The following is a 576,716-nucleotide window of genomic DNA, read 5'->3' as shown; positions in this document are numbered from 1 at the left end:
AAATGTTCGTAGGGGGTGTCCTGAAGATGCTCTAAGAACACTCGGGGTGTCCTGAAATGTTCGCAAATAAACAAAATGGGGGTGTTCTGATGACGCTGTCTGTATTGTTCTGTGACAAGTTGAATGTGTTCTAAGAACACTCGGGTGTCCTGAAAAGTTCGCAAATAAACAAAATGCGGGTGTTCTGATGACGCTGTCCGTATTGTTCGTTGTCAAGTTGAAAGTGTTCTAAGAACTCTCGCGTTGTCCTAAAATGTTCGTAGGGGGTGACCTGAAGATGCTGTCCATATTGTTTGATGGCAAGTTGAAAGTGTTCTAAGAACTGTCTCGGTGTCCTCAATTGTTCACAGGGGGTGTCCTGAAGACGCTGTCCGTATTGTTCGATAGCAAGTTGAAAGTGTTCTAAGAACACTCGGGGAGTCCTGAAATGTTTGCAAATAAACAAAAATGGGGGTGTTCTGATGACGCTGTCCGTATTGTTCGTTGTCAAGTTGAAAGTGTTCTAAGAACTCTCGCGTTGTCCTGAAATGTTTGCAGGGGGTGCCCTGAAGACGCTGTCCGTATTGTTCGATGGCAAGTTGAAAGTGTTCTAAGAACACTCAGGGTGTCCTGAAATGTTCGCAAATAACAAAATGGGGGTGTTCTGAGGACGCTGTCCGTATTGTTCGTTGTCAAGTTGAAAGTGTTCTAAGAACTGTCTCGGTGTCCTGAAATGTTCGCAGGGGGTGTCCTGAAGACGCTGTCCGTATTGTTCAATAGCAAGTTGAAAGTGTTCTAAGAACACTTGGGGAGTCCTGAAATGTTCGCAAATAAACAAAATGGGGGTGTTCTGATGACGCTGTCCGTATTGTTCGTTGTCAAGTTGAAAGTGTTCTAAGAACTCTCGCGTTGTCCTGAAATGTTTGCAGGGGGTGCCCTGAAGACACTGTCCGTATTGTTCGAGGGAAAGTTGAAAGTGTTCTAAGAACACTCGGGGTGTCCTGAAATGTTCACAAATAACCAAAATGGGGGTGTTCTGAGGACGCTGTCCGTATTGTTCGTTGTTAAGTTGAAAGTGTTCTAGGAACTCTCGCGTTGTCCTGAAATGTTCGTACATAAAGAAAATGGCGATGTGTTCTAAGAACACACCGTTGTCCTGAAGTGTTCTAAGAACTCTTGCGGTGTCCTGAAATGTTCGTAGGGGGTGTCCTGAAGATGCTCTAATGCAAATAAACAAAATGGGGGTGTTCTGATGACGCTGTCCGTATTGTTCGTTGTCAAGTTGAAAGTGTTCTAAGAACTCTCGCATTGTCCTGAAATGTTTGCAGGGGGTGCCCTGAAGACGCTGTCCGTATTGTTCTGTGGTAAGTTGAATGTGTTCTAAGAACATTCGGGGTGTCCTGAAAAGTTTGCAAATAAACAAAATGCGGGTGTTCTGATGACGCTGTCCGTATTGTTCGTTGTCAAGTTGAAAGTGTTCTAAGAACTGTCTCAGTGTCCTGAAATGTTCGTAGGGGGTGACCTGAAGATGCTGTCCGTATTGTTCGATAGCAAGTTGAAAGTGTTCTAAAAACACTCAGGGTGTCCTGAAATGTTCGCAAATAAACAAAATGGGGGTGTTCTGAGGACGCTGTCCGTATTGTTCGTTGTCAAGTTGAAAGTGTTCTAAAAACTCTCGCGTTGTCCTGAAATGTTCGTACATAAACAAAATGGGGGTGTGTTCTAAGAACACACGCGTTGTCCTGAAGTGTTCTAAGAACTCTCGCGGTGTCCTGAAATGTTCGTAGGGGGTGTCCTGAAGACGCTCTAAGAACACTCGCGGTGTCCAGAAAAGTTAGCAAATTAACAAAATGGGGGTGTTCTGAAGACGCTGTCCGTATTGTTTGTTGTCAAGTTGAAAGTGTTCTAAGAACTCTCGCGTTGTCCTGAAATGTTCGCACATAAACAAAATGGAGGGGTGTTCTAAAAACACACGCGTTGTCCTGAAGTGTTCTACGAACTCTCGCGGTGTCCTGAAATGTTTGTAGGGGTTGTCCTGAAGACGCTGTCCATATTGTTCGATGGCAAGTTGAAAGTGTTCTAAGAACTGTTTCGGTGTCCTGAAATGTTCACAAATAAACAAAATTGGGGTGTGTTCTAAGAACACACGCGTTGTCCTGAAATGTTCGTAGGGCGTGTCCTGAGGACGCTGTCCGTGTTGTTCGTTGTTGAGTTGAAAGTCTTCTAAGAACTCTCGTGGTGTCCTGAAATGTTCGGAGGGGGTGTACTGAAGATGCTGTGCGTATTGTTCGATGGCAAGTTGAAAGTGTTCTAAGAACACTTCGGGGTGTCCTGAAATGTTCGCAAATAAACAAAATGGAGGTGTTCTGAGGACGCTGTCCGTATTGTTCGTTGTCAAGTTGAAAGTGTTCTAAGAACTCTCGCGTTGTCCTGAAATGTTCGCACATAAACAAAATGGGGGCGTGTCCTAAGAACACACGCGTTGTCCTGAAATCTTCGTAGGTGGTGTCCTGAGGACGCTATCCGTATTGTTCGTTGTCGAGTTCAAAGTGTTCTAAGAACTTTCGCGTTGTCCTGAAATGTTCGTAGGGGGTGTTCTGAAGACACTGTCTGTATTGTTCGCTGGCAAATTGAAAGTGTTCTAAGAACACTGGTAATGTCCGCGGACATTAAATGTTTCCATAGGCCATAGTTGAAATGTTTTACTCTATGGGTGTGATATGCTGCGGTGGTTGTGGCCAGGGCATAGAGTGTTGGGTGCATGGCCACTTGGCCATGCACCCAACACTCTATGCCCTGGCCACAACCACCGCAGCATATCACATTTATAGTTGCTTATAACTTTGGGTCAAAAACAAATTTATAAGGAACAAAGTTATAAGATACTATGGGTGTGACATGCTGTGATAGTTGTGGCCAGGGCATAGAGTGTATAATATACTTACTGTTTGGTTTAGTAACTGGAGTACATGTATTTCTTGTTAATGTCTGTGATAAAAGAAAATAGCATGTTAGTATTAGTATTTTGTAATGACTTTTTACATTGTATAATCAACATTTTTTTTTTTGGACTCTCAAACTGTGCAATTTGCTCAGTTTCTGTGTTTGTTGCTAAAATCATCGGGTCTGTGGGAGAAAAAAATATCCATGATGGATTAAAAAAAAAACTTTTTCTGTTTTGCTACAGTTTATTTGTTTGTTTTCAGTGTTCATGTGTTGTTTTTGGCTAATGCTTTATACATTGGGTTGTTGCATTTTTTTTGGAGCAGTAACATATTATTTATTTGTTTGGATATTATGAAATTTTGGAGCAGTTAGATACCAGTAGGCGTATTCTAACTGTCTATTTTTCTTATATATTTTAGTGGTATTGATTTATCTGTTTGGATATTAAATTTTGGGACAGTTAGATACCAATTGGCGTATTCTAATTGTCTATTTCTTGCTCTAATTTAGTGGTATTCATTTATGTGATTAATTGTTGTAGAATCTTTGGGCAGTTAGATAGCTTTTGGAATGTTCTAACAGTTTATATTTTTTACTACAAGTTTACTTGAGGTTTAAGTACAGTTTAGTTATCAAATTGTGGTTTTAAGAACATTAAATAAGCGTTTGTAAGATTTGCTGGTAATCTCTGCTTTAGAGTAATGGTACTATCATTACATTGAAACCATCCACATTTCTTTTTAATATATGCAGTGTAGTGCCCTGAATTGGTTGTGGCTCCTGCGTGGTCGATTATACCTATTGTTGTGAAGGTTTTCTTACCAAGTGATATTTGACCATGTGTGAATCCAGTCAGCTTGCAATTGTTTTTGGTACCATCTGCATTGTAACATAGAAGCATTAGTAGTACGTATTTACTATGTGTTTGTATTACTAACGTGGAGCGTTTATCTGAATTGCAGGTAGAACATAATCTACCATGGTTTGCATTTTGTACAAGTTGCTGAAATGGAATGGATTCACAATTAGGTATTGATATATATATACAAAGCGTTCATTGGGGATTTCTTCTTGTGTCACATTGTTGCAGAGAGTGCATGTATGTTTCCACATGTATGAAATCTGAAAGATTTCATTTATAGGTATGTTTTTGTTTTCCAGTACTTGTAGTAAGTACATTAGACATTCTTGTGGATCTTACTGTGAGTTTATAGTGAATTTCACCATTCCAGCACAGTAGTCCAATTGTGGTCTTATTCCATAAACACTATACGTGTTGTCAGGATTGTTTGCTGCATTTCTGTGAAGTACTAACATTTGCAAACACAATGGGTCTGTACTGTGTAAGTAAATGTTCTCAACAATTGGTGGTAATTGAAATAGAATATTCATTGCTACATTTGCGTAGCAACTTACACCAACTATATTTGAGAGTTTAAATGGACCAGATAGTTCTGTATCTGACTGCTTTTTTTGGAGTTTGTCTTCCTTCTTTGAAGAAGTACCTGGTTTACTTTCCTTAATTGATTCTTTTTTGCTTGTGGTACTTGATGAAGTATTACTTTCTTTTACTCTCTTTGGAGGATTTGCAGTGACATCCTGTTGCTTTTCTGTTTGATTTATTTTTCTTTTATAATGTTTTACTTTTTGTGGAACAGAATATGTGTTTAGATGGCGAGTGTATAGTGAGCGAAGTCTATTGTATTCTAAAATGCAAGGAATATCAGCGTTTATTTTACTTGCATCAAAGTTGATTCGAAATAGACCGTCAAGTGTACGTAAGCGTGATAGTGCTACATAGCTCATGCCTTCTTTAAAGACTGTATTACCAATATCTATCATTGCTTTGTCTAGGGTAAGACCTTGTGATTTATGAATCGTGACTGCGTATGCAAGAGTTAGAGAAATTGTTCTCTGCGTACATACATGTCGTTGAAGAGAAGGAATCGAGCTGTTGAGCGTCCTATCCTTTTAACTTCTGAAAGTTTGTCAAAGAGTATATTGACAAACTGAATTTTGTTGTCACGTGGGTATGTTTGAAAGCCAACAACTGTACCCAGTGCTCCATTAACTAGTCCTTGGTCCACGTCAAGGTTACGTTTAAGCATTACTCTGCAATTTAAGGATAATTTTAATATCTTTTCTAAGCCTGCTGTGTTTGAGATTGATTTTTCTAAACTATTTAGTCTTGTTGTGGCTTGGTCACACATGGGTAGTGTCATACCATGTACATCTAGTTTGTCTGTGGCGCTAATTTCCATTATTGGTTGTATTTCTTTACTTAACATTATTTCATTGAATTTGAAACAGCTTGCAAGAGTTGGCATTAAGGCCATACAATTGACATTTTTGTGGGCTAATCGTTCCATAACATCTGTAGCACATGCATTATCGCCATAAAGTGCATTCATTTGCCGGGTATTCAATATTGTTTCTGCTTCTTTAGAGAGTATACCAACTCTGATACTTTTTAAGATGTTGGCATAAGTGAGATCTGCAGTTTGCCGCATGTTTTCTGTTAATTCTCTGTATTGGAAATGTTGCCAAAGGTTGACATTTCCAATGCTGCCAACAGTTTTACGGCAGAGTTTGTGTCCTAATGTTTTAAAAATAGGCTCACCTTTTACTGGTGTCAATTGAAGAAGATCTCCGAAAACAATAATGTGTTTTCCTGCAAAGAGCTCTTCATAGTTTGTTTTCAGTACTTCTTGTAATCTGAGGTGAATCAAAGCCAACATTAGGTTGGAGACCATGCTCACTTCATCTATTAGTAGCATTTTCATTTGTTTCAATACTCTGCATAGTTCCATTGCAGCTTCTGCAGAAAGTTTGTAATAGTCTAATTTGTTCTGGTGTTCTACTGGCAATAGTAGTAATCAGTGTAAAGTGACACCACCTATGTTGTAGGCAGCTAAACCTGTGGGGGCAGTGACAACAGCTGACAGTTTGTTGTTTGTCAATTGTTGAAGGAATTTACTGATGATTTTGATTAGGAATGTTTTGCCAGAACCAGCTTCACCACTGACGTACAGTAGTATAGGTTTATAATTATGGCAGGAACATTCTTTATTTTCATGTTGTACACCATGTGCAATTTGTTTTGTTACTTCTTCCAAAATGCTATGTTGTTCGTTGTTTAGTTTTGATTGTAGTATAGTTAAGTCTTCTTTATCTTCATACTGACACATGGTATTTTCTACTTCTATCATAGCTAATTCTGCCTCATTTATTATTAGTGGTTCTCCCAGTGGTTCTTGGCTTCCTGTTACAGAAGGTTGACTACTGTCAGGAGTGTCTTCATCTAGTTGGGCCTGGAGTTCTTCTTCGTGTTGCTGTTCATTGTGCAACACTGTTTTGTATTGTGTAAAGTTTACAACAGTTATAGTGCTTTCATTTGCTTAGAAAGCATCTTTATATGAGTCATAGTTTTCTAGTATTTCTTCTTCTTTTCTCCATGGTTTTAAGAGTTGTAGTTGTAGCAGGGACATGTAATATATTTCTTTATGTTGAGGAGTCTTCAATGACAATTTGATATGATTAATTAAATTTGCTTTAGTGAGTTTAACTAAGCTGCCTTCACAGTTTGTCACTCTGTATTTACTTTTTTTCATCAGGTTTTAGATTATTCTTGTATGTGTAATTTTGGGCTATGTGGTATAGACACATGGTTTCCAAAGTATTACTTCTGTTTGGGTAGTATGTGTCCAATAAATTGTTTTTTAAAATGTCTTGGCTGTTGGGATCATGTTTGGCTATTGCTTCTATATCTTTGTATGTTTTTAGAACTCTTTTTCTAGATTTAGCTGGACCAAGACTTAGCTATACTATATTTTCAGATTTACCATACAATGCAGTACCAGTTAAACGATCAGCTGCTTCATATGATCCACAATCTCTATGGAAGAGCATTTTTATGCCCAAGCTGTATAATTTCTGAAACACTGTTTTATCTGATGATAGGTCATTCCAGAGGTCTTGGAGCTCTGTCTTTTCTGCTTTTGTTGAGTATGCTGTGACATATCGTGCAACTGCAGTAGAATTGTCTGCAATGTACTGCACATCTATGTTTGCATTCCATAAGTGGGCAATGATTGCATTATAATCATTGATATATTTTTCCTCTTCTTTTCTGTTTATGTAATATGTATTTTTAGGTGACTTACCTTTAACACTATGTCTAACTGAAGACATGAGGTTGTTCACTTGACCTGTATTTGTAACTGGTCTAGGGAAACCAAATCGGCATTTGGTGTAGTATTTCCCTTTGTTTTTGTATTTCCGCCGACAATATTTTCCACATTTATGTCTTTGAAATTGTAAAATTTGTGCATGAAGATCACTATTTGTGGATTCTGATGGAATTTCACAAGTGAAATATTTTTCACTAAACTGTAAAACAGTGGCATCACTGTCTAGACCAAATTTAGGAGCATCTTTAATCCATAAAAGCATGTGGATATGTGGTGCTCCTCTGGCTTGGTATTCTTTTCTCCAAAAGAAGTGTTGCACTTCTCCAAGGAGAGAAAAAGTTTATTACAAATAAAATGTAGCATAGCAATGAAGCGATGGTGAACATATCTTGAAACATTAACAGGATCCAAAGAACAAAGTTCTCCTGGTGTTAGTATATCTATGTTTGTTTTGTTTTTATTTGATATGCGTAGGAAATCATGTAAATCTTCCCATGCATATTCTGCACAACTTAATGTAACAAACCAAGTGGGTGGGCCAAGGTTTCTGATCATACAACGTACATCTCAGTGACGTTGAAACCAGTACTCTTTAGTACCACGCATATTTGCTAATAGATTTGTAATATTTGATTGTAAAACCTCATCCTTTTGTTGCACTTTTTGTAAAAATTGTGTAGCTGTCATATTTTGAAAAATGGGATCCTGATTTTAATATGTGTGCAACTCTGTAACATAAAGTTGCTAGATCACTTTCAAAGAGTAGGTGGAATATGTATTCCACATTTTGTCTAAATCTGGGATCTTCAGAATACATCTGTAATGAGCGGTATTCTGAAGCTGATATTTGAATAGGTCTATCATCATACCTTCCTCCTTTGCCAGTAGGAAAGAGTAGAGGAAAAGAACGTGCTTCTATACTTTTTTCCCATATGCTGATTGGCGATCCTTTTGTTTGACGCATTTGGTACGTTTCCAGTGCATCTTCTATGGTGTCATTAGAGTGCAAAGGATGAATTGTATAATGGTCTAAAGTATTTGATATTGTAGCAGGATCTAGTAGCTCAAATTGACCAGCTTCTTATGTTTCTTGAATTAATTCAGTTGTATCTTTCAAGTTTTCTTCAATATTAATTTCTTTGTAATATTCATTATTCTCTTTAAGATATTGTAAGGCTTATCTAACTTTATGTAAATCTACCAGCTGCTGCCATATTGTTTTGTCTTTTGTAGGTACTCAATTTACTAAGATAATTAAAGATTGCTGCATTGGACGTTGCACTCCTAGAGTATGCGCATTTTCTTTTAGATCTAATGGTAAATAAACTACTTTTCCACGAATGCCTTTTACCAATTCAGAGGGAGGTAATTTTACTGTTTTTGGTTGAAGGCGTATTATTGCTTGAAATGGGTGTACTGTTTGAATTATGATGCTCTCATATAAATTAAGTTGTTGTAGGGGTTTTGGTAGTGGGTATAATTCCAAATTATTTGTGACAGCACGTGAAGGAGTTTGGTTGTTGTCAAGGTTTGTAGTGCAGTAACTGCAAAGTATTAAGGGGTCACTTATTTCGTATTTGTTTTCTGCTACAAGGTAGAGAGCTAATTCAAACCATTTAGAATCTTCATTGTCTTCTATTTTAAATGATAGGTCTACAGTTTTCGTGTTACGTTTATAAAAAGTTCTGCGGCAACATACACACACATGGTTTGGTACTTCAGCTGATGTACTTTTAAATTTTAGTATTTCTTTTTTGTATGTGTTTAGCAAAAGGTTGCCATGTGTAGAATTGTTGCTAATTTCGTTTAAAGCTATTTAATTCTGTAAATGGCTTTCACTTCCAAAATATTTTTTCTGGATATAGTGAATTTCTTCAAGTAGGTCTTTTGCTGTACCATGTAGAAGAATGTTATTTAAATGTGCTAGTGCTAAAGCAGGACTTTTAGCATAGTACAGTTTATAGACTAGATTTCTTATAGTTGAATGATGTGTTGATATTCTTTTGATATCATGGAAGGTGGTTTTACAAGTAGGTCCTGTAATGCAGGCCAATTAATGTCCTTGTAGTCCTGTGTATTTGCGCACTGGACAGGTGTCCATATTTTGCAGTAGTTTAATTTTGATTTTGTCTTTGCTTTTTACATATTGATTGAGGAATTGGCGTAAAGACTTGAAAAATTGTTTAGGAATGATACATATTGACGTGCATGGCCATTTGTACACTAGACGTTCTGATTCAGTTGAATGGAGGGGTAATTCTAAGTTTTCAGGGCATATTTTTGTAAGGAGTACTTCTTGTTCCATTATGGTATTATTAACTGTTTCATAACCTCGACCACTGCTATGTATGGCAATTGTATTTGTTTGTTTTTGTTTGTACGCTTCTTCATTAAAGTATGGTTCTGTGCTCGTAGTGTGACTCCATTCACCTCCGCAGATACTTAAGAAGTTCTTTCTGTTGACATTTCATTTATTGAGAAGTCTTTTTTGTAATTTAGTTATTAGTTTTGTTAGTGGTTTCATTTAGTTTAACACTAAAATAAATAACTTTCTTTTGAGAAGAATTGCACTATCTATCAACGCTTCTAAAATTAATTTCCTAAGATAGGTTTTAAGCATTGAACCTGATTTCTCTCCTGTTTTTATAAGATTTTGAAGGACTTTGTGATGGAACATTTTGGCTAAAATACTTTTCTTGGTATGCTTACTTTGCACTATATTAAAATTTAAAGAAGTAGTTTTTATCTGTAGTGATAGCTGATTTTCTGTTAATTGTTTTTGTTTTTTTTTAACATTTTGATAGAGAAGGCAAAGTTTTTGTACTTGAAACTTCTTGTATTTCACTAAATGACTGTATTAGCTGTTTTGTTTGAACCCTTTTTTTACAAATTCTGCTAGAGATGGATGCTTATGTTGGACACTTTTATTTTCATTTGCTCTACTTCTGCGTTGCTTTCTACGGACTTGACTTTTGGTAGGCATTCTTTAGGGTCTGTTGAAAAAAATAAAGAAGGTGTGGGTTGGGGTGTTCTGCAATGTATGTGTGCTGTGTGCATGAGTGTTTGAGTAAGATGAGGTATGTAATGGTGTCTGATTGTGCATTGGGAACTACAACTAGTAGGGATGTGTATTCTTCAATTAATATCTTCTAAACTCAGGTTCAGATGACAGAAAAAAATAAGCTAGTGGTGTGGAGAAGTACAAATAGTAAATCTAATGTATACAATAAAAACAGTTGTTTGTTCTATAATATGAAAATTCTAGCGGTTGAGTTGGGTAATTTGTGTGTCCAAAAGTAGGAATTTGTGCACCATTCTGGCTGTAAATCGCTGTTTAAGACATGGGGATTTTTGGACAGAATGGTGCACAATCTCTATTTTTAGGCACAGAAATAGCATGAATTAACTTTACAGTATGTTTGAGTAATAATACAAATAATATGGTGATATTCTACTTACTTTTTTTCTAAAATGAGCAGTTTAATTCTTAGTTCTTCTTTGTTCTTGAAATTCGGCTGCTTCTTTTCAGGAGAATGGTCTTCACTGCAATTGTAAAAGAAACAAATTAGTAATTTTGTTTGTATATAGCATTGTTTTTAATTTAGATATTGATTTTTTTAATTGAAATCCTCAGCGCCTTCCTTAAAACCATTAAAACTATCTTAATCACATAAGATACGTCACACTAGTTCAATACATATGATATGTTCTTAATGAACAAATTGTATTGCAATGAGTAACTGTAACAAACAACATATCTTTAGTATGTCTTGAGAAATTCATAATGTACCACTGAATACCACCATTTCTGTAACTAAGCTGTTATTGGTAATAGTGCCTTAATGTCATGCTTAAATTAAAGTAATCAAATAAATAAATGTAATTGTATAAGTATTATTTTCTGAGATTGGAACATAGAGTGTGCATGCATGCAATTTTGTTTCAATATATGTAGTCTATAAATTTAATTTAAAAAATGTTAGTTTAACATGATTTGATAGTGTGTGTATTAAGAAAGTAAATAGTATAAAGGTTTATAAGTGATAGTTGATTTTAGGAAATTGGAAAAAAGACAGCAGATTCATTTTACAGATTACACAAGCTAAAAGTCAGTTTGAAAATGTGTTCATGTACTGTACAGAAAATATGCATACCTGTAGTTTGTGTTCATGCATATGGATATGCATGGAGCTGCAAGTAGAAATCTTGGAGACTTTTACAGTATTTCTTGTAGATGGTGCTTGCCAATAATATGACACTTGTACTCAGAGAGATTCACAGTGCATTTGCAGTGCTGATCTATGATGATGCAGTTAGATGTAGAGGTCTTGAATGTGATTGGTGCATGGTCATGTGATTTCCTAGCTACATCCAATGAGGGAATGGCACAGAGAGTGAAGTGGAAATGGTAGAAGGGCTTTTCATGTTACGATATGTTCGCAGACATGGCGGTAGTTCGCGGACATCAGGAGTTACATCCGGGGATTTTTGGGTTCAGAAGTCATGCAAATGAGAATGAGCAGTGAAAGGGATTGGTCAGGAAAGTTTAGTGGGTGTGTTGTGCCAGGAGAGAGTTTCTCAGATACTCTTTTTGCTGAGAGAACAACAAATTGCTATGGCTGTGTGTTTCAGAAAACAGATTGTTTTGATTTTGGGAGATTCGTGCATACATTGGTTGAAGGTGCATGCACAAAGCTGTGGAGTAGCTGTAGATCTTGGATTTCCACATGTGGAAGTACACTGGCATGGAGTACGTGGAATGAAGTGGTTGGACTTGCCACCTCTCTGTGCTACATTGGAAACAAAGCAACATCCAGACATAATTGTAATTCATTGTGGAGGGAACAGTTTAGGACATGTGTCTGGAATTTCTTTGCAATTTGCTATGAAAGAAGGACTTGGGAAAGTCATGGACATGTTTCCTAATTCTCAAGTAATATTTTCACGGATTGCGCAGAGACAAATGTGGCTTTGTTCTTCTTCATTTGGTCCACAAATGGAAAAAGCAAGGCGCAATGTTAATAAGGCTGTTTGTGCATTTCTAAGAGATTTTGGCATGTCCTCTTTTCACAATGAAAATATTATGTTTCGTAGTACATACATTTTTCGCAGAGATGGAGTCCATCTTACTTATGCTGGCAATCAGATTTTTCAGAGAAATGTACAAAATGCACTGCAACCTTTTTTAGAAATACAGCATCCATTTTGAAGTAGTTGTTAAGTATTTATAATTTTTGACATACAAACACCTCCCAAAGGCTCTTTTTAGAGCCACCACTTCCTCCCAGAGAAAAAAGTAATGGTAACAATAGGGTAGCACCCATATTTTTTTAATGTTCGCAAACTGTCCGCGGACTTTTAAGAAATGCAAAGGGCCCTGCTTTATTTATCTTCATTTCTATTTTTTAACTGTGAAAGGCAGCTCTGAAAAGAGCCTTATTTTTTTTGATTTTTGTAATTTTATATATTTTTTTGTTTTTTTAGACACGACACTAGGAGAGGAGGGGAAAGGAGGGTAAAGGGGGGGACACCAACCACAGGGATAAGAAAGGGCGAGCTGAGAGATGAAGATGTAGAGTGGGTTTTATTTGGGTAGTGAGCAGGTCTTCTCGTGCTCTGAGACGATAGTCTCAAAAGCACTCCGAAGTCGCTCCCCCCTGCAGAGTACTGTGTCACAGTAAATACATACAACTGTGACCCTCGAAAGGTAAGAGTCAGCAGAATTCTGTATGGCCTGTGAGGCAGCTTGAGGAAGACGCTGTCCCACAGAGGTGGTTCTTGTGGTGACAGGATCAGAAACATAGGATGAAGTAGAGGAAATCAACCTACTACGTTCTTCGCAAGGTACAACCTTGCGAATAGCACCAGAGTGAAATGACCTCAGGTGTTGCTTCATGGCCGTGGTCCCAAAGCAGTACGAACCGTGCTTCCCGCGACTGAGTATCATTTTGCACACATTGCAGATAACACGGTTCGCACAAGCCTTAGGACCATTCCCATAAATGGAAAATAACGGCCACACCCAAGACTCACGTCTAGTGCGGGTAGTAGGGATTTCCTCTACCTCATTCTCATCATCCTCTTCTTCTTCCTCTGCATCCTCACTCCTGTTCCCCTCTTCAGACCCTTGGGAAGGTGGTGGTGGTGGAGGGGTGGGGGTGGTGCTGAAGCAGGAACAGCACCAGGCGGCAGTTCTGCAGCCAGGGATGCCATCTCGATGGTGGAATCAGCAAGTTGCTGGAGAAATAGCTGTGCTCTGAAGAATAGCCAGAAACACAATGAGAATAAGCTCTATGGCGTGGTCTTTTATAGGGGTGCTTGTACGCGGTTCGCGGACATGCGTGCTGTCCACGGACAGATCGAACACAAAAAAGGATTCAAAAAGTTTCAAAAGATATATAGAAACTCAGGATTACTATGTGGGACTTGTGCCATGATGAGTTTTTATGGAAAAATATTGTGGATTACTTGAAAATGTACTTTTAAATTGTTTGGGGACACGAACACTGTCCGCATTCAGAGCACGCGATCAGCATGGGCGTGGACACATGATCCCTTCGCGAACAGGTCCGCGAAGGAAGCTCCTGTCCGCAGGACACCAAATGCATGGACATTGGTTTGCGCATGCGCGTTGATGTTCTACGGACAGTGTTCGGGTCCTGAATTAATTAAAAGTGCGTCACACATCAAACAAACATTCTGGACATTGTGTATCTTCTAGAACAGTTTAAACTTGCTAGCGAACACTACGGACAGATATAGTGTTCTTTAGGTCACTTCCATTTTCATTTGATTACAAACTTTTCAGGACATCAATTGTATTCTTAGAACATTTAACTTGCTAGCGAACATTACGGACAGGTATAGTGTTCTTTAGGACACCTCCATTTTTGTTTAATTACGAACATTTCAGGACACCAATTGGGTTCTTAGAACTGTTTCAACTTTCTAGCGAACAATACGGACAGGTATAGTGTTCTTCAGGACACCTCCATTTTTTGTTTATTTACGAACATTTCAGGACACCGCTTGTGCTCTTAGAACAGTTTCAACTTGGTAGCGAACAATACGGACAGGTATAGTGTTCTTCAGGACACCTCCATTTTCGTTTATTTACGAACATTTCAGAACACCTGCGCTGTCCTAATTAGTGCATTGAACGATGCATTGATATAAATAGCATTCTATTATGGGGTTCTATCTAGTATACTAAGCTACTCATACAGAAACATAACATTGTGTGCAGCGTACAAGATGAATGTATAATATTCGTAATGTTAATATGTTGAATAATGAAATGATAATTGTTTTCTTAATAGATTTTTGTGTACTGTGAAATATGTAATAAGTAGCTAATAAAACACATGTATGACATAATTGCATTACTATAGACAAAACACAAAGACACAAGAAACCATACCAATATGGGTATATACAGGGAAAGTGAAGTTAGCAAAAAAGCACAAGTAGTAGCAGAAACAATTCATAACTTAACTGATTATTTTCATGCAAATAAATGATTGCTCTGTTTCAAAGCTGCTATTTACCGTATGTATATGTATCACTTGATGTGATTGGACCCTAAGGAAAGTAGTGTGAGTACAATGTATACAAATATGGCCATATAGAGGGAAAGTACAGCCATAAAAAAAAACAACAGAACTATCAGAAAGTGCTCATAAATCTATTGATTATCTTTATGCACAAAAAGGATTGCTGTCTTTCAAGCTTGTGTCTTCCCGTATGTATATGTTTCATATGATGTGACTGGACTCTAAGGGAATTACTGTAAGAACCTACTTGAAGGATACGTCTACAAATAAAATAAAATGTTTAGTTTCTGACTGTTACTGAAGAAAACTATGTGGCCTAGATATGTCAGCAAAAGAGAAAATAGTGAACCAGACATGTGATGTCATCAGTGATGTCATCAATGACATTTGTGATGTCATCTTTGATGTCCTGGGTGTTAGTCTTAGCAGTGCACGGTGGTGGCGCGAGTTATGGTTGCTTAGCTTACCATAACTGGCGAATTTCAAGGGTTTTTCAGTTTTACTTAGAACCATAACGTCCCTTTGACAAAGTTTTTTTTCACTGAATTTCATAGCTTTTTAGTGGCACAACTTAACCATAACGTCCCTTTAACAAAGTTTTTTCACTGAATGTCATAGGTTTTTAGTAGCGCAACTTAACCATAACGTCCCTTTAACAAAGTGTTTTTCACTGAATATATATATATATATATAGAAGACATAGAGAGGGCGCTAGAGAGCCGTCCAAGATGGCGGCCTCCCTGTGAGCTCCACGGAGCTCCCTCAGAAATCCTGACGAATCGAGGCATCTGCGCTGGGCATTGTGTATGCAGCCACCCCCAGTTTGTAGCCAAAGCGATTCTGAACAAAACGAAGTACTTCTTTCGTCGTAATTCGGATGCTGGGTCCAGATTCCTCAGCGACGAGAAACCCTCCCCCTCCCCGGTCCGAGTGGAGCGCCGGCGCGGGCTAGACGCGAGGCAGTCGGAGACAGAGCGGGCCCGGAGGGGGACGGCCTGAGCGGCCGAAAGCGGTGGGACATCCGGCAGAATCTCGGAGGAGCCGTCCTGAACGAACCCCGAAGATCAGGTACGCGCGCCCCCGTGCGCCCCCGTCCATACTCCCCGGGGTGAATTTCAGCCTGTGTGAAGGCGCGGGGCGCGGGAAACCGCAAGCCGGGGTCCGCGTGAACCCCCAACGTACGGGCCAGCCGAGAACCAGCAGTAGATAGCGCTTGGACCCGGCGTCACTCCCGCTTCCACTATACCCTATCACAAAGGGAAACATCAGGAGAGAAACCCCATCCGAGATAGCGCAACGGAGGCGCGGATCAACCGGGACCCCGGACCTACCTCCGGTGCCCTGTAGGACCCCCGCTACACAAGCGCCAATGGCGGCCTCAAAGAAAATGGACAGAGCTCAAAAGAAGCTAAACTTTGAGGGCAGCTCCGTGACCAAACCAACCACCTCAAATGGCAGAGCGCTATCTCCCATCCAAGACGAGGAGGAGGCCCACGGGTTCGACATCAGGGAAATTCTCCTAGAACTGAAAGCCGGAATTGGCGGTCTTGGGAGCAAACTCGACACCCTCTCCTCTAAGGTTGATCTGCTCCAGCACCGGTTAGACAAACACGCCGATAGACTTGACACAGTCGAGCAGAGGGTGTCGGACCTCGACGACGGAGCAGCGGCCCTGACTTCCAGAGTGGCCTCCCTAGAAGGGCAAATGAAAGCGGTAAACGCAAAGAATGAAGACTTGGAGGGCCGCTCCCGACGCAACAACATCAGGATCGTTGGAGCTAGGGAACAACAACTCAACACAAAGATGGAGGACTACATTGAGAAGTTATGCGTAGACCTTTTCGGCACAGACATCCTGTCCAAACTGTTTGTTGTGGAGAGAGCCCACCGAATTCCCAACACCAGACCGATCCCGGGGGCTAATCCTCGCCCAATCATAGCGAGAGTGCTCAACTACAAAGACCGGGACGCCATCCTACGGGCGGCCAGGGAGAAAGGCGATCTTCAGTACGACGGTGATAAAATCCAATTTTTCCCGGATTTCTCCCAGGCGGTCCAAGCGCAAAGAAGATCGTACACGGCAGTAAAGCGCAGGCTTCAAGAGAACCAGATACAATACGCCATGCTCTACCCTGCCAAACTCCGAATCCAACATGAGGGGACGACCCAGTTTTTCAACTCTCCGGAAGAGACGAGCGATTATCTGGACCGCTCGGGCTGCAGACCCGCCTCCTCCAACGGAAGGCCTCAAAGGGGAGAGAGACCGAGAAGAAATCCACCATAAATTTTGCCTACAAGGTACCTAATGGGAGGGCTAGTGTCTGCATGGCTGACAAGGAGAGACCACCGCAGACCACTATTGTATCCGGGGAAGGGAGCTAGCCCTCTCTTGGAGGGCCACTTGCGCCCCGAGCACAGCAATGCAAGTTGTTTCGTTACTATGGGACTGTTTACCACGGGCCTGTTGGGGGTTGCCCGTGCATGGGAGGGAAGTTAATTCAGTAATACCGCCTCAACCCACATACCCCCGATCCACGACAGCCACGCGAGGAACTATGTACCTACAAATCGCCAAGTCTTCCTGGCTCCTTCTCCGAAAGCGACTCCAGCTAACTCCGCGGGCCCCGGCCCGACAGGATTACACTGATCCGTTCAGATGGCAGCGACAACGTTGAGAATCGCCACCTGGAATATACGCGGCGGCAACCAGCCTACGAAAATGAGGAGAATCCTTCAATATCTGCGGAGACACAAAATCAACATAGCGATACTCCAGGAGACTCATCTACTACCCTCGTCGGAACAGCGCTGGGCCAGATCATGGGGATGCCACCGGTACTTCTCGTCCTACTCATCGTTCGCCAGAGGCGTGGCGATCCTGATCGATAAGAGGACCAATTTCAGCCTCATCGAGTCAAAGAAGGACACCGAAGGAAGGGCCCTACTGGTGAAAGGAATAATCGCTGGAAAGGAAGTGGTGGTGGTCAACTCTTACGCTCCAAACACAGATGGACACGATAACTTTAACTGGATAATGTCCCATCTAGCCACGACCGACGCGTCGACTGTGGTGTGGGGGGGCGACCTCAACACCGCGCTCGACCCCAGGCTCGACAGGTCCCACAACACTTCAGGAAACCCGTCCAAAGCAAGTACTCAGGTTCGAGAGATTTGTCAGGCCTTCAATCTTTCCGACATGTGGAGAAGACACAACCGAGACAGGAGAGACTATACCTTCCGATCAGCTGTGCACAACACCAGTTCTAGAATCGATTATATCCTGGCGTCCTCCCACAGCCCTTTCAGGTGGGACGCGTGCCAGATCCTACCAAGGTCCTATTCCGACCATTCGATGGTGGTATTGGAGGCCACCCTAGCGGGCACAGCAGTGCCAGGCCTCAACTGGAGGTTTAAACCCGGTTCACTCACAGACGCAGTGTTTGCAGCAGAACTGCGGCAAGAAATACTCTCCTTCATAGACACCAACCAAAACTCGGTTGACTCCGCAGGCACCATTTGGGAAACATTCAAGTGCTTTGTCAGAGGAATCTGCCTGACCAAAGAAAACGGGACACTAAAAATGATCCGAAGGGAACTGTCCAACATAGAGGACCGTTTAAAGGAATTGGAACAGAATCTCCTCAACACCCCCGATCCATGCACGCAAGCCAAGCTTAAGCAAGAACTCTTGAAATTTAAGGAGACAGCGGACCGCGAACTGAAGTTCATGGGTCGTAGACAGCAGATCAGGCAGTACGGTGAGGGGCAAAAACCAGGTGCACTGCTGGCCCGACTACTATCGATAGACAGAGTCCCACCTCATATTGAATATGTCACAGATGCGCAAGGACAGATAGTCTACACGGAGGAGGGGATCTCCAACACCTTCCGGGAATTCTATCAAGACCTGTACAGCTCAAAAGGAACATCAGACCCCGAAGCGATACAAGAATACCTGAATGACACAGAACTGTATTGGGTAAGCCAAGACTTGCGCGAACCCCTGAACGCGCCCATCTCACTGGAAGAAATCCGGATGGCAATCAAATCCCTACCTAATATCAAAGCACCCGGCCCCGATGGGCTCAACGGCGAGTTCTACAAGGCGCACATGGACATAGTGGCCCCCCTCCTCTTGCAGGTCTACGAAGAGGCGGTGGGTCGAGGAGCACTTCCCCCCACGACGCGTGAAGCCAACGTGATGATGCTGCATAAACCCGGAAAACCTACAGAGAGCTGCGCCTCGTATAGACCGATCTCTCTGATCAACCTGGACAACAAAATCCTGGCCAAAATCCTGGCGGCCAGACTGCTCCCTCTGATGCCAGCACTAGTGCTGGGTGACCAGGCCGGGTTCATCCCGGGGCGTAGCACAACGTTCGGCATAGGGAGGCTGTTTGGCGTCATCGAGGCCCTAGACTCGACACAGCAGGCGATAGCAGTACTGCTGGACGCCGAGAAGGCGTTTGACTCTGTAGAGTGGCCTTTCATGTTCGCGACACTGAAGCAGATGGGTCTGGGCAACTTCTTCCTGAAGCTAGTAGCTCTGCTTTACAATAATCCACGCTCGTACATCACACTCGGGAACACTAAATCATCGGGGATCACATTGGAACGCGGGACGAGACAGGGTTGCCCTCTTTCGGCCCTTATCTTCGCCCTGGTGATGGAACCCCTAGCCTCGAGGCTACGGGCCGAGCAGTTAGAGCGAGGGTTAAAACTGGGTCCTCACAGGCTAATCGTCTCCCTATACGCGGACGATGTCATGCTGTTCATTAGCGACCCCCAAGTCAACCTCAACCCCGTAATGCGAGAGGTGATAAAATTCGGGTTAATGTCAGGGCTCAAAACCAACCACTCCAAATCGATAGTATTCCCCCTGACTCCGTGCACCTCAGAGTTCGCCGACGACCATGGGTTCCAATGGGAAACCTCGAAAGTGCGCTACTTGGGGATCAAGATGTCACGTAACCATCACGAGATATTTAGAGATAATTACGGAACCGCACTGCAGCTATTACTTGAACGTATTCAGAGATGGAAATCACTCCCATTGACGCTGTGGGGCAGGACCTCACTGACGAAAATGGTTATTCTCCCCAAACTCTTATATCTCTTCACAAATATCCCGCTACTTCTCCCCAAGTCCTTTCTGTCAAAGATCAAGAGCACGATCCTAGAGTTAATATGGGCGGGGAAACCGGCTCGGGTGGCTTACGACACACTCACTTTACCTATAGCGAAGGGAGGTCTGGCGCTCCCAGATATAGAGAAATATTACTGGGCGGCTCAGGCTCAATTCCTGAGCCACTGGTACTCAATCCACTATGTAAGACCACATGTGCAAGTGGAAAGAGCCCTGGCCTCCCCCGATTTACTATCCGCAGTCATAATCAGCCACATCCCTGTGCCGCATAAGACACTGAACACGGTCCTGTCTACATATGCGATATGGAAGAAGATCGCCAGTGCGTGTGGAGTGGCTGTACGATTCTCCCCCATACTACCTATAAAATTTATCCCCGGTATCCCTCTCACGAACGAAAAGGTATTCCTGCTATGGGTAGACAAAATAGGAGTAAAAACGCTAGGAGACCTCTTCCCAGAGGGCACCTTTCTGACCACCCAAATGGCCAAGGACAAGGGAGGGAACACATCCTTGGACGTCTTTCTCTATTTCAGACTCCGTCACGCCCTGCAGGAGCTATTCCCCTCATTCCCTAAACAACCCCCCACGTGGGAGCTGCTACATAACACAATATTAGCACAGGGAGAGGGCAGACTGGTGTCAACTCTGTACAAAACCCTGGTGAGTGACACGAGGAAGCTCCTACCTAAAGTGCAACACAGGTGGGAATCGGTTTTGCAGGAACCAATCAGTGAGGAAGACTGGGCCTACATTCTGCGACAAACTCAAAAAGTGGCGCTAAATTCTCGCTACAAACTGATCCATTTCAATTTTGTACACCAAACATATTACACACCCGCCAAAAAACACAGGCACCACCCAGAGGCGTCGGCCCAGTGTGAGAGATGCGTTTGTCCCAACGCCGACTTTCTTCATCTGGCATGGGTCTGCCCCGGTATCCAGCAATTCTGGTCCACCGTTATACAAACAACATCCGAGATTATAGGAGAGCAGATGACCCCCCTGCCGCTGGGCCCGCTTCTTGGCCTCACAAGACATCTGCAGCCATCGTCACGCAAGCTGGCGGCACTCCTCATGGTGCTAGCACGAAGGAGAATAGCCATGTCGTGGGGCAGGGGCCCACTCCCTAGGGTAGCTGACTGGGAAAAGGATATAACTTATTGCCAAGATATGGACACTGAATTTATTCGTACACTACCTTTACACGCACGCCCTCCTGATATCTGGGGACCATATATCACCTACCTGATGAACAAATCTGTTACTTCGGACCCTGATAATCCAAACACCCAGAACTCAGGTCCGTAAGAGGGAGGAGCGGGAAGACAAGGAGAGAAAACGTCCATGCGACTAAGGCAATGAGTAGAAACTCTCAAAGATACTGTGGATACGGGGGATGGGGGGCGGTGGGGTGGGGGAATTGTTGTGGGATATTGCATTCAGCAGCTCCCTGTTGGAGCCATGCCTACCGGTTATTGTAAAATATAAATAAAGTTTGGAAAAAAAAAAAAATATATAGAAGACATTATTGAAATTAATTTCCTTCAGTTATGTGTGTGATTTCTCAGAGACCCAGGCACCAGGGAATCTCCCCACCCATCAAACGTAGTTACATTATTTCACCAGGATAATATAACTTGGTGAACTGGGAAAGCTGGGATTTGACGCTAGGTTTCCTAGTGACCCAAACTACAATTTGAAAGCAGGCTGCATCTCCTACCCTTGCATTCCACCCCATCTTAAGTTTTAGACTAACTTAAAGAGATGGAGAAGATAGAGAACTGTTTGGTAGAGCAGAGTCAGGGGGGCTGGCTTCATTCTAAAAGCCAAATATGAGCTGGCACGGCAAAATACCTACACCTGGCTTCCTGCTTCTCCAGAGCATGACATGAAAACCATACCTGGCACCCTCTCTACCCACTCCCCCACAATATAAGAACATCTCTAGACAGACTGCCTCATCAGCAGTACACATTATATAAATGGTTAATATTTATTATGTCATATTTATTTATGACGTAGCACTATATATCAGAAACCATTTGATGGAGACCTTCCCTTCAGACGTTTAAGAAAAAGAAGGCAAGTAATGAAAAGCGATTTGCTCAGAATCACATGGTATGTCAATTGTGGAAGGCGTGAATTTTAATCCTTGCTTGCCCATTCCATAGTTTCGCATTTAGACAGCAGAGAAGAAGTCATCTTCTACTATTCCATCTTCATTATTAGAACCAACAAAATGCTTTCTGCAAATTTGTTATTCGCTGTTCAATAAATCCGGTTTTCAAAGCACCAAAACAAATGATCAAGCAACCTCACAAAATGGAAGAGTATTCTTAATTGAGACATGTTCAAAAAAGCAAGCATGCATCACTTGGTCAGAAAAAAGAAAGGGTTGAGCCAGTCCAACAATTGGGTTCAATAGCAAGCAGGGTAGGCACAGAGCACAGCAACAGTCACTCAATCTGCTGACCTACCTACCAAGGTGTGCACCTCTGTCTCATTTTCCTTACCCACCACCTTCCGGTGTCCTTCCTTTGGAGCACAACTTTGAGCCCCTTCTCCCCCTTCCTTAAAATGAAATTTTAGACTTCTGCTCCCCTTTAATGACATCTCTGAACCTTTAACTCAGAGCCCTTCCCTGACCTTCCTTGCACCCCTTTCACTTGCCCAAATTGCTTGGTCAGCCACTTCCATTGTCGCTCAACCACTTCCATTGCCCTGACTCACATGTAGATGGAAGAACACCTTGATTAGTTTGTCAGCCAGACATGACAACAAGCTGTGTTGGGGGTCTTGCTGGTAAATTTGGCTATGGAGTCTGCACTTGAACAATTCAAAGCAAGAGACAGAGGGGACATTTGCCTTTCAATATGCTCCGAATGAGCACTTTCTTGGAATGCCGGCTGAATGTTTTAGTACACAGAAGCAGAGGGAACTGCAATCAGAATCTGTCTGGGATCTAGGTATGGAGTAAGACTAAGAGCAACTTATCATATTTATTTGTATTTTCATGGAAGGCGGACTGGATGTGTGTTGCTTTGTTTGTGTGCCTTGTTGGTCAGAAAAGGGTGTTCAGAAAAGAGTGTTTTGGACAAGATAAAATAATGAAAAACATAGTCGGGTAATTCAGAGTTGAGTGGTAATTGTAAAATCAGTGGCACTTGGCAAATACCTCTGAATTTACCTGTCAGCCCAATTCAGTGGTTTGATCAAATACCACCAGCAGTATTCCATGCGAATAGCGGCAGCAGTATTTTTGGCAGGCTTTCTACCAAAACTCTTCCTATTCCTACCTCCACCCAAGAAGTGGAGTTAAAACAGGCAAATTGGCCACAATGTTTTTTAAGCTTTTTTTTGTTTTCATTGTACAAAAACGGAAGTGCAGGTACTTCCTTTTAACACAGTGAGAACAGTTTCAAAGGGCCCCAAAAAAAGGGTGAGAAGGGGGGCATCTTTGATGCCCCACCTTGCCCATGAAATGCACAACAGTGATATGTGCCGTATTGAAGGTGGAAATGGCTGATTGTTATTTGAAAAGCACCTTTTTTTGTTACCGCTGGCAGAGGCGGTATTTCTAGAATACCTCTGGAGATGTTCCAAACACACCACCACTGCCAGTGGTAAACTCTGAAATTGACAGGTTTTCAGAAATTCCACTGGTGAAGGTAGTAACATGCTTCAGCTGTATTTCATTAAAAAAATAAATCTACCAAACTCTGAATGCCCCCTTAGTTTACTAGAAATGTATACATCGTGCAAGTTACATCTTTCTGAGAGTGTTTTTCAACTGAGTGCAACACCGAGTGCCACTTACAATCCAGCATCCATTTCCATAAGCACCATTTAGTGGCATTCACAGGTGCTCTTCGGGGTGCTAGTAAACTCTGTTTGTAATGAACTTGCCATTGATCAAGAAATTCACAGGAGCATAGGAGAAGCATTCTCACAGAATGAAGCCCAAGGACTCTAACAAGACATGGACCCTTGCTTCCTTGGCGAGTAGTGTCAGGGTTGGGTTTCTCTCCTGCTCCCTACTGCATGCTTTCAAATTGAAATATAGTGGTGGCAAAGAACAAGGTGTGCATCTAGACAAACACAAATCTGGGATTCCCAACAAAAAAGCCAAGTATGGAATGAGCATGAACTTTAAAATCCCCTCTCACAAGTAGAGTTGAATTATTTTGTTAGGCAGTGTGAGAAGATCGCACTAGTGTGCGGCGTCAGACGCTGGGCATGGCGGGCAGTAAAAGAAGCTGGCGCTGGTGGGCCATCTGAGACACTCACAACAGTGAGTTGTTATGAGAAGTATGAGCTTGCACTGGTGGGCAGTATGAGAAGCTGGCACTGGAGGGCAATATGAGAAGCTGGCACTGGATGGCAGTATGAGAAGCTGTCACTGGAGGGCAGTATGAGAAGCCGGCACTGGTGGGCAGTATGAGAAGTTGGCACTGGATAGCAGTATGAGAGGATTGGAACTGGTGGGCAGTATGAGAAGCTGGCACTGGAGGGCAGTATGAGAAGCCGGCACTGGTGGGCAGTATGGGAAGCCGGCACTGGTGGGCAGTCTAAGCATCTGGAACTGCTGGGCTGTGAGTGAAATCTACCAGTGTGAAACACTCTAAGTAGCTGTGTGAGGGGGAACTATTGGCAGTGGGCAATGTGAAGCCCTCATGAGGTTGAGCGCAATAAGCTGGAAATCGCATGCAGTGTGAGGAGCTGGTACTGGTGGGTGGCGTGAGATGAGGGCGCTACTGAACACTTTGGCAAGCTGAAAGGCATTGTTGGACAATATGAGTTTTGCAGCTGGCACTGGTGGACAGGTTGAGAAAGTGGAGGACTTTGGCACTCAGTGCTCTCAATCTGAAAACGTTCATAAGCACCAAACAAATGCAAGTGTGTCACCACAGTGACACGTACACTGGCAGTCGGGACGCCAGTTCACATGTACGGTTACAGCCGCGTCCTGCTCTCACTCTCACCGCACCACCCTCAGCAAACTGGATGTATGTCTTCCCTTCCCATGCATTCACTGCACCATACATTCACTCAGTCACATGTACTTCTCCATATCTTTATTTCTCCTGTCTTTCACTTGCCCTAGCATTACAGGGGGAGACTCACTGCACCCCACCTTCTTCTTTATCCCATATTCCATCACCCTGCTACCTCTTGGCCCCAACGCTAACATTTAACTAGCTTTAACCACATGCATTGCCACCTTCACAATGTGAAGATGCAGACGAAGTAAAGGCATGAAGAGGTAAATGTATGACAAAGTAAATGTCTGGGGAAGTGAAGGTAGACTCAGTAAATGTAGGGGAAGTTTTCTAAACAAAGTAAAGGGGGCATACTGCCTAAGTTCTGTAATGTAAAGTCCTTTTCACATCTACGAAATAGAGCAACGGTACCCCTTCATTGTAAACAACATAAAAGAACATAAGTACATACACCCATCCTTTGATCAAGTATTCCAAGACCATCTTGAGGAGACCCTGAGGATGTGTTCGAAGAGTAACTTTGCATGGAATCTGGTGTGTTGTTCAGACGCTGAGAAGGCCAGCCACTCACTGACCCTGTCTGCCAACATCACTTGGCCTCCCCTAATATGTTTGTCCTGGTGGATATGCACATACCCATACTAGCACCTCCTCCAAATGCCCATACCTTGACTCCGGTCTCCTGAGGGCGTTCAACTGACCAGCACGGTGTGACCAGATTAATGGTGAAAGACGCTATACCAATGACGTACTCCTACTACTTACTTCTTCTTAAAAGCTGTGTCCGGCTAGATATATCTCGAATCTTGAAAGTGCATATGTTCCTTGGGTACCGACATGAGCTTGATGAGCACAACATTCAGCTCCCATGCCAGCACTGGTAGCTTAACTAGAACGATCGTACGGAGTAAAACCTCAACAACCCCTTAAAACAAGTGGATGGATAACAGAGTTTGTTGCTCATGCTTCTTCTCGTAGCTGGACACTGCCGTCAGGTGAACTCTCATCAGAGGATTCTGAAGCCTCAACTCCGCCGAGTTGATGTGTCAGGTCTACATGCATCAGGCAGAAAACTAGGTTTAGGCTTCCACCTGTACAACAAACATACAACTTTCTCGACTCGCGTAAGTATATTGTGTTGGGTGGCCCTGCTCTTGCTCTACTGAGGAAGGTTTAGGTGGCTGGACTCTAGCACCTCTGGAGCCATCCTCTGTATTGGATGGAGGTCAGGTTGTAATGCTGGACCGCCCCTCTATTGGTTGTGACCAGTGCCACGCGCACTCTAAGTGGCATGTGGTGCCCCATGGACAACGCAAGAAGATCATAATTGTCTCCTCTACATTGGTGGCTTCAAGATCACTTACCACATCGAGACCTTCGACGTCAGAAGAACTCGCTTTACCAGGGATGACATAAACAGACTTGTTGCTTCAGTCCATCGAAAACACCGCCCCCACTGATCACTTCTGAGGGAGTCTAATGACGAATGCCAAGCCGCCGTTGGTGTTTTCTCCCACAGAAAAGAGCTTTATAGATGGCATCCAGCACTCTTGGAACAACCAATCCACTGTCATCTGATCTAGCCCCCACTCAAGTGTTTCTGTGAATGTCTGAAGTCAGCTGACTGAACACTCTTTACTCCTAGGCGGCGCCCTGCAAACACTTTCATCTGGAATTTGGCCGTAGGCTCGTACTGGTCTATAGGGCAATAGGGCACGGCCCGAAGTGCAGGACCAACATTATTGTGTAGGTCAATTCTTTTGGTCAAAGCAGGCCAATGTTTTGGCAGAAATTGGCCAATTTGATGAGTTACATCACGGTCCAGCTGGTAGTTTTGATCAGTGCTACTAAACAAATTGTCTGTAAGCGCACTATTTGCAACACATTTTACCAAACATCGCCACTAAGGTACTATTCAGATAGCCTGCAGTGGAAGGATCAGTCGGCCGTTTGAAACTCTGGGCCACTTTTTCATTGGTGTCCAAGACAATTTTATGCCTCAGGGCGACCCTACTTGGCAGCCTACACCCACACATCCTGCCTACTTTGGCAAAGGTCAGCAATCTCAGTTTCCCCTATTTTATGAAGTACATGACTTTGGTGCTGTCTGTCTGGACCAATACAACTGTTCTTGCTGAGCAACTTCCCCCAGCCACACACTCCTGGTCAACAGAGATATGCCACGTGCTCCAAATTCCTCCACTAACACAGCAACCTCTGTCCTTCACAATGGCCTACCATTCAGGCAATAGACATTATTCAACCGCAATACCAATGCTTGGTGCATTCTGTTGGCGCTTAGAGTGATGTTGTCCCACTGCCCAGTGACTTGAACCCATGATACGTTTAGTTCCTCTAGCAGTATCTTCATCTTTAGTTCATGGAATTGACTTCAAAGGATGCAGGAGGACATCAGCCCCAACTGTGTCTTGAAATGTCTGACAGTGACCGACATCTTCTATCCAAATGGTACCACCACCCTGCACACATTGACGATTCCATGACTGGCTGGTTTGGTGGTGTTTCCTGCCATTTCCACTATCTCTCCTAGAACTTCAATGTTGTTTTTGGTTCTAAGAAGTATTTGCCCTGTTCCCTGAAAGTCCTTATTGCTGGAAAAGGTGCACGCACTATATAAAGAACTGTTTGCTGCTCTCCCTGAACGGCCAATCATCCAGATAATGGTAGACATTAACCCCTTCCCTGCGGAGATATTCTATCACCGGAGCTAGAAATCCAGTGGATACTCTAAGTACTTAACACAGCCTGAATAGCAGAACCTTGAATTACCAATGTTCCTTTCCGAGCAGGAACCTGAGGAAACATTGATGCTTTAGTGAAATGGGACTTGGCAGTAAGCCTGCTGCATGTCCAGTGAGTACAGGCAATCTCCTACTTATAACTGTGTGTAGATGTCTGCCACAATGATCACCCTGAATGATTGCTGTTTGATAGACTTGTTGGGAGCTCTAACGTTTGTCTCAGGAGGATAGCTCTGGGGCAACGTGCTCGCCTTGGAAGCATCAAGTGCGTTATAAATAACATATCATATCAGGTCCAGTGGTAGTTTGTGTGTACTCTGACAAGATTTTTACCGAGAAATACTAGATGTACGCTCCTTACTCTTCTTCCCTGCAAAACCGTTCTTCTGAGTCTTTGGTTAACGCATCTTTCACTTCCCTTCTGAGCCTGCAGTTTGGTGTTTGTGTGCATATTTCTTTTACGTCAGGAATACTCATTATGCAGCCCACCGCCATTCGTGGCAGCCGCTCAGACCATATACTGTGTCCACCCCACCTCGCCTCTGCTGCCACACCAGGGATGGAGCTCTGGAGGGACTGCTCACAGAGCTTAGCACTTGGCGAACCCTTGAAGTGTATTTATTTTACCATCAACTACAACTTCAGGATACAAGGCAGAAGGGCAGAGATGACCTGTTCTCCCACATCCAAGCGGCGATGAGTTTGATCAGCTGAAAATCCCAACCATTGATGAAGCCATATGATCTGGATTTTGAATTGAATCATTTTGCTATGTTGACACCAATGGTGTCTTTGTTTCAAAGATGCAGCTTTACGTGTGCATGTGCGGAGATCACATGCCAGCATAGCCACTCACTACATGATTAATGCCATCCAATGCTAGGTAAAGTCTCCCATGCCTGGTACTGTCCCCAGTAAGCCTCGCCTTTCCAGTTCCTGCCATCAGATGCCAAGTGCAGCCTTAAACGCCCCAACAATGCGAGTTAACACCTTATGCAAGGCATGGTCACCACATTTAAGGTGCAGCCCTCACATATTCAATCGCTGCCATCATAGCTCAAGCACAAGCTCAGATGTGGTTATTTACTGAGTTTCGTAAAGTGTGTTACTGTTAAAAGTGACCTCTTGGCGCTATTGCTGGTAACAGCAATATGTCCAGTGAGGGAGACAAAAGGGTCTAAGCATCAAAATGAGACATACACATGTCTTCAGTTTCCCTTTAAAGACTAGGGCCCTCATTACAACCCTGGCGTTAAGAGGTTAACGGCGCCGTAAAAGGTGGCGGCGCCGTTAACCCCTTAACGCCTGATTATGAGGTCCCTTTGCGGGTTGGCGATTTTAACGCCTGCTTTTTGCAGGCGTTAAAAACCAACCCGCAAAGGGACCTTGGTGCTAAGTACGGTGCCGCAATTTGCGGCACTGTACTTAGTGCCTTCCCCATTCCCATTGAGCCCTATGGGGCAAAAATGGGAATGGGGAAGGGCCATGGCGGCATGGGGAATTACCGCCCCGCCAACCTCGGAATGGGGCGGTAATTCCCCATTCCGCCATGGCGGAGTCGGTAAGTTACCGGCATGGACCATGGTACTACTAGCACCCTTGTCCAACGCCAGGGTTGTAATGAGGGCCTAGGTACTAAGATGTTTCTCTCAAATTCCCCACTGTTCATTGTACTGGCAAAATATCCGTTAAAACACATTGGCCCTCATTACGACCCTGGCGGAGTGGGTTTACGCCAGCGGTATTCGTGGCGGACCCTTCCGCCCTACTACGAGTTCCCGTAGCGCCATGGACCCTTTTTCCGCCTGCGTTTTCCGGGCGGAGAAATCCATGGCGCTACGGGACCTTGATGTTAATTACGCCACCGTAATTTACGGTGGCGTAATTAACGCCTTCCCCACTCCCATTATACCCTATGGGGCAAAAATGGGAATGGGGAAGGGTAAAATGGGGATTGGGGATTTACTGCCCCGCCAAGGTCGGAATGGGGCGGTAAATCCGCCAACCCCCATGGCGGTATTGGCAGCTTTCCGCCATGCTCCATGGTGCATATTGCACCATGGATCTCCGCCAGGGTCGTAATGAGGGCCATTATATTAAAATACTTTCCTAAAAATGTCTGAGAAGTTCTCCAGCTCCTGTATTTTCACAACACATGTTTTGGTCAGGCTTACTGGCCCAGCCAGAGTGCTTTGAAATGCAAGATTGGGCCCAGTTACTGTTTTTTCACAATTATTGCACTTAGGAACAGGTCCAAAGTTCTTCACACAGCCGGATTCAGCACTGTGAGACGCCTCAAACACATTGGTGTATCCTCTGACACCATATATTTTTTCTCAGTTTTCAAAGGTGCTGGGAGTGCTGGGGCAGGGACCTTGAAGATTTTAAGACCTCTCCCCCAAAGGTGAGACACAATAGGAGTTGCAAATACAGACTGTTCTTGTTTGAATCTGATGTGTGAGATATTAGGGTTGGAGTTCTTGAGCCAACTTATTGCCAGTTGGGAAAAACAACCCCCAAACGCCTTACAAAAATCCTTTATCAGGGTGTAGAGGAGCAGGTGGAAACATTTTCTGTAATTCCTGCCCCTCACTGCCGTCATGCTGGAACAGCAGGAGAAGGGCCCATTGTGAGACTCCATGTGTTATGCCTATACCTCATCGAGTGTATGAGAGATGATATGCACTAAGACAACCATACCAAATGTACCCTCGCACTGAAGGTGTGGAAGGAGGCCGTATGGAAAGATGTCAGCACGCACCATTGGACATCATGGAGCGCTGAGAGAAACCTGACATGCCCAGAGTAATTTCATAAAGTATATATACGAAGCCATGCTGAAACCATATGCAAATACTGAAGACTGTAGACTGATGATGTAACTGAAGTGACAAGAGAAACATGCACGAAACGATAAAGTAATTATGAATGCAAAAGAAGATAAAGTAACTTGTTGACCAACAGGGGAAAATACACAGTAACAGAAGGTAGAAAAGATATATAGAAGCTTGGTGGTGCGCGCCTGTAATCCCAGCATGAGTGTGGGAGGCTGAGGTTGTGGATGGGGGTTCGTGGCTGCTGTTCGCATCCACTGGTGATCTGCTAGAGCTATCCTGAGTATATTCTGTTTAACCCCAAGTGAAGGGGCCCGTGTTCTGTTCCTGGTGAACCCCAAGATATAGAAGCTTGCTATAGAGGAATATATAATGTGGCAAGGTTGGGCATTATTAGAAATGAACGCTGTCTGGTGAAAATATTCAACTCAACTACCTCAAAAACAGACCAGAATGTAACAGTCAGGGGATGCTGGAAAAACAGCTTTGCATGCAAAACAAAGAGGAGTCAATGTTGTCTTGGGATCAAGGAGGCTATTTTGAGGGAATAGCTGCAAAGCACAAAGGGAGGCAGATGGGTGAGTGATTGTCAAAACCTCCCTTGTACACACACCTGACAATACTGCCACTCCTGCCCCTGCCCAAAACTCTACAATCCCTATAGCTCGCCCCGCTCTCTCTGTCCCATCTTATTCCCCCTTCACACTGCGGCACTCACGTGGGCCTCCTGATGACTCGCGTGCACATGCACGCCTCACCCACAACAGAACGCTCTCCAGGTTGCGTCCTTTTTTGCATTGGCAGCTTCCTTGGCGCCTAGGTAATCGGCGGAACATGGCCAGATTTATCTCCAGCTCAAAGCTGCAGGTACATCTCCAGTGTTCTGCCCAAATACAGGATTGGCCGAAGTGGTAATGTGGCGGTAAAAGCATTACCACCGCATTTTTACCGGTCCGCCCAACCAGCGATGAGGCCCGATGGGTCTTTAGGCTGGCCTTTCACTGGCTCTCACCCTGATCGAGACTGCTTAGTTCATAGAAACCCTATTGATTCTTTTTGTTCCATAATTCTTTAGTTTATAATTTAAATATTACTCTGTATTCTGCTTCCAATGTCGAGTGACACCCCGCTTCTTGACTTTCTAATAGAGCCTGTCCATGAGAGGATTATAGGAATATGGGAAATAGCCTCTCAAATGGACACACTGTTATTCCATTACAGATGTGCTAAATTAGGGTGACCAGATTTAAAAAGTAAAAAAACTGGAACACGACAACTAACATAGAAGTAGGACTAATTGTTGGTGGTTTGGAAAAGAAGGGGGTTTATGAGTTACTGTTCAAAGAAATGCATATTATAATTCATTTATCACAAACTAACACTATCTTAAGTTGTAAACTGCAGCATTTCTTCTATGCGAGATTGTGCATTCCTACCTGTCTGTCATGAAGAACTACTACAAAAAACTGGGATCACCGCAGTTTCCAATGGGAACATAATCTTGATAAAGGGGGACAGACAGTGCCTTAAGTGGCTCTGCTAAATGAGCCAGGGCACTTCAAGGGGGCGTGGTCTAATGGCGGGGTGGGAGGGCTGCCTGCTGGCCCGTTAGGCCTTGGCCCCTGGACGACTCTGGAAGCCGCTCACGTACCTACCACTAAGAATCTGAGTGAGTCCGCCCTGTCCAGAGAGATATTTAAAGCCATGCTGTGGTAACACCCTTCCTTCTCACGGAACAGGAAATAACAAGTGCAGCCACTGGTGGCAATGTTCTATGCAGGGTGCAGTGGTCAGCAAATACTCTATAATTAGGCGATGTTTGTTTTAGCAAGTGTCGACGTTTTTTAAATATTTATCAATGTGTATACCACCTAAATTCTTGGGTTTTAACCAACAATAACATAGCTCACCAGAAAACCAAGTGGAGACCTCATTTTGCTGGTGAATTAAAAATAAGGTGCAAGGACAGGGACGTCATCAGGGCCTTTCTAATATTTCAGTCTCGGGGGGGGGGGGGCCTCAGCAACTGCCCCCGTGTTAGTCAGCAGTTTTATGGTATATTCCTTTCTATGTTGCTTTTGCTCTGGGGCTTTAAATGCGTGCTTAGTAGCAAGTGAGTTGCAAGCGCCCTTTCCTGGAGCCCTTCTGGCCGTCACTTCACGTAGGGTATACACAAGTGTTTTTCGCATCTCATTGTCTTTTAATCCAGGTTCTTCCACATCAGCCACTTGCTGACAAAGAAGGATGTATAGCTTGTCAGCGTGCATTTCGTGTTTCAGCTCCCTGCTGGGTGGCCTTCTCATGATAATCGGTGTCTATTAACCTCCTGCTGTATTTCTTTTTCTACATTATAATGAAGCACCCCTCGGGTGCCTCAGACAATTGTTTTTTGCCCGCTAAGTAATGGAGCCCCCAACCATCATATTGAAGTGGGCCCCCACGAACTATGACACATGTTCAGCCGGGCCTATAGAAAGATATTTTGTCAGAGCAATGAAAAATAAACAAAATAATAGGAAAGTGTATTGAAAAACTGTGGTATATTGATCGAAAGGACATGCAATCAGTAGAGGGCAGTTCAAATGATCCAGGCATTAAACAGATTAAGTAATGATTATTGCTGGAATGAAACTACAGAGTTCCAGATCAGAAACAATTAAGCAAAACTTCCATTATCCCAGCGCTGAAGACACTATTTTGTTTCTATGTGAAAAGACCTCATTTTACAGGTCTCAAGAGAAAAAGACAGATTTACACTTCCCGATTGTCTTTTGATCGTAAAAACAGCATTGTAGAGGTCCTTTTCTCTTCAGACAAAAAATATTCACGAGTTTCATCCCCGAGCCCCACATTGTGACTCCCAGCTCCGCCTCCCCCATACCTCCCATGCACTCCGGCGGGATTTCAGCCCAAGCCCCCTCCCTCAAACCCCCACCAAAACCAAAACACAATACATACACACAACACACGCACCCACACACTTATCCGTTCTCCTCGTCCTGCACTTCCGGGGCCCGACGTGCCTGCCAGCGCCTGTGCGCACTCATGTGCGGCAGGGGCGTGACCGTTCCATTGAGACAGACCGGCTCCGTGTGGTCACGGAGAAGTCTTTCTAAATCGATCTCTTAGTGAAAAGATATTTTGAAAAAGATCTTTTCACTTAGAACGACTACTTCTCCGCCCAGAATTATTCCCACAATAAGTGTGTAAGAGGTTCACAATAATTCCAAAGTACACCAGTGGCGGGTGGGGCGTAACTAGCAGCTCCATTGTTCACCAGTCGCAACCATTTGCAAGGAGATGTGGGTGGGGGGGGTTAATCAGATCAAGATTTGGAAAATAAATGGGGCAAATGGTGCATTTTACAGCACCATTGCCCAGAGCAATGAACTGATGTTGATGCATTTTCAAGCTCCTCGGTGTAATGCACCTCACTGTCTGTCCATGTCCCAATGCTCCATGCATGATCTGTCTTAGTACCCGAAGTTCTTCACAACGTCTGGGTGCCCAATGCAAGCTCCTCACTATATATATATATATATTCTTGTTCCCCTAGGTTCCTCACACTACCCATGCCTGTGCTCAAGCCCCCCTCGTCCCCCCTTCTGTCCTTGCCCCCAAGCTAGTGAATGTCAGGACAGGAGGCTCGGAAAACATCAGCAGCCAGTTTGTCAACCGCAGGTGTGCTAGCCCATCATTCTGAACTGAAACCAAGACTTTGAGTACATGAATTAGACTTCTTGGCTGAAGTGCGTGGGTTGAGAACTGGCGCGCAACTGATATCAGAACATGTAGCTTTGGAAAGTCCAGGTCATGCGCTTCAGTCCTGACCTGTAGCATCCACTGATGTTGCAGCACCATGGATCAATGCAGCTCTGTCAATGCACCCCGGGTCCACCATCGCAATGGTAGGATAACTCAGTGGAAAACGCTCGTCTTGGCAACAGGACGAAGTAGAGCAGTACAGGTTCGAAGCCCCACTCTGCTCTTAGAAACCTCTTTGGCATAAGCGCGTTTAAATAAACCACTTATAATTAGAATATAACTCGTTCCTGGCCTCCTTCACTTGCTGATATGTCAGGTCTGAAGCACATATTCTGCAAATGATATCTTATTCCAATATTAGTAGTTGCAAAGGGCTCCCACAATGCATTCTAATACCCCTGCCTTTCCAGCACCATGGCTCACACACCACCCTACCAAGTCACATCAATCCTGACCAGCAGCAACCTGTGCGATTTCAATACTAGGACCCGTCTTTATTTCTGCCAATGCAATGCAGAAGACCCATAGTATGCCTGCCAGGGCCCCCAAAACTGAGACCCATTGTTACTCTAATGCTGATACGTGATGCCTACAGAGATATGCCCGTGTGACTCAGTCAAGGTCAGTTCCAATAGAATTTGCAAATGCAGCTCTGTATGGGCCCATTAACTCTTAACAGAAGCACCCCCTGCACTTTCAGTGCTGGACTCACATCCAGCTCTGTAAAGAGAGCCCTACACCGAGCATTCACCTCTGTTATTCCATTGCCTAGACCCAACATCGCTGATCCACAATAACCACCAACATCTTCTATTATTTAGCACCAGGACTCAGAAACTGCTCTGCCAATATACCCCACTCTGAGGCAATCGTGTCCTCCCCACATTTTCCAGCACCAGGACTTACGAGTAGCTCTGCCAATGTATCTTGCTGGTAAAATAGCTCAGCGGGTTGAACGCTTGCTACTGCGATCGGAACGTGATTCGCAGGTTCGAATCCCGGCAAGGCCAACTCAGCCTTTCATCCTTCCGAGGTTGATAAATGAGTACCAGTTTCGATTGGGTGATATTGTATGTAAATAGGTGCTCTGTAAAGCGTTTTGGATAAAGGCGCTATATAATAACACATCATTATCTCACTCTTGATCTGAATCCCCACTGGGTTTCAATAGAGCTCTGTCTATGTATCTCTATCTTGACTTCCAGCACCCCCGACTGGGATCCACACACCACTTCACCAAATGCACAATTCGCCCTGATGACCTGTAGACACACATCTTTCACAATGCCAACACACCAACCTCACTGTGAACATGAAACATCCCTATTGCTCAGGTGGAGGGCTTTGTTCCATGCAGAGCTTTTGCTTCCACCGGGAAGGAGCCAGATTCCGAAGACTCAAGAGGGATGGACAGGGAGGGGAAGAGAAGGGAGGGAGGGGGGAGGAGAGAGGGAGCTCCCCATTCAACACATACACAACAGAAGTCAGACAAGTACTGGGGAATTTGGGAGCCAATGTAAATTGTGCCCCAAAAATGGGTTTACATAGGGCATCAGCCCTGTGATAGTGTGGGGCGATGGCAGGCCCCACCTGCAGACACACACACACGCATCCAGCACTCGCACCAAGAGACACGCCGGAGACGTGTTGCTGCTCTGGTCTCCGGCGCGAACTGCCGGCCGGGACCGTCTTTATTCAATGCGCGCATGCATGAGCCTCGTTATGGGCCGCGCATGCGCAGAACCGCGTATTCACTACGCAACATCCCTCCTTTTTCCCCAATAATGAACATTGATTAACAGTGTAACTTAACAACGTATTCTTCAAACATAAACGTTCCAGCACGACCTAGATTACTAAACAGGGTCCATAATAAAGTCTTGGAACCTCTGCGGCGGCTTATGCCCCGCCCGGCTCGGGTACCCGCGTGCCTCGGCCTGAGGCACCTCTTATGTCCCTTGAGTCTCGGCCAGTCCATCGGGTCTCGGTGGCGGTCCATCGCTTGGCTCAGGGGCCGAAGGGTCGACTTCATCCGTTTCGGCAGATCCCACGCGCTTGAAAAATGAGACGTTCCTGGTGACAGTTCCACGTGCGTTGGCCGCTGTGACCATCAAGCCCTTTACATGCGTCACCCCCAGGGGCTGGGTTTTGTAGGTTAACAATAACTTTCCTTCTGCTCTTCTGTTTCGCACCAATACGGTATCCCCCACCGCAATCGGCCTCTCCGAGAGCTTCCTCCTGATCGTCTCATTTTCATTCCGCGCCGCCCTCTCCGTTCGCACGTGATCCTTTTCAATCTCCCCCGGCTGGCGGCCTTCCATTTCGGGCAGGAGCCCTCTTGGTACATGCTTAAAGAGTGCTTCGGCTGGGGCGACCCCAGTTGACTGATGTGGGGTCGAGCGATACTATTGAAGGAAGTCCACTAAGTTGCGTCGGAGGTCTCCACCTCCATCTGCTGATATGTGGAACACTTTGTTGAGCGTTCCCATGAAGCGCTCTACCTCCCCGTTTGCCCTCGGCCAGAGAGGTGTGACTTTCCTATGGCGTATTCCCCTCTCCTCACAATACTGAGCAAAACGTTGCCCCCAAAATGGTGCCCCATTGTCTGAGCATATCTCCACCGGAAATCCATGCGTGGCGAACATTTTCTCCAGCGCCATGATGGTGTGGTCACTCGCCGTCGACTCCACCAGTTCAACCTCCGGATAGCGGGACCACTGGTCTGTCACCACTAGAAAGTAGAGCCCTCGGCCGGTGGATCCAAAATCGGCATGGACCGTCCCCCATGGCTGGTCACTTCTCTCCATAGTTTGCATTGGCGGGGCCCTCTCCACCGGGTGTGCTGCTTGGCAGGGGATGCACCTTCTCACAAACTCCTCCACTGTACTTTCCAGGTCGGGGAACCAGACCTTGAATCTCAGTCTTGCTTTCATCTTGGCCATCCCTTGGTGCCCATTGTGTGCGAGCTGCAGAACCTTGTCAACCAGTGTTCTCGGGATGACAATCTGGTGACCCCTTAGCAGGAGGCCATCCTCGGCTACCGAGAGCTCATTGCGTGCTTTCCAGAGGGTCTGCAGGTCTTTCTGAGCCCCTGCATTCCTTCGGGAGTTGTCCTGGAGGGCCTCTCACCATTCTCCATTTGCCATAGCAAGCTTGATCCTTGTGAATGTCTCGTCCCTGTTGGAGTCTTCGGCGATCTCCTGGCGGGATAGGGCAACGGGCAGCACCGATTCGACCGCGAGATGTATTGCTTCGACACCCTCTGCCACTTCCACTGTGTCCTTCTGCCGGGTTGTCAGGGCCTGGTCGATACAGCAGTTTGACCCCGTACTCCATTAACGACAGCATCCATCTCTCTATTCTAGGCGGTGGTTTGGATGATGTTCCGGACAAGATCGGGATGAGAGGCTTGTGGTCGGTTACCACAACGACCGGTTTTCCCAAAATATATATCCGGAAATGCTTGCACCCCCATAGGATGGCCAGAGCTTCCCGCTCAATCTGAGAGTACCGTCTCTCTGTCTCCGTTAGCGCTTTGCTGGCATATGCGATGGGCCTCATGGTTCCTTGATTGTCAGCCTGCATGAGGACAGCCCCCAGTCCTACGGGGCTGGCATCGACTACAATTTCGGCCCCAAACGACTCAACAGATTTTCCAAGTCAGTGTGGTAGACCGCAAATGAGAAGTGTACAATGTCCAATGCCTCAGCCGCAGCACAACTCAGAAGGGAATGCAGGCTCACATCTGTGACAAAGAACCTTGCCCTTATTCTAGTTTGTCCGTGAGTGACTGGAGCCATGAATACTCCTTGGATGGGGAGCGGTGTGTATCCTCCGAAAGCGTATATACGTGCTGTGGACTCGGCTAGGCCTGGTGGACCAGGGAGTGCGTTGTAGTGTTCCGTCGCCAGCACACAGACGGACGCTCCAGTGTCTATCAAGATCGGTGTGGGTGTTTCCCCAATGTTAACTGTGCACTTGGGTTGTCGTCTCCTGCCGGGGCCTTCAGCTATGCTCGAGATGAAGAAGATTTCATCTTCCTCCTCCTCGGCGATGTTTAGGTCCTGTATACCTTGTTCAATGGATGATACACCCCTCACTCTCCGAGTGCTGCCTCTGGCAACCCTTTCAGGCCCTCTCGACACAGCGACAGGTGCTGATGCTCTGCTCACCCTAGCATAATGTCCTGGGGTGTTACACCGGCCACAGGTTCTCGATTTGGCTGGACAGTCACCCATGTGTGGCAGGTCGTACCCACAATATTGGCACAGGGAGCGTTGCTATGCCCCCCCGGGCTATCACCACCTCTTGATGTCCACCTTGACTTTCCTGGGTTAGTGCGGCCAATTGCAAAAGCCTCACCTTCGTTTCTCCCATGCGTGGCTGCATCCATTTTCGCACCCCTTGCGTCAGCCAGCTCATAGACCCTCCCTGTGTCCAGAATCTGTTGTAGGGTCAAACCATGTTCCCTCAATACCTGCCTCCTCAGTTTACCGGAGCTGCAGCCCTGCAACAACTGGTTCGGAACCATCTCCTCTTCATTTCCCCTTCTACAGGAGCTTGCCAGAACTCTGAGTCGTGCACAAAATGGATCCAATGACTCTTCCTCTCGTTGTCTTTCCGCACTCATGACGAACCTATCAAAGTCTACATTCGCCATTGGCAGAAAGTGATCTCGGAGCGCCTGCTTCACTGCAGCATATGTCGCAACCGGAATGTTCAGAGAGTCATATATCTTGTGAACCTCGGCCCCTGCCGAGTACACGATGATTGCAATTCTTTCTTCGTCCTCCGTGATCCCCGAGGCCGTGAAGAACATCTCCAATGTCTTCACCCACAGGAGCCATTTAGGCCCCAACTTGGAAGGTGGGCCTGTGGTATCAAATTCGGGCATGGGGGCTAGTGTGCTGTTCACCCTGCGAGGGATGGGGGCAGGAGCTCCATCCTGTTCTTCTTCCTCCCCCATTTCTCTGCGTGGTACTCACAGGAATACGTTGAACTGCTTTGAAGACGGGGCCCCGGATCACCCTTGGCGCAATATCTTCTCCAGTGCCACTCTTTTTTTTTTTCGACAGAATGCCACAACCTTGCAGCTACACAGGCTGTGGAGGGTCCAAAAATGGATGATTTTCAGTGCAAATCGCAGATGGCGCACGAGCACCCTCACGGGCTGCAACCACTGCGTTCTGCGCACAATCCAAGATGGCCGCCGGCCACACGTGTGAGCCCGTGCCGACACGGAGCAGCGTTCTCCTCCCTGGACGCTACCGGAGCGGAGGACTGCTCCCGCGCCGTCCTCGTCGCCAGTGTGATAGTGTGGGGCGATGGCAGGCCCCACCTGCAGACACACACATCCAGCACTCGCACCAAGAGACATGCCGGAGACGTGTTGCTGCTCTGGTCTCCAGCGCGAACTGCCGGCCGGGACCGTCTTTATTCAATGCGCGCATGCGCAAGACTCGTTATGGGCCGCGCATGCACAGAACCGCGTATTCACTACACAACAAGCCCCTTAGCGACAGTGAACAAACTAATCCAAAACAATGCTCAGCCTGTTATATGTCAGTTTGCTTCTCGTACTGGAGCAGTGACCCTAAAATGGATGCATTGTGAAAAATGTAAAAGCTTCTTTTCATAAGCGCCTATTAAGGACACACTGATCCATTAGGCAACACATGAGTCCATGGCGTGTATCTGGCGTATGATTGATTAATGACTAAAGAGAGTGCCAGTGATCTGGGCTTTATAGTCTGTCTGAGAGCAGTGGCTTGTATCCTCGGTTATAGGAACTGAAGCATCAGAGGTCGTCAGATACCTCACTTGGTTCAATGCCTACTGCAGAGATCTATGAAAAGCAGGTCACGGGCTGAAATATGTGCAAGACCGACCCAGCCTTCCAAACTCATGTAGTTTTCAAATCATTGCAAATGAGTTAAGCAGCAACATTCCATGGGGCTCTTTGCGGCTCTAGATTGCGTGGAGCATCGCTTTTCTCTTGGCTTATCCTTTGGGAGGCGGGGTGTGCATGATTCCTGATGGATGGGGGATGAAAACTATACACTTTGGCCCCAGTGGACTTGCCTGCTGACCCAGGTATCTCCAGAAAGCTGCCTCCATTGGGTCCAGAATCATTATAGGCGACCCCAACTGCCCTGGCATCGAGACTTCTGCTGTTTTGGGGAGAGAAGGACGTTGGGACACTTCTATCCTGGCAGTGTGGTGCACCTACTGCGGCCCTGCCCTGAGGGCTGTTTAAAAAAAAAAAAAACATTTCTTTTTTTCAGAGTGCCATTGCATAAGTAAAAGAATTGTGAAATCCTGGAAATAAGATCTATGTCAAAGTCAAACGAATGCAGACTATGAGCAGATCAACAGCAACGGGAGACAATACGGCATTTGTTAATGTCTTGTCTTGAGACCAGCGCTGTGAGACTTACATACCTGACCCGCTGTTTTCTTTTTTTTTTCAACTTTATTTAATTTTAAAGCATAAATCACAACAAAACATATTGGTGAGATTCAGAAAAGTAACAATTTACATAACATTTCCTTTGATAAAATAGCAACCATTTCACAGTAATCCCTCATCCTAAAATCCCCCCTGGCCTTCCAATTTGAACTTTGACAGCACAAACAACACTTACACACATACAAAAACTACAAACAAAAACTGCAGGCTGGTGAAGAGGAGACCTGGTCGACTCGCCTGATCTCGGGTGAAAAGTCAAGATGGACCATTGCCACGGCAAAGATCTTAAAACTTGCTATGGAAAGAATAGGGGCACTCAGCGACTAGGTAGAAGCATCCTTTCTGTTCTTGTAAAAATCATATTGATTAAACACAAGTAATAACAACAAAGAAAACTAATAATAATTGTATGCAATAACTGAGAAAAAGGGTCCCAACTTAATTCATACACAGACATTTAGTGTGATACAACTTAAATAAGTCCTCCCCACCATAATACATGCAAGTTCCGGCAAAATCTGAATGAGAACACCAACACTGTTTGGCCCTTCCCTCACAATTCGTCTGTCCATGAGAGTTAACCTCAATGTTACTGCTTAATTTGTGGAATCGACAACATTTGAATCTCTCTCCGCCAGATAGCGCGTCAGGTAACACCATATGTCTCTGCGTCTCTGGGCAGAGTGAGTTGCCATAGCCCAGTAAACCTCTTCACATGCCTTAGCCTTCATCAATTTGTGTTGGCATTGGTTACCAGAAGGTGCATTTCTATCCATCCATCTCAGAGGTCTGCACTTACGGGCCGGAAGTGATGCTAACACTATGAATTCACCTGGCAGCTTTGGGTGTGGCGGAGGGAAACCCAAGAGGCACGTCAGAGGACATACTATAGTCCTGTGGTAGAGATCTCTGCCAGTGTCTCAGAAACCTTGCCCCAAAATTCTGCAGTTCTGGGGCCGGTCCAGGTCCTAGGCATGAAATCGGCCTCAGGCTGTTTACACTTAGGACATGCCCCAGACGCTGTGGGATCAAACCTCATGACCTTCAGTGGGGTCCAGTATGTCTGGTGTAGAAAACGCGATTGTAATGCTTGATGTCTGATTTTTGAGAATTTGATTTTGAGATATTTATAACGCGCACACAACAAACTGAATCGTATCCTGGCGCAGTTGGAATTTGGACATAAGAAACAAGAACAACAGATGTTTTTAGTTGAGGGAGATGTACCTCGATTTCCAACATATCTTTTGCTACTTCCCTTCCTCGATTGTGTCTCCCAGAGCAAGCCCACACCACGATTTGGCTGCGTATTTCCAACAGTAAGGTTGGACCTAATCAGCTGAAAAGTGAAGATATGCCTTCATATGTAGTGTCCTTGGCCCTTAAGTACCCTAGAACAGGACTCCTTTAGGACCCTTTGGTATACATGGGTATTTTGCCCTCAGTTCCCCTTTAATGTAGAGGAGTACATTGTTCATAGAGGTAGACACTAAACTTTTCCTAAGTAATAGGTTGTCTATCACTGAAAAGGTCCCCAAGCCATGTGTACCGCCCTCAGTGTGGCTTGCACATGGTGCCCGGATCTCCAGTGAATGGGAGCCGCGTTGTGCTCTCTAAGACGAGAAGTGGCATGTAAGGTGGGAAAAGTTATGTAGCTTCAGTGATGCCCATCTTGTGTTTTTAGCGGGATCTGTCGAGGCACGGTGGCAATGGCTGAAGTTAGTAATGGTAGTTTCTGGGGTAAATGACAGTGCAGGCAGCTTTGCTAACTTGATCTGTTGCCGTGTTGGACAGGGTTGGTACCAATAGATCACATGGTGAAGCATGCAGACCTAGGCATATATCTCTAAAAAAGGGTCACTAATCCCTCCAGATACAGTAATGTCATCATGTTCCGTTTAATGCATGGTGCCCCCACACCCCCAAAAACAAGGTCTATCGGTGCCGATCGGATTGTCCCAAAAAATGCAGCAGCGAGGCGGATGGGTATATTAGAGATCTGTAGAAATGTGGAAAGTAGCATCATTTTAGTCAGAGACATCCTAGCCATGTAGGAGATGGGTAGCGCAGGCCATTTCTTAACTTTAAGGTGCAATTCATTCAGGAACGGGACATAATTCAGTGAGTTCCATCGGCTGCAGTGTGTGCTACATTAATGGCTAAATATCTAACCGTCTGAGGTGACCACCTGAATTGCTCGCTAAATCTTTCCATTTCAACTACGCTCAACTGGGGAAACAGTTCTGATTTATTCCAATTCATTTTCAACCCAGAGTCCCATCCTAATTCAACTATCTCTCCCTACATTTGGACCTACGTTGCTCCCGGGATGTTTGAGAAAGCTCACCAAGTCGTCTCCATAGAACAAAAATAGCACTGTTTGATCAAACTGTTTAAGACCCCTATCCATATGATGTTCCCTAAGGACAGCTGCAAGTGGCTTTAATAGCCAAGGAAATAGTTTTGGGGAAAGGGGGCATCCCTGACGCATACCTCTAAAAAGTGCGAACTGCTCAGACGCCACCCCGTTTGTGTATATTTGAGAAGTGGTATTAGTAAATAACAAGGGCACAGCAGTGACGAAATAAGAGGCCACTCCCATTCTGGCAAGCAAAGGCCAACAGAAATGACCATTATAATGAGTTGAACGCCTTCTCAGCATCTAGAATGGCTGTGATGGCCATAGAGCTGGGTTTAGTAATTAGGTAAAGAGGGAGAGTCGTGGTTTGACTCTGGTTTCTTTCTATACTGCCCATAATGCTTAATCGCCTCGAAGATGGACTTTGTCCTCAAGAGTCTCTCCAAACAGCATTTGCCCCTCAAAGGGGATTTTCATCGTTATCTTCTTTTGATGAGAGTCTGAACTCCAGTCTTTTTAATGTCGCTGTCTCCTACCTGCAATGAGGGAGCCCATGGCCACTGATGATGCTTTGCTGCCGTTATAGACCGGTCCAGACCCCATTGTAGACCGGGCCAGACATGAAGTCAACCTGTGACTTGGCCACCTGCCGAATTGGGAGAGGAGCCATTATGTATTTATTTATTTATTGTATTTGTATAGCGCTGAACAAAGGCCAGCAGAAATAGGAGCGCTAGACAAGACAGACAACAGATGAATAATCGGAGTTTACGGCAGTACTAGTGTGCGGAGTTCAGAGAAACAAATAATGGAAATAGAAGAGTTTTCAATCCACGTTTGAAACCAGACAGCCAGCTACATGCTCTCAGGGCGTTGCAGCACATGGGAGCGACACAGGAGAAAGACCCCTGAGCCACCAGTGATAACCTAGAATATTGTACCTGTCTAAGATAGGACTTATTTGATCTACACACCCTCTGGGCCAGAAGCCAGGAGAGTCTGCCTGATAAATGACTGGGGCTTTTTCTGTATAGACACTTGTGCGTGATGCACAGCAATCATAAATAAATAATTCTGCTCATGGGTAGCCAATGTGCGGCCTTCACCGCCCTTGACACATGGTCAGTTTTGCAATGCCCTCAACCACCCGCACTGCATTATTTTGGATGATTTGTAAACGGCTGATTTCGCCCTGGCCAATGCCCGGAAGGGGGCCGGAGCAATAGTCTAGTTTTTCTCCGATAATTGCTCGAGTGATGGTCACACAGTTTGTTGAGCTAAGGAAAGGACTTAGCTGGGAGAGGAGTTTGAGGTAGCACAATGTGCCAGAGACCAGGCTTTTGGCATATGCTTTCTTATTGAGTTCCTGGTCGCAAATTATTCCCAAGGTCCGTTCCTTCCTAGACCGCTTTGGTTGCTGCTTTCTGGCCCCCAGTGCTGTTACTGCCATGTAGCATGAGTAAGTGGCTGATCTCAGAGACAGATGCGACCCCCTCATTGTCCTTCTTTAGGGCACATTTCGGTTCTAATCCATGGAGTCTTTGATAGGTCCCACAGCGGACCTCTCCACCAGGTTTGGTAGGATGTCCTCAACCTGGATACATTGTGCCATCGCCTTTTCTTTTTCTTTCAGCGGATAACGTTTTGCCAGTAACCTAGGCACATCCATTTTGTCTGGCCCCCCTCCATTGCCTCCCTTCATGTCTCTAAGCAGGCTACATTTAAACTGGGAGGGTGGGGGGTGCCCTCGTAGAGACCGAAGTGGAAGCTGTAGGTCTTGAGTCTGGGAGTCCCATATAGTGGGCCACCTGGATTCAGATGTTAGCCACTGACTCATTATCCAGGTATTTTCCCCTTTAGAGTTTCATTCATGGAAGAACGGGGGCCTTCCGCGGAGCTGGAGGAAGAATCTGAGGTTGAAGAAAAGGAGGGGAGACATTTCTGTGCCTGCCTCCTCGCCTCAAACCTTCCTCTGTGATGTCTTTCCTAAAAGCCTCATGCAGGTGCTCTTCTGATATTTCTCCCTGCTTCCTCTTCTGGCTGGCTCTAACAGGAGAGCTGGAGGAGGAGGAAGAGCGGGATCTGCGCTCTATATGGTGCTTCTTCTCCCTGTGTTCACCCATCTAAAATGTCAGGTCACCTATTTGCAGGGTAAGACAGCTACCAGGGAGAGGAATGTAACCATTCCACCCTCTCCCTGAAAGCGCTAAGAAATCATCCTTTCCCTGGACCTCCCATGTGACGCGCAGGGTCGCCGAACCACCGAAGCTAGAACCGGGCCTGCCCGGCCTCGTGTGTGAGGATTGCATAGCAACCCCACCAGCCCATAAAGCTGCTTAATGTGCTGCCTAGCAACCTTTCTGCGGCATCCCCTGGCAACCTAAATGTGGGCTCCTGTGGCTCCACCGAGGCTCCCCTTCATGGTCCCAGTGTTCCTGGGTCCCCGATGTGGGGAATGTGCTCAACAGGTACACCCTGCCCAGTATGGGTGCTGGGAGCGAAGGATCCGCCCGCCGGCTCAACCGGCAGTCCTTGCTCCGTGCAGTCTTTGGGAGCATAAGCCCTGAGCAAGGGTATTCCCGCTCAGCAGGGATCGTCCTGCACAGAGCTGCCAGGAAGGTTGCACCTTCTGGCCGAGCCAGGAAACGTTATGGCGGCAAAGGGTCCCTACAATAGAGGGAGGACCATTTTTAGCTGATGGATGGTGGGCCAGGGGCACTATATGCCCCGAAGGGAGGAGGCAGGACCAGAAAAAGGAAAGGGAAAAGGGGTTCCTGAGGAAAGGTAAGGTTACCCCATAAGTAAGTATTGGGACGAGGAAGAGGGGCATAGAGGTAATGATTTTGCTTTGCTTTTTAAAAGCGTGATCATCATTGCTCAAAGTGACAGGGTCGGGCATGTGTCAGAGAAACGTTTGTAACTATGAAAGGGTTACACAGGCTTTCAATTGATGTGCTTTGGCACTGTTCCTTTTTAGTTTGGGCTATTAGGTGTCGCCTGCAAACCCTGTGAGCTGAAGCTGCTATTGCATTGGAGTACAGATAGGCAGGCATGACATATAAGGAGGGACACAGAGTCTGTAGGTGTTCTTTGATTATGTGCCCATTGTCATTCTAATCCCTATGGCCATTCCCACCCATTACTGTCTCTCCCCGCCCAAAACACCTCCTCTTTGAGCTCACTTTAATCAAGCCTTACTATCATTTCTTTGCATGCAAAGTGCCAGCCAGTGTTTATTCAAAGCAGTATTCGGAGAGTTAATGAGTTAATAGAAGTTTTCAACATGATACTGGTGTAATACAAATGTCTTACCTGGCCTTCCTTCAGCCAATCGATGTATACGCACTCTGTGTCCTTCACTGAAGCCCGGTTAAAAACAAGCATTTTTGTCTTGTGCATATGTTGTAAGCTTTTGCAGGCAATATGGTGCGAGTACCTGGGCATCTATAGCATTAGATGCCCAGGAACTCACACCATTTTGGACCCGCTACCAACAATCGCTAGTTAATACCACTATGGCTTTGCCTGGCAAGTGCCTTTCCCATGCCTACACAAAAACCCAAACTGTTGGCATTGCCATTGCTTATTTTAAAAGTACATTCGGTGTGATTTTGTCTTCATCTGCAGGGCCTGCATATTGCAAGTTATAAAGGTGGTCGTGTACGTCTTGAATGCCTACTTTACTTGGCTGTATGTCTTCGCAATCTGAGCTGAGAGCCCTCTTCCCAGCGACAGACAGATGTGGCGCTGCCCCGTGTGTGACGTTGCACGTTGCCGCGTGTAAGTTAAATAAACGGGGCATTCCCGGACGCTGCAGAGCGACCGGGGAGCCCGAACTGGACAGACGTGTGTCGTGTGTGGTCTGTCCAGTCTGGGGGCTCACGGGCACGCATGGGGGCCAGGAGACACCCCCAACAGTGGCGACAAGTGCAGACGGATGCCCGGGCCCGGCGGTGAAAGGCATTCCGAAATTTTTCTCCATGATACGGAACGTTCGTGAGTGTTTCGTTTCATGCCGTGGCTGCGAACCGTACACGCGGCTGGCAGCCATTTTGTCTATGAGGCCGTGGAACTTCACCAGGCTCCGGTTTGGAGGGTGAAAGCGATCCAGGTCCAAGTTTTGGATATTCTGATTGCAGGCAGCATAACCTGCATGCCCATGCCTGATTTGTGTATTTTACTCCAGTGTGAGCGATTTTTTCAAATCTTAAGTAGGACTATGATGGCCTCTCTGATCGTAGTATAGACATTTCCCTCTTCTACGAAAAATACATCAATTTGTACAGAAGACAAAAATACGTCGAAGTGTTGCTGGTTAAGCATAATTGTTTTGTTTGCAGGTCACTTTTGCCATCTGCTGGACAATATTATGAAGCGCAGAGCAATTTGCTTTTGATACTCGTTATATGTGAAACCCCTCTCACCCAGTCAATGTTTGTATGTGTGCATCTCAGAGGTGGAGGTGTAATATAAATGAATGATGCGCCGTACCACTAGTTCTTTTTATTTTTAAAGAGGGTATCTTTCGTTCGTGATGTAACATTTCCAAATGAGAGTCCTCGCAAAGAGCAGTAAACGCTGGCGAAAAACTCAAAAAATAAAAAACAGAGGAGGACCAAAAGTCTCATCATAGTAAATTTTCTCGAATGGTCATAGGGTAATATCCTAATGCTCCATTCTGAATAAAAGATGGAAGTCACAATCTCGCAAAAACTGCAGGTTAATAAAGATAGACTGTTAGTATGGTACAGGATTAGAAACACACAATATAACCTTGATAATAGATTGCAGAAAGGCCATAATGGCAAATGATCACACAAAACTGTCAAGAACGACAATTATAAAAAAAACATTAATAAGTAAATTCCTTTTTCATCCTTGCTGGGGCTACTGAGTCTAATTTGTATATCCAGAAAGCGGATCTGCAGTTGAGAGTCCTTTTAATGTCTTCATGCCGTTCATCAAGCCCACCTCAAGTATTTGAAACCATATTTGTGTCAACTGATGACGTTCCTACTGGAAGTGTTTGGCAACTTCTGAATTCCGGTTCCCAGTCTGAATATTGGATCTGTGCTCATTCCAACGTGCCTTCGCTGGTCTCTTAAATTGTCCCACATAATATTTGCCACGAGGGCACTTAATGTCATACATGGTATGAGAGATTTTGCATATTGCCAAATGTTTCCCAGTCACATTTTTCTCCTTAATTACTTTGTTACAGTTTACCCAGTGCAGACAAGGGTAAGCATCGTTGCTATAGCGTTAATGCCCCCACCATTTTCCTGTTACTGGGTGTACTTATATGAATCAACATTTTTCTTAAATTGTTGCTGTGTTTGTAAGTGAAGATAGGCAGAACATTAAAAAGTGTATTAACCTTGTTGTCACTGGTAAATACGGTTCCAGGGTTTGTGTATTTCTTCTTGATCCTGTTACTCTGGATACATAGACCCGTCCAGGACTAGTTCTTGGAGTAATCTTGCTGAGAGTGGTATCTCTGTTCAATTCAGCTACCTTGTTGCAGACAGTCAGAAGCTCATCTTCTGCATAACCCCTTTGGTGAAATATTTGGATCAATTTGTCCATTTTGGTTTCACATAGTTCATTGTTGCTCACCATCGTCTTGACCCGCCCCAACTGGCTGTAAGGTAATTCTTAATGAGGTTAGCGGGTTAAAACTCAGGCGATGAGACAGATTGTTCCTGTCAGTGGGTTTACAATAAATGCTAGTTTTAAAACTTGATTCCCTTGGGTTGACTCTGACGTCAATAAAATTGACGCCACAGGCTTCGATGTCTAATGTGAGTTGTATCCTACAGTCAATCAGGTTCAGGTAGCCTAGAAAGTTCGATCGAATTTCTTTGGGGCCATTCGATATGCCAAAAATATTGTCTATGTAGCGGCACCAATATCTGACATATTTCTGCCAGACTGTGTGCTGGAGTATGTGGTCAGTCTCTAATTTAAACATAAAGGCTTTGGCATAAAGAAGGGCCGTGGTGGCACCCATTGATGTACCAGTGATCTTTAGCAAGAAATGGTCCTTGAAAGAGAAATATGTGTTCTGGGAGATGAACTCCAGTAACGTCATAATAGGTTCTTTGGATGCACATATGTGACCTTCTTGCAAAAGTTTCCATTCAATAGACTCCAGTCCTAAATCATGAGGAATGCTCATGTACAAGCTCTTGACATCAATGGTGTTGAGGGTATTGTTAGTTTTAATTGTAAAACCTTGGAGTATCTTCAAAATGTGAGTGGTATCTTTAATTTGTGTCATAGCTTTGTGTATAATGGGTTGCAGAACATAATCAATATATGTGCCTAATGGTTACAAGATTCCATTTGTTGCCACTACTATGGAACGTCCCATGGGTCTTACCAGGTCTTTGTGTATCTTTGATAAGATGTAAAAATGAGGGATTTTAGGATATTGTGTGAAAAGGAACCACCTCATTTTCTCACTAATCCAATTCAACTCTTGAGCTTTGTCAAGGATGATTTTGAGATTTGTGTGTATCTCTTTATTCGGATCATGGTCAAGGGGCATGCAGGTTAACTGATCATCAAGTTGTTGATCACAATCAGTGGCATAATCTAAGGTATTGAGGATAACTGGAGGCCCTCCCTTGTCAGCTGGCCTTCTGGTAATCGTCTCATCTCCATATAGAGATTTGATGAGTGCCATTTCATTCCCCTGAAGGTTGAAGTTTCTCAGGGATTTGTACAAATGTTTTTTGAGTTTAGATAAAACCAATTTTTCAAAGATCTCAACAGAGGAGGGATAAATCAGCTTTTGGCTTTGAATTCAACATATTGTTCACCATTCACTGGGGACATTGTGGCAACATCAGTGTTGTCATGCTCTGCAAAAAATGGCATCATTTGGGCTTCTTGGGTAAGTGAAAAAGGTCAATTTATGTGTCAGAAAAGATTTACTACAATCCAAAACAAAGCTAAGGCCTTTCTTAAAGGTGTTGACCTCTTGTGTGTTCAATGTCCAAGTGGATACATTAATTACTAGTTTATCCTGCTCTGTTGTCTCGTTTGAACGTGACGTTCCTTGCCTAGTCCTACGTCCTCTCTCTCTCCTCTTTCTCCGTCTCTTCTTCCTAAAAAAAAGTTGTGCTGGCAGTGCTTGTCCCTGAGGTGCCTGACACTGGGGAGGCCTTGTTAGGGTCAACAGGTACAGTCAGCTGAGAGTCAGAGTCCCTGCATTGAGAGTTTGGGTCAGATTGTGAGCTGAACAAATTAGAAGAACTGTTACCTCCAGTTCTAAGTATAGGAGTTTTACATTTGTCCATCCAAGTATATGTCTCATCATTTGGATAGTCATTGGTATCCTTTATAATTTTACAAATCTTTTTCTGTTCGAGTTTGCTGCGGTAGGATTCAAGTTTCAAATTAATATCTTCTGGGGTCTGATGTAGATCATCTGCACTAAGGAGACCACTCAATTAATGTAGTTGGTCAGTAATTTCCTTGTTGAGACAATCTACATTTTTGGTTAGCTCTTGGATGGTTAATAGGACTAAGTGGAGGGAGCATTTATTAAGGATTTGTTCCCACCTTTTCTCAAAATCTTTGTTTTCTTTACAAAGGCTGGGTCTTAGTGACATCCGGAGGCCTCTAGGTGTGCAATGTGATCGATAATAGTATCCCAAGGTCACAGCATGAAGCTTCCTATTGATTTCCTTCCTAATTCCATACTCCATTTGTTTTATTTTCTTGGTAGGATCACTATTGGTCAATGTGATATCAGTGTGTTTAATAAGGTTAAGAATAGTGTCTGCCTCCTCTGCATAAAAGCCAACAGTCTCTGCTTTTTTCTCAGTAAGGTTCCCAACGTCTTCATGAGACATGTTATGACGTGCCTCTACTCAAAGTTGCCAGAAGGAAAGAAGATGCTGATACAGTGGAGTGGGCACTGGTTCCCAGATAACCTGCCCACCTTTGGTGTCCCTGTAGCTTTCAGGTTGTCTGGTGGCACAGACCTGTTTACTGTCTCTAGTCGGTCAGAGTGTAGTAGTTGTAAGGATTCAGAGGCTCCGCTTCATTGTCCTCGCTGGCATTTCCCACCATTGTGCATGTTAGTGTACCAACAGCGTACCGCAATGCCCAAGATATATAGTGATGGAGGCAACAGAACATGGGGAGCTCACAGGAGATTTACTGGTACAGAGCACCCTGAAGGTGCTGATGGATGGAATGCACCTGAAGGCCATCAAGGTACTGTCATTATTGGGACCAGTGGGACTATCTGCTTACCAGGATGTACCATCATCGCACAGTTCCACCTGACTGCTTCTGTAACGACTGCAAGTCTTGCCACCAGCAAATCTGCAAATGGTGCTGGACCTGACGACCTTGGACTTTGGAGACTTGCAGACTCCCCGATCTCAGAAAGGGACAAAAACCACCTGAGGGCACCGCTCACCCTGTGCGCCGAAGGCTTGCTCCACCAGCCCCTGGGACATTGGCAAGGCCCAGAGAGTGGAACACCGGATCCTTGTGAGTGACGCGATGCTCTTCAGGGAGCGATCACGATGCCTCACACGAGACATGGAGGACGTACACCGCCATCTGGACAATCTTCTGCAGGCAGGGATTATTCGGGAGTCCAGGCGCCTCTACGCTTCTCTCATCATCGTTGCCCAGAAGAAGAACTGGGATGTTCAGATGTGCACCGACCACCGTTGACCTAACACCTGCACTGTTCCTGACCAATACACCACACTCCAGGTGGACGAGGGATTGGACTGTCTGACAGAGTAGGTGGTTTTTGATTTCTGGGCTTGCAGTGTGGGTATTACCAGATCCCAATGCATTCAGCAGATCGTGAAAAGACAGCATTTATCTGCTTGCTAGGACCATGAATTCATGAGGATTCCACAGAGGATCTTCGAGCATCAGTAACTTTCCAGTACTCATGGAAAAGACTGTTGGAGACATCAACATTCTAGAGGTACTTGTGTACCTGGATGACATCACTGTTTGGGAGGGCCCTATAAGAACACAACATGAGGCTCATGAAGTGGTTGGATCACCTGTGGGAGCAAGTGCTTAAGGTCAGTGTGGACAAGTGCCAGTTTTTCCAGACGAGCGTCAAGAGTATCAGACACATCGTCTCAGTGGACAGCACCACTGTGGATCCAGCAAAGATGTATTCCATTCAGCTCATTCTTTGTTCCGTCTCTGCTGCCTTGAGCCTTCTTCTATCCTTCTATGTCTTCCTTATTCTAGTAGGCCCAGGTGTATTCCTGTTCTCCACATTTGTTTTCTCCTGTGGCTGGCTGTAGAGACAAAGAACAGGGACTCTTACATGCCCAGTTGAGGCCCCCTTTTCCTTCCCCCTTGGTGTCTCTGCTGGTCACTGACTTGTAGCACCTCCACCGTCTTCCAAGGGAAGGCTGTGGGAGTGTGGACTTGTTTGTCTCACTTTCTGGTCCCCCCAGGGTGTGCCACACTGGGCCTCCCCCAGCCAGGGGGAGGGTAGGCTATCTCGGGTGTGGCTGCCGCAGTCATCTTCTCCTGAGGACTAGCTGGGATCTGTCTCTCAAACTGCTGTTGTGCTGGCCCATTATGATGCAAGGTGCTAATGGCTGTGTCCCTTTGTGAGGTGGTGACTTGTTGTTGGCCTTTGTCTTGACCTGGGAGGGCTGATAGGACTCGGGTGTTGTCCTGCGGTGGAGGGACATCTCTGACCACGGAGACAGTATGGTTGTCCGCAAGGTTTGTTACATGCTGTCGGTTAGCGGCCTGTCACAGTGTTACAGTTTCCTGGGTTTCTGTAAGTAATATCGGAGGTTCTTTGCAGGATATGCCAACAAACCCTAACCACTTGTCAACCTCACTAAAGGATACCCGTCTACCCAGAGAACTACCGCCAACTCTGCTGACCATTGTTGCCATCCATGGGAGCCCTTTGGCAAGCAATGGACTGACAATGCCAGCAGGCCTTAGAGGAGTTGAAGCAGACCCTCACCACATCACCAATCCTGAGCTACCCGGGTCCTCAGTTGCCCAGCATCTTGCATGTGGAAGTGAGTCTGGAGGGATTGAGAGCTGTTCTCTGCCAGAAGACTAATGGTGAGATGAGACCGGTCTCTTTCAGCAGCCAAGGCTGAGAGGAACTACCAGTCCACAAATTGGAGTTTTTGGCATTGAAGCATTGAAGCGCCACTTTTACAGAGAGGACGGGCAACAACCTCCTAACATATGTGGTGAAGTCGGCAAAGCTGGATGCTACCAGACACTGATTGTTCACCCCATTGTCCACATACAATTTTAATTTACAATACAGACCTCGGCGCACTAAATTCAATGCTTATGCCCTCTCTCAGAAGTGGGTTTTTGTTAAGAGCCTCGTTCACCCGGGCCCTGGAATACTAATAATGAGGGTTGTGATTTGTCAGGTAATAGAGGAGTCTTGCCACTATTTTCACAGATATGACAGTCATTTATTACACACTTAAAGCCGACACGTGATTCGACCTGACATGGGTATTTTTCAGTGCATGTGTATTGTATTGGAAAATGCAGTTGCAAATGGAGCTCTCAAATAATGGCTCTTGTTGGATAACCTGTCAGGCCAGTAGGCCCTCAGCACAAAGACGAGCGCTCACAGCGATCTTTCGATACAAACACCTTGAAAAGACCCATGTCGGGTCGAAACACATGTTGGCTGTAAGTGTGTAATAAATCACTGTCACAACCCTCATCATCAGTACTCCAGCACCCGGGTGAACGGGGCTCTTACCAAAAACACACTTCTAAACCCACCAAGACGGAAGAGCACCATATCTAAAGAGCCTCTCACCGGCAGCAGGACCCACCTTAATCAACACGATCAGCGCAGTAATCTATATATTCTAGTGCTCTTCTCCCTTTCCCAGGCCTCTCTCAGAAGCCGCATACTATGCTGGATGATAGTGCTGGATCTCCCTCATGGATGGAGTTGCCTTCAGAAGGTGTCAGAGCTATGGGTCAGGCTGCATGTCAGTAGGAGCCAGACAGAGTCAGGGGCGTGGATTGCTTGGGATCTTCATCTAAGGCGGTACCAGCAATTTACGTCAACATCACCAGTCTGGAGGTATCTGAGCTACCGGATTTGACTCGAGATGGAATCCATTTGCCACAGCTAGCAGGTCCTTGCTTAACTATGTTTCTGAAAGCCAAGACCACGGGAGCGGATGTGTCCAGGGATGTCATTCGGGACCCCAAGCAAACTGCGATGCTGAAGATATGGAAGATGTTCTTAGAGAAAGGTGGAATCCTGTAGAATGAAAATAAAGTTAGAGAGCGGCTACTACTAAATCACCTGGTGTCAAAACAGAGATTCCGCCGAGCTGTATTGTATGCATTCCACAATCAGAATGGACATCTTGGTAGTCTCACCAGGAATACAGAGGCTCATCCTGCAGCCTATCGTCATCACCTACAGAGTTACTGGGCCATGGCCCTCATCTGCATCGATTTCCTCAAGTTGGAGATGGACAGGCAAAGTGTACAGAACATCCTGGTAGTGACAGATCCCGTTACCCAGTACATGCAGGTGTATCCCACTAAGGATCAGCGCATCACCACCATTGCCCACGTGCTGTGGAAGAAATACTTGGTGCGCTACGGTTGGTCGACCAGGATTCATTCCGGCCAGGGACTGGATTTTGAATCAACACTCATCAAGCATATGCTGGAGCTGGTTGGCATCAAGAAGACAGGTACAACTTCTATTACCCTAAAGGTGCGGTCCGAGTGGAGAGGTTTAATCACACCCTCTTGGCAATGATGGGCACCCTGAGGTCAGACAAGAACAGGTGGAGTCAGCATGTAGCTACCCTTACCCATGCTTATAATTGTACTAAGGGTATACACCAGAGTATTTGATGTTTGGAAGGGTCACCCAGCTGCCTGTAGACCTGTGTTTTGGAGTGTCTGTAGATGGAACAGGCAGTGAGAATTACACCAGGTTTGCAAAGCACCTAAGACTTTATCTAGAACAAGCGCAACCGCTTGCCGAGGCTGCCATGGAGATGAGACAAAAAAAAAACACTGCTACGACACCAAGGTCAGGTTTCATGGATTTCAACCTGGTGAATGTGTGTTGATCCACAGCCTGGGAAAGAGATGACTCAATAAGATAGGCGAAAAATGGGAGTCTCCGCTATTCATCATTCAGCATCAACCAAGAGAGCTTCCTGTCTATCAATTGCGAGAGGAAGGACTGCCAACAAACATCAAGACCATGCACCAGAACCATCTTCTCACAGTCAGGTCCTAGGCATGAAATCAGCCTCAGGCTGTTTACACTTAGGACATGCCCCAGATGCTGGGTGTTCAAACCTCTTAACCTTCAGTGGGGTCCAGTATGTCTGGTGTAGAAAACGCGATTGTAATGCTTGATGTTTGATTTTTGAGAATTTGATTTTGAGATATTTATAACGCGCACACAACACACTGAATCGTATCCTGGCGCAGATGGAATTCGGACATAAGAAACAAGAACAACAGATGTTTATAGTTGAGGGAGATGTACCTCGATTTCCAACATATCTTTTCCTACTTCCCTTCCTCGATTGTGTCTCCCAGAGCAAGCCCACACCACGATTTGGCTGCGCATTTCCAACAGTAAGGTTGGACCTAATCAGCTGAAAAGTGAAGATATGCCTTCATATGTAGTGTCCTTGGCCCTTAGGTACCCTAGAACAGGGCTCCTTTAGGACCCTCTGGTATACATGGGTATTTTGCCCTCAGTTCCCTTTTAATGTAGAGGAGTACATTGTTCATAGAGGTAGACACTAAACTTCTCCTAAGTAATAGGTTGTCTATCACTGAAAAGGTCCCCAAGCCATGTGTACCGCCCACATGGTGCCCGGATCTCCAGTGAATGGGAGCCGCGTTGTGCTCTCTAAGACGAGAAGTGGCATGTAAGGTGGGAAAAGTTATGTAGCTTCAGTGATGCCCATCTTGTGTTTTTAGCGGGATCTGTCGAGGCACGGTGGCAATGGCTGAAGTTAGTAATGGTAGTTTCTGGGGTAAATGACAGTGCAGGCAGCTTTTCTAACTTCATACGTTGCAGTGTTGGACGGGGTTGGTACCAATAGATCACATGGTGAAGCATGCAGACCCAGGCATATATCTCTAAAAAAGGGTCACTAAGCCCTCTGGATACAGTAATGTCATCATGTTCCGTTTAATGCATGGTGCCCCCACACCCCCAAAAACAAGGTCTATCGGTGCCGATCGGATTGTCCCAAAAAATGCAGCAGCGAGGCGGATGGGTATATTAGCAAACTATAGGAATTTGGGAAGTAGCATCATTTTAGTCAGTGATATCCTAGCCATGAAGGAGATGGGTAGCGCAGGCCATTTCTTAACTTTAAGGTGCAATTCATATAGTAACGGGACGTAATTCCGCAAGTACCAACGGGCTGCAGTGTGTGCTATATTAATGGCTAGATAGCTAACCATCTGAGGTGACCACCTGAATTGCTCGCTAAATCTGAATTGCTCGCTAAATCTTCCCAACTTCACTACGCTCGTCTGGGGAAACAGTTCTGATTTATTCCAATTCATTTTCAACCCAGAGTCCCATCCTAATTCGACTATCTCCTCTACATTTGGACCTACATTGCTATCGGGATGTTTGACAAAGCTCACCAAGTCGTCTCCATAGAACGAGAATACCACTGTTTGATCAAACTGTTTAAGACCCCTATCCATATGATGTTCCCTAAGGACAGCTGCAGGCGGCTCTAATAGCCAAGGCAAATATTCGTGGGGAAAGGGGCATCTGACACATACCGCTAAAAAGTGGGAACTGCTCAGACACCACCCCGTTTGTGTATATTTGAGAAGTGAGATTAGTAAATAACGAGGACACAGCAGTGATGAAGTAAGAGCCCACTCCCATTCTGGCAAGCAAAGGCCAACAGGAATGACCATTATAATGAGTCGAATGCCTTCTAAGCATCTAGAAAGGCTGTGATGGCTGTAGAGCTGGGTTTTTGCAAGTCATTTGGAAAAGAGGGAGGGTCTTGGTTTGACACTGGTTTCTTTCTATAACGCCCATAATGCTTAATCGCCTCGAAGATGGACTTTGTTCTCAAGAGTCTCTCCAACCAGCATTTGCCCCTCAAAGGGGATTTTCATCCTTATCTTCTTTTGATGACAGTCTGATCTCCAGTCTTTTAAATGTCGCTGTCTCCTACCTGCAATTATGGAGCCCATGGCCACTGATGATGCTTTGACACCATTATTGACCGGGCCAGACATGAAGTCAACCTGTGACTTAGCCACCTGCCGAATTGGGAGAGGAGCCATTATTTATTTATTTTATTTATATAGCGCTGAATAATGTCCTGCTGGCATAGGAGCCCAAGACAAGACAGACAACAGTTAATGAATAAACTGAGCTTAGGTCAGTACTGGTGTGCAGAGTTCAGAGAGACAAATCATTGAAATAGAAGAGTTTTTAATCCACGTTTGAAACCAGACAGCGAGCTACATGCTGTTAAATCTCAGGGCGTTCCAGCACATTGGAGCGACGCAGGGGAAAGACCCCTGGGCCACCAGTGATAACCTAGAATATTGTACCTGTATGAAATAGGAGTTATTTGATCTACACACCCTCTGGGCCAGAAGCCAGGAGAGTCTGCCTGATAAATAACTGGGGCTTTTTCTGTATAGACACTTGTGCGTGATGCACAGCAATCAAAAATAAATAATTCTGCTCATGGGTAGCCAATGTGCGGCCTTCACCGCCCTTGACACATGGTCAGTTATGCAAGGCCCTCAACTACCCGCACTGCATTAATTTGGATGATTTGTAAACAACTGATTTCGCCCTGGCCAAAGCCGGAAGGGGTCCGGAGCAATAGTCTAGTTTTTCTCTGATAATTGCTCGAGTGATGGTCACACAGTTTGTTGAGTTAAGGAAAGGTCTGAGCTGTGAGAGCAGTTTGAGGTAGCACAATGTGCCAGAGACCAGGCTTTTGACATATGCCTTCGTATTGAGTTCCTGGTCGCATATGATTCCCAAGGTCCGTTTCTTCCAAGACCGCTTTGGTTGCTGCTTTAATAATTTAGCATTTATATAGCGCTACAAACCATCAGGTATCTGAGCGCTGCTTAATATTACCCACGGTGTGTGGTGCTCATTTATTGACCTCGGAAGGATGAAAGGCTGAGTTTGACCCTGACAGGATTCGAACTTGCATCAGCAGGCTCTGCACTACTCGCTGTGCTATAGGACCGGCTAAGCCGCAGCTTCTGTTACTGCCATGTAGAAGGAGCAGGCGGCCGATATCAGAGCTAGAGGTGGCCCCGTCATTGTCCTTTCTTAGTGCACATGCACTTTCTAATCCGTGGAGTAGCTTCTTCCGGTCCCACAGCAGACCTCCCCACCAGGCTTGGTAGAATGTCCTCAACCTGGATACTTGGTGGCATCTCCTTTTCTTCTTCCTTCAGCGGATAAAATTTTGCCAGTAACCTAGGCACATCCATTCTGTCTGGCTCCCTCCATTCCCTTCATGTGTGTAAGCAGGATACATTTAAACTGACAGTGGGCCACCTCTGGGGGTGGTTCCCTCGTAGAAACAGGAGTGGAAGCTGTAGGTCCTGAGTCTGGGAATCCCACATAGTGGGCCACCTCTGGGGGTGGTGCCCTAGAAGAAACAGGAGTGGAAGCTGTAGGTCCTGAGTCTGGGAATCCCACATAGTGGGCCACCTCTGGGGGTGGTGCCATAGAAGAAGCTGTAGGTCCTGAGTCTGGGAATCCCACATAGTGGGCCACCTCTGGGGGTGGTGCCCTAGAAGAAACAGGAGTGGAAGATGTAGGTCCTGAGTCTGGGAATCCCACATAATGGGCCACCTCTGGGGGTGGTGCCCTAGAAGAAACAGGAGTGGAAGCTGTAGGTCCTGAGTCTGGGAATCCCACATAGTGGGCCACCTCTGGGGGTGGTGCCCTAGAAGAAACAGGAGTGGAAGCTGTAGGTCCTGAGTCTGGGAATCCCATATAGTGGGCCAGCTGGGTCAGGAGGTTAGTTACTGACTCCTTAGCCAGGTATTTTCCCCTTTAGAGTTTCATTCATGGAAGAACGGGGGCCTTCCGCCGAGCTGGAGGAAAAATCTGAGGTTGAAGAAAAGGAGGGGAGTGTGCCTGCATCTCTCCCTCAAGCCTTGCTCTGTGATGTCTTTCCTAAAAACCTCATGCAGGTGCTCTTCTGATATTTCTCCCTGCTTCCTCTTCTGGCTGGCTCTAACAGGAGAGCTGGAGGAGGAGGAAGAGCGGGATCTGCGCTCTATATGGTGCTTCTTCTCCCTGTGTTCACCCATCTAAAATGTCAGGTCACCTATTTGCAGGGTAAGACAGCTACCAGGGAGAGGAATGTAACTATTCCACCCTCTCCCTGAAAGTGCAAAGAAATCATCCTTTCCCTGGACCTCCCATGTGACGCGCAGGGTCGCCGAACCACCGAAGCTAGAACCGGGCCTGCACGGCCTCGTGTACGAGGATTGCATAGCAACCCAACCAGTCCATAAAGCCGCTTAATTTTCTGCCTAGCAACCTTTCTGCTGCACCCCCTAACACCGCACCTGTGAGCTCCTGTGGCTCCACTGAGGCTCCCCTTCACGGTCCCGGTGTTCCTGGGTCCCCGATGTGGGGAATGTGCTCAACAGGTACACCATGCCTAGTATGGGTGCTGGGAGCTGTGGTTCCGTCCACCGGCTCAACCGGCAGTCCTTGCTCCGCGCGGTCTTTGGGAGCATAAGCCCTGAGCAAGGGTATTCCCGCTCAGCAGGGATCGTCCTGCACAGAGCTGCCAGGAATGTTGCACCTTCTGGCCGAGCCAGGAAACGTTATGGCTGCAAAGGGTCCCTACAATAGAGGGAGAACCATTTTTAACTGATGAATGGTGGGCCAGGGGCACTATATGCCCCGAAGGGAGGAGGCAGGGCCAGAGAAAGCAAAGGGAAAAAGGAAAGGGAAAAAGTATTTTTAAGTAAGTATTGGGAAGAGGAAGAGGGGCATAGAGGTAATAATTTTGCTTTGCTTTTTAAAAGCGTGATCATCATTCCTCACAGTGACAAGGTCGGGCATGTGTCAGAGAAACGTTTGTAACTATGAAAGGGTTACACAGGCTTTCAATTGATGTGCTTTGTCACTGTTCCTTTTTAGTTTGGGCTATTAGGTGTCGCCTGCGAACCCTGTGAGCTGAAGCTGCTATTGCATTGGAGTACAGATAGGCAGGCATGACATATAAGGAGGGACACAGAGTCTGTAGGTGTTCTTTGATTATGTGCCAACTTATTGCCTGCCCATTGTCATTCTAATCCCTATGGCCATTTCCACCCATTCCTGTCACTGCCCGCCCAAAACACCTCCTCAAGGGACCTCTCTGAGCTCACTTTAATCCAGCCTTACCATCAGGCTTTGCATTCAAAGTGCCTGCCAGTGTTTGTTCAAAGCAGTATTTATTTATTTATTTACTTATTTATTTGTTTGTTTCTACTGCGCCGGAGCCCACAGACAACGGGCCGCAAAATTTACACGTTAGAAACCTAGACAGGTGTATTACAAGACAACATAAAACGAAGAGTCCTGACGCAATCTGGAGTCGAAACTAGAATTTATCTGAATAGAGTTAGACGGCTCTAATCTAATGGAAGAGGGAAGCTTATTCCATAGAGCCGCCACCCTAGTATGAAATGCTTTGCCTAGTTTGTTAGATTTTTTGAATCTGTTAGATGCTAGCTGGCCTTGCACTGCAGGTCTGAGGACGCGACCCGGCATGTATGGAACCAGTTTGGTCTTGAGGTAGGCCGGAGCCTTCCCATGTATGCACCTATGAGCTAATATCCGAGCTTTAAAAATTAATTCTGTCTTCGATGTTAAGCCAGTGAAGTTTTCTCCTGTCTTTGCTGATGTGTTTAGTTTTGCTTTTTCCTTTGATAATTCTTACCGCCCTATTTTGGATTAATTGGCATTTTGCAATATGACCTTTGTTTGCTCCTAGTAACAGTGCATTGCCATAATCTAGCCTGGACAGAATGGTTGTTCTGGCGACTGTGGCACACTTTTCCTCACTTAAGTATGGGCGTATTTTGTGTAAGAGTCTCAAGTAATAGGAACAGTTCTTGTTCAGTTGCAAAATTTTGCACTCAGGGTTGCTTCCACATACGTGCCCAAGGTTTTGACTTTCTGTACGACCTTTATTTGGGACTCGTTGATGGTAAAGGATTCAAATTGATGGTCTAGTTTGGCCCTGGCTGTGTTTTGTTTGATTGATTGATAGTTCATCTGTATAGCGCCTACACTCAGTGTGTTTCAAAGCGCTTCAAGGAAGGAGGGAGCAAGGGAGAATACTGTCACATTCTTACAAGTCCTTGAAACAATTTAGAATGTGAGAAATACAATGCCTGTTGGCATTTCTGATAGTGCAAGTGCAAGGAACAGTTAGGGAGAGAAAGGGGAAGGGAAGAAGGAGACAAAACCAACAGTAAAATTCCTATGCCTGGTGACAATTTTTGTACTGCATGAATAACAAGAGGAAGGGGAGGGGGGTGAGGTGTGGAGAGATGGAGGAGGAGAGGAACAAACAAGCAACTAACATAGTAGGTCAGACGACGATTCATAGTAGTGCTAGGAGGGAGGGGAAGGAGAAAACAGGGAGGGAAAAACCGGGGGAGACAGACGAGCTGCTATCAAAGGCCAAGGAACAAATGATAGGAGTAAGTGCTATGAGAGGGGAAGGTGGCTGCAAGACGAGAGGAAGGGGGAAGGAAGGAGAGGGGTTGGGGGGAGGAAGGAGGGGGATCAGATGGGTGAAAAAGACAGGCAGCTACGATTACTATGCCTGATGGTAATTAGGGTAATGCCAGACTTAAACAGGGGGAGAGAAGGACCAGGGGTAGAAAGGGGCAGCCAAGACAATAACAGGGGGGATAGGAGGGGAAGGGGCAGAGAATAGAGTAGGGGGGCAGAGGGATGGAGGGGGAAACAGGACCAGTCAAAGGGGGGGGGCAAGGGAGGAAAGAGGGTGGGGGGGCACTAGAATACGCATGGGGGCATGGGAGTGGGTGGGGGCACTAGCATACACACGGGGGCATGGGAGTGGGTGGGGGCACTAGCATACTCACGGGGGCATGGGAGTGGGTTGGGGGGTCTAGCATACACACAGGGGCTTGGGAGTGTGTCGGGGGCACTAGCATACACACAGGGGGGCTTGGGAGTGGGTGGGGGCACTAGCATACACATAGGGGGGCATGGGAGTGGGTGGGGGCACTAGCATACACACAGGGGGGCTTGGGAGTGGGTGGCGGCACTAGCATACACATAGGGGGGCTTGGGAGTGGGTGGGGGCACTAGCATACTCACGGGGGCATGGGAGTGGGTTGGGGGGTCTAGCATACACACAGGGGGGCATGGGAGTGGGTGGGGGCACTAGCATACACACAGGGGCTTGGGAGTGAGTGGGGGCACTAGCATACACATAGGGGGCATGGGAGTGGGTGGGGGCACTAGCATACTCACGGGGGCTTGGGAGTGGGTGGGGGCACTAGCATACACATAGGGGGCATGGGAGTGGGTGGGGGCACTAGCATACTCACGGGGGCATGGGAGTGGGTTGGGGGGTCTAGCATACACATAGGGGGCATGGGAGTGGGTGGGGGCACTAGCATACTCACGGGGGCATGGGAGTGGGTTGGGGGGTCTAGCATACACATAGGGGGCATGGGAGTGGGTGGGGGCACTAGCATACACATAGGGGGCATGGGAGTGGGTGGGGGCACTAGCATACACATAGGGGGCATGGGAGTGTGTCGGGGGCATTAGCATAAACACTGGGTCATGGGAGTGGGTGGAGAGCACTAGCATACACATAGGGGGGCATGGGAGTGTGTCGGGGGCATTAGCATAAACACTGGGGCTTGGGAGTGGGCGGGGGCACTAGCATACACATAAGGGGAATGGGGGTGGGGCACTAGCATACACATGGGGGCACGGGCGACAATGCAGCATACCGTGGGGGACAGGGGTAGACAGGGCCACGTTGTGGGCCTTAGATGGTGTAGCGGGCTCCGGCCTCCCGCTCCCAGCCATTGGCTTAAGTTGCCAAAGGCAACCAATGGGATGGGGGGCAGGGGCAGGCCCACAACAGGAAAACATTGCGAACACAGAATGCAATTACGACGGCCATCTTTGAGGGCCTGCAGGCCGGGGCCAGCAGTACACACCAAAGATGGTTCCAAAGATCATTAATTCGGTCTTTTTTGCATTCAGACAGAGCCAATTATTGGCCATCCATAACTCAATACATTCTGAGAGTTAATGACTTAATTGAAGTTGTAAACATGCTAATGGTGTCATAAAATGTCTTACCAGGCCTTCCTTTGGCCATTCAATGTATAAGCACTCTGCGTGTCCTTCACTAAAGCCCTGTTAAAAAGAAGCATTGGCAAAGCGACTGAAGTCCTGTTTAAAACAAGCATTGGCAAAGCCAAAATTCTTTGCTTGTGCATATGTTGTAAGCTTTTGCCAGGCAGAATGGTGTGAGTACCTTGGCATCTATAGCATTAAATGCGCAGGTACTCCCACCATTTTGCACCTGCTACCAACAATCGGTAGTTAATCCCATGTCTTTGCCTGGCAAGTGCCTTTCCCATGCCTACACAAAATCCCAAACTGTTGGCATTGCCAATGCTTGTTTTAAATGTCCATTCGGTGTGATTCTGTCTTCATCTGCAGGGCCTGCAATATTGCAAGTTATAAAGGTGGTCGTGTACGTCTTAAATCCCTACTTTACTTGACTGTACGTCTTCGCAATATGAGCTGAGAGCCTCATTCATTGCGACAGACAGAGGTCACAAGGCAGGTAATGCAGATGGATCAAGGTAAGCGGACTGTAATATCCTCTGACCGTCATATAGACATTTCCCTCGTCTACGAGAAATACATCAATGTGTACAGAAGACAAGACTACATCGATTATGTTGCTGGTGAAGCGTATTTGTTTTGTTTACAGGTCTCTGCCGCCATCTGCTGGACAATATTATAAACCGCAGAACAACTTGCTTTTGATACTGGTTATATGTAAAACCCCTCTCACCCAGGCAATATTTGTATGTGTGCATCTCAGAGGTGGAGGTGTAATATAAATCATTGGTGCACCGTACCACTAATTCATTTTTTTTTTAAAGAGGGTATCTTTATTGCATTATGGAACATTTACTAATGAAAGACCTCGCAAAGAGCCAGTACACGCTGACGAAAAACACAAAAATAAAAAACAAAGGTGGACCAAACGTCTCATCGTAGTACATTTCCTCGAATGGTCATAGGGTAATATCATAATGCTCCCTTCTGAATATAAACTTGAAGTCATAATCTCGCAAAAACTGCAGGTAAATAAAGATAGACTGTTAGTATGGTACAAGATTAGAAACACACAATGGCCCTCATTCCAAGTCAGGCGGTGGACCATGGTGCTGTTAGCACCATGGTCCATGCCGGATTCCGCCATGGTGGATGGCAGAATTACCGCCCCATTCCAAGGTGAGTGGGGCGGTAATTCCCCCATTCACCATTTGCCCTTCCCCATTCCCATGTTTGCCCCATAGGGCATAATGGGTATAGGGAAGGCGCTAATTACGGCACGGTAAATTACGGTGCCGTAATTAGCACCAAGGTCGCTTAGCGCCTTGGACTTTAACGCCTGCAAAAGCAGGCTTTAAAGTGTGAATCAGGCGTTAAGGGTAAACGGCGCCGACGGCACCGTTAAACCCTTAACGCCTGACTTGTAATGAGGGCCAATGTAACCTTGATGATAGATTGTGGAAAGGCCATACTGGAAAATGATACACACAAAACTGACAATTATAAAATAAACATGCAAAACTAAATTCACCCCCCTGTCTCCAGTCTGTGGATGATAAACAATGTTACCTTTAATTACATTGTTACAGTTTACCCAGTGCAGGCAAGGGTGTCATTGCTGGAGATTTTAATGCACCACTTTTTACTGTTACTGGGTGTTGTAGGGATACTGTATATGGAGGCAGTAAGTGAGCCATGACATTGCATTCAGAAGAGGCAGTAAATAGTGGCAAGGGGATTAATGTGGAGAATACAGACATCAAATGGCTGGTGCACATTACAAATGGAAATGCACATTCTTGCAGTAAGCACGTGTTTAAAATGCTCCTCCCTCCTTCTCTGCCTTTCCCCTTTTTTCTGCTAGCCCGCATCTCTGCGGCATCTAACAACTCGGCCAAACTCCTTAAAATCTGCAAGGAGCTTGCCAACCCTGCTGCAGTCTCTACCTCTCCTGTCCCCTCCCAGGCCCTCTGCACTGCACTGGCCTCTCACTTCATCTCTAAAACTCAGGACATCCTGTCCTCACTCTCCTCCTATCATCTCCCTCCCTCTCTTCCCGGCTCTTCCTCTGGCCCTTCTGCAGCCACCCCTCCTCCCTCCTTCTCTGCCTTTCCCCTTTTTTCTGCTGACGAGGTTTCCAGACAAGTCCGATCTATGAAAGTCTCGTCTAAACAGGTTCACCCCTGTTCCTCCAAAAATATCAAGGACCACATCGACTCCCTGGCTCCTGCCATGGCTGACTTTTGCAACCACTCCTTCGCCTCTGGAGTCTTCCCATCCCCCCTCAAGCACTCCCTTGTGAACCCTCTTCTTAAGAAACCCTCTTCTGACCCCTCCTGCCCGGCTAACTATCGCCCAATCTCCATCACTCCCTTCCTGGGCAAGCTCCTGGAGAAACTGGCCATCTCCCAGCTTAACCTCCATGCTGAATCTGTTGGTAGTCTTCATGACCATCAATCTGGCTTCAGAGCTGCCAGAAGCACGGAAACTGCTCTCCGGAACATCCGTGAGGACCTGTCCTTGAACCTCGACTCCAACATTCCGTGTGTTCTCATTCTGCTCGATCTCTCTTCTGCCTTTGACACTGTCAACCATGCTATCCTGCTCAACCGTCTCCACGATAACCTGGGTATCACTGGTCAGGCTCTGGCGTGGCTGACCTCTTTCCTTTCCAATTGACCCTCCCAGGTCCAACTGGGGTCCTTCCTCTCTGACATCTTTTTCTCCACCTGTGGTGTCCCCCAGGGATCTAATCTCTCTCCCTGGCTGTTCAACCAGGATCTGGCACTCCTTGCCCACCGCATCGCCGCTCTCTGCCCCAACTTTCAGTGCTATGCGGACAATACCCAGCTCATTTTCAGGCTACCCTCGGCCTCCTCCTCTCCTTCCCTCATCTCGGACTGTCTGTCTGCTATCCAGGAATGGTGTGCCGCCAATGACCTCTGCCTTAATGCCAGTAAGACTGAGATTCTACTCATCGGCACACCCACTCCCTCCTTCCCTGCAGCTCTCTGGCCAGCCTCTCTTGGCCCTCCTCCTGCTCCTACCTGCAAGGCATAAAACCTCGAGGTCATCTTCGACTCCACACTCTCTTTCTCTCCTCATATCTCTGACGTCTCTAAGAAGTCACACTACCAGCTGCACCTCCTCAGAGGTATTCTTCCCTTCCTCTCCTTCCCCCAGAAGCTCACTGTCTCCCGAGCCCTGGTTCTCTCGAAGCTGGACTACTGTAACAGCCTCTATCTTAATCTGCCTGCCTCCACTCTCCACCCTCTGCAACTCATCCAGAACAGAACTACGAGACTTGTCCTTGGCCTCAAGCCCAGGGACCGTATCTCTACAGGACTGAAATCTCTACACTGGCTCCCAGTGGCTGCGAGGATTAAGTTCAAAACCCTCTGCATTGTCCACCAGGCCATCTGGGACCTGGGGCCTAAATACCTTCAACTCTCTCTTCCTAAATATCTTCCTTCCCAAGCCCTTCGCTCATCCGTCTCCAACTCGCTCAGGGTTAGCCGCTTCTCGAAGCAACGAGCTGGGGGTAGATCTCTCTCTGCAGCAGGGGCCTCCCTCTGGAACAGCCTTCCTGCCTCCCTGAAACTCGAGGAGAACCATCTCTGGTTCCGGAAGCACCTCAAAACCTTCCTCTTTGCTTCTGCTTTCTCTCTCCCTCTCCCCTGCTAAATTCTTCACTGAAACTGCACTGAATCTGCAACTGGGCCACTCTCACCGACCTCGGTCCTGGGCCCAGCCACTCTCCACTTGCACTGCCTCCCTGCCAACCCCTGCACTGCGGGACTGTCTCTGTATCCCTACAGCCCCCCCTTCCCAGCACTTGTCTGCACTTACCTTGCACTTGCCACCAGCTGGCCCTATTTATTTATTTTTATTCTACTTACTTTGTACTGCACTTCCCCCCTCCCCTTGCACTTTTTCCCTTCCCCCTACCCCTGCACTTGCGCGATCTGAATGACATTTGGCCTAGTAGGATCGTTGTCTGTCTTCCCCTTGTTCCCCCCTCCCTGCCTCGTCGCGCCTTGAAACACTTGTGTATAGGCGCGTTACAAATGCCATATCATATCATATCATATCATATAAGAGTTCAGGGTAAACAAGTCATCTGTCTGGTTTGCACTGCATACATACTAACCTGTATTAACCAACTTACACCCTTTCCCATTAATTTGGGAACCTGTCCATAACAAAGCAGTGCAAAGCAGGCCCAGTTGACATGTACAAAGTGTGCTTTTCTGCAGTGGAATTAAAATGTGGAAATATTTTACTGGCTATCTTATCTCATTCAGTATTGCAAAAACTGCAAGGCTGAAATATGCACTGTTGAGAAAGAACAATTGTGTGAGGGGAAATGATTGTTGCAAATGTATTTGCAAAGCTATGCTTCAAGGGGAACCAGATCGGGTGATGGTGCACATCAGGAAAAGAAGCAGGTTTTAGTAAGATTGACAGGGATAGCAATCAAATTCTGGAGACAGAAGGGGTGTGGGAAGAACAGCAGTAATAGGGGAGGAGACTGGCCAGATTCGTGCGGTACAGAGGGGCAAAGGTTTTCCTCGCAGACTGAGCAGACAGGCTGTAGTCGGAGAAGCAGCCATCCTTGCAGAGATGTCGTGTCCTTCTATCTGGATTGCCTGTGTGCGGGAGTCGCAATACTGCGGCATGCTGGCAGGACAACAAAGAGGGGCTTCCCGTGATAAGAGCGCAAAAATTTTGCCCATATTCAAAGTGAGTATATCTGTGATAAGTGATGTGTACACACGGCTGAATGCATTTCCAGACATCCAGAGAGGGTTATTTCTAATGTAAAGAATTCAACACATTTCAATGATGTTTGGAGAAGTTACATGTTTTTGGTATTAAGCGTGGCTCCTGCCAAGTTCCATGACACAAGGTCGAAGTAAGTTAAACATATGTTATTTTGTCATTAAGCTGAGTTCACTTTGACATATTTTTTTTCCTTGCTGTTTATTCTTGCTGACCCATATTCACCCTGTTAATTGTATCACTGTTCAATGGTGCTGTTCATGATCGCAAAGTTTATGTGCCGAGATAAATACACTATAAAAGTCACTGCGTGTTTTGATACATTTTTATGGTGTTTGGGTTGTGTCATTTGATTCATTGTGGGTTCTGTAGATAGAGTGTGAGTGCAGTGTTTCAGCTGTGCATGCTTAAAGCTGAATCGATCTGCCAAAGGCAGTAGCCCAGCCTCGTAGATAAGTCGCTGGGGTGACAGTTAGCACTGTTAAGATTCCAAGTGTAATAAACCGAGTAACGTGTATTTAGAGTTGACCCTGAACAGAGTACAGGTGTTAGAGGGGAGCCTTGTCACACCATATAGGGCATTACCATAATAATGCCATACCATTTTACCACCATAAGTGAATACCACAAGATTAGGTATAGCCCTCTGACAAAATCCCTAACAGTGTACCTGTATGAATCAACAAGTTTCTTAAGTTGTTGCTGTGTTTGTAAGTGAAGATAGGCGAAATATTGAACAGTGTATTAACCTTATCATCACTGGTAAATAATGTTCCAGTGCTTGTGTATTTCGTCTTGATCGTGTTACTCAGGATGGAGTATGTGGATACATAGACCCGTTCAGGATTAGTTCTTTGGGTAATCTTGTTGAGAGTATTATCTCTGTTCAATTCAGCTACCTTGTTGCAAACAGTCAGAAGCTCATCCTCAGCATAACCCCTTTGGCAAAATATTTGGATCATTTATTTTTAAATAACTTTTTATATATTTTTGAAATATGTATTAGTTACACAGCTTCTTAGGTTTATATTGTAAGTTTCTGAGTTCATTTGTCTGGATGCAAGATGCCTGTCAAAGGGACTCCACTTACTAGAACCTCCTGGCAGTGAATGAGGGGCTCTAACTGCACTTTGAACTGCCCACCCCTGCTATATAATTGGGGCAAACAGTGAAGCTGTGCTGATTTTATGAGTTCATTTCTCTGGGTGCGAGACGTCCGTCAAAGGGCCTCCACTTACCAGAACCTCCTGGCGGTGAGTCGGGTGCCGTGGCTGCCCTTTGAACTGCACTCCCATGCTATATTATCAGGGCAAACACTGAAGCGGTGCTGATTTCTTGAGCACATTCCTCTGGATGCGAGACATCTGTGAAAGAGACTCTACTAACAGAACCTCCTGGCAGTGACTGCGGGGCCATAGCTGCCCTTTGAACCACCCACCCATGCTATATCATCAGGGCGCATGTTGAAGCAGCACTTTAGTGGCGCGACAGAGACCTGCACATCACGAGTGAAGCGCACAAAGCATGTTGCCATCACTCGAAGGACCAGCATTGCAAGATCTCAACATGACGCCTGATTCACAACTACAGCTGATTGCCAACCCACCTGATCAACCAGACGCTGACGACATCACGCCCATGGCTGACACGGTGAACAACCTCAGTGTAACTTTGCCAGTAAAATATGATTTGAGGAAACCAAGGAATATATATCGATACCTACAGCGAAGGTGAGTAAAAAGCACTCCTGGACTAAAGAAATAACTAATCAAATTACTGGCTTTTATAAGCCAATAGGGAAGCTCTCGCCCATGATTACCTTGCATGATCGCCTAAGTCTGCCTTTAGTCTGATTAGATTCTAAATTAATTGATAAAGTAACTAACACCATTACTGGCGCGACTACGATTAATTATAAAATCTTTGATTCCCCTATGACGTGCTGTACGAGATAGCCCCCTCAAACGAACCATCTAACTAAAAGCAATGAAACTGAATCAGTTTTCAAAAAATCAGTTGAAAGAACAACTTAGGAAGTTACCACCCCCTGCACTGTTGTGACAACTGGAATAATTGATGTACATTTAAGTGATGGGGATGCACTTGAGAAGAGCTTGATTCGCTCGCCACAGATTCCTCTTCTGAACTCCACTATCTTAGAAGTCTCTGATATACGAATCACTGACTGATAATCTTGAAAGAGGTTTATCGTCCCATAACTCTACTATGAAATCCAACCTGGAAGGCAAGATACACAGTAAACCTATGTCTGAGCAAACCGAGAGCTCCAGCGACACTGTCATCAACGGCTCAGACACTTCCTCGATTTCACTTACCATATTACAAGCCCTTGACTTTCTCTTGATATCCCTGATAACATTGTGTGAAGACATTCATAATACAAGATGGGATCACATTTAGACACTAAATTTCAATGTGGAATATCTAGGGATTAAACCTAACTACAGTAATGTGGCTTTCCAAAATGTGCCTGGAATAGAACCTAAACTGTATTTCCAATGAAAGCTCCCAAGAACCAACCTGGATCTAACAATCCTGTACCACATGAACTTGACGTTATCAACCTATAGGATACCATGGCATAGATGATTAACAACTTGCCTGTGATGTACTGCACATAGCATCAGGAAGGGCAATGTTGATTGCCCCACTCCTACTAATGGAGTTTCCTTTTTTTTCTTCAATTTCTTTATTTACATTTTTAACATGAAGTAAACAATAAAATATAGAAAACAAAACATCATTATTTTTGCACAATTGTTACAAGTAGAACAAAAGGCAGGAAAAGAAAAGATAGAATCAGAGAAGGGAAGAGGAAAGAAAGAGAGCAGAAAGGAAATAAAAGGAAGAGAAACGGAAAGGAAATATATATATATATATATTTATATATATATATAGATATATAATTAATAAATAAATCAACAAACGGGAATTATTCAGATATACAAATCATTAAAAAAGTTCCATATGGCACAATATCAGCTTTTTTAAAAAACCTTTTCTGTAGCTGGATATTCTATGGAAGGTCTAGCATCACTCTTCCAGTGTTTTAGGATCTCTGTTTCTTAGCTTCCAACAGGGTTCTATAAGCCCAAAAGATCTGGCCAACAGACAGCTGAATACCTACGGAAAACAAACCCAACATAGATAGCAATGGAGTATGAGGGAGCGATAAATCTAGCACAAGTTCCATACGCTGTAGAACATCATCCCAAAAGATAGTCATTTTCGGACAGTACCAACATCTGATTTACAAATTCCAGCATATATTGTCCTGCACAAGCTTACAACGTTTCATTTTCGAAAGGGTCCAATAAATACAATGAACCACCCTTTGTTGAGTAACCCTCAGATCCAAGTCGACTTAGTATGTGTTAGGTCCTGCGCAAATACAATTCCATTTTCCATCTGATAAGTCAAAACCCAAATCCAAGGTCCAGGATGCCCTACACTGCTCAGAAGCAACATTAGCGTCCACCAGTGCAAGAGGTTTGTACAGAGTAGACGCCAAAAGGGGTGCACTTTTAGATAAATGTAATATAGACGGATCATGAGGCATTTAACGGTGCAAATAAAACCTCTAAAACTTCGTAAAGCAAACGATATCGATGATCTTCTGACATAAGCAAATTAAATTTAAACCTTAGGAACTCATATAGAGTTTCCTGAAGCCTTGAAATTACACCACAGACCGCTCACATAACAGCTACAACAATAAATTAAAGGAATAGTAAGAAATCATGTAAGAATGAAAAGTAGAGCGGTCTCGGCTTATGAGGCTTATGAGAAGCGAGGACACAAAGGAAGAAAAATAATAAGGCACAGAATAACCAAATTATAAATGTTAGTCCATCAGAGGATATACTAATTACCCACAATAAGGGGGAATACATAATCATCGACTCACTGAGACTAAAAAATCAGCAAACTAAGGAGATGCCCACAAAAATACAAAACAAAAAAATGTAAGGACATTAAAGCACCAACTGCTAAGAACAACAATGAAAACATAACTCTATTTCTGCAACAAGAAAATAAAAAACCAAAAGCTACAGTGGCTGCAAACCCTTTAACATTGAACAATAATAGTTATAGGAAAGATTTAGAAGAATCTATTGACCTGAAAGGCCTGGACTTGATGTTCACCTGCGAGAATAATGGTGAGACACGGCAAAGCACCACAACTGGTGAGGGCAGCATTTTGTGTATTAATATCTCTGATCCCGGTCCCCCAGGGGTTATGAAGCATCTTGCTTCTTGCTAGCAGTTTGATTTCAAGATGCTTCGTAAACCCTGGGGATCATAGATATTAATTCACAAAATGCTCTTGTGTTCCAAAGCAATCACTCCTAAGCAAACCTGCTATTAAATACTTGAAAGGGCAGTCAATTTGTTCCAGTTTTTTTTTTACACTTAACAACAGACCTGCCTTAGGCGTTCCCTCAGTGCCTTTAATAGCTGGGTTTTGTATAGTGTTATGACCAAAGATATCACGATTTCAAGTTTGAAAACTGTTGTAATGTGATTTACAGAGTTTATTGATGTCACATGGAATCCTTCTCTTCCTATGATTCTGATGATGAAGTCAGGGGGCTCTTGTTTACTTATAAGATTCTATTTTGTGTCAGTTAAGAGTTTCTTGAGTTACTTCAGGATCACCATTTGCCTGGGGGTCCTTATTTCTGTTATCTTTCAATAAATATCATAATAATCGTTACGAGGCATGGAGCACTTCACTTCCCAACAATGGCGACGAGGATGGGATAGTGTGGGACCCCCAGCAACTGAACAACGTACACCGCTCCGCTCCGCTGAGCATCGTAGCGGTCACCGTGGGACAGTGATCCTGATGTGTTTGTCTTATCCTATTTGGGTAAGAACAAATGCCGCTCCGATCCGCCGAGCATCGTAGCGGCCACCGTGGGACTAAGATTCTGTGCTCCACATAAGCCTTCTCAAGTAAGTGGCTCCAGCCCCCACCCCCACAGTCCCTCCGAGATTGCTGCAGCCTTTGCTCATTCCCAGTGAGGCCCTGTGAAGAGCAGCTTACAAGTTACACTGTTGCACGCCGCTCGGGAGATCGGGAGAAGCGGCTGGGACATACCGTATAAAACAGTACAGAGGCGCGCGATCAAGATTACCTCGGTATGAGTTGTTGTATTGGAGTGCACTGTAAGATTGCAGTCTGCATCGATCGCTTTCCTTACACTGTGCGCTACAGAAATGACGAAGGGGGGGGAGCATAGTGAAGAGGCGCATAGTACGAGAAGCACCCTGCTGGAGCACAGGCAATACCTTCAAGTCTTTAGAGTTACGTTTCCTGTTTGGAAGAGCTGAAGTCAAAGGATATGAGCTTGTGAAGAGGGGAATCTGTAACAGTCATAGCAGTATTAAAGGAGATTTAACCTGGAAGATTTAAAGAAAAAAAAAAGGAGGAAGAAAGAATTAGAGCCATTAGTGCACTTTGTAGCAGTGAAGCCATCTGTAAAAGACTATTACAAGGTCTGCATAAGTTTGTGTGTGTGTCGGTTAAAGCAAAGTGAAGGTGCCACAATATTTGAAAAGAGTGACATTAAGTGTTTGGTCCAGGATTGCAAGGCACAGTTTATGTCAAGTTTTGCAAACCGGCAAATTGGCATCTTTTAAGCAACCAGAGCGGCACTTTGGCTCAACCACATAGAATAGCCGCATACATACTTTGGGTGCACTGACCATTGCAACAAGGCCTGGGCAAGTAGTATCTCTTTGGCATTCCAGAGATATCTAGATGGTTTTGCCTGGCATAGCGGGGCCGCCTATTTTATGCTCACACCCGGTGATGCAAAAATGTTATGGGCTCAGTGGCACAAGGGTTTTATGCACTATCTCAAGGCGGCGGGTGGAAATTCGGATTCCAATGAGAGGAAACTAGCTCTGCGTTTACATTTCCTAGGATACGAGGGACAAAGGATTTTTGAAACACTTCCTCAACCATCTGGTGATGGTAGTGGAGATGCAATGAATGAGTTTGATGCTGCACTACTCAAATTGGTCTTACACTTCAATCCTAAGACAAGTACGATTTTGGAGAGGTTCAATTTTTGCACTCGTGTGCAAGATCAAGGGGAGTCTGTGGAGGAATATGTGACCGCATTGCAGCATTTGGCCTTGACATGCAAGTTTCAAGGGTCGTTCGACGAGCACATTCGTGACCAATTCATGACTCATTGCAATTCCAATAAAATTTGTGAAGAGCTGTGACTGAGGGATGAACCCAACCTCAGTGAAGTATTGGACATTGTGAAACGTGTAGAACATTCCCTAGCTTGTGTGGCAAAATTATCTAAGGGAGCATCCAATGAGTCGAAAGAGAGCAAAACAGATATACTAAATGTGGTTGATGTAAAGAACAAAAGAAGAGGGAAGAACAAACAGTCAAATCGCGGAAGTGTAGAAGACAAAAGAAGACAAGGGGGACAGCAAAAAGCAGATAGAAAGGATGAAAGACTTTGTTTCCGTTGTGCAAGTAACACTCACTTTACGTCATCTGTGGTATGCCCAGGTCGAAGAACCATTTGTGCAAAATGCAAAAGAAGAGGGCATTTTGCGAATTGTTGTAAAAATGATCAGATGGGCCAATTTAACAGCAGAAAGGTGTTGTGTATCAACGAGGATGAAGAAGAGGGATCGTCGGATGAAGATGCTGCACCACCATTGCAGAATGTCATTGTCAATACAATAAATTGTGTGTTGAATGGAGAGAATGCGGATGATTGTGACCACCCATATGCCGATGTGAGAGTGAATGAACATATGGTACGCATGATGGCGGATTCAGGTTCTAAGATTACCTTAGTGTCGAGACAAGTGTTTGAGAAGAAATTGAAGGGAGAAACAGTGAAATTGTTCAAACCTGATATCAATCCCGGAGGATATAATCGGGACAAAATTGAGTTGTTAGGATATACACTGGGAAGATTTGAATTTAAAGGGTGTGCTTGTGATGGGAAAATATACGTCACTAAGAAGGGACAAACTTTGCTTGGTTGGAGAGAACAAAAGAATTTAAATATCAGACTTGACCCCAATGGTGAAGAGCAGGTGTTAATGGTGTCAGGCACTCCTGTCACGAAACATTCCAAGGTTTTTGTAAAACCCTGGGGAAAAGTAGAGGAATGCAACATCAGATAATATTAAAAAGGGGAAGTGTTCCTGTGGTTGCAAAACTCAGACCCGTTCCGTTTGCATTGCGTGGTGGTGTCAAGAATGAATTGCAAAAATTATTGAGGACGGGTGTGATAGAAAAAGCAGGTTGTGTGGAATTTATTTCTCCAGTGGTGGTTGTAAAGAAAGGGTCTGGTGAGTTGAGGCTCTGCATTGACTTGCGTGAGTTGAATAAATGTATCTTAGTTGATAGGCATCCGTTGCCAAATATGGGAGAGATGTTGTCAAGTGTGGGACATGGAAAAGTTTTCACCAAACCTGATATGGCCTCCGCTTATCATCAGGTTGAGTTGGAGGAGGGGTGCAGGAAGGATGACCACTTTTATTACACATGAGGGTGTCTATCAATTCAAAAGAATGCCATTTGGCTTAGCGTCGGCTTCGTCTGTCTTTCAAAAGGTGATGGATCGGCTGTTAAAGGATATGAGAGGTGTCTTCTGTTTTCAAGACGATGTACTGGTATGTTGTGAGACAAGAGAGGAACATGACAAAATTCTGGACACCATGTTAAGAATATTTGAAGAGAAAGGGATTACGTTAAGAGAAGAAAAGTGCAAGTTTGCAAGTTTGCGATGGCCAAGGTTGAGTATTTGGGACATGAAGTTTCATGTGAGGGTGTGAAACCAAAGGAGAGCCTTGTAGATTCTATAAAGTAGGTTGAGAGACTGACTAGTAAGGCTGAACTATGATCGTTTCTCGGCATGACGGAGTTCTACCAAAAGTTTGTCGAGAATTATGCAGCTAAAGTTCTTGAGATGAGAAAGTTATTGAAGAAGGGCTGTGAATTTGTGTGGAATGAAGCTTGCGAATTAGAATTCCAAAGCATAAAAAATGAAATAGATTTAGCCTTTGGTGAGGTGATAACGTATGTGTTGTCCTCGGTGTGGCCTAAAAAGGTGGATTTGGTTAAAGGTGAGAGGGCATTCTGGGAGGTGAGGAATGAATTGTCCGTGTTGGTTGGTATATTGTTCAGGTGGGAGAGAGCAGTAATACCCGAAGCCATTCGCTCCAAAGTGATTGATCTGGCTCACAGTGGACACGTAGGTATTTCCAAAACTAAAGGGTTTTTGCAGTCCGATTACTGGTGGCCGGGGTTCAACAGAGACATAGAGAGGCTTCTTAATGAGTGTCTCATGTGTATCAAATCTGGAAAGGGAAGTGAAGCAAGGAAGCAACCACTAGTAGATGTGGGTGTTCCTTCAAAGGTGTGGAGTGATTTGGCCATGGATATTATAGGTCCTGTCGGTTTGGGGTACGGTAGAGGTAAGTTTATAGTTCTTGTTGTTGATTTGTTTTCCAGGTGGTGTGATTTCAGAGTGGTGAGGGAAAATTCGGGAGAAAGCATGGTGGATGTTTTACAAGGAATTTTCGCAAGTGAGGGTGTCCCAAAAAGTATTTGCACTGATAATGTTACACAATTTACTGGCAGATGTTTTCCCATGTACCTTAAAAAATGTGGTGTAAAGCATAAGAAATCTGTTTTATACCATCCTGAGACCAATGGTGTTGTCGAGAGAATGAATAGGTGCGTAATGGAAAGTATTCGCATGGGGCAGGCATGTGGATATGACAAGATGATGGTCCTTCAAAAGAGAATGTGGTCTCTGAGCATGACACCCCATGCAACCACAGGGTTGTGTGCTTTTGAATTGATGAGAGGACGCAAGTCATACTCCACGGTGAGTCCTCCATGGTTGGGAAGGAGTATAGAATCTGATTTGGTTGTAGATGAACTGAAGAACATGTTAAAGAAAAAAAAAGATGGGTTGTGTGCGAAAATGAGAGAAGGGGTATGAAGGAGTTACGTGTAGAGTGTGGTGATTGAGTGAGGATCAAGAAGGGAATTGTAAAAAAAGGGAGATTCTATATATATTCTGATCCAGTAAAGGTTGTTGCTGTATTGAAGGGAGCTGTGAGAGTAATGGGTGGTCAGGTTTGGAATAAGAACAGAATTCGGTGGTGGTTAAGAGGGGTTGTACATGATTTTGATTGTGTCCAAAATCTATTGTGCGTTCTGTTACATTAAAAAGGGGAAGATGTGTTGTAATGTGACTTACAGAGTTTATTGATGTCACATGGAATCCTTCTCTTCCTATGATTCTGATGATGAAGTCAGAGGGCTCTTGTTTACTTATAAGATTCTATTTTGTGTCAGTTAAGAGTTTCGTGAGTTGCTTCAGGATCACCATTTGCCTGGGGGTGCTTATTTCTGTTATCTTTCTATAAATATCATAATAATCATTACGAGGCGTGCAGTACTTCACTTCCCAACAAAAACAAACAACAATTCTTATCTTTGAGGATTGTAATGCCTAGATACAAACTCATGAGCCTATGGTAGATGATCCTGATAAATTAAAATACTACAACATTGACGAAGTAGATTTACAACAGAAATAGAGCAACGATAAAGGAAGGAGATGGTACAAAGCATTAGTGTCATTAGATGTATTCATGCGGAATAGTCGAATTAATACGGATATCCCCAGTCAATACACTACAATCATGCACCATTCAGCTTCTACTACAGACTATTGCTTTGCCTCTTACTATTGCAATGATTCAATGGCTTCAGTCACTTCTTCCCAGGTGTGTGTCAGAACCAGCCCACAATCCGTTGGAGAATGGGTGTAGTATTAGGCAGTTGAACTCATCGTGTAGGAGATTAATTCTTCCTGCCAATGTACCCCTCCGGTGTGAGTAAGAAAACCACCAGAGGGATCTATTAACCGGAAAAGGTGTTGGACACACACAGGACACTGCTAGCTGCAAGGTAAGGACACAGAGTCAAAACCAGGTCTTCATTAAACCATAAGAACATATAATGGGTATACTCTGAGAGCTGACCTGTGTGATGTGGTGATGGAAAAAACAGGGGTGTCCCTTGTGTCAACCTGGAGGTGGAATCTCCCCTGTAACCGACAGATCAAGTTAAATGTGGTAAACTGATAGAGGTATGAGAAGAACAAATAAGGATTGCAGAAATTCTTACCCACAGGTGTTGTCATTAGGTGGAAGGAGGGATGAACCAAGAGATCCTTGTGAAGGTCCATGAAGTGCAGGCGGAATAACAGTACCCCACCGGCACAAGGATGCCAAGTAGGTCCATAAAAATGTACAATGGAAGTCTCTAGGTCCAGCAATAACGGTCCACCTATTCCGACGGCATGAAGACGCCTAGGTAGTCCAAGGAAGTGCTTTTTGGAAAAGTATCTAGTCCATGCACTCCTCAACGAGGTGGGATGTTCAATTCACGGTGGATAGTAAGCAGGGAATCCTTGGGACAAGTCGGGGTGTGATACAAAACGTGAGGCAAGGAATCCGGTAAGCAGTTCCGAGTTGGCGTGTTGCTGGCGGCAAGGTACAAGATGTGAAACAAGGAATCCGGTAAGCAGTTCTGAGTCGAAAACCAAAAGATCAATTACCAAAACCAGGCTTAAGCAAATACAAGGTCCAGTATGCAGGCACAGGTTCGGTACACAAGAGACGTGCAAACAAAACACTAGATACAAGGCTAGTTACTGGATAGGAAAAATTCAGAAGCACCAAAGCCGTGTTAAGGCTGTGCTTAAGTGGAAAAAGTCACCTGACAGCACGGACCGTGGCTCCTCCGTCACGGCATGCCTCGTAACACATGCGCCGGGTACCAGCGTCTCCAAAGTAACCCCCAACGCGCACGAAAAGACATGCTTTAACCGTCGAGCATAGGAACTCTGCCGTAGCAGGCTCGGGAGCTTAGATGATTCTTGCTGTCACGTCTCAGTAGACCATGGGGATAACCATCATGGGCAATAAGGGCAATCTAGAGATACCAGTACGACGTGACAAGCGCGTGGGTACAGATGGTTTCCTGACAGTGTGAGCCTTTCCTTGTGAGGCTAAGGAGGTGAGCCTGCTACGCGATACCCCCCTCCTTCGGGGTAGTGGCAAGCGGGAGACTTCACCGGGATGATACTCCACCCCATGGGGACAAGGGCCCCTGTTCTGATGAGGAATTCCTTTCCGAATTCACTCTACAAACCAAACAATATATATCATGGTGAGAGAAAACAGGAAGAATCCATGTACATCTGCTATTAAGATGTTTCAGATAAAGACAAACACCTACATGGTAGTGAGACGAAGAAAATCAAGGGAGTCATACCTAATATGACCCCGAAACTAAGGAAGGGCTTCCACAAGATGCTGGGGATGCCCAGGAGCCGTGTCATAAGAGTGGAAGGAGAGCGAGAGAGCAGCAGAGAAGCCCAGGAGCTTTAAATCAGCTGTGCGAGAGAGGCTGGTGCACACAGGAAAATGCTGTTTCCCAAACTGCAGAGAAGTTCCAGGGAATAGACACAGGGAACCCCCTTGTCAAACAATTTGGTATCAAGCAGCCGGGAAGCTGAATGCAGCCCTAATGAGAACATGCAAGGAGGAAGTGGTGGCAAAACCGTGGAAAGAGCGAGAACCCCAGCCAACGCTGATACTGCACAAAGTGATACACAGGGGCATGCTGAGGAAGAAAGAGGAATGGAAAGCGAATGACATCCTGACACCCATGAAGTCAGAAAAGTAAGAAGGAGCCGACCCAGTGATGCAGCCTCATTACAACAAAGGTACATGGGAGAACAGGAGACCCGGACGAAGTGGCACTGCTATAAAGCTGTGAGACAGTTGTTTGTACGAAAGAAACTCATATAATGATAGGGGCCATCATCTTAGTACCAGTGAGATAGACAAGTATAAGAAGTGGAATAAGCATGATTCTTTAAGTCCTAAGAACAAAGATAACGATTGGTCCAGGCATCATACTCATTCCAGTTAGAGGGGAAGTGACCCTAAAAGTGAGATTCATTACTGGGATCATCCTACTTGTCCCAGAAATAGAAGAAGTAACCAGAAGGGTGAGAACCTTTACTGGGCTCCTGCTACTTGTCACAGTAATAGAACAATTAACCAGAAGAGTGAGAATCATTACTGGGTTCATCCTACTCGTCCCAGTGCTATAACAAGTAACCCAAAATGTGCGAATCAGTACTGGCTCCTCCTACCTGTCCCATTAATAAAAACAAGTAACCAGAAGAGTGAAACTCATTAATGGATCCATCATATTCATCCCAGTAATCAAGCCAGTGACCAGAGGAGTGGAAATCATTAATGGGTCCCTTATACTTATCTTAGTAATCAAGCAAGTGGCGAAGAAGGGGAGAACCATTACTGGGTTCATCATACATGTCCTAGTAATCAAAACAGTGATCAAAAGTGGGAGAATCATTGCTGGGTTCACCATACTCATCCCAGTACAAGAGTCAGTCAACAAGAGAGTGGGAATCATTTCCTAGAATAGTATATCCGTCTTTGGGAGAAGTCAAATAACCAGACGAATAATGAGAACTACAATCAGAAGACAATTGGTTCGATTTTTCAAGATCTAAGATTGATAACAGAGAAAGAAAGACTTTCAAAGACACTTGGAAAAAGTGAAGCAACAGAAACTCAGAGACAAGGAACACTGAAAGAGAGGATATTGAGAAACCCAGAGAAGGGGAAACCAGGATGTTGGAATAATCCACTAAATTAACTTAATGAACTTAATGGGGAGGAAGGATAGCTCAGGGGCAACGCGTTTGTCTTAGAAGCAAGACAACGCGGTGCAACATAGGTTTGAATCCCATTCACCAGTTTTAAGTGCGTAAAAAAAGAACAATAAAATACATTAAAAATGCAACAGATAGCTAAGAACTATCTGAGGATTCGATACTAGGCTGGGGAAGCCTCTTCAGGTGAAGGGAGTCAATCCCCTGGTCTTTAGTTTTGTCTTAGTGGTAGGGCCAATGTAGCTTAGCTGGTGGGTACAGGACAGCCTTTATTCTGGAAATCACTACTGATGACAAGCACCCTAGTTAGTTATGTTAGGCGGGGAATTCCATAGCACATGGAAAGTTAGGCCTTTTCTTATGATTTACAATAAAAGAACCTTGAATATTGCATATACTCTTCTGTCTTCTGCCCGCCACATCTGGTGTCAGGAGTGGGATTCTAAATTCCACCTATAGAGAAAACTCACCCTGCTATCAAGACTACACTTTGCAATGTTTTCTCTTTATGGCAAAACCCATTCACAAATTACCCCCTATTAAACACTAGCAAAATCCAGTTTGAACCGACCAGTCCTACCAACACGAGTTCTAAACCCCTTAACTTTGCCGACACCAGACAATTCGGTAATTGGTAATCCGTCAGATGACTCAGACAAGTCAATAATTGAAGAGGATCAAGGTCCAAGGACTATTCAGAAGGTAGATACAGAAATGAGTACCATTGACAATCTGTTGAGTCTCCTGGTTGAACATCAAATCCAGGTAGGTAGGTCAGAGATTTCCCAAGGGGCTAGAACAATTAAGAATATGTTGGAAAAATTGCACTCTGCCAAATGGGGTGTTACAGCCATATAAGGAGGGGGAGGATCTCAGAGTTTTTTTGTAAATTTTGAAAGATAAGCTGCTCTACTTCAATGGGATGACGTTCTATAATCTTGCTATTTAGCTCCTTTGCATCAAACCATCAAGCTCCAAGGAGTTACACCTTTCAATGAATTAAAAAGAGATGTCCTGGAAGAGTTGGGCAGATGGAAAGTTTTTACCAAAAAAAGGAAATTCAGGAATTTCAATTACAGCATAATGAAAACACCCTTTCACAATAGCTGGGAAAGAAAACTGTGCGGGATCAGAAATGAAAGCTAGACACAAACTTGTAATGTTTTTGGTTATAGACTTTTATTCAACTTAAAAGGTTTGAGAAAATGCCTCTCTGGCCCTATTCTAAAGAGGAGTTTCCCTACCTAACAACCAAAAACTAAGGATTTGTCTTCCTCTGGATGTTAGCCTTATGTCCAAACTTTCTATTCTGACCCTCACACTAAAAAAAGTGATCACGTGACAAGGGAAATGTTTATAACCTGGTATTCGCAAAAAGTGTTCTTAAGTTAAAGGATTATAGCTCCAACGTAAATGTTCTACCGAATGGAATAGACCTTAGTTCCAGAGCGTGATTCTCTTCCCTTGGATTCTTCACTGGTATCTTTGGGTCTAACAGTTCTCTGGGTCCTTCTTGGCCCACAACAATTCTGTTAGAACGTTTGTCAAAGAAGAACTTACAAGCTTGAACAGTTATTATCTGTGTGTTAACACAGGTTCCTTCTTTGTTTAACAAACACTGCTTCTGCTTGACACTGCTTATAGGCTTGCAGCTTGCCTGGTATACTCCCCTGCCAGGACTCTTTGTGCACTTCAACTTGACTTGTGTACTCTCCTGCCAGCACATCTCTCACATTCACAACTGCCTGGTATACTCTCCTGCCAGGACTTCTCTGTTATTCACAACTGCTTGGTGTACTCTCCTGCCAGGACATCTCTTCTTGTGCTTCAACTCCCTGGTGTATGCTTGCCAGGATTTACCTTCTTATGCTTCAACTGCCGGGCGTATGCTTCTCAGGACTTCCCATATATTATAGTTCCTCTTTACATCCAAATAGAATATACCTCTCTTGTCTTGGTATATCTACTTACTTTCACTGTTCTATCCAGCTTTCCCCATATTTCAATTAATTCCTTATTGGGGTTCGGGTTGGCACTCTGCCCTTTCAATTCACAAACAATCTTCTTTGCATTTCACTTTCCGTAACTTCATAATGTTCGGGGTTCGGGTTGGCACTCTGCCCTTTCGATTCACAAACAATCTTCTTTGCATTTCACTTTCCGTAACTTCATAATGTTCAAGTTCCCTTTGGCACAGTCGCTGAAATGCCCCAGGCTCCCCGCTCTGCTCTGGCAGACTCGCTGGCTCTCTGTAGGTTCTTTGGTCTGACTCATGCTTACGCAGTGTGACTTTGCCGCTTGCTTCCCATTCTGGGCGGCTCTGACATGTCTTCAGCTTCCCTCGTGACAATGCTCCTGCACACTGGCTTTTCTCAGCTCTCGTTAAGGACAACGCTGCTTCTCTTGGCTACCGGATACCCAGGAAACCTCTTGCGGGTCCTGGCATCTCCACAGTGTTATGAGCTCCGGCACTGCCATTCCATCTCTACCAGGCTCCCCCATTTAGGAGCTTAATTTTGCATTACCATGTCACAGCGGCCGCGCCGCATGACGACCAGGCTTCCCCATGTGGGATCAGACCAGGGATGCACCGGGGAAGCCAGCACCATGAAAGGGCTTCATTGCCTTGGTGCTGTGCTTCCAGCTCTACCATGCAGGAGCAAGGTTTGTCACACCCCCCCCCAGCACGACAGGAGCGGGCAGTGCCCTGTTGACAGGGATCAGTGGGGCACCATATCTCACCTTTGTCACCAGTTGTTATGGGCTCCAGCACAGCTGGAGCCCAGAGCTAGTCAGGACATCCACACTCAACACAAGGACTCCATTACTGGGTGGTTAACTGCCGAGCGAGAGACTGCTCAGCCCTTTTATGAGGCAGTTACATGTGATGACAGCCGTCCCTGAGGGTGACGTGCTGTTATTACTTTGGACCACAATCATGTGACGTTGCACAAGCCCTGGCACTGGGCTCTAATTACAACACATGGTACACCTTCCTCGCACCATGTTTCTGTCCTTCTCTGCTGGCGAACTCCTCTGCTACGCCACACCGGCTCTTGCTTCCAACTTCTGCACACTGACTCGTGCCTCCTCTGTCCGCCTTCAATGGAGATGTCACGTCTTCTCCTGAGCTCCTTCTGCAACCTGCATGGGCATCTTCCTCCCTGGCTTCCCTTTTAATGAGCAAGCCTGCCGTCACCTTTGGACGGTGGCACCATGTTAATACCCAGGGATTCCCCTTCTTCCTGGAGGGACCATGCAGGTCCTCTTGGCTTCTACAGCCATTCTTAGCTCCCCTTAAACAGTTGGGGTGCAAGTATCCCCCTTTCCTTTGCCCCAAACAGCAGTCCGCATTTCCTTTCCTTCTGCCACATGAAACCTGCAACATAAAAAAGGTGGGGCCTGAACTAGTGTGTCCATCTACCTGGAAGGAAATCTAGAAAAAAAGAACACCTGTGGGAGACACATTTGTTTCTTGTAACTCTGACCCAACATCTATTAGTCACGTTCCATTCAAAACAGTTTCTTTGTGCAGGTTTCTGTGCGCAATAGTTTACTGTGCACAAATAAATGTTTTTATTACATACAAATGTTAAAACAACTCAATAGCACCATAAATCAGTCTCAAATCCACTCTTGTGGCTAATTGACCACACAAATAAGTGATGGGGTTAGTAAAAGTTACTCAAAAAAACTCAAAGCAGCAGTATTCTATTAAACAACAAATTCACTTTTCTTCATCCACCTCAATGCCTTTCCTCTGGCCATTTACAATGTTCATATTCTATTTCAATGATTTCATATATTTTGTTCGACGCACTGTTTATTAAACAAACAGACTGTGTCCTGTTTGTTTAATAAACAGTGCATCAAAGAAAATATATGCATGTCTGAGACAGTACACATGACCGTTGAGTTTAGATTGTCATGGTTTTGCCATTGTCAATTGGCCATGAGAACACATTGAAATAGATGCATGTTCATGATTGGAATATAGAAAATGCACAGACATCAGTGGCCCTACATTTTACCTTCAGGGGTTAAAACTCTTGGGGAATGAATTTGAAGCCAGTGTGGATAGGTCCCACAAACAAAACAGCCATACATATATTGTCAGGCACAAGTCTTTATTTTTCCATATCCACAGACAACATAAACCAAGTTGCAAGGCTTTGAAATGGAAGAAAAGTAAACAAACAAAATGGCCACCATGGGAGGGGCATAGGAAATAAACATAGTCCCTTCTCCATTTCCATGGTGGCCACTCGTGGGAAAGAACTCTGTGACGCTGCAGTGTTGGAAACTTGTCGGGCAGGTAAGGCCCAGGCGAGGGCCAATGTGCTTGCTTTCAACAAGCTCATTGACCCTCGCCCGGTACTAATAAGGGATAGTTTATTAGTTGTCCAGACGGAGCAATGAGAATGTGCCCAGAGTGTCCAGCACATGGACTGGATAAGCGGTCTATTTCGGCGAGGTGCTAAATCCCAAAGTCCACTGTTTCCCCTCCAGGCATGTTGTCTTGTAGCTTTGGAAATAATAAGGCTATTCACTCAAATATGCAGAGAATTGTCATGGCAAGACTTTCATCCAAGCAGTGGAGATGGAAAAGGCCCAGCAGACTCAAGACAACTCCCACTCCTAGTGGCTGGAATGCTCTGAGAGGCACTATATCTATGACATCCTTGTCAGTTAAGCGAGTCACAGCTGGCAGTGGCTGATTGATAAGTGGGCAAAGGGGGTCTAGGAAACTTCCCAACTGAAGTTTATGTCTTGGAATTCTACAGGCCTGAATAGTAAACTGGAAAATATTGACTGCCAAAATGTTGTTGGTGTGCCCAACATATATTGTTTCCAACAGACCGGGTACAAAACTGAAAACTAAGATATTTTACATAATTCATTGCTGCTTTAAAGCGGTACTGAGGGTGACCCAGGATGACCCTTTTTTTGGTTGCTGCCAGGGAACCAGATATTCCCTTTTCAGACTGTTGGGATCCGGTATATGTGCCAGTGCTTGGTTGCTCCTGGGGTTTCTGTGCTATTCAAATAAAATTAAAACAGTAATCATTATTCTAGAGATCTACATTATTTGACAGTGTGAGTAATATTACGGCAAACCCGAGGTCCTGGGGACACTGTAATGCGCTGCAAAGGTAAGGGAGTATATGCTATGTCCCCTCTAATTCTGGGGCATCTGAGTAGCACCACTGTGGATGCAAGATGAGGTCATATCAAGATATGATATGATATGGCATTTATAACGCGCCTATACAGAAGTGTTTCGAGGCGTGACGAGGCAAGGGAGGGGAAACAGAGGGAAGACAGAGACAACGATCCTACTAGGCCAGGTGACATTGAAATCGTGCAAGTGCAAGGGAGGAGGAAGGGGAAAAGGTGACATTGAAAAGTGCAAGTGGAAAGGGGAGAGAGCAGTGCAGTACATAGGATAACAGTAGAATAAATAAAGACAATAAATAAAAGTGCGGCCAGCTGGTGGCAAGTGCAAGGGTAAGTGCAGACATCAGGTATCAAGTGCTAGTGGGGCTGTAGGGATACAGAAACGGTCCCCGAGTAAAAGGGATGCCAGGGGAGCAGTGCAGGTGTGTAACTGGCGGAGAAGGGACCTGGGCCCGAGATCAGAGGTTAGCCAGGTAACCAGTGCAGCTTCAGATTCAGCCAGAAGATCAGCAGTGGAGAGGAGGAGCGAAAGCAGAAGCAAAGAGGAAGGTCTTGAGGTGCTTCCGGAACCAGAGATGGTTTTTCTCAAGTTTCAGAGAGGCAGGGAGGATGTTCCAGAGGGAAGACAAAGCAGAAGAAAGAGATCTACCACCAACTTGCTGCTTGTAGAAGTAACTAACCCTGAGGGAGTTGGAGGTGGATCAGTGAAGAGCTTGATAAGGAAGATATTTAGGAAGAGAGAGTTGAAGGTATTGAGGCTGCAGCCCCAGAAGACCCTGTGCACAATGCAGAGGGTTTTCAACTTAATCCTCGCCGCCACTGGGAGCCAGTGCAGAGATTTCAGTCCTGGAGAGATACGATCCCTGGGCTTGAAGCCAAGGACAAGCCTCGCAGTCCTGTTTTGGATGAGTTGCAGAGGGTGCAGAGTAGAGGCAGGTAGATTTAGAAAGAGGCTGTTGCAGTAGTCCAGCCTTGAGAGAACCAGAGCTCTGGAGACAGTGAGCTTCTGGGGGAAGCAGAGGAAAGGAAGAATACATCTGAGGAGGTACAGCTGGTAGTGTGACTTCTTAGAGACCTCAGAGATGTGAGGAGAGAAGGAAAGTGTGGAGTCGAAGATGACCCCAAGGTTTTTGGCCTCACAGGTGGAAGCAGGTAGAGGGCCAAGAGAGGCTGCCAGAGAGTGACAGGAAAGGAGGGAGCAGGCATGCCGACGAGGAGAATCTCAGTCTTACTGGCGTTAAGGCAGAGATCATTGGGGGGACACCACTCCTAGATGGCGGACAGACAGTCAGAGATGAGAGAAGGAGAAAAGGTGGCTTAAGGGAGCTTGAAAATGAGCTGAGTGTCATCTGCATAGCGCTGAAAGTTGGGGCACAGAGCGTCAATGCAGTGGGCAAGAAGTGACAGGTATTGGTTGAACAGCCAGGGAGAGCAGTTAGACCCCGGTGGAACACTGCAGGTAGAGATAGAGATAGAGATAGAGGAGAGGAAGGAAGCAAGTTGGACCTGGGAGGGTTGATCGGAGAGGAAGGAGGTCAGCCAAGTCAGGGCCTGATAAGTGATACGCAGGTTATCACAGAGACGGTTGAGCAGGATGGCATGGTTGACTGTGTCAAAGGCAGAAGAGAGATCAAGTAATATGAGGACACAGGGGGTGTTGGAATCGAGGTTGGAAAGTAGGTCTTTACAGATGTTCATGAGAGCGGTTTCCGTGTTTCTGGCAGCTCTGAAGCCAGACTAGTGGTCATGGAGACAACCAACAGATTCAGAGTGAAGATTAAGCTGGGAGATGGCCAGCTTTTCCAGGAGTGATGGAGATTGGACGATAGTTAGCCGGGCACGAAGGGTCCCTGTTACGCCCCTGTTACGCTCACCTGGTTCCCACAGCGGCGTCGATCGGACCTGGACAGCTGTGGTCTCCACCAACGTGATGCGTAGTGAAGAGCTGACAGTCTGGACTGGCCCGCCTAATCTTGTCTGCTGGACTCGTAGAAGTATTCTCATGCAAGCGGAGAAAGGGATTGAGCCACCCGTGGACTTTAGTCATGCCCCCCCCAACTGTTCTCGTTCTCCCCACTAATCACCTCAGATATCCCCTCTTGGTAACCTCACCTTATGTTTTTAAATGATGAGCTCTCCATCCTGCATGGCATGCAGGGGCGCGTAGATACCAGTTACTTCACTGGTTTAAAGGTACTGGAAGAGTTCCGGAGGAATATTGACTCCAGTGTATATAAAGTTCAAAGAGTTCAATATGTCCGATGATCACTCTTGTTCCATTCCCTCGTTAGGTTGCAGCTGGGTCCAAAAGAATATTGCCTGGAGGCAGCTGATGGCGTTCACGTAAGAGTCTGTATTACCAAACACTGTCCGGTAAAAGTTGCATGAGTTTAACTTGCTGTTTTCTCTCCCTTTATAGGTGCGGCATAGAAAGATGCAGCGAATTAAAGGAAAATACCTCCGGTGGTAAAGCAGGTAAGCCTATGGTGGCAAAGAGATTGTCTTTGTCGGTTTTCTCGGCTCACCTTGTTATTCCTTTTGTTTTCCCCCCAGGTGCTGAGTTTCGACGAATAAAATGATGGAGGCAGCGCCGAGTTGAAAGATGCGGTGGACTGGTGAGTATAACGCAGCGCTGCTGCTGGCGAAGCGACGCGTGCTGAAATAATGTCCTTTCCAGGCTCAGAGATGTGCTGGGTCCGGAATCAGGTAAAGAATCAAATAATGTCTGTGATCTAACCTCTTCTCCTTTCTTTTCCTTTTGTCTAGGAGCTCCGGATTCGAGGCGGGCGTGGCAGACGACTGGATGCTGACTTGCAGACACGGTGAGCGTTACGCTGCTGGATGCAGAATAACATGAAGCATGAGCTGCTGTTCGGGCGTGGTTTAAATAGCCTGCAAAGTAGTCCCAGGTAAGAAGATCCCCAGAACGACACCCGAGTAAAAAATAGTCCCTGTAATAAAATAGTCCCATACAGGCCTCACGTTGGCTTGGACTCATTTGCAGCATGGTCTGCATAAGGTAAGTAAAGTCTATGAGCCTGGCGCCTATGGCGACAGGACTGATTTCTATGATGAGCCTGGTGCCTAAGGTGCCAGGACTGAATCCAAACAGCCCCCAGCTGGGGCTGTTGGGGTTTTAATGAGTATATGGATGCCTGCTCCCGGGGCTGATGGACTCGATCCGGATGCCCGGGGGTAGGCATCATGACAGCACTCCCCCCCAAGGCCCCTCCTAAAGTTGTTCTTCCCCTTGGCCCTGGCTTGTCTGGGAAGTCCCGATGGAATTTTTTCACCAATCGAGGAGCACGAACGTGGTCACTAGGTTCCCATGACCTTTCTTGTGGTCCGTAACCCTTCCAGTCGATTAAATAAAAAAGTCTTGATTGAATCATTTTAGAGACCAGGATGTTTTTTACCTCGAATTCAGGTTCTCCATCTATTAGGATGGGGTCAGGTGGTTTGGTAAATCCTGTCCCGGGTTGAACTGGTTTTAGAAGTGAAACATGAAAGACAGGATGAATCCGCATATTAGAGGGTAATTCTAATTTGACGGCCACCGGGTTGATAATGGCCTCAATGGTGTAAGGTCCCAAATATCTAGGATTAAAAGTCAGAGTTCCTTTCAGAGGCATATGTCTTGTAGCCAGCCATACTTGGTCTCCGATTTGATATGGTGGGGTCTCACTTCTATGTTGATCAGCATTTTTCTTGTATTTCTCTTTTGCTTGTTTCAAATGTTTTGTTGCCTCTTTAAAAGCTTGTGTAATAGTAGAATGCAGTTGAGTTACTGACGGCATTTCTAAATGTTGGGGGAATCGAGTTCTGAGGTTCGAGGATGATGTCCATATATGGTATAAAAGGGGCTTTGTCCGGTTCCTGAATGTACAGAGTTATTGGATGCGTATTCAGAAATCCATAAAATGTCCTTCCAATTACTTTCGGTTTGGTGGAGCATACAACGTAGGTATTGTTCAAGAGTCTGGTTGGTTCTCTCGGTCTGACCATCGGTTTGGGGATGGTGACTGGTTGATAACCTTACGTCGATTTGTGCCAATTGACAACATTTCTGCCAAAATTGCGAAATGAACTGACTACCTCGGTCAGAGATCAATACGGAAGGAAATCAATGTATTCGAACAATATTTTCGAGAAATTCCTTGGCCAAGATTGAAGCAGAAGGTAATCCTTTTAAAGGAATAAAGTGGGCCATCTTGGAAAAAAGATCCACAATAACTAGAATGGTGTTGAATCCATTACATGGCAGTAGATCTGTAATAAAATCTAAAGAAGACAAAGTGTGCCATGGTGTGGGTGGAATATCTAAAGGTTGTAAAAGACCAGCTGGTTTCTTCTTTTGACTTTTGTTCTGGGCGCAGATGCCACAAGACAGTACAAATGACTTTACATTTTTCGCCAGGTGGCCCACCAGAATTGTCTTTTAATTTTATCTTCAGTTTTTGCAATACCTGGGTGCCCTTCCATCAGAGCTTCATGGTAATTGGAGATGACTTGTTCTTGTAGTTCCTTGTGTGGTAGAAATAGACGCCCTTGATAGTAAGGTAGGTCATTGGCAACTGAATAATCTGGGCCCTTTTTAACCCAGTCCTGCATGGCTGCTGAATCGAAAAGTTGTTGGATCTTTAAATGAATATCTTCTAAGGTCTGTAGAGTAGTTATCCCAAGAATTCTTTGTTCAGGAATTATAGGCACCGGTTCCGGGTTCGAATATGCTTCTCCCATCCCAATTCGGGATAAAGCGTCTGCATTACCATTCTTACAACCTGGTCGATAAGTGATCACGAAATCGAATTTGGCAAGGAATAAGGCCCATCGAAGTTGACGCGATGATTGGGCCTTGGCTGTTTTTAAATGCTGCAAGTTCCTGTGATCGGTGATTACAGTAATGGTATGCCTGGCACCGAGAAGATAATGCCGCCAAGCCTTGAAGACAGATTTGATGTCTAACAACTCTTTATCGGTAACCGCATAGTTTAATTCGGGGGCCGAGAATTTTCTGGACCAAAATGCTACTGGATGAAGTTGACCAGCTTCCGGATCCTTCTGGGACAGGACAGCCCCCATGGCTAAACTGGATGCATCGGTTTCAACTATGTATGGGAGCTTGGGGCGTGGATGCTTTAAGACAGGTGCCGACGTGAATTTCAATTTCAGTTCTTGGAAGGCTTTTTCAGCCTCTTCGGTCCACAAGAAGCGTTTGTTTTTTCGCAAAAGTGCTGTGATTGGGTGTACAACATATGAGAAGTCAGGAATAAATCTGCGGTAGAAATTAGCAAATCCAAGCATGCTTTGCACCCCTTTAACTGAACTGGGTGATGGCCGCTTGAGAATTGCGTCCACCTTTCAAGAGTCCATTCGGACTCCTTTTGGAGTCAGGATAAATCCAAGGAATTCAACTTCTGTAGCATGAAAAACACATTTTTCCAATTTTGCATATAACTTGTGCTGGCGTAGTTTTCTCAAGGACTGCACGAACGCGCTTAACATGGTCTGATTCTGAGGAGGAGTACACTAGAATATCGTCTATGTATACGACAACACAGACGTCAATGAGTTCACGTCGCCCTTCTTTACACGTACCAGATGATATGCCCCTCGGAGATCTAATTTAGTGTAGATGCAAGCAGCCTTTACTTAGTCTAGTAGTTCGGGGATCAGAGGCTATGGATATCGGTTCTTCACCGTGATCTGGTTTAATGCGCGGTAGTCTATGCACGTTCTGAGGGCACCTTCCTTTTTGGGCACGAAGAATAAAGCTGAAGATGCGGGGGACTTAGATGGACGAATGAAGCCATTAGCAAGGTGTTGGTCCAAGTATTGTCGTAGGTGACGGTTTTCGGGTTCCGTAAGGGCGTAGATCCTACTGCATGGAGGTTGTGCACCGGGTATGAGGTCGATTTGACAATCGTATGATCTATGAAGTGGTAAGGTGTTTGCCTGTTCTTTTTGGAAAACATCCTGGAATTCTTGAAATTCCTGAGGTAACTGCATGACTGGATTAGCGACTGTGGCCAGGCTTTTGTTCAAGGTTTTTTCCGGGTAACAGGTGTGTGCACACTCCGGGAAGGTTACTCTCTTCTCTCGCCAATCAATACAAGGATTATGTGTTTCCAACCAAGGTATCCCCAGTATTATTTGGAACTGCGGGGCTTTGATTAAGTCAAACACAATAGGCTCTCGATGCCCATCTTGACCCAACAGTGTCATCTCTGTGATGAGTTACAGGCCCAGAGGCAATTTCAGTTCCATCGACTGTGGTGATAACATCCCAAGTGGTCTTTTTGCAGAGAGGTGGATTCATCCTAGAAGTCAATTCGTGGTACACATAGTTTCCTACGGCCCCGCTATCAATGTATGCCCTAACTGCGTGCATACGTGATGGCTGCCTTGGATCAATAAGGACCATTGGTATGATTAGGTGCGAGGTCTGAGTGTCCTTCTTTAAGCTCGGCAAGCGGACCTCTACGCTTGTCGGGCGTGGTCGTTTCCCAAATCAGGCTCTGTTTGATTTCTATAAGCAACTCCGACTACTTTCTTGGATGGTTTTATAGGGCAATCCCGTAGAAAATGTCCCGAGGCCCTACAGGACACACACAACTGCATCTGTCATCTCCTTTCTCTTTCTTTTTGAGTTAAGGGTCCCTTAACCCCTCGATCTCCATTGGTTCTGATGCATCTGTTCCTTTGGGAGTAACATTGGGTTTAACCAATACCCGATTCTCGAGTCGGTTGTCTAGTTGGACCACTAAGTCTATATATTCTGCGCAATCCTGAGGTGGGTTCACAACTTGGGCCAAAACATCTTTGAGTTCACCCCGAAGTCCACGATGAAATAATGTAATTCGCTTTACCTCTGGCCATCCGGTTTCCACCACCAACCTATTGAAGGTTGCGATATAAGTTAGCAGGTCCTGGTTTCCTTGTCGTAGGGATAGAAGTTCGTTATCCAGGGCCTGTCCCTGTGAATGTCTGGCAAATAGTTTTTCCATGCTCAATTGAAAACCCTGAAAATCCCGAAGAAGAGGGTCATCCTGGTTGACTAATGGAATTGACCAATCCGCTGCGATGCCACTAAGGTATGACAGTACAAAGGCTACTTTGGCTTGGTCGTTTGGAAAAGCTGCTGGTCTGCATAAAAAGTGCAAGCGGCATTGGTTCATGAACACGGCAAACCTTTTCGGGTCCCCAGCAAAGCGTTCGGGTGGAGCTAAAGGAATGCTCCCTGGTAGAACCACTTGCACAGGGCTGCTCGATGAAATGGGGGTTGAATTCCCCCCAAGTCCGGGTAGTGGTGTTTGCCCGGCTTGGTTTTGCAGCAGTTGTCTGGCAAGATCATCAGTGCACTCCTTTGACATAATCAGTTCTCTCCTGAGGGCATTAGTTTCTTGGCGCGCGGAGTGCACTTCTGCCCTAAGTTCTCCTAACAATTGGGCACAAGGGAGTGCTTCAGGGGGGAGGGGAAGACTCCAGTGGTGAATGAGTGTTTGCAGAAATCAGCCAAAGCAGGAGCCAGGGTGTCAATGTGCCTTGATGGTTTTGGAGGAACAAGGGTGAACCTGTTTTGACAAGACTTTCATAGATCAGACTTGTCTAGAAACCTTGGGGGTCATTACGACCTGGCCGCAAAGGGATACCGGTAATGACACCGGTGCCGGTAATCCCTTTGCGCCCTATTCCAAGGTCCCTTTGCGGGTCCCTCCCTTAATGCCTGGTTTAACCAGGCGTTAAGGACGGGACCCACAAAGGGATACTGGGGTCAATAACGGTACCTCAATTTACAGTACCGTTATTGACGCCTTCCTCCTTCCCATTGAGCCCTGTGGGGGCTCAAATGGGAATGGGGAATGGCTTTTCAAATGGGGATTTACCGGTCCCGCCAAGGTCGGACTGGACCGGTAAATCCCCATACCACCAAGTCGGTGGTGGTACCGGTATTGGTGCTAGTCATGGCGCTAGTAGCACCATGACTAGCACCAACCTCGGAATGAGGGCCCTTGTCTGAGGAGAAAAGATGAAATGCAGAGAAGGAGGGAGGAGAAGTGGCCGAGAAGGGCCAGAGGAAGAGCAGGGAGTAGAGAGAGGAGGGGGAGAGGAAGAGTGCGAGGACAGGATGTCTTGAGTTTTAGAGATGAAATGAGAAGCCAGGGCCGTGCGGAGGGCCTGGGAGGGGACAGAAGAGGTAGAGACTGCAGCAGGGTTGGCCAGCTCCTTGCAGATTTTATAGATTTTGGCCAAGTTGTTAGATGCCGCAGAGAAGCAGGCTTGGAAGTGGGCTCTCTTCTTGGTGCAGACAGAGAGCCGGTATTGCCTTTGGAGCAGGTGGCAGGCCAGTTTGTAAGAGGACGTACCTGAAGCACGCCATTTCCTCTCAGCCACCCTGCATTTGTGTTTAAGGGTGGTAAAGTCTGAGTCGTACCAAGAGTTGCACTTGGCTTTGGGCTTCAAGCAGATCCTGATGATGGGGGCAAGAACATCAAGAGTATCAGATATAGCAGAGTGGAGCATGGAAAGGGCTGTGTCAGGGTGTGAGTCAGCCAAGGGGTGAGGTGGGGGTGAGAAAGTGGCGGCGAAAGCCTCAACTGGCCCATGCTTCATGGGTTGGATAACCGATAATGTAGGTGGCAGTGCTGGAATTGGCCTGGCCTGAGGAGTAGAGAGAGTGAGATGGGAGGAAAGGAGAAAGTGATCACTCCAGGAGAGGGGAGTGGTGAGAGGGATCGAAAGGGGAAGGTATGAAGAGATCAGAACATCCAGAGTGTGCCCTGCAGAGTGAGTTGGCCAGAGGGGATAATAGAGAGTGAGAGAGAGTCGCAGAGGTCAGAAAGAGTGCAGCGGAAGGACAGGAAACATCCAGATGGATGTTGAAGTCACCAAGAAGGAGGAGTTGAGTGGTTGAAACCAGGAAGGATGAGGAGATGTCTGCCCACTCAAGGAAGGAGGAGATCTGACCAGGTGGCCGATAGATGGTAGCCACAGTAAGGGAATGGCCAGGAGAGAGAGCGAGCCTGCAAACGAGGCATTCGAAAGAGGAGTAGGCCTGCATAGGAATGACAGAGGCAGGAATCTACTCAGGGAAGATCAGGGCTACACGCCCTCCAGAACGGTTGGATCTGGGCGCGGAGGGGATCTTGTAGCCATCAGGGAGGAGAATAGTGACAGAGCTGACCATGAACCATGTCTCGGTGAGACCAACAACATCGATATCAAGTACGTCCAGGAGGCGGCAGATGTCAGAGGAGTGTTTGACAGCTGAGCAAGAGTTTCGAGTGGCAATATGGAGAAGGTTGCCATCCTTGAAAGACTTCCGGGGAGAGGTACAAATCAGAGGTACCCTGAGGAGGTGTAGAAGCAGCCAGAGGGGGGGGGCAGAAGAGGAAGAAGGAGAGGACAAGGTAGCCAAGGAGGAGACAGGAGGGGGAGGTGAGGAAGCCGTGGAGGGGAGAGAGGGGACAGCAGGAGAAGAAAGGAAATTGATGAGGCGCGGGAAGCATCTATCAAAGAGGAGAAGGTTGGCTTAGGGGCCTTGGACCAAGACGGTACCATTCAAGTAAACATTATTGATGACCTTAGAGGAGTGGAAGGCGGCCAGGAGGGCCTTCCACCGGGTGTCACCGTTAATGGGAGAGGAAGAGAAGGGAGAGAGCACAGAGACCATATGTAGAGTCCATAGGTCTGGCGAGGGAACGACAAAGAGGATGTCTTTGCCTGGAGGAGGCACTGGTATAGGTGTCAGTGATAGGGAGGCCTGGGTTGGAGATAAGGATGTCCTTTTTAAACTTATTTCTGCCAGATTTAGTGAGGAGAGCAGGATAGTGGATAGAGAAGCAGTTAGAAAAGATAGGAGAGACAGAGAGCACCATAGAGTATGTTGGGAGAGAAGAGGAAGGGAGTGGGAAGGGGTAGGGGAGAACACTAGGGAAGGACACAGGGCAGGGTGTAAGCCGACGAGACAATCTGACAATTGGGCAAGACGATAAGCGCTTAGATAGTGGTAGAAAGGTTCGCTAGATGAGTGCTTTGTTAGGAGGCAAAGCCACAGATCAGCACTACTTTCACAATTCAATTTTAAAAACAGGAGAAAACACAGTTTGAGAGTCCTGAAACATGGGGAACAGGCCAAGGTTTCACAATGCAATTTTCAATACTTTCACAATGCAATTTCAAAAACAGGAGAAAACGCACCTAAGTTTGAGAGTCCTGAAACGTGGGGAAAAATCCCAGGTATCACAATGCAATTTTAAATACTTTCACAATGCAATTTTAAATACTTTCACAATGCAATATTAAAAACAGGAAAAAAACACACCTAAGTATGAGAGTCTGCTATATGGACAGGTTTGCAGGGTAGGGTGAGGGTCTAAACCCAACACAAGCACTCCTACGTTTTTTAGTCGCAGCAGGTTGACGGATGGCAACTGGCTTCCCCTGCGGACACCAGCAGACATTGGTTGGAGCTGCCACGTGGGAGCCACCCTTCACCTTGGGGCCCTTAGCCGCAGGGGCTGCCGGGCAGGGGACTGCCCTGGGATGGTCAAAGATGACTAGGGGAAGACCGATCAGGGATGGTGCGTGGTCTGGGAGGTGGGAGAGGAATACAGCGGGGAAGAGGGTGTCATGGGAGGGAAAGGCTGTACAAAGGGACCGGGGCACAGCACGGGAGGAAAAATAAAATACAGTAATCAACCTAGGCCCATATGGGTCTACACACGAGATGGGGCTCACCTGCTTCGCTGCCTCACAAAAAAAGTGCGCACGGAGCACAGAGACCCAGCAGCAGTAAGTGTGAAGGCCAATCGGGAACGGTGGGCGGGCTGGGAGGGGGGAGGGGAATACAGCGGGGAAGAGGGTGTCGTAGGAGGGAGAGGCTGCACTAAGGGACCGGGGCACGGCATGGAAGGAAAAATAAAATAAAATAGTCAACCAAGGCCCAAAGGTGTGATGGAAAGAGTGATTTATGGTGCTTCTCCCACACCAGGGGTGAACTGGCCTATAGGGAACTCTGGAGATTTCCCGGTAGGCTTCTGCACCCTGTGCCTCTTTTGTGTGGTATTTCCAAATGTTCCCATAGGAAAATTGGTTGGGCTTGCTGAAAATGTGTAAAATATGGACACTTTGAAAATAGCGTCTTTTGGTTCCCAGTCTACCTCTGCTCCCCACTTACTCAAAGTGCACTGAGGCGATATGGCAGGCTTGCATTAGAATATGTATCCTGAACGCCACGGTCCAAACCAATTATACCGGACAAGTGCCTAGAAGAGAAGACTTTTAATGAAGTTTAACTTTTATTTATTTCTTGATTTGTATCGCGACGAAAGCCAGTGGGCAGCGGGACGCCAACATACACACGGTAAGGACAAACAAGAAAGACGGGACACTGCGGAATAAACTGCCGAACGAATCCTGATCTACCTGGAAACTATATTCCACTTGAGAATATGAGTTTTCAAGTTTTTCTAAAGGCTAAATAATTAGGCTCAAGTCTTAGTCGTAGAGGTAGGTTGTTCCATTTGTTTGCCGCCATCACGGAAAGGCCCTGCACATATCATTAGATCGCTTATGGGCCAAGACTGCACGTGAAGATACAATCCATGAAAACGCCCCTAAGGTGTTTAATAATGTTAATCGTGTACTGAAGAGGATACAGCAAACACATAATGATGGGGATATTCATAAGAAGTGAAAAGGGGGGATTTTTTGAAGCCCACCTTCTGTCCCGTTGCCTTTGCTGTGGCCGTGCCCTGCATTGAGCCTTTTTGTCCATTTAAAATGTGCACAGTATCAGTATGACAATCCATGTCCACCCTCAAAACTGGATGGAAAAAGTTTCAAAGAAAACATGGACAAATAGTACATGAAGATGTTCTGTAAAATATCTTGCAAATCGCTGCTTGCAGTTATGTTTTAGTAATAGAGCAAAATTGTTGCGTTTATGTACCTATACCCCCACCTGCTGGACATAATCTAGAACTGCATATGTGCACGTCTCAGCCTTTCATTAGTTGTTTGGTGAATTGCTTGTTGTCAAACACTGCCTCTGTCATGTGGCTTACCTAATGTGGCGTATTTTCTATTTAGAATATTTTCTTTAAGTGCAAACCTTGCCGTTTTTGGTTTAAATAGCACTTTATAAAGAGCTGGGCTGCAGAGGGCAAAGTCAGATGAAAGCAGTTACAGAGTAAAATGGACGCAGCTAAGGCGAACCATTCGAAGTTTGTTTGTATTCGAACAATGCGATGAAAGTGTCTGAGGGGGCAGTGGGGTGTGCGATTTCCACATTCGTCACACACTGATTTGAGGCATTCAGATTCCAAACGGCTGTATACCTCCAGTTCAGTGGGAGTAATAGGTTTTGAAATTTGAAGACGAGCTTCCAATGTTTTTCGTGCTGGTTCTCGGATTTCTGTGCCTTGAAGGCCTGGATATATAATGGGGAAGTGAAGAACTGTCAGTCACAGAAAGATGGGGTAGAAGCTGAGCGTGAGATCTGGCAAGCGCCACAACATGCTGCCATTCTGTTGCATTGATGATTTTACAATCTACTTTTTAATACCTCCAAACACATTAAACAAGTGGAATGACACCCCCATTGTGGGATATTATAAATTAAATTGTTTCCGAATATGAAAACAATTCCTGTTCTTGGATTTGAACCCTACCTGTGTTTGTGATCGCATAAAACCGCTCGAGTGCCTACTACCTCCCAAATGGAAGAAATGTTTGGGACATTATAATCAATTGTTGCAGTTTGATAGGAGAACAGAATCCAGAGAAAACAATCCATGAAAACGTGCATGCATGTGGTGACTTGTGTGCCTGGGCTGTGTGCCTGGGCTGTGACTGCTGAGTGCATGAGTGGGATTGTGTGAGTGGAGTGTTGATGGAATGTGGATGCCAGGGGTCTCTAGATTCCAAGAGCGACAGGGACTTCAGGATTGGAGCTGTGACTAGGTGGATGCACATGGCCTTCTCACCTGGCTACCACCTATACCTGTAACCTGCAACAAAGAAAGTACTCTCCTTTTGTACTCACCTGGGTCCAGCGTGGTTCCTGCATTTTGTCTGCTTCTCCTGATACCCGGAACACAACAATGCATATCTTTTATTTTCTACTTCCACTCATTCTTTTCAGCTTTTATGATATGGTATGACGAGTGCATGGTGAGGTATATGGGTTCTTGATGGGTTGAGCCTTAGGGCCCGATTCATAGAATCCTGCGTAGAAAAGGCACAAGCAAGAAGGCTGGAGCAAATAAACAATTGCGAGGCACGCGTATTCAAGGATTTCCTGAGGCATCAGTAGCTGTGGCACAGGGAAATCCAAGCTGTGCTAGTAACGCCCCCAACACGCCCCCACGCACAGTAAAAAGCAAGCAAAATATCCCAGGGCCAGCATACAGCCCCCCTAGCGAAATCGTGTGAAAACCACCCGCGAATCTCGCCCGCACCCGAGTAATTGCGAAAAAACTCATCGCATATCCCTGACGCACCCCAACCAAATCATGTGAAACCTCATTGATTGCATACCCCTGACGCACCCCAGCCAAATCTCGTGAAAACTCATTGCGTACCCCTGACGCACCCCAGCCAAATCACATGAAAACTCAGCACGTACCCCTGAAGCAACCCAGCCAAATCGTGTGAAAACTCATTGCGTACCCCTGGCGCACCCAGCTAAATTGCGTGAAAACTCATCGCGTATCCCTAATGCACCCAGGCCAAATCGTGTGAAAATTCATCGCGCTCCACTGACGCACCCCAGCCAAATTTCATGAAAACTCATTGCATGCCCCTGACGCACACCAGACAAATCGCGTGAAAACTCATCGCGTAACCTGGCCGCACACCGGCTAATTCGCTCCAAAACACCCTGCAATACCCGCACCAATTCACTGGGAGCACACCCCCTCCTGACGGGACAACCCCACCCCAGCAACCATCACCCATCCTGCCACCCTGCATGCAGCCCCCGCCACATGGGACCCCCCAGCCCAGCCCCCATCACCTGTCATGCCAACCTGCAGGCAGCCCACTCCACATGGGACACCCCCACCCCAGCCCCCATCACACGTGATGCCAACCTGCAGTCAGCCCCCTCCACATGGGAAACCCCCAGCCCCCATCACCCGTCACTCCAACCTGCAGGGAGCTCCCTCCACATGGGATCCCCCATCCCCCATCACCCGTGACACCAATCTGTAGGCAGCGCTCGCCACATGGAACACCCCCACCCCAGCCCCTGTCACCCATCACGCCAACCGGCAGGCAGCCCCCTCCACATGGGACACCCCCACGCCAACCCCCATCACCTGTGATGCCAACCTACAGGCAGCCCCCTTCACATGGGACACCCCAACCCCAGCCCCCATCACCCGTCATGCCAACATGCAGGCAGCCCCCTACACATGGGACAACCCCACTCCATTCCCCATCACCGGTGATGCCAATCTGCAGGCAGCCCCCGCCACATGGGACATCCCCACCCCAGCCCCCATCAACCATCACGCCAACCTGCAGGCAGCTGCCTTCACATGGGACACTCCCACCCCAGCCCCCATCTCCTGTGGCACCAACCTGCAGGCAGCCCCCTCCACATGGGACACCCCCCCAGCCCCCATCGCCCATGATGCCAACCTGCAGGCAGCCCCCTCCACATGGGACACCCCCACCCCAGCACCCATCACCTGTGACGCCACCCTGCAGGCAGCCCCCTCCAGACTAGACATCACCGGCATGCTGGATGCTGACATATTGACACACGTTCACTCCATCAATGACGTGTTCAGGAACTTGTTTGCTGTGTAGTGACACTACCCTTAACCTCCTGGTCATAAAATATCCTGCAAACACCAAAAAAAGCATATACCTGGCGCACAAGCTTCAGTGTGCCAGCTGATCATACACAATTGCTGACTGCAACCATATCCCAACATACACATCACAAACGTGAATTTCAAAGTGAGGCTCTGCATGCCATGTGACAAAGTAATGTGAACAATCCACATGTACAAATAATCACACAATGACAGAATGCAAAGCACCCTCGATATGTGTTACATGAAGAGACATTGGCCTGGCGTGTCACGGCCTGAGCTGCAATGAGCACACATTACCTGAACAGATAACCTCATAAACACACAAGTGACCCTGCCATGGTTGAAGGACATGGCATGACATACAATCAAATTACATGTCATCTGGAATACACATATACACAAGTGTCCAAAGGCACAAAGAGTCCCAGTAGGGGGAAGAGAGTGAAGACAGACACAACAAACGTGTTAGGGCAGGTGACACTGAGGCGGTGCCTGTGCATGGGAAGTGGTGATTGATGAAATGTGGTTGTGGAGGTGGCAGTTCAGCACATGTGAAGGACATCATAACAAATACACCCAAAAAGAAAACAAAGACAATCTGACCTGCCGGTGTCAATTCCAAGCCTAAGTGCAGCTAGGAGGTGCAAACTGTCGGTAGGTGTCTGTTGGCATGCATAAAACAGTCTGAAGATTGGGCATGCCAGGGAGCCAGTGCAGGTGTTCAAGTGGCGTGCGAGGGGACCTTTTTGCGAAGTTCTGAGGGTAGCCAGCTGACCATAGCAGATTCACACAGGACTTCATCAGGGCAGAGGAGTACCAAAAGCACAAGCATAGAGGAATGTCTTAAGTAATGGTAGAGGACATGGTAATCATACCGTGCGCCATCCACCTATACTGCAGCATTGGTCTGTCCATGTATAAAACCATACTAATTGCAAAGCAAGATGGCCAACTACACGAGAGGCAATGAAATAAGCACAAAGATATGCTGGTGAAGGGCAAAGCACAACATGTGAAGCAATCAGCAAAATGTGAACAAAGAACGACCTGGATTCAACTGCACTACGGTGTCTGATACTTTTGTCTTAACATCTTTGCGTGCACTATTACACAGCTGAATGCTCTCTTTCTTCGTCGGCGCCCACAGGCTACAACTATCTGATTAAATCCAGTCTTCTTTAAAGCTGTTGGACATTTGGCAACATTTTTCTGTCATTCTTGATGTGTCCTTCTGAATGTTTTTCATCAAAAAATGCCTTTGTCGAAATGTTGATGAGTTATTTTCCACCATAATTCACAGGGTTAGTCAATGTCATGATCAAGTTGTAGATCTGTTGAACATCTTCCTTTTGGCGTGTTACTATGTATGCCGTTAGGTTGTGATGTTTTGACTGTTCCCACAATTTTATTTGCTTCTGTAGACAGCCTTGACAGCTCAGGAGAAGCTAAAAAGAATTGTGCAAGAGGCTGTTTCTTTTGAGTAATATTAACCACACCGGCAAATACTTTCATTGCCCTGTTTTTATGTTCCAGAGCTTCATCTGAACCTAAAGCACAAAAGGATACTTTTGTCTTGCTTACTACCCAATTGCTTTTCCGAAACTCACTCCATAAATCCTGGTGTTTGCTTTCAAGCTGTTTAATTTCTGCTAAGTACCATGCTATCATACTTGCAAGGTTTATCAAATTGACAGAGCAAAAACATACTTAAACTCCTCAAGTGATGCAAGTTGTAAATCCCAGTTTGCAGTTTGGATGGATCTGATCAATAAAAGCATTGTGTCCACCATATGAGTCCACTGAAGAGCAACTCTGGGTGTTGTTTTTTCTTGAGATTCTTTAGCCTCAAATGTTTCCATTTTGGCCATCACTTTCAAATTTGTCAGAACTGACACGCCATAATTATGGACTGATTTTGTTTCTTGGGAAGCATCCACTTGTAAACTTTTAAGATACTTAAGCTCAGGTTCCATCTTTTCCTTGATTTCAACATGCTCTTTGTAGAATTCCCTGATGATACATTTGAAAGGCGCAAGCCTTTGTCACGTGCCTGCTTCAACTGCTCTTCTTCTGCACTTCTTGATAGAATCTTGGACACAACATTTACATCATAAACTACAGTTAAGGTGGCCTCAATGCCTGTACCATCCAAGAATGAACCATTAGCTCAAAGCCATCATCATTATACTCATACATCCCATGCCCTCCTCTCCATCCTCGCAGGAGCCCCCCAACACAGGGACAGCACCTGGTCACAGATATCTGACATAAGCAGAGCCCCAGCAGGGACTCAACATTCCTTAAAGGGGAAGCACACCACAAAAATGACACGTGTGTACATACTGACCCTTCTTAATAATTTAGGTTTGTAGAAAATGTAATAAGAACTGTGGGCCTCATTATGAGTTGGGCGGTAAGTGGTAAAATTAACAGTACCTGAGTTACCACCAATTTTACCACTATGCCAAATTATGAGGTTGGGTTTGAGTGGTGGATTTACCTCCAGCAAATCCCTGAAGGTAAATCTTCCCACTCAACACCGAAAAATCAGCAGAATTAGCGGAATTACCACGGCGGTAATTCCGCCGAGTTAATTCCGCCAAAAAAAGCGATTGAGTCCAATGGACCCAAAATAAATGGGGAATTACAATGCTACCACCACTTCTAATCAGGCATAAATTCCACCTGACCAAGTGGCAGTAACGGTAATTTGTTTTCGGCTGATTTATTGTTAAATTACCGCCTAACTCATAATGAGGGCCAGTGTCTGTTCAAGATACTTCCTGGTTTAGTAAGGACGTACACCGGTGTATTGGTTAAATACATAGCTAACATTGTTAGTGTGCCTGTGGTAAACGTCTTTATTTAAATTTGAGGAGTGGCTGCACCTGTGGTAGAAATGCTTGAAAGAGAACACCAATCAGCTGTCTTCCGCGAGCAGCGACATATTCCTGACAGCTCTACAACACACCTGAGCTATTGCGATCAACAGACAACAGTGTGAACGCTAGAAATCATGAAAGGTAAGTGCTGCTCTTGCTTCAGTTCTCACGCGACACGTGGCATTGTTATTTAAATTAATACAGGCGTCAATTTTGTTCGCGATGACTTTACATCTGCTTTTTTTCGTCAAGTGTTGTGTGATTTTGAAAATAGAACGCTATGAATGTGTAAGATGTATTCAGTAATTGGTGACTCCCATAATTTTAAAAATCTGGAAACATTAGAAGACTACTGGGAGGGGCAATATAATGAATATTGCTTTGAGTAAATATATAATGAATATTGTTTTGAGTAAAGACACAGACTTCATATTTTGAAAGGTTTCCAAAGCGTTAGCGAACGATAGAGCTGCAGGTCAGGGTGTGTAGAGATATGGACGGGAGAAAGCCGAGAAGGCTGTTTGCAAACTCTTCTCAGATATATGAGAAGTCCCCATTCTCAAATTCGTGTTCAGGCACACCCCCACCCGGCAGGCACAGGCCCCGTTTTTCTTGTTTTCAAAACATAAGAGGGGGTGTGACGTGGCATCCTCGTTGACATTCCTCTCATTCTCTTCAGAAAGGAGCGCCTTCTTCCTAGGTGTGACGCTCTGACCTGTGCTGCGCCCTGCGACGTGGTCGATGTCATGCAACAACGGTTCTCATGGTGTCCTTCTCGCGGCCGAGACAAGGCCGTTTAATGAGCCTGGCCTCGAGGGCCATTGCAATGTCAGATGTTACGCAATGCAGCGCTGCCACATTTACTGAAATAGGTTGCAGTTGGATAGGATATTAGTGATTTTTTTTTTACTGGGATGACCCTTCACGTGCATTTATTCTGACCAAGACTTACGTTTGGATTCAAAGTAGTCAACCGCAAACAGTCTGAGATCACTGTGGGCATTTGCCAGATTCCAGATGGAGCCCACGCCAAGGGAATGTGCTTTTAAATGATTAACTCACGTGTTTATATTTTTGTGGTTTCTCATTCAGTATTAATTTACTTATGCGTGTATTTTCACTTAGCAAACTTTTACTCGTTCTAAAATGGTTGCTGCTTTGGACAGAGCATAGCTTTTCATTGCGACGGACTGCCATTGGTTTTCATTTTTCTGCCTAAGGAGAAGTCTACTACTTTATGGGGAACATTTATCACAATAAGGGCATCTTGAACTTGAACTTTATAATACTCTATGGTGTATAGTGTCCAGTTGATACTAGATTATGGGATCAGGATGTTTTTGGGTTTCACATCATGGTACACTGCCATTGTATGGTCTCTTGGGCTGCACCCTGAAAGGGAGGGGGAGTGGGTTTGTTTAGAGGGGGCAAATGCAAGCTAGGTTGGTTGATGTCTTGGCGCATGCAGTTTGGAAGCACCTGGGTGCTATGTCTGCGTCTGTTCCTGGCAGGTTCATGTCGGGATCACTTAAGATGTCTGTCTCCATTGGGAGCCTGTTTAGCCCTTCGAAGAATTGCCACCTGCCAAGGGCAGAGAATCCATGATTTTTATTATGAATCACCAGGATCAGTTTATTATATCTCGAAGACAGGGTGGCCTGCTAACCAGGCACCTCTTTCAGCAAACTCCATGCCAAAAGCATTGTGTGCACCTGTATCGTGATCTGCATCCCCTACTCTCCGGTGGCACAGAGCAGGTCAGATGTCACAGATGCCCACTTGACAGCTACAGTGACGCAAAGTCACTTCGACGCTGGGGATGCATTTCTCATCCCACATAACTATGAGATTTACTATACTGTTGGCAGTTGAACAATTTATAAGCCATACTTGAGTTTAAGGTATGGTGGCTAGTATCTCTCATAATTATTACAGCCACATCAAATTTGTATTATTTATTTATTTATTAACATTTATATAGTGCGCAGCAGCCCTGAGGCATTGTGGCGCTGTTACAGACAAATCGTTACTGGTTACAGAGAAAACTTAGTTACATGACAGTGAGGCATGATATCCATACATGGTTACATGGAAGTAAAGATACATGCAGAGTAATGATAGGCGAGGGGGGAAGCGAGGGGGAGAGTGTTAGTTTGTTTGTTTTTGAGGCATTTGCAGAGTGCTGTGAGAGAGGTCCCAGCTTTGAGTGCTTTAGGTTAGGCGTTCCAAAATTTGGGTGCTTGGCCTTCTCGACCTGTATTTTCCAACTACATGACGCCATGACTCTCAGGCCTAAGTAATCGTACGACTGGGCCTGCTCAATCGCACCCTCCTCTAAGGAAAGAGATTGGGGCTTCTGCTAATTCCTGGGATTGGTGTTAAAAATCATGGCCTTAGGTTTACTGACATCAATGATTAAGTATCATACTGATGTCAGCTGCAGATGATGCAGTGCTCCTCTCCCGAACACCTGCCGGTGTACATAAACAATTGGAGATTTTTGTGGGCTTTCCCTGAATATCAGAAAAACTAAGGCCATGATTTTTAACACCAATCCCAGGAAGAAGCAGAAGCCTCAATCTTTTTCCTTAGAGGAGGGTGCGATTGAGCAGGTCCAGTCGTACGATTACTTAGGCCTGAGAGTCATGGCGTCATGTAATTGGAAAATACAGGTCGAGAAGGCCAAGCTAACGCTGGTTAGGCACAGTGTGGCCCTTACCAGATTTACCAATGAGCAAGGGATCGGGGCGGTGCGGGTCACGCGGGAGGCCTACAAAGCGCAAGCCCGCCAGGCAGCACTGTATGGGGCGGAACTTTGGGGACAAGTGGAGATTCAGCCCTTTGTAGTGGCAGAGACCACATTTTTAAATCCCTGAAGTGGGCTGTTCATGTGAAAAGTTATTTGGGTTTGCTGGGCTTGGGGGAGTATTGGTCAAACCACTGAGTTATTACATCTGTTTCCAAGGAAGTGATTAAGAGTGCAGCAGGGGCAAAGGCCCAGCGGGATATCTTGGGAAAATCCAGGGTCTCCGAGCAGTTGCTATTAAGAAACGGGTAGGTTGAGAAGCGTACCTGGATTATGTCTTCCCTTGGTGGGAAAGGGCTCTATACCTAAAGTTCTGCATTGGAATCCTCTATATAGCCGTATTTCGACAAAGATGGAATGATGCCGTCTCAGCATCATGCATCCTCTGTAGCGAAGCCGATGAGACTGTCCTACATCACCTATTACTCTGTCCAGTCACTAAGCCCTTGAGGAAGCATTTTCTGAAGCCTTTTTTTTAATTCGGGCCTGCAGGACACTAGACGAAGCCATGGCAATGTGCCTGGATACTGCAGATGCAGTGGCTGTCCTTGCTACTACTCATTATTTGAGTTGGGCAGGAAGAATATACCAGTGAAAGGTTAAGGTAGTAGCACAATGTCCTGGGGAAGAGGAATCCATTTAATTTAAGCCGCCCTCTCTGGTAAAATGATGAACTTATTTTTACTCGCCCTCTCTGGTAAAATGATTAATTTGTATCCTGATTGGAATTTATTTATGAGCCAAGTGACTATGGTGTTGTTGCATTTGTGTTTTTTTAAACTATGTATTGCTTTTATGACTTTCTTGTCAAAATAAAGCTGTTGATTGATTGATCGATGTCAGCTCTGTGATTTCCGGCCAGGCCATGAACAGGCATGTGCACTTTCCCTAGACTGGCTGTCTTGCTGCTCCCAGCCAGTGAAAGCTGCCTCTATTTTGATCCTTTGTGAGATCATGTAACACCACTCTCCAGCAAGACAGCCCCTTAGCAGGAGCTGACCTTGGAAACAGGAAGCAAAGAGCACACTTACACAAAAGGACTAGCATCAAACCACGGTGCTGCATATCAATAGGGGCTTTGATGCTATGGATCTGAGAAGGGGGAGGGTAGACTGAGTGTGTTCAGCACAAGTGGGGGGATGAGTCACCATCCTGTTTTTGTCTTTACCTCCTTTTCCTTCCTGTCTCATTCACTTACTTTAACACAACGGATGCAATGTGGGTATGATACAAACAGGCAAAGCCCACTTGTCACAAGGAAAGACATTTGAACCCTTAAAGCAGGCTTGCTTGTGTTCAATCACCTGTGGACATTTACCTATAAAGGAGGGGTTCTTCCACTCCTTCTTGGATTCCCTTTTGGACCATCCAGGTTGGTCATAAGGAAAAATTCACTTGGACCTGTTTTGGGAGAATTTGACCTTTCCAAAGCTCTCAGCCACTTTGGTGAAGGAGTGTTTCCAATGCAGAGGCAAGCTCTTCTCCCCACCCATGCCCAGGGCACATTGGGAGTGACTCCTACTGAGGACCAAGGGCTGCCACTCTGCAGCAAACATCTTTAGGCTGAGAGAGCAGAGACAGAAAGTTCTCACCTTGTCCAAGAGACCTGCTGTGGGTTTCACAGCATCAAAAGAGTCAAAGAAGTCAGGATCCCCTTGTTTTCGCTGTTTAAGTGCCTTGGGCTACCTTAGACACCACCATGCTTTGACCCATGGTGCTTGCATCTTTGAACCAGCTCGATGCCATAGTACTCCAGGACAGTCTTGCCACCTGCCTGACACAAATGCCAGTGCACCGGGCACTCAAGTTTGATTCACCGTATGGGGAACAGCATCGAACCACCAGGACATAGCATCACAGCTTTACTCGAACCGCTGGATCATCGCATCGCTCATTGACCCGAACCAGCGGTCTTCATCATCTCAAAAAAACGGTTCATCATCAAACCCTTCCTGGTGATCCCTCTGAAGTGCACTGCTCGATGCCGTTTTGGAAGCACGCAAAGCACACACCTGAACCCGACTCAATGCTGATTCATTGCCTGGATTAAAGTGACTTGATGCCCCCAAGCCTGATTCTACCCACACGCAGAATCTCTTGAAGTTCGGCTCAATACCATCTTTGATTAAGGTATGTTGAACTGACCCTGATCTTGGGCTGGCCCCTTCCTCGCTTTGAAGCTAAGTAGGGTCAGTCCCAGTTACTGCTTGGATGTGAGACCTGTATAGCTATCATGCCACTGTCCATGGTCAATGATTTTTCACCCCCGACGTCACTGTAGCTGTAAAAATACGTATTTTTAAAAAAAACTTTTATTTCTAGAACCACTGGTATAGAACTACAGATTTTGTATCTGTAGTCATATTATCACTGTGAATATCGGAAAAAGATCCTGAAGTAAATGCTTTCCTACCTCCCCAGGCCCTCACAAGTTTCCTATAATATCAAAAGAGGAAACCAGGTAGACCACTGTGCAAACCCGTCGGCAGTGTCTACTCTGTCTGTATCCAGGCGGATCAATAACAAATCTAATAGAAGACAGAGCTAGTGATACAAGTGCCAATCTCAAAACATCTAGAAGGAGGAGGGGACCAGATGCATCTAAAAAATTACAACTTCAATTTTAATAATAAGTCAGATAATTAAAATACATGATTAAATTCAAAGGTCCACAATACAAAACTTCACAGAAAACATAGAAATGCATAATTGTCAAAAGATGCTAATTCAAACAAATTCAAGAAATAACAAGGTACATCTGGGACAACCTGCTATGTACCAAATTCCATTTGGATTATTATATCATATTCTCACTTCCCTGGTTTCAATCCAGAGAGCTGTCTCAACATGTTTCTGTTCACAAACACAGTACCGAACATTCATCAGGAGAAAACAATAATTACAACGAAAAACCTAGTTTCTATAGAGTCACAGACTTGATCTGGGTCATTCTCATAGCACCTGTAGAGTTAAAACATATAAAAACATATAAAAACAAAGGATATGCTGCTGAATAGCTAAAATACTTTGTGGAGTTCTCAATGAACTGGAGAACCAAAAAGGAAACAAATGACCTTACATGGTGCTCATGGGGGCTCTCAACTTCTAAGGATAAGTTGGGGTAGGAGGATGAATCAGTCCTATAAAGTGTGTAATGCAAAAATATGCTTAAAACACGTAGCAAAATCAGTGCTCACAACACAGCAATTAAATCAGAAGATACAACCAACACACGAGTGGAAGAATTCCATAGGTGGTGAGGAAAAAGGAGTTTATCTGCCTGAGTAGGTAGTCGTCAGGCCAAACCGAAATCTCTAAGATGGTGCGCAGAGGATCTCCACAACATGAACCAGCATGTAGTCTCCACGAGACGATTAATGCACAGGGGGGTTGGAACAAGAAATCCTGTAACCAAAGGCCAAAATCACAAGCTCGTGACAGTCAGGAGATCCATACAAGGTAAATGTATTAAATAAGTATTACGGGGTGGTCTAGTAAAAAGGGCCAAAAAGTTGCCCCATCAAGAGACTTGTCGTGCTCCCGTGGGAGTAAAACAAAAGCCCCTCACTGTTGTAATGGGAACCGTGACTGCTGGGACCGACAGTACATGCCGTAACCTAAGTCAATGGTATACTACCCAGAGTGACCGTGGTAACCCGAAACCAAAATTCAGCCACAGTGCAAAAAACCATCAAGCCATCACGTACCTGCCACTTTCCAAAAGCCACGTATGAAGAGTAAAATGTAGCCGGGGGGTAGTTGTACAGAACTTGCTACTAGAGCGATTGTGCAGAAAATCACACGCTCTCATAGGAAATCACTCGCTCTCAAGGCCCGGGGATGCAGAGTCAAACCGTACGCGCCACTGCAGTAAGTGAAAAAAACTAACACAACCCCAGTAAGGCTAACAAACTCATCAGTAGCTGAGTCAGCGCTCGGGCCGCGTCACCCGGTACACATACCTGCAGAGTCGCGGTCCGGCGGTGAAAAATGCCTCGTCACGGTAACACCAAAGGGGAAGCATACGCGCGAGGAGGAAAGATGTATAAGCATCGTCATGGAGACGGCTAGAGTCCTATCACTCTGTCAATGTAATACAAAGGCAAAGAAGTGAAATTAGTAGGCGGCCATTTTAGAACAGCAAAGAAGACTGTGTAAGCAATCCAGGTCACAGAAAAATAGTGATCAAGGAAAACCCTGTGCATGGTAAAGGCTAGTAATAACATGGAGAATATGAGCAAAATATCCTCCAAAACAACGCTTTAAAGAGATGTTGCACAAGTCGTTGGGGTCAGCCAACAATGTGCCCATCAAAAAGTGCCACGTAGTGGGCGCTAGACGGAGGTGGATAAACCCGGCTAGCACTAAAACTACAAGGCAAAATGCCATAGTTAGGGAAAAAAACTCATTACAAAAGACGGCAGTGCACTGAATGGAAAACTATCCATACATTACCCCCATTAATAAGGGGATGCGCAACTAGAAGAGGAAAAACTCATCCTCGCCAAGTGAAAGGATAGGAAAGAGGCCAGTCAAAACCAATAATGCAAAGACCGAAAAAAGCAAAGAATGCAAAAAATGCAAAAGATGGCCAACCCACAGAGTAAAGAATGAACACTGCCTACCTAACCCTGATGGCTAGGGTGTGGGCCGGGTATTACAGACCAGTGGGAGTTGTAATGGGAGGACTAAAGGCTAACGCTTATGACTGTATTTTATGCCATTCAACAGGCTCATTCAAGCCTGTGACATCACTATGCAATAGGTAGATAATTTTTTGTTCACTTTTAAACAACTTTTTTTCAAGTTCTTGGGAATTACTCCCTTTCAGAGATATCAAAATGGTCCAGGTGAAGTCCTCATGGTCATGCTTTAATAGACCTAAGTGCTTAACTAGAGGTTCTCTGTTTTCTTTCTTATGCAACTTCGGTGCTCCATTATTCAAGTCTTTACTTTTCGAATGGTCTTGCCTACATAGAATAAACCACATTTACATGTAATCAAATAGACAACAAACTCAGTATTACAATTGGTAAGACTTTTTAGGGACCAATATAAACTTCTTTGCTCTTCGAGGTTAATTCACAGACCCCACGGGACCCACAAGGGTAGTGTCCAGTAACTCAGGCAGGCCCCACAAAAAATAAAGTTTGGGAGCCGATGTGGTTATGCATTTCAATTTGCTACTACTCACTCTGTTCCCTACAGTGGTGATTTTTTTATAAGCAAAAATTGGCATGGGGAGCAGTTGATTGGCCATGTTGAAAATGTTCCAATGTTTCTTAATGATATTGGTGATTTTCAAGCTTTGGTCAGTGAATGTGTTAACACAAACAATACATTCATCCTTAGGTTTTACTGGTTTTGGTTCCAATAGTGCCTCACGGTTATTATTAAAGGCCCTTTTAGCAGATTTTTGAACTAGCTTCCCCCTCCTCTGTGCCTGTTCCCCAAACACCCATGAATGTCTTCTCACCTCCCATGCCCTGTCCCATTCCTACCACAACATGCACTGTTTCAGTGATGCAGTTTGCTTTCAGACTTCAGCTATTTGCGGCTATTCTGTCCATAGCCAAGGCTACAGAAAAGCTTTGTGTTGCAAACTCAGTCCTTAGCCCCCTCCAACTCCCAAATTTCACTTGGTGTCCTCTTACCTCCTCCCACCACCAGACTGCTGACCTTTGCATGCTTTTTGACCATCTGCATATGTCTTTTTCACTGCGTTTCATTTTCCCATAATCTTTGCTATATCTGTGGATATCTCTTGCATCAAGCAAAAACAAAGATGGCAGCTGCTTCCTTTCTAAAATCCCCTGGTTTTGGCAATTTACCCAAGCTATAGCTATTGTTGGGGTAGTTAATAAAGGTCCCACGGGTAAAAAGATGATTGAATTGCGCGCTCCATATTGGGGACTGAGGCGACAGCGATGTTGCAAATTGGCACAAATATAGTGTAGTTAATGTGAATGGGATACATTTTACTTTTAGGGTTATTTGTGTAAAATGATACATTATTAGATTTGCACACGCGGAGCAACATAATGACAACTTTGCTGCTATGGTACAGATACAATATAAATGAATGGAATGTCACTCAGCCTTAATGAGAAGCAAAGAGTTAAACATGTGCATGCGAGATAGAAGGTTCTGAATGGAGATTGTGATGAGGGGACACAGTAGTCTATAACACACACATGCATGAACATACATACACAGGAAGCTTTTTGGGATAGTTGGGACATATGTGGGATATCATTGTTGGGAGATTGTGTGAATCACTGATGCTTGGATCTGCAAGGTGAAATTGTGAATGGGCAGGAAGCTGGTTTTACAAGATTGAAGGCTGAGAGGGAGCAACAGCTGTGGCCAGTTTCGACCAAGCCTGTTTTATGGCCTGCTGCTATTGTGGAAGAGAGATGTAATCTCTGTAAGTACATGGGAGCCTGTTATTGAATGACAGAGGGATTTTGGCCACCTCGTAGGGCTGGGTTTAAGGGCCAGACAATTAGCCTGATGCAAGGTTTGCTTGCGGGGAAGGTGCAACAATAGGTCATGGATTTTTAATTGAGTTGTCAGGGTGCGGGCTGAGACCATGTGGTCTGGAATGGTAAATTGCATAGTTTAAATTGAAATGTGGACACCAAAAAGTTTGGCCGATAAAACCAGCAACAATAGGGCAAAAGGAAGTTTGTTTGTTCCCTTCCTCTTCACACCAATGGAATTTCTATAGAATGTGTGGGGTTTGACTGTGTAACAAAACCTGTGGGAGTGCTTTAACTGTTGCAAATTGTATAAAATGTGTGTTCTTTTTGTGGTTCAGGGAGACTCTGGTTAGTTTAACTCTTGGATGACATCTAGCAGCTCCCGGCCATTTGTACAATAAACTTGCTTTATGGACAAATGCGGACTCGCTCTTTCAGCGCTGGGCCTTCTTTGGGTTATGGTGAACAAAGGCCCGCTCCTACATTTGCCGTCCTTAGGTGTGCCCCAGGCTCTGGGAGACAATGGGGTCTCCGGTCTGCCCAGCTCTGCTGTGGCACTTCTATGCAGGGACTAGTCTTCATGCACGACAAAGAAGGGGTCTACAGGCGCCATATTGGTTAGAGGCCTCTCTGGCCCGCCAAGGTGTGTTACTGTGGCCCAGCTGTGCAGGGCATATTAAAGGAGCACCACTCCGGAGAACTTTCATGTGAGTGTATCTTTGCCCGGTAAAGCAAGAGGGTAATAAGTGAGAAGAAACCGTTTTTTTGTTTGTTATTGGGTAGGTTGAGAGAAGTGTGGAGTTAGATGAGGTAAAGTAGGTTGGAAGAGTGAGTGTTTCTCGGGGAGTGGATGGATTATTGTATGTCATAAGTTCTTTTTTACATAGTTTTTTATTTTAGAGGTGTGGTCTCCCGCACCAGCACGTCCATTGTAAGGATAGCCTTGATACCCTTCAGTTTATCTGTCTGGTTGGCAGGAGCCCTCACCTTAGGGTGATGTGGCATCTTATGTTAAGCCCACCTGTAGATACCTTTCTGGAGTATACCCTTGGGAACCTCTTATTTTGTATTGGTTGTGCGGACGGAGCCCGCAACTTGCTTTTTCTTGGTTAGTCGAAGTAGTGAAGAGTATCTTCCTGTAATCAGGAAAAGACAGCACAGTAGTCAAGAGTGTTGTACTAGTAAAGAAGAGAGAGATACAGCAGTGTTGTAATGGAAAACATTGTGCTCCTTTTATGCTTGAGTGAAGGAGAAATATCAGAGAAGTAAAGAGGATTTTGGCTGGCGGGTGTTTTGATAATATGCTGTTATTTGTGTTTGCCTGAGGAGTGTATATGTACCGTGAAAGCGAGTAAGGAGAGTGAGTGCGGGAAATTCCTTTTTTAGAAAAGGGAAGGAAAGGGGATTTTTTGGTAGTGATTTTCTGTGCTGCGGATTTGTCTCTTAGGGTTGTATATGTTTGTTTGTTTACTTATTTATATAGCGCACCAGACCCAGAGGTAAGAGGGTGCTTAGGTAAATGGTTACATGATACATATAATACATTTTGTGATATACACAGTTTATATAATATATACACATTTATGGACCAAGGCACTACAGTCAAACCACATGGGAAAGAGAGAGTGAAAGCATAAGGTATGTCTATGAGATGACAAGATTGAGCCGAGGTAGTGTTAGTTTTTATTCAGTATCCAAGTAATGACCTGATTTCTGAAGAATTGAAAGGTGGAGATGGACTTGATGTCCAGTGGTAAAATTTGGGCACCGCTAGGCATAAGGTATTGGAAGATCTTGTGATTCTGGCCGAAGATTTCCAGGTGAATATATTAGTGAGATATGGAGGGGCTTGGTTGTTCAGGGCTTTATATGTGAGGCAAATGGTTTTTAGGTCAATTTTTTGTTGTATGGAGAGCCACTTGCAGGATTTTCTAATAGTAGAAATATGCTCTCGCCTGGGAATATTTAATGCCGCTCTTAAAGGCTATATCATGGTTTTTGAAAATTTGAGTTAGATCGCTTTCGATTATGGAGACTCCTTTGAATCATTTATGTCAGATGCTCCCCGGATATTAGATAAAGATTTTAAAATACCTATGAGAATGGTTGTGGGTAACAAAAGGCAAAATATTTAATTCTTGGCCTAACAAAGGGTGCTACGATAGGGGTATGTTGGAGAACTTGCATACTTTCCTTGTAACTAAGTATAACGTTTTGTAATTAGAGAATAGATTGAACCTTTCAGAGTTATGGAGGTTGAATGAGAAGGGCGGTGTCACGGTACTTGCTCCCAGACAGGGGGAGCAGACCAATCTGCCCCAGGTACTAGCACCTATGGGGACCTTTAAGGCCCCAAAGGACTACCTAAGGGCTTCCTGGACTCAGTTGGTGCCAGGCTCATACTGCCCTCTCAAGCAAAACAGTCTGCAGGAGAAGAAGGACTATGTGCAGCCTAGTCTGAGGCATACTGGAGGGACTACTTTACCTGGAACTACTTTGAAAGAGTGTGGTTGGAGGGACTACTTTTTAGGATATTTGAACCACACCCTTGGAACAGAACACGCTTCGCGTTATTCTGCACTCCTGCAGCGTAACGCTCACCATGTCGGCAAGCCCCAGTCATGTCTTCAGCCACGCCCGTCCTGGTCATCGCATTCCGTGCCTGCAAAGGAAGAGAGAGTAGAGATTAGAACAAGACCCTTGCCTGATTCTTCATCTCGATCGTCCGGGATTCTCTGCATCTGCCAAAACAGAAATGGAACACCAGGTTGATCACGCAGAGTAAAGAACCACTTTAAAGACATTGAGCATTGTGCAGCGTGGTACTCACCTGAATGCTGTTGGTTCTTGCGATCCAACGAAGCACACTCACTCGACAGCCGCCCCGGAGCTGCCGCACCTGCTGAATAAAATGAAACATCAGGTGAGCTGCGCCTCTTTAAAGAAATCCAATCTCACGCAGCATAAATATTCACCTGAAGCTGCATTCGCTTGTGGTTCCACGAGTCACCATCAGATGATCTTCGCTCCAGAGGCACCGCACCTGCAGAATAGAAAAGGGACAGCAGATTAGTTGCACAGAAGAACAATATCGCATGTTTAGACATTATCGCATCGTGCATGTATAGAAACATACCTTGGCATTCTATTCACCATTTTCCGGAGAGAAGTCACTTTTCATCTAGTGCACCCCCAAAGAGGAATCTGCAAAGAAAGACACAAGAGTGAACTTTTGGCAACTTGAACTCTTAAGCAATTCATACTATCGAGTATGGGCATAAAGACTTACCCTCAGAGTCATTGTTGTCAGAACTCTGCAATAAACCTACAGGATCAGTGAAGTTAACTCGATCCCTGAATATCTACGCACCCCTGCATACAGTCGCAGGATGGAGAGCCCGCCATTCATAACATTAAGGTGAGACATAGTCGAAGAGTGCACAAGTAGGTCACGGGAGGTGAAAGTCGGTCCTCCTCCTTACGGCTAGTTAACATATCGTTTCAACATTTTAGGCAAATCTTCCTTCGTGTCAGACAGACGAAACTGAGTAAGCAGGTGCAGTCATTCATCACTTCGCTATGAGTCACGCTGGCGTAGACCGCTGCAGTCCAGCTTCGTTCAGCGCCCCTGTGGAGACCAGGTGAGCGTAACAGAATGCAAAGCCTCTACACAAACCTCTACCCGGGTGCCATGTAAACTTCAGAGACTGACCAATTAGCCGAGCTTGTGTGGGAACTCAGAGCTGAGGTGCATTCTGCTCGACAAGAAACCAGTGCTCTAAAAAGAGAACTGATTGTGGCAAAAGAGCGTACGGACGATCTCGCCAGACAACTACTCCAATCCCAAGCTGGCCACCCGCCGTTACCAGGATTAGGGCATCAGCCCCAACTCAGTCAAGCTACCCAGTACAGCTGGTCCTACCGGGAGCTATACCTTTGGTTCTACCAGAACACTTTGCGGGAGACCCTAAACGGTTTGCGGTTTTTATGAACCAGTGCCGCCTACACTTCCTATGCAGGCCTGGAGCCTTTCCGAATGATCAATCAAAAGTGGACTTTGTACTGTCATTCCTCAGTGGCAGTGCTGCGGATTGGTCCATACCACTAGTTAATCAAGATGACCCCCTTCTCTGAGATTTCTAGGGGTTTCAGCAGAACATGGAGAAGTTGTTCGCTGGACATTCCCAAGGCCAACCTTTAGATAATGAACTTCTGTCCTTACGCCAAGGGAATCAGGATCTGTTAACTTATATTGCAACCTTTAATAGATTGGTGGTGGAAACCATCTGGCCTGAAGACAAAAGAACTATGTTATTTCATCGAGGGTTGAGTGGCAAATTAAAAGACGTTTTGGCGCAAGTGGTCAACCACCTCAAGACTGTGCTGAGTACATTGACCAGGTGGTTTAGCTGGACCACAGACTACAGAACCGGAAGGCTGACTGAGCTAGATTTGAGAATTGGGTGTTGGTGCGACCAAGAGACAACACCTCCAAAGGCACAGATACTTCCGAACCCATGCAAATTGGAGGAGTTCGGGGGCCGTTCGCCAAAACAGAAAAAGGCAAGAGAAGGCAGCAGCAATTGTGCTTATATTGCGGAACAGCTGGCCATTTTTTACGAGACTGTGCTGTGAATCCACCCAAGAAGGCATTCAGGGTCACTGACAAGATCAGCGCTGAATCAGAGCCGGAAAACTACCCCGCCCGAAAAGCGTAGAGGTCCGCTTGACGAGCGAGAAGAAGGACTCCCAGACCTCGCACCAAGCTTTACCATGATCCTTATTAGCCACCAGCAACCGTCTCTTATGCATGCGGTTAGAGCTTACATGGACAGCGGAGCCATAGGTAACTATGTGGATCGGGAAATGGCTACAAGGATGAATCTTTCTCTTTGCGAAAAGACCACAACTGATTTAGTCACCACCGTCGACGGAACGGAGATCGCTTCTGGTCCTGTAACTCACTCAACGACGGAGATGACACTGTTGGGCCAAGATGGGCATCAAGAAACCATTGTGTTTGACTTAATCAAGGCTCCACAATTCCAAATAATTCTGGGAATGCCGTAGTTAGAAACGCGCAATCCTTGCATAGACTGGCGTGATAAGAGAGTGACATTCTCAGAATGTGCTCATACTTGTTATCCGGAAGAATCTCTGATCAAGAAAATTGCAACAGTCATGAGTCTGACAAATCTGCTACCTCAGGAATACCAGGATTTTCAGGATGTTTTCCAGAAAGACCAAGCCAACACTTTGCCACCTCATAGACCATATGATTGCCAGATCGATCTTATACCTGCCACTCAAATTCCATGCAGTAGGATCTACGCCCTTACTGAACCCGAGAATCTTCATCTAAAGCAATACTTAGATCAGTACCTGGTTAACGGCTTCATTCGCCCGTCCAAGTGCCCGGCGGCCCCGCCCTTATTCTTCGTCCCTAAAAAGGAAGCAGATCTAAGAACTTGTATCGACTAGCACATTAAACCAAGTAACTGTAAAAAACCGGTACCCCCTGCCACTAATCCCGGAACTGCTGGACCCAGTAAAAGACGCTCGTATTTACACTAAGTTGGATCTCAGAGGGGCGTCCCATCTCGTACGAGTTAAAAAGGGGGACAAATGGAAGACCGCCTTCCGTACCAAGTATGGGCTATTTGAATATCAGGTGATGCCCTTTGGGCTTTGTAAGGCCCCGGCAGCATTTCAATATTTTATGAACAATGTCCTTCGTGAGCTAATTGATGTCTGTGTGGTCGTGTACATTGATAACATCCTGGTGTATTCATCTTCGGAACAAGACCATGTGAAGCACGTTCGTGATGTACTTGAAAAACTTCAGCAACATAAATTGTATGCCAGATTGGAAAAATCTTTCTTTTACACTACCGCGGTCGAGTTTCTTGGGTTTGTCCTTACCCCATGTGGTGTTCGGATGGATTCACGGAAAGTAGATGCCATCCTCAAGTGGCCTTCCCCAACTTCAATCAAAGGAGTTCAGAGCATGCTTGGATTTGTAAACTTCTACCGCAGATTCATTCCAGACTTTTCACATCTGGTACATCCCATCACATCTTTACTATGGAAGAATAAACGCTTTCAGTGGTCGGATGAAGTGGAAAGGGCCTTCCAAGACCTAAAACGGAAATTCACCTCAGCCCCAGTTTTAAAACATCCACGCCCAGATCTCCTGTACGTGGTAGAAACTGATGCTTCCAGTTTGGCAATGGGGGCGGTCCTTTCTCAAAAAGACCCTGTGACAGGTCAACTCCGCCCAGTGGCCTTTTGGTCACAAAAGTTCTCAGCACCTGAATTAAATTATGCCGTCACCAACAAGGAGCTTTTAGCCATCAAGGTGGCATTCAAGGCTTGGCGACACTATCTCCTGGAGCCAGACACACCATTATGGTAATTACGGATCATAGGAACTTACAATACCTAAAGACTGCCAAGGCCCAGTCATCTCGTCAACTCAGATGGGCGTTATTTTTCGCGGAATATGATTTCGTAATTACTTACCGACCCGGTTTTCGAAATGGCAAGGCAGATGCTCTATCACGCATAGGGATGGAAAAAGCATACTCGAATCTCGATCCAGTGCCCATAATCCCTGAAGGGAGAATTCTGGGGATAACTACTTCGCTGACCCTGGAAGAGATCCACAAGGAAATTTTACATCTCCTCGATTCCACAGCCTTACAAGATTGGTCGAATAAATGCAAATATTCAATCACTGATCATTTACCTTACTTCCAAGGACGCCTTTATTTACCTAGTAAGGATCTGCAGAAACAGGTTATCTCCAATTACCATGAATCCTTAGTAGAAGGCCACCCTGGAATTGCAAAAACCGAAGCCAAGATCAAGAGACATTTTTGGTGGCCCACATGGCGTAAAAACATAAACAATTTGTGCTATCTTGTGGCATTTGTGCACAGAACAAAGCCCAGAAAAAGAAACCATAAGGTCTACTACAACCCCTGGACGTTCCACCTACACCCTGGCATACATTATGCCTCAATTTTATCGCTGATCTTCCCCCCTGTAAGGGGGTCAACACCATTTAATGGTAGTGGACCTACTTTCCAAAATGGCCCACTTCATTCCGTTAAAAGGTTTGCCTTCAGCTTCAATTCTGGTGAAAGTTTTATATCGGGGCAGTCACTTTATCTCACAGTTTTGGAGAAAATGTTGCCAGTTGGCCCAAATTGACGTAAGACTTTCAACCAGCCACCATCCTCAAACCGAGGGTCAAACCGAGAGAACCAACCAAACGTTAGAGCAATGCCTACGCTGCATGTTACACCAAACTGAAGGCAACTGGAAGGACATTTTATGGATAACCGAGTATGCCTACAACAACTCTTTGCACTCCAGCACTGGGCAAAGTCCATTCTACACAATATATGGAATGCATCCACGGACCTCTGAACTCGACCCACCTCAACACTTGGAGATGCTAGCCGTAAGCAGTTTATACACTAGCATTACACAAGCTTTCAAAGAGGCGACAGAACATTTAAAGCAAGCGAAGGAAAGATACAAGAAAACCGCAGATCAACACAGGAGTGAAGCCCCAAAATACCAGATCGGAGACAAGGTTTGGCTATCCTGAAGACACATACCACTTAAAGGAACCCACACATTTAATCCCAGGTATTTGGGACCTTACACCATTAAGGCCACCATTAATCCATTGGCAGTCAAATTGGAGTTACCTCCGAACATGCAAGTCCATCCCGTATTTCACGTTTCTCTCCTGAAATCAGTACAACCTGGAACTCGGATAACTAAACCACTAAAACCAATTCTGGTAGATGGGTAACCAGAATTTGAAGTTAAAGAAATACTGGACTCAAAGTTTGTCAAATCAAAACTATTCTATCTAGTTGATTGGAAAGGCTATGGACCACAAGAAAGATCATGGGAACCAAGTGACTACGTTCATGTGCCACATTTAGTAAACCGGTTCCATCGAAACCAGCTGACCAATCCTGGACCAGAGAATCAAACCACCTTGGGAGGGGCCATGGGGGGAGTGCTGTCATGGTACTTGCCCCCAGACAGGGGGAGAAGACCAATCTGCCCCAGGTACTAGCACCTATGAGGACCTTTAAGGCCCCAAAGGACTACGCGGGGGCTTCCTGGACTCAGTCCAATGCTGCCAGGCTCATACTGCCCTCTCAAGCAAAACAGTCTGCAGGAGAAGAAGGACCATGTGCAGCCTAGTCTGAGGCATACTGGAGGGACTACTTTACCTGGAACTACTTTGAAAGGTTGTGGTTGGAGGGACTACTTTTTAGGCTATTTAAACCACACCCTTGGAACTGAACACGCTTTGAGTTATTCTGCACTCCTGCAGCGTAACGCTCACTGTGTCTGCAAGCTCCAGTCCTGTCTTCAGCCACGCCCATCCCAGTCATCGCGATCCGTGCCTGCAAAGGAAGAGAGAGTAGAGATTAGAACAAGACCCTTGCCTGATTCTTCATCTCGATCGTCCGGGAGTCTCTGCATCTGCCAAAACAGAAATGGAACACCAGGTTAATCGCTCAGAGTAAAGAACCACTTTAAAGACATTGAGCATTGCGCAGCGTGGTACTCACCTGAATGCTGTTGGTTCCTGCGATCCAACGAAGCACACGCATGCGACCGCCACTCCGGAGCTGCCGCACCTGCTGAATAAAAGAAAACATCAGGTGAGCTGTGCCTCTTTAAAGACATCCAATCTCAAATGGCATAAATACTCACCTGAAGCTGCATTCGATTGTGGTTCCACAAGTCACCATCACACGATCTTCGCTCCGGAGGCACCGCACTTGCAGAATAGAAAAGGGACAGCAGATTAGTTGCACAGAAGAACAATATCGCATGTTTAGACATTATCGCATTGTGCATGTGTAGAAACTTACCTTGGCATTCTACTCACCATTTTTCGGAGGAGTCACTTTTCATCTGGTGCACCCCCAAAGTGGAATCTGCAAAGAAAGACACAAGAGTGAACTTTTGGCAACTTGAACTCTAAAGCAATTCATACTATTGAGTATGGGCATAAAGACTTACCCTCAGAGTCATCATTGTCAGAACTCTGCAATAAGCCTACAGGATCAGTGAAGTTAACTGGATCCCTGAATATCTACGCACCCATGCATCTAGTCGCATGATGGAGAGCCCGCCATTCATAACATTAAGGTGAAACATAGTAGAAGAGTGCACAAGTAGGTCACGGGAGGTGAAAGTCGATCCTCCTCCTTACGGCTAGTTAACATATCATTTCAACATTTTAGGCAAATCTTCCTTTGTATCAGACAGACGAAACTGAGTGGGCAGGTGCAGTCATTCATCACTTCGCTACGAGTCATGCTGGTGGAGACCGCTGCAGTCCAGCTTCGTTCGGCACCCCTGTGGAGACCAGGTGAGCGTAACAGGTGGAAAGGCCCATAAAATTATGACCACTGAGGAGGAGATGGGAAAGGAGAGTGTAGCAATTTTGTCTGCACTGCCCTCATGTGAGTGCTATCCTTTATTGGCCGCAGAAGCATATACCAACCCTGAGTTTGAACAACTATACTCTCTGGTAACCACTCAGGTGTCAGGTGACACCTCCGCCAGCTCAAATTTTTCAAAAGATGGCTTCATGAAGAGAGCAGAAGGATAACACCTTCTTTAGTAAAAGTTATTAATGGGTCTCAGATGGAAGGTGGATTGAGAAAAATCTGTTTGACGGTTAGACCAGCACCGAAATTGGAGCTGGAGGAAAAAGAGCAAGCTCCAACCCGTAAGAGGAAGGAGTGATAAAGAGCTCAGAAGCGAGGAGGTGCCCCCCCATCAACAGATAAGAAGATAGATTACAGATGGCAGCAGAGAGGCAAGAGCAACAGAAACGGGAAAAAGAAGTAAGGTTAGCAGAGAATGAAATAGCACGGTTATGACACAGCAGGATTGAAGAACAGGAAGAAGGGAACAGGCAGGTGAAGGAGGTTGAGGCAGGGAGATTGAGGCACGGTCAGATGCACGTAAAGTTAGATAACTCAGTTATAAAGGGAGTAAATGTGGATCTGGAGGAAGGATGTGCTGTCAGAGGTGCAGGATCAGAACGAGGAGAAAGAGAGGCGGCATGCTACGGTAGTGCCGAATATGCTTCTGTCCCCATTGAAAGATTAGGCGATGTATTAACAGGGACAGAAAGAAACAGGATGAATGGGAAACAGAAGACGAGCAACAAGGACAAGAGGTAGTAGTTGCACCTTTCGTTCTTGGAGTAATCAGGGAAAGCACACCATGGAGCCTTTGGATGTGCGTGGAGCTCACATGACTGTAGGGAGAGGCCAAGGACAGATGGGGAAAGCCCCAGTAATAGTAGGGGCAACTCAAATCCCACTACTCCAGAAGGGTCGAGGGAAGGCGTTTTATGTCCCGTGGTCATAAATGGACTGGAATAATCTAATGAAAATGCTTCCTTCGCTCACTGCAGGGGCAGGGAAGTGGGTTTATGCTTTGGAAAAACAAACTGCTGGTATCATTTTTTACTTTTTTATTGTGTTTTAGTTTATAAACAAAAAGTATAAACCTCTCACATCATAAAGTAAAAAAGAAAAACAGGTTAAACAAATAAAAAGAACAGGTAAGAAAAAAGCTATTAAAACAGTACAATTTGAGATTTAAAATTAAATCCACATAGCATAACTACAGTATGTGTTATTCATTATGTGATATGCCCTCTGTCAAAACACCAGTTTAGTTTAGCATATCCAAACATCAGCATATAGTTTGTACATCTCTTCTAGGTAGTTCCTTCCCCAAAGTACAATGGAATTACTGCCCATCCCACCCACTATTAGGTATGACCACTCAGAAGAGCAAGATAATACCATTAAAGCATTCAAATAAGGGCCTCCAGTATTTCCTTGACTATCCACAGTGATAAGATTAAGGATTGTTGATTGCCCCACATCAGCCTAAACCATAATGGCACAGTTGGCCGTATTGATCCCAAAAACCGTAGTCTTAGCTCTCTGAGCCCATGACAATCCAAGACCAGATGCTTTAGACCTTCCATTTCGCAGAGATCATTACAAAACCTACAATGCTTATCAGTTCTAGTCTTGTCCCATTTCCCTTTCTGCTCCATTGTTAGGAACTGATTGAACCGGAAGCGTAGGTATATGGTCTACGTTTTGGGACAAGGAAAGAGAGATGTATTTCATTTTATCCTGCCTTTTCCTAATGAATTTTGCATATTCTGTATGGAGAGTATATGATGGCAACAGATCTGTTGTCTCACAGTAGTCTTATTCAAACAGCTTCTTTTTACTGCTACATGTATTACTGGTAAGCTCCTCCCTCATGGAGCCAATTAATGTTAGCATTTCAGTCATACGTGTTTTGAAGTCATCTATGGTGATTCCAGAGATCGAAGTCTGATCTCCCCCCACCACTGATAGAGAGAGTTTGCCGCAGCGTTTAGCAGCCTGGCAGACTCTGTTAGTGTCCTTCAATTTGATGTGGCGGCCAAGGAATTCAGACCAAACTCAAGTTTGATAAATGCATTTGGAACAGAGTTTGCCAGTCCCAGAACTCTTTTCCATAACAACCCTTGGAGCTTATTTAAATAAGCCCCCATTTCAGATGATGAGATGTCTCGGCCATACAGTAACATGGGTTCCACCTTCAGCAGATAAAATGGAACAAGTGGCCGTAATGAGTAGGGACAGAGCTGTGAATAGATTTTTTTCATCTTGGTCGGGAGTGGGATGTATTTACCTTTGAGAAACAATTTCCAACCCACCATGGAGCTGCTCTTAGACAGTATCCCAGGTACCTCAGAGATTTCACTCTTTCCAGGGAATGGTCAGCCACTCTCCACTCTCCAGTCAAAGGACTTTGGCCACTTTGTAGTTGTGAATATCATGACCATGGACTTTTGTCCATTCACTTTTAGATTATTATCATCTGCATAGTTGTGAAAAAGGCAAAGCTTCCTATGCAGGCCAATTGGGGTTCTGTCAAACAATATAATATTGTCTGCAAAGGCAATCCAGTCCAGTGTTACTGTGCCCATTTTCACCAGATTTGTTGTGCGGGCCTCCCATAATTTGCCAATGTCAGACATACATAGATTGTACAAAGTGGGAGCCAAGACACAGCCCTGCCGCAACCCAACATACGTGGGTATAGGACCTGTCAAGGCTCCCTCCCTGCTCAACCTAACCCTCACGAGGTATCAGTGTGTAACAAGGCCAAAAGCTGCACCATCTTAACTGGAATCAAGCAAGCAACTTTGGCCACAAGGTGTACCTGATTACCATGTCAAATGCATTTGGCATATCGATAGAGGCCATATAAATGGTCCCAACCACTGCTTTTTTGACAGCAGCTGGTAGATGGGACATAGTATAAGCATTCAACTAAGTCCCCATTCCTGAGTGAAAACCCACCTGATAACATGAAAGTAAATTCTTAGACAGAATGTGGGTCTTAAGATCTCTCAGTAATAAGGTTGCAAACATTTTACTGGAAGAACCCAGTGTCAGACTTCGGCTCCACCTCCCCCTTCTCCTCACCTGAATCTTCTGATACTGAGTCCTTTACAGTAGTCCGGATTTGGGGACGTTCCTTCTTCTTGGTAGAGATAAGATCCTTAGGTGTTCTAACCTTCTTATCGTGCAAGTAAGGTCTGGCCCCTCCGGAGGCCACCTTGGCAGTTGTGGAAACCTGCCGTGGGGGGCTCCCAGTGGGCCAGCCTCGGTGCCCAAGGGAAAAAGCCGGAACGGCAGAAAAAAACCCTTGAATGAAGATCTGCAGGCAAGGAGAGGAGTGGTTCCTAAGGCAAGGTATAAGGCAGGTTCTCCCAGGCTGAGATGATGAAGATTCAGGAATGATGGATTGAAAAGCGAGGGCTTTCTCCAAAGTCAGGACACTGCAGAATGCCTGGAGTGCCAGATGCCTCGGACACAGAAGCTGATAGGAGCCGCAAGCGGTATAAGGTACAGGAAGGTAACAACGAGGAGCAGAATGAGAAGGGTTTCGCAAGTGGAGGAAAAGTAAACAGAAAGGTAAGCAAGAAGCTGAGTGCGAAAGGGATTGTGAGCGGAGAAAAAGGAATCAGAAAGGCAGAGCGAGGAGCAGAGTGCGAAGGGTTTCGCAAGCAGAGAAAAAGTAAACAGGAAGGTAAGCAAGAAGCTGAGCGCGAAAGGGATCGCGAGCGGAGAAAAAGGAATCAGGAAGGCAGAGCGAGGAGCAGAGTGCGAAGGGTTTCGCAAGCCGAGAAAAAGTAAACAGGAAGGTAAGCAAGAAGCTGAACGCGAAAGGGATCGCGAGCGGAGAAAAAGGAATCAGGAAGGCAGAGCGAGGAGCAGAGTGTGAAGGGTTTCGCAAGCAGAGAAAAGGTAAACAGGAAGGTAAGCAAGAAGCGGAGCGCGAAAGGGGTCGCGAGCGAGAAAGGCAGAACACAGATAGTCGGTTACGAAAACCACGTAGAACAAAAACACAGATCGGACAGAAAGGGGAGAGGGACACAGGAGAAAATAACAAGCTCACGCCGAAAACGAGAGCGTGGAGGAAAACTCGGAAAGAAAGTTACGAGCAACTCTGAGCGCTGGTAGAAGTGTAGGCAATACACAGATACAACGCGCCGAGCTGGAGGCGGGGCCTAGATTTATAGTGGAGGCAGCCATGATGGGTGAGGACTAGAGCGTCCATCGATCCCACAGCTTCCACCCTCGATTCCTGACAGTATACCCCCTCTTCCTTGGGGGTCCCCCCGGCTTGCCTGGCTGAAAACGATGGAACCTTTTCACAAGATGAGGAGCATGTATGTGGTAGTCAGGCTCCCAGGTTCTCTCCTCCTTAGGATAGCCCCTCCAATGTACCAGGTACTGTAACCTGCCCTTACGATACCTGGAATCGATCAAACGAGCCACCTCGTACTCGTCCGGGGCAGGATCAACCTTAGGGCGTCCCTTATGAACAGGCCTCTGAAATGGGTCTTCCTTGTACGCCTTGAGAAGAGAAGTGTGAAAGACAGGGTGAATCCTCTTGAGGGAATCCGGGAGTTTAAGTTTGAAAGCCACCGGATTGATCTGTTGAACAATGGGAAAGGGTCCTAGAAATCTAGAAGAAAACTTCCCCTTGTGAATCCATCTGGGAAGAAATCTGGTTGACAGCCATACCAATTGTCCCACCTTCCAGTCGGGGTTTGAGCGTCTGCTCCTGTCTGCCCACTTCTTCTGGGCATCCTAGCTGGCTAGATGAGCTTTCTTGGCTGTCTCCTGTACCTCGTGCAGATCTCTGAGAGCCTCATCTAATGCCGGAACCTTGGTCGATCGTGTATTAACCCAGGGTAGATGGTGTGGGTTGAAACCGTATGTACAAAAGAACAGACTCATCTATATGGTGGTGTGAATTGCATTGTTATAAGCAAACTCGGCCTGGGAGAGAAATTCAAACCACCTTTCTTGCTGTGGACTACAGAAGCACCTAAGGTACTGTTCCAAGCTGGCATTGAGTCTTTCCGTTTGGCCTTTGCTTTGGGGGTGATAGCCCGAGGAGAGAGCCCTATGGATTCCCAGAACCCGACAGAGAGTGGCCCAGAATTTTGAGGTGAATTGGGAACCACGATCAGAGACTATAGTCATAGGCAAACCATGCAGACGGACTACGTCACGGAGGGAGACGGCAGCTGTCTCTGAAGCCGAAGGCAGTTGCTGAAAGGCTGAAAAGTGTGCCAACTTGCTGTAGGAGTCACAAGTGACCATAATTATAGTCATACCAGAAGACACCGGAAGGTCCACAATGTAATCCATGGAAATATGTTCCCAGGGGCGATTAGCTAGAGGAGGCTGTTGCAACAAACCTATTGGCCTACCCGTCTGATACTTGTTTGCAGCACAAACAGAGCAAGTAGAGACGTATTGACTCACGTCCTTTCATAGCGTTGGCCACCAGAAACCCCTACTTAATAAGTCATATGTCTTTCTGATGCCAGGATGACCTGTCAAGGGTAAGTCATGGCACCAGGAAAGAACCATTCTTTGAAGCTTCTTGGTGGGAACATAAAGCGCCTCCTCATGGTAATACAATCCATCCTTCCCTTTGGTGATAGTAGGCGCGAGCTCTGGGCAACTCTGATACAGGGGTATAAGCTCCTTGAGAAAAGTGGTCGTGGAGGCCAAAATCCTGAGCTTGGGAAGAACAAAGTCATGCCCTTGATATAATCCTGACACTTCCCCCTTACTTCGGGATAAGGCATCAGCCTTCTTGTTCTCCGTCCCAGGAATGTAAGTTATCACAAAGTCATACTGTAGAAAGAAATAGGCCCATCGGGCATGACGGGCATTCCATCTGCTGGAGTACCCTGAGATTTCTGTGATCGGTGCGAATCAAGAAGCTATGAGCAGCTCCCTGTAGGAGATGACGCCATTCCTGACAAGCTAGCTTGATGGCTAGTAGCTCTCTTTCCAATACGGAATAGTTCCGTTCGCTACATATTAAGGTCTTGGAAAAATAAGCTACAGGATGCTCAAGATCGTCCTCAGATTCTTGGAGGAGTATGGCTCCCACTGCTCCAATGGAGGCGTCAGTTTCCATGATGAACCGTCTTGTCTGGTCAGGTTGGATCAGGATGGGAGCCGTGGAGAATCTTTCTTTAAGGAGTTGGAAAGCCTTCTGAGGTTCTCCTTCAAAAGAAAACCGTATTCCCTTCTTAAGTAGAGAGGTAAGGGGGAGCACAGTTTGTGAGAAGTTGGGGATGAAACGCCGATAAAAATTGGCTAAACCCAGAAAACTCTGTAGCTCCTTTATGTTTCCGGGTTCCTTCCAATCGTGAATGGCCTTAACCTTTCTTAGGTCCATTTCGATCCCTTCATGAGAAAGGATGAACCCAAGGTAGGACACAGAAGTGGCTTCAAACTGACATTTTTCGGGCTTGACCAACAACCGATGGATAAGGAGTCTTCTCAACACCTTCTTGACCTGTGCTCTGTGTTCATCAAGGGATTTGGAGTAGACGAGGACGTCGTCTAGGTAGACCACCACGGATAGGTATAACATGTCAGCAAACACCTTGTCCATATACCTCTGGAAAACTGCCAGAGCATTGACAAGACTGACCGGCATGACTCTATATTGTACAAGCCGAACGGAGTGCGAAAGGAGGTCTTCCATTCGTCCCCCTCCTTGATCCTAAGGAGGTGATAGGCCCCCCTTAGATCTAACTTGGTGAAATACCTAGCCCCTTGAACCGCCTCCAGGATGTCTCGTATCAGGGGCATGGGGTACCTATCCCTTATAGTGACCTTATTAAGTCCTCTGAAGTCTATGCATGGGCGCAACTCATCCGAATCCTTCTTGGGGATAAAAAACAATGATGCACCGCAGGATGACTTGGATTCCTGAATCAGCCCGTTCTTTAAATTAGCGTCCAGATATTCTCTGAGGGCCCTTCGTTCCGGAATGGACAGGGGATACATTCTTCCGAAAGGCACGATAGAATCAGGCACCAGGTAGATAGAGCAGTCCTCTGCCCGGTGTGGGGGTAGCTGCTTGGGGAGAGTATCTAGAAAGACTTCGGTGTATTCATGGTATTGGGGCGGAACTGTTGCTACGATTAAGGAGCCGGGAGCTTCGGAACCTTCTCCAGTCACCACCATAGCCGCAGTAGTAATCAGACAGTTTCATTTGCAGAATTAGGAGTCGAAGCACACCTTGTTGGCAGACCAATCGATAAGACGATTATGTCTCCTCAACCAAGGTATTCCCAGAACTAAAGGAAAATGTGCTGCACGTATCCGGTCGAATACCAGGAGTTCTTGGTGATTGCCCACTCTAATATGCAATGGAATCGACTCCCACAGGATAGGACCCGAAGAAAGAGGTACACCATCAACACCCTCAACAGGTATGGGTCTGGACTTGGGTCTGGTAGAGACTAGGTTCTCCTTAGCCCAGTTAAGGTCCATGAAGTTACCCGCGGCACCACAATCCAACATTGCCAGTACCTCTACTGATGTCGCTTCCGATAACTTCACGTGGACCTTGAAAACCATTAAACTATTGTCTTTGCCCTCTTCTAGGGTTCTTGAGTGGTTGCAAGGGTAACTGGCAGGTCCCCGAGACTTCCCTTGCAGCAGCCCACGGGTGGAAGTTTTCCTTCTTCCTAGGAGGAACTTCTGGACAGTTTCTCAACAGGTGTTTAGAGGATCCACAATACATGCACAATCCCGCCTCTCGGCGCCGTCTCCTTTCTTCAGGAGTCAGAGGTCCACGAGCTGCTCCGATCTGCATTGACTCTTCGGTGGACGATATCGGTCTCTGGACTGGAGTCTGGGAGGGCAGGCCTATCGTCTGTGAGGTTCCCCGTGGGCGTCTCCTTTCTTGTCTGCGTCCATGCAGCCTGAACTTGATATGGAGGGACAAGGTCATCAAGTCACGAAATGACTGTGGTCTGGATATCCTCGCAAGCTCATCCTTGATCTCGTCCTGAAGTCCTCTTCTGAAGATCGTCTGTTGAGCCGAGTCCGGTCAGTCCGCCTTTGCAGCCAGTCTGAGGAAGCGTGAGATATATGTTTGCACGTCTGTATTTCCTTGACGGACATCAAGAATGGCTTCTAATGAGGAGTATAGGACCTCAGGTCTATCAAATTTATCCTTAAAGGCTGCCACAAACTGATCGTAGACATTCAGGGATGGATCATCATTGGAGACCAGTGGAGTTGCCCATGATAAGGCATTCCCAGAGAGATTGGCAATTATGAATCCGACCTTGGCACGGCTAGTCTCATATGCATGAGGCCTGAATGTGAAGTATACTTTACAGGCGTCCAGGAAATCCTTGAGATCTCCTGGATGACCATCATACTTGCCGAATGAGAGAGGCATCGTGGGTAGGTCTCCGTGGTCATCTCGACGCAATACTACTTGTTGGCGAAGGACTATGTTTTCAGCCCTTAGGGATTGTACTTCAGCTGTCAGGTTCTGTATAGCCGCTACGAGTTCCTGGTATTGTTCCAAAGATGCCATGTTTGTAGTTGGGCGTTGTATGCTGTCAGACTTCGGCTCCACCTCCCACTTCTCCTCACCTGAATCTTCTGATACTGAGTCCTTTACCGTAGTCCGGATTCGGGGACGTTCCTTCTTCTTGGTAGAGATAAGATCCTTAGGTGTTCTAACCTTCTTATCGTGCAAGTAAGGTCTGGCCCCTCCGGAGGCCACCTTGGCAGTTGTGGAAACCTGCCGTGGGGGGCTCCCAGTGGGCCAGCCTCGGTGCCCAAGGGAAAAAGCCGGAATGGCAGGAAAAAACCCTTGAATGAAGATCTGCAGGAAAGGTGAGGAGTGGTTCCTAAGGCAAGGTATAAGGCAGGTTCTCCCAGGCTGAGATGATGAAGATTCAGGAATGATGGATTGAAAAGCGAGGGCTTTCTCCAAAGTCAGGACACTGCAGAATGCCTGGAGTGCCAGATGCCTCGGACACAGAAGCTGATAGGAGCCGCAAGCGGTATAAGGTACAGGAAGGTAACAATGAGGAGCAGAATGAGAAGGGTTTCGCAAGCGGAGGAAAAGTAAACAGAAAGGTAAGCAAGAAGCTGAGTGCGAAAGGGATTGCGAGCGGAGAAAAAGGAATCAGAAAGGCAGAGCGAGGAGCAGAGTGCGAAGGGTTTCGCAAGTAGAGAAAAAGTAAACAGGAAGGTAAGCAAGAAGCTGAGCGCGAAAGGGATCGCGAGCGGAGAAAAAGGAATCAGGAAGGCAGAGCGAGGAGCAGAGTGCGAAGGGTTTCGCAAGTGGAGAAAAAGTAAACAGGAAGGTAAGCAAGAAGCTGAACGCGAAAGGGATCGCGAGTGGAGAAAAAGGAATCAGGAAGGCAGAGCGAGGAGCAGAGGGCAAAGGGTTTCGCAAGCGGAGAAAAAGTAAACAGGAAGGTAAGCAAGAAGCGGAGCGCGAAAGGGGTCGCGAGCGAGAAAGGCAGAACACAGATAGTCGGTTACGAAAACCACGTAGAACAAAAACACAGAGCGGACAGAAAGGGGAGAGGGACACAGGAGAAAATAACAAGCTCACGCCGAAAACGAGAGCGTGGAGGAAAACTCGGAAAGAAAGTTACGAGCAACTCTGAGCGCTGGTAGAAGTGTAGGCAATACACAGATACAACGCGCCGAGCTGGAGGCGGGGCCTAGATTTATAGTGGAGGCAGCCATGATGGGTGGGGACTAGAGCGTCCATCGATCCCACAGCTTCCACCCTCGATTCCTGACACCCACCAAGGAGATAGGCCTATAGTGTTTTGGGTCAGCACTGTCTCCTTGATTATATATAGGTATGATATTGGATTCCCTCCATGTGTAACAGACCCTGTGGGAAGTGTAAACATGCTTAAATAAATCTCCCAAGTAGATGTAGCCAAGCCCCGGGATAATTTTCTATCTGCATCAGAGGAATTCAGTACGGACATGGAGCCATGGATGGTCTAGCTCTACCAATTTCCCACATTATGTCATCTTTGTCCAATGAACAAGTATCTTGATAAACCCTACCCTTATAGGGTGAAGTACCCTCTCCTTCCCTTTTTGATGAGCTATATTTGGCACTCAGGGAGGCTACCCAGTCTTGTCCCGTAATTGAGCACTCTATGCTAACATTGGACCCTTTCAGTTTCCCTCCTGTAAGTGACCAGAATTTAGAATTACCATTCTCAGGTATAGTTTAGAGAACCCCTTGATTTTCTCTAATATGATTTTCTTGTCTAAGCAACTTCAGAGATTGCTTGTGAGTCGCATTAATTAGCCTCTTAGACTTAAGGAAGTCAGCGTTTCCAATGGCTTGAGAGGTCCGTAGTGCCTTTCTCTTAACCCTCTTTGCCCCCCTCACCCTCTGGTTAAAGGCATGTAAGTGCTCCTTATTGATGTAAAGAGGACCCCTTTTAGTCAGCTGTTTTATACAGTGCAATAGGGTTTGATTAAAGTTAGCAGCAGAGAAGCAGTCAGCGTTCAGGCCCACATTGCTTGAGAGGAGCTCCCATGTATCCATAAAGGTTCTGTACTTCCATTTTACCGTAAGACCAGCCCTATCCGGGGTGGTAAAGGCAATACAGGGGTTAAAGCATGTCATAGGAGAGGCCAGTACTAATGGGAAATGATTATTACCCAGTACTGCTCCTTTAATCAATGGTTCACATGTCGTGCCTAGTTCGGAGGAGACATAAAAGTGGTAAATCTGAGATTTTTGTAGTCATCTGCACCAAGTGAAGAATCAACTTTTTATCTCCTCCTCCTCCTCCTTAGGCAGGCATATGGTTAAATCCCAACTCACCAAGTATTCATTTCACATAGCACCCATTTAGGCACCCTTGGATAGTTTGTTAATTGTTTCTAATTCCAAACCTTTCTTATTCTGGACACCTGCACGTTTTGCATTTAGGTCTCCCCCCCAGAATGATATGCAGGTTTTGTTTTCTCTCCAGCCAGCACGAAAGCAGGTCATCAACTTCAGAATGTATTTCTAACAGGGACAGATTCTCACGGTTCCCGTAGACATTCACCACCAAAATTGTAGCCTGCAAATTAGGGAAAGAAAGGTTAATTGCATGTAGATAATTCGACTGTATTGCAACCTCCATAAGAGAGCATTTGCGATTTTGATCAACAGCACTTATTAAGCCACCCTTGGGATGTCCTTTGATGCCTCTAGGGGCCTCCTTGCAGCATGTATAGTGACCTTCTAAAATGATTTTATTTAGTGACATTGATTCCTGCATAAAGATTGTATTAGCAGTAGTCAAACAATCAGGGAGGGACGCATATAGTTTCTGAAATCCGCAAACTTTCCATGAGCGGCCCTGTGTTAAGGGCTGTCATTATTTAGTTTTGACTTTTTAAACATTTCAATAGCGGCCCAAGCCACGGCCAGTCCTCAAGCCCAGATTTATCAGCAGTACCTGTACCCATTACATTTTTGAGATTGGGTGCTGTCTGCTGAGATAGTGAAGCTTGCTACAGAATTTCATTTACATGTTTTGAGCAGCAGAGTTCTACCAGCTCATATCCCAGGGTTTTAAGAACTTCCCTTTCTTTCCAGACAATTTGGGCAATCAAGTTGGAAGTGTAGTAACATATGGCTTTCTGTGCTCCTTTTTTTGGAAAGGCTACTCTTTCACATTATCGGAGCGCAAAGTCTGTAAGGTCGGTATTGCCGGAAAATCATTTGACCACTATTCTTATGCATTTGACCATACATTTGGGGGTTAATCATCCAGCCCATGGTAGTTCCTTGGAATTTGTCATTGGTCATTTGATCTGTGTTTACAGTCATACACGGCTCCTGCGTTATTGCACTTATCCCTTTATCATCCTCCAAATGTTGCTGCACAGAAAGTGTCTGAGCATCACAAGAAAGTACAGAGTATTGTATGGTCTGCGTTCTCCACCTTTGTTGTTGCAGGTACCTGAGGATGTGGTAATGGAATTGTGGCCTCTTTGTTATTTGCAAATTGGTTCTCCAGAAACCTGGTAGATTTTCTTTGCTTTATCTTTCCGTTCTTCTTTGAGGCCTTGCCCCTACTTTCCAAGTTCAAATACAAGACTTCCTTGTTTGTTTGGTTTTGTTCCACTTCTTTGTCTACCAATGTATTGAACATTTTGTGAGTTGTTTCGTTTATTCCCATTTGAGGTTGGTAGGTTTTTGGTCTTTTTCTTTTCCTGTAATGTTCCCTTTTTCCCGTTGTCTGTTGATTCTAGTCCAGCCAGCTTGATCCTCACTTGTTGGTAAAGGGTCCGCCGAAGATTTCACGGGATCCCTTTCATTTTCTTCGATTTCCGAACTCTGGGCTACAAGGTTTTCTTTGTTTTCTTGTGATCCTCAGAGCACAACACCACTAACGCAGAGGGGTTGTCAGGCGACTCACTTATTTCCTTTTTGAGTCCACCAACACAATAGCCTGTGGTTCAATTTCCCCATACACGTTACTGGTCAAATCTAGGTGCACTATGCTACAATTTCTCTGCTTAAATATTGCAACATCATTTCCCCCATATTTCTGTTATCCCACCGATGCCTCCAGTAGTTGTTTAACATTTAAATCCACTGTAGTCATCTTTATGGCGTTTTTCCTGGACTGCTTCTTTAATGTTGTCATAGAGTCTGACTAGTGACTCTAGTACAAAATCCAAAATTGAGGGCGGCCCCAATGGGTCTACTTGTGGTAGAATATTAGATTCATGCTGCCTAGTGATGTTTCTAGGAGTGAAATAGTGTTCTTCTATTTTCAAAATTGGCTTTGGTCTACCCAGAGCTATTTGTTCATCTGAAGTATTAGTCAAGGGGCTCAAAGTTACATCTTCTAATGGCGTGTCTGACCCATTGTTAACCGACCCAGATTCCAACACTAATTGCCTCAGAGAGTATGTTATTTTTGTGATCTGCTCTGTGTCTTTACAAAGACACTCTAAGGAAAGATACAGCACAAAGGAGTCTCCCAGTTGTGATGCTTTGATTCCAGCTGTGCAATATGGTCCCTTTACCGTGGTTTCTTTACCATGCTCCTCCAGGATAGAATGTTCCTCATTTCCCTCATTAACCAACCCAGTTTGTATCTCTTTTTCTGACGTCAAACACCCCCCGCCGGAAGGTTCAGCTGAGGGTGGACAGCTATTTCCCACCACTGCCGAATACAGGGAAGATGTCGAAGATAGTTCAGAGACACCTTGGTTTATTTCTTTAACAGCAACATCCCTGCCTTATGTTTCACAAGTCCACCCAGCTCGTGTGATTACGTAGCGTTGTTCGATGAGCAGTTCGTTGGTCATTTCTGTTGTTTTCAAGCCAGACTGCTCAGTCATTGACAGGTCCTCATCCAGGGCTCGAAGACGCGGCCAGCCCCTTTTCTGTTACCATTCATTTTTCACTCCTTGGTTTGGACATAATCTAGCCCCGCCTACGCAATTACCCTTTTGTTTTCTGGAATTAGGGGTTAGCAATTGAGCGATTTTACAAGTCAAGTGTCTTACCGGTAGTCAGTCGCCCTATTCGCCTTTGCCTCCCAAGACCAGCAAGACCACTTTCCACTCCAATTGAAGTCCGTGCCACGCTCCGCGCAGGACTGACGGTTAAGTAGACAGTGTGAACTCTGGTGAAAAGAAGCTCCTCCCAGCAGCATAGCACAGCAACAGCAACTGAGGAAAGACCAGCAAGAAAGCCAGCACGACCACTTTCCACTCCACTTGCAGGCTGCGTCACGCTCAGCACTGAACTTATGGTTAAGTAGGCAGTGTGAAACTCTGGCAAAAAGAAGCTTCTCCCAGCAGCACAGCACAGCAACAGCAACTGAGGAAAGACCAGCAAGAAGACCAGCAAGACCACTTTCCACTCCACTTGGAGTCTGACTTTTAAATTATTCTGCCAGTATCATATTACCGATTGGGGACATGAAAAGGCTTTTCACTGCCTTGATGGGGGGATCGGGAAGATGAGCCCTGGACAAAAGCGGGATATCCGGGGATTCAATTGAGCACGAACACCCATGATGGAACAGCCTTTAATAATTATATGGCACAAGTTTGGGGGGGCACTGAGAATGATGTCTCCTGATATGCCTGATTTAAACTCCATTGTGGTAAAAATGATGAAAGTAGATGAGGACCCTGCTGCCCACATCCAATTAATTCAAGAAATGTTGAGGGCAGAAATGGGAGAAGCATGGTACAAGAATGTGGCTATCTTTTACCACATGTTAAAAAGGGACCCCCCCAAAGAAGTCCAGCACAATCTGGATAAAGTGGTAGGAATAGAGGCCAAGAGTTGGCAGGAGATTCAAGCACACGTTTTGCATTTTTGTAAAAGGTGTCAGGAGAAGGAGAAGGAAAGCATGGAGCAAGCACAAATGCCTGAGACCACGTTGTTCATAAAAGGCTGGCAAAGATCTGCTTAGAAGGAGCGATGATAAACAGCTCAACAGAGGGACAGCAGGGACAATCAGGACAGCAGGGACAAATGGAAAGTGGAATGGGAAATGGATGGATGGACGGCTAAGCACCTGGACCGATACCGATGAGAACATTTCCATGGGGCAGGGGAGGAATTTCACAGGGTGGTGCGTCATTTGGTGGGCTTGGAGGGATGGGTCCCTGGTTTAATGGGCCTATGGCAGGAGATTATGGAGGCATGTATCGCATACAGTGTTGGGCGTGTGGGAGAATTGGACACGTGGCACAGGACTATCAAAGCCTGCCACAATATTTCAATGCAGGTCCCGACAAATGAATCCACCAACCTTGACATATGCCCCACGCTCTGTGCCATCACAGCGAGTCTAGGTTGATTAGAACCCAGGAGCTGGGAAGGCACAGACCTATGTACCCACATTGACCATGTAGCAGAAAAGCCCTCTACCGCACGGGACAGTCACCCACTACACCAGAGCAAGTGTGTTTGGAGGAAACCCTTTTTCAGCTCCTGGTGCTCATATGTACCAGGAATAGGACAGCCCACAGGGCTCTCTGGTGTGTCCAGTTCTATCGGTTACTAATGATCTGGAAGAGGAAACTCAGATAGGAGTAAAGGTAGGTGAGCAGATGTTTTCATTTATTGTTGATACAGGGGCCAAAAATTCATGCATCAAAGAAGGTGAGTTTCCCCTGTCAGGCAAAACGATGGACACACAGGGATTTTGTTGGGCAGTCCTTGTGGGGTTGTGTCAAAATAAAAAGGCTTATACTAAAGAAATATGATTGCCAATTCCTTACAACTAATTACAGAAAGACAGTGGGATAGGGTTTCAATAAAGAAAGAAGTGTTTACAAATAATAAGTCAGGATGTGATTGCCAGGGGTCTCCCTTCCCCACATTTTGAGCATGGTACAAAGTGGATCTCCTTAGCACCTCACATGCTCAAGCTATCCCAGCATGAACCAACAGTTCTGTATCAGCTATCAGGTTCTTCGATGGCCAAGCCTCTTTTCAATAGTCTCTTGCCTTCGAGGCCTGATGTATTCAACAAACAAACACAGTCTGAGTGGAGTCTGGCAGCAGAGTCTTTGGTCTGCAACCACACCAGTGACTGTGCCTGGAGAACCAGTCCTCTTTTGCTCTCTACCCTTCATAACCTGCAATACATCGCAGATTGGGCCGCGGAATCTGGCAGCAGAGTCTTCGGTCTGCTACCACACCAGTGACTGTGCCTTGAGAACCAGTCCTCTTTTGCTCTCTACCCTTCATAATTTCCAATCCACTGCGGAGCGGGTCGCGGAGTTTGGCAGCAGAGTCTTTGTTCTTTGGCTCTGCTGCGATGCGGCGCGCGGCACCCTCAAACAGCCAGACGCAGAGAATACTTTCAGTGATCTACGCCCCAGTGCCGTCCAGCTCGGCAGCAGAAGCAGTGGAAAAGCAGCTACCAAACGTATCTGCCACCTCCCAATCAGGGAGAGCCAGCAGCCCTGTCAAGAGAGAGGCAGAGACCTCGCCAGAAGACCAACGGAGATGCAGGTAAGGCAGCTCTTTCAGATCATCTTTCAGACTCTTTGGTGTGTGAGCGGGAGAATGTGGGACTCGTCCCTTTGATCCCGCCTGCCGTGTGCTACACAAGTGCTATCTGCAGTCCGCAACATTCGATTTACTTGATCTCTCAACCAGAGTAGCCCCAACTGGTGCAGGCACTCTGAGATGATCCCCTGCATCCCCCCCAAAGGCAACTGCTGCGGCCCCTGTATTACCCCCCTGCCTGCCGCCCATCAAACAGTTATACCGGGTTTGATCCTTAACCACCCCTATTTCAGATACAGCCCAGACCATGGTTCTTTGGGCTGACGGCCGCCGAGTAGTGCCAGGTGGACCTCCCTCACTGCTGTTTGCCAGCCGCGTGCCCCTCTCAGCTCCGGCACCGTCGCCCCTCACTTCTGCACAATTCCTACCTTTATGTGAATGATCAACCCGCGACTGCTCTTCCCGACCTTCCTGCCATGGCAGCTGCTGCAGGAACAGCAACAAGATCTAGAAACAGGACTCTTTCTATTCCAACAGTCTCTCGTCCAACAACTACGATAACGCAGGCGATAACGGCATGTGACTCCAATGATAACATCACCGGCGTACATGCTCCCAGTCTCTTCACAATCGGCAAACTCAATGAGGAAGGAGAGTGTGAAATCTGGAGGTAATAACAAGACCTACAAACGATATGAAGGATCATATTCCTGGACCATGACAACTTAAAATGGCACATTCTCTAGGAAAGCAGGATCAATTAGCCAATCACCTTTCCATGCCCTCGTCAAAAAACCCTATCCTTGCAGGGAGGGCGGAATGCCACCATTCCGAGACTTCGCGGGATAAGCAACTTTCTAAACCTCCCACTGAAGACACTTCCACACAGCTATGGATAACTCTGCCGCCAAACCAGCGAAATAGCCTTGATGAGACCCAAGTATCATTGACACAAAAAGAGAAAGCTCTACTAGCAAAGAAGCTCTGGGAAAAGAAATATGTGTATAAAGCAAATACTGCATGAATATCCATTGTGATCTGGATGTTAGACCAATCAATCAATTACCATTATATCTGATGATATTTCCTGATCGGTACATTAGAGATCAGTTCTTTAGTTTCCGTCTTAACCAACTACCAACGCGCAAACTACTTGCCGTAACAAGACAGATTCCAAAATCTCAAGCCTTCTGTCGATTCTGCGAACAACAAGACATAATTAGGATACTTTTTCATGTTATAATGGAATGTCCTACTTTGTCTGAGAAAAGAAACCTATTCAGAGGAACAATTGCAAACCCTGGGCCACCTTGTGATCCTAAAGTTAGATGGGCACAATTGCTGGCAGGAGTAAACAAAAATCTAACCATTATTATCATCCAATTCTGGAATAGCGTAATTGAACCATCAAAAACCAAGATCAAGGGCAAGAAATGATTCATTGTCTGATGGATCCCACCATCAACACGAACTAAGAACCTAAACAAGAGTTGCAATTATTGACTTCTCGCTTTTTGTTGATCTTCTTTTGCTGCTCCCTCTTTCTCTTGGTTTTTTTCTATTCTCCTCATTTGTTGTTACCCTTTCGTATTTGGATTTTCGAGAATAGATTGTTAAAGGACAAATTAAAAGTTTTATAAATTAAACTATCATCATTTTAATGAAAGTCGTAGGCCCTACACAAATCAAAATTAATAAATCAACTAAACAGTTCCTTTTCCCAATGAACTTTGGGTGATAACTTCTCATCCCTGGATCTGGACAATTTACTTCCCCTGTTCTTCCAATACCTCCTGCATTGACATATCTTAATGTCTTTTTAAACAGTTCTTCAGGCTTTGCCCCTTTTTGGTGGCTTACCTCTGCCAGGTTCACTCTCGCCAACATTTACAAACAGTTCACTGTGGACACCCCTTGCTCGGGTTTAATTCGGTTAACACACTGCTCATAGGGACTTCAGGCCTTGCCGCTTTTCGTTAGCATCTCTCTACCGGGTTCATTCTTGCCAACTTTTACCAATACATTGTTCATGCATTCATTTCACCAAGCGGATTCACTTCCCTTAGCTTCGCAATCATCTGTCAGTCAAAGGCTTTCAATGGTACAGCGGATTTTACAAGACCCCTGTGTGACCTCTTTGACATCTTTTCGCCTCGTCCCATGGCCTCCTAGTTACAGTAGTTTCCTGCTTTGGGTAATCACCCAGAGTGTCCTTCGTGAGCACCCACTTGGTGCCGGACCCCTCTGTTGCTGGCTTTCCCCCTCTTTTATCAATAGTTTCTTTATGCTTCTTCAAAAGTTCAAATTAACCATTGGCTATTTATCATTCAACACAGATCGGTTTCTGATTGGTTCTTCCCTCGATTAACCGGCTGTGATGAACTGCTTGGCTTTCTTCTCCTTCGAGTCAAGGTTGGTACCATAGAGACCCGCATCTGTCCCCAGCTTGGTTATCAACGGAGGAGGGTGTCATGTACTGTAGACATCTGCTGCAACACACGCTGGCTATTGTTTGTGGACTTATGTTTCTCTCTGAGGAGGCTTCATGGGCCTTGGTCGGCAAAGGCAAGGTCATTCCTCTCTTGTCACCCTCTCTGTCTGCGCCGTCATTCTCCTCCTCTTGAACTGCCATGCTGAATTAGCTCTCACGTCGTGCAGTCTGCCTTGCTCATCTAGTGCTCTTGTGCTCCACCTTTTATCCTTGCAGGTGTGTGTGGTTCAGGTCAATTGCCTGACTTTGCCTGACCCTTAGTTTGGGACATGTCAGCTTGGAATTAGCCTGTTGTGTATCATAGTGTAGAAAAGTATTCAGGTATGAAAATGGTGGTGGTAGAACTTCCCGATGTCCTACAGGGTAGGATGGAGAAAAGGTGTACAGGATTATAGTTCTTGTGCTAGGTGTTTGGGTAAATTCAGAAGGGTGATATTGGTAGGGGTTGTGGAATGAACAAAGATGACCAGAATTTCTTTTGTAACCTGAACAGGGGGAATTGTGGGAATGGTAGTGTGTTGTTAATGCGGTATACTGGGGTTTTGGGAGAGAACAATCAGAGGGACATGAAAAAAATGTACCAGGATTATACATGGCGGTAACAGAAAAACAAGGATTCTGGGTTTTGAGTGTAACGGGATGGTTAGATTTGGGGTTCTAAAAGGGTTTACTAAAGATCGGTGGTTTGTTGTCTTTGGCTAGTGGAGATTCATTGGGAGGAAGGGGGGTAGATCTGGAGCAACCTACGAAAGCTTCATGGACGTCACCCTCCTAACTTTCTCGCCCAGTATCGTACAGCGTCTTCCCTTGGTTATTTCCGCAAGCAAAACCCTGGGCTCCCCTACCCAGGTGATCCTCCCTTGCTCATCCACCCCCAGGGTTGGGATCCGAGAGCACCAGCCCTTCCCTGGCCACTTGTATAAGGGACTCCCGAGGTCTACTTTGGAGAATACCCTCAGGTTTCTCACAGTAAGTACATTGTATCTGTTCCCTTGTTATACTGTAAGAATCCCCGCCAAGTCATTTGTGAAGGGACCTCCTGAGCAAGCTTAATATGTCAATAACATTTTTGAAAGCCAGCATAGTATGCTCAACTACAGGATTGTACCCAGTGACAGAAGCTACGCTTTATCCCGCATATTCCCGTGACAGTGTGACCAGGGGGTTGCCACTGCATTCAGCATTGTTTCTTTATGGGGTGATGATAGTATTGAGTTCAGTCCCGAGAATAAAAGATTGAACGTGTCGTATGCCTCTTAAATTTTTGTTTCAGCCTGCTGAGTCACAGGAGATAGCACCAGGGACTATTGTTACCATTCTATTAGATGCAGCATTTGTCAAGAAATACAGTGTGGTTCTTCCAGGCACTGATGAGGAAGGAGGCAAATGATGCAGAGTGCTGTGTATCAAACTGACCTCATCGTTAAGAGACCTGCCCAATGAGAAATAGTTTGAAGATGCAGAAGACACAGGAGAAATGGTCTTTGAGATAGGGGGTGCCTTGCCAGGTAATGATAGAGCAAAGGGAAGTACCAAAGACCATGCTCCTCACTAGGAAAACATCGCCATATTGGAGGGAGGATTTGGAGAAAGTGACGGACCACTTGTAGATCAGCAATCCTCATGACGTGGGGTTGTTGAAAAGTGTGGGGGCATTACAGACTAAATTAAAACCAGGAACATATTTCATGAGTTAGGCAATAGCCCATGTCTAGGGAGGCAGACAAAGGGGTTTTGTTAAAGCAAGGCATTATACAACAATCTGTATCCCCATGCAATAAAGCCTTCAACCCTGTGAATAAAGCAAAGGGGTCCAGTTGGAGGATAGTCCAGATTTTGCAACCTCTGAACAACATTGTTGAAACAGAGTTTCCAGTGGTACTGAATCCTGCCACCATTCTCTGTAACATCCCTACTGGGTCAACCCATGTTACAGTAATTGATTTAAAAAATGCCTTTTTCTCAGTCCTCTTACACCCCAATTTCCAGTACCTCACAGCAGTTTCTTATAGCGGACAGAGATTTGAGCATATGAGGTTACTGTAGGGGTACTATGAATCTCAGAGTGTTTTTAACAGGGTAATTCATATGGATTTGGGAAACGTACATGTGTCCAATACAGTAATTCAATACATGGACGAGTTATTAGTCTGTAGGGCTTCAGAGGAGCAGTGTCAAGGAGACTCAAGCTCATAACCCTGCTTGCAGAGAAGGGGTACAAAGTGGACAAAGATCAATTGCAATATTGTCAGACAGAGGTAGTGTATTTGGGACAGATAATATTGTCTGCAGGGAGAAAGGTGATGCCTGAGAGAGTCAAGGCAGTCCAGAATACGCCTCAGTCTGTTACGGTAAAAAAGATGCAGCAGTTTCTGGGGCTCTGTAACTATTGTAGGTCCTGGATTTCTTACTACTGTAATTACATGAGGCCCCTGCTTTAAGCACTCAAGGAAGTACAAAAGGAAAAGGGTCGAATAAAATGGTCAGAAGAAATGCAAACATGTTTCCGGGAACTCAAGACTGCGATCAGTAGTGCTCCAGTTTTGGCGACCCGAATGACCAGAAACCTTTTTTTCTATTTTCACATATAGATAAAGGTATCACAAACCCTTGGTTTATTACAGCAGGCTTTTAGATTCAGTTATACAAGTTCAGTTCCTGTGTAAACAAGCTGTTGTGGCAGTAGCCTTTGCGATACAAAAGTCTTCAACCATTACTATGGGCTGGCCAGTCACGTTGTATCTGGAGCATGCAGTTTTTGCTATGTTAGAAAAGTTTAAGTCGACTTTGACAACCAATAGAGTATCATGTATGAAGTTATTTTGTCAAATGCTTGCATACATCCGGGAAAGTTGTACAGTATCATCTTGGAGCGTATCTCATGAGCAGAATGGAATTACCCTAATAAATGACCTCAGACCCAAATAACTCGACAGACTCAAAGAATATGGCAAAGTACAACTTTATTGTCAGCTTAAATAAAGTAAGGAAATCTGGCAACCAAAACAAGTCGCAGCTTACTCACTCTCATCTAAGTCTTGATTACACAAAGGCTTTATACTTTAATGTGCATCAGCTATGACATCATCCTATGTGGAAAACAGTAAAACCTATCAAGGGGAGGGATACAGGCTGCCCTTTATCTGGTAGGCATGCCTTGAAGTAACTCCAAATATGTATAATACTGATTATGAAAAATAATAACAGCAGATTTACCTCTCCAACACTGTATAGCATGCCGTTACATAGCCAACCATGATTTGATGGCATACCCTCTCATCCTTGGACGTTCATCTTACTAGCAGCACGTGAACAGAACGAAACCCAGGTGCAGGGAGCAATGTCAGACCACTGCCCACTTTGGCCAATTAGCCTACCCTCTCTCATCAGTTAGACCATGAGCCAAGGCTTCCCCTTTATAGTTGATCTTGCTGGCTGTTTTCCTCTCTAGGATTGTTAAGGGAGTCAGAGTACACTATCTTCATCTGAGGCTTAATGAATAGGTCTTGATTTCAAGTCTTGCACCATTTGTCAGTAGAGCACAAATGTGTTCATTTCAACCTGTCATTTACTACTATTTGATTTAATTATGCTGAGTGTGATTACTCCTCTTGGCCTCTGGAGAATTGGTAGCTCCGTCTTACATGCACTTTCTTCACCCTTGATTGTCCAATACTTGGCACTTCCAGATCTTTTTGTTTCTGGTTAATCTAAGAGAAATGTGCCCTTTGTTCATAGCTTATCCTGGTTAACTCCCAATTGTGTCTTGCTGTGTCATCCTTAGTTTCAGCAAAACAGATATTTGTTCCTCACATGAAACTGTTTTCTGCAGCATTTCAGATCTGCAGCCCTGGTTTGTCTCTGAGGTTGTTTTGACACAATCCAACGTCCATCTTTCCATCATGGGCACTTTCCTTTCATTATAGTTTCCACTGTAGCAAGCTTCTATTTATCTCATCTACCTTGCATTTCTGCGTATACACATTCACGAGTCATCTGATTATTTCTTTGTATTTATGGGTCTCTGCATGCATGTTTCTCTTGTTACTTCAATTACTTTATAATTCTTTAAGCATACGCTTATCATTTCAGTATGTCTCAGTATCTTCCCTTCATGATGTCTCTTTACTATGGTATGACTTAATTTACAGCTCTTCTATGTCCAATGGTGTATGTCGACATCCTTCCACAACATCACTGCAAGGGTACATTCGATACGGTTGTCTGAGTGCATAGCGTCTCTCGTATCTCTGATGCAGTTTTGCGATAATATTTGGTGTCAAGCACAGAGTCTTCCTGCTATTCTTCCAGCATGATGAGGTGAGGGGGAGCACTAGAGATGATGTCATCTGCTTCTCTACTAAGTGTCACCTAGTTAATCCGGTGACATTTTTAGCCAAACCAGTAAAACCTGATGACATTCTCCATGACTGTGCAATTTATGAGGGAGAAGAAGAGTAGAGGGCGATTGTTAGGGAGGATGCCTTGAAAGGAGACAGGGTCAGCACATTGGTGAGAGGCTCATAGGAGTGGCTGTTGTAGGTCTTGTGGATGGGGAATACCAAGTTGGAGTGGTCAAATGGTTGCCTTCACAGTACTGCACGTAATCAGCGGAACAAGTGGCATTCATCAAGGTTCTAGAGATGAGTAAGGGAAAGGCAGTCACTATATACTCCGACTCTGCATATGTCACCTCCACGGTACATTCTGGGTTATCTAGATGGCAGAGAAGAGGATTTAAAAGATCTGACAGGAACCCTGTCCAGCATGCCGTGCTGCTATCCCGACTAATAGAAGCTCTATCATTGTCATAGAGGTAGAAATAGTGAAGTGCGCAGCGCATACTAACAGAACTGATTTAATAGCACTTGGTAATGATTCTGCAGACAGAGCAACAAAGGAATCAGCATATTTGCACTATTCAGAACCTCCATAAATGCAAATGGTGTCCCAACAGGTACAATTACCAGTTCCATATACTGCAGCGCCTTTGCTTCAAATAATAGAAATGCAGGGAAAAGCACCCCAAGAGAAGAAGGAGCTCTGGGCAAATAGGGGATGTATGCTCTCGCCGACCAATTTGTTGTGGATACAGGAGCTGATAGGGAAGGAAATAATTCCCATGGAGTTGCTTCTTGTGGCTCTGGAACAACTACATTACCCGTCACATCTGTCTCAACAACAAATAGCAACACAACTCCAAGAGGAGTGCTTTATACCAAACATTCACAAAAAGGTAAGTAGGTTTGTAGGGAATTGTATAGTTTGTAAGGAATTCAATCCTGGTAACACCATGAAAGCAGTGATAGGGGTAATACCCCGGCCTCAGGCCCTTTCAGAGAACTTCATATTGATTTTGTCAATATGATACAGAAGTGTAATAACTTTAGGTATTTGATTGTAATTTCATTTCTATTTTCCTGATGGCTTGGGGTTGGTCCCTGTGTGCACTCTGATGCAAAATCAGCAGATACATTTTTAGTGAGGCTGGGATTTCCACAGTGGGGACTCTGTGAAGTCCTGAGATCAGATAATCGGATCATTTTTTTAATGCACCTTTTCCTGAGATTACATCACTTCTGTGGATCAAACACCAGTTGTGCTCAATGTGTCACCCACAAGCCAATGGAATAGTGGAAAGACTTGATGGTTTGCAAAAAATGCAGTTTCCTAAACTATGTAGTGAATTGCAGAAAAGTTGGTTGAATTGTCTTAGGTTGGCCCTGTTTTACTTACGAAATAAGCCAGGCAAAGATCACCACCTCAGCCCTCATGAGGTGGTGACGGTACATAGATTGTATACACTGCTCTCGTCTGCAGGGACAGGTTCAGATGCATATAAGTCAGCAGACATTCTTGGAGAAGAGTTTGGGGAACATATTAGGACCTTAACTAAGAGCTTCAGGATTGTGTCTTCAGAGGTTACAGTGTAACATCAGCAAGCAACGGGAAAAGACAGCATGGAACAAGAAGATTGGCAGAAACCATTGTTACTCCCCAGGGACTGCATCTATGTGCAGTCTTTTGTTGGCCACTGGAATGAACAGCGCTTCCATGGGCCACATAGAGTGATTTTTGATATACGACTGCAGTCAAAGTGGAGGGCAACACAAATTGGATCCACGTCCATTACGTGAGTAGAGACACCAGAGTACCTCCACTGACAACTGAAAAAGGGCAGTCCTAAAATATAAGTGTGCTCTAGGGATTTGCAGTTCATGCCAGTGGAAAGGAAGGATTGCACAAAGATTGCGTATGAGAATGTGTAGATTTATTTCTCACTTGATTTATGTGGTATATATTTTTAATAGTAGGAATGTAAATGGATCTGATTTATTAAGCACTATCGATATGGAAGAAAAATTATTCAAAGTACAACAAGACCTTGAAATAGATTTTGTAAATAATGATGATGATGACAATTTAGACATAGTAAATGGCACACGGCTTTGCAGCAGATAATACATGTTATCATCATATGAAGAGGGTAGGGAGAGAGCGACAGAGTCGTGTTATATCTGTTCTCTTACCCGCCCCATGCTTCTGGTGTCCCTAGATCATTTATTCCCATTGAGGTAGAGGTAGCGAAGTCATGGTATCTAGTGCACCTAGCCTTGTGCAGGGTCCGAGGGCAGTTTCAAGGGCAATCTGTAGCAGTGTCTATCCTTCCAATCGAATAAGAAAGTTTAATATCACATGGGGAAAAACAGAAGGATGTCTGTTGCATGTAAATCTAAAGTTCAATCTTGAAGGATGTATCATCGTGAACAATAAATGGGAGCAAGAGGTGTTGCAGAGCAGGCCTGGCAAGGCATTTGCAGTTTCACCACCCTGCATCTGGCCGTCCTTGTGGTTTCCTAGAGCCACCTGACACTTGCAAATTCATAATCTGAGTCTACATTCATGTCCCTTTGTCCTCCTTGCCCCTTGCATCCCTTGTACCATCAGATATGGCAAGGACTTTTGGAGAAACAGTTTCCTTGAAACAATTGAAAAGATCAAACTATATTTCATCGGCATCCACTGAGGCTCTTATTAACATTCCTGAACAATTTCGACAATACAGTGGGACAGAGACGTTTTTCACTTCCCTTGTGGTCCCTGGTATAAATATTTGGTGAACTCTAAGTGGTTTCAAATGATTCGATACGAGTTATAGTTATTTGTGAATTCCTCTGAATCAGCATTTAGTGCAATTACAGAAGAACTCAAGGTCTTGAGACTTATAGCATTGCAGAATATATCCTCGACATCCTAACGGCTATCGAGGGCAGGATTTACCAGATGATCTGGAATACGTGTTGCACATGCGTACATCCCAATGATTTGGACAATGGAACTCTGACTCAGTCGATTGCTGCACTGCACAACCTGAGTGGGGCCATGAAGAGGGAGACAGGAAATGCTGATGACTCCTTTTCGGATATTTTTCTTGGTTGCCCTCGTGGATGAGTATAACTATGAAGATTCTCATACCTATTTTTGTCTTCTTTTTAATGATCTTTTGTTCCTGTCAACTATGTCTACGGTGCTGCTGTGCCCAAATGCCTAGAACCGCTGCTATGATGATCATGACCCTGTCTAAGGCTAGGGCCACTGCCATTTTATCTCACATGGGTACTCAAACTGATTCTGAAATAAATGCAGGGGTGGTCTTGTGGCCCCTACCAAGTTCGGTGAATGTGTAGAACAGAGCATAGATTGTAGAACTAATAGAAGGGTGAATTGGGATTGTCCAGTGGCGGAGCATGGTCACGGTGGGACCAGTATGAGTGATGGCTGTGAGGTTTCATTCCCCTGGGAAGGTGAGATTGCTGAATTGGAAATTGGTTTGTTAGTAAATATATTAACTAAAGTGGGGAATGTTGGGGTAGTTAATAAAGGTCCCACAGGTAAAGAGAAGTTTGAATTGCACGCCATATTGTTGACTGGGGTGAAAGTGATGCTGCAAATTGACACAAATATAGTGTAGTTAATGTGAATGGGATAAATCTTACTTTTTGGGTTATCTGCGTAAAATGATACATGTTTAGATTTGCATGCATGCAGCAACATAATGACAAATGTGTTGATATGGTATAGATACAATATAAAAGCATGGAGTGTCACTCAACCTTAATGAGAAGCAAAAAGTGAAACATGTGCGTGCGAGATAGTAGGTTGTGAATGGAGATTGTGATGAGGGGACACAGTAGTCTAAGTAGTCTATAGCACATACATGCATGAACATATATACACTGGACTCTTTCTGAGATAGTTGGGAGATATGGGGGATGTTTTGAATGCTGTGTGCTGTGTGCCCTCTCATTGTGGTGTAAGTGACTTCAAGTCAGAAATCCAACTAAGTCAATGCCTAGTCTGGGATGCCCAATGGAAGCCGTTATTTATATATTTTTATGTCATGTTCTTAAATCTGGATGATGAACTCTTATATAACGCCCCTCTCTTTGAATCCCCCTGACCTCACTAAGCCAAGAAGTAGGTTGTTTTGCAAATTAAAAGGTTTATTGGAAAAAGTAAACAATATATATATATATATATATATATTCAGACTTTTATGAATAAATTAATATTTGATAGCACACTTATGAATATAACAGTGATCAACAATGGATAATCTACAGTAGCACAATTCTTTGATTACTTAGGAGTTGGTATAGAAAGCATAAGGTAGCAGAGAATACTTTGTATGGTTTCAAGTAAAAGCAATGATGAGAAAGAATGCATGCACAGAAATAAAACGTGATATGGATTCAACAAGAGATACTATGATCACTTTTTGCCTTGTGACAACTCACTCCCCCTATATGCAATATGAAGAGATGGAAATGCGGCACACAGGTTTTCAGGAATACAATCAAAACGCAGTTCAAATTCCAGTTCCCCCCTAGCAAGCTTAGAGCAACCGGTATGCTTTTAAACAGTCAAACATACTTTTAAATGTGATTTGCAATGAAGTGAAAAATATGCTAAAAATGAGTTTAATTCCCTATAGGAGATTCAGGATAGGTGACAGCTACTTTGAATTAGTTCAGGTCAACACTAGCAATGATTCATGAGGGATTATAAGGTTGAAACGAAATTCAGCAGTTGCAAGCAAGAAGCAGCTATTTTTTTACAATTGGTGAAATTGAGCTAGTTTGCAATTCGCTGCACTTTTTCTGAGTGCATCGATCGCGATTACGTAAAAACTATAAGGAGTTGGAATGTCGTTCTGGGTTTGTTGGAAAGCTTAGATTCTTAGCTTTAATATGACAGTTAAATGTTGCTTCTAGGACGTGTGGTTCATAAGAAACAGATGTTTTTGTGGAGGTAGATTTTCAGAAATAATGTCAAGTTTTCAGAATTACATGTGGTGTTTTTACAGGTTTGAAATCACAGGATGGACACACAATCCTAAATGCAGTTCTAGACAGGTTGAATGAATGGGATAAGATTACTTTAAACTAAGAGATTGGTTCTGTACAGTTCTTGATACTCACTCCTAGTTTTGGACAGGAATACGACTTCGTCATGGATTTGGTCAGGATTGGGCTGCAGTTCTCTCTCCGGACAGTCTCTGGCACTGGTTCTGCTCACAGCGGTCTGGTCTGGGTCTGCCATCAGCACTGCACAGCGGTCTGGTCTGGTTCTGGCACAGGGTTCTAGCCAGAATCAAACAGCTCACCCGGTTGTTGAATAGTTTGGTTAGGTTGCTGGATTCTGAGGCCTGCTGAGAAGAGTTCAGCTTTTTGCGTTAGGCCCCTGCTTTAGGTTCTAGAGCTGGGTTCTAGAGTGTGGTCTCTGGATCTATCTGGAATCTGGAGTCTAAGTTCTGGAGCCTGTGGTCCTTCTGGATATTGTCTGGTCCAGCAAAGTGCTGCGCAAGAAAGTGGAAAGAGCAGTCCCTATCTGGGTTTCAGTGGTTCTTTTTATGTCTTTTGAAAGTGGGTGGGAAGGCTGACTTTCTATGCCCAACCCACTAAGGATTTGATAGGTTAAAGGATTTTCTGTGCCCTGACTGGAGAAAGGGTAGTGAGTCAGAGTGATGCTACTATTTTACAATCTAATAAAGAAACTCCCCTTTGCTTTTACTTAGAACCCAATTTTTCATAACCAAACATGTTTCCAAGGTACACAAGTTGTTGAGAATACATGTACACATCCCAGATTAATTTAAGACGGTTCTCTGTTCAACCCTGATCTTTCTAAGAGCTTGGGTTCAGAAATGACAACATTTTGCGCTTTTAGTGGGTTTCGCCATATTGGTTTTTCATCAAATCTTCCACGGAGGTACACCCCCTCTCTGCGCATATTACAGTAAGTTTTCATTTTTCTGATATAACCAGAGTGTCTGCAATATTAATAAATCACGGGGATCGATCTCAGAACATCACACAACGTCCATCTTAGTCTCAAATTGTGAGTGAAATTGTCATTTTAAGAATCTCCAAATTGTACATTTTTGTCCGCTTAGTATAATTAGTTATCAGTATTCTCACAAAACATATATTTGCTGGACTCTCTGAATCCACCGTCGTTTGTCTCCGCCCCAAGAAACTTGGCTTGACTCAGAGATCAGATGTCTTGCCTTCCCCCAGAGCAGTGTTGACAGTTTACACCCAAAATCAGCATATCCTATTCAGCTGAAGGCATCCTTTGTCTGTTTTTTCCTGCTAGCATGGCATCAGTCCAGGGTGCCACTCTCCATTTGATTAACAGAAACTTGTGATTTCCTGCCTTCTTGTGTGGAGTTCTGAGGTGTGAAGGCTTCCGATGGACCGCAAACCTTTAGAAGTCTGAGCTGCATCAGGATACTGTTTAGCTTCTGAAATCCATGTCTCCTGTCAGAGTTTAGATCACCAGCGCCGGTCAGTGGCGGGCTCCGTTACTGCACCCATTTTTGGCAGCTGTCTTGAATTAATACATTTCAAAAAGGGGATTTTACTTGATAGCATATGATCCTTGCTAACATTGTATTGATGTGGATTCTGCAGTAGAGTAATGTAGAACACCCAACCAGAAGTTGGATTTTTTGTTTGGTGGTTTCGTGCCCATGATTTTAGCAATTTTTGACATCAATTAAAACAGATTTTGAACAGCACCATATTCCTTTGCACTGGCTTTTCTCTGTGTGCAGCCAAAGGATAGGGTCTGGCAATGGTCTCCTGTACTAACACTGACAGAGGCAAAAGAAGATGGTGGCCTATCTGTCAGTTTTTCACTGTGCATTTTTGGATGATTTCTGGCAAGCAGCATGCTTTCCGGCAGCCATTATGATGTTTCCACTGCCAGTAATGCACAATGATGTTGTAGGGCTTGGATGCGTGGGTTGAAACATCCCACAGTGGGGAGTTTGTATGAATCACTGAAGCTTGTATCTGTGAGGTAAAACTTTGAATGGCCAGGAACCTGGTTTTATAAGATTGAAGGCTGAGAGGGAGCAGCAGCGGGAGTCAGTTTTGACCAAGCCTGTTTTATGGCCCGCTGCTATTGTGGAAAAGAGGTCTAATCTCTGTAAGGTCATGGGAGCCTGTTATTGAATGACGGAGGGATTTTGGCCATCTTGTAGGGCTGGGTTTAAGGGCTGGACAATTAGCCTGATGCAAGGGTTGCTTGCAGAGAAGGTGCTCAAATAAATCATGGATTTTCAATTGAGTTGTCAGAGTGTGGGTCGGGACCATGTGGGCTGGAATGGTAAGTCGCATAGTTTAGAATGAAATGTGGACACCAACAAGTTTGGGCGATAAAACCAGCAACAATAGATCAAAAGGAAGTTTGTTTGTTCCCTTCCTCTTCACATCAATGGAATTTCTATAGATTGGTCATGAGCGTCACAAGCAGTGGTAAAGATGTCCAACCAGATGGAGCCTGTAATAATTGAAACTGTAAGTTTTGTTAACTGTGTAACTAGAAGATGGGGCTGTGACCAAATATGGAAGAACCCCAGAGAGGGGTGCAGTGTTAATAAGAAACATGCAATTACAATTATGTGTGGGGCGTTGACTTTGTAAAAAAAACTGTGGCAGAGTTTTAACTTTTGCAAATTGTATAAAATATGTGTTCTTTGTGTGGTTCAGGGAGACTCTCGTTAGTTTGATTATTTGATGTCATTTAGCCCCTCCCGGCCATTTGTAAAATGAATTTCCTTCATGGACAAATGTACACTCGCTCTTTAAGTGGTGGGCCTACTTTGGGTTAAGTTGATCAAAGGCCCACTCCTACACTATCTATTTTGGAGAAGAGTGCACCCCCTTCTCTGTTAAATATTTTAAAAACTACTGCATGTCCTCCAGTATATGTTTCGTGCCCAAGTTGTTTCAGACCTGGTCTAAATTCGTCCAGCGGTTTGGGCTGTGTGGTCCAGCAGAAATTGACCTTTTTTGTCTATGGGAAAATGAATGGGAAGTAGGCCGCATCTTTGTTTTCTTAATATCCTTTTTGATTTTTTAATTAATCTTTTCCAATCTCTGCTGTCTGGAGGGGGGGCACAGGAGTGGCGCTTGTGCCTAACTGACTTCAACTTTTTGGCCAAAACTGTTGCAAGAAAAAACAGTTATTAGGAATAGAAATGTTCAAGGTTCCTATGGGAGTCCGACTCACCTTAGCCATAGGGTGGTGACCGTTGCCATATAATATGCACAAGAAGCTTCAATAATCGTGCCATTTCAATTCAATGGTCCATGATTAAAACAAAACACAATGATCCGGGCACACGTTCATTTTCAAAAGTGCTGAGTGCAAATCATGACTGTTTTATAAAAAAAGAAATCAGACTAGTCATTTCTGAAACAAGTCAGTCATTGGTGGAAAATTTGGTAAACACCAATGAGGATACAAAATACCATGCATTCCGTCCCACAAACTGGACTTCCTCAGGCTAATACAATGTTTACTATGTCATTTTGTGCTTATACTGCCTTTCATACTCTGTCACTTCCTGGTTAGTTTGAAAGGAAAGCAGCCCAAAAACCACCTGTAAAAATAACCCAAGAAGGTCAAATAATCACTGCACCTCTTTGCAAGGGAAAACAAGGTTTTTTACATGCATAAAGGTCTCAGACAGTCCCGTAGAACTGAACTGACATGGAGCTCATCTTATCTCAAGACGTTACATATTTTATAGCGATAAAATCTCAAATCAACAATACTCTGCATATTGATGAGTACCACATTATTGCTCCACCCTCATTGGTTAACGCCTTTAGAACATGCTAATCCCCCTATAGTCCCTGGACCGATTTCCCACCTCTAATCTAAACCCATTCCCCTAAACATGTGGTCCCCTACATCGTCACAGTCAAATCCAGGTACCTGGTTGGTGGTTTCCCATTATTGATAAATAGAGATCATCACGTTATGTCCATTACCCCAGTTCCAGACATGATCAAAGTAGCTTGGTGAAGCCAACACTGCACTAATAGATAATATGCCTTCTCATCAACCCAGATGCCATGGCGCACACAAGCTGCCTCCTCGACCTTGTACTTAATTTATTGGCATCACCTCTGCTCCTTTTATCCAAAATCACAGAAAGTTGCAGACACAGCACCCGCTTATCTCCTTTGAATCCCAGGTGCCCATTAATGACGTGACCAGGGCACCGCTCTTGAGTCTGATTTTCAAGGATTTGTCTGCTTTTGGTTGTGTGTCTACTTGACATTCATATGGGATGACCGCTCATTGGGGAGGCCGTAGTGCTCTAAATCTTCATCTTGCCCATTGGCATCACAAGACCGTATGCCATGTTCTTATGAATTTGTCCTTCAAAGGGCGCATCCCACAGTCTATATTCCACTCCCACCTTATTCAACCTGCAGCTGGACAGAATTAGCACTTATCTATTTACCATGTATGCCTCTGACCTTGGCTTCTCACCTGGGCAACAGGAAAGGGGTTTTGCTTTTGGAGCTGAACTAACAGAGCACCAGCTCCACATCACGGCCTGCGTTCTATTTTATTCATCATATGCTAGGCCTTAACATTCAAAATAGTGACACTCCTTCTTTATTAACACACTGACCTCACTTTTACCATGTTACAATGCTAACTCCATTTTCCAACTTATTCAGTTTCTTCCACACATCACACTATGCTAGGTTTCTACAAATACAGAACTTAAAACACTGGGCCTGTATGCTGCCCTTTCTTTGACCTCTGCAACCACAACAATGATACATTTTGCTTCTCTTTCAGTGTTGCTATATGTGAGTATCCAATATGTGTCAGACTAAACGAAAACAACACGTGCTTCTGTCAAACCGCCTTCAATCTGCTCCCGCGATAGTTCAATCTAATAGGTCTTTCTCATCTGGAATCGTTTCATCTGGCTGGGATGGTGTACGTGCATCCCAAAATTCCCCATTTAGTTAATACTCCATTAACTAATCCTGCTCCCTCCTTCCTTCTACACTCATCATCCTTAGGTACCCATGCCTTGCATACATGATGTAAACTCCCCCCTTTCACATACTCTTCTGGGGTACCAGTAATAAAACAACATGCACCATCTCCTGCCAAGTCAACCCAATACTCAATATAATTCTCTGGGTCCGGTGGGGGCGCAGTCAAAGTTCCCAGTGGTTCTAAAGCTCTCTCTATTTTGACCATCCTTGGCCTCACAACCCCATCCCATCTATCAGTCTGGGGATACTTCTGCTTTGTGAGAGGAGGAGCTCTGCCCACCCTGACTGATACTACCATCATGGCATTCTTCAGCAGCATCTTCGTGTAGCACCTCACGATCAGTTGAAACAAACAAAAAAACACAAACAAAAAAAAAACACGATGGGAACCATCATTTTTGCTGCCATTTCTAACCATGATGTGGCCCATGAAAACATAGAATCTGTGAAGAATCGGGGGGGCATCCTCACTCATTTCCCTGAACCAACCTCCACCAGGTGGCCAGGGAAAGGCCGAAGCTGCCGGATCCTGACCCCGGGTATGGAGGTGCGAGGGAGAACTACCTGGGGGAGGTGACCTGGGTAGAGGAGCTGGGGTGCCTGAAGATGAGACATGGTATTCCCTTTTTCACTTCCATGATGTCCCTTGCATTCCACAAGTCTTCATGGGCTGTTGTAAATCCTCTCCCTGTTTTCCAATTTACAACCAGAGGCACACACACCACTTTGGTACTGGGACGAAGAAGATGATAAAATACCATTTTGGTACTGAGATGAAGAAGAGGGATACTTAGTACCAGGATCGTGATAATCAGCTAATGAGTGGAGATCACCTTCCCCTGAGAAACACTGGGCGGTATAAATATCTCTCTCCGGTGCAGCCTATGGAGAAGGAGAAGGGTAACGAGCAGGGGAAGCCTGAGATGCAGTTCGAAGCAGGGATGGAGAGGCAATGGGACTGCGGGACCATCGCAGGTCTTGAGAAGAGCATTTGCACCTCTCGTTGTGCCCCTTGCAGAGATTGTGCAGCAGAAGGTCGAAACATTGAATGCAGCCGAGCTTTCCCAGTGGGCTGGATTGCACCAGGGATGTTTAGGGCCGAGGTGGCTCACACCCAGTGTGTCAGAACAGACAGCGACCCAAGAGAGGTTGGGTGCCTGGTCGAGAGGAGCTGCATGTGTTGTGGTCCTACGCACACTCAGCGGGACACAGAAAAACAACTTTCCCAGTGAGTTCAAAACAAGCGAGTGACTCCTGGGCACTCTGATGTTGTCCATGTGTGCTGTGCTGATCCTTTCACTCGTGTGTGAGTGGAGACAGTTGTGTGAATATCATACTGTTAAAACCACTCGCAAGCATTGCCAGGGGGCTAGAGAAAGTAAGGGTTGCTCAGACCTAAGCGAGTGCAAGCATTACCAAGGGCCAAGAGAGAGCAAGTGTTGTCAAGAGTCAAGAGAGTACCAGCATTGCCAAGGTCCAAGAGAGAGCAAGTGTTGCCAAGAGTCAAGAGAGTTCAAGGATTGCCAGGGGCCAAGAGAGAGTAAGTGTTGCCAAGAGTCAATAGAGTGCAAGCATTGCCAAGGACCAAGAGAGAACAAGTGTTGCCAAGAGTAAAGAGACTGCAAGCATTGCCAAGGCCCAAGAGAGAGCAAGTGTTGCCGAGGACCAAAAGAAAGCAGGTGTTGCTGAGAGAGAGTAAGAATTGCCAAGTTATCCTCTAGCCAGAAGAGGGACAGTTTTGTTGTGTTTGACAGTAATGAAACTTTGGGAAACCTGGTAGGAGAATACACTAGTTACCAAGTGAAGGACCAAAGACCAAGAGAGAGCAAGTGTTGGTCAGAGTCAAGAGAGAGCAAGGATTGCCAAGTTGTCCTCTAGCCAGAAGAGGGACAGTTCTGTTGTGTTTAACATTTATGAACCTTTGGGAAACCTAGGTGGAGAATACACCAGTTTCCAAGTGAAGGAAATTTTGTTTTGTGAACCTTTTGAGAACTTGGCCTTATTCTCCAGCCAGTCGAGAAATAGTTTTGTTGTGATTTACCTTGACAAACTCTTGGTAAATCAAGTGAAGGAATTTTTGTTTTGTATACCTTTTGAGAATTTGGCCTTATTCTCCAGCCAGTAGAGAAACAGTTTTGTTGTGATTTACCTTGATAAACTCTTGGTAAATCTGGAAGGAGAATACACCAGTGCCCAAGTGAAGGAACATTTGCTTTGTGAACTTTTTGAGAAATTTGTCAGACAAGAGTGGCTGGGACGCGCCCCTGCTTCTCAGTGTAAAGTATTGTGGGAACTTTTGAGAACTGTGTCTTGAGGAAAGTGTTGAAATAACTGAAAGATTGGGGAAGGGAATCCACGAGCTGTGAAGAACCATTTGTTGAATACTGAATAGACTCAACCCTTACACATTTTGATCCAAATAGTATGTGAGGACAAGAATAGATTTGGACACAGACAGAACATTTGATTTGGACATCCTGACATAGACTGACCTTAGTTTGAGTTAGGTAGGGAAAATCCCACTTAGAACTGGGCAAGGTAGGCCTTTTCCTAACCCCATTTTCCTTTCAATAAACGTTTATAGCCAACACAATATCTTTTGTGTTTGTGTCTGATTCGTGATGCCTTTATAAATCAAACCAGTCATCAGAGTTCACTCCAGCTCCCTCTTCCATGGCGATCCTCAAACTGTCAAAGGCTCCCATTGCATGAGACAAAGACTCATTGTTTGCATCATTTGGGGCAATATATGTACAGCAGGACAGTCCAATTTTCTTGCATACACCCCCTTCCATAGCCATGAGCAGATCCAGAACATATCGGTTCTGGAGGGTCATAAGCAGGATTGCCCTTAACTCACTCTTTATTGATTTAAGGGCCTGCTCTATCTGGTTTGCCATCTGAAGTATCTCCCATCTGGTTATCTGCAGCCATTTTGCATTAACTACAGTCTGGATACCTGGCACCTGGAGGGAGGCAACAATGTTTGCATTTTCGTAAATAAGCAGTATTGCTCTGGAATTTCCTTTAATTTCTCTGAGGACTCGTTTGATAAATAGTTTGATCTTGTCTGATGACAAAATTCTTAGAGAATGACGGGCACACCTATTGAATGGTAGTATAGTTTGTTCTGGGGCTGGCACATTTATTACTGACAGATGAGAATCAGGAACTACTAGAACCGGGAAGTGTAGGGTGGTCAGCGAGCATATGCCACTCCAGGATGGAGGCAAGTGCAAATATGCATATTGTCCACACACCAAGTACACATCCATCAATGCTGCAGTAACTATAGTCAGGTCAGGGATAAACAAGGTTTTATTGTACCAGCTTTTTTTTCTCATAGGTATGGTTCAATTTCCTCAGAAACCAAATGAATATTCAGCTGGCCTCTTTTTTGCTTAGCTCAATCCATGTCATTTTTGGCATGTAGTTAACCCATTTTCTGCCACAGTTCTGATTCACGGCTGCCACCACTTCTTCAGGAAACCCCAGTAAGGCTCCCACCGCACAGATCACTGCTCCTGGCACCCATCTATTGCTGGAAAACAATGCTCCCTCCATCTTCTTCAACAATAGTCGTACCTTGCACTGTGCTTGCTCTTTCCTCTTAGCACATTCTTCATCATCTCTGTCCATGATTACTGCTCGAACACGGTGCCCTTGGAAAAGGCTTTGTGCTGTGCAAAGGGACAAGTGTACCAAACCCTGGGCTATAAGAGATTGCATTTCTTGGTGTATAAACAGATTGGGTGCACCTGTCACATGAGGTATCAGAGAGCATAGATAGCAGCTCTCATTTGACCTCTCTCTCCCCACTTCGTGCATGTGATTATAGCACATCTTGGCCAGATTCATGGTGGTGCACATCGGCGACAATGTCAAAGATAACCCCTTTACATTGGTTGTACTCTATCTCTTCTTCAATTTCCCTCCTAATTCGTGTTATCCCTAAATTTGTATCATTTCAAAAACATCTCGAAACCCCCCTTTGTATTTCCCCACCATATAAAGTAATCACAAAAAAACACTATCCAACCTGCTAATAAAATATGACTTATACACCACAACGTATATATTACACAATGATTAGCGTTGAGCCTGCAGATGGAGAAAAAAGTCAGACATACACGCAAACAACTGCAAATCATCTATTAAACAACTGCAAATCTCTTATCATGGTAAAGATATTTATCTACTGCAATATTATAGAAACGTACCACAAATATACTTTAATCTTAGAGAACAAGTGGGTCAATCTTGCGGTGCAAAATATACTTTTAATCTTGGGCAGCAAGTAAGTCAGCCACATGAGAAGATGGAGTGGTATCGGGGGCCTTCGGAAAGTCGTATATGTGAACTCAATACTGCAACTCCATCACTCAAATAGCAAAGGGGGGCAAACACCACAGTGAATGGGCCGTGGAACCTTTGTTGGTCCCAGTGGTGTACAAAATTCCAAACATAGAGCTTCTATCCAGGAAACAGCTGAGGTGGTGGTGAGTTCAATTAATCTTTTGCTGATGCTGCAGCGGTGTCTTCTCTTCTAGGAGTAATCTGGAGAAATAATACTATTATACACCTTATTCATTCCTGCAAATACCATTTAAACACCTCCCTCAAAACTCCTGCTGCCCTGTGATCATCTGATGCCATGCGTGCAGGAGCAAGAGGTGTGTGCATCCTTCTCCCCAATGCTATCTTGTGCGGGGACAAGTGGTTGTCTTTGCTGGGCTGCGTTCATAAGCTAAACAAAGCCAGAGGGAGACATTGTACCCAGTTCCTCCCTAAGGTTACACATATCTTAGACAGTTTATGCTTCAGAATTCTGTTCTTCTCTACAATCTTGTGAGGATGATATATTGGTGCACAGTTTATGCTTTATCCCCAATAGGGATACAATTTCTCTAAATAGATAATTGAAAAAGTGAGTTCCATTGTCAGATTTTTAGAGCTCACACACACCCCAAAAATGATGCAGCTGATTTTGCGTCAGGTTGTGCGCAGGGACCAGCCTCAACCCAATGGGAGAACAGACACACTACAGCGATAAGGTAATGGGAATTACTGCACCTGTTGACCATATCCACGTAGTCAATGTAAAGCTCCCGCAACGGCCGAGTGTGATGGGGGAATGTGCCATGCAATAACCTTAGCGTCCGGACAGTGTTGTAAAGATGACACTGTTAGGGAGAATTCGCATCTTATGGCTAATTTCCCTTACCTATAGAGTCCCCCAACAGCTTTGCTGGATTTGAAGGGTTTGTTTTTTTCTCCTGCTAAGAGTGAGACTCTTTTTCCCACTCTTAGGCCTTTTCTGCTATGTGTGTTCTAGGTTATTTTTGTGTTTAATGCCTATGGAGTTTCTTTCCCCTCCATAGGAACCATCTTTATTCACATGTGTTACACAACACCCTCTGTGCAGTGTCACAGGGGTGTCGTAGCAACCCCCAAACATAGACTCCATACCCTGGGACTGACTACTGTCTCCCAGGGCATGTAAAGTCCCCATTGACTTTACTAGTCAATTTTTGTGAACTAAACCAGTACAACCCATCTTACTATGGAAGTACTGGGAAGGGTTAATAGTTTTTCCCTTATGTTCATCTTTGAGAGGGTACCGTACAGCCCCTCTCTCCAAAGTTTCTGGCTGGTGGCAGTGGTTAATACTGAAAATATTCAACCGCAGATATTTTCCTATGGGATTTTCCCATTGTTCGAGGCTACCACATTTTCTGACAGCCTGTAACATACCGCCGGTGTATTTTAATATTAACTTTACTCCGGTAGGTTTTATTTGCCAGAACTTTAATATAACTTCTTTCTCGTGTCTTTCTCTAAACTCCTAACCCAGGGTGGGGATCCTTTGTTCGTCCTTTTGGCGGGCTTCTGCCGAGAAGCCCTCCTTTTGGTTCCACTGAGTCTGGGGTGGGTCCATTGTGTGGGAGGGGGAGTAGGACCCCTGGACAGGGTTGCCTCAGCAACCCATGTCGCACTCTATCCTGATAGGCTGGAAGGTCTCCCGCCAAGATGACCACTCCACTGTATGAGTGATAGCTAGGCGGTATGAATGGGGATCTTTTTGCATAAAAGCAGAGTCCTGAGGACTGGAAGAGCAAGACGTCGCCACTGGAACTAAGAAGCTGAAGAGGAGATAAGCCAAAGACATCTGCAACGACTGAACTACCGGTGAAGCCCTGCTGCAGCATCTCACCACTTTTCTCCACACAACGAGAGATGATTTTCATCTGCAAGAGCCTTCTTCCCTTGAGCTGGTGGGGCCAACCAGTTTGCCAATCACCTTCCACGACCTGCCTTGGTCGAATCACCAGTACCCTGTACTTGGAGACCGGATAGCCAGGCACCCGTCCACCCGGACCGCGATTTAAAGGAGCATACCTTTTATTCGTCGGGCAGCACCACAGCTGGTTTCATCCTTGGGTAGTGCATTAACTCGAGCCTTCCTCCACGACGAGAGCCTCTCTTCCTCTGCTGGATCCCCCGAACTGCAGGAACTACCAGGAACAACCGCCACTGCAGGACCCACTTCTTCATTTTAAAGGTATATTGTTCCGCCAGGCCGCCCTTTCTGTGTGGTAGTGCTAAAGGTGTTTTAAATCCTTTACCTACCTGTTGGGTTGGCCACCCCTCTCTCTTAACATTGTCTTTCAACTTCTGCATCCACTTGCATCCAAAGACTTGACTGCAGCTACAAGAACATTTTGCTCCTGGGCCGTTGCCCTGTACCACTGACTCTGGCACAGGCCTACTGACTCTGGCTAAAATTGTTGGAACTGCCTTCTCTAGATTGCTTCTCAACTAGAAATGTGTTGGTGCACCTACTTCTTATAACCACTTTTAAACCTTGTGAAATGCCATTTTGCTCAGTTTTCATTTAAGTATTTTCTTTACTGATGTACTGCCTTGCTTAATCTGGTTCACAAACTTATGGAAAGTGTTGCTAGGGTGTCTAAGAAGATATTTCTGTATAACTTGTGCTTTCCCTCCCTTGTGAGGAATTGCTAGAGTGCCATTTGCGTTTGGTTTACACTGTGCTGTTTTGCTCAGTTTTCACTCTTGCTCAAACTTGTCTACAATTTAAATACGGAGTGGTGTATACTTTCTTTGACTGAATTTAACTTGCTTTAAGAACGGTGATAGATGTGTTTGACTAGAAGTGTATAAAATAAATATATATATACTTTTTAATACAAAGCTTTGGTCAGTGTTTCCTTGTGCCATAGTACTGTAGGCCTATTGTGCAAACCCGGAATACTGCTCATCTCCCTCTTGAGATAAGTCTGACTGCTCAGCCACAGCTTCCAACTAAATCTTTGTGGTACGGACTGATACCAAAGGGGATTTATTGCTCTCACCTGTAGTCCTGATCTTCTGTAGTGCTCCCTAAGGGAACTGCACAGTATTCTGCCTAACACTGGTGTACAGTGGTGAGGATAAAAGTATTGGATTTACATTTTAGAGTTCTGCTAGTACCTTGGTTCAAATAACCACAAGGCTAACTATCACGAAAGTTTATTTTGAACAAAGTCAAAAATATGGAAAGTTGCAGCCAGGAGACCCTCCTTAGTAATACTGCTGATTATTTAAGGGATCTGTGTAGACAGAAAGGTCTTCCTGTCAAAGGCAAGAAATAAGAAATGATTGATAGACTGTTAGAGAAACAAAGTCTGGACAGTGGTTCTGTAGTGCCGACTACCCCAGCAAATGTAGCAAACCTCGAGGAAAATAATGTTGAAGATGTTATTGTTGACACAGATGAGGAAGAGGAGGAGAATAGTGTCACCCCCTTTGGGCCTCTACCTGCTCAAAGGCCTCAACCTATGGCTACTGGACCCTTACCAGGTGCCACATTAAGTCCTGAATTTATCTCACTAGAAAATATGAGACTTGAACTGGAATTCAAAAGAATTAGTGCCCAAACTGAACAGACTCATGGAGCTCAACCATGAGCTTGAGATGAAGAAATTGTCTTTGGAAAATGCTTCTCTCCTCGAATCTTCTAGATCTTGCAGTCCAAAAAGACCCAGGATGCCTAACGATATTGTGGATATGTATGAACCGAAATTGGATGCATTAGATTGGCTTGCTATGTTTGAATACAATCATTGGCTCCAGGATATCACAGGGAATACGTTGATCCCCTGGTTATTCCCTAGGCTCCCCCCTGTTGCATCTGATGTGGTAATGGAGTTGGGGGAGGTGGGTAGAATGGATTATGAATGTGTAAAGCTAGCTTTGATAGCTAGATTTGGGAAGACTCCTTCCCAGTACTTTAAGAGGTTTAGGACCCTCAAAAAGCATGATAGTACCCCTTGGGCTACTTGGGTGAATGAGTTTGAACAACTTAGAGGGGTGGATTAAGGGTTAGAGAGTTAACACTTATGAAGGAATGAGAAATCTTGTAATAATGGAGTCTATCTATGATGCCTGCTCTCCAGAGCTCAGACAACACTTGGCTGATTCAAAAGAACTGGATTCTAAGAAACAAGCTAAGGCTGCTGACTTGTGGGTTGCCAACATAGCTACTCACAAGGATTCAGGGGTAACTCAGAAAAAGGATGAGGGAAAGCAGCCTAAGAAGACAACAAAGAGAATTCAAATAATTCCAATTCCAAAGAGGGCCCCAAAAAAAATTCTAAGGGTAAGCCACAAGGGAAACCTAATCAGGCTAGTGCACCTTCTGGTCACAGACCAGAAGGAGGTCAGAACAAGCCACAATTCATAAAGACATTTGGAAAATGCTATGTGTGTGGCTCTACTGATCATGTGAAAGGGGGTCCCAGATGTAAGGGTAAACCTTCAGGGGTCCACACTGTCTCCTTAGCCTTCCCTCCCGGGGAGAAAAGAGGAAAAGAGGAGAAAGAGGGAGGGGGTGGCTGAGGGAGGGTCAGCAGACCAGGAAGAAGAGGGAAGGCGAGGGGGGGATGGAGGAGAGGGTGGACAAGATGTCCTGGGTTTTGGAATTAAAGTGAGAGGCATGGGCATTGCAAAGAGCCTGGGAGGCGAGAGGAGGGGTGAAGACTGTAGCAGGGTTGGCCAGCTCCTTGCAGATTTTATAGAGTTCAGCCGAGTTGTTGGATGCCTCAGAGACACAGGCTTGAATGTGTCCTCTCTTCTTGAAGCGGACAGCGAGACGGTATTGCCTTTGGAGCAGGTCAGTTTGTCAGAGGACGAGCAGGAAGCCCTCCATTTCCTCTCCGCTGCCCTACACTTTCGTTTAAGTGTAGCTAGGTCAGATTCATACCAGGAATTACACTTGGCTTTGGACTTCAAACAGATCCTCATGACAGAGGCAAGAACATCAAGAGTAGCAGAAATGGAGGAGTAGAGCAGGGACATGGCTGTGTCAGGGTGTGAGTCAGTCTGAGGTGGGAGAGCGGGGGAGAAGGTGGCAGCAAAAGCCTCGATTGACACATGCTTCATGGGCCGGATGTCCGAGAAGGTGGGTGGCAATCTTGGGGTAGGCTTTGCTTGGGGGGAGGAGATGGAAAGATGAGAGGAGAGGAGGCAGTGATCACTCCAGGAGAGAGGAGTGGTAAGGGGAGTAGAGAGGGGGAGGCCAGAGGAGATCAAGAAATCGAGTGTGTGAACGGCAAAGTGAGTCAGGCCGGAGAGAGGATAGAGAGGAAGAGCGAATAACAGAGGTCGCGAAAGAGCACAGATGATGAACAGGGAGAATTAAGATGGATGTTGAGATCACCAAGGAGGAGGAGTTGAGTGGTTGAGGCGAGGATGGAGGAGGAGAGGTCAGCCCACTCAGAGAGAAAAGAGGTAATTTGACCAGGGGGCCGGTAGAGACTAGCAACAGTGAGAGAGTGGCTAGGAGAGAGAGAGAACCTGCATACAGGTCATTCGAAAGAAGAGTAAGTCTTAGTGAGGATGATAGAGAAAGGAATCCACTCAGGGAAGACCAGGGCTACACCACTTCCAGGCCTGTTGAATCTTGGAGCGGAGAGGATCTTGTAGCCATCAGGGAGGAGAGTGTCAACACTCGTGACAGTGCTGGCCGTGAACCTAGTCCCGGCAAGACCAAAGACATCAAGGTCAAGTTCTATAAGGAGGTGGCAGATGTCAGAGGAGTGTTTGACAGCTGAGTGAGAGTTTAGAGTGGCAAGATGAAGAAGGTTGCCAGCCTTAAAAACCTTCCGGGGAGGGGTACAAATCAGTTGTAACCCCTGCAGAGGAGTGGAGGGAGCTTGTGATGGGGCATAGGTGGAAGGAAAGGAGGGCAAGTGAGGAGAGTAGGGGACAGCTGGAGATGAGAGGAAGTTGAAGAGGCGAGGAAACCATCTATCAAAGAGGAGGAGATTAGCCTGAGGGCCTTGCACCATGACTGTGCCATTCAGGTGGACATGAATGATGACTCTGGAGGAGTCAAAGAAAGCCATGAGGACTTCCCAGCGGGTGCCACCATTAATGGGAGAGGAGGAGACAGACCAGAGCACAGGGATCATATGAGGGATCCATAGATCAGGCGAAGGAGCGAAAAAGTGAATGTCAGTGAGGGTTTGTCTGGCAGAGGCGCTGGAATAGGTATCAGCGATGGGGAGACCTGGGTTGGAAGCCAAGATATCCTTTTTGAATTTCTTCTTACCAGACTTAGTGAGAAGGGAAGAATAGTTAATAGAGAAGCAGTTAAGCAGTTAAAGTAGATAGGAGAAACAGATAACGCAATGAGCAAGTAATGAGAAGATGGCAGTAGGAGAAATATGAGAAAAATACTGGGTAGGGCCCACTATTTTTTGTTTTAGGGGGATGAAGCAGTATAGGGACCAACAATGTAGGGTTTGAAAAGAACAAACTGCTTGATTACTCCTTTCCTAGTCTACCTTAAAGAGTGGTCAGTGAGAAGAGGCAAAAGGATAGATTATCTAGTTCATCTATCCAAATAGTTGTGCCAAACAAGTAATCATTATAAGAAACACACTTTAATCAACAAACAATTAATTACAAAATGATATGATGTATGCTTTCCTGCAACATCACAAACATTCAGAGATAATTAAAACTTCAATTTAAAGAAAAACAGTCCAACAATTATTGCATTCTTGTGCCCAAAAATTTGGATTGTCTTAGTAAGTGACAATCATCATTTATCACCATGACATCAACATTTTTACCACATGCTATTGTGGCATGGGAATACTGTCAATGTACAGCAAAAGCTAAAAGTTCATTTAGGAGAAAAAGACAACGTTGCTGTGGTGTCTATGGGATGTCTACATATGTTTCGGCTGAACAGATGTTGTCAACACCTTCCCTGGTGTTCGGCTGTTTGCTTTATAGCCCTCTTCAGGACGGTACGTTGTTTTAATGGATTGACAAAAAATTCAAGGTAAATCACCAAAGTGTCAGAATATAGTTGGACACTAAAAGAGTAAAAAGAAAAGGAGAAGAAATTCATAAACCTGTTTTAGTCAATCATTTCTAGGGTTTTAAAAACTTTTTGCCAATTTTCATACTTTGTAGAAGTTTTTATTTTCTACAGACATGCTTTCTATCACACTATGCTAGGTTTCTACAAATACAGAACTTAAAACACTGGGCCTGTATGCTGCCCTTTCTTTGACCTCTGCAACCACAACAATGATACATTTTGCTTCTCTTTCAGTGTTGCTATATGTGAGTATCCAATATGTGTCAGACTAAACAAAAACAACACGTGCTTCTGTCACACCGCCTTCAATCTGCTCCCGCGATAGTTCAATCTAATAGGTCTTTCTCATCGGGAATCGTTTCATCTGGCTGGGATGGTGTACGTGCATCCCAAAATTCCCCCTTTAGTTAATACTCCATTAACTAATCCTGCTCCCTCCTTCCTTCTACACTCATCATCCTTAGGTACCCATGCCTTGCATACATGATGTAAACTCCCCCCTTTCACATACTCTTCTGGGGTACCAGTAATAAAACAACATGCACCATCTCCTGCCAAGTCAACCCAATACTCAATATAATTCTCTGGGTCCGGTGGGGGCACAGTCAAAGTTCCCAGTGGTTCTAAAGCTCTCTCTATTTTGACCATCCTTGGCCTCACAACCCCATCCCATCTATCAGTCTGGGGATACTTCTGCTTTGTGAGAGGACGAGCTCTGCCCACCCTGAGTGATACTACCATCATGGCATTCTTCAGCAGCATCTTCGTGTAGCACCTCACGATCAGTTGAAACAAACAAAAAAACACAAACAAAAAAAAACACGATGGGAGCCATCATTTTTACTGCTATTTCTAACCATGATGGGGCCCATGAAAACATAGAATCTGTGATGAATCGGGGGGCATCCTCACTCATTTCCCTGAACCAACCTCCACCAGGTGGCCAGGGAAAGGCCGAAGCTGCCGGATCCTGACCCCGGGTATGGAGGTGCGAGGGAGAACTACCTGGGGGGAGGTGACCTGGGTAGAGGAGCTGGGGTGCCTGAAGATGAGACATGGTATTCCCTTTTTCACTTCCATGATGTCCCTTGCATTCCACAAGTCTTCATGGGCTGTTGTAAATCCTCTCCCTGTTTTCCAATTTACAACCAGAGGCACACACGCCACTTTGGTACTGGGACGAAGAAGATGATAAAATACCATTTTGGTACTGAGATGAAGAAGAGGGATACTTAGTACCAGGATCGTGATAATCAGCTAATGAGTGGAGATCACCTTCCCCTGAGAAACACTGGGCGGTATAAATATCTCTCTCCGGTGCAGCCTATGGAGAAGGAGAAGGGTAACGAGCAGGGGAAGCATGAGATGCAGTTCAAAGCAGGAATGGAGAGGCAATGGGACTCTGGGACCATCACAGGTCTTGAGAAGAGCATTTGTACCTCTCGTTGTGCCCCTTGCAGAGATTGTGCAGCAGAAGGTCGAGGCATTGAATGCAGCCGAGCTTTCCCAGTGGGCTGGATTGCACCAGGGATGTTCAGGGCCGAGGTGGCTCACACCCAGTGTGTCAGAACAGACAGCGACCCAAGAGAGGTTGGGTGCCTGGTCGAGAGGAGCTGCATGCGTTGTGGTCCTACGCACACCCAGCGGGACACAGAGAAACAACTTTCCCAGTGAGTTCAAAACAAGCGAGTGACTCCTGGGCACTCTGATGTTGTCCATGTGTGCTGTGCTGATCCTTTCACTCATGTGTGAGTGGAAAAAGTTGTGTGAATATCATACTGTTAAAACCACTCGCAAGCATTGCCAGGGGGCTAGAGAAAGTAAGGGTTGCTCAGACCTAAGTGAGTGCAAGCATTACCAAGGGCCAAGAGAGAGCAAGTGTTGTCAAGAGCCAAGAGAGTACCAGCATTGCCAAGGTCCAAGAGAGAGCAAGTGTTGCCAAGAGTCAAGAGAGTTCAAGGATTGCCAGGGGCCAAGAGAGAGTAAGTGTTGCCAAGAGTCAATAGAGTGCAAGCATTGCCAAGGACCAAGAGAGAACAAGTGTTGTCAAGAGTAAAGAGACTGCAAGCATTGCCAAGGCCCAAGAGAGAGCAATTGTTGCCGAGGACCAAAAGAAAGCAGGTGTTGCTGAGAGAGAGTAAGAATTGCCAAGTTATCCTCTAGCCAGAAGAGGGACAGTTTTGTTGTGTTTGACAGTAATGAAACTTTGGGAAACCTGGTAGGAGAATACACTAGTTACCAAGTGAAGGACCAAAGACCAAGAGAGAGCAAGTGTTGGTCAGAGTCAAGAGAGAGCAAGGATTGCCAAGTTGTCCTCTAGCCAGAAGAGGGACAGTTCTGTTGTGTTTAACATTTATGAACCTTTGGGAAACCTAGGTGGAGAATACACCAGTTTCCAAGTGAAGGAATTTTTGTTTTGTGAACCTTTTGAGAACTTGGCCTTATTCTCCAGCCAGTCGAGAAATAGTTTTGTTGTGATTTACCTTGACAAACTCTTGGTAAATCAAGTGAAGGAATTTTTGTTTTGTATACCTTTTGAGAACTTGGCCTTATTCTCCAGCCAGCAGAGAAACAGTTTTGTTGTGATTTACCTTGATAAACTCTTGGTAAATCTGGCAGGAGAATACACCAGTGCCCAAGTGAAGGAACTTTTGCTTTGTGAACTTTTTGAGAACTTTGTCAGACAAGAGTGGCTGGGACGCGCCCCTGCTTCTCAGTGTAAAGTATTGTGGGAACTTTTGAGAACTGTGTCTTGAGGAAAGTGTTGAAATAACTGAAAGATTGGGGAAGGGAATCCACGAGCTGTGAAGAACCATTTGTTGAATACTGAATAGGCTCAACCCTTACACATTTTGATCCAAATAGTATGTGAAGACAAGAATAGATTTGGACACAGACAGAACATTTGATTTGGACATCCTGTCATAGACTGACCTTAGTTTGAGTTAGGTAGGGAAAATCCCACTTAGAACTGGGCAAGGTAGGCCTTTTCCTAACCCCATTTTCCTTTCAATAAACGTTTATAGCCAAAACAATATCTTTTGTGTCTGTGTCTGATTCTTGATGCCTTCATAAATCAAACCAGTCATCAGAGTTCACTCCAGCTCCCTCTTCCATGGCGATCCTCAAACTGTCAAAGGCTCCCATTGCATGAGACAAAGACTCATTGTTTGCATCATTTGGGGCAATATATGTACAGCAGGACAGTCCAATTTTCTTGCATACACCCCCTTCCATAGCCATGAGCAGATCCAGAACATATCGGTTCTGGAGGGTCATAAGCAGGATTGCCCTTAACTCACTCTTTATTGATTTAAGGGCCTGCTCTATCTTGTTTGCCATCTGAAGTATCTCCCATCTGGTTATCTGCAGCCATTTTGCATTAACTACAGTCTGGATACCTGGCACCTGGAGGGAGGCAACAATGTATGCATTTTCGTAAATAGGCAGTATTGCTCTGGAATTTCCTTTAATTTCTCTGAGGAGTCGTTTGATAAACAGTTTGATCTTGTCTGATGACAAAATTCTTAGAGAATGACGGGCACACCTATTGAATGGTAGTATAGTTTGTTCTGGGGCCGGCACATTTATTACTGACAGATGAGAATCAGGAACTACTAGAACCGCCAAGTGTAGGGTGGTCAGCGAGCATATGCCACTCCAGGATGGAGGCAAGTGCAAATATGCATATTGTCCACACACCAAGTACACATCCATCAATGCTGCAGTAACTATAGTCAGGTCAGGGATAAACAAGGTTTTATTGTACCAGCTTTTTTTTCTCATAGGTATGGTTCAATTTCCTCAGAAACCAAACGAATATTCAGCTGGCCTCTTTTTTGCTTAGTTCAATCCATGTCATTTTTGGCATGTAGTTAACCCATTTTCTGCCACAGTTCTGATTCACGGCTGCCACTTCTTCAGGAAACCCCAGTAAGGCTCCCGCCGCACAGATCACTGCTCCTGGCACCCATCTATTGCTGGAAAACAATGCTCCCTCCATCTTCTTCAACAATAGTCGTACCTTGCACTGTGCTTGCTCTTTCCTCTTAGCACATTCTTCATCATCTCTGTCCATGATTACTGCTCGAACACTGTGCCCTTGGAAAAGGCTTTGTGCTATGCAAAGGGACAAGTGTACCAAACCCTGGGCTATAAGAGATTGCATTTCTTGGTGTATAAACAGATTGGGTGCACCTGTCACATGAGGTATCAGAGAGCATAGATAGCAGCTCTCATTTGACCTCTCTCTCCCCACTTCGTGCATGTGATTATAGCACATCTTGGCCAGATTCATGGTGGTGCACATCGGCGACTGTGTCAAAGATAACCCCTTTACATTGGTTGTACTCTATCTCTTCTTCAATTTCCCTCCTAATTCGTGTTATCCCTAAATTTGTATCATTTCAAAAACATCTCGAAACCCCCCCTTTGTATTTCCCCACCATATAAAGTAATCACAAAAAAACACTATCCAACCTGCTAATAAAATATGACTTATAGACCACAACATATATATTACACAATGACTAGCGTTGAGCCTGCAGATGGAGAAAAAAGGCAGACATACACGCAAACAACTGCAAATCATCTATTAAACAACTGCAAATCTCTTATCATGGTAAAGGTATTTATCTACTGCAATATTATAGAAACGTACCACAAATATACTTTAATCTTAGAGAACAAGTGGGTCAATCTTGCGGTGCAAAATATACTTTTAATCTTGGGCAGCAAGTAAGTCAGCCACATGAGAAGATGGAGTGGTATCGGGGGCCTTCGGAAAGTCGTATATGTGAACTCAATACTGCAACTCCATCACTCAAATAGCAAAGGGGGGCAAACACCACAGTGAATGGGCCGTGGAACCTTTGTTGGTCCCAGTGGTGTACAACATTCCAAACATAGAGCTTCTATCCAGGAAACAGCTGAGGTGGTGGTGAGTTCAATTAATCTTTTGCTGATGCTGCAGCGGTGTCTTCTCTTCTAGGAGTAATCTGGAGAAATAATACTATTACACACCTTATTCATTCCTGCAAATACCATTTAAACACCTCCCTCAAAACTCCTGCTGCCCTGTGATCATCTGATGCCATGCGTGCAGGAGCAAGAGGTGTGTGCATCCTTCTCCCCAATGCTATCTTGTGCGGGGACAAGTGGTGGTCTTTGCTGGGCTGCGTTCATAAGCTAAACAAAGCCAGAGGGAGACATTGTACCCAGTTCCTCCCTAAGGTTACACATATCTTAGACAGTTTATGCTTCAGAATTCTGTTCTTCTCTACAATCTTGTGAGGATGATATATTGGTGCACAGTTTATGCTTTATCCGCAATAGGGATACAATTTCTCTAAATAGATAATTAAAAAAGTGTGTTCCATTGTCAGATTTTTAGAGCTCACACACACCCCAAAAATGATGCAGCTGATTTTGCGTCAGGTTGTGCGCAGGGACCAGCCTCAACCCAATGGGAGAACAGACACACTACAGCGATAAGGTAATGGGAATTACTGCACCTGTTGACCATATCCACGTAGTCAATGTAAAGCTCCCACAACGGCCGAGTGTGATTGGGGAATGTGCCATGCAATAACCTTAGCGTCCGGCCAGTGTTGTAAAGATGACACTGTTAGGGAGAATTCTCATCTTATGGCTAATTTCCCTTACCTATAGAGTCCCCCAGCAGCTTTGGTGGATTTGAAGGGTTTGTTTTTTTCTCCTGCTAAGAGTGAGACTCTTTTTCCCACTCTTAGGCCTTTTCTGCTATGTGTGTTCTAGGCTATTTTTGTGTTTAATGCCTATGGAGTTTCTCTCCCCTCCATAGGAACCATCTTTATTCACATGTGTTACACAGCACCCTCTGTGCAGTGACACAGGGGTGTCGTAGCAACCCCCAAACATAGACTCCATACCCTGGGACTGACTACTGTCTCCCAGGGCATGTAAAGTCCCCATTGACTTTACTAGTCAATTTTTGTGAACTAAACCAGTACAACCCATCTTACTATGGAAGTACTGGGAAGGGTTAATAGTTTTTCCCTTATGTTCATCTTCGAGAGGGTACCGTACAGCCCCTCTCTCCAAAGTTTCTGGCTGGTGGCAGTGGTTACTACTGAAAATATTCAACCGCGGATATTTTTCTATGGGATTTTCCCATTGTTCGAGGCTACCACATTTTCTGACAGCCTGTAACATACCGCCGGTGTATTTTAATATTAACTTTACTCCGGTAGGTTTTATATGCCAGAACTTTAATATAACTTCTTTCTCGTGTCTTTCTCTAAACTCCTAACCCAGGTTGGGGATCCTTTGTTCGTCCTTTTGGCAGGCTTCTGCCGAGAAGCCCTCCTTTTGGTTCCACTGAGTCTGGGGTGGGTCCATTGTGTGGGAGGGGGAGTAGGACCCCTGGACAGGGTTGCCTCAGCAACCCATGTCGCACTCTATCCTGATAGGCTGGAAGGTCTCCCGCCAAGATGACCACTCCACTGTATGAGTGATAGCTAGGCGGTATGAATGGGGATCTTTTTGCATAAAAGCAGGGTCCTGAGGACTGGAAGAGCAAGACGTCGCCACTGGAACTAAGAAGCTGAAGAGGAGATAAGCCAAAGACATCTGCAACGACTGAACCACCGGTGAAGCCCTGCTGCAGCATCTCACCACTTTTCTCCACACAACGAGAGATGATCTTCATCTGCAAGAGCCTTCTTCCCTTGAGCTGGTGGGGCCAACCAGTTTGCCAATCACCTTCCAGGACCTGCCTTGGTCGAATCACCAGTACCCTGTACTTGGAGACCGGATAGCCAGGCACCCGTCCACCCGGACCGCGATTTAAAGGAGCATACCTTTTATTCGTCGGGCAGCACCGCAGCTGGTTTCATCCTTGGGTAGTGCAGTAACTCGAGCCTTCCTCCACGACGAGAGCCTCTCTTCCTCTGTTGGATCCCCCGAACTGCAGGAACTACCAGGAACAACCGCCACTGCAGGAGCCACTTCTTCATTTTAAAGGTACATTGTTCCGCCAGGCCGCCCTTTCTGTGTGGTAGTGTGGCCACCCCTCTCTCTTAACATTGTCTTTCAACTTCTGCATCCACCTGCATCCAAAGACTTGACTGCAGCTACAAAAGAACATTTTGCTCCTGGGCCGTTGCCCTTTACCACTGACTCTGGCACAGGCCTACTGACTCTGGCTAAAATTGTTGGAACTGCCTTCTCTAGATTGCTTCTCAACTAGAAATGTGTTGGTGCACCTACTTCTTATAACCACCTTTTTCTTCCCACTTTTAAACCTTGTGAAATGCCATTTTGCTCAGTTTTCATTTAAGTATTTTCTATACTGATGTACTGCCTTGCTTAATCTGGTTCACAAACTTATGGAAAGAGTTGCTAGGGTGTCTAAGAAGATATTTCTGTATAACTTGTGCTTTCCCTCCCTTGTGAGAAATTGCTAGAGTGTCATTTGCTTTTGGTTTACACTGTGCTGTTTTGCTCAGTTTTCACTCTTGCTCAAACTTGTCTACAATTTAAATAGGGAGTGGTGTATACTTTCTTTGACTGAATTTAACTTGCTTTAAGAACGGTGATAGATGTGTTTGACTAGAAGTGTATAAAATAAATATATATATACTTTTTAATACAAAGCTTTGGTCAGTGTTTCCTTGTGCCATAGTACTGTAGGCCTATTGTGCAAACCCGGAATACTGCTCATCTCCCTCTTGAGATAAGTCTGACTGCTCAGCCACAGCTTCCAACTAAATCTTTGTGGTACGGACTGATACCAAAGGGGATTTATTGCTCTCACCTGTAGTCCTGATCTTCTGTAGTGCTCCCTAAGGGAACTGCACAGTATTCTGCCTAACACTGGTGTACAGTGGTGAGGATAAAAGTATTGGATTTACATTTTAGAGTTCTGCTAGTACTTGGTTCAAATAACCACAAGGCTAACTATCACAAAAAGTTTATTTTGAACAAAGTCAAAAATATGGAAAGTTGCAGCCATGAGACCCTCCTTAGTAATACTGCTGATTATTTAAGGGATCTGTGTAGACAGAAAGGTCTTCCTGTCAAAGGCAAGAAATAAGAAATGATTGATAGACTGTTAGAGCAACAAAGTCTGGACAGTGGTTCTGTAGTGCCGACTACCCCAGCAAATGTAGCAAACCTCGAGGAAAATAATGTTGAAGATGTTATTGTTGAAACAGATGAGGAAGAGGAGGAGAATAGTGTCACCCCCTTTGGGCCTCTACCTGCTCAAAGGCCTCAACCTATGGCTACTGGACCCTTACCAGGTGCCACATTAAGTCCTGAATTTATCTCACTAGAAAATATGAGACTTGAACTGGAATTCAAAAGAATTAGTGCCCAAACTGAACAGACTCATGGAGCTCAACTATGAGCTTGAGATGAAGAAATTGTCTTTGGAAAATGCTTCTCTCCTCGAATCTTCTAGATCTTGCAGTCCAAAAAGACCCCGGATGCCTAACGATATTGTGGATATGTATGAACCTAAATTGGATGTATTAGATTGGCTTGCTATGTTTGAATACAATCATTGGCTCCAGGATATCACAGGGAATACGTTGATCCCCTGGTTATTCCCTAGGCTCCCCCCTGTTGCATCTGATGTGGTAATGGAGTTGGGGGAGGTGGGTAGAATGGATTATGAATGTGTAAAGCTAGCTTTGATAGCTAGATTTGGGAAGACTCCTTCCCAGTACCTTAAGAGGTTTAGGACCCTCAAAAAGCATGATAGTACCCATTGGGCTACTTGGGTGAATGAGTTTGAAGAATTTAGAGGGGTGGATTAAGGGTTATAGAGTTAACACTTATGAAGGAATGAGAAATCTTGTAATAATGGAGTCTATCTATGATGCCTGCTCTCCAGAGCTCAGACAACACTTGGCTGATTCAAAAGAACTGGATTCTAAGAAACAAGCTAAGGCTGCTGACTTGTGGGTTGCCAACATAGCTACTCACAAGGATTCAGGGGTAACTCAGAAAAAGGATGAGGGAAAGCAGCCTAAGAAGACAACAAAGAGAATTCAAATAATTCCAATTCCAAAGAGGGCCCCAAACAAAATTCTAAGGGTAAGCCACAAGGGAAACCTAATCAGGCTAGTGCACCTTCTGGTCACAGACCAGAAGGAGGTCAGAACAAGCCACAATTCATAAAGACATTTGGAAAATGTTATGTTTGTGGCTCTACTGATCATGTGAAAGGGGGTCCCAGATGTAAGGGTAAACCTTCAGGGGTCCACACTGTCTCCTTAGCCTTCCCTCCCGGGGAGAAAAGAGGAAAAGAGGAGAAAGAGGGAGGGGGTGGCTGAGGGAGGGTCAGCAGACCGGGAAGAAGAGGGAAGGCGAGGGGGCGATGGAGGAGAGGGTGGACAAGATGTCCTGGGTTTTGGAATTAAAGTGAGAGGCATGGGCTTTGCAAAGAGCCTGGGAGGCGAGAGGAGGGGTGAAGACTGTAGCAGGGTTGGCCAGCTCCTTGCAGATTTTATAGAGTTCAGCCGAGTTGTTGGATGCCTCAGAGACACGGGCTTGAATGTGTCCTCTCTTCTTGAAGCGGACAGCGAGACGGTATTGCCTTTGGAGCAGGTCAGTTTGTCAGAGGACGAGCAGGAAGCCCTCCATTTCCTCTCCGCTGCCCTACACTTTCGTTTAAGTGTAGCTAGGTCAGATTCATACCAGGAATTACACTTGGCTTTGGACTTCAAACGGATCCTCATGACAGAGGCAAGAACATCAAGAGTAGCAGAAATGGAGGAGTAGAGCAGGGACATGGCTGTGTCAGGGTGTGAGTCAGTCTGAGGTGGGAGAGCGGGGGAGAAGGTGGCAGCAAAAGCCTCGATTGACACACGCTTCATGGGCCGGATGTCCGAGAAGGTGGGTGGCAATCTTGGGGTAGGCTTTGCTTGGGGGGAGGAGATGGAAAGATGAGAGGAGAGGAGGCAGTGATCACTCCAGGAGAGAGGAGTGGTAAGGGGAGTAGAGAGGGGGAGGCCAGAGGAGATCAAGAAATCGAGTGTGTGAACGGCAAAGTGAGTCAGGCCGGAGAGAGGATAGAGAGGAAGAGCGAATCACAGAGGTCGCGAAAGAGCGCAGATGATGAACAGGGAGAATTAAGATGGATGTTGAGATCACCAAGGAGGAGGAGTTGAGTGGTTGAGGCCAGGATGGAGGAGGAGAGGTCAGCCCACTCAGAGAGAAAGAGGTAATTTGACCAGGGGGCCGGTAGAGACTAGCAACAGTGAGAGAGTGGCTAGGAGAGAGAGAGAGCCTGCATACAGGTCATTCGAAAGAAGAGTAAGTCTGAGTGGGGATGATAGAGAAAGGAATCCACTCAGGGAAGATCAGGGCTACACCACTTCCAGGCCTGTTGAATCTTGGAGCGGAGAGGATCTTGTAGCTATCAGGGAGGAGAGTGTCAACACTTGTGACAGTGCTGGCCGTGAACCAAGTCCCGGTAAGACCAAGGACATCAAGGTCAAGTTCTATAAGGAGGTGGCAGATGTCAGAGGAGTGTTTGACAGCTGAGTGAGAGTTTAGAGTGGCAAGATGAAGAAGGTTGCCAGCCTGAAAAACCTTCCGGGGAGGGGTACAAATCAGGTGTAACCCCTGCAGAGGAGTGGAGGGAGCTTGAGATGGGGCATAGGTGGAAGGAAAGGAGGGCAAGTGAGGAGAGTAGGGGACAGCTGGAGATGAGAGGAAGTTGAAGAGGCGAGGAAACCATCTATCAAAGAGGAGGAGATTAGCCTGAGGGCCTTGCACCATGACTGTGCCATTCAGGTGGACATGAATGATGACTCTGGAGGAGTCAAAGAAAGCCATGAGGACTTCCCAGCGGGTGCCACCATTAATGGGAGAGGAGGAGACAGACCAGAGCACAGGGATCATATGAGGGATCCATAGATCAGGCAAAGGAGCGAAAAAGTGAATGTCAGTGAGGGTTTGTCTGGCAGAGGCGCTGGAATAGGTATCAGCGATGGGGAGACCTGGGTTGGAAGCCAAGATATCCTTTTTGAATTTCTTCTTATCAGACTTAGTGAGAAGGGAAGAATAGTTAATAGAGAAGCAGTTAAGCAGTTAAAGTAGATAGGAGAAACAGATAACGCCATGAGCAAGTAATGAGAAGATGGCAGTAGGAGAAATATGAGAAAAATACTGGGTAGGGCCCACTATTTTATGTTTTAGGGGGATGAAGCAGTATAGGGACCAACAATGTAGGGTTTGAAAAGAACAAACTGCTTGATTACTCCTTTCCTAGTCTACCTTAAAGAGTGGTCAGTGAGAAGAGGCAAAAGGATAGATTATCTAGTTCATCTATCCAAATAGTTGTGGCAAACAAGTAATCATTATAAGAAACACACTTTAATCAACAAACAATTAATTACAAGATGATATGATGTATGCTTTCCTGCAACATCACAAACATTCAGAGATAATTAAAACTTCAATTTAAAGAAAAACAGTCCAACAATTATTGCATTCTTGTGCCCAAAAATTTGGATTGTCTTAGTAAGTGACATTCATCATTTATCACCATGACATCAACATTTTTACCACATGCTATTGTGGCATGGGAATACTGTCAATGTACAGCAAAAGCTAAAAGTTCATTTAGGAGAAAAAGACAACGTTGCTGTGGTGTCTATGGGATGTCTACATATGTTTCGGCTGAACAGATGTTGTCAACACCTTCCCTGGTGTTCGGCTGTTTGATTTATAGCCCTCTTCAGGACGGTACGTTGTTTTAATGGATTGACAAAAAATTCAAGGTAAATCCCCAAAGTGTCAGAATATAGTTGGACACTAAAAGAGTAAAAAGAAAAGGAGAAGAAATTCATAAACCTGTTTTAGTCAATCATTTCTAGGGTTTTAAAAACTTTTTGCCAATTTTCATACTTTGTAGAAGTTTTTATTTTCTACAGACATGCTTTCTACTGACCTTTTTGATCTTAATATGGTTAGACTGGAGCGTCGTAGTTAAAACCAGGAAATTGCTTTCTTTAGGTTGATTGCAGATTGCACTATAATTCGTGTTCTGATTTTATATTCAGATTAGATCCTACTAGGCACTTCTTCAATTGTGTGCGCAAAACCTATTGTGAAAAAGGATTCGTATCATGTATTACTGTATATCTTTTGCAAAAAGTTGAATCTACTTTCACAGGTTGTAATTAAAAAGGGGGGTCAAGTACTGACCTGCGTGAGTCTTAACGATCTGTTAATTGTTGTCGTGCCGTTATGGAGCTAGATGGTCACCCCATGCAATAGTTCAGGGTACAGACAGAATTCGTCTTGTCTGTGCTTTGCCTCTGTTTAGAAACAAAATTCCAATTGTATTTATTAGAGTAAAAAATTGTGTCTGCCCGGTCCATATAGGTTTAAACATTTGAGACATTGAGGACACGCGGCGACAGCCTATGTTGTTTTCTAACCCAGTTCATAATCAAAACATCAACAAGGGGTTTACCTTTTTCTCGCATGTTATCCTGCGAGAGAAAACAGTCTTACGATGCCCACGCTGGTGAAACTCTGTGGTACAATGTGAGGGTCTCAAGCGCTCCTCTGTTTACGGGCGTTTAGTGATGACATGAGCATGTACTGACGCGCTCAATAGTCTAGAATGCATGCTTGAATTGCGTCCGCCATCTTGGGTGGAAGAACTTTTTGTTAGTGGCCAGCAGAAAAGGCTCTGTTTGTCATTATTATCAATGTTCTTCTGTGGGTTGTTCTTACTATTTTGCATGTTTTAATTCGCCCATATTGTAAGATGATTCTAATCCATTGTGTGCGCCACTGAGTACCATAAATATGCCAAAGGCAGTTGTAATATTTCAGATGGGAGAAGACTCTTGAGATGTGGGTACTATTAGAAAAAGTTCGAAGAAAATTCCCCATTCCACAGCAGAATTTAAACCATTCTTAACTGTGTCAAGATCATAAATCCACTTTTGTTCACATTTACGTGGAGCCAAATCGCAGTTACCACCTCTTTTGGATGTTTGCACTGATTGAATTATAAACCAGAAAATTTCACATGGTTTATGTTTTAGACGTGTGTAATGTGCCACCAGGGGTTTATTCGGAGTTTGATTTCTGATGTTACATCTATGCTCTCCAATTCAAATTTTAATCTGTCTTTTAGTTTTTCCAATATATAATAGTTGGCATGGACACTGGATGGCATACACCACCAATTGTGAGGCACAGTTGGTAAAGGTTTGGAATTGCCAAAATTTCCCTTTTAACATAATTTTTTCTAGATTTTTAGTGAGGGGACATACTGAACAGTTGCCACATTTAAAATGTCCGGTCACAGGCGGCAGATCTCACAGAGTTCGTTGTGTCTCCGTGTTCTTGGTTTCTCTAGGGTACGTGTGGACTAAATTGTCTCTTAGATTATATTGTCTTTTGAAGGCAAATCTGTGTGGTTTTGGGACGAAGTCTTCCGTTTTAATGATGTGCCAGTTCTTCAAAACCAATTTCCGTAGGTTGTGGCTGATGGGACTGAAAGTGGTAACACACGTTACTTTTTCCGCTTTTGTTCTCTCCATTGGGTGTAGACATTTTCTCGATTTCTATTTTTGGCTCTTTTGTAGGCCGTATTGATTTGGTTTTTAGGGTATCCTCTTTGTTTGAGGCGTTGTTTTAGTTGATTTCCATGAATTTTGTAATCTTCTAGACTAGTAGAGTTTCTCCGGACTCTTAAAAATTGGCCAAAGGGGAGGTTCGCTTTCAGGCTCGCCGGGTGATAACTTTTGTATTCCAAGAGCGTGTTTTTGTCTGTTTCTTTCCTGAAGAGATTTGTTGTGAGTGTCCCATCATCTTGTATCTTGATTTCCAAATCTAAAAAGGGGATCTTAGCGATGTCATACAATATTGTAAAACTGGTGTTGCTGTTACATTGATTGAGCCATAGATGAAATTCCTCAAGGAGGGTAGGAGGACCTCTTCAAACCATGAAGCAGTCATCTATGTATCTGTGCCATGCTTTTATGTTCTGTTTATACGGGTTGTTCAGATGGTAAATAGAATTGCTTTCGACTGAGTCCATATACAGGTTGGCAATATCCAGTGCAAACGTGGCACCCATACTTGTCCCGTGTCTTTGATTGAAAAATACTTCTTCATATAGAAAATAATTTTCCCTTAGAGCAAGTCTTGCGCATTCTAAGGTGAAAGCGGTTGGAACACTTTTGCTGTTTATAGTTCGTTGGTTCCGATATTTTTCGAGGACTTGCAGACATTCTAGTTGGGGGATACTAGTGTATAGGGCCACCAGATCCAATGTAACTAGGATGTCGCCTTTTTCAATACGGATCTCCTCCAGGATGTTCATCATACTGGTGGTGTCCTTTATGTAGGATTTCATTTTTAACACATAAGGTCTTAAGAACCAATCAACGTATATGGACAGGGGTTCCAAAACCGAGTCTATGGCAAAGACTATTGGTCTCCCTGGTGGGTCTACACTGTTCTTATGCACTTTGGGCAGCAGATAGAAGGCCGGAATGGTAGGGTTGGTTTTCATTAGAAATATTTTTTCATCATGGTCTATCCATCCTTCTTCTTGGGCATGTGACATCAAACTTGATATTTCGTCTTTCAATCTTTGTGTCTGATCTCCTGGTAGTTGTTTGTAAAATTTTTGATTGGAAAGTTGGGACTTTGCTTCTTCATCATATGCCTCTTTGTTCCATAAAACGCTCCCCCCGTCGTAGTTAAAACCAGGAAATTGCTTCCTTTATGGTGATTGCAGACGAAATATCAAGTTTGATGTCACATGCCCAAGAAGAAGGATGGATAGACCATGATGAAAAAATGTTTCTAATGAAAACCAACCCTACCATTCCAGCCTTCTATCTTCTGCCCAAAGTGCATAAGAACAGTGTAAAACCACCAAGGAGACCAATAGTCTCTGCCATAGACTCGGTTTTGGAACCCCTGTCCATATACGTTGATTGGTTCTTAAGACCTTATGTGTTAAAAATGAAATCCTACATAAAAGACACCACCAGTATGATCAACATCCTGGAGGAGATCCGTATTGAAAAAGGCGACATCCTAGTTACATTGGATGTGGTGGCCTTATACACTAGTATACCCCAAATAGAATGTCTGCAAGTCCTCGAAAAAGGGCTATAAAGCAAACAGCAGAACACCAGGGAAGGTGTTGATGACATCTGTTCAGCCGAAACATATGTAGACATCGCACAGACACCACAGAAACGTTATCTTTTTCTCCTAAATGAACTTTTAGCTTTTGCTGTACATTGACAGTATTCCCCTGCCACAATAGCATGTGGTAAAAATTATGATGTCATGGTGATAAATGATGAATGTCACTTACTAACACAATCCAAATTTTTGGGCACAAGAATGCAATAATTGTTGGACTGTTTTTCTTTAAATTGAAGTTTTAATTATCTCTGAATGTTTGTGATGTTGCGGGAAAGCATACATCATATCATTTTGTAATGAATTGTTTGTTGATTAAAATGTGTTTTTTATAATGATTACTTGTTTGGCACAACTATTTGGAAAGATGAACTAGATAATCAATCCTCTTGTCTCTTCTCACTGACCACTCTTTAAGGTAGACTAGGAAAGGGGTAATCAAGCAGTTTGTTCTTTTCAAACCCAGTAGGAGAAATATGCAAGGAAGGCGGTAAGGAAACAGTCACTGGGCTAGCAGGTTACAATTGAGGGCCAAAAGTAATGTGAAAAACATACCCAAATTTCAATTACAAAACACACCCAGATTTGACTTTCAAGAACAACCCAAATTTCAATTACAAAGCACACCCAGATTTGACTTCCAAAAACAACCCAAATTTCAATTGCAAAACACACCCAGATTTGACTTTCAAAGGCAATGCTAAGGCAAAAGAGGTAAAAGAAATGAGGTATGAGTTAGAGACAGGTGCTGAGACGTGAGCAGTTGAGAGCATAAAGGGAGACCAGTTGATGCAAGCAGAGGGAAGAGTGAAGATCAATGCAGGGAAGAAAGAAAGGGTAGGTAGAAGAAGGGAGACTACCCCATGGAGAGGGAAGCACAAGGGACTTGGTTGTCCAAAATCATGGCTGAGTGAACGGGCAGCTCCAGGGAGGGTCAGGTTGTGGTAGAAGCTGTATGTAGCGTCCTGGTAGCGGACAGGGAAGCTGACATGGCCCTTAAAAGTGGGCCTTAGAACAACTGGCCGGCTAAAGCCTGCCGGTACACGGTTGGCCAATATGACTGGCCTAGTGGCCAATCACTAATCAGATGAGGGTGGAACGGCCCAGAGAGGCAGCCCCTGTTTTTAAAATAATGCAGCGGCCATTTATAAAATCGCCACGAAAATGGCAAACAAAGGCGGATTGCACTAACAGGGTTGAATAGTCAGCACAGTAAAACGTTGCCAAGCAAGGCAATACATCAGCCAATGATGCGCAGATAAAACAAAGCGACTTGCATTTTCATTTTTCATTTTTCTCAGTTGTCAAATTTGGGTTGAAAAGCAAGTGGTTGCTTTTAAACATCCTCAATTTGCATTTTCACCCAAGTACCTTCAGTAGATGAAGCTGCGGAAAAGTGAAGAAAGCAGCCAGGCTTCTGTGGAAAGGAGCAGCTGCAGATACGAACACTGCACAGGGAGAAGATGGATGGCAGCAAGGGATAATGCAATGAGTCTTTGAAGAAGGGGGGCTGGCCAAGCGTGCCGGTCCCCGGTTGATGTCAGATACCCCGCAACGGTATCCAACCGGTTGCGTCTATTGGCAGTTTGAACACGTTATGTAGTTGACGGATTCTTTCTGCCAATATAGCTCTCAAGAGAACCAAAGGACAGATTGAGAGATCTATTGACCAAAAGATGGATAACACCCCGGAATACAGCTGGCTGCAAGAAAAAACACACAATCAGTATCTCAAACCATAACAGATGTGATACAAGAGTAATGAGTCACTAGACTCACTTGTGTTTAAGAACAGGAATGTCTTGGATAACGTAACTGATTCTCCCTGTTCCAATCAAGAGAGGCGTGATCCTTTAGGCCAAGAATAAGCAATCATAAGATGCTAAATTTGAGTTATGCTAAAATGTAATTTAAGTGCTATGTAACAGGAGCAAAAAGGATAATAGTCTTACCAATGACTGCATGTTTGAACAGGTCAGAGTCCTTGGCTGAGAAGTGCAGCAGAGAAGAACAGGTATACCCTAACACCGCTGGCACGAGGACGCCCGAAATGTAGTCCAATGAGTTCCGGGAAAACCCTAACACCGCCGGCACAAGGATGCCTAACTTCAAGACCCCTGCTTTCTTTATGGAAGTCTCTAGTCCCAGCACTCCAGGATAAGGTATTGAAACCAGAGTCTGAAATGTCCCCAAAGTTCCCAAAGAAAACAAAGCAACTGATACCAATTGCGCAGCAATAGGAGTCCATAGATAGTTCCTGGGTCGGAACATTACTGTCGTGAACCGTAAGCAAAATCAAAGGCAAAAGCAGTATCCGTTAGGCTTTCCGAGTCGTAAATACCAGGTGTCGGGCATATAAGGAGCAAGAAAGAGCAATTCTGTTGAGCTTTCTGAGTCGTAACTTTCATGCGTAGAGCAGGCAAGGGCAAGTCAGAATCAAAACCAGTATGCAAAACAGGGTCCAAAATTCCAATAAGGGCAAGAAGTAACAGAGTACAACAAACATTGCTGTAACCAAATTTAGAAGCACCGCTCTGTGGTTTGGTAGGGGTTAATATAGAAATCACCTGACACGTTGAAGGCGTAGCCGGTGCACACCTGAACACTGAATGTGGCGCTGCCGCAGACGAGCGAGTGAAGACCGGTGCACCGGCTGCCAGCATTTCCATGGCAACCCCCAATGTTGCCTAAAAAGATCTGAATCGTGTTGGGGGTTTGACAACCTTCCGTTTCACACATTACTGTTCCCTGAGAGTTGAGCACGACCGCTGAGACGAAAACGATGAGGGAACAGGGGTAGCACTGTCATGTGCTTTTAAGGCCGATGAAGGTTGTTTCCTGACAGTTGGCCAATATGGCTGGCCTAGTGGCCAATCACTAATAAGGTGAGGGTGGAAAGGCCCAGAGAGGCAGCCACTGTTTTCAAAATAATGCGGCAGCCATATTTTAAATCGCTGCGAAAACGGCAAACAATCAATACATCAGCCAATGATGCTCAGATAAAACAAAGCGTCTCGCATTTTCATTTTTCATTTTTCTCAATTGTCAAATTCGGGTTGGAAAGCAAGTGGTTGCTTTGAAGAATCCTCAATTTGCATTTTCACCCAAGTACCTTCAGTAGATGAAGCTCCGGAAAAGTGAAGAAATCATCTTTCCCACCCCATCCATTTTGTTAAACACACCACACAATACCCCAGACAACTTCTCACACACCCTAGCAATCACTACTCCACATCATAACACATCCAAAAACACATGAAATCTCCTCCGGCCCCCCTATGCCAGGCAAAGGAATCCTGGACCCGCCATATAATGGGTCCACACACCAAAATCACCTTTATTTACAAATGGTGTAGACCCTTCCTCTAGCCCCTTGGCTTGGTATCAGGGTATTTACCTCTCCACACTCCCAGGTACTCCATATAATGGACCTCACCTTTTATTTAATTCTGCAGCGCTGACTTTCCTCCACAATCAGAGAAGTGCCTGTTTACTCACGCTTCATCTTTTACCTCATAAAATATGCTGTGATGTCATCTAACATAAAGCCGCTATATATCACCATGTGGCTTTTCACCTTCCATCCATTCACCAACAAATCACTCCACACATACCCAGTCCACCTTTATTGTTTTCTCCCGCAAAGCTACCCTTACATTTATGCATTCTCCTAAGTACCTCTGATATGGGGTCCCATCAGTGGCCTACACAATCTGGGAGAAGCGCCCTGCTCCAAAGAGCAGGCAGGCCTTCTGTCAATACGGTGCCTGTGAACCTCCACAACCTTGTACTTAATTTATTGCCATCACCTTTGCTCCTCTTATCCCAAATCACAAAACATTCCAGACATGTCTCCCCCTTATGTCCTTCGAATCCCAGGTGCCCACTAATGACATGACCGGGGCATCGCTCTTGTGTCTGAATTTCAGGGATTTGTATGCTTTTGTTTATATGCCTACTTGTAATTCATATGGGAGGACCGCTCTTTGGGGAGGGCAGTAGTGAGCTAAATCTTCATCTTGCCCATTGGCATCACAAGACCTTATGCCCTGTTCTCACGAATTTGTCCAGGTCGCATGTCTACCAGCTCACATTCCGTTCCCACCTTATTCATGCTATGCAGCTGGACACAATTAGCCCTTAACTGTGTACCAGGAGTGCCTCTGACCTTGGCTTACCTCCTGGGGAATAGGAAAAGAGTTTTGCTTTTGGAGCTGAACTCACAGAGCCGCTGCTCCACATCACGGCCTGCGTTCTATTTTATTAAAAATATGCTAGGCCTTAACATCCAAAATGGCAACACTCCTGCCATGTTAAAACACTGACCTCGCTTCTACCACGATGCCATGCTGGCTCCATTTTCCACCTAATTCGGTTTCTTCCACACATCACACAATACTATGTTTCTGCTAATAAAGAACTTAAAACACAGGGCCTATATGCTACCCTATCTATGACATCTTCAACCACAACAATGATACATTTTGTTGCTATTTCAGCATTGCTATATGTGAGTATCTAATATGTCTTAAACCTAACAAAAACAACGTGTGCTTCTGCCGCTCTGCCTTAAATCTGCTCCCTCGATAGTTCGTTCTGATAGAGCTTCTTCAACCAGAATTGTTTGGCCTGGCTGGGATCCTGTACGTTGTAAGTGCATCCCAACAATTTACAGAGTCATGTGGCTGAATACCATAGAGTTGTTCTCTCATCTAAAATATATATATATATATATATATATATATAATATATATATATATATATAATATATATATATATATATATATATATATATATATATATATATATATATATATATACATATATATATATGTATATGATTTGATTTAAATGAATGTATGTTTGTATGTGTGTTGCTGAGTAGCAAAACCCTTGCATGTAGGTATTTTTTCTGTAAGACAAACTGGCCCTCATTACGACCCTGGCGGATTTTTTCCGCCATCGACGGACTTTTCCGCCATGGCGTAAAGTCCGTTTACGCCATGGCGGATGGCGGACTTACCGCCCCATTCCGAGGTTGGCGGGGCGGTAAGTCCCCATTGACCCATTTACCCTTCCCCATTCCCATTTCGGCCCCATAGGGCTCAATGGGAGTGGGGAAGGCGTTAATTACGCCACCGTACATTACGGTGGCGTAATTAACACCAAGGTCCCATAGCGCCATGGATTTTTACGCCCGCAAAAAGCGGGCGTAAAAGTGACCATGGCGCTTTGGGAACTCGTAGTATGCGGTAAGGGGTCGGCGCAGCTAACGCTGGCGTAAACCCCTTACCGCCAGGGTCCTAATAAGGGCCACTGTCTGTGAAATTGTTGGTAATTTCCCCACCATAAAGTTAGGGAACCACCCTGGGTTCGATATATTATTTTAATTAAAGAAATATAAAAATCGCCATTTCAAAAACAGCCTGTTTCTTGTCCCAGAATTTTGGGGTCGGAATGTGTACTAGGGGGTGTTAAATCAGAGGTGCTGGTTCATTCAAATGATTGTTAAGGGTAAAATATATTCTAGAAATAAAAATTGCTTTATGTTACTATCGTTCAATTTTTGCCTCTTCGTTCTCTAGTATTATATCTCTTTGGGAAATTCTACATCTCTGATTGAATTCTTCTTGTTTCCATTATTTCTCTTATGCAAGCATGTTTTGTATGCCTCAAAGAGTTCAACAAGAAACAGGTTTCTGTGATTGTAATACGATATTTCCTTGTCTATGTATTATTTTTGGACAGTGATCCTGCAATGCTGGGCCTATTCAAACACCAGTTAAGCCCTTATGCGCTTATCAGCAGCTGGATGAGTGCAAACTGGCTCAAGCTTAATGGCAAGAAGTCTGAGGTTATGACCAATGGCCATCTAGCTCAGAGTTAGGCTTGGACCTCCGACTTCTGGCCTATTAGACTTGGGAATATGCCAGTGTCTGTTGGTTCCCCAAACAATTTTGGCATTAAAATTTGCGCTTCTCTATCCCCTTAGCGTCAGGCCAGCGCATCTGCAAATCGGGCTTCTTTAAACTCAAATTGCTTAGAAAGGTGATCCCCTTTTTCCCCAGCAGTATCGAGGCATCGTGATTCCCACAGCAATTTTGGGAGTCCTTGGTTACTGAATGCAGTTTTTCTTGCTAAGGCTAAATACCATATTTGTAGGCCCCAGATTCTGCAGAACTCAGCTGCATGTTTGGTGGTGGGCTTTCCCAAATTTTCCCATGCTTCGCCTATTTTAATCCAGCTCGCTTGGCACAACTGGGTTTTCTGGTGGTTCCTCGATTTAGGAAGGCCATAGTGGGCGGCCAAGCATTCTCGGTGGCTGCCCCCACCTCTGGAAACTCCTTCCCTCTTTCCCTCATATTAACTGAGGATTTCCTCCACTTCAGGAAACTGCTCAAAACGTTCCTTTTCCCTCGCTGATCTCGTTTTATTATTATTATTTTGGCTAAGAGCCAGAATACTTCCGATTGATAGTGTGCTATTCAAGAAACCCTAACATAACATACCATAACATGACATAACATAACAATACCTCAGGCCCTGTATATCTGATAAATATTGTTTCTCCTTTTTCCCCTTTTCTCCTTGGTTGAATTTTTCAGGCTTCATTTGATCTACAGTTGTGCTCGTCTTTGATGCAATGCCTCATGTTTGGTGCTACTTATTTACTCACCTTCCACGTTTCCAATATCTAATGATATGAAGTATCTTTGCATATGGCAGGCAAAGTATCCCAGGTAGGTTTTGTACTTGCCCACTTTCTTCGGCTGATGCTTTGTTTGCGAGCCTTGCCTTATATGTTCTTTTTTTCATATTTCTATTATGTCCACCTGTATTATGTATGTATTATACAGTTTACAATACATTAAATACGTCCCACAACAACCACCTCCAAGAAAAATATAACTCATCAATCAAACAAATTAGATCCAGGCCACCCTCAGAAACTGATCCTTAAAATTTAGAAACTTGTCTTCCTTTTAAATGCTTGTAAATTAATTTCCAAGTTTGTACACTTGTTACACGCACACACACACATATGTTATTCCCTATTGTGAGAAACCTGACGGTATTCTTCCACGCTCTCATAATTATATTATGGCTACTATAAAACACTGCAGTTGCACAATGCTTTTCTGTAAATTTAAGTTTAGGTTATTATATTTAAAACTCATAATGTGAACTATATTTGATTGGGAAGGGGTATCATATTGACAAGCACTAGAGAACACTTTTTGAAAATGTAGTGTCTCACAGTCACATGCAAGTGATGGAAAATCTAGTTCTGTGACCTGCTGGCTGCATATATTTGTGCAGCTGACCCCCACCCTATAAGCTGACCCCAAGCTCCTTTTATTCTATCTCATTAGCCTGTCATTTTAAAACAAGTATCCTAAAGGTGCCAGTCAACAAAGTACAATTTCCCACATTATTTGCCCAGTTCTCTGCCTGCTAAAATGCCACCCTCTCTGCTTAATCTCTAGCTTTGTCTTTCCTCTTGCACAATGAAGATACAAGGCTGGATGTTTAAGCAAATGAGCCCTCAACAGTTCCACCTCTTTTGTACATCTATCTCTCTCCTGCAACATCATACACTATATTTAGTCCCCAGATCTTTAATTTCCCTTCTGTTATGATTAGGTTGTATAGTAGCACCTGAGGGGCACCATTACCACTCCCACTGACCAATCAGGAGTCTGGCAATGTAGATGGGATCCTCAAGTAACTGGTTGCGTTGTGTGCTGACCCCCTGCCCCTCTACAGTGTCTGCCATCTTGGTGTTGGGGCCCCAGGCCGAGTCTACCGATTGCCCCCACCCCTCACTGGAATCCTTCCCACCTTTCACTCATCTGCATGCCTCCCCACCACCTCCAGGTCCTAGAAATATATATTTCCAATCGCAGGCATTTTTGTATTTTATTTTTAAGGTAAGTAGGCACATGTGAATCGTGCAAAGACTGTTTTCCTTAACAATGAAAAAAGTGTTAGCAGCCCAGATGGTAGAATGGAGGGCTAATATCAAAAACTACCACTTTCAAGTGTGGCAGGCTAGTGACCCTGTGCTTTGGCATATGTAGCTTGGGCCATTACTGGCCCTGTCTGACAGCGAAAGCGATATTTATTGATATCATTTAATATTAATATAAGAGGCCGGGCCATTTTGTCCAGCTGAAGTTTCCAATTAAACTGCCTGCCACAACAACATACTCCGTACTCAGTTTCCAGAAATGTTTCTAACATCTAACATTTTCTGTTTATTTTGTGTCCTTTCGTGTAGCTTAACTTTATATTTTCCAGGCTCTCATCAAGTACACAAATGCTGTATTTTTGCTCATTTTATGTCTTGGGTATGAAAATTGTCAAGCCAAAATAAAAATAAATTGCACCAAATTGCTAATCAAATATCTTTGTTTGCTAATCATGAACATTTTAATTAGCAAGGTCTGCTAATCAATTTTTCAAAACTAATGTATGACTTCACATGGGTAAGGAACCATCAATATTTTAGGTCTCCGACCACACCCAGAAGTTTGAAGTTTACAAAGCTGAAGCAAAGATTAAAAGGTGTGATGTGTTCAGTACATGTTCTCATCATAACACAGCGGGTATACTGAAGCAGGGACCCATGATTTAAAGGAGCAGATTTCTCCTTCTATTGGCACATCCCCCACATATCAACTGCGCCATCTTTGCTCAGACTTTGTATTAACATGGGGGAGGATGCTGATGGATCCTACTAAACTCCAGTGATCCAAACCATTACCCATTCCATGTCACATGCCTTGCCTCAGAACTAATTCTGAAGGGGCTAGCCCTCCAGCAGGAGTTTATTTCAAATATTTGTGTTTTCTTTCCACCTATCTGGGTTCTACGAATACTGATAAACCTCCTGCTTTTTTCCTGCATGTAATGCCAACCAGACAAGATGCACACAAAGCTTAACCCAGGTAAGGTTTAGAGGCAGGTATCTCAGACACTGACTGCCACTTCAGTATCCATGGCTCGATATGAAGTTTATGGGCATCAGTAGCTCTCCAGCACCCCACATTTTGTCCGTGGAGAGCATGTGCATCTAGCACTGCAGAAATAATGAATGCTTCAATGTTGCAAGCTCAGTTCTCATCTACAGCTGGAACAATGACACTGCAGTGGAAGCTTTCTGTTAGACAGCACCAGATTACACTTCCGCTACAGATTCATCCTCAAGGTGTATAAGAGTAAATGCTAAAGGCCTGAGATCATGCTAAATCACTTCATTTCATTTATTGTGATGTATATCACACTTTTGCCAAAATGGCAATGATACAATCACGGATGAGCAATGTGATAGTAAGTCATAAGGAAGAGGAACCGGATAGTTTTGAGACCAGTATGGAAGAGGAAATAAGTAGGAGAAGAACGAATTAGAAGAGGAAGAGAATTGCAATAAAGGGGGGCCAACAGAGAATAAGAGCAGAAATGGGTTGAGGCACAGGGGGTTTGGGAACAGCCAGCTAATAATTGGATTCAGATCGAAAAGATCTAGTTGGAACATAAACATAGAAGGAAGCAAGAGAAGCAAGATAAAGAGGAGCAAGGCCATGAAGACATTTAGGAAAACAATAGAGTGAAAGCGAATGAGAACACAAGACTCAAAGGACAGAATACCCGCAGAAGGAAGAGCAGCAGAAATTCAAGAGCGAGAAGATAGATCAAAAGGTTTGTGAATATCCAAATTAAAGATGGAACAAAGAGGAGCAAGATGAGTGGCCGGTAGTCCAATCAAAAGGGAAGAACAAAAATCAATGCGAGAGAAAATAAGGGTGAAAAGTGACTTGTGACTTAGTGACTTGAAAAGATGGAAAAGAGTGAGCACAATGAAGATTAAAAAAGATAAAGTGAAAATTACAGGCAGTGAGGGAAATGTGGGAGGAATAGGAGAGAGAGTCTGCAAAAAGTACTCCAAGCAATGGGCTGTGTTTGAAAAGGGAAGCTTGGTAGGGGGAAAAGGAAGAGAAGAAGGGGATGGAAGGGGAGATGGAGATGAAGAAGGAAAATAAAGAACTTAAGTTTGAGAGGAATTCAAGACACAAAAGTGAAAAGCCACCCAAGCTTGGGCGGCAGAAAGAAAAGCAGAAACATTGGAGTGGAGGGTGTCATTGAACTCAGAAAAGGAGAAACATATTTAAGAATCATCCACAATGATGTGGAAGGAGAGATTGTATGAAGAGATAAGTGAAGAGAGAGGACTAGTATAGAAAGAAAATAAAAGAGGGCCCAGGACTGAACCCTGAGGGACACCAGAAAGAAGAGTATGGAGTGAAGAGAGCTGACCCACCCAAGAAACAGAATAAGTATGACCAGAGAGAGAGGACTTAAACCAGGTGAGAGGAGATCCCGTAATACCCAAGCATAAAAGTGTAGCTAGTAGTGTGGGATGATCAACCGTGTAAAAATCAGCAGAAAGATCTAATAGTATAAGAACAAAGGACAGTTTATTATGCTGAGCAGTGAGCAGAGAGTCTGAGACATGAAACAGAGCAGTCTCAGTAGAGTGTCCAGGCCTGAATCTAGATTGGAGAGGAGGAAGAAGAGAGTGAAGATGAAGAAATGTTGAAATTTGAGAGTAGACAATTTTCTCTAAGAGTTTAGAAAGAAACTGAAGTAACGAAATAGGGCAAAAATTAGCAGGTAAAGTGAGGGGAAAAGCAAAGAAGAGAGAGATAGAGAGAGAGAGAGAGACAAAGAGAGAGAGAGAGAGAGAGAGAGAGAGAGAGAGAGAGAGAGAGAGAGAGAGATTAAAAAGAGTAGTAAGGTAAGTAAGAATATTGGGATAGACTAATGGAATTAGTAATGTGGGAATAGAATCAGAGGGATAAGTAATTGGATGGGCACCAGAGACAAACTGAGCAGTATCGATATCTGTGAAAGGAGAAAAGGCAGTAAAGGAATGGTTAGAAACAGAAAGCAATGGGGATCAGACAAGGGTGAATGGGGGAGAAAGGACACACAGAGGTTAGAGACTTTAGTAGTGAAATAGTGAGCAAGATCAGAATCACAGAGAGAGGCGAGGATAGAAATGGATCATGTGGACCAGGAGAAAGAATGGTGTTGAGGAGCTGATAGAGCCAACGAGTATGCTTAGAAAGAGAAAAGGTCAAAGAAGGAAAATATTGTTTTTTGCTAAATACAAGGAGGGAATAATCCACCAGCGCTCATGTTTGTGGAGTGAATTACGAAGAACAAGAAGGGCGGGGGAAAGCCATGGATGAGAAGGTTCACAGGAAGGAGTGAAAGGATGAGAAGGATAGAGAGAATTGAGAGTGGATATAAGAGTAGGTTGGAGAACATCAAGATCAGAAACAGCAGATGGATTAGCGGAAGAATGAATATGAGGGAGAGAAGAGGTCAGGGTAGAGGTGAAAGAGAAAGAATCAAAACAGTAGAGATCACGATGCAAAAAAGTTTTGTAGAAGTGAGTAAAGACAGAGGAGGGGAAAAAGGATAGAAAATGACAACATAAAGTTCTGAAGAATATACAGGATAAGAAGAAACCAAGACATTACAAGGAACAGAGGAGAATATCAGACCAAGAGAGGAGCCAGAGAACTGTGAAGCGGAACTATGGTAGAAATCCAGCAAAGGAAGAAAGGCAGATGAAGAATGAGTAGAATCGAGATGCAAATTGAAATTGTTGAGTGCAAAAAGGGGATCGATAGAAGGGAGAACAGAAGAAAGTAAAGTATCAAAATCTGAGATGAAAGAGAGAAGTGGGCTGGGTGGGTGATAAACAATTAAGAAAGAAATTGGCTGAGGTTTAAGAAAAGAAACCAAGTGATAGTCAAAAGATAGAAAGGAGGTGGAGTAACCAGGAGAGACCTTGTGCAACCAGGAAGAGTGAGAAAGAATCCCTACTGCACCATCACAGCCAGAGGGGTGGGGTGTGAGGGAAAAACTCAACGAAAGAGAATAGAGAGAAGCTGGCGTGACTGTGTTAGAGAATGAACTCAAGGTTTCAGTATGACAAAGCAAACTAAGGCCTATTCATTGGAACAGGTCAAAAGTGACATGAGACTTATTAGACAATGATCTAGAGTTCCATAGACCAATAGAGATAGGAAAAAGAGACCGGGTGGGGGTAGGGTATGAATGAGATTGAAGGGAGAGCAAGGACAGCATTGGAGAGGTAAAGAAGAGCACTAGAAATGTGTACAGGAATAGGGTAAAACCTTGAGAAAAAGAGGAGAGCTACAGAGTAGCAATTGAGTAACAATGGGATCGCTAGTAGCATGATGAATGAAAAATCCAGTCACAATGGAAAATAGAAAAGCAAGAAAGATGGCGAACAAGGTGTACATGCGGGCAAACAGGAGTAATCAATGCCCTTAGAAGGACCCCCTTTGAATGGGCTTAGGAAGCCATAGACTATGGAGATGTAAGGCAAGGCGCATTATCATTCACATGATCTGAGGGGCAGCTGGTCCAATGATGGCAAAGGCAGCGCCAGGCAGGTCAACTGTAGTGGGATAGAGCAGTCAGAGGGACTTTGAGAACATAAATTGGGGCAAGCCACTACAAATATAAGGGATGAGGCAGGTAACATAGTAACATTCCTCTCTCCTCCTATTCATCTTCCTCTGATCTACCTGATGTCACATCTGAGGAGGAAAACACGGTTGGACCAAGAGCGAAGTATATAAACAAGTGGCATTGGCAAATGTGATTATCATGTTACATCGATGATTAGCTTTTCCCCAAACCTGACATCCTGTTGATGTCCACTGACCCTGCAGTTAGACCATTTACAGCAGCCTGCAAGACAGGGCTACCCTGATTGACACCAATTTGAATAAGCTGATGGAGTAGAGGGAAATTGACAACATATTGCTCCCCTGGTTCATGTGAAACTGCATCCCTCTAGCCCAGGAGAAGTACTCTATTTCTATACATTTTGAAATGGACTCTGTATTGACTAGTCTAACAGGTAACCTTTCAACTGAGACAAAGAAGGTAGCAGTCACCGACCCAGTGAATAAGGTGACTTCGGCACTTGCAAGTTGTTATGGTGGGACTACCTATCTATGTCTTGTAGACAGCACAAGCCCTACTGAAGGATTTTCAGATAATGTACAAAAGGATGCTAGAGTGGGGAATACTTCACTACACTACTGAAGATGATGCCCTTCTGGATCCCATGCATCAGAAAATGGAACCCCTCTCGGACTTCCATACATTGGGAATCGGGAAGCGGCTATCTCCATGGGAACATCTGTGGTGGTCTGGACACAGTGTCACCTCTGAGATTGGGTCCCATACCCATCACTGAATTTCATAAGCACAAAGCTACCATTCAAGTAAGCAATGCTATTCAGGAACCAGTTAGACAGTTAGAAGCAAATGTCCACAAAGTCTACAAACATGAGAGTATTTGGATGCCAAGAGAAAAAGACGTTGCATTCTTCTGAAGCCACTCCCAACAGCTACTTAGGTATATAAAAATGAAAATGCAGGCCAAAAGGTGCAAGCCCAGATATAAAGGGAACCTTTCACGATATAAGGTGTCTAAATCTAGGTACTTGTAGATGCACCAGGAATCCTGTGTGGGCCAGAACTCCGAAGAAGACACCAGTAGTGGCAAGGATGCAAAGGCAACACATATGTGGACCACGATTATTGCAGACCCCTCGGTGAGACCCATGGTGAGATCAAACGAAAAGGGCACATTCAGTGTACTCCCATCTCTACGGGTATGAAAACAACTACATGTCCATGACACCCAGACAAGTGAACAGCCCTAATGAAGGGAATTTAGGAGCGCCTTACAAAAAGGTATTACTGTCCCAGTGCCAGAACATCACCATGGCCATGGAAACAACTCAATTGTATTCTTTGTAAAGTGTCAGTGAGCAAGTGTCATACACAACATTTCAGATCACTGCAGCATCATCCAACTAATAATGAAAGGAGACTGGCTGACCTATATAGATCTATGTAAGCCCATACCACCACATCCCCACGAGGATGTCAGAGTTTAAACGTGATGTTTGCGATAGGCATGCAGCATCTCCAATACATTTTCCTCGCCTTCATGCTAAAGTCTGTTTCACAAGGCACGATCCCTAGTGACAAAACATATCCACTAAAGGGACTTCTCAACCCGTTTCTGGTGCCGAATACTGACTTGTTCTGGGACTCCTTTCCTACTGCTGTCTTCTACGGAGCTCCTTCCCTCTGCCCCCCAGCACCCTCCATCGACGCCTGGACTTCTACTTGCTGCGCTTTGCTGTGGGGTAAGGAGCTGACAATGTGGGACGTTTTGGCAAGTTGCGGCGAGCATTTTTCAAAACTTGACTTAATTGCACATTTCACCGTGCGTGCATACTTTATCTAAATTGAATCGCCATGCTGCGCTCCGCGCATTTCCACTGGTGATTTGTTTTGAATTTGCCATATTGAGGCCGGATGCCTTAGACCTTCCAAGATGGCCGTGTGCTGGGCTAAGTTTTCGAATTGCTGTTGTTTTGCATTTTATGGTGCCAGCTCCTGCCTTCCTCTCCCATTGGTTGCCATTGGCCCCTTTAGCCAATGGCTGCAACCGAGAGGCGGGAGCCGGCCGCACCATCAAAGGCCCACTTCAAAGGCCCTGTCTACCACTGTCCACCACTGTACGCTGGATCGCCATCCCCTGTGAGTGTCTGTTCTCCCCCATGCCCCCCTGTGAGTGTCTGTGCTCCCCATGCCTCCCTGTGAGTGTCTGTGCTCCCCCATTCCCCCTGTGAATGTCTGTGCTCCCCCATGCCCCCCTGTGAGTGTCGGTGCTCCCCCATGCCCCCCTGTGAGTGTCTGTGCTCCCACATGCCCCCCTGTGAGTGTCTGTGCTCCCCATGGCTCCCTGTGAGTGTCTGTGCTCCCCCATGACCCCCTGATTTCTGCCTTCTGCCCCTTCCACCCTCCACTAAATCCCTCTTCTTTGGCATCTTCCTACTCCTCGCCCCACTATCTTTCTACCTCCTCTCATTCTTCCCCCACTTAGCACTTACTCTTATCATTTGTCGCCTTGATTTTTGATAGCAGCCTGTCTGTCTCTCCGCCTCCCCTCCTTGTCTTCTCCTTCCCCCCCATGCTCTATTAATCTGTCACTGACAAATTTGCACTGTAGCGTGTCTTGTTCATCTCCTTCCCCACTCTTATCCCCCCCGTCCTCCCCTCCAACCCCTCCTCCTGTTACCTCTTGCACTACATCAATTGTCGTCAGGCATAGTAATGTTACTGCTTGTTGTGTTCTCCTTCTTTTCCCTTCCCTCTTTGCCTTATTTGTTTTTATGCACTTGCACTATCTGAAATGTCGTCAGGCCTAGTACGATAGTTATTTTTCGCATTCTGTATGTTTTCAAGGACTTTAAATGAATGTAACTGTATTTTCCTATGTTCCCTCCCTCCTTGAAGCGCTTTGAAACACATTGTGTATAGGCGCTATATAAATAAACAATCAATCAATCATGCAAGAGGCCACTGGAGATGTTGTAGCTGTACCAAACATGGTGTTAAAAAGCTATTGTTAGCCTGGAGCCAGTACCTTCCTAGATACTTCAATAACAACTCTCGTCAACTTTGTGGCAGGACTGGTTCATCTCCTGGACAGCAGAAGGATCATCGATGTCTGATGATGACATGGGTATTCGTGACCACCCCTCATCCCACTTCATTTTGCCCCTTAATGGGTGGTGGAAACTGAGTTCATTGGACTTTGCAGCCAAGATCATGATAACACATCTTCCTTCTCCATTTGTGGCTACAGCTGGGGAACTTAGAATAGGGGATTTCTCTGAGTCCACCAGAGACCACCATCCTCACAACAGATGGCAGTTACCTCGGTTGGGGAGCTATGGGCGTCTGGTAAGGTCAATATTTGCCGGAACTCTATGGAAGCCCAGATGTAGAATTGGAGAGAGCTAAAGTGATCTTTAGAGCCCTAAAAGCCTTTTCCTCTAGGATCCAGGGAAAGGCCATCATAATTCGAACAGACAGAGAGACAGCTATAGCCTAACTTAACAGGTAGAGGGGGGCGAGGCCACACCTCTGCTACAAGTTATGGGGAGGCCTCAAAGAGATATAATAGCATGCTCAGAGAATTGAGGAATGAATTAAGATTGGGAGATACATCTTGAAAACAACTGAAGATGGCTTGGCAGAGCTGGGAATATTTGGAGACTGGTTTGTAGACAAGCTGGAGAGGGAAGCCCTTAAGAAGACAGATTCTCCAAAAACAGGAAGACCCGTTTAAATGGTAAGTAAGACGAATCCCGATATAAATGCAAATTGTCCAGAGGGCTTTCCATGGGGAAATTCCAGAATAGAGAAATGGGAATTAAAAGGTATAGTTAATGTGACAAAGAGCCACATGCAGTGTTATATAGAATGTGCTGCATCTTCAATTTCCATGCACTATAAAGTGACATGTTTTTTCTTGTGGCGATGGGGTTTGTGGGGAGCGGTGCAGCCCAGTAGGGAACATCGTTCCACTACTTTTTTCCATACACTTCGACCACTGGGCAAGATTTAAAACTAGATGCAAGTTTGGTGCAACTTAAATGCATATCACTTTTTTAAACATAGTCACCATTAAACAGAATCCTTGGCTGACGCCAACAGAGAATCACATAAACCAAAATGTTATTGCAACCATCCCAGGAGATATCCTGTGATAAACTGCCAATGCGAGTCTAGTCATAAATCAAATATTTGTCCATCCAAAGTTAACACAGAGAATTCATTAAAGACATAGATAAATATGTGAAGTGTTAAACCCATCTAGTCTCTTATCCAGAAAGCTGAGCAAGCAGGTGACAGGGAAAGGATGTTGTAACATTGTACATTTTACTGGGGAAGATTACATCTCCAGTCCCAACGTGTTGAGCTGCAGGGAAACTTAATAGGAATAGATTGATAGCAGCACACACACACGTGCATTTAAAGCTGCAACACATTGTCTATTTAAATAAACATGCCCACACACATGCATTGAAAGTTATCTACATGTGTTCTTTGAAAGCTGCACAAACATATTCAGAAAATAATGCACACACATGTTCAGAGAACAGCGCACTATTCTTGGAATATCATTTGTTCTAGTTCAAACCTGCAGGAGCCAGATACAAGCTGTCTATTGTTTACATTTAAATTATCTGCACATAGGCAATACATTCACAACCCCACATTTATATTGTGGAGCAAAGTAAAAGGAATATATATTTTAAATGTTGTTTGTTTAGGTAACTTTCCTCCAATACCAAACATGTCTTGATACTGGAGAAAACCAAGTGTTCATGTGTAATGTTGATTTGGTTTCATATGAAAATGCCTACAGTGGCCGAAAAGCGGCACTGTTATCAGTAAAGTCAATTGTGATGTCTAGATAGAGGCAAACCTAGAAGGAGTGTATTTAAAATGCCCAATATCTGTTAGGTTATTATATACAATGAAGAATGGCAATTAATGTTTTCGAGAAAAACAGTAGTCAGTTTCATACAGAAAGGTAAAATTCGTTTGACTGACAAATAGTATTTGATCTTACAATATTGTAGTGATTTACTTGTCATAAAGCTGGACATTACCCTGGTTTAAAATAACACTTCTTTTTTTTTTTTTTTTAAATTAAATTTCGAGAAATTTACTGTCTGTTTATTGCCTGGAATTGTGGGGTGGGATTGTACATCAGGAAAGTTAAATGGGGTTTGTTGCCCTAGCTGAACCTGCATATTAATGCTAAAAACAAATAATTTTACAGTTTTCAGAGTTAAAGCAGATTTCTTGATTATCTCACATTTGCACCGGAGCAGTATGAAATTCTGTCAAGATTTAGATCTTTTAAATTATTAATAAATTATGATTTCGGCCGTTCAGTGATAGCACGAAGATCTGGACAGAAATAAGAAGCTTTCAAGATCCCTCCCAGACTACAATTTATTAATATGCTGGCTCCAGAATTCTTTTTTCTGAAGAAGTGTGCAGAGATCTCTCAAAGGGTAACATGAAAGATGGAATGTTCTAACTACACAGGCCCTGTCTCTAACCATCCCATAACGAGACTATGTGAGTTCAGACAACCTGAACTCACATAGGGCCTCATTACGACTTTGGAGGCAGCCATGCCCTTATTAAGGGCATGGCTGCCTCCAAAATCGGGTCTGGGTTCTCTGAATGGGGAATTACCGGGCCATTCCGAGTTTGGAGGGCCCGGTAATTCCTCCTTCAGGAAACCCGGGCCCGGACCTTCCCCATTCCCATTTGAGCCCCCATAGAGATCAATGGGAATGGGTGCGGGAGCTAACAACGGGCCGATTACTACCGGCCCGTTGTTAGCTCCTTGGTCCCCTCGCGGGACCCGCTCTGGACGTCTGGTAAACATCGGGTCCCGCGAGGGAACCTCGTAATATTGCATAATGGGTTTAACGGCGCCGCCACCATTAGCGGCGCCCGTTAACCCATTCCGCAATTGTTGTAATGAGGCCCATAGTCTCATAAAAATAAAATTTTCACATGTCTTTAGATGTTAATCTTTGTACAAAATAAAACTATTTGTGATGGTGTACCTATGTTTGGAAATCAAAATTCAGGTTGTTCTAAACAACGGGCTGAACTGTTTTACAAGGATAATTTCTGTGATTTGTATGCCTTGGTTATGGTGAATAGATGTGTAATATTTGTCATCTGAATCTAAAGTCACTATCATTTAATTGGACCACCATTGACTTTTTTAAGATGTTCATGACATAAATATTAAAAGGTGACAAAGTGGTAGCACATAGATGTAAATGTCTATTGATAAATCTGGACACATGTTCAAATGGAGAGATTACTTGAAGAATATTTCCAGGTTTGCACACCATGTGCAATACAATATGGGCATGACTGGGTGTTGATATCTGAATTCACAAAATGTAACATTGGGCCATAGTTAAATCAGAGATGTACATTCAATTTGGAATTGTGTGGCGGGATTGATGGTATGTTTTTTCAGAGCTTGATGCATTCAGCAATATGTAATCCTACTTATTTCAGTTGCTCACTCGACTCTGTTCTGATAGCTCGCATCTATATAATGTTATCATTAGTAGCGGGAAGTTCTTTAATGCCTAGTAATATTGTGACATATGTGAATTCTGGCCTTCCAAAGACTCATCATCATCATGTGTCCTATCTACAGAGAATCTCTGTGATTCATTGCCTTTGATATTACCTGAGAGAATTGATCCTGTACATTCAGATATGGCTACAGGACAACTGGGTGGGCTTTTGCCCAGGCATGGGCACTACATCTGTCCTTTTCAGTTTCTTGTATGATCTTGCACAAGTAGCTGTGGGGGTGATACTGCTACTACTACTCAATATATTGCCCACCTTGGCACTGTAGGCATCAGCTCAAACTGGGAGAGATGAGATGCAACAGAGCTTTGGCATGGGACATCATTTCTTGCAGCTTGCCCACTGACAGTGATCTGTCCATCTTTTCCTCTGATTGCTCTGCCACAAAGATCTCTCTTATCTCTGCTATTTTTTTAATCTCTGGGTCTCCATTAATCTGTTTGGCGACATCTTTCTGCATGCTTTTTTTGTGTTACATTAGTAGGCTGATAACTCACACATGTTGTTCCTCCCAAATGGTGACCAGGCTATCATCGCAACAAACTTTACATCTTGGCTCTCGGCTGGCGATGCGTGGATGTAAAGGCACAAGTTAAATTAACACAAAACACATTCTGACCCCTTTATCGAAATCCGATCTATGGATCTCAGACTTTTGCCCCCCATGGGTGAGTATCTGTCCCACTCCTGTTCAAGTAGTCAAAAAAAGTAAATATAAAAATACACTCTATTTCCTTCTCAAAACATGTGCAGGAATGGTTCCTTCATGCATTTCAGCTCCCCACTTTATGCACAATTCTCCCCTTCTTCTCTTTCCCGGCTACATTCCTCATCCTTAATAGTGTTAACTCCAGTCGAGTAAACTTCTGTGACGCACTTTTTTTGTTCTACCAAAATCCTTGATTGCCTGATTCCTTTCTTGTGCAAAATTCTGCGACCAGGCTCTTACTGCTTGGCTTTTCGACTATCTGACCACGCTAGCCCGGCAAATCACAAGCTTAACTGCTCACCTGCAGCTAGCAAATGCAATGTTAAGTTTTAAGACTTTTTTTCATTCTCAGTACCAGCGCCTTTCGAATCCAAACTGCAGAGTTATTCAAATGTTCGGGTCCTCCACTCTCAAAATGCAAATGTCCTTGCTTGCTCCTGCCTCGTTATCTACGCCTGGATCATGCGTTTTCTTTGCAGTCTAAGCATCTTTATAATGATCTGCCTTCTGCTTTGGAGAGCATTTCCTATCTGCTGCTTATCAGGAAAATCAAGTTTTTAAAAGTTGATCTAATGTTATTGCTGGCTGGTCTCATTAGGCTGCACTTAGCATATAAGGGTCATGCATGGCATTTGAAGCTAGTCCTACCTCATGATGGCAGAACGTTGACCTAAGAGGCTGCACCTGCACCTGACTTGGCTGCAGTACCTCTGCCTCTAAAACTTGAAATCTTTTGCACTAGACTTTAGTGAATGCCAAAAGCCAGGTAAATTTGGTTATACCTGCCTCCTGATTAACCTGTTCTTGCCTTCGTTCTCTTCTTGCACTTTGCTTTCGGATTTCTTACTTTCCCCTAACTGGTTTGTTTGTTGTGTCTGTTCTCCATGTCCGCGCTCCAAGGCCTCCGAGCATGTGGCGCGGTTTATCATTTTTTAAATAAATAGATCTGTTCTTAAAAACATGCAAAGTAGCGCAATTTACGATGGAAATCGGCAAATTATTCCACAAACCACACCCTAAGGTGCACAGCATCATGCCACCATATCAGTCTTATGTTTGCCCACTACTAATAGATCCTTCGAATGGGACCTGAGGCAGCTGGTTGGACTATGTTGCTGTGCCATATAAGAGAGCTAGCTGGGAGCCAACCCATTTACAATTTTCAAGATCTGGTTAAGCGCCTGAATTTGGATCTGCTTCTCCATCGGCAACCAGAGCAATGACCCACACGCCTGAGAAATATGGTCACGTAATTCAAACCAGAGATCATACAGACCACATGTTCTGCACAGCCTCAAGTTTAGAAAGTCATTTCTTAGATATAAGAATGTGTAGACAATATTGCAATCTGCAATGTCAGGCAGAGCCCATGTGGGGTCCACCTATGATTGGCACCTGGAATGGGATTTCTAAAACCACCAGCTGGACCTTGTCAGTGAGCATCTGTTATTCAAGAGTGAAACTCTCAGAACTTCAGTCAACCTCTGTGTATTAAAAACCAAGTGTGAAATGGAGGCGTCCTGAGAGGTTCCACAGTCAACAATGTGGCATTGAAAGGTCAGGGCTTAAGTCTGTGTTGGGAGTGACTGGCAATAAGACTTAAGCAAGTTCTGGCCAGACCAGAGGCTCTGAATGAACTTCATTGGCTGCGAGGAGTATCTGATTGTATGAGAAATTACCAAGGTATCTGAAAGAGCACTGTCAAGTGTATCCCGCTATGTCCTTTTTGCAGATGGGTCTGCTGCTTGCCACATGAAGCCACTCCTGGTCCATTGTATTTTATAAGTGACATGTGGCAACTGCTTCCCAATGGTAGCTTTACCTGTGCATGGGAGTTTCTAGCTGGTCACATGAGGCTGTACCTAGACCTATGTAGCTGTGCTCAGACATTTGCCTGTCACGTGGCATATGCAGCTGCACCTGAGTATATAGGCCAGTTCCTGGTGTATGATGGTGTGCTCATTTCCCAAGGGTGTGGTTGGACAAAAGACTGTATCTGATCACTTGAGGTATAGCCGGACATATGATATTACACTGCTTAGGTTCAGCTGCACCGGGTATTTCCTGGATCACCCTCAAGACTCCACAGGTGCCATCCTAAATCAGTTTTGAATGATCAAACAGTGGGCTGCACAGAGTTTTGGAGAGCAAGACCTTTTACTGACAGGTATCTCGGTGTTTCTCGTATTCATGATCATTACCTTTTATACTCTCCCTTTTCCGTTTTCAGACCTGCTGCAGACTAGCATCGACCTGCAGATTGCTGCAAACAGGACGGCGCACAATACCAGCCAATACGCCTCTAAAGAGCTGATACTAAGGAGAGGGCACACCTTCAAGATGGATGCGACATTCAACAGGAAACTGCTCAGTGGAGAGACAATCCAACTCGAGGCAGAGACTGGTAACGACTTACACATTGTCTAATCGTGTAGTCCATAACACCATGGCAATTACTACCATGTATAGTCTATATGCACGTGGCCATGTCGCATTTTACAGGACTTAAAAAAATATATATATATTTTTTATTAAGTGTAAAACATATAAACCTTTACACTGTATTTTAACAAAACACATATCACAAAAACAGTTTAAACAATGAAAATGCAATCCAGCTCAATGTAATAAAAACAGTACATATCTAAAAACATTATAATGTCATACATCAGTTCTTAGAATAAAGGTTCCAAGGGAAGAAAAAAGAAAATACAAATCATTCTTCAAATTTCTCTGAGATCTGTTTCCAAACTAGGTATCCAGCGTTTGTAATAAATCTGGAGTAGGCGCCCTCAATAGTTGATGTCCTCAATATTATTTACAAAATTACTATAATGCAATGCATACAAATCGCATAAAACCCTGCATGGAGTAAATAGATGGCGCATTGTCTCAAATGAATCCTTACGTTTTCTTGCTCCTAGTATCATCAAAGTTGGAAGGAAGTTAAATCGTTTATAAATAATGAAACGCCTCAGACCCAGGTCAGTAGCGTTTTTTAAGTAATCCATGGGTTTGAGGCAGGGACGTCATTTCACCAAAATGCCGGGGGTACTGGATGTGACATCACATGACCCTTGGCCTCCAATGACATCACAGGAAGTGGTGTTATTTGACCCAACCCTAAAGACACATCACGGAAGCGATTGAACACGACCTTTCACCCCTTGACAAAAAAGGGTGGGGCATCACATAGCATTGTTCCTAAGAACACTACGAACAATATGGTCACAATATTACTATAATGTGATATACATTTCATACAATAATTTATCACCATATGTATTGTTAATATCAGTGTGTATAGGCCTATATTACCAAATTACTGTGAATGCAGGCAGACGGCTAAGGGCAAATAATAATGATGTGTTATTATTATGCAATCTGCCCCGAGCGACGGGGGCATTACCTGAGTCGGTAATTCCCTCGCCGTGTGGGGCACATTGCTATTAGTACCCCAGCCCGCAATATCTGCGTGACTGGGGCACCAAAAGCATTGTTTTCTGTCCCAAAACGCTGCAGCGTTTCAGGACAGAAAAAAAAAGAAATGCCCAAGAAAATGGCAGTCGGGAAAGGGAAAACAGAGTCTGTTTTCCCTTTTCATGGCGGCCATCGGGAGCGGACGCGCTGGGAACAGAAATGTTCCCACCGCGTCTGCTCCTGAAAAAAAAGGAGCAGAAGGTAAGTGGGGTTGGGGGGTGGGAGGGGAAGAAAAAAGTTTTAAAAAACCAAACTTACCTGCGTCCCCGCCGGGGGACGATGGAAGTTTCCAGCCGTGTGGAGGCGCAGAGCGCGGATGGCCCTGCTCCGAGTCTCCACACGGCTGGAGGCTGCCATCGTCCCCCACCGGCGACAAAAGAGCAAGAAGGTAAGTGGGGTGGAGAGGGCAGGGAGTAGGAAGGAGGGAGGAAAGGAAAAAACAAACAGTAAAAAAAAAGCCTTACCTGAGTCCCCGGCAGGGGGCGAAGGCAGCCTCTCAGCCGTGGGGAGGCTCAGAGCGGGGATGGCCCCGCTTCGAGCCTCCTCATTGGCTGATGGGCTGCCACGACGCTAGCCGAGGACAAGGCGACTGGAATCCCAGACAATCGTAATGATCCGGCGAGAGCCAATCAAAATGCGTGTTGCATTCTGCTTGAATTTCGCCGGGTACTAATAATGCTTAAGCACTTTATATAGCACAAATATACATACAATATCACCCAACCTGTGTTGGTTATCATTTATCGGCCTCAGAAGGGTGAAAGGCTGAGTTGAGGTGTTTAAGAATTGACTAAATCAGTGACTCACCCTCTGAAACCTTTAATGAGTCTAACAATTATTGTATAGAATTCCAGAAAGACAAATTATTTGTTATTCCTATTCTTTCTTACTTAGGGTCACTGCTCAAAGTGTTACTTTTGTGCAACCCCCTGAACAAAAAACCCAGGCCCTCCAGAAACAAACAACTACATGGTACTGGGCACAGCCCAGTAGCTTACATTTTAAAAAACAAAAGTGTTTAGGGGTAGCAAGGGAGACCACAGGGGTAGCAAGGGAAACCACATGGCGATCGTCAAATGACATTCCTGGTTTGAGGAAGCGGAAGGCTTGGGAAGCATGCTCACGCAACAACAACTTCCCACTTAAATAATCTACTGTCTGTGCTCTGCCCCTGCAATTTGTTTTATCAGTTAACATTCTTCTAGCCAACGTGTAATTGGATATGACGTCAGTCCATTCCCAGCCATTTTCTGCATAAAAGTCCTCACAAGCCTTCCTCAATTTTTCCGCAGTATGCGAGTCTTGGTGAGGAGAGGACTTTTTTTTCCTGATGCCAACAAAGGATGGTCTTGCCCTCGTCTTGCAGTACTTTCAAATATAAGAGGGATCTGTTGATCTTAATTTGTGTAGTTAACACAACTAATCCAAGCTCCATGTGTAAAGCAGCCAGTAATAATGACTGGGGGAGGTCTACATTTTGACACCACAGTTTACTTCCTAGTACATGAAGGAAACACAATTATCTGTGTGAGTCTTAAGGCCATATAATAGAGCCGCGACCATGCTCATTTTGTAAACTGTGAGCAGGTCTTCTATTGACAGCCCACCCTTGTACTGAACAAACATTTTGGCAGCCCCAAATGTGGACATGGCTTTAGGTGACACATACATCTGTAATGACCTGGGAGATAGCGAAGCCGTTAGTAAGGTACCAAGGTATGCATAGGATTCAACTTCCTCTAATGCCTGTTTTCCGATCGTCCGCCTAACCCTCTGCCATTGACGCTTATTACCCACGGTTATAAGTTTAGATTTGGCAACGTTTATCTTCAAGTTGTTTTCCGTGGAGTACCCATGCAAAGCCCTCAATGACCACTGTAAGCCAATGAGGGTTTTATCAAACAAGACAATATCATCAGCATAGGCCAGCCATAAAAGGGCATTAATGATAACCTAGGAGGAAAGTCGTTACAATTTTCAAATGCTCTCGCCATATTAGAAGTATACAAGTTAAAGAGGAGAGGCGAGAGTACACACCCCTGTTTTAACCCATCCTTAGTGGGAATGTAATATGTAAGGTGTGCCTCTCTGTCATGCCTTATTGTAACTGACATATCAGTACACAATTGCTCTAGCAATTCAAGTAGAGGGCACCTAATGCCGCATTTACTTAATTTACACCACAGCCTCTCTCGTGGAACACTGTTGAAGGCTGAAGAATAATCAATACATGCCATGTATAAAGGTGACCCTCCTGCAATGGCACCAAATACCAACTGCTGCACCGTCCAGATGTTATGGACAGTTCCCATTGCTTTCTTAAATCCCGTCTGTTGAATAGGAAGGAGTTTAGCCTGCTCAGCCCATATTGATAGATCATCCAAAATAAAGGAACAGAAGAGCTTCCCGGGAGCATCCAATATGGCAAGCGAGTGATAGTTAATAGGGTCGCTCCTGGGGCCCTCCTTCTGGACTTGGATAAGTATCGATTTCCAAGAGGAGGTAATTTTACTGCCACACAAAACATTCCAAAACAGACGGGTTAGGATGTCAGTCCAGATCACGTTTTAGCATGACTTGCGACAGACAGTCTAGGCCAATGGCACAGGAGGGTATTACCCAAATTGACCTTTTACAATTGACTTTTTGTCCTGATTGACCTAATTATAGTGGTCCTCATTGACCTTCTGCACAATTGACCTTTATATTAATTTAGTTATTTTATATAGGTTATGGGTTGGCTTTGGATTATAAATAATGTAAGGAGATTCGGTGGGGGGGGTTGCCGTGGGGTTTTGTATTGGGTAGGAGGTTGCAGGGGGGTTCCCCCCGCATACATGTCCTAATTGACCTTTTAAATTAGGTAAATTCGCCCAAAGGTCAATTCTCCCGAGGTCAATTGTGAAAAGGTCAATTAGTATACAACCCACGGGAGGGCTTGAGATGGGACATTTTCTCCTGAACCTCGTTAGTGGTAATAAGAAAAGCTGGGTAATTTTCCAAATCTGGGGAGTCAGGATTTGGGGAGGGATGAATAGCAGGAGGGACTCAATAAAAACTATCCATTCCTCCTCACAGGTGGGGTTGATGTCTTCATTTTTATCCGCACCGTGGAAATGCCTAAAGGCTTGCCAAAAAGATTTACTGTCTTTCCTCCGTAAGATTTTGAATAAGGATAGCCATCTAGCAGTAAATTGTGAGTTTTAATGATAACGCAACCAGTTCTTATATTCGGTGTGGTAAGACGTAATCATACATTTCCAACTTGCCAAATCAATATTTCGTCTTCTAACGAGATAACGCACTAAAGGAATATGTCCTCCTATCGGTAATCATGGCGTCATAGGTAGTGTTTTTACCAATTCTAGTGATATTAGTTCCCTTTCTTCTCATGGATCCAACCTTACGAGCATGTGTGGAAACAACGGTAATAGCAGCGTTTATGACCAAGTCCTAAAAAGCTACCATGACTGCCGGGTCAGAGCACAGTACTCCTTTCAGTGTATTCATTTGATGCACTGACTAGCAGATTCTATTGCCTTGTAGAGATGGGAAATAGTGGCCTCTTAACGCATCTCGAATGAAAACAGCACACATAGATATGCTAACCACCAAAATCTTATGATCACTGCACTTAGTAGTTACCATTTCCAGAAATACAGAATCCCACCTTCTACTTTTCAGGGCATATATGCAATCAATCCTACTAGAGGACTTCCCATTAGTCCAGGTGTCATCCCTGGAATCAGTGTGTGCATCAATGTAATCTAGTTCATACGAGTGCAGGAAAGCATGCCACCAAAGGATCTGTGTAACAGTCTGTTTGTTTTTTTTCATCCATACCCACACCACAGTCCATGATGGTTTTGGTCCTAGCACAACAAGCATTTAAATCGCCAGCTCAGATCAAGTGCCCCCTCCAATCCCCCACAATCCCCCCGGTTGTAAACTACCCCACTCATACAAGTAACATAATCATAATTCTACCAGTCAGAGTCGTAGAGTTTACTGATCAGCAGATTACGTGATTTGCCATGTGACGTCAAGGTTAGATGGGCAGACAAGACAAGATATTCTGATGTGTCTCCCTTTCCTGAAAGCCCCTCATCTGGGATCAATGTGATCACTGCGCCGCCCGTAATAGCGACTTAAAATGTCGACCTCCATTACGGCTCGGTGCAGTGATCACATAGCTTACTTGTCGCCCGCATCCCCTAACCGGTTCCATGTGTTAGTATCCCCGCAAAAATATTGCGATACAAAAATGTCACCACATTCTTGCAGCGATATTGAGCCAAGAACCCAGCGGGGGACACCCCCTCAACCCCTGCACTATTTTTAAATGTGCGGGGGACACCCCCGCAACCTCCGCTCCCACAAATTATCCCCCCCAAAAATATCGCCTATGGCGAGACAAACGCCCATATGTACGGCGATATTTTTGGTGGGGATAATATGTAGGGATACCCCCCTACCCAAACCCCCCCAATGCACTTACCTTCTTGGCAGCACACATAGAAGTGTGCCGCTGACTGCCCTCTATCCCCTGCAGCGTCGGTTCCCACCCACTTATGTGAGGTGGAGGCTGCGCCGCAGGGTCCTTGTTTTTCTTCTTTCTTTTTTCTTAAACTTTGTGCCCCGCTCTCCATCTAATGGAAGCGATGGACACCCCCGCAACCGTGACCCCCATTGCACTAACAAAGGGGAGCGGGGGACACCCCAGCAACCCCTGCTCACCTTAGTCACTGTAATGGGCGTCAGGATTGATGTACTGCGCACAGGCGCAGTATTGGTAATGTCACCACAATATGGCAACACTTTGGTACAATTTCCTCATATGTATGTGTGATTTAACCACAATTAAAAGGCCACCAGGAGGGCGACCAACGAAACCCTTAGTGGCCACGTTATTAAGTGTCTTGTAACCATCTATACAGATATGAGTAACTGATAGTTTCCTGCAAAATGAAAATATCGTCAGTCTTCAATTTAGTTAACCCCATCCAACCTGGGTAAAATTTCTGAATCAATGCATATTCGAACTGAGACTAATCAAATATTTATTCTGCGTATCTAATTCTCAGTATTGTATATGCCCAGGAAGATAAGGAGTCCAGGCCAGGGGCCCTGCGCATAGGCATCAAGTGGAGGATGCTATGTGCTACCTTCCTGATGAAGGTGCCTCATTTTATTCTCAATACCCACTTCCCCACCCACCATTTTATTCCTCAGATTAGGTGTGCACCTCAAATGGAGGGCAGATTTCCATAGAAAACCCCGTTCTTGTGAACTGTGGTGCACATGACATAATTAATTCAACAATTTGGGAATTACTCAAACGCAGACACACCCAATTGTGATGCTTTTTTGTTTCTGAGAGAAGGACAGTCGACAATACCCTCAAGTGAGGGCCCACATCAAGATGTTTTAGACTTGCTGCACAATTCAAACAGGGACTCTCTGACGTGGCAAACAGTTCTAGTAAAGTTATGTTCCTGCCATCAGTAGGTTTTACACTATTACAGGTTTTATTAGGTGCCCAATTAGAGATTAGAGGTTGTTCAACAATGTCGCACAGCTCCATTCCGGCGCTAACGGAAAATCAGCAGCATTAAATATGGAAAATTCCAGGGAGTGCTGAGGTACATCGGCTGCTGCACTCATAATTGAGTTTGGGTCATCTCCATGCTGGTGTTCCAGTCTCTGTGCTAAATTCCCGGGTTGGGATTTCTGCAACCAGTTATCCAGCATACCTTTACCATTCCCTCCAGGTGCTACATGCCCTCCCTTAATAAGTTTCTTAGACACCAGAGGCTGTACTTTCCGATTGGGGTCGATCGTGGTCTGTAGATCTTTCCTCAGTATTTTCATTTTTGTGTCTGTTGAGGGGCATTGCCCTTCTGTTAGTGTGCTTATAAATGACGATGGTCCATTCATCTCATTAGCCCGATCCAGCTGCTCTTTTACCTTGACTCCAACCAGTGTCTGCCCTCTCTTCTCTTTTTTCATGCGGCACTATGGGCTTTTTCTTTTCTTTTCCAAAGCCTCCTTCGTCTCCTGGGTTTCTCGGGCTGCTGTCCAGTTGAATTATTTATATATGTGCTTTCCACTTCAGGCTCAACTGAAATCTTAGCTGCTGATGTTACTGTGGGCCCAGTTACCGAAGCAGTCTCAGGTGCCTCAGTCAAACCTGCAATCCCGCCCTCTTGTTCAATAAGAGTCTTTTCACTTATCCGGTCGGTTCTAAGAGATGGTGATCGAGGAGGGTTGAATAATGTGATATAGGCATAACTGTCGTTAGTTCTGTCGCTGTTAATATACATTGAAAGCCTTTATGCTCCTTCATAATGTCTGTACACAGGACCAATAAAGTTTTAACAAGGGAATGGCTCACCGTTAAGGTATCCTTATTTCATGTGCCAATCTTGACACCAGATCCGAGCACATAAAATTATCTATCTTGCATAGCAGGCCGCCATACTAAGGAACGACCTAACGTCCGCTACTTGCGAGGAGGTGGCAGGCCCACTATGGTGTTCACCTTGTCAGGATCCGGGGCCATTCCAGTATCTGAGAACACGTGTCTGAAGAACCAAAGCTTCTGTTTGTTAATGTTGCACTTTTCCAGGTTTAGCGTAAGGCCCGCTGCCTCTAGCGCTGAACAGACTTCCAGCAGGCTCTCGTCGTATTTCTCCTGTGATGCCCCATAGACCAAAATGTCATCACTGTAATTAAAGGCCAATTTGACTGGGAGGATGACTTGGCGGATGGCCTCCTGAAAAATCTCAGCAGCAGACGAGATGCCGAAATTGAGGAGTTTATAGCGGAAAAGTCCTTAGTGCGTGGAGAAAGTGGTGATGACCCTGGACTTGGGGTGTAGTTTGGGATGGATTGGTCTATGTCCAGCTTGATGATGGCTCCATCAAGTTTACCAAGGCCCTGAACAACTGCTGGGGCCTCCACAAATTTCCTATTGAGATTCAGGGAGGTTTACAGGTTCCCACGAAATTTTCACCCAGCCCTAATCTGCCAGAATCTACTTTAAAAGCCATTAATTGTCAGGGAAGTTCGGAAGAAGTGCCAGCAGGTATTAGCTGATTTTTGTGAAAGGCTTCAGGAAGGGATAGAAAGTTTAGGTGAAAGGGAGGGATGAGTTGAAGCTCGGTGGATACATTAGCAAGAGGAAATGCAGACCTGGGCATCTGTGTATGTTATCAAAGTAGGTCTGACCTTTCAATTCTATAGTAAGCTATCTCATTAGATTAATTTAACCTACCGCAGAGATCAATGTATCAAACCTGCACTCCCAGTTTAAGTGGAAATTGTAAGATTACATATGGGATGAGCAGAGTGAATAACATATCCGGGCATGCCTGGGTCTGACTTTCATAGTAGACTTTCATAGTAGAGAGGTTGACACACTGACTATTATTGAGGTTTGTAATACTACAATGTAGGGAATTCTAAACAGTCATGAACCGCTTGAAGGAATGGGGAAGAGTCAGTCATGCATTATGACTGCATGTAGTTTCATTCTCCTTAATTTGCTTCTATGAAGACTGCTGGGTTTTTTATTTACTACCATTGGGATTATATGGCTTCAGGCCTGGGCCCACGGAAAGGCCAGCCGGTCTGAGGCATATTCAGTCAAATGTCAACCAATCATAATGCATATTCTGATGTTCCTTAAGGGAATACCATTTAGTCAGGTGGGGTTGCAATGTTATGAGCTGTGCACCTGGGAAAAACACATGACATGTAGCTACAGTAAGACGCCTATTCTGAGATGCACTAGTGCGCTCAAAAACGATGTGCCTTTTTCACAAAGTCCCTTTAAATGTCTGAATCATAGATGAGCAAATTCAGAATCCCCTTTGCACTATAATATGTAGGAAATAAACACATTCTCCTTGGCCACCATGGTAAATTAGTAAAGGAAATGCAATGCAGGACAGTGTACTTTATGATCCGTTCATGCATTTTTGTTAAGTGTGGAACGGCAGCAGCATGACCCAATGCTGTCCCACGTATATTGCCCGTCAAACAGGAATAGAAATGATTATCTTTTTTAACACATTTCACAATGACAGGCCCTTTAAGTCCTTCAGTCCATGAGTACATAGATTCACATCCTCTGCCTGGGAGATGACTTCTTTTGCGTCTCGAGGACCCTGCGTGTTCCTTCATGTAAGGCCCGATAGTGGCAGAAGCGAGGGCTGGGCAAGGTGAAACTGGTCCCGTAGAGCTTTCACCATGAGGATGGCTGTTTGAGCACCTCTACAGGTTAGGTCATGGTACCTTCTTCACCTCCATGTCTTAAGTTCCTGGCACTTATCCTAGCACCCCGTCACATCCTACCTCCTCAACGAGTCACAATGGTCTAATACCATAGAGGATCTTTCCTGCACCTCCTTACTTATCCTCCTTTTCTCCCTTTCTCCCGGCCAATCTTTCTCCGTGATGCTTCACTATATAGTGTAGTCCTTGAAAGAGTGTTTTCCAAAGCAGGCATGTTTATTTGAGGGCCATGTTGCCGGGGGTACACATTTTTGGGTTTTGGCTGACTTTAAGGAACCATTCCCTTGTAAATATGACAATGACTGCAAGGTTACTGATGTAACGTGGGCCGCCTGTCTCACACAACGCGGGAGCCCGGAAGGTAAGTTTACAGGTAAGTTTATTTCCAAGGAGTTACTTAGGGGAGAAAGCACTGGGACATCACCCAGCCCAGATCAGTAGGTTCAACCGTCATCCATGGAACCTTACTCACATCACATCCATCAACACTCCGCACTCCAAATGATATCACCAGCCAACCCACAGATCCAATTACAACAGTTACTCATTATCACACATACGGGTGTTCCATCCCCATACTTATAAGGTCAACAAACCGTGAACCCATTAGGAGAACTGTGCCCAACAAAATCCAAAAGGTCAGGATCCAAAACTTTGCAATGACCTACCAGAGGACGTCTGCCTCAGGAAGGCCATAAAGACCCAACTGCTTCCAAGGCAGTAACAAGCAAACTGCTTGGTATATCAGTACCCATCAATACACCTGACGCTGTCCCCTGATCTTCCCACACAAGGCCTCCGATCAGACATGCACATCTAACTAAAACACGCCCTCCCTCTAACCCCCGTTCTCTTCACACACTGATTCTTCGCTGAATTAGGCCCTGGGGTTTCGGCCCAGGTCTAGAAAAATGGCCTTGGTCCTTCCACAATGTGTCCCTAAATCAGCAGTTAAGTCCTTCATGTCCTTTCCTGGCTGTTGTGTGCCCCATCGTCCTACCCTCAAGACTTATGTGTCCCTCATTTCCGCATTTTCTCTGTCAGCACTGTAAAGCTGCTCCCCACTCTATGCGGCATCTTATAAAACCGCAATAGTGTTTGTTTTTTCCTCAATCTGGTTGTTTAATAGTTCCAAGACATATTTGACTAATAATGTCAGATGAAACATTGCAGGCATGATGCTTTCCAAGAATATGAGTTAAGATTAATTTGTGCACAGTCTGTTTTCCGTTTTCCAGTATGTGATAGAACTTTTCTATTTTCATTGACCTGTTTTATGTGTCACAGCAACAATGGTATGAATGAAAATATGCATTTCTTCTCTGCTCTTTTGCAGTGTCACCCCCAAAGTCCAAGTTTCTTCTCTCAGGTTCAGCATCAGCTTGCTCATGGAGTGCCGTGGCAGAACATGGGGCCTCAAGCACTGTGAGCTTTACTATCTTCACCCCTCCAACTGCCAGCATTGGACGTTACACCTTGAGTGCCCACATCATCTCCGGGGGCAGAAGCTATTCTATCCAGCTAGGGAAGTTCATCTTACTCTTCAACCCCTGGTGTAAAGGTACCAACTGCTTCTAATCATTTTACCCAACTGTCACACTTGCACCCACTTACTGGGTCACCTGGAAAACGTATAGGTTGCTGAAAAGGCGAAAAAGACACAAGCATGTTAGCAATCGTTATATTTATGTGCTTTTTGTATAGCTCTGTAGATGTAGAGCAAACCATGGCATAGCAGCAGGGAAAGGGTGGAAGAAAACCCTGTAGATGGTGGGTGATACAAATAAGGGCAACTAGAGGAGTCAGCACAGTTACATTAAGTTTGCCAAAAAACTTAAAATTGCATGCTGGTTTTTGATACATAAATATTTTAGTTCCGAGTAATTGTCTTGGTCAAAAGACATCCAGGAAACTGGTGTAAAAGTCACTGGTGGAGGAAGCCAAATGACACTATTGAGGGACGATGATTGGTAACTAGGTGGATTGGAGAGGGATTCAAGTAATCAACAGCTAAGGCTTAAGAAGATTTGCCTTGCTAGCATAGGGAAGACCTTAGGCACACTCTGTAGTAAAGGGTGGATTCTTTGCGGCCCTGGACTCTCAGCGAGTGCAGGCCACACCTTAAGACCTTAATAAAGGATCATTCATCATGTGCAGCTGTTTTCTTTGGCTTGAAATGGCTCAACTGTTCCTGTCCTGTGCTTCCAAGTAGGGGTGTAAAGTTGGCCAAAATGTGCGATCTGTTTCGGATCTGTATCCCAGAGGTTCTGGTGCTTAATGCCGAGTCCTAACGCCTAGCAACTGTCTTACCTGTAGCAATTGCACATAGTTTAGAGCTGAAATAATATGAGCACACATCTCAAAACTGCTGACCAGCTAGGCTGCCTGGTTCTGGATCAAGGCAGATGTTCCATTGGTAGTCCATCATAAAGTTGGTTACACATGCGAGTGAGTACCAGCACTCACATAGCCTCTGCTTTACGGCCAACGTTTAAAAGGGCAGTATTTTCCTACAGAGCTGATAGTGGGCCAACCTGGTTACTGTCCATCTCCAGGGTCCGAGATTAGATTGTATCACATATGTTGCCCTCATGACTTATGTTAACTGTAGGTGTGGGCAGAGACACCTTGGGGCACTGGCCAGGGTAAAGGGATGGCATGTGCATTTGATAGCACACACAGATTTGTAGTATTACCCCCATAATGACAAAGAATGCAATGAATCCTCTAGTCCTGCCTCTTGTTCAGGTAATGGGCAGATGACTGATGAAGCTTAATTATACCGCAGCCCTATGGAGCATTGTACCAAGATTGCAGTAATCACTTATCATACAATGCTTATATTCCCCAGTTTAGGTCTATGTTTGGATTCGTCTGGAGGAGAAATGCTTCTTTGCTTGACATTTGCCTAGATTCTAGACACTGGAGACAGGTCAAACTACAGATATGCTTTTAAGTCACTAACAGATGTGCTGGTTATGTTGGCATCAGAGATTGCATTGCCAGCCGCAGTGAACAAAAAGAAATGGTCCCTTCTCCCACATACATTAAGATTGGGCAAATATGTCTACCTACTTTCTGAATCAACAGGCTTCCTGAACTCTATCGGGTGTTCTTGCAGGGACTCTGTGTGGTTCCGGCTAAACTGGTATCACTGGGGCATGCATGATTCATTTTCAGGATAACTCTTCTTGTAGGCGATGCAGTCAGTTGCTATAGTAGTTGAGGGAATGGGCTTTAGTTGATGGAAAGGTAGCCCGCATAGTCCACAGTGAAAGGTCATTTCAGGCAGTACAAAACCTCTGTCAAGCTGCAGGATGCATACCCCTGTACCGGGCAGAGCCCCATTGAGCAGCTTGCAAAACATGCACAACCATGTCATGACTAGGGTTTGAGGAGCAATCCCTAGAAATGTTTGAAGGCAGGCAGGAGATTATATTCGGTGACTGTTGCTTAGTGTGCCATTTGAATTTATTTTGTTAACGATTGAAAACAATATTTGCAAAGAAAAGGTATTTTTATTCTTTAGAGGCAGTGATTGCAATCAATGGTTGGAACTCAGTGTGCCATAATATGGCATCTGCTTATGACTACGGATAAGTAAGCATGTTGACTGCCAACATGTCCGGACCACCTAAAAGTCCCAGGGCTGAGGTAGGCACATGTCTAGAGGTCGTTCTAATCCGATGCAGCAGTTGCTGTGTTCATTAGGGATGCTAGAATCGAGCTTTGCATATACATTTCACATTTAGGAGCAACCTTGGCCACAACTTATTCCCCCCCCACCATGTGCAAGATAAGAGTTGTAGTAGTAATAAACTTTATTCGGATACCAATATCCATAAAAGTACCAAACACAGATATACAACACAGTTATCTAATAATCCACACATGAAAACATTAGAAAAACAGCCACCCCCCTTCAAGTTAAACAATAGCATGAAAACACCCCAAACTCTACCCCGTTACTTGAAGGGAAGGTGTAATGTATTTTTCTAATAAAAAGGCCTCTTTGCCCTGTATAATCTTCTGATGCATTTTCAAGGCCCTACTTACAAAGATTGACAAAGCCTAAGTTGTGAAAGGGGCTTCTGCTTTCAACAGAAAGAGAAGCGCTGGACAACAACCGGGTCTAGCAGCCACCTTCTTAACACAGCGTAATTGGGGCAAAAAAGCAAGAAGTGTGCCAAATTCTCCACCGCATACAGGACAGACAGAATGAATGCTTAATCCCGTTCTCTTTGCGATTACTTCCCCAATGGTTGACAATTAAAATGGGCTATGGTGATGTGACTTCTTTGTGATTTCTTATGGGACCAAACCAAATAGTCTTTTATTTCATTTGTTGATAATGACAAAAAAGCATCCATTTGATGGTTTAACTGTCTCTAAAATTTCTCTTTTGCCATAAATCCAGGCTGCCACTCTTTTTCCCATTTTGTGACTCCTCGCCCCAGTCAGGAGGCTTGGCATATCAAAGTGCCCCTCCAAATGTAAGTTCTGTAATGTTTGTTTTATATAACAGAGCCATTCAATTTGATTCGTCCCATTACACTTAGAAATGTTTCTTATAAGATGCTGGGACAAGGAAGCATTAGGGTTTGCCCAAATCCTGAGCCACAGTGAAATCGGTTCTCTCGCCACATCATCCACAATATAGCTCAGTCACAGTTCATTGTGGACTGCAAAGTTTGGTGCTGACAGTGGTAGGACCAATACATTTTTCAAAAAGGCATTTTCTTCATATTGAATTTCCTCCTGATTTGCATAACCCCAAATCGCAGCACCATATTTTACGGTTCATCTGGTGCTAGCCATATAGACATGGTTGTTACTCAATGCTCGCAGCATGTTTCCCCAAGTAGCCTGAACATCCCTACTTTCCCTCTCCTCATGGGCTCCTGCATTCATGACCGTGTTGTTAAAAAGTTTTGAAAAATGCTCAACCAGCCACTGTCCCGAATCATAGTCTCTAAACCCGACACTTGCACCCGATATACAGGGATTTTATTCACTGCCGTCCAAAAGCTTTTTGAGTCATTTTCCAAATTTGCTACCTCCAGTGATTCCGAAAAACACTAATTCCGGTCAAATAGCACAGCGAGTAGAGTGCTTGCTTTGACATCTGTGCAGAGCCGGCTGACGCAGGTTCCAATCCCTGCAGGGCCAAACTCAGCCTTTCATCCTTCCGAGGTCCATAAATGAGCACCACATACCGTGAGTAATAATAAGCAGCGCTCAGATACCTGAGGCTTTGTAGCGCTATATAAATGCCAAATTATTATTATTATTATTAATATCAGTTTGAAATTTCCGTTTCTCTACAGCTCTTTTATCCGGAGGATCTTGCCTGTATAATTTATCACCTCTGTGCAACTTTAACCTTCAGTAACGAAAGGAGCAACCTTCTTGCTGATCTGCAATGCTCATCAATCCAGCCATTCGGGGATACTTTCTTCCTTCCCACTGCCCTTTTTAATAGAAAAAAATCATGGATACCTCTCGTAAGGTCCTCATAGTTCGAGATGACTGATTCTGGCTTAGCCAGCTCGTCCAGTAACAGCATGAATTTTTCACTGTTTAGTTTCAGGATTTCATCTCCTACCCAGGGTTTGTCTGCCAACTCCCATCTTAGGCGTTTGGTAGCAATGCCCCTGCAGGTCAACTCTTCCAGCAAGTATTCCTGCTTGGTGGAACTACCTTTACCTGAGGCACCAAAGCCAAGCCATAGTGGTCACTTAAGAGGGCTGGCTTTGTGCTAAAATCCAGTATCTGATTCCACAAATGTACTGTCACCATAAAATAACCGATTGTTGAACACCCTCTAGTGCTTCTAAAGGTCGCTTGACCTGGAATATCGTCATCTATCCTACCATTTAGCGATCTCATGCCCATCTTAACTAACCAGTGGCAGAGTTTCAGACCTTCTGCACAGGATGTGGGGTCCTTCGTCCTTGGCGCAGGAATATTCAACAGTCTGGGCCTCATTACAAGGGCAGCGGCAACACCGTTTCCGCCACCTCATTACAAGTACCGGCAGTCAGGGATATCAGGTGGCGGAAAATGTTAGTCCCCACATCCATGGAGCCCCATAGGACTCCATGGGAGTGGGGACACGGAAGCACCGACACCGTTGCTTCCGTGACAACTCTGCTTTCTGGGGCCATTGCGCCCGGCAGGTCAGACGTACTGGGCGCACAGGCCCAGGAAAGCAGAGTTGTAGTCTGCCAGTTCGGAAAGGGTTCCGTTATGTTGCTACCAGCACCCTTATTTCCAGAACCTGCAGACTCGTAATGTTGCCCTCTATCTTCTTCAGGGCCGTATAGCCCCTCAAGGGGCCCGTTTCCCATTTTGAGGTTCCATCCCCCCACATATCAACACTACCTCGTTCCTGTGCTGCTTCTTCCATTTGGGGTTAGTGTCTTTACCGTCATCTCCCCTGGCCTCCACCCACCTCCCTGTTTCTTCCAGGTTGGGTCATCAAAGCTGCTTCAGGAGAGGTACATGAATAGCACACACATATACTTGCTCAATGGCATGCTTGGAGGGTCGGTAATGGCCAGACTCAACCTGGCACAGCCTTGGTTCTAACTCGGCTCTTGTCAGATCAATTGTTAAGCAATTTGTGTCAACATTCCTCACCATGCTTCCATTAGGCCTTTACCCCCCACTCCTGTCCCTCTCCACCAAGCTCACCCCTTCAGCCATATTTGTGTACCATGGATGCCACGGGCCATGCAAATGACAGACTTATGCTTTTATGTCCTCAAACACTTCACAATCCCTCTCATTACTAGTGCGTCATGACAATGCAAAATACAGAGCCGGAAGTTCAGATTTGCAAAACTAAAATGGACATTGCACCCTTTAGAAAACATACAATCTGAACAGATTCTTAAAGTGGGGAACAGTTTAAATGAAATGTCCAAACACCTCCAAGACTTCTGACAGGGCATTCACTGATGCCCTTTTGTAGGCTTTTTTTATTTCTGCGTGTTAGCCCCTTAAAACAGCAGACCAAGTTCGCCTTTGTCCAGCCTCAAAGAGGGTGGTCTTTGGGTAACCCTTGCATTGCAGCCCAGCCCATTTGCGGCTTTCCCATGCCAAATTCTGTGTTGCTTGTTTGTCTGGACCCTCATATCCCTTGTTGGTAGTATCTGCATTGGGAATAACCGCTGCCGGGTCCAAAATCCCCCCAACTTTTGTTGTTTGCGTATGAATGCTTCTGCAACTCTGTTCTGTGGCTGTACATGTACTCCCCACAGTACTTTCTTAGGTGGCTGGATTTTTCGCTGGCAGCCATTGTGGTTCTGCAGATTTCTTTTGCATCATAGGCAATTTGTAGATTCATGACTGACTCGTCGCCAGAATTCGCCCCTTTGGAACTTGCCCTAGCTTGCAAGTCAAACAAACATCCAGTCTCGCTGCGACTCTCTCACTTCTGTCCAAAGCAAGTTTACGGGCAGTTCCAGATAAGCAGCAGTGAGCCTGTTCAAATACTTAGCAAGATGTGATATGCTGCCCATTTGCTTGCTTGTGTGCTGGCCCCCACTCCATCAGATTCCATATCGCCACCATCAATAGCTGAGGCTGTGCAGTTCTGTGCATCGGAGGGCCAATGGTGAAGAGTCGAAGACAAGCCTGTCACACTCCACAGCTCCCCCTCCCAGGTGGCAGCTATAGATTTGGCTGGCTCAAGATCCACTAGTGTGCAGTCAGCGGCACCTCAGGTTTTATAGTTTCTCCCGGCCTCTTCCCACTGACGTGGCAGACTTTGATCACCCAATGGGTCTTTAATAATAAATGGGATTATCGGGAGCTCCTTGAAATGATCAGTTTTTGGAGCAGAGTAGTGGGTGTGCCCATACCATGCATGATGTGGGGTTTAGATATACGCTCCAGAGCTGCGTCAAAGCCCCCAGCTGAGTCAATCCCCCCAGTACGTGCACCTGTCAGGTCCCCCGCCCGGAGGATGTTATTATTTCTTTCATTTCTTTGATTGCCAACTGATCCTCGACCCTTCAAGGTGGCTCCTCCTCAACTGGAGTTACCCACATCAATAAGGAAGAGACTTGCTCATCACCACCGCCACCATCTGTTGTTAGATTTAACAACACATACAGTTCATTCAGTTTGAACCCCCTCCCAAAAAACTTCCCCAGTTACAGGGGCTGCCTTCAGAACCTCTGTACTACATGCCACCCAATGTATCGTGGCTTGCCTGGTTGGGTTGGGTGCTCCTGCTGTGTTTGCACTAAGGTTTTTGATGGTCGCCCCTTTCTTACTGCTTGCTTTCCTGACCCTGAGTTTTGCCAACATAATGAGAGGGATGTACCAGGGTCAGTACCAATTCCACTTTCAGCAAGGAAGGGGGTGTTTTCAAAGGCAGAGCCTCAGTCTACCATTAATACCAGTACCAGTGGACCAATGGGACCAGTGAGCCTGTCAGGGCTGGGACTAAAACTATAACGATATGCTGTAGCGCCAACTCCTCCTCTTCCTGTAACTCACTGCGAGGTGGAGATTGTCATAGTGCAGCACTCAGAATAAAACCTATATGCATTAATCTGTAAGCTATAAACTGTAGAAACAGTGCAACAGCATGCCTGCCCATGGTGTGAACTACCAACACTTGCGCTCTGGAATCAAACTACATCTCCAGGCTCAGGCTCACCTCAGGCTCAGGTTCAGCATGCCCCATGCCTCCCACAGGCATAGAGCCCTCCAGGGCAGGCACCAGGCTCCAGGTGAGACTGCAGAGTTCACTGCGGTCTGCACAGATGATTAGAGGAAAGGCCATAGGAAAGGCCCTAGCAGCATTCATACTCGTGTTGCTCATATTGTGTGAAGCTGCACTACGACAGTTGCTTCCGACACAAAGGATTTGATTTCCCTTGGATAAGAATATATGCTGCCCCCGCTTTCTGATGAGACTTAGACATTGTGAACTTCGGAAAGTGTGACCCCCGATTGTGGAAAATGTGAAACTGGTGTTTACGCCAGGTTGAGGGGAACGCCATGCGAACTGTGATATTTTGAAGCACACACTTGCCATAAAAAAAAGTGACCCATTGAGACGTGATCGCCCTTCCATAGCCTCTGTTTAAAATGGCAAGTGCTTTGAGATACTAACGCTGAAAGAAGGGTCGGAGCACAACTGTGGGGAATCCTAGGGTGAAGAGTAATCACGCGGCGTGAAGGTTACCAGAAGGAAATGTTTGTTTTGTTGGTTTTGCTATATCAGGCCCTCTGAAGCAAGAGACTTTGCATGAGAAGAGACTTGGGCACAGAAGGCCCTGATATAGAGAAAAGGACCTGTAAGATCATGATGGAGAAGCCCAGGAGTGTGCTGTGCTCAAGAGTCCCACCTTGTCCCATGCTAAAAACATGGGGAAGGGATATCCCGGCCATAACATCTTGACTTATCACTTTTCCTGTGAACACTATCCCACAATATTTTGTAACATAGCGGTAAGGATTGGCAATCGTTTGTTTTTATTATAGGCACTTTTTATTTGACTCGACTCCACTTGGTCGGTATTCTTATTATTTGAGGGTCATAGCATGCTCGCATCTTAGATTTAGGTTTAGATTAGGCGTTTATCTCACCCATTTTTACAGTTTAATAAACACCCTTGAACTGTTATCACTTGTGTCTGTCTTGCTTAGACACCATGCCTTCCTTACAAACCTTAGCAAGGAAACCGAGACACCTAACCTAACTATGTCATCAGTTTTACTACGTATATAAAGCCATGCAAACATAGTATCATTATTTTGAGTGAAAAAAGTTTACTGCAAAGTCATACTATTATATAAAATAATAGGGAGACAAATGAAATATTATACTATCACTACATACATAGATAATTAATACAAAACATACTGAAACTGTGCTAATTGTGATTAGAATACCTCTTGTAAATTCTGTGTGCATCCTTATTTTGGCCACCTACACGTATAAGGAGTTAATGACAATATTCTACAATCTATATTTCACATTACAAACTTTCTTTATACTGGTCTTCCTTTTTAATACTTTACATTTCTGTGACTTTTTTCCAATTCCTATTACTCGTCATAGCTAAGACAAAACATATATTAATACATGTATTTGATGTGAGGTATTCAGCTTAAATTCAAATTCCCATTACTGGCCATAGCTTCAAGGTAAGAAGATGGGTCTTTGAGAACCTATTGGAAATGAACATCCAGAACAAATTGGCTCCTGGTTTTTTGACCCAACAATCCTTTGAATGCATGATCTTGAGCTTATGGCCACTTGTGTAAATTGTCCAAAGTTTAAATTGGTGATCTTTGAGGTAGACCAATATTTGAGTCCCCCTGTCTCCCACTGTGATTTGTAGGTAGAGGTCATCTAATATGTACGTATGACGTGTGCTCAAACTTGGGCCTTGAGGTTTAATGCCGTATATTTTCAGTTCATTGGAGCCATATTTTGACTCCAACAGTAGCAGATTCAGCAATGTTTCAGGCTTTCTGAACTCAGGGTTTGTTACCAATCTTCTCTTGATGTGTGTCAGGAAACAAAATGGAGATGGAAACACAATTTGCATGCCAGATGAATGAAAGTATATGGGCATCGACTAGTTATGCCATGTATTCCTGGAACAAGCAGCATTGCTCTGGCTCAATCTATCGGCTCCTTGGGGCCTCGGGCTGGAGAGGACACAGGCTTCATCTCGTTTCTGGCTTGAATCAGGATGAGTGATTGGGGCCTTCTCTGTACCGTTTGCTGCCTCAGTGGTCTCATGGGAGACATTTCAACATAATCGTTGATTTCGTCCTCCTGGCTCTGTGCCCTTCCCAGACACATTCCCACGGCGAGCTTTGGTGGCTGGAGGGATTTCAATAAAATCACAGTTGAAAACTTGAGGAAAAAAATCAATGGATTCCACACACGTCTCTGTGCTCAGACAGAATTTTGGAGATTCGATCTTGCCACAATCAGATTCTTTTTAGTGAGGCTCTGACCCCCATTCTCTAAGCGAGCAGCCCTAATTATGTAACATTAGTACCCGGCGGGGGTCAATCAGAATGTAACGAACAATCTGATTGCTCTCGCCCGGTCCATACCCCGCGCAGAATCCCTCGGAAGCTTTAGCTTCCTTCACATCCTTCACATCCCCGGCGATGTGTGGCAGCCCCATAGCCAATGAGGAGGTGCAGAACAGGGTACTCCATGCTCTGAGCATCCAGAGGGATGGTGGCTGACATCCTCCACCACCGGTGATTCAGATAAGTGTTTTCACCACCCCCATCTCCCCAAACAATCCCCTCACCGCCCTCCCAACCCCACTTACCTTCTCTTTCTTCCATTTTTGAGAGCAAACACGCTGGGAACATTTCTGTCCGCAGCACGTCAGCTCCTGATGGCCTCCATGTAAAGGAAAATGGACTCTGTTTTCCCTTCCCGGGCGGCCATTTTTTTACATTATTTTTTACTTTTTCTGTTCCGAAATGCTACAGCGTTTTGGAACAGAAAAAGAATGCTATTAGTACCCTTGGACTTGCGGGCCGGGGTACTAATAGCAATAAGCCCCTTGTCACGGGCCATTACAGAGTCAGGTAATGCCCTAGGCCCTTATTGCTTAATGTTTCAGAAAGTCTCTCCAAAAGAATTATTTCATTACTTTAGCAACCAAAAAGACTTTCTTTTTCCAAATTGGCAGATCTGCAGTATTTCCCGGAATTGTGTAGTTGAAGTTAAGTGTGGCATATTCTGCATCATCTTGGATTCCAATCATCATCAAGTGTTGGATCTCCATTTCTTCTTCTTCTTCTTCTTCTTCTTCTTCTTCTTCTTCTTCTTCTTCTTCTTCTTCTTCTTCTTCTTCTTCTTCTTACATCACAGTAACCAACCGGAGCAGGTTTCAGGTGATCCACAGAAACTTGTCTGGTGCCTCTCTTGGGTACTATTGCAAGCAGGACAGCAGTTCTGGAACCTTTTAGCTTGATTACTCGCACTGCCGGTCTGTAGGAAGGGCCAACCAGAGTGAGCTTTTCCAGGACCTAGTCTCCTGTTTTGAGAGTGGTCTCAGGACTGGCCTCGGCAGCTTCCACCTGGAGGGATTCCCCCTAAAGCATTGTTGCCAGCAGTTGTTTGCGTCTACAGAGAGGGCTGCGGAGAGTGTGCAGATCAGCCATAAACATTTCCCTTCCAAAAGGGAGTTCAAATGGTGTTTTACCACTGCATAAAGACTGGCGTGGTAAATTGTTTAAACTTCTGATCACAAGAGGCACATGGTCTACCCAATTACCCCACATTGAAAGTATGCATTCAGTCAGGCACAACTTTATTGAGTGGTTTGCCCTTTCGATACTCCAATTTTACTCAGACCGAAAAGGGTTAAAAAAGGGCAGCTCTGATCCCCAGTCTCTAATGCCTTTCTCAGGGCCCGCCCTGCAAAATCTGGACGATTAGTAGCATGGAACAATTGAGTTGCTGTCATGATTACTAAACCCCGGAGTGCCTCTATGATTCATTTGCACTCTGCTCTCTTCTGAGGAATCATCCAGGTGAACCTAGTGCAAGTATCCGCTATTACAAGAATATATTTGTACTTATGTATTGCTCTTAGTGGGCCTATGTGATCTAGATATTGAATCTCAAAAGGCGAGGTTGCCCTTCTTAAAGAAGTCTCCGTAGGTTTTCTGCAGTGTTCCATAGTCGTCTTCAGACATGTGCCACAGTTTTCTATGTATACTTTAACCTGTTGCCTTAATCCTGGCCACCAATACCTAAGCAGCTGTATAGTTGTAGTAACCCCAAAATGGTAGATGCAAGTCCAGCATGCATGCCGCTAGTAGCTTTTCCCTGTCTGCTCCATTGGGTATTAATCTTTAAATAGGATCCCCTTTTTTCCTTTTTCATAGGAATTGTGACTACTGCTTTATTATTCTCAATGTCATAAATGTAATTACTTGGAAAACCTTTTGGTCAGGGTAGACTACCCAAACAAGCTTCTTTTATTTCCCCATCCATTGTAGTTGCTGGGAGAGTTATGGCTGCTACTGTTTTTCTCACTGTGTGCTCTTAGCATACATTGGTTTCAATAGCCCGGCAAATTTGGACACATAACAACTGCAATTGTCTAAGGCCCTCATTCCAACCCAGGTGGTAAGTTCCCTACTTTACCATGGTGGATGGCGCATTTACCACCCCATTCCAAGGTGAGTGGGGCGGTAAATCCCCAATCCCCATTTACCCTTCCCCATTCCCCTTTTTGCCCCATAGGGCATAATGGGAGTGGGGAAGGCGCTAATTACGGCACCGTAAATTACGGTGCCGTAATTAGCGCCAAGGACGCTTAGCGCCTTGGTACTTAATGCCTGCTAAAAGCAGGCGTTGAGGTGGAAATCAGGCGTTAAGGGACCCTTAACGCCTGGGTTGGAATGAGGGCCAAAGTGTGTTAAGAGGTCTTATCATGGCACATTTCTCAAGAAAATCTGCTGACATGCCTATGCCCTCATCTGTAAGAGTAAAACCTAAGAAGGTAACCTAACGAGGAGTTAGTCTTGATTTCTTGAAGATGATCAGGTACCCTTTTGCAATCAATGTGTGATTGACTAAGTCTACTTGTTGCAAGTGCTTATTGGGATTCTCATTGGTGATGTACATTTCCTCCACATATTGCCAAAAGATAGGAATGTCTGCAGCAAACTCTGTATTCTACTTGAGAGTGTGATGGGTGAATTTGTATACCACAGCATTATTCTAGTGAACTGAAAATGCATTCCTTAAAAGTAAGTACAGTATATTCCTGCTTTTCTACACTTAAAGGTTGTGTAAAATACCCATTGCCTAGAACAAGGTTTGTTTTATATTTTAAACTCTGCAAGTTGGCTTATAGTCCTGAGCTGTGTTGATTTTGGGCTGCCGTTGTCTTATGATGTGCATTTAGATTTTTTAAATGTAAAATACTATAGTCTAAAACAATGTCATAAAACAATGTCACAAGTACCATCCTGTTCTAAAACAGGCAACAAAGAAATATTATGTGGGCTAGCTTGCTTTATAATGACCCTGTGGTGCATTCATTGGTCCACTATGGTTTGTATGTCTGCCATTGCTTGTGGCTTAATAGGGTACTGTCTCTGTGGTACAGGTGGTGTTAACACAGAGATTACATGCAGCAGACATTCCAGATCATGCTCTCAGCGCGGCCCATTCTTGTGCATATGTGTGTACTAGTTCTCTGCTCACTTCTTTTGAAAAGTCAGGTATCACTACTTCTTCACATCTTGGTGCTTGTCTCATATGCAATGGTGGCCAGTCTTAAAATGCTAAAAGTCCTTTATATTGGAAATGTAATTGTGGCCAAAACAGTGCTATAATCTCTTTGGGATGTTCACCTTCCAGCTGAATGGTTACAAAATGCACTTTATTATTTGCCAATGTCTGGGTTCCTGGAATGGGGAAATACCAGGCCCTCCAAGTTCGAATGGCCCGGTATTTCCCCATTCCAAGAACCCGGACCCGGTACCCGGAATGGGGCAGCCATGCCGCAAATAGCGGCATGGCTACCTCCAGGGTCGTAATGAGGCCCAGTGTCATTAACATTGACTGTGGTGGTGGTGGGTGCTTGATGGACCATCTGGTTATGCACTTGGGTGGTGGTATTGGGTGTTGCTGCTGAGTATCCATGGATGGCACCTCATCATTGGAATGTTTCCTCTTCCATTTGTTGCTTTAGCATTGACTGCTGCTAGCAACACATTTAAAAATAAACCCTTTTATTTTATAATAAACCACAAACATCCAGTGATAAAATATTGTTATGTTATACAAATATAAAACATTCAACAATAAATTGATCGAGTACACTAGAGATCAAAATGACATGGGGGGAGAGTCAGTAGCTCATTGAGTTGGTCTGTTGTTCATATTTAGGAACATGCCATTGGAAACCATCCCAACAATACAATTGTGTGGGGAAGTATTCTCAATTCAGGCATTATTCCCCATTCATCCCATATCTTCAGGAATTTATTTGGAAACCTCTCGATCCATAAACCCATTCTTTGTCAGCCATGAAATTGTCTAGGTCTAATTCTCATTTGCGGACTGTGGGCGATTCCATAGCACCCCATTTCATGGATATGTTCCTGTTTGGCACAATCGTAGTCTTTGAAATAGAATATTTTTTGCAGAGTGAGTAGGATGCTTCTCTCCAAATCCCCAGCAGTGCTAGTTTTGAGCAATCCAGGATGAATTGCGATATCAGCACGGACACTCACCACAGAATCTCAAGGCAATCGGCCTGAATCTTCGGCATTGCCACAGTGTTTGGTGGAATGTGCCAAGTGCCGAGTGACAGCTTAGGCAGTTAGGATCTGCAGCACGACCACACCTATGTAACAGCTCTCAGGTGTAAAATATTCTGTGCCAATTTATAAGTCGGATTAGGCAAAAACAGACACAATGGCTATCTCCCTGGGGGTAGTTAAAGCCTCCTGCCATTCCTCTGCTTCAATGGGGCCTATGTTTGCTTCCCATTTCTGACAGAGATTTGTTAGGGTTTGTGAAGTTAAATTGAAAAGCACCTGGTAGCCACATGATTAATTTGTACTATCTGTCGTGAGACCATTGGCAGTTCATCCATGTCTATATCGCTATGGAGTGTCTGGAGGGGGTTTTCAAGCACCAAGAAGGCACGCTCGAGTCTGAAATGTGGGCGTGCTGGATCACCTCACGGCCATTCATTCTTGACGGCCAATTGGCTGGCTCAGCAGTATTTTTTAGAGTCAGGGAGTCCGTCTTCAGAGCTATCCTGGGTTGGGAATCTCGCCAGGGCATCCTCCTCAAGGCCCGCTCTATCTTTTGAAACTCCTCCTCATGAATTTTGACTGGACTCTTCAAGAGGATATAGAGGTTTCTGGGGAGTGCCATCATCATTTTGTCCAGCAAGGACAGGGGCAAAGCTGACTATAATTTGGTGTCCTGGTAGTTATCAGCGTGAGATTACAGTTCAGGAAACTCTCTGGGCATGGCATATGTGAATGCAGAGATATGTGAATGACATGATGGTCACTTTAAATTTGCATTCCGCTGGAATAGCTTCAGGCCCTCCTTGAATCGGGACCATAGTTGACTTGTTCCATGTAACCTGAAGCGCGCTATATTACCCATATATTTTCAGGATTTCCATGATCCTGGGGTTAGACATTTGTGTTTCCTGCGCGTACAGCAGCAGGTCATGTGCATACAAAGATCCTCAGTCTTCCTGTACTTTGAGCCAAACATACCCTTTCATCACAGGGTCTCTTCTGAGACGGATCACTAGGGGTTTGATGGTGAGTATGAAAAGAACAGGGGATAAGGGACATCCCTGATGAGTACCCTTCAGCGGAAATTATCAAGAGGTCCAACCATTGACCCGGACCACCTCTAGCGGTTTTGTGCATAGCAGCTTGATCCACTGAAAATGTTTCTGGCGAATGCCCATGTTAGTCAACACTAGGCAGACAAATACCCAATCTACAGAGTTAAAAGCTTTTACAAAATCAATCGGCGCTACTGCTAATGGAACCTTATACAGTTCACCCTTTCCATAGCTACATGGAGTCTATAGATATTAATTTGCATCACTCAATCTGGCAGGAGTCTGTTCTGATCCTGATGTATCCGTTAGGGCAGGATCTATGCCAGCCTCGTAGCCAGGGTCTTGGCTAATGCCTTGGTCTCTATATTAAGATGCAATCTCGGCTAGTAAAATGCACAGTCCACAAACCTGGTGGTTTGCCTTTTTTATGTATGACAACGATATTTGCTTAATGCAGGTCTACGGAGAGCTCACCCTCTCTCATGCAGTTCAAAAACATTGAAAGCATATGCTCAGATACACTATCGCTCAGTCTTTTCCACAGTTCCATGGGAAAGAGGTTGGGTTCCGGAGATTTACCCGTTTGGAGCGAAGTTATTGTCTGTCTCAAATCCCTCCTTGACTCCCTTGCCTCCTATGGCCTCCCACACTCCTTCTTCCCCTCTCTCCTCCTGCTCTCCTGTCACATCTGATGAGGTCACCATAGTTGTCCACTCCATGAAGGTCTCCTCCAAACAGGTTTCCCCTTGCTCCTCCAGAACCATTAAGGACAACATTGACTCTCTTGCCCCTGCAATTGCTGCTTTCTGCAACCACTCTTTTGCCACTGGATCTTTCCCCTCTTCTTCCCTCAAGCACTCCCTTGTGTGCCCCTCCTGAATGACCTTCAACAGACCCCACTTTTCAAGCCAACGACCATCCTATTTCTATCAACCCCTTCCTCAGTAAACACCTGTAGAACCTGGCCTTCCCCCAATTTACTTCACACACTGAACTTGTTTGCGGTCTCCACAATCATTAATCTGGATTACGAGCATCCAGAGGGATGGAAACCGCTCTTCTGTACACCCGTGAAGAATTGCTCATATCTCTGAATGCTAACTCTCTAGCTGTCCTCATTCTACTTGATCTCTCCTTTGCCTTTGACATGGTCAACCACTCCATCCTCAAAAAAGGCTCCATTATACCCTGGGTATCTCGGAACGGGCACTGGACTGGCTGACCTCCTTCCTAAGTGACCGTCCATCCCAGGTATTCTGGGTACCTTCTCCTGCCCTACCTCTCTCTCCACCTGTGGTGATCCCCAGAGATCCAACCACTCCCCCTGGCTCTTTAACACTAACCTTGCTTCTCTGGAACTCCTTATTACCACCTTCTCCCCTAACTTCCATTGCTATGCAGATGACACACAACTCTTCTTCGAACTTCCTGCTGATTCTTTTACTTCTTCCATCATCCCGGACTGCCTATCTGCCATCCAGTCCTGGCACTTTCAACAATCTCTGCCTCAATGCCAGCAAGACTGAGTTCCTTCCTATTGGGACCCCTGCTCCCTCTTTCATACCCTCACTCTGGCCATCTTCAATGGGCTATCCTGCTTCTCCTTCATCTGAAGCCAGGAAGTCATCTTCGACTCCTCTCTCTTCTTCCTGCCTCACATTCAGGACATTGACAAGAAGTCCCACTTTCAACTCTTTCTTCTCAAAGGAATTCTCCCTTTTCTCACTTTCCCTCAGAAGCTCAAGGTTAACAGGGCCCTGGTTCTCTCTAGGCTAGACTACAGCAATAGGCTTTTTCTCGAATCTAACCTCTTTCTCCCTATGAACCCTCTAGCTAATCCAGAATAGGGCAGCAAGGCCTATCCTTGGCCTAAATCCCAGGGACTGCATCTTTCCTGCCCTAAAAACTCTCCATTGACTCCCAGTGGCTGCAAGGATCAAATTCAAATCACTCTTCATCATCCATAAGGCTGTGTCATGATGCCCGCTTCCGGGGAACCGGTTCAAGCCCTGCATCCCCGAAAGCGGACATCCAGTCCCCAAGGAAGGACCCAGCAACCCCATATAGGGGCCCTTTGGACAGTGTCCTGGCGCCTACGGCGCCAGGCTCATAAAAGACATCAGTCCTGGCGCCATAGGCACCAGGCTCATTATGGGAGTGCTTGGGTGCACTTACCTGATGCAGACCATGCTGCAGGATCCCGGCCTCCTTGAGGCCTGAAAGGAACTACTTTACCTGTGGGACTAATTTACCATCCGGGCGTGGTCGGGGAAGGATACATATCTGATTGGAGGAAGGATACATACCTGGAACTTCTTCCAAGGCTATTTAAACCCCACCCGAACAGCCACACGTGCTTCGCGTTGTTCTGCATCTAGCAGCTGGACGCTCACCGTGTCTGCTCCTGCATCCTGACTTCTGCCACGCCTGCCAGCATCCTGAATCACCTGCAAAGGAAGAGAAGAAGAGAACGGAAGAAGGAAAAGTCCTTACCTGCTAAAACCGCATCCCAGAGACATCTCGCCGACAATCCTGAAAAGGAAGACTTTTATTTAAAAGCTCATCGCGTCGATCGCTGCAGCGCCACATTCCACTCACCTTTACAGGGCGCCTCCATGTTCAGCAGCGATCATCCGGATTCGCAGTCACGCCCCAGTGCCTAGGGAGAAAAAGACCAGAACAAAAGGTGAGAGAGAGAAGGGAATAAGGAAAGCTAAATCTCCATCTTAAGACTTACCTGCTGATTCATTCCCTCTCCATTTCGGGTCCGCGCCGCATCCTGGCATTTCCGGACCCCGGCCCCTAAGGGGAAAAAGAGACATCAGCGTTAATGAGCGAATGAAAAGACATTACCAAAAAATGCTCATTAAAGACTTACCTGATTTCTACAAGGATTTCACCTCTCATCTCGGGTCGGTGCCTGTTCCCCGGCATTCCGTACCCCGGCCCCTATGGGGAAAAAGACACTAGCATTAGTAAATTAATGCATGGACACAAGGGGAACCTCTTATCAAAAAAACTTACCTGGAAGCCAAGCAAGTTTGGTTCTCACCAATCCGAAAATCCAGTGAAGTAACTGGATACCAACGCGCCCCTGCATAAGAAGCAGGATGGAGAGCTCGTCCTTCCAGACCCTAAGGTGAGACGCTACGAGGAATCACAGAAGGGTTTCGAGGAGGGTGAGAGGGGAAAGTGGGAGGCCGATTGCATTACACCGCAGACAGTTAATCCCCTATTTTCGCCTAGAGAAGGATTCTTCTGCGAGCCAGACAAGCCAGATTTGGGGGCCTGGTCCAGTCCGTCTTCCGAACCCTGCGCATCACCTTAGAAGAGGTCACAGCAGCGCGAACCAGGCCAGCGCCTCCGTGGGAGTCAGGTGAGCGTTACAGGCTGTCTGGTGACAGGGACCACGCTATCTGCACTTTCTCTTACTAAATACTCTCCCTCTAGATCTCTACATTCCTCTCGTACCAACTCTCTGTGTGTCAAGCGTTTTGCCAAACATGGGGCTGGTGGCCGATCTCTTTCCTCAGTTGGCTTCCTCCCCCTTTCTCTTCGTCTTGAGCCGGATCTCCTCAAATTCCAGAAGCTCCTCAAGACTTTCCTTTTCACCCCCTCCTTCCCTTCTTCCCTCCTCTGCTAACCCCACAGTTGCTTAAATTGATGACCAGGGCCCTTATTTGTCCTTCGGGGCCCTGGCCTCCCACATCCAATTGCCTCAGCCTCCACCTGCGACCATCCACAGCACTTGCCTTGGCACCCACTGGCCTATGCACTATAGACCTGCACTTACCTATTTATTGCAGCTGATCTCTCCTTACCACATCCTACACTGGGCACTTGCATCTACCTGCTCACTCACAAGCACAGACACTCCAGTACTTACCCCCCACTTCCTCTTCACCTCTCCTCTCCCTGCCCTTGCACACTGAATGCTCACAAGGCCTAGTAGGTCCATCTATATCGTCCAGTGTATTCATTGTTTTTCAATCCCATGTTTCCTCCCTGTTGCCATGTGTGCACTTTGAAACGCAATCCACTTGTTGTATAAGCGCCTGACAAATGCACATTAAATAAATAAATAATTTCGTATTCCAGGTTATCACTCTGTTGATCTTTGATGTTGGGGAGGAGGGTCTCTTCCAAGAGATCTGTGTATACTGGTCTGCCTCGCTTTTCAGAGGCCCTATACAGTTGCAGTTGTGCATAGAAGTCTGCAAAGGATTAGTACATTTTTGTATCATCAGTGGTCATATCTCCCTCACCTGTGGTTGCATGTACATATCTAGGGTATAAATCAAGTTTTTCCAACCATGCTAGCAGTTTTCGTGTCTTGTCCCCTTGCTTCATATAGTCGCGCGGGATGCCAGATCAGACTGCCTCGCCGATAGGTGTCATATAGGTCTCGCACCTGCAGCAACAGATGCTATATATCTATGTATCAGTCAATGATGAATATTCTTTCCAGCCTCTCTAGTTCTGCCTCTAAGTCAGTTCATTTGGCCATCTAGTGCCTTCTCTGGCCGCCGGGATCGAGAGAGATTCTTCTCACATCACCATTTTATTTAGTATCCCCAAGCTCTCCACCGATGAAGCGTTAAGTGCAAAGTATTCCTCAGTTTTATCCACCTGCTTATACATGACCTCAGAGAACTTTAAGAAGTATGGGTTCGGCCTCCAAGAGGATTGGCCGGGTTTCATTGTGCTGTCCATCGAGATCAACAAAGGGGAATGGTCAGAAATACCCCTGGGGAGGTAATGTGCCTCCACAATCTGAATCAGTTTGGTGGTGTTAGGCATGACAAAGCAGTCAATCCGAGATCATGAGAGGTGTGCTCCGGAGTGAAAAGAGTAGCCCAGTTCGTGTGGGTGCAGTGTAGATGCGCCCTCTGCTGGGGAGGTTGGGCCATTCAGAGTGTCATTATCCATTTCCTGGCTCTGATACGGTGTTGAAGCTCCTGTGTGGCCTTGTGCAGCCCCGCTGCACCAGTGATAGGTTTATTAAAGAGGTGGTGGTTCGGTCTTTGCACCTGACATGTCTCCAAACATTCTCAAGCTTGTTTGGGATCAGTGAAGAAGATGGTATGGCCTTTGTCGTATACCTTTACATTTTCCGGGGCTATCATAAAGCATATTTAATGTTCATGGCCTGCATCCTTTCCTTGACAGTCAAATGTTTGTCTGGCTTTCTGGACCAAGTGAGTGAAATAGGGGAGTATGGCCACCTTATATCTATGCCAAAAGTGTACGCTTTTGATATGCATTGCCATGCGCTTACAGGTACTTCAGACACGTATCAAGTGCTTCCTTGTTCTCAAACATTGCCAACCTAGAGGACAGAGTCACACGATGGAGAATTGCCAAGAACAGCAACCTATTGTTGCTCGTACAAACAGAAAAAAAGACCAAAAAGAAATAAGGAATTGGAAATAAGGGCGTGATTTAAATGTAGCATATGCTTCTTGTGCTTAATCCCCTTGTCCTTGCTATGTTTTTTCAGATGATGATGTCTTCATGCCTACTGGTGTCGAAAGAAAGGAGTATGTACTCAGCGACTCAGGAATTATCTACAGAGGCAACTACAAATCCATTACAGAACTAGGCTGGAATTTTGGCCAGGTAAATTCAGAACATTGCCAAAAGAAATGAAAGAATTTGAGTGAACTAAAGAACACAATTGAGAATTAGGTTTTGAATGGCCAATTAATTTTGAATACATATGCGTCAAACTGCAGAACAAAAACACGTATTAATCTCAAGACGAATTATTAATTTACATCTTTTTAAGGTCGTAGTTATTTTCCTATCAGAACTAGAGTTTGAGACCTATATTTTAATTCAGAAATGTTCTGTTTATGCAATGAAATCTAATGGTAGCTTGCAGATAGTATAATATTTTTGGACTTTAATTATTTTTCAATAAAACTAGTTGAGGGAGGAAAATAAGACAATAAAGTAAAATTGTGTTTTATTGTTTTTATAAAAAAGTTATTCAGATTTGAAATTTCATTAAAAAAAATAAAAACAACAAGTACGCCAACATATTTTACTAAACAGTATTTTAGGAACTTTGGACCGGTGCAAGCACAATTAGCAGTAGGGAATAAATGGCCTCAGTGCAAACAAAACATGCTTACAGTGCATTTTATTCACTGGGACAAAGTACTAGGACATGAGACACATTGCCATGCTGGAACAATCCATTGAAAGACTATTTTCTGCACCTAGTTCTAAACGCCCTTGCACCAGTGCAAAGTGTCTTTAATACCGCCCCTAATAATTACATAGAGAACCTAAGTAAGATTGCGTTTACCACTTAAACCTACAGAAGAGGCTGCTGACTATTTGTTGTGGGTCACAAAACAACAACATGGGATCTTGCTTATCAAGGCAAGGTTAAATATATTTTCTTTGAAGGCAATGATGTTGAAATGGTAGAATGCTCTGTATTTGGGGCATGCTGATATACCCAGTATTGCCTGGGCTTTCATTCCCTCACCGCTGCAAGTAACTGTTCAAAATTTGGTGAAACAGCGTGAAATTGTCTAAAGAACAATGCTTCGCCAAGCCACAAATCCACAAAATTTGACCTTTGCTGAAATCCAGGGAAAGGGGTGGGGTTTTCAAATGTCATGTAGCCAGTAATGTCCGGAGGGTCCCAACAGGTGACTGTGCAAATTGTGGTGCAGATTGGTGAAACAGTGTGGAATTGTATAGGGAACATACGCCAAGCCACAGACCCACAAACCCAGAGGCACATTTTCACTTTTGCTGAAATCTGGGGAAAAGGGTGGGGTTTTCAGATGTCATGTAGCCAGTAATGTCCGTACGGTCCTAACAGGTGACTGTGCAAAATTTGGTGTAGATTGGTGAAACAGTGTGGAATTGTATAGGGAGCATACACAAAGCCACACAACCACAAACCCACTCCCACATTTTCACATTTGCTGAAATCTGGGGAAAGGGGTGGGGTTTCCAGATGTCACATAGCCAGTAATGTCCGGAGGGTCCTAACAGGTGACTGTGCAAAATTTGGTTGAGATTGATGAAACGGTGTGGTACTGTATAGGGAACATACGTGACGCCATAAACCCACAAACCCACACATTTTCACTTTTATATATATAGATAGATTAAATCCCAGCTGTCTTTGCAGGACATGGGAGACATTGACGCATTTTATTATTTGTTGCCTCCTATATGCAGATTTAAGGAAGGCTTTTGGGGGATTCTAAGAGATAGTGGCATGATGCTTTATAGACCAGCACTTGTGTTTTTGTTGGCATGCTCAGAGGTTAAGGTGATTTTTTTCCCTTGCTGACTATCCGAGGAAGGCATGGCAAACGAAGAATTAGTTCCTATCACTAATATCTGAGCAATACGAAACAGAATAAACAGTATCCATATTAAATTGCAGGATTTTAAAGTGGCTGAATATGTGTTGACCTTTATCACCACAAAAATCAGTGTTTGGTTTTATGTTATAATTGTAGACTGTGCTGTTGCTTTCTATTTACTAAATTGGTGCATTGTGGACATGGGTATTTTGCTAATTATTGATTTATGTTTTAAGTATTTTAATTAAGCGTTAGATTGATTGTAGTACTCATTTCACTTTTATGGAATAGAATGAATTGTAATTTAGCATTGTCGTTAATTGTTTTTAGGGATTTTTAAAATTCGAAATAAACATGATTAATTACGCAGTTGGGCAATACTAAATATGACAATTGGTGTGCCATCACAAACATTTGAATTGTTTGTAGGGAAGTATACCAGTAATGTGTAATGTGAGCTACTTAGTGCATTCAGCATTTTACTTACTTGCCTGAGTGCATGAAAAAGGTCTACACCTCCACAATAACATTATAAAAATACATCATATGGTATTTTACTCTTACAGTTGGTAAGGAGGGAGGTCATTAGATTGCTCAAATCTTTTAGATTGCCGCTGTATTCTATAGCTATGCAGTAATACATGGGCTCAACTATTCCCAACAGTATGTTAGACAGTTTTTCACTGTCAACGAGGAAGTCTGTGAGTCTGTGAGCTTGTGAGCATACAGAGTCACATGCTGAGGTCCTATTTATAATGCCCTAAAACTGTCAGGTGACCTTCATTCTGTTAACATCATCAAGGACCGTAATACGAATTTAAAATGTCTGATAGGGGTGTAGTGAATCAGGATTGATTTGTAGAATTCACGTTTTTAGTAAGCATAATGTTGGTATTCCCAAAGTTTGTAGACTTTAACAATTGTTTGTTTGAACGTCTCTATTGTAAAGTGTGTGTGTGTCTCTGTATGAAACAACACAGACAATGACACTTTCGCATCTTATTTGGTAGGCTCTGTTATGCCTTTATGTATATGAACACATTATACTGCAGAGTGATTGATAGTATACAGTCTTGGGAGGATAGCTTAGGGGCAACATGCTCGCCTTGGAAGCAAGACAACACGGAGCAACACAGGTTCGATCCCCGGTCCGCGTTTAGAAACCTCTGGGTATTAAGCGTGTTATAAATACCCTCTCATATCATATCCATGGATCTGTTTTCTCACCTTCTCTTATACCTGATATGACAACCGTGAGATAGTGTAGATGTGACTAATGCTCTATTCTTTAGCTAACTTTTGTATCTTTCACATATAATTTTTTACTTTCTGGACATACTGCCCAGGGCCACATTTTGCAAGCATTTTTCAAAATGTAAAAAGTATCTCGAGTTTTCCTGATCATTACAGAGCTTTAGGAACCCATAGGAAGAGCATTTTTGGGGTGGCTTATAACCTTGGTGCCGTTAGACGAATCCTCACCAAACTTTGTAAAATTAAAAGTATATAACCAGATCCGAATGTTTTTGAGAAGTTTGGTGCGGTTTTGTCCAGGGGGTCAGGGGGATTATAGGGCGGGTGTCAACATTTTTTTAAATCCTCATTGACATAATGAAGAACATAAAATGTGCTCATGCCAACAGCTCAAACTGCCGGACGGATTTGCACCAAACTAGTGCGATGAGCAGATGCTTGGAACGGAAAGCGTGCTTTTGCAAACTTGGTGTAAATCTGTCCAGCACATATTTTTAAAATGGCCAAAAAGTAGGCACAAAAAATGTGTTATATCTGCATCTGGACCGCAGACTCACTTCCTGATTCTTTATCCGTGGACGCCTCTGGGCCAATCAAGATGTTGCGTAACATTCACTGGCATCGTATGCGCCCGCTGATTGGTGAATTAAAAATTCAAGGTGTGTCAAAACATTTGAAACAGCGCCATTTGGATTTGTGAACATCGTGGTAAAAACATTAAAAAACATGTTACACTTGTCAAACTAATGAAACAATCTCTGTGGAGGTGAGGGATGAGATATGGCCATAAAAAGCCAAAAATCTGGTGTTTTTTCTTCTCTGAAATCCGTGAACATTTCAGATGTTTGGGGGCATTGCTGAGCTCTTCGTTCACAAACTTGGCAAAAGTTTGAGGACACCAATGCATATTTCTGCATTATAGGATTGGTGAAAAGCAGTTTTTGGATGGCTTATAACTTTGGCAAAATTCAATCAAACTGCATGAGAGTTTGCAATATAATTTTAGACCCAACTTCGAATGCTTCTGTAAAGTTTGGTGCTGATTTGCCTAGAGGTGGCAAAATTAGAGGGGGGTTACAAAATGTTTGAACAGCTTATACATTTGGTGCCGTTTGACGAATCTGCATACAAGTTTACAAACAGATTTTAGACCCAACGTTGAATATTTCTGCAAAGTTTGGTGGGAATCAGCACAAAAGCTTAGAAAAAGATTATAGACCCGACCTTGAATGTTTGTGCAAACTATTTTTTGTACGCACAATTTGACACTTTCCAAAAAATAAAACATTGTCTGATTTGCCGCAAACTTTTGCGAGGAGCATTGGGAAGGACCCGAAAGCATGGTTTGGCACAAGTAGAGTGTTTTAGTTTTTTTAAAGTGTCATAATGTAGGTGCAAATAAGAGTGATATACCTTTGGCGACTGAGGTATAGCCTGTGGCCATGATCACGAGGGGCCAGCAATGGGGTTAAAGCGGGCATGGCCACTAGGGACCGGCTATGTGGTATCGTTTTTCAAAATCAGGATAGGTTTGAATGGGAAAATAAATTCTGTACGCGGGTACAGCCCAAAGTGCTGATGGGATTGCAGCAAACTTGCACGAATATCATCAGCAAGGACCTAAAAGCAAGGTTTTAAAAATCTGTCCTGTCTTTTATTTTTTCCAAAATGTCAAAATATAAGTACAAAAAATAGTGATATAACTTTGGTACCTGGGCAGTGAGCCTGGCCATTGGCAATGACAAATGTCTATTCTGATTTGCTTCTTGAGGCATGTGGTATGGCCGAAGCCCTAGGTTGGAATAAAAAAGAAATTCTGCTTGTGGCTACAGACCAAAGTGCTGGACGGGATTGCAGCAAACCTGCGCAAGGAGCATCAGCAAGGACCTGAAAGCATGGTTTTGCAAATCTGTCCTCTGTTTTATTTTTTCTAAAGTGTCAAAATTGAAGTACAAAAAACTATGATATAACTTTGGCACCTAGGCAGTGGCTCTGGCGCTGAGCAAGGACAAATGTCTACTATAATGCCCTAGGTTTGAGTGGTAAAGCAAATTCTGCTTGTGACTACAGCCCAAAGTGCTAAATGGGACTGCAGCAAACTTGCGTGAAGAGCATCAGCAAGGACCTGAAAGCATGCTTTTGCAAATCTGTCCTGTGTTTTATTTTTTCCAAAGAGTGAACATTTAAGTACAAAAAACACTGAGATAGCTTTGGTTTCTGGGCAGTGGGCTCGGCCCTCGGGAAGGACAAATGTGTACTCTGATTTGCTTGTGATGTCATCAGTGATGTCATCAATAATGCCATTTGTGATGTCATATTTGATGCCCTCTATGTTAGTCTTAGCAGTGTATGGTGGTGGCGTGAGTTATGGTTGCATAGCTTACCATTACTGGCACATTTCTTGGGTATTTCGATTTTACTTGTAACCATAACGTCCCTTTAACAAAGTTTTTTCTCTGAATTTGATAGGTTTTACTTAGTGTAACTTAACCATAACACCCCTTTAACAAAGTTTTTCCACTGAATCTATATATATATATAAAAGAAGTCCTGACTGACTGACTGATTCATCAACGCCCAGCTCAAACAGTTTAACGTAGGAACATGAAATTTGGAAGATACATTGTTTTCATGATGCAGGCAACCACAAAGAAGGGATTTTTGGAAATTCCCTCGCTAAGGGGATGTAAGGGAGGGGTTAATTTTTGACTGACTCATCAACGCCCAGCTCAAACCGTTTAACCTAGGAACGTAAAATTTGGAGGGTACATTGTTTTCATTACGTAGGCATCCACTAAGGAAGGGTTTTTGGAAATTCCACCCCTAAGTGGGTAGAAAAGGGGTGTGTGCATTTTTTAATGAGGAAACCTATATCTCAAAAGCCAAAGATGTTACAGACGTGAAAATTGGTATTTGGATTCTTCTTTAAAAATAGAGCAACACGTGTTTTACAATGTTCAGAAAATCCACTTAAGGAAGGTGGAAAAGATGTTAGAAAAGTAGAAATTCACATTTGAACTCTTCATTATAAAGTACGTTTCCGAACTGCTTGTTAAAATTGGTAACTGGGAGTATCCTGTATTTGAGAGAAAAATTGTCATCCCTTCCCACCTAGGCACAGTTGTCAATTCCCTAGCAGACCTCCCATCCAAAATGTCTCCCGAAATAACATTTTTTATGGAGAAATCTACAGAATGGATGAATGAATGGAGCATGCCATTTTAATGCCAAAGAAGAGCATGGCTGCTGTAATCAATAAGATACTTATTAATTCTTTTGGAGGAGTCCAAATGGAGTACAAATCTGTAAACTCAGTGGTTCAAAGTGATGACACAGACCACAGCCCCATTGAGTTCTTGAACACTTTAAATCCTGGTCTTCTCGAACACAAGTTCTTCTCAAAGTGGGAGCACCTGTGATATTATTGTGGACCCTCAACCCACCTAAGCTATATAATGGCACTAGATTGCGAATTAAATCTCTCCAAAGAACTGTGATTGAGGCTACGGTGCTAACCGGTTCTCGCCAGGGGGACTCTGTGTTCATAGCATGAATACCTCTTATATCTTCAGAATATCCTTTTGAATTCAAAAGACTTCAGTTCCCCTTAAGGTTTTGTTTCGCCATGACCATCAACAAATTTCAGGGGCAGACTTCAAAGGTAGCAGAGAGTGACCTAAGGGAAGACTGCTTCTCGAATGGCCAGTTTTATGTGGCCTGTTCCAGAGTGATCTCACCTAACTCTCTGATAATCCTAGCACCTGAAGGGAGAACCACTATTGTACCAAATCCCAAATTCAACACAAGCAAAGCCAACACAACAGCTAGTATATATATATATATATATATATGTGCACAAATTCCAAGCAAGGACTAACTGTACCCCAAAAAATGAGGCACCCATTTTTGAGATACAAACGTCCATTCGATTTGGATCTTGTAAAAAAAATCAGACTTCAGGGTTTGCCCTGCGGCCTAAAGAGGTCTATGCCTGCTTTCAAAATCCAGCATGCTGGTGCCTTGAGCTAACAGGATCTTTCCCTAATTTAAGAACAAGGTCTTCAACTCTGAAACAAGTTATGCCTGTTTGTAGTAAAAACACCCCAGTCCAAAGGCAGATCCCAGAAAGTACAGACCAACACCGTACAGCTAAGGGCAATTTTTCAATTGTAAAATTGCATTAATGCTGGGGTTCATCTCTTGCTAAAACCTATAAAGAAGAAGAATAAAAAATATAATGTCTTAATCTTCCTGCAAGGAAATCCTAACCCATGATAACCGGTATGCTGGAACAGGTCCCAGTGGTATGAATCTTAAACAGCCACTGTAAATAATTTGCAGCAATCAGCAAGGAGCAAAGAAGCAAATATGCTGGGCCCTACCACACCTGGAAATGTTGTACAAACTTAAAAGAGTTTTTCTAAAGATTCAACTGCTGCATAAATCTGCAGGCAAGGGCAAGGCTATCAGAGCTGTGGCAAGAGCGCATGGCAAAGACACCCAGACAATATAACTATGCACAACTTCTCCCTGAGACACAAAATGGCTGAAAATTCCTCTTATAACTGCATGAATTTCTAGATGTGCAAAGAGGAGGACAAATTGGAGAGGAGAGCCGCAAACAAATACACATCACAGTGAATAACCAGAGCAGAAGACATAAGATGACTACAAGGTGCACCATATAAGACCTGAAGAGTGAGGTAGTATGAGTGGCACTTGGAGGAGCAGTGAGAGTGAAGAGTCTGAGAAGAGTGCACAGAAAACCAACCAAGGAGAGACTGCCTGGAGAGGCCAGAGAAAGTCAAGGGCATAGTTATCCTCTTGTCCTTGTAGATTTACACCTAGTGCATGTTATTCTTTATTCCAGCTACTTTCCATTAGTCAACCATGTTTGTAGAGAACCTTGGTGAAACCAGTATCCTCATGAGAAGCACCCTGATCCTAAGAGTCGACCCATCCGGTCTCTGTAGAGTTGAAACAAACTCAAAGAGTGAATCCCCATTCTTTTGTGGATAAACCCCTATGCCTATGCAATCTTATCCCAACCATCACCCCTGAGTAAATAAAATGTCTGAACTGTTACTCATTTAGTCATGTCTTTTTTTTCAATGCATTTTATGCATCTTTTTCAGTTAAATGATTACCTGATTATTACCACTCTTGGATGCATGTTTATGCATCCATGCCCAGAAGCCATTTGACCAAGGGTCATGCTCTGGGCATATGCATGCCTCCCAATGTGCTCACTGGTTATTGCCTGTGATTGTCTGGCCCCACTAATAACATCCAAAGAAGTTCCTGAATCCCCCAGATCCCCATTGAGTGTTTCTTCTCCAACCCAATTATCCACAGATTAATCAGCAACCCCATGGAGGGAAAAAGGGAGGTGGACAAACTAATAAACAACAGATTCTCTTTCTTTGTTATTTCGCTGAGATTTGCAGAGACCAACAAACCAAACAAGTGGTTTCAGGAGCTTTGCCTACTCTCTCGTCCAACCCTTGCCCCTGTCTTCCCTTCTTACCTGTTCTCTTCTGAGAGCCTAGAGGAGGTTTGCTTGCACAAGTAGCAGAGTTTTTAATGCTTAGAATCAATAACTAGTGCTATTTCTTTAAACTCCCAACTCGCTTTCAGTATGGTAGTGGCCAAGAGATGAAGTGTCCTCAGTGTGTGTTGCTAACCTTTTACTTAAAGGATAGTGAACAACAGTGGTCGGTCATCCATAATGGGCAATGGGGTGTCAACCCACTGGGTCTTGGCCCCCTCTCACCCATTATGAAGGAGCTGACACTGAGCGCTCCCTCCGCTGATTTTTCCAGCTGAGAGAGCGCTCATGGGCTGGATGAACTGTCAAAGGCAACAATTGTTTCCAATTGACAGTTTAGTTGTGCAGCAATGCAAGCTCAATAAGCTATGCAGGGCTGGGGGCATTTGCTTCCCCAGCCTTGCATAGATCATTGGACATGCTGGCTGGGGAGCTGCATGTGTAAAGGGGCGCTCCTGCACCTCCCTACACATACAGACAGAGCAGGCTGGAGTGGGGTGTCTGGTCACCCACGCTCAGGCCTCTCTATGCATGTGCAGGAACCAGGAAGGGACCGGATTCCTGTTCATGCCAGCAGAGGCTGGATTGCTGGGGAGGAACCTTCAGGACCGGCGGCAGAAGGTACATTTATTTTCATGTATTTATTATTTAAATATGTGTATAATACGTGCATGCTTGTGTTGTTATGAGTGAGTGTATGATGATGGATGCTCCTGTGAATGAGAGAGTGCTTGCTTTGTGTACGTTGTGTAAATGTCTGTGTTTGCATTTTTATCATGTATTTATTATTTAAAAATGTGAATGGATGCTTGTATGCTTGTGTTATGCTCACTGTTATGAGTGAGTGCATGATGATGGGTGCTCATGTGAAGGAGAGAGTGCTTGCTGTGTGTATGTTGTGTAAATGCGTGTGTTCATCATTTGTTTATTATTTAAATATGTCTATGAATGCATGTGTGCTTGTGTTATGAGTGAGTGCATGATGATGGGTGCTCATGTGAATGAGCGAGTACTTCCTGTGTGTATGTTGTGTAAATGTGTGTGTTTGTATGTTCCTCATTTATTTATAATGTAAATATGTGTATTTGTGCATGTATGCTTGTGTTATGAGTGAGTGCATGATGATGGGTGCTTGTGTGAATGAGAGCGCGCTGTGTGTATGTTGTGTAAATCTGTGTGTTTGTATGTTCATCATTAATACATTATTTACATATGTGTATGGATGCATATATGCTTGTGTTATGAGTGAGTGCAGGATGATGGGTGTGTGTGTGTGAATGAGAGAGTGCTTGCTGTCTGAATTTCATGTCAGTGTGTGTGTGTGTGTGTGTGTGTGTGTGTGTCTGTGTGTGTGTGTGTGTGTGTGTGTGTGTGTTTGTGCTGGTCCGTGGAGCTGATTTTGGGGGTTGGAGGGTTGAAGGGTTGTACAACAAAGGCATTTTAAAAATGCCTGTGTTGCACAACCCCCCTCACCACCGGCCAAAATCTGCTCTCCTTCTGAGGCGCTGTGGTGCCCAGGGGACTGGCATGGTATTTTATTACTGGACATTTATGATAGATGTCCAGTACAAAATACCATGCCCTACCCCTAGACCCTCAGTGCCTGGTATACACACATAACCACATTGATTGTGTGCATGTGTGAGGAGCTAGGGACCCAGGGTACAGGTATGTCATTTGTTTTTACTGGGCATCTATGATAGATGTCCACTAAAAAATACCATGCTGACCCCTGTACCCTCACGCGCCTTACATACCAACAATAGCATTCATTGCATGCATGTGAGTCACTGGGTACCAGGGGGCAGCCATGGCATTTTCTACTGGGCATGCCCAGTAAAGAATGCCAGCCCAGTCTGTTAGGATTCCTAGCACCTCACATGCCTGACCCATAAGCCCCTCAGCGTCTTGCATGTACACATAATTGAGTATCTGTGCATGTGAGACACTAGAGGACCTTGTAAGGCATGCAATTTTTTAATGGGCATCTATGATAGATGCCCAGTAAAGAATTGCCATACCTGGGCCCCCCAGCACCTCACATGCACACAATTGATGTGTGTCTGTGAGGTGCTCAGGGCCCCAGGGGGTGGCCATGGCAGTTTTTACTGGTCATATATGCCCAAATAAAATGACATGGCTGTACCCTGGGACCCCAGCACCTGACACGCATCTGCACCCTGGGCCTCCCACTCACACATAATCACCTTCATAATTAAAAGGATTATGTTATGTTATGTGTTGTGGTCTTGTACTACGCACTGTTGCCACTTGCTTGGTCTCTTGGTGCTCTGACAGATCTGCAATGTAAGGAGGGTTGGGAGTTGTAAACGGGATTTTGAAGGAGAAGATGTCTGAGTGCAAGGCGCTGTTGCACCATGTGGCAGGAATGGCATTTTTTAATGATAATGATGTGTTATTTATATAGCACTTTAATCCAAAGCGCTTTACAGAGCGCATATTTACATACAATATGACTGTTACGCTCACCTGGTATCCACGAGGACAACCTTCGGCCCTGGTTGCTGGATTCCCCCCGGACTCTTCCCGAGTTCGTTTGGTGCCTTGGATGGAAGTCGGGCCTGAAAGCACAGGAGTACTGGATTTAGGATCAGATTCAGTCTCCTCCCACCTGCCCCTGGATTCGACCCGATAGCCCTCTCCTCACTTTGACGTGAAGTCTGGCGTGCTCTCCGTCCTGCCTTCTGTGCAGGGGTGCATAGTCTTTGGTGGGCTTGAGCGACCAAGTTAACTTCACTGGTGCTAGCCCATTCAAGTGTCTTTTGAGGAAGGTAAGTCTGATTACGGCAGTCTGTATATGTCCTTGCCTTTCTTTCTTGCGATTAATGTCTTTTCTTTATTCCCCTCTCAGGTGCATGGAGGTTCGGAGAATGCGCAGCTTGCATCGGGCTCCTGCCAGAATGGAGGACGCAGGGGTGTACAACGAATTGGTAGGTAATGCGCGAAGTGCGGCGCTATTATGTCTTTAACTTGCTAACCTGTATTCTGTATTCCTTTTCAGGTCGCAAGGGTCTTTTCGAGTGTGTGAAGAATTCCGGAGCGATGGCGACCTAGAAATGCCCAGCCGGGTGAGGTTCTCGTGATGACTGCAGCAAGCATCGAGAGTAACTTGTTTTAAAGTTGTCTTTCTCTCTCTCCCCAGGTGCTTCGTTCCGGTGCGTTTGTGATGTCCCGATGATGCTGCTGACTGGATGGATGACAGCAAGCAGCAGAAGATGGACAATCGACGGGCAGAGGCAGGATGGAGTTTGCAGGTAAGTAGAGACTGCTAATATGATATGATATGATATGATATGGCATTTGTAACGCGCCTATACACAAGTGTTTCAAGGCGCGACGAGGCAGGGAGGGGGGAACAAGGGGAAGACAGACAACGATCCTACTAGGCCAGGTGTCATTCAGACCGCGCAAGTGCAGGGGTAGGGGAAGGGAAAAGGGCAAGGGGAAGGGGAGGGGGGAAGTGCAGTACAAAGTAAGTAGAATAAAAATAAATAAATAGGGCCAGCTGGTGGCAAGTGCAAAGTAAGTGCAGACAAGTGCTGGGAAGGGGGGCTGTAGGGATACAGAGACAGTCCCGCAGTGCAGGGGTTGCCAGGGAGGCAGTGCAAGTGGAGAGTGGCTGGGCCCAGGACCGAGGTCGGTGAGAGTGGCCCAGTTGCAGATTCAGTGCAGTTTCAGTGAAGAATTTAGCAGGGGAGAGGGAGAGAGAAAGCAGAAGCAAAGAGGAAGGAGTTGAGGTGCTTCCTGAACCGGAGATGGTTCTCCTCAAGTTTCAGGGAGGCAGGAAGGCTGTTCCAGAGGGAGGCCCCTGCCGCGGAGAGAGATCTACCCCCAGCTCGTTGCTTCGAGAAGCGGCTGACCCTGGGGGAGTTGGAGACGGATGAGCGAAGGGCTCGAGAAGGAAGATATTTAGGAAGAGAGAGTTGAAGGTATTTAGGCCCCAGGCCCCAGAAGGCCTTGTGGACAATGCAGAGGGTTTTGAACTTAATCCTCGCAGCCACTGAGAGCCAGTGTAGAGATTTTAGTCCTGGAGAGATACGGTCCCTGGGCCTGAGGCCAAGGACAAGTCTCACAGTTCTGTTCTGGATGAGTTGCAGAGGGCGGAGAGTGGAGGCAGGCAGATTAAGATAGAGGCTGTTACAGTAGTCCAGCTTCGAGAGAACCAGGGCTCGGGAGACAGTGAGCTTCTGGGGGAAGGAGAGGAAGGGAAGGATACCTCTGAGGAGGTGCAGCTGGTAGTGTCACTTCTTAGAGACGTCAGATATATGAGGAGAGAAGGAGAGTGTGGAGTCGAAGATCACCCCGAGGTTTTTTGCCTTGCAGGTAGGCGCAGGAAGAGGGCCAAGAGAGGCTGGCCGGAGAGCTGCAGGGAAGGAGATAGTGGGTGTGCCGATGAGAAGAATCTCAGTCTTACTGGCATTAAGGCAGAGGTCACTGGCAGCACACCATTCCTGGATAGCAGACAGACAGTCAGAGATGAGGGAAGGAGAGGAGGAGGCCGAGGGTAGCCTGAAAATGAGCTGGGTATCGTCCGCATAGCACTGAAAGTTGGGGCAGAGAGAGGCGATGTGGTGGGCAAGGAGTGCCAGATACTGGTTGAACAGCCAGGGAGAGAGATTAGATCCCTGGGGAACACCACAGGTGGAGAAAAGATGTCAGAGAGGAAGGACCCAAGTTGGACCTGGGAGGGTCGATTGGAAAGGAAAGAGGTCAGCCACGCCAGAGCCTGACCAGTGATACCCAGGTTATCACAGAGTGATGATGTTCTTTGTCCCTGGTTCAAGGATCGCCGGTATCTGGACACGGCGAGCATCACGCTGCTGGCTGCAGAATAACGCAAAGCATGTTTTGTAACACGAGTGTGGTTTATATATCCCTCCAGTAAAATAGTCCAGGTAAAGTAATCCGGGCTACCACACCCTAAAACACTGCTCCGCACACTCTGATTCTAGTAACTAGACTGTGTGGGTGCCTCCATGTTGACTTGCAGGCCTCCAAAGAAAAAGTAGTCCCTTCAAGGAAATTCCCAATCCTGACCATGAGCCTGGCGCCAAAGGCCAGGTCTGACTCCAGGAGAGTCTATGAAAATAGTGCAAGGCCCTTGGGGACCCAGCTGGACCTTGAGTCTTAACCCTGCCTGGCATGTGAGCATGCCAGTGGGGTTTTGGGTCAAGGGTCGTTACAGCACTCCCCCCCTAAGGCCCCTCCCAAGGTGGCTCTTCTGCCTGGTCCGGGTTTGGCTGGGAAGTTCTGATTAAATGTCCTAATCAAGCGTGCTGCATGAATGTTTTCGCTAGGTTCCCAGGATCTGTCCTGAGGGCCGTTACCCTTCCAATCGACTAGGTAGTATAGTTTGGCCCTGGTATATTTAGAATCCAAGATCTCTTTTACTTCGAACTCTGGTTCCCCATCGACCATTATGGGTTCTGGTGGTGGCTTAACTCGTGTACCGGATTTTACCGGTTTTAGAAGCGAGACGTGGAATACCGGATGTATTTGCATGTTGGCTGGTAGTGCTAGTTTAACAGCAGCCAGGTTGTTAATGGCTTTGACAGAATAAGGTCCCAAATAGCGAGGACGAAAGGTCTGAGTCCTTTTAGGGGTATATATTTTGCGGCTAGCCAAACACTGTCTCCTATTTGATAGTCAGGGGCCTTCTTCCGATGTTGGTCAGCAAATCTCTTTTGCTTGTTCTTGGCGAGGATTAAATGGGCTGTTGTTTTTTAAAGGCCTGAGAGATGGTTGCATGAAGAGTTTTTACTGCTGGCATTTCTAAACAGGGAGGGCTGTCTAGTTCGGAAGTACGTGGATGTCTGCCGTAGTGTAACGCTCACCTGATTCCCGTAGAGGCGCCGGTCTTGACTGGGCGTATACCGTATCTTCAAAGGTGATGTGTACCACACGGCTGGCTCTTTGGGCTGGACCTCTGTGCACTGTATGTCTGACTCGAAGGGTAAGATGGAAAATATGGGATTAATGAACTGGGTTATTAAATGTCTCTCTCTTCTTCCCTTTCTCTTCTCCTGTAGAACCCCGAAGGTTAACGCTCTCACCTTAGGTAAGTGAACGCCGTGCTCTCCATCTGCCTCGGGGCAGGGTGCTGTAACCAGTTTCTTCACTGGATAAGGGGAGCAGGCCTCTTGACTTCAGAGGACTGCTGTCCGTCGTTTACTGCACGAACGGTAAGTTTCGAGTACTTCTAATGTCTTTAAAGTCTTTAGTAATGATGTCTCTTGTTTTGCAGGGTCCCGGCAATGGTGGATGACGGGCTGAAGTGAGTTGAAGATGGAGCCCGTGTGATGAATAGAAGCGCCTGGAAGCACGTAAGTAAGCGCTTGTTGCCTGCTTCACGATGCGCTCTAACTGTCTTTTTATTTTGCAGGTACAAGTTCGGAGCGGCTTCAGGGTGCCGGAATACCCATTGGGTTAGATGTGGAAAGGAGTAATGGCACGTGAGTATTAAAGTTCCCCAATGTCTTTAAACGCACCTTGTTTTGTCTTTCAGATGCGGGATGCAGCGCCGAAGGCCTCCGGAGCGTGCAATGAGTTGGTAAGCTTTTGTCTTTCAGATGCCGGAATGCAGTGTGAAGACCTCCGGAGCGCACGAAGAGTAGGTTAAGCCTTTGTCTTGCAGATGTCGGAATGCAGCGCGAGGCATTGGTGACAGCCGATGGACCAGGTTAGTGAAGAGCTGTCACTGAAGACCGTAATGCTAACCTGTTCTTTCTTGTCTTTATAGGTGTTGCTGAAGACTGGATTCAGGATGGTAAGCCTTTTTCCTTAGGCCCAGGATCAGATGCAGAAGACACGATGAGCGTTCTGCTGCAGAGGATGCAGAATAACGCAAAGCAAGATTCATCCATCGGGTGTGGTTTAAATAGCCTCCTGTAGTGCTTAGGTGTCTCCTTCCACAGCCACGCCTAGGTAAGAAAAGAGTTCCTGCTTTCCAGAAGAGTCCCAGTGTTCTGAACCTAGGGAGTGGCTCCTGCCCCACCCAACAGGAAAAGTAGTTCCAAACAGAAGAGGATCAGAGGCTCAACTGGCAGGCAAGTAGGCAGCATGGTCTGCTGCAGGTAAGTCCACCCAAGCATTATGAGCCCGGCGCTTCCAGCGCTGGGACTGGGCATATTTATGAGCCTGGTGCCACTGGCGCCAGGACTGGGTCCAAAAGGTCCCAATTGGGACTGGTTGGCACTCGGAACCTGGGTTATGGATCTGCTTCCAAGGGAGTTGGGAAAACCCTGACCTTTTGGAAGCAGAGATCATGACAGTACCCCCCTTAAGGCCCCTCCCAAACCGGGCTTCTCCGGGGGTTTTGGCTTGTCAGGAAATGTTCCGTGAAATCTTTTGATTAGGCGAGGAGCGTGGACATATTCAGCAGGTTCCCAGGATCTCTCTTGGGGGCCGTAGCCTTTCCAGTCAATTAGGTAAAATAGTTTAGATTTGGAGATCTTGGAGTCCAGAATGCTTTTGACTTCAAACTCGAGTTCTCCATCAACTAGGATAGGTTTTGGAGATTTAGTTAGTCGGGTTTGAGGTTGCACGGGTTTTAATAGAGAGACGTGGAAGACCGGATGTATCTTCATGTGCGGGGGCAAGTCCAACTTGACCGCTACTGGGTTTACTATGGTAGTGATGGAAAAGGGACCAAGGTATCTTGGGTTGAATGTGCGTGGCCCTTTTAGAGGTAGATATTTGGTGGATAACCAGACTTGATCCCCTACTTGATATTGAGGGGCTTCCTTCCGATGTTGATCTGCTCCTTTCTTGTATTGTTCTTTAGCCCTTTGAAGGTGAGAAACAGCTTCCTTAAAGGCTTGGGTGATTGTAGAATGCAGGTAGTCTACTGCTGGTGTTTCAAGATCTTGGAGAGGATCCAACTCCGAGGTTCGAGGGTGACTGCCGTACAAAAGAAAAAACGGGGTTTTCCCAGTTCCCGAATGGACAGAGTTATTGTAGGCATATTCGGCTATCCAAAGGATGTCTTTCCAAGTTTTTTCAGTTTGTTGCAGCATGCAGCGTAAATACTGTTCCAGAGTTTGATTGGTCCTCTCGGTTTGTCCGTCGGTCTGAGGGTGGTGACTGGTCGATAGTCTCACATCAATTTGAGCCGACCGACAGCAACTTCGCGAAATGCGCCATCTTGGAGAATAAGTCCACGATTACTAGAATCGTATTGTATCCGGAGCATGGAGGTAGATCGGTGATGAAGTCCATAGAAAGCGTATGCCAAGGGCGAGGTGGGATGTCAATAGGGCGTAAGAGGCCTGCTGGTCTTTCCTTTTGACTCTTGTTTTGGGCGCATACTCCACAGGACATTATAAAGTCTCTGATATCTTTTTTCCAAGACGGCCACCAGAAGTAGCGCTTGATCTTTTCTGAGGTCTTGGCTATACCGGGATGTCCTTCCATTAAAGAATCGTGATAACAAGAGATTACTTTTTTCTGTAAATCTGTGCTGGGTAGGTATAATCGTTCTTGGAAATACAATAAGTTGTCCTTTACTGCAAAGTCCTTTCCCTGCAGATGCCAATTCTGTATGTCTGCTGGAGTTACAAGTTGCCTGGCTTTATCCTTAACTTCCTCTATGGATTGTGTGGCGATTACACCCAGAATTCTTTGTTCGGGAATGATTGGTACAGGTTTAGGGTTGATCAAGTGTTCTTCCACTCCCATCCGAGAAAGGGCATCAGCTTTACCGTTTTTTGTACCAGGTCGATAGGTAATTATGAAGTCAAACTCGGCAAAGAATAATGCCCAACGGAGTTGTCTAGAGGATTGGGCTTTTGCGGTTTTCAAATATTGCAGGTTTCGGTGATCCGTAATCACAGTCACGGTGTGTCGGGCCCCCAGCAGATAATGCCGCCAAGCCTTAAAGGCAGACTTGATAGCCAGAAGTTCCTTGTCAGTAATCGTGTAATTGATTTCAGGAGGCGAGAATTTGCGGGACCAAAATGCCACGGGATGCAACTGATTGGTTATCGGGTCCTTTTGTGATAGAACTGCCCCCATGGCAAGGCTTGAAGCATCAGTTTCCACGATGTAGGGGAGTTCGGGGCGAGGGTGTTTTAAGATTGGTGCAGAGATAAATTTAGTCTTTAAATCCTGGAAAGCTTGTTCCGCCTCGGTAGACCATTCAAAACGTTTGTTTTTCTTTAACAAGGCAGTGATGGGCTGGACTATTCGAGAGAATTCGGGGATAAACCTGCGGTAAAAGTTAGCGAAGCCTAACATGCTTTGCACACCTTTTACGGAGGATGGTGATGGCCATTTGAGAACTGCATCGACCTTCTTTGAATCCATACGCACTCCGCCAGGTGATAATATGAATCCCAAGAATTCAACTTCAGTCACGTTGAAAACACATTTTTCCAACTTAGCGAAAAGTTTGTGTTGACGCAATCTTTCGAGGACCATTTTCACGTGTTTCCGATGTTCAGATTCCGATGAAGAATAAACGAGGATGTCGTCAATGTAAACAACAACACACACATCTATGAGCTCTCTGAGGACATCGTTCATAAAATATTGGAAGGCGGCCGGGGCATTGCAAAGTCCGAAGGGCATGACCTGATATTCAAATAGCCCATACTTGGTGCGGAAGGCCGTCTTACATTCATCGCTCTCTTTTACTCGTACCAAGTGGTAAGCTCCTCTAAGATCCAGCTTTGTATATATGCATGCTTTTCTGACTTGGTCCAGGAGTTCAGGGATCAAAGGTAACGGATATCTATTCTTAACGGTGATCTGGTTCAGGGAGCGATAATCTATACAAGTTTTAAGGTCTCCTTCCTTTTTTGGAATGAAGAACAAAGCTAAAGAAGCAGGGGACTTGGAAGGAAGAATAAACCCATTTGCCAGGTATTGATCCAGGTATTGTCGAAGGTGAAGGTTCTCAGGCTCGGTGAGGGCATAAATTCTACTACAAGGAGGAGTAGATCCAGGTATCAGGTCTATCTGGCAGTCATAAGACCTATGAGGAGGTAGAGAGTTAGCCTGATCCTTCCGGAAAACATCTTGGTATTCTAGGTATTCGGGAGGTAACTGGGGAGTCTCTGAAGAAATTGCTGCCAGTGCAACACCAGGTGGAGGGTGACAAGTAGAGACACATTCTGGAAACTGGACCGTTCTTACTCGCCAATCGATCAGAGGATTGTGTTTCTCTAACCAAGGTATTCCTAGAATAATCTGAAACTGAGGGGCCTTGATCACATCGAACACGATCTTCTCATGGTGTCCATCTTGACTTACTAGCGTCACTTCTTGAGTGGTATGCGTTACTGGCCCGGAGGCTATCTCCGTACCATCCACCGTAGTAATGACGTCCTTTACAGCCTTGGGACAAAGAGTTAGATTCATCCTCAAAACCATTTCATGATCCACATAATTGCTGATGGCACCGCTGTCGACGTAAGCTTCAATTGCATGTAATCGATCCGGATTATCAGGGCTAATGAGGACCATAGGTATCACAAAATGCGAGGTCACAGAACTGGTTTTCAAGCTCGGCAAGAGGACCTCTATTCTTGTCGGGCGAGGTTGTTTCCCTGCTCAGAGTTTTTAACTTTGGTAACTGCAGCTCCTACTGCCTTCTTGGCAGGTTTCACCGGACAGTCTCGAAGAAAGTGCCCTGAGTTTCCGCAATAGAGGCATAATTGCAACTGTCTTCTCCTTTCCCGCTCCTTTTGTGTTAGAGGACCTTTCAGACCCCCTATTTGCATGGGTTCCCCGGAGTCTACTCCTTTGGAAGGAGTTGGCGGTTTGGAAAATACTCGAGCATCAAACTTGGAACGATCGGCCTTCCTGTTCTGCAGTCTGTGATCTATTTGAACGACTAAGTCTATATAGTCCGAACAATCTTGTGGGGGATTCACTACTTGGGCTAACACATCTTTGAGCTCTCCACGTAGACCTCTATAAAACAGCGTAATCCTTTTGTCCTCAGGCCATTGAGTTTCCACTATCAGTCTGTTGAAAGACGCAATATAAGCCAAAAGGTCTTGATTACCTTGTCGCAATGAAAGAAGCTCATTGTCCAAGGCCTGCCCCTATGAATGTCTTGCGAACAGTTTTTCCATACTGAGCTGAAAAGCTTGAAAATCATGGAGGACCGGATCATCTTGATTTACTAAAGGGATCGACCAGTCTGCCGCATTGCCACTAAGGTACGAAAGCACGAAAGCTACTTTAGCTTGATCAGTTGGAAAGGCTACTGGCCGGCATAAGAAATGCAACCGGCACTGATTGATAAATACTGCAAACGTCTTTGGGTCACCAGAAAATCGTTCGGGCGGAGCCAGAGGTACATTCCCAGGTAGGTTGATCTGCACTGGATTCATAGAGGATGTAGAAGGAAGATTTCCCCCAGATGCGGGTAACGGGGTCTGTCCGGCTTGTGACTGTAGCAATTGTCTAGCGAGATCATCTGTTCGCTCCTTGGAAATAATCAGTTCCCTTCTTAGAGCGTTCGTTTCCTGACGGGCTGCAGGCACTTCTGCCCTTAGTTCCCCAAGTAACTGGGCTAGTTGGTCGGTATCCGAGGTTTCCATAGCGCCTGGACGGGGGTTTTGTGGTTGGCTTTGCGTTCTGTAACGCTCACCTGATTCCCGTAGAGGTGCCGGTCTTGACTGGGCGTATACCGTATCTTCAAAGGTGATGTGTACCACACGGCTGGCTCTTTGGGCTGGACCTCTGTGCACTGTATGTCTGACTCGAAGGGTAAGATGTCTGCAGATAGAAAATATGGGATTAATGAACTGGGTTATTAAATGTCTCTCTCTTCTTCCCTTTCTCTTCTCCTGTAGAACCCCGAAGGTTAACGCTCTCACCTTAGGTAAGTGAACGCCGTGCTCTCCATCTGCCTCGGGGCAGGGTGCTGTAACCAGTTTCTTCACTGGATAAGGGGAGCAGGCCTCTTGACTTCAGAGGACTGCTGTCCGTCGTTTACTGCACGAACGGTAAGTTTCGAGTACTTCTAATGTCTTTAAAGTCTTTAGTAATGATGTCTCTTGTTTTGCAGGGTTCCGGCGATGGTGGATGACGGGCTGAAGTGAGTTGAAGATGGAGCCCGTGTGATGAATAGAAGCGCCTGGAAGCACGTAAGTAAGCGCTTGTTGCCTGCTTCACGATGCGCTCTAACTGTCTTTTTATTTTGCAGGTACAAGTTCGGAGCGGCTGCAGGGTGCCGGAATACCCATTGGGTTAGATGTGGAAAGGAGTAATGGCACGTGAGTATTAAAGTTCCCCAATGTCTTTAAACGCACCTTGTTTTGTCTTTCAGATGCCGGATGCAGCGCCGAAGGCCTCCGGAGTGTGCGAAGAGTTGGTTAGCTTTTGTCTTTCAGATGCCGGAATGCAGTGTGAAGACCTCCGGAGCGCACGAAGAGTAGGTAAGCCTTTGTCTTGCAGATGTCGGAATGCAGCGTGAGGCATTGGTGACAGCCGATGGACCAGGTTAGTGAAGAGCTGTCACTGAAGACCGTAATGCTAACCTGTTCTTTCTTGTCTTTATAGGTGTTGCTGAAGACTGGATTCAGGATGGTAAGCCTTTTTCCTTAGGCCCAGGATCAGATGCAGAAGACACGATGAGCGTTCTGCTGCAGAGGATGCAGAATAACGCAAAGCAAGATTCATCCATCGGGTGTGGTTTAAATAGCCTCCTGTAGTGCTTAGGTGTCTCCTTCCACAGCCACGCCTAGGTAAGGAAAGAGTTCCTGCTTTCCAGAAGAGTCCCAGTGTTCTGAACCTAGGGAGTGGCTCCTGCCCCACCCAACAGGAAAAGTAGTTCCAAACAGAAGAGGATCAGAGGCTCAACTGGCAGGCAAGTAGGCAGCATGGTCTGCTGCAGGTAAGTCCACCCAAGCATTATGAGCCCGGCGCTTCCAGCGCTGGGACTGGGCATATTTATGAGCCTGGTGCCACTGGCGCCAGGACTGGGTCCAAAAGGTCCCAATTGGGACTGGTTGGCACTCGGAACCTGGGTTATGGATCTGCTTCCAAGGGAGTTGGGGAAACCCTGACCTTTTGGAAGCAGAGATCATGACACGTAGAGGGTGTAGAAAGGGGTTTGTCCAGTACTGGAATGCAATGAATTGTTGTACGCATATTCGTCTATCCATAATAGATCTCTCCAAGTTCCCTCTACCTGGTGCAGCATGCGCCGTAGGTATTGTTCGAGAGTCTGGTTGGTCCTCTCTGTTTGACCATCCGTTTGGGGATGATGGCTGGTGGATAATCGGATGTTGATTTGAGCCATAGAGCAGTACTTTTTCCAAAAGTTGGATACGAATTGACTGCCTCGGTCAGAGATCAGAATTGATGGGAAACCATGTAGTTTAATTATGATTTCCAGGAACACCTTTGCTAGGTGAGATGCATCCGGGAGACCATTAAAAAGGATAAAGTGTTCCATTTTTGAAAATAAGTCTACTACTACTAAAATAGTGTTGAATCCTTGGCTGGGAGGCAAGTCTGTGATAAAGTCGGAAGAGAGTGTGTGCCATGGTGCAGGAGGAATTTCCAATGGTTGAAAAAGTAGGCCACCAATAGTTACGTTTTACTTTGGCTAGGGCTTTGGCAATCCCAGGGTGACCCTCCATCAGGGAATCGTCATAATCCGAAATGATTTGCTGTTGTAGTTCTGTTTTAGGCACATACAGACGGTCACCAAAATATGGTAGATGGTTCTTGATGGTGAATTGTTCTCCTCTAGTTTGCCATTCCAATAAGATATTAGGGGGTAGTTCCAATTGAATCTCATTTCTCAGTTCAGTTTGAGTTAAAGCTGTGGTGAGGCCTAAGAGCTTGTCTTCATGGATGATAGCCACCGGATCTGGAGTTGCATACACCTTCTCATCGATGCCTATACGAGACAATGCGTCAGCTTTCCCGTTCCTTATCCCTGGTCGATAAGTGATCACGTAGTCATATTCAGTAAAGAAAAGGGCCCATCGTAGTTGGCGTGAGGATTGTGCCTTTGCTGTTTTCAAATACTGTAGGTTCCGATGGTCTGTAATTACTGTGACCGTATGTTTGGCCCCCAAGAGATAATGTCGCCATGCCTTGAAGGCGGATTTAATAGCGAGAAGCTCCTTGTCGGTGATGGCGTAATTGAGTTTGGGAGGTGAGAAATTTCGCGACCAGAAGGTCACAGGGTGCAACTGGCCAGTTTCAGGGTTCTTTTTGAGAAAGAACAGCCCCCATAGCCATATTGGAGGAATCTGTTTCCACAATGTAAGGGAGATCCGGGAGAGGGTGTTGCAAAATCAGGGCGGAGGTGAACCTTTTTCTTTAATTCTTGGAAGGCCTTTTCGGCATCTTCTGTCCACGTGAATTTTTTATTGTTTTTTTGTAGAAGCAACGTGATCGGATGCACAATCTGAGAGAAGTCTGGAATGAACCAACGGTAAATGTTCGCAAATCCCAGCATGCTCTGGATCCCTTTTAACGAAGTTGGAGAAGGCCATTTCAGAATGGCATCCACTTCATGTACATCCATTTTGATGCCTTTCGGGGTGAGGACCAAACCAAGGAATTCTACTTTGGTTATGTGAAAAAAGCATTTTTCAAGCTTTCCATATAGTCGATGTTGACGAAGTTTGGCGAGGACATGCTTGGCATGGTCTTGTTTCGAGGTTGAATACACTAGGATGTCATCTATGTAGACCAGGGCGCAAACATCGATCAGTTCTCTCAGAACATCGTTCATGAAGTATTGGAACGCTGCGGGGGCGTTGCAGAGTCCGAAAGGCATTACCTAGTACTCGAACAACCCATATTTGGTACGGAAAGCCATTTTCCATTCATCTCCTTTTGTAACTCGGACTAGGTGGTACGCTCCTCTGAGATCTAACTTGGTATAGATCTGGGCATCTTTGACTTGGTCCAACATTTCAGGAATAAGTGGCAGGGGGTAACGGTTCTTCACAGTGATCCGGTTTACTGCGCGGTAGTCGATGCAGGTCCTCAAGTCCCCTTCCTTCTTCGGTACGAAGAATAGGGGACTGGCTGCCGGTGATTTAGATGGACGGATAAACCTGTTTGCCAAGTACTGGTCCAGATAGGATATTAGATGCTGGTTTTCTGGTTCTCTGAGCGCATAGGTTCTGCCACAAGGGATTTGCGCACCAGTTATAAGGTCAATGACAGTCATAGGGCCTGTGTGGTGGTAGAGTGTTAGCTTGTTCCTTCTGGAACACGTCCTGGAAATCTTGGTATTCTTCTGGGAGAGTACTAGTGACGCCAAGTGTAGATGTGCCACTTCTAGTATTCTTAGGAATGTTGAAACTGGATTATTCTTCCTGGTAATAACAGGTGGGAGTGCAGTCATGTGGAAATGTCCATTTTCTTGCACGCCAATCTATCCGAGGATTATGAGCAACTAACCATGGCATCCCTAATATTAGCCGAAACTGATGTGCCTTGATGAGATCGAAGGAAATAGATTCCCGGTGTCCATCCTGGCACAGCAGGGTTACTCCTACTGTACATTGGGTTACTGGGCCGCAAGCAATTTCTGTCCCATCCACAGTGGTTACCTTTTCTGTGTTCGGCTTGAAACATAAGGGAAGCCCCATCTGTACGGCCAGGTCTTGATCAATATAATTCCCAACTGCTCCGCTGTCTATGTAAGCCTCAACTGTATGCATCCTTGATGGTTGTTGGTGATTGATTAGGATCACTGGTATTGCAAAATGTGAGGTCAGTGGCTCATTCTCCTCACTCGACAAACTGACCTCTACATTTGTCGAGCTAGGCAGTTTTCCGACTCCTTACTCTCATCTCTTTCTGTAGCTCCTACAGATCTCTTGGGAGGTTTTACTGGACAGTCTTTTAGGAAGTTCCCTGATTTTCCGCAGTACAAACATAACTGCTGTTGCCTTCTCTTGTCTCTTTCAGGTTTTGTTAACGGTGGTCGTATACCTCCAAACTGCATGGGCTCTGTGGTATTCTCTGATATGCATGGAGCAGGATCCCTGGTCCGCATATACATGGCTCGAGAGTCCGACCTGGACCGGTCTGCCTTCCGATCTTGTAATCGGTGATCTAATTGCACAACCAGGTTGATGAATTCACTACAGTCTCAAGACGGATCAACCACCTTGGCCAGGACGTCCTTCAATTCCCCTCGAAGGCCTCGTGAAATAACGTGTTTCTCTTATCTTCAGGTCACCTAGCTTCAGCAACTAGCCTATTGAAGGTGGCTATGTATGTCAATAAGTCTTGATTCCCCTGTCAGAGTGACAGGAGCTCATTGTCTACAGCAAGTTCTTGGGTATGATGAGCAAAGAGATTTTCCATCTCCCTTTGGAAACCCCCAAAGTCACGTAGTAAAGTGTCATCACAGCTCACAAATGGCACTAACCAATCTGCTGCATTTCCACTCAGGTATGACAGTACAAAGGCTACCCATGCCTGATCGTTAGGGAATACGCCCGGTCTGCAGAGGAAGTGAAGACGACATTGATTCATAAATTCAGCATACTTCCTGGGGTCTCCTGAAAATCATTCCGGCGGTGCTAAAGGAACTGCTCCTGGTAAAGTGATCTGCACTGGAGCGGTAGGTAACGTGGGTGCCTGTGTCGGTGGGTTATTTCCAGGCAATGGAGTTTGTCTGGTCTGTGATTGTAGTAACTGCCTGCAAATGTCTTCAGTGTGATCCTTAGTGACAACTAGATGCCTTTGTAGGTTATTGGTCTCTTGCCTAGCCGAATGAACCTTGGTGCGTAACTGTCCTAATAACTGAGCCAGTTAGTCAATTTCTGATGTCTCCATGGCACCCCGGTGGATAATGTGATTAATGCTTCGCATTCTGTTACGCTCACCTGGTATCCACGGGGACGCCCTTCGGCCCTGGTTGCTGGATTCGCCCCAGACCCTTCCCGAGTTTGGATGGTGCCTTGGACGGAAGTCGGACCTGAAAGCACAGGAGGACTGGATTTAGGATCAGATTGAGTCTCCTATCACCTGCCCCTGGATTCGACCCGATAGCCCTCTCCTCACCTTGTTGTGAAGTCTGGCGTGCTCTCCGTCCTGCCTTCTGTGCAGGGGTGCGTACTCTTCTGCGGGCTTGAGCGACCGAGTTAACTTCACTGGTGCTAGCCCATTCAAGTGTCTTTTGAGGAAGGTAAGTCTGATTACGGCAGTCTGTATATGTCCTTGCCTTCCTTTCTTGAGATTAATGTCTTTTCTTTATTAACCTCTCACGTGCACGGACGTTCGGAGAATGCGCAGCTTGGATCGGGCTCCTGCCAGAATGGAGGACGCAGCGGTGTATAACGAATTGGTAGGTAATGCGCGAAGTGCAGCGCTATTATGTCTTTAACTTGCTAACCTGTATTCTGTATTCCTTTTCAGGTCGCGTGGGTCTTTTTGAGTGTGTGAAGATTTCCGGAGCGATGCAGGCTAGAAATGCCCAGCTGGGTGAGGGTCTCGTGATGACTGCGGCAAGCATCGTGAGTAACTTGTTTTAACGTTGTCTTTCTCTCTCTCTCCCCCCAGGTGCTTCGTTCCAGTGCGTTCGTGATGTCCCGATGATGCTGCTGACTGGATGGATGACAGCGAGCAGCAGAAGTTGGACAATCGACGGGCAGAGGCAGGATGAAGTTCGCAGGTAAGTAGAGACTGCTAATGATGTTCTTTGTCTCCTCTGCAGGTCTGTGGTTCAAGGATCACAGTATCTGGACATGATGAGCGTCACGCTGCTGGCAGCAGAATAAGACGAAGCACGTTTTGCAACTCGGGTGTGGTTTATATAGCCCTCCAGTAAAATAGTCCAGGTAAAGTAGTCTGGGCTACCACACCCTAAAACACTGCACTGCACAGTCTGGTTCTAGGAACTAGACTGTGTGGGTGCCTCTATGTTGACTTGCAGGCCTCCAAAGAAAAAGTAGTCCCTTCAAGGAGATTCCCAATCCTGACCATGAGCCTGGCGCCAAAGGCGCCAGGACTGACTCCAGGAGAGTCTATGAAAATAGTGCAAGGCCCTTGGGGCCCCAGCTGGACCTTGAGTCTTAACCCTGCCTGGCATGTGAGCCATGCCAGTGGGGTTTTGGGTCAAGGGTCGTGACAGCCACCCAACCTAAATTGGTACTCATTTATCGACCTCGGAAGGATGAAAGGCTGAGTTGGCCTTGCCGGGATTCAAACCTGCGACCTGCAGATCACACTCAGATCGCAGCAGCGAGCCCTCAACCCGCTGAGCTATCTTACTGGCATTTTTTTACTGGGCATCATTGATAAAGCAAGCATGATATGTGTTATTGTGTAGCTAGACTGGCATTTTAATGCAGCCAGTCTAGCAATTTCCTATCGTGGTATGACAATTTGTATTGGGCATCTTTGATAAAGCCAACATGAACATTGGTATTATTCTTTCTGTGGCATGACATTTTGTACTGGGCATCTTTGATAAAGCAAGCATGATAAGTGTTCATATGTTGCTAAACTGGCATTTCAGTGCAGTCAGTCTAGTAACTTCATATTGTGGTATGATATTTTGTATTGGGCATCTTTGGTAAAGCAAGCATGATAAGTGTTATTACGAAGAAAGACTGCCATTTTTATGCAACAAGTCTAGCCATTTATTACTGTTGCATGACATTTTGTATTGGATATCTTTGATAAAGCAAGCATGATCAGTGGTATTATTCTTTCTGTGGCATGACATTTTGTATTGGGCATCTTTGATAAAGCAAGCACAACAAGTGGTAATAAGTAGCTAGACTGGCATTTCCATGCAGACTGTGTAGTCATTTCCTATTATGGTATGACATTTTGTATTGGGCATCTTTGGTAAAGCAAGCACGATAAGTGTTATGAAGCAAGACTGACATTTTTATAACCAGTCTAGCCATTTCTTATAGTGGTGTGACATTTTGTAATGGGCATCTTTGATAAAGCAAGCATGATATGTGTTATGATGTAGTTTGACTGGAATTTTAGTGCCAGCAGTTTGGGCATGCATTTTTAATGGCAAAGCCAACTAGAGTATGTTCTTATGTGGGGATACCGCCATATATGGTCAGAACAAACATGGACGTGTTTTCTTATAGTATAATTACTGGCATTATGTGCAAAGCAAACATGAGTATGTTCTTATATGAGAATACTAAGGTATAAAGGTGCAGTCAGCATGAAATAGTATGGAAATAGCTAGTGAGAAAATGTTTTATAATGGCACGTATTGTGGGTAAAGGCATCATCAAAATGTGTTAGAGAAATGCTCCTGTGCACTGTTGGTCACATGCATCTATTGGACTTTTTCATGAGCTACCCTACAAAACCAATTGCAAACTCTTTGTCTTTTTACCCAATTTTGTTTGGAAAGTGTGCTCTAAAATGCACCATTTTAAGCCATTATTTTATAAAAACTTAATTGGTTCGGGCTGCTTCGCTACGCTCAGTCTCTATGGCATATCTTGGAGAAATATTTATGCCCCCCCCAGTTAAAAAATTCACCAGCAACCACTGGTGGATAATGGTTTTAATTTCTTTTACTAAGCCCTAAATATTTGCAGATTGTTAGGGCCTCATTATAAGTGTGCCAGTCCAGAAACAATTACCTGTAATTCCGGCTCGGCATTTTTTCCAGACCAGTACACTTCACGTTTGCCAGTGGGGGCCATGTATTTCCTGGCAGATCTGACCTGCCGGGAGTTTAGACCCCACCGACAAATAAATGCCTGAATCACCGGCACCGTTGATAACGGTGCCGGTGATTTAGGGAATCACATCCCTTGGAGTCCTATGGGACTCCATGGCAATGAGAATTTAGCGGCTCTCCACCCCCCATAATATCCCGTGATACCGGGATATCGGGAGGCAGAGACAGTAAGGCAGGTTAGCCATTATCCCGCCGGCATTACCGGCAGGATACCGGCAGACCTAATATGAGGGCCTCTTACTTTTATGTGCTATCCAACTTACTAACTGTCCATGGCATCTCGTTTGATTTTGCGCAACTGCTTATGCCTCAGCTTGCGGCCCTTGCTCTTTCTCCCCAATGCCATGGCAGTATAATCTCACTATCACTCTGGGGAAGGGGCAACCACCCTAACTGTCTGATACTGAAGTCTGCTTCTAACCCACAATGTTTAGTAGCGGTAAGAAATAACATACATTGGGCCTCATTCCAAGATTGGAGGTAGTAGTGGCGCTATTTGCGCCATGGCTGCCTCCAATAACGGTACCGGCACCGGTCTCGTTCAATGGGGATTTACCGGTGTAGTCCGACCTTTGTGGGACCGGTAAATCCCCATTGAAAAAAACATTCCCCATTCCCATTTGAGCCCCCATAGGGCTCAATGGAAATGGGGAAGTAGCTAATAACGGTACCGCAATTTGCGGTACCATTATTAGCTCTGAAGTCCCTTAACGCGTCCCGTCCTTAACACCTGAACAGACCAGGCGTTAAGGAAGGGACCCGCTAAGGGACCTCGTGGTAGGGCAGTAAGTGATTACCGGCACCGGTCTCCTTACCGGTGCCCGTTATCCCTTACCGCCCCAATCGGAATGAGGCCCATTGTCTCTTTAATAAATATATTCAGCACCCCTTCACTAATTCGCTGAATTCCCACCGTAATATTTCCACCTTAGATCCAAATCACTTCTGTTACATGTTAAGGTTATTTCCTTTCAGTTTCCATGAAAGCTGTAGCTTATCTTGACCTTTATGGGATGAGCTTAATAAAAACAGGACCTGCATAGTGTGCCACTTGGGGGAAAGGCAGTTAAGGAACATTTCAAACTGACAGCAATTACTTCTGAAACAATCAACATCTAACTACTTGCTCTCCATATTGGTTTGGGACTGGCCTCATTTTCTGAACAGACTAAGGGCCTCATTTTCTGAACAGACTAAGGGCCTCATTACGAGAATGGAGGTAATGAAAAAAGGAAGGCGGAATGGTAATACCGGCCTCGTTAACGGGTCCGGGGCATTACGACCGACAACCCGCCAATACCGCGCCCCCTCATACCGGCATGCGCACATACACGTGCCCCTTCGTGGAGTAAATACCGGGATGCCGGTAATAGGAGGACATCACAACCCACACGGGCATGCAATTACCGGCATCCCGAAGTCGATAATTAGGGCCTGCACGATGGCGGCCATACAGGCATCGCGGACCACCCGTAAACAGCAATCTACAATCAAGCCAACTGCCACAGGTGCACACAATCACCACAGGTGGAGTCAATGGAGCCTGGCCCAGTATAAAAGGAGTACACCCACACACCACACCCCTTCCTATACCAAAATGATGCCACTAGCTGTTGCAATCGTGGGGCTGGAGGACATGCCTATACTGCTACAACTACAGCAACAACAGCAACTACAACAACAACTACAGCAGCAACAACAGGCAGCACAGAGGAGAGGCAGGAGGAGAAGGAGGGTGAGACAGGCCCAGCAATTACCACCAGTGCAGCCAGTAGTACCTCATAGGCAGCCACCAATCCCTCGCATCAGACCCAGTCCATTGAATTTAACTCCTGAGCAGATCCACACCCTGTACCGGTTGGACCGGGACACCATCACCACCATTGTGGACATGATACACAATGACATTGTCAGCCTCATGGAAATACGCATTGCCATCCCCCCGCTACTAAAGGTGGTGTCTGTGCTCCACTTCCTGGCCACAGGCACCTACCAGCACACAATGGGCCAGCTGCATGGTGTTTCACAACCAATATGCATGCTGAACCAAGTGCTGGATGCCCTCCTGAAGCACGCTAGCACTCACATATCCCTACCACGGACTGCCCAGGAGATAGCCGACACCAAAGTAAGCTTCCATGCACTGGCAGGCATGCCCACTTGTGTTGGTGCCCTGGACTGCACCCATGTAGAATTGGAAGTCCCCCATGCCGTAGAGGCGGTGTTCCGCAATCGCAAGCAATACCGCTCCATCAATGTGCAGATGGTATGTGACTCCAGCAAGATCATCACACATTGCTGCGCCCGATATCCTGGATCGACACATGAGGCCATGGTGCTGCGTAACTCCACGCTACCCCGTCACATGGAGCGACATGCTGGACGACATGCCTGGCTGCTTGGTGAGTTGCCTGACTGGCCCATGGCAGTGCATAAGGGTAGTGATGTGTTGGGATGCATACTCCACCTGGGTGGGAATGGGGGGAGGGAAGCATACTCCACCTGGCCGGGAACGGGGGGAGGGGAAGCACACTCTACCTGGGTTGGAATTCGGGGGGAAGCATACTCCACCTGTGTGGGAATGGGGGGCAGCATACTCCACCTGGGTGGGAATGGGGGGAAGCATACTCCACCTGGGTGGGAATGGGGGGGAAGCATACTCCAACTGGGTGGGAATGGACAGTGAGTGGAGAATACACAAAAAGCTAAACACTCCTGACCTGAACCTCCCAACCCCAACATAACACATCACTGGCACACATAGGACCAATTACGTATATCAATGACAACATATAAAACGCACAACCTGGCCACCATGGGTATGTGAAGCAATGCATGACTAAACATGATTGCAACTGTGGCAATGTGGCTAGTGTGGCCATGCACAGTGTTGTATACACAGCAAAAATGGGAGGCAAAACATTGTCCTGCAACCAGAGTACATCCGCATAAGCATGTAAGAATTCACCCTGCATCGTCTGTACAACGCCATCCAGACTACCACACCATATTGCAGTATAGAATGCATCTAAACAATATTCATGCATACGTACAGGGACATGTGCATGTTGACAGCAAATAGTTGCGGCCATGACTGAATCCTGAAGGTGGCAGCTCAGAGTGACTCACATAGACCTATTTGTATTCGCTTGCAGGGGATGGAGGATATCCCTTGAAGCCGTGGCTACTTACCCCTGTGCGGAACCCGCAGAACAGCCATGAAGAGGATTAGAATCAGGTACATACCCGTACCCGTGTTGTAATTGAGTATACCTTTGGCCTGTTGAAGGCGCGGTTCTGCTGCCTAAGCAGGTCTGGTGGAGCACTACTTTATACGCCTGAGAAGGTGGCAAAGATCACCATGGCCTGTGTCATGCTGTACAACATGTGCGTCCGGAGAAATTTACCACTGCCACCTGACATTGACATGCATGCACCGGGTGAGGATGATGAGGATGAAAACGGAGGAGAAGCAACACCTCTGCCACTACGTGATGCACAGGATGGCCATGCAGTACACCAATCACTGATTGACGAATACTTCTGACCGACAGGGACGTTGATAGATATATGTCCGTGACACATTGTACACTGTGTCCATGTGGACATGCACACAGGGAATGTGGGGAGTTGGGCACTGTGCACAATCATAAATTAAATGGATACACACGAAATGAACAATGTCCAGGCATTGAATGATTTTTAACACAACGGGTGTATTGATATCAACTGCAGAAAGTGCAACCCACCCAAACCCCCCAGTGAACTCCCAAAACCCCCCAGTGAACTCCCAAAACCACCCAGTGAACTCCCAAAACCCCCCAGTGAACTCCCCCTAGTACACCCGTACACCGCCGACACCATCTGACCCACTCCCATTGTTTTCACAGTCTTTCACTGTCAGTGGGGTGGTGCGGACTGCCGAGACCTTGCGAGCTGCCTCCTCACAGATCTCCTTTTTGCGCTGCTGCACCTCCCTTTTCAAGTTCTGCAGGTTGATCTCCTCTGCATGGGCGGCAAGGGTGTCCACCAGCATGTTCAGTTCATCATCTGAAAAACGCTTTTTGCACAGGCGGGGGGTTGGATTCCTGGTAGCCTTTGACATGGTGAAGGGATTGGCACTGGTCTCTCCTGAACACAACTGGTGGTTTGGGAAGATTGCAATGGATTATGTTTTTAAAGATGGCCACCGGCGCATTTCCCGTTCCGACGCGATGGCGTTACTTCCGGGTCCGGTATTACGAGCCCGGTATTAGCATGATGTTATTACCGGGTCGGTATTAAGGGGTGCCTCCTAGGAGGAGGCGGTATCGGCGGGTCCCATGATGGCGCTATCGGGGGGTTGGAGGGCCTTTAGCGGCCTGCTGGTATGGCCATTACCGGCATGGGGGTTCGCACGTGCTCGTGCACTCGTAATCACCCGCTATTAGCGGCGTCATACGAGCACAGACCAGCTAGTTCCTCCATGCCGGTAATGACCCCGTTTTTACCGCGCTCCTCGTAATGAGGCCCTAAGTCAAGGAAATTAGAAGTCAGAAAAAAAAGTGATTATCCCCCAACCCAGCTCCCCAAACTAAAAGGGAGACCAGAATTAATATGTTGCCTGAGTAAAGAAACCTTAACTCTGTGACCCACCACAGGCCCCTTGCAGAACCTGACATAATAATTTCCAGTGGCTAGTTTGCCTTTGGCATGTCCTTTGGCAAATCCCCCAAAAACCCCAAACCTCACACTGTTGCCACTGCAGCAGACACTGAAATATGTACAAGCCTAAAATATATAGATATAGAACTCTTCATCAACTTTGTAATATCATCTGACACTTAATGTACCTTTTGCCATGATACAGCCCACTAGGCCTGGGCAATCCGCTTCCCACACATTAATTTTTTCTCCAGCATAAATACACTTACAAACAGACTTCTGGAAAGCAAGATCCCCAGGCAACCAGACAATTAAACACTCCTCTAAGGAAAAAGGCTCAGTGCACCGCTTTGCAAGGAAAACAAGATTTATTTTGTACACAAAAAGGGAAAAGTATCAGAAGGTCGCTTAGAACCAAACTGACATGGAGCCCTCTGTTAGTTCAAAGCAGGTACATTGTTTTAAGGAAAGATATCGTCACTCCTGATGTTAACAATATACAGTGTTATCCTCCACCCTCATTGGCTACCAGCTATATACATACTATCAGTCGTCTATAGTCCCTTGACAGATTGGCCACATCCTAATCTACCCCTACCCTTGAATACATGGTCTCCCTATTCTGTCACTTTTGTTCCCAGCTACTGGATTGGCGAGTTTACCTGGAATGTTACGTGGCCCATCGGCCTAGTCACATAGTGTGCACCTGGTCGTTAGCATGAGCTCAGTGGACAACTCCGAGGTCAGAAATAATATTGAGCTCTGCTTGATACCACACATGTAGGCGCCCCAACAATGCCTCCCCAGCTCTGGACTAGATTTGTTGGCATCACCTCTTGCTCTTCATATCACTAATCAAGGGATTTTCTGCTCCTAGCTCCCCCCTTATCAGTTGCCCACCCCCGGTACAACTCCTTGTTTTCTGGAAGACCACATTAATAAACCCAATTCTGACGAATGTATGTACTCTATTTTCCAGCCACCTGGTAGTTCAAATAGGACGTCCATTTTCCCAGAGGGCGCTAGTGCCCTAAATCTAAACCAAGCATGTTGGTGGCTCGAGACCTCTAAACTGACTCCCAAGGATGTTTCTTTCAGGAAGGCCGCAGCCCTTCCCTTGCTCTACCGTTCACATTCCAGTCTTGTTTCATAGGCCTGTAGAGGGATACAATTAAACCATTATCTATTTGGCATGAATGCCACTATCCTCAGCTTCACTACTGGGACATGGGAAAGGGAAAATAATTTGAACTCTTCATTATGCCTCGCTGCTACTCTTCCAAACGGGAATACAAGATGCTAGGCCTCACTTCTAATATGGCAGCGCTTCAGTAATTTGCTCACCCTGGCCCGTGTCTACACCATCATTGTTACACGTTGTATTTCACTACTGCTACACAATATCATCCGTGCCCTATAACTGGGCCTACTTAATTATCTATAGCTACCTTAAAGATACATTTGTTACTTACTCAATGGATTCATATGCAAACTTATCATATGAACAGCTCGCAACTGCAATCCCTGTGCCCATTCTGCCACGCACCTTCACTTTCTCGTGCGCTAATAGATTTGGCTTAGTCAGAATCGTAAAGCCATGCATGTAAGCTGCATGTGCATCCCAACAATCCCTAAACCTCTTCACGGTGTGATGGTAGATTTAAACCACTTTTTCTGTCCACAAGTTTAGAGATACCAACATGCCACACTAGCCACCTAACCTACTGTACTCCAGTGTAGGCACCTTATGGTATTCCTAAAATGGAGGCAGGTGCACATTGACATACCATGTGTAAGCTTCAATATGCTTTTATGTACAGCCCAACCAGAACATTGGTATTGTAGATGACCTGACACAAAAGGGAGAAGCCTGTGAGCTGGGCTTTGAAACTCAACGCCAAGGCTCTACTTTTCTTTTTTATCAGTCACTTCAAAATGTCCTACATGTAAAACCCACTGAAATCTGTATCATTGCAAAACGATTTGTCAAGTGTAAAATCAAAAGAAAGCTCGAAAATATAGGGTCCATTATAGGCTGACATTAAAAGCATGGTTCAAAGTGACCACCAGCAAACTGCCTGTGATTATGCAATGCCATTCTTGAACATGAATTCTTTTTGGTGGCAGCTATCTTCCCACACAGCTGCTTTGGTTACCAATACATCAATCTTAAGCTGCTCTCTCATACCATAATAAAACAAAAGGAAGAAGGAAACAAGACGAAAAAGCATTGGTCTTCCTAGTGAGGGGGGAGGAGGGCAGACTTTTGCATTATGACTGATCTCTAACTGTCTGAGCAGCAGTTGCCCCTTAGCTACCAAATACATACTGTCACGCTAAGATGCATGTGTCTTAATGTGTACAATAAAATAATGTTGTCACATTTGTAGGTCGTTCACAATAACAGTTTACATTGTAACCAAAATAGTTATATTACTGGGTTTTATAGCATGCAACACTGCCATTGGCATGCTCTCGTGGATCCAAATGAGAGGGGAAAACATTAGGGTAGTAGGGAGAGAGGGAGAATTAAAAGATAGTTTTACAGTTGTGTTGATACATTCAGACCGGAAGTACTGTGAACTCTGCATACAGGCCTTTTTCTAGGTGTGCTGTGTTTAGAGCATAGAGGGATTTGTATCCAGAGGTGAGTCTCGTGTGCTCGTAGGGATGGAATGCATTTTCATGGACTCTGATATGCAAGTTGATTGTAGACGGTCAACGTTGTGTTGTCTAAGATGTCTGCTGGGAGGGTTATTTTCAAGTGTTCTGTGTGAGTTGCTTAGTTGATATGCACATAGGGGCTTATTTTGGAGTTTCCTGTAATTTGGCAGTGGGGACCCATGCACCGAAAAGTGTAGATGTAACCGGTCCTCATTAGCACAGCAAAGTGCAAAAGGCGAGGGAAAAAAGTCAGTGCACATGCTTTTATGACGCCTTTTTGCACTCTGCTATGCCAAAATGAGTTAACACTGCTGGTCATGTACGCATGGTCATGTACGCATGGCATGCAGCATTTACAATGTATATCTATGGAGTCAACTGGCTTGCGCCTGTATGAAAATCCATGCCGGTGCAAATGCTGGAGTACTTCTATGGCAGAGAGCAAGGGAGTGATAGAAACATAAGTTAATTCCGTCCCTCCTCCCCACCGTACAAGTCAAGGAAAATGAAATGCATATAAGACTCAAACAAGGCTTTTGCACATTTTATTTCCGTTGCAGCAAGCTCAAAATGAGCTCCATTGAGTGTTTGATCATAGTGTTTGAAAATGTTCATGCAGGCAAATTATCAGAGGCCCTGGTGGGCAACTTGGAGCATCGATCCAGAGTGGCCATATGAACGTATTGGTGGGAGTGGAGCCTTAGATGACATCTTTGTTTGCGGTGCTCATTGTTTAAAGTACATGTGAGGGGTTGCACTAAGGCAACCTGTGGGTTTTTATCTCTGCCAGTGGACAGTGTGCAGTAATTTGGCTTGAATGAAGTGGACCACCGGGAATAGTCCAAGATATAGAGAGCATACCACATTTGATACCAGTGGCCGATAATAATTCTCCAGTAGAGTTCAGTGTAAGGATTCTGAATAGTACCTAAGATCAGCTCTTCATGCTGGAAGGTCAAGATGCAATACTTAGGAGTCAGTTTGCAAATGCATTGGGGAGCAGAATTCTGTGAGACATATGGAAGCAAAATGGAAACAGTTTGGTAGTAGGTTGAAAGTACATTGATAAGCAAGTTATTGAGGTGCACACACAATCAAATAACATACATCAAGGAATAGTATGGCTTTGCAATGCATAATAAGCACTTTGCAAGGCATAACTTAAAATCGCTGAATGGCAAGCCACAGACGGTTTTAAGCCAGATCAAGCACGAGGTTCTCACAAAGGATTGGCACAAATCTGCCCAGTGGTTTGGCTCTAGGTGAGAGTAGAAAAGGTCCTTTGGGACATTGCATGGCAAATGCACATTTCAGGGCACCTGCCCATTTACAATGTTGTGTGATAAATCTGATGATGTTGTCACTCCTTTCCCTGAGAGAGGCTCACCCCATGTGGCCAGGGGACGGCAGCCGCTAAATGAGCCTTACCGTGGGAGCGGCTATTTGAGGGAGGACCACATGGGGGAGGTGACTCTTGAAGGGATGACATAACATCATCAGGTGAGACATGGTATCCGTTTCGCCTTTTAGGTATGTTCCTTCCATTCCCAATGTGTCAGGAATTGAGGTGGGCGTGTCAAGAATCAAACAGGGCAAGTGCCGTCCTCGTCTTGTCAGACGCAGCAGGGGGCATTCCAAAATGTGCCATTTAGACCATCGATCATTGGTACAGTTTCATTCTTTCTCTCTGAAAAAAGGGTTAACTCACTGCAGCACCAAGCTTGTAAAAAGTTATCCTTCCTTCTAGTCGCGGTGGCGGTTGCCATGGAAATTGGGGCAGGGACACTGACTCCCTATATGTCAGATGCACGTTATGATCATGTGACCGTCACTGTATAAACTCTAGTTTGCAGTGAGTTCTTTGCTTCAGATTTTGCATGAAGTGCGCTACGTTCTTTTGATCAAGACTCTGTTTCTGCTATTGACCTTTTTGTTGTTCCTGCCTTGCCTTCCATTCCCCTGTTTGAGTTTCCTGCACCTTGGTTTCACAAAGTTAAGTCTTCCATTCCTTGTGTACCCGTCCTGCCTTACCCGTCCATTGTGTTCCTGCCCCTTACCTGTTGCCTTTCTGCTACCATTTCGGAACTCCCCCAAAACTGCAACAGGCTTCATTCTTGCTGTGTTATCTCCCGTTGCCGAACCAGAACTCTCCCAGGACTGTCTACTGCCTCACGTCTCGTCATTGTTGAAGATTTCCCCGTTGCTAACCTGGAATGCTTTCAGGACTGCTTTTGTCTCGTGATTGATCACCGTCTATTGCCAGCTCATTACCGACCCGGACTTCTTTGGATTGTTTACTACACTTTGGGATCTACACGACTGCCAGGGCTCCATAAGACTGCTGGTACCTTCCTCCTCACCTCAACCTGGTACGGACTAGAGACTGCCGGTGTACCGTCACAGGGTGAGGGTGGAGCGTCCTCGTTTCTTCGGGTATTCCTTGCTGGACTTCCTTACCCATAGGCGTTCACGTGCTGGCGGGAATAGTCCCATACCCACCTGTATCTGGCGGTTTTACTGGGAGCATTTGTTCTATTTGGCATATCATCTGACCATCCCATGGTAAGAATTGTCCGTCCATATTCTTGTTTTCACTATCCAGTTTGGTCTTTGTAAGTACTAAGCCTTCTATGTTCTTGTTTATTGTAACAGATTGTTTATTTCCTTTGATGTTGATATTGTTACAAAACAAAGTGTGTCATCTTGGAATTTGATCAATAATAAGAAGTGAGTCCTCTGCAACGCGTTTGGGTCCATTCTTCCAAACAATTGACCCCTGGTGCTGGTTTATTTGTATCCAGACACAGGGTTACATTGTAGGGTAGAATTCTTCTTCTACACTACGGGGGCAACTTGAGCAGGCTATCTTGACACAATGCCCTAATCGCATACTGCTATTACTCCCCTCGACATCTTGACAACTCTACTGACAGTACTCCTCAATGTCAGATAACAAGTAGAGTAATACCAACTGAGACAAGGAGGCTGAATGGAGCAATGAGGACCCGTGAAGCCGAGAAGGCCAGGACACGCTCTAGTGGTTGCGATCGTATGACAGGTCCCGGACATTTAAAAATCGGTGCTGACCGAGGGACTGCCGAGCCGTAGAGAAGACTGTGCAGCCTGAATGAGCAGAGACGGCAGAAGGAGAAGGGCTGCTGGAGCGGGGTCACCATGGTGGGACCACAGCAGGAAAAGAAGGAAAGCCTTCCTAGCAGCCACAGGAAACCGAGAAGCAGTGCCAGTGCCGCCTGAACACGGAAAAGGATTCAGCAGCAGAGTGGGGTCCGTGAACGATGTGGAAGCTGCGATGCAAAACTGATTAACCTGTGAAGATGGGATGCCAGAGCGCTGCTTCACATTTACCGCAAGATGAATGGAGAACGCCACAAAAAGCTGGTGAGTCCTGAGAAGGGAAGCTGGGACACAGATAAGAGCCAGTGAAGCTAATGTAAGGGGATTTGAAACCTGATATGTCAAAAGGAATAATAAAAGAAGTCAAGTTTGCAAGTTTGTAAAGTGAACCACATGAGAAATCCTTGCAGGAGAGTATACCAGGCAATGTCAAGTTTGCAAGTTCATAAAGTGAACTGTACAAGAAAGTCCTGGCAGGATAGTATACCAGTCAAAGTCAAGTTTGCAAGTGTCTAAAGTGAACCAGATGAGAAATCCCTCCAGGAGAGCATACCAGGTGAAGTCAAGTTTTTAAGTTTATAAAGCAAATTGTGCGAGAAAGTTCTAGCAGGAGATTATAACAGGCAAAGTCAAGTTTGCAAGTGTCTAAAGTAACCGCAAGAGAACAGCCTGGCAGGAAAGTAAACCAAGCAAAGACAAGCTTGTGAGTCAAATTGCATTGAATGTGGAAAAGAACCTGGCAGGGGAGTATACCAGGTGCCATGCGAGGCTGGGACCCACATACAAGTTGTTTTGCATCCACATTTTTTGTTGAACAAAGAATCCCAAGGATGACTCATGCCCATAGGATTTGAATTGACAGACCTAGGAAAGGGAGACATTTCCCTTGAAGTGGAGTACAATTTCAAGAGGAAAGAGTTTTCTTCTTGGGCTATAACAAACTTTGATTATTTTGTTGTTCTGTTACATTGGTGAAGAGAAACCAGGGGAAGGGAGCCATTCCCTTGAACTGTGAACACTATCCATTGGGAACTTTTGTGTTGGGGTTACACCTTTCTTATGAACTTGAACATTTGTGCACTTTCAAGACCAAATACATTTTCCATGAGCACCTTAGAGTTACAGGGCCTCATCACGACTTTGGCGGTAACCCTTAAATCCGGCAGTAGCGCTATTACCGCCGGATTTAAGGGTCCGCCGAATCAGGGCTTTGGCGGATTTCGCCCCAGCTCTGAGCTGGGGGGAAATCTGCCGAAAATTCGCGCTATTACCGCCGGTGGGAAATCCGCCGGCGGTATTAGCACGAAGATTCCCCATTGAGCCCAATGGGGAATGGGGCATTCCTGAATGGGCTCAGTGGGGAATGGGGACTTACATTACCGCCAAACTCGTGATCCGGCGCTATTAGCGCCGGGGAGTTCGGCGGTAGCGCTAATACCACCCGCGCTAATAGCGTTACCGTTACCGCCCAAGTCGTAATGAGGCGAATGCTAGGATAGAACTTTAGACACCGAACATTTTTGCTTTGGACATCTTGACGAAGGACAAGTTTTGGTTGAGGTAGGGAAAATAACTCTTATTTTAGGGATAGTTAGGTATTTTCCAACAATATTATTATTTAATAAGTTTATAAGCAAAAACATGAGTCCTCTGTGTCCGCATGTCATTCCTGGTTCATCACAGTGACACCCCGTAATGGACACAGACACATCTTTCAAGAAAATTCTGTTATATTTTGATGGGAAGTTTTGAAATCACACCATTTGGAGATTTTGATACCTTTTATTTGACAAACTGAAACATCTATGCAGAGTTGGAACAAAGCAGTAGCTTATGAAGTCCACAGCCCTCTTCATCAGATGCTGCAAAGTGAAATGATTGGTAAAGGAAAGCCACATCACAGATTATTCTCAAAATAAATAAAAAACAGTATTAAAAAAGATAATTTCATTGGCTAGAGGAACAGAGTGAATTGAATGTGAACCTGGAATTGCTTTCCTATCTAAAAGGCCATACAGAGGGCCTCATTACACGGTGGGCGGTAGTCATGGCGCTATTAGCACCATGGCTACCACCTTACCGCCTTCAAGGTCCGGGTTCCCGGAATAGGGACTTAACGGTCTATTCTGACCTTGGCGGGTCTGGTAAATCCCGATTCTTGGAACCATTCCCCATTCCCAGTTGAGCCCCCATAGGGCTCAATGGGAATGGGGATGGAGCAAATAACGGTACCGCAAATTGCGGTACCGTTATTGGCTCTGGGATCCCTTAGCGGGTCCCGTCCTTAACGCCTGGTAAAACCAGGCGTTAGGGAAGGGACCCGCTAAGGGACCTCGTAGTAGGGCGGTAGGGGATTACGGGCACCGGTGCCCTTACCGGTGCCGGTAATCCCCTACCGCCTACCGTGTAATGAGGCCCACACTCTTGGAAGTAGGTGACACAAGGGGTTAACAACAGTACAGTTATGTGGGTTGCATTTAACAACAAAAGAGGGAGGAAAAACAGATTCTTTTGACACATAACCATTAGGTTAGGTGCAAGCAGTCTTAAAGTGGGCCCTGCTATTTTTCAAAAATTACTTATGTTATTTCAAAACGCGTATTGGAGTGAGAGGTTTAAAAACACTGTGAGAAGTGCATGGTATCAAGAGATTGACACAGAAAACAGAAGTGTAGTTTTCAAAACCTTTATTTGAATTGTCAGGGTGATGAAACTCCCATCTTTTCTTAACTCTAAGGAGGGAATGTTCCCTACCTAAATAATACTAAGGGACGTCCTGGTCTTGTCAGTTCAAAACAAAATGTTGTCTCTGTCAAAAACCTATGCTGTCCTCACTTCTAATATAAAAATGTAGTGTAGGGATGATACGACTAAAATAGTGTTCAACATGAAGTCTGGCGCAATCTCTAGCTCCCTTACCAAGTTCAGGATTTTAAACGTTCCTTCTTGAAATAATAATTCACCAAAACAATGTTCCACAGAAGCTCACAAGTTCCCTGCCCCAAGTTTCAAACGCTAATGCACAAAAGCAATGTTCCAAAGGTCTCAGGGGTTCCCTTCCCCAAGCACTGTAGCATAAAACAATGTTCTCAAGTCTTTATCTTTAGCTTTCACTTCTTCTTGTAAATATTGTCCATTCAGCGGTTTGCTAACTTTTCACTTTGCTCACTTTTCACTTTGCTCACTTTTCACTGGCTCCCCTCAGGATACTTTTTCACTTCTTTCATTCTTTTTCTATGTTTGGTGGATTTTGAAAACGCACCTGGTTGCGCTCAGACTTAGAAAATAACTGGTAACAGCGTTCGTCATTCTTGCTTCCTTGCTGCTGTCTGCCCCCCAGACACCCCTAGACTGTTGCTTCCAGTCAGGGGGATGAGCATCTGTCAGTCACAGAAAAGGAATTGCCTGCTTCCAAGGCTCCCTTCTCCCAAGGCTCCCTTCTCCCTCACTCTCTGTCTCCCTGGAGAAATGACTCCCGCACCACACAAAGGCACTCTGCTACAGTGTGTCTTCCTCCAGTGTCTCAGTTTCCCGTTCTCCTTCAGTTTCTCTGAGGTTGTGCTGAAATTTCTGCTCCTTCTGACTTCTTCAGTTCATTGTGCTGGAGGTTCCCACACCAGTGACCACAATATGGCTCACTTGCCTTGGGCCACACAAGTCTCCTGGGATCTCTGCCGGCGACCTGGCTCTGGGCCCAGTCCTGACACGGCTGCCTCCACACAAAAAGGGATCCTTTGCTGGACTCAGCCATGCAGCCTCCCTGTTGCTCTCCTTATCCCTGGCTAACTCTCTTTTGGGGGCTCCACCTTTTATACAGCTGGGCCCTGTCAAGGGGTTTCAGGTGTGAGTCCTTGGCCTTCTCTGCCTGACTTGCCTGTCTGCAATTACACCAATTATTGGGACATGCCTGACCTGCAGCTTCGTCCCAATATGAATGAGGATTTTTCTATATGTAATCTGCATTACTCTATGGGTTGTCTTACTCTTCTCAGTACTCTCTGATTTCAAGGGGACAACAATATCCTACGAAAGCTGAGGGAGGGTAAGGTAAATCACAATTGGAAAACGGGGTATACCATGTCTCGCCCTCAGGAATCCTCTTCTCACTCTCCAAGGACCCCCCACTCAGGTGATCCTCCCTGGCGTGTCTGCCCCCAGGGTCAAGATCCAAAAGAAATGGACCTTCCCTGGCCGCCTGAGCAAAGGATTGTAGGGGAGTAAATGTGAGGACGCCATCAGGTTTCACACAACACATAATTGGGAGATGCAGTCATTTTTTTATTTTTTTATTAAGATATATGCTTTATTACAAACCTGTATCTGCATACATACAGTAACATCCTAAACATCCCAAATATCACAAAGAAGAGAAAGGCCTCTGTAAAATTCTTAAAAATATAATTCCAAAAAGCATAAAAACTTAAGTACTCTTAAAATTCAATCTATATTCTTATCCACCATTTTAAAAATGTCTTTCAAAAACTGGACTAGACCAAATATTGATGAAAAGGTTTCTCCTGCCAAAAACCACGCCCATATATCTTCAGCATTCATTAATTGTCTAGTGTATCAAACTACCAATACATCTAATGCGAATCGAAGTCAGAACAGTACAAAACAATATGATGTGCTTTAACGTTTCCTTTTCCCCTCTCTTTAGCGCAGAATCTGCAGTCATAATCAATTTCTCACTTATAAATCTTAAGAATCTGCTTAGTCGGATATTTATTCAAGCAAAGCTTCATATATTGTCGTCTGTACCAGTCACTAGGGAATTTGATCAAATATTTTTGTAAGCAGTTATAAGATCTGCTTTCCTTTTCTTAAACTAGCCTGCAAACAATATGTATTTTTCCTTTCTGTAGTCTGGATCCGATCAGATTCCCAGAGTTGTCTCTTTACCTTCTCAGGGGTTAATTTCAGCATTTCCGGGTCAGCTCCTGGTTGTTCTAATATAGTATAGCAAGCCCGAGCCCACTGGGCCACTAAATCACTCTCACATTTAATCACTTGTGAATTTTTGTAAGATCTCATACAAGCCAGCCAGCCGAGGTAAACTACATTTCCGAAACAGGGAAAGCGTCTAGATTCCCCGAGTTCCAAATCACGTCAAACTATTCTAGCATAAAGTGAGATTAAGCCTAATTGAATTTTAATCACAGAGTCTAAAAGTGTTTTGCAGCCTCAAAGTAGTTTCTGTGTGTTTCAGTGATTTCAATGTAGCAGCTAATGTTTCCTGGTTGGCATACAGTTTGGCACAAAAATGCACTCCAAGGTTTAACTGATGCAGTCTCCAATGTTACCTCACTACGTCTCAAGCTTCACAATGGCTTCCTGACTTACATAGAGTGTGGCAAATGAAGAAAAAAAACGTTACCCCTTTATTGACGGTGCATTGTCCGCTCAGCTTGTTTATGCTCGGTAATGGGTGCCATACATTTGAACTTAGATGCCCAGGATTTCTGTTGTGGGTGTCCTGTGCCCCTCATGCATTAGGGATACGGAACAGTAGTCTCTGGCAGCTGTTGGTGAAAAACGTTGCAGGAGGGAGTCTTCTGACTTTGTTGATGCGATTGCACTGCTGAACCTGGGCTCAAAGTTGGCCCTAGTGTGTAATAAATCCAATGTCGATGTTAACACTTGCTGTCTTTCAGGTTAAGCATCTTCATGTACTTGAGCTCCCATGCTTGGAGTGGTAATTGAGAGGCCATCTTTTAAAACCATCACGGATAGATCCTGCAATGAATGCCAATCTTGTGTGAATTGTCGACCCACTGGTGTTTCTGTTTTGTGGTTTGAGATGGTGCATCTATGTAGTTTCATCCATTCACGTGACTCTTTGAAGGTCTTACTCACATAAATACCTTGAAAGCAATTTTTGCATTGGATGAGGTATACAACATTGGATCATCTGCAGTTGTATGTCCCTTGTATCTGTATGGTTCAGTTCTGAAGGGTTGCTATGGCAGATCTGGCGCCGATGTGTTGGCATGTTTTGCATCTCCTGATGTTGCAAGGGTGCGTTGCAGGTTCTTCCTTGTTCTTGATCTAGTGGAAAAGTACTCCTGATCAAAGACTGTGCTGGGTTTTCTCTATAGCTTGTATGCAATTAGGAGAGATTCTTTAAAGATGTCGCCCGGTATATCATCCCTGTTGAAATTTGGTTGTAGGTCCTTAACACTTTGAAGCACTTCACTTGTGTATAAGCGGTTTACAAATAACCAATTACAATTACAATTAACAATCCGATTCAGTTGGGTTAGTGCCAGGTGGTAGGTGACAATCAAAGCTATTCATTCTGTCTCTCTTGTGTCTCTGTATTGTAGCAGGTTGTCTCTGGGTATTTTCAAAGCACAGTCAAATTCCTTGTCAATGGGCCTCATTACGAGTAGCCCGGTAAAAACGGGTTAATTGCCGGCATCTCGGTAAGAGCGGGTCCGTGCTCGTATGAACCCGCTAATAGCAGGTGATTACGAGTGTGCGAGCACGCGCGAACCCCCATGCCGGTAATGGTAATACCGGCATGCCGCTAAAGGCCCTCCAACCCCTGGTAGCGGCATCACGGGACCCGCCGATACCAGCACCTGCTCAGAGCAACCCCTAAATACCGGCCCGGTAATACCACCATGCTAACACCGGGTTCGCAAAACCGGACCCAGAAATTAGGTCATCTCGCAGGAATGGGAAATGGGCCGCCGGCCATCTTTAAAAACAAAATCCATTGCCATCCTCCCTAACCACCAGTCTTTTCATCTCGTGCTGTGTTGGAAAACCCTGAGGATGTCCAAGGCCACCCGGAAGACGACCACCCGGCAGCTGAAGAAGCGTTTTTCAGACGCTGAGCTCAATATGCTTGCTGACACTCTGGCTGCACATGCAGCCATAATGAAAAGCAATGATACGAAGCGAGAAGCCCAGATGAGGAGAAAGGAAATCTGGCGGGAGGTTGCCCAGAAGGTGTCGGCCGTGGGGACCACCCCACGCACCGTGCGTGACTGCCGCAAGAGTTGGGACGACCTCCGCTTGAGGGTGCGAAACATCCTATCGAGCAACAGAAGGGCGGCCATGGAGACAGGTGGGGGTCCACATTCACCTGCTAAGCTGATGTCCTGGGAGGAGACTGTCAGCACTTTTATTGATCCTGAGTCAATAGAGGGATTCGGAGAGATGGAGATGGGTGCGGCATCATCCACAGAAAGAGGTGAGTGACCCTGCACAACCCTGTAGGGAAAACATGACTTAGCACTAGTGACGTGGATGTGAGACTAGGCAAGGCAATGCATGTCCCTACACCCACATCAACATATCCAAGTCAAGATTGCGGCCCAAACCCTGCCACACAGAAATGCATGCTGAGTGCCAATCCCATAACCTACACAAGGGCAACATACCAGGACCGTGCCCATGTAATCCAACACACAAACCCCATATCAACGGCATGCCACCTGCCATGCAGTGAATGCTAACATGCCCCCTCTGAATCTGAATACCCTGCGTGACACACCTGTAAGACATGAATGCATGATCAAATGATTAATGAACAGCACCATCGTATGCCTCTACCATGTCACACCATCACTGATGCCCTGCATCTCTTCTACCCCCCAGGCACCGATGAAGAAGAAGCAACCCAGGAGACCACCGCAAGGGCATCCACCTCACACCCTAAGAAGAGGGCTACCACCACCACCTCCGCTGGAGGCAAGCAGGCCACACCCATTGCCAGTGTGCCTGTGCGAGATGGGACACAGCCAGCAACACCTGCTGCCAGTGTGCCTGACACACTGCTGACCCAGCAGGCCACACCCACACCTGTCGAAGGGGAGTCCCTGGAAGCACCCGCCTCCACTGGGGAAGAACTTGTTGCCAGTGTGGAGCCTGAGGGAGACACTGAGGTGACATGCCCGGCCACCCCGAGCCCCGTGGCCACCACCTCGCCCCAACCCCTGCAGTCACCCACCTGCAGTGAAGCTGATCCCTGCCTCCGTGACTGTGACCTACCCACCTCTGAGGAGTACAGTCCCGAAAATGCCGTCCACGTGACTGCACAACCCACCACTCCAGCCCCCTCCAAAACCCTGGAGACACGATTGTCGACGGTGGAGGCCCGACAGGAGGCCATGTTAGACCTACTCTGCCTGTCCATAGGGGACGGGGAGGAAACCAGGCGGGGTATTGCCACAGCAATTGCGGGGACCACAGCGGCCATCGCAGCCAACACAGCCGCTGTGAATGCATCGGCTCGGCTAATGAGGGACTGCCTGAGTGCGGTGACACAGGTGCTGACTTCAACGCTGCTCCATATGCAGCGGCCACGGCTTGCAGGAGGCGTGGAACCTGCCAGCGAGTCACCTACTACCTCCACACCAGCTTCATCTGTCCCCACCAGCCCAGTGCGCCAGACACGTAGGAGTGCAAGGTTCACTGAAATGCTGCCTCCCGACAGGAAGAAGTCCCCGAAGTAGTGTGGGCGGACAATGGGAGAGGGACACAAGATTGGGGGTGAAGAGGTGCATCTTGTGGAGTCTATTGGGGGTATTGGTGTTGGTTGGGGGGTATTGGTGTTGGTTGAGGGGTCTGGGAGTTTGTTGGGGGTGTTAGGGAGGGGGGAGTGGGCACATTTTTGCTGTTGTAAATAATACAACGTGATAAGAAAAATCCATGGCTGGACATTGTTATTTTCGTGTGCATCCATTTAATGTGTTACGGTGTTCAGTGCCCAACTCCCAACATTCCCTCTGTGCATGTCCACATTGGCCCAGTGTCTGACTGACACATGTCTTTCATAGTCCCTGTGAGTCAGGAGTATTTGCGAATCTGTGCTTGGCGTACTGCATGGTCATCCCATGCATCATGTACTAGCAGGGGGGCTACTTCACCTCCGTCTCCATCCTCAACATCCTCACCCGGGGCATGCATGTCAATGTCAGGTAGCAGTGGTACATTTCTCCGGACGCACATGTTGTGCAGCGTGACACAGGCCCTGGTGATCTTTGCCACCTTCTCAGGCCTATATAGGAGTGCCCCACCAGACCTGCTTAGGCAGTGGAAACGCGCCTTCAACAGGCCAAAGGTCTGCTCTATCACAACACGGGTGCGGGTGTGCACACAAATGTACTCCTCTTCATGGCTGTTCTGCGGGTTACGCACAGGGGTAAGTTGCCACGGCCTCAAGGGATATCCTCCGTCACCTGCAAGCAAATACAAATAGGTGTGTGTCACTCTGAGCTGGCAGCTTCAGGAAGCACAGTCATGGCGGCAGATATTTGGTGTGGACATGCACATGTCCCTGATGCAGGGTGTAGTCATGCATGCTGAGGCGGATGTACTGTGGTAGTATGACAATTTCTAGCCTCCCATTCAAGCAGTTAGTTCTATGCATGGTCACACTAGCCACATTGGCCCAGTTGCCATCCTGTACAGTCATGCATTGCTTGCCATCACCATGGTGGCCTGGTTGTGCCTCTTACTTGTTGTCATCAATATGCATTATTTGTTTAATTTGTGCCAGTGATGTGTCATGTTCCGTTTGTGAGAATCAGGTCTGGAGTGTTTAGCTCTGCATGCATGCTCCAATCACCGACAATTGCCACCCAGGTGGGGTATGCATCCCCCGACCCCTTTCCCAACCAGGTGGAGTATGCATCCCTACACATCAGTACCCCAGAGCACTGCCATCGCCCAGTTGTGCAACTCACTAAGCAGCCAGGCAGGTGGTCCAGCATGTAGCTTCATGTGATGGGGTAGGGTGGAGTTGCGCAGTACCATGGCATCATGTGTTGATCCGGGATATCGGGCGCAGCAATGTGTGATGATCTTGCTGGAGTCACATGCCATCTGCACATTGATGGAGTGGTATTGCTTGCGATTGCGATACACCGCCTCTATGGCATGGGGGACTACCAATTCAACATGGGTGCAGTCCAGGGCACCAACACAATTGGGCATGCCTGCCAGTGCATGGAAGCTTACTTTGGTGTCGGCTATCTCCTGACTAGTCCGTGGTAGGGATATGTGGGTGCTTGCGTGCTTCAGGAGGGCATCCAGCACTTGGTTCAACGTGCGTGAAAAAAGTGGTTGTGAAATGCCATGCAGCTGCCCCACTGTATGTTGATAGGTGCCTGTGGCCAGGAAGTGGAGCACGGACACCACCTTTAGTAGCAGGGGGATGGCAGTGCGTATTTCTATGAGGCTGCCTATGTTGTTGTGTATCATGTCCACTATGGTGGTGATGGTGTCCCGGTCCAACCGGTACAGGGTGTGGATCTGCTCTGGGGTTAGGTTGAATGGGCTGGGTCTGGTGCGAGGGATTGGTGGCTGCCTACGAGGCACTTCTGGCTGCGCTGGTGGTCTTAGCTGGACCTGTCTCACGCTCCTTCTCCTCCTGCGTCTCCACTGTGCTGCCTGTTGTTGATGCTGTAGTTGTTGTTGTAGTTGGTGTTGTTGCTGTAGTTGTAGCAGCATTGGCATGTCCTCCAGCGCCATGATTGCAACAGCTGGGGGTGGCATTTTGGTGTTGGAAGGGGTGTGGTGTCTGGGTGTGCTCATTTTATACTGGCCCATCCTCCATTGCCTCCACCTGTGGGGATTGTGTGCACCTGTGGCAGTTGGCTTGTTTCCTGATTGCTGTTTGCGGGTGGTCCGCGATGCCAGTATAGCCGGCATCGTGCAGCCCGTGATTACCGGCTTCTCGATGCCGGTATTTGCATGTCCGTGTGGGTTGGGATGTCCCCCTATTACCGGCATGCCAGTATTTGCTCCCCGAAGGGGCACGTGTACGCGCCCATGCCGCTATTAACGGCACCGTTATTTAGGGTGCCACTAATACCGGGTTGCTGGGTCAGAATACACCGGAGCAGTAAACGATGCCGGTATTACCATACCAGCATCGTTTTTGCATTACCGCCAACCTTGTAATGAGGCCCAATGTATCTAGCTGAGTAACCTTTTTGCAGGAAGGATGTCCACAGTGTGGCAAGTTGGCTGTCCAAATTGGTCTGGGAAGCTTGTGAAGACTTGTGTAACAGTATCAAAGATAGGTATCTCAAGAAGTGCCCTTCATATGGGAATGCAACTTTACAATAACAACGGGGGAGCTATCATTGACTCCAGTGAAACAGAGTAGATTTACTGTTGCAATAGTGACAAAATACTAAGGCAACATGGCACACGCTTGTACAAGCTCCCATAACAAGAGTTCAATGCCCCAATACTCATTATAAACTAAATACAGTAGAAACCAGTTTGTAGCAGTTGACTAGAAGCGGCACTAGTATGGGCTACTGCCTGCTAACATGCAACCACTCGAGAATTCACACTCCTGCTGTAACCAGTCGCAGCGGCTAGGTTTTTTACTTCAAGGCAGGATGTCCTAGTGGAAACTTCATTTGACCATTTCCAAATAATTGTTACAGGAAACAGTTGCTAACTTAGGTTTTTGTATATCTCTTGAACCACTGTGAAAACAGCTTAAGAGGTGAAATGGTTTCCTCCTTCTACACCGCTATACCAGGCTACTTTTACCTGCAGACCGCACACTGAAAGTTCCAGTCTTTCGCTTACTGTTTTCTCCACTTTTTCTCCCCACTCTCTCCCTGCTTTCCCTCGCTGATTTGTTACCACTCTTCTGTCCCCACCTGTCTTTCCCTCTCTCCTGTCCTACTTGTTACTCAAGTCTTTCCTTCTGCATTCTGCTTTTTGCTGCTCTCCTGACAAACCCCTTTTTTTCTGTGCCTATACCTAAGCCAAGATAATGGGCATTGTCAATATTTGGCTTTTTCACACATTATGCCTTACAATGACACAATGTCCACATTTTCAGTGTGCTCTGAAAGCCTAGTTTCTGTAAACTGCAGACTGATGAGGCCTGCCACCCGTGTTACGGGTCGGGCCTACGTAAAGAAAGAGCCGGACACTGTACGTCTATGCACTCTCCTTTATTCATCTCAACTGACTCACCTCCCTTTCGATGCTGTTACTTCCCTTTCCCTGCCTCATGCCCCAACTGGTCCCTCCCACATAGTGAGGCTAACGGGCCTCCGAATACCAACATGACATCTCCCCCCTCCTTAAACACAAAGTGGTGTCACTCCATTTCCTCTATTAGTCTCGACAGTTTCATATTGACTCGCACAGGGTGTCCACCTGCAGGCCCTCTGGGCTTGTTCTCTGTGGGGGGATGCCATGAGTCCTCCCTTGTGTCCCATTCTTCTTCGGACGCCTCAGTGTCCCTCAGATAGGATTTGTCTGATTCTCCTTGTGTGTCCTCATCCATGTCACTGCCACTGAGATGCTCCTCCCTTCTTGTGATGGTACATCTGTCACCATATCTTGGAGTTATCACTGAGCCATTCTGGTGTGACACAGTGAGGGTCTTGGGCGCTAATTTGGAGTCCTTCTTTGTTTTGCTTGCTTTACCAGGACCTGATCTCCAATGTCCAAATTGGACTCTCTGGCCCCTCTCCTGGTATCTGCCACTTCCTTCATGGTCTGTTTGGCAGCGGAATCACGCACCCTTACGTCGTGGTACTTGTGAGGGTCTCTTCCCTCTTCGGGATTATCAGGGAGCCGTGTCTTGACTTGTCGCCCAAACATGAGATCAGCCGGGCATTCACCCGTAGAGCATTGCAGGGTATATCTGTATTCCCTCAAGAACTGGTATAGAACTTGCTCAAAAGGTTTTGCTGAGACTTGTGCAATTTCAAGGGTTCTCTTAACGCTAGACATGAACTGCTCAGCCATGCCATTGGCTTGAGGCTACATGGGCGTTATTTTGCTATGTTTGAAACCCATGTAGTCCGCGAAATGGGCAAAGTCACAGCCTGTGAAAAGTTAACAATTGCTCGACCTGATAACCTTCAGGATGCCATAAGCCATTATAATCTGGTCTAGGGCCAGCATGGCAGTGGTAGAAGCTGTGGATGGCACGATTTGGACCTTGGGGAATCTCGAGTATTCATTGATCAGTACAGGTATATATGAGCCGTCTTTCATGGGTCCAAAGAAATCGATTGCCACTTCCTCCCACGCCCCTTCTGGTAGGCCTGACATCTGGAATTGGTGAGGTTTCAGGGGTGGGGTCACCACCCTAAATATGGTACAATTCTGCAGCGTGCTCTCCACTCTGCAGTCAAGTTGGGGGAACCAGACTTTCTGGCGAAGTAGCTTCTTTGTGGATGCGGTTCCCTGATGGCCTTCATGGGCGAGGTCAATGACCGTCTGGCACAAGGATCTGGGCATTATGATCTTGCATCCCTTAAGAAGAATGATGTCGTCTGTGACGATAAGTTCTTCCTGGACCAAACACAAACTCTGTACGTCATCCTGGATGGGTTGTCCCAGATGCTTGACTGTGTCCTTCGCATGTTTCATACTCCTTGCGTGAAGGCACTGAGCTGCAGTGTTGATCGTGATGTCGGCTTTCGATTCCTGTTCGAGCGTCGTCCAGGCGATCAGGAATGGTTTCATCTGGTGAATGACGTAATTCAGGTATTCTTGAGCTATTGATTGGTCCTGTGGCGCGGTTCCCCTCGGATGGTGTCACAGATAGTCTGCCAGGTTTTTGTCCTTCCCTGGCCTGTGTTGGATCGTAAATGTATAGTCTTGTAGTCGGAGGCCCCACTGGGCAATGCGCGATGGCATCCGTGATTTTGTGCTGCCATACATTTTGAGGAGGGCCTGGTGGTCTGTGATGATGGTAAAAGCCTTGCCATATGGAAAGAGGTGGAAGTACTCACATGCCCAGACCACTGCCAGGCTCTCCTTTCTCGGCCTGGGAGTATCTTTGATCCATGTATGTGAGGCTGTGACTAGCATAAGCGACCACGTGTTTGACGTGTGGTTTGTTGGGGTCGAACTATGACAGGATGGCTCCCATGCCCACAGGCCAGCATCAATTGTAACTTCTGTGTCTTTTGCAGAGCTGAAATAGGCCATGTTAGCTGCCAAAGCAATTTTCGAGCTAATGTTCTCCAAGCTAGCCTGACACTCTGACGACCAAGCTAATTCTTGACCTTCCCTTGTGAGCTCCCGTAGGTGCACACTGATGGTTGTATAATTTTTCAAGTATCTGGAACAGTTACTGGCTAAACCCAGGAAAGATCTGAAATCGGAGATGGTGCTTGGCCTGAGAGTCACAGCTAGGGCTGCCACTTTTTCCAGGTCCGGCGCATCCCCTGGTCAGAAAAGATGTGTCCGAAAAACTTCAATGTGCCTTTTCGGAATTAGCACTTGTCTTTGTTTAGTGTTACTCTTGCTGCTTCCAGCGCCATGCAGACTCGGCGTAGGGTGTCGCCATATTCACTCAGGGACCTCCCAAAGCGAGGATGTTGTTGCTGTAATTCAAGCAATTTTGTATATATTTTATGACCTGAGGTATCTCTTGGAAAATTTCTGCCGCTGACGATATACCAAAATTGAGTCTCTTATAGCGGAATAGTCCCATGTGGGTGAAGAAGGTGGTGATGACTTCGGGTGCCAGCTCCAGCTGGGGGTAGCCCTTGTTCAGGTCGAGCTTGGAAAAGATGGTTGCGCCGTTTAAAAGGTGGATCATGCCGGTGATCCACGGTGCCTGGTGTCTTTCTCTTTGGATGGCTTTGTTCAGACTGCGCACGTCCACGCATAGCCGAATGGATCCCTCCATGGATTTACTTGGCACAGGGACTATTGGTGAAACCCATGGGGTTGGGCCATGAGCTCTCTCGATATTGATGCGGTCCAGTAGACAGCATATTACTTCTTCGACCTGTTTCTGAATGTTAATAGGCATTCCCCTGTAATGTTGGGCGACTGGTTTGAGGCGACATGTCTCCATCCTGGGACCTATATTTATGCACCATGAAGTGATATAGGATGTGGACTAGTCCCATCTCTATTGCTGTTTTAAACTCAGAATGCACCCACTATTCATTGCTGTGGACAATACATGCAGTTGAATGCGTGCCATGTGCATGGTGGTGAAAACACTCTTGCAGGGGAGTGCAGTGTCTGATTCATATGGGTAGATGTCCACCTGTGATGGCTTTAGTTTCGGTAGTGTAGGGAGCTTATTGTATGTCTCTTCACTCATGACGTTTACAGTTGCCCCCATGTCAATGAGGAATTCCGTGGGCCTATTGAAGACTTGCATCATGAGTATGGGGCTTTTTTCTTTGGCCATGGTGTTATGCAGGACCCACAAATAGCCCTTCTTACACTGATCTTTAGATGAGTCTGACAAGTCGCTCTCAGACTGGGAGCCTGTGGCCATGTACCTGAGGTTCCTTCTCTGTCGACATGGTTTCTTTCTCTATGGGGACCAGTGTGATCTACTTTCATAGTATTTGTCATGGCCGCCCTCTGCCAGCATGTGTCTTCTGGGGTCTTGTGCATTCCTGTGTTCCTCCCTGTGGCATCCCGTGTGTTGCCTGCTGCCCACTGGTGAGGAATTGTGAGACACAGGTGGCGGTGCATTCTTGCAGACTTCACAATACTGGTCCTAACCTCCACACGCTGCACATTTCTGGCCTATGGCAGCCATGTTTTCCAGCACCTTCCCTTCGGGTGGGCGACAATTTCTGGACCGACTCCTGGTCTTTGGTCGAGGGGACAATCTTCAATTTTCCCATGTTTTTGACTTGTATGGCTATGGCGGAGTCTGCTAGTATTTCGCCTAACAATCTCTGTTTTTGTGGGAGCTTTTTTTGAAAATCTGATGATTCACATCCCGATATCACATGGGATCTGAGTGCCTTGTCTTTGGAGTAGTGATGAAACGCTCAATGCTTCATGCGGATGCGTAGCCTCATGACAAAGTTATCTAGGGTCTCCCTAGGCTCTTGTGCAGTTGTATGGAAGATGTACCACTCGTAGTCAATGTTTGTGTGTGGTGCAAAGTACATGGTCAAAGCCTCCTGAATTTCTTTAAATGTCGCCTTTTCTTCATCCACCAATTTGTATAAAATGTCCGCACTACTGTGCCTACGGCCAACATGAGTAGATTCTTCTTCCTGTCGCCATCTACGTATCCCATGGGCACTACGTAGACCTTGAAATCTTTTGACCACTGGACCCACCTCGGCCCAAATTGCTTGTGTCTGTGAGGTCAAATGCTACTGGTACTTGCCACGCGATGGTCTTGCTCTGCGCCATGTGAAAAGAGTCTGAGGGTCTTGCTGCTACAGTGGTTGGGATGTCTTCGGAAGACATGGCTGAGCAGCTCTCCCGTAAGATACTTGGATGGCACTCTTGCGTGCAGGTAATGTCCCTCTGCGTTGCTCAAAGGGCTCCTGGGGTGGCGACCACTTTGGGGTTGTTAGGTTGGCTGTCCTTGTGGGCTTGTCCACTATGCCCTTATGTCGTGGGCAACTTAATTGGGGCTGACACTCACCCCTTCTGACTTGGCCTGTGGGCCCCTGCCCGAATTGTGCTTCCCCTCAGCATTTTTCTGGCACAAAGGGTGTAGGGGCGGGGCAGCTTCTTCACCCTGCTTGATGGCTCTGGGCCGGAGTATCATGTCGGCCCTGTCAGGCCTGCTGACATCAAAGGCACAACACTGCTGCTGCTCGGAGGTGCGTCTTGTAAGCGTGGTGTGGCACGGTCCTCGCTGGCCCATTGCAACAAGAAGAGTGTGGGAGTTCTTGCCCAGCTCGTCGCCAGTGTAAACTGTGGACTGATGAGGCCTGTCATCCGTGTTACGGGTCTTGCCTACTTAAAGAAAGAGCCGGACACAGTGCGTCTACGCACTCTCATTTATTCATATAAACTGACTCAACCTTCCTTTTGATGCCGTCACTTCAGTTTCCCCGCCCCACGCCCTAAATGGACCCTCCCACATAATGAGGCTAATGGACCTCTGAATACCAACATGACAGTTTCCCTCATTAAGTCACTGATCAAGGCCAAGCTCTGTGTTCAAAATTGTGATTGGTTGTGAGAAGGAGCCCATAAGGATAAAGATGTGCTACGGTATTTAAGGGTTTTACAGTATTGCTTGCATACCGAATACGAGAACATATTTCTAACTGTGCCTCCCTCTCCAACCCATAAACCTTTCATAATTTTCTATCCCCCACCTATTCCTTGCCACTGCTTCAAAGAGAATCTCCTTTTGTGTGAACAAGCATCTCTCAAGGCCAAACACTCCCTAATCATCAATCTGTTGATTTCACTGGTGCTGTTGGTCCAAAATGCTATGGGCCCCTAAAATGTTTAGTGAAGGATTTTTTTTGCTGCTACATGTAGCATTATATCTATACTACAAGTCACGTGTAGTAAATAAAAAGTATTGCAATGTTGTGTAGTGGAGTCACTGATCAGTCTCCAATACCGTTGTCGATATATGATATGCTTCTTATATATAGTTAGGTTTTTTCTCCTGCTTAGAGAGGGGTTGAAACTAGATACCAGGTATGTGATGAGGCAGTAGTGTTTGAGAAACTTGAAATTAGGTCAGTGCATTTAACATTTGAAATGTATTTTTTTGTTTTGCTGTTTTTGTTCTGTCACACCTTTTGCTAAATCATTGGCCTCATGTTTGTTCCTCCCAACACAAGGGGGAGGGGTGTGTGTGTGTGTGTGTTAGTGTGTGTGTGTGTGTGTTAGTGTGTGTGTGTGTGTGTGTTAGTGTGTGTGTGTGTGTGTGTGTGTGTGTGTGTGTGTGTGTGTGTGTGTGTGTGTGTGTGTGTGTGTGTGTGTGTGTGTGTGTGTGTTAGTGTGTGTGTGTGTGTAATCCTGTTGTAGCACAAAAGACTTCACTCTGGTATTTAAGCACCAAATAGACTCACAATGTCTGAGGCATTGGGGTGCTTGTTCACTGTAGTTCTGACAGAGCCAGGTCATTGTGATGTTACTAGTTGCCTGTTTTAAGATGCTGCAAGTGACTAGTGACCAGTGACATAATGGGCCTCATTACGAGGCTGGCGGTAGCCGTGCCTGTAGCACAGGCATGGCTGCTGCCGTTATCCATTTTTTTCCGGGACCCGTTAATGGGCAATTCCCAGGTCATGCCGAGTTTGGTGGACCCAGTAATTGCCCATTCGCGGGTGCCGGTAATAAGGGACTCCCCATCCCCATTCGGCCTCATAGGGCTCAATGGGAATGGGGAGGGTGGTAGCACCGGTAACGTTACTAACGGTACTGGTATTACCATCAAGTTATGCCCGCGGGTGCCGGTACGGCCACCTGGTCAGACCAGGTGGCTGCAAGGGCACCCTCGAGCTGAACTTGTAGTATGGTGGTATGGTAACAACGGCGCCGGTAACGATACCGGCGCCGTTGTTGCCTTACCACCATACTCAAAATGAGGCCCACTGTTAAAGTTACAGCAGTGTTCTAACATCAGAGCATGCATGTACTAATAAAACGAGGGACTGTAATAGGTTTTTACAGTATTAAACAGACTCTACATACAAAGAGCTACTTTTCGCTCCATTCATTCATAAATGAAAACTATTGAAATTATGTTAATGTAGCCTATGATGGGAGGTGTTAAGTGGTATACCTTACTAGATGACTGTTGCCTGGAGCTGTTGGTGACGCCTTTTTTTCTATTTGTTCTTATTAGTTTGAAGAAAACATTCTGGATCTGTGTCTCACCATTCTTGATAAAAGTTTCGACTACTGCAATCAACCGTCCATGGACTGTGCACAGAGAAATAATCCAGTTCATGTGAGCAGGGTCATCAGCTCAATGGTAAGCAGGATCCTTTCCTAGTCATGTCCAAGACACTTCTGATCTGACATGCAGCCCAAGGGAAACATCATGCCACCCATATACATCATCTATTGCTCCTAATCTCCTGATGGAGTTTCCCTACAGGAACATGGGATTTTTGTGATTTTATCATTGTTTGCCTCTATTTTACATTTATATCTAAATTCGGATTATATACTTTGGGTTCATACACGTCAGATCAACTCCACAAATCACACATTGCTTGTCCTGCATTTAGGAATGTCCTTTCAAAACATGTAGCTTTCAAATACCTGGTTTTGTATTTCAATTTAGAAGTTTATGGGTAGCTCTGCTAAACAATATCCAAGAGGCTTCTGGATACTTGTGCACTTTGGTTTCTTTGTACCATCCACAAAGGGTTCTCCATTCTGCATCTCAGTTTCCCCTCGTTCTTCCTTGTGGCTCCATTAATTTCATCTATTAACACCTAAACTGTGGAACTCTGTATCCCTTTGACCATTTATCCCTGTTCCAGCTTAACTCTTTTAAATGAATGGCTTAAACTCTCCCTTTTAAGGCCTGCATTTCCTCATACTCCCTCTACTTTACTTTTGGCTGTGTCATGAATTTCATATATAAATTCATGCTATTGTTTCATTTACATTTTCTTTGTTCTGTTTGAAATAACTACATCATATTTGATAAATGTGCTGGACACAAGATGAAATAAATAAATGATGAAGTCTTCTAGCAGGATTTGTATTTAAAGTAGAATTTAAATCTTTAGGCTTTTCCCCTCTCCCACTTGTAGCAACATTTGCATTGGGTTGCGGAGGAGGTAAGGGAGCCACATTTGTGTACATTTCTTCTTTATAAATGTATGTCAACAGCTCTGTCAACTGTTGGCTCCCGGTTATCACAGCTTCCAGCAGGAAGGTGATGTCCTTGACCAAGGCTCTTTAGCAAGAGAGGGTACAACAGGTGACGTGATCTCAGGTTGTCTTGCTGGGACAGAGCACGTACCATTCTTTGCTTTTTTTCTCTGAAAGGTAGGAGATGTGTTTCCCCCAGTGTAACGAGCTGAGCTCCAGAGGGTCTTTGAGTATTGCTTCAGGATTTTGAGAAGGAATTTGCATCTTGTGCTCAGGTCAGATCTTCTCCCAGTCAACAACAAACATTAAGAGCAGTTCCTCTATATTTGTGTGGATTCATGTTAGGGTGTATCAAGTTGAATGACTTCCAATCTTGGCATTTGAGGGTGACAGGCCATACAGCACTGGGCTACCCAATGTTCCTCTGAGAGGGTGGAAGGATTGGGAACCTGCAGGCTCACCACCTTCACCAAGAAGTGAGGTATCACCAGTTTATCCATTGCAAAGAGCCTAAATTAGACAATTTGAAAATTTGTTGTGGGAAGTACAAACCAGTAGCAAGTCAAAAGCTAGAAAACATATGTCTTGCAGACCCTAGCCAATCCTGAGGGCTGAAACAGTTATAACGTTCCAGCAGGAATGATCAAATAGACAAGATGAATCATTAGAAGGGGGGCAAGACAGAAAGATTGGAAGGTCGCTGTTGAACTTTCCATGAGTCCCTCTATGTTTGGAGAAGCCACTATCTGGGAAGATGTATTACAGGTTTTGGAAGTCCTGCACCATTTTCTCTGTAGAAGAGGGCACAGGAGAACCCACACACAGATGACATTTTCTCGTGTGCATCATTACTCTGCCATACCACACAGGGGTAGAGTTCCAGAAACACAAATGCAGATTGCATCAATCCAAACATTTTGGTGGTCATTCAACCAGAAGTGGTCATAATGTACAAACTGAGTGAATCGACATTTGGATCCTCTTGCCCAGGAAGAAGCCTTTACAGAGACAAACAACCCAGTCGCAATGCCCTTAACTTGCTTTTGATCATTCTACCTCTCGAAACACCAGCCAATCAAGCCATGAGTGTATATGGCCAGTTTGGCCACATCGGACATGAACACAACATCATATTGAAATAATGTGTTGCTCTAAAAGCTCACCACTGTATTTTGGAAAATATTCCCTGTATGATACCCACTAGAGAACAGCAATGTTGTTCATTTTGGCGTTGTTAGAATCTGCACCACCCAGGCAAAAAGCTTTTCCCAGCCATCGGTGTGAGGTGACTCACCTAGATAGGGTACATCATCTGATCCTGCCACTACTAGTGTAGAGAAACCTCTCAACGCAATTGCACCCCACTTCCGAAAAAAGCCCAGCACACCTCTTGCAAGGATAACAAGGATTTTTTTCTCACTAAAATAGAAATGCGCCAGCAAAGCAGTTTGCTGCCACAGAACGTTCTGGCAAAATCTGTATGAGCAACACTTTATGAAGGCACACAGCATCATCAGTGATGTACATTACATCATGTACAAATCCAAATGGCTGGATGGTGCAACCCCTATACATAGGCTACCCGCTCCCAAATGGATACCCGGCCATTGGTCCCAGCCCCTTCTGTCCATCTTCTTCCATGTGGGCTTCTCCCTGCACTTCATCAGGCATGAAGCTACAATTATTTGGTGATTATGTGAAGAAAAACAATGCAGGCTCTATCTCTAACTTGATGTGCACCTGGTACTGCAGACAGGGGCTAAGAGGATACTTCTAGGTCATTGCATCACACATACTAACTCAATTCCAGACACATTGGCGCCCATCCAAAGCTCACCACCCTGGTTTTCGCTATGTTGTTTTACCCCTCCCGGCACCTCGCAGCACAAATCACGTGACCTAGAGCAACTGATCCCTGTTTTCAGATCTTTTCTGATCGATTGGGAGTTCACCAGCTTTATGGTTGATGGTCTGGGACTGACCGGTACTTTGGAATGCTGCGGGTCTTGGGATGGGGAATCTGGGTGCTATTACTTAGAGCTGGGACGTGGAAAGTCGAAGGCTTGTTCCCCTCCTTCTCGTGGGATCGCATTTCGCAGAGAGCTCTCAACCCGCTCATGGCCTTGCAGGGCGCATTCCTTCTGGAATACGAATGCTGGCAACATGAGACAATGAAGGGTCTATGAATCTCAGTAGCGCTGGCCTTCCTGACCGGGTGCCCACGCTGCTACCTAATCCCTTATTCTTGCATGCATACACTTATTTACATGTGCGTGTGGCTTGAGCCGTGGCCCTGGCTGCAGCGCAGACCTAGGCCTCAATTTCAATATGGCTGCTACTATCTCAAATAGCATTTCATTCCCTATATACTGTGAAGCTAAAGCATGCACCACCATCCGTTCACTGTAACCCATGGTGATTTATGATCTGCCTTGTCTTCAAAGCAAGGTCATGGAGATACCAATCAATTCACTCTGGCATCTTGATTTCGAAATTGAGGACATACCCCATCTGATCAATATAGTGAATCCATTCAGAGCCCTGGAACCACATGGTATTTTTAATGTTACTTTTAAAGGCAATCCAACCCCTTGGGCCTTTATATTGAATACATGTTTTAGAAACATCTTAATAGTATGCAAATGGACACCTCCCTGCATGGATTTTTACTCTGTTTACTTACTTCTCATTTGCAACATCAACCAATGTATTTAGTCTTTATAGACTTAACAATGGCCTTCGAAAGGATCAATCGCACAAAACTGTGGGAAACATATATCAAATGGGGTTGTCCTGCTCCTCTTCTTATTTTAGAGGGCTGTATCTTGTGATTCTCTTTCCTGCCACTTGTTAGCTTCTTGTGCCGATAGCCTTTCTCTTGACCTGAACACTTTGAATCAGGCTTTTACCTCCATGGTCAATAGAGTTGCCCCTCTTAAAACTCGGATTATATGGGGAGAAAAATCAAAACCTTGGTTTACAGACCACCGTTGTGCCCTTCACCTCTCGCAGAGGCATGCTGAAAGCGCTTGGCATACCAACTACTTCCAATCAGCCAAACGTAATTTTACACACGTCACTGGCCTCTATCATGATCAATTAGAGAGGCTAAGGAGGTTTTTTTACTCCAAGCAAGCTGAGCATCAATTAATCAAGCCCGGGAGCTTTTCAAACTTGTTCGCTCCCTGCCCTCCCCTTTCCCCTCTGCTTCTCAATCTCTATGTGACTCTCTTTCCTCTTTTAATATGAAGAAAATTTTAGCTGTTCGTGATTCTATTCAAGTCTCTCAGTTTTCCTCTTCCTGCAGTTTCTCTCCAACTCTAGAGTCCCCCCCAGTCCATTCTGGGATGTGTTCCCATTTTTCTTGTCAGATGATATTGTGCTGGCCACGTGTAGAATGAAATTTGCCTCCCCAGAGGATGCGGTCCCATTATGGGTTATGAAGAAGGTGATAGGTCAAATTTCCCTGCTGGTAGCTAGAGCTGTTAACGAGTCATTTAAAAATGCCCTGATCCCTACTCCACTTAAGCACACTTTGGTGTTACCCGCTGCAGAAAAAGCCTTCTCTTGATTCTGCGGTGTTGGCTAACTATCGTCCCATCTGTGTGCTACCCTTCTTAATTAAATTGCTTGAGTCTCTGGTTTGCCCCTTGCTGTCCACTTTTCTGGAGAAATCTTTTTTTCACTCCCCTCAATCTGGGATCCGGCTGAGCCACGGTATAGAAGTATTCCTAGTCTCTGCGGTTGTCGATCTCGCTCAACTGCATGATGCGGGCGGCACAGGGGCAGTTATTCTGCTTCATCTGTCAGCCGCCTTTGATACCATCGATCATGCAGCCCTGCTGAGATGCCTTGCAGGGACTGGGCTCTCCGTAGTGGTACTGGCCTGGTTCCCCTTGTTCCTCTCTGATCGTTTTCAGTCACTGTCTCTACCTCCTTTTCATTCCTCTCCTACTGCACTGTTGTTTGGGGTGCCTCAGGGCTCCACCATGTCCCCTGTTCCGTTTAAAATCGCCTCCCACAGCTTCACTTGCTATGCCTATGCTGATGACACCCAGATCCTGGTACCTCTGGATTTGGTGGTTCCTGAGACAGGTATCAGTCTTAAGACATGCTTCGAGGCCGTGTGTGAGTGAATGTCCTCTAATTGACTGAAAATTAATGGGGAGAAGACATACATATTGGTGGTGGGTTCTTCTGCCACTTCTGCACTCTGGTCCCCTCTTTTATGGCCCCTGTCACTAGGTTCCTGTCCTATACCTATGCTGATTGTTAAAGATTTGGGGGTGAACATTGCTTCCTCCCTCTCTATGACCGATCAGGTCACTTATAGCTGTTAGACGGGGCACCTTAAGCTTAAGGTGTTGTGGAAAGTCTTGCCTTTTCTGCCCCCACAGTACCGAGTCCCAGTGGTCTCTTCCTTAGTTATGTTATCCCTTGACTACTGCAATGCACTGCTATTAGGTCAGCCTGCCCACTGGATCCGCGTCTTCAAGTGCTTCAAAATCTGGCAGCCAAAGTCGCCACCTCCACCCTTGTTAGGGCCCACATTTCACTGGTGTTGCGCTCCCTCCTCTGGCTGCTGGAGTGCACTTTAAGTCTCTTTGTCTGGATTTTCATGCCTTACGCAGGACAAGTTCCAGTTTTATTTACCTCATCGCTCCCTTTGCTCTGCTGAAGCCTTCCTGGTAGAGGTCCCCTGCTTTAGGTTGACCCTGGTCGGCGGTCATGCCTTTTCGGTGGCAGGGACTATCTTTTAGTACACCCTCCTTCTGGCCCTATGGAGAATGGAAGACTATTTTGTTTTCAGGAGATCCTTGAAGACCTACATGTTTTAGCCTCCCTACTTACTGAATAGCGACAGGATGCCTATGGGCGACCGTGCGCTCTATAATGTGTATAGCATAACAGATCTTGCCTTTAGTTGGATACAACAGAGACTAGTACATCGTTTTTTGTTTAATGTCCTGTGCTTCATTTTAAGAGAGAGTCTTATATTGCTTGGTTTGTACATAACAAATCTACTCTGTTAACTTCACATTTTTGGACACTCATCTTAGCTGGAAACCAAATATCGATGATTATCACTGCTTTAAATTATTTGTTGAATATTCCTGGGGGAAATAGACAAACTATGTGTTTTTAATTGCTTTTTGGTATGTAAAATTATTTTATATGTTTTTTTACATGTGCATTTACTGTTATTTTCTGCTTATTTGTACTGTTTGTGAACAGTTTTCTTTTTTGAAACCAAATCACAATAAATAAAAAATATAATAAAACAAATAATAGAGAATGGTAGTATACAGTTTGAGATCTAAAAGAAGTGGTTGTGGTAGAGAAGTGGTAGAGAAATTGCCTGGGTGGATCTGGCCATGGTCAAAAGATCAAGTTCTCAGACTCCTCAGGCCAAATATTCTGCAAACAGTGTTCGTGGGTCAGGTAATTTCGAACATGTTGCCTAAGATCTTGAGATCTGTAGTTGCTTAAGAGGCCCATTTTCCTTTGGCAATTTTCTGGCTATCAATTGAATGTATGTACATGTGTGTGTGTGTGTATTGTGTTAAGTCAGAATCAGGAGACCGACAACTCATTGTGGTTTAAACTTAATTTATTATAGTCCCAAAACCCTGTACTAGCCCTACTGTCTAGAAACCTAAACTAGCCTGATCCTTGCCCTACCACTACAAAAGGAAAATAATCTAATCAGAACTTCTGGTTTATGACCCATCCCAGGCAGTTTCAGGATTAGAAAAAAGGGCTTCTTGACGATAGCAGGATTCCAATATTCTCAAAAGTAAATTTCTCTGGGCACAACAAGTTAATATGGTCATCACTTCCCACATCTGCAGAATTTCAAGGGTTTTGCTGCGTCAAATGTGATCACCTTAACTCTCTGTTAACTAATGGTTTACCACTGACATATAATGCTATAGCGTTTGCGCATAGTTAATGTAGCAACAGACTGTCTATGAAGTTTCAGAAAAAAACACTTCCCAATAACTTGTAAACCTTTCCATGGAACATTCAGAAAATTGCCACATTAAACTTTTGTGGCACCCACCTGGAGAATTATAAACATTTTCATGAACGTATTCATATTTGTGTTATTTAATTTTGTTTTGAACAGTTTGTAATATAGGTCTTTCCCCAGAGAGAAAATAAAACATTTTTCAGCTCTCATTATTCAAAATGCCCCATTCAATTTTTGAGATGTTTGTCATACACCTAAATTTCATCAGGGTTTGATGTCCTTAAAATGAATATTTAAACTCCAGAAGTCCAATTGTGAGATATTGAACTTTTCTAATGTATCTATATATCACTCATGTGCAGAATGAATGTGCATCTTCTATACAAACTGTACACGCACATCTAGGAAATATACATTTTGTACATCTACATATACATATACATATATACATTTGACAAATACAGGTAATTCTTCCCCTCTCCAATTGGGGGAGCCCCGTTTTGGGACTGGGAAGGTGAGCTCGCTAAACTTAACACCTCCTAGGGGACAGGGAAAATGGGATCCCAATGGGGATGACCCGTCCTCCCCCCAATATAGGACAGGCAATCCATAAACATGGATCTATGTTACCCTTCCTTGTCTTAAAAGCCTTATAGGTTTGTTCATCATATGGGAGTTAAACTGTATAATAGCTTACACCATCCTACGTCGATGGCTGATATGGTTTCTGACCCTTTACAAACACTGGGCCTCATTACGAGTTTGGCGGTAGCCGTGCCTGTTTTACAGGCACGGCTACCGCCAAACTCGCCACCGGCACCGTCACCCATGATTGGGCAATAACCGGCCCATTACGAGTTGAATGGGCCGGTAATTGCCCATTCGCGGGTGGCGGTATTTCCGGGCTCCTGATCTCCATTCTGCCCCATGGGGCAGAGGAGCATGGTTGCATAATGGTGCCGGTGCAATTACGAATTCTGCTCGCGGGTGCCGCACAGCCCACCAGGTCAGACCTGGCGGGCTGTCAGGCACCCACAAGCAGAACTCATAATTCGGAGGCACGGTATGAACGGTGCCTTACTGGCACTGTTCATACCGTGTCCGCCAACATTATAGTAAGGCCCACTGTCTCCACTTCAGAAGAGAAGGTGGGAGATAGATTTATCCTCTCGCTGGATGAAAGATAAAGACCCAATCAGCGCTGGAGCAAAAGAGGAAGTTAGCCGGCAGAGCTACAGAGAGGGAGAGAGAATTCCTCCTGTGAGGTGTGGCCTGAGCCAGCAAGCAGCCACCTTGCAGATCCAGCCGCAGCCAAACCCGCAGAACGCCCGGCAATCCTGTCGAGACATGGACCGGATGAATCCCAGCCCAGGAGGCTGTGAGACATTGGAATCTGCATGAGCAGGGAAGGAGCATCGCAATGAGGCAGCAATGTCAAAGCCCTCGAGAAGGACAGCGGGATGGGAGCACCAGCTCAGTTAGACACGGAACACTGGGATGAAGCCGACAGATAGAGCCGACATCGACCTACTTGAACACCTTTCCATAGGAGCAATGTGCAGAGAAGGAAGGTAAACGGTCGCTGCAGGAACCCGGTAGGTGGGAGGAAAGGCAAAACCAGAACCCAAAGCGGGGTGGCAGGAACCAGACCCCAAGGCGGAGTGGTAGGAACCAGACCCCAAGGTGGGGTGCATGAAACCGGGCCCCACAGCGGGGGGGGGGGAGAAACCAGAACACAAGGCATATCTGGAATTACAGGCTTTATTTATCAAAATAATGCAAAACCATACAGAGAAGAGTTCCAACATGACTACTAAATATCTGTTTCAAATAGCCTTTGGTGTGATCCTTCTTCCTCGATGCTTTAATTTCGCTGCTAAATCCATCAAACGTGCCCATAGGGAGGATGATATTGTGGCCTAATTACTCTATGATTTGTGTCAGATACATCCTGGGCCTGCTGATCGAAGTAAATTGGATACTTCTCAGAGCGCTGTGCCTTTTCTGTGGCTATCATGACTACTTGTATACTGAGTGTGGTCAACGGAGAGAAGCCCCATTAAAACTTGCCTTAAACTTCCCCGATATGGGGGATGGAATTTTTCAGACTCTCTCATGCACAAACTTGTGATTAAGGGTGACCCAATGCCACGGTTACTATATCAGTAACTGTCAACCAAATTTGGTGAGGAGATATATTCAGACTTTGGGCACAGTGTTCTCAGATTGAAATCTCTTTACTGGAGTGTGAGAGCATTACTTAACAGTCTGCTGGTCTGTAGCACAATTGTTTGATACAGGAGACTACCACAGAAGTGTACAATCTTGAAAGGCACATTGTGACATCGGATATGGTTGTGCTACAGCAGTGTTTTCAAAGAGAATTTGAGAAACTCCATCTCTCAACTTTTGGTCAATGGGATGTGCTATCTACAAATGTAAACATTATCTGAAAACCTTCCGTAAGATCTGCTCCTGCTTTTTATATATCTATGGCTGAGAGACCGTGAATGTATATCTGAAGTGAGGAGATCCGACACAGTCATTTAGAAATATTTACCCATGGTCCCAAGATACTGTTTTTCCACCCATCCCCCAGCTACTGCCTCCCGTATTGTTCTCAGATATTACAACATAGATAACCATACAAGGGATTTTACGTTGCCCTATTTTTGGTTATATCTCTTTTCTCACACTAGTATTTGTGCTCTTGGCATGTGTTAATTCGACCAATAGCAATGCAGGTTTTATTTATTAAATTGTTTAAAGGAGCAGTGACATTTATGACTGAATCTGAAGAGAGCCAAAGAAGATTCCAAGAATGAAGGATAGAGAGTATGCCATTTAGTCTGAGAGCTGGATGGAGAGCTAAGGGGAGAAATAGATGGGTGGGCACTACAATAAATTGATTGGGACATTCCACTAGAGTATTTCGCAACCGAACATAGTTCAAATTATAAACATGTTTATAATTATACAGGAAGACACATTTCTGCCCATGAGTCATTTATTGAAAAAAATCAAATTTTCTTCTCTATGGTGCCAATCTAGAAACCATGTGTGAGTACTATGTGTTACACATAACCGGTAACTGACAAAACTGCCATACAGAAGTATACATTCCTCTGGCTTCTCGTGCACTCAACATGAACGGGAGCAGGCGTAATATTCCTCAACCGATCAAGCTATAGGCAGGCATCAGAGACCACCATCACTGCAATTGGATTAAACAACAAATGCAGTTCAACTAAACCAGGAATCAATAGGATTTAAGACGAGCAAACGGTTATGTTCAAACATTTACCTACAAAAGAGACGTTCAAACCTTTTTTTGTGTAAATATCTTAAACTCCGGGGACAGTACTATAGAAACGTTGCACTGGTGCAGGTAGCAATAGGGCAAACATTGCCCCTGAGCAAACAAATAGTAAATCTTTCCATACATGTTTGCACCAGATCAAGGTTCTCCTAGTCCTAATTATCTTACCCTGGTGCAAAATATACATCGAAAGATTTGTTTTTCGTTTGGCCATTTTTTCTTTACAGCTAATTGACTGCAGCTGTGCTGTTGCAAAGTTTCTATAAACTGGCCCTAGGTTTTCAATCTTTTCTTATTGAGCTAGCTGAAAATGGAAAGAATTTAATTTTCAACAGCAGCCGGTCCCTGGAGGAGGGCCATGGACAAATATTATTTTACACAATGGCATATTTTGGTAGAAAGATTCCTCAAGTTAAAGGTATGCAGTCTTGAGGGTACCAATCTCATTTATAGAGCAACAAATCTTGAAGCAGAATTGAGTTTTCGTAGATGTTACATTTTTCATAGAACATTGGGAATGTCAACATAGCAGGTGCCATATTCCTGCAAGCTGCAGTTCTGTGGGCCCAAGCCAAAGGATGGCCTGTGATTGGTTCCAATAGACGCCCTGCCCAATGAGTAAGGGTCGCTGGATACAGTGGAGGCTTTGGAATCGAAGCAGAACCCCGGCCTCTTATGCATCTTTTCGTACATCCATTCAATTGAAATAAACAGTATATAGAAATTGGCGATATATACATGGTAAGGGATAGGCAAAGAGAATGAGTGAATATCGAGTACCTTTGAGGGATGGGTGCACACAGAGAACATAAAGATTGTCTCATTAAATAACACCCGAGATGTTAATTGCTGCCTATGCACACTCAATGCTTCCCATAATTTAGAAACCCTCAAGGTCAAAACCCCCACAGGCACTCAGCCTAAAACAATCCCACTGGCCACTCTTTCTTCATTAGTATCTTACAAAAAGCACATTAGGAGCAAACAATACTTCTGTGGCATTTAGAATTGCTTTACAGCTAAGGGCAGATTTGACCTGGGATGACCAAGAATTTCCAGAAGTTTAAATGGATCCTCTGAGTGCCACGATGTGATCTCCAATTGACCTCACAGGCATTTACAGTGTGATTGTTTTCAACTTGCCTATACATGCTTGATGCCTTACAATATCCGCAAGGATCAGCAAGTCTGAGCTTGCAATTCACTACATAAAGAATCGGGCCCTGCGTGCTCCGCAGCATACCCTAGCTGTCTTCCTATCAGAGTGAGTCTGGTCCAGTAGTGTGTCTGTTTTGGGCAATGCAAACATAACTTGCCTTACTAAAGGAACCTTGTTTCATCTCCTTATAGAGTTTGGGATGTAGGTGGGTTTATGAGAGTATCAGCCAATATGGAGCAGTAAGAAGAATGGTCAGGGGCCGCTCCTCCGCCAACCCACCCCCCACATGTGTTTCAATCGGCAGGTCAAACGCAGCAGGTGTTTTCTTCGCAGGGCATAAATATTCCAATTTGAACGATATCATGATTTTGCTAACTCTATGAGAGCATTAAATGACATTGAAGACAGTTTAACACACATATTAACCAGTGCTTGTGAAGTTTGTAAAGCTCTGGGTTCCCAGTGATGACTCCGACATCTCTTGATTAATGAGATTCCAGTACATCTTTTATGTTTCATATGTCAAGTTCATCAGAGCTCCAGGCAAACATGCACCGGCATCCTCCCAGGTAGGCTACCTCTCACCAACTCTCTCACTCAGAACTCTAAACCATACAACAACATTCTCACCAGCAAGATTTCATGTCACTCCCTCAGCATTCAACTCATTCTGCAAAGACAAAATGGAAACCTAAATCACTACAAAATTCCTACACAAAACCTAGAAGGAAATTGCACACTCTAACCTATTTACAAAATTCATGAATGTCAAGAAGATGTGATGTGAATAAGCTATGATTTTCTCCCATTGTGTGTCCTAAAATGCAGTCTATTGCACAACTCTAGGATTATTTGGTAGGGTTTTGAAGATTTGCATGATGCACAATGATAAATGGAAGGAAGATATTTTAGTTGTATCAACATTGTACAGCGTTAGACACTGATATACAATCTAAATTGTCAGCATCACTTTCTGAATATGAAGAGATTGAATATTTAGTGGAGATGTCAGTTGCTAATATTGTGGACAGACGCGACACCCAAAGCTTTCTGTGACCTACCCTGAATGCCCCGATTGCCGGCAACCAGGAGTACTTCGCCAAGGGCCATCTGCCGACGGAAATTCCGCAGGGGTGGCAGAGCTTACAGTCCTGGCTGCGAGGGCTCGGAGACCAGATAGAAGGGAAACACAAGGCTGAGAGAACTGGGACCTGTGATTGCACAGAACAAGTTAAATAGCAGCCCAGCAGACCAGGTAGCGTTTATTACTGACATAGCTGGCACGCTTGTGGGATCAAGTACGAAAATGGACTTGGGCAGCATATCATTAATTGCAACAAACCAAAACATCTAAGCAAACTTGTCAGCAATGTTAACCCTTGCCGCCCGTGACATGCCTGCAAAATCTGCACCTGTGTCTGCTTCTATTTCCCAATGGAAAATATTGGTAGTAAAAAGGAAAATCCCAGTTACGCTGCCTGAAGCATGCATCACAGAGACCAGATCAACGAAACCCTGGAATGCCTGTGTGAGAAGCTTACTCACTCATCAGTGAAATGAATCAGTTCCTAGGATCATTTGGTGGCCCCATCAGTATGGATCCCTAACGGCGGGGGGACTGTTGCACACAACATCAATGCACTTATTAAGCCTGAAATGGCTATGAGTCTGCGTCAAACCAATGAAGACATGGAGCCAGCACCCCAGCCAACTACTGTTGAAGCCCCGCTTACGATGGTCACAACAGGGGCTATTGACTATTAATCTGAGATTCCAACTGCTACTATTCATACTATGACCACAGAAGCTCCTGTTGTCCTGCCAGTCGGAGTGCCATCGCAGCTGGACTCCCATAGAAAACTTTGCATCTTGCAGTATGTTGCTACCCAAGATGGTTGCACCTGATGAGCCCCCATGCTCTACCAAGTCATTCTAGTCAATCTTTGGTCCACAGGGGTTTTATAATGGGCCAGTAATGGGTGGAGACACCCCTGAGATCGAAAACAGGGGAATTGTGGTAAAGGGGATGCAGAATGAGCCATTGCGGGTAATCAGTGACACTCCACTAGACATTGGTTTACACCTGGTCTACTACTCCACTGCGAGCAAGCGGCCAACCATTCATCAAATAAGCCTAACCCAGTAACCAATGTTTGTTTATACAGTACTGTGCTAACCGAAATCTCGATACTTAAAAAACTAATTTCATCCTTGATTGAAGTGGTAGGAAGAGATGCGTATAAGAGGTAGTCATTGAACGACCAAGGGGGTGGAAAGAGTGACCAAGACAAACTGGTGGAAGTCGGCTACCTATGCCCAAATTAAGCCCCAACAATATTGGTGCCACCCAGGGTGGGAGCGGATTTACCGAAGTGACTGAAGTAAGCATTTATCCTAAATCTGTGTATTGGTGGGTGATGAGGCGCTGCACAAAAAAGACCTAAAGGGTTGTGACCATAGTAGGAACATCTGTTGCCTTGCCCCCCTCCCCCCCCAATGTCACAGTACATTGGTCCTAAGGTAGCTAGGGCACCCAGGGTAAATATTACATCTAATAAGGCAATAAGAAGGTTGGACCCTGCCCCTTCATGTCAGCTGTTCAAAAAAAGTAGGCTAATAGCAAGCCCGGGAGGGGGGGTCAATATATCTCCATAAGGACCCCAAACTGGCCCCAAACTATCAAGAACCCTGGGAAGTTCTTTTAAATAAGGGCATTCACTGGATATGGGTAGTGTTGTTTATTTATAACCCAGGGGCAAACTGTGAGCTGTACCAGGATTCATCGGCAGGGAGAAAACACACTTGATTCCATTCAAACTGATTTTAGAGATTTTAGAATGGCTGATGGCTCATTGGGTTTCAATAGGAGATATCATCCACTGGCAAATAGCCTAATAGAGCTCGGTGCCCCGCCCTGCGAAAATAAGCTACAGCGGACTGTGCTTTCAGGAGCAAATACTGTCCCTTTGAGGAACAAACGTAACAATTCATGGCCCAGACCATCAAGGTATACAGTGCATTAGTACCATTGGGACATTATTGTGCCTTATCTCGAGTTGTCTTTGCCAAGACTTTAGCCATCATATGTGATATAATTGGATCCTAGTTCGATCATCCCCCACCTAATGCTGCCTTTAATTAATTTGCCCTTAATCTGGCTGAACATTTTTCTTTAATTTATTTGTGATGCTTTTATACGTGATGCTTCATATGTTGTGTAAAACGTGTATGGCTTTTCGGTGAATAAAGCTATGATAATGTATGATAATGATGGTGATTAGTTGCTAATACTAGTGAACACATAAGGTTAGCGGCAGTCACCAATGAGAGTCAATGCTGTTACACCAGAAATAATTACCAGCAGGAAATGTATATTTATCTCTATCATCTTTGGCTGGACCTTTTTCTCCAACAATGGAACTTCCTCCCAGTTGCCCTGCCACACACACATATGCAACCCACACTGCAAGGACAACCTGATCTCCTAATGAAGAGCAATTAGCACATGGATTTCATTTTATGCCTCCTTTCAGCCAGTCAGAATGCTTCGCATGGAGCATATCAGGATATCACTTGTGGTATTTACCTCATTCCAAACATCAGGACTTGAGCAGCAGCCTTTAATCATTGGCTTTCTTTTTAATTTGCACAACCTTGTCTGCTAATAGCCGTATAGACCATGGGAAGGGTCCTGATTCTTCACCTCAAGCAATACCTTTGGAGGGGATTGTCATTATCGTGTGATAATGAGCCTTCCCTATATGGCTTCATACAACACTTATACAATTTATTTTGCTACCATTCCCATCTTTCAGAATTCTGCTATGAAACAAACCAGAAAAAGTTGGTCTTTTGGTCTTATGCTTTACTACACGCTTACGATATATGGATTGACAGATAGCACAGCAAGCTCTTCATAGATTCACTCCTACATAAACTCCTGGCTCAAAACAAATGGCCCGAATGATGACTTTCTCAATCTTTAAATTGTTTAATGCTTCAGGTTATTGCATTAGAGTACCATGAAATACAAACCATAACCATCTAATACTTTTTTTCTAGGTGAACTGTCAAGATGATGAAGGGGTGCTGGAGGGAGACTGGAGTGGAGACTATGAGGATGGTGTGAGCCCTGCCGCCTGGAATGGTAGCGTCGCCATCCTGCAGAAGTGGCGAAGAAACGGGTACAAACCTGTCCAGTATGGCCAATGCTGGGTCTTCGCAGGCGTAACCTGCACAGGTGGGATGTTCGACACATGTAAAACCTTTCTATAGGACCTTCACTGCGGTGCCATTGTTGATCATTGGGGTGATGATAGTGTAGATATTTTTCTAGATGAAAGTGTATTCTCGGATACCACACAAAATCATAGTCCCAAATGAGGAGTGCATATTTTGGCATAATACCAGAGATAGGGCGATACCTCGAAAGCTGATAACCTTTTGTCTGAAGGCCAGAGAGAAAGAGGTATACATTTAGCTACACCCCCTCTAATAACACAATGCACTGCTTGGCTTTAGATTCCTCTTTGCCCTTCGCATGGCAGAGTCCAGACACATATGTAAGTAAAGGAGGAGCTGGAGCTAGCTTTAATTAAAAGCCCAGAATTTCCATTCGAGTAAGGGATACGCTGTTGGGGGTAAGGAAACGCTTTACAAACTTTGGTGCTATTTGCACATTCTTTACAGAGAGTGACCTATATCTTGAAAAAGACGTGAAGAACATACAAAGGTCAAGCAAGATACACATAATAACCATATGTAGAAGATGCTTACAATATATGAGCCTTTATAAATTATTCCTGAGTAATTTAGAATCAATCTCCAAAATAGGGTTCTCCAAAAGGTGTGCCATGGAGATTATACAGAAGCGAAATTGAAATTTTGATTGCGTCATAACTTATTTTCAAAATGTTATTAAAGTACCGTAAAGCACCAAATTACAACATACACTGTAACACAACGAAAGGGTGGAAAAGGTATTGCAAATATTTGAAATAAGCAATCCTATTATATGCCAGGTTATTACACAAGAATTCAAACAAGAATAAAAATGCAATTCTGGCGTGCGGACCGATGAAAGCCCCAAATACAGGGTGGTACACCACTATTTGAAAAGCATAGGTGCAGTATTAAAATTCAAATGTATTAAAGTGCAGAAAAGGCAAGGCACAACATATTATGATGCAGGCAACTAAGAACTGCTAAGTGAACGGGAGGTCTCACCGCGGTCTGGAGAAAAGGCTATCTTGGGAATGGTTTGGAGCAAGGCACCCAGGGATTAAGTACTATGGCTCCTAAGGTCCTGGACAGGCCTGTCTAGACATGGTTCTCTTCAAGGCCCTTTTGAATCTGAGGTGCTTTGCCTAATTTCTGAGGGTTTTTGGCATTTCATAACAAAGCTTTGGGGCTATGTCAGCAAAATATCTACCCCCTTGTCTGAGCTTTTTGATTTGACCAGAAATGGGTATTGCACAATTTATAAATTATTTTTTATACTTCGCTGCCCAACTAACTTACACCTAAATGATCTAGATGTAAATTGTGCACTAAGTGGTGTTAAGATTCACCAGTCGCTTTCAAATTACCAACATATATGTGGGAAGTGACAAATCATGGGAAAACGATAGGCAACTAGGGACAAAAGCATAGGCCTTTTTCATGTTTCCATATAGAGGTAATCTCTTATGAAATACTAAATACAGGCCGGGGACCACCATCGTTGGCACTTGGGTGTTGTTGGGTCTCCTACATGCAATTTGCAACTTTTGCAAGATGGAGTGTAAAGATGAATCTTAAACTAGACGAAATCGCCTTTGCTCTTTTCCTTTACTCTCCGTTTTATAAAAAAGTAAATGCTGCTTGCAAATTATGCTTTGAAGATGGCATTTACCAATGGATTCCTATAACATCCACCTAGTTACTTTTAGAAAGTGCTAAATGCAGACGAAAGGCATAGGAATCCATTTGTTTTATGCCTGCGTGGAAATTTCCTGCAGGTGTAAAACAAATGTACTTACAAGCCAGAGGAAGAAAGCAGGGCAGAGATGTTAACTCAACTTTGTGACCCGTTTCCTTAAAAATAATTGAAAATGTGTCCAAGCGGTAAATAAAGGGGTGAACGCTTTACTCCTTGCATTTGTATCTTCATTTACAGCTCCGCTCCATGTAAAATTACCTCCAATGTGTACCTTACTCGTTGCCTACATAATGCATAAATAAAGTACATTATTTAGATGTTAGGGTGTAAGTGAATGCTGACATTTACACCTGCAAATTGCACTGAGCTTAAATTATCCAAATGCAGAGCATGTTGTGGTGTTGCTAACATCAGCTCTTAAGTGCTGTTGGGTCACCTGAATCCAATTTTAAACATTTTGAAGGTGTAGTTTGTAAGCCCCCTATCTGGCCCTGCTGCAGATACATCTTGGCACATGAGCTCCCCTTCGAGCCCTGCCATGTGGGATTAAGAGGCCAGCAAAGCCCTTTTGGACTTTCCAGCACCGAATCGGTGCCCTTCAAAAATGGCCACCAGATGCAAGACAACGAGCTCACTCGATGAGCATTGCCCTGAGAGCCGGCACTTGCCTCGACATGATAGGAAGGCTGTCTGTAATATGCAGCTTCCACCAGGATGATGGCTGGCGACTGTCCAACTTATAAGGGTGATTCCGCTGCCTGGCCCTGTCCGGCCTCGAACAGCCTTCCCCAGTTCCTGCTCCTCTGTGATGATGGGTGCAGTGGCAGAAGTAGGTGTTGGGTTTCAGGATTTTGAGATTTACTGACTTTCGGTTCTTTGGTGCTGCAGCCACAGCACAGACGTCTGGATGGCTTCTGGCAGAATGGACTTGACCACTGGACTGGACTGCGAGCCCTCAACAAGGCTGGACCCTCGGGACATCTACTTTGGATTTTGGTGGCAGGAAACTGACCAGCAAACCTTCCTCTGCACACAGCGACCCTGGATCTTCTCTGGTGGGAAAAAGCGGTAAAATGTCATGTCAGGGATGTCCCTTGAAGGATTATTCAATAAAATAGAACGTTTGCAACTCTGGGTGTCATGTCACGCAGCACTATGCCAGGGTATCTCCTCTTCTGGAGGATACACAGCAGTCTTGCTTCCAGCGGTCACAAACACTCCTCCGGACCCTTGGGGACACAACTGGACTTCTTTGGATCAAGATGTGCAGGCACTCCTCTTCTGGACTCACAAAGACCCCTTCTCCGGAAGGCAGGCATACATGACTGGCTTCCAGGGTACTTTGGAAGAAGAGAATCAGGTGTGTGATGGTCCCTCGTAGCTCTGGAAGAGGTTGTCTATCCAGGTCCACTCTTGATTCTGTCCTTGGCTCAGCTCAGCAGTCTTCCGATTCCTTGAAGAAATTCAGCTGCAGGCTACTTTCTCCCACTGAACCCAGGATTCAAGGTTTCAGCTTCAGCTTCAGAACAAATTGTTGAGTTAGACGTCCCTAGTTATACACATTTGTTCCCCATCAACTCAGGCAGAGTCAGGCTCAGTCAGTCAAGCATACACGAGTGCATTCATGCAGGCAAGTAACCAATCAGGCTCACAGGCATTCATGCCATTCACCCAAAACCAGACACCCATATCACAGAATGTGGATTGGGGTATACACCCCGCCTTTCAGAGCACTACACGGCATTCACTCCAGTTTCAGTCAGGGCTGGCTCAGGCATTGAGTCACACAACCAAAGCCAGACACCCACAATGCACAATGTGAGTTGACTTCATACTCCATTCATACAATTCCCTCCCCAATGGTGTACCCACAACACTGTACCAGGGAAGGCTCCAGCCAATATGGTAGGAGGCAGCAGAAGGGCCATATGTGGTCCTTCCACCCAAAGGCCAGTCAGGAGAAAGGGGACAGGGTCAGGGCTTCCCATGAATGTGGGAAACAAGGGTAAAGGCAATAGAAACCAAGAGGCTGCACTGGTCATCCTGCCTTTGTTCAGGAATCCACTGATTCATATGGCAGGGCTTGGGTGATCCAAACATGGAGGACACTCAGAGCCACTTTCAAGTCAGCATGTATCTGCCACCAGCCCATACCCTGCTCTGTGGCAAAACACAGGTGTCAAAAAACACACAGAAGAGGTAAAAAGGTGTACCCCCACCCATGGGTACCATAAGGGTATCCCAGGGCTGTTGTTCACCAAAAGGTAAAATGAAGAACTACAATGCCAGAGGTCCAGACTCGACCTCTGGTGCAGAACACATACAGAAAACACACACAGAGAAGTGGTAGGACAAGGACTAGGAGGCACTGTCCCTCCAAAAGGCATTTCCAGTGTCAGTCACAACAGGTAATTTGCAAGGCAATGGGAACAGGTTGGAGGGGAAGTTTAGAGTAGAGAACTAATGTGGGTTGTCATTGATAACAATCTGACTCACCTGTACTTTCATAGTTTTCGTGTTCACATGTCCCTACCTCCCTACTTCTTCCAGTAGCAGCTAAATAAGAAGAGTCTGATGTTTTATTTTATCGACTACCCTTTTCCCTTTGAGACTTTTTGAACGTAGTTGTTCAACTAGCTGCAGACGCAAACCTTTTCAGGGAGGTTCAGCAGCTCCTGCAGATTTCTACAACCTGAACCTGTCATTTTGAAAAACATTTTCAGGGCAACCTTTGGGTCCCAATCCTCCCATGGGCATCTGCATCTGTATTGGTATACCCGGGCCAGTTTTTTAGGTGAAAGCCATATGACAAAAGTGAGGTGAGTTACCAATGTCCTGCAGCATTTAGCTCTATGGACTTCAGTAAATACGTCAATGGGTTGTTATCAGTGTTCACCGGAAAAGCTGGCTCCACAGAGGCAGTCATGACATTTCTCCAGTACTACTCACCTTAGGGCCTGGGTTTCCAGCTTGTTAAGTGGTTAGTACTGTTAGGCAGCGTGAATGCCTTGACTGGTGAAGTCACTGAGTCTTATCTCCCTGTTGGTCTTCTGATAGAGAAGCACTCCTAATTCCTCTAAACTAACATGTACACACATGATGTAGGGATGTTGTTTGTCCGCATAGGCAAGGACTGGCAGAGTGTTGCATGTCTTTTTCAGTTGATTGATGGCTTGCTGGCATTGATCCACCCACCTTTCATCAAATGGCTCCTAGAAGCAATGTAATGTCTCATTGGGAATGGTGTTGTTCTTCACTCCTTTATTTTTGCAGTATTTGATATGATATGAGGATATGATAGGTTATTTATAACGCGCTTAATATCCAGAGGTTTCAAAGCGCGGACACGGGGATCGAACCTGTGGTGCTCTGTGTCGTCTTGCTTCCAAGGCGAGCACGTTGCCCCCTGAGCTATCCTCCCATGGCGAGAGAGTGAGAGGAGTTTAGATACCAGTTCAGAGGAGAATATGTTCTGAATCAGAGCAGAGCACACCAGGTGCAGGAGAAGGCTGTTCCTGTTGGAGCCAAAAACCTTGCAAGCATTAAGACCCAGTGGTTGTGGGAGCTCGAGCTACCACACTATTACGTCAAACTGCTGAACATGATTTATCATTGTGTCCGAAGCTCCAAGTGAAGAGGAGCAAGGGTAGGAGGGGGTAGATCCTGCTGTTCTTGGATGTTTCTTGACTAGCTCTGATACCAGGTTTTGATGGCACTATCATTGTGGGGGACATACAAACAGAGGCTGAAGTAGGAGATTTGTGGGAGAGTTGATATGCAAACTGGGAATTGGACATCTGGAACAACTTAACCGCTGAAAAGAGAGAGTAAACAGCTGGAAACGGAGTGGTACGTGGACCTTCCCTGAGTTCCTTGAGTTAACCCTTTCATCCATATGGATTACATTTGTGGATGACTATTTAGGGAACAGCCTAATACTGGGAACGCATGACTACATTTGGTTCCATCAAATAACTACAGTGGCAAAAAGAAAACATTTCTTGGTTTTATTGCGTACCTAAAAGGCTGATGTCGAATAAAGGTTACACGGCCAAGAAAAAATGTAGTATGTATCCCACTCAGGATTACGCTCCATACTTGCTCCATGCTCGCTCTCCCCTTCCCCTTTCGTTTGTTGTCAATTGGGATCTTGTGTTTGTATAATAATCCCCAACAAACCCTGCTGCAAGTGTTTTGTAATACACAGAACGGAAATGTCCTCTACTCACACAGGAACTGGGAATCTAACTAAATACAACAAAAGAGGTGTTGCTGGTGGACCAAGTTAGTTTTTCATTTTGGACAATTGATTAACAGAACAAATCTCATACATTCAATGCCTTGGTGTCATAAACATAGAGGGAACAAATCCACTCTTGATCACTTTATTGCTATTTTAAATAAGAACAAATCATATCGTCATGTGACAGTATGCAATCATATCACACAACCTATACATTAACCACATTATAATATTCATATTTCATCATTCAATTGTCAGAGTGAGAAAGACAACACATTTGACTGGTGCCAATATCCCAATCATGCCCATTTGTGAATTCTAAAATGGCCACCGGTGGAGCAGCAGCTTGAGAGAGCAGCTCCTATCCACCACCCTGCTCACCATTGACTACCCTATTATACAGCTAAGATGTCTGGCAAAAAAAAATATTGAAACCCTTGAAATTCCTTCTTCAAAGAAACCTAATCAAATGAATGAAGAATCCGATTAAGAAATTCCAAGTAGCTCTCTGTGTTGTGATGTAATCTTGTTAATCATTCTGATGTCGTTCTCGAACTACCACGAGTTCGAGAACGGCATCAAGGAGTGATTGCTGTCTGTTATGAAGAGTGCACCCACCTGGCGGCTCTCCCTGCAATAAAACAAAGTTTTTCTTCTCAAAGCTTCATTAAGTTATTCATCGAGAAAACTTAACAAGTGGCGACGAAGATTCCTGCAAGAGCCCCCAGCGGAAATATAGGTCGACCATTGCCGCGATTTTTGCCTCATGGAAACAAGGATGTAAACAAACAAAATGAGTGACATAACACTGCAGCGCCACCTGGTGGGAACACATTTGTATTAATATATAAAGCAAACAGAAAAGAACGTGTAGTGCGAACAGCAATTATGAATAACAAGCACTTGCTGGACAGTTTACAAGATACAAAATAATGGACAATAAAGTGTAAAGACTACACTAGGAAAACAGGCAAAGGTCGCAATCACTGAAGAAATAGTTCAACCATGCAAAATACCCCAGCTCCAGTTCCATTCTTGGCAAACCCATGGAATCCTGCCAACCCTTGGGAGCAATTGGGGGCACAAAGTTTAATAACGATTTGAAGGAGGCCACGTTGTGAAATTGTATTGGAGCTGAAGCGCTGAGTATCTTTCGCACACTGCCTGACCAGAGTAATGCTGATGAAGAGGCAGGTGATTCAGCTAGCACCAGCAGTAACAGACATTATGAGTGTGCCCTTAACAAGTTATCCAGGCATTTTGGCAATATGACAAATGTCGTGCTCGAAAAATAACATTTTATTTCACGGAAACAAAACAAGGTTGAATCAGTTGACTCTTACATAGCAGTGTTGAGGGGATTGATGTCTACAAGTAGATTTACAGGAATAGCAGAAGAATATTTGAGAGACCAACTTGTACTGCATACGGCAGATCCCCATATACAGCAAAGATTATGGCAAGCAAAAAATCCAACACTAGAACAAGCGATAGAAATATCAAGGACTATGGAACTAAATAAACAAGATAGCACGAAGACCAAAAGCATACAAGAGGAAAAAGATGAGAGTAACGAGGAGGCGTTAGTGGCTCTAATAAAAAGATGTCAACAACTAGTTCAAGAATGATACCCAGGAGAGAGAGAGAGAGAGAGAGTTTGTTATTGCTGTCTGTTATGAAGTGTGCACCCACCTGGGGGCTCTCCCTGCAATAAAACAAAGTTTTTCTTCTCAAAGCTTCATTAAATATAAAGGAAATCTGACACTGAGTGTGATTAAAAAAGGGGTCACGTGAAAACCACTAGAATCGCAGCTCCCGCTGGCCACAGGAAAGCCCAAGTGTAAGGTACTGGCACTGGAGTGACCAAGGGATAGATTGGAAAAGAAACTTTAAAGTACTTGCCAGAAACTTGGCGCAGCATTTTTTTAAAGTAGTGCCACGCGCTCACACAATGCTGTACCCAAGCCGTAGAGTAAAGGACCTGAGAAAACATAGCCAGCATCATGGCCATTTTGTTTGCACACATAGTGTTGCCGTAGCAACAACGCAGTTATCCATTCAACAGTACAGCACAAAAACAAAAAAAACTGGTCGACCATTGCCGCCATCCATTTGAGTTTCAAAGAGAGAGAGACATTCTGCAAGTTATACGTGGCAAAAAATGGCTCATCAGTAGTGGGCCGGTGGGAACAAGCAGCATTACAGATAAAAATGCATCCTTGGGAAAAGTGTTCACATACTAAGTGTATCAGCTGAGAGTTATGACACAAAGGGAAGTTTGGCCAAGATGTTTCCTCAAATATTCAATGACAACATAGAAATGCTAAAAGGTTTTAAGCACAGGATTGTGTTGAAGAAAGGAGCCAAACCAATTGCGCATAAAGTGAGGAATATCCCAATAGGTACCAGAGATGCATTACAAAGGGAATTGATGGAAATGTGTGAACAGAACATTATTGAGCCAATTGAAAGTTCAGAATGGCTATCCCCTGTAGTGATAGTGCAGAAACCTGACAATTCTATAAGTATGTGTGTCGATTTATGAGATTTGAATGCAAGCATATGGATTAATAGACATCCATTACCTAACATTGGGGAGATGTTGACAAATATGAAACCTGCTAAATATTTTACCACTCTAGATCTATCCTCGGCATATCATCCAGTAGTCCTGGATGAGGAATCAAAATATTTGACATCATTTATTACGCCATTAGGAGCTTTTAGATATTAAGAGAGTACAGTTTGGTTTGGCATCAGCCGCGGCAGTGTTCCAAAGATTGATGCAGCAGCTGTTTGGAGGTCTGGAAGGGGTGTACTAGTTCCAGGCTGACATTCTAATAGCAGCTCTTGCTGAGGAACAACACAATGCCAAACGTTTAGGTGTATTACAGGTTATACAGGAGAGAGGCCTCACTTTAAAGATTGACAAGTGTAAAATAAAGATGAGAGAAGTAACATATTTACGTGACCTCATAACTTTGGATGAGAGAAAACCAAAGACAAGTTTGGTGGATACCATACTGAATATGCCCGCCCTGTCAAACAAGGATCAGTTGCGTAGCCTTCTGGGTCTAGCTGAATACTATTCAAAGTTCATACCGCACTTCACGGATAAAACGATGCACATGAGAGAGCTTATGAAGAAGTCGGTAATATTTGTATGGTCAGATGATTGCCAAAAAGAACTGGAGTGTATTAAGGAAAATATTAACAGCGCACCGACATTGAAAATGTTCAGTAGCACAGCCCACAACATAATTTCAGTGGATGCCAGCAACATTGGTTTAGTCCGGGTGTTGGAACAAATTCAGGAAGGCAATATAGTACCAATTGCTTTTGCTTCAAGTGCAAGATGCAGACCAAAACTATTCTACTATAGAGAAAGAAGCACTTGGAGATAAGTGGACTCTTGAACATTTCAGGGGCTTAATTTGGGGTCTACCCATAGAGCTAAGTACAGACCACAAACCTTTGATTCATGTGTTGAATTCTAAGAGTGCTCATTTGGCATCACCCAGGATTCGAAGATGGATTTTACATGTGATGCAATTTAATGTTCAAGTGGTGTAAACCCCGGGCAGGTCAATGTAGTAGCAGACTGTTTCTCTAGATCGTCGTGGGTGATGGTGGACAAGAGGAGGTAAGCGATGACGAGATGGCCATGGGATGCATCATTGTGTATATCGAGCCTGGTATACAAAAAGAGGAATGGTCCAAGGCATCTGCAGAAGATACGGTGCAGGGTCTTCTGCGCCAAGTGATACAGGGAGGATGGAAGAATATTGACCATAGATTGAAGGATTATGGGCAGACTAAAAATGAAATTTCAGAAGATGCCACATGCGTGTTTAGGGGTGACCGCATTATTCCACCTGTGTCATTGAGGAATAAAATAACTGATTTAGCACATGAAGGCCATTTAGGTAGAAATCTCACATGAGGGAAAGTTACTGGTGGCCGGGAATGTGGAGAGAAATGGAAGAGCTGGTGAAGAACTGTACGGCGTGTGCCGTAAGTGATAAAGGTAAGAGGATGAAAGTCACACCCCTACAGCCTGTTTAAGATTCCACACATGGTATGGAAAAAATTGGCCATTGATGTCACAGGGCCTTTTGAAACACTACATTCTCAGAAGATATACATTGTAGTAATATTGGACTACACATCAAAGTGGGTTGAATGGGGTATTATGGAAAGCACAGTTACCGCAAGGTAGATTGGAGGTTTTTGGAGGATGTTTTTATAGAGAAGGAGATCCGCAAGAGATTATATCTGACAATGGGGTTCAATTCATGGCGGAAAAAATGCAAGCCTTTCTGAAAGACAGAGCAATTGAACATACAGTCATTTCACTGTATCATCCAATGGCTAACAGATTGGTGGAGACGATGAATGGCTTTATAAAAAGTATTATACAATTGGCCATAGCAAATTCATTACCTTGGAAGGACACATTAAAAAAGACGTTAAATGCATTCAGGATGACTCCACATTCGGCTACAGTGGAGGAGCCTTTCACCATGATGAGAGGGAGAGTGGCATCAAATAGGCTGAGGCCAGCGTGGTTAATGTTAAGACGGATTTCTGAACTCTGTCCTGGTGGCGCAGAAGTTCAGAAGGCCAACCTAATTACTTGGAACAGGGTAACCTCTGGACAAGCCAGACCAATCAAGGTAGCGATCGCGGCGGTCAAGACTAGGTCTCAAGAGGGGTGAGGGTGACTGAAAGCCCGCAATGAGCACACAAAGCAAGAGCGCTTACAAACTACTCCAAACAGTTGTTATATCAAAAATAGATACACATTTATTTTAAGGCCTTTAAAACAATGACCGTAGCGAGAAAATCACAATATCACAATATTAAACCAACACATACCATATCAACACAATATATATGCAAATGCACAGTCACAAGCGTTTAAAGCACGAAATATGTAGTCCACCTGAAAGGAAAGGAAAACAGGCAGTGCGATAACGCTTTAGACTCAGTTCGCCTTCAGAGGCACCTAACTAGATGGAAGTCCGAGCCCTGCGAAGAGTGGAGCCTTGTGCTCAAAGTACCTGCCACGCCGGTGCCAACGGGCAAAAGGGGAAGCTCTTCGGAGGAAGTCAGGCAGTTCGGGTTAGTGCACAGCAGAAGGAGAACAGGTTCCGCAACTCAAGCGCAGCCTCCACAGCGGGCAGAAGCAGAGCGCGAGTACGGCCAAAAGGGTGCTGTTTTTACACAACAGGGAAAAGCAATGGGATACTGCAGGAGGGCGACCAGATCCTAGCTAAACTACTCACCGGTCCCCGAAGCAAGCAGACCCAGGCTTCTCCACGTTAGTTTCAGCAGCTGGCAGGTTCAGAAGAGCAGGGAACGCCTCGTAGTCGTGTAGAGCAAAAAGACGTCCCAATCGACGAAACCAGCACAGTTTGTTGCCGCAGCAGGACAACGGAGCGGCCGTGTGTATTCAAGCCAAATGTACACTCCTCCCTTCAGACCTGGGGACGCCAAGCGTACGAAGCGTGGGAGAGTGACAATGACTCGAAATACAACACAACCTGGCGGCGGTTACAGAGCAGGAATCCCTTGTAAGCTGGTCAGTCAACTGGATGGCCCAGAGACACTTCCGAAGGCTTACTTGGCAGGAGATGATGAAGTCGCCGGGAATAGCTGTTCCTGCTATTCCAAAGGTCGAAGCACCAGTACAGGCCTTCTGGTTCGATCAAAGGAGGAAAGGGTTTCACAGGACTACAGCAGTGCAAAGGAGGATTCCTTCAGCGGGTCACCAGCGATTCCTCGGTCCAGCCTCGTGGTTGCAGGATACTTGGCCCCTGTATTCCTTCGTTCGTGAGAACTCAGGAGATCGACATGGTAGTGGTGTTTCCAGCCCCCTCTTATCCACGGTTCCCTTCGCGCCAAAACGGAGGGGAGCCAATGGGAGATCCGCTCATCAACACACATACCATACGTGGACCAATCACGGACCACGGTCGTCCCAGGCATTCACACCACCCTAGACTCTCTGGCACCCAGGATGTGTATTGGGACCAGACATCCCAGCCCACACCCTGGAGGCACACAAACGACATGTAGAAGCCCGCGAAAGCAACCACGTTTCGCGGGAAAGTACATGCCCAAATAAGGAAGGCCCCGGGTCGCTCGACCTGGGGAAGGTGAAGGGGGCAAGACGGTCAGTGGACAAGACAAAGGAGCCTCGTGGTCTGGCCATTTTGGGAGCCAGGCCACCATTTTGGGTTCAGTGCGAAAAACGTGCTCAGAACGCCAAAAGGAGCTCAAAATAAACAAAACGATCGCTGCCACCATTCGAGTCCCTGAATGACTTGCACCGATCAAATACCATCCTAAAAGAGTATCTAGGGCCTGTAGAAGGCTAGAGACCCAAGAGAGCTGTAACTTAGCTTACAGTGCCCTCTTGTGTCATGTTGCACTAAAGCCGCAACATGATAGAAGAAACTACGGGAAACAGCGTTCCCCGGTACTGACTGTCTTAAGGGCATGTCAGTTTCCCCGTAAGAAAGGAGCGAAAGCCCAGAGGAGTGCGGCAGAAGGCTGCACTTCTCTGGCAAAGTCAAGAACAAGGTGAAAACAACAGCAAAAAGTTTAGGGGTTGCCACATGGAAGGAAAATTACCTACAATTACGAAATCTTTCCTAACACTCGCCCCTCCCAGACTATGGACAGGGGGAACTAATCCACCCCTGGATGAGTCTCTTGTTCAGGTCGGTTAAACATTCTGGACAACCCATCAGCATTGCTATGTTGGACACCTGGCCTATGCTCAATAGTGAAGTCGAAGCCTTGTAGACTTATGGACCACCTAAGCAACTTTGGATTCTCCCCCTTCATGTTCATTAGCCACTTTAACGGCTTATGGTCAGTCTGCACAGTGAAGTGGGTCCCATAGAGGTAGGGCCTCAGCTTCCTTAGGGCCCACACAACAGAGAAACATTCTTTCTCTACCGTGGACCATCTGAGCTCTCTGTCCTTAAGCTGGCGACTAATAAAACCGATAGGGTGTTCCTTACCCTTCTCATCTACTTGTGATAGTACAGCTCCTATCCCAGTGTCAGAGGCATCCGTCTGCACGATAAAAGGTCTTTGATAATCCGGGGCCCTTAGGACAGGGGCCTGGCACAAGGAGTCTTTTAAGCCATTGAAGGCCTTCTCACACTCGTCGGTCCAAGTTACCTTCTTGGGTTTCTTCGGAGTTGTGAGGGCAGTCAGAGGAGCAGCTATGGTGCCATAGTCTGCCACAAAATTGCGGTAATACCCCGTGAGTCCTAAAAAGGCTCTCACTTGGGTTTGCGTAGTGGGGGTAGGCCAGTCTTGTACTGCTGGTACCTTACTGGATAGAGGCTGTCTCCTCCCTCCACCTACTTCATGTCCAAGGTAAACCACTGAGCCTTGTCCATTTTGGTGAGGGGCCACTCGGACACCCTCAAAAGAGCTTTCTGAAGGACTGCTTTTGAACAGGTCGGGGAGAGGTTCAGACTCCTCTTCCTCAACGTCTGAAGCAAATAGCAGTGCTGCGATTTCGACGCTTGGGCCAAAAGCCTTCAGCCTATTCACGTGAAGCACTTTTGGAGCCTGTCCAGGCCTTCCAAGGTCCACTGAATAGTTAACCTCACCCAGGGGCTCCACCACTGGGTAAGGGCCTGACCATTTGTCCTGTAAAGCTCGAAGCCTTATGAGATTCATGATCAGGACTTGCTGACCAAGTGTAAAGTTGATGAGGGAAGCTTTCTGGTCGTACCAATGTTTCACCAGCGCTTGCCCTGCCTTCAATTTATCACTAGCCAAGCCCATCAGAAGTACCATCCATTTTCTGAGCCCTAGCACATAATCAACTACATTGGTAGTAACAGGGGGAGTGGGCATCTCCCATCCCTCTTTGACGATGGCTAAGGGTCCCCGTACGGGATGACCGAACAGAAGTTCGAAGGGGCTGAAGCCAACACCCTCCTGTGGTACCTCTCGGTAGGCAAACAGTAAGCATGAAACAAGAAGATCCCATTTCCTTCTCTGAGGCTCCTCCAGAGCCCCAATCATGCTCTTTAACGTCCTGTTGAAACGCCCCCCCAGACCATTGGTCTGGGGGCAGTATGCAGAAGAGAACCTGTAGGTGTCCCCACATTCTTTCCACATAGCCTGCCTATACTTCGACATAAAGTTGCTGCCATGATCCGACACAACTTCTTTAGGGAAGCCAACCCTAGTAAACATGCCGAGTAAAGCTTCTGCAACTGGCTTGGCAGTTACAGTTGTAAATGGGACGGCCTCAGGATACCGGGTTGCATGGTCGACCAGCACCAGGATAAACCTATTGCCTGAGGATGTTTGCGGGTCAAGGAGACCAACGATGTCGATCCCTACCCTTTCAAATGGTACCCCCACAACTGGGAGCGGTACCAACGGAGCTTGGATTGTCGCGCCCACCTTACCAGACCACTGGCAGGCGGCACAACTCCTGCAGTGGCTTTCTACTTGCTCCCCCATCTTGGGCCAGTAGAAGTGCATGGATAACCTTTGCTTGGTCCTCTTCATACCAAGGTGACCAGCAAGGGGAACTTCATGCGCCAACTGCAGGAGGAAGGGCCTAACAGCAAGGGGAACCACCAACCTCCTATGGTCTCCTTCCGTAGACTGTGTGGGCTCACTATACAGGAGTCCACCTTCCTGGTAAATCCTATGCATCCCAGGAGGTTCACCCTCAAACTGGGAGCAGGCCTGTCTCCTTAGGCCTTCCAGAGATGGGCACTCACGTTGGCCTTTACTGAATTCGTCCCTATCAGGACCTCCTTCAACTAACAAGTCTTTTAGTTCAGGATGATCGTTGGGGTCGAATACTTCAGGCATCGCCACCTCCTCGTCAGGCCCGGGCGATTGACCAACTTCCTCCACCGCAGTGGTAGGCGAGCTCGGGGGAATATTCTCTTTCCCTCGTTTTGACTTGTAGACTCCTTTTGCCTTGGGTTTCCCCTTCAGCTGGGGCGGCGTATTGGACTTGGCCAATGCTGCCCGTGCTTGAGACCGTGTGTAGGGTCTTTCGGCAGTGTCTCCTACGAGCCCTAAAGCTCTGAGATCATTACCCAACAAGACCTTTCCCGGGACGTTTCTCTGAATGCTCACTGGAATCCTGACTGCTGTACCATTTAAAGTAAGATTTACAGGGATCACGGGAAACATACGGAGGGGGCCGTCAGCCAACTTAGTGGGCATCAGAGTAGCTCTGGCAACTTCCTCTGAGTCTACCAAGGTAGAATCCACTACAGTGCGACTGCACCCACTATCCCTAAGAGTTGGAGTATCCACTCCATTGATCAGCACACTGTCTTTAAAGTAGTGCTTGGTATTATCCGGAATCCTAGCATAAGCCTCTGCGACTTTAGGCTCCCAGGAACCCAGGGACACTAAAACTACCTCAGCCTCTATTCCGCTGGGAAATGAGTCTGAGGAGAAGGATGCTCCTGTAATCTCTTCTTCCTCGTAGGAGGAGAAGGCCAGATTAGCGGAGTGGACCCCCAAAGGTCTAACCTTACAACGGGGATCCCCCTTCACATGGTCAGTTGCTCCACAAGAAAAACAAGCCCCAGTGGGTCTGTTTACGTAGGGAGGCTTATTGTAACCAGAGTTCTGTTTTGGAGGCGAACCTCCACTACCCTGTGAGTTCTCTTGTGTCTTACCCTTGTTTTTCTTTTTGTGGCCCTTATGGGAAGAAGATTTAGCAGATTCCCCACCCTCCATATCTTTGGACTTTTTCCCTTCCTCCTGCTTACCAGGATGAGTTTTGTCCTTATGGGACACTCGATGTGACACCCATAAGTCTGCTGCAATGGCCAGCTTCTTAGGATCTATCTCCTTTGAATCGGCCAAATGCTGCTTAAGCTCCGGGGAAGAAGAAGCAAAAATGTGTTCCAGCATGACAAGATTTATCATGCCTTCGAAGGTAGAAACCTTATAACCTTCGACCCAGCCAGTTAAGTTTTTCAAGGATTCAGCGACATAAGATACCCAAGTACCACCTTCCTTTTTCTTATACTCTCGAAAACGCTTTAAATATTGGGCCGGAGTCTTCCCAAACTTTAAAATGAGAGTTTGCTTTAACATTGCGAAATCAGCCCGCTCAGCCTTCGACATTTCCATAATGGCACTACAGCCAGAATGGGGCAGTCTACTGAGCAACCACGCAATCTTATCAGCATTGTCAACTTCTTGAACTTCGCATGCATACTCAAACGCATTCAGCCAGTCCATAAAGTCATTCCTTTCTTCATACACACTGAGCAGATCTTTCGGAAACCGTGGATGAGAGGAAGCCCCAGACCCATGTCCAGGACCCTTGGGCCCATTTGCAACCTGAAGCTTGGCCAGTTCCAACTGGTGATCCCTGTCTTTCTGTGTTTCTGCCTGTTCGATTTTTAGTTTGGCTATGCTGAATTCAAGCTCTTGCTGCCTAAACCGCAGCTCTTGCTTCTTGAATTCAAGCATAGCCTCCCCATCAGCACTGGCAGAGGAAATATTAGACATCTCGTCCTCCCTGTCCTCGTGGTCGCGATGGATCAGTGCGGCGGCAGAATCGTCGGTTCTACCAGTGAGAGCAGCCCCACCACCTTCCGCACTGTCCTCAGAAGTTATAGCGTCAAGCTGCGCTTCTTGCCACGCCACGATTCTTTGGATCATTTCCAATTTAGTGCCTTGAGAGGAAACACCTCTCTCCGCACACATCTTCTTCAATGTTTCTGATTTGGAAGCATTTAAAGTTAACAAGGTATTTGTTTCCATACTGTTTGATAGGACTATGGCCTTTTTAAAGTTATACTACAACAATTCACTATGTGTACTGGTTGGAATAACCTGAAATGCCTTAGTTCGAGTGCAACACTGGATACCTTCAGTCGTATCCCACCGCTGTACACCAATTTGTTAAGACGGATTTCTGAACTCTGTCCTGGTGGCGCAGAAGTTCAGAAGGCCAACCTAATTACTTGGAACAGGGTAACCTCTGGACAAGCCAGACCAATCAAGGTAGCGATCGCGGCGGTCAAGACTAGGTCTCAAGAGAGGTGAGGGTGACTGAAAGCCCGCAATGAGCACACAAAGCAAGAGCGCTTACAAACTACTCCAAACAGTTGTTATATCAAAAATAGATACACATTTATTTTAAGGCCTTTAAAACAATGACCGTAGCGAGAAAATCACAATATCACAATATTAAACCAACACATACCATATCAACACAATATATATACAAATGCACAGTCGCAAGTGTTTAAAGCACGAAATATGTAGTCCACCTGAAAGGAAAGGAAAACAGGCAGTGCGATAACGCTTTAGACTCAGTTCGCCTTCAGAGGCACCTAACTAGATGGAAGTCCGAGCCCTGCGAAGAGTGGAGCCTTGTGCTCAAAGTACCTGCCACGCCGGTGCCAACGGGCAAAAGGGGAAGCTCTTCGGAGGAAGTCAGGCAGTTCGGGTTAGTGCACAGCAGAAGGAGAACAGGTTCCGCAACTCAAGCGCAGCCTCCACAGCGGGCAGAAGCAGAGCGCGAGTACGGCCAAAAGGGTGCTGTTTTTACACAGCAGGGAAAAGCAATGGGATACTGCAGGAGGGCGACCAGATCCTAGCTAAACTACTCACCGGTCCCCGAAGCAAGCAGACCCAGGCTTCTCCACGTTAGTTTCAGCAGCTGGCAGGTTCAGAAGAGCAGGGAACGCCTCGTAGTCGTGTAGAGCAAAAAGACGTCCCAATCGACGAAACCAGCACAGTTTGTTGCCGCAGCAGGACAACGGAGCGGCCGTGTGTATTCAAGCCAAATGTACACTCCTCCCTTCAGACCTGGGGACGCCAAGCGTACGAAGCGTGGGTGAGTGACAAGGACTCGAAATACAACACAACCTGGCGGCGGTTACAGAGCAGGACTCCCTTGTAAGCTGGTCAGTCAACTGGATGGCCCAGAGACACTTCCGAAGGCTTACTTGGCAGGAGATGATGAAGTCGCCGGGAATAGCTGTTCCTGCTATTCCAAAGGTCGAAGCACCAGTACAGGCCTTCTGGTTCGATCAAAGGAGGAAAGGGTTTCACAGGACTACAGCAGTGCAAAGGAGGATTCCTTCAGCGGGTCACCAGCGATTCCTCGGTCCAGCCTCGTGGTTGCAGGATACTTGGCCCCTGTATTCCTTCGTTCGTGAGAACTCAGGAGATCGACATGGTAGTGGTGTTTCCAGCCCCCTCTTATCCACGGTTCCCTTCGTGCCAAAACGGAGGGGAGCCAATGGGAGATCCGCTCATCAACACACATACCATACGTGGACCAATCACGGACCACGGTGGTCCCAGGCATTCACACCACCCTAGACTCTCTGGCACCCAGGATGTGTATTGGGACCAGACATCCCAGCCCACACCCTGGAGGCACACAAACGACATGTAGAAGCCCGCGAAAGCAACCACGTTTCGCGGGAAAGTACATACCCAAATAAGGAAGGCCCCGGGTCGCTCGACCTGGGGAAGGTGAAGGGGGCAAGACGGTCAGTGGACAAGACAAAGGAGCCTCGTGGTCTGGCCATTTTGGGAGCCAGGCCACCATTTTGGGTTCAGTGCGAAAAACGTGCTCAGAACGCCAAAAGGAGCTCAAAATAAACAAAACGATCGCTGCCACCATTCGAGTCCCTGAATGACTTGCACCGATCAAATACCATCCTAAAAGAGTATCTAGGGCCTGTAGAAGGCTAGAGACCCAAGAGAGCTGTAACTTAGCTTACAGTGCCCTCTTGTGTCATGTTGCACTAAAGCCGCAACATGATAGAAGAAACTACGGGAAACAGCGTTCCCCGGTACTGACTGTCTTAAGGGCATGTCAGTTTCCCCGTAAGAAAGGAGCGAAAGCCCAGAGGAGTGCGGCAGAAGGCTGCACTTCTCTGGCAAAGTCAAGAACAAGGTGAAAACAACAGCAAAAAGTTTAGGGGTTGCCACATGGAAGGAAAATTACCTACAATTACGAAATCTTTCCTAACAGTTAATATCAAAGAGTCACAAGGGAATAGATATGGAGGATGTATAAAGAATTCTAACATATCAACAAACATTTGAAGAGAAGTGTTATTAAGGAAGGTGATTGGATTTGAGTAAGAGAACCCAAGAGATTGTTGAAGGGATTATCTAGATTTAGAGAGCCGCAGAGAGTGGTAAGAGCATCAGAGAAATCGGTGGTATTAGAAGATGGAAAGAGATGGTCATGTGACGATGTGGTATTGTCAGAGAAAAGTGAGGAAAGGAAGGGCCTGTCGCCGCTTTTGGGTGAAGATCAAGATCAAGATCAAGGGATAAATGACAATCAAAGACTGAGCACACACATGGATAAAGAGAAGTCTAGTCATGTTAATGGTGGAAGGGAAAGATCATCCAGGAATAGAAGAATTTTGCAGAACTTCAAGAAGGACTATGTGTATTATTAATATACCATATCATCCTCGCCCACCATGGGACATCATATAATGGACCAGAAGCAGATCAATTGAAGGCTGTGTCCAATATAGAGTGTATCCTTTACTTTCAACAGTGTATTGATATGTTTCCTGTGTTTCTTTCCTTTCCCTTTCCTGCTTCTTCTTTGTTGTTCTCCCTCCATACCATCCACTCCCAACATGTCTGTTGCACTTACTTTGTTTTTTTTGTTGGGTAATTATGAGGGGGAAGATGTTGTGATGTAATCATGTTAATCAGTCTGATATTGTTCTCGAACTACCATGAGTTCGAGAACGACATCAAGGAATGATTGCTGTCCACTATGCAGAGTGCACCCACATGGGGGCTCTACCTGCAATAAAACAATGTTTTCCTTCTCATAGCTTCATTAAGTTATTAATCGAGAAAACGTAAAACTCTGATATCTTTAAACTTCCGAAACAAGTGGCCAGTGATGTTGCGGATGTCAAGGCAGCTCTTTCTGCCCTAACTGGGAAAGTGAACAATTTGGAGACTCGTATGGTAGAAGTGGAGGGAGAACCACTGGCTTGGAAAGAGAAGCTTCGGGTAGTAACAGGGCCTACAAAAAATTGAAAGATAACATGAACAGGCTCCAAATAAGGAATATGAACTTGGAAATTCAGGCAAGAAATAACATTTGTCTGATTGGTGTTCCTGAAAAGTCAGACTCCAACTTAATTGATATGGTACTCCACATACTACAGGGCTGTCTACCTGACTTTGGCTTGCACGAAGGAGACCTGGATGTAGTATGCAGATCAGACAAGATGAAGGTTGGGAAGCCAAGCCAGATAATAATTGCATTTGTCAAAGCGTCTGTGAAGGAGGATGTCTTACTCAATGCAAGGCGTTTGGAGATTATATCCTGGCAGGGTGACCAGTTACATATTTTCCCTGACTTCCCAAAACAAGTGGCGGCCAAAAGGAAGGCTTTCGGGGAAGCAAAACGCCTGGCTAAGGAACGTGGGATCAGAGTGTCACTGTTAAGCCCAGCAACTTAAAAACTTTTCCTGCCAGATGCTATATAGATCACTGATACATGAGCCCTGGCTTGTGGTTGGCTTAAGACATGCCCCACTACTGCTTCGAGGCCATGTGGGCTTGCACCGTGACTCTATTAATTATTTTTTATGTTTTTAAATACAAAGTTAGCACTTGCTTGCATTTAATTACTTTAAATAAGATGATTGCATCCGTTAATGACGTTTAGCGTGTGCATGCATACAACGTTTTAAAACGTACTTTTTAAATTACATTAATGCCATAAGTATTCTCTTCCGAACTACGCTTTGTGATGCCCTATGGGCTGTGCTGTGAGCAATGACGTTGTTTTGTTTTAATTAGTGTACCTGTTTGAGTAATGGACCTGTGTGCGTGACAGAGCGTCATTGAGGGGCGCAGCATAAGCACGCTTGAAGTCGTAAGAAAGAAGAATGCAACTCCAATATGGGCGCGTAACTGTCTTGTAAATAAACTTTAATATTGGGCCAACTTGCGCAGTTCCCGAGGTCAAATCCATAGCTCTCAACTCACACTAGCTCATTTATGGGAACTACCACCCCTTCCTTGTGGCTCAGCACCATGACACCTGCGAATCCGTACCTGGATGATCCAGCACTTTGGATACGCCACTTCACTACTAGACCAACACCTAACCAACCTTGTACAACTGCTATGAGAAACACCAGATTGAACTCAAGAACCAGCCCACCCTCCTCTCCTGTCTCTCGCCAGCCCTTCAGGCATACCTGCCATGATATCATCAACACCTACCCCTGCACAATTCTCAGTAGAAACTTGAGGCTTGGTTCTCGCTTGCGCCTCGTATCACAGTACCCACTCGCTGCAACAATTAATACAGCCACTGGCACTAGCTACCACGATTCGCGCCCCACCACACCTCTAGCCTACAATCCCTCTAACGACAGCATACAGGCTCACCACGCTACCTCAGTTGCTACTACCCAACCTAGCCTACCTTGTGCCTTATCAATCAGGAACCACAAATTAGCATCTAGATGCACACATTGGTCTTACCACACTACCAGCCCTGCATCAGGCAACACTTGCAGTTCCAGCCCTCACAAACCACAACACCTTTTTACTCCTACCTCGAATACTCAACAAGACAACGTTACCACGGTCCCTAAGCTCAAAGGTGCTCTTATAAACGCACGTTCTATCCAAGCTCACGCCCTTGATATTGCTGATCTCATTGTCTCAGACAACCTGGACCTACTTGCAGTCACGGAAACTTGGCTGCACGCAGCCTCTGGACCCTCTCTGACACTCGCTATCCCTGACAACTACACCATAATCAGGTGCGACAGAGATACCAACCAAACTAAGGGCGGCGGCTTAGCCGTCATATTCAAGAATACGCTTAACATCAGAATTGCGGACAGCCTTCAGTTACACTCAGCTGAATCGCTTTCTCTCAAACTATCTATCTCGCCCAATCACACAGCCACTGTTCACCTAATTTACAGGCCTCCTGGACCCACATCTACCTTCGTTGAAGATATCTCCTCTATTCTAGCATCCAGTGCGAAGCCTAGTTCCCAAATCATCATCCTGGGTGACTTCAACCTGGGTTACTTGGACAAGAATGACACCAAAGCCTCAGATCTTGCAAATGTCCTGACTGATTTCGGCTTCACACAACATGTCACAGAGCCCACCCACATCAAAGGTCGTACTCTTGACTGGATTGCCGACATGAACTGTGCCCTTAATGATATTACTGTTTCCCCCTGCGCTTGGTCTGACCACCATCTTATTTCGTTCTCTATTAACACTAGCCCTCCTGAGGACACACAAAACCTCGCACCGCCCACGCGCACACGGAATAAAAAAGACATCACTGTTGAGAAACTCTTACCACTCATCCTCCCATTATTGCACGCAGCTTCAGAGTCCTGCACTGACCCCACAGCATTAGTAGACACTTATAATCGTGTTATGCTAAAAGCCCTTAATACTATCGCCTCTATCAAACTGCGTAAACAAAAACCACGGACCCACTTGAACTCTTGGTTCACTCCGCAACTACGTGACCTACGCAAAGAAAAAAGAAAAGCAGAGGCCTCATGGAAAAGTATCCCCTCCCTGGCCAACAAAAATAATCTTACGCTAGCCACCCTGGCCTATAAAGAAGCCATCCTTGCTGCCAAAAAGGAAGCTTATAACAAAAGAATCACCCAAGCCCGCTCTAACACTAAGGAACTGTTTAAGATACTTAAGGAACTGGAGTCCCCTATCGCTCCTCTCAATAAGTGTACCCCTGACACTGATTGGTGTACAAACATCCAAAATGCTTTACTAGACAAAATCACCACTCTCCAAACTAAAATCAAAGCAAAAAAACTACCTCTCAAGTTCAACGAGCACCACCCTGAATTATAAAATACAAGCACTCAATCACAACTTCAAACCATTCAGCTTCTCTCCCCTCTCCATCAAGGAAGTAGAAATCATTATATCTAAACTAAAACCTTCCAATTGCCAAGGTGATGCATGCCCCGCTGTCATCATTAAGGAAGCCGCACCCAAGCTCGCCCCATTTATTACCTCCTTCATAAATGCCTCCTTTGAATCAAGCACCGTACCTGACAACCTTAAGGATGCCTGGGTCATACCATTAATTAAAAAAGCCAATCTTGACCCCAGCAACCCTTCAAACTACAGGCCCATCACCACTGTGCCTTTCCTGCTTAAAATCCTTGACCGCGCAGCCTATCTCCAAATCCAGGAGTATCTCGAACGCAACAATCTACTAGGGCTGAGACAATCTGGTTTCCGTCCCAGGCATGGCACTGAGACAGCTTTACTGGACCTGAAAACCCAAATCGAGGACCTGAAAGACAAGGGCAAATTGGCACTCCTGCTCCTCCTTGATCTCTCAGCTGCCTTCGACCTGGTTGACCACCAAATTCTCTGTCATCATCTCAAAATCGCCGCCCACTTCTCGGAAGCAGCCACTTCTTGGATCAGTTCATTCCTTGCCAACAGAACCATGAGGGTCTTCTCTCCACTAGCAGCGGCTGACCCCTCCCACGTCCCCTGTGGAGTCCCACAAGGATCCTGTGTATCTCCCACCCTTTACAATGTGTTTACTAAACCACTCTTTGATATCCTTGATTATCTGGGTGTCTCCTACACTAATTATGCGGATGACACCCAGATACTCATCCCTATCACTGGTGATTTTGTAACCGATTCAAAATCTCTTAATACGGTCTACTCCGTCATCCAGGCCTGGATGGCCAATCATGGGCTCTGCCTTAACGACGAAAAAACAGAGTTAATCATCCTGGGCTCCCAAACTAAACTCGCGAAACTTGACGCCAACTACAATTCCTTCACTATTGACGGGATTGACATCAAAGTGGCCAATGTCACCAAAACTCTAGGAATCTACCTTGATTCTACCCTGTCCCTCACACGACAAACCAATGCAGTTGTCTCTGCATCGTCCTACACCTGCAAATTGATTACAGCCTGCAGGCCATTCCTGACTCCAGACAATTGTCTGACCCTCGCGAGAACCCTCATCTTATCCAAAATAGACTACTGCAATGCCCTATACCTTGGGACGAGCCAAAGAAATCTGGACAAACTACAGGTCACACAAAACAACGCCATTAGGGCAGCATTCAACATACCTAGACGGAATCATATAGCCACTATCAGACGCAACATCCAGTGGTCACCTATCTTGCACCGCATATCACTCAAATCACTTGTGCTCACACACAAGGCACAGAACAATGCAGCTCCAGCCTACTTAATATCACGTTTCTCGCATCACACAGCCACCAGACCCTTGAGAGCTGCCCAGGCGCACACTTTGGACATCCCCAGCTTCAAATTACGCTCGGCAGGAGGGTCAAGTTTTCCGGTCCTTGCTGCCAAGCTCTGGAACTCACTCCCCAATGCACTAAGGAACATTCCGCTTTGCCACGTATTCAAAACCAAAGCCAAACTTTGGTTACGGGAACAAGACATCCTGTAAATTTGTAACTGCTCACAGCGCGTACCCTTCTACTGTAACCTTGGGTACTGCTACTTTGTTGTTATTATCTATGTCATTTTCACCCGTTATGTTATACTGTATCATTGTCTTTTTCACCGTTCATGTTATACTGTATCACTACCTATGTAACTGTTAACCTCTTCTCCTGGAACCTGTAACTTCTCCTCTGCAACTTGTAACTGCCTACTAAACATGCGCCCGCAAGCCTCCGGGCAAGGTGCGCAATACAAATAAATAAATACAAATACAAATACACGCATTTGGCGGGTGTCACCCGCCTTGCAAAGGGCTGACTCACCCGCCAAGCCTCCTGCACGCCCATTCATTTCAATGGGCGTCTCACCCGCCAAAAACAAAATCGGGTGATTTCACCCGCCTTTGAGTTACAAATGGTTGAGAGCTATGTCAAATCTTTGGACTTGATGGTGGTGATTACTTTCTAAGTGGGCGCTCGCTTTGTTCTGTATTGTGTGGAGGTTTAGTTATCCAATGCGCGTGTTGCGTTGTTTCTGTTGGTGAGGTAGGAATAATTTTCTGTAGCTACGACTCCATGATCTGAAAGAAATATATGTTGGGTAAATTTCACGGTAGAGTGTGGGCATAACAAAAAGAGTACAAAATAGAACGCTATGGATACCAGAATTCTTGTTGCAGAATAACCACTTTTTGAACTCTGCCTCCAAAGCTGTTTGAAGAGATAATGCTAGCCCTACTGTGCGTTATGGATTCTTGTATATACGATTGTACGTCCCTAAAATAGACATTACGGAAAAGGTTTATGTACTGGTAGAGTTGTGGGCCCTGCTATAAAATGCTGTGACAAACATATTCCAAGAAGTCTTTATTACTGTTACGAGTGTACAAGAAAAATATAACGTGGCTGTGACAGTAGGCTTTAGCTGGCTTCAATTGGTTGCACAAAAATGCTTGCATTATTTGGTACTCTTGCGAGTTTCAATAGCCGATATGAGGCTTGTGGGGCTGGGAGAGCTGTGGGCCCTGATAGAAAATGGTGTAACAAATGGATACCAATAAGTATTCATTACTGTTATGGGTGCAAAAGAAAAATCAAACATGGCTTTGACAATGGACTTTAATCGGCTTCAATTGGTTGCACAAAATTGTTTGCATTATTTGGTGTTCGTGTGAATTTCAATCACCTACATGAGGTTGCCTTGCTTCTCGGTAAGCAAAACGTAGACAGCTCCTAATTGCAATGCATTTGAAACCTTTTTAAATGGGCACACTATGGCCTGGTCTTAGGCGAAATAGATCATACTGAAGCCTAGTCACCAAATTCCCAGAAACACATAACTCACATATTGGTAACCCCAACCCTCTCAAGCGCAATGTGTATACACCCTTTAGATGCTATATTCACGATTCAGAAGTGTCTTCAACAGGTACTGAGTGTATACTGATATGTGGTATTGAAGGTATGTGCTTATATTCTTGGGCCAATTTCAAGGGAGCAGTTGTGTTACAATGTTATGGCTAGATTATGATGTAGGGGTTTGATTGGTATATGGTAGTACCCAGTGTGTTGTGTTTGCATGTTTAAAGAAAGTAGGCCTGCCGGAATAACTCACCTGGGAGAGCATTTAGGATCTTAGCAGCAGTGCTGTCAGGTTTCAGATGCTGCATATCTTCGAAGGAATCATTCCAACGAGTGTGCAAACACTGTGACTTTGTCACTCTGAAGCGGTAAATTTTAAGTATGCTGATTTAGTTACTAATTGCTATATTGGTTCACAAAACCAACCTTACTCAATTTTATACATACTCTTATATGGATGGATGGGGAACACCGGGTTGACATCTGGGAATATGTGGAAAAGGGCTGGGGGTCATATGACGCCTCCAAGCACTGTGATGGTGAACTGCTATATCTGTCCAATAAGGAATTGTATGCGTCATGTATCCCCAACTATTGGCTAGTAGCCATATTTAGCCACTACTTTGCCAATGAGGTACATGGGTACTGTATCATTACATCAGGAATGCTCATTTATTTATGAAGGAGCACTTGCAACGAAGGAGCCTAAGGAGTGATGTGGGGTACTAAACATACCAGGGTAAAACGGTGCATTGTGGCTCGGGCTCGGTGAAATGGTGCTGTACATTGTCATGTTGTATAGGCTTAATATGTTAGCCTTTACCATAAGTCCCACTCACCAATCATTACCCTAGGGTGTTTATACTAGTTGATTGGTTTCGCCTTGAAATATGAGACCAGGCAGGGTATGCACTTGAAGGTGGCATTGTGGGTCCGAATAATGCTAATTGCCAATCTTCTTTGTATATTAATGGCTGCTGTATGAACTATGATGGGTGGGGGGTGGGGGATTGAGGTTGGGTTGTTTCAAGTTTCCTAGATTACAACTGTGATCTTGGCACAGCTCTGTTTTCGACTAGTGGTTCATCTAATTGTAATTGTTACCAGGTTCTCTTGTTGTTCATGAACCGTTTGGGTGTGGTCTTTTCTCACTCTTTTCTTCTCCCCATTTTATATTTTTTTGTATTTTTCCACTCCCTTTTAACTTCCACTGTTAATTGTATTATTTGTATGATAACAGCGCACTCAAATATGACTCTTAACATGAACTCTATATCTGTTCCTTGGAACGTGAATGGTCTGAATAATGTAGTAAAATGAACCAAAGTGTTATTCTGCTTGAAATCTATGTCCTGTGATATTGCTTTTCTTCAAGAGACACACCTCACTGATGATGAAGCTAGTAAACGTAGGCGAACCTGGGTGGGTCAAACCTATTTCTCAACATTCTCATCCAGCAAAAGGGGTTTCTCGATACTTTTTAAAAAGAATCTACATTTAACAGTTTTGTCCAACAAAGCTGATAAAGAGGGAAGGACTGTTTGCATCACTGAAAAGATACAAGACTTTGTAATATTACTTTGTAATATAAATTCACCGAACACGGATGATCCCCTGTTCTTCTATGAACTGGCGTAAATTATCCAGAATTGCAATGCTGATTCGGTTATTATAGCTGGTGACTTTAACTTGGTTTTAGACCCATTACTTGACCACTTAAATGGGGATTGTTCAAGAAATCCAAAGAGAAGCAAGGGAGCTCTGGAAAGTTTAATAGATGAACTGCGTCTAGCAGATATCTGGCAGCTTGAGCACCCATCTGAAAGGGATTACAGCTTTCATTCTGCTTGTCATCATGTTTACTCTTGTATTGACCTTCTTCTCACCTCTGGGCATGTAAAACCAAGTTGCTTTGGATCCAAAATAGGAATCATCAGTGTCTCTGACCATGCACCAGTATCATTATGCCTCTCCTTACAATACACATTAACTAAATCCTTCCACTGTAGAATGAATTCAACAATTCTACAGAATGAGCGCATTAAAGAAGAAATTGCTAAAGATGTTGATTTCATTGCAATCAATAAAACGGATGGGATTTCTGCCTCATCTGTATGGGAGGCAATTAAGTGTTACATACGAGGTGTCTTAATATCCAAGACAGGTAAATGCAGGAGAATGAGAGAAAAGGAGATGAAGAGACTATCTGAGGAAGCGAACATTTTGGAGAAGCAATATGCGACGAATCATGACCAAGACGTGAGAACCAATCTGAGGAAAAGAATATGAGCTGAATAAAATGATATCGGACCAGATTGAGCATGCCTTGTTCAAAAGTAAAATTAATTATTTCAAGAATGGAGAAAAAGCTGGTAGGCTTGCCCATAGACTCAAGATTGCAGAAAGTGACCGAAATATCACGGCTATAAGAGAGACTGCAGGTAATATGGAGACACAACAAAATGACATAAATGAAATATTCAAAGGATTTTTTGAAAATCTCTACAAATCAGAGCTGAACTGTTAGCAAGTAACTATAAAGTCCTTGTTGGACTCCTTGGAGGTTCCTCGCTTAACTGATGATCAGGTTACCACTTTGGAGAATGACATAAAGCTGGAAGATATTTGCTTAGCTGTTTCCTCACTTCGGATAGGCAAATCACCTGGCACTGATGGACTGCCTATGGAGTTTTACAGAATTCTGCCCGATTGTGCTCTGCAGTTGCTATGTGACGTATATGACATGTAATTCTAAACAGGGTCACTTCCCGATAGTATGTGACATGCTTTGGTTACTGTCCTGCTGAAGAAGGATAAATCCCCGACCAGATGTGCCAATTACAGACCGATAAGTTTGATTTATACGGACTGCAAACATTTGGCAAAAATACTAGCAGAAAGAATAGAACCCGTTGTACCATCTCTAGTACACGAAAACCAGGTGGGTTTTGTAACAGGAAGATCAGTGGCAGACAATATGAGATGGCTACTCATGGCAATTTAGTGTGGGAGTAAACAAACGCACCGTGCTGCAGACGTTTCTCTGGATGCGGAGAAAGCATTTGACCATGCAGAATGGCCATTCCTATTTGAATACCTGGAGAGAATGGGATTTGGTTAAAACTTTAGATGGTGGGTGAAACTTTTGTATATGAACCACTCTGCCAGCGTTCTCACAAATGGCTTGATTTCCAATCCGTTCAAACTCAGTAAGGGTACCAGACAAGGATGTCCACTCTCCCTGCTACTATTCATTCTGGCGATGGAACCATTGGCAGTGATGCTAAGATCTCATGACAATATAAGTTTGATTGGAGAGACTCTACATATAAATAAGATCTGGCTTTCTGCAGATGACCAACTGGTGCTCTTACGTGATCCCGGCACTGGCATTCCACATTTAATGAGTAATATCCATTGTTTCTCAGAAGTATCAGGTTACAAGTGAACTGGACAAAGTCTGAGATTCTTCCGATTAATAGGGCATGCATGAGGCACACATGCAGTCAATTTACCTTTCCTTGGTGTCCAGAGAGAATGAAATAATTGGGAATCTGGATTGATGCAAAAGTGGAGAAACTGTCAAAAGTGAATTTTGACCAAATAATGCCCAAACTTAAATCTAATCTGGACAGATGGGCGCTCTTGAGACTATCCCAGTGGGGCAAAATCAACTGTATCAAAATGAACGTGGCACCACAAGTTAACTATATCTCTCGATGCTTCCAATCAAAGTGCACAAAAATATTTTCAAAGATCTTGACTCGGCCATGCAAAAGTTCAAATGCCATGGCAAACCCGCAAGGCTGGCTTTATGGAAAATGCAACTACCTCTAAAACAAGGAAGTATGAACCTTCCTAATTTCTTAAAATATCATCTTTCATTCATGGCTAGACCACTATGTCGGACTACACGCACAGAAGAAGATCAAGTGGATGAAATGGCGGTGGAAAGTAATACCACATCTCAGCTAGCTCCTACAGCCCTGCTGACGACAGTGATGAAACCATCTAGAGGGTAGAACCCGTTAACAGCCTTTTTGTGTGAATGCTGGCGCTGCATGTATGTATGTATTGGAAGTGACCCTTTCCTAATCGAGGAAGCATCGATTTGGCTTAATCCAGCATTGACAGCCGAAAGGAAGGTTCTATTTTGGCCATCTTGGTTCTTGGGAGGAATCAGATATATAAAAGATTTGATTGAGGATGGGGAGTGTATCCCTTTTGCGCAACTGTGCCGTACGTTTGATTTGAGTGAATGCACTTAGGCTGAGTACAGGAAATTGAGAGTATTATCACTGCCAAGTTGGATCCTGCCCGCTTAGCAACACAGAATGCAGCATGGTCTGCACTGGAACTTTGCAAATGGGCTCAACACCCAGCCGCCACTATGTATGCATTCTTGCAAACTTGCCGCAAAGGGGATCCAGAACTAGCCAACATCTGGGCTGGAGAGCTAGGTGAAGCAATTGATCAGGACTGTTGGTCGAGATGCAATGTTCGACTGGTCAGCATGGATTGGGGATTAAGAGCGTAACAGACTAAGCCTCTCTTTAGGACCTATTGGAGCCAAGAGCGTATGTTCAGGAGGTGTCTTCTGGAGAGTGATCAATGTTGGAAATGTAAGCAAGCAAGGGGTACTTTGAGTCATTTAATCTGAACTTGTCAAAAAACAAAGCAGTTTTGGGAAGGGGTCCGAGAGAGGCTGTGCTTGGTCTTAAGATGTACTATTGGAATGAATGCATCAATCTTGGTGCTTGGTGATGTGTCCTCACTGAAAGGTATTCAATTCTGTAAAAAAAAAGTCTGGCTTCTCCGGGCATGCATTGTTGCAACAAAAAAAATGATGTTGAGGTCTTGGAAATCGTCTACTTCCTTCTGTATTGATGACTGGGTGGAAGAGTTGTTAACTGTATCCACCTATGAGAGGGCAATTTATAAGCAAGCAGGAGACACTGATACATTTTTAGATATATGGGGATATTTCCTTGAAACTTATGGCTAATGTGTTCGCATGGATTTTGTGTAATTAGAGCTGCGTTTGTTATTTAATGCCTCCTCCTTTCCTCTTTCCCCCTTCCTTTAATTGCAACTGTTTACCATGATGCATGCACATTAAGATTGCAATTTTATGTTTGTTCATTTGTATCATCATAATGATTATGCTGGTTTTAATACTGTTAATTACCGTTGGTTGAGTTTCATGATGTTTATCAAAATGAAAATGTTAAATCATGCCCATTTGTGTCAGAGAAGTGAAGGAAGTGAATACGTGCTCCAACCAATGGTGGCCGTGAGCGTAAAACTCCAGGGTCGATGCAAAGAGACAGATTAAACATGCGACACAGAGCAATTTCTGTAGCGCACAAAGCGTTTCGGTGAGCCAGATGAAAACGCCTTCCTCAGGACCAAGAAGCGCCCTAGTGGTATAAAAGAATGGGGGGCATTCATTTACATAGATCAGAAAAGAATGGATGAGTGAAGGAATACCAATGATACCAATGAAAAAGGGGGGATGGTGCTGCAATTCACCTACAGCTTAATTGGAGAGTGTTAACAATCCCCACAGTGTTCATACAAAAGAGTAGAATCTACAAATACTGGTAGCCAACGCACATGTGCACCTGCAAATAAATGCAACAGAATATACGGCCAGGATGGACATATAAATTAATAGTGACACTCTGAAAAGAGTTACACATACCTTCAGAATGGAGGTTCAGAAAATGTTTTGATATTCAGCAGACATCGGAGCCTAAAGATACAGACAACATGTGTTGATTTTTGAAAAAAACCCAACTATGGTGCATTTGACCAAAAACAGGCCGAAACAGTCAGTTGCAGAAGCGAAGTTACTAATCCCTTACAGAGTGGGAGGGCTGGGCCAATATAATTTACTGCTAATATTAGCCTAATCAGCGCGGGGAAATAGGAAATCCTCAGTGCAGTAAATCGATATGGTGTAACTAACTGGATAGGAACAGAATCATTCTCCCATGTGGCTAACTCAAAGTTGCCGTGGGAGCACTGATCAACAACATTTACTGGCAGCTCAAAAGAAAGCACGTCAAATCGATCCTCAGGTGCCGCGTCAGACTTGAGCAGGATTAAAGGAGTTCACCCGAACGCCATGTATGCTCTATTTTGTGTTTAAAGGTTTTTATTGAAACATATCATACACAGTATCAAAGGATCATGCTACATCTCGTGTCCATTTAGAGCATAAAGAGGTAACAATATGAGATTAAACAATTATGCTATGAGAGAACCTTGAATGAAAACATATTCATTAGTCGTTACCATTTTTCAATATTGGAGGGAGGGAAGGGGGCATACACATATACATTTACAGACATAACAAGGCATAACATCCACAGTAGGAGATGTGAGTTAGAGGGGGGGAAAGTGCGCAGTAGGTATTAGATAAGTGACTATTAGACCACCGATGAGTGTGGAAGAAAATCAAAAAAGGGTCTCCATTTTAGTTCAAGTTTACATAATAGGGATATTGTTGAAGCAATACACCTTTCTAGACTATAAGTGTTCCATATTGAATTCCACCACATTTTGTAATGGAGTTTATCTAGATTTTTCCAGTTGGATGAGATTGTTCTAATAGCAAGCAATAACTGTTGGTAACATCTTGAACACCAGAGCATCCAGCAAAAAGGACTTGAGGACAAAAGTCAGTTGAAATGTTGAAAATACTTTTGGTGGTTCTCCAGGTGTCTAGCCAAAAGGACAAGACAAATCTACAATCAAGAACCACATGCTTAAAGGATCCGGAAGATTGATGGCAACTCCAACAATTGTCATTTTGCGATAGGCCACATTTAAAGAGATGTGAAGGGGTAATGAAAATGCTATGGTGAAAAAAGGACATAGTTTGTAGTTTGCTTGCCGATGGTGTGACCTTACATATGTGATTCAAAACTTTAGGCCATTGCAGTTGATTATCCATTAGTGTGCAATCTTGCTGCCAGGCTGTAAAACAGCCATGAAAGATGTGTATAAGAGTCTCATCAGAGAGTTTTGTAGTACAGAGAGGCAGATATAACCGATTTGTAGAGAGATTGTAGCCTTTCAGCATTAGGAACAATGTCAGAACATCATGATTTTCGACAATTGCATCGATAATGGCTAAGAATTGTTGCATAAAAGAGAGTGGGACATTGAATCTCTCAACAAGCATATTAAAATTGACAGGAACACCTTGAACGAATAATTGATCAAGATTTTTAATGCCCAGGGAGAGCCATGGCCTCCAAAAAATCAATGTTTTATTAATTCTAATCAAAGGGTTAAACCCAATGTATAATGAGATGTAGTGATGGGACTTGGACGTGGGAGGGAGATAGAATGATACTCGCACATTTGATGAATCTAGTTTTAGCTTTGATAAAAAGCAGTCAGCAAGACTTATGGGGGATACCATCACTCTCTCCAAGCATGCCATTGGGGTACATCATTAGAACACTCATGAGTAAACCATAGATGAACTTGCTTTAATACAAAGACTATATGATAACTCCTGAAATCAGGAAAACCAACCCCCCAGGATATTCTTGGTTGTTTGAGTTTATTGAGAGACAATCTATGTTTCTTTTTCCCCAAAGAAATTTGGCCAAACATGTATCAATGGATTTAAAGAATGAGGGAGGAGAGAAATAGGTAACATAAATAAATAATATAAAATAATTGGTGAAATCATTTTGATGGATTCTTATCTACCCCAGCATTACAGGTGAAGAGGGCACCAGGAGTTTGTGTGTTCCTCTATTCTAGAAAGAAGAGAGGAGGTATTGAGTTTAATGATGTCTCTAATAGAGGTATGTATGCCAAGATACTTAAAGCGATTCAGACACCATTTTATGCCTGAGGTTAATATTTGGTGTTTGGTACAGTGCGCATTAAGGGGTAACATTTCCAACTTATTAGTGTTCAGTTTATATCCAGAAACAACAGAGAATTGCAAAATGATATCTAAAATATGAGGCAAGGAAGAGTTGGGATCTTTAGGAAGTAATAAGACATCAACAGCATATGCTGCCAATTTGATTTGAAGATCATCACATCTTAAACCTTTAATATTTTTATTTTGTCTTAGTTTTTCTAAGAAGGACTAAGATGAACAGGAGAGGGGACAGAGGACACCCTTGACGTGTGCCTCTAAATAAAGGGAAAGAAGAGGATATATGACCATTAATGAAGATGGAGGTAGTTGGATTAGAATAAAGAACTTTAACCATGGTTATGAATGGCGATTCAAGGCCATGCCATTTAAGAGCATCAAACATATAGTTCCATTCAACCCTATCAAAAGCTTTCTCAGCGTCTAAGGTGACCACAGCGTATGGATCTTTGGAGCCATGAATAAAGTCTAGAGAGTTTAGAACTAATATTATGTTGGAAGAGGATAATCTATTCTTAAAGTAACCTATTTGATCTTGTTTAACTAGTTTAGGTACTACCAATAGAAGTGTGTTAGCTAAGTTTTTGCAAAGATTTTGCAATCTGTGTTTATAAGGGAGATGGGTCTGTAGCTTTGAGAAATTTCGGGATCTTTACCTGGCTTGGGATAAACTATGAGCATTGCTTCCAGAAATGATCCTTGAGCTCTACCATCTTGGATAAATTGGGTAAGGAGTTCATTAAATTTGGGTACCAAAATGTCTTTGAAGTGTAAATAGAAGTCACTTGAATATCCATCAGGACCATGAGCATTGCCTTTCTTAAGATCTTTGATGTCTTTATGAATTTCACAGGTGGATTTGGGAATATTAAGTGACTGAAGATTGACTAATGGATGAAAAAAGTGAGGAGTATCATGAAGAAACTACTGGATGCGGTCATTATTAGGAGATGGTTCAGAAGTATATAACTTTCTATAGAAATCAGAGAAGACTTCTTTATCTGAACATTTTCTATTACCAGTGTAGTCTTTAATGACTGGAATCGAGGATTTCCCTTTTTTAAACTTTAAGTAAGAGGCCAGGGCCTTACTCAATCTATTAGAGAGTTGGTCGAATTTGGCCTTATATTTTACCAGGTTATCACAAGAGTATTGTGTTACGATTTTATTATATTGAATTCTAAGCTTGAGAATGGAATTCAAGATTGTTTGAGAGTTGGTGTGTGAGTATTGAGATTCTAGGGCTTTGAGTTCTTTTAAAATATTCTCTGATTCCTGTTGAGCGCTTTCTTTTTTTGGCCATAAAGGAGATGATGTGTCCTTGAAGGACTGCTTTATAGCAATCCCAGTTATTAGAAACTGAAGTATCTTGACTTGAATTTTCCAAAAAGTATTAATCATGTTGTTGAGTCAAGAAGGGAATGAACGCCTCATCTTTAAGGAAGGCTGAGTTAAATCTCCATCTGTTAGAGTTTCTAAACTTTTGTGGAGAGGATAATTGCATATGAACGGGCATGATCAGATAATGCTATACAGTCAATTTTGGCATGTAAAAGGCAGCTTGCAAGGGATTTGGATATGAATATGTAGTCTAATCTGGATAGGGTTTTGTGAGGGCTAGAGAAGAACGAGAATTCGGAGTCGAAGGGATGAGTAATGCGCCAGGAATCTATGAGCCTAATTCTGAGATACATTTGGTGAATTGCACATGGGATTTGGTAGGTTTATAGCTAACACTAGATTTCCTATCTAGGTATGGGTCTATAACCTCATTACAGTCCCCACATACAATCAAATTATTAGGTTTAGTGAGGAAGACATGATTTTTGAGTTGCACACATAAGGAGGGATCTGGTGATGTAGGTCCATAGATTTAGGACAGTAAATTCAGTGGAGTCAACTAATTGTTTTACCATTACCCATCTACCTATATCATCAGATTTGTTTGCTAATGCTACATTTCTTATCAATGAATGTTATAACACCATAACCTGGGTATCTCTGATCAGGCCCTGGCCTGGCTGACTTCTTTCCTCTCCAATCGAGCCTCCCAGGTTCAACTTGGGTCCTTACTCTCCTCTATCTCTATCTCTACCTGTCGTGTTTCCCAGGGGTCTAACCTCTCTCCCTGGCTATTCAACCAATAACTGGCACTTCTTGCCCACCGCTTTGCTGCTCTCTGCCCCTACTTTCAGTGTTATGCGTGTGGCACTCAGCTCATCTTCAGGCTCCCTTCAGCCATCTCTTCTGCTTCCCTCATCTCTGATTTTCTGTCTACTATCCAGGAGTGGTGTGCCACCAGTGATCTCTGCCTTAATGCCAGTAAAACTGGGATTCTCCTCATCGGCACACCCGCTCCCTCCTTCCCTGTCACTGTCTGGCGAGCCCTCTTGGCCCTCTTCCTGCTCCCACCTGTGAGTCTAAAAACCTTGGGGTCATCTTCGACTCCACACTCCTTCTCTCCCCACATTTCTGATTTCTCTAAGAAGTCACACTACCAGTTGTACCTCCTCAGAGGTATTCTTCCTTTCCTCTCCTTCGCCCAGATGCTCACTGTCTCCAGAGCTCTGGTTCTCCCTAGGCTGGACTACTGCAACAGCCTCTTTCTACATCTGCCTGCCTCTACTCTCTGCCCTCTGCAACTCATCCAAAACTGGACTGTGTGACTTGTCCTTGGCCTCAAGCCCAGAGATCGTATCTCTCCAGGATTGAAATCTCTGTACTGGCTCCCAGTGGCTGCGAGGATTAAGTTCAAAACCCTTAGTATTGTCCACAAGGCCTTTTGGGACCTGGGGCCTCAATACCTTCAAATCATCCTAAATATCTTCATGTCATGACCACTGCTTTCAAGGAGTCAGGACCTACCCAACATCCTTGGGAGCAGGCTCATAACATGTCTTATCGGCACCAGCAAGTCCCAATAGGGACCTTTTGGACCTTGTCCTGGCACCGGTGGTGCCAGGCTCATAGTAAGGATCCGTCCCGGCACAGGAAGCGCCGGGCTCATATCAAGTGTAAAGGTGCTTGGGTGAACCTACCTGGAGCAGACCATGCTGCTTACTTACCAGCAAGATGAGGCTTTACTCTCTTCTGGCAGGGACTACTTTTCCTTCTGAGTGGGGCAGGCACCACTCCCTGGATCATTGCTGCTGGAACCCTTCTGGAAGCAGGAACTCTTTTACCTGGGTGAGGCTGCTGTGGAAGAAGACACCTAAGCACTCCTATGGGCTATTTAAACCACACCCGATTGGTACCACATGCTTCGCGTTATTCTGCATCTGCAGCAGGACGCTCACCGTGTCAGCTCCAGCGAATCTTCAGCTCCGGACCCTGTAATTACGAAAATTACCTGCTGGGAACCAATCTTCAATCTTCAGCGGCTCCTGCAAAACAAAAGGCACAGGTTAGACAAAGTTAGCGCTTCGACTCACCCGATCCATCGGCAGCATCCAAGACGTTTTTCTGCATTTCTCGTTCGGCATCGGGCCTGCAAAGACAAAGAACATTGGTTAGTAACGCTTGGGTACAAAACTGCTTACCTGTGTTGCGCTTGCTTCAACCTTGCTCGCATTGCATTCCGGCACCTGTAGAGACAAAAGGGGACATTAAGGTGCATTCTACGGCCCCCAAAAACAGCCTTCCTACTTACGTGCCTTCGAATTCATCATCTTCTTGTTACGCTCTCTGCCACGAATCGGGGAGAGCATCTCCTTTGGCATCGACAGCATCTGAAAAGTAAAAGACATAGACATTAGGGGAAAAGACATTTGAAGAGAGCAATCTAAAGAGAACTTTAATACTTACAAGTCACGCTCGTGCAGCAAACGGCGGCTTCGCTCTCAACTACCCTCTGCAATCAAGAGGCGGAACTCACATCCAGTGAAGTAACTGGATCCAGCGCCCCTGCACAAGACGCAGGATGGAGAGCTCAGCATTCACTTACTTAAGGTGAGCACAACAATCACCCGAGTACCACGGGAAGAGAGGGAGAGAGGGGCTAAGATCTTCTCCCAACCTTCCAGCCACTAATACCTTGATTTTCCACTTGCAGACACCTCACACTGCAGGTCAAGCTTTCGGTGAGGAAGGGGTCAAGTCCGGGAGCCAGACGAATCCTACGCCTAACGTTGAAGACGTTTTCACCGCCCAGTCAAGACCAGCGCCTCCGAGGGAACCAGGTGAGCGTTACAGAACGCGAAGCCTCACCATACATTTCCCGCCCAGGCGCAATGGAGACTTCGGACACAGACCAATTGGCCCAGTTGCTTGGGGAGTTGGGAGCAGAAGTACATGCAGCTCGCCAGGAAACAAATGCCCTAAGGAGAGAGCTAGTGGTTTCTAAGGAGCGAACAGACGACTTGGCTAGACAATTGTTACAAGCCCAAGCGGGACAGACTCCTCTGCCTACCCCTGGTGGTAGCCATGCCCCAACAGCTTCCTCTAATCCGGTGCAAATTAATCTACCAGGAAATGTACCTTTGGCTCCGCCCGAACGCTTTTCAGGTGATCCGAAAAGATTTGCTGTTTTCATCAATCAGTGTCGTTTGCACTTTCTGTGTAGACCTGCGGCTTTTCCAACGGACCAGGCTAAGGTGGCCTTCGTGCTTTCATATCTTAGCGGCAGTGCCGCAGATTGGTCTATTCCTTTAGTGACTCAAGATAACCCTATTCTGTATAATTTCCAGGACTTCCAAGCTAGTATGGAAAGATTGTTCGCAAGACATTCTCAGGGACAGGCCCTGGACAATGAACTTCTTTCACTACGACAGGGAATCAAGATCTTCTGGCCTACATTGCATCATTCAACAGACTAGTGGTTGAAACCGGGTGGCCTGAGGATAAGAGAATCACCCTTTTCTATAGAGGCCTTCGTGGAGAACTTAAAGACGTTCTGGCCCAGGTGGTGAATCCTCCACAAGACTGTTCCGAATACATTGATCTGGTGGTGCAATTGGATCATAGAATACAAAATCGAAAAGCCGATCGTTCCAGGTTTGAGAATCGAGTTTTTTCAAGACCACAGAGCTCCGTTAAAGGAAATGATACTGTGGAACCCATGCAAATTGGGGTGGTGAAAGGACCTCTAACCCAAAAGGAAAGAGAAAGGAGAAGACAACTGCAATTGTGCCTCTATTGCGGGAACTCAGGGCACTTCCTCCAAGACTGCCCAGTGAAACCAAAGAAGAAGACAGTAGGAGCTTCCGATAAGGGTGCCAAAAGTTCAGAGTCGGAAAACGACCTCGCCCGACAAGTGTAGAGGTCCGCTTGCCGAGCGTTAAAACCAGTTCTTTGACCTCGCATTTTACCATGCCCATGGTCCTCGTGAGTCCGGAACAACCCAATCGTATGCATGCCATTAAAGCATACATAGATAGTGGCGCAATCGGCAATTACGTGGACTGTGAATTGGCCGCCAGGATGAATCTATCTCTTTGTCCTAAGTCGGTGAAAGACGTTATCACCACCGTGGATGGTACGGAAATAGCTTCCGGACCAGTTACTCACACCACCATGGAAGTGACGTTGGTAAGCCAAGATGGACATCAAGAGAAGATCGTGTTTGACGTGATCAAGGCTCCACAGTTTCAAGTTATCCTGGGAATCCCTTGGCTGGAAAAACACAATCCTCAAATTGATTGGCGAGCAAAGACAATCCGGTTTCCAGAATGCGCACCTACCTGTTATCCGCAGCCCCGCACGAAGCTAGCTGCAACTACTTCTGAGAGTCCTCACCTGCCTCCTGAATACCGGGAATTTCAGGATGTTTTTTGGAAAGATCAAGCTAATTCGCTGCCTCCTCACAGATCATACGACTGCCAAATAGACTTGGTTCCAGGATCCACTCCTCCATGCAGTCGAATTTATGCCCTCACAGAACCTGAAAATCTTCACCTAAGGCAGTATTTGGACCAGTACTTGACAAATGGATTTATCCGTCCCTCGAAGTCCCCAGCCTCTTCAGCTTTGTTCTTCGTGCCAAAAAAAGAGGGAGACCTAAGAACATGCATAGATTACCGTGCCCTGAACCAGATTACGATTAAGAACAGATATCCGTTACCATTGATCCCTGAACTTCTTGACCAGGTTAAAAGTGCCTGTATCTACACAAAGCTGGACCTCAGAGGAGCCTACCATTTAGTATGAATAAAAGAGGGCGAAGAATGGAAGACGGCCTTTCGTACTAAATATGGACTGTTCGAGTATCAAGTAATGCCCTTCGGGCTTTGCAACGCTCCGGCAGCCTTTCAGTATTTTATGAATGACGTCCTCAGAGAGCTCATTGACGTATGTGTAGTTGTCTATATTGATGACATTCTGGTCTACTCGTCCTCTGAGGCGGAACATCGAAAACATGTCACCGCAGTATTGGAGCGGCTCCGAAAACACAGGCTCTTTGCAAAATTGGAAAAATGCGTTTTTCACGTCACGGAGGTCGAATTTTTGGGGTTTATTTTGTCACCTAATGGAGTCCACATGGACTCAAGAAAAGTGGACGCTATCGTTAAGTGGCCCTCACCAACATCAGTGAAAGGAGTTCAAAGCATGTTGGGCTTCGCCAACTTTTATCGAAGATTTATCCCAGAGTTTTCTCGAGTAGTCCAACCCATTACAGCCCTCCTCAGAAAGAATAAACGTTTTGAATGGTCTACAGAGGCTGAACAAGCTTTTCAGGAACTAAAAACAAAATTCACCTCGGCTCCAGTTCTAAAACATCCTCGCCCGGAACTTTCCTATATAGTAGAGACTGATGCTTCCAGTCTCGCAATGGGAGCAGTACTTTCGCAAAGAGACCCGGAAACAAATCAGTTACACCCAGTGGCATTTTGGTCCCGCAAATTTTCAGCTCCTGAAATCAACTATACCATTACAGATAAGGAACTTTTGGCTATCAAGTCCGCCTTTAAAGCTTGGCGGCATTATCTCTTGGGAGCACGACACACAGTCACCGTCATCACGGATCATCGTAATTTACAGTACCTTAAATCAGCCAAAGCTCAATCCTCTAGACAGCTTCGCTGGGCATTGTTTTTCGCCGAATTCGACTTTGTGATAATTTACCGACCAGGCAACAAGAATGGAAAAGCAGATGCTCTCTCCCGAATTGGAGTAGATGAACTCACGACCAACCCTGAACCAGTACCCATAATTCCGGAACAGAGAATCCTGGGTTTGATAGATGCACAATCCATTGAAGACATTGAAGCTAAAGTTAAAGATCTTCTGACTCCAGCAGAAGTGCAAGACTGGCAACGCAAGGGAAATGATTTCACAATGGATAAGAACCTACTATACTTTCGAGGAAGATTATATCTACCATGTACCGATTTACAAAGACAAGTGATCTCTTGTTACCATGACTCCTTAATGGAAGGACATCCCGGCATTACCAAAACGTTGGAAAAGATAAAAAGACATTTTTGGTGGCCGTCTTGGAGAAAGGACATTAAGGATTTCATTAATTCCTGTGGTGTATGCGCTCAAAGCAAAAGCCAGAAGGAGAAACCAGCAGGCCTCCTACATCCATTAGACATTCCTCCACACCCATGGCATACTCTCTCCATGGACTTCATCACGGATTTACCACCATGCTCCGAATTTAATACAATCTTAGTGATTGTGGACCTATTCTCGAAAATGGCTCATTTCATCCCATTGAAAGGGTTACCTACAGCTCCAATTTTGGCCCGAGAATTCCTCGAAAACATCGTTCGGTTGCACGGCTTTCCTTCAGTTTTAATCTCAGATAGAGGGAGTCAATTTATTTCCCACTTCTGGCGGAGTTGTTGTCGCCTAGCCCAAATTGACATAAGGCTTTCGACCAGCCACCATCCCCAGACCGACGGGCAGACCGAGAGGACCAACCAAACCTTGGAACAGTATCTACGCTGCATGTTACAACAATCAGAGGGCACTTGGAAAGACATTCTCTGGATTGCGGAGTACGCTTATAATAATTCAGTCCACGCCGGAACTGGAAAAACTCAGTTTTTTCTTTCATATGGAATCCACCCTCGCACCTCAAATCTTGACCCACCTCAGACTCTTGGAACACCCGCTGTAGATCATCTGCATTCGACAATCACTCAAGCCTTTAAAGAGGCCACATCTCACCTCAAGCAGGCCAAGGAGCAATACAAGAAGTGTGCGGATCTACATCGAAAGGAAGCTCCTCAATATCTTGTGGGAGATCAGGTCTGGCTATCCACCAAACATTTACCACTAAAAGGACCGCGTACTTTCAATCCACGATACCTGGGGCCTTACCCAATCACTGCCATAATCAATCCAGTGGCGGTTAAATTGGGCCTACCCGCCCATATGAAGATACATCCAGTTTTCCACGTCTCACTACTGAAACCCATGCAACCTGGAACCCGTTTGACAAAATCTCCAGACCCTATTCTTGTGGACGGAGAACTAGAATTCGAAATACAAGACATATTAGACTCCAAGATTTCCAAATCTAAATTATACTATCTGATTGACTGGAAAGGTTATGGCCCCCAGGAACGATCTTGGGAACCGTCGGAACATGTTCATGCACCCCGTCTGGTTAAGAAGTTTCATCGAACTTTTCCTGATAAACCAAAACCCCCGGGGAAGACGAATTTGGGAGGGGCCTTGAGGGGGGGTGCTGTCATGACCACTGCTTTCAAGGAGTCAGGACCTACCCAACATCCTTGGGAGCAGGCTCATAACATGTCTTATCGGCACCAGCAAGTCCCAATAGGGACCTTTTGGACCTTGTCCTGGCACCGGTGGTGCCAGGCTCATAGTAAGGATCCGTCCCGGCACAGGAAGCGCCGGGCTCATATCAAGTGTAAAGGTGCTTGGGTGAACCTACCTGGAGCAGACCATGCTGCTTACTTACCAGCAAGATGAGGCTTTACTCTCTTCTGGCAGGGACTACTTTTCCTTCTGGGTGGGGCAGGCACCACTCCCTGGATCATTGCTGCTGGAACCCTTCTGGAAGCAGGAACTCTTTTACCTGGGTGAGGCTGCTGTGGAAGAAGACACCTAAGCACTCCTATGGGCTATTTAAACCACACCCGATTGGTACCACATGCTTCGCGTTATTCTGCATCTGCAGCAGGACGCTCACCGTGTCAGCTCCAGCGAATCTTCAGCTCCGGACCCTGTAATTACAAAAATTACCTGCTGGGAACCAATCTTCAATCTTCAGCGGCTCCTGCAAAACAAAAGGCACAGGTTAGACAAAGGCAAAGTTAGCGCTTCGACTCACCCGATCCATCGGCAGCATCCAAGACGTTTTTCTGCATTTCTCGTTCGGCATCGGGCCTGCAAAGACAAAGAACATTGGTTAGTAACGCTTGGGTACAAAACTGCTTACCTGTGTTGCGCTTGCTTCAACCTTGCTCGCATTGCATTCCGGCACCTGTAGAGACAAAAGGGGACATTAAGGTGCATTCTACGGCCCCCAAAAACAGCCTTCCTACTTACGTGCCTTCGAATTCATCATCTTCTTGTTACGCTCTCTGCCACGAATCGGGGAGAGCATCTCCTTTGGCATCGACAGCATCTGAAAAGTAAAAGACATAGACATTAGGGGAAAAGACATTTGAAGAGAGCAATCTAAAGAGAACTTTAATACTTACAAGTCACGCTCGTGCAGCAAACGGCGGCTTCGCTCTCAACTACCCTCTGCAATCAAGAGGCGGAACTCACATCCAGTGAAGTAACTGGATCCAGCGCCCTTGCACAAGACGCAGGATGGAGACCTCAGCATTCACTTACTTAAGGTGAGCACAACAATCACCCGAGTACCACGGGAAGAGAGGGAGAGAGGGGCTAAGATCTTCTCCCAACCTTCCAGCCACTAATACCTTGATTTTCCACTTGCAGACACCTCACACTGCAGGTCAAGCTTTCGGTGAGGAAGGGGTCAAGTCCGGGAGCCAGACGAATCCTACGCCTAACGTTGAAGACGTTTTCACCGCCCAGTCAAGACCAGCGCCTCCGAGGGAACCAGGTGAGCGTTACACTTCATTCTCGAAGCTCTTCGCTCATCCGCCTCCAACTCCCTCAGGGTCAGTCGCTTCTCCAAGCAACGAGTTGGTGGTAGATCTCTTTCTTCGGCTGGGGCCTCCCTCTGGAAAATTGAGGAGAACCATCTCTGATTTCAGAAGCACCTCAAGATCCTCCTCTTTGCGACTGCTTTTTCTCCTCCCCTCCCCTGCTAAACTCCTGGCTGAAACTGAAACTGCACTGGTCACCTGGCTACCTTTTGTTCCCGGGCCCAGGTCCCTTCCCTGCCAATTGCTCACCTGCACTACCCCCCTGGCAACCCTTGCACTCTGGGGCTGATTCTGTATCCCTACAGTCCCCTGCCAGCACTGGACACCTGTTGTCTGCATTTACCCTTGCGCCTACCACCAGCTGGCCACACTTCTTATTTATTGTTCTTATTATTGTTATATTTATATACTGTTCATCCTGTAGTGCATTTCTCCACTCTCCCTTTCCCCTCGCACTTCTCCCCTCTCCCTTCCCCTGCACTTGCACGATCTCAATGTCACCTGGCCTTTGTGAGATTGTTGTCTCTGTCTTACCTCTGTTCCCCTCCCTTGCCTCGTCGCGCCTTGAAACACTTGTGTATAGGCGCGTTATACATGCAATATCATATCATTCCTCTTTCCATTAGCCGTGCTTGAGAATACTTGACCAACTCATTGGCGCTTGAGTTTGGCCACTTGTGCGTTAGAAAGGTGGGATTCCTCAATGCAGGCAATGGAGGGTTTGGTTCTGTTAAGGTGAGAAAGAATGTTCTGCCTTTTGATAAGGTTATGTAACCCTTTAACATTCCACGTTGTTACATTGAATTAATATAATTACAGCAGGATAATAAACTTTAAACAAACTTAGGAATGCAATAGTTATGGAAAATGCATGAGGTGTTGTATAGGTTATATTGAACCATGAACTAACAATCAATTGATTCCAGAGAGGTAGTATACTTCCAGAGCGCACTTGATGAGGACACAAAAGGGGGGACATATGAGGAGACTAGGCAGACTAACAAAATCAGCATGGTTAATATCAAACCAGAAATAAAAAGAATATCATAAACAAATGTGGCTAACAGGAAATTGCCACTACAATCCATATTGAGTAAAAAGAAAAATATGGGGTCGAAGAGCCTTTGAGGAGACGACTATCCTCACACCCTGCTCCGGTATGGAACTATATGGTGAAATTTAGATGTAATTAAAGAAATATAAGTAGTAACTGTCAGGTAGGTGGTTTTGACATATCCATATCATCTCTCCCCTGACTTTGGATATATTGTCTTAGGGCCATAGGATAGATGTGCTGCCATTGAGAGTCACTTTAAGAATGGCCAGATGCATGATGCCATATCTCGCATTGAGCTGTCCGAGAGCAGGTCTCAGAGCAAGTAGTTCTTTCGTTCTAGCTGCTGTAGCATTAGATACATCTTGGGTGATAAACATGTTCCTACCATTCCATGCCAGTTGTCTTATTGCTTTGGTTTTCTCCAGGATCAGAAGCACACAAGTGTAATCAAGCAAAGCAAGAATGACTGTTATAGAATAATTGTTACTCGCAGTGCTAGAGGGCTTCATTGAGTTCAAAGGTCCAATCCGGTGACCCCTCTGAATGTTTAGCTGAATTGACGATGGGAGTTCAAGAAGCTTCATTAGAAGAGTATTAAGGAACACAATTGGATTATCTCTCTCAATGCCCTCTGGTAGGCCAATATTTCATAGATCTTTCCTTCTGTCACGATATTGTAATTCTCAGTATGTTTCTGCAAGGATTTCACTGTGTTCTCGTGCACTTGAACTCTTTCCATGACATCTTCAGTATTACTGACTCTCTGCTCAACTTCTGTTATTCTTGTTTCAAAGGCAGACCATTTGTCATCGATTTGTTGTAGTTTAACATTGGTTGCCTCCATAAAGGGATTCAAGGATTTTATTTCCGTAAGGGTGGCATGCATGGTAGAGTCTGGGGCATCTTCTTTAAGCGTCAGCGATTCACTTTTCTGTCCATTGTTTAATGGAGGGATAGGTATTTCTTTGACCTGAGTGTTCTTTGATGCCATATTGAGAAGGTAGATCCAGCTGCACACCAATGGTTAATTGTACAGCTACACTTCACTAAACTTTAAGTACAACTCTTACTTGAGCAGATATCTCTCTAGCAGTTATGTTGCCTAAAAGACAATGAGTTGTGAACGTAGCTGTGATGGGTGTATCAAGTTGCCAGAAAAACTTGCTAATGTTCGGCTAAACGGTCAAGGGAGTGCTTAACCACTATACTTCACAGAAGCAGCAGTACTATTATGCAAGAAAATAATGTTCGATGAATAACAGGTTACTGTGTGAACTAATTATGGTTCACCAGCTACGCATTAGAAGAGAAAGAATTTTAATGACAGGCGAATGTTAATTTTCATATTGCCTTGGTGCTTGTGCAGCAGTTAAAACAAAATAGCCAGCAAGATATAAGCCACGTGTGCTTAGGAGTGTTAAAGTACTTTGAATTCAAGGTGGCAAAAGAGCTTTAATGTGAGGCAGTAGAAATTCATAAAATGCGCCTTTAAATGGCGAGTGTACCTTCAAAAGCAGAGAAAATAAAGAGTGGTCGAGTTGCACTGAAGAGCCGGGCCCATGTTGTTGAAGAAAGAGCTTCCCACTCTTTTAGCATTGCACGCCCAACGCAAGCACGTTGGCCACAGAGTCAGAGGACTTCGTGGCTTTGAGGCCCAGCCCCCTGACATACTCAGGTCCTGAAACGTGGGCACAGCACAGCAGCACGAGACTCCACAGACCACCAGGGATATCAGTAAGATATTAAGGGCATTTAGTTATAAAAGTTATGCGCCGGGAACGAGAGAAAGAATAACAATAAAATGGCGGGCGGGAGCGCATGGATTAGACAGCCATAATGCTCTGCAATTAGCCATGCCCCACCATGAATGCTCTATCATAGCCTCAAAAGCGTGGTGCACTGATGACACAGCTGTGAACAGATGATGACATACCAGTAGCGCTGTGATTGCGTTTGGAAGGTAAATAGTAAAGGCAGGGTAAAGGCAATAGCTATATGCCCACAATTGGTTACAGCACACATTTTTTAGAAGCACGTGACAATAGGGCTCCATGTTTGCTCTTCCCCTTTTCTTGGTTGTCAATTGGGACATTATTTTTGTATAACTCCCAACAAACCATGCTGCACATGTTTGGGCACCCCTGGACCACTAGAGGTAATGAGGAGCTGGGTTATTGACATTTTATTCCCAGCACCACTATTGCATTTGTCCATCAACTATAGGTGGAATTGGCAAATAAATGGCAATTGGAACTTCAAGTCTACATTATACTGCATCCTAAACACATTTCACTTGCACGTTAAAACTTTAAGACTCTACCCTCGTCTACAGGCACCATACCATGTCACATCACTGACTGCAACTGGGAAAAATCTATGATTGCCTATAAGGAGCTTGCAATCCCTTAAAGGAAGGTTGATAACGATGTCTTGAGTTGAAGTGCAGCTGAAGAGTTTGACAAGGTGGAGTATCGGAAAATGGTCCCTCCATGGGCCAATGGGGTGTGCCCTCATTCACATTTTGAAAAGATTTGAAACTATGTTTAACTACGTTTTCGCTCTTATCAATGGATGTTTTGAGTGCTAATTGACTGTGAATATTAGCTTCATTTTTTTGCTGTGGTTGCCATACTTAATATTGTGATTTTTCTGTCAAATGCTTTTAATTAGGGAGCTCTAAATCTGTACACTTTGAGTCCTGTATTTTTGTATGGCGCAAGCTGTTTCAGTTGAATTTTTCTTTCTTGAGTTTGAGCTTACTTACATTCAGTCTATCTTGATCAATAGATCTTTTATGTACTCTGTAGACCTGACGACCCTAGATAATAATACCATTATCAGTGATTACGCAAAGCCCTTTTGTAACGCTCACCTGGTATCCACGGGGACGTCACTCAGCCTGTTCTGACCTCTTACAACCTCGAACCCTTCCCCGGAGGCTATTCGACTGGAGACTGGGCCTGAAACACAGGATTGGTAGAGTTTAACTCCCTATTGTCTCTGTGTGCTTGAACCTCTTCTTCCCCGGGGTCCAACCCTTCCCTTTGATCCACAGCTCACCTTGTTTTCTTGGATAGTGTGCTTTCTGTCCTGCTTTAAGCACAGGGGCGCGTTGATTGATGCAGGCTTGTTGCTGCCTAGTTACTTCACTGGCAAGAGTCCAACAGGTAAGTATAATGAGTCTTTTGAACAGTTCTCTAACTTCGTTCCTTTCCTTCCTTAGATGATGGCCGGCATCCGGGGATGGTGGCGTGCTGCTGAGATGAGTAGCGCTGAAGGTGAATGAGAGCGCGATGCACGATGCACCCCTTTCGTATTTGCATTGAAATGAGTTCTTTTTCTGTGTCTTTTAGGTGCCGTGACGTTTTCAGCGTGAATGCCGGTTATGAAGAACAAATGCGGTGGGTAAGCGCGGTATGCAGCGCCTCTAGATGTTTCCACGCTAACTTGGAGTGTCATTTTCCTCTTGCAGATGGATGAGAAGTTCCGGAGCCAGAGTTCCCCCAGAGCGGCTGGGATTCAGGTAAGCGTTTGAAGCTCGTACAGTATTTAAAAATAAGCGAAGATTTGCAGAATGCTTACTAATGCCTTTTTTCTGTTCTTTTCCCTTTTCCTTAGGAAGTGGCGTGCCGGGATGGGAATGACATCGCCGAAGATGCCCGCAGAACAGAAGGAGCGATGAAGGATGGGCAGAAGCGCCGCAAGGTAAGGATGTTCCTAACGGTGTTCTTGTTCTTGCATGAGCTGAGCGCAGAAGAAAGATGCAGGCCTACTGGAAACAGATCCGAACTCAGTGAGTGTCACGCTGCAGGTGCAGAAAACGCAAAGCATGTTTCTCAGCCTGGGTGTGGCTTAAATAGTCTCTGGGAATCCCAGGTGTCTCTGGGCAGAACCACACCCAAAAGACTAGACCGCATATGCAGTTCTGGGAACCGTAATATGTGGGGGCATCCATCTCGTCCCCATCAATGCACTACAAGTCCAATCCCCAATGTTCCTATGGGATTGAGTGAGTCTGGTGCCACAAGCGCCAAGTCTGACTCCAAGTGGGTCTTTGGAGGAATGGAGAGGCCCTTGAGGGCCATGAAGGTGATCGTGGCCTGGCTCCAGCCTGTCATCTTGGAGGGCTGGGGACATAAGGGCCAGGAATCATGACACCTTTCTAAGCCTAGATAATTCTACTCAGTTTGGGATATGGGGGAATATCTTCACTTTCTTTAATAAATAGAAGTATGGATGTGAACTTAACTTACTCCCAAATAATATTAATCGAATTAAGCACTGGTTAAAAAAGAAGATCATATTGTATGATCATGAAAATAACATGGTGCTCCTTTCTAGTAATTCACACAGTGGTCCCTTCATCGAGTACATCATGGAAAGAATCTGTTTACCAAAGTATATTGTGGCGTTCACAGAAGCATGGGTCATCAGACAATACTTGTTATTGAAATTTAACAAAAATAAAGTGTTGGAATGCATCAGAGCAAAGAAAGGACTATCTCGAAATGAGCGTAATTGCCGGTTATGTGAAGAAAACACTATTGAATCGTTTGTGCACATAATGACTGAATGCGTAAGTTTGAATGGAATTAGAAATCAATATATGAAATCCTACTCTAATTGTTTTAATTGTGATAAGTCAAAAGTGTTGTGGAAAATGTTTATGGGTGGAAATGATGCAAATGTTATCTTTCATATTATCAGATTTTATAGAAAATTTACTGAAATATTTGAAATATATGAAACTTGAGTGACTAAGATCATTGACTCCTTAGTCCTATAACATCTGAATATAATGCCGCCTGCTCTGACCAATTCTTTTAAGTATATGAAGTGATTTTATCTCCATATATATACAGTTTTAGTTGTTTTAATGGATGAATTGTTTTTTATGTATCTATGTTGTCCCATTTTTATCATGTTACTGTTTTATGTTGTATATACAAAGCTACTTTGCTGTATGTATATTAATAAAATTGAAATTGAAATTAACTACGTTTTCGCTCTTATCAATGGATGTTTGAGTGCTAATTGACTGTGAATATCAGCTTCATTTCGTTTTTTTGTTTTGGTTGCCATACTTAATATTGTATTTTTTCTCTCAAATGCTTTTAATTAGTAAGTTCTAAATCTGTACACCTTGAGTCCTGTATTTTTTGTACTGGCTCTTGTATTTGGCATCTGGTACCTGACACTTGCCACTTTTTAAGTTTACAGTTGGGGAATACCATTTGCCATGCTTGAAATTAGAACGCAAGGTTGAAAAGGAAGGCAACAACTCACATTTTCCATAATGATAAAAGTCGGAAGACCGCCAAACTTATGGCCCCAATACACAAAGCAAATATGTTAATCAATGAAATTGAGGTACTACTGTATGACCTTGGGACTAAGGAAAACTCTACTCCAGGCATGATTGCCACTTGTGAAACGAATGGCCAGTCTAGCTAACTTTATCTTAAAGCCGCTCAGAAAAATTTGAGTAATCATCATGCTACTCTGCACCCTACAACCACTAAGAGTTCATCATTTCAGGGGGGATTGGGTCAATCTACTCTGCCATATAAACCCCTTAAGGTCAATGATCATAATCTCTTGAAAACCATAGTCTACAAGAAGTTACACGCCCTCCTACTCAAGAGGTCGGTAAATTGTATTCCACTATTGTTGAAATCCACCGCTCAGTTGGTGTAAAACTTCCCTTGTCATCTTCTTATTTGCCATTGGCTGCCAAGCCCATCAGAATGGGTTTAAAACCATCATCAATGGCTGCTGTAGGAGGTGTTTGCACACACTTTGAGGATCAGTTGCAATTTATCCTACTATTCCATGTTCGAATAGGGTTGAAATTTTGGCAGTCAATGACAATGACGATTATGAAGGTGACAACAAAGGTGATGGTGATGCCTGCATTCGTTGTAGAGCCAAGCCTTTAGTTAAAATTGATCACCACTCATGTGCCATGTCTTCTGCATTGACAATTGCCACTCCGAATCTAATGCCTTCAAACACTCAGGAAAAATGCACTGTATGTTCTTAATTGAAGTTGGAGCTAGTTCACATGAAGATCAGGATCGAAGCCCTGCAGAGTGTGGTGTCTGATTTGTCTACAGAGGTTAGAATTCTCAAAGAAATCAAAAAGGACTGCAAATCACTCCAACGGCAATAACAGTGACCTGCAAGCCTTAGTATGGAAGCACTTGGGAAGGTGGAAATTACAGTTATCTGGCCTATGAGCAAACCCTCAATCCCTGGGTGAAGCTATAACAACTGTGGAGAATCAATCTCAGATTAACCTAATTAATCCCAAACTATTTTCTAATTACCTCCTGACGGTAATTGCAAAATATGAACAGAAAGCACCAATGTCGGTTATACTAGAAAGATCAAGAGCAATAGATTTATCTTCAAAAGTGCTAATCCCTTTACACAGATTAACCAACAGCAGGTATTTACTCCAACTAAACTAGCTGGAGAGAGCATAGACACATGCCAGTGCTCTGGTAGGGTGTATATGTCAGGTTGACCCAAACTTTCCAGAGCACGTTTGAACGTAGCGACTCCCTTATCAATAAGAGCATCCATCAGCTGAGACACATTAGAAGCTGTTCTTCTAGTTATACAAAGTGGCATTGTAAAGGCTTCCAGAATCACGCTGCAAACGTCCACAAGAGATGTTGGCAAGCAATGTTGGCAGGATCCACTGTCCTTGAACTGAAAATGACATATTACTTAATGGCCAGCTGAAAATGGAGTAATACGTGTTTTCCTAAACTGACACATAACTGTGGTCCCTTTTGCACTTCTCCCAAAGCCGCCATGGTATCTGAATCCTTCCCTTTACTGCCTCAGCCTGAACTTGTGTTGCAATCTGGCCCCTGTAGCCTGAACTGTATCTCCCCAGATATCTTAATGGGGTATCTTATGTTACAAGGAGGTTCAGCCCTGTTAAAGGTTCCTGGGGCATCTGTGACAAGTGCTTCAGGTAAAATGGCTCCTAGATGATGGTGACCTGGGATCCTTGTGCTCCTGCTTTCTAGCAAGAGTAAACCTCACAGTGGCTTGTGATCCAATGAGCCCATGCAGTTTTCCCTATGATCATTGGTAGCTGCGTTTGATGATGTTGAGATCACCAGAGGTCATCCTCTGGCCTTACGTAACCCTGAGTAGATAGATCTTGTAGACCACTCAACAACTTGTCTTGCTGTTGTGACCTGGGGCTCCTCTATCGGTGCAGGCGTGGGGTCTTCTTTTCTTCTGGTCCAGTGGGTTGTTACACAAATGAAGCACATGACTGTTCTGCCCACACTGATAACAAACTTGGCAGAGCTAGAGTATAATGTGCACCAGTGGTACCCTGGGCTTCTGAAACCATCAGAAGAGCTGCTCTTCACACTCTCAATGGTGGTGCAGAGCCTCTTACACATTCTGGTGGGCTAAGTGAGGCAGATGGAGTCTTCGTGAGCTGCAATGCCTGGACAACATGGTGAAACTCCTTGATGCCACAGGTCACATTCTAGGACAATAGATGGGGTGATGGGTAAACATTGAATGGGGTGACTGTAAGCTACGTCCTTCATCCCTCCCTGCAAGGTGCATATCTTTGTCACAATCCCCTGAAAAGATGGTGAGGTGGAATCAGGGTTGTGCAGTTATATTATTATTAGTATTATTTGTACATTTGTGTCTATATTTTGCAGAATGGGGTAAGCGTAGTAACATGAATCACACAGAGAATGCCAGAGGAAATTGGCAGACAATTATCAACATTAAATCGAAAGTAAGAATAAAAAAGGAGAACAAATCCAGAGATTGACAATTGTTTTGAAAATCAAAGTAGTGCACACTTTAATGAAACATATATGAATGTGTTCATCAACCTATGTATAACTCCAAATGAAAAAAATGACTCCAACTAAACAATCTGGTGCAAACATGAAAGCACCACCACCAATAAAACATGCACTGTTTCTCGGGGTGGCATCAAACCTTCCCAGTTCTTCAGAATATGTTGACCAGATCTGATAGTAATGGGCTTCTGAGCCCAAGGCGCCATCCAATTGTAATCATGGGGAAAGAAAATGCTTCTTCTGGCTGGTGCTTTAATGCTGGAGACAATCGTAGGTGGTGAGGTGAGGTAGCAGAAGGTGGAGCAAGGACTGGAAAAAGCAAAAAGGTCCAGCTCCGAGGCCAGACAAAGCGATTTTTTTCAGGAGTTGGTGAGAATGGTGGTGAAGGTCATTCCTCACTTACCACCAACTCTCAGACGATGGCATCAGTGAACTTCTGTTGATGGGTGGAGAATGATGCACTCGAATGATAATGATTTTGGTGTTGCATTTAGCCCTGGGCATGTGGGTGTAAGTGCAATTGGGGAATAAAAGAAGGACAGCACACAGCAAATAGAGTCCGTACTACCCACCAGTGTCATTTTCCCAAGAATGAGGAAGTAAACCACAGTAGGGTTAGGAAGTACAAGAATAACTGGAAGTACAGTGGCGGCAGCAGAGAACAGTGCAACAACAACCACAGTGGTTACTCTTTTCCCATGACTGAACACACTAGCACCAGCAGTAAAACAAAATGACGTTTATTTAATGGCTTTTCCAACGAGAAACCGGCCACATCAAAGGCATCTGATGTTTCATCATTGATAAAAAGAAATGTCCACATTGCAATCGGCACACTCTTTAAAAACAGATGTTCACTTTGGAAAGCTGAAGACATTTTTTAAAACTGTGGTAATGTGAAAAGAGTTGGAAAACTACCATTGAGTGGAATTGTGTGCTCGTCAGTGACCAGATTATCAAAGATTTGCAAAAAAAGCAGAGCAAATTAATTTAGTACCGATGTTGTTGATTTGATAATAGAGAATGGAGCAAACAGGTTTAGTCCCATGTGGCATTATCTGAAAGTGTTTTCACTAGGGGAAAAGCAGAGCAGGCTGTTTTATTTATCATGTGTGCTTCGGAACATGAAAATAAATGCAGTACCTTTTGTTATATGTCATGCAGCAAACATAAAACCAAAAAACAGCTTGGTTAATTTTTACCCTACTGCAAACGTTTTTAGATAATATGGATTGTGACAAATCTGTTTGCTCCATTTTGTATCATCAAAGCATTTCTCACTTTTTAGAATCTTTGCAAATGTCAGATAATATGTCCCCAGGTAAAGATGAAAAAAGGGTTGAATGCTGGAACATCTGAAGGAACAGTGCTTATGTTTGAGGGGGAAGATGATGAGGAGGGAGCCATCACAAGACATCCTCTTGGTGTGTGCAGGGCATCAAACCCAATTCCCACTCCCTCCAACCCCGGTATGACAGAGGTGTCACCCCTGCTTGTCCATGGTCATCATTTATTAAGCCAGGCTCCCCAACTGGCGTGGGTAGCAAACATTCCCAGCCTATTAAACAACCCAGCATTAACACTGCTTTCACTTCAATTTGTAAAGTACCACAGAAAGCATCCTTTGGTGCCTTTATACAATGGGGTGTTGGCCAGAACGTTGCCAGTTCATTTTCTCTTATTCTTTGGACATGGAAGCTTTCTGGGAATTTGCCAAAACTGTTTGTCCAAAATATATCGTACTCAGCCGCTACAGCCGTACAGATTTTTCCACAGTTGAAAAGCCTGATCTTCGCAGAAAACCTTTACAGAATATTGGGGGAAAACTGATGCAGTACGCCATGCCCACCACTCATGTGTATCGACAGGCAACAGACGATGTGTGCAGTATTCCAACCCAGGATTGTGTCATGACTTACTCCGAAAGTATTTACTGCTGGTTTAAATGCGAGTGACAATGGTAGCAACATTGTACATGACCTGGAGTATGGCAATTAGTTCAATTTGCACTTTTTGCACACATCCTGAATCTCACAGCACAGGATGACTGAAAAAATAATGAGGTTTCCAACATAATTGGCAAAATGTTGCAAAGTATTTGGCCATTTCAGCCATTCAGAGAAAGCCTGGGAAAATCTGAGAAGATTGCAAACCGGGAATGGCCTTCCCCAGCTTCTCCTGATACAGAAGGTTTCCACCTCATGGAATTCTGCCATACATATGCTTCAATTACTCTTTGAAACGTATACATAGCTTTCAATAAATATGTGATGCAAATCAACGGTAAAAGAACATCATACCTCTCTTTGACTCCTGGTCAATGGAGTCTTGTGAAACAGCACCTCCTGCTTCTAGCCCCATTTAAATATGCTGCACAATCTATTTGCAATGATAACACTACAATGAGTGATGGTGTGGCGCTGACCCTTTGAAGGGACTCACACGTGGCGGCGTGACGTTGCATGCAGCCGCGTGCAGTATAAAGTAAGGGGGCGTTCCTGGCCGCGGCAGTGCGACCGGGAAGCCCGAGGAGTACAGACGTGTGTTGTGTGAGTCTGTGCTCGCCGGGGGCTTACGGCATCACGAGGGGGTTCAGGACCAACCCCCAACAGATGGGACCCATCTGCGTCACGTCCTCTTAACCAGATCATGACATTGGGACAAGAAATTAGGAAAGAAGAGGATTTAGTGAAACTAAATGATTAATAGGAAAAAGACAACATTGATTGGACGACAGTAGAAGGTCACTCTGGGTCATAGCCAGTAATATATGATATTTCTTACAAAAGTTGAATTTATGAAGTGCACTCCATAAAGTTGAATGGATTTGAAAGAATGTGTCCTTTATTCACACATACATGAGAAACATAAACATGGAAAAGAGCCCATGTCAAATAAAATGCCTTGAAAATGCTCCCTTTGGCATGCAGTACATGTTAGCAAGGGACAAGGAATAATAAATGGATGTATAACATGTTATGACTTAATGATTCACTATTGTCCATTGTCTTTATTATACATTTGGTAGCATAAAGGAAATTGTTTATGAATGCTCGTTTTGACTTTAGAGTTAGTACACTGATTTTGAAAACTGAAGAACATCAATGACTTTTGCTCGGCAGTGCAAGACCTTTCCCAGGCTCACACCACATGGGATTCCCCTCTTCTGTGGCTTTCTCGTGATACCCCTTCTTTGGGTTCACCTTCGTCTTTACCCCACTGTTCATTCACTTTATCAAAATGCGGAATTCACCTTCCCTTGCTTTCATTTGGTCATCGGGTTCGCTGTAGCCATCAAATCACTCTTCAGTTAGCTTTATCAGTTCTATTAGCTTATAGAATGCAGAAACTCTTAATCTGTATTTAAACAAATATTCACTTTCAGTGGTTCACTCAGGTCCCCGTCCTCAGGGTTTAGACCTTCCTCTGTGGGCAGATCTGGCTTCCCTCAAACCGTCAGCATCACACTTGTTTCTGTGCAATCTTTCATGCTTTCACTTTTACGTACTTGCCAGTTCGATACGATACGCGATTGCGTCTCGCCGGGCCACTCTGTTTTATTGCAGCAAGTGTGTTTACTCTTCACAATCAAGCTTCTCTTTCTTACGGCTCACATCCTACGTGCAACCCACAATACTGGATACAGTCCAAAGGTTTATACCAGCCTCCTCTCCAGGGCCTTCTGGTATATTCAGTTCCTTTCACTTCTTGTCAAAGACTTTCAAATGAAGAGGGGGTTTGTACCCTTGAATTTCTCCTTGTATGACCACTATGACTATTTGTTTCCTTTCTTAGTTATTTTCTCTCACGGCTTCTCTCACATGCAACATTCTTCATTCTTGCTACAATGTGCTTTCGCTCACGGTTTCTTGACAACCTGACAAGCACTTCAAATGCTAATGTCCTTTTCATACACTATCACAAGCCAGTCTCCCTTTTCACTCACCGGCAGCAGCTGATACAATTTATCAAGACCTTCTCTTCACTCAAGGCTTTTGGCCCAGCGCGGCTAGTCTCCTTTCAAGTCCTCACGCTGCACATGAAGCAGCTAACCTTGCAGCTGTTAGGACCACAGCCTTTCGCTCGCATCCTGGTCCCGTCTGCTCTGCTTCCATATTCGTGTCACCTTCCAGGTTTTCCTGCCCTTCTATTCTGCTGGTCTTGTTCGCTTCAGTTTCCCTGCTCGCCTTGCTCTCCTCCGGGTGCCACACTTTCACTCCCCAGGGACCCCTCATCCAGGTGATCCTCCTGCTCTGGTCCAATCCTGGGGCCTGGATTCAATAGCGATGGACATGCACCAGCCACCTGGATTACAGATCCCATGGGTCTAGTCGGCGAGACACCCTTTTGTTTCTCACAAGGCCAATTTGGAAATAAACAAGATATGTTTAGTACCCTAGCGTATTGATACCACAACATAATTTGATGTATAGACTTTATCGATTATATGTGTAATTATGGTATGCTAACCATATTGGTAATGTGTGTATCCATTCCTTTTATCCCCTATTGTATTATGTATTACACAAATAACCTCAGTCACAACATACTGGAGCCTGTTAGGCATCTCATCATCCTTGCCAATGGCTATTCTCACAGGATTATGTAGATTTGGTTAAGTTAACACACTGGTCAGTTAAAGTTTGGTGGCTTCATGGAGCCAATAAATATATTGCAATAGATGTGTGGTGTTTTGGGAAATGATCTTCCTTGCCTGCACAATCCATAAAGATGACATCCATGATGCCCTTGCACAATTCTCACATTATGCAATTAGCATACTTGATTCATCACGGTGTGCAAAGGTAAACATTGCCAGCCTGTCTAGATACACGCACAAGGTCTATATTATTGTATACATCTAAGCACACGTTAGTGCCTATTAAAAACAAGTTCACTCAATTGCCATTGATACATGCATTTCCATTACCTTTTCCGGCCTTTCCCCATTGGTAACTCTGCTAAGAAATTCTTACATTGTCCAATATATCCATTCTCAGTTTACTTGCTTGATTCATCATGGTATGCATAGCTAAACATTCCCAACCTGTCTAGATACAAGCACCAGATCTATATTATTGTGGATGTCTAAGCATGTGTTAATGCCTATCAGAGACAAGTTCCCTCAATTTCAATTGATGCAGGTATTTCCATTACTTTTTCGGCCATTCCCCATTGGTAACTCTGCTCAAAGATGCCCACATTGTCAAATATATCTATATTTTTCAAGATCGGAAATGACTCTAAAATGAGCCCCTCAATTAGGAGACTGAACCCGGTAAGAATAGATATTGACTCATCACATAAAAGGATCCCCTTTAATGGGCAAGTTTATGTCACTCATGTTATTCAAAACTCACTGTATATCATTATCCAGTAACATACTACATTGCATTATAAAAACACATTAATTTCGTGATTCGTGTTTAATCCTGTAATTGTACTGAGCAGTTTACAAATCAGTTGAGATTCAAGTTGGTGCAATAACAATTTCTGGTCCCCTGCTCTATTTCCAATGACCGCTTTCTGTAGTCCAATAAATTTTATTTGCGTTGTATCCTCCAACTGATGTTTCAACTGCCAATGGTGTGCCAACGGTACTTGTGGGATCCTGATTCCTTAAACTGTGCATATGTTCTCCAATACGTATTCTTAGTTGCCACTAACCTCTCTGGCTTCTGTCAACTTTAGATATGATGGGCTCAGTTTAGCTTTGATGGTCAGTGCCCTGGTATGTATAAAACTGGGCTTGGGATCAATATGCTTTTCAAGGTCAGAATCCATTGAAAGTAAATACCAGTGTTTTTGGACAATTCTATACAAAGTTTTAGTACCTCTCAAATGTTTGGTGATAATACTGATGCAAGAACTCTCATTAATTTTAACTTTAGCTGCTGCATGGACCATGTTGTTGCGATTCATAGCAAGAATTTTGCAATATGCCTTTGAGACACATGCACTGGAATATCCTCTTTCCCAAAACCTCTATTTTAGCAAATTGCATTCTTGCTCAAATATAATATTGTCACTGCAATTGTGTCTAGCTCGATAACATTCACCCATTGGTATATTACAATTGGTCGATTGCCTATGGCAACTGGTTGCAAACAGGGTGGAGTTAACTTCGGTAGTTTTTCAATAAGTTCTGGTTTGTTTATAATGCACCATGTTGCACATATATGTGCAGGTCCAGAAAGTCAATGGCACTCTGGTCTACGTGTCCAATAGATTAAATTCCAAATGTATTATCATTCAAGTACCTCACAAAATCATTAAATTCAAAACAACTATTGAGCAGCAAGAATATTGATGTAACTAATTGGTGAGTGTTTTCCCACGTACATGTTAGCACTAAATAGCTGAACGTTATAGAGCTGAGTATATATATCTGTTTCTTTTAAAACACCGCTCAGCCATAGCAGAACTTTAGAACTGTGCAGCAAAATAACAAATTAATATACCAAGAGATTGGTAACTGTTGGTGAGTCCAAGGTTTTCTTAAGTTATGCACAATAATAATTGGACTGGACAACTGGTAGATGTATGAACATGGGATTCACTAGTGCACACATGGAGTATTCTGTACTGGCACACTGTGGTGTTTGAGATCTAGTGCATGTCAGAATGGTGTCGTGGGGGATGTCCTTGCCTTGCTGCACAAGACATACTTTGGAGGACTGAGGACCATAACACATACATCAACACAAGAGATGATTATGATGAAGGGAATGAAGGACCAGAATAATGTTAAGTAGACAATATTTAATGTCTCATTCTGTTTTCTCCCCCTTTTATGTTTTTTTGTGTCCTTTCTTTTTAATTAGCAATGATGTTGATGATCTATGTATGATTCATGACATATACCCAAAAGATTGGTTAATTAATTGAAAGTGCCATAATTAGAATGTTAGTCTTGAGAAAGAACTAGCGGTCGAAACACGTGTCAATTACATTCGTGAAGGGCACATCATCATTATATATATGATTACCAATTGTGAATATAAACTTTAAGGATAATAATCATTACATGTCTGACTAATGATTGTAAGGACACAATACTTGTGCTACATGTTCCACTAGTAGCTGGAATTGCTAGGTACCATTTTAAAGATTTGTACCGAATTGTACCATATCACGGAATATTACAATCCAATTTACATACTTAGTGGAACAGCGCTATCATTACAGTTGTACTTCTTTTCTGTGTTCAAATTTTGCAACAGGAGTAGGGCAACACCTACATCAAATGGAGTCTTCACTTGAATATTGGCCATCCAAGCGCACAGTACCCTTATTTTACCCTAATTTTGTCATAAATCTGAAATATAACTACATTGAGCTGATCTCCTTTGATCTTTTTCTCTCAAAGTTCTCAGGTGTTTGGGAATTCCGGCCCGTGTCATTACAAACTTCAGCTCAGCCCATGACACAAATGGGAACCTGTGCATTGATGAATACTATGATAAAAGTGGAACATCTTTAAATAAAGGCGAGGACAGCATATGGTAAATATATTGAATGAAACCTTTTCCTTTTTGTTCATTTAGCAGTATAGATTAACGTTAGGGCAGTTAAGACCTTCAGAGAAAACTGTTTTTGAAGGCAACCCTTTTTAGTTTGAGCTCTTAAGTATCGCTTGTGACACTTATAAGCCAAAACTATTGAATTGGAGTACAGATAGGGAGGAATGACATATGAGGAGGAACACAGAATCTGTAGGTGTTGTTTCGGTATGTGCCCACTAATTGCCTTCCTATAGCCATGCTAATCCCTATGGCCATTCCCACTCATTCCTGCCTCTGCCAGTTTAAAACACCTCCTCATTGGAACTCATTGAACGTGCTCGCCTTGGAAGCAAAATGACACGGAGCACCAAAGGTTCGATCCCCGGGTCCACGCTTAGAAACCTCTGGGTATTAAGCGTGTTATAAATAACCTGTTATATCATATCAAGCCTTACCATCAGCATTTGTATTCAAAGTGCCTGCCAATGTTTGTTCAAAGGACTGAGAGTTAATGACTTAATTGGATTTGTAAACATGCTACTGATGTAATAAAAATGTCTTGCCAGCCCTGATTTCAGCCACTCGATTTATGAGCACTTTGCGTGTCCTTCACGTCCTGTTAAAAACAAGCATTGGCAAAGACAACATTTTTGGCTTGTACATACATTTTAAGCTTTTGCCAGGCACTGCTATTAGATGCCCAGTTACTCACACCATTTTGCACCTGCTACCAACAATGGGTAGCTAATACCATCACGGCTGTGCCTGGTAAGTGCCTTTCCCATGCCCACACTATTGGCATGCCAATGCTTGTTCTGTCAATTTTCTGAAGTGGCACCGAAAAAGATTGCACGATTCATAAAATTATAAATTAAGATGTTGTAAAAAAATCATTGTAGTATCGATTTCCAGAGGATAAATGCTGGTTGTGCAGTTGCATGGAGCTTCTGAAAGATAAAGACACACATGCCAGGTCTTCATGCAGGTTAATGTATGTCAGCTGTAAAGACATTGGTGGCGGCATTGAATATATGACGAGTAACAGCAAGGGGGGTAAAGGATAATTGAGGTAGGGTTAAGAGAGATACAAGGGTGAGGTTTGACTTTAGTAAATAAAGGACATGCCATTCACTGCATACTTACCATCAGCATCAATGACCCAGCACATTCAAACAGACCCAACAAACAAGTTGACTCCCTTTGTGGGGACAGCCACATTCAACACTGTGCGTTGTTCATTTTAAGGTTTTAATCAATTCAGTTACTGAGTGACAATCCACAGATGAACAGTACACATATTTTGTTTTTTATTTTGTGTTTGTATCTCAATGCACTAAAATAAAATCCCTTAAAAGTTCAAAAAGGAGGGGAGGAACAAATGGGGGAGGTGCCAAGGGCAATCACATTGGAACCAGCAATCTGGATCCCGTTCAGGCACTAAGGGAGATAAAAGCGGGAGAGGGGAACAAATAAAACAAAGTCTGATAACAGTCTTTCTCAGTGTTCTGGATCCTGTCCGTGGAGTGAATGGACAAACCTGGAGTATGAAGAGACACACATGTTGCATAATGGCATTCTGGTACTTGGGGGATGTGGGTTACGTGCAAAGAGAGAGGTCTAAACAGCAAATTCAAATAGGCATGAAGTAAGTGTCTAAAGAGTGGTCTTCTGGGTATATGACATGCCTCCTAAAATCTAAAATATCCCAGGAATCCTGTTGTAGAGTTGCCAAAACAACCCTCTGTCATTTGGGACGCCGTCAGCCATTTACTGACCAGGGTAAACACTTTGCACATAGGGACTTAGATGCCCATAGTTATAATGAGGGCAATAAAAAATATGATTTCTGGATACCATGTGGTGCTGCCTGCCAGGAAAAGACTGGCTAACAGGTCATATGATTTAAGTTCACTTGGCTGCTTTGATCGATATCCGAAGACTAAGAGAAGGCAGCAGACATGCAGGCATACAAGTGGCCTTACATAAGTCACTAGTATTAAGGAACACCACATCTAAACATGTACAGGAAATGAATATAGGGTCATATGGAAGACACCAGGTCTAATATTTTTAAAGAATGACCAAACACCTAGAAACACTTTTGTACAGCGCGTTATAAATGACTTATCATATCATGTATCATATCATGTGTATCACGTCAGTCCGGTAAGATTCCCAGTGCCTAAGGATCACAGCCTAAATAACATAACTCTTGAAGCATGTCTAGATCATAATGGATTACATTGCACTGTCACAAAGGAAAACATTCCAAAAGGGCAATATCAGTCTCTACTCCTGCACCTACTAATAAAGAAGATGTTGAGAGAAAGCACAGACTGTTCGAAGACTATTTGTGCACTATACCAATATTGTGAATATTTGAATAGGTTTGAAGCCAAAAGCCATTTTAAAATAGTGGCTCTGGGGGGTATGGCCATGCGCTGCAGGGAATGGCGGGCTGAATCGGAGCTCCGGAACCATTACTTTTATTTAATATATTGAGGGACATTCAAATTTCAGAACTGCCTTCCTTTTGGGTTCGTTCGATGTCCCGGTGCTCTAGGAAGTGGAAGAACATTTTTATCAGTGCCATTTGCTATGCTTCACCAGTGATATGAAGAGGCTCTGAAGCAGCAGTGTCTAGCAGAAGGTGACGCTGCATTTCCTGTCAGCACCGTCGGAATGCGCTAGTGATGCACAGGCTATTCCTTCTGCGGTAGCTGAATGGTCCACAACACCAGCAGTAATATTATACGCAACCCCTTTTCCCAATCGATTTTCAACATCTAAGGCACTTTTAACCTACTAATAAAGCTGCTTTCTGCTAACTTTTAAAAGACTTAACATCATACTCGGATTCCAAAACTGCAGTAAGCAGCCTTTAAGCTATCATCTCTGCCTGTGATACTACCAACACGTCTAATAATACTTTTTCAGAGCTACCTAGTGGAATATTATAATTTATATAACTCTGCCCTCTGGGCCCGATGGAAGGAGCTGCTTGTTTTGCTTTTAGGGAGGAATAACTTCACTTTGCCCCTATCTGCGTCATTGGAGATCTCCTGCAAGTGACTTTCAGCTAATGGTGGACTCTTATACATTTCTTTACTTGTATAACTGTCTATGGTGAATTCTAGAGCACACATCGAATTTATTCTGAACTTCAGACACGTTATTAATACTGGCTGGCTGTCATAACCCTCCTTTCCTTATAGCATTGCAAAAAAATCAAACAAAAGGCTCCACCAGCAAGGATGTAGCAATAACAACATTAAAAAGATCCAAAAGTGATTCCCTGCGCCTACTCAAACAGCGTTGGAAACAAACATCGAGAGGACAATACCGAAGGGAATTAGGGCTCTCAAACCCTTTATGGAAATTACAAATGCCAAACTTCAACAAATAGATGAAAGATGGGGGAATCTTGATAATAGGGTTAGAGAAGTAGAAAAACGAATCAGTGTGGCTTAAGACGTTGCTACTAAAGTAGCCCATATGGAAAAGTCCATTCTCACCCTCCAGAATCAAAATAAACAGGAACCGCAGAAACAATCTTCGTGTGTGTGGCTTTGCGATGTCACCCTCTTTCTCAAAATAATCCTTCCTGGCATTCAGAATTTGCAGCCATCTATTACTCTTAACATTCAAAGAGCACATTGAATTGGGACTAAAAAGGACAAATCATACAAGAACAATGTGTCAAGAACAATAATCTTTCCACTTCTGGGGTACACCCAGCATCAACTAATCCTACAGAAAGCCAACGGTATGGAGCATATTATCTGGAATGAGCACAGGATCTTTATTTCACAGGACGTATCCAAAACCACTGCACAACAGAGAAGAGACTTACTTTCATACCGTCCTGCACTCAAACAACTAAATGCGAGATATTGCCTGATTCGCCCATGCACTTTCAAGGTTACTATTAACAACAAGACCTCTTCCTTTGAAGACCCAGCGCATCTAAAGAATTACATCAGACGACAAAAGATGGAAGCAATAGATACAGGCTCTACTAGCAAAACATGATTTACCTTCTTCCCGTACCGGTTATGTCTCATAATTCAGCTCCTCGCAATAATCATCCCTCTGGAATTATCAGCTTTTTAATTTTACAGAGCAGATTGTTTCTCTGGGTTTTCTCTGTCATTTTGCCCCTTATGGGATGTGCCTACACGCCCTTATGGCACTAGACATTGCAACGCTGATTTCCGAGCTTTTTATTTTTGCTCGACGTTTGCTATGTTTTCTTTCTCTTTTTTCCTCCTTTTTTATTTTTTACACCTATTTTCTTCTTTTTGTGAACATTTTTGGAAATTCTTTACTTCTCATGTATATGCTAACTTCTGAATAAGTGAACTGTAGTTATTGTGTAGATAGGTTTTGAGTGCTGACTCTGTGTCTATAACAATAGACCTTAAGTGCTGACTATGTTGTGTCTATGACAATAGAATTGTGCTGTTTTACAATATGGCTTTAACGTTCATGACGTGGAATGTTAAAGGCCTTAATAACACCATTAAGAGAAAGAAAGTCCTAGTTTAGTTTAGTTTAGTTTGTTTATTTGTAAAGCGCAGCCAAACCCTCAGGTAGCTGTGCGCATTAAAACTTGTGGCCAACATGATTACATATCGTTGCGCGACAAAAGTGCATACATTCAATGGTACATAGAAGAATACAGTAGGTGACAGGATACACGTGCAATAGATAGTATAGGACCAGGTTACAGGGTGGTCCAGTTCATTTATGGGCTAACATGTGCAGTGGAGATATAAGGAGATCTGATCAGTGAATTTTATTTATTTATTTTTATTTATTTGTTTGTATAGCGCTAAAAGCCCACAGGCATCAGAGCGCTGATAAAGAGACAAGATAACAGATAGTGGGAAAACAGGACAGAGTGTGAGTGACCAATTTCCTCATGATCGAACGGGCCTGTTACCCAGAGTTAGTTGAAAAGTACTGTTTTCAATTTCTTCCGAAAGTGGATGTAGTTTGATTCGAGCTTCAGTGAGGTGGGAAGTTTGTTCCATTTTTTTATGCTTAATGTCGGGAAGGCCTTGCCACTGCCGTGTTGTTTTTTTGTTATGGTGGTTTGCAATTGGCCTTTGTTGGAGGATCTAAGCCGCCTTGGTGGCTCATACCACTTGAATTGTTTCTTGAGGTAGGCCGATGCTTTGCCGTATAAGCAACGATGAACCATGGTGAGAGACTTAAAAGTAATTCTTTCTTTCATAGCCAACCAATGGAGGGCCTTCCTTTCTCCAGTGATATGTTCCCTCCAGGTTGAATGGGCGGGTAACATTAATTTAGGCAGAGAGCCACGATTTCACCATGGCTGTGAAGGGCCAGAAGGAAGCTTCCGATATGATAGATAGAGGGAGTGTGTTCAAACATTGTGCGGCGAGAACTGGGAAGATAGAGCCTCCTGCAGTTTTTAGGTTGAATTTGGGAATCTGCAACTGGTGCAGGTATGGTGTTCTAGTGGGTCTGGACGAGGCATGTCTAGAGAATTTGTCAGACCGGTAGCATGGGGCAGTCAGTGACAGGCATTCGTGTGTAATTACAAGGGATCTTGGTTTGATTCTGTCTCGGATAGGGAGCCAGTGGACTTCCTTGCTGGCCGTGGAAATGTGGGCTTTATGTGGGAGGTTGAGAGCGCATCTAAGGGCGTTATTTTGCAAAATCTGGAGTCTGTTCAGATTTTTGGTAGTGGTGCCAAGGAAGAGTGTATTGCAATAGTCTAGCCTGGATAATATCAATGCTCTGGATAAGGTGAGGCAGCTCGTAGTTAATAGAAATGGCCTGCAGGCATTAATAAGTTTGTTGCTATAGTTGGTAGATGAGATGGTGGCATTTATTTGTTTTTTCAGCGATAGGGTGGAATTAAGGTACACACCTAGTGTTCTGACCTCTTTGGAGACTTTTATAATGTTGCCATCAATGGTGAAAGATTGGTATCTGGTGTCCAATTTACTGAGGCGAGCCTGGGAACCTACGAAGAGCAGTTCCGTCTTGTCAACGATAAATTTAAGCCGACTGTAGCCTGCAGGAAACTCACCTATCCTTACAAGAGTCTATGAAATTGAAAACATTTTGGGTGGGAGAGTTATTTGCGAACTAAGCTGATGGGAAGCATAGTGGAGTGGCAAGTCTAATTAAAAAAGGTTACTAAATATCAAGTCCTACTAAAGGACTCAGACTCCAAGGGCAGGTGGGTTTTGGTCAACCTATCAATAGATTCTAAAATGATCTCAATCCTAAATGTTTATGGACCCACAAAACCAGATACTAAATTCTGGAATGAGTTGAAACAAATTATTCTGCAATCAGATCTTCCCAATTGGGTATTATGTGTTGATTTCAACAATATTATTGATCCTTTCTTAGACAGAAGGTCCCCCTGTCAATTCAAATGGAATACATTACATAATGAATTTGTTAAATGTCTCACAGAGATTGGAGCTGTTGACTCATGGAGGCCCATGCATCCTACTGATCTAGATTTTACCTTCCACTCCGCCCCACATAACTCGTTATCACTTATAGATTACGTGTGTTGCTATATCCCTAGTAGGTGCAATTATTGACTTCACTATTGAATGTTCACTAATATCGGACCATGCTCCTGTAATCACTAGTTTAGACCTGGGATGTGTTACAAAGGGTATAAATATATGGAGATTTAATAACTCACTTCTTCAAGATACTAAATTTCAAAAATCTTTTCTCAATTTCCATCACTTTTCTTTCCACATTAATAAAGATGAGGACACTTCTCCGTTGAATAACTGGGATACATATAAAGCAGCCCTACAGGGACACATTATCTCAAACATAGCCCAAAAGAAGAGAGAAGCCAAGGAAGATCTAGATGCTCTATATGATGAATTAAGAGCTTTAGAGAAAATATATAATACTAGAGCAAATGATAACTTATTTAAACAAATCCTGACCCTTCATTTTTCTATAAAAAAAAATTCACAGAACAAGCCTGCGGTGTAGTATTGAAATTTAAATAAAAATATATCAATCATCCAGTAATGCTGCTAAAGCTTTAGCCTTGTATCTTAAAATTGTCAGGGTTTACTCTAAAGTCGCTGGAATTTCTTTGTCCATTGTGAATAGATTTGTTTCTATTTGGGAAATAAATCTGTGTTTATTTCCATTTTCATGTTTGGGCCTTCACCTTCCCTATTAGAGTGTGGACAATAGCGCAAGCCAAGATGGAGGGTTCAGTCGCTGACTTGATTGGCTCAGTTGTTCCCAAGATCAGTTGGAAACATCTTCAAATGACTTTCATTGTCCCTTGTTCAGCTGAGGTGGTCAGGATCCAGGAAGCTCCCAAGTTGTGGCCTACAGCTTGGCCTGTCAGGAGATGTAAATTCAGAAGTTCAGTTTTGTACTGTAAGCTGTGAAGAAATCTGACGTTCCAAAGCTAAGTGAACTTTCAGCCAGAATCTTTGTTTTCTTATGGAAATAGACTGTAATATTTGTAGCTACTGCATTCATCTGAAAAGTGAAAATATTGTTATTGCCTAAGGTATTGGATTCAAGAGAAAACTCTTCATATTTAATTTGAACTATACAAGTTTGTTTTAGTTGTGCTTTATATCAGAATGTTTGACTTGGTTATTTTGTCATTTAACTGCGCGCGATCATCCATAATTGCTTTTACTCAAACAGTGCCAGTGCTGTATTACGACTTTGCACCTCAGTTTCCTTTTAAAAAGGTTCCCTGCTATCTTGAGCTCAGTGTAAATATATTGTATAGTGTGTGTATTAGAGTATTCATGGGCTCCGTGTGTGTCCCAGCGCTGCCGTTGACAATTGCAAGTGTAAGAAATTAAAGTGGCAACAAGCTGGTGCTGCGTAGTCCGCTTAGGAAAGCTGTTTTTGCCACAAGAACTCCTCTGATTTAGATGAATGCATGTTTATTTCATCAGTTACACTCTCTGACTGACACGGCTTGCATTCATGCGTGCGAGTGTTTACTTTAATAATGTGTCCATAGATAATGAGCCGCTCGAGCAGTTCAGCAGCGAAAGGCTGTATGACATTTCTTTAGTCAGATTCACAGTCTGACTAAAACGGTTGGCACTTGCATGAAAAACCCTGATAGCTAACATTCAAATGCATTACAAACTCACAGGCTGGGAACAGTTAAGCAGCCTTTCTTTGCAACCATTTCTTTTCTCAGCATGCGGGCAGGGCAGCGACTATTTTTTCCTTCCATGGAGACAGGAGACAGCACAGGTTTTTCTTAGTGGATTTCACAGACTGTCAATCTCCTGGAAGGTGGGAGGTTCTTGAACTCAAAAAGTTAACTCTTTCGTTCCTGGTGAAGAGAATTCATTCTTTAAGTTAAAGTTGCATGCAAAGGCAGTAAAGGAACTTTTCTTTCATGCTGAACTAATTAAATTCTGAAAATATTTACTTGCATTCAAGTCCAAGTCAAGTATTTAAAAGACTCAAGAAGAGAATCTAGACAAATTAAAAGTATAAAAACGGAAGAATACATTTCTTCACTTCAAGGTCTCAAAAGATAATCTCAGAAGAATTATCTTAAGCAACACTCTAAGCCATCAGCAGAGGGAGAACAGGTAACACTTTTAAATATTGCATAACAGGGAAATTCCAGGAGGAATGAGGAAGTGCATTTAACTTAACTAGAGTTGTTGTTCTCTTTTCTTCCCTGCTACAGATATCCTGAGGACACAGAAGGAATCTGTTACTGTTTTTTATTTTATCCACTTCCCCTTTCCCCCAGGGGTGTTAAGTGCTTAGCCGTGAAATATTGGGTTGAATGCTTCAAGCCTTTGTGGGTCTGTTGAGGTTCAGCCTCTCCTGCGGACATCTATCAAGACTCAGCTGGACATTAATCAAAAAGGAAAGTGGGCATGGCCAGCGCGCATGGTGTGAGGACGTGCTTTCCTTGCACTCCTGCCCGAGATCCTACAACGGACCGAATCATTCGGCCAACTCAAGTTGAATAAGCATACTTGAAGTAGCTATGAGAAGAAGAACCGTTTTCCTACCCTCGACGAAGTTTCTGCACGAAAATCGGACCAAGATAACTGTTATTCATCGAGGCAAGCAGAGAGGAGGCCCCCGCCCAACAAGATGGCGGCGCCCGCGGTTCCTATCTGAGGCGCACTGTTGGAGAGCGGATAGCCTCTGGAGGGGAGAGAGGGAGGGCCGCCGCATCCGGCCTGGCAATCCGGCGACACCCCGGGGAGAACCAACCCCCGCTGCTGGCTGCAACCTGGGTCTCTGCCTCTGGGACCGCGAGCCGCGGTCGCCGCAGCCGTGGGGTGGGGAGCCCTGCGGCTGCAGAGAGGAGGAGACAGAGGAGAGGACCCTCTGTGCGCCGACTGCCAGGACCCCTCGCACGCAGCGAGGAAGAGGGGCCCCAAACGGTGCCAGCTGGCGGGAGACTACGATTTTAGCAAAGCGGCTGTCTAGAATAATAGGGGATATAGTTCACCCAGATCAGTGCGGCTTCGTACCGGGCCGCAACAAATCCACGAACCTACGCAGGCTACAACATATTATAGCGCAAACCGATAAGGACAAGGACTCATATGCACTGCTATCTCTGGATGCGGTTAAAGTGTTTTACTCCATCTACTGGGAGTGGCTTGTGGCAGTGATCAGGGAGTTTGGCTTTGGCCCCGGGTTTATCAGGTGGATTAACATCTTGTATGCTAAGCCTAAGGCAAGGGTGAAATCTGGGAAGCATGTGTCGGCGGCCTGGGATATATGCAGGGGACTAGACAGGGCTGTCCACTATCCCTAATGCTTTACATCTTGGGACTAGAACCCATAGCTGTCTACTTTAGAAAGCAGTTTTTCGATGCAGGCATAAGGCTGGGAGACGTCGACCACATCATCTCACTCTATGCGAATGATGTTCTCATATACATCAGGGACCCACATCTCAACGTACCAACCATGCTAGAAGTATTGGACAATTATTCCAAGGTCTCTGGGATACGCTTTAGCAAGTCGAAGTCTTGCCCTGGCGGCCCTGAAAGATGTGAATTTGGAGGCACTCCCTGAGGTGGGGATCCAGTGGCAGAATACGTCATTCCGCTACCTTGGAGTGAACATAATGCATACCCCCGAGTTAATGCACGAACGCAACACAACACAAAGGCAGCACTCCCAGCTCTACGCAAATCAATGACGTTTTGGGCGAAACTCCCCCTTTCGATGATGGCCAGAGCTTCGATAATCAAAATGATCGTTCTCCCACGATTCCCTTATGGGTTCCAAAATGTACACTACCATATACACAAACCCTTCTTCCGACTGCTTGAGACCATACTGCGAGAGTTCTTATGGGGGAAAGGAAGGCACAGGATAGCGTTGCAGTTGCTAACCCTACCATATAGTCAAGGCGGTATTCAACTTCTGAATCTGGAAAGGTACTACCTAGCAGCACAACTTTGTTTTGTGACCAAATTGCTTGATGATGAACCCACATCTGAAACACCACTGCTACAGGCCATGCTGCCCCAATTCCATCTGAAAGAGCTGGTCTGGGCGCCGTCCAAACTGCTGGGAACTTTACCCTTTTTGGCTCACCAAGGGAGAAAAATTTGGCGCAGGGTGAAAACGCTCACTACCTCACGGAACCCCTATGCCCCAGAAGTTCCCCTGATCACAGACTTATGCACAACACTTTCTGACTTGAAACACATCAGGCTTTGGGAGAGGGGAGGGGTCTACACCTGGAGAGACCTGTATGGTGAGAGCACTTTTAGGGAGTTCACCTCGCTACAGGTGACGGAGGGCATACATACCGGCCAATTTCTATGGTATCAAAGAACCCGTGCTGTGGCCCGACGCAAATGGGACTTGTGGCCTGAAGAACCAGCTACAGACCCATTCCTCACTCTGATGTACAACTTAGGAGAGGGCGGTAGACCCATATCGCAAATATATGGCCACCTGATCGACATGCCAAATCCTCGGAGTATGGAAATGAAAAGCAAATGGGAGGTGGACATAGGCCGGGAAATGTCTGAAGGGGAATGGAGCAGAGCTCTTACATTCCCCAAAGCGGTATCCAGGAATCATAGATTCAGACAGATTCAGCTAAACATTCTGCATAGAATTTACCTGACCCTGTGCCGCATAGCCACCTTCAATCCCCAGGCACAATCGACCTGCAACTGGTGCATAGGGGAAAAAGCGGATCTGATCCACATGCTATGGGAATGCCCCAAAACAAGGTCTCTGTGGGAGAAAGTTCAACAAACCTGCGAAAAAGCAGGCCTGAGCAAATATAACTGGACACCCGATGAGTGCCTCTTGGGAACCTACCCCAGACCAACCAAACTCAAGCATGCGACAAGACTCATGGACATATCGTGCATACTGGCCAAAAGAACTATCGCAATGGCTTCGAAAAAACCCATGGGCCCTCAGTTCAAGCTATGGTACAAAGAGACTGAATGATGGGTGCTAGCCGAGACCGTGGTATGGGAGGCCTGTGTGGCCAGATCCACGGATGACTCCAGTATGACACTCGAGGCATGGAAGGAACTCACCAGACACATGTTCCACCCTTGGGATGACAAACCCCCTTGAATTGGAACTCAAACTAGGCCCATGAGGGACCTACCATAAAGCCAGCAGCAGCTAAAGTACTGCAGACGATAGAGACCTTTCGGAAGCCCTCCCCCTTTGAAGTTACCAGATGGTTCCCCTTCGCTCCCACCCTCCCCCGTAGCAGATGACGCTATATTATACGAACATATTTGTTTTGTATTTGTATTTTCTTGAACGTTAAGTTAAACACATGGCTATTGCCATTTGAGAAAAGCATTACCGCACATAACTTGTTTGTTATTATTGAAAATGCCAATAAACAAATTTGAAAATAAATTAATCAAAAAGGAAAGATCTAAAATCACGATGGTTAAAAATGATTCTGGCAAATTAGTATTTTCTGATGGTGAGATCCTGGAAGTATTTACTAATTATTATGACAATCTATATTCTTCAGATCACACTCATTCTAATCTCAACTTCAATTAATATTTCGATTGTCTGAAACGTAATCACCCTACTAACTTCAATCTCAGTAATTTAGATGGGCCTATTCATATAAAAGAGATCATTAAGGCCATAAAAGATCTTAAGAAAGGCAAAGCTCCTGCGCTAGGATTGCGATTGGCTGCCCACTGTGAGGTGGACAACTTATGCCTACCTCTAAAAACATGTCATCTTTAACACTATTAAGAACACGGTTTATCATTGGTCTTCACACTCTAAGGCCCTTCGTTATAGTCTTGTTATTAGTTGGAACGCTTTTGCCATGTCTGGATCACTTAGCAGCACGTAAGCTCAAACCCAGGTGCCAGGAGGTGGACTTGACTTTACCTCCCCACCCAATTAGCCCAACATCTCTCATCAAGCATGCCTTCTGCCATGAAGATTGTCTTTGAACTTGGCCTCGGAAAGTATCCTTGTCTGTGGAAATCTATGGAAGTGCAGGCTCTCACTATCGTTGTTCTACGACTCCAAGCTCAACTCTATTTCCATACTTGGCTCATGTGACAGGAGACCACTATTTAGTCAATTTTGCAGCATTTAAATGTCTTAAATTAATGAACCTTGGCACTCTTGGTGTTCTTTCTTTGCACCTTAACCAGGGATGATTCATCCTTCGCACATGCACCGCTTTCAAGAATAGATAACCAACCTTGGCTGTTTCAGTTTTGATGCCAGGACAGACAGCCTAGCCAGACGCTTCCACAATCTCAGCTTACTCTTACTGTGACACAATTCTCTGCCTTTCCTCTCCATGGGTCCGGGCTTACTAAATTCATGACACCGATGTCCAGCTCCTATACAACCACGGCTTTGCCTGCAGTCTATTCACTACATATAGCCAGTTTCTATGATAACATAGTCTACTTGCGTTTCAGCATCTGTACAATTATTGAACGGTTGCTATTCTGCCGCAATTCGCACGCGTGCTATCTTCTTTCCTACATGAAAGTTTACTCGATTCTTAACTTCGTCATCACTTTCTGTAAGATCCATAAATGCTTCTTCAGCCAGTATTCTCGGGACGTCAAGCTCGTCTCTTGTGATGTCACTTCTCTTTTGCTACTTTTCATATTCCTTGAAGGAGTTCCTCCATCAGATTGTCGTCTCTTCGAGGATACATTCGATAGGGTTTTCTCACTGGGTACCTGCTTTTGAATATCCGCTGCGTTATTAGCACAACTGCTGGTGTCAAACATGACAATCTCAGGCCTCTAACATGTAGGAGGTAGGGGGGCAGGATTTCCTGCAGAGGCATGGAGCTGCTCCTCTACACTCCTAACAAGCCTTCTCTGGTGAAATTTAAAGATAATGATTTATGTTGGTCCTGCCACTTGGCCTCTGGGGCCCTTAAGCACATGTTTTTCAAATGTAAACCCTTTCTGGAACCAAAGCTGGTCCCTCTTCCAACAGATTTTTAAAATCTCAATTCCTCTAAACTTTACCAACATTTTTCTGGTCAGCTTAGCCTTTAATGAGGGCAAAATCAGGGCAACCTCTATCATCTTTGACCTGTTTTTACTTTTGGCTATTTGATTGATCACATCTAATTGAAAAGACATTTCCACCAAAGGCTGGTGGAATAATATATGCGATGTACACAGATTGGAAAAATGTAAGGCCATTTCTCCCTCTCTTTCTCTTAAGCACGACAGAAAATTGCTTTTTTCTGTGAATTATTTAAAAGATACAAATGTCTAATTAACCCAGTTATTATATTGATGAATCATTAAATGTAACCTCAGCCTGTGCCAGTTTTTATTTCTTCTTCCCCTCGCTTCACTCTATTAGATCGATTTTCGTATATCACATCTGTATTGTCACCGTTACATTACCACAATTTGTAATGTATTATCAACAAATGGTTACCTTATTATCGCTTTGAATGTTGAGTTGTACTGTGATATTTAATCAAATAAAACCTTTAAACTAAAAAAATTAAATAATTGTGGCTCTCCTGAAACACTTGTGTACGAGCGCGATACAGATAAAATATCAATATTCCCCTTCCCCCACCGCCCGAAATTCGCATGTGAAATGTGGGACACATAATATGTAATGCAGAAATCGCTGTCACGCTAACAATTCCTCTGGGAAGAGCTCATAAACGAGAAACACACTCCTCTTTATCTTTAAATGTCCATTTAGATACCATCACAGAGAGAACCTTTGCTTTTTTAACACCTGGTTGAGTATTTGATGGTGCCTGAGAAGATTTAAACATTGGTTAATAGAAAGGCGTTGGAGGCTGCAGTCGATCACATGATAACTGGTAGTCTTTCTGAAACAGAATAATTCTCACACAGATAGACGTATTTACAACAAGCCCAACTAGGACCAAGCCTAAGGTGGCAGATTGCCAGAGGTGCAGCAATATATTGCAGTTTATTTTCAATTTAGTGGTTGTGATTTTTTAAATATAAAGCCAATTTTGTTTCGCAGATTCTGGCTGATACACAGCATTGCAAGTAATTTTGAACTGTTAGCAGACATTCCACTCGACAGCTAAAGTCTTTAATGGCCAAACTTGTATATATGCTTGATATTTGCAAAAGCTTTATTGTTAGGGTGACTTTTGTATACATTTAAGTACATTTAAAAAAAATCCTACCGAACCCAGCTAGCATTAGGTATTTAGTGATTCAGTCATACAACTCTCACACACATATAGGAAAGGTTTAAAGGTCTATGGTCATGCAAAACAGCCAAAACTCATTGGCTTTATTGGTGCCCCATCACATTATCTGTAGAGTTATTTCTAATCAATACACACACACACACACACTGTACTAAGCAATCACTTTTATATTCAAATGCATGACATGTATTTTTTAAATGGTTGCAAAAATTAGGGTTTTACCTTCATAAAAGTAAAGCTTAAAAATAATGCCTCATTTTACAATATTAAACGAATGCCTATGCTTAAGTCAAGGACAGAGTTCCCACAGGTGGCTCTAAAATGATGTCCAGAAGCAAGCACTCATTTCCCTCCCCGGCCCAACATTTCACAGCTCTGTGGCCTTCCAAAAGTTGCAAGCAGGAAATAGATCATAGAGAAGTGAAAAGGGCAAAGAGTAAATTTGAATGCGCGAGTAGCTTAAGAAACCTGTGAAAGGATACCCAAAGTCATAGAAGGGTGAGAACAAAAACTCTGTGCCAAAGGTATCCCTGCTGGGTTTATTATGTGTCTTTGATGACATTTTGCTGCACGCTCACTACTACCATGAGGACTGCCAAGTATGTTATACAATGCAAAACTGTGATGCTTACAAGTAATCTTTGCATTAAATATATTTTAATTACAAGGTAGGACTTTTACTGTGAAATAGTACTTCAAACGACAGCAGGACATCTATATCTTTACCATCGCATCTCAAAATATTCCTATGCATTGTACAGTCCAACCAAGTCTACGGAGTTATCAAACATTTTAAATTACCTTAAACAGAAGCTGGCAAGACCCATAGCCTAAACCACACCCACAAAAGTAATATTGTGCTGGAACGCCCAATCCATTGCTCTTTTTTACCCTTGGAGTGTTGGGTATTTTTAACAATTGCACAAACAGCAATGATGTAAACAGTATGTACCACTTCATTTGGTATAAAAGGTGCCCGCAATGTGCAGCAACGAGGAATGCTGTTCCTTCCCACACATGAATGTTCAGGGTCATTCTTATCGATTATTCCACAGTGAGAATGCACAGCCAAAAATTCCAAGTACCTTCTCCAACTGTCTTTACTCTACTGAGATTTTTATGCCCAGGCAGACTTTACAAATTTCACTTGTGATTTTTCCATGTTTGAATGGCATTCCAGCCAAGGGATTGAAGGTACATTGGCTGCCTTATTTCCATTTTGCCCCTGCTAACACCAGAGCTGTAATCATGCGAAGGGGGTTAAGTTAATTTAATTCAGTAGTTTTATAACATGTGTCTGTAGCACTTGCATATATTTCATATGTAAACTTTACCATTTAGTAAGACCGGATGAAGAAACGTTGTTGGTGCTAATCCACTCACACCAATATCTTTATCATTCTCTATGATTCAAAGACCATATTGTTCTGGGAGAGGCAGAAAAGTTCCTATTCCCTGGTGTTCAAATCACAGATCGCCCTCTTTAGGAACATTTCTCATGGGGCCTTTATCTTTGGATGGTTATTCTCATTTCTCTCTCTTGAGCCAGTATACTCTCTGGACCCATTCCCCACTATCCCTGACCCCCCAATGCCCTTCACCATTCCTTCTCAGTTGAAGTATCAGATGTGAAGGTCTGTAGATGGGATCTCGCATTCATTCCTTTTCACTAGTGCTGCTATTTCTAGGTCTCCCCCACTCACTTTATACTCAAGACTTTTCTGATGACTGCTGGAGATATCTGCCATTGTTCTAACCTCTTTAGCTGGCTCCACGCTACAGATAAGGTCTGCCACATATTAGAGCACAACTGGCTTCTCAGAGGAGTGCACTTGGATCCGCAGTAGAGCTGTGCCTCTTGCCCTTGGGTCTAGTTTCTCCTGTCACAGGCCATATACAGGAGAAAGCACAATACCATCATGGTTCATCCCAACATAGAAATGCGTATGCTTTAAATGAGGATATCATTTTTTATTTTTTATTTTTTGTTTTCAAAAGAAGAAGAAAAAGAAAACCCACCTCCCTAACAGGAGTTAACATGTAAAAAATATGTATTCGGAGTGAGAAGCCTTTTATGCCAGACACCCAGTCAAATCAGTGAGCCAATGCATATTCAAAGAACGGGGAACACATACAACACTTTTGTAAGCTTGGAATGGCTGCTTCCTGGTCTCGCTCATTACCTGCCTGCCCTTTCACCTTCCATATAATTTGGCCGCTTGAGATGTGGAATCTATTGGTGGTGTTCAACAGCATTGGGCCTCTCCGTTTTATGCCTACATATTGCTAATCGTTATTGTTTCAATTTGAGGTCCCTTGCTCCTTGGCTCTGCATCGTGTTCAATAAAGGGTCTTGTTTAGGAATTTTGTTTAAGGTTTGGGACGGAGGATGTTAGGTTGGCTAGCAGAGCCATGCCCTGCTTAGTGGTTTAGGGTGGGTTAGGAGCGTATGATGTGGCTGTTACTGATAAAGGGTCTTGTATAATTGGCCCGAAAAGTATCTTACAATTTGATACTCAGCTCGTGTGGAGTAGTCCTAATGTAGCTTTAAGATGTTAGAGGTGGGCAGCAGTCAATTCTCGACAGCAGCTTTCTGATGTTTGAGAACTGTTTTCTGTGTAGTACCCCAAGGTAGGTAAAGATTGGGTGCATTTGGCCGGCCAATGGGGCACTAGAATGTAGGATCCTGCCCACCAATACATAGTTCTTCACAGAAGGCTCAAACTAATGAGAAAGGAAATGGTATATCAATTAATCTTTCAAACTGGCCTCAACAACTGTGAGGGATCGTTTACCAGCCACGCACTGTCAATCCTCAGGTCTATGTGCAGAGCATCATTTGCATTTAAACACTATTGAAGGAGGATGCAAAGATGAATGGGACAAACAGGCCCTGCTGCAAATGCCAATAATATTAACAACTCACCCAGTATCAGTGGCCTACTCCTAAATAGTTACAAGCCATTGCTAAGCAAGGTAAGCATGCCAGCACATAATGATACTAGTTGTCAAAGCCTAGATAGTGCAACTAATCAATAACCATTGACCAACAGCCAAACGCCCAAAGAACAATTTTGCAATGGTATCTGCCATTAAGCTCAGTGTGTCAGGTTTGCTGTGCAATTTATCAGCAATTAATAATCTCTCAAATAAAATGTCATGAACATTTCTAAAAGATCTTGTTCACATTGCTGTTCCCTATGGATGCTGAAGCAAGAAGCAGCAACAAAGTTAAGGATACATTTCAAATGACAAGCACATGGTGATTCTGAACTGTTTGATGGGAAGTCCCCTGCCAAGAGCCTAATTTTTCACTTTGTGTTTCTAGGAATTTCCATGTATGGAATGAAGGCTGGTTTGTTCGGAAAGATCTGGGATCTTTTTATGATGGTTGGCAGATTCTAGATGCAACACCTCAGGAACAAAGTGCAGGTAACATTGTGTTCTTCACTCTTTTATTAAAGCCATCGTGAACAAATCCTTTGTGATATCTCTGTTTTCAGGCAGTGAGAACTTCCACATTCAGTAAAGATAACAGGTTTCTCGCTAAACCCTGCTGTTTCAAGGCAGGGAAACCTAATCTTCAGTGTTTGTTAACTTTTGCCATCTGTGAACTATTACATGAACATTGGGGCACGCTGATAAACAAAATCATCAACTAGCTGCTAGTCCTTGATCACAAATCTCTGTGCAGTATGTTGTCTTGGAACATTTGCTAAGGTGCTTCCAGTTGCAATCCAGAGTCAAACCTGTAGATAAGATACGAACAATAATGCAGGCTTTTCAACTATAACCATGAAGATTTTTATATTATATATTTTGTATTGATAACATGTACATGTATACTAAAAAGTAACAAACACATATCTTCATTAATACTATGTATTAAAGTATAATCATGGAATCGATTCCTATTCTTTTCATCCTCTTTTTTTCAGAGAAACCCTCTTTTTAAGTGCCTATGTTAGGCCTACCTTAAAGCTTAAAAGGTCTCCAATATATTCATTTCTTTATTATATTTCTAGAGCGCACTGAACCCATGGACATCTGGGCGCTGGTTACAGAGAGAATATATGCAAACAGACATTATTGTTACTTAAGCACAATACAGTTATACAATCATAGTAGAACGTAGTGGTTTTACAAGTAAAAACTATGGTATGAATAGCCAGTTTTAAGGCCTTAGGACTATTGTCACAGATGGCCCCAAGAACTCCACAATTCTCTTAAATCATTTAAAGGGTTTAATTGTCAGATTTCTGAGATTAATTGGGGCTTGATTGCAGGAGGCTCAACCTCCCGTAAGCTCCCTTCAACCTAGCCCAGACATCTCTCTTCCCCAGAGGGTTGATACTCCAGAGTAGAGACAGTTAAAACCCTACCATCTCTTTCTAAATTCTTCTATAGCTGAGGGTCTAGACCGCGGCCTTCTCTACTTCTGTCCCTCCAGTAATTCCTAATGTCCAGATTTCCTTATACTCTCTCCCTGCTACTGATTACAAGGTGTGCTTTTTCTATTCCTCACACTCTCTGGTGCTCTCACCTTCTTCTCTCACTAATCATTGTTCCCTCGTTTTCTCATGTCTATTTTCACCTACTCTTTCTTTTCTCTCCCCAACTCTCTACTTTATCTCCTATTCTTTCCATTAACTTCTCTCTATTTCTCCCCCTCAACTACCTCTCCCTCCAGGCTTTGTTGCCCTTCTCGCCACACTCTCTCTAGATTACTCTCCCTATAGTCTTCATCACCTTTTTATAATCAATCTCTCTTTCTCCCAGATACCTCTCCTTCTGATCTTCGTCACCCTGCTCTACTCACTTCCTCTCACTGCCCCTCTATTTTTTCACTCTGTCCCCCTCACTCCTTTCTCTCCCTCCTACCACTCCCTCCTATTTCCCAACCTCTACCCTATCCACCTGTCTCCTCTCTTTCACCATCACATCCACTTTCTCTTACTCTCATCATCTGGACTAATTCCCAACCACTCTTCCTCTACTCTCACTCTCTAGCTTCCCTCTTTCCCTCCCCCTTAGTCTAACACTCATTCTCTCCACATTCACTCTACAAATGTGCTGTTGGTACACTCTCTTTCACTAGACCTCACCTGCACTCTGTTCCACAAACTCCAATACACCCTTGGCACTGCGCTCCAATTTATATTCTCTGCCTGGTCTTTCACTCTGCCACCTCTCCTTCTGACCTTATCCAAACTCCCATTATCCTTCTTTGGCCTTCCAGGCTTCTCATACCTAGGCCTTCCTCCCTGGTCACTCACTAACCCATCCCATCTTCACCCCCACCTGACCTCTTCGGCAAATCTGATACTTTCTTTTCCTTGGTGTCCAGTCCCATGGTCCAAAGTAAGGTGTCCTCGCTAATGTCCGCAGGGCACATCATTGGTTAGATTTAGTGAGAAGTCCTCATCCCATGCCATCTCAAGATGCCGTGTCCAATCAGTATGCAGCAGACTATCCATGTGTATATTGGGAAGTGCCAACCAATGACAAACAGGTGTTTTTCGACCGATGAGCACAATCACATAATTGCAGGCGGTGTGTCGCCATTAGGGATGTCAATGTGATTTTGTTCCAAGAAATGTTTTATCCAATAAGGGTCAACTAAGGTATTGTCCATTATAGGTGTCTGCCATTGCTCCACCAATCAGCTGCTGTGACCTGCCCCCAAAAATGTATCTAAAATGTTGTATGGTCATTTTGTAATTTGTGTATAAAATGTATAGCCACAGCTGACGGCGTCACGCTCATTTCATTCAGTTCCATTCCACAGGGTTGTCTGAACCGTATCTCTCACCTGTGTGGGTCCAATAAATCTGCGTTGCTTCTAGCTTGGCCTATGCTCCTTTTTGAGTACTTTTCTTTTCCTGGGATTACTTTTCAGCTGAGGTCCCCTGGTACAACTACATCACCGGACTGTTTCTATTTGTGATTGGTCTCCTCGTTTTGATTTCAGTCAGTCAAACAACTTTATTCGGCCAGAAAGGCCATCAAAGTGCATTCTAAAAAAAACAATTCTAGTGCATTATTACAATAAACACAACAAAAGAGAAACAGCAAAGCCGTGCCAAAATCTGCACCCTCCGAAAGTGTCCCCGAACAGTTATTTTGGCCATTGATCAGGTGCTACCGCCCCCTTGCCTCTGGTGACTCCAAAGACGCCTCGGACCCAAATCAGTCAAATTAGCCCCTGAGAGGGGACTGTTACTAGAGGGGGTTCCTATGGGGCGTGCAGGGGCAGGGATAAGGGGTACGCTGACAGTGATGCCACTTTTCCTTGTCCGCCAGAGGCCATTGCATTTTTCCAAAACATCCCTTACCATGAGGGCGTCCCCGAAAACCAGTTTGACAGTATCTGTTTTGGCTGGGAATTGGGACAGCCCAGTGCACTCCAGCAAAGAACCCCTAGACACAAACCCACAGTCCCCAACAGCCCGCAACCAGTGAAGACATTTGTTCCAAAGGGCATCCCTTTGTTTTCTTGTTTCTTGCGATAGTTTTGGGACACCATGGAGAAAGAAGCACCATAGAACTGCTACAGCCTTCAAGTGTCTTGTGCCCTGGAAGAGATCTCCCCTGACCGGGATTAGAGCACTAACTCCCCTCCACACTGGACACAAGTTGCCCTGGGATCTCCCCACGGGGTTCCGCAAAGATGGGTGCTCGGCCCCCGAAACTAGAGACCCTGTGGACTCCCTCTGTAGGGGACGGACTGGGGGAATGACCACCTCTGCTGGGCTCCTCATTGCTGGGAGAGTACTGACCATGGAAGCAGGGGATGGACAGGGGTACAAAGAATGAATCCCTTTAGTAGACTCTAAATGAGATCCCTCTAACCCCCCTGGATCAGCCCCTGCTGAACCCTCACCACCTCTCCCGGAACCACCTTCCCCCTGACCCTCAACACCACTTTGATCAAGACTAATAGGAGATTTTTGATCTCGGCCATCTCAGTGAGCAGGAGATGACAGGGACAGCTTGACACTTTTTCAGGTTCCGAGGAAGGGGGGGCTGATGGACAGTGTTCTCTTTTTGAGGAAGAGAAAGACTGTTTAGCCTCAAATGTTTCATTTGACCAACAGCTGATGTTGCATTCTGTCTTTCTTGTTCTTTCCATCTAGTCTTATGTTAATTGCCCCAGACTTTGATACCTTTTGAGAGCTGATTGACTTTTGAATTTTGCCTGACTTCATTCGAGAACTATCAGCTGGGACAATAATTATAATCATGAACTGAATAAAGATGTTTCTGCACTTTTTGATACTGTCTTTTACAAGAAGGGTCCTCACCTTTAATTGTTCCTGCCACAAATCTCTAAGTGATGATGCACATCTGTGGGCTGAAAGTAAAATATTTTCCTGCATGCATTCAGTATGTTTCCAATTGCTCGGTCTGTGCTCACCTCTCCCATGTCACAGCTTGAGGATTTCCTGTAGCTTCTATTACTTTTAACTGGTGTGACATTTTCAGCAACCTTAGACTGGTTTCTAGAAGAACAGTTCCAGACTTGCTGCACTGGTCATTACACTGAACTAGGATGTTCAGGTCCCCTGAATGCATCCTCCCTAAACCAGCTCCCAAAGAAACCTGTTGCATTACTTCTATCCTCACCTACTACAGGCCTTCTCTACTACTCTAATACGAGTTCTATGTTCATGTGCATGAGCACATGTAGATATTACTTATTAACAAGTACTGGTGTAGTTATAACAATGCTATATTTTACTTTGATGAAGGGTTGATGTATGTCAATTGCAGGTATGTTAACTATCAAATAAATTATTTATTCTGTGGGGTCAATGCTTATGCCTGGCTACCCATGGATTGGACTGGAAGTTGTTATATGGTATAAGGGATATATTCTGCCCACCTTTAGGCACTCATCTAAATAGCCATCCCTGCCATGCAGGTTGGGACATTTTCATTGATGGCATTGGATTTATAATGCATGGTGTGGGTTTTACATTGAACTGTGTTAAGATATTGAGGGTGCCCCTATTGCTGGTGAATATAGACAATGATATCACTATCTCTCCTTCACTGATTATACAGGAGCAAGTGGCTAATCACACTATGGTACTGCAAAACTGAATAGCCCCGGCACCATATTATCTTCTTAAGAAAGTTGTCTATGCCCAAGTGGGTTCAGAATGCTACACATTGGCAACACATTGACATCATATTGCTCCTTCAAGAAAATATGTGGCCATGTTACACCAAGATAATTCCTACACTGGATGGTCTTTGTGGTCCTGGGTGGCAATGTGGGGTGAAATACAGCCCCTGAATGCCAGAAATAAAGAGGTGATTTGGGAAGTCCCATTGAAGTATAAGGACAGCACAGAAATGGTGATGTCAGACATGTGGCCTATTAAACCAAAAAAAGGCCTAAATCTCAAAGGAAAGAAAGTGGGCTTGAGTCTCAAAGGTGTGAAGACATGTGCAATTCATTTCAGCAAGAAAAAGAAAGACGTGGCTGACAATGCTGTTTTACTGAATCCATGGAGAGCTGGACTTTTACTTAAAGAGACAGACAACAGTGTGTACATTATATTCAATGTAATACCAGATTGTGATCCAGTCATCTCAAGTGAACTCGAGCTCTTTGCATTTATAAGAAATAAAAGAACTTCCTTTTTCCTCATCCAAATGACAGTATACTAAGAGAAGTGCTCACTGGACTTTCAGAATTTGAACATGGTTTTCTCATATAACTGCCCTATACATATGGACAATCCAGACGTGATATTAATGTATTTTGCAACTGTCAGATTAAAGAGGTACATTCCACATGGATATTAGGCCAAGATGCCTTATAAAATGTCATGTAAAATGTATTGTGTGTGAGTTTAAAAGGCATTGCTTGCAGAATTTTACATGCAGCCGGTCATTTCTCCTAAAGATGAAACTTAGCTTCCAAGACCCTTCCTCTGCTGACCCTGGAGAGGGAGGTCTGGTTGTCAACAATCAATCTTGGCCATTGCTTAAAAACATCGAAAGAAATACACTGCCTAGATTTAAACCAAGGTGGAAACAGATAAGGTCATGCCTATTCTTTCAGCAGAAGTGACTTTGAGGTCACAATTCACATTAGAGTTGCAGCCAGGGCCGTTACAGGCCTTGAAGGGAGAGGCAAAGATAAACATGAGCCATCCTCTGGCTGATTACATGCTCAAGTAAAAATGAAACTGAAAGTGAATAAAGAAAAAAACTAGAGTTTAATTGATGGAAAATACATATTATTGCATAAAAAGGGCAGCGTATATGCCACAACGGTCATTACAGACTTTTATTAAAGGTGAAAGTCACACCCTTTGAACCATGCTAAAACGATGTTTGTGTTATAAACATAACTAAAGTTATTAATACAAATTTGATTTCGGCCTTCCCTTGATTCCAAGAGATTTGAACGTTGGTGTGAGGGTGAAGGACAAAATGAACATGGGAACTACAAAGTGGCATATTTTTCACCTATACGGCTCCTGAGTAAATGAAGAAACCCTGTATCTCCACAGAGGAAGGGCGTGCCGACTTCAGATTAGCATCATCTGATTTGCCTTAAAATGTAGTTCTTACAAACATATCCATACATGGAAAGATTTGAAAAATTAGGGTACTTGCCGTGTTGATACATTTTCAGAGTTTTGAATATGCCAAGCCCACATGTCAGTTTGGGATGATGAAGCTTTCTCCTTTCACAGCTTTCCTAACTCACACCCCTCATTGCCTTGTCCTATTAGCAGACATGTGGGTGGTGGGTAGAGAAAACCAACCAATCCCTTTCTTGGGAATCATGACAAGTTTGTGATGTCATTTGCCCTATAAGTAAACCAGTTTGCATCAGAACTGTGCTTTCCCTACTTATTCCGGTAGGTAACCTGCTGCTGAACTCTTGCGAGAAACACCCAAGCAGAGAGGCCCCAAATCTTGCATTGGAGACAGGGACCAGGAGACATAGAAGCTGACTGTGTTCCCTTGGAGGAGCTAGAGGGGACTGACACCCTTGCTGTCCCAGAGGTGCCCTGCTGTTCCCTGATGCTCATTACACGGCCTCTCCTCTAAGTAAAACTATCCCCAAAGCCATATATTGCATAGGCCCTGCATTTTCAAGCATTCTTTTAGTTATTGCCCCATAGCAAAATGTCCTTTTTGTCTGTGTAGACCCTAAGCACATTTACTTAAAGTTAATCAATTAATTCCCCTCTAGAAATCATGGTATGTGTTTTGTTGGCATTCAATACTAACAGGCTCTTCCTAGTGGGTTGTGAGCTGGCATAGACATAAAGATTTGCCAAAAGAATGAATCCCAAAACCCTGTTTCCACGTGAGTGTGCAGGACGCAAAACAAAATTGCCCCTTTGTTTCCATTGTGCTCTGACCAAACCCACAAAGCCCTGCCTGTTCTTTTTATGTGTGGCAAAATTCATTTTCCCATTGCTTTTCTTTCACTCATATTGCATCGGTGGTAGTGAGAAAAAACCTTTTTCTCCTTTTGAATCCCTTTTCCAACGAGTGCATTTTTATCAGATCCCCAAAATGTTTTTCCCATTGTGTTCCCACTCTCTGCCACTGGCCTTCAATTCAGAGGGGCCAAGTCTAATTGATGTTTGGTGGGTGGAGGTTGCTGGGAGAAAAAGCATTATAACCAACAGCAATCACTCTGTGTCTTGAATTGTTCTTTTTCTGTAAAGTGGGTGATGTGAAAAGAAGGCTGCAAGAAATTGTGACTGCATATCTCAGTATTATCCCTGTGTTGGTGGCATTATGTAAGTCATTTTCGTTCTTATGTTGCCACAACATTGGTGGCTGATGTTAGTCTCTCTGTCAATTCTGTTTAAATAAATTAATAAATCGATATCCTTACTACAGACCGGCCCACATTCTGGTCTGGTTCCTAGTCCACTTTGGCACCGGTTATTTGTTGGGGTGTGGTGCGAGACGGGTTGAAGGCCTTACTAAAGTGAACTTTAACAAAGAATAGTGCTTTATTGTGCGACACATTCATTGCGGGGAAAAGAACTCCATGAGTTGAGTGTGACCACGAAATAAACCGCGAGAGCAAGCTCAATTGACTCACCTGGAGCCTCTACATTACGTGCATTTTGTTAATTTCTGCAGTTCCGTTGAGGTTGTATTGCCTGTTTCAATTGACCAAATGTTTATTGATGGGTTTGGAAAGGAAAACTCAGAATGCATTCATTGTTAAAGAGAAACCTTTTCCGATGAAGACCTCAGAAGAATTACTAGGTGCAGGCTTGTGTATAACTTAGCTATGTTTGAGCTATTTCGGCAGAATGTTTGAAGATGTGAGACTAGTAATACTGGTCTCAAAGGGAGGGAATATGTCCTGAGGGGAATTTTAGAATTAAATATTTTGTAACCCAGAGAAAAAAAAAAGAAAAACTGTGAAATTACTTTACTACTCCTCAACCAAGCCATATAGTGCACTGGATAAAATATGTATGCTCGCTTGCAAGATGGACTTCTGCTCTGGCATGCAAACACAGAAATGTGTATTTGCATATTGCCCATTGCACTAAGCTTTGTTTATGTTACTTTGCTCACACTGCTTAATTTAAAGATTAGCATTGTGTGAGGACACAAAGGGGCATGTTGATTATTAAAGGCTTTTATTCTTTAAATAAAAGGGGGGAGTTGGAGGAAATCCTAACTTTCCCTACTTCTAAGAGGGGTTTCCCTGCCTCAACAAAACTAGCTAATGAAACTATCAGTGTCAGAATGTCCAAATTAAAGTTCAACATCCTGCGTCCAAAACCTAACCTATCCCTCACAGCTAAACATAAGAAAAGGTGACAAAGGGAAAATGTCCCTTGACTGCTGACCTGGAGCCCGACCTTGTAGACAAAACACAAACGTTACAAAAAGGTACAGAAATTGAATAAACATTCCACTAGGCTCAAAGGGTTGACTCTCTCCCAATGGTCTTTGCAAGGTTATTCACGTTTGTTTCCTAGCACAGACCTAGCCTCCTAGGCACTGCCACAATGTAAAATAGCCTGGTGTTCTTGCAAGCTGCGCTCTGTTTTCTCTTTCTCAGTTACTGCGGGCCTCAGACCCTGTTCTCAGTACCCCTCCTCTTGGCCCACTCCCCTGCCAAGTAGGGTATACCATGCTTTTGATTTCCTGAACCGGTTTCACTGGTTTTACTTGCACACAGCACACACTCCTGGTTTACTCTCCTGCCAAGGTTTCTGAGTGTCAGTCACATGTGCAAACCTTATATTCCTCTTTGATAGCTCTTAGGGAGCCCTTCCCCAATAAAGGTTCCAGACCCCCTTCTCTGGTCTGCTCATAATGTCTTTATCATCGAATCTCTCTCTCTTCCACAGCCCTGTTTACTCTCCTGACAAGGTGTGAATGTTGTGTGTTTCCCCAAATTTTCTGTTCCCAGTTATTGTTAAAAGGGGTATGATATTTGAATGCGTGTCCCAGATCCCTTTCTCTAGGTTATTACCAATGCTCTCTTGCTTTCTCTTCACTTCTGCCCATAGACTTTGTTTACTCTCCTGCCAAGGTATGTGTGTATCCCTTTTGTCTGCCAGTCGGGATATGTTCTTCTGCTGTGGGCCCCAGCCCCCCTTTTCTTTGTCACCCTTTCCTGGTTAGTATTTCTCCTTTACTTTGTTTCCTGTCCCACGCGCCCTCTGGTTCTCCCCAATCACCAGACTAGCCACATTGATACCTGTTGGGCCTTGGCTGTCTGTCTCCAAAGGTTTGCATGTCTCCCAAAGGCTTTGCCAGTCTTTCGTTTGAAGCGGGACCTCTCCAGTCACTCACGGGCTTCCCCTGAAGTCTGCTGTTGCTTTGTGGACAGCACAGCAGCTTCTGTTCCCAGCAGGTAGATTTTCTCCTCTGTGGTTTGTTTCCCACTTTCCGTGCCTTCGTGGGCTTGCTTTGCTCCAGGACGCCATTGGCTTCTCTTCCCTGTGTGTCCGCATCGAGCACAGAGACACCATTGTTCTGTTCCCTCACTATCTTTAAATGACAGCTGATCAATCACGTTACTGCAAAGGCTAGAGCATATGCCTGCGTTCATATTGGTAGTCCTCATTACTTGTTGCCTCTTCCTCATCCCATCGGCTTCTTTCTGAGATGTGTTGCTAAAGCACTTGGGGACAATAGGTATTGGGGAATGGAAGTGGCTTTGAGGGAAGGTAGGTGGATTCAGGGGATACTGTGTTCTCCCAGCTTCATCACTGCTCTCAATGTGGTCCCTCCTCCCCATGAGATCCTCCTGCTGAGCACCACCCCCAGGGAGAATATCGGGTAGCGGCCTCACCTCCCTGGCCTCAGGGCTCCCCATCTGAAGCAGTGACGAGAGCCTGGTCGTGACAATTGGCTGACTTTATCTCAAGCAGACCCTTGGCAAATGCTGTAAATTCAATTATAAGCATGCACCGCTTCACTGATAACATCTGGATGGTTTAGGGTGTATCCAGAGGATTTTTGAAATGGTTGCCTGTGTGTGTGGACACTGTGAAGGTAAGTGGGGAACCAGAGGAGCATTCTTAAATTAAGTCAGACATGCTTAAATTCTTTGCTGTGCAGGTAGACTTTGATGTATAAGGAAACCCACTTAAACTGTTACACAGAGGGAGGGGGGACATGGGGATAAGTACATTTGTCTGAACTTGTTGTGTTATGTGTATGTTCCTATGTCACCTTCATCTATGCAGCTATTAAAGTTTATTACAAGACTAACCTCACCTAAAACTTAAACTTCCTCATCACTATTCCACTCTCACATTTCCGGTAGAATAACATTGATGATGTTTTCTAAATGACTGTGCATCAATGTACAGCTGTGCACTTTGGCAAATGGGAATATATTCTGATATGCTTTATTAGCAATTTGTAATGCCTTCACTACCACTGTTTTTAAATTCGTTGTGCTGATACATTTTCTTTCAGAGCAAAATAGTCAAGAACGGACCTGTTTATTGTCCCCGTCTTTTCTTTGTCTTTCAGGATTGTATTGCTGTGGGCCCACCTCAGTCAAAGCCATAAAGGAAGGAGATGTGCACCTGAACTATGATGCGCCCTTTGTGTATGCAGAGGTAAATGCTGACCGCGTCTCCTGGATCTGGCACAGTCAGGAACAAAAGGAAAGACTTACTTCTGATGTTTGCATCGTTGGGAAGAATATCAGCACCAAAGCACTGGGACAGAATTCCCGAGAGGATATCACTGATAATTATAAATATGAGGACGGTAAGAGCCGATGGCATTTCCTCTGCAATGATGCCTACAATCCATGAATCTGCCTTGGTCCCAATGTATTAACTATTACCCTTGCAAAGCTTCAGCATTAACTGTGCATAAGAAAGTACAATAACTTAAAGCATTCGATATATTTTGACACTTACAGAAAAACTCTGCACACCAGTTTACACAATGATTCTATATTAATTGCACGTTTCCCTGTATGCATGTAATGGGACCAGAAAAGGTGCAAAATGACAGACAATGGTTTTAGGGGACAAGGTGTAATCCACTAACCCACCAACCTCTGCATAGAGTCAAATTGTGTGTGTCTATACTCATGAAACTGGTCAATTGGCAGATTATGGGGGCATTTAGTATGGTACAACGTCCTTTCATCGCGGGACGTTTTTTCACGCGGTTTTTTACCGCACATTTTTTTTATGAAAAAAAGCTGTCACATTTTTTTCGGGGGGTTATAACATTATATAAGGGGGATGTGGGTGTTTGGGAATAGATCAAAACTGACAGTGAATCCCCCCAAAAAGTTTTTATAAAAAAAAATGTGTATAATGTAAATCCAGTAGATCATCAGAACCAGAACAAATGTCAGTTGACTTTTTAAAAGGGTATGCGCATTTGCGGATTTCAAATACCCGTCCAAAGCTGTGATTCGGTCTCTCAATTCCCCGTGCCACAATGTCTTTGTAATTATCTATAGTTCATACGCTCCAGCGTTGAGTTTACAAACACTTGTTTTTGCTGGCAGCATGCACTAAACTGATGCACTCCACAGAGCTGAGATTGTAATTGTTCTGAGGAAATTACGCCCTGCTCCACCATGCAGCACCAGGCTGCGAACAACTTACAATAGTTGCTCATACCTCTTATAATCAGTTTTACAGCTGGATTCCTTAACGTGGGACTGGTGTCCGACCTAATCCTTCCCTACTACAATTAAAATAAATATTTACATCGTCTAGATTTGAATCATTGCTTGATCCCTAAAGCAGCACCCAACCAGACAACTCCTACCATGTTTCATGAATATTCCTTAAAGGTTTATGAATATTTTCTGTCTTCTTCTACTCAAAACACTTGCATTTACTCTACTTTTACAGGAGAACTTCAAATAAGGAACTGCTTCCATAGCTAAACAGATGAAATACAGTTTAAAATCCATAGCAGGGTTCCCGGTACCGGCCCAGCAACCAAGAACCAATCTAATGTCAACCTGCTTCTCTACATCTTGGGTAGGGTGAAGCCTAGTCATCTGAGGGAAATACAGTGAAAGCAAGTCAATTCCCATATCACTAATTGACCACTTCCCCCTGCAACAGAATGTGCATGCGTCTCTTAAACATGAATTCCTGCAACAGAGCACTCCAAACTAGGAAGTCCTCACTCCTGCCAATTTTCATCCTCATGCACATGCTGTTTACAAATTGGCACCTGGACTTTTACCTAATGGTCAAGACAAGTTGCCACGAGATACTCCAATTCCCATCCATCCCATTAACAATTGTTCTTGTCAGAAGGTTGAGAGCGGATTCATTGCCAGTTGAACTGCTACTGCATCATCATACAGTTGATGTGTTATGTTGGATAGTATTGTTCTTACTACAACAGGTGCATCAAGCTGAGTGATGTAGCAAATAGACTAGCCCACTGAATGGCCTCTTCAAATCGCTGCAACAAAGAACAAATAGCTGCTACTGTGTAAGTCGTACGTAGGCACCATCCACTTGCAGGTTCTGGCTATTGCAGTAGCTGATCACTGTGTTGCACTGTTCTCTCTCAGACACTCGAACATGTGGAGGACTGAATTCCAGTGTCAGCTCTGCAGTTTTTAACTGGTTGGAAGAAAGTGATTGGGCTACAACTTCTACTTGTGATCCTATCCGGCCCACCAGCAAAGGCACACCTCTAAGGCTCATATCCTATCGTGAACCTGTTCTTCTCAATGTTTGTATATCCCCGGAGGAACAGGGGATATACCTGCTGCCTCAGAGGAGCCCCTGAGGCAACATCTCCCCTAAAGGTAGGCTTGGGGCTTACTCGGCTGCATTTCATCAATTTGCAGCTTCTTTTTCATGGGTTCCGGATAAATTGCCAATCCGCTGCATAATTTCATAATTTGCCCCATATGTGCTTGATGCCTTAAAGAGCCTTGATTTCGCTTCCCCGTTGAATTTGCATCCTGTATTTGCAATTTTAGTGCTGCCCTCCATTGCCAGCCACGAGGAACAGGCACTCCAAAATGGTCGCTCTCTGTTTTGCTTTGCAAATATCCTTCTAACTTCCTCCTTTTACAACAACATGACTTGATTGGGCTACAACTTCTACTTGTGAGCCTATCCTCGCTGGCAGCCAATGCCGTCCCACCAGCAAAGGCATACCTCTGAGGCTCATATCCTGTTGTGAGCCTGTTCTTCACTCACCACATCCAGGAACCCACTCATATCAAGGGTATAACCCTCGACTGGTTAACAGACTTGAACTGTACTATCAACCTATTGTCTCTAACACCATGCCTATTGTCTGACCACCACAAAATAATCTTCACCATCAAAGCTTCCCCATTAAGTACCAAAACAAACATAGCACCTGCCATCCCCACTCGCAACAAGAAGAACATTACTAAGGAGAAACTGCTCCCTCTAATCACCCCCCTTCTTAACAAAATGTCATCATCCAAATCCGACCCTACAGTCCTTGTCGACACTTACAACCTTACTATCCTAAAAGCTTTGAACACCATTGCACCATTAAAACTGTGTAAACCAAAACCACGTCCTCATCTGAATTCGTGGTTTACACCTCAGCTCAGAAACCTCAGCAAAACAAAAAGAAATGAAGAGGCGCATTGCAAATGTATTCCATCTGACGTTAATAAAAGCTCCCTGATCACTGCATCATCTATCTATAAAAAAGCTATATTCCTCACCAAAGAAGATGCTTACAACAATCGTATCTTGCTGGCCGATTCTAATACTATAGAGCTCTTTAAGATTCTTAAAGAACTTGAGTCACCCATAGCCCCATTGGACCAGTGCAATACAGATTCCTCCTGGTGCACTAACATTCAAAAAGCTCTCCTTGATAAAGTTGCATCTCTATAAACAAAAATCAACATAAAAGAATGTAGTATAACCCCAGATCCTGCACTCAATTCAGCATTTAGTACCACAAATTCAACACATCCTGTTAAACCATTTAGCTTCTCACCACTCTCCACATGGGAAGTAGAGAACATCATTAAAAAGCTCAAACCATCCAATTGTCAAGGTGACTCTTGCCCAGCACCTATTATTAAAGATGTGGCCCACAAGCTTGCCCCCTTTATCACTGCCCTCATAAACGCTTCCTTTAAATCTGAGATTGTACCAGACAACCTCAAGGATGCCTCATTTATCCCCTTAATTAAAAAAACCACCCTCGATCCAAGTAACCTGGCCAGCTATAGACACATTACCATGGTACCCTTCCTCCTAAACATTTTGGACAGGGCGGCCTAATTACAAATTCAGGCTTAACTTGAATCGAACAAACTTCTTGGCCTCCAGCAATCGGGCTTCCGTCCTAGACAAGGAACAGAAACTGCTCTTTTTGACCTTAAAACATAAATTGAGGATTTAAAAGATAAAGGCAAATTGACCCTACTTCTATTGCTTGACCTATCGGCAGCTTTTGATTTGGTCAACCACCAAATTTTGTGCCAACACCTTAAAACAGCTGCTCACTTCTCAGATGAAGCCACCTCCTAGATCAGATCATTCTTAACAAATAGAACTATGCGTGTCTTTTCACTGACCGCTTCTGCCGAACCATCACCAGTCCTCTGTGGAGTCCCACAAGGCTCTTGTGTCTCCGCAACCTTTACAATGTATTTATGAAGCCCCTTTTCAAATTCTAAACTGTCTGGGTGTCACCTATACCAATTATGCTGATGACACCCAGATACTCATCCCCATCACGGGCAACCATGCTATTGACTCCAAAGCACTAAATTATGTTTATTCGGTCATCCAGGCCTGGATGGCACATCATGGACTGTGTCTAAATGATGGGAAAACCGAGCTACTCATCCTAGGTTCTCACACCAGACTCAGTAAACTGGACGTCACATTCAAATCCTTTACCATTGGCGGGAATACTATTAATGTCTCCAATGATACAAAGACATGAGGTATCTACCTTGATTCCACTCTGTCACTCACAAGACAAACACATGCTGTTGTATCTGGTTCGGCCTACACCTGCAAGCTTATAACACCATGCAGACCATTTTTAACTTCTCTCAATTACATCATCCTCGCTAGAACCATTGTAATGGCAAACATTGATTGCTGTAATGCCTTATATTAGGTACCAGCCAAAGAAACATCAACAAGCTCCAAGTCACCCAGAACAATGCTATTAGGGAGGCCCTTAACATCCCCAGGAAATCTCACATTTCGGAAACACGACAAAGTCTACACTGGCTCCCTATTGCCTCTAGAATATCACTCAAAACTCTTGCGCTTACTCACAAATCCAAAACCAACCAGGCACCTATGTATTCTGCTAACTGCTTCACTGCTCATACTCCTAACATACCCTTAAGATCTGCACAAGTCCACTCACTGGTAATACCTAGATTCAAGCTCCAGAAAGCAGGGGTATCCAGCTTCACAGTCCTTGCCGCTAAACTCTGGAACACATTACCCTCTACATTGAGAGCCGAACCATCTTACCTGGCATTTAAGATTAAAGTCAAATCCTGGCTCATCGAGCAGGACCACACTACATCCATCTAGTATGTAAATCTGCTGCACTTCCATTATCATCTCCTTCTACCGCTTGTAAATATATTTTCATATGTTAGTAATTGTGCCTATGTAAATTTAGTCACCCATTTCAGTTACATTGATTCTCTGTAAAATTGTAAATTTGCTTTCATTGTTGCACTTTGCCATTATTGTAAATTCACTGCCACTTATGTACCTCCTTTTTCGCGCTTCTCTAAGAAATGCACCCAGATGCCCTTGGGCCAGGTGCGCAATACAAATAAAATAAATACAAATACAAAGTTGGGGCGCAACTGCAGCTATCCAATATATTCCGGGCACTGCAGGAATGGCTAATGTGGGCACAGATTTTCTGGCCCATATTTACCATCTCATCTAGTGGCGGGTACTAGTTTATGAGGCGGGGTACAACAAGTTGTAATAGATGTGTAAAGGGGGACATGTGCATGATTTTGCCTATCATCCTGGCAGCTACAATATTTGGTCCATTGCAAACTGCCACAAAGCCCACTTGTAAATCACGAGGAGTGAGCCAAAGTGCAGTAACCTCCTTTACTGTTGCCTTGAGATCAACTTCCCTATGTCACCTGCTGTCAACCCCTTCCATACACAAGGTGGCCTTCCAGCAAATGATTTTTGATGGCGGCTGTTGATGGGGTGGTTATGCCCATGAAATCTGGGCCTTTAGCACTGGTCTAAATGTTGGCTGCTATGTGGACTTTCTAACCTTCACAGTTGGCCAGTGCATTACCACTGCTTTCACAACATGGTCGTCGATCAGTGTTACTGACATTGCATGCAGTAGTGCTATCTCGAAATTTGCAGTCCATGGTGGGGGCATGAGGTTTGGTTGTGTACCTTACCATAACCGGCAAAGTTGGATGTTTTTAGGTTTTGAGTTGCAACCATACCACCCCTTCAAATAAATTGTTTTCACTAAACGTACCTGCTCTTTTATACACAATCGTAACCATCCCCTCAATTAAAGTTTTTAACACTGAATTTACAAGGTTTTTATAACTGAAGTGATTTTATGATTTTATTGCACTGAACATCACTTATTAAAACCCTTGTTTTAGAAATGTTAACTTAAACCTAGCGCCCCTTCAAACACAATTTTTCATGAAATTTCAATGTTTCAAAATAATGTACCCATATCATTCCCAAATCATCATCAGAAAAAAGAATGTGAATTCTAAGAGAGTTTTTAGTCTGATTTTGCACACACAGCTCAAGCACAAAGTTGAATGTTTCTATTACTGTTACATCTACTTCTGTTAACACAAGAACAATTCTAACAACATATTAAGTCTTCATGCTAGCGCGAGGCATAGTTAAGGTTAAGATGAAGTCTCTATGGCATTTCACAAAATGACTTTTCTTAATAACGTTTGAACGCTTGTGATGAATCCCAGGGTATTGTCACATCTTCCATGAGGCCAGGGAGATGAGGCTGCTACCCGATTGTCCCCCTGGGGTCGTACTCGGTGGATCTCATGGGAGGGGAAATCATTAATGGGATTAATGACAATGGCCATGGGAGAACACAGCATTCACTTACCCCTTTGGTGTCCCCACCTTCCTTAACCCTCAATCAAGTCCCTCTGATTCCCTGCACCACTATTTGTTATGGTTTAGCAGAGGACATCCTTAATAAAACTGCGACAAGGAAGGGGGAGACTCACCCAAGCCTGATGCAAAATATCACTGTGATGATGCAGATGAAGCAAGCAGGCAAAAGCTTTCTGGGAAACCAGCACATGTGGTGGAGTTGCCCGAAAAAGCAAGCTAATGGTAGAAGGGAAGGTGGACTCATTCCCACATTGACTAGCCAGCCCTAGAAGAACAGGGAAAAAGACAATGGTCCTGTACCAAGGAGCCTGAAGGCTGGAGGCTGGGATGCAGACAGTCACAGGTACCCATGAGGTCCTAATGAGACGGGCGAGACCGGTGGCAGAGACAAGGAAGCCAGTCCAGCGAAAACTGACCAGGAACCAGCAGCCGAAAGCAGCCGAAGGCAAGAGAGAGAGATGATGGAGCTCTGAAACTGCAAGAAGAAGAACGCAGAGCTGGTGCTGGGGAGCCGCGAGAATGATAATTCTGAGTGCTGCAGAGACCAGCGACTGCCAGAGGGTTCCCAAAGTTAGGGAAAGGGCCAGACCAGTCAGGGGGGCATTGTGGGAGCTGAGAAACCTCAAGAGAACATCCTGAAGAGCACAAGGGTTGAAAGGGATCCTATACAAGTTAATAGAAACTTTGCATACCTGTTAAAAGCACCCCAGAAATTTCAAGGGGGTGAAAAAGAAAGCATAAAAGTAGACACACACGTTTTAAAATTAAATAAGGATCTGGGACCCAGCTGAAAATGCGCAAAGCCCACCAGTGAAATGTATAAGGGTCGAGGGCCCACCTGAATACAGGAAGAATTATAACTAGAGGCCAACAACACGAATATCTCTGGATCAAAAGTTGTGAGAAGAAAGTCTTCCAGGCGAGTTAACCAGACTTGGTGTACCATTGTAAAGGCCTACGGTGAGGTCTGGCAGGTAAGTGAACCAGAAATGACAAGAGACTGGAAATGATTATTTTGTGCTATGGACTGGGCAAGAGGAATTCTCCAGAGGATTTTAGGGAACTTTGTTTTGCAGATAAGTGGGGCGAGGAACCCAGGAAGGAGAGTGGGGTACTGGGTTATCTTTAAGTTTGGCTGAACTTGTGAACAGTGAACCTTGAACTATATTTATACTATATTTATATACATTCTTTTGCATAGGAACAGCACTTTGGTGTTGGCATTCAGAACAGGAGAGACCTCCTTCTGGGATTAAGGAGACACCTACTATTTCTTTATTTAGATTAAAAGTGTAAGGGACCGAAATAGGGTTAGACCCAGGATGGTGGACACATTTCTGTTTGACATCCTGACTGGGTCCTCAGTGTTCCTTTCTTGAGGCAGGGCAATCCCTCATACTAAATAGGGCAAGATAGGCTTTGCTTTCCTTTGTTTTGATAAGTAAAAGATAATACTTTTACCACAGCTGTGTCAGGATTCTTGCTTCTAGCCCGTAAAATGGCTCAGCAGGTTAAGTGCTCATTGCTGTGATCTTTGTTTGATCTTGAGGTTGCAGGTTCAAATCCTGGTAAGGTGGACTCGCTCTTTCATTCTTCTGAGGTCGATAAAGAAAATACAAATTTCGATTGGGTATTAATAATAATAATGTATGTAATTATGTTCTATTGAAGCGCGTTGGCTAAAAGCGCTATAAATGACAAATTGTTATTCTGCACCCTTACAGCTTGCATGAAAAAATCTCCAGAGTAATATTTCAAGGCAGCCACCTGTACATGGACAATTTAAGATTTCTACATGAAAGGCTTCACAGTTTAAAAAATGTTTACTTTGATCGTGTTTTGAACAGCTTTTAGCTTGAGGTTTTCTCATAGGAAAACAAGAAATTGGTCCAAATTGGCAGTGTTTTTTTTCCTAATTGTTTGCAGCCACCTACAATTTAGCCTGTATTGGTGCACTGAAAAAGAATTTTGAAAATTGACATGATCTATTTTCAGATATTAATGTTTAAAATGTATCGATATATGTTATGTGTGCAAATAAATCGGGTGTATGAAACATATGCACCCATCCACCCGCACCCACACGCACACAACATACTCACCCATCCGCACTGCGTACACATCCCTAGATAGACTCAGGCAAGCAAATACAGATTTCACACACCACACACACATACTACATACACATCCAACACAAAATACACACCCATAAATACTGCGCAAAGATTTCAAGATACACACTCACCCACAGTGCGTACACATCCAAACATAGACTGAAGCAAGCAAATATAGCATTCACACATAACAAACATATAAAACATATGCACCCACACACACCATGTACACATCCCAAAATGCACTCAAAAATGGAAACACAGAATTCACACACAACACACACACACACAATATATATGAACCCACCCGCACTGTGTACACATCCCAACATACACTCAAGCAATGAAATACAGATTACACATATACCACACACCACACACACTAAATAGACACCCAACCCAACATACACATCCACAGATACTGCACAAAGATTCCAAATACGCACTAATCCACACTCCGTATGCATCCAAGAATACACCGAAGCAAGAAAATACAGAATTCACACACAACAACCCCATACAATATATGCACCCACACACACCATGTACACATTCCAACATAAACTCAAGTACGCAAATACCGAATGTACACACAATACACAGACACACAACATACACAACCATACACAACATGTACACCCACCCACACTGTGTAATGATTGCAACATACACTCAAGCAAGGAAATCCAAAATTCACACACACAATACAGGAAATCCAAAGTGTACACACAATATACCCTGTGGTGTGCTGGAGTGTGGTGTCGGGGATAGAGGTGGCATTTAAATTCGATTTTGTTTAAATAAAGAAGAAAACACCTACCTTTCCCTTGTTCTAAAGGGTAGTCCCTACCTAACCAAGGAATTACTGAGGTGTTCGTCGTCAGGGTGGAGTCCAAATGAATATCCATCCTCTGTTAAAAAATCTCCTCTACTCTAGCCCTACCACTAAACAACAGAAATAAACCTAAATAATATCAGGAGAATGACTCCCTTCTCCTGGTTCTGCAGGGATTAGCCCTAGAGGCAATGTTCAAGAGTCTTTGTTTTAGTTCAATTATTTTTCTTGAAGATGATATGCTGGGAGAATGAATTTCTTCTCCTAGCTCCACAAGTTCAACCATCTCTTGACAGTCTTTTACAACCTTTTGTCAGTCCAGCTTTCCTTAGAACCCTCACAATTTCATAAAGATGAAAATGGTGTTCCTCCCAAGTATGGCTGTGGATTAAGATATCATCCAGGTATGCGCCACAGAAATGGGAAAAGGGTTGCAATACCTTCTACTTAAACTGCCAGATGGTGGCGGGGTCCCATACAATCCAAAAGGAAGGACCTTAATTTGAAACAACCCTCGAGGAGCAGAAAAGGCAGTTTTTTCCTTGTCAGAAGCCTGGAAGGAAATCTGTCAAAAGCCCTTACTTAGCTCGATTGTGGAGATGTATTTGGCTGGTCGCAGTTTGTCCATTAAATCATCAATCCTAGGCATAGGATAATTGTCAAACTTGGAGATTGAATTGCGTTTTTGGAAATCAATACAGAACCTCCACAATCAATTGGGTCTAGCAACGAGGACTATTGATGAGGACCATGGACTCTACAAGGGATTGTTTCTTTCCTGGTCTCAGGAATACTACAGACTTTTAGATGAACCACTTTTACGGCTAGAGTGCGGATGTGGTGCATGAAGTTCTCAACCCTAGCAGGCTTTTTGGTAAAGACATCAGAACATTGAGACACTACCTCTTGAATATCCTTCTGCTGCTGGGGTGTTAACTCTGAAGAGATTAAATGAGATTCAGAGATGTCTTCCGTCAGCAGAGTGGCCATAGTTACAGAAGTTGACTCTATCGGATCTACTCTCCACTCCTTAGTTTATATGTTAAAATAGGGTTTTTAACCTTCGATTAGGTTGTGAAACCAAGTAATTATAAGGTCCCTTTTGTTCCAGAATCTCATATGGCCCACACCATTTGGAAGTATTTTCTTATCTGATGTTGTTAAGAGGACCAATACCTTTTGCCCTATCCAAAAGCAACAGTGTACCGCCTTCTGATTATACTGGGCTTTTTGTGTTCTTTGTGCTTGTTCGAGATGTTTTGTAACTATCTCTCGGACAATCACCATATGCTCTTGTAGGGATTGGGTGGTTTGAGAAATGGGAAGTACAGCCTCTTCCCGCTCCTCCGAGGTCTCCTGGAGCATACTTGATATGTCCCTTGGCTCTGGGGAAAAACCTAGAGACCTGTGGTGTTTTCCGCACTGCAAACAATGTCCAAGGGATCATTATATCACAATTTCTTTCATCTGCTTCAGTCAGCTTATTAAGGATGTTTTTCAAAGTCTGGTTGAACCTCTCAACCAAACTGTCTGTTTTTTATGGTAAACGGAGGTATACAAGGTCTTAACTTGCAATATCTCCTTTACCTTCAGCATCAGTTTAGACATGAAAGTGCTACCTTGGTCCGTCAGTATTTCCCGGGGAAACTTAACCCATGATAAGAAAGGGATCAGATGTTTTAAGATCTGCCGAGAAGTATTATTCTTCAAAAGCCTCTGTGTATCAGATAGCATAATCATGTATAACTAGAATATATTTGTTTCACAGTTTAGAAGGTTCTAATGGTACAGTAATATCCATCTCGATCCGGGAGAATGGTATCTCAATGATAGGGAGTGGTTGGCTTTACCTTCCGATTGAGTCACAGAACCTGGAGAAGCGAGCCATTCTCCTGCGTTGCATTTCTTTAAAGTGCTTTTCTATCTGTTTTTCATAATAGTTCTTATGAGCCCTTCTAGTTCCCTCTAGGTTTTTATGAGGGCTCTTTTGAACGTTCTCCACATTATCTATGACTTTGAAAGTCTTGTCCCACTTACGGAGACGATTGCCACTGCTCCTGAGGCTCTGTTCAATTTGGTTATTGTTGGCACAGTTATTGAAATAAAGGAGGTTCCTTGCAAAGGCGTTTTTCCAAACTGTTTTTATCCTTAATAAAATTACTGGGGCAAGGGAAATCCCTCAGAGGCTTTCTTCACAACTCTTATTCTCAGTGTGCTTACTGGGACAAGGGAGATCACTCCTGAGGCTTGCTTCACAATTCTTGACTTCAATGACATAATTGCTGAAGACTGTTGGAGGTGGCCTGTTTCGGGTGTACGGCTTACTGATTAACTAACAAAGAGAAAATCCACATTTGAAACCATTTTCATTTCATTGTTATTTTTAAACAAACATTTAGGGAGAAGTGCTTACATTGGTGCTTGAAGAGTTACTAAGGGAACAACACAGTGAGAGTAAAGTACAATAAAAATCAAAGTTTATTGTTAATACAATTAATTAAAGAAAGAAAAACCAAAGAACAAAATCATACATCATGGTTTGTTAAGGGCACATATATAATTGAAACATACATGTGAATTTAGACTGATTCAAAAATAAAAAAGAAGAATAGAACCAGTAAATGAAAAAACATATTGAAAAACAGAGTTTGTAGAACAATACATTCTCAGGTAAAGGAAACAGAGGAATTGAAGTAATCATAGCAATCATCTAACAAAGTTGTCTGATTTGCATAGTGGAACAATTCCTACTATTAAAAGCAAAAATCAGGGTATTATTCTGTGTTAATCCTGATAAAATATAGTCATTTATTCTAAACTATGGAACATGGTTTATGGTCATAAAACCGAAAAAACAAATCCTGAAAAAAAAAATTTCGAAATGAAAAGGTCGAACAAAAAAAAGTCTTATTTTTTTTTGTGACGTTTTTTGTTCGAAATGGGGGGGTTCCCCCAACCCCCCTTTTTTTCGTTTTTTTTTTCGATTTTACCCCTTTTTTTTTACTTACCTGACCCCAGAAAAGCATATAATTAAATAAATAAAAAATGCAACCTTTTTTTCGATATTTTTTTTTCGAGATTATTGTAATTCGAGATTTTTTTTCGGTCTTTTGACTGACCACCGTTCAGTTTATGGACAAGTCTCTTGATCTGCCAAACTGCCAACGTGTGATGATTTTAAATCTATTTGAAATTACACAGTGCTATACAGAGAGTACTGTTGGAACGTAATCCTATGTTGGACGGATGTGCACTGAAAACACGTTTCGGCTTTGCCAAAATTGGCGGCATCTATATACAGCCTTCCTCAGGGCGAACGAGTTTGCCTGTTGTTTAGGCAGGGATAAGTGGGACATGTGACTTCTTTTGCGTATGTACAGAGTTGCATGTAGTAATCAGACCTGGGGCCATCCTCAAAGACACTTCCGCATTGCAGGAGAAACAGGTAGCAGTGTAGGTGTCCACATAAGAATGTCTAAAGGAGTTGAAATCCTCGGGTTGGAGGGCCAAACTCTGAGCCTAGTGGTCTCAGACCCACGTGTATTTCATTATTCGGCACGTGTGGAACTTAGAGTTTGTGGTGTCCCTGTTATTCCGGGTGGTTGTGGGTTGTCTCTTCCTCGGAGAGGTAAGTAGGGCAAGAGGGCTTGTGTGGGCACAAATGGCTGGGAACAAATTTACATCCATCTAGGCAGAAACAAGCAGAGGAAGACAGGAATGCCATAAGATGGCAGCATTTAGTGTTAAAAAGCAGGCTGAATTGCCTAAATCAGGCCTCTAAAGTACCTGCTGGAATCTTGCAGAGGAGCATGCCCGGATACCTGCTAGAAGCTGAAAACAGCTGCTTCTCTATCGGGCACGTGAGCCCGCTGCTGCTCGCAAGTGAATGCAGCGTGTTCTGGAGCAAGTGCGTGGTCCAAGCTCTCTCGGGTGTACGACTTGACAGCTTGCTGGTGGGAACATCTGATTGTTTCTCACGTCCGTAGGCCCCTTCCACTAATCTCCCTTTGCTCACGTCCAGCAGTCTGTGTCGTACTTTGTTCCAAGTTGCTGATTTTTTCTTTGGATGCTGATGCTTAGCTGTAGACTTGTATAGCTGTCTGCCCTGCCTTGGCCTGCTGTCTGTTTGAAGTTCGCAGCTGGTGGCAGTGATGTTCACTCAGTGAGATTTGCACGTAGAGTGCAGGGAGTGCATGGGTGAGTGCTCTATATTATTTATTTGATGTGATTTCTTTGATGTGTTAACTATTATCTCCTGACTTTTTTCTGTGTTATGGCTACATGACCGATTTCTTTTGCCTCTCAGCTTTTCTTTTCTAAAATAGTATTTTTTTAAATGTATTATTTCACAAACACTCTTGGTGCCGAGTGTTGAATAACAGCTGTGTTGCATGTAACATATTGATATATTCTCTTGGGAGATGGTTGTGACAAGACAGGATACCATGTGTGAGTCATCTTCTCCAAATAAGAATTCGGTTATGGAAGTGATGGCCGCTAGTGCTCGCAGGAGAAAACGTCTTCATCCGACTAATACAAGTTTTTCTGAGGCTGATAAGGTTGAAGTAAAAATCGAGGATACTGCGATGCAGGGACATCCTGGTTATTATTGGAAGGTCCTGCTTCTGCCGTGGTTGGGAGTACTAAACTGCCAGCCACACCAATGCTTAGGTCTCCATCTTTTGGAGCTGTTGATGTGGCAAGCTCAGCCACCCCTGGTGTGGAAACCTCTGGAATAATGGTGAGCAATCTGTTGTGTTGAAACAGTTTAGCTCCACCGAATGGCAGTTAGTGAAAGAATAGCTGCTGACCTCTTCCAATGCAGAAACTATTATGATTTTGGTTTGTGATTGGACTCATTGGACGAAATTGCGACATTGGTGCAACCTGTTTGGTGAACACTCAGTGACAAACAGATCTACCATTGAATGCTGAGATACCGGCATGTCCTGTTATGGTGGATAACCTGTGTCAAACAGACCTTCCAGTGAATATTGAGTTGGCTAAACAGGACCATCAAACCTTTCATCATGAATATCACTCTGTGGGGCATGAAGATAACAGCAGTCAGACTGAATTAATTGATCCAAATATTGTTAATCTACAACATTACTCCACCTTTAATGCATCCTTTGTACCTGAGTTGTAGTTGGGCAAGCCCCTGTGGGCAGTTGACAGCAGATGCTGACTTAGGACCGGCCACATAAAACACCATTTCTTATGTACACGCCAAGCCTAAACCCAGCCCCTTTAGAATTGCACGTCCCCGTAACTCTCAGATGCCATTTATTGTAGACAAATCTTTAAGGGAGCTGGCCTTGGATCCAATAATTTCCAATGTTATGTTACCTAAGAGACCTGCACCTGGAGATACCCTTAGGAATAAGGTTATGGCCTGGTTGCAACAAAGATCGGGACCTGGGATTGTTAGACAACTGTATTTCAAGGTCCTGCATAGGATTAAGTTGGATGCATGGTGCACACAAGCCAACAGAGATTGTAGAACTATTGGTTGTGCCCTTAGCGACCTTCCATCTTTCCTGGCAAATTGTAACCAGTTCTCCAACATGCCATCTAATCTTAAACTGATAGTCAACCGTGGATAACTTTTCTTTGTATGACCTTGATTAATAGTTTTTTGTCTTGTTGGGCTTCTTGTTTGGTGCTATACACATTAAATAAAATTAGAAAAAATACAAAGAAATGTGCTTACTGTGACTATGGAGATCCCTCCCAAGGCTTGCTTCACAATTCTTATTCTCATTGTGATTACTGAGATGAGGGAGATTACCCTGAGGCTTGCTTCACATGCCCCCACTGCCCTAACCGGTCTCCCGTAGCTCCAGTGTCTATGCGGGCATTCCAGGCAAGCGGTATCGGCGTAGTTGAAGGACCTCTCAGTCCACCTCTTCTGGGTCATGCCCCAGTCTCCCGCATTCCAGCTTCCAGCTTGGCTTGCTAATGCTCGGCCATAGAAGTACTCTTCTGGTCTGCAGCCAGTGTCTCCTAGCATCTGGGTTGCTTGTGCAATGTCCTGTCTTCTCTCCTGGTTTGAATCTTCCGGGCTGACCAGGCTCTGCACCTGTTCCTCTCTGTTAGTGAGTCATTCTTTGATTTTTCTCTTGTTTGTCTGGGACCCCACCCCAGCAGAGTGCCATAGCCCATCATCAGGCTTAACTGAGTACTCCTCTTGCCTTCTTGGGGCCATCTCGTCCCAATATCTTTCACCTGAGTGTTTTGCATGACTGAATGTTCTTCTTCTCTGCAAACCATCATAGTACAAATCCTGTTAAGAATGAGTATTCATATTAAAGGTATCTACTCTTACAGGAAGCTGAGAAGGAGTATCACAATAGTACACAGAAATACTGTCAGCTTGAACCTCGACATAAACAAGGGTTTAATAGTTTTTAGGGAAAGAGGATTAGGGAGTTCCATCCTAGAACTGGAGTCCTTATCCCAGTAGAGCAAGTCTCTCCTTGTTAGGTTCTCCTGCCTTGTACCAACCCTAGTGGGACTATCGGGTAGCGGCCTCACCACCCTAGCCATACAGGGAAGGGTTCCCTCTTGGTGAGAAGTGACATGATCCCATGAATCGTCACAATGCCCACACCCATATTGCGAACACATTCCAAGATACACTTGAGCAAGAAAATATAAAATTCAACCAACAATATTCCTCCAACATTAGCACAAACACACACAGCAGATGCACAAACCCCCCACTGAAACACACACACACAACATACACACCAACAGTACTTCCACTCAACCCCCACATATTCAGACCTTACTATAACCATACAGAGCATACATGCTTACCTCACTTTGTATGCATCACAACATACACTTAAGTAAAATAATACATAACTTGCATAAAAGACATACCATTTTATTAACCAACAACTACATACAATATTTAAAAAATAAATGTGAACCAGCACATTACTGTAAAACATAACTTAGCATCACCTCACTGTAAAATAATTCAAGCCTTCAACAATATTAAGTTTAAAAAATTATTCCCCTCATTTGTCAAATGGACTCCATCACCCCAACAATACTGTCAATTTGACTCTTAATGTTTAGGTCAAAAATAAAGTGCATCCCTTGTTCAACAGAACATCTTTATATACATCTATTTTCAGTTGTGCAAGCTCGACTGATTTTTTGATGATTTGCCCTTCCTCGCATCCATATTCTATGTGCTGCCAAACACGAAAAATTAAATTTCAGCAGATCCGTTTTAATGTTAAAACAAATTTTGGTTCCACTTGGTAGCCCATATCATTTCCACCTGCATGAATTATAATAGAAACTGGTGGCTATACATAACTGTCACAATAAACAAAAGGTTTTCCAAGAATATCTTGCCTCTCTATACGCAAGCCAAATGGTAAAACAGTTAGCACTCAGCATACGTAATTCTCCAACCAATGGACCCAGGAAACTCCAACAATTAACAATGTTTTTACCTACATTTAAAAAAACTATTTAAATAACCACACACATATGTGAAAAATATATATAAAAATGCATACGTAATAACATGACGTGCATAAAAATATATACGAACATGCTTGCAAAATGTAAACTACAATAATTTGCATTACTTACAAAATAAGATATGTGCACGCATGCCTAATGTACAATGCACACAATGCCATATACAAATTATGTGCACATGTACACTGTAAGAATGCTACAAATATGGACACATGCGTAATATTTAGAACAACGCTGCAACATAATAAATACACATGCGGAATGCTAAATGCAATTACTTTGCTGATGCAGACAAATATTTTAAAAAAACGTTTACAACTCAAGATTCAGAGGTACACGTAATACATAAACAACACTTTTCCTTAAACACTTCCCTGGTGATTAATTTTTTTTAAAAATGCAATGTGAATTTCTTTCTTTCATCATCCTCACATAACTTTATTTCGGCTGATCGCCATAAAAGTTGCACAACACAATGTTATGTATTACAATACAAAACTCAGGGAAACATCAATCAAGATAATAGTATGGAGCTAGAATCCCTTGGGAATCGGAGCCATCTTGGAGGAGGACAGAGGTTATTCTCTCTAGGTGATACCACTGCGGTCCATATAGCCCGTAGTCGACACAGCCCCCTTGGGCTCTATCCCCAATTATTGGCTCCTGTCAAGACCGGCCCCAAAGATGTTTTTCCAAAGGGACAGCAGCTTAATAAGATAGTGCTGTTTGGTGGATGATTGATTCGCCCAGCAATTCTCACTATGTCCGTGACCGCTTTGGGATCTCTGAGCTTTAGTTCAACAGAGTCAAGCGCATCCTTTCCCCTTTCAGGTGTCCTAGTACAGCCCACAATGCCCAAAGAGACACACCCTCACGGAGCTGAGCCAAAGTAAACATTTGTTCCGGAGCGCTTCAAATAATTCATTATGCGAGGAAGTCAATTTGGGTTCTCCATGCAGGAATATTGTCTGGTGAGCAGAAGACCCAGACAATTTAGGTGGTGGATTAAGCAGGTCCTTAGCCAATCCCTCGGCTGCTTTCGTGGGTGGCCTAAATACCTCAGGGGTTCTAGCTACCTGCAGAGCTCGGGCCATTTCTTTGCCAGTCATAGCACCTTTATTCATTGGTTTGGGCCTGTGGACTTCTCAGGGTCCACACTCCCCCCTTACTTGGGTTGTGGGCTTTGGTGCAGTGGTTATGGGTCAACGCTCCTACTGAACTTGGCGCTTGCCCCGTTCTCTGCTCCCAAAATAGACAGCGGCTTCTCAACTGTTTCCCTTCCAAATACCTCCATAAATGAGATGAGGAGCTTTTTTAGTGACACTAATTCTAACAGCACTAAACCACAGCTGTGACAACTCTCTTTTCCCTTTTGGCCTCCAGTTAATTTGGCAGCAGGGATATTGATGTCGTCTGGGGATGCCTTCCCTCCTATTGTCCTTTCAGAGATGAGGGGGCAGTTTGAGAAACTTTGTATTTGAAACCAACGGGCCATGATGTCAGGTTGGAATTGGTCCCACTGTGTCAAGGATGCCTAGGATACTAGAGGTACCCCATTGGTGCAGTTGTTGATCCAGTTGAGCGAGGGAAGTTAGCCATTTCTCCTCATGGCGCACTGGCCTGGTTCAGGAACTGTCAAACATGGGCAAGTGCCATGAGAGGTTGTGGGAACAGTGGAATCATTGAGTACTGAAACGCTGTCGATGATTGCCCCCTCTCCCACAGAGTAAACTACTTGAAACAGTAGGTGTGCCAAGAAATTTGAGAATTTCGGAAATCAATAGATGTGCATTTCCAAAAGAACTGGCAACGTCATGTAGGTTGGGGGCAGCTATACCTTCAGCCCGTGGAGGTGATAGCGTGGTTGGCTTGAGTTTGAGGGTTGGTTTGTTTCTCTTTTGATATAGGATTTTCCATTTAGCCCCCAGCTCAAGCCAGGGACCCAAGCCAAAAGCGGGGCCAAACACCAGGAGGGAACTAGATGCCTCTGCCAGATCCTGTGTAAGATCCTGCGCAAGTACCTGTGCGTGCGTCATAGCCAAAGCAGAGAGTGCTGACATGGTAAGTTCTGGTAAATACGGAAGTATGGAAGTATGTAACTGAAGCACGGGATCGAGGAGTTACCCCCATTCCGTTGCATTAGATTCTACCCGATAGAGCTGGCTAAAGAAAGCAGGACCCAGCCGGTGGTGGTTCCGGCTGTTGCCTACAGCGGCCTACAACAACTTTAGCAGGCTTCGGGGCAACTCGTGGTAGAAGAGTGGAATTCCATTGGATGGGGCCGCACATGTCGAGCCGGTATCACCCACCGGGATGCCAACACACCCCGCATTTGACAATGCGGACTTCACCCTGGCAGGGCTCTGCAGCAGTCCATATGGAAAAGGGGACATGGCCTGGTGATTCCAACGGAGGCCCTCCTGAGCCAGTGGACAGGAGCAGCAGCGGGACGCCAACACCCTGCACCCTTGACACCACAGGCTTCACCATGGCGGGCTGAGCAGCAGTCCATATGGAAAAATGGCCATGGCCTGGTGATTCCAACGGAGGCCCTCCTGAGCCAGGAGACAGGACCAGCAGCAGGACACCAACACCCCGCGCCCTTGACACCGCAGGCGTCACCAAAAAAACACTTCTTGTTTCACAAACAGGACGTGCAAATAATTACCAATTTTGCATGCATAATGTACATCAACTAATCAACATACAGAAACACTGTGCAGAAATTACCTTACAACAAACACACGTGCAGTTTATAATTTGGACCACACCCAAACGCGCCACTTATTCAAGAACGGCTACTAATAATATGACTCACTTCAATTGAAGACAGTGACCAGCATGGATGCAAAGCAAGTACCCTTTCCAAGCGTAGATACATTTTTAATAATAATGTTAAAATGTAATACTTTAAAATAAAAAATATATAACTTTTGTAATTGCAGCAAATTAGAAAATGGCAACAACAACCACTTCTTTAGATCCTTAAATGGAGCCAGGTTAGTAAATTCTTTTTTATACAAACTCCTTTTACAACTTCAAATAGTAGCATACTATTCATATTTTTATGAGTTAATATGCTTTATAGTCTTCACAGCTTTAACGAGTGCGTACACAAAATGCTGTTATGTGTGTCATGCTAAAGAAAAAGAAATATGAGTGTAGCCACTTGCGTACTGTTCACAGCACCATATACAAAATGTCCATACAAATGTAGGTACTAGCGTACTATGAATAGCACTACATACAAAAGGTGAATACAAATATAGCCACTAGCGTACTTTAAAAATTACTAGATGGAAAATGCTAATAAAAATGTAAGCAGCATCTAAAATCCTCTCAGTTCTAATGTACAGGTGTGTACAGTAAACAGTTGGATGAGTAAATATGTTTTATGTGCTACATAGCTTTAACAAGTGTGTACTCAAAATGTACAAACAATACAAATATAGCCACTAGCCTACTGTTAATAGCACTATATACAAAATGGCACTATAAATGTAGACACTAACATACTATTTATAGCATTATATACAAAAGGTCTATACGAATGTAGCCATTAGTGTACTCTAAGTAGTACTGCAGGGTATATGTTAATACAAATTTAAACAGCAGCATCTAATCCTCTTCCAATTACGAAGAACAGGTGTGTAAAGCAAACAGTTGGACAAGCCAATACGATACATATGCAGCACAGCTTCAACAAAATTGTTATATTTGGACTGCTAAATAAAAGATAATACGCAGGTAGCCACTAGCATACTATTAATACCACTATATCGAAAATGTCAATACGACTGTAGGTACTAGTGTAGTATACATACCACTGTATACAAAATGTTAATACAAATGTATACAGTAGCATCAAATGTTCTTACAATCATAGCATACAGGTGTATACAGTAAAGAGTACAACATTTTATATTGTAACAACATGTCATCTTTTGTTTAGGTGAAACATCAGCATTAAAAGAAGATGACAAAGGTAAATATGAATGTAGGCACCAGCAAACGCTAAATAGTACTCCATAGAAAATGTCAAAACAAATGTAAGCAGTAGCATCTAATGTTCTTACAATTATAACATGCAGGTGTGTACAGTAAACAGTTGGATAAGTCAATATGCTTCATATGCTGGATAGCAACAACACAATTCTGTTATATTTCGACGGCTCAATAGAAAAATGATACACAAGTAGCCACTAGCATACTATTAATAGTAAGATTTAGAAAAGCTTAATATGACTGTAGGCACTAGTGTACTAAACATAGCACTATATACAAAATGTTAATACGAATATAAGCACTACCATCAAATGTCCTTACAATGATAACATACAGGTGTATTGAGTTATGTGTGTCATGCTAAATAACAAATAATACCTATGTACCCACTAGCTTATTGTTCATAGCACTATATCGAAAACATGAATTCAAATGTAGGCACTAGTATATAATTAATATCACTATATACAAAAGGTCAGTACAGATGTAGACAACAGTGTACTATAAATAGTATTAAATAGAAAATGTGAACTCAAATGTAAGCATTAGCATCTAATAGAAATATGTTCTATGTACAGCACTTAGGTGTTAGCGCTATCTAAATAACAAATCATTATCATTAATGTACTTACTATTTTAATGTAGAGGTGTGTACAGTAAACAGTTGGATGAGTCAATAAGCTTCACATGTTTCATAGTTTCAACAAATGTGCATGCAAAATTCAGATATATCTTTGTAATGCTAAATAAATATGATTACACAAAAAGCCACTAGCGTACTGTTAATAGCACAATATACAAAATGTCAATACGACTGTAGGCACTAGCTTACAATAAATACCACTATATAAACAATATAGATACAAATGTAAGCAGTAGCATCAAATGTCTTTACATTTATAACATGCAGATGAATAAAGCAAACAGCACAACATTTAATTTAATTTTTAACTGACAATACTTTTTCTAACAATTTCATGTTGAAGGTTGTTCTCTTAATGTTTTCAACTTCCCAGCAGTGGCATGAACCCAGCTAACCCACGAGTAGTAACATCTAAAAACATGTATACATGTTCAGCCTTGACTCCTGGGGAAACAACAGCTTCAGATCATTTGTTGGATGGGACGGGTTTGGGATTCTAATTAGATCAGAGATAGGGCATAGACCTAACGCATTGTTGGGAGGTCTTTGCACATGACTAGACACATTATATGTCATATGCCATAACACTGCATAGAACAATATCTGTTTGACATCATTAGTACAATTAGGTACCTTTTCTTTCAATGTTCAATTTTGATAGGTGGCCCCACCCCCATTTCCAGTCTTAGTACTGCCCCGTTCCTTAGCCTTGCCCCCTTTTGAGATATATTTGATTGTCCCCCAACATTTTTCAATGACCCCCAAAAATGTTAATTGACTCCAAAATGTTTTAATTCACCCCAATATTTTTTATAGAACCTTTATATAAAGGTAATGAACCACAAACATATTAATCAACCCCCACATTTTTTGATTTTTTAAATATATTTTTTATATGAATGTGATCTATTTTGATAAAAATTCTACATACAATTTATATAAATTCTATATATAGTATAGATGATGTCATGGCACCCCAGATGTTTTGTAGCACCCAAAATAACCCTAGAGAGTTGAGTATAGCACATCAACTAGTAACATCAAACTTTGATATACATTTTATCTAGAGAATATATAAATCCTAGCACGACTGCCCCAGACCTTTGATGGCACCCATAAATACACCCATTTGAGTTTGCTTTATATGCAAAGTGTGTTTTCCCAATGCCAATACAAAAGACCCAAACTGTTGCATTGGGCAACGCTTGTTTATTTTAAATTAAGAAAATGTATATGGAAAAGGGCTGGTATAGATGCACCAACCTGTTTGGCGGATAGATTGCTGGTTCTACACCAGCCCTCTCAGCTTTCAGATGCCGCCACATTGTTTTCCAGGTCCCCATGGTCTTGCAGCTGACAGAAATGACAGAGCTCAGCTGTTGATAGTGCAAATATATCAGAAGAAGGGACTGCTGTGGTAAGGGGCCTACAAAGCTCTGTGAAGCTCAGGAACAGCTGACACAATGCAGTGACTCATGGTCTTCGGAATGACAGGAATCCTGATTATATACACCGGCAATTCTGCAGACCACAGCAGCGAACACACATGTGGGTCGGTTCAGCAGGAGAGGATTTCCAAAGCCAGAAAAACACGCAGGGACTGCCTATCTACAGTCATCCGTGGATGACTGGGCCGTTTTAGCTTCTGCTAAAGTGACACAGGAAGCCAGCTATTATTTATTGCTGCATCAGCAAGAAATACATGAAGTGTAGGATATCTGTGTTTTGTTGATAATGCACTGCCCCTGCGCTTACTGGCAGACATCAGGACCCCTTAGATAGTATATGTGGGGATGCCTGACGACCCAGCAGTGGGGTATAATAGAGCTATAGTTGAATGCAACCAAAATCATACAATGTGCTGTAAAACGCTAGAATAATTGGGCACAGCCAGCATGAAAATGTTTTTTATACTGGCGTATATTTTGGGTAAAGGCATCATGACAATGCATGGTGAAATTCTCCTCGCACAGTTGGGGATTTGCATCTATTTGATTTTTTCATGAGTTACCCTCTTGCAAGCTGGAGGTCTTTTTCTTTTTTATTAATGAAAATGTTTGCACAATGTGTGTTGAATAACGTTGCATTTTTACTCATTATGCAGTATAATTATTCTTAGCTTATTTTCGAATAGCCATTATTCATAGAAGCACATAATGGCGTGTCTCTGAGAAAATCTGGGCACCATCCACAACATATACAGGTTCTGGATAGGAACGCAAATTCTGACTGACTGCCTTTTCTGTGAGGTTGGTTGATGTGCCCAGCTTACTGGCTACATGGAATGCCATCATCCTCCCATCACACATTCCAACATGTATTGAGAGCGTGCAGGGACCAGGAAGGTTGGACTGGGGCCCTAATGGTGCTTAGCTAGTACTAAGGTACATCATTGTCTCACAGAGGTAAAGTTGTGCTGTTTGGGTACTTGAAAGGGGATCCATGCCTAGACAAATGCCAGAACATGGAATGCAGTAGCCTTCAGAGATGTACTCAATCCTTATTTCACTTTGGCTGGCTCCTGTGATTCTGGGGTGCTCCAGTCCTAATGCTTTAGCCACACTATATGCAGTATAGACTTATGTTTAGGATTCCTTTGTGCAGCAGTTGGAGAGCAGCAGCTGTGCATTAGCTGTGCTATGATGTCCTATGCTGGGGGTTCATTGCCTATGAACTTAAATATAATAAAGCCTAGTACATTTCTACGTTTGCTGTTGTATTCATCTCAACAGTTACCTTGCCAAAACACCATGTTTTCAATTATATCCTTAGCTATTATCTCGTCAGTGACTGGGTGTTCTGTGTTGAGAAACATTTACATGTAGAGGGCATGACACTTCATGTCTAGTTACAAGTAAAGGAGGTTGTGTACCCATGCACAGTTAACTCTCAGCAGCAGTTTGCAAAGAAATGCACCCAGTTTTACGTGAACATACATGCAAAGTTTAGCCATTTCAAATTAGTTTGCAGGCTAGTGATATGAAGGTGGCATAGAAATTGCCAGAAAGGTTGACTTTTAAATTAAAGTGCAGAAGGAATAATAAACGTAGGAAAAACATGCCATATGTTGGATGCAGAGTATGTATTCTGTGAGGTTGCAGACACTGCGGAAATTAAGAGATGGGCCCCTTTTAACCAACATACTGGTATTAATTTGAACAGTGGAACCAGTTCATAAGTGTGCAATCAAAATTGAATCCCCCATTAACATATGGATATTGTATAATCATGGGTGCCTTGTGGAATCATACTGGGGCCAACAGGTCTAAACCAGCACAATTGCTCTTTTGGGTTAACATGACCGTCACTGGTGTACATCTGTATTTAGCACTAGCCCCTCAATTTAAACGCTATCAGGCACAAATTGTTTTTTACAGTGAAGTCTTGATATGGTAATTTATTTTTGCCATTGTTTTATATAGCCCTCATCCCATCTAAATGTCACTCCGTGGTACTTTAGCGAAATACGGTTTAAAGCAATCAAAAAACAGTCATAGGCGCCCTTCTGCGAGAATGAACATGGCTAAATGACCTGTTCTTTGGGAAAATACCTACTCGAGAGTCTGCAGCCACACTTTAGCTCACTGTACCTTTTACAGAAGGGAAATATCAATTTTCAAATCAGTCTGTCCCGCCCGCTGGGCAGTCCAGCACCAAAATACTATGGCAATTCTCTTCTGAACAAGAGTACCAGCAGCAACCGCAGACACGTGTTTCAGCCTTGTTGGGCCTCAGCTGTGAGGTGGAGCTGTGCATCTTTGAGCACAGTGATCAAGTGGTCCACGTCTGGATGATCCTAGGAAACTTAGGGTGACTAAACCTAAGTCCCTTGAAACATTTCAAAACAATCCATCAGGTTTTGCTGTTGTGTTAATAGCGAGCAAGTCTCTACCAGGCTTTAGAATCCTGTGCAGTCATTTACACACGATAACAGGAGTTTGACCCAGAATACAAACATAGGTAAACAACAGAATCCTATGATCCCAGGGCTTAGTAGTAACATATTAGTGCCCACGAGTAGAGACCTGCCGCTGATGTGGGGGAAGGGGCACACAGTGCAGACGAATGATTGGCATAAACACGCACCTGGATGCTTTTTTTATCCTTCCAAAAACAACAGGATTTCTAAACACTTAGCCTATCACATATGTCCAGCCTGGGGGGTCTACGTTTACAAATGCGTAATGTCCTCCTGTTGTAGCCGAGCCATGATCATGAAAGAGAAAATGAAAGCAGAGAGGCGATGGGTGGCATTGTGGAGGAACCCTGCCAAGACACTGTGAGTGCCGTAAACCCCTAAGGACCCAGTGGATTCAAGAGCTTGGGAAACTCCTGAATGAGGCTGCCGGCGGAGGGGGTGAGTCGGGTGTGACATCAGGAGCCATGGCATCTGAAGTTTGAGCTGATTCCGACACTGACATGAACAAAAGAAAATAAACCCTGCTGAAAAATGATACTTCCAACCTTTTAATTATACAATGTTGGTGAAGTATCCCTCATCGGGCCTGGATTGAGTAACATCCCGATCACTTCATTTGGTATGTAATTTGTTCAATGAAACAACACACACATCACAACATTTAAACAGAAAATAATTATGATTGTTGTTCTGTATTTAAACAACAAACAATACAATGAAAGAGCAATGATGGTACAAAATGCAAATAAAATAAATCAAAGAAAATACAGTTCCTGTATCAAACCGTGGACAAATCTCTAGTGTACAGTCCACTATAATGAGCACATGAAAATACAAAGTTCCCCCACTTGGGGCTGAAATTTCTCAGAATCAGTGGTCAACAAAACCCCAATCTTGGTTTGGAAAAAGAAAGGTAAAAGTTATTAAGTGTGAACAGAAACCCAGTGTGAAGGGAGAAAAACGTGCCTCCAAAGTAGGTCACAGGTAGTAAAAAAGGAAATATGTAGGGGAGAAGAACAGATTATAACAAACTTAATAAATATACTACCCTAGATGGTAGGTGAAACCTGAACTGTCTCTCTATAATAGGTTTCTAGAGAGACTGCAGAATACATATTTTCTCAAATGAGTAGAAGAATCATTTTCAATTCTACAACAGTTTTAATGGCTTCACTAGACAAGCGAAAAAAACAACAACTGTTTTGAAGATTTCATAGCAATTTAGTTCATGAATCAAACAACCCCCATTGGGTCTGCCATACAATAATTTTAATGGCTTTCAATGATAAATCTCTTGTTTTTAGACAAACGAAAAAAAACAGCTCCTATGTTGGAGAGTTCATGGTGGTTTAGTTCATGAATCAAAGAGCCCTGATTGGGTCGGCCGGGGATGGATAACAGACTATTGAAGAAAAACATTTCTCCTAGACGCTAAGGTTTGTAAGGAGAGTCTGTTAGTCCATGCAGACCACTAGTTGTCTTTCAAACCAGTGGCCCATTGGATCGCCCTGGCTGGAAACCGCGTTTTGATGGTTGATGAAAATAGATATTACCAACTTCGTCAGGGCAGAATTGAAATACCCTATGAGGAAAAAAGGAGGATTTGAGTAATTCCGACACTGACCCCATCACCCAGCCTTGTGTGTGCTGCAGTGGCAGCATCTGAGTGGTGCTGATGTGAACTGGGGGTGGGGGCACCTGAGGTGCAAGATCCCGCAGAGCCCTGACACCAGTAATGCTCCACAAAACACACTGTTGATTAAAAAAATGCACTCGACACTGAGTTTTCTGTGCATGCTATAAAAGAAGCCTGCACTACAACATATGTTGATGTTTCTGTTAAAAACAAAAAGGGGGTTATGAAAGTGTGGCAGGCCAAGTTCCATAGCTCTCCAGTCATCTGTAATGATCTTTTTGATTTTATAGGGAAGATTGGAATAAATGTTCACACAAACTACATGATCTAATGGCTAGTCTTTAACTGTTGGCCCTGCGAGGGCTTCTCTATTGCTGTTTGACACTCTTTTTAAAGATCTTTTTGTCAACTCTCCTGGATATTATTTGGAGTGCGTTTCTGAGTTACAATAGCCAATTCCTATGTAAAATGTGTCCTTTCTTTGCTGTTTTCAGGAAGACACAAACACTGCTCGGATCTCTTGAAGAGCATGGATGATATTAGTTTACCTTAACAAGGAAGTTACATGCTGTTGGTTTTGCGTACAGATTAACTTTCAGTTCTCCAAGTCTGGATAAATACTTTTATTTAGAAAGTCAATTGTCTTTCCGTTAATATGACTGGTGAATCTTAAATGTGGCTTTAGAGAATTCAGACAAAACGATGTTGGGATCTTTCAAAGCTTTGGCGTGGTCCCAAATAACAAGGCCGGTGTCATTTTAAGATTGTAAGAGCTAGATTTTGAGGGCAAATGTGGGGCTCCTGGTGTCCCCCTGCTGGTGGCAGTCAGACAGGTACAAGCAGCTTCCTTATTCTACCACAGGCGTGGCAGCACATACCCGTCTGTGGGCCTCATTACGACCCAGGCGGTAAGTTACCGCCTGGGCCGTACCTTTACCACCATGGCGTAAACTACGTTTACGCCATGGTGGTTGGCGGACTTACCGCCCCATTCCGAGGTTGGCGGGGCGGTAAGTCCCCAATCCCCATTTACCCTTCCCCATTCCCATTTTTGCCCCATAGGGCATAATGGGAGTGGGGAAGGCGTTAATTACGCCACCGTAAATTACGGTGGCGTAATTAACATCAAGGTCCCTTAGCGCCATGGATTTTAACACCTGCTAAAAGCAGGTGTTAAAACCTCCATGGCGCTCAGGGACCTCGGAATCAGGCGGTAAGGGTTGGCGCTGTTTACACCGCCGTAAACCCCTTACCGCCTGAGTCGTAATGAGGCCCTGTGTGTGGTAGTGGATTCATTTTTCCATGTGGTGGCACACTGAATTTAGTATCTGGTAGTATGTGGGCATCTGTGCGAGGCAATGCATGCATGTCTTTATGTTTAAGTGTATGCCCATCCCTATGTGGCAGTGCATTCATGTCTGTATCTTATAGCACCTGCATGTCTGTATTTTGTAGTACATGCCTTTCTGTATGCAGCAGTGCATTTTGGTCCAGGCGGGACAGTGAAAGCCTGATATATATCGAAGTGTATGCCTTTCTATATGAGATAGTACATAATATCTCTCTGTGGATTTAAACACGTTTTTTTATGTGTAAACGTGTATTTCGTTTTATGACAGTGCATTTGAGCCTATGTCGGGCAGTAGTAAATGCACATCTGTGTGTTGCAGTACATGCCTGCATAACTCTATCTGTGGCAAAGCATGCAAGTTTGGGTGCATGGACCATGTGCATTCCTATATGGCTCCCTGTAGAATGAACAATGTTTGGCACAGTGGGCTGAAAAGGGATGTACGTTAAAAGTACGAATCTGAAAAGCAAGAGTTGCAACATTGTGAATCCAACTTGATCGCATTTTGCAACGCAAGCTCTTAATTATTTGTTGTTTTTCCCCCGCCTCCCTTTTAATGCATGCGAGGGTCACCCCCGCAACCCCCGGATCCAAAAATACCGAACTAGGTGTGCCGGGGACAGCCCTGCAACCCCCACTCATCTAGTTTGGTATTTTCAGATTTGTCATTTTATATAATGTCGAATGTGCAAGAAAAGCGCATTCAGCCTTATATATATATGGGGCCAGATTACAGAAACTTTGGACCCGTGCAAGTGCAAAGTTTGCATGGTATTTGCACTAGGGCAAAGTTTGGCCTATTTTTAAAAAACACTGGGACACATTAAAAGACCATTCCACCTCGACAAGTGCAGTTTGGCATATTAAAAGCACCATGGCTCAAATGATACATTTTTTATGCATTTTTGCATCGGGGCAAAGTTTGCCTTAGTGCTAATATCATTCCGTATTAGCACTAGGGCAAAGTTTGACCTAGTGAAAACATGTAGTGAAAATGCATATTTTTGCACTACGAGGAGGGCAGTGCTTGATCTTAGAGTGCGGGTTGGGAGGAACGGAGTAATATTTTCCTGTAAGAATTTGGGGCTTGCTTTGTGCACAGTTCAGTGAGTAATGCATAGGATTTTGAACGTGGCCCGCCAACCAATCAGGAGCCAGTGTAAGGTGTGGAAAACAGGTGACATGTGATTGCTTCATCAGAGGGCAAGGAGGAGCCTGGCTGCAGAGTTCTGGACTCTTTGTAGTTTGTTTAGTTGGTAGACTGGTGCACCCAGGTATAGGGAGTTTGCATAGTCAAGTCTAGACATGGCAATGGACATAATTGCTGCCCGTCTATACGGGTAGGTGAGGTAAGGGAAGATGCATTTCAGAAGCCTAAGCTGTAAGTGGCAGTATTTGGATAGATTGTTAATGTGGTGTGACAGAGTTTGGTCAGAGTCCATTGTGTAGCCAAGCTTTTTGAGAGAGGTGGAGGTGGGCGGGGCAAGGGAGGGTGGCCGAGGAGACGGTTGTGAGAACAGAGCTGTTATACCGCACACCATGATCGCCATTTTCCCTGGGTTGCGAAGGAGATGGAAACTCGTCATCCAGAGATCAATGTCTATAAGGCATGCTGCTAGGTCAGGGTGAGGGTCGGAGGTCGATTTGGGAATCCTCAGGATGATTTGTGTATCATTGTCATGGTTATAGCAGGTAAGGTTGTGAGAGCGGATGAACCCGGGCAGTGGAATCATGTAAATGTTCAAAAGAAGGGGTGAGAGGCAGGCACCAAGCGTTACTCCAGTGATCAGTGGGCGTGCAGTGGAAAAGAAAGGGAGGTGATAGGTGATCTTCAGTCTATTAGTGAGGAACTAAGCGATCCAGTGGAGCGCTGAGTCTCGGATTCCTAGGGAATGTAGTCTGTCAAGGAGGATAGTGTGATTAACAGTGTCATAGGCTGCTGAGAGGGGTCAAGAAGAACAAGTGCAGAGCATCCTTCTGAGTCTGCAGTGACTCTGAGGTCATCCCAGATAGAGAATAGTGTGGTTTCTGTTCCGTGGTGAGGACAGAAGCCTGATTGTGCAGGGTCTAGGAAGTTGTTGGTTTCTACAAAACAGTTAAGCTGGGAGCATGCAGTGCAGTCGATGAGCTTTGCCAAAAATCAGGTGTTGGAAATGGGCCTGTAGTTGATTAGTTGGGGAGTGTTGGGATGAAAATCCTACATCCCACACGTGAGAGGAAATATAAACTAGAAAACCCAAGAAGCATGAGTCAATACACACATCAAAGGCCAAATGTACAGGTCGTAAGCAGATTACCCTGTCATTCCCACCATATCCCTTCACTGAGAGATAAAATGGAAAAGCAGCACACATGTGCACTAGAGGTATAGATGTGCCAAAATACAAAAGACACCATAAATCAACAAATATGCGCCAAGGTCAAAATGACATGCATGTGGAGATTGTAAGTAAGGCACACAAGACAATAAGCGTGGTAGGAGCTAGGGCAACCATTTATTAGACAAGTGCCCCATTACGATCCTGGTGGCCGCGGTATGAACGGTGTCAGTAAGTTACCTGCACCGTTCATACCGGGCCGCCACATTACGAGTTTGTTCGCGGGTGGTGGTATGCACGTTTGGTCTGGCCAGACGTGCATACCGCACCCGCGAGCAGACCAGGATTCTAACAACAGACCCGTCATTAACGGGTCCGTTGTTAGCATCCTCCCCATTCCCATTCAGCCCTATGGGGGCTCAAATGGGAATGGTGACATACCGGGTCCCAAAAAGGGGAATTACAGGGCCCGCAAAAGTCGGAATGGCCCAGTAATTCCCTTTTTTCGGGACCCGGACAAGAGTTTTTAGGTAGCCATGCTGGTAATGACAGCATGGCTACCTCCAAACTCGTAATGAGGCCCAAGGACTCTGTGATAGATGTAGGATATGAACATAGTATGCCAGTGGTTGAATAGTTCTCACCGTCACACGAGAAGAACAGCAAACAGCAAATGGGCATACATAGATAGAAACATGCATAGATAGATTCAGCCATGCTAGTAATGGCGATGACACAATAACCTAAGGAAATATGGTGGGCTCTAACCAAAGCACACATACACATGGTAACATAGATAATGTGATCTCAGAAATACACTAGGTAGGTAGGAGTGTGTGATAGCAACACAAAGTCATAGAAAATATAACACATGATATATATGTAGAAGTATATACGGGCACACATCAACACTCTATGGGTGCCTAAACTTTAGTAGGCCTCAAGATGCAAGACACATCCTAAGCCATTCAAATAACAGGCCCTAAAGCATTAGAAATAGTTTTACATCACAAAAGCAGACAGTTTAGGACATTGCAAAGGAATGCATTGGCAAGGTCAGCAGCCTTGAGCAAAGTGTAAAGTCCAGCAGCGATTGTTCAAAAGTATGAGGTGAAGTTCTTCCCAGCCCAAAGTAAAAAGAAGCATGACCTAATCAAATGTTGCTAAGGGAAGCGGGGTCTGCAAGGGGAAGGGGTACAATGCTGCGTAGTGATTGGGTGCAAAGGGGAAAATTGAATCCGGTTCCACACATTCAGCAAGTAAAACATATAACAAATAGAAGTTCTGCCCATGTTCCCAAAACTAACCAAGACAAGGTCACAGCTGTGGTGAGAATCAGACCACGTGCAAATACAAGCACAGGACAGCGTAGTTTAGACAAAACACATCGCCCCCCGTAGGAAAATATCCACACAAAGACTGGCAACACATACAATGGGAGGTCAGCTTCCCGCCCACGTAGAACTTAATACACACAGGTTTGAAGGCCCTAGATCAAGTGAAGGATACCATGCAGATTGTGCATTGAATAGGACCTCTTAACAAATCATAGAAATTATTTAAGTTGCCATATAACTCTATCATATAGAAGTAGAATACACACAATCTTCACAATCGTTTAGCCCAGAGAAACGGGCCTAAGAGCAAAGCACATGTGATCATGCACATCAACCATGAGAAACGAAGGAATAGAGTTACATGTTTCCAATCAGAAGTTGCAATAATGTTCTCCTTGTTGACAAAGCTGTAAGGGTAAGAACGGTAAAATGGTGACAAGAGTTTAATTCCCATAATATTAGGAAGTAAAATATTCAACTGTTGCCATACTGGCTACACCTCACAATGTCATTGGCTAACATTGATCGAAGTGACCTACCACAGGATGCCCACAGGATCTCCATCATTTAAACACAGAAAACTGAATGAAAGAATGCTAAACTTCCAACCAACCAATAGCAAATCTGGGAAAGTAGATAAGATGAATATGAAGTCATTTTCCTGAAGTAACTAACAGCATGGTCACAAGGGTTAGGTTAAGCCAAAGGGCTAGGACGTGTATAGCTTCACCTAAAGAGCAATCATGAACACCCAATCAGGGAATGACATTGCTTACGCATTCTGAAACATTGTTGATGTTTAAACTCCACACTTCACAATAAAAGTCAATTTTGGATTGATCGACGTAATGATTTCTTTTGAATGATTCCCGACCGTGGTTGAATGTAATGCATTTTTTTTTTGTTGCTCCCATGCATGTTATTGGCTCATTCAGATTACTTTTTAATATTGATGTCTGGGTCTTACCTGTGAGAAACCTGACAGTGTCTCCCTAGCTAGTCCCTGGGGATTTGTCATTCAGATGGCCAGGACACAGCCATCGGTATTGGATCCATTTCCTGGGGGTGGACCAGCGAGGGAGGATCACCTGGGTGGGGGCTCCTTTGGGAGTGGCACACAGACATGTGACATGTGGTATCCTCCTTCTTTCAACACATTTTCCCCACCCTACCACGTAGAATATTCTAAAACACCACCCCCCCCTTTTCAACACATGCATGCTTTCGCACAACATGAAAAACAACGGACTAACACCAGAGCCGTTTACCTGACATGCACCAATACAAGGGTCAGGCAAAGTAAGGCAACTGACCAGAATCACACACACCTGACGGCCCTTTCCCTTCCCCACAGGGATAAAATGTGGAGCACAAGAGCACAAGACGAGCAAGGCAGACCACACAACGTGAGAGCTAACTCAGCACAGCAATTCAAGAGGAGGCAAAAGACGGCAAATACTGAGAGGGTGACAAGGAGAGAAGTAACCTTGCCCTTTAAGATCAAGGCCTGTGAAACCTCTGCACATGGAAACATAAGACCGCAAACAATAGCCAGCATTTGTTGCAGCAGATGTCTATGGTGGCACACAAGACCCTCTTCTGTTAAGAACCAAGCCAGAGAAGGACTCTGGTCTTGGTGCTACCAACCTTGACTCCAACGATAAAGAAAGGCAAGCGGTCCATCACAGCCGGCGAGTCCAGGCGAGAATCGATAAGAAACCGAACTGTGTTGAACGAAAAGTAGCCAACGGCTAATTTGAACTTTTAAAGATACAATTGAGGAACAAGGGGGAAAACCAGCAACAGAGGAGGCCGGCACCATGTGGGTGCTCAGGCAGGAAACTCTGGGTGATTACCCGATGGTAGAAACTACCAGATCCAAAAGCCCTTGGGAAGAGGCAAAAGGAGGTCAAAGTGGTCATACAGGGGTCTTGTAAAATCCTCTGTACCGTCGAAAGTCTTTGACCGAAAGATGATTGCGAAGCTAAGGGAAATTAATCCAGTTTGTTGAAATGAGCACCTGAACAGTATGTGGTAAAAGTTGGAGAGTGTGAACCTGGAAGACGGAGGCCGGCAGTCAGAGACAAAGCCTGAAGTACTGTTTAAGAAAACATTAAGACTCGTGAAAGTAAGAGGTATTGGAAGACGAGGGGAAGTGAATTGTCCTCCTTGTCAAGTGGCTCCGAGCCCAGTCGAGGGAGATCCAGGGGTGAAAAGTCATCACCCAAAGTTAATTGAGAAAGGAACTGTTCAATTGATCGGTTGAATACGATACCTGAGGGGTCGGCGCCCGGAAGAGGGGGAGCCAGGGGTGAAGCCATCATCCAACGCGAACTGTGGAAAAAAACGTTGTGTTTGTTGTCTGTTTGTTGGATACATCAGGCTTCGAAGGCAAGAGACTTATGATGCAGAGAGACTTTACCATCGAAGAAACTGATAGCTGGAACGGAACTGTCGGCTCATGCTGAGAAAGCTCAAGTGTGTGCTGTGCTCTAAGGTCCCACCTTGTCCCGTGCTGAAAACGTGGGGAAGGGAGTCCCCTGGCAATCACATTCTGACTTATCATTTGGAACTCTTCTTTTCTTTATTTGAAACCCTATCCCACACTCTTTCTATAATTAGTTGTGAGAAATTGGCAATAGGTTTTTCTTAGTATAGGCCCTCATATTTTGACACAACGCCACTAGGTCCGCCTTATTTTTCATTTCATGGTCGACGCTTGCTCCCATCTTAGATTTAGGTTTAGCTTAGGTGTTTTTCCACCCTACATTCATTGTTCAATAAACACCCTTGAACTGTGATCACTTGTGTTTGTCTTTACTGTTGCCACCATCAATTCCTTACATACCCGCCAAGAGGGTTATGGTATGGTTTCTTTAGAAGAGGTTTGACATGTGTGATCGATTTTGAAGGGTTCTTGGAAAATGCCCTAGGTAAGGGAGTCATTAAGGATGGACCTGGGAAGTTCCCCTGCACATGTAGAAGTGAAGATTTCTTTTGAGGAGTGTTGGGTTCTATCTGTGGCAGGCAGTGGGGACAGGTCGAGGAATAGGGCTTCTGCCAGGTCTGGTATTATTTTGACCTTGTTCCAGCACTTGAACTGTGAGGGAGTAATAAAGCAAGCCTTACGAGGTGGAAGGGGTGTGCAGAGAGAGAAATCAGTAGCTGAGTGGTCTGTCCAGATGGTTAATCTGGGGGTTAATGTGGTAATGAGGTTGGTTCAGCTGAAAATGATATCAAGGGTATGGCCAGCAGTGTCGGTGGGTCCTGTAATCTGCTGGGTAAGGTTGAGTGCCTCTAGAGTGTAGACCAGGGGTTGAGTCATGGGGTTTTTGGGCAAGTCAAACCAGATGTTGAAGTCCCCCAGTAGGATGAGTGCTGGGTGGGTAATTAATGTGGCTGCAAGTGCGTCGCATAGGATGTTGGCAAAATGTCTGTCATATCTGGGGACTTGTAGACAAGTAGAAATATGTGGGAGAGAGTGGGCGGAAGAGAGAGTTTGACTAGTAGGGATTTGCCGTTAGCTGTGCAAGGCTGAGTTTCAGAGAAGGTGATGGTTATGTGTGGTTTGTGTAGGAACACTACTCCGCCTCCCATAGAGTGTCTGTTGTGACTGATGAGTGAGTAGTCAGGCGGGAATGCATTGTGTGCAATCGGTTTGAAGTCATCCGAGTACCATGTTTCAGTGATAAATATGAGCTCAGGATTGTTGGAGGTTAGGAGCTCAAAGATGCTTTGTCTGTTCCTGGCCACAGAGCGGGCCTTAATAAGGAGGCAAGCTAGTTTGTGTGATCTGGTGTGGGAGGTGCTTCGCCAGGTCTTAGGAGCTGGTGGGATTGGGGTGGTCAGTGTGGCTAGTGGGATCGTGTTTGTCAGTGGGGGGATTCTGTTGGTATGAGGGGGTGTGTGGGTGGTGTGTCAGGTGCAGAAAGAGGTAGCAGGCAGTCACAGGCCTTCGAGAGAGGACTGGCATGGGTTGAGAAGTAAGGTTGGTAGTGATTGGCCTGGTCGGTCTGGAGGGGTGTCATGAGTGGAAAGGAGGCATTCAGTGATGGCAGGCTTGGTGGTGTTCAGTGGCCAGAGGTTGGGTGGGGTGGTGTCGATGTTTGTGGTTGGTTTTGGGGGGAAGATTCTTGGTCATGCTCAAAAAGGGAGATGGCAGGCATAAGTATCAGAGGGGGCGTGATAGAGGGGTTTGGAAAAGTGTGCTTGGTAGACTAATGCAGGGCTGGAGGGTAGTGATGTTGGGAATACCCTCTAAATTCAACATTAACACAGTGACGCTATTAGGGCACACTTTCTAGATTCAACTTTAACAGAGTGACGCTATTAGGGCACATTCAATTTATCACAATTGTATCTAAATGTGGCACATGCTGTCTTTTCCAATTCCGTCTAAATGTGGTGCATGCTGTTTTTCACAATTCCATCTGAGTGTGGCACAAGCTAACATTCACAATTCCGTTTAAGGGTAGTGTGTGCTATCATTCACAATGCACCTACGTGAGGGATATGCTACCACTCATAATTCTATCTACGAGAGGCATATGCTAACATTCGCAATTCCGTCTAAGTGTGGCACATTCTAACATTCGCAATTCCGTCTGAGTGTGGTACATGCTATTTTCTACAATTCAGTCTAAGTGTGGCACATGCTAACATTCAAAATTCCAACTGGGAGTGGGACATGCTATCATTCACAGTTCCACCTAGGTGTTGCACATGCTATTTTTCACAATTCCATCTAAGTGTGATGCATGCTGTTATTCACAATTCAAGCTAAGAGTGGGACATGCTAACATTGTTACACCCGTCTCAATGTGAGGCTGGCTAATTTCCACTATTGTCTCTGGGAGTGGCAGTAGTTAGTAATGCCAGTATAGTACAATGTTATGCAGGACAACATTTACATCCAGCCTTGAATTAGGTTGGTGCTCGGATCTCTCTAGGTGTGCATGGTGTAATTCTTTGGCAGTTTGCGTTATGGAAAGGTAAGGTAGTGTGGCAGGGGCTTTCTGGAGTAGAGTAATTGCTCTACACCCCACCCATAACACACTTACAATTTTGTTGGTGTCTGTCCGCTGCTGGCTTCACTGGCTTCCTCTGCTGACACCTGCAGACACTTTGCGGAGCTGCAACTGTAGGAGCCGCCCTTTGCCTTGGGCCCTTAGGTGAAGGGGCTGCCAGGCAGAGGGCTGCCTTGGGTGGGTGGTTTTCACGCTTAGGTTCGCCAATCACGGCACGATGGGCGGGGAGGGAGGAGAGAGGGGAATCAGGAAGAGGGTACGGGGTGGGAGTATGAAAGGCAAGCGGGGCACAGAGGGGCCTGGGGCCTGGTAAGGTGTTGCAGGATGGCCGGATGGGCAGCAGGCACCAGGAAACACTACACAAACTCACCGGCTTCCTTTGTTGAAGTGGAGCGCGGTACTGCTTCGAGGCCGTTAGGCCAAGCACACACGGTCCTCCAGACCAATCAGAGTGGGGTGGGCGGAAGGGAGGGGAATCAGGAAGAGGGTGCGGGGTGGGAGCTGGGAAGGCAAGCGGGCGGGAGCTGGGAAGGCAAGCGGGGCACGGAGGGGCCTGGTAAAGTGTTGCAGTAGGGCCGGATGGGCAGCAGGCACCAGGAAATACCACACAAACTCACCGGCTTCCTTTGTTGAAGTGGAGCGCGGTGCTGCTTCGAGGCCGTTAGGCCAAGCACACACGGTCCTCCGGACCAATCAGATCGGGGTGGGCGGGAGGGAGGTGAATCAGGAAGAGGGAGTGGGGTGGGAGCGCGGAAGGCAAGCGGGGCACAGAGGGGCCTGGGGCCTGGTAAGGTGTTGCAGGATGGCCCAGATGGGCAGCAGGCACCAGGAAATACTACAACTAATGTCTTTATATGTTGCTCCTATTTATGCCCGCAATAATGTCTCTCTTCTGTTTTCTTCGCTTAGATGGAAATGCGGCTTCAATGCAGCTTTGAGATGCGAGACGTGGCCGGATGGAAGATGGATGCTGCCGCAATGTTCGCCAGCAGGTAAGTGATGGTTTAAGAAAAGCGCGAAGTATGGCGAAGCTCAACCTTAAACTGACAGTTTTTTCGATGTCTAACCTTGTCTGCCAAGATGAAGATTTCAGCGTTACGGAAAGTGTAAAGATGAATACTTGGTTTGCCAAAGAGATGTACAGGTAAGAACTTCCCTCAGTTGGTAAGTATGCTGGCAGGAGGCAGGATGTCCAGGAAGCAGGATCTTCAAAGCAGGATCTTCAAAGGTAAGTCTGACCTCAGGCGACAGTGAGCGTTACGCTGCTTGCAAGTGCAGAATAACACGAAGAGTCTGTCTTGAAGATCGGGGCAGCTTATATAGCTGAGATCGTGGGCACGCCCATTAGGGCAGCTTACCAGCCACACCCTGCCACTCCTAGAGAGTGAGCATGTGCGAAGGCAATCCATTAGCAGCCACACCCAAGAATACACTTGGAGCTGCTTAATGGGTGGAATGTTCAAGGTTAATGCATCCTGCTTAATGGATGGAATGTTCAAGGTTAATGCATCTGATTTGCTATGTCCATAATAAAAGCTTTTTGGTGTTAAATGGATCTTCTTGTTTACTTTTGTTCATGAGCCTGGTGCTCCCAGGTCTCCTGTGCATGCGACCCCTGCATGCCTGTGCCCCTGACTTCATGACCATGACAGTCAGTCATACTGGCTGGGGTGGCGGTAGTGAGCAGTGCAATGGGACTTTGACTATTAGAGCACCACTGGTTGGAGAGGGTGTGAGACAGGGCAGGAGTGATCAGGATAGTAGGTGCATGGTTAGTGGGTTGAGCAGGTGACAGAGATCTTTTGGAATACTGGAAAGCTCCCCTGATATGAGAGTTGGATGATATGTGATGCGTGAAGGTGTGTGGGGTTCTGGCCAGGGAGGGTGGATGGTGAGGGGGTACGAAAGATGAAGGTAAGTTCCTGAAAGTTGGTATGAGGATTAAGCTAATGGTGAGAGAGTTGGTTTTTTTGGTTGGAGCTCCAAAGAGCTCCTCTGGCCTGAGATTTGAAATCTGTGTGGTGTGTAGACGTGGCTGGGTGTACGTCTTTTGGGAGAGTAGGCAGGTTGGGGGATGGAATTGAAGAGGGTGTGAGTAGAGAGGTAGGTGTGTAAGGGCAGGGTAGGGTGTTTTTTGTTGTGCCAGGGAGCTGGTCCGTCCAAGAGTCGGATTGGGATTGAAGAGCTGGAGTGGAAAAGAGTGTGGGAAGCATCAGGAGGGTTCCTGAATGAAGGTACAAGGGTAATGTTGAATGTATCTTGTAATGCCAGAGAGCTCCTCTTGTCTGTGAGTTGGAGGATGTGTGGTGTGCCGGAGTGTGACTCTGGGCAAGTGTGATTCTAAGGGATGAGAACTGTGTGTATCGGTTGTCAGTGTGCCCTTCTCAAGTGTGTGTTGGCTGTCGTGGTGGGCGATCAGAGTCTGGCTTGGGTGAGTGGCTGGGGTTGAGGCGGGGTTAGGTCAGGGGTTGCTAGGCCAATCCACTTGACAAAAGCAGTAAAGGGAATAGTACATAGATTACAAACACAGCAGTAATGGGGAAACACCTAGAATTGAAACACAGTGGTAATGGGAAAATACCTAGAAAATAATTACAGTAGAGCTCGTCTTGTCTGTGAGTTGCAGGATGTGTGGTGTGCTGGAGTGTGACTCTGGGCAAGTGTGATTCTAAGGGACGAGAACTGTGTGTATCGGTTGTCAGTGTGCCCATCTCAAGTGTGTGGTGGATGTCATGGTGGGCGGTCAGAGTCTGGCTTGGGTGAGTGGCTGGGGTTGAGGCGGGGTTAGGTCAGGGGTTGCTAGGCCAACCCGCTTGACAAAAGCAGTAAAGGGAATAGTACATAGATTACAAACACAGCAGTAATGGGGGAAACACCTAGAATTGAAACAGAGCAGTAATGGGGAAACACCTAAAATTGAAACACAGTAGTAATGGGAAAACACCTAGAAAATAATTACAGTAGTAGTGGGAAAACAGATTCAAAGCACAGCAGTAATTTGAAACAACTAGAATTGAAACACAGCAATAATGGGGAACCACCTAGAATTGAAACCCAGTGGTTATCGGAAAATACATAGAAATGAATTACAGTAGTAGTGGGAAAATTGAGCTTTGAAACACAGCAGTAATGGGAAACACGTAGAATTGAACACAGCAGTAGTGGGGAACCACCTAAAATTGAAATATAGTGGTAATGGGAAACCCCTGGAATTGAAATACAGCAGTGGTGGGAAAGACACCTAGATATGTAACACAGCAGAAATGCATAACATAGGCAGTGTCGTATAGCAATTTGCTATGCAATTCTGTAGGTTTGCAAATTAAATTGATATTTGCATAGCAAAGATCGCTATTTAAGTTAGCCTGTTCAATGAAAGCAGAGCTCATCCTGCATTCCTCTCTTGTTCTCAGTGCTCTCTCCACCCTCGTTTCTCTGTTCACTTCAAGTTCAAAGGGGCTAATGGAGAGAGATTGTAGCAGTAATCATCTCCTCCAGTAGTAATCAGGATGATACTTTTATTAAACTAACTACATCCTGTTTTGCAAAGACCAGTATGTGTTAATATTTTTTTAAGCTCGTCATGCAATTCCATTCCTAAAAATGTAAGTTGTGACATAGTACATACAGTATTGCTACTGTAAAACACTGCACTGTCTCCATGTTTTACAGTAAAGTTTAGGTTAGTGTATCTAAATCCCATAGTGTAAACTGCATCTCATTCTGTTGGGGAAGATGCATCAAATTGACGAGTGAACACCTTTGAAAATGTACATGATCACACAGCCAAATGCTTTTGATGGCAAACCTAGATCTGTGACCTGCTGGTTGCAAACATCTGTGCAACTGGTGTTCAACCCATGAGCTGATCCCATAACTCCTTGACATTCTAGCTTTATGCCAGCCATCCTAATAGTGAGATGGCAGCATACTACAATATTCCACCTAGTTTGTCCAGTTCTTTGCCTGCGACACCATCCACTCTGCTTAATTTCTTATTTTCTTTCTTCTCACATAATGAACACACAAAGCTTAATAGATGTTACACAAAATAGTATTCAATAGTTCCACCCAGTCTGTAAATCTACAGATCTACTGCAATACCATATACGTATGTAGTTGGCCTCCAGAGATCGCTTTGCTCTATGATTATGATTGAATTATACTAGCACCTGCGGGAGAGAGCTGGCCTAACTGTTTTAAGAGCTTTTTATCATATCTGTTTATTTTTGTATGTAGCTAACCTTTTACATTTTACAAACACTCATACAGGGTTTGCAAAGTCTACCTGCCCACTCGCATAGTCAAGTAGATTTTATGACGGTTGGGTACCATTTGCAGGGAATGTTTGAAACTTGTATGTAACATTTACTTTGCAGTAAATGTCAAATAAATGATTCACTGTGAATGGCCAGCCTCTGGGTGGCAGCAGTGTGCCAAACATAAAGTGGGTTTGTGATGACATGCACCATTTTACAGAAAGCACATTTACATTTTTTGTCATCCATTGCTATGGGATGAGTGCATTTCTTTTAGGTTTCTTTTAGGTCGTTTAGGTAAACTAAGTTGCTCGACCTGCAGGTCAAGCAGAATTTTAAAGAATTTGCTAGGCCTGACTCATCTCGCTAATGTCTTACTTCAGCGGTACACATACATGCTGTATGGATGATCATTTTATGTCTTGGATACAAATAACTTCTGCTGACAGTAAAAATATTAGTAAACATTGCTAATCAAATGGGTTTGTTTGCTAATGAAGAAATGTTTAATTAGCAATCTCTTCTGATCCATTTTTTAAAATGAATCTATGCCTTGAAAAGTAATTGGAAATCTCCTACAATTGAAAAACAACCGTGATGGTAAAAACCATCTAGAATTGGAACACACCAGTAATGGGAGAAACACCTAGAATTGGGACACAGCAGTAATGGGAAAATATCTAGAATTGGGACACAGTGGTAATGGGAGAACACCTAGAATTGAAATTCAGCAGTAATTGGATAGTTATGCTGGATGCAGGTACGTATGGTGTAATTAGGTATTAGAAGTGTTGAGTATTTACTGGAGTGCAGTAATGGCTGTACTCCTGCCCAGACCACACTTACCTTTTCCGTCGTTGCTGGTTATCTTTGGCAAGCTTCCCAGGCAGACATGGGTAAACACAGAGTTGAGCTGCTTCTTCAGGAGCTGCCCTTTGCTTTATGAGCCTTAGCCAATGACTGCCCGGGCAGGCATGCCCTGGTTGAATATTTTAAAAGAATGCAAGGTCCAATCACAGGGCAGTGGGCGGGATATTCGGGAGGAGGGAAGTGAGACCAGGAAGCTAGTGGACAGGCAGCTGGGAACCTGGAAACTATGCTGTGAAAAGTAAAAAAAAAATCAAACAAAGAAGCAGGGACAATGCTATCAAGGGCCTAGTCACTGCAGGGATTGTGCTACTTACCCAAAAGCACAAAAAGCTAAATCAGAGCTCAGGGCCAGGTTGCAGGAGGCCAAGACAATCGCTGCAAATTGAGTTTGCAGCAAAATCCAATCACGGTGCGTTGGGTGGGATAGGAGCCTCGATGGAAGTGAGACCAGGAAGCGAGTGGGCAGGCGGGGCTGGGGAAAATACAAGGCGCAAAGCGCCAAAATCAAACAAAAAAGCAGAACAATTCTATTAAGGGCCTGGGCACTGCAGGGATCAAGCTACTTAGCCCTACACACAACGAGCTACTGAATAAAAAAACACCAGCATAAAAAATATATTTTCGGGCTAGCTGTGCTCAATTTTTCTAGTGTTTTACAGCGTATTGTATGCTTTTGGTTGCCTTAAATGTATAGGTGTTCAACTATAGCTCTATTTTACCCCACCGATGGCTTTTCAGGAATCCCCACAGGTTATATCTAAGGGGTCCCGATGTCCTGATCTATTGATGGGCTGGCAGTAGGCCCTGGGGCTGTACATTATCAACAAAGGACAGATATCCTAGACTGTGTATTTCATGCTGACACAGCACAACAAAATAGCTGGCTTCCTGTGTTACTGTAGCAGAAGCTAAAATAGCCCAATCATCCACGGATGATTATAGATAAGCAGACCCTGTGTGTGTTTTTGGCTTTGGGAAACCTGTCCTGATAAACTGACTTTTCAGAGCTAAAAATATAAGCCCTGCTTATCAGCACACACGTGTGTTTGCTGCTGAGGTCTGCAGAATGTAGAAATGCCAGTGTGAATCATCGGGATTCCTGTCATTCCAAAGACTATGAGTCACTGTATTGCATTAGCTGATCCTGAGCTTTGAAGAGCTTTGCACTCCCCTCCCCACAGAAGTGCATGCTTCTGATATCTTCATAGCATCAACAGCTGATCTCCATCATTTCTATCTTTCTGCTGCAGGGCCATGGGTTTCAATGAGAAAGAGAACTTGCAAACAGCATGGGGGCATCTGAAAGCTGAGAGGGCTGGTGTAGAGCCAGCGATCTATCTGCCAAACAGGTCAGTGGGCCTCATTACAAGATGGGCGCAATGGGATTAACGGCACCGGTAATGGTGCCGGTGCCATTAATCCCATTCCGCCCTATTATGAGGTTCCCTCACGGGACCCGTTATTAACAGGCCCGTTGTTAGCTCCCTCCCGATTCCCATTGAGCCCTATGGGGGCTCAAATGGGAATGGGGAAGGACCAGGTCCAGGTTCCCTGAAGGAGGAAATACCGGGCCCTCCAAAGTCAGAATGGTCCGGTATTGCCCCATTCAGGGAACCTGGACACGATTTTGGAGGCAGCCATGCCCTTATCTAGGGCATGGCTGCCTCCAAAGTCATAATGAGGCCCAGTGCCTCTCGACCAGCCCTTTTCCATCTACATTGTGTTAATTTGAAAGAAACAAGCATTGCCCAAGGCAATAGTTTTGGTCTTTTGTATTGGCACTGGGAAAATACACTTGCGTATGAAGCAAACTAAAATTGTTGTATTTATGGCCACCATCAAAGGACTGGGGCCGGCGTGCCAGCATTTATTTATACTCTATATAAAATGTATATAAAAGTCTGATGTTACTAAGTGGTGCAGCCAACTCAACTGTATAGGGTTATTTTGGGTGCCATCAAACATCTGGGGTGCCATGATGTCATCTATACTATATCGATTTTATATATATTTTATATCAAAATGTATATTAAAATATAATAAAATGTATTTAAGAAATGTATACAAATGATATAAAAAATGTGGCGGTCGATTACATTTACATACAATTTATATAAAAATGATTGTGGTGAATCAACACATTTTGAGGTGCAATCAAACATTTTGGGGGTCAATCAAAAATGTTTCAGTGGACAATCAAATTCTCTCACAAGAACAAGGTGTGAGGACTACATTGGAGCTATGCCCTCAATATGATTTATTTGGGCCTGAGATTTAAAAACAAAACAAAACTACTGTAGCATGTATACATACACAAACACTAAGGGGGATTTAAATTAACAGTGGAATTTAAAAATGTCTTTATAGCCCACCCGACTCATCTACCGAGTATCTCTTGAAGGTATATAAGGCAAAAACGCTTGCAACCTGTATCAGGATTTTCTTAGTCCTAAAGTGTTAAATTCAGTAGATGAAGGAAAGATTGGTTGTGTATAATTTCAGTAAATTAACGTTAGTTGCCAAGCATGTGCATTCTGTAGAAAAAGAACTACGACTTGCTATTATCCACATTAAGCATCCTTTCACTTGAGTGGTATGATGCAAGAAATCTCAGTGAATACGGTATATTCAAACAAGTACTCAGGTCTCAAAGATGTAAAGACTGGATCTAGTTCAAGGACACTTTCCCATAGTTCTCACTTTGGTGTTTGCCGTTTGCTATCCCAGCTTGCCAGGAAAAATTGCAGTGGGTGCAGGAACCGCCTGGCAGGAAGTCTTTGCCGCATCAGCAGTGGTTATGTGTGCAACCCATCTTATTTTGTACTGCGGACAAGATACCTGCTCGACCCTTGCCAAGCCCTCTGGGACTCGCAGTCTTCCTATGTTAATATGCCAGCCTACACCCCTTCTAACCAAATTGCGAAAACATTAATGTATGGGCTTGCCCAGTAAATGATGATCCTGGTCATAGGGACCCTTTTAACACACGAAACACGTAGTGTGTGTTTTACTATGGTAATCTATGGTGTCCAGGCATAGTGGTGTTGGGTTATGTTTTAACTGGTTTTCAACATTAGCAATTATTTCACTGCATACCCTTATTTCGTGACTGTAAGTTATAGAAAGGCACTCTGGCAGCTGAATGTGTGATGTTCTCTGTGACTATCTGCCAGAGACCTTTTCATTCTGATTTTGTATTTGTAATGGAAAGCTTCCCTTCCATAGATACTAAGTTGATCCTTTCACAGGTCACATATTGAGTTCCTGGGCTTTCTATTGAGATCAATATTTCAAAGGATGTGGTGTTTTGGATGACACATTAGCAGGCCTGATCACGACCTCGGCAGTAATGCTAACGCTATTAGCACAGGGGCTATTAGCGCGACCGCCATAGCCCCCGGCGCTAATAGCGCGGGATCACGACTTGGGCGGACTTGGAAGTCACCATTCCCCATTGAGCCATTCGGGAATGCCCGATTCCCCATTGGGCTCAATGGGGAAAATTTGCGCTCTTACCGCCGGCGGATTTTCCCGCCAGTGGTAATAGCGCGAATTTTCGGCGGATTTCCCCCCAGCCAAGAGCTGGGGCGAAATCCGCGAAGCCCTGATTCGGCCGACCCTTAAATCCGGCGGGAATAGCGCTACGCCGAATTTAAGGGTTACCTCATGCTTCTATGGCAGATCTTACTGTATCCCTTCCATGTTTTGTATGTTTAACATATTCTATCAATGTGCCTATCATAAACTATCATAAACAGGAAGTTGTGGCTGAAGGGTTAATCATACTCATGTTAACTGGTTGTGCATGGCAGCAGCAACCACTAATATGAATGTGGCTGAGCTTCCTTGAAGAATGCTTCAATGCCACACTGGAATGAGTTACAGCCCCCTTGTTATAATTGTTGCTGGGCCAAGAAGTAGTATAAAGTATCTCAAGCGAATAATTATGATCTTTAATCCTAAATTAAGAATGTTGGGGAATAATAAGAGCGAATTGTGTACTTAAGATGTATACAGTGTAACTCCTGTATTCATAGAATTAAGGAGCACAGTACACAAGTAAAGAAAATCCACATGTAAAGTGTTATCTTTCTGTCCTATTCAGGTTCCAAGAAAGAGAGAGAGATGTTCACAAAGGCTTATGGCAAGCTGTTTGGGCCAGCTGCCCCACCCCCACCATCCTGTCGTTTTGCAGATAGTGCTGGTATGAATGATCCAGGCAATAGCACTGTATTAGCCAAGCCTAAAGTATCTGGAGCCTTTAAGATAACTCAAACTATTCTGTATGGAGAGGACGTCAACCTGGTGCTCATCCTCAAGAATTCAAGCACTGACCAGGCAACACACATTTTGGTGAACATAAGTGCCTCTTCCACCTTGTACACAGGCAAAGTGATGAGTGAGATCATGAAGAAAACAACCTCTGTTATACTTGGTCCAAAAGAAGGTAATTTATCCTAAAAGTGCTTTGAATTCTTTTATATTTGGGGAACGAAATTAATTTTTGGAAGCATTTGAATGTGTTAACTTTGTTAAGTGGGATATTTAAACTGATGTAAACAGTTGGGTGAATGTCCTTTATTTATTATAAAATGTGAGCATTGTAAATTGAGGCTTTAAACAGCATTTATCAGTTTAACATATATTTGTCCTTCCAGAAAAAGAAATTCCATTTAAAGTCACCTACAAACAGTATGAGAATTATTTAACAAGTGATCTACAAAATTTCAATATCAGTGCTGTTTGTGAGGTAGTTGGGGAAGAAAAAATTCTGGTGCAAAGATACATCACTCTGGAAAGCCCACCAATCCGCATAAAGGTAAGGGACTCCATGCTTCTCCACAGATCAAAGGCTAAACCTGGAAAAGTGTAGGGAATGTGAGCTACAGCACCATTTATATTGGGAACATGTGTGCGTGTTAGGCCCACTGTCCAAGATGGCGGGAAAGAGGCAGGTACCAAGAAAGTCACAGCAAGTTTATGAACACACCATTGTCCCTAGTCGTTCATTCATCTGTAATGACTTTCATTTTAGTCGTCTGTATTAGCCTCTATTCATCAATCATTTCTTTGTTTGCTAACAGTATATTACTGACCAATGATAAGATAAACTCTCTCTCTCTCTCTCTCTCTGACAGTATCTCACTCTGTTTTTATGTCTCATTCTTTAAGTATTCTGTATTATACCAGACTTACCTTCCTGTCGTTATCTAATTCATACCTTATTCTCATCTACTGACTCAGGTGTACCTGGCTTGCCCTGCCTCTATCTTTCTATTATGTAGCTTCTCTTTTCTGGATCTCATCCCTGTTTCTATAAGGCATATTTTGGTGGCATTAGCTGTACATGGATTGTAGGTTTCTCACCCAGGTGCATTTGCTGTTGTATCAGAAACTGGAATTCATCTTTACTTAAAGGTGTACCAAGGTTTTTTGTAGGCTGAATATCTGTGTTTGTTTGTGTAAGGCCAATTTCTTTTGGGGTTCTGCAGCCTAGCTAGGGATCCTTTTTTTTATGCCCTGTTGAGTCGTAATATAGGTGAACAGAAGCACATTGTTTTTTCTTGAGAGAAAACATTGCAATGTCCTATTTCCTAGAGGACAGGCAAGTAGATGATGCCAACCACTAAGGTGATGCTAGTGCATCCAGCTACATTCACTCTCTTCCTATATGAGTGAAAATGCCTTTGCTGGTTATTTAAGGATACAACATATATGCTTGCAGTACACTGCAATGTTACACATGTCCATCTAGAGACTAGTCCATTAGACACCCCTTCCCCCAGTTTGTCCCATATTTATGTATGTTTATTTTGATGATAAATGATGTGTCCAATTTTAAAATCACACAAAAATCAGGTTTTGATCAATTTTATTTGACTGGCTGAAAATATTATAATGCCATAGTACAATTCATGAACTTTCAATTTCCCATAAACTACCAGTAAAATGTCTAATTGGTTGTCCTTAATCTTTGTAGGTCGTCCCATGTATTGTCCCCAGTTACTGCTCCATTTACTCCCCTCCACAACTTGGTCAGAATGTCACTCAAACTCACCCCTTTGTAAGAAGCTCACTGCTTCCCATCATTCTGATTTCTTATCTATTGTAGGTTATTTTGTGATCAAAAAAGCATACTTCCGCCCCGTACGTATATGAAATAAATAAATAAAATAGATTGTGGTGCAGAGCTAATGAGTAACACAATATTGTAAGCATGCCTTCTAATATATGTTCCCTGTTTTCAAATTGTGGGCTTTTGAATCCTTCACTTTGAAAGTATTCATTGGGAATATCCTTTGACCACAGACATACCTATAGAACCAGAGGTACAAGCCCAGAGATCCTGCAGTGTACACTGTGGTGTGTGATCCTTTAATGAAACGTTGGTGTGTGTGTAATAAAAGTGGCAGTCGCGTGTCAAGACGCATTCGTGAGCACGGGGCCCCAACATAGTAAGCTGGTCTCCGTGTCTCGGTATTGTCGTGGAAGCCATACCAGTACGTGGCACTCCCCGACCTAACATACACTAGCCTGTAAAAACACAGATACAGTACATTTGTACTGGCACAGGCAATGTGGGTGCTCACCGTTATCCGTGAAACCTCTTTGTTAGTTCTCTATAAACGTAACTAGCCTTTCATGTCGAGTTGAGTGACTGTACAAGTACATTTGTGAAATACATTTGTAAAACACTGCTCCCTCAAAGAACCTGAAAGCCAGTGCATATAATCCCTAGCAAGTGTCCCCCATGTTATTGTGATGTATATCGCAATATCAACTTCTCATTAGGTTTAGTACTGCTATAAATACATGGGGGGTGTAGAGGGCCTTGATTTGTGGGCTCTCTCCTAGGACTTACAGTCGAGCATAACCGGAAAGTGGGGCTTCAAGGGTTGACCATATCATACCTGGTAGATCCTGAAAGCTGTCCTCTGCCACCCTATTTATGGTAGATCGATGAGGTGCCTTAAGTGTTTGTAGCCACTGTTAGTAAAGTTAAGTGTGGCCTTCTGTTTGGGCACTGCATGGAAACACATGACAGTTCCTGGTTGACACACCATATTGGACGTTGTCCAAGGAAAGTGTTCATAGAGAACTTTAATTTCTCTAACAGTGGGATTTTGTTCCATTAGAATGTATTTGTCAGACAGTCTACCTAATGGCAGCGTATTTTAGTTCTTAAATGGTTAATTAAGAGATGTAACTTTAAAAACTGAATTTCTGCTTTGAAGCATATTAGGCAGTTTGAACTGAAAGACATGTCTGACAGTTTAAGAGTCAGCTCAAGGATGCATTTGACAAGAATGCAAATTTCCTTTTGAGCCTTTGCTTTTGTGAAGGGAGTGTTGACGGAGTGGCTATAGCTAACAAGAGATCCTTTTATAAATGTACACTTTGGATTTTCTATGACTCTGCACATTCTTGTGTTGAATGGCTGACAAGGCCAGCACACTCACAATGTCCTACCACACAGCCCATCGATTTCAGATAAACATCCATAAGAAGCATGCTTGTTTGCCTTACATACCTTTAGTAGTGAGCAGCTCATGACAGCCACATGTTTATTCGTTGAGCTAGCTGCAAAGTGACTTCAAACAGCAATGTTGCCTTCTCATGCCTGCATTTGATTAAGGTCACTCTCCTGGCTACCCTTAGGTTGCACTGTGCAAACTAAACCCCATTTACGAAACAACCATTCTATTTAGTTTACCATTGAGAGCAATGCATGTCGATCTGAAGCACCAAGCTGCAATCTGGTAGAGGTCACAACTTTTCATACAAAATTCTCCAGTAGCGTTAAAACCTGACATGATCAATCCCATGTCTCAGATTAATGTGGGATTATGTGAGGTTTCATTTTACTTTTCAATGCTTTCCAGGCCCAGGAAGCAACGTGCACCCATCCTAGAACTGCAAGCAAATTATAGTCATTAGAGTGAGGAAGGGCAGCAGACCCTAAGAAAACAAATGATATCAGTTCACACTCCTGTAGAGGAAAGATTGGGAGAGTCCATGGGCGTAATTTTAGGGGGGGACAGGGGTGTTTGTCCCCCCAACTTTCATGGCACACCATTTTGTCCCCATTCATTTGGCTGGGGGACCTTTTCTTCAGATGTCATGTCCCCACCAACATTTTTAGCAAAGTTACTCCACTGGGAGAGTCGGCAGCTGAAATCACTAGATAATAGGACCCAGTAGCCGCTTCTACTCACCCAGCCCAACACAGAGAGCTAACAAAGACACATTGATGGGCAGTTTTAGTTATATGGGTTCACGTAAGCAATGACGAGAATCCCTCATGGCATGAGAGGTCTGTACAGGTCTGGTAAAACAAGGCGTCCTTAGCGGGTCCCGCGAGCAGACCAGGATACAAACAACGGGTTGTTTGTATCCTCCCCATTCCCATTGAGCGCTATGGGGCCTCGAATGGCAATGGGGATGTCCCGGGTCCGGGGAATGGCCCGGTATTTCACCATTCAGGAAACCCGGTACCCGGATTGGGGGTAGCCATGCCGCAAATTGCGGCATGGCTACCTCCAATGTCGTAATGAGGCCCACTGTATTGAATCACTACAGGAAAGGGTTCTCTAGTTGGAAACAAAGACTGATTACATCTTACATTTGAGCAATTTCTCAACAGTCCTGCACCCCTTAAGGAATGTGAGACTTGTAACCAAAGAAGGAAGGGCACCATAACCCAGTAAAGGTTTGTGATTGCTGTATCCTTCCACCCGTACCAAGTAGCCAAAAGCCTTGGGAATGGCAGCAACATGAAAAGACCAGAGAGCTTCAGGTTCTAACAGCTTATTATTCAGATATAGCCCTTCCTCTGACAAACCAGAAAGCAGCCACAAAAAAGCTTCCTAATCAATGTCAGCAAAAGATGAGGCAATTCAGCACAGAAAATCAACGGCCGCAGAAGTCAGCAGGACCCAGCATCTGCTATCTCCTGTGCCATCCTCCAGTACAATAAGCTGATGATAAGCTGCCCCACCCTAAACACAGCACAAGGAATTGTCATACATATCCGGTGAAAATCCAGACCTACCATGAGTATGTCGGACATGTATATCCTGGATATTGTTAATTGCTAGACCACCAATCCATCCATCACTTAATGAGAAATCTTCTTTCAACTGATCTATCCTAAGAGCACTTCAAACGCTACATCTCCAAGTCCCATTTCTTGTATACATTCAATCCTTGAAATGGCTGTTTTGGTGGCATAAGATGGCTACGTGTAGGGGGAAGAATCAGACTTTGCTGCCTCCTTCAGCCATTTTGGCATTCTCTGTGCCAGCAGTATGTACTATGGGGGCAGATGAGATGTGAACCAAGGGTGCACTTGACGTCAGTCTCTATGCCCTGCTTCTCACTGAATGCCCTTTGCTGACTGTAACAAAAGATTAATTTGATACGTGATTCTTAGTCTTTAATGATTTTATGTAATTCCTAAGACTTGCTGTTTATTAAAGCAATTGTGTATGAATATTTTTTCCCTCTTCATCAGAATGTTCTGACACCATTTGAAAAAAAAAATACATTTCCAATTAATGATTGTTGTAGCAATTTAAGGTCAGGGTCAGATAAACTTTGCCCATTCCTGGTATTGTGATAGATTGTGATTAGCATATATGGAAAAAGGATTATCATACTCTACTATCTAGCGGTGGGCATTTATCATGTCATAATGCTATACGACACACCATGGTGTGTTTTGCAGAAGTGAGATCTATATTGGCAAAGGTGACATTTCAGGGTGTTGCTACAGTGTTGGGCTCGATCCCGCAGTAGCTTGTGACAGATTCTTTAAGGAACTGTCCAGCCTCCATGGTGACACATGTGTGACTGGGGAGTTAAACATTTAGATTTGGATGGATGGTTAGATAGATCAGTTTATTGTTAATTTATGGGAGGCATGGTGAGCACGGATCTTAAAAAGATGATGGTCTCATATACTCTGACTGATATGTGGTGAGTCCATGCCCTGGCAGACAAGGGATATGCTTTCTATTGTTGAGCTCATTAACACACGAACTGATCACCACCTTATCTCTGAAACTCTAACCACTGACATACACTTTGCTTTTTGAGATACAAGAGATTGGCATGTTAGATCATGCCAATGTATTAATGAAAATGCATCTGGTCAAGCCTAGGAAAACATCCTGAAGATGAAGCCTGAATGTGGGTATTGTGTGTAAAAACACCTTTGTTGTGACCCTTAAAATGCTGAAACACTTTTTTTTAGGGTGAATGCTGGGATGGCTGATCAATCGTGAGGGCGAACTGATTACAATTATGACATATTTTAAGTAAAGGAGCTTGCAGCGAATTACATTTCTAGAATGGAACTTGCAAAAGGTTACAAGAAATATGGGGGTCAGGCTTAATATCAATTAGGTTTGCGGTCGATAAGGCAATGCAATCAAATGTTGTAATGGGGGATGTGAGTGGGGGAATGGAACTAAAACATTCATTCATGCTGTTGACACTACCCTCTTACTGTCTAACACAGCACAGTGCTAGTACATGCTGAGTGATTGTTTTTTGGGGCCTGTCAGCTCATAAAGAAAAGTGGTCTAAGTTTGTGGTTCTTCCACTATCGAAAATGGTCTTCAACCTGCGGCTCTCCAGGTGTTGTGGTCTATGACCTCCATGATCCTTCCCCATTGGCTATGCGTGTTAGGGCTGACAAGAGCGTTAGTCCAAGAATTCTGGAGAACCAAAGTAAAAGACCATTTACTACATGCGATAGCGGTTGTGGGAGGCATTAGTGAAATATGTGGTTATACTCCTAAACAAAGATGTCAAAAGAATCTCAGATGTCAAGGTGAATGTGGTGTCTGTCTGTGATGACTCTAGATGGGGATATTTAATCTAAATGTATGGGGCAAGGTGAATGCTGTAAGAATAGCAATCCTGTTGAAAATTCTTAGCTCTTTTATTAAGTTTAGCAAGAAACTACCAAAGAATATCAATGGTGTCTGAGAGAAAGTTACGGGTGGGAGGGCAGGCAAGGTTCATAGCGCACTACATCATGGGCTTAGTGAATATGTGTAGAAGAGCGAATTTGTTTTCCTGCATATATAAAAATAACGTAGAGGTTTTGTTCTGAAGAAGGGATGCAGCTGGTTTCAAACAGTTAAGTACAGTAGATCAACTTGGATAGGTCTGAAGCTTGTTCAGCGGATCCATTTGTTCTAGCAATGTCTCATCCTATAAACAAGTTGCCCCAGTCAAGGGGCAGACAACCTTCAATAACTCTGGCCTCATGGGGGTTGGCAAGTCGGAAATCGTTTTGGATCCATGAGAAGGATGCCTTTTAGGATAATTCTGCCCTGCAGTTGAACACTAAACACTGTAATGGAAAAGCTGTATTGATGGAGTGATGAAGGTGCTGGGGGGCGTGCTGTCTGACACTGCAATGCTGAGTTTGAGGTCTTGCAGATTTTGTATTGGCTTACTAGTTTGAGGGTCTCCTGATGAACTTGTTGGGGATAATGTTCCATGAGCTAAAGGATGAGCCAGAATAGTGTAACATTTATAGTTTCTCACTTGGTGCTCCACACTCATCCATAATGGGGAGGAACTGAACCTACAGTTTACTCAATAAAGGGTAACTCATTGGGGGTCATTCCGAGGTTGGAGGTAAGGGAAAAACGATGCTGGTAAAGGATTACCAGCATCGCTTACCGCTCCGGGCTATTCCGACCAGCCAAACTGGTATTAGCGGCACCGTGAATAACTGTGCCACTAATAGCGGCATGGGCGCGGGCACGCGGCCCATCATACCGGCAATAGCGGAATGCCGTAAACTGGAGGACATCACAAGTCAAGCGGACATGCAAATACCGGCATCATGAAGGCGCTAAACGTGGATACTGGCATGCCGTAAATACCGGCATCGCTGACCAACCGTAAAATGCCATGTGCAGTGTTCCCAACTGCCACAGGTGCAAACCATCAGCACAGGTGGAGGCAATGGAGTCTGGGCCTGTACAAAAGGACTACACCCACACACCACACCCCTTTCCACACCAAGATCAATCCAATAGTAGCATCAATACTTCAGCTGGAGGACATGCCTGCATTGTAATACCAGCAACAACACCAACAGCAACAGCAGGCACCACAGAGCCACAGAGGAGACGCAGCAGGAGAAGGAGGGTGAGACAGGCCCAGCATGCCCCACCAGTGCAGCCAGTGTAGCCGCGCATGCAGCCCCTAATACCAAACATCAGAGCCAGTCCTATCAACCCAACCCCGGAGCAGAACCACACCCTGTACCGTCTGGACCGGACACCATCAACACCATCGTGGACATGATACACGATTGTCAGCGTCATTGAAATACGCACCGTCATCCCCCCTCTACTGAAGGTAGTGTTGGTGCTCCACTTCCTTTCCACAGCCACCTACCAGCACACAGTGGGGCACATGCATGGCATATCACCGCCCTTATTCACTCGCATCCTGAAGCAAGTGCTGGATGCCCTCCTCAAGCACACAAAGGAATACATATCCCTACCACGGACTCCCCAGGAGATTCTTGAAACAAAAGGTGTCCTCCATGCACTGGCATGCATGCCAAATTGTATAGGTGCCCTTGACTGCACCCAAGTGGAGTTGGTGGCCCTGCATGCCATGGAGGTGGTTTACCGCAATCGCAAGCAATACCACTCCAACAAGGTGCAGATGGTAGGTGATGCCAGCAAGATCATCACACATTGTTGTGCCCGATAAGCCGGATCAACCACAGGAATGCTACATGTCACCATGGAAAAAATCAGTGCCAAATGCCTAACATTGCAGAGCCTACTGCCAACGCTCCCCATCAGAAAATCCTACAGAACGCTACACATCACTAAAGGGACATGGACACAGCTGTATGCGTACACAATGCATGAGCAACAAGACGGCAGAGCACACTGTGTATCATCTTGAAGATGCAACCCACACCATTATTCCATTGCACAGGACACATTGAGGGCATAAAAATGGCGTGCATACATCAAAGGACATATGCATGTGACCAACAATAATCTGGCAGCATGTGTATCTGATGCAACGTGCCCGTGCCCCCTGACATTGAACTGCAACCACCTGGTGATGATGAAGGTGATGAAGAAGAAGTGGCTGCACATCATTGCGGTGCCGATGCACAGGAGGGATGTGCTGTGGGTCAGTCAGTGATTGCACAATATTACTGACACATATGGCTGCAGAGGCTGACATGATAGTTTGACAGAGGGCACTGGGTGTGGGGGTACATGCACACCATGCACTGTATATGATTAAATGACACATGCGCAATGATGAATGTCCACTCAGGTCTTGCTTTTGACACAACGGGTGTATTGAATTTAACAATGAAAACGTCATCAGGCGGCTAGTTTTCTCCACAAATATCTTGCCGATGGAGGCAGTGTTGTCTGTGATTGTCTTGCCTAGAGAGGCGATGTTCTCTTGCCACTCCTGCCTTGCCTGGGCTTTGTCCTCTAAGATTTGCCGCACAATGGCAGTCAGCTGCTTAGAATGCTGCGGCCCTGCGGGTGCACCTGTGGAGGTGGATGGTGCCTGGGTGTCATGCTCGGCCTCACCCCTCTCCACTATGGGACTAATGGCCCCATGAATTAACTCCCGCCCAGACTGCCGTGGTTTGACTCAAGTAATGTGATTTGTGGGGATGGCAGTGGACTGGGCTTGCGGGCTAGTTCTGAGGAATCGTCCTCAACAGGCACCCATACCCCTTCCCGTGCCTCCTCCTCAGCCTGGGGTGCTGTGGCTGCCACCTCCCCAGTCAGACTGGACTCTGCAGAGTGTGGTGCCTCGGCTGTTTCCTCCTCAACGGCCCTTGGCAGCACCGGTGCCCTGGCAACCTGAGGTGTTTTCACTGGTGGTGCACAGCTGGCCTTTGGTTGTTTTCTTAGGACACTCACCTCCATCCGCCGATGTTGTGGCGCCACACTCCATGTCTCCGACACCTTATATCCCCTCAATGCCAATCAGGCTGGCACTGATGTCCTCCCATGGGGACAGCTTGATGGGGGAGCTGGCTCCTCCGCCTGTTGCCATTGCCTGGCTCCTGTTGACGGAGAGTATGTTCTGTACTCGCAGCCGCAAGTCGTCCCAACGCTTCCTGCAGTCTTTTATGGTGAGTGGGGTGTTCCCGACTGCGCTCACTTTCTGCGCTACAAGTGCCCAGATCTCTTTTTTTTAAATTATGGCCTCGCCTTTCATTCTCTGGGAAAAAACGATATCTGCATGTTGCTGCAGGGTCCAAGCTAACATCTCCAACTCGTCTTCGTTGAAGCACTCCTTGCGCTGGCGGGAGGCGCCCTTCTTAATAGCCTTTGGTATTGTGGTGTTCTGGATGATGATTTTCCACGAACAGCAGTGTCCCACAGGTCCTGTGTGCTGAGGATGGCAATGGATTGTGTTTTTAAAGATGGCCGCCGTGCTCCTTCCCGTTCCTGTGCGATGACACTACTTCCGGTTCTGCTTATTTACGGTGACCGTTGTTAGCAGTGGCCGCTAATGCCGCATTGGTTCATGACGGAAGTGCAATCTGCGCTCTGCATGATGTTGCTAAGGGCATTTTTCGTGCCTTTAACGGCATGGTGGTAATGCCCTTACTGGCATGAAGCTCGTACCCGCGAAGTCGTAATAACCCTCTATTAGCAGGCTCTTCACTAAACAGACAGGCTATTTGCACCATGCCGGTAAAGACAGTTACTTACCTCCAACCTCGGAATGACCCCCATTGTCTTTACTGGGTGCCGGTTAAAATGTGTAAACCTGGACTGTTTGATGTTGATTCCTATTGGAGCTGTCAAAAGGAGAAAGGTAGTTTAGTCATATGCTGTAGGATTACGAGATGGTTGAGGATTTGATGGCTGTTGTGTTTGACAGATTGATTTTGAGGCAGGGTTATATAGAGCACTGTTAGCGGCTAAGAAATAAATGCTAAAGTGTGGAAAAGTAGGGCAAAGCAAGGTTCAGCACTTAATCTTGGATATGCAACTTTTGTTGAGATATGAGAAGGTTGTGTGGAAGCGAACCAATGATGATGGCACTTATCGCGGATTTCTTCAACTACCTATGTGATCAGTTTGATTAACATGGAGGTGCACTTTCCTGCGGTGTTCCTGTTATGTGTGATCAGTGGATGTTAAAGCCTTTTTTTTTTAAATGATGGATAACGTGGCTACTGTGTGTCTTGTGTGCTGTGTGCTTTGTTATATTTTGTTCATGGTTTTGCGCCACCTATCACATGAGGACAAACTACGATGTACATTTTACGTTATGGTTATATATATATATCTGTTATGGTTCGAGGGGCCGACAGATGATATGTGTAGCCCACCCTATGGACATTTCAATACTCTATGGGCCTCATTACGGCTTTGGCGGTAGCCATGCCACTATTGGCGGCATGGCTGCCACCAAAACCGGGTCCGGGTTCCCAGAATGGGGACTTACCGGGCCATTCCGAGTTTGGAGGGCCCGGTAATTCCTCCCTCTGGGAACCCGGGACCGGACCTTCCCCATTCCCATCTGTGCCCCCAGAGGGCTCAATGGGAATGGGAGAGGGAGCTAACAAGATTACGACCGGCCCGTTGTTAGCTCCCTGGTCCCCTCGCGGGACCCGGTAACGACACCTGGTTTTACCAGGCGTCCTTACCGGGTCCCGCGAGGAGACCTCGTAATTTTGCGTAATGGGTTTAACGGGTCTGCCTCCATTAGCGGAGTCCGTTAACCCATTACGCAAAAGTTGTAATGAGGCCCTATATGTTGTGAGGGATTATTAGGCAAGAGGGAAACTTATATTCTATTTTTTTTTTGGAACCACTCCGAAGTTAGTTGTCTCAGTATTGCATACCTTGCATGTACCTGTCAGGGTTTCAATATTTCCGCCCCATTGGTTTTATAATATTCAGAATGTTATTTGTTTAAATGTAAATAGGAAACATTATTATACACTGTCATTTTTACACCCATGCTCGATGCATGTTTAAGTGTGCCTTTCCCATTCATGTATTACTGGGTTACATTGCGCAGTAGTGAGGTGCTGATGTATTAGATGCATGTAACCCAGTGGGTATGAATTACTATGTGGAAGTATGATCCCAAACATCTACATTTTGCAATTTGGGAAATCCAAGAAGTCAGGTTTTGTGTTTACTGCTCTGCCTGAAAAATCTAATATAACAATAATAATAATTTGGCATTTATACAGCGCTACGAACCCTCAGGTATCTGAGTGCTGCTTATTACCCACGGTGTGTGGTGCTCATTTATCGGCCTCGGAAGGATGAAGCGAGCGCTCTATTCGCTGTACCACTTGACAGCCACTTAATATAAGGACAAGGATATGCTCAACTTAGTTACAAGTACATGATAAGTAGGAAAAAAATACAGATATCAACAATGTTACAATAGGCAGGTATGTACAAGGTAAGGTCAGGGTCAAGGAACAAAGGGTAACAGGGTACATGTTTCCTGCATAGTCATAAGGTAGTGACATACAGTTATGTACAGTGTGACATATCAGGTCACCAATGTCAGAATGATGTGCTGCGCACGGAGCTTCAATCGCATGGTAAGTAGGCTCCAGGAGCAGGAAGTGGGAGTCAAGGGAGGAGCATTTAAAGGGTCATGCAGGTTAGAGTCGTTAGATGTCATTGGCTCTCAGCCACCTAGTTAGGTTCTGTCTGAAATTGGTGAAGGGCTGAGGTTCTCTGATGTCATGGGGGAGGGAGTTCCATAGCTGCGCAGCCTTGACTGGGAAGCTATGTCCTCCTATAGTGGAGAGTTTGAAGCGCGGAACTTGGAGGCAGTTTGCGTTAGCTGTTCTTGTTGGTCTGGAAGAGGTTCTTTTGCATAACTTTTCCATGAGGTAGGGTGGTGCTTTATTATTGAGGCATTTGTGGGTGAGGGAGGTGATCTTGAGTTGAATTTTATCAGAGGTGGAAAGCCATTTGTGTTCTCTTCTTATAGCGGATATATGCTCACTTCTGTTAATCTTGAGTGCTGCTCTCAAGGCATTGTTCTGGAGGACTTTAATTTTGTGGATGGTCTGTTTATTAGCCCCAATGTAAAGTCTGTTACAATAATCCAATTTGGATAGTATAAGGGCTCTGGCAAGTGTAATGCAGCTGTCTGTGGAGAGGAATTATTTACTAGCTCTGATAAGTTTGCATGTGTATGCTGTAGCAGAGGCTAGTGAGTTAACTTGTTTGGTAAAGTTCATGATGGCGTCTAGGTAGAATACTAGGGTTTTCACTTCTTTAGCTACTTTTATGTTGTTCCCATCAATAATGAAGTTGGCATTATCAGGGCTGAGTTTGGATATATAGGTTTATGGTCCCTTGGATGATAAGCTTGGTTTTATCATCGTTCAGGCATAGGCCGTGTGTGGCCATCCATGCTTGAACGATGCTATAGATTCTGTTCACTAGGGCCAGATCCTTGGCGTAAACTCCTGAGAGCGGGAGGAGGATCTGGGTATCGTCTGCGTAGTTGGTGTAGGCGATACCCAGATGATCCATTTCATCAAAGAGGGGCTTTGTGAAAACATTGTAGAGGGTGGGTGACACACAAGATCCTTGTGGTACACCGCATGTTATAGGGATCAGGTCTGCTGAGGCTGATGGAGCGAAGACTCTCATGGTCCGGTTACTGAGAAATGACTTGATCCATGTTATCGCCTCTTTTGAGAAATGGGCTGCAGAGTCAAGGTGGCTACATAGGACTGTGTGGTCAACTAAGTCGAATGCCGCTGATAGGTCCAGAAGGAGGAGAAGGGCTGCTTGGCCATTATCTCTGCATTCGTCTTTTTGGGCCTTAAGATCTATGAGAGCTGTCTCAGTCCCATGTTGCGGGCGGAATCCTGATTGGCGGGTTCCGAGTAGGTGGTTGGATTCTAGGAAGTTTTGTATTTGCATATGTCAGGAGACTGGTGCAGCAACGAACCGTGGATGCACTAGGCTTTTGGCATGGAGCTTTTATAAAAAGGGGTGAGTCTGGTTAGCAGGCCCTCCTTTCACAGAATTACCTATATAATTTTATTTGAATGAAAATCAAAAAGCTATGGCTTTCACACCTCTGCCAGATGACGTTTTGTTAGATTTCTTTGCACGTTTTTCCCTTTTAGATTTTGTAATCTCAACTCTTAAAAAACTTTGTGTTGCAAACTGCTAACAGACATCTGAAGTTTTCTAGCTAAATATAGAGGTTTCCATACCATATAGCTTTATAAATAGTATAAGCTATCTCAGAGAAAATATACGGTGCCAACGGGAGCCAATCCAGTGAATCAAAAATAGAGGCATGATCCAACTTCCTCTTCCCTGCCACCCGGTTTGCTGCAGTATGACATGCACTCTGCAGGGGTAGTAGTATAGATTTAGGAGCCCCCATCAGAAGAGCTTTCCCTATTAATGTGGGAAATAACCAATGCCTGCACAACTAATTTGATTTTGTTTTTTTGATAAAAAAAGACTTTAATTTCTTTTGTAGATGGAGCTGAAAGTAGAAAACCTTAGCCTTTTTCTCTTCATGACCTTTAAAGCTCAGTTAGAAATCTAAGTAAAAGCACAGTGATCTTGCCACACATGATAGGTTTGTATCAATATTGCTGAGTGCCAGCACATACAGTCAGTTCTGTATTAATTCCTCTTTTTTCCCATGTAACATTGAAAGTATCTCAGTCTTGTGAAGATTTAATTTTAGAGAGACAGAGGCCATGCAGGCCTTGATGCAGACAAAACATTGACCAAGGAGCTGCACATCTGCAGACAATTTTAATTTAAGATAGAGTTGTGTATCATCTGCATATTGCTAGATAGAACCCACCACCCACGTCATCAGTAGAACTCCCAGTGGCTCTCTTTACATATTTAATATAATAAGAGATAATATTGACCCTTGAGGAACTCCACGTCACAGCGAGATGTATTTCATCCAGATAGGAAGAAAATGTAAACCACTGAAGAACTTTACCCTCAGCCCCATATGCTGTGCAAACTGGAAATTATTGTTTCATGGACTACCATATTGAAAGCTGCAAGGAGGTCAGGTAGAACAAGGCTCCACCATCCTCCTACATTTGAAGTGCTCCACCCCAATGCTGTAATCAGGTCGAAAGCCTGATTGATAGGGTTGAAGGTAGCTTGATCCAAATGTTGATATAACTTAGGAGCCACTGCTTTTTTCCCTAAGAAATGCAGATGGGTAATTTGACTAAAATTGTTCCAAACAGATACATCTAGATACATGTTATTAAAAAGAGTTAAAGTTCTGCTATCCTTAGCATCGAAGGAAATCTGTCTTGTTGTAAAACCGTGTTCACTATGGTCAATATGGGGGCCAAAGCATCAGCTGGCAAATCTTTATTGAGGTTCGCTGGAACCATGTCATCAGCAAAAGGAGTATGTTTAATGAATGGTAATAGATCAGATATGCCTTTAATTACAATAGGTTAAAAACGGACTACTGCTGAACAACCATAGGAACACTAGAGGTTACTTTCTTTACCAGGATCTCTGCTTGACTTGTAACAATCTTGTTGATAAAATATACATACAGTTTATGAAATTTAGAAACTGAATTTCAAACTCCTTGTTAGGCAACCGTTTTAAGCAATGATTAACTCTTTTTAAAACCATATGAGTTCTATTCAGCTTTTCTATCCTATCTCTACTATATATTATGTGTGCCTGCTTAATTTAATGTGGTATTGCCTTACTAGTCATAGTAAGTTGAACAAAGGTTTATTTTGTATTCTGGCACCTCCAAAGTTATTCTAGTTTTCTGATTGCTTTGTGAGACCAGGGAACTGGGAGTTTCTCCTTGTTCAGATGCAAGGGCACACGTTTCGTCATCACAACCTTAAACGTATCCTCCAACGTTTTGTGCAGATCATATACTGGTGTTAGAGGGGACATACCACTTCCTGCTAAAGTCAAATTCTTTTGAAGAATATTAAGAGTACAATCTTTAAAAGATACACAATTATTTTTTCATAATTCTCTTGTCCTTCATTGTGCATGAAATGTATATGGGATACAAAAGGGGATACACTATTGATCTGACCTCTTCCATTTTAGGATACAAGCAGCTTTTGCTTTTTCTATGTGTTGTTTATTTACAAACTGCTTCAAATGATATGCCGTTACCAGAGGCTCCCAATCCTCCTTAAATCCCTCCTCTACTACTCTGAAAACATTCTGGTTCATCCTTCATATTTAGAAAATCTTTTGAAAAACCTCTAAAATCCCTAGCATCTATGAGGCATGTACATCACCAAAGGATCTGCTCCTTTGGTCGCAGCTGTTGCAGTTGTCATAAAGGTACCTGTGAAAGAGAGACAGAAACCCAGCGACTCTGCAGTTATAGGAAGGGCTAGGAGTACTTGCTTGGTCACCAGGGGTGTACGCTGGAGTGGGCTGCTGTGACTGCATGCTTGATTAAACTATGGTCTGGGAGTAATCTCACTGGGAATCTTCTTGGGAGCTTGTTGCACCTACTGAAGCTAGCAAAGCTTTTGACCAGCACTCGTACTGCTAACAAATCTAGGATATCTTATCCTTTCTCATCTATGTCCCATTGTCCTGCTTTAGATTCTGTACCCCACTGTGCAAACAGAAAATTAATGGTCTCCGTTGAGAGAGGAGGACTGATCCCTACTTTTGTTTATATTTTATTTTCGACATCTCAATCCCACATTTATCATTTGTGTCCCTAATGCTCCTCAACTATGACTCACCAACCTGCTTAGAAGCTTCCCCAAACCAATTCAGAAATATTTATCATTCCTCTGGCGAGGTTTTGCTCTATTTATACTCGAGCACTAGACTTACATTTAAATGTTTGCTCAAATCAAAGGTACCATCCATACCTCTTAAAACATGCAAGTATCTGGCTGACATTACAAATAGATAAATATGCTTGTGTGCATGTTTCCAGGAAACAGCATTCCATAGACTATCCCTTACTCATACTTACAGTTAGGAAAAGTCTACTTTTATATGGTACTTACTCCCCTTCTAAGGAAGACTCTGCTTTAACCCACACCACGCTGCATAGAACTCTCTCTTTGCCTTTACAGCTCTCCTTCTTGAGAGCTTGTCCATAAATTCCAGAATGTTGCTTTTTGCCCTTTGATTCCCCCAACAACTCTGGCACCTTCCCTTAGCTCCCTTCTAACTTTTCTTGCTTAATGTTGTTTACCCCAATACATCTAACTTGCATTGCAAACTTCAATCCAATTGCATTCTCAGCTGAGCATGATGATCCAATGCACCAACACTTTCAGAGCTGCAAGTAAATCTACAGTTAGTACATGACATCAGCAGATAGCAAACATATCTTTCTTTACAGCTGCAGAGAAATGAACAGGGAAATATACAGAGTATATCTGTCATGAGAAAGAGGTCCCCAAGTCCACATTTGTCAAGGTATTATAGGATTGTTCACAATGAGAATCGTACATTGGATGGTCATATGCATTTAGTCAGTTGCATATGAGCATCCCTAGCGATGTGTGACCTTGGGTGCTTTGTCTACAGCGCCACATTCCTGCTTGTTCAATTCCCTGTACCACTCACAGAAAGACCAACCAGAACCCCATACACCAATCTTCTCTCAGTGTACAAGGACATACAAGCATGCATGGGAGGCTCCAGCTTCCCCTTCATCCCCACAACCCAGTGGAACTCCCTCCCACCCAACCAACCACAGAGGGATCTCATCCCACATAGCCTTCCGCAAAAAAAATCAAAACTCGACTGTTCATCTAAAGCTCCCCAGTATCTACCCACAGGGCTCTAATGCCTTGAATTGTCCTGCATGCAACAGTGCCGCCTAGCCAAATAACTTTGTCATGTACTTAATATGCCCTGCTTGTAACCGGTTCTGCTACGCCTCATGTAACCAGTAGCAACGCCATAACACGTTTATCCAAGCATGTATCAACCTCTTGTAACAGCGTCACAATGCCTCTGGGCTGCCAGTGCGCTTTATAAATGCAAATAAATAAATACATAAATAATGTTCCCCTATCCTGTGATACTTTCTTCACCTGTGCTGGATTGCTCCACATTACGTAATCAATCACTGCCTGGTAACTGATATCCTACAAGGCATTCCCTCTGGTTCTCAAGTTGAAAGCGTTCATAAATTGCATGTCATTCTTTACCACTCGGCATGGCTAGACTCCGAAAATGGGTGGCATCACAGCCGAACATGCCTTTTGGTTTTGCATAATTTTTCCCCAGCTAATCATGGCTTCTCATGGCTCATCCACGCCATACCACTAATCATGGATGGAGTGGTGCCCTGTTCGGGGATGAGCTTCATTCTTAGTGCTCATAGGAAAGCATAAAAAATAGTCCTTGTTCCCCAAAGGAACCTTTTCAGACCTACCCCAGCATGCTTTATCGTGGAGACACAGGTTTACTAAAATCTCCTGGCTGCATTACGGCTCCGTGCTTCTTCTGAAATTCAAAGTAGTCTGCAAGGGGGGAGTTGCCATTCTCTATACATATTGGGAGGTGCAGGATCAGGGCTTCCCGGCTAATACACTGTTTTGGATCATTGCAAAAGGAGAGTGGAGAAAGGATTTCTATCCAAGCAGCTCCCAGCATTCAGGCTTCACATCTAGCTCCCTGGCTCCCAGATTTTCTGCCCCAACGCACCCATGACTGGTTGGGGCTCTAGAAACCTTGGGATTTCTCCTGTGATCCAAGTCATGAAGTAGGTAGTAAGTAAGTAGCACATCTTGCTACATTCCCTGCTTTTTAATATCACAGTAGCAATGCATCTTCATTTAAATCCATAAAGTTAATCTCCTCCCTGTGGTCGTTAGTTACCATGACACTTAAATCTGGAAACAGAGATCCTGTTTACCTCGAATTGAAGCCAGTGTTTTCATGCATTTTTCTGACAACTGACAAGTTATGAGATAGTTGTGTTCCCCTGACAAAGACGAGACTTCTCCAATGAATGGATACAAAGGTCATTGTTTTCTAGACTGGTAAACTACGAGTTCTGCGTGCATGGTGCCGGTGTTTCCGCGTCCTATGGGACTCCATGGGAATGGGGAGTAACAGAATTGCTGGTGTCGGATTTACCGGACCACCGGGGTTGTAATGCCCCGTAAATCCAGCAAGTCTGGCGCCAGTAATTCACTACGGGTCCGACAGCAGCCTGCCGATTTTACCGGCCGGCTACCGCCAGACTCGTAATGAGGGCCATTGTGTTTGTATTTGAGTAATATTTTACATAATAGTACATTCATTTACATATTGCACATCTACTTGTTTACACTTAAGTAAATGCACCGTCACTTTAAGTGTTTTTGAATAAAATTACAGAACTGTGGAGTATGGGAGAATTTCCTTTATATGTTGAATTTCAGTGATTTGATTAGCAACTAAAAATACATATTTCAATGAATTAAAAATAATTGGTTCACTCTTAAAATGTATTGATGTATAATTTTGATTACAGTTCCCCTGTCTAAGAGTGAATATTAAGTGACATTCATAGTTTTGTTAATGATAATAGAATTACTCCAGACATATAATAGATATGAAGTCCCAAAGCCAAAGAAAGTGTTTTGGGAACAAAGGGAAGACAAACTGCAAGAGAGCGCAGGTGGGAGCCAGACGTGCCAGTTAGGACTCAGAGCCTTCCCTACTATATTCTGAAATAGTCCTGGCATGAGTGTTCTACAGAAGTGCCAGTCCATTTCTTGCAAGAACCAGGCTCAGTCAACCACCAGTTTTGGTACAGAAATTACAAAGGGGCCCCTGGAAGACCGAGGATACTTGTGTCCGCTTTCTAGGGGAGAGGTTGAGCCAGTTTCCTGTTCCTTTGGGTATACATAGATTGCATTGCAGAAGATGGGGTCGAAAAACGATTTGATCACATTTTTTGAACGAAAATATATGTGCGGGGTGCGTTAGGGTAATAATAAATGTGGGGAGATAAGGGGGCATATTGTTATCATGAAATGTCTTTTTTTTAAATTCTATCAAATCGCCCTTGAGAAAATATTCTTGATGAGATCACATAGATCCGTTCCTTTGTCCTCAATATTCAAGGTTGAGATCAACCTGGCTGAAGTTCTTGCTAAAAGAGACAAGGGCCCTCTCAGTCACAGAGCCCCTGATCACAGTGCTCTCTGCCCAAATCCTGACTCTGGTTTTCACTCATCCACTGACTGAGCCTAACAGAAGAGTTTGCACTTTCAGTTCTTCCTAGCATCTCGTGGGCAGAAATGGGACTTTTGTAAATCGTATCTACAGAGTACTTTAACATCCAGTGGAGACTGAAAGTCCCAGCTCTATTGCCATTGTCTTCAGCCACTGGATCAGATAGTAATGATGACATATATTATGATCTAGATTACACTACATTAGAGTCCAGATGGGAACACGTACGCTGTTGGAAAACAGCAATTCTGAGGCTCAAGAGACCCAATCACGGATGCAGAAGCAATAGCATTTATAGAAGCATCCAAAACATCACCACTGTCAACATCACATATACTTAAGTTGAGATTGTGTGCTGCTATCCCGCTACAAAATTAAAAAGTGTGGCAGTACTTCTTAGAGAATAAACAGCAGGTGAATCTTGCCACTTGCACGCTCTGCCAAAAACAGTGTGCTAAAGGAAGTTGGGGACAATCTTGGGTACCACATCTATCAGTTCATGTATGTCATTGTAATGTTGGCAGAAAACTATCAGAAATCATTGGAAGAACTATCATGAGATACCTAGTTCTTTAAGGAATGCATTGCTATAAACACCATTGCATTACAGAGTTCTTTCCAGTACATTCGCCCAATCATGAAGAAACGTTGCAATTGTCTGCAGCATGCATCGTGCAGGTGTAATAATCAAAATCTTCGGATGTTGGATCGTACAATGATGAATGCCTTCGTTTGGGACCTTTCTGCCGTGTGACACATGCAATAAGTAGCCTCGAATGCCTCTCTTACTATTTACTGTACTACTATGCACAACACATGAAGAGACCACAACTTATACAAATATGAGCATACATAGAGAAAGTAAAGTCAACAAAAAAGTAGGAGTATCACCATACACTGTTCATACCCTCACCGCTTATGTTCATGCACAGAACTGATTACTATGTTTCAGGCTTGCTTCTTCCCCTATGTATATGTTATCTTAAGATGTGACTCAACCCTAAGGAAAGTAGTGTCAGAACATATGAGAAGGGTAAGGTCAACAAATATAGCACCTTTCCCACCTTTAGTTCCTGACTCCCAGTGAAGACAAGCCCCCGGCGTACACATGTCACTGAACAAAAAACTAGGGAGCCACACATGTGATATCATCAGTCATATCATGAATGACATTTTTGATGTCATCTTTGATGTCATGGGTATTAGTCCTTGCAGTGCACAGGGGTAGCGCGAGTTATGGCGAGTTATGGTTGCTTAGCTGACCATAACTTGCGAATTTCTGGGGGTTTTCGGTTTTACATATAACGATAACGTCCCTGTAACAATGTTTGTCCATTGAATTGCATAGGTTTTTACTAGTGCATCTTAACCATAACGTCCCTTTAACAAAGTTTTTTGTCAGTGAATTTCATTGGTTTTTAGCAGGATACCTTTAGTTTGTAAACAAGAACTGTGCAACATAGTGCAACTGCTGGCACCATGTTAATGCGGACAGCAGTTGCGGCCTATGCGTCTGTTTGCGGAGATCGTGTGGCATCCAACCTTCCGAGGAAGGCAGGTGCTCTCTTACATAGTGGTACCAATCACCAAAAGCAAAAAACGTAGACAAACAGCACCATGTGCAAGAATTGCCAGGGAAAATAGAGTAGGTTTGCAAATTGTGTACTTATGAAGCATACAGGACATGGGCATAGGGAGTACACCATAACTGAATGCATCAACAAGAGAAGTGACGTCTGCCTTCACCAATCTTACCGCACTGCTACTGTAAAGGGAAACAAAGAACGAACGGACAGAGTAATGACTGGAAAATGCTAAGACCTGAACGTCACTACAATGTAGTAAGGACCCTAAACTGTGTCTAATAATTGCACAGGTGCGGCAGTATGCAATAGTACAGAAGCGTAATGCGTCTTTTTGTAAAGCAGCAATGGCAAGCAACTTAGAGTGGCAGGATGAAAATGTCCCTCATTACGCAATGACTTTCTATAGTAACCCCATTGGTACACACAGTGCTGTGAACCGTAAATTATGTAATATATATTACTTCATGTACACCAAACACATTCTCTTTTCAGTAAGAGAACATATTGGAAAGGAAAGCAAGGCAGTTCAAGCATCAACCATTCCACAGCAGCATACGGGCATAGGAAAGGAAAGAAACTCTTTATAGGGAAATGGACTGCATGGAAGTCAAAGTGGAGAAATTGGTGAACAATGGTGCTGCTTTAAAGGTTAAGTGCAAGGATATATTTTGGCCAAAATGAAACAACACTGGCACACCTGCATGTGTACTGCTTCCCGAAGTCGGAGCCCGCCATTCCCTCAAAAACCGTTTCATGGGAGACGTTACGGTAATAGATGAATCTCTTCCTCCCCTCACAACCAAGTTGGCCAAATCCCCATTTCCCAACAATAAGTCTCCACTTCTGCTACCCCTTGCCTTTCCAAAAGGGGTGTATGCATGTGTACAAGTAAACAGTAATAATGAGAATGTTGCTGAGTGTTTGTGTGGTATTCTTTTTTACCTGAAATGGGTTTCTGACTCAGCGGCACACAGTCCTCGTTGCAATGACCGCAAGTAAGAAAAAGGTAGGTGTCCAACGGACACTCCAGCTGTCCGGCCGATCCACAATGGAGGTATCTGTACGCCTCCAGCAGGCTCCACATGTCTGCATGTTGTCTACCACCTATCAATGCGTGTGGGAGCGGACGTTTGTGCGTAGTGCAAGTACACGCATTTGTATTTGTTCCTCTGTGTCCTGGTAACATCGCCACTGTGCAGCATATGCAAAGGAACGTTAATTAGGGTGGTGCAGCCACCCACACCCTACAGGTAGCTATACACATAAACATCCCCCCTGCTGTACACTATAAATGGCCAGCTTCTCCCAAAATGGTCAGCCATGTGTGGCACACTTTTAGTCAGTAGAGAAGATGCAACAGTGTGCATAGGAAACTGATGCACGTGCGCACAACGCATTTCACCCAAAGCGTATCCAGCGGACAGCCGTCCCAAAGGAGAAAATTGGCGACGTCACCATGCGACCGCACCAACGCTGCATGTGGGCCCTTATTTCAGAGACAGCCCCTCGAACAGCGGCAAAGTGCAGGTTTGAGCAATGTACAGAGTATTATTCGGAAAGTACATGCTTACAAACACACCACAATGTGCCGTTGCACATGTATGTATGTTTTGGAACAATATAGGCCTGCTTCCTGGGTGAAAGTTGTCCACAGCAACCCTACAAAAGGACACAACATAAAGGTGCTGTGCTATCTGTTTGCAGCTTTTCAGAATAGCAGGCCACATAGGTTTGCCCTGTAAGTAATGTGCACCAAATCTGCTGTTCTACAGTGCGTCTGCAACTAATAGCAACCATGCCAGTCCGGCTGAGTATGCACAGTAATGGAGAAAATTATGATAGGGCCTTGCTGTGACCCACACCCGCAGCTGCGATTGTCCCCAATGGCCCAGTCTCATGGGTAGCTAGCAGCAAAGGGGAGTATGCGTACGTGCATTTCCCCAAGGACGGCGAGGGGCGTGTCCCAATGAAGCAGAAACATTCCTTCTTCCCTTTCCAGTGTCTTCTTTGCAGCACGCTGTCATTGCGTACTGTTAAAAAGTTCCACACACTTCCACCAATGACATTGAAGAGCTCTCCATGTAACAGTATCAGTTCTGTACAACAGTCCTCTGCGTACACGCCACGCCCAGAAATATTGTTGAGCAATCCTTATGGCTCCACAGTCCCATTTCCATGGACACCATCCTGAAAATCCCTGGATGTGGCTTTCGTGCTGCATGTGAGCGTGGGGGAATAACTTGCAAACAGGATAGGGTCAGTTCGTTGTAAGGGGCAGCTCTGAAAATAGCTTGTTTTGTTTATTTTTTTAGATGCTTCTAGAGAAACACATTTTTTTCCCATTTTTATTTGATTTTGAGTTTTCCTGTGCAGACATTGTTATAGTAAACTCTTCACTGCAGCTTGTAGACGGGCAAACAAAGCCCTACGATGAAGTGGCACTTCAGTGATATTCGCTTGCAACATACTCATTTAGCCATATCATACAGTGCAATATCGAAACAGGAACTCTCTGCTTTCCTTCCGACAATGCTACAAAATATTTTCCCCACAAACCCACCTCCTACGTAAATCGTAAAAAAATGCCACCAATAGCAGCATTGAAAGTATGGTACCAAGTGAAAGCAACTTTCCAAAAGATTACTGTCTGCACAGCTGTACTTCTATCTATGCTGCTCTATTGCAACAGGCTCTTTTTAAATCTGCCCCCTTCTACTCTCCGCCCTCTGGAATGCATCCAGAAGAGGTGTGCGTGACTTGGGATGGTATGTCTCCTGCACTGAAATGTCGCCAATAACTCCCAGTGACTGCAAGGAATAAAGTGAGAAGACTCTGCATTATGCTGAAAGCCTTCTGGGCCCTGGGACCTCAAAACCCTCAACTGTAACTCCCTATATATTTGCGTGCATGAGCTCTTCCCTCATCCGCCTCCAACTCCCTCAGGGTCAGGCACTTCTGCTTTTGTGCCTGCGGCCTCCCTCTGCAACAGCCTCCCTCACTATCATTTCTGCACTGCACTGCAGACATACCTTTACACACTCACAGTGCAGGTCTTGTGTCATGTGAAATCACCTCCAGGTAACAGCTCTCCAAACCGATACACGCTCTCAGCATCCACATTCACCAAGAGCGGCACCCAGCACCATAAACTGCAGGTAGCCATAGTTTTGTTCCTCCCAACACTCCACCAACTCATATGATAAAATACTTCAAAGGGCAGTAAAGTAGTAATCTGCGCAATTCACACTACTGAAGCAGATACACTATGCAGTTGAACCCTATGCACTGGTACACACACACTTTCTCACCACAGCACTCAGTTGACACACTGCTGAACTGTTCACTTCATAAGCTCCTGCCATGCACTGGAAAATGTGCCATGTGCGAACAATGAGCACACCCATGCAATCAAAAATGCATGCACAACTCACAAACCACACACGAAATGCAACAATCTGAGGAGTATTTGCAAGCAACCGACGTAGCTGTTTGTGTAAGGCTTACAGCCATGCATCCAAGATGCTAGGCACTCACCACACACAGCACTCCCTAGTGCCTACGCTGTACTCCTCATGTCATGTGTAATGCATTCCCCATCAGCAATTGCGCCTGCCACCTTTCACATCTTTGCATGCATGGCGTTGGGTTGCCTGTGCTGAACGTTATGTGCGTGGCTCTGTACATTGTCCATATTCCAACTTTCTGATGCTGATGACTATCATGGGGCAATGTGGTCAAACACTTTGTCAAGCAAGGGTCTTATAAGGGCCTAACCATTGCCAATGCAAATGGTGACATGTAGCTTCCTATTGTGCAACAGGGGCAATGGTGAACACCATTTGCTAATGAACGCATAGCAGCTCCCTTCTGCTATTCTACCAAGTGTACAATGCCCTCCGCAACCATTGTGTGCTACTCACCAACTTCAAATGCATGAAGAGTGCCAACTGCATCGCTGCATTATGTTGTGGAGGCTATGATGAAGGCCTAGGCTGTTGGGTGCATGGCCTACGACCTTCGGCCATGCACCCAACAGTCTAGCCTTGGCACACTCACCACAACATAACAGAGCCATGTAGGCATGTGCCAGAAATCACAAAGACAACATACGCACAAGCACTTCCACCCAACCGCTGCACCATAAAGCAGGGAGGCAAGGACACTTACCGTAATGCAGAAACATGTCGCTGTGTTTGGCACCGCTACCCACTTCCAATCACGAAGGATTATAAGCATGCCAACCAAACAAGACAATCTTCACAAGGTTGGGCCTGCTCCCAACACTCTAGTATGTGCATAGAACCAATGGTGGTGCGTAGTGCACTGCAACACTTACTAATCTGCGCAATGCACACTACACAAGCACATACAAGAACCAGTTGCACCGTGACCTCTTCCATATGTACACTATTCCGTTAGTGCACCCAGTGGACACACTGCACGACTGGTCACTGAAGCATCCCCACCCATACACCGACAACTATAGGTTGTTCTACCAATCACCACACCCATGCAACCAACATTATGTGCACTGCAGCAGAACCACAAACAAAAAGCAACAATGTGGTATCTACTTTCAACCAGTGGACATACCTTTTCAAACAGTGGACATACCTGACTGTGCTAGGGCTGCAGCCATGCATCGATGGGGCTATGGATTTACCTAACACAGCACACCATAGTACACACTATGTTTAAATCTTCATGTCTCCTGGAATGCAATCCTCTTCTACAAATGTGCCTGCCACCACTCATCACAGAAAGACATCGCCGCTGCAGATGGCATGCCATAACGAAGGCTGCCTCCAATTTTCACACAAGATTGTTGCCTATTGAGGTATCCGTGCATTGGCGGAGCATGCACGGATAGTGCTGGCACACCACCGTCTTCTTCTAATGAGATATATCACATGAAGCACTTCTCACTCCTGCACGCTTTCCATCCCTTTTTCCCACCTCCAGATGCCGTACACTATGCTTTTGAGCCCCTTTCGCCACTGCATTGTCCTCCGATACAACATGCCGCCGTCATGGAACACTTTTGACAGGCATCCCATCACTGCACACTGCGTTGCAATCAACATTTTGACCGCGAAGTGAACAGGGAAATGGGACGCTGGAGCAGAGCCAGATATGACTAATTTTACTGCGCACACTGCTACGTACAAGAGGCCCAGACATGCACAGAATGGCTTAGAGCCTTGCCACACACACCACAACATTATCCTCTGATACACCATGGCAGCGTTTCCCAAAACCTTTGACACACAACACGCTTCCCAAAGTTCACCGACAGCATGTGCGCACATTTTTTCCCCATTCAGTCTATGGAAAAAAAGAAAGATTTGGGACCCCCTTATAACTTTGCCCCCCCTGCACGAAACCTCACCCAACTTGGCGAATACATTCAGAGCCAGCCATATATTTTTTTATGCAAGGTTTGGTGATGATTCCTCCAACGGGAGCAAAGTCATAAACTGCCGAAAAAGTGTTCTTCCTATGGGTTTAGCAACTTAACCTTAACTACACAGCTGCTACTGCGGGCCGTGTAATATCACTGTGTATGTATGTATGTGTGTGTGTATCTATGTGTGTTTACATCTCTGTATATATGTGTTTCTGTGTGTGTATCTGTGTATGTGTGGCCAGGGTGTATCTGTGTGTCTATGTCTCTGTATATCTGAGAAATCTGTGAGTGTATTTGTTTATGTAGATGTATATTTCTGTGTGTATATGTGTGTGTGTATATGTGTGAGTCTATCTCTGTGAATCTCTGTGCATATGTGTATCTGTGTGTGTATCTCTTTGCCTATGTATCTATGTGTGTGTATATGTATCTCTGTGTATCTCAGTGTGTGTGCTAGACTGCGGCCCGTGGATAGCATTGGAGGAAGAACATTTTTTGCCCGGTCTATGGCATGTTTTACTGGTGTTTCTGAGCAAGGCACAGCCAACTTAAGTATTATGTGAAGGAGAGATTGGGGTGTGGAGATGGTACTACAATGGAACTGCCTGTACAAGTGTTGCATGGTATTTTGTACTACCATTAAGGACAAAGCCAACATAAGGAGTGTTCTTATATGGGCGAGTGCATGACATGTTTCCTTATTGTGGCAACACATTGCTTTACTGGTGTTAAGGTCAAAGGCAACATGATACGTGTTCTTACAATGGGAGGGGGGCATGTGTGCAGCCTGCAAGGCAATGTTTTCTTACTGTGGCATGACACTTATTACTGTCATTAAGAGGCAAATGCAACACAAGTGTTCTTAAGTGGGGGGTATTTGTGTAGCCAGCAAGGGTCATGTTCTCCTACTGTGGCATGGCTTTTTTACTGGCATTAAGACAAAGTGAATCTGAGTATGTTCTTATGTGGGAATTCTGGCATATATAGGTGCACTAGAGTGTGGGCACAACCAGTATGAAAATGATTTTACACTTGCAGATTGCTGGCATACAGTGGGCAAAGACATCATGAAAATCTATTGGAAAATTCTCCTGTGTGCTGTTTGTGACTTAGCATCTAAAGGGCTTTTTTAATGTGTTACCCTAAAGGACCGGTGGTAAATAGTGTGGTTTTTTACCGAATTTATCACAGAAAGTGTACTGTAAATTGCACCATTTTAACACATAAATTTTTAAAAAAATTTAAATGATTTTAAGGGGAGAAGCTGCACCCTCCAAAATCTGCTTGGTCGGTTTGTGCAATTGACCAGGGCAAGCCCCCTTGCCTCTGCGTGTTACCCTTAGGGTGGGACGTACTACATTAGCTCCTGGCCCACCTTGCTACACAGTCCTTGCTACACCTCTGATTTTATTATTCCCACCCACCTCTGAATGCAAGCCTAACTGTTATCACAAGCAACCTCTTAGTAGTCATCCTTCTCATCCCTTGCAGATACTTGGTCCAGTTGTTGTGAATAAGCCTGGCAAAGCAGAGGTCACTTTTTGCAACCTGCTCTCTGAGAAGCTCACAAAAGGCAAGCTACTTGTTGTTGGAGCTACATTGCTAAGAGAAGCTGTAGAGAAAACGTAAGTAGCAATGGAATGAAGTGTCTGTGTTTTTGAAATGCACATCTTTGGTTTAGCAAATGGAAACAATTGTGTTTGATGCTTCGAGGAGAATAAATGTTTTCTCACCTCAAATGTACTGTTGATAATTCATGTGGAGATCAGACGGATTGTAGGATAATGCATTTTTCTTTGAATTCCACACCATTACTCTAAAACATGCAGTGAATGTACAAAAGATTGAATTGAATTGATATTTTATTTATATCGCGCCCCTACACAAGTGTTTTAGAGAGCGACAAGGCAAGGGAAGGGAACAGGGGAGAACAAAACAACGATCTTACTAGGCCCAGTGACATTGAGAACGTGCAAGTGCATGGGGAGGGGAGGGGAAAGTGCCAGGGATGGGGGAAGAGATGGTAAGTGTGAAGCAAGAGGAGAACATAATAATTAATAATAAATAAAATAAATAATAAAAAGTGGTGGTAAACGCCAGAAAGTGGCAAGTGCTGAGTTTAAGACAGTAGACGGGGTATGTCAGATAAGTGCAGGAGGAGAAAAAAAAGGGGGATGGGCTGTATGGGTACAGATACAGACCCCAGTGCAAGTGGTGGCCCAGAGGCAGTGCAGGAAGGTGGAGGGTGAGCAGGAACCTGGGCCCAAAGGACAGAGGGTGGCCAGGTGCACGGTGCCATGAGAGTACAGATCAGCAGAGGAGAGGGGGGGCGAAGGCAGAAGCAAAGAGGAAGGTCTTGAGGTGCTTCCGAAGCTGGGGATGGTTCTCCTCAAGTTTTAGAGTGGCAGGGAGGCTGTTCCAGAGGGAGGCTCCAGCCAAAGACAGAGATCTACACCCAGCTCGTTTCTTTGAAAAACGACTGACCCTGAGGGAGTTAGAGGTAGAGGAGCAAAGAGCTCGAGAGGGGAGGTATTTGCGGAGAGATAGCTGAAGGTATTTTGGACCCAGGCGCCAGAAAGCCTTGTGGAAAATGCAGAGGGTTTTGAATTTAATCCTTGCATCCACTGGGAGCCAATGTAGAGATGTCAGAGCTGGAGAGATACGATCCCAGGGCTTGAGGCCAGGGACAAGTCTGGCAGTCCTGTTCTGGATTAGTTGCACAGGGCGGCGATAGAGGCAGGTAGGTTAAGAAAGAGGCTGTTACAATAGTCCAACCTAGAGAGAACCAGAGCTTGGGAGACAGTGAGCTTCTGGGGGAAGGAGAGGAAAGGCAGAGTACCTCTGAGGAGGTGCAGTAGGAAGTTAGATTTTTTTAGAGACATCAGAGATGTGGGCGTAGAAGGAAAGTGTGGAATCAAAGATGACCCCATGGTTCTTAGCCTCACAGGTGGGGGTAGGAGGAGGGCCAAGGGAGGCTGGCCAGAGAGTGAGGGGAAAGGATGGAGAAGGTGTGCCAATGAGGAGGATCTCAGTCTTGCTGGCATTCAGACAAAGATCATTGGCGGAACACCAGTCTTGAATGGCAGTAAGGCAATCAGAGATGAGAGAGGTGGAGGAGGTGGCCCAGGGCAGCCTGAAAATGAGTTGAGTGTCGTCAGCGTAGCACTGGGAATTTGAGCAGAAAATGGCAATGCAATGGGCGAGAGTTGCCAGGTACTGGTTGAAAGATGACATGCTATAAGCAGATTTTGGTCAACCTGTATACATAAAGGATGCATAATGGGTGACCATGTTATTTGATCCCATAATGCCAACAATGGGATCTGGTAACATGTCTAAAAAAAACATGGATCCAAAGGCTGAAAGGGTTGCAGAAGCCATATGATGGTCAACAATCATGGACGTTGAAACCACTGCTTCTGTGCATTAACAATAGTGAACTTTGTAATATTCAGATTACATGTTAATGGCATCGCTATGTTGATCCTTTAAGTCCTTATTCTAAAAATGTGCATCAAAGTAGTATTCCATAGAACAGGGTATTTCACCCATGTTCGTTCTCTTTAGAGGGGCTGCAGCACTCCTTTGTATCAAAGCAGTATGACAATGAAGACGTTTATGTGAACAGAGCAGGAGTTCCAACATGATGATTTTTTAATAGGATATGGGGTGATATCAAAATTATGGTCTCTGGCTACAATTTTTTCAGGCGTCCAAAGAGAAGCCCCCTTGTGTCAAAGCCTACCACAAAATACAAAATTGGTTTTCCACGAGTCAACTTATGATATGGACACAACATATGAATTGTAGAAGTTTAAGAACAGCAACTTATATTTCAGGGTCGTAGGAGTTTTTGGGAAAAGAAATGGCATTCATTTGTATGTTTATTTGGAATACTTCCATAAAATGTACAGACATAATTCATTGTGCAAAATACATAACATTTCATTTTAACCTATCATTTATAACAAGAACATATAAACTAACATTCAATAAAGTTATTAAAATGTAGGCCTAAGGACAGAGCATACACACATCCATTTGTATGTTTTATCCATTTAACAAATCGTTTGAGCAGTTTAAATATTTTGCATCAACTTTCAATCCTGACTGAATCAAAATCGTACCAAGGGATCAGTTCTGCCTTTGCATATTAGATTAGCCAAACTGAAACAAGCGTCAAAATATGTTTGCCTCTAAAATTGGTTGCAAGCTATTTTATTTCTTAAATAATTATAGTCTTCACAAAATATAAATGTATTATAGCTCAATTTGGCAAAAACATGTTTCCATTCAGTTACTTTCCTAGACCATTTGGCAGCAAGATTCACAGCCTAAATTGAACTTTAAATAGACAAATAGCAACATTGAGGTTGCCTAATGTCCAAGTAGGACTCTCCTACAGCCAGAATGTTTGTTTCATATAAGAACCTCCTGTAGCACTATTGTTAATCTTAGAAAGAGTATTTCCCTCTTCCCATTTCCTGAATGCACCTTTGGCTAATGAGATTAATCTTGTTCCACCTTCTGGATGCAACCAAAAACAGGAAGATCAATGGCATAGCTCTTTCACTTTTTCAAATCAGGAAAATCAGGAAATTGTTTACATTTTTAACAGTTTCTATTGCACGCTGCGACAGATGCTACCTTCATGTAATCCCCATAATTTGTATTCAGTGGAGAAGCAGTCAAATCTTAGCCTTGACAATAAGGTAACTAACACCAAGTTTAAGCTTAAAGCAGACAGTTTCAATATATTCAGGGATATGAAATGAAGTATGATTAAACTTAATTTTCACCAGCGCCAAAAAACATTTAAACAGGCACTAGCCCACAATTCAGCTCCATAACGATGAAGCCTTTTCCTGAAAAGATTCTGTGGCCACGTTTACTCCCTGCATTTTGTGCTAATGAGACCTTGCTCTTCCCTGTTTGTAACTTTCTGAAAAACATTTTTGTGAATCTTATCACCAGGCAGTCATAGTAATCTACTACTGCCGAGATTATATTGTCCATCTACAATTTGAATCTTAGATTACTGGCTTTTGTTCATTTCTTGATAACTGGGTCCTTAGACTTTGCAACACTGATGACAAGACAAGCAATGCCAATATGACCATTAGTTATTTTTCCATTCCCTGTTTGACACCCCTCAGCAATTTCCCATTAACAGAGTGAAAGGCCTGCTTAAGGTCTACAAGCAGTAAGAACAATGTTTCTTTCTTATAATCAACAAATATTACTGTACACATGTGGAGCATAAAAGCTTTCCCGATCATTCCCATATCAGGCCTGAGGTCAGACTGTGCATCACAAATAATGTTCTTCTCATTCAACCAAAAGAAGACTCCACAAAATCTGCAACATTTCCAAAATGTTGCAACCAGGTATGGAATTGTTTTATAGTTCCCCATATTTACATTCACACCCATGGTTAAAAATAGTGAATACAATTGCAGTTTTCAAAGTAGTGGGGATAAAACCTACATTAGTACAGGAATTAAACAGATGAGGGAGATGTGTCCAAATAAAAGAATGCCAATTTTAAAAGCCACTAGGGATACAAACAGGTGCCACTGTTTTATTTGTGACTCGAATCTTCAAAGCCTGTTGTCCTTCTGACAGTGATAACCTTTGCATCGACCAACTCTTTCCAAAAGAGTCACTTCCATTACTTCTGTTTCCACTTGTTATTTTTGCTCCCCCCTACACCCCTTTCTTTAATGAATTCCAGAACATTGTCCACCTAGCCTCTCTTCTCTAATCAGGGACTCTGGTACTGACATAAAGTCAAGAAAGCCCCAGTAGGCCAGATACCAAACACCTTTGGTGTCTTTAAGTGCTGGTGACTTAATATTTTACCAGACACTCAGAGAGGCTGCCTTTTATTATTTTGGTAAAGTACGATTCATAATTGAAATGGCATTTCCAAATCACCATCATTCTAAGAATGGGGCTCATGAACCCAGCTCTCAGAAGTTGGACAAAATGTACTTCTGATTGCTATCATCTGTCATACCAAGCATATATTTGATATGGTTTCACTTTCTTAAATGCACTAGATGCCAGATATTTTTTCAATATGGCCAATAGTTCCTTGAAGTTATTGCAGATCATTTTGTCATCACTAGTAGGATTCAAAATGATCTCTACATTTGGCAGAATATCAATTTATATTATAGATATAATATCCATTATTGCTACATCATTAATCCTTGTCCAACCACTGAGCCATTATTGCATAGTCACTAAGCACTTCTGAATGTTAGACATGGAGACTTATTTGAGTTAAATGGCCAATAGTCACCCATAGATTATACTTTAGAATACATTCCAAATAAATGCCATAACATTTTGGTTTAGATTGCAGAGAGCATGGCATTCCAGATATACCAAACAGCTAATTTAGCATGACAAACTTCAGAAAATCAATCTGTGTTTGGAGGAGTAGCATCACTATGAGACATAAAACGTAATGTACCATTATAATCCCCCATAACAACATCCTAGTCATTTTGTGTCCTAAGGGAATAGTGGAGCATAGTTCCCAAAAGCTTAATTCCCATCCTCCTCCAAGTCCATTAAAAAGGTAATATAAGTCCAAATTATAGACATCTGAAGCAAATATACAATGTCTTCTGATCCTGAATCAACGTCTAACACTTTGACATCCAAACAGACTGAAACAGAAGTCCATAATCCTTGAGCCAGACCGATCCTAGCAGATTTATGGACCAGGGTAAAATAAGAGTGGTAGCTATCTAACATAATGGAATCATGAGACCACGTTTCTTGGAAGCAACACCTTTGATGGTGGCTAACTAAATCCAATCAGTCATGCTCCCCCAGTGTAATCGTTCTAACTGCAATATGCAATATGAGAATTAATTCTGAGTCCATAACCTCAAACAGTTCTCACTTTCTAAGGTACTCAGACTTCGGAGGTGAAACTTTAATTTAATTTGTCAGTGAGGGGCTATGTTATCAAACGCAAGACAGAGAGGAGGAATACACAGGTTGTTGAATCTGTGCGCTGTGTTTAAGAAGTCTTCTTTTGAGGCCCAATATGAGCAGAAGTATTCTTCTCTTTTCAGATATTGGTGAGAATCTAATCCAGTCAACATGGGTTTTATCTGCAGAACATACATGCATAGATACCGCTGAACCCCTCATCTGGCCTGTCTGAATTCACTACCAATCCTCATTGCCGTCTTCCATAATTACCTGTGGTTTCGCAAGAGAAGCACAATGTCCCAACCAAGGAACCTGAGGTTTAAGGTTCAGCAATACATTTAATAATCAAAATACTCAGCATTATAAGGGGCTGAATGCACACCCCATCAATAGAATAGTATATAGTAAGCATGTTAATAGAATTAAACTTAGAATCTTTGATCAGAGGTATACATTTGAACAAATTCTACAATCCAAATAAATGTGAGGACTGGTTGATTGACAGTAAAATAGCTCAGTGAATTGAGTGTTTACTGCTGAGATCTGAGTGTGATCAGCAGGTTCCAGGTTTGAATTCCAGCAAGGCCAACTCAGCCTTTCATCTTCCTGAGGTCAATAAATGGTATCAACTTTGGTTGGGTGATAATTGTATGTAAATATGTTTTATGTGCAGAGCTTTGGTAAAAGCACTATATATATATAACAAATCATTAAAATTACTGTTAGATGTTGCCCTCTTATCGTGTAGTTTTAGCCCAGATACTCCCAGATTGGCCAGCCTTGTTGTAGGGCCACTATTCATGTTTCTGTCTCCGTCGGGCTTGTGTATGAACTCCTGTAATATCATATGTATCAAAGTAATTGATTTGCAGGAAGAAATGATATAGCAACAATACCCTAGCCAGTGGACAAGATCAGGTGGTAATGGCTCAGGATGTGCGGGCCTCCAACATGGGCCCTGTTGCCATTAGCATCCGATTTGGCCCACAGAGGAGGTGGGTATTGCTATTACCAACTCAGGTTTTCAATCCAAGGTGGTGTTAGAATTCTTTTTATTTAAATGAATGGGACGTAAGCTTGCAGCGTCCCGTTCATTCAAACACTAATCTAAGATGGCTACCATGGAAATGGAAGGTGGGGCTCCATTTCCACGGCCGCCTGGGAAGCTGGGTCAATCCTTGGTGTCACCTTCAAAGGAACCCCTACTTACCTAAGTGCAGGGAGGCGGGTAAGGAGCGGGGCCTGGAGGGAAGAGGGAGAAGATGGCAGGGTGGGCTCTGGCAGCTCCCAGCTTGCTCGGAACGTGGGCTTGGATTGTGGGATTAACCTGTGTTCTGAGGAAGCTGATTGGCTGCAGCACCTGCCCCAGGTGCTAATATATGAATTTCTGCTATACTCGCGTTACAGAATGTTCCATTGACTACGTCTAAAATATTAAATTGGGAGCCTGGTGGTCATCTTGATACCAATCTGATATCGTCTGTAAATATTAAGCAGCAGCATCTTACATGACAGAAGCAATGGATACCTTTATTGGTAAGACCCTCTTGGGTCTATATAGTCCTTGGCACTAGTTTGGGAACACCTAATGACATTTGCATGCTTTACTTGTTGGTTGTGATTGTGGCCCTTACAAACTATTCGAACCAGTAAAAAGGCCTGAGGGCCATAATACAGGGAAGGTGTGACCTATAAGTGGTATGCACACCCATGGCTTATTAACACATACTGGGAATATTCCATTCTGTTGTATGGGTCTAGGTTGTTAAAATAGCTTGGGTTTATCCTTCAATGGATATATCAGGGTTTGTGATTTCAGCTCACAAACTGTTAGAGAGACACAATTTAACTTTAAAATATTAATACCAAGCTCATTATATATTCTGGATAAACTATCCAGATGATTGATCATTTCCAAAATAAAACACTTTTATTTGCATTATTTCCTTTCTTTCTTCCTTCACTGTATCCCACAGATCAGACAGACTCTACACCTCAATGAAATCAGTCGCTAGTTATTTCAGGTTAGAAAACAACAATAATAGTAAAATGTAGTTAAACAGAATTAGTGATGGGCTGGTAAATATCAGTTGTCCTCAATTTACCTGGATTCAGAAAAGATAAAGGAATCAATTCAATCTGTACCACCATTGAGCGTGTATGAGCCTCTATAGTTCACTTCCCAAATAATCTAATCTATTAAAGCAGCTGGCATTTGTAGCATGTGAATCACTTACCCTAATTTCTAATCTTCCCACCTACAACTACTTTACTAGCACCAGAACGTATAATCTGTGCAGGGTGTTACTTTCCTTTTTTATTGGGGAGATTGTCTATTTATTTGTGAGGAATCAGGATTAATGTACTAGTAGTGGAGGTTTATTTGTGACAAGTACTTCGGCAATTGATGCAACTGTATAAACAGTGTCATCTAGATTGGCTGAATGCATAGCATATTTTTAGCCCGTGGAGGAGAGGGAGATTTGCATTTCCTTTCCAACATGCACTTTATTCCCTTCTCCACATGCTTTGCCTAATTTAATGAGGCCTACGTTTCCACCTGATATAGAATAAACCATAATACAAGCTTTGAATATAATGACACAAACAAAAATAAAATAATAATAAACAATACTAAGCCATTCATATGCCTTTCACAATAAAACATTCAAGAAGCAAGAAAGGCTTGAGATAAAATCAGAAAGTTTTGAGACATTGAAGTGGGAGAATGGGAGAACAAGCTCACCCCAACCTCATCACGACCATGGGCTAGAGGATCGCGGCCCAGGCACCCACCACGAGACGAGTTTGCCTACCTACCAGATGACAAAATACCCTGGTTCAAGAACATAAGGATATGCCCACCAGCCAGTCCCACTCAAGCTGACACCTGCGGCATGGATGAACTCGACTAAGACATAAGCAACGAGCACCCACATCGTTAGAGATGCCACAACGACCTAGCCAACTGCCAAGAACACACGTGCCACCATGCACACTGGTCACTCACGCACCAGCCTACACAAAGAACATATTCAGTGCTATGACGTAGGTGACGGATACACCCACTGACGCGCATCTTTGTTATTTTTCACATAGGCCCCTGTATAGTAATGCAGAAATGCAAGACGGCTGAAGGACTCGCGTATACACTTGCTGACGCTTCTCCCGCCTCTCGCATGGTGATGAGAATATAATGTAGACAAAATATTGCTTATGACGCATGTCAAACCGCGACATAGGTACCATGGATTATGCATCCCCACCCATGAACTAGGCTCAAGTAGGCCGCAAGCAAGAGCCACCATGAAGAGTGTATGAGCAAGAGTTCAAGTGCTGATCACGCAGAATGAGCCCAGCGAGAGCTCGTAGCGAAGGGCACGATGTTGCAACTCGTATGCTACCAGCCGGCGCCAAGGTCACACCTGTAAGCAATACCAAGCACACAGAAGCGAAATACAACTTTAAATGTGCAGAATTCCGCTCCAGCTACGGTCTCTCCACACGTGACCAAGCCGATCTGACAAGGTGCCAGACCCACGAGACAGAAGTCGCCTGGGTCCCACGTCTGGGACACAGGTTGCAACAGCAAAATGGCAAGATGGACACCTACGGCGATAGGAATGGCCTGCTCTCAAGCCTATGAGCAAACCCGTACATTGTCTGGACAAACACATAGTTACACATTGTTGCTAGTAACAGGTACACCGCGAGCTGGGAACGACGATGGTCCCAGGCTTGGGGGCTCGCGAGAGGACCAATCAGAACATGGGGGGCTCATCACTGACGCCACTAACATTATCCAATCATCAGGGGTCTTCGTGTAACAATTTTCAAGTATCTGATAGAAGGGACAGCCCACGTATACCACCTGAATCATCCTTAACCACTAATATTCTTCTCTATATGTATCCTATACTAACCCTACCAATCGGGGAACCAATCCAAAGTGGCAATAGGTTTTTTCGCTAACTTTCCCAGGTGACGCAAGTAGCGAGTCATACTGCTGTAAAAAGGGCCTGTGAGCCCCACGAATTTTGAGAGTCTGGACGGACGCGTCCGATCCTAGACCCATCCCTGCCGTTGTTATAATAAACAGCAGAACCACCTTGCTCCTTGTGTCTGTCTCATACTCATTTTTGAGAAGCACGGGAGGAGTTGGGGCCTCCCAACCCGGAGGTCCGCGGACGGCTCAGCCGACCCCGGGATAATCACCCCGACAACATGATAAATACATCTAAAATCAATCGGTCCACTGGAAGGCCACGTGTCGCTGGAGAAAAAAAACAACGAAAGCAAAGAAGAGATTCTGAACATGGAATTTAAAGAAAGTGGGTCTGTTTAGCAGACCACCCTTTCTGAGAAGGATTACCCACATAAATGTATTATTTTAAAAAAAAACAGGTGTTTACATCCTTGCCAGATGGCATACTTTTAAATGTTATCTTTAAGGTTATCAGGAGGCCTGTAGAGACCTGATGACGCTGTCATACAAATCTCCACCTTTTGTTGCATGCACTTGTCAACTTGTCTTCTAGATATTAAGGATCTAAGAACGTTTTTCATTTTCTTTGCAGATTATGCCACTTTTCCTTACTACAAACAGCGGGGGGGAGGGGAGCAGCCCTCTTCCACTCCCACCCTCCATATACCTTGACCCACGTTACCATCTAAATGTTTATGGTAAAAAAGAAAGCAGCAAAAAATGCAGCCAAAGAAATTTGGTGAAATTGCCATTTCTCAAAAGTGGGTAGTACTATATTAATGTCATGGTCACCAATAGGCATAAGTGTGCATTTACTAAGTGGCCAAAGATTATCCTCCATCCCCTGGACTCATACACGTCTACTTTTAAAATACTACAAATATAAAGGGAAACCAAGAGACAGCGCAAGAGACGGTGCAGGAGGATGCAGGCATTGACAAACCTATGTTTATAACTGCAGGCACTCAACACATGAAGTAAATGCCACACTTCCCATTCACCAGTGGACAGTAATTTCCAAAAATGGTCCAGAAAACATATGTGGTAATAGAACTTTGCAGTCATTCACATCAGCAGCACTGGGCCCTTAGTCAACAGAAACCACGCAGCATCCACTGCAAATCCCACCAAGAGTGAAAAGGAGAAAGGACAAACCTACTGTACCTTGTGATTATTCAGAACGTGCAAGTGCAGCAAGGTAGAGGGCAGAGGGGGGGAAGTGCTGTAGTGTCTGTCCTCATGGGTGAGCCATAGATAAGTGCATGGTAGAAGTGTGTGGTATGGTGAGCGCTACATGGCTTGGAGCTGCGTTGGGTATAAATGCGAGCCTCCAAGGTGAAGGCAGTGCTAGGTTAAGTGCTGAGAGTAAACAGGAGCTGGGCGATTGGGTGTGGGAGGTCAGGGGCCCTGAGGATGCATGAGGGCCCAGGACACCAATCACAGCAACTGTGAAATTAGCAGAGGAGAGAAGAAAGGAAGGAGGAGGTAAAGAGGAAAGTCTTTAGGAACTTCCAGAATTTAAGAAAGTCCTGCTCAAGGCCAGAGGGAGGGGGAGGCTTTCCATAGGAGGAAGCCAGTGGAGGAAAGCGGTCGAACACCTACCCTCTGTTTGGCAAAATGCTTTACACACAAACAGTTGGTGCCAGAGGAACGTAAAGGTCTAGAGGGAGAGTATTTAGCGAGATAAAGTTGAAGATAGTGTGGTCCCCGGGCCCAGACAGCTTTGTAGATGATGTAGATGGATTTGAATTGAATCCATGCTGCAACTGGGAGCCAGTGAAGACGATTTAGGGCAGCAAAGATGCGGTCCCTGGGCTTAAGGCCAGGGATAAGTCTTGCTGCCCTATTCTGGATTAGCTGGAGGGGTTGCAGAGTGGATGAAAGTAGATTCAGGAGGAGGCTATTGCCATATTCAAGCCTAGAGAGCACCAGGGCTCGGGTAACATTGAGCCTCTGGGGTAAAGTGAGGAAAGGGAGAATTCCTTTGAGAAGGAAGAGCTGGAAGTGGGATTTCTTGGAAATGCCCTGAGTGTGAGGGAGGGAGGAAGGAGAGAGAGGAGTCGAGGATGACTCCAAGGATTATGGCTTCAGAGGAAGGAGCAGGGGCAGAGCCCATGGAGGAACTTCAGAGTGAGAGGAAGAAGAAGGGAGCAGGGGTCCCGATGGGAAGGATCTCAGTTTTAAAGGCATTGAGGCAGAGATCATTTGAGGTGCACCAGGACTGGATGGATAGGCAGTCAGGGATGATGGAAGGTGCCAGAGGGTCAGTAGGAGGTTTGAGAAAGAGTTGTGTGTTGTCTGTACAACACTGGAAGGTGGGGGAAAAGAGGAAATGAGGCATGCAAACTTAGCACGGTAGATGTTAAAGAGGCAAGGGGAGAGGATGGAGCCCTGGGGGACACCACAGGTGGAGAAAAAAGTAGCAGAGGAGAAGGGGCCCAGGATGACTTGGGACAAGCGGTCAGTTAGGAAGGATGTCAGCCAGTCCAGTGCCCGATCCGATATACCAAGTGTATCGTGGAGCCTTTGAATGAGGATGGAATTGTTGACCATGTCAAAGGCAGAGGAGAAATCAAGTAGGATGTGTACAGCTGGGGAGTTGGAGTCAAGAGATGCAAGCAGTTCTTCCCGGGTGTTCAGAAGAGCAGTTTCTGTGCGACTGGATGCTCGGAATTCAGATTGATGGTCATGGAGACCACCGACAAGTTCAGTGTGCAAGTTGAGTTGGGGCAAGGCCAGTTTCTTCAGCTCTACCTCCCCGGTTAGATCCCCACTCCCTTGTTTCTCTGCTCCCTAACCTGGTTCTTCCCCTTATGATTGTAAAGCACTCGCTTGCTTCCTGAAGCAAGGTCTGTGCTCAATAAATACCCTAATAATAAATTAATACAAAATCTTGCCATCTACCACATTTGAGAAAAAGGGTCTTGCAGGGAAAGCCGGGTACCACTTTAGGCACCTCTGCCCTATGGGAACACATGAGTTAGCACTATCTGCATATCCGGTAAAATAAAAGGCAAAAAGGTAGACTCCCACATCAACTTCAGCCAATGGGTACATGTGCACAACCACCCCACACCAGTACATCATACTCTTGTTGATTCATTTGCGCAAGCTCCGTTGAAGCACCATTTCTGGTGGGATGAAACCACAGTCCCACCAGGCCCATATCTTGGAAGACCGCAAAACATACTTCTTGGTTGAGGCCAAATTAGTATGCAAGCCAGGTACAGCTATGCCATTGGAGTGGCATGTTGTCATACGCCGCGGCGGCTGGCGGTTGCTGCCGCCTTGGCGGTTGCTTCGCAGGATACAGCTCCATTAGTCCTTCACGTTTTCTTCCAAACGCAACATGCCGGTCTAGTTGCTTCCCAACATGGCCACCGCTGGGAGGTACTTATTCTCCCTTCTCCCAGCAGTCATTGCGTTGCAACCCTTCTGGCGTGTTTTTTCTCCTTTGGGCTTGAATGCTAGTTTTCCATTTTTCTGCTTCCTTTTGAAGCCGCTTCTCTCTCTGCTTTGCTTTGTCAGGCTGCTGCCGGACTGCACCTATCTCTTTTCACCAACTGGTCCCCCGCTCTTGTGGTGGCCCTTCTTCTTCCAGGTCTCCCGCTCCTCGGTGGCCCGGCTTCTTTACTCTCTCTGCCTTCCTTTCCCTCCTTCTACCCATCTTGCATTTATCCCCCCTGTCTTCCGCTTCTTTGCGGTTGGATACGGCGCTGCCTGGCTTTCGCCTCGTCCACTCTGGGGTTCCGCACTCCGCTGGCTCTCATCCTGGTTTGGTGCAGCCCCCATTCCTTACCTCTGTTCGATCCATACGCTCCCGAACCCCCGAGGTTACCTCCTCGCCGATTCTCTCGGGAACTGCTGGAGCATCAGTCTTCGGAACTTGGACTCCTCCTCTTCAGCTACAGAAATTTTCTTTTTATGCCTTCAGTCTTTTTCCCTTGTCTTGGCCTTTCTCAGGAAAGGAGCCACAGGACTGCTGTTCCATAAGCATTCACTGTGGCTTCCTCCCGTGGAAGCCATTTTCCACAAAGAAAGGAGAAGGATTACTTGACCCGGTGCCATCTACAATCTGGAGACTTGGAAACAAGTAGCTCAGATGAGGAGAGTGGGGAGGAGAGAGGGTTGACGAAAGAACACAAATTAGACACATGTTGACCGGTGGTTTGATACTGACAGCAAGGGTTGAGTCCTCCTTAATTTATTTGGCACTATCAGCCAGTGGAGCTACTCCGTGAGTCCAAAGTATTGTGCTTACAAACTGAAAGTACCGTCTACGTTTATTTGCCTCTGCCAACCAGCAGAGCTACACATGTTCTACATAGTTACATTCCTGACTGTAGCAGTCTGGTTAACACAAATATTGTATACAGTGGTGGCTCTATCTCAATTTATTTGTATCAACCAACCAGTACAGCCACTAGGGTCCCTTTTTGCTGCACTATCCTATTGCACCATGTCCTCCCTTATACTACCCTCTTGCCGAGTCACCTAGAAGAGAGTAGGGCAGTGCAAGAGTATGTGCTTCTCTATCATATCCATTACAATCTCATCATCCATCTGACAGATATCAGGCAATTCACACTGTGCACCGGCATTCTTCATCACTCTGTCTCACCTGCTCTGCCCAAATGGCACCACACCTTCAATTCTACCATCATCAACAGAAGCCTGCGCTTTTAGTGGTGGCAAAATGGATGTGTTAGTCGATTGTGCAACTGATTCTTGAACACATCATTGTAACACAGCCTAAAGTGCTTGCACATTAAGGAGGTGCCCAAGGAGCTCTTAACTGAGTAACCCAGTATAACTGTCTTCAGGCAGAAGTTGGATATTACACTGCCTGCCTCTCTCTTAGAGTAACATCCACCGGCTTCCTGAAGTCCCACATCCATAACCAGAACATCAGTGATGCCATGGGTGGAAATGTCCTCTGACCTGACTTCACCCTCCTGAGCCCATCTTGCCCCCTCTATGGAGGCAGGACAAGATGCAGTGGCTCCAATTTCTACTTCCTGAGCCTTCGGTTTTGGGACAATCTCTTGCTGCTCTGCCTGGTACTCTTCACTCTCCTGTAGTCCCACCACCATCTCGTCCTCTCCCTTCTGCTATTTGGTATCATGCACATATTTGGCTAACTGTGCCTGCTGCTTCTGGATTACCTCCTCTTCCATACCAACTTAAACTCACGCCCATTCTACAGGTACTCCTTAAATAGCTCTGCAGTGACTGCAACTTGCTCCAAATTATTGGCCATATCCCTATCTTCAATCACTGCCTCCGCTTCCGCAAGCACTTCAGCTTCCATCTCAGCCACATCTTTCCCTTCTCAACCACTTGCTTCTCCTCTTGCTCCATCTCAATCACTTCTGTCCAACACTTGGGCTCCTGCAGTACCGCAAACACTGACATGGTGGTTGAGTAGAAGACCAGCTTCTCATCGTCTCCCACTCCACTCCTTCCAAAAAAAGTACATGTTGCCTAAATTCTCCAATTACAGAATCCAAAGGAAATGTGCCCGATGGGCGTAAGGTATGAATGTGAAAAACACAGACAAACAAAGGAATTCTTGCAAAACTTGAATGATGGAAAGGGTTCCCCAAACACACAAAGAGTAGGGAAGCTGACTGACCACATCACAGAATGACTTCTTGGTTTCACAGACAAAGTTTTCTCTACAAACACAGCAAATAAAAGGGGTTAGGAAACCTTTTTGTAATACTCAGGGTGACACAAAGGGAAGAGGGGAAATACAAGGGGAACATTATTTGTTTTTTTAATTGATTTAAAAGAAGGTAAGTTTAAAAATAAATACTAGACAGCGAGCCTTAAGAATGTATTTATTTAATGTTTTGTTTGTTACACCCTTAATATCTCAGTTCAGTTTCTAAACCCGGATTCGGGATTCAAACCTCTATTGCTCTGTGTGGTCTTGCTTCCAAGGCTAGCAGGTTGCCCCTGTGCTATCCTCCGTTCACTCACAGAACCAACAGAAACTTACAAAAGGTGTTACAACAGGGTACAAGATGTACAAAAAAACACCAACAACTACAAAACTCCTCCAAAACACACATATGCCCTCCTAAACTCACAGAAGGATATCCAAAACCTGTGATTTGTGTGGTTCAACCCTTTGCAAATCCTGCAGAGAAACCTGTGGGGGGTGTCAAGCACACACAGAAAAGATACTTTCCCATCGAGCAAATTTTGCAAAGACTGAGCACCCGTGCAGTTATGCTTCATCTGTATTGTAACTGGCCTACTGACCCCATAATAAGGTTATGGTTGGAGAAATGTTTCTTTCCTTTGCAAAGAAAAAATTGATAGTAATTATCACAAGAAAAGTGCATTTTGGAAAGTGTCTCTTTCGGTTATTATAATGCTGTACCAGTTGTCCGTGTGGGTGTCCAACATAATCCAAAAAAAAGGGGGGAAGGGAAACCCTTCTTCACATAGTTGGCAGCACCATCAAAAAATAGTCAACACAAGGCAAGGTTGATGGTAAGTATGTATTTGATTTGCCCTATTGTGAGACATGTGTTTCGGCAATTACTTTGCCTTTTTCAATCAGGGCAAAACGGTGTATCATTGTCTGTCACATTTACAATTTTCTGGTTGCCCTGTTAAAGGGTTAAATCCCGCCTGGAAAGTGTCTGCAAAAGCTCCAGGCATCAGCAGCAGAAAATTGTAAATGTGACAGACAATGACCTTACCATCAACCTTACCTTGTGCTGACTATTTTTTGATGGCGTTGCCTACTATGTGACGAAGGGTTTCCCTTCCCCCCTTTTTTTAAAATGTATATTACGGAGCAAGGGGTGTCCTCCGTTCCTTCACTAGGCAGACAACACTATTTCAGGCGCAGGTCACAGATAAGTTGATATGCCAAGACCCCTACTTTGTGAATAATGTCAAACATAATCACCTACATCCTGGCACTGTTGACAATGACTTCCCTCCAAAATGCATAGAATCACACGCTTTAATTATACCACAAAAATAAAGTGCTTAAAGAAAGGTATCCTAGCTGCTGCCGTTTCGCAGAATCTGTGATAATCCCCTTCCTCTTCACCTCAAAAAATCACTGACAGGAAAAGAGAAAGAACTCCTTCATTGTCTTCTAATTTCCCAGGGGAGGTGTTTGTCAGTCTACCTGGCCTACAGATAAATATCTGGGAACTCCAGACCATACCACACAATCTCTTAAATAGAGCTCAGTGGAAGGAAGCTCCTTCCTCCTGACACAAAGGATATTTCCTCCTGTCACAAAGGCTCTTAGACCCGTTGCAAACATATGGTTGGGCAGCTGGGGACCAACTGCCAACAAGACCCTGTATTAGGCTGTCCTTTACCTAAATCCACAAAGGATGTCCATAAACTGCTAACATGGCAGTCATTGGATTTTAAGTTAATTGGTGAGAATTGGAAAGAGGTTGCTAAATGGTCACTGGCTGAACCGTGACCACTACCAAGTCTGGGAAGAACGATGCAGCCTCCCTTCAACCCAGACCCTGGATCCAGTGAGCCATGTGGGAATCCCCTACCATACATTTGTTCCAGCAGATTGTTTTCTTTATGTGGACAGACCACCAGCGAGTACAGTCTTAGTAGAATGTGTGAAGTATCGCTCTTCATATGATAATCCCCTGAAGAAGACTGCAATGTCCCTTTATGAGCACAGACCATTCAGAAGCATGAACATTTCTTTCAGCTAATCATCATTAACCAAACACCCCACAGTGCAGTCAGCATGGATAGAATATGTTAAGAAATGTAGCCTACAGGAACCCTGACATTTTCGATTCATTGTACCATTTGTGGAAGAGGATGGACTAGAAAGACTTGGTGTACTAAAATGTGTGTTTATTTATCATTTCAGAGTTGATATAATACAACCAAAAGAGACCATTACGATTTTGATTGACTTCAGTCCTATTGCCGTGGGAAAGAAGCAGCTGTCAGTTGATTTCTCCTGTAACAAGTTTTGCAATGTAAAATCATTTGTAGAAATTCTGGTAGTTGCAGACTAGTCCTACAATGTGTATGATCAACGTTTAATACATTTCAATGCTAGCCCAGCATCACCTGTTACATGCTTTACCATTTACTCCATGTATGCTTAAACAGTTCTCTCAAAATCGTGGAGACACATTATTTTACATGATCTACTGTAGTAACTTATTGTTATTGAAAATTCATAATGTGCTTCTCTTTGCCAATAAAGACATTTTGTTTCATCCCTAAAATTGCCTTCTTTTGTTTTGCAATCTTGATAAAAGAATGTTATTCTTGCTAACTAATGATTACAATTTAGAAAATACACGAGATGAGGAAATCTGCATGCTAGGTCCAGAGGGCCATCTCCATTTGCTTGATTAGAATCAAACCCCTTGGATCCCACATGTTTTTTTAAAGAGACAGACTCTTGCCATACATGTTCTGTCATGATAGCTTTAAGCATTCTATCAACTACTATAGTGCTTGTTAACTAATAGAAGCTGTGCTTTAAATTCAAAAGATGATACTGCGCAATGTTCACAGTGGGTTTTCGTTTACCAATTGTACTGGTTTACTCTTGTAAAAACAAAAATGTGTCAAAATATCTTACAAAAAACATGATCATCCCTGTCCTGCAGTTCTTTTATGTCAACTTCAGGATTTAACAATTACTCCTGAGAAAATATCTCATATCTAGCCCTTAATGTGCTCTTATTTACTTCTGAAACAGAGACACATCACTCTTGTGTAGTGTATTTGTTAAGGATGATATCAAAAGTATCAACTAATAGGAGGATGTGATGCTGCTGGAGTAGAAAGTGTCAGAGGTTACACAATCTGTAAAGGAATTATGAGGCTTCTGCACAGCAAAACCTAAAACAAAGCTTTAGTCCCAAAAACCATCTTCCATATTCTTTTCCAGTACTTGTTTCTCAAGACACGTGACCATTTTGGCCCCCTTCTCCGTGTCTAGAAAAGTCTCTTTCTGTGTCTGTGACAGCCAAGATTCCATGATTCTGATTGTGTTTCCTTTATTATTACATCATGTTCTACCTGCTGTCCAAGGTGTGCAAGAGGATTAATCTTCTCCAGCGGGTACAGGGGAGTAACCACCTGAAGCTGGTTTCAGATGGTCAAATGAAACCTGGAATATCCCTTTCTTGTGGGTAAAGCTGGTATGGATGCTGTTCTTGTATCCACAAGCTTAAGGACCTGCACGGGCTGCCTTTACCTAGGGCCAAATGTTTCTGTAGCTTTCATCTTTTCAAATAATGTCTGAGTAGTGTTGTGACAAGCAGTTGATCTGGCCTAGTGAGGGAACTTGAAGAATTGTATAAGTCAGACATGCATATTGGCATGCCGTATACGCTTTCATAAGCCATATACCTTGTGATAGGTGTGGCAAATTATTTATACTTCTCACTACTAAAGGCAAGTGATCTATAGCCAGTTACCCCCAGAGGAAACAATGCATTTGATCAAGACGTCTTTAATGATCCATTATACTGCATTTGAAACCGATTTCAGAATTACAAATTACACCTCCCGAAGGACAGGGCTTGGTCAGTTTGGAGTGTCCTTGGTGCTTTTGTAGTTACTAGAGAGTGCATATCCACATGCGCTTTGAGCTTGGGGAATGATCTGGTACATCTTGCACATGAGTCCACTACAATTAACAAGTACTTGTATTAGTTAACTGCTGTTAAGAGACCTACATGATCCATGCACCTTGTTTCAAAGGGTACTGTTGCTCTTAGTAGATGGGCTTATTTTGTTTTACAGGTTTAATCCCATGTGGTCTGTAAACATATGTGAGTGAGTGTGAGGGATATTGGTAAATGGGGTATATGGGTGCTTGCCATATTCTAGAACATAGAGGAATAATCATTTAATCCCTAGAACTGATAATGGGCAATAATATTAAATAGGCATGCACATTTAACCAAAAACGTAGAGCAAAACAAGCACGGTTCTGTCAAGCCAGGGACATCTGGGACTCTTCCAATTACATTGATACAAAAGGGGAACGACATGACCACCTGGCTCTCTTCATTAAAACCTGTCAATCTTACACTCTGCAGTCAATAAATAATTGTCAGCTAAAATGCAGAAATAAATGCAATTTAGCTTTTTCATGCTGCAAAATATTTGCTGCAATATTGTAAAGAGTTATGAGATATCTATGATGGAAAGCTCATCTGAGCAGCAACGAAGGCAGCAACAAAGGCATGGAAGAAAACTAATTAGGGGGAAACCTCCACAGTGTCTGAGGAGAGTGGAGTTTACAAATGAGACAAGGGGCCCTATTGGGCCCAGGTGTATTGGCCATGCAGCACCAATCTCGTTCCCCCGAGGCATTATCATCTCTAACGACATGGACAATGGGCTTATAAGACAAATCGAACTTACAGGTCCTATTGATAGGTGTCTAAGAAATTACACCTATGTGCCAGTACAGGTACAATCTAGCATGACCTTGGGAAACGAGCACCCTGGAACAGATGCTGAGATCCCGAGCAAAAATAGTGCCTGCACAAAAAGGCCTATCTCCAGTAATACGACTGGCCCACCAAAAGTAAAGTGTATCAATAACAATGATACTAAAGAGGGTTTTAATCAAAGTTCCATACCTTTTCATGACTCTCGAATACTAATGTCACTTGGCCGTTTGATCAAAATAGAAGAATTATCTCCTACAGCCGACAGCCCATTCCTAAACCGCTCCAGATTATTTGCACTCTGGAAAAACATTCCATGGCATTCTTCAATTAAGAGCAGCAATTTACTGTGTGTGATGTTACCCAAGTGGGATAGCCCAACAAACTGGGCCCTTATTCAACTGGCCTCACAAGCAATTGCATCTTTGTTGTGCATCTGTACAGGCAAATTGATAAATCTAGGTCTTAAATTGATGGTGTGTTTTGATGGGATTAGGAGGGGGTATAGGATTGGGTCTGTAAGAGGTGGCCTGAGGCCTTTCACTGGAAATTTGGAACGGGGGCTTGGCCGAATGGGCAAGGACTGCTGACATGGCTTCACCCGCATTCAAAATTATTTCTTGGAATATAGCAGGCCTCAGAAGAGTTTTCTCTGACCCGGATTGGTGTTCATTTGCTAGACAGCACCAGGTTTTACTTCTGTAGGAAACTTGGTCCTTAAATCCAGTTGAACTACATTGTTATGAAAGCTATACGATCCCAGCCAGCGAGAGCTGAAGGGGTAGACCCTTGGGAGGGCAGCAGATCTGGATTGATGCAAACCTCGACTTAAAGGTGGTTAAGGTCGAAATTGACTCTGAAGATCTCCAGTTGTTGTCAGTGATACCAAGGGGAGGAGAAATGTTCTTGTTGATTAATTTCTATTTTGTAATATACCCATTGTGACACTGGGCAAGGGGGTGCTAATGAAATTGCAGGAAATGCTTAATTGAACACAGGAGTGATCTTGCAAAGCAAATTTAGTTTAGTGGCGGGAGATATGACCTTCCAGTTGGAACCTCTGGAAGTAACTGATGAACTATGGGATGACCAGGACATAGCTTTGTCTATACCCACTTTAGTGGCCACCCCACTGAAAAGGTTACATAATCAGGCGGTAGACCTTGCAATACCAGGCTATTTTGTGACCGCCTAGCGAAATTAACATTTAATGGCTGTAACGAGTCATCATGTATTGATTATATTTTTATTACAGGCAGTAGCTGGACTAATTTTGAAGTGTTAGACAGAAGAGAGAGTGGACCCAGCCCACTCATACTTACATTTTGCAGGAGGGGCTTAATAAGACCGTAGGAACCTGGCTTGGGTAGAATAACGTGGAAATGGGCCAAATGGCTAAAAAGGGAAGTAAAACCAAATGTTTATGCTGCAATTAAAGATAACTTGGTAGGCCTCTGCAGTTATATCTTGCCAGATAGTATGGTTTTTGCAGAATTTGAATTGTTAGCCAGGGAACTAATTCCGTTTCTGACATAGACAGTTGGTAAACCAAAAAAAAGGTTGCTGGTGACAAATGCATGGTACAAGGAGGCTCTGTTTCCACGGTAATCACATAAAAGCTGTGTGTGACGTCATCACTGTGAACATGATGATGTCATCATGCCCAGTGGTGCCTTCATCTAGATGCTCTAGGGAGCGTGATGTGCTGCCATGTCAACTGCCATGGCAGCCACCAGGTCCTGAGAAGGGTGCACATTTGTGCATGGATCCTGACAATGCCATGTTTGGTAAAGAGAAGATCTTTAAACCCACCAGAATATAGTCCCCATCCTTGCTGTATATCACTTGCATGGAGTGGGAGAATTCAGCCCTGGACTCCGGAACATAGCTCTCCACCAATTGCTGCTTAGTTACCAGTGGAGAAACATGCTCAAATGAAGTTGACATCAATGGGTAGACGCCCGACTTCGATGCTGACGAAATTGTTGCATCCCTCAAGGTAGCAGGAGGGGAAAATATCTGAGGCTTACTGTTGCTACCCTCACAGGTACCTCTACTGACCAACACAGGTGAAGAAGGTCCCAGAACCGCCATTGATGTTGAGGCTGAAGCCATCACTGTCAAGGCCTTGGTGAACATTTCAAGCATTTGAGTCTTCGAATCTTCTCACTGCTCTTTGGATGTGCTTTTAATGGAAAAGATGTCTTACCATTAAGAGAGTCTCCACTCTCGTCCCTCATGGTCCTGCACCTCTTCTTATGAGAAGGAGCAAGAGTGGTGTGATTCACTTAGAGAGGAAGACCTTTTCTTTGTTTTCTTGTTTCTCTTTTTGTTTTTCTTCTCAGGGGTGGGCGACTCCATAGCCATCTCCAAAGACTTCTGCTTGGAAAGAGTAGAAGCTGGAGACTTGGCAGGTGGGGACCTATGGCCAATTTAAGGCATGTTCCATAAAGGCTTTTGTGTGATGGCACTGCTCGACATCTTGACCCCCCATTGAGTCACCACAAACAAATGTGCATGGAACGGTCAGTGACATCTTGGTATTACAGTCCCTGCAGTCCTTAAAAGCCAAAGGTGTAGGGATGCTCGGCATGATGTTGCAGGAAAAAATGTGTTAGAATTTCAAAAGAAATTAGCATGCTGAACCTGCAGAAAACAAGAACTGTGGTCATGGAGCATGGTGTGCTCATCTTATAGTGGGGCCTATATCACATCAGGGATCATAGATGTGGACCATCAGAGGTGACCGACATCAAGCTACACTACGCCGTTTGCTGAATGTTTCTAAGAAGAACTTCTGTTGCAAGGAATCTATCAGTGTGAGGAACCCGTTGGTGGATGCAATTCATTAGACTAAACCACTGAGGTTATGCATGCTTGTCCAGGGGTGCTGGGAGATGGATGCTGACCTTGTTCACATGTTTGTTGAATATCCGGACATCCTGGTTAAACGAAATAGAATCTTTGGTTGGTGTCTGAGATAGCCCATTATTCAGTATTTTCCACTTGCCCTTGAAATGGTTGCCCCAGGTAGCTGATTGTTCTCTTGGGGTGTACTGTTTGTGTGATTGGTGATAAAAAGAAGATGAAAAGACTGCCAGTTAGAACTAACGTACAAGGAAAACATATCTCTCCACAGAGCTGTATCAAGAAATTTAAAGCTGCCTGGGGAATATTTGAATCTTTAATTTCAAAGAGGTATGGGGATAACTATGTAGGAGCAGTACAGAGTTAAATTTTGGGGACACCTTAGCACTTCTGTACATTAGTCGCTAGCACTTTAGCACTATGGCATTATTATGTGATAGGCTGTTGTGCCTTTTTGCACTGTGTACGTTCCGGTATAAATGCGTTATTACACATGGCATTTGCTTGAGCATTATTGCACATCACCACCTTAAATGTGTTGCCTAGACTTGTAATATTGCACAAGTAATGTCGCAATGGGTCTTAAAATGTGCACCACAATTTTATTGTAGAAAAATATGTGTGATTATGAGAAACAGTACAGCTTTTCTGAGAAATGGTCAGAACAATGTAACGCAATTGCATTGTTAATCATATTGCTTTTAAGATGGCGCTGATGGTGGTTTATGGTTTGGTTTGATTTTTAGTTGAAAGAAATTGGTCTCCAGAAATTATAATGTACTTCCTTCTAAGGCAACCAGCCATCTTCCTGGTCTTCCACTTGGCTAGTTCCATACCCGCGGGGTTGTGTCACTTGCAAGTTGACATTATAGAGCTGCCCCTTTTTTGTCAATCTGGCTGGTGGAATTGATATTTCAAGTTACCCACATTTCTGTAACACAATATGGGCCATGATACTGGGCTAGAAACTTGTGACAGGTGGGTCATAGAACCAGTAACTGATCTAGGACCTTGAAGGTCCTCGGGCATGCTTTTTACTTGTATAAGGCCATCAGTTTCTACTGTGCCGTCTCTAAAATGTCCTTAATAAGGGTTCTGAAGATTTTCATTTCATTGGTTGAGTTTTCTTGCTCTTCACACTTCCTTCTAATCATGTCAAGGCTATTTCATGGGCTTCTTCAATAAATGAGCTTGAATTGCAAGAATCTCATGGAGGCTTGCAGAGATTTCAATGCAAAGACCAGGGCCCAAGATAACAGCACATCCCCATTCCAGTCATACTTAGCCACATAGTTCAAGAGGTGCTTTAAGGTATAGTTAAACCCTTTAAGTGCCCATCTGTATGAAGAGACTATGGAGGTATGAAGGGTCTTGATCAGTAGACCTGTAGGGTTTCATCGCACCCTTCATTTTTTACTGAAAAAAGTGTGCCTTCTTTTGTAAGAATTTCGCATGGGAAGCTCACTCTCGTAAAAAATGGGAGAAGTACTGTCAATCTTCTGTAGTTGGTACTAGCCCTCAGTCGGAATGCTCAGGCTAATGACAGATGAAAGCTTTGCAAAAAATACATTTTAATATATACTCTGGATTCCAAGATGGCCGCCGGCAGCGAGTAGACGTGCCGACGGCCGCTCCCGCATCCTGAGGCCCCCGATCGGGACCCACCTCCCCCCGAGGGCGATCGGCAGCTGGTGTGGAGCGGAGCTCCATTGGGCGAGACTGTGCGGCGTGAGGCGCCGGGTGCCGCAGATCAGTTTCTTCTACATAGGCGGCGGTGAGTGTCGGCAGCCGCGGGTGAGCGGCTCCGCCTGCAGCGAGGAGAACCGGCGACCAGTCCTTGGCGGGTGAGAGTGCCCCCGGCACGGGGGGAGGGGCGGCCCTGCCCCCGGTGTATGCCCCCCCCGGAGTGCAGTAGCAGCGCTTCGAGGGCGCCCCCGCCTGAGCGGGACGACCCGACGCGGTCCCGCGGCCCGGGAGCACCAGTTGGAGAGAGGGGGCGCCCGGAACGGACCTGGACTGTCCTGCAGTGAGGAGCGCGGGCGGATTCCCCCAACAGCATAGAGGCGCGGCGCTGTGCTCCTCACAGCGCCGGAGTGGAGTACCAGGCTCCCGAGTAGGTGAGGAGCGGGTGAGCCTTCGGGGGGGGTGAGGGTTGGAGGCGGCCCCCCTTGGCCCCGCTCCGGATGGTAGGGGGCAGTCTGACTGGTCCGGCCGCCCTCAGGAGAGGATCCAAGGCAACAAGGCGGGAGAACGGACTTCTGTGGGCCCTGACCCGGTGCGTGACGCGGGGGGGGGGCCGGGAGAGCTGTGCACCGGGCTCCTTCCCCACCCTGACGGCTGTGGAGCTCCGGTGAAGGAGCTGAGCTGGGGGTGGGACCCCCTGGCTGAGACAACCCCGGGAGGGAGACCTCCACTGACACCGCAGTAATTACTGCCACCCTCCGGGGATTGACTGTGGAGGGGAGGTACTCACGGCGTTTGAGAGGGACCTGGTGTGTACAGTGATCTGCCTGGGAGGGGGCGGACCTCCTTCTCCCGCGTTGACGGGCCCTCCAGAGGTGTTAAGGAGCTGATGCCCCCCAAGCCTAGGAGTAGAGCGGTGCGCTCAAGCCATTGGTCGGGGGACCCCCCTGGTACACTCCCCTCCATGTGGTCGGCGATGGAAGGCACGAGCAATGTGAGTAATGATGGAGCGACTAATGGGCATCATACCATGCACGCGGCCCATGAGGGGGCGGGGAGTCGGGAACCTCTGACGAGGGGGGACCTCAAGGGTGAGATGCATGTTCTAAGCGAGACTTTAGCCAGAACCTTTCAGGATCAGTTTCAGCTGCTGCGATCCGATTTGAATACGGCCCTGGGTGAGCTGAAACAGGAGGTGGCCCACCTGGGGGAAAGAACGGACACATTGGAGAGGGGCCTGCAGGAAGTGGAGAAGGATGGAACGGCCAACGGGGAGGCTATCGATCGTCTAGACCTAGCGACTCGCAACCTAGAAATTCAACAGGAGGACCTCGAAAATAGGTCAAGGCGGATCTGTATTAGCATTAAACTCTTGCCGGAGTCGGTGGCGGACAGGGACCTGAAGGGAGAAGTTCAGAGAATTTTCATGGACTTGCTAGGCGAGGAGGACCCCGAGGCAATAGAGCTGGACAGGGTGCACAGAGTGGGCCGGCTCGTCCGCGGCCCTGACGCTAGACCCCGGGATGTTCTGGCTGCGTTTGCGCACTATGCTCAAAAGGAGGCGGTGCTGCGTGCTGCAAGGCGCCGTGAACCGGTCCAATATAAGGGCCAGGAGATCACCCTATTTCAGGATTTGGCGAACAGTACCCTACTACTGAAAAGGAGGGCCATGCGACCTGTCCTCAGAGAACTCGCTAGGAAAAATGTCAGGTACAGGTGGACTTTCCCATTCGGGCTGGTGTTCGAGTGGGAGGGTGTTCAAAGGAGGGCCACTTCTCTGCAGGAGGCGGCTGCGGTCATCCACCTTGACCTAGAGGGAGGGGGGGTGCTGGGAGACCCCGCTCGACCCAATCGTTTCAAGAGGACAGGGTCAGACCTTGGGCTTGGTCGACCGTGGGGGATAAAGCAAGAAAGAAAAGGCCCCGAAGGCGGCCGCAGGAGGGAGGAGGGGGGGCCGCTCGGGAAGGGGAAGAGGAGAGGGAACCTGGGCTAGGATGACTCTGGAGATTTGAACTAGGTTGAAATACTAAAGGGGGGTGGTGGGATGTTGGCTTTTAGTGGAGTCGGGAGGGGAGCGGAGGAGTACCTCTTGGATCGTGCAAGGACAAGTGAGTCTGGGGGTGTGCGGGGGGGTTTTCGGTCCACCCTCCAAGTTGGGGTTGGGAGGTGGAAGGGTTAGGGAGGGGAGGGATATCCTTTGGGAGGAGGGGGATGGGGGTGGGAAGGGGGGAGGTTTGATTGGTGGTCACAGCACCCAACAGGGAAGCGATGCCCTGCGGTTCTGGTTGTGGGGGCGCGGGAGAGTGCGAAGGAGTGGGGTGGGGATTGGGGTCCCGTTCCAGACAGGAAGCGGGGGATGGTGGCCAGATCTCATCCCGAGCCTCTGGGGGGTCGCCCGGTAACGGCACAATATGCCGGCTCGATATCATGTGAGGTGGCTTAACTACCCCCTTAAGCGTATGAAGCTGGAACAATTTGTTAGGTCTCACAAGCCAGATGTGTTGGCATTGCAGGAGACTCACCTGAGGAGGCGGGATCAGGCGCGGCTGCGTCTCAGGGGTTTTCCCCTGATATGGTTCGCGTCTGGCCCTACGAAGAGGGGGGGTGTAGCCCTTGCCTTTGGAAGGAGTATTGACTTTAAGCTGCAGGAGGTTCTCAGGGATAGTAACGGGAGATATGTGGTGGTAAGGGGGACTATAAGGGACTCTTGCTATACCGTTGCGTCTATATACGCACAAAATGTGGGTCAAGACCAGTTCTTACGAGATACCTTGAACATCATCGAGAATTTCGCCAGGGGCCAGGTGATTTTGATGGGGGACTTCAATTTGGCCTGGGATAGGGTTGGAGACCGCTCTGGACGCGGAGAGGGGTGGGGGGGTAGCGTGGCCTCCCCCCAACTGAGGGAAAGATGGGCAGGGGCTGGCCTCTGCGATGTTTGGCGCTCGCTGCGAGGAGGTGAGGAGGGATTTACATTCCTGTCTGATGCCTCAAGTCTCAATCCCGAATTGATTATATTTGGATCTCCGCTAGTCTAATGGGAGGGGTTAAGTCGGTGGAGGTGGGCCCTCTAGGAATCGCCGATCATAGAGTAGTACAAATGGACCTGAGGCTGGGGAGGCGCAGGCCCGGGGGGTGTGGGGATGGAAATTCCCGGGGGAGCTTCTAAGGGACCCAGTGATATGCAAAGAGCTGGACGACAGGATTCGGGGTTTTTTTGTGCAAAACACGGCCACGGACACGAGTCTGAACACCAGGAAGGGAACAGAGGGTAATCATGGCCCTTAGGGACCAAGGGGGTGGGCGACTAACTCGTGCTGAAGAGATAAAGGAGAGAGTAGTCGAGTTTTATGAGGCCCTTTACTCCTCTCAGGAACCGGCCCCTCTCCCGCAGAGGGAGTTCTTGGGGAACTTGCCAATTCCACGGGTTTCCTGGGAAGTGGCAGAGGAGCTGGGCCGACCTATCACCGAGGATGAGGTGAGATCAATTATCGTCTCCCTCCCCCGGAACAAGGCTCCGGGCCCCGATGGCTTCCCTGCCTCGTTTTATAAAGCGTTCTCCCACCTTTTGGTCCCGCATCTGACGCAGTTATTCAACTCGTTTCGTGCTGAGGGCGGAATCACCCCGACGATGGAGGAGGCCAAGATTACCCTCATTCATAAGGTTGGGAAGGACCCGGAGGAGTGTACATCTTATCGCCCTATCACTCTTTTCAATACAGAGGCAAAAAATTTTACAAAGATCTTGGCGAGGCGCCTAGAGAAGCATCTTCCCTCTCTGATTCACCAAGATCAGTCAGGTTTTGTAGTGGGACGGCAAACCTCTGATAACATTAGAAGGCTAGCGCATTTAGTAGAGAAGTCCCGTAAGACACCCACCCAGGCGATCCTCTTAGCGCTAGACGCCGAGAAGGCGTTTGACCGGGTGGAGTGGTCGTTCCTATTGCAGGCGATGGAGAAAATGAGGCTAGGGGAAGGATTTATTAACATGGTTGCTGCAAACTATAAAAACCCCACGTCCCGCATTCTAAATAATGGGGAGATGTCCCAGTCTTTTAGGCTTCGGAGGGGGACAAAACAGGGGTGCCCACTTTCCCCGTTACTCTACGCCATTTACTTAGAACCACTTCTGTTGGCGATACGCCAGACAGCGGAAATCACTGGGATTCCCTTCGGTGGGGAGCAGCATAAAGTAGCGGCCTTTGCCGACAATATGCTGCTCACACTGACCAAGCCGAGAGAATCTCTCCCAGCCTGCGTTGCGCTGCTATCTACTTTTGGAGAAGTTTCAGGCTTACGGGTTAACTTCCAGAAGTCTGAGTTGATGAATCTCTCGCTGGGTAGAGAGGAGGCGAGGGAGGTGAGGGAGCTGTCCCCATTCAAGTGGAGCCCCTCTGGGTTACGGTACCTAGCAGTGAGGATCACCCCCTCACTGGCGGGTTGGTACGGCGCAAATTACGAGCCGGCTCTCATAGCCATCAAAAAAGATTTAAAGAGGTGGGGTGTTCTCCCTCTTTCTTGGCTGGGCAGGGGGGCTGTTCTTAGGCTGATCATACTCCCCCGGCTGCTCTACCTTTTCCAGGCCATCCCGTTGAGGGTCCCGGAGAGCTTCTTTCAGAGGCTGGATAGGTTAACCAGGGGTTTTGTGTGGAGGGGGAGGGTCTCACGACTATCCAGACAGCTTTTAATGACCTCCAGGGAGAGAGGGGGCCTGGCCTTCCCCGATTTTTGTCGCTACCATGATGCGGCACAGCTCAGGGTAATTAAAGAATGGTTTTCAAAAGAGTACTTGAAGCATTGGGTAAAGATGGACAGAGTGGTGGCTTGGCATCATCTGGGGGAGGTTCTTTGGCTCCCGCGACGCTTGCGACCTTCGCACCTCTATTTGAGCGATATTACGAAAAGCGTAGCAGATGGCTGGGATCGGGCTGTAGGAAAGTGGGGGACCACGACTTTTCCATCGCCTTTCACCCCTATTTTTCAGAACGGGGATTTCACTCTGGGAATGGAGGGTGGAGCGTTTCAGGTTTGGGAGGAGGGGGGATGCAAGACCCTGAGGGATATGTTTATCGGAGATAGAGTGAAAACATTTGAGGAATGCAAGAAAGAGTTTAGTTTGGGAGAGAGGGAGAGGCACCGGTATTTCCAAATTAGGCATTGGGTGATGTCTCCGGTCATGAGGCGGGCGGCGACTAGGGAGCTGACCCACTTTGAAAAGTTTCTAACCTCCCATGAGGGCTCTAAGGGCCTTATCTCAGCCTTGTATAAGCAGTTAGAGAAGGGCCGCCCGTGCACGGGTTTGGCATATATGGCGGACTGGGAGCGGCACTCGGGGGTCCGAATGGATCAGACGGACTGGGAGAGGCTATGGGCACGGATCCCCAAGATTGCGAAGGCCATCCAGGTGCGGGAGGTTTGGTATAAGTGCTTGATGGGTTGGCATTACACCCCCGACCGTCTTCATGCTATGTACCCTGCTATCCCGGGGGAGTGTTGGAGGGGGTGCGGGGAGAGGGGCACGGCCTCACATATATGGTGGGATTGTCCCGTCATCCAACCTTTCTGGGACGAAATCAAACGGGCCACTGCCCAGGCGTTGGGGGGGGGTTCCATTTGGGATCCCTGGGAGATTCTGCTGGGGAAGAGTGGGTTGGAGGGGGAGGGCATAGGAAGTGGGCGCACTAAGGCGTCAGTGATGTTCACTTTGACGGCGATAACCCTCATTGCGCAGAGGTGGAAGGGGGCAGCGACCCCTACGGAGCAAGACTGGCTGAGGAAAATCTGGGACATTGTTGCGCTAGAGTGGGCCACATATGCCGCGGACAATAAACTGGAGTCCTTCCGCACGGACTGTGGAGAGACCTTGGAATACTTAAAGGGGGACTTCTGGAAACAATGGTGCCCGCAAAGACTTAAACTCCTGGACATCTTCGGTTGAGACCTCAAGGGAGAAAGGCGGCTGCGCAGGGAGGCTCTTGGGTGCTGTGACACCGGGGGGGTGGGCGGGGGGCTGGTTTGTTCGACTCCTTCTTCTTTCTATGTTTATCTTTTGTTATTGTTGACCTTTATATGCTGTTTGTTGCTACTGCAATAATAATAATAAAAAAAGAAGTTAAAAAAAAAAGAAATATATACTCTGCCACAAAAAAGAAAAATATACAAAAAAACATGAAGCAACCTAGATTAAAGAATTAAGTGAGAAACTATTCAAACTATTGATACAATTATGAAACGAATTTGAAATTAGTGCATGAAAGAAATGGTCAAATAATACAGTGAAAAAACAAAGTATAAATCAAAAACTGAGGAGCCAATTAAATAATTGAACTAAAAAGAGGGTCCAATCAAAGTGGTGGGAAAATAAGTTGCTGGAATAGCCATGGAGTGAAATAGAAAAATAGTTTTAAAAATAAAAATGGTCAGGCAAAATAATGATTTGGTAAAAGCAAGGTAAAAAACGTACTGGCAAAGTTGTAGACAGTCTCCAACATACATATCCCAACTACACGTGTGCCAGCCACCAAATTCATCAAGGTTTTGACTAGAATTTGGAAATATGTTTAACATCCTTTAAATATGTTCCACTTTCTCTTTTGGTATTAAAACTAACATATTTCTTTAGGGGCATAGTCAATGGTATGGCTTAAATACTGTAACCATGCAGACACTATTGAAACGGGCGTGGACACATACTCATTATTCAACATCAAACACTCTACAATGCACCTTATCAAGGTTCATTTTAATTTTGTGTGATCTCCTGGAGATTTCTAGATATAATTCTAGGGACATAGAACTCAAATCAAACATGTGTTGTAGTCAAGTTTTTATAAAGAAGTGCAGACTCACATGCCTCCTCAAAATGATCATGCCAGTCTTTAAAAAAAGCTCTGCATTGTGCCAGTTAAGCACACCATCCCCAGAAGATGTCCATGACAATTTCACACTGAACACAGATATTATCAAGCCAGTTTCACATTGCCTAAAATACATTGCTCTGTGCCTGTTTCAAATTGACCCCAGAACACGGCTATTTCATGAATTTAATTAACCAGATAATGATATGACCATTTCAAATTGCCCATACGTAATTCCTCCAAGCCAGTTTTAACATGTTACCCACAAAATATGCTGTCAGTTTCACACTGATTCAGAAATTACCCCATCTTGTTGCATAGTTCCCTAGTTAATTACGTCTTCATGCCATGCCACTGTATTAAAAAAATATCAAGCAAGTTTCCCGTTGCAGCCAGCAAACAGCCATTTTATCTTACATTGCTTTAAAAAAAATGCCATATGCTAGTTTCAAATTGACGTTAGAAAACTGCTACGCCATTTAGCACTGTGCATAGACAATTATAAAGCATGTTTGAAATTCTTATGCCAGTTTTGCATCGGCGTCAGAAAATTGTCAAATGCCAGATTCGCTCTGCACAGAGAAAAGAGCTCCAAGCTAAGCCAGAAATATAACCGCATGCTAGGGTTTGCCAACAGTTCCCAGCCTCGCACGCATACACAACCAGAAATGCTAGATTGCATGGGAACAACACTGTTGTGGGGGCTGCCCCCATACTCATTTCGGGGTCACCCGACGGGGTTCATTGGTGCGGCAATCACATCGCAGATTCGTGGGTGGGAGTCACCCCAAGCGCTCCAGATCACCGGAGCTCCAGACGTGGCTGGGGGCACCCGGCTCAGAGCAGCCCCGGCTCTGGGGTCACCCAGGCCGGGGCCATTTCATTAGCCATGATCACATGGTGCTGGGATCCCCCATGGACGGCGTTGCCCAGCAGGGGCACCGTCCTCATGCTGGGCCCCGCCTTGGGTGCTTGGTGCTTGAGGAACGACACTGGAGCTGGATCGTGGTTAGACTGACGAGCCGGAGACGACTCGTACATTTATTAACTTGGTCACACGGGGAACCATGTGACCACACTGGGAGATACCATGCCCCCTTGCAGGGGTGCCATTCAACAGACACTACATAAATGCCAGGGATCCTTGTACCAGATACGGTGGCCGCATCATCTGTCTTTTACCACTTTTTTCTTTGCCAGAAGGAACATACAGGAAACTGGTAGAAAAACTGTCAATATCTCACCTCTCTGCTGTATACCTCCTACATGTGCTGCCTTAAAAGCACCCCAATCCCGAACATGAACAGGTACAGTCGTGCTGGTGCACTACCAACAAAGCTTAAACATCTGCAGCCATCTGCGTCCTACCAGTTGCGCAGAGCGCTCTGTATGGGGTAAAAAAACCCGTACAGAGCGCTCTGTACGAGGTGCGCTTGCGTGGCTGGACCAGAATTGTGCCAACTACTTATGGGCATGCGTGGGCATACTGCTCTCTGGCCTTGGAACTACAGATGGTCGACTGTCGAGGTTCTTTCCAGCTGCTCAGGGCTAAGAAGCATGCTCTGCGCTCGCCACCACCCATTGAAGAGGAGGCAAAATGAACAGTACAATTATTCATATACTCACGAAAAAACTGCAAAAGATGGACAACAAAAGAATTTTGATACATTACAATGTACGATCGGGTTGGTCTGTGCACTAGCATTGAAGCCCTTCATGAAAATGTTTAAAAACAAGAAATATGTCAATCTATGTTTTACGTGTTGTTGTGTGGCCCAGCGGGGTGTGGGTAGCCACTCACACATGCACACACACAGACATGCACAGAGGAGTCAGCCGCGATGTTGTCGGTTGCATCACCCGGCGGCAACTGCCGCACGGACTTCCTTTATTACATTGCGCATGCGCGGGCCCAAGCGTGGCTCGCGCATGCCCAGTGCACACTCGGGACGTCACATCCCTTTTTATCTTTAACAACAAACAACAACATGAAGTTAACTTAGTAAAACATTAACTGGAGCGACCTGACAGCAGGTCTATTCCCATCACTTACTGACGGCCACGGATATCCTGAGCTCATCCCCTGAGTCCAACACATAGTCCTTGAGACGGGCAGGCGGTCTCCTGGACACTCTGGAGGGATACCTAGACGTGACTGGTGGGGCCTCCGTGCTCGCTTCCGCCGCTGGGGCTCCGATGTTCATGGGTTCCTCGCCCAGCTCTTCAGGGCCTTCTTCCTGGGCGGGCACGGCTTGGGCACTGGACATTCCTGTTGATGTATCCACCTTCTTGAAGAAAGACACATTACGCGTGACCGTACCGCGCTCACAGGCGGCCGTCACCATGGTCCCCTTTACATGGGTGACCTTCCAAGGGTGTGGTTCAAACGGTAGAGCTAGCTTTCCTTCGGGGTGACGGTTCTTGACTAGCACTGAATCTCTGACACGGATCTCCTTGCCCTGCAGGCCTCGTCTGTCACTTTCCTTCTGGTTGTGTATGGCCCGCTCTTGTCGTACTTTTTCATTGTCTATGATGCCCGGACTACACCCCTCCATTTCAGGTATCATTCCTCTGGGGCAGGTCCCAAACAGGGCCTCCGCCGGGGCGACACCCGTGGACTGATGGGGTGTGGTCCGATATTCCCGCAAGAACTCCACTAGCTTCTTCTGCAGGTCGTCACCTCCGTTGGGCGAGATCCTCAGCACTTTATTCAGCGTGCGCATCATTCTTTCCGCTTCTCCGTTAGCGCGAGGCCACAGTGGCGAGACTCTGCGGTGTTGTATTCCCCTATCACAGAGGTATTGCGCAAATTGGTTGCCGGTAAACGGCAGTCCGTTGTCGGAGCAGAGCATCTCCGGAAAGCCGTGTGCTGCAAACATTCTGTCGAATGCCCTCGTGGTGAATTCTGTTGCCATTGATTCTTCCACCTCCACCTCCGGGTATCTCGACCATTGGTCAACGGCTACCAGGAAATACATGCCCCGACCTGTCGAACCAAAGTCTACATGGATTGTCCCCCACGGCTTCTCACTCCGCTCCATCAAGCTTATAGGGGAAGCCTTTTCTCCCGGGGTCGCCGCCTGGCAAGCCAAACACCTCTTCACAAAGCCCTCGACCTTTTCTTCTAGATCCGGAAACCACACCTTTGGTCGTAGTCTCGCTTTCGTTTTGACCACCTCTTGATGTCCGATGTGTGCCAGTTCAAGCACCCGCTTCCTTAGTGTCTGCGGGATTACAATTTGCCTCTCTCTCAGTAGCAGACCATCATCGGAGATTGAGAGCTCCTCCTTTACCCGCCAGAGTGCCTGAAGATCTCTCTGGGCCTCCTGCTGGCGCCGGGAGTTGTTGCGCAGCATCTCCCTCCATTCTCCACTTCTAATGGCCTCCTTAGTGATGTCAAAAACGTCATCCTTGGATGACTCTGAGGCAATGGTTGCTCTCGACAACGCTACGGGGAGTGCCCCATCCACCACATGACAGAGTAGTCCCTGGCAGTCTGACACCTCTCCGCCTTTGTTGGTACCTCCAGCATTGGGGTGACGTGACAGGTAGTCCGCCGGATTGTTGGTGCCTGGCCTATATATTAGTCGCACCCCATACTCCATCAGGGCCAGCATCCACCTCTCTATTCTTGGTGGCGGCTTCGAAGATAGACCCGCCAGTATTGGTAGTAGGGGCTTGTGGTCTGTTACCACTATCACAGGCTTTCCCAAAATATATAGGCGGAAATGGTGGCAGCCCCACAAAATGAAGAGCGCCTCCCTCTCAATTTACAAGTATCGCATTTCAGTATCAGAGAGGGCCTTGCTGGCGTACGCACTGGGTCTCATGTCTCCTCTTCCATCCGGCTGCAAAAGCACTGCCCCCACTCCCACCGGACTGGCATCGACGACAATCTCCGACTCTACGGCGGGGTTAAAGTAGGCCCTAGTGTCCCCATCCGACAGGGCATTCTTGAGGGCCTGAAACGCCTCCTGCTCCTTGCCTTCCCACTTCCACACTGCATCGCTTCTGGTCAATGCTCTGAGGGGTTCTGATAAGGAGGCGAGGCCCTTGATAAAGCGTCCGCAATAGTTCACCATCCCCAGGAAGCTTCTTACCTCCGTGGGGGATGTTGGCACCGCTGCCTCTCGAATGTCCCTGATCTTCTCCGGTGACACTCCCGCTGCGTGAAATATGAACCCAAAAAACCCAATCCGATCTTTGAGGAACTCACATTTCTGGCGGTGCAAGGTGAAGCCTAGGTCGTGCAATCTCTTGAGTGTGCTCTCGAGCCTTCTCATGTGCTCGGCTTCTGTGTCCGCAAACACCAAGATATCGTCACTTATGTTCAACACCCCTTTTAGGCCTGCGAGTGCCCCTCTTATAGGGTTCTGATAAACCTCCGCCGCTGAGGAGATGCCAAAACTCAGGTGTTTAAATTGATAAAGCCCCTCGTGCGTCATGAAGACGGTGATGAACCTAGAGTCTTGGTGGAGCTCAATCTGGTGATAGCCCGCTCGTAGGTCTAATTTCAAAAATACTTTCGCTCCCTGTAGTTCGCCTATAATATCGTCCAGCGTTGGCGTAAGGTGCCTCTCCCTCTTAATTGCGGCATTGGGGAGACGCATGTCCACACAAATTCTCACAGCCCCTGGCTGCTTCGGCTTTGGAGCCACTACTATGGGGGATACCCAGGGTGTCGGCCCTTCCACCCTTTCAATTATGTCATTGTTGACCAGCGAGCGAAGCTCCTCTTCCACCTTTTCCCTCAGGTGGAACGGAATCCGCCTGTGCTTCAGGGCGGTTGGCCTGATCATATTATCAATGTGCAGCCGCACCGTGGTGCTTTCAACTTTCCGACCCCTTCAAAGATGCCTGTAAATTTGTTTAACAGCACCTCGATGTCCATTTGATAAACTGCCATCGTGAAATGGACCAAATTCAGGGCCTCGGACGCTGCGCAGCTGAGCAACGAGTGGCGGCTCATGTCCGTAACGAAGAAACGTGCCTTTTTGGTCCAACCTTCCTTGGACACGGGCACTATAAACACGCCATAAATTGGAAGGGGGGTATCCCCACCAAACGTAAAGATCTTGGCAGTTGATGTGCTTAGCGCCGGAGGTCCCGGAATCCGCCTATAGTGGTCTGCGGCCAGCACACAGACCGACGCACCAGTGTCGATGAGCTCTTGCGTCGGCACCCCCTGGATGTCGACTACGCATTTAGGCTGTCTCTTGTTCTTGGCACCTGAAGCAATGTTCGAGATGAAGAATACTTCTTCTTCTTCCTCCTCCTCCTCTTCTGCCATGTGAAGCCTCTGTATCTCATGCTCCAACGCAGCGATGCTTCGCATTTTTCTTGAGCCACCGCCACGTGCTCTGGCTGTGCCTCTCTGCACTGACACCGGGGCAGGGGCGCGACACATTCGGGCTTAATGGCCAGGTCCATTGCATCTGCCACATGACCTGTCCTTGGCAGGACATTCCTCTGAGTGGGGCAGATCATAGCCGCACTGCTGGCAAATGCTGTCAGACCCCGCAGTCGAGCGACTTTCCTGCTTTCTCTGCTCCCACTTGTCTCTTGACATCGACCGTTTCCCCATGGCGAATGCTTCCTCCGATGCTCCTGGACGCACCGCTGCGTCCATTTTTGCACCTCTGGACTCGGCCAGCTCAAATGTTCTGCCACTGTCCAATATCTGCTGCAGGGACCAGCCTGGTTCTCTTAACACTTGTCTCCGCAGTTTGCTGGAACTGCAACCCTGTAGAACCTGATTACGTATCATGCGCTCATCATTGTCCCATCGACAAGAGGTGGCCATCATTCGAAGCCGGGCACAAAACTGGTCGAGCGACTCCTCCTCTCTCTGCTTTTCCCCGCAGAAGAGGAACCTCTCGTAGTCGACATTCGAGAGCGGTATGAAATAGTTCTCCAGCGCCTTCTTCACCTCGGCATATGTGCCTACCTGCAAGTTGAGGGACTCGTAGATGCGTAAGACCTCTAAGCCTGCCGAGTATAACAAGGTGGCCCTCTTTGCATTGTCATCATTAATCCCCGTTGCTGTAAAGTACATATCCAGTTTTTTGATCCAAAGCCGCCATCTTGGGCCCAATTTTGAAGGGGGTCCTGACACATCAAATTCTTGCATGGGTAACAAGTCTCCCTGTTGTGCTCTCGCCGCCACCGCTGCAGTTTCTGCCTCTCCATCACTGTCTGCCATGTTCACAGGTCGCACAGGCACCTCCTCCTGGGCTGGCAGCCACAAACCTGACTCTGGAGGGTATTGCACGTACCTTCACTTCTCTTGCTGCGTAGGGTGGCCCCCTTGTTGCATTTTGCTGCTTTCAGGTCCCCTTCATGTGGTGCCTGTCTTCAATGGGCCATCCTCTGTGTGTGGAGGACAGCCAGAAATTCCAAAAATTGGTAGAAATGGAGCCAGTGGCGCACAAGCACCTTCTCAGGCCGCTACTACTGTGCTCCTGCTTCTAGAACATCGCCGGAATGCACCCGCCGGGTCCGTGACTCATCTGCCGTGACGTCACTGCTACAACGTGCCATGTGTGTTTCACGAGCGCTTGTGCAGCATCCCGCCTTGTCGCCAGTTGTTGTGTGGCCCAGCGGGGTGTGGGTAGCCACTCACGCATGCAAACACACAGACATGCACAGAGGAGTCAGACGCGATGTTGCCGGTTGCATCACCCGGCGGCAACTGCCGCACGGACTTCCTTTATTACATTGCGCATGCGCGGGCCCAAGCGAGGCTCGCGCATGCCCAGTGCACACTCGGGACGTCACACGTGTGTTGTATGATTAGTAAAAATAAATGAGCCTCGACACCAGGTGAATGCATTTCTTAACTGTTTGATAATCAAAACATGGACAGTGTGTATCGCTGTGTGTTTGGTGAACTAACACTGCAGTAAACTCTTGCTGGATTCTGTGAGTCTGCCTACGATGTTCATAGTTTCTGAGGAGGCGTGTCAACCTTCAAATAGCACACCGGAGTGCGGAGCACAGCACGGTGTGCAATTGCAGTGTGTTTGGTGTGAGAGGAGTGGAGGAGTGACACTAACAAAACAGGAGTGGCAAAGGCGTACTCGAGAGTTCTGCAGACACCATAGCAAAGCAATTTGTTGGTTTTCTGGTGACTCTAAAATAAGATGCTTATTTTTTTTAATTGTTTCAAAACCGGCAGATTAATTAATCACAGTGATGCTGATTCCTTACTTGACCAACCCCTGTCAGTATGCCGAGTCGCAAAGGGCAAAACCCAGCGATTTATAACTTGAGATCAAGGGGCAAAGGTGGGCGGCTGCCGAAAGGAAGGCTTTCGGCAAAAAACGAAAATGGGTGTTGTGGGGCTTGGGGTGGTCACGCGGCTGGCCTCATTGGTGCTGGGGGGCCCAGCACCATGCTGGTTTGCCAGAGTCACCTGTTCTTACAGAGGTGGTCCAGGGCAGGGCCCTGAAAGGCTGTGGGGTGCAGCCTGGGTGCCGGAGCACCGTGGATGCCTGGAGCATCCTGGATGGTGGGTGCCTGGGCTGGACCAAGGGCACCAGGCTGGTCTGTGTGACCAGACCAGCAAGGACCTGCAGGGCTGTGGTCACACAGCGTGGGGCCTGCAGGCCAGGGCTGCAGGACCATGATCACACGGTGTAGGCATGCGGGCCCACAATGAGAGATGGACACAGATATTCCATGGTTGGAGTCTGCAGCCGTTCTAACGCACGTGCCTGCAGGGGCTCCTTTTATTAGCTTTGGCTATGGAACAGTCATGGCACACCTTAAAGGGGCAATACACATGTGAGGGTCATACATAACACATCTCCTTTTTCATAAGGAACAAAACAAACGTTGCTGTGATAAACATAATCCCACCCATTACAGAACGACAAAGTATTTATCACTTTAGAAATTGCGGGGTAGACAGATAATGGCATATGCCACTAACTCAGGTAGTTACAGACATAACATATACTAACCCCTTCTAAACATTCTCAGCACGTGACAGTCGTGGTCGGTGAACTGCAGGTGGAATCTAGGCAGTTCTATCACAGTTTAAAAAACCCTTTATTAACCTGGCGTTCGCAACTGCAACCACTGAAAAAGACGTCATGGTTGGCGGCTGGCACTATATGCACACCTAGTAACTGGGGGATCACAGCTTCACATTATTGCTCTTTACTGAGACCACTTTAAGTATGTAGCTACTATGCAGGTTCACAGCATCAAAACACACAAGTTTACTGAGTCCTCTTTAAGCAATTGCAGGACTGCAGGAGACCAGTTAGTTTCCCATCAGTGTCCGTTCAGGGGTCACTTCCGAGGTCCAGATCCTTTGATGGTACAGTTCACGGTCGGGAAAGCCGCACCTGGCAGGTACCAGAGGCCACATTGGCATAGTCCCTTGATGTTCAGAGCAGGGCAGCAAGACGCAGATCCGTCCAGGCTGCTCCCTGTGCTGTTGATAGGGCACGGGGTGACAGGACATCACACTCCCCTCTTCAGTGATGTTCCCCCTGTCAGGAATGTCTCTTTCCTCCAGGGATGCACAAGCACTCATGATGAGCTGCAACCCATACCTTGCCCGTTGCACTGCTCCTTGGCATGGGGGGTCAGGGCTGCATGGTTTGGTCGGACACAAATTGTTGACTGAACTCAGGGAGGCCAGCAGGTACCTCCCCGAAGCCCACGTTGGCCTGGTCCTTCGAGGGCATGGCATGCAGGGCAACATTAGTGGCAGGCAGGGTGACTGTAGTGGCTCGCATAGTGTTGAGGCCACTCGTAGGGCAGGCAGGTTGACTTTGGTGGCACAGTGTTGGGGTCGCTTGCTGCCTAGTTCTCTCCCTCCTCTAGGTGGAAGATGTCCGCCTCCTCTCCTTCAGTCGTGATCCTGCACCAGTGGTAGGACAACGCTGGTGGGAGGGTGCTGAGAGCTGCGAGGAGCTAGCAGCCAATTGCTTGTTGTTTAGCTCCCCCAGGCAAACCGCTGCATGAATATGTGGCGCCATAATGTGCCATGCCTACCCTTCTGACCTTGCTGACCGAGAATGCTCATCAGGCGAGGCACAGCAATAGTTCAACAGTCATCTGTTCTTTTGGTGTTGATTGCCTGACAATTGCTCTCTATTATTTATTACAGCATTACTCTTCAGCTGCTTTGGACCTGAGCACTCCTTCTCCACACTGCTACATGGCCCAGGCCTTCTGGAGGGCCATCTGTTTGTTTTGCATCAGCTCCGGCAGGGAGCACGCATTTATTTTCTTCTGCTCCTGCCGGAGCACAGTAGCACTCACCGCCAGCGGCCCGGGATCTTGCACGGGTGCCTTCCTCTTTCCTTTGCTCCGGGCCGGAGCACTTCTTTTGATGTCACCGCCGTGGCCGGGTTCACTATGGGGGCTCCGGCGGCAGCACAACAGCAAACCGTGCTGCCCCCTGAAGGGAGGGCCACCTGTCTTTGCTCCAAACCGGAGCATGAGGTAGTCTGCTGGCCGGCAGCCCAGGACCTTCATGAGGGCTGCCGGGACAGCTGGCAAACGTTGCCGGTGCCTTTTGCCCTTCCCAGCGGGAGGTTGTTTCGTTGCGGCCGGGACAGCTCCATTCTTTCTCCCCCCCATGGCGGCAGATGCTGCAGGGGGCGCCGCAGGCCGTCTCCTTCCCTGCAGCACGGCGGGATCTGCGACGTCCCCTCTTCATTGGCCGCATGCTGGCTCCCTCTTTGTGGCTGCGGCTGCACCATTTTCTCCCCCCCCCCACAGTGGATGATGCCATGCGGGTTGCAGGCTGGCTCCCTCCCTGGCCACACGACGACCCTCATTGCAGAGGGCCGCGGCCAGGGAGGATCGCAGGCAGGGCTTCTCTGCCCCTTGTCTTCTCCGTCCTCTGACGGGAAGCAAATGCCATGCTTCATTTGTTTCTCCACAGAGGGGGGCGCACACTGCTTTTCTTTGCAGTGGTATGCCATGGGGGGGGCGGGGCAACACAATCTCTCCTCTGGCAGGAGGTGTCATTTATTTGCACGGCAGTGGCCGCTCATTTGCTTCTCCCCTGGGGGTACCTCTACTTTTCTTCAGTGTCGAAAGCCATGGTGGGGCATCTTACACTTCTTCTTGCGGGCAGGGTTTTGCAGGCATGCTCAAATCCCAGCCATGAGAACCCTTCTTTCAGAGGGTCGCTGCCAGGGTGAAGTCCTGCTGCGGCATCCCCACTGCATCGCTGCGGTGGCCTGGCGCTCCTCCTCCACTCTCCGTCCTCTTCTCTTCCATGCAGGAAGAAGTAAAAAAACACAAAAGGAGGGAGAAGGACGGAGCGGAGGCATCACAGGGTTCTCCTTCTCGTCTCCAGTTGTGGGGCTGGTGGCGGTCACGTGGCCGGCCTCATTGGTGCTGGGGGGCCCAGCACCATGCTGGTTTGCCGGGGTCACCCGGTTTTACAGAGGTGGTGCAGGGCAGGGCCCTGAGAGGCTGTGGGCGCACAGCCTGGGTGCCAGAGCTCTGTGGATGCCTGGAGCATCCTGGATGGTGGGTGCCTGGGATGGACCCAGGGCACCAGGCTTGTCCTGGGGGCCCAGACCAGCAAGGACCTGCAGGGATGTGATCACACAGTGTCGGGCCTGCAGGCCAGGGTCTCAGGACCTTTATCACACGGTGTAGGCCTGCTGGCCCACAATGAGAGACGGACACAGATGTTCCATAGTTGGAGCCTGCAGCCGTTCTGCCGCACGTGCCTGAAGGGGCTCCTTTTATTAGCTTGGGCCATGACACAGTCATGACCCATCTTAAAGGGGCAATACACGTGGGAGGGACACATCCCCTTAAAGGGGCAATACACATGGGGGTCATACATAACAATGGGGATAGTATGGAGCCTATGGGAAAAGTCCCATCTGAGAGAGTACTGAGACATCGGATCCCAGGGGAAAAATTACACATTTCTTCGAGGTAGAAGTACATCCCGTTTCGGCTTCTGATCAAGTAATAACACTGCCTATTACTGAGAAAGACCACATTAGCTACTCGAAGTCCACGGGTATTGACAACGATAATTCTCTTCTGGAACTTTGAACTCGTTGCAGCAAAGAATACATTGCCACCCCCCTACAAAAACCATTGGTTACTGAGGGAAGTGAACAGATGGGGCAGATACTAGAAGACACGATGGACGAAGGCCTGTTGCCTTTGCGATAATCATCATCTCCACTGATGTTTGTTGAAGCCTCCATGATTGAAAACAGCGAAGCGACGTTTGTGTAGGACTCACACACTGAGCTATTAGAATTCGAAATAAAAACACTGCTGTGACTACGTAATAAGATACATGAAAATATTATTGCTCAAGGGTCTACATGGATAGAGCAGCGTATTGATACAATCCCAAAGGAAAAATGCAGATTTATCTGGCGTTAACTTGAAAGAGATATTGGTACAAAGCCCAAAACGGGATGGCACTGTGGAACCAAGTGAGATAATTGAAGTTATGCAGGAGCCTGAGCAAGACAATGACAATATGAATGTAACTATGGGCAGTGACCAAAGTCTGCTTTTAACTGGCAAAGAAAGAAGAAAATAGAAACACAGAGCGGGACAAATGTAATCTTGCATTCTGAAAACATGACAGCCCGAGAAAACAAAAAAAGAATGATATTGAGAGCGAGAGACCAGCTGCAAACACGAAAAAAGGCAGGAAACGAGACGCTAGAAAAAACAAAAAGCAGGAAAAAAACAGGGCACGGACAAGTTGTTTAATAAAATCCCCAGTATGTATTCCTGAACAGTATGAGGCAGAGGATGAGCCCCTATCGGAAGCGGGTTCCCTGTACATAATATCTTTTGTATTGGATAGAGAACTGTCAAGAAAGGGCCCTTAAACTGTTTGTAGATATTAGCTGGAAATGGTGCACTGAAAATAAAAGCAGCCATAACCACACCTAGCATACACAGTCTCCATACAATGCTAAAACCACACCATTTACATTCTCACCACTCACCGTCGTTGAGGTAGAAAACATAATTCTTAGAATTAAGCCTTCCAAATGCCAAGGTGATCCATGCCCAGCCCCTATTATTAAGGACTCGGCGCATGAGCTGGCCCCATTCATCACGGCCTTCATTAATGCATCGTTCAAAACCGGTATTATCCCGGATAACCTGAAGGACGCTTGGGTGATCCCTCTGCTAAAAACCCATCCCTCGACCCAAGCATTCCCACCAACTTCCGACCTATCACAACAGTACCATTTCTGCTTAAGATTTTAGACCGTGCTGCATACCTCCAGATTCAAAACTATCTGGAATCCAATAACATGCTAGGTCTACGACAATCTGGATTCTGTCCCAGACACGGGACGGAGACTGCTTTAATCGACCTCAAAACCCAAATCGAGGCCTTAAAGCATCAGGGCAAGCTAGCAATGCTACTACTTCTCGACCTTTTGGCCGCTTTCGATTTGGTCAATCACCAAATCCTTTGCAAGCACCTCCACTCCGCTGCTAACTTCTCATCCTCGGCTGCAGCCTGGATCAAATCCTTTTTGAGAAACAGATCCATGAGAGTCTTTGCCCCATCTGCAGCTGCCGACCCTTCCCCAATTCACTGTGGCGTACCCCAGGGATCATGTGTGTCACCTACACTTTATAACATCTTCACAAAACCACTCTTTGATGTGCTTGACTATCTGGGTGTCCCCTACACTAATTATGCGGATGACCCCCAGATACTCATTCCCATCACTGGTGATTATCTAGCTGACACCAAGGCCCTCAATGATGTCTACTTGGTCATCCAGGCTTGGATGGCCCAACACCAGCTGTGCCTAAACGACGACAAGACAGAGCTCCTGATCTTGGGCACTGCACAACGTCTGAGCAGACTAGAACCGTCATTTCAGTCATTCACCATAGACGGTAATAACATTTGAGTCTCAAAAGACACTAAAACATTAGGGTTCTACCTTGACGCTACTTTATCATTAACCCGACAAACGAATGCTGTCAGATCGGCTTCTGCATACACATGCAAACTCATTGCAGCCTGCAGACCTTTCCTTACTACCTCCAACAGTGTCACACTAGCGAGAACCCTCATCATGGCTAAAATCGACTACTGCAGTGCTCTTTACTTAGGCACCAACCAAGAGAACCTAAATAAACTCCAAACTACCCAAAACAATGCCATTTGTGCCGCCTTAAACATCCCCCGTAACCACCATATCACAGAAACTAGAACTAAGTTAAAGTGGCTACCTGTCAAGCAAAGAATCTCAATCAAAGCACTCGCCACTATGCACAAATGCCTGGCTAATAAGGCCCCCATCTACCTCGGCAGTCGACTGTCGCGACACTCGACCTCCCGTCCACTAAGAACTGCCCAGTCCCACTGTCTAGCCATCCCTACATTTAAACTGCAAAAAGCAGGGGGTTCAAGCTTCCCGGTCCTAGCTTCCAAGCTCTGGAACTCCCTCCCTGCTACAATTAGAGCTGAAGAGTCATTTTACACTTTCAAAGCCAATACTAGGTCCTAGCTTTTCGACCAGCTTTAAGTCCCGCTCAGCGCCTCTGTCTTACTTACTCTGACCTGCCAACCTCGGTTATTACTCAGCAGCTCTGGTACCACTGTATTATATGTATATAGACTCCTTTAAGTCACCTAATGTCCTTGTTTATATCATGTATTGTTATTCCTTTTGTGTAAATTCCTTTGTGTAAATTTACGTATTGCTATTCCTGTGTATATGCATTTCTGTAACCTTGTATAAATTGCGCCCTGATGCCTCCGGGCCTGCGGGTTTGCGCGTTATAAATAAAATAAATACAAATAAATACCACCGCGTACACATTAAAAACATACAATCAAGCATAATTCAGGCAACAATATACGGCCAACATTATCTTGAGCAAAAAACTGCATAGGCACTCGCTCCCACAGCGTATACATTTTAAACTTACACTCATGCAGGAAAATACATAATTCAAACAACAATATGCAGCCAACATTATCATTAGATTACACTTTCTTACTCTGCAGCTTCACCTGCTACTGAAATTTTTTTAAGTGGAGGGCGCTGTGCGTTGATGCGTTGATGCATTGACCCAATGTCCTACTAGGGCTTCCGTCTCAATGTCATTACTGGTATATATATATAGCACGTGCAACACCTGTTAGCTTCAGTTCTGTTTTTACGCCTTCTTCTTCTTACAGAATTACCGGTATTAGTGTGTCCAAGGAAGCATAAGACCTTGACAGAGCGTAAAGTGTAATGCATGGAAATTCTACTGCAGGTTAGTTTGAGAGGGGCGATGAGGAATATGTGGGTGGACCATCAAGTTGAAACAACGCTACTAGGGGTAAGTAACTTGTTCTTAGAGTGGATTGTGTCCTCCCACGTATCTTTAGATAGACTCCCAAAGCAGTGTCAGTTTTGGAGGAGGGAGTAAGAATGTTAGATGTGCTCTTAAGATTTGTTATCGACAGACTGCCTTCCCATCATGACCACACACAACGCAGCCATAAATACATGCAGCATATGCACTCAGCCCCACTGAGTACACATTACAAACATACACTCAAGCAAGGAAATACATAATGCAAGCAACAATGTGCAGCCAACATTGACCACACACAACATACATACTCACCCCCACTGTGTACACATTACAAACATACAGTCATGCAAGGAAATACATGATTCAAGCAATATGGAGCAACATTATCATGACCACACACAACATATGCACTCACCCCCACTTTGTACACATTCCAACATACACTAAAGCAAAGAAATACATAATTTAAACAACAATATGCATCCAAAATTATAATGACCACACACAACATACAAATGCATCCCCACTGCATACGCATAACAAGATACACCAAACCAAGAAATACATAATTTAAGCAACACTATGGAGCCAACAATATCAGGACGACACACAACATATGCACTCACCACCATTGCATACACATTCCAGCATACACTAAAGAAAAGAAATACATAATTCAAGCAACATTATGCAGCCAACATTATGACCACAAACAACATACACCCCCCCACTGCATACACATTACAAAATACACAACAAATCAAATCAACAGTATGCAGCCAACACTGACCAAACACAATATGCACATCTACCCCCACTACATGCACATTACAAACATTATCATGACCACAAACAACATTCACATTCACTCTCACGGTGTACACCTTACAATATACTCTAAAGCAAGGAAATACATAATCTATTAACAACAACAAAAACATGCTTTACCTACAAACAAAAGTAAAGTAGCATATGAATGCAATATATTACAGAACTCTTCAATAATATTGGCTAAAAATAAAGTAGTCACTTCATTAGCTAAAAGTACTCCTTGAACTTCAAAACTACTTTCCTTTTTGACGTTTTATGTTGGGGTGAAAAATACAATGAAGGCCATCTTCAACTGCAAATTTATATATACATCTATTTAAAGTAACATGAGCATGATATATTTTTCAATGATTCGCACTGCCACATATCCAAGTACTTTGTGCTGCCATGGATGAAAATACAGCCGGACCAAGTTATTTTAAATTTCAAAACATAATTTAGTTCCTCTTTGGAATCCTAAATTATTCACGGCAATATGAATGACAATGACATTTGCGATTTTGCCACTTTCGTAATACACAGTAAGTTTTTCCATTATATATTTCCATTTCTCACCGCAATAGCCATGCCATCCCAAATTGAAATTTGCAAATGGTCGACAGTTGAGAACGCAATGCTCTAGTCAAACAACCCAGGAGTCTCCAAACAGTAACACCCGTTTTCTCTAGATTTATAGAAAAAATAAAATGCTTTGATTCACCTTACACTTCAAAAATACATAAACGCATTATAATTACAAATAAGTAAAGCAAGCGAAATGCAAAGTAAAAAAGCATACATATACACACAACCATGCAAAACATAAACTGCAATTTTTTTCATAATATATCAAACACTATATTTACATGTATACCTAACATACAGTACACATAATTTATTTATGCAAACATTGTGGGCATGTATACCGTAATAATACTGTGCCTATACTTGTACTCAGCTGACTGGAATGACGCTGAAATACTACAAATAAACACACATGCATAACTCTAAACAGACTTACATTGTGTATGCATAGCATTATTTTGTTGCAGAACTTAAACAATTTATTATACATTACAATGATAAAAAGTACACATAAAGCATATACACCACTTTCACATATACACTTACATGGTGCACCATTTTTAAACAACTGCAATGTCAACTTCTTTGCAAATGGCATGTTAAACTTGTAATTTTCAAAATTCATACTTTAAAATAAGCCATGTATTACAATTTTATTGCAGCAAATGTAAAAATGTGAACCACAACCACTACTCTAGAGCCTTCAACAGAGCCTGTTTAGTCAAATAATTTCTTTAAAATCACTCTTTACAAGTAAATGAAACTATTGTTTAAATGTGAACATTGTAAACAATAAAACCTATCCTGTTGGTTACTTATGTAATAATGTAGTACAAGAAATACAACTTAAAACAGAAGCATTCCATTTATTTTTTCAAATAATTAATACGCTTTAAATGCTGCATAGCTCCAATTAGTGTGCACGCTAATTTCAGTTATGTTTGTAATAACTCATACAAATAAACACAAATGTAGCCACTTACGTACATTTCATAGCACTATATAAAAAATGTTAATATTAATGTATGCAATAGTGTCAAATATCCTTACAATTAAAACACACAGGTGTGTAGAGTCAACAGTATGACATGCCATATTTAACAAGCATCTTCACAATCATAATATATAAGTGTGTCCACGAAAAACTTAAAATAACATAATACATAATGTACAGCCTGTAAACTATATGCTTCACATAAGCATTTTAATTGATCAATAATGTATGTACAGGTGTGTACATTGAACAGTACCACATCTCATAATTAACACGTGTCCTTACAATTATAATGTACAAGTGTGTACGATAAACAGCAAAAACAGTATGATGCACAATGTACAGTGTATACACTATATCTTTCACAACATAAGCATATTCATTTAAAATGTATCTTTACAATTATTATGTTCAAATGTGTATGCTAAATAGAATAAACATCATAATACACATTGTAGAGCTTGTAAACGTTATTCTTCACGTCATAAGCATATGTATGCACACATTATGTTACATGAAATAATATACCTCACGTAATTACTCTTGTACACTTAATTTAATGCTGGTAGCACTGCATAGACCTGATACAATGTACACCTTCAACTGGTATATACACCAAACAGTACATGTAACATCCATGTGTATCGGCCAAACATTACATATAAACAGCATACATGAATAATGTTACACTTGTATAATGTCTATTTCCTTTCAACTCTTGTTAAATTTGGAAAATTATACTAACAGCTTCAACACATGTGTATGTTAATCTGTACTCATAATATCACCAACATACAAATAAAAAAATATACCCACATTAAACATTATGTATAGCTTGTAAAACTGAATTAGTACGCCATGTAGTTTAAGAGTACAAACAATCTTCGATTATGTCACTTATGAATTTTGACATTTTATATATTACATATTTTACAATGATAAATAATTGTACCAATGTTACTATTATTACATATTCATTAACTTAAAACTGTTTTATTATGAAAACAACATGTGTTCTTTGTTATAGATGAAATATCAACATTGACATCCACATTAAGAGATGACAAAACAACTCTACCACATATTGAGAAAAAAGAACATAAAAATCACCATGAATCATGTAAGTAAAATGTATTATAAAAATAAATAAGAAGATTTAAAAGTAAAACTTGCAATATTGACAAAAGTAAAACCAAGTTGTACTCTATCCAATCATTTTAAAATACAATTGTGTTTCATTATGGGCACATTATATAATGCAAACAATTGAAATTATAACAAAAGTAAAACAAAATTGGAGCTCATGAACGGTAAAAGAAAATGTAAATTAAAAAAAAAAACGCAACTGTATTTTGAACATAAAAATGCTAAAATCATTGAAGCAACAAAACCCATAGGTCCGCATTAGAAGATTGTTGGTAGGCTGCCAGTAGTACTGGTGGATTACTGGCAACCTCGGCTTACCTTTTTTTCCACCCAATATCCCAGTAATACCAGGATATTATGGCCGGCGGAGGAACAGTAACTTCCCATTCCTGTAAAGGACTCCACAGGAATGGGAACACTGAAGCACCAGCACCACTGTTAACGGTGCCAGTGCTTCAGTGAAGTATCTGCTAGTAGGGGCCTGAATTACCGGCAGGTCAGGCCTGCCGGTAGTTCTCTGCCCCTACCGGCAGACACAGAGAATGCCGGTCCAGAAAAGGTGCTGTTAACCATTGTTACCAGCACTTATTTCCAGACTGTCATGGCTGTAATGAGGCCCATAGTCCTTTAATAAACAAGGTATCCTTAGTAATTTAATTTCAGTGGGAAAACACATGCATGAAAAGAAAGTGATAAAACAAAAAAATATAAAGAAAAACACCACAAACATTCATCAAAACAGAACACACAAAGACAAGATCATAAAAGCAAACATATCATTAGCCAACAGGAAGATCAAATTAACATTCCCACTGACAACACTTCAACTGTCCCAACTATTAGTAATGTCACAGGAGAATTAATTGTAGATATATTTTTAAAAGAACAAGTTAGTACCGGAACAACAACATTATTGTACCGGTTGAAGTCTTTCCATCTGTTTCTATAAGTCCTTTAAAACATGTAAAAGAAACAACTAAAAATAGTTATATTCTTTTCAATACTCCTAGTATTACAACTGAGGCTACCTATACCACAACTGATTCAACATGCGAAACATCTAAAGTTAATACATTAAAATTAATTAAAAGCATTCAGTCTAAATTTGAATGTATTTATACAATACAAACTTCTACAATAAAAACAGAAATACAACCTGCATTGCCAATTACCAGTTCTAGCACTACTTCAATAATTAAAAATGCTGTTACACATAAATAAAACAAAATATTCAATACCTAATATTAAACATACTACTATTCCAAAAGTTGAAAGTACACAATTTGAAAACAATAACACAAATGCATCCCATATTATTTTTTTTAATTGTTTTTGATTCATAATAGAAACTTTACAATTTATAGATTTACAAAAATAGAAATATCAAAATTCTAAATTCTTTTTTCCTCTTTAAAACTACAAAACTTACAACATTTTCAAACAAATATCAAACTTAGTTTAAAACTGGTCTAACAATAAAGAAATACTAAAATCATCGATTCAATTCACTTCTTTAAGTGTTGCAATGCATTTCACTAGTACTTTTAGAAAATGTGTCACACTGATAAGCAAATTCATACTGTTCCCCCACATGCATCTATTCCATAATGTTAGCCTGGAAAGTTCAGATCCAGAACACAAGTGGCTTCCAAAATGTCTAGTTCTAAGTTCACCGAAATATATACAATAAATCACCAAATGTTTCAACGATTCACCAGTGCCAGGAATTAGACAGAAACGACATTCCATACCTTGGTTCCCAAACTTGACACTGTTCCCAACCCAGCTATGAATACGATCATATGTACCAAACTGATTGAGTCGAAAACGCATGTATACATTTCTTGCAGAAAAACCCGGAAATTGGAATATGTATCTGGGTGAATCGCCAATTTTCCATCTGAATAGTGCATATTCTTTAAACAATTTGATATTACCAATGCAATCTGATTGCATACACCAAGCCAGCAGTTGGAATTTGCGTTTGTTAACTGGTAGACATAGTATAAAATCTTCCTTAGAAATATTAGTAACTTCTAGAATCCCATCCATTTTCTTAACACATTTCATTAGAATGGGTAAGGAATCCTGTTCTATTATTTTACTCAGATCTACATATAGAGAGTTCCTAGGAGGACTAAGCATCTTTCTATAATTATTCAATTGCCTCCAATTCCATTTTGCAGAAAGTGGCAATAATCAAAGTTCATGCAGAATTATGACATTGGGAACAGATTTAGCTAAACCCAATACCTTTTTCCACAATTTACCTTGAATCGTGTCTAGCAATTCTTCCACCTCTACCATACATAAACCAAGTACATATAAACAACATGGTTCAATCTTTAACAGGTAAAATTGAATAATAGGTATTAGGGAGAAGGTACAATATTTTCTATACAAAATACTCATTTGGGATGTCAAAGGTTTAATTTTTCCCCTTAGAGGTTTGATCCACCATATTTTGGAATTCTGGTCAGTAAGTGTATAGCCTAGGTAGCATAAATAACTGACCACCTCAAGCTCTTCCATTCCAATAGACCAGTTACATTTCTTGGTTTTTTCTTACCATCAGCAAAGATCAAAATCTTTGATTTAGCCCAATTTATCTTTAGATTATGATCCTGTGCAAAGAGATGGAAAGCATCCAACTTATTTTGTAACCCAAACAGGGCTCTATCGAATAATAATAGATCATCTGCAAAGCTGATACAATTTAGTTTGAGATGACCAAGACCTACCAGATAGGTTATAAGATCCTTCCAGAGTATTTCAGTATGAGAAAGATATAAGTTAAATAGTACCGCAGCCATAGAGCAACCCTGTTTCAGCCCAATTTCAGTTGGAATTTCTTCCGTTAGTGTTCCTATTTTATTGACACGTACCATATAATTTGTATTGGAATGCAAAAGGGCTATGAGTGCCACTAAATGTACAGGGATGCCTATATGGATCATAATCTTCCAAAGTTTAGATCTTATAACAGTGTCAAATTCGGAACTAAGGTCTAACGCGGCCATGTAGACCGCACCAGACCCCTTTTTTTTGGTTTGACACTGAAGGAGCGATAAGATGGTTGCATTTAGAGTACACCCCATGTCTTTCCAAAAACCAATCTGAAATTTGGACAGGGTATCATTCCTAAAAAGAAACTCTTGTAGTTCCTTTAAGATGAGTTGAGAGAAGATCTTTGCCGAGGCATCAGTAAGTGCTATGGGTCTAAAACTTTGAGGATCATTAGAAGGACCCTTCTTATATATAGGTACTATTATGGCGGAGCACCATGAACTAGGAATTTGTTTAGTGGCAAAAATTGTATCGAATTTTACTTTGAGAATTCTCACCCAAAATTGTGGATCCAGTTTTAATGGGCATGCAGGAATACCATCCAGACCAGATGCTTTAGTATCTTTTAATTTCATAATTGCATCTATCACGTCCTCTACCGACCAGGGACAATATTCCAGGATGAACTCTGAGTACTCCATGGGTGAGTTGTTGTGAAAGGGCTTAGGTAGTTTGAATTTTCTAGAAATATAGTTTACCCAGGTGGCAGCTGATATAGATGGCTCATTATAAGTACTAGGGGCATTCAGACTTCTTGTTAGAGTCCAAATATTCCTAGTATCATGTGCCAAAATATTATACATCATACCCTCGTTATCTTTAAAGGCAATTTCTTGCCTAAAAACCCTGATCCGATTCTTGAAAGAGAGGATAATACGTTTATTTTCCACACAATAGGCAATATGACTCAGATTCTATCTCGCCAGTTTCCTAATATTGCAATTTTTTAGGAGTTTTAGATTGTAAATTCTTATGTCAAATGCATGTTTGTGCTCCTTTGGAGAAGGAGACGGCTTATAGACAAGAGCAATTTCCAAAAAATGAGCCTGAATAATGTTACTAAGCTTCACCTCAATATTTACATCCAGGTACACAGAATTACGATTGATAGAAATAAAGAAGGCATCATCCTTAATTCTAGCAATCAGTTTCCTACAAGTATGTCTGTTCCATCTGATCGACAGAGCTGGCCTATCGATCTCAATCAGTTGAAGCGAAGCTTCCGTAACTAGGCTCCAATTACTTAAATTTATGCTGATGGAAATGGCTGAATGGTCCCCATACCCAAAATTAAGTATTTGTGTAGGTTTGCACATATTACACAAACAGGAGGATAGAAATAAATGGTCGATATATGAACTAAGATCACCCCGCTTCCAGGTAAACAAGTGAGATCCTTGCTTGGGCTTCACCAATTGCATGTCCCATCCCAAGAGGTATCGCACCCACTTTTGCCCATTTATTATCGTTTGGGGTTGATTCTTCCTTTCCGTGTACACTCCAGGGGGCTTGATCTTATAGCAGGATGAATTAAAATACCTGCCTATAATAATCCCAACATGTTTCATAGTTACAAATATATCTTCCAAAATTCCATCAACTATATTTACAATTTGGTCCCAAGTAGCACGAACCCTGTTCCAGTACAGACATATATTTGCCAATACTAGATCTTGTGATCTGCATGACTTCAATTGAAGTACCAGTATACTTTCATCTTTATACAACAGCATAGCATCAAATTTACATTGATAACTTACAAGTATCGCTAGACCACCGGAGGGCCTACCCTTTTGGCCTCTAGTTGCATCCATCGAATAAGAACTATAGCCATCAATATTGAAGGGAAACATGTGCATCGTCTCTTGAAGAAGAATTATTTCATGGCATTTTCTTAGATCCTCTTTACCAAACCACCGTTGGAAATTTGCTAGGCCACAGCAATTCCAAGAAGTAACTCTTAGAGGACCCTCGCTACCCTAACACAACATCAGTAGTCTTTGCAGGCGGACATACAGTTCCACTTGGCCCAGGGGTAACCCCATTCGATGTGACCACTAGTGCAAGCAATTGCTTCAGCGTGTCTGCACTGATGTTAAGCTGCGGCACAGTTTGTAGGGTCACTTCTTTAGGGCTTTCAATCACAGGGGGGGGTTTCTAAGAATTCCTCTGCATCTTTGATATTCATGAAAACGGATGGGACGAGACCCAATGCAATAAAATTCTCCCTCTGTTCCCAGATCATCTTCATAATTATCATTGACTGGAAGCCACATAACATACGGTGATTGCAGTTAGTGGCAAGCCGTATCCAGTCACGATCATCTGAGCAAAGTATTCTTAGTGGGGGGATGGCTTGGAAGGCTTTCAGCATGAATGTTCTATTCAAGCTTGTTCTACCATTCATTTGCACGTTACTTTCCCATCCCATAATAACTGGCATCCCTGGAACCGGTTTTTCATCCAGGGCCACTTTAATAGAACCTGACTCAGGTTCACATTCTTCTTTATGTACCTCTTGTTCCACTTCCTCATCATTCACATCTATTTTAGGATTTGAACTACTCATCTCACTCGAAGATTGCTTCTTTGACTTAACAACAGGTCTAATCCCTGCCTTAGGCAATAAATCCACTTCTCCATCCACTTCATCAATCATTTCATCCTCACATTGGTTATCCCCACCAGCCATTCCAATCCTATCGCGTTCATCAGTGGGCACATTCATGTTAACTTTATTGCCAAAGGAATTGTTGTTTTTAATAGTTTTTTTTTTGTTCAGTTCTTTTGTTATTTACTGAGTACAATTGCAAAAGGGCAGTTTGTACTCCCGAAGTACAACAGCCCATAGTTGAGGACTGTCTCTTTTTCTGAGCCACGGGATTACATTCTTTACCAAGCCTACTCCCACTATGACCAATTTCTATATTCAAATGTTTGGTCTTTTGTGTACATTTATTTGGGGGTAGTAAATCTTCCTTACAGCCCTCTGGGAAGAGATTCAAATGGACCTTGGACTCTTTGTTGGTGAAGATCAAAACCATTCTCCTCATACATGTTATGTGCAACAACTTTGCGCTCGTTACGAGGTACATCCTCAACACCACACCATTTTGTGACCCTGCGTTCAATTTTTTATTTTTTGCATTTTTTGTCTTGTTTTTCTTTGCCTCCCTTTTCTGAGCACGTGCTAAGGTTTTTTTTCTCTCCTTGTCAATACCACTGTCTGTTTTCCACACTCACTTTCAAGGTCTGAGCCATTCATACTTCCACACATCGCTTCATTTTTGTCATCAGATAAATCAATAAGGTCTAGAAGCACTGAGGGACTGTCCGACTCTTCTCTAACAGGCATCAAATCAAGTTTAGGTGAGTACAGACACTTAATCTCATTGGTAAGTTCTCCCAAGATGGATTTCTTAACAATTTCATCAGTTTAATATCGCTACCCAAAGCTCGTATAGCTTCTATCAAGGGGTGAGTAGATTTCACCACGGGATTAGGATAGCGGCTTATGGATGCAGCCGCCATTGCTGCAAATTATTTTATCTCTACATTTACCATTCTTTCATCTCCGGGGGTTTGTGTGGAGCAATCCTTAAGAGATACTCTCATTTTGTTACCCACTAGAGTGGACACAGCATCACAGGTAAATAGAAGCCCCTCTACTTTATTGATCCTACATAACAGCTCGGTTATATTCGCTCTTAGTTCAGTTAGGTCACAATGCGTTCTTTCATGACCCTTATCGAGCAAGTCTAGAATCCTTGTTAGAACTGGGAAATCTACACCAAAACCTGGGGCATCCCGAGCATGCAAATCCAACTCCTCATCCTGGCTAACATCTTCACGTATACCTGCTTTAGGGCGTATACCTGTCTTTTTTTCATATTGGTCAATCTGTTCACTGGGATTCGTGAAGGGATTCTTGGTTGCTATTGGATGGAACGAATTATCAGAGAATTTCCCTTCATATCCATATCCTTTTGGTTTTTTATCATTATATACCGCATCCTCAGTCAAGTCTTCTGCAAAGGAATGGAGGCTATGGTTATAATGGGATGGTAGACTAAACATATGGACATCCTCTCTTCCTATTACTCTTTAAGTGACTGGAGTGGATTGCCCCAAAGAAAATCTCATTCTCTTACCCACTTCCATCTCAATAGTAGTACTGAGAATAGAGCAATCACTCAAACCTCCCATCGCTCTGTTGGTAGGATTCTCAGTATCAAGCTTTTTCCTCATCCATTTGTCAATCTCTATCTCACTAGCATCCATGCTAGCAGACATAGTGAAGTCATTCACCTCTTTAACATTGTATTTGATCGGTGATGATGCAAGATTTGTGAGCACCTTTCCATTTCGCTGTACAAACTTAGAAGCATCCTTAGTTATCACACCTTCCTCATTCATGCTTTGAAGCTGTTCAATCTTAGAGTCATCCAAAGTTACCCCACGTTCCTCATTCATACTCTGGAGCTGTATAATTTTAGAGGCATTCAGGGTTGCAACACCTTCCTCAATCATACTCTGAAGCAGGGGCAAGTTGACAATACTATGTTCGTTGCATTCAAAGTTAATGACCTCATCTTGAGGAGCATCCGGATTCATTAGATCCTCATGCAGGGATCTTTCATTTGTCAATTCCATGGAAGCCGCAGCTGGACTAAGCACAGACTAACAGACTCACAAATTATAATCTATATTAAGCCTACATAAAGCCTCAGGCTAACACGTTGCCAAAACACAGGAACAATTCAAGCAGTTCAAATTTGGCCTGAAGAATAACAGGCAAGTATGCTCAACAGGGCCTAGGCCATCCAGCCAAATTTAACAAAAGTATAAGAAAAAAAAAACATAAAGCAGCTCGCACTCACGCCACCACGCCAAACAGCCTAACAGCCACTTACAATTCTACTTCCGATGCGCGCGTGCGATGCGCGTGCATCTAGCTAGATATAGTAAGTGGAACGTGGCCAAAGGCGCGGGAGGCGGGAGGCAGGAAGAGTGCCTGTGGGCAGATGCAAGCTGTGAAGGAAAAAAAGAGTGAAGCTATAATGCTTTGTTGAAACTGACAATGCAGCGTGTAGCGTACAGGGCAAAGCCTAAAGCCACGGCAAAGCAGCGGAACACAAAATCCCGTGAGTAATATATCATAACTCAAAACCAAATTACTTGTAAAGGTCCAAAACAGTAGTCCAAGCAGCAAGAGGGCCAGGAGGCACTGTGTTGTGCCTACAATAGAGCTTCTTCTTCCCGACAGGTTCTTCTTCACGACGGCAGAGTCCAAGGCAGAAGTCCAAAGCGAATCAGTGGCAGAGTGACAGAGTACCAGGCAGCCACAGCCTAACAACCACTTACGATTCCACTTCCGATATTTTTTATAGTACTATTTTAAAATTACAAACGGTTATTATGAAAGCTACCAAAAACGATGTATCACATAATACCAGTACCATTTAAATAGTGCAAAGTAAATTTATTCAGACAAAAATAAATAATCTACATCACACCACTTCAACTCCTATTTCAAAAGCTAAAACTTCTCATATACCTAAAAAAACACTATTGATGTCTAATGGTAATAACTATCACATCAGCTCAAGACAACTTAACATTTCAAGTATTAGTATTCTCATTAGTAAAACTAGCTTGGCCCACAAAACCAAAATAAATAGTGTACCTATTACTGCTACTTCTTTAACTTATACATTTGAAAGTTCAATAACTGAAGAAATATCACAACAAAAAGCCCCTAATGCAGACAATAGAAAAAGCATTTCAAGCGCTGTTGCTGGCAAAACCAAAAACAATATTTAAAAAAACGAACCACCTCTGGAACAATTCTGTTTCGTAAATTGAGATCTTGGATAACTACTTTGAAACTCCTGAACCAGATGATCTATGAAATGTTACTGAAGTAATTTGCACTATATGCAAAGCAAAATTAAAAATGGGTAACCCTCAAAAATATCATTAATGAAATCCAGCAGTGTTAGCAGATATGTAAAATAAACATGAACAAATATATTTTATAAATGTATATGCAAATAAAACAAAGACACATCAATAAAAAAAAAGTTCAACTGTAATTAGTACAACTAATAAACAACCTACTAAAAGAAAGAAATAGAAACTGTAACTTTAGAAAAAGGGGAAGAACCTGTACCTTCTAAAGCTCCCAAAACATATCAAGTTGCTGATTCTGTGCCACTTGCACATTTTCAAGTATTATTTTATTCTATTTATTATTTTTTTTTTATTGCATTATTTTATGTTATTGTTTAAATTATGGACCTACCTCGAGAGCAGCTGAGCGCTGTACAGTGTGTGGGCAGCCAGCATTTGGACTGGCATCTTTGAACAATAGCACAGTACTGTGATACAGTGTCTGTGCATCAGTATGTGCATCCATTGAAATTAGTCATTGCTCAATTTTTGTTGGAAAAGCCATGTTTTGAGAAATTCGTGAAATTGGAGAATTGTGGGAGCATTCCATACTGACACCGGGATCGGGTTCCAGATGGTGGGTACGTGATGAGAGAATTGTTGTTTGCGGGTCCTCTCTTTGCGGACGAGTTGTGATTCAATATATATATGTGGAGCTCTGCCACCAGGTATGCTAGTATGCTAGTGTGCTACTCGTAACTGCTTTGTAGATGATATATGCAGTTTTGAACAGTATCCTAGTTTGGAGAGGAAGCTAATATAGTTTGCGTAGGATGGAGTGTTTCTGTGAAATCTCTGTGAACCTTTCATAACATGCGCTGCAGTGTGGTGCACTACTGTTCGGGGATCCAACTGAGCAGCTGGGAGCAACGTCAGTAGGACATTTCCCCCATCGATGTGTGAGACCACAAGGTCCTGCACTATGGTCCAGAAGTCCTGTGGCAGGATCAAGGATTTGTTTTGGCAAAGGGTTGCAAGTCAGAGCAAGGCTGTTTGGGCCTTCTTTGTTATGTGTTTCTGGAAGGACAGGCTGCTGTCAATGGTGCATCCTAAGGGTTTTGCTGAGTCTGATATTTATTGATCAAATCCTTCTAGATACATATCATTGAGTCATTGTTGGACAAGTTGTTTTTTAGCGGTTTGACCAATGAGGACAAACAGTCTTGGATGGGTTTAGTTTGAGGAAGGCAGTCGACAAGCAGCACTGAATGAAGGCTAGTTAATCGCATAGATGAATTATGTCCTGTGCACTATTTACTCTTGTGTAAAACTGTGCATCATCCACATATTGGTCGATAGCTATATTGGGATCTTTGTGGAGAATAACCAGAGGCTCCATATAAAGTTTATAATGGATTGGCAAGAAGATGGAGTTCATCTGGATGGCCTTGTGTCTGCCCGGAAGTAGGAGATAAACCAATTCAGACAAGTGCCAGAGAATTCCATCTTATTGGCAAGGAGGGATGTGTGGATGTGGTGGTCGACAGTGGCAAATGCAGTCAAGTAGTCACGGGAGATGATGAGGCATGTGTCGCCCTGCTCCATGATTCAGAGGGCAACATCCACCACCCAGATTAAGGTTGTCTCGATGCTGTACTTGGTGCAAATCTCTGACTTATAGTCATTTAGGAGGTGAAGTTGTTCGATTCTGGCGAATAGTTGTGTAGCAACTACTTTTTCCAAGATTTTGCCAATAAATCGGAGGATCATAATGGGTCGGTTGTTTATTTATTTATTTGAATTGTTATAATGTGCCGCTCACAGATAGGTCTCAGGGCGTACATGAAAACACAGACAGACAACAGAGGTCAGGAGTAGAGAACGGAGGCGAGGTTCAGTTATATAAGGTTACATTATTATTATTATTAGGATTTATAAAGCACAAGCTATGGCCAGAAGACATCTAGGCGCTAGGCGGGGAGAGCAGTTTTACTGAATCACACCTCAAAAGGCTAAACAACAGAAAGAGAGCTAAAGAGATGAGTCTTAAGTGCTTTCCTAAAAAGGAAAGTATTCAGTCTGAACTATCAGGTGTAGCAGAAAGGGCATTCCACAGGCCTGGGGCAATTACTGAAAAGGAGCGGCCAGCTAGCCGCTTACAACAAAATGTAGGAATTTTCAGGAGAGCCTGTGATTCCGAGCAAAGACTTCTTGCAGGAACGTACCTGACCAGTTTCTTCCTTAGGTACTAAGTAGAGAGCTTGGTGTACAATACACAGAATCTTAAATTCGATCCATGCTTCTACAGGCAGCCAATGAAGCTGGTGAAGAAGAGCAGCGGATGGAGACAGTCAGGGAACTTTAAGCGCTAAATGCGCTGCTGTGTTCTGTAGAAACTGCAGTCGCTGAATCTGGTACTTTGGCTGACCCAGATAAATACCATTGCAGTAATATACAGATCCCATTATCAAGGATGTACGATATTCAGGGGGAAGCAGAGGAAGAATTGTTCACCAAGTATTCCATTTTCCGAAGCCAGACCCGCAAATGCCAGAAATCTGGGCTTCTTGAGAGGCATTGGTAGAAGTTTCACACCCAGGCTCTTAACTAACTGAGGCACAGGGGACAGGGCAAGGGCCAAGGGATTCAGGCCAATATTGTGAATTCCAAAGGTGGCCCCTACCCTGAGATCCAACTACTAAAACCTCAGTTTTAGTCCCATTTAGCTGAAGCGAATTGTTGCCATCCAGGAACCCACTTTTTCCAGGCAGTCACGCAACTGGTTGGGAGATGCAGTCTGAGGAGAGTCCAACCTGAAAATCAACTGTGTATCATCCGCCTAGGAGTAAATGAGGGCACCACACTCTGTTATGAGATCGGCCAACATGCAAACATACAAGTTGAACAAGAGAGGAGATAAGGCCGACCCCTGTGGAACTCCACAAAAAAGTTCTACAAGAGAAGAGAAGCACGCTTGAAAAGAAACCGTCTGTGATTGCCCTCCAAGAAGGACTAGTTAAAGAGATGAATCTTGATCTTTTTATTGAAATCTGACAGGGATATTATCTTCATTATCTGTGTCAAGTCGGGGTGAAATGCATTTGGGCCAGGGGGGCCTGAACATTGCAAGAGATGCCACCAAAACCTTTCAGTTTGAATTTTGGTTGTTGGAGGTTCGCCTTATCGGATGATCCGAGCTAGCGGCACGGTTGGTAGACCTTGGTACGCTCATAAAGATAGGCAGGGGCCTGGAGAGTCAGACATTTGCGACACCGCGTTAGGGCTTTGTGAGTAACAAGATATTTCACAGGGAGCCAGTGAAGTGCCCTCCTCTCATGAGATGTGAACTTGTCTGGCTAGACACTTAATTGCCTGGACAGCCCCATTCTGAGACACCTGGAGTGCTGCAAAATGGGCCTGTGAGGTGCCCAACAGCAAGCTATCACAGTAATCCAGGCGCGAGTTCACCAAAGCTGAAGCAAGGAGGGACGTGTTCCCGAGAGACAAGAATGGACTGATGTGACCAAGAAGTTTTTTTTTATTTTTTTGATAACATATTTTATTGATTTTATAAACATACAAATTAACGACAATTAATACGATCACATCAATCGGGCATACAAGCATTCTCTAAGCACGGTTCTCCATACACATTTCAAATAACAAAGGTCCTTCATATAATAAGTTTCAGGGTTTCCAATTTATACATAGTGCAGGTGGGTCTCTGAGGGACTCCAAACGTCTATTGAGTCTATTCATGAGTTCTCAACATTTTATGTGTCCTCCCATTTTTGCCAGATCTTGCGTGCTTTCCCTGGGCATCCTCTGGTAGTGTATATTCTCGTTTCCATTTGCACACAGATATCTACGTCCGTTATCCATTGTTCGTATTGTGGGGATGAGGGAGAGCCCCATAGCTGGGCCAGGTTCCTCTTTACGAGCCCTGTGGTTGTTCCCAGCATGTGTTTCTCAAATCGGGATATATCTAAGTCTTCATCCATCCCGAGTAATAGCAATTTGGGGTCCATAGGTATTCGTTGGCTCATGACCGCTGATAATCTGTCACAACATTTCTGCCAAAAGATCTGGATTTGTGGAACTCCCATAAAATGTGAAAAAAGGTCCCTCTCGCCTGTTGGCATCTTAGGCAGTTGGGATCCGTTGCTCTCCCCCATTGATGTAAGGCCTCTCTTGGGTAGTATACCCTATGTAGGATTATAAGTTGGATCAGTCTGATTCTAGCCGATATGGCGACTTCCCTTGCATACATGAGTGCTTTGGTCCATTCTTCCGGTTGTATTGGTCCCACATCTCTTTCCCATTTTGCTTTCAAGTCTGTAAGCTCCGTTGTGGCGAAAGAGGCTATTGCATTGTACATTATGGAGGTTATTTTACTATCGATACGTTCTACCACAATGTTCCTCTCAATTGGTGTGCAGTCTGGAATGTTCGGTGGGTCTATCGCACATGTGGTAAGTGCATGATGCATCTGTCTGTAATGGAAGTGTTCTACGGGAGATAGCTTGAATTTGTCTCTCAGGGTCTGGAATGGTATTATCACTCCATTTTGTATTATATCTGCTAGCCTTGTTATCCCAGCTACTTCCCAGGTTGTCCATTTCGGAAGTTTACCAAGCTCCGGTAGGTGCCTATTCTGCCATAGGGGCTGTGCCAGTGTGAGCTTCCCATCCCAACCTAGATGCTTGTGTGCGTCTAATCATATTTGCGTTCTCTGTGCTGTAGTTGTGTTGTGGATCATGCGTATCCTGCTTTGGTAGAGGGTCTCTAGTGGGGTGAGCCCTGTTCTCATCTGGCTATCCGCTTTAATGTGTGGTAATTCAGGGTTGTTGTGAAGGATGTCATTTATTATCGGCATCTGGGCTGCCCAGTAGTATGTTTGTAGGTGGGTAAGTCCTATACCTCCTTCCCATACGGAGCGTTGTAGGGTATTTAGTTCAATTCGGGGGTGCCCTCCACCCCAGAGGAGCTTTCTGAGAATCTCGTCTATTTTATGGAATTCTATTTTGGGTATATACAGTGGAGCATTCTGGAGGATGTATAAGAATCGTGGTAGAGCCAGCATTTTAAACATTGCCGCCCTTCCTAATAGGGTAAGAGGGAGGGTCATCCAGTGTTTCATATCGTTTGAGAATCTATCTCTGATTGGCTGTAGATTTTGGGATACGTATTGCGTGAGGTCCGTCGTAACCTGTACCCCAAGATATTTGAACTGCCCAGTTTCTATTCTGTATGGGCAGTTATTTAGAGCTGTCGCATCAATTCCTTTAATCAGGAATAGAATGGATTTGCTATAGTTTACCCGTAGTCCGCTAAATCTTCGATATCTATTTAGTATGTGGGTGACGATGGGATATGACACTGATGGATCGCTCAGGTAGATCAGTAGATCATCGGCATAGAGGGAGACTCTATCTTCCCAGTCCTGGGCCCATTGGAACCCCTTCCACAGCTGTGATCCTCTCAGCATTATTGCCAGGGGTTTAATTGCCAGTGCGAATAGCATCGCCGAGAGGTGGCAGCCCTGCCTGGTCCCTTTACCCAAATTAATGCTACGTGAGGTCCATCCATTCACCCTTATCTCAGCTGTCGGTGCATTGTATAGCAGCTTGACCCAACTGTTCACCCAGCCCCATTCTACCCATGATGCTCCACAAGGCCTCCCAGTGGACTGAATCGAAGGCTTTTTCAAAGTCAATTGTGAGGAGTGCTAGTGAACCCCGCAGTGTTGGGCTCTTTTCAATGGCGGCGTGCAGCCTATGAATGTTCATTCGTGTGGATCTCTGCGGCATGAAGCCAAATTGGTCTGGGTGGATAAGAGTGTTTATTACTGTCTGGAGCCTGTTAGCCAGTATCTTGACTAGTATTTTGGCTTCTATGTTTATAAGTGAAATCGGCCTGTAGGAGCTGCATATGTCTGATGGTTTGCCTTCCTTGTTTATCACCACTATAGTGGCCTTTCTTAGATCCGGGGGCAGGATTCCTCTTTCTTTGGCATACAGGAACATTTTATGCATATGCGGTACTATTTGTTCACTGACGATCTTTTTCCAAGCCTCTATTGGGAAGCCGTTAGGCCCTGGGGTTTTCCCATTTTGGAGTTGGGATAGGGCTGTTGATAGTTCTTCTTCTGTGATTTCTGTTTCTAGACTCATTCTTTGCGTATCGTTTAAATGTGGAATGGTGAGTGTATCTAGAATGCTGGGGTCCATCGGAGTCGTCGGGGGCGTATAGCGCCTCATAGTACGCTGCAAAGGTTTCAGCAATGACTGAATCAGTCAAGGTCCGTTCTGCATTTATGGTGGTTATGCATCTTATCTGGCGTTGCCCCTCCTCTCTCTTCTCCAACCACGCCAGCATCTTGCCAGCTTTGTCTCCAGTCTCATATAGTCTAGTGCGCATGGCTCTGCGTGCTTGTTTCGCACAGGTGAGTGTGATGTTATGCAACATCTTTTGTGCCACTTGCAGGGTTCTGTTGTCATCTGGTGCACCTGTATTTATATATTGCATTTCGGCATTTCTCACCTCTGTTTCAGCGTCTTCAACCTCTTTCCTGTGCGCTTTTTTGTATGCTGCTGTCCAACTCAGTATTTCACCTCTCAGAGTTGCCTTATACGCTTCCCATATGGTTCCTTGATCGTTTATCGAGTCTTGATTTAGTTCGAAATATGAAGCAGTAGCTTCCTGAATCTTTTCTATCAGCTCTGGGAATCCTAGATAATATGTATTTAGTCGCCATGTCGGTGGGGGCAGAGGTCTTTCTGTTTCAAGTAGGATCATTAACGGGGAGCGGTCTGAAATCCCTCGGGGCTGTAGAGTTGCCTCCGTTACCTTGTGTATGTCTTCGCCAGGGAGGAAGAAGTAGTCCAGTCTAGACAACGATGCGTGTGCACCCGAGTGGAAAGAGTATTGTCTTTCTGTCAGATGCAAATCTCTCCTTGTGTCCTTCAGTCCCATTGCCGTAGCGAAGGTGGCTATTTTGGTTGGTATCGCTGGGTTTCTCCCTCTTATATGTGTGCGGTTCTTATTGACATCCATTACTTCGTTGAAATCTCCACCTATTACTAGTATATCTGCAGTATTATTGGCTATGATCGGTGTGATATCGTCGAGTAGAGTAGTTATAAGCGCAGGGGGAGCATAGACCGCCAGTATGGCAATGGTTTGGCTCCATAGTGTTCCTTTTATGAGGACAAATCTTCCTCCAGTATCCTGGGTTATACTGGATATCTCAATAGGGATTCTCTTATTTATTAGTATTAACACACCTCTCGAGCCCATTGAAAAGCCTGCATGTATTGCTGTACGGTATTTGGTTCTCTTGAAAAATTGGCATCTTGTGCCAGCCAGGTGTGTCCCGGTAAGTAGTACTATGTCTGGATTATGACGATTCAAGTATTGTGTTACCAGTCTTCTCTTAATACTGTTTCCCAGGCCATTACCATTCCATGTCATGAGAGTAAGCTTTTTGTTGTTTGGTCCAGTCACACTCATTCCTTGTCGTGTATGAATGTCTGTGTCAGTGGTCGCAGTTTAGACGAGAGGAGTCCTGCGCTGTGACTGTTTGGGCTGCCCTGGTGTCTTTCCATCTCAAAGTGCATGTCTAAGCCGTGCTTTCCTTGTTGCCAACAAATAACGCGAACAGGTGCCAACTCTCCCCCATCCCCATACTCCTTCCCCAACTGAAGCATCTGTCGCCCACACAACCAAACTTAATCAAACTGTTGAACTTGGGGTGCCTCTTGTCACTGTGGCGTTGGAGGTGCCGCGGTGGAGACTCTGGGTTTTCTTTTCGCCGCCGTGGGTTTGAGATGCTACGGTGGGTGATTACAAGCTATCTTCTTTGCCGTTTGCAATCGAGGGGGTGGAGTGCGTGGTGTGGCTTATCGTAGCCGCCAGCCGTTCTGTGTGGTATTTGTTCCAGCTTGTGCCTCCGTTTATCCACTTGCGGAAAGTGTTTCCATGCAGATGTCTGTTGGTTGTATTTAATCATCTCCGTTCTGTGGTATTTCTTCCATTTGTTGCTGTGGCGGCTCATTTGGCGGTCTGTTTGGTCGGGGTCTGTTTCTCCGGTTTTCTTGCCGTCTCCATGGGCCCCATTCACCTTTTAGGTTGCGTTCCGCCCAGCTCCATGCCTCTTTTGGGTCTGTGAAGTGCACTGTTGTGCCCTTATGGTATATTTTCATCTGTGCCGGAAATAGCAAACCATATTTCACATTCAGCCCTTGTAGCCGCTTTTTAAGAGGGTCAAAGGATTGCCTTGCTCTTTGTACTTCTCTAGTAAAGTCAGGGAAGAAGGCTATCTTGGAGCCGTTATATGTCATGGTCCCTTTCGTCCTCGCCATGTGGAGTATCGCATCTCGATCCCTGTAATTTAGGATCTTGGCTATCACTGTTCGTGGTGGTGTTCCGGGAATTGGCCTGCCAGTTGGTATCCGGTGTGCCCGCTCAATTGAAAAGAAGTTTGAGAGGGATTTGGGAGCAAATAGGTCAGCGAGCCATTGTTCGAGGAACAGCTCCATGCTAGGTCCCTCTGTTTTTTCGGGCAGGCCGAGGATTCGAATATTATTCCTTCTCGATCGGCCTTCTCCTTCTTCCACCCTCTCCTCCAGTGCTTTGATGCGATCTAGTGCGGTATTCATTTGTTGACCCATGCTTCTTATACTGTCTTCCGTCACTGATATGCGCGTTTCTGCCTCCCCTGTTCGAGATGATAATTTCTGGAGATCATGACGCAGCAAGGAGACCTCTGTACAGATGCTGTCCATTTTGACTTCCATGGCGGTTCGAGAATTGGATATGGCGTTCATCACGTCTCTAAGGGATATGTCGTCCTCGGGCTCTGGTGATTCGTCAGTTTTATTCTGATCCATAGGCGGTGTCGGGGTAGACGTTGTGTATTGCTCCATTGTGTTCTGGGTTCCAGTTTTCTTGATCCTTTCTTTGCCCATTTCTGGTGTGATATATTTGGCTCTTGTGCGGTTCTGGTATGTGGGGCCACAGCGCGTGGTTTCCCCCCAGCTATTCTTGGCAGTAGGTCGGGCTTTATAAGTCAGGGGGGCGGAGGCGGGCAGGCGGACAATCAGTCCGGGGTGCCGTCTGCTATGCTTCGGTGGTTCAGGAGATCGCCTCCCCTCCTCCCCCTTCTCCTTACCGGTCCTTCCCTGGGCTGCTCTCCAGGTTCCCTTCGTCACCGCAGCGGTCGCTGCTGCTGGCGGCAGGCGCTCTACGGGGGACCGGAGCGCTCGCGCGGTCCTCGGCCTGCCGTGTGTTGGGCGCATGCGCTTGCCGGATGGAGGTAGGTCTCCCAAGGTACGCTGGTGTTGTAGGCCTCGGGGAAGCCGGAATGTCGTCCCGCAGGATGGCTAGCCCAACGAGGGCCACGGGGGAGGGGAGGTGCTTGCTCTTTTCGGTCAGCAACGAGTGTCAGAGTCGGAGCGGCTGACTTTTCCAGGCGGAGGTTGTCGCCACTTCCGTCGGATCTGTGGGCTGGGTCTCTCCCAGTTTCATACGACTTATCTTCGGCTTCCGCGAGAGGCAGCGCCTGTAGTTCTAGATTGTATCGCCGTCGGCCATTTTGGTTTCGTTTTGGCGCCGACTGCTTCCCTCTCCAGATGTAGATATCTTGGGATTGACGCTTCGGAATTAGCTCCCGTTGCAGATAGTGTTCCTACTGGGTTTCCACCACCTTTGAGGAACCTTTTTAGGGATATATTTGCCCAAATTCCCAGGATATTTCAGAATGTGGCTGGTGGCTTCGGGAGCTCTACGGGCTCACGTCTTCATCGGTCGCCAGCTGGCCACGCCCCCATCGACCAAGACGTTTATTGATGTAGCCACAAAACGCCCGGAGAAGGGCAACCTGGGGTTTCATGGTGAGTTAAGGGTCTTAACACTTTTCACCACTGGGATGGTAGAACCTGCGATGTTAAAGCTTTGAAAATCTGCTGGTAGCTTTTTCAATGATGCCCGAGGCAACAATCAGGAGCTCAGTTTTATCTTTATTCAGAACACGTGCATTGGCTGCCATCCAGGGCTGGATGGTGCCATAGACCACATTAATGGTTGCTGTGTCTTGCATGTAGATACCTGAGATCTTCAAGACAATCTTGGTGCTGTCATCGTAATTAGCATATTGGACAGGCCATCGAGAAGTGTCAGGAAAGGCAGGATGTAAATGTTAAAAAGAGTAGGTGAAATGCAGGACCCTGTGGTACCCCACATGTGAGGGCCTCAGGAATGGATCCAGCACCATCCACCGCAACTCTAGCATTGCGTGGTCCAAGAAAAGATGCCACCCACCGAGCGGCAGCCTCGGAGCATCCTGGTACCCCTCGCAGACTAGTGACCAGAAGGGAGTGATCCACAAGGTCAAAGGCCCCAGAGAGTCCAGCCTCATCAGTAGGGCGCGGTGACCATTATCCATGATGAGGGAGAGATTGGATTTTTAAATCAAGAAAGGCAGTCTCCATGCCATGTCTGGCTCTGAAGCTAGACTGGCGTGGGCCGAGAATATTTTTATTCTCAATATGGTTCTGAAATTGTAAAAAAGCCTCTCGTCCAACACTTTGAGCAGAAAAGGGACTATCGTAATAGGGGGATAATTCCCAGCTTTGAATGGGTCAACGCTTCTCTTTTTGAGAAGTGGCGTGATCCATGCTTCTTTCAAAAACTGAGGTAGCAGGCCTTCAGCAAAATATAGATTCACCAACTTAGTGGCCCATGGGACTGAAGTGTCTAAGCAATCTTTAAACACCCTTGAGGGACAGTTGTCCCCATGACAGACATTTGAAATCCTAAGTTCCATGAAACCCACTAAGTCATCATTTGAGCTGGGGGAGAAAGTAAACTCATTCATTCTAAGGGCTAGTGTGGGCCTAGGATTGGATCCGGGGATGGAAAAGACCACCCCAGAGAATGGGTTAGCCTTCCTATGGGCACAAATGGCCTCCTGATGTTTAATGATTTTATGCTTGAATTAATTGTGGATTGCTTGACACCACTTTGAATCCTTAGTGGGAGTCGTCCCACAACTGACTTACCTTCAAATTCCTTCAGGATCGTGAAGAGCTCTTTAAAGCTAGACTTAGCCTGCAAGATCCTGTTGTTGAAGTTAGCGGTTTAGCGGCCATGATACCTGCCTTTAAGTGTTGTGCTGCTTGTTTGTAAAGGGCAAGCGTGAGTGGCGACGAAGATTTACGCCAATTTCGTTCTGCTACCCTTTTAGCATGCTTCCAATCCAGAATATCCTGGTCGAACCAGGAATTCTTAATAGAGGCTGGTTTGATTACTCTAGTTTGGATGGGGGCGAGAGAGTTGACCGCTTCATTCAGGGTTGCCACAAGAAAGGAGGCCAAATCTGAAGCATTGTCAAATGTTGTCAAATGTTTCAAACCCAGTGAGCTTGGTGTTAAGAATGGGCAATAGATTCTCGGGAACAACTTTTTTAAAGTTTCTTGAAGTTATGGAATGGCTGGGAATGACATTAGTCCTCAAGGGTAGGGCAGGAGGATGAACAAGTGAGGACACAAGGAAGTGATCAGACCAAGGGCACGCTCGCACTGCGATGTCAGACAAAGACGAGGCAGTGTGAGAGGATCCAGTCAAGAGTGTGGCCTGCAGTGTGTGTTGGTTTGGTCACAGCATGGGAATACCCTATAAAGCCTAAGGCTGACAAAAGAAAAGTGGCAGGTTTGTCAGAGGGGTCATCTGCCCATAAGGTTAAAGTCACTGAGAATGATGATGGGAGTGCTGGCTTTAGTACGTTTGTTTAAAAAGCCGATAAATTGTTCCTTGAAAGACTTCATAGCCTTTGGTAGACGATAGAGGGCATGAATGGTTAGGGAGACATTGTGGTTTATTTTAAATTTTATCACAAGGCACTCGCGGTCATCAGGAGCCTTGCAAAAGGTCAAATGGCAATCCAGAAGTATATAACAAAAGATGGTGGCTGTCATGACCCTTACCCCTGGCCCTCACTGGCAAGTCAGCCTTCCAGTTAAGGCCAGATCAAAGGCTTTAAAACCTCATCCATGACTCTGTTGGAGTCAGTCCTGGCGCCTTTGGTGCCAGGCTCATAACCATAATGAAGACCAACATTAGAATGAGACTATTTTCTTGGGACTATTTCACTTGGGGGGTTCAGCCAACATGGAGGCACACACATAGCTCAGTTACAAGGCACTGAGCTATGCAGTCTAGTCTTTTGGGTGTGGCAGGCCTGGGACTACTTTACCTGGACTACTTTGGGTGTGGCAGGCCTGGGATTATTTTACCTGGACTACTTTACCTGAGACTATTATAACCGCACCCAAACAGCAGAACATGCTTTGTGTTATTCTGCTGTGGGCAGGGTAACGCTCACCGTGTCCAGTTCTTTGATGCCAGCTTACCTGAAACCAAGGACCTGCAGAGAGAGAAAGAACACTACGAAACTTACCTGGAACAGTATCCTGTCTTCAATCCATCGCCGACTTCAGTTCCACTCACCTGAAGGTACGAACTCCATCATCCGGCACCGCATGCATCCTGGAATACCATAACCTGGAAAGAGGAGAAAGAAAGACAGCATTGGTAAGCGTTTCCTCACGTTTCCTCCTGATCGAAGAAAGCCACACACTTCTTACCTGGGTAGTCATCTCCTGGTCAGTATCATCGCTGGAACATTACGGCACTCGGCGAGGAACATCGCAACCTGCAAGGAGAGAAAAGACACAGGTTAGCAATATAAAAGGCTAAACAGCGCTGCACATTGCGCATTACTCACCGGACAGCATCGTGCACACCGCGCTTTCGCCTACCAGTCCATGCTCATCTTCAAACTGCATGACAACACCAAAATACCTTTCCATACCTAAAAAGGAAAGAAGCAAGACATTATTATTCGAACTAAGAGGAACATAAGAACTGCATATAAAGACTGTAATGCAGCAAACCTACGGAGTCGCAGCAGGCCTGGATTCCCACAGGGGGGCTTGCACCAGTGAAGTAACTTGGTCGCTGCTCGCCCCCCACATCTACGCGCCCCTGCCACGAGGAGCAGGACGGAGAATCCACCTTTTACAATATTAAGACCCATCTTTAACCAGAGGCCTTACCAAGGGATCGGGAGAGGGTTTGAGAGTGCAAATCATCCAACCAGGGCTGGGTGGCGTCCCCATGGATACCAGGTGAGCGTAACAATGGCAACTCCCGCACCCTTTTTGCCCTGCCGATCACTCTGAAATAGATTATAATGTGATGAAGAGGCCAGAGTCGCATCCGAGGGTGAAGACTAATTAATCCAGGATTCTGTAAACATCAGAAAGTCAGGTGCCTCATGAGACAAGAGGTCCTCCATTTATGCTTGTGGAACAGGAGGGATCTGGTATTGAGGAGAAAGAAACAGAGTGGCCCATCCTGCGAAAGCAGACCTGGCTTGTCAGCTATATATGAAAGGTTAGGGGTTGAATGTGTACCAGGGGGCTGCCCCACCAATCTAATACTCATATTTAGTGTGCAAGGTGCAGGGGGAAGAATCACCTTGGTCTGCGAACTGTGTATAAGCATGTAATCCTTGGTGTGGATCATCAGATGGGCACAATGGAAGAGAAAGAGAGATAAGAGTAGTACCTGTGAGTATAACCAGAGAGTCCCCAGAGCTTACCAGATACTAACCGGTGCCAACCGGCCTCTTCAAACGCACCAGCGCTAACATGCCACTGATGTGTTGAAGAAGGCTGGGGGAGCTGGGAAATTTAGTATCCAGGAACTACAGGAGATGTCTGCAGCTCGAAGCTGGTAGCCGAGCTGCAGGCAAATTAGTGAATGAAGTCTACAAGAGATGCAGGGGCTACCCAGGAATACAGTAAAAGTCACGGGTTCAAAGAAAGTCGCATCTAAACAAGATCATCCGCGGAAGTGACAACTAGAGCAGTCCTTACTGCTTGGCAAACTGAAATGAATCAGGCAAATCAAGTTAAACTCTAATCAGGCAAAATAACACACACACCCCTTTCACACAATTTGCCAGGTCATCTGGTACTAAGGTTTGTTTTTTCAAAAGAGGTTTTATGAGACCAGTCTTGAGGGAGATTGTGAATTAACCTCTGTGAGGGAGGCATTAATGATGCTGAGGAGTGTGTTGAGCACAAGGCCAATATATTGTTTAACTATGGAAACCGGGATGATATTGCAAGAGTAAGAAGTAGGTTTGAGGGAAGCAATTGTTTTTTGGAGATCTGGTCGAGAGAGAGGAGAGAATTCAGTCAAGAGGGGAAGTGTGCATGCCTGTGTGTAGGGGGCACTAATGCTGTGGGAGGTTGATTTGTTGGTCGCTCGGATTTTGTCTACTTTTCTATGAAAAATGTGTTGATTCCATCACATTTGTCCTGAGTTGCTGGTACCCCGCATCAGGTGAGAGTTTGGTACAATGCTTTACTACTACAAAGAGGTATTTGCTTGTGTTAGAGTCTGGGCAATGGCTGTTGAGTAGTGAGCAGCTTTGGCCGCAGTATCAGAATCCTATGGGTGGCAAGGAGAGATTTGAGGTTGGTGAGGTCTCTGGGGTTAAGGTTTTTGCACCACCTTTTCTCTAGGGCTCTGATTGAGCGTTAGTTGGAGGCAGGCTTGGGGTCTACCAAGGGGTGGCTGGTTTGGTCTTAGCACGGCTGGTTTTTAGGGAGGGAAAGGGTGTCCACCATTTTCTTAACAGAGTTGTTGAAAATTTCTGGGAGGCCGGAGGCATTCCTTGTGGTGGGGAAGTCTGCAAACTTTGCTCCTAGCTATTTAACCGCAAAGGTTTTGAATGAGCAGCATTGAATGAGGGGGCATTTAGCCTGACCTTTGTGGGGCATCATCAAGTGGGTGACCGATAGTGGGATTCCAGTGTGATCCGACCAGTCGAGTGGGGTAGGGTCTCTGCAGGTGATGTTAGGGGATGATATGAAGACTAAGTCTAGGGCATTGCTTTTGTTTTGCGTGGGGGAGAGCACAATTTGCTTAAGGTTCATGGACGCAAAAAGCGTGCTTCGAGTGTGGTTGTTTGCCTGTGACTTAGGGATGGTACAATCTCCAAGAAAGACATTATTACAGTGTGCTAATTTGGCAGAGCGGATACGTTAGAGATGTCATAAATGAAAGAGTCACACTGAGGTGGTCTGTAGATGAGGTGGAAGGTGATGGGTTCCTTGTGCGATAAAGGGAACCAGCAGGTGAGTGATTCAAATGAACTTGTTCTGGGAGAGGGGATGGTGGTCCATGGCCAATTGGTCCTGTGGATTATTGCCACTCCACCTCCGCATTTCCTGGCTAGTCCGCAAGTTGAATGCAGTAGCCTTGGGATAGGAGGGCATAAAATAGGAGGATGGGGTAACCCATGATTCAGTGATGAACAGGGCATCAGGGTTGTTGTAGGAGATGAGGTCAGCGATCTCTGCAGCGTAAACGACTGCTGAGTAAACAATGATTAACATGAGCGGTTGTGTGCATGCAGTGCATAGGTGATGGATGGGGCAAGGGCAATATTGATGAGTAGTATTGATCCAAAGTATGCTTATTCTTTTTAAAATCAATAATTTCAGTAGGAGGAACACATGCTGCTACTCCTCTGCAAACATTTAAGTATCATCAATTAAGACATACTTTAAAAAAGTAAATATTTATAAAAAAAACTGTGTTTCTTACAATATAACATTACAATAAAAATATGTTTTTCAATTTTTTACTTGCATTTTGTTGCATGTTCATAAATGTGGGGGTTTTCTTTTTAATAAGAAGTCATGTATTAAAATTCAATATTTCTATACTAATAATGCATGTATTACAATAAAATATTAGTATATTTCGAAAATAAAATAAAAAAATATATTTTTAGAACTAATTATAAATGATGCCACCCCAAAAATATTTTTTTTCAAAACTCTTAAACATCTGTTTTACCTATTAACTTTTATTAATACTTAATTACTTATCTTATATTAGAAAATACAAATGTACATATATTAACATATATTAAACATATTATTAATATATAAGTATTAGATTTACTCAAGTATATTTTGTACTCATGTACTACATATAAAACATTCAATTAAAGTAACAAATCATATGACCAAAACAAAATGTATAATTCAATAAAAATGCAAATCAAACATTTTGTATTGCATAACATAACATTTTAAATTACATAATTTGAATTACAAAAAATAAACAAATTACATTTTGCAATTACACATATATTATACAGTAATAGACATAACATTAAATATAATATACAGTACACAGAACCATAAGCAATACACTAAACAAAAACACTTACATTATAATAAACACTTTAGTAATATTTATTTTTAACAAATAACATCAATATATACACAATTTATACAATTCACAAATATATTAACATTTAAATTATAATAGTTAAGATTTACATAAAAACACACATACAAATATCACATTTCTACTAACAAATGATTACTAAATAAGGCAAATTGTAAATAGTAACAGAAGAAGCCTGAATATAATACACATTAAAAACATAAATCTATAAATATGATTTTATATTTTTATCAAACACAAACAAATATTTTTAAAAGAAATTACATAACCTTCACTGAAAAATATTACAACCCAAGCTAAATATTACAACATAAAAACAGGGTAAGTTAGGGTTACCATGTTTTAAATGTAATTTAAAAAAAGTATTGATAACATATTTGCTTCTATTACCTTAATGCTATGCCTTCTTTTGTTACTAGAGTTTACGTTTTTTAAGTTTGTGTTGGTGTAACCTTGTAAAAAAAAAATACTTTTTAAATATTTCAAGTATTCAGATAATTCTAGACTAAGGACTGCAAACATTTACAGGCAAAAGTTGGTGGTTTTCGATTTATGACTTAGTATGCCATGGTAACATCAAAAGCCACTGGCACATTTTCAAGTGAATATGGGTGCTAAGGCAAAGTGGAGGTTCAGATGAAGCTGGAAAACTTGCGAAAGGCTGATCTTGAGATTAACTTCTCTTCAAAAGATGAACCGGAGTTAAATGTAGAAGTGGTAGAACTTAGGACAGTTTCCATTAAGCAAGCAGAGAAGGCGTGGCGTGGCAAAGTGAAAAACAAAGCAGCCAATCTTCTCTAAGCCTCCTGTAATGAAGGCTCTCACTCACCGCAGGGTGATGGGGCCTCGAAGGAACTGATTGCAGATCTGCAAATGGGAGGTGTGCCCCGGTTATCCTCTTAGGGATGTGGCATCAAGGTTGGAGAGGAAGAGCCAAAAGCCCCTACCAGAAACTCTGCCCCTATGTTGCCCATATGTTGGGAACCAGAAATTGTGACACGTGCAGTACCACCGAAGATGCCTGTACCGCAAAGAATTATTGAAACAAGGTATCCATTGAGAAAACCCTATATTCATTCACAAAGAAATTATGTTTTCTAGACAGAGTCCCAGAAAAATTATAAAAATGAACGAGAAAGAAGACTGGTGACGTCATCCGAAGCAGAATTGACGCACCCTGAAAAGATACACAAGACAAAGGAACATAGACATTCTATGAGATCTGAAGAGGCGGTGTTCAGGATAAGCAGCATTTCGGGATCGAAATGAAGATGCTCGTGCGAAGAAGCACTGAAGAAAATGCAAAGTCATTTTACACTTGTGCAGATGCTCTAACGCAAGTAGACAAAATAATCGTGAGGCTGGCCACGTAGTGAATAGATTGCGGTGATACGCCAATGTATATACATAGCATTGTATAGAACATGGATGTTCCGCGATGCACTTTAGCAAGACTTGAACCCCGTGAATGGAAAGGGTTTCAGTGTGGCGCAGTTGGAAAATAACTAATGGCGAAGGAGAAATCAAGAAAGGCTGGCTGGCCCAGCACCAAGAGTCGAGGCCACGGTGAGCTGGCCACAGATGCTGAAATACAAGTAGACAAAATAATCGTGAGACTGGCTACGTAGTGAATAAATTGCAGCGATGCACCAATGTATATACATAGGAATGTATAGAACCTGGATGTTCCACAATGCACTCTAGCAAGGTCTGAACCCCGTAAATCGAAAGGGTTTCAGTGTCGCACAGTTGGAAAATAACTAATGGCGAAGGAGAATTCTAGAAAGGCTGGCTGGCCCAGCGAACAAACTTCTGTTTAAGGTGGGATGAAAAAACACTGGAAGAGTCAAGAGTTCATCATTTAATAGTATTATATGCAACAAATAGCTCGAGAACGTGGTCTACAGTCACATGGTCAGATGAAAATAGACTGGATAGAGCTACAACGAAACCAACAGATAAGACCATGCCACACTTCCTTTTATTCTCAGGCACAGAGAGCTTCTGCAAGGCCAAGTTCAAAGCCTTAAATGAATGGCACAAGGCAAGAGTGATGATGAATGTTGGGCTAATTGGGTGGGGAGGCACGACCAGGCCGACCCTCCCTGCACCTGGGGTGCTAGCCTGTGTGCTGCTAACATGTGGAATATTCCAGAAGGGTACAAGCATGCCAACCAATTGTAGAGGGCCACTTACCAGAGAGCCTTATAGTTTGTATAACCAATGAATCATGGTGTATTTTGTGATGATGAAGATGACTTGCACTAGAGGAGGGTTTAGTTGTCCACCTGATGTTAGAGACCCAATCACAACCACCGTTATTATGGAACGTATACTTAGATGTTCCCTGAAAGCCTATCACATCCCCAAGTAGGTTGTTAAAGTATGCCACATAGTGTGACGTCAATAATGACAAATTTTGTTTATAAAAGTTGTGTTTTTTATGAAATGCATCGAGATCGTGCTTTGCGACGTCCGTTGATGTCCATTGTAACTCCATTTTAGACAATTGCAAATAAAACAGCACTAAGTTTTGCCAACTTCCTGAGTCAGTTTGATTATTGATGTTTGCGTAAATTCTGCATTGTCATCCATCGCTAAGTATTGCTACACCGTCTTAAAGTACCCAGGTCCATGATTTCAAAATGGAGAGCAAAGCTGCTCCAGGCGCGCCTGGAGCTGGAGTACCTAGACGGAGGTCATGGCGCCCTGGATATCAAATTCGGCGTACAATCATAGGGAGCACTGGCCACCGAATTTCCAGTGACAGCCACAAAAGCATTCTTCAGCATTTTGACAGAACAGGAGTTACCAGCCAGCTATGGGGAGTGGGGTGGCAGTGGTGAAGTGGCCAGATACCCAGCATCATCGGAGACCTGGCCTGGCTCTGCCTATGAGGCATCTGGTCTCTGGCTGCAACCAGCCCCTCCCCTGTGAGCACTGGAGCCCATGCTGGTGCACTCCCACTGTGATGCTGGAATCTCTGGCTCCCACGCAGGGTGGGGGCAATAGCCTGGGCCGGACTGCTGGCCCTCAGTGGCTACACCTGTGTGGACTGATCATAGCAACCTGCATCAGTGGCCAGGTGGATGCCTGGCCCTCTGAGGTGACTGCAGTCGAGATTACAAGCATAGTGGTGCTCTGTGAAACCAGGAGGTAGCAGCAATCAATCAAGCCACTGATCCACAAACTTTCTTTTTGGTGCTGTGTTTGTGAAATTGCCCTAGCTTCTGGGGCTGATGTGAGGCTCCAAGGTGCTGCTATTGGTGCCCTACGTGTGATTGGTGATGCATAATTGGTGGGCATATTTGAAGACACCAACCTCTGTGTGTGCCATGCAAAGCTGTTCGCTATCATACCCTAAGGACATTCAGTTGTCATTCTTTATTCGAGACGAGCATGCCTAATCTGCAGCCAGGCATGGTTAATATAAATTACCAGCAAATAGGGTGGAATCAAGCTCTTTTCTCTTTTCTTATTAGAGTGCTGAAGGACAACCGCCCATGGGGTGCTTGGTGCGGGGGCCTCTGGAAGATCACAGCTGTGCAAATAAGTAGGGACCCCTACTTCAGGACTACGCACTAGTAGCTCCAGGTCCGTTTCTTCTTGGAGAATTGGAACGGGCTGTGGTTTATTCTGAGTCGGTCTTGTTCACCTCCTCTCTGGGTGCCTAACCCTCCCTTGCAACTTACCATGGCTAAACAAGGCAACCACAATAAATCAGCTGATATCATCACAATGATGAACGCGAATATGGACAAGGGGAAGAAACACAAAAACAGGGCAGAGGGGCAGAGGCACAGGTTCACACAGCAGATGTTCAAGTTCAACCTCCGGATGCTCCTGCCACCATGCTGAATCTCTTACTCCTCCTACAAGAAATTAAAAGTGAGATTCGTTCCAGTACAGCCAAGCAGATCCAGAAGATTACTGCTTTGGACAATCAGTTCCTGCTCCTGGAGCACTGTGTCAGTGACCTCGAGGACTCCACCTTGAGCAGTCCTATGAGATTGTAGAGCTAAGCAAGTGTTAGGCCACCTACCTGGGGGGGGAGACGCTCCCGGTCCTGGAGGATCTATCCGAGGTTTCGGTTAGCAGGGAGAGGAGTCTCCCAGCGCCCGATTCCTCGGATAGTATCCGTTGTGCGCATGCGCCACGGCCCGCGGAGTCCAACGGCTTGCGCTTCAAGCCTTGTTGTCACTCCTGGGTTTACGGGCTGCGCATGCGCAAGGCGGCCTGCGTTCCACGCCTCGGCTTCATGCCGAGGGATGTAAATAGTGGCTGTGTCAGGTAACGAATCGCGTCTTAACGCGGTTTGTTCCTGACCAGCCGTAGCAGCGCCTACCTTCTGTTTTGCCTCCAGCCTGAGTTCCTGTTCTTGGTCCTTTTGCCTGCTCTCCTTCCTGGGTCCGGTCCACGTTGGCTCTCCCGAACCCTGCCCTCCTGGGGTTATCTGGGAGCCTTTTCTTGCTGCCTACCAGGAATCAGTCTCTCTTGCCTTTTGGACTCACCCTGCATTCTAACCCTGCATTCATTCACTCCTTGGTTACTAAGACTTTCCTGTTACCATTGGCAAGCCAATCCCTATACCCTGGTCTCCTGCCTACTGGGATTCCGCTGGCTCTCTGTGGTACCTTGTCCCTTGAAGTTATCCCACCTATTGGTGGTCACCGCTCCAGAAGAATCGGTGCACTTACCTGGTACCTTAGTCAGTGATTAGTCCCTCAGCCTGGCCTCTCCAGTACAGACGTCATCCAAGAGTCCCGCCTCGACAGGTGCTGTACACCCTAGGGACACACACCTTAACAGATTAAGACGCCTACCAATCTGTACTGTTCCAGGGATGGATGACATTGAGGAATTAAGAACTGAGATCCGAGCCTTACGAGCCGAGATGATGGCACTCCTCTGTCTTCTGGACCGGTCCATCAGCATACGGGGACACTACAACTTCAAATCGAGGAGCACCGGGAATCGATTTCTCTTGACGTCATCAAAACTCCTTTGTATCCAATCATCCTGGGTTTGCCTTGGTTGTTACATCACAACCCCAGTATTAACTGGGAGACCAGGACACTGGAATTCTGTTCAGTCCGTTGCAAGCAGGAATGCTTTGACCACTATCATCCGGCTCTGAAGGCCTCGTCTTCTACTCAGACCAAAGTAGGTAACAGGACTGGTCTCTACTCGGTCACTACGATACCAACTGAATACAGGGAATTCCACGAGGTATTCTCTGAACCCAAAGAGATTCCATTGCCTCCGCATAGGAGTTTTGATTGTTCGATAGAGCTCCTTCCTAACACAACGATACCACATGGCAAGGTCTACGTCTTAACTGTGCAAGAAAAGGAAGCTCTCCAGGAATATCTACAAGAATGCCTTCAAAAGGGATACATTATACCCTCCACATCTCCTGCGGGATTTCCTTTGTTCTTTGTTAAGAAAAAGGAGGGCACTCTTCGGCCATGCATTGACTATCGTCAATTAAACGACATCACTAAGAAAGACCGGTACCCGCTCCCCTTGATACGTACCATGATGGAGTCATTACATGAAGCCCGGGTGTTCACGAAGCTGGACCTCAGAGGGGCCTATCATCTTGTGCGGATTCGAACCGGTGATGAGTGGAAAACCGCCTTTAAGACCCCGATGGGTCATTACGAGTATCGCGTGATGCCGTTTGGGTTGTGCAATGCCCCCTCCATATTTCAACGCTTTATGGATAACGTCTTTGCTGATTTGATCGGAGTATCAGTCTGGGTATATCTGGATGATATCCTTGTGTATTCCAAAGACCACAAGGAACACTTAGTCCAAGTGCAAGAGGTTCTCAAGAGGCTACAGCTGAACCATCTGTACGTCAAGCCTGAAAAGTGTCTTTTTCATCAAGCTCAAGTGGAGTTCCTGGGCTATGTTATCAGTGCTACGGGAATACATATGGACCCTGCGAAAGTCCGTGCCATCCTAGAATGGAAACCTCCCAGAGACCGACGATCCTTGCAACGCTTCCTTGGGTTTATAAACTTTTATCGGCGATTCATCCCTTCATTTTCCAAATGGGCAGCCCCGCTCTCTAACTTGACCAGCAGTAAGAGATCCTTTTTGTGGGAACCGGAGGCCGCTGCTTCCTTTCTGCGGTTAAAAGAAGCCTTTAGCACCTCCCCCATTCTTCAACATCCACGGGAGGATAGACCCTACATTGTTGAAGCAGATGCATCGGATTATGCTGTGGGAGCATTTTTATTGCAATTGGATCCAGATGAAGAGATGGAGCTTCCCTTAGCTTACTATTCCAGAAAACTTACCGCCAGTGAGCGTAATTATCCCATCATCGAGAAGGAGCTCCTTGCCATCAAGACTGCTTTCGAAGAGTGGCGCCACCATCTATTGGGAGGACGTTTCCCTGTAGAAGTGCGTACCGACCACCGAAACCTACAGTTCCTAAGTTCATTACAATGTAGAACATCACGTCAGGCTCGATGGGCCTTCTTCTTTTCGCAATTTGATTTCCACATCACATACATACCCCACAACAAGAACGTCAGGGCTGACGCATTATCCCGCTCACTGGAGGATGACGTAGCACAAGAAAACAAGGGAGAGCTTGTGCTAGCCCCGAAACACTTTCTTCTGGCTTTTACACCCTATCTACAGAAAGTCGCTCAGGAGACTGCTGCGGACCCAAGACGTACAACTTTATTGAAGAACCCGCAAGTGTGCGAAAAGGACGGCTTCCTGCTCTTCCGGAATAGATTGTACGTACCCTCTGAAGAACTCCGTAGGGCCATATTGCAAGGACTACATGATTCAAAAGTTGCAGGACATCGTGGGGTACGCGCTACACAGGAGAAGATAGCTTGTCAATTCTGGTGGCCTGGCTGGGCTAAACAAATCAAGCAATATGTGGAGACCTGTCCAGTGTGTGCCCAGGTCAAGACACCTAGACAGAAACCTGTAGGCCTATTGCAACCCACTGAAGTTCCTCCTCACCCCTGGCACACACTTGCCACAGACTTCATCGTGGACCTGCCAAGCTCCGAGGGTCAGACTTGCATCATGGTAGTGGTGGATTGCTTCACCAAGATGGCACATTTCGTTCCCTTTCCGAAAATACCCACAGCTACTCAGATGGCCCAGTCTTTCTTACAGAACATCTATCGTCTACATGGCTTGCCAGAGAAGATTATATCTGACCGGGGCTCTCAATTTGTATCCGCCTTCTGGGGACAACTCTGTCGCCATTTGAGTATACACAGGGCTCTCAGCTCTGGCCACCACCCACAGACCAACGGGCAGACGGAAAGAACCAATCAGACTCTGGAACAATACCTACGTTGTTTCACCAATGCTTCCCAATCCAATTGGGTGTCTAATCTAGCTTTGGCAGAGGTCGCCTATAACAACTCCATGCACTCAGCTACTGGGTTTAGCCCTTTCTATTGTTCTTCCGGCCCACACCCCAAACTCCTACCACTCTCACCCGTACAGCCCAGTTCAGTTCCCTCAGCTGATCAGCTGATAGCCAATATACAAGGTTGTCATAGCCAGGTTTTGAGTGCCTTGCATGAGGCTAAGGCGAGTATGAAAAAGGCCGCTGACAAGCATCGCAAACTTGGTCCGGTTTTTCATGTAGGAGACCTAGTGTGGCTATCATCCAGAAATCTCCCGGCCCGAAACCTTCCGTTGAAATTGGCCCCTAGGTTCCATGGTCCTTTTCGTATCACTAAGCAAGTGTCACCGGTAGCCTTTAGACTGGCTTTACCAGCTTCATGGCGTGTTCACCCGGTCTTTCATGTGTCCCTGTTCAAACCCTATCGTCCCGATTCCTTTGGTCGTTCCCACTCTCGGCCAGCAGCCGTCGATGTTCAGGGTACGCCAGAGTTTGAGGTCCAGGAGATTTGTGACTCCCGTTTCTATAGGGGTAAATTGCAGTTTCTGGTGGACTGGAAGGGCTATCCCCCCTGTGACCGCACCTGGGAGCCGGTCATCAATGTTCATGCCCCTCGTCTTGTTCGGGAATTCTATCTCTCTCATCCTTGGAAACCCGGTTCTCCTGCCCTTTCTGTGGGGGGTTATGGTGTTAGGCCACCTACCTGGGGGGGGAGACGCTCCCGGTCCTGGAGGATCTATCCGAGGTTTCGGTTAGCAGGGAGAGGAGTCTCCCGGCGCCCGATTCCTCGGATAGTATCCGTTGTGCGCATGCGCCACGGCCCCCGGAGTCCAACGGCTTGCGCTTCAAGCCTCGTTGTCACTCCGGGGTTTACGGGCTGCGCATGCGCAAGGCGGCCTGCGTTCCACGCCTCGGCTTCATGCCGAGGGATGTAAATAGCGGCTGTGTCAGGTAACGAATCGCGTCTTAATGCGGTTTGTTCCTGACCAGCCGTAGCAGCGCCTACCTTCTGTTTTGCCTCCAGCCTGAGTTCCTGTTCTTGGTCCTTTTGCCTGCTCTCCTTCCTGGGTCCGGTCCACGTTGGCTCTCCCGAACCCTGCCCTCCTGGGGTTATCTGGGAGCCTTTTCTTGCTGCCTACCAGGAATCAGTCTCTCTTGCCTTTTGGACTCACCCTGCATTCTAACCCTGCATTCATTCACTCCTTGGTTACTAAGACTTTCCTGTTACCATTGGCAAGCCAATCCCTATACCCTGGTCTCCTGCCTACTGGGATTCCGCTGGCTCTCTGTGGTACCTTGTCCCTTGAAGTTATCCCACCTATTGGTGGTCACCGCTCCAGAAGAATCGGTGCACTTACCTGGTACCTTAGTCAGTGATTAGTCCCTCAGCCTGGCCTCTCCAGTACAGACGTCATCCAAGAGTCCCGCCTCGACAGGTGCTGTCCGCCCTAGGGACACACACCTCAACAGCAAGGGAGTGGAATCACTAGAGACTTTGGTGAAACAACTTCAATCAAATCAGGTGGACATGTAAAACCACGCGAGAAGGAACAATATCTGAGACAGAGACATACTGACCCATATTCAAGACTGAGTTGGAGGGTTTCATCATGGGCCTCTTTAGATCCATCCTTCCACTCACAGACTGTGAGCACATTGTCCTGGACTGCACCCATTGGGTAAATTTTACCTTCCAAAAATCTAAGAACCTGACCCCAAATTCTGAAGTTGTGCCGCTCTAACTGTGAATCACAAATGAAAGACATAAAGATCCAAGTTTCCGCCCCGTACAAGATGGTGAAACATTGCACATTCAAATCGGTAACAATTTGGATGAGAGACAGAGACATCACATACCGATGGGGCGTCCTGTGTTCCCTCCAAATCACTAGGGGCAACAAATCCTGGGTCAGATGAAGAGGAACCACTACTGAACCCAAACCGTTCTGCATCTCAGGGGGCATGTGGCCAGGGCCCGGATTCCCTTGCTCGGACCGCAGGCCCTCCATGGCCTGTTAGGACTGATTGGGATCAAAGGCACCCAAGAAGCCCTGCCCATCACAGGACAGAGGAACACACTCTGCCCTGTCTGAGTTGCCCAGGATGACAACACAGTGCCTGTTTGACAAGGGCATCCTGCGGCATCCAGCAACGCTGAAACCCAGTGGCTATCAGCACACACTTTATGTTGCGTAACAGTTCCACGTTTGATTAAGCTGCTCCATTTCCTTAATAGTAACCTTAAAATAGAGAGAATCCCAATTAATTCCCCATTTTTTTGTGTGGTTGTCGCTGTTGTTGCTCCTTGACCCACATTGTAAACAACACTCTGTTTAGTTTCACTGGTCTCTATTGCACCCTAAATTTGATTGTTTTATGTTTTCCCCTTCCAGCCTTTGGTTATTTTTAAACTATGGGATCTCGATAACAGGAACAGCTTACACCCTCAGCATCCCCATGCATCCAAATGTCTGTCTCACTTATCCCTGAGGGCACATCCTTCACCCCAATAACAACCCTCAATGTTCAGGAACTGAACTCACCATGAAAGAGGAAGGGAATCCTTCAGTTCCTGTGCCAATCAGCGAGTGACATAGCTCTCATCCAAGAGACACATGCAACGCAGGCAGAGGAACACCACCTTAGACACTCTTTCCCCCCTCAAGAGTACTTCGTAACTCACAGCTCCAAAAAAAGTGCGATCGCAATTCTCATATTCAAAGATCTTCCATTTACTTAACAAGCAAATATTAAGGACTGCAGGGCGTGCTTCCTCTTCTCAAAGGAAACTTAGACAGGCATCTGGTAATCTTTGCATCTATCTATGCCCTGAATGAAGTGCAAGATTCCTTTTTCAGAGAGCTCAACGTGATCCTCTCTGATTCTGCAAAGGGCTTTGGTGGTAGATGGTGACTTCCGTGCCATACCAAACCCAGAACTAGATAAATCCCTACCGTCTGCCCAGTCAGACTTCTGCAAGGCCCTGGCCCTCAAGCACCTCTTCCACGCTGTGGACCTTGTGGACTTGTGGTGGGTCCTCTTACCCAAGGAGCATGACAACACCCTTTCTCACTTCCACAGGGGCCACTCTCACCTTGATATGCTTCTTTTGTCCCCAACCCTTATTCCAATCTTATCAGGGTTATAAATCGGGAGTAGATGATTGATAAACCTCCAAGCTCTGTTTAAGCAAACCATCTTGCCCTTTCCGAAAGCTCTCATCACAGATTTAGACAGATGGCTTCCTCTGAAATCTCTGGGGTGGGTGGATTCATTTGATCAATATGAACATGCTCTCAAGGCTCTTACATTATTTTAACATCCTCCCCATCCAGATACCTAAAGCTTCCCTCCTAAAAATACAAAAGAGAATATTCAGCTTTATTTGGGGTTGGGGGCAAACACCCTACAATCTTCTGTAAAGTGTTATTCAGATCTTCAGCACTTGGGGGCTTAGGGGTCCTAAATGTGTGGTGATATCTCCTGGCAGCCCAATTAGCACAGTTAGGGAAATGGGATAGAGACTTTGCACAGTCAAGCTGGCCTCCCTTAGAGCAATCTCGTACTTGTTTCCCCTTAACCGCCTCACTTCTCTTCTTAAATTCAACAATGACATCTGCTTCTGGCTTTGATACGGCTCAGAGGGCCCTCTCGCTGGACTTTGGAAACCCAGACTTTATTTCTGGGCTGAGCTCACTGGCCTTTTATCCCTGGTTCAGAGGCATTCCAGGTCTCCTCCGGGACTGTTAGATTTGTGGCCTCCCATTCTCCTTTGAGGACTTCAAAGCAAAGTTCTCTCTACCAGAAAAAGAAACACTGCGCTATGCTACGGTCAGTTGAGACATTAGCTATCGACTGGGAAGATATGCCGGGTCAACACCAGGGAACTTACACCCTGGAGTTGCTTAACAGCTACTTGCCAGACAAAAACAAGACATCTAGAATTCATTGGCTGTTGACCAGGTCTTATCCAGATAAAAACAGCTATACAGGGTGGATTGGGAAAGGGGCCTTCAACAGGAAATGTCTTTAGACACCTGGTCCCGCATCTGGTCGAGGGCACAAAAACTCAAATGTACGCTCATTAAAGGAAATTCTTATAAGATAATGCTATATTGCCCTACATCGACTTCACAAGCTCTAAACAGAGTACTCGTCATTGTGTGGGAGAGATTGTGGCCATATAGGCATTTTGGAACATATGTGGTTTTCATGTCCTCACTCACAAGGAAGGAGATCCTGTCCAGGGTAAGGGACTCACTGCAACTAAATCCGTTAACACTAATATTGGGGGACATTGACCAGGGGGGGGCATGTACAGCCTACGTGGTGACACATCGTTATTGATCACCCAGCGCTGGCTGTGGCCATGCGCATTCTTGGAAATCTCTGGGTGGACGCTTCCTTGCCTGTGTGAGGATAAAGAACTGGGAGAAATGGTAATCAGAAAAAGATCACAGCTATCCTAAACAACTCCCTGCGGAAATTATCCCGAATTTTGTTCCCTTGGGTGACACACTGTGGAGACACACTAGACACTCCACTCAAACCCAACACCCAAGGTCACCCACCGGTCATCATTCTAATCAACCTTTTAACCAATTTCCTATGTTGAGGATTTATTCAGGGGGGTTCTGGGGGTAGGCCTACTATGGGGCGGGAGGGTGCAGTTCAAGGGAAACACTGTTCCGTTTGCTATTTCAGCAGACATAGAGCATGGTGTGCCTTCTGCTCATATAAGCCGCAGACTGTCCGTGCTAGATGCCGCACTGTACCTGTCTACTGCATGATTGAACCTACACTCCTATAGTTTCTCCAGAACCCATCCTTGCAAACACCTCCTTAACTAACCCAGTATTTTTCATATGTGATATTATTCTTTTTTTTAATTATTTTTTTATTGGTTTGGCTGAAGATTAATCTCAACCTTTCAACATTTTTTTTCTTATTCAAACATATTAATACAATTATATATTAAAACAGATAAAACAATTAATTCCGATTCATTATAAATAATGTCGTTAATTTCAATAAAAAAATAAGAAGAATGATCAATTTAAAGAAATAGTAAAGCAGTTACATTTCTCGCTGTAAAATCAATGCCTGCAAAAACTGTACATATCTCACTGCTTTAGACTCTGTAAGAAAAATGGCTTCCCTTAAACCCTGTGCATTCAAATTACTGTAGGTTCCAAAATGATTTTTAAAACATAACATTCTCAAGGATATTAGTTCAGTGCATTCAACCATAAGATGTTTTAAAGTTTCATCCCCTCAGTTGCAAAACTGGCACTCTGAATTCATCAGAGCTGGTAGCTGCCATCTTGCTACAATTTCTAAAGCACATGAGTTTGACACGATATTGCAGATTTGAAAATTTGATCAAATATGTTGCTGGGACTCCATATTGTTTTAGTAGGAGAGGATTTTGATTGAAGTCTTTATATGGCAAACATTGTTCCCTTATCTTAATCCAATCATGTTGCCATAACTTTTTAACATTTTTGCTTTATTGGGATTAGTTAGGGGAAGTTCGTGCGTGATGGCCGCATCGTGTAAAATCTCATGCATTTATGATCTCCATGTCTTAATAACGGCATCATTAGATGTTACAACATAGTCAGATAATATTGTTAGGAGACCATTGGTGCTGACACATTTGCGAAATAATGAACACAACTTCCATTGGTAAGTGGCATTTAACGATATCAGTCCTAATTCGTATCTGATTATGGCAATGAGTACAGATGAAGGTAATTTCAATACAGTTTTCCAATGCTTCCCTTCCATTTTCTTCCAATAAATGTAGGGTTGCCATTGTTTTGAGTCCGCTCCATATAATAAAATAGGAATTACTTTTTGATTATAATATATCAAAAGCGGGCTGATTGAAAACGTACTGTATCGATTATTGATGATGCGCGCTTGCGATATGGCCGTTGCTAGTTTTGCTTTAAGATTTTCATGATAGGGTAGGTCTGATGGATGATTATTCACATTAACTCCTAAATGGGTGTATGTAGAGCCCACCTTTAGTTTTACATAATCAAGTTGCCAACAGCCATTATTATTATGTTGTTTCAGATTCCCAAATTGGACTATTTGCGTTTTTCTGGTATTTATTGAGATGTAATTACTTTGGGCAAAATTGCCTAATGCCTCTAACGTGCATCTCAAGCCTTTCGATGTTTTGGAAATTAGGACTAAATCGTCCGCGTAGAGCAACCATTTAATTGTATGTCCATTTAATCTAGGTGAATCAGTCACTAGACCTGCAAAGCATTTGCCCATGTCTGCAATGAAAAAATTGAAGAGGGCTGAAGCAAGTACATATTATTCTCTGTCTGCTGTACCTTTCTTTTTCGTCTCCTTTTTTCTTTGTTCTGTAAGTTGAAATGAGAAATCTTTTTTAAAAAAAGGTTGAGTAAAAGAAAAACAATCCGCCAAGGATTCTGTCCCCATGTGGTCAAACACTCACTGGCAGTTGATTGAGCAGTAGAGACTTTCTCATTCCATGGAATCATTAACCAATAAAACGGACACGTTAGCTGTGCAAGCTTAAGATTTCTTTGGGTGAACTGAGAAACTGGAAAAGAGGGTTAATTTAGTTGAAGCTATTAATCTTGAAAAGAGGACACACTTACAGAAAGTCCAGTCACGAGAAAAAATTATTGGCATGGCAGTTGAAGATAGTCAGGCTCAATGACATCTGTTATCATTTTGGAATTCTACTCTTGGCTTCGTTCCAGGGTGGCAGAGTCCTTGCAAAGTACTGTGAGGGCCTTGCTGGGGGAATGCATTGCTTATTCAATGTTGATTTTAGACATTGCCCACTAGTGGCATTGCCTGCTCAAAGATGGTGACTTGCGTTTCCTCCCCAGCCTCACAAGCAAATCAAAGGTGGCACCTCAGTAGTTAGGAAGAATGCTGTATCCAAAGATGTTGTGTGTGTCCCTGATCATAGACCGTTGCTGGTGCATGATCATGGATGCAGCTGTGGCACTGAGAATGTGGTGAAACACCTCTTTATAAGGATTGGCCAATGTAGGTGGTGGCATAAGGAGATGTGCCGCCGCCCACAATTTGTGACTGCACGTGTTTGATCCTTGAGCTGACGATCACAGATATTGCAGAAAGGGAACAACGTGGCTTCCCTTTCCACTTGAGGTTGGCCTGTTGCCCTCGTGAGGGTGAACAGAGGCACTAAGCGTCAGGATTTCGATACAAGCTTCCCCTATTGCTCATATAATGCACTGTGAGGACAAGAGAAACAAACTGGGCAAGGACAAGAAAAATAAACTGGCAAAGAAACCATTTTCACCTGCCAATCTTCTACAGAAGAGATACTACAAGCAGAGGAGAATCTGTGAAGGTGCCTGGGGCTGACTGTATGCAAAGAGCATTCTCCTGGGGATGTGCTCTTCATTGAGGCCCAGAGGGATGTACAGAGGATCATTAGGAGTATTGTGTGTATATTATGAGCAGTCCAGGTAGAGATGCTGAACATGCACACTGACCCCACAGTGAAGGAAGTAAAAATAGTCTGAGCCGAGTGAGAGTGAATGTAATCGAGATCAAGGTAAAGGCAGTGCATGGTCTCTCCTCAGACTTTCAAAACTACAAGTATGTGCTGTTTCCTCCATTATCGAGTGACAGACAAAGACTGAGTGATTTGACTACCTATAAATGGCCTCCAACCTAGTGGAGGTAAACCACCTGGTTGGTGTATTTTTGAAAGTGGTTATGAAGATGGTTGCAGTAAAGCATAGGTGGGGATTGAAAGAGCATTCTGACAGTACATTAAAAGTCTGTGGGCAGCACTTTATGGGAGGACCTGCTAGTTGTGTTTCTGGCAACCCTCAGGGGAGTGAAATACTGCTGTGAACTCTTGCAAAGTGCAAGGTTTATAGGTTAGTGGCCAAAAGATCCATGCTTTTCCTAACCTAACATGGAAACGTAAACCCAGGAACAGGATTTTAAGGACATAAAATAGAGTTATTACAAAATAAAGTTCATGCAACACTGTGACATCCTGCTAGCCTGAGCGTGGCAAATCAGGTTAAAACCCACACGTTCACAATGGAAGAAGTCTGATCTTTTTTGAGTAATTTGGGGGAGGCGAGGTAACACGGCTTGGGCATTTTTGCTAGTTTATATTAAAGAATATTGTCTTTTCTTGATGATGGCCAAGTCCTAGATGGGCTGGACACTAAGATATAGTTGTTTGATCCTGATGGGTATTGCTCCGTGTTGTAAGTAATACAGTTGCTGCCCCCTTCCCGCTACACTTTCCCTACCATTCCATAATGGCTGCTTTTCACCCGTGTTGTACGAAGAGTTGTGCTGATTAATTTCGGCAACTGTGATTTTTCTTAAATTATACACTTGAGTTTTTATGGTTCTGTAGGTGTGGGAATATGTTTGGGCTGCCAGTGACATTTCTATTCTTACATAATAACTTGAGGTTATAATTTGTTGACATTTTCATGTGAATAAACATATTTTGGAGACTAAAAAAATAATTGTTTTAAAGCCTGAAAATATAGAATGCCAGAGTAGGTATGTGTCATGGCAAAAGGGGTCAACAGAAGACTCCAGAGACAGTATTCTAAAAAACAAAAAAACATGTTTGTTGTGCTGTATGATAGGGGATGAGCAAAAAGTGAAAACTAAGGTATTATACATCTCTGTGAATGCAGTGAGGGCAAGAGAATTGATAAGAGAGCTGATAAATGCAGGGTAGGTTCTCAAAGCTGAGGGACAGGCTCTGTTTGGATCACTCCCCTCATTAACAAGGTCAACAGCAGTTCATAGTTAAAGTGATCCCTAAACAAAGTATCTCCCTATTTGGGTGAACCTGGTTTCACCTTGATAAAGTATCTGTGTCTCTTCAGTAAAGCGTGCTAAAGGGGGATATTATCACACTCTGATGTGTTCTCATGCTTCTTCGATGATTTATCTTTCCTCTACTATTAATGTTAATCTCAGCACCACCATTTTATCCTTCAATTTTATCTTTTTTAGTTTCTGATGACTTTGCTTTTTATTTTAGTAAAAATCTGAGGATATGTGTTCCTCTTTTTCCATGACAGGAAAGTCTAAGTTACTGCTTACTCCCTCTACTGTTAACTGTTCCTTTTCTTCTTATCGCCTTTTATAGCATCTGATATTATTTCAGTTATTTCAGTGTCTAACTCTACAGCAGCTCTAAGCAGCTACTTCTGTTCCTCTGCCTTCTTCACTCGTTAAGCAAGTATGTCTTTCTCTTGCATCATATCTTGTTTTTTTCAACATATCCCTTGAGCCTGCTTATTTTCCATCTGTCTTTAAACAGACTATTACTATTCCATTTCTGAAGAAATCTAATCTCGATGTTTCTGCTCTGTACTGTTTATCTTCCTAGGACCCTTCTTCCATTTTTCTCAAAATTGAATGAAAGAATTGTTCATTCACAATTATCTAACTATCATATTCGTAATATAACCTTCCACCATCATTACAATCTGGTTTTCAGTGAGGTAATTCCACATATAGTTGCATCTGAATGTATTCTACAGGTTAGTCATCACAAACTCTCTTCTATTCCAGTACTTTCTGATCTATCCCATGTTTTTGACACTGTAGATCACTTGCACCTATTAATTCTTTATCTTGATTTAGGATTACTGTTACTACACTTTTTTGTTCTTGCCTAGGTCATCACTCATTTTCCATCTCTTTGAAAGGCTCTTATTTTTCTGTTCGAACTTTATCTTATGGAGTACCTCAAGGCTCGGTCCTTTACTATTTATGCTGTACCCACATCCACCTCTTATTCAGTCGCATGGTTTTCAATCACACATTTTTTCTGATGACACACAAATGTTTTTTTCATTCTACATTGTTAACAATTCTCTTCACCAAAAACTGTTTCAGTGTTGATTGACTGTTAAATCCTTGACGGCTACTCATTTTTTATGGTTTAATCCTGAAAAAAAAGTTTTTTGCAGCTACCATAACCATTGTCCTAGTTCTATTTCCTTTCCTCCTTTACAATTAGAATGTTGATCAACTGCGCAAAGGCCCTCATTAAAAGTTTGCCAGTCTGGAAAAAAGGGCTGGTAACAAACGTTACCGGCACCTTTTCCAGCCTGCTAAACTACAAGTCTGCCGCTAAGAGCAGCCAACTACTGGAAGGCCTGACCTGCCGGTAGTTTAAGCCTCCACCGGCAGATTTTTCACTGAAGCATCAGCACCGTTACTAAGAAGACCGTAGATAGACAGCTGCTGCACAGCAATGCCTAAGCACTTTGCTGTGGCATTGGAGGCTTGGAATTTCTGTATGGATTCATCAACCTTAGCCCCAAACAGCTTATTCTCATTGATGGAGATATCCAAAAGCTTTGACTGGACATCAGGTACGAAACCTGAGGTCCACATCCATGAATGTCTCCTCAAGAGTGTGTGGCATATCCAATGGGCACTGAGTCAATCATCCATGTCCAGGCCCAACTGCAACATCTGCAGTGAACCCCAGTTCCATTCATAACTATCAGAGAGTTAAGACCTTCCTTCATCTCTTCCATCATCAGGTTCTCAGCCACACCTGGGATCACAGACCAGAGACCGAATGTATACTTGGCCAGGGGCAAAGTAGCACTGGCAGCCCTCAAAGCCAGATTACCCACAGCAGATACTTTTCAGCCAAAGGAATCCAACTTCTTTGTCGGAAGGCAAGGAAGGAAAAGTTGTGTACTTCAAACCCGCCGTGCACCACCAAACTCTCCAGCCGCGAAAGCCCAGTTCTGAGGGGGCAAGTCGAACCTTCTTGGCAAGGTCCCGGTCCACTGTAGGGATTGAAGGCGGCTTCTCTCATGCAGTGAACAAAGGAGCTGCCACGGCCGGTTTGCATGGTAACAGGGTCTTACATGGAGAACGTCATCCAAGAGGTTTGTAAGGACGTACTGAACTCTAGTCCTAGTGGGGGCAGACAGCTGTAGTGTCACCATCATTTTTATTATAGTCAGTTAGAAAGAACAATGGGGCCTACCAGGGAATAGTGAAGGAAAGCGGTCCAGCTCTGGGGATGTATCTAAGCCAGAGTGCTCCTGCAGATCTCTGACCAGACCCACCAAATCCTATCCTTTGTCGTATAACTCCTCAGGGACCACTCAACCTTATTGGAAGTATGGGGTTCCAACCTACAAAGGATGGGATCTCCTTCATCGAAGAACTTAGATATCTTTGATAGGAACCTCCCTCTCAAAAGCAGGGCATAATCCTGTGAGGAGCTACCAATGATGGCACTGAGCAACTTTCCTTGTGCTGGGCTTGGCCAACAGCACAGGGCCTCAACACCTGATCACAGAGCTACACAGTGCCAGGATGGAGTGCTGTCCTCCATTGGAGCTGGACTGCAGCCATCAGACGTGTGAGTGTGGTTCAAAGAGGAACCTCTGCTGGCTACATCATGCTCAGGGATCATGTGGATGCCACAAGGACTGAATCTGCTAGGGATGAAGCCACCAGCACTAGGATCTTAAAGATTTAAAACATCTGCTGCCTAAAATCCTTCCACACCTCCAACACAGAGGATTGCATTGGAAACTGTGCCAAGTCCTCAGAGGTATTCCTGCACCAGGAGTGATGACTCTGCTTCTTAGACGAGGAAGAAGATGAATGGTATCAGGTGAATTCACTGGGGGAGCGGAACCTCTTCCTATGCATTTCTACAGAAGTTCTTCCACTGTGGCCTTCCTTGACTCCACACATGGGACTTAGAAAGCATGCTCTTAGCACCCTGGTGGTAGTAGGTGAAGGGCTTTACGGCACGGTCACTATTTGACTAAGACGGCATAGACTGGCAGGAACTGCAGTTCTCCATGCAATGGCCCTCCTCGAAGCACCAGAGGCGTACCATGTGGCAGGCACACGTGAACATCGGCCTCTTGCAATCCAAGCAGGGCTTGTAGTCTGAAGCTTTCAGAGGGTTGGCATTATGCAGATAATGTAGCAAAGGTAAATGGAGCTCCTGCAGGGTTTTGAGAAAAAAGGAACTGAGCACATGGGATACAGAGACTCCATATATACTGACCTTAATGTCATGTCTGGCGTCTGGGTGCTGCACTGCGCAACCTGATCGCTGTAAAGGTTTCTGAAGTTAGCTGGCGCTGGGGAGATATCTAAGATGAGGACTACATAGGAGGAAGGAATCTCTTAGAAACATAGGTCTTATTCCCAAATGATCTATTTTGCAGGCAAGCAAAAATATACTAAGCTGTAAAAAAGTAGACATTTTCTTTCAATCCAAACGTTATTCGTAACAGCTATTTCTGTAAATGACAAGAACCAGTTTTACCATATTGGCCTTCCTCATATCCGACCACACTACAGCAAAGGTCCTCTTTGTTGAAGTTGCTGCTAATGCACTTACCTGAACATATCACTGAGGCACTGCTGGAAGCATAAAGCATCAAGACACATGTATACCTAATACTCCCGGCTTATCTTTTTTTGAGAGGATTGGCCTGGTTTTAGGGAGTACAATCGGCAGGTATGACTATTATCTGGAGTCCTGATCTGAGGTGTTGCAGCTTTTGTTTTGTAAGACAGACCCACCGGAGGGGAAAAAGGAAGTTCATGGGAATAGAACCATAGAATCAATCAATGGAATAAGCTGCGCACTGTGAGGGAGCTAAATATGGGGACAGATCAGGTCAAGGAATCATAGAGATATATTCAATCAATCTTTAATAAACACTTATACAATTGCAATACCATTAAAAACAGCTTAAAAACATATAATTGATACTAAACATATCTAGTTAAAGTGCATATTATTTTACTAAACATCCTAGGATGTAAGCAAAAGTGCAATGTGCCTAACTTAGTTCAAAAGTGCATAAATTCCGTAGACAGTAAAAAGCCTCATAGAGCTCGAAATAGCTGCTACCGCTGGTTCCGTGTGCAGAGTAATCGCCGTAACGAAGCGCAGCTCAGAGCAGCTGCTTCCAAATTCAAGGAGGATTCATGAAGCTGCATTTTGTTACGGCGGCCACTCTGCACACGGAATCAGCGTGAGCAGCTGTTTTGAGCTACGTTTCGGTACGGCGGCCATCCTGCACACGGAACCGGCGTTACTTCGAGGAATCTGGCTCCATAACGGCGACAATTCCACGACCGCTTGTATTACGTCGTATATGCCGACACGGGAATTTATTGAACATCTGGGTGCATTAAGGAAGAACTAACTGAAGAAGATCGGATATATGGAATAAATTCAAAAGACACTATCTGTACTATGTGGCCCTAGAAAGTTATTGTTTGTACTAGGTGGCCCCAGACGGTTCCTGATTATTCAAATGTGAGAATCTGTATGTTTAGATTTTAGAATTTATCACCTAATCTGCCCTGTCCTGAGGAAGACGATTGTCAAGCCTTCTCTCTCCTGCTACGACAGAGAGATAGACAGCTTAGACATTGTTATTTGATCGTCGAAACTACCTATGTTCAGATACCAGTACAGCCCACGATACGTTTGGGAGCTGTACTAGGTACCGGGTGTTGACTATTTTGGTCAGATTGGAGACAAGCACAGGTTGCTGTTTGTTCTCCATAAAGAAATGTTGGGCTGGACTAAGGTACAACCCTTTTTATCTCGCAGAAAATATTGTTTATTGTTGATCTGCGTGACTTTGGTGTCCTACATAACTCTTTAAGCCTCACTAACTACCTCTTACATATATACAGAGATTAGTTATAATATATCCCCCTGGCTAAATACAATTTGGGGTTCAATTGAGGCTCTTTACTCTCTACGGAATTTATGCACTTTTGAACTAAGTTAGGCACATTGCACTTTTGCTTACATCCTAGGATGTTTAGTAAAATAATATGCACTTTAACTAGATATGTTTAGTATCAATTATATGTTTTTAAGCTGTTTTTAATGGTATGGCAATTGTATAAGTGTTTATTAAAGATTGATTGAATATATCTCTATGATTCCTTGACCTGATCTGTCCCCATATTTAGCTCCCTCACAGTGCGCAGCTTATTCCATTGATTGATTCTATGGTTCTATTCCCATGAACTTCCTTTTTCCCCTCCGGTGGGTCTGTCTTACTTTGGTTCTCCCCTGGTTTCATGGTGTTGGGGACGCCTATTTTTGATTATATGTTATGTACAACACGTTGCAGCTTTTGTTTTGGCCATATCCCCCAAGGATAAATCGACAATGTGCTGTAATAGTAATGTATGTGCTGTAATAGAAATGTTATGTATGAAATCATCAAGGAAGAAAAGATTACTTGCCTTTGGTAATGTTCTTTCTGATGGATTCTCCTCCTGAAATATTTAATCTTTGGAAACTTTTCCACCAGGAGAGGGCACATCGTAGGTCCATGCCAGTTGTTGTTGAGATGTTTGACTACTCCTCAGTGCCAGAAGAGACCCCACATTCTCTCTATATACAGGGCATAATAAGCCACCTAACCAAGTTCCACCTTTTCCCCTATGCTCAGCACTATGGGAACATGGAATGAAAAAGGGAAGTAGTGAGACCTTCTTACATGTGGGGTGGGTTAGGAGGACAATGTAAGATTTGTGGGAGGAGAATCTATTAGAAAGAACATCACTGAAGGTAAGTAATTTATATGCAATGCATTGTATCTTCCCACCGAGTTCTCACATTAAAGAGAGAGTATCAAAGAAGTGACATTTAAATGGGAGGTGAGAAGACAGTGAACAAGAACCAATATCACTATACAAGGAAACTTGGAACGTCTCCCATGCCAAAGCAAGCATCTTGGCCAGCTAAAGAACCTAAGCAATAGATCTTAGCAAAAAAAGTATGTAAAGAAGACCACGTTGCAGCCTGGAAGATGTGGAAGGATGGCACCACCCCGCTGTAGTGCTAAAGTGGCCACTGATAGTCTAGTTGAGCGTGCCAGCTGGTAAAATTCTGAGATGCATAGGATGAACCGCCAAGAGATAGCTTGTTTTGAAAATGAAGGTGAAGTGCTGGTAATCTTTCCTATAGTGTCTTGTTCTTGCTGCAGAACAGCTAATGGCTATTCTGTGGTCAGTATACTGAAACCTCTTCTCGGATTTTGAAAGATTTGGCAGGGGTAGAAAATCAGCAAATAGATCTTTTCATACAAATGATTGTCCAAAACTACTTTAAAAGGAAAGTTTAACCTTTTCTTAGCAAAAGAGTTGAAAAAGAGGTTTGCAGCATAATGCTTGCGTTTCCATTCATGCTCTGGGCAGATGGGATATCTACCAAGAAGACCACCTTCACTGTGAATAATTTTAAAGAACATGAATTTGAAGGCTCAAATGGAGGAGCAATCAAAAAAGCTCAAACCAAGTTTGAATTCCACACAGGAACTATGAATTGGTGTGGAGGAAACATATTTTTAAATTTTCAAAAATGCTACAATTATTGTGATAGGGAAGTAGGACTCCTGCTCAGGTATTCATTTACAAACGAAGATGACTGCCAAGTAGACTTTCACTGTGCCACCTTCAAGTTCCTTTCTGGCCAATGAAATGAAGAACTCCAGCATTAGCGCTGTGGAACAAGCTAAGGGGTATGTGTCTTTGTCCAGGCACAATTCCAAAAACGTACACCACCTGCAGGTGTAGAACTATTTTGTGGAGGACATGAGCACATGAAGGATGTGGTCCGGCAGATCCCATTGACCGTACCTTATTCTCTCAGTGAGCAAGCTTAAAGGTTCAGAAGCTCATTGGCAGCCACCAAGGAGGAAAAATGACCAACTCGGGAAGGTACCGGGTACCACTTACCTGCAGCACAGTCCATGGCTATTTCAATTATTGTGAGCCCAAAACCTCCTCATTTTGGGGGTCCAAGGACACTAGGCAGTCATGAGACTCTAAAGCCTGAAGAATGTGGTTAAAGGAAACGATCCTGGAACTGTTCTTGTGAAGAAATATGTTCAGCAGCCTGAGATGTGCAATAGGCTGCAGGTCCCCATCCTTTTTCGACACCAGAAAGTAATGGAAATAACACCCATGAGCCTGCCTGTGCTCAGGATCATTTTGATGGGTGCTTTTTGCAACAGTGAAGACATCTACTGCAATAGCAAGGTATCCAGATATTCAGAGAATTGGGATTAGGACGCCATCAGGTGGTTTGCACAAAAACAGAAGAAAACAGCCATGGGCCACGATATTAGCATACTTGATCGAAAGTCAAATTGACCTTTCCTATCTGACCTCATTTTTTTGATAGTTTTTTGGTTGAAATTCAGTCAAAATAATTTTTATTTATTTGTATATGGTTTATATAAACCTTTACAAAATAGAAATCGCATAGAAAAATAGAAAATCACATAGTAGATATTACATAAACAAACAATTTAAAATCACCAATGCTAAATTATCATCTGAGTTTTCCTAAAATCTTAGTTTCATAAAATACAAGTTTTACATATCAAAGTTAGTATAACATTTCATGAAAGTGCACAGAAGTTCTTTAAAAAAGCTATGATTCTAAGTTTCAATACCGTTGAGTTATTATGTCAAATCTGAAACCATAACAAGTCCCAGTCTACACAGTGCAGGTGTCTTATGAATTGCTGAAAATATCTTATTTGTTCCTTCAGTAGTGCAGGGCATAACAGAATCAGGTGCAACAGGGTTTCTTCCACCCCTTCTTTTTTGCAATATTTACACCAGCTCCACTCATCTTTTAACATATTCCATCTTTTTAAAACATAGTTAGTTTTAAGAACATCAAAACGGAATCTCATAAAAATATTTCTAAAGTTTCTTGACGGATATTTTTCCAAATAAAATTCCAATCGAGGTTTGAGTTTCCAGCATGAATAGACTTGATTTGATTTTTTCGATTGTGCTACTGCGTCAAGCGTCAGTTGCCAATCATTACATTTCAAAATGTTTTTTACTTTCAGCGGATTATTTACTAGCAGCTCAAACGATACACCTGCATTCCCCAGTATTTCTTCAGTGTCTTCTTTCAATTTTGTACAAAAAACATTTGTTGCATCCTTCCCCGCTAACGTATATAGAGAATTGATATTTGTGAGTGAACATTTTCTCCATAATAGTATTTTTTTCCAAGCAATAATGGATCTCAGAGACTGTAAATCAAATTCATATCTGATTACTTCGATTGAAATATTCTTGGGAATGAAGTATAAAACCCCTTTCCAGTTTTTTTTATCAAATCAGTATTTTCCAGCTCATAAAATTCTAGACCATATACCAATTTAGGGATACATGACATGATGTAAAATTGTTTTAACGGTATTGCTGTAAATTTCCCAAATTTCGCATCAAATTTACGCATCTGTCTTAAAATATTGTCAGCTTTAGTTCTTAACTGTCTTTTCACCATCACCGTAGAGCTATTGCCTACAAAATGATACCCTAGATATTTGAAAGACTTTTGGCAGGTGATTTTTTTCCTTGACAAGACCAAGATAACTGCAAATGATTTTTACAAGTCTTACCCAGGCGCATAATAGTTGTTTTATCTGCATTGATCTTTAACCGAATACTGGAGATAAACAGCACAAAAGCATTTATGAGTCTCTGCAGACCAACCTTAGTGCAATCCAAAAGTAAAAAATCATCGGCATAGGCTAACCATTCTATGGAGGTATCACCTAATTTGGGTGCTATCAAGCCCTTACCTTTCATTTCTTTGCCAGCTCTACAAACGTTAAGGTTGAATAAAGTGGCAGCCAGTTTACAGCCCTGTCTCAATCCGTTCGGAATTAGCTGTTCGGAGGATAACTTCCCTTCAGAGTTAAGTCTGATTTTAATTTTTGTGTTAGAGTATAACTCTATAATCATTTCAAGAAGATGAGGAGGAATAGATAGATCTCTTAATGTTTCCCATAGTATGTGTCGATCCACCAGGTCAAAAGCTTTAGAGAGATCCATCGCCGCCACAAAAATTGAGGCACCTTGTTTTCTGAGAGTTTTTGATTGCAAACTTTTCAAGACCAAACCACCACAGTCTGTGCCCAGTTTTTTCCTGAAACCTATTTGTTTGATATCAAGAACATTACATCTGATAATCCATTCATCCAGATCTTTTAGTATGATGGACGTAAAAATCTTATAGTCAGGGTCTGATATTGCAATAGGCCTGTAACTTTCAGGGGCAGACCTTAGGCCCTTTTTGTAAATAGGAATCACAATAGCAAGCGTCCATGATTCTGGGATTACTTTGTTAACAGTGATGTCGGTAAACAGTATATGTAAAATTTCCCCTCACAGATAAATATCTGTTTTCATTATCAAACTAGATAAGTTGTTTGGCCCGGGGGATTCCGATTTTTTAGCTTTCCCAATCATCTTAGATATATAGAATTATAGAATGGGGAGATATCCAGATCCCATATAACCTTTTCATTTTTTCTCATAAGATTAGTTTCAGATAATTTTTCATCACAGCGCATCTCATATAAAGCTACAAAGTGTTTTTTCCAAATGTCTTCACTAATTTGCGTGAAAAGAATCTCTTTTTGCGTAATCAAAGTATCATTTAGCAGTAACCAAAAATAGTTTTTGCTATTAATTACCGCAAGCATTTTTTCTCCATCAGTTTGATCCTTATACATTTTTCGAGCAATTAGCCAGTTTTTATATGCTTGTTTTAATTGTTTTATTTGGTTAGTTTTCTCCGATATGGAATCGGTACTGTTATTCAACTTGCGAATGTCTTGTCTCAACTCTTTTTTTTTTTTACTAAGTTCTGGTTATCAAACACATGAATATGAGTCCTTCTTTTAGTATTACTTATTTTGTTTGTGCATATTTTTTGTGTAATCGTGTTTATATAATCAGTAAATCCATTTACGCATAGATTTGTAATTTTCTCTTCATTAGACATGAATCCCCAATTTTTTATACAGTGCCGAAGTACAATTTTTAGTTTTGGTATAAGACCATCGTATCCTTGTACCTTTGATGTTAGTAAGTATTTCTTCATCATAGATTGAGTGTTTTTTCAAATTCTCTGTATGTGGGATTTCTATTAAAAGTAAGTTATGGTCACTAGTAGCCATTTCTACTACTGTTAGCTGTGACATAAAACATTCCAAACCGTCAGTTACAAAAAGATAGTCTACTATAGAGCAAAAACCCCTAGCATGCCATGTCTGTTTGTCATTATGAATTTTGGTTAACCCCATCACTTCCAGAAAGTTCATCCAAATTGCTTGCGCCTCTTCGTTTATTGCTAGATGACATAGATATGGATTTATTATCTGCACCATCTATACTCCATAGCAGCTCATTAATCTCTGCCTTACTAAGAATGCAGTCAGCATTTAGGTCACCAGCCATTAACACAAAGTTGTTGGACTTTGTTTCCCTCCATACATCAATTTTATATGTTACAGTGTCTATTTCTTTTAACAATTGACTTTCGGTATAGGGTTCCAGTAGATATTGATGATGCATACATTCATACGGGTGTCTCCTATTCTGATGTTACAAGTAACTGCTAGGAAAACCTCTAGGTCTGCCCATATATTTATGTTGGCGGGTTCCATGGTAAATTTACACGCAGGAAGGAGGCCACACATAGGTCTTCCTTTCTCGCCTTTGACAGCGGGTATCTGCCAAGTGTAATAATTCTCCCAAGCTAATTGCGTAGTTGCCCAAGTTTCTTGAATAAGCACCACTTCAAAATTACTCAAATAATCTGTTACTTCTATGTTACATAACAACTGAGCGTGACCTCTCGAATTCCAGGATGCTATGGAGACTTTACCTTTATTGCTAAAGTGGCTTAGCCAAAACCTTCAGCGATTCAATTGCGTTTTTCAAGGCAAGGGTAAGGCTTCTTAGTTCCACCTTCTCCGTGCGTATATCAGCTATTTCCGATGCTTTAGCTATTTCTGAATTAGGGTACGTTTCTTTCCCATATGGGGCATAGTTCCCACCTTGCTTGAGGTCAGGGTCAGCAAATTGATATATGTCGAACCCTTTACATTGCAAAGTTTCGGCCTCTTTTAACAGCAACATTCTGACTAGCGCTGATGGAATTACCAGTCGGACATAGTCCAGTCTTTTTCTATGAATAAAGTCCACCAATACAATTTCAGCAGGGGATATCATTTCAAGTGCAGGGATCGTTGCAAATAGTGACATGATATAAAGGCGGTTCAAAATTATCTTTCTACCTTCTGGAAATAACGTAGTGAGTATTAGGCTTGGCAATTCGGCCTTGGCTGGATTTTTCAAATCTAGAAGTTCATCGCCCTCTTCGTAATTTTCATACAGTTTTTGTGTATTTCTCACTTCTAGACCAGGTTTTGTTTCTTCGAGTGAATTTTTATTGTTATTATGTTCTTCTAAAATTTTTCTTACTATCTTAGTAATGGCTTGTTGGTGAAGACCCTTTTCGCTTTCCGTCTCATTTGCACATTTACTGTTCACTTCTTCGATTTTATTAATGTGCTCCTTCTTGCTTAGTTCCGTTTTATTACTAATATCTTCTAAAAGTGCATTCACAATTTCACTATCAGAAGTTAGCATTTCATTTTTGTTGCCACATACGCCCTGCGCAGGTTGGTGTAGTCACACCAGGCGATCTAGTTTTAAGACTTATATTCGAGTTTAACACCTGTTTAGTGTTGTAGTCTTAAAAAATTGTAATTGGGCCTACAGTGTTGCCTACCGGAAACTTATCACTCCCAGCTGTCGGGTTTTTAGATTTTGGCATTGCAATAGATATCATCGTGTTGGCTTTAAAAATTTCAAAGATATCTGCCATGTCAGTTTTTAACGACGACAGCTGTGATGCGATATCTAAGGATTCCTTCTTTTTTTTTCATAGTTTCAGAGATGGTTTTTTCAGATTCATGATAAACTTCCTGCTGCAAGAGTTGGAGCCTCCCCACCTCTTACACTAGTGGTCTCTTCCGTATCTGTGTGTTTCTTTGCAATTTTAAACTTGTCCGGACCTATCCGATCTTGCCGTTCAGTTTCTGTCATGTTTTTGAAATTCACATCTCTTAAAAATGTACGCGATATTTTAGAGACATTTTTGTTTTTATTTTTATTTTGCATCTGTGTTAGCTTTTTTTTTTCCTTTTTCCCCATTGGATGGAGGCAAAGTTCAGTCGCTAATACCGTAGTCTTGGACCCCGGCAAGTTTGTTTTATTTGGCTTACTCTGTTTCTGCGAGTCTTCTATAACAATAGCCACAGGATTAGATATTTTTTCAGAATTCATAAGACTGTCCTCTGGCTTTTTACCGGTTGCAGGTTTTGCTGCAGGTTTTAGTACTGGTTTAGCTAAGATTTAATTAAGCTTAACCGGTACCTGCTGGACAGATATGTTAATTTGTAATAGTAGATCTGTTTGTCTTTTTAATTCACTTAAAATTAAGCGGTTAAAAATCCCCATCAGCGGGGGGGGCGCTGTTGCGCACAACGAAGATGGCCGACTGATCCCTGAGCTCCGGCTTCCATGAATCCTCTCAGTTGATCATCCTGACTTGGGGCCGCCCTCGAAGTAAACAAAACACAACGTTGTGTGGCTGACAGTTGCGGGCTCCTTCTGGCTGAATCTGGGGCCGGTGCGCTGAACCGTGCGGCAGATACGCCGCTCTGAAGATCCGGCGGACTGAGGCCAGGACGCTGGCCGCCTGCGGGCTCCGTGCGACTTCCCCTTGGAGCCGCGGGGGGAGGGGCCGTATGCGACAACACGTCTTGGAGACGAGCGGAGCGCTGTGACCGGCAGATCAGCGCGACGTGTGGACCTGGCAGGGCCTAGCGACTGCGGGGCTCCCTGCTGGTATTGATCCGCGGCCCCGCGAGTTGGAGACTGGGGCTGTGGTGAGCTCTGTCGGTGGCCGTGTGCAGTGAGGACGACCGCTGCGCCGTGCTGCACGGACCGCTGCTGAGCCGCCCATTGGTCCTGCCGGGTGGCCGCCCCCCCGATCTTCCTGGGGGCTGCGTGGGGCCCGGATCCCGCGGAAATCAGCCGCGGCGCTGCCTGGTATCTCCTGCTGAAAGGGACGCCCCCTCCCCCGAGGGCCCCCTGCCACAACACAAGTAAGATCGAGTGGGGCAGCCTGTGAGGGAGGTTCGCGCCTCACAGGGAGCTGGCTTTGGAGGGGATAAATACATCGGATGCGGCTTCCCCCGGTCGGTGGCTTCTGTTGGGGGTGTGAGGCATTGTTTGAAGCCGCTTATACGGCGAAACAACTGAGGGTGCGGGCCTGCTAGCTACGACGTGAACCTTCGGCTGTTCTCCTGGTGACAACACGAGGCCTTAAGTGGCTGGGACACTGGACTAGGGCACCATAACACTAACCCCGTGGCTGAACTCGGTGGCTATGTCCAGCTGCCTCTATTGATCTGTGGTGGGTTACACCACATACAGTACCGCTTGATCCTGAGAGAATGGTTATCACCCTCCTACACTGTACCCACAAGTCCTCCTTGCTGATGCCACTAACACCTTGTTTTACTAGAGTCAATCATCACCAGGCCTTGTGGCCCGATTGCTTCCTGATCACACTAGATCAACCCTCCTATATTAACACTTTCTGAGCCCCTACCACGCAACGACTGAGCTTGGATACGCCACCAGCCCTATATAGCGCCTCTAAGACACAGGGATATAA

At 44.6% G+C, this 576,716-nt stretch overlaps 1 protein-coding gene across 2 annotated transcripts; it reads left to right on the top strand.

Annotated features, from left to right (window-relative positions):
• The first annotated feature begins 103,872 nt into the window (after positions 1 to 103,872).
• On the top strand, positions 103,873 to 490,191 carry LOC138581224 (protein-glutamine gamma-glutamyltransferase E-like). 2 transcript variants are annotated; one of them, XM_069652407.1, is made up of 14 exons: positions 103,937 to 104,000; positions 188,670 to 188,804; positions 204,132 to 204,305; positions 215,016 to 215,240; positions 235,526 to 235,644; positions 292,833 to 292,961; positions 308,330 to 308,507; positions 368,524 to 368,659; positions 386,692 to 386,795; positions 397,368 to 397,610; positions 443,889 to 444,230; positions 444,442 to 444,602; positions 472,495 to 472,628; positions 489,825 to 490,191. In XM_069652407.1, the coding sequence occupies exons 3-14, from the start codon at positions 204,242 to 204,244 to the stop codon at positions 489,973 to 489,975; spliced, it is 1,986 nt and encodes a 661-aa protein (XP_069508508.1). In that variant the 5' UTR covers positions 103,937 to 104,000; positions 188,670 to 188,804; positions 204,132 to 204,241; the 3' UTR covers positions 489,976 to 490,191. The 2 variants fall into 2 exon arrangements, with proteins under 2 accessions (XP_069508507.1, XP_069508508.1); XM_069652406.1 differs by lacking the exon at positions 188,670 to 188,804 and having other exon boundaries at positions 103,873 to 104,000.
• The last annotated feature ends 86,525 nt before the right edge of the window (positions 490,192 to 576,716 follow it).

The sequence above is a fragment of the Ambystoma mexicanum genome, chromosome 3p (assembly GCF_040938575.1).
Source record: "Ambystoma mexicanum isolate Mex_15411 chromosome 3p, UKY_AmexF1_1, whole genome shotgun sequence".
Taxonomy (NCBI): domain Eukaryota; kingdom Metazoa; phylum Chordata; class Amphibia; order Caudata; family Ambystomatidae; genus Ambystoma; species Ambystoma mexicanum.
Note: the sequence above shows the minus strand (reverse complement) of the source record. Positions and strands in the feature narration are given on the sequence as shown.

Excerpts from the sequence above, each read along its gene's own strand:
- LOC138581224 (XM_069652406.1), top strand. Across the intron at positions 204,306-215,015 it reads CCAACTCGAGGCAGAGACTG|TGTCACCCCCAAAGTCCAAG; the intron begins GTAACGACTTAC and ends GCTCTTTTGCAG. Across the intron at positions 368,660-386,691 it reads AAAGGCGAGGACAGCATATG|GAATTTCCATGTATGGAATG; the intron begins GTAAATATATTG and ends TTGTGTTTCTAG.